The 485,619-nt window shown below is 43.4% G+C and overlaps 9 protein-coding genes and 1 non-coding gene across 14 annotated transcripts; 6 read left to right on the top strand and 4 right to left on the bottom strand.

The window, feature by feature from the left end:
• Positions 1 to 10,100: 10,100 nt before the first annotated feature.
• Positions 10,101 to 25,430, top strand: ZP2 (zona pellucida glycoprotein 2). The gene is made up of 16 exons (XM_056138804.1): positions 10,101 to 10,121; positions 10,312 to 10,515; positions 12,503 to 12,640; positions 13,398 to 13,439; positions 13,594 to 13,755; positions 15,406 to 15,502; positions 16,344 to 16,525; positions 17,139 to 17,265; positions 19,315 to 19,502; positions 19,582 to 19,673; positions 19,770 to 19,894; positions 20,039 to 20,228; positions 22,712 to 22,847; positions 22,923 to 23,019; positions 23,636 to 23,719; positions 25,285 to 25,430. The coding sequence occupies exons 1-16, from the start codon at positions 10,101 to 10,103 to the stop codon at positions 25,428 to 25,430; spliced, it is 2,031 nt and encodes a 676-aa protein (XP_055994779.1).
• A 17,720-nt stretch (positions 25,431 to 43,150) lies between these two features.
• Positions 43,151 to 56,519, bottom strand: LDAF1 (lipid droplet assembly factor 1). The gene is made up of 4 exons (XM_056138925.1): positions 56,330 to 56,519; positions 51,204 to 51,372; positions 50,182 to 50,320; positions 43,151 to 43,732 (listed from the first exon to the last, which is right to left on the bottom strand). Exons 1-4 carry the CDS (start codon positions 56,423 to 56,425, stop codon positions 43,651 to 43,653), a joined length of 486 nt encoding a protein of 161 aa, XP_055994900.1. The 5' UTR covers positions 56,426 to 56,519; the 3' UTR covers positions 43,151 to 43,650.
• An 11,482-nt stretch (positions 56,520 to 68,001) lies between these two features.
• Positions 68,002 to 281,944, top strand: DNAH3 (dynein axonemal heavy chain 3). The gene is made up of 61 exons (XM_056138888.1): positions 68,002 to 68,031; positions 72,549 to 72,653; positions 73,702 to 73,924; positions 78,209 to 78,287; positions 78,892 to 79,054; positions 79,829 to 80,018; positions 87,629 to 87,824; positions 93,881 to 94,006; positions 96,120 to 96,315; positions 100,119 to 100,298; positions 103,162 to 103,298; positions 106,636 to 106,741; positions 106,968 to 107,146; positions 109,095 to 109,279; positions 110,727 to 110,850; positions 114,429 to 114,582; positions 115,326 to 115,470; positions 118,230 to 118,441; positions 123,249 to 123,340; positions 130,630 to 130,744; positions 134,782 to 134,898; positions 136,073 to 136,252; positions 137,853 to 137,989; positions 142,913 to 143,114; positions 146,003 to 146,095; positions 147,668 to 147,778; positions 148,087 to 148,201; positions 151,571 to 151,769; positions 153,635 to 153,743; positions 153,979 to 154,092; positions 154,979 to 155,155; positions 156,837 to 156,928; positions 159,745 to 159,964; positions 160,576 to 160,710; positions 164,762 to 164,873; positions 167,455 to 167,696; positions 170,630 to 170,730; positions 174,179 to 174,284; positions 176,238 to 176,367; positions 190,720 to 190,965; positions 204,797 to 204,900; positions 207,552 to 207,846; positions 209,574 to 209,753; positions 216,388 to 216,511; positions 216,611 to 216,767; positions 217,470 to 217,613; positions 221,248 to 221,914; positions 223,963 to 224,128; positions 227,307 to 227,523; positions 233,420 to 233,602; positions 247,701 to 247,899; positions 252,923 to 255,064; positions 258,153 to 258,378; positions 263,642 to 263,886; positions 266,833 to 266,949; positions 270,668 to 270,822; positions 271,753 to 271,920; positions 275,813 to 275,955; positions 278,603 to 278,807; positions 280,007 to 280,144; positions 281,591 to 281,944. Exons 1-61 carry the CDS (start codon positions 68,002 to 68,004, stop codon positions 281,942 to 281,944), a joined length of 12,204 nt encoding a protein of 4,067 aa, XP_055994863.1.
• A 3,623-nt stretch (positions 281,945 to 285,567) lies between these two features.
• LYRM1 (LYR motif containing 1) lies at positions 285,568 to 304,902 on the bottom strand. 3 transcript variants are annotated; one of them, XM_056138913.1, is made up of 4 exons: positions 304,817 to 304,902; positions 292,944 to 293,102; positions 289,149 to 289,241; positions 285,568 to 288,076 (listed from the first exon to the last, which is right to left on the bottom strand). In XM_056138913.1, the coding sequence occupies exons 2-4, from the start codon at positions 293,100 to 293,102 to the stop codon at positions 287,960 to 287,962; spliced, it is 369 nt and encodes a 122-aa protein (XP_055994888.1). In that variant the 5' UTR covers positions 304,817 to 304,902; the 3' UTR covers positions 285,568 to 287,959. The 3 variants fall into 3 exon arrangements, with proteins under 3 accessions (XP_055994888.1, XP_055994889.1, XP_055994887.1); XM_056138914.1 differs by lacking the exon at positions 304,817 to 304,902 and adding an exon at positions 304,706 to 304,724; XM_056138912.1 differs by lacking the exon at positions 304,817 to 304,902 and adding an exon at positions 304,627 to 304,682.
• Positions 304,856 to 341,405, top strand: DCUN1D3 (defective in cullin neddylation 1 domain containing 3). 2 transcript variants are annotated; one of them, XM_056138911.1, is made up of 3 exons: positions 304,856 to 304,965; positions 338,249 to 338,781; positions 340,614 to 341,405. In XM_056138911.1, exons 2-3 carry the CDS (start codon positions 338,354 to 338,356, stop codon positions 341,095 to 341,097), a joined length of 912 nt encoding a protein of 303 aa, XP_055994886.1. In that variant the 5' UTR covers positions 304,856 to 304,965; positions 338,249 to 338,353; the 3' UTR covers positions 341,098 to 341,405. The 2 variants fall into 2 exon arrangements, with proteins under 2 accessions (XP_055994886.1, XP_055994885.1); XM_056138910.1 differs by having other exon boundaries at positions 304,901 to 305,038; positions 340,614 to 341,404.
• A 39,840-nt stretch (positions 341,406 to 381,245) lies between these two features.
• On the top strand, positions 381,246 to 389,055 carry ERI2 (ERI1 exoribonuclease family member 2). 2 transcript variants are annotated; one of them, XM_056138820.1, is made up of 9 exons: positions 381,246 to 381,282; positions 382,759 to 382,826; positions 382,911 to 382,994; positions 383,670 to 383,797; positions 384,504 to 384,660; positions 385,392 to 385,492; positions 386,107 to 386,188; positions 387,315 to 387,403; positions 387,592 to 389,055. In XM_056138820.1, the coding sequence occupies exons 1-9, from the start codon at positions 381,260 to 381,262 to the stop codon at positions 388,918 to 388,920; spliced, it is 2,061 nt and encodes a 686-aa protein (XP_055994795.1). In that variant the 5' UTR covers positions 381,246 to 381,259; the 3' UTR covers positions 388,921 to 389,055. The 2 variants fall into 2 exon arrangements, with proteins under 2 accessions (XP_055994795.1, XP_055994797.1); XM_056138822.1 differs by having other exon boundaries at positions 381,257 to 381,282; positions 382,916 to 382,994.
• A 1,193-nt stretch (positions 389,056 to 390,248) lies between these two features.
• On the bottom strand, positions 390,249 to 417,037 carry ACSM3 (acyl-CoA synthetase medium chain family member 3). The gene is made up of 14 exons (XM_056138823.1): positions 416,963 to 417,037; positions 411,478 to 411,747; positions 408,614 to 408,824; positions 406,444 to 406,651; positions 403,902 to 404,045; positions 403,634 to 403,790; positions 403,155 to 403,234; positions 400,996 to 401,119; positions 399,860 to 399,940; positions 395,853 to 395,954; positions 394,037 to 394,164; positions 393,825 to 393,924; positions 390,804 to 390,923; positions 390,249 to 390,478 (listed from the first exon to the last, which is right to left on the bottom strand). Exons 2-14 carry the CDS (start codon positions 411,694 to 411,696, stop codon positions 390,392 to 390,394), a joined length of 1,761 nt encoding a protein of 586 aa, XP_055994798.1. The 5' UTR covers positions 411,697 to 411,747; positions 416,963 to 417,037; the 3' UTR covers positions 390,249 to 390,391.
• A 7,456-nt stretch (positions 417,038 to 424,493) lies between these two features.
• On the top strand, positions 424,494 to 432,218 carry THUMPD1 (THUMP domain containing 1). The gene is made up of 4 exons (XM_056138919.1): positions 424,494 to 424,718; positions 426,581 to 426,755; positions 428,994 to 429,242; positions 429,758 to 432,218. Exons 1-4 carry the CDS (start codon positions 424,494 to 424,496, stop codon positions 430,162 to 430,164), a joined length of 1,056 nt encoding a protein of 351 aa, XP_055994894.1. The 3' UTR covers positions 430,165 to 432,218.
• A 3,804-nt stretch (positions 432,219 to 436,022) lies between these two features.
• On the bottom strand, positions 436,023 to 470,958 carry ACSM4 (acyl-CoA synthetase medium chain family member 4). Its single transcript, XM_056138803.1, has 13 exons — positions 470,755 to 470,958; positions 466,116 to 466,326; positions 462,493 to 462,700; positions 457,671 to 457,814; positions 456,651 to 456,807; positions 451,761 to 451,840; positions 449,478 to 449,601; positions 445,438 to 445,518; positions 444,527 to 444,628; positions 443,377 to 443,504; positions 443,188 to 443,287; positions 440,663 to 440,782; positions 436,023 to 436,109 (listed from the first exon to the last, which is right to left on the bottom strand). Exons 1-13 carry the CDS (start codon positions 470,956 to 470,958, stop codon positions 436,023 to 436,025), a joined length of 1,746 nt encoding a protein of 581 aa, XP_055994778.1.
• Positions 442,427 to 442,623, top strand: LOC130046031 (U2 spliceosomal RNA). The gene has a single exon (XR_008795645.1). It is a non-coding gene; the product is annotated as a U2 spliceosomal RNA (small nuclear RNA).
• Positions 470,959 to 485,619: the final 14,661 nt, after the last annotated feature.

The following is a 485,619-nucleotide window of genomic DNA, read 5'->3' as shown; positions in this document are numbered from 1 at the left end:
AATCACCCCTGCATTTCGACAAAAGGAAGAACTTTAGTTATTTTAGAGCTACAAGATTGCCCCAATGAAGAAGTGAGGTTAACTCATTTCTTCATTTTTGTCAAACTTCAGGTTTAAATACTTTCCATAGTTAATATAGCTTCAACAGGAGAAACTTACATTTGAAGTTAGGAGAAGACAAATTATTTATCTTAGAAGGTGGGGGTTGGGGGGCACTTCTATTGATTTTCCAACATTCTGACTGATGTTCAGCAGACCCCCAGGTGAGGGGTAGTGTCTCCGCAGCATTTTCACTTTGGGAGTCTGAGGTAGGATGTATTTTAGAGAAGAACAAAATGAAATCCTTAAAGCAAGAATTTAACATTCACAAAATATAAAGTAAAGTAAAGGCCCTCCCATTGATCATCGATTTGCTCGAGCGGGCCCAGTAACGTCTCCATTGGAGACTTTGTTGTTTCTGTGTTTGGCATATCGAATACGTCACGGGGAGCTTGCCAGGCTCTGCCGTGCGGGCGAGATACTCTCGGTAGCTTGCCGAGCTCTCCGAGAGGGGCAGAGGAATCGAACTCGGGTCGGCCATGTTGGCTGCGTGCAAGGCAAACGCCCTACCGCTGTGCTATCGCTCCAGCCCCTATCACAAAATATATGAAAAGAATATCTGGTCCAGTGCCCAGTTGTCTGAAGTTGCCTATTTACCTTCACAGGAGGTGGAGTTGTAAATTGTGTGGCCACAATCTCAGTGCTTCCATATTCAGTAAAAAAAGCTTCTTTTGTATTGTTCCCTCATTCCCACCACCACAAGGAACTTCTGTGAGCGCACACCTCTGCCAATAAAAAGTGATTTTATGCCACACAGTTAATTGCTTTATTCCACACATGGTGGTTGCTTCTTCGTATTATATCATTTGAATTTATAAAAGTTCCTTAGGAAGGGGCTGGAGTGATAGCACAGCGGGTAGGACGTTTGCCTTGCACACGGCCGACCCGGGTTCAATTCCCAGCATCCCATGATCCCCTGAGCACTGCCGGGAGTAATTCCTGAGTGCAGAGCCAGGAGTAACCCCTGTGCATCGCCGGGTGGAACCCAAAAAGAAAAAAAAAGTTCCTTAGGAAGACTCTATTTTTGGCTGGAGAAGGAATCCCCATACTTGGTGTGGAATGGGAGTGATAAAGATGACTACAAAACCCTCTGAGATGTACAAAAGAGGAAGGAGTGAATTATGGAGACAAGTTGGGGAAAATTTAACAGCAGTTACTTGAATAATTGTAGACGATCCTCAGGGAATGGGCTGACTCCCACTGATGTTACTCTGATCAAGATTTAAATTTTATTAAGAAAAGTTTTGATCGGTTGTCGAACTTCACTCACATACTCCTTGACCAAGATATAGTAGAGGCAGCTTGACTAAAAATGTCACCGGTATTATAACAAATGAGAAAGTGAGATGCCTTTGATGCTTTTACCAAAAGAAAAGGATAGGATTTCAGGCAGAAAAAAATACATACTGGTGTGTATTTAAGTTGCGTTACCAGTGCATTGCCTAAGTAATCACATGGTCTCCCAGAATGAAAGCAAACCCCTTAGAGAGACAGAGGCTGTCTGCATTTGCACAAAGGGCTTTTTTTTGAGACTTCAAAGCTTCACGGTTGCTCAATAAATGCTCCCATTGGAGGGTATCTGCAGTTTCAGAATTTAAAACTGGGTTCATTTTGAAATAGAAATCAAAATAATAGTCGGGGACAACTATTGCCACAATCATGTTGGTGAAACAAACCACCCACTTAAGTGACGTAAAACAAGAAGTCTTGGGCTGAGAGTGTTCCCAGTACCACATGCCCACCCAAACACATGTTGGTCCCCAAGCACTGTTGAGGTGGCTCTGGGGGTGTCCCTATGCCTCTAGACCCAAGCACTGAACCATCAGGCTCTCAATGCAGGGCTGAACATCTCTGGAAATGGCCCCAGGAGCACCACTGTGGTGTTTCTATTTAAAAGGAGGAGGAGGAGGAGGAGGAGGAGGAGGAGGAGGAGGAGGAGGAGGAGGAGGAGGAGAAGGAAGAGGAGGAGGAGGAGGAGGAGGAGGAGAAGGAGGAGGAGGAGGAGGAGGAGGAGGAGGAGGAGGAGGAGGAGGAGGAGGAGGAGGAGGAGGAGAAGCAGCAGCAGCAGCCTTGATTGAACTCACATGCTAGCATGATTTCAGTCAACCAATCTCATTGACATCAGTTGTATCCAGTTGATGTTGGCTGGGCTCACTCATTCATCAGTAGTCAGGGGGTCATCTGGAAACCAGTTGCTCTAGGAACATCTTCATCAATCTGCTCCTTGTGATCTTCATCATCCAGGACATTTGTCTGGGTTTGTTCTCATAGTGGATGTGGAGCATCCTTACATCCTAGTCTCAGAAATGGCACGTTGTCATTTCCACATTACCTACTTGCCAAAGCAAGTTAAGTTACCAGACTAGTCACAGTGGAGGAGCAAGGGAGGGGTGAGGAGAAACACACTAAATGCAAAGCACACATTTCAAAAAACGGGAGGATGGAAAGGAGCGGAAGACTGAGACCTTTACAATCAATTGAATACATTCCTCAGAACTTTAGTGTTCAACAGATTTTAATTCTATTAAATTGCCACGGAAACCTTTTCCCTATTTCTGTATAATTATTGCCCTAGCTACTAGCTTTGAAATAATATGTACTCATATTTATATGTAATGGGTTTTTATTAGATCATCTTAACTTTCTTTCATTAAATTATTTTTATATTTGCTAGTCAATGAAGACTTTTATGCTGATCTCCTAGGATGTGTTGAATCTATTCCTCTTAGATGGTTCTTTGAATGTGGATCTTTCTAAAGAGCCAAGGAAGAAAATGATATTAATATTGTAGGGTTACATTGTTAACATAACCTTCATTTGATGTTCAAAAAACATTCACATTGACACAGTCTCTTTTCCAGATTAAATTTATAGTTTGATATTTAAAAGCTATTTTGAGCTGCATTAGCATAACTGGTAGTTTTTATGTTTCTTATTTGTCATCTTCCTCTAAAGTCGAATACCACCTTGTGTTTTTAAAACTAACTGAACCACAAGGAGCTTTAAAGCCCCCCTCTCATTCCCCACACACACCATACACACATAGGGCATTGAAAGGAAGAAAAGGGAGGGGAGAGAGATGGAGGGAGGGAGAGATTCATACTGAATTTCAGAGAGAGAGTGGGAATGGCCATTAGGAGCCCTGTTTTTTCACTGGAACTCTTCTACTAACTTGCTATATGACCCGAGCAAGTCACAGAACCTTTAGACTTAGTTACTGCAATTTACAATGTGGAATTGGACTTTGGACATCTGATGAAGGAATTCCATTCATTTGGGCATGATACCATGACATTGACTTAAACTCATGGGTTTTCATTCTAGGGCTCCTCTAGATCCCTTAGATACAAGTCAGATTTACCATTACTACTGTTATCATTTTAAACTTATTTTCATTGGCTATTTTATAATCAAGAAAATTTGAATCAATATTAAAGTACAAAAGAAATTTATAAAAAATCAGTCTCTCTCTATCTCTCTCATTTATATCTTATTACTAGGAAGATTGATGTTCAGAAGGAAAGACCACAAACACTTGAAGTGCCCAGCATGGCCCACCTGTGGTGAACTCCCTCAACCCCTGCACTGTCTCCCTGGGTAATGAGCCTCTCCTCCAGCATACACTTCCAGACTTTAAAAGCAAATACACATTGATGTTACCATGCATGAAAACTTATATGCATAGGTACATCTATTGCTTTCATTTATCTTTTAAGTAAAATATGAAAACTAATTATATAGCTCCCGGAGTGCAGATTTATGGTCGAAGCTCTTAAAAAAAATTAAGGGCTCTCCCAGAAGTGCCCAGGGCCAATAAGACAATCCACTGCTAGGACCCAGCAATGCAGCATCACAGCTTGAGGCCATCAGTACTGGAGGTCACTCTGACCACCCCAGTAGTACTCGGGTCCTGTAGGGCTATTCCAGGCACTACTCAGCGGCCCTGCAGTGCCAGAAATCAAGCCTGGGACCTTATAAATGCAATAGCCTTGACCCCTGAAATATTTCCCTTGTCTCTACTGTTAACATCTATCATATTGACACTGATAAATTTGATTGAATCTACATATTCGGTTTAGTAGCTGAGTAGTTTTCCATTATTTTCTTTCCAATTCCTGATGAAGAAATTTAGGTTGTCATTTAGATGGTCGCTAGTACATAGTTTTGGGGCTACACCTGGTGGTGTTCAGGGCTCAATCCTGGCTCTATGCTCAGGGATCACTCCTGGTAGGTGATCTGGGTAACCCTATGTAGTGCTAGGGATCAAGCCCAAGTTAACTGTGAGCAAAGCAAGTGCTCTATTTGCTGTATTATCTCTGGCACTTTAATTAATAATTTTATAATTATTGTGAGCATTAAGACAAAAGACTTGAAAATTAAGAATTATGAACTAGAGAGGGAGAGAGAATACAGAAGTTAAGACATTTGCCTCGCAATACAAATGACTCCAGTCATTGGAACAATACATATGTTCCTCAAGCATCCCCTGGGGTCACTCTTGAGCATGGAGTCAGGCATAGGCCCTGAGCTACACTGGGTAAGGCCCAACTGCCACCACCCACCCACCCCCACCCCAAGAATTACAAACTGTCACTTATAAGTAAAGCATCTCAGGTAGGCAACAACAATGCAATCTTGTTTTGTTACATTCTAAAGCTTCCTTCAATTACTGCCTGGTGGTTAGCTGGTGAAAAAGAATCTCATGCTACTTAGACAGTGGCGGGGTAGTAGTAGGACCACATTAACCTGTGGTTCTATTACCAGATTTGCATAGTCTCTTACCCCCAAATGTGGAAAATAATACTTTTGAAAGTCGTCTCATCATATATTTAGTTAAATAGTAAGGACTTACCATTGATAATAATTTTTTTCTTGATGCTCAATCCTGGCTCTATGCTCAGGGATCACCCCTGGTAGGTGATGCTCAGGTGTTACTCCTGGCTCTGCACTCTGGAATTACTCCTGGCAGTGCTCAGGGGACCATATGGGATACTGGGGATCGAACCTGGGTCGGCCCTGTGCAAGGCAAATGCCCTACCCACTGTAGTATCCCTCTGGCCCTGATAAAAAAATTTCAATCTTTCCTCTCTAGTAAAATGAAACCTTTCATCATGGAACAGCATTTCTTCCACATTTTCAAAGGTAACTGCGCTGAACACATATATATCTTTATGTACCAATGTAGGATTGATACCTATTGTAGGATTCCTATTGGTCTAGAGTACAGAACACAGCATGAGTCAGGCAGGACAAATGCAATTAAACTCTGGTACACGTGATACCATAATCAGCTTTCAAAGTGCTCCTCTCGTGCTCCTGCTGAAGACCTTAGTGCTTTCTCTTATTCTGCTGATCTGCTGAGGATGGGCATAGACTTGGGGGTTGGGAGTGGACAACACTGAGGAGACCTGGGAAGGTAGAGTCACACATCAGTTTATTAGCTTTCTCACTCGCTCCTTAATAAGTCTGAGTCTGAATCCAACATTCCTTCTTTCAAAGCACATTTTCTCAAAGGGAGGATATCTAGCCCCCTCTGGGCCTTTAGGATACTCAAAGAGGGTCACAGTGTTTTCTTTTAAAAAGTCACATAAACGCTGACTAGAGATAGTAGAGCTGGGTAGGGTGCTTGCCTTGCACAAGGCTGACTTGGATTCAATCTCTGGAATCCCATCTGGTTTCTGAGCATTGCCAGGAGTGATTCTTGAATGCAAAGCTAGGAGTAACCCCTAAGCATTGCTGGATATGGCAAAAAAGCAAAAATATTAAAAATCACATAAATGGAAGGGACATGGCACAAGACTAAGAGGCCAATAAGTAAGATGAGGCGGGGTGTGGGGCCTGGTGGGGGTGGTCACAAGAATAAAACAAAGTTGAAAGGGGGTATGGTCATAAAAATGTTGAGAAACACTGCTCCAAAATCTTTTCATCATCATCTTCACCATTGTGATAACCAATGACCTTCACATTTCTAACAAAGGGGCCACTTTGGGGGAATTTTTTTTTTTTTTAGAAAAGGGAGCCGTTTCAATGCTTCTGCTCAAAAAACCAAATTCATCCACTATGTCTATTCTCCAAAACTTGCTTATTATGGGACTTTGATCCCTCTTCCAATTCTCCTAGGATGGAATCCGAATGAAAGAAGTTCATCTCTGTCAACCTCCTAATCCCTTGCTTCTACCTATTTTCCAAATGTTCCTGATCAAATATTCACCTGCAGTGCTAGTTAAGCATTTATTGCTCCAGGCCCCTCTCTGAGGAGCCTGACACAGCAGCTTTCAAATGAGACCCAGGAATTTGTAATAGGAATGAGAGTTCCATATGATCCTTTTCATAAAAGAAGCTAGGAAAACACTACTTTGATCTAAAATGGTATCTCAAAGTCCTGTCACTAGAAGTGGTGACAACTTCTCAAGAAATACCACTAAAACGACATATAAATCAAGAATTACAAATGCTACCCTATTGCTTGCACAGATTTTGAGCATTATGGGACCCCTGATAGAGTACAGGCAGCTGAAATCTAGAGATCTCAAAAAACCATGAGAGATGCGGAACAGATATGTTTATTATCTCTCAGAAATTTTGAGTTCTCAACCTGAACCTAACACTTAATTATCAAAGCTTGAGCAAATTTCTTTTCCTCAGTTTCTTTATATAAAATTCCATTGTAATATGTGAGATTCTTGTTAACTCACAACTCCTTGTGACACCGAATTTCCACTTCCAGAAGTTTATGTTCAGGATTACACAATGAAATGTTCAAGAATATCCACTACATTATCATTTATATTGATAAGTACTTGTAAACCATGTTAATATACATCTCCAGGGAATAGTTAAAAGCACCAATTGATGAAAATTTAAATATGGTAAGAAGTCTTTATATTATGGAACATATCCATGAGTTGTAAAGTAGTCAGAGCAGTTCATAAAACACGGTTTAAACTTCAGCCACATGTCTTTTTTTAAAAAACTGTATATGGTACTTGTAGAAAACATTTATAAAGTTACCTAACTAAAATTAAGCATGGATGAGTTTTTTCTTTTCTCTGTAATATTTTTAACTTATTTTAAAACATTACTTCCACACCAAATAAAGGGTGTTGGGAGGACTCTCCCAAGATGGGAGAAGCATGCTGAAAGTAGACTATAGACCAAACAAGATTGTCACCCATTGCCTCTTTTGCAAATCGCAACACCCAATAAGAGAGAGAGAACAAAAGGGAATGCCCTGCCACAGAGGCAGGTTGGGATGTGGGGATGGGGGGTAGGAGGGATACTGGGATCTGTGGTGGTGGGAAATGGGCACAGTGGAGGGATGGGTATTTGATCATTGTATAATTGAAACCCAAGCACAAAAATTTATAAGTCTACAACTGTACCTCATGATGTCTCACTAATATAAATTAAAAAAAAACATTATTTCCAAATAACTTATGGGAAAATATAGGTTATCTTTTGGGGGGAGGTGGAGTGTTTGGGGGGGGGGTCACATCTGGCTTTGCTCGGGGCTTACTCCTAGCAGTGCTGAGGCATTGTGGGGATCAAACCAAGGTTGGCCGTGTGCAAAGAAGCACACCCTATCCATCATATTATCTCTTTGTGGTTCATCCTTTTTAAAAATAAATAAATAAATAAATAAAGTATTTTCTGTGCATTACCAGGAATCAGGAGATGCTCAGAGTCAGAATATGAGTAGGGACACTTCAAGGAAAGATGAGTGGTACAAATAGGAAATGTTCTCTCCTCAATAAAACCCACCACCTTCTTGCACTCTACAACAGAGTTATAGATATTTTGTCTAAAATATCTTAATTTTTCAAAATATTATATATATAAACACCAAAAAGAAAAAGGTAACATTATTGTAACCATGTTACCTTAACTACATGAATAAATATAAAAATATATTTAATATTAAAAAGACATCAATTCATTCACCTGGAAGAAATTTCAGGGAACTCTGGTTTTTCTGTTTACCCACAAAACAGCTGGTTTTAATACCCACAGGGCTAGTGTCAGTAAGGGCGAGACTCTGCTTCTTCCAGACCTTCTAGAATACCTCTCTCTTTCCAGCTGGGAGAACTGGAGAAGAGCAGGTGTCTTTAATCCAGAGTGCAAAGTTAGGGCCTGCTTCCTGTTATAAAAAACCCAGAGCAGCATACCCTCAAGCTGGCTGGTTCGCTGATGCTTTTGGTCATGGCGTACGGGCAGAGAGATTATGGGGGACCCTCCAGCTCATTCAGTGCAATTTGGAGGTGAGTAATTCTGGGGTCTGACGTAGGAGATGCAATGATCATGAGATGAAGTTTGTGCTTTTTTTTTTTTAACACTCTCATCTCTTTCCACGAACCCACAGGTCACTTTCTCTCCTCTTCGTCCTTGTGACTTCAGCAAGAGCTTCAAATAATTCTGACTTAAGTATGCTTTTTTATGGGGGGAGGGGGTTATGCCTTTTAGAGAAAAAGCTTGCAGCTATAATATCTGGTTAACCAGAAAACGTAAATATGAGTCGAACAATCTCCACTTGCCCCTTTCCTTACATTGATCAAATCACTACACATGTCCATCGCTTACTTACTGCTTACTCTATAAATGGGCTGGAGCGATAGCACAGCGGGTAGGGCGTTCGCCTTACAAGCGGTCAACATGGGCAACCCGAGTTCGATTCCTCCGCCCCTCTTGGAGAGCCCGGCAAGCTACCGAGAGTATTCGATATGCCAAACACAGTAACAACAAAGTCTCCAGTGGAGACGTTACTCTATAAATAAGTTTACAAAAGTAAGGGCGCATTTTTCCCCTTCACTACTTTAAGGCACCCACCTCAACCCCAAGTTCTGTTCTCGAGGAAGAGCTATTTTCAAAAACCAACTCAAGCTTAAGTCTCAGTACAACAGGCAACACTAGAGTTGTTCCTCTTGAACAAAGCTCTCTTTGACATTTTCATTTACCAGGAGTGGCCCCTGAGCACAACCAGGTGTTAGAAATAAAACTTTGCTTTTCAGTTCCTTGTTTTATTCATCTAGGGTTTGGGAGCCGCACCTGGCTCTGTGCTCAGGGGACCATGTGTGGAAAATTCGTAAATGGAAGCAATCTGGCTCAGCTGTGTTTAAGGCAAGCCCCTAATCCCTGTGTTATCTGGCCTGTTCTTTAGACATACCATCAGTTTCACTGCCAAAATTCCAGCCTGGTTCCCTGTATGTGTGTTAATAAAACCCAAACTTATCTCTGGAGAGTTTCAGAAAGCCCCAAGCACTTAAATGAGGGGCTGGAGTGATAGTACAGGGTAAGGTGCTTGCCTTGCATTTGGCCAACCTGGGTTTGATCCCCGGCACATCCCCTATGGTCCCCCAAGCACTGATCACGATCACCACCATCCTGTTATTTGTCGATCGCCTCGAGCAGGCCCCAGTAACGTCTCTTTCGTCCTACTCCTGAGATTTTTAAAAAGTGCCATATTCAAGGCTCTTTCAGGGTCAGGAGAATGAGACCCATCATTGTTACTGATATTTGGCATATTGGGTACGCCACGGGGAGTTTGCCAGACTCTGCCATGTGGGCAGGTTACAAGCACCACAAGGAGTAATTCCTAAGTGCAGAGCCAGGAGTAACCCCCGAGCATTGCTGGGTGTGACCCAAAAAGGAAAAAAGTACTGAAATGATATCTTTCTTACAATTATTTATATCTTGCTTGGATGGTAGCCGTCTCCCCAACAAGTTGTATACTCTGACAGAACGAAACAAACTTTTTCCACTTGGTATCTTCCTTAATACCTGTTGGGGAGGAGGGAGAGGTACCTCCACAGACTTAGGTAGAAATCACGTTTTTCTATAGCTTAGGTCTCACCTGCTTCTTTTGCTCTTCAGAGACCTTCATTTGCATGGATGATGGAGTAATGCTGATATTTACACACCCTGTAGATCCTGAGAGACAGGATGTAGTTATGTTTGGTAGGTAATTGTTCTGTCTCATCTTGGTCTTAGCAGAGAGTCTTTGGCTCATGGCCAGCCCGATTGTAATGGTAAGCACGGTACGTAGGCTCTGGAGAACAGCCACACAAGTCCTCCAATGCTAGAAAAGTCTGCTTTGCATGACACCTCCAAGAGTGGAAGACCTTGTCTATTCTTGGAAATACCTTATTTGAGAATCCCCTGGAAGGTGTTTAGCTGCAAATCCTAGCAGCTCTCAAAGTTCTGATTATGTCACCCAAGGTAATAGAAATTGAAATGCCATCAAAAGGGATTGGAAGTCTTGGTTATGTGGTTTTGGCTGATACTGAAATGTACTTCTTGGCCACAATCCTATCTAAACTTCTGTATGTAGGTGCTGGTGCTGAATGGCTGAACTGCGATTATATCTTGAGTCCAGATAAATTCATATCGTTGGCCCCATTTCAGACCTGTGCCAGGAAAGTGGTAAGTAATCTCTTGAGAAGTAATTTGAGAAGTTCCTAGTAGTAGTATCCTGGTTAAGGCGATAGGCATTGAAATAGAGCAGTGGAACCTAGTTAGGGTTTTTTACTATAGGCATCTTGGAGATTGTTACTGGCATCTTGCAGCTCCAAGCCTAGGATGCTGCTTCATAATCTACATTGTACAATGTGTCACCCCTACAAACTAAGTTATTACACCTTAAATGTTGAGTTAGATGTTAAGATTAGACCTGAGGCTGGCGTAGAAGAGTTGGCATGGAAGAACTGGGCTTGCGTCCTGGTTCTGTCACATGATCTTGGGCAAGTTAACCTTTCCTTCTGTTTATCCTTTAGAAAAAGGGGATCAGGGGCTGGAGTGATAGTACAATGGTAGGGCATTTGCCTTGCATGTGCCTACCTGGGTTCGATCCCCAACATCCCATATGGTCCCCCAAGCACTGCCAGGGGTCATTCCTGAGTGCAGAGCCAGGAGTAACCCCTGAGCATCGCTGGGTGTGACCCAAAAAGCAAAAAAAGGGGGATCATTATTCTTTCAAGGTATTTTAAATCTGATGAGATAGTCAGATAAATTTAGTACAGCACCTAGATCTCCCCCTTCCCCCATGCTCCAACACAGGTTATTTTTATCTGTATCTTTCATGTAAAATGGAGGGTGGATGTGGGATTTTTTGGTGCTAACAATAGAGAACTTCTCTGCTGTGAGGACCAGTGTTGGGTAGCAAGAGCAGCAGAGAAATGGGGCTGTCTATTGCCAAGCAACAGGAGTGCCCAATCAGGCCACAACCTGGCTAAGCAGAGAAATTCTCAAGCTGTAATGTGCAAAGAATCACTTGGGGAACTTGGACAGTACACATTTGTATCATTTAGTGGAAAACTGCATGCTTACAGGGTGCTTCATCTAATTTTGAAGCAAGGACAAGTTTAAACTTGGTGTCAGTACTCTAATAGCTTGAACATCAAATCCTCTTGATCTACAGAGTTTTCTGATTGCCCTGTAAATAAGCTCGTACCCTTTTTGAAAAACTCTAGGAATGTTGACATCCTTAAACAAGCCTCCCAACTTTAGGGAGCTTATAATTCCATATCTCTGGGGCCTTAACAGCAAACAGGGTGCTTGTCCTTGCAAAACGCCAACCTAGTCAGACCAGCACTGCATATGGTCTTCCAAGCCTGCCAGGAATGATCCCTAAGCAGAGTCAGAAGTAAGCCCTGAGAATCACCAGGTGTGGCCCCAAAACAAAAAATTGCATACCTCTAGATCAGAATCTGCAAACCAAGCTCGTAGATATTGTTCATGGTGTATGCCGTGTGGTCCTTGAGCTAAGAATAACTTTTTTAAGATCTTTTCAGTTAATATGGCCTACAAACTAAAAACTGACTTTTACTGAATAGAATAAAATTGGAATTGAACTCTTAATGAAGGTGGTGATTCTGCCCTCCACTCAGCACAATAACTGCTACAGATGTGTTCAAGAAGCACTTGAATGACTCAGGTTTCAACCCGTCTAGGAACATACTTAAAACAGGGAAGTCAAAAGAAAAAGAGCAAAAGTTGAATTCCAATCCTTGATAGTCAAAGGAACCACTTTCTATTAATACACGAGTCTTGGGGTAGTTGAAAGGTGTTATCTCCTGATATAGAGGCAGAGTACCTTTTTAGAACCCATGGTATTGGTTAATTCAAGGGATTTGTAATTCAGGGGACTTTTAAGTCAGATGACACTGGTTTGGTTTTTTTGCTTTTTGGCAACACCCAGAAGTGCTGCTCTTGGATCTTCATTCAATGATCAATGACCCTGTTGGGTCTCGAAGGACCATATTGTGGTGCTAGGGATCAAATCTGGGTTGGCTTTGTGCAAGTCAAGAGCCCTACCCACTAGACTATCTCTATGGCATCTCATATGAGATTATGGAATTCCATTTCCCTCTAAAGTACATTTTACTGCACTAATTATGCTTTTTTCACACAGCCTAACCTGTACATGATGACCGTTTTCATAAATACTTCCAAAGAAAAGATCTCTACACATTACATCAGTTGTCCTGACATTCCCTCTGAAGCCATTAAGCTTTTAGGATCTACAATCTGCATGAAGGATTTCATGTCTGTGAGTAGTACTGGCTAGTTACCTTTCATATTACTATGGCAGGGGAATTGTAGACCACAGTGGGCTTAGGAATTTCGATCTTGTGTTCACTAACTTGCTGTGTGGCTTTCAACTGATTTCTTAACCATGTTGGAACTTCGATTGCAAGTCTGAAGTTTAGGAAAAATACACATAACTTATTGGGTGACTGAGAATTATAACAGCCTATACAGTGTCAGTATATTATACATGACCATGGAAAATATTTATTTGATAGCTGCAGACACGTTAATAATTGTTTGACAATCTAAATGCCTATAATGTGCCTGTCCCTCCGCCAGGTGCAAGGGACTTTGTAGTAAATGAGACCAGTCATATGTGTTTTATAATCTAGATTTATATTAATATTATTAATATTAATTAGTATTAATAGTGGACAACAAAAATCATCCTCTTATAACTGTGTTAGAACTTGTGACCTTGCATAACTTTCTACAGACTGAGTAAAAGTTCTTACACATTTAAGAACCTCTCAACTTAACAGCCAGACGGGAACTTAGATATTCCAATTGCCATTGGAATTAGAAGTAGAATTCATGACTGATCTTGTGATTATCCTGCTCCATTCCACACTAGGCCCTCAGGATAAGACTGCCATGGCAGTTCTGGTGTGCCATGTAGAACATCCCTGGGTGTTCTACACATACTGCCAGGCAATATGGTTTTAGAAACTTTCTCTTCCAAACCAAAGTCTCACATGTATTTTTCCCCCTAACAGTTCTCCTTTGAAACGTTTCCTCAACTGGCTGATGAACATTTGGTATGAAAGTTAATTTTTCAATTTTTTAACTTACTGACCTAAACAAACTTTAATTCTGGCTTAGAAGTTGGCATGACTGTAATCCTTATAAGTAAACAATAGTCTTGTTCTGAAGATGAGCAATGGTCCTCAAGATAAAAATTTTTGACTTTAGGAAGACTCTGAGGAGATGGGATGGAGCATTGTGGTTAATGAAGCAGGAACCCAAAGCCTGAACTTAAACGAGGCTACGGAACAAGGATATAAGCTCCTGGTTGAAAGCAAAAGGATAACAATCTATGTGCCATTCAATGCCACTGGAGTGATCCACCACATGGTAGGTTTGATATCTTGATAGAACACCACCAGGCTCAGATAAATAGTTTTTCTTCTGATTTTTATTTGGGCACAGGATTTACAATACTATTAAGAGAAATGCTTTAGGTATATAAGGTTCCAACAGCACAACCCCAGCAGGGTGCCAGCACCCCTGCACCAATGCCTCCAGATCCTCTCTGCCCCCAGCACCCCTAACCCACCCAATCTAGTGGCAAACAAGATTCTGTGGCCTGCTCTCAGGGGTTAACCACTGGCCACCTAAAATTCTTACTGTTTATATTCCACATAAGAGAGAAACCAGTGTGCAATTTTCCCTCTGACTTCATTCAGCATGAATAGTCTCTAATGTCATCAACAGAAAGTCTCTAATGTCATCAACATAAATGAATTACAGGATTTCATTTTTTTATTGCTGAGCAATATTCCATTGTGCATGTGTACCAGTTTCTCTATCCACTCATCTGTTCTTGGGCACTTGGCTTATTACCTGGTCTTGGCTATTGTGACCAACATATGAGTGCAGAAGGCTGGAGAGATAGAATCGGGTCTCAGGCACTTGCCTTGCAGGTGCGCTCCCTACCTGCAACCCACCATTCAATGATCCCAAACCGTCCATGTGCTCTCCTGAAACTGAATCAGAAGTAGCCCAAGCCCCCACAGGTGTGGCCCAAACCCCTCCCCCGAATGAGCAAAGAAGTGCAAATACAATTTCAAAATATTGGGAGGGCACTATTAAAATAGATAACTAAGAAATTGAATTGTTGGGTCATATGGATGCTCAATTCTTAAGTTTTTAAGAAGTCTCTATCTGCTTTCCATGAAGCTATGCAAGGTGGCATTTCCACCAACAGTGAATGAGTTTCTTTTACCTCCACATCTCCACCATCACTGGTTTCTGCTCTTTTTGATGGATGCTAATCTCACTGATGTGAGGTGATTTGCATTTTGATTTGCATATCCCTGATAAATGAAAATATTGTAAATTCAAGAATGATTTCAGCTATGTCTTTAAATTAATTTGAGAATAAAACTCATTCAACAGGAATATCAATGTCCATTTTCCAGTCATTTCAGGAGTACTAAAGAATGAATAACCAGTAATGGCCCTTCTACCTGTTCTCTTCCCAATAGATCCATAACTACTACCTATATAATAAGTTTTTTATTAAGGCATTATGTTTGGCACTGTTATTCTACTGTTTTTCACAGAAAGGACTGGTATTTGGGGGGCTAACCAGCAAAATGGCTGAAATAGTTAATGGGCCAACGCACGATGATGCCAAGACTTGGTTTAAGTGCTCAAGTCTCCACCACTTAGTAACAGCCTGGTTGCATAAATAGACCAGAATCTGAAATGTTCTTTCTGAATATTGATAATACAAAGATAGTCACAAAATAAGAACTTTGTTCAGATCTTCCAATAAATGATTAGTTATCAACAGCTGTGAATATCGAACTAATTAGATCTGTAGAGTTTTCCTAATCAGTTGATTTGCCAAAGTGCAATTTTGACACAATTCTAAATGCTGTTTAGATTAAAAGATACCCAGTGCCTGAGTGTATCCTTGTACTGATTATTCTTCTAGTGTTGATCGGAAGTTCAAGTACATCAATGTCTTTTGAAATTTCTCTTCCCTACCCCACACAGCAAGGCCACAGTCATCTCTACACACTGCCTCTGCAGCTTGTTTTTGTAAATCCAGGGCAGAAGATGACCTTCTCTGCACAAATGATGTGCGTGACAGGTAAGGTCCTATCTTAGTGACAATTTCGGTCATGGGAGACAGTCACTGTCCCTGTCCTCCCGTTGTTCATCAAATTGCTTGAGCGGGCCCAGTAATGTGACAATTGTGACAATTGTTACTGTGTTTGGCATATCGAATACATCACGGGTAGCTTGCCAGGCTTTGCCGTGTGGGCAAGATACTCTTGGTAGCTTGCCGGGCTCTCTTTGAGGGGCAGAGGAACCGAACTTGGGTTGGCCATGTTGGCATTTGCAAGGCAAATGTCCTATCCTCTGTGCTATCGCTCCTGCCCATGAGAGACAGTGTTCTTTTTTTTTTTTTAATCACCCTGAGATACAGTTAAACTTTCACGTTTGAGTTTCAGTCATACAATGATCGAACACCCATCCCTCCACCAGTGCAATTTTCCACCACCAATGTTTTCAGTACTGCCCCCCCCCAACATTTTACCCATCTCCCTGCCTCCGTGGTAGACAATTCCCCCATCTTCTCTCTACTTTTGGTTTGCAATACAAATACTGAGAGGCTATCATGGTTGGTCCTTTCATCTACATTCAGCACACATCACTTATCCAGAACTATCCCTCCAGCCATCATTAATTTAGTGATCCCTTCTCTAGTTCCATCTGCCATGAATCAGGCTGCCAACCATGGAGCAATATTCCTGACCCTTGTGTCTACTGTCCTTGGGTGTCAGTCTCATGTTATTTTCTATTCCACAAATGAGTGCAGTCATTCTGTCTTTCTGACTCATTACACTTAGTATGATACTCTGGGAGACAGTGTTCTAGGAGCTTCCTCAAGGCCTATCCTGTGTGATCTGTTGGTCTATTCCTTTTAGATCTTGTGACCTGTAATGCTACACACATGACTCTCGCCATACCAGAGTTTCCTGGCAAACTAAACTCTTTGCAATTCGACAAAAAGAATATTTCCGTGAGTCAGTTGCACAACCATGGGATCAGTATCGAAGAAAATAACGGCTTAAGGTTACATTTCAGCAAAACTCTTCTCAGAATGAAGGTATGTTCTATTATCCTCTACTGAGCATTCTGGAAGTTTGCAAGTCTCATGGGATCACTTTGTACAGATTTCCAAGTCACTAAAATCTGCTCTCAAAACCCCAAACTCTTTCATCTCTGCCACAGAATTTTTTTCTCATTTCACTAATTTAAGTTTTTACTGATGAACAGGAAGCTTGATTCAAATAACAGTCTCTCAAAAGGTCCAAGTCAGTTTTAACAGATATAATTGGCAGGGAATAATCTTCGGGTATGTGTGTTCGGGGGGGAAAAAAAGATAGATACATTGCAAATTTTTTATAATCCTTTTTATTCAGACTTGTCTTGCCAGGAGAGTAGGCTCTTAGGAATAAAATTTGTTAATTTAAGCTTTAGTGCCTGGTACAAAAAAGCATGCAACACTTTAGGGTCTGCATTTAAAGCAGAATTTTTTCCTGCCTCTGGAAAATAACTGATCTGGAGATATGCCAGGGTGTCTCTCTTGGTCTGGTTTAAAGGGAAACCCAATCTGAGGGGTGCCCTGCGGGTAGTCGGTCTATTTCCTTTTTGCCTTCCTATGCATGCTCTGGACTCTGACGGGCTGAGACTGCTAATTTATTTTCTTTTCATTTCAGTTTTCTGAAAAATGCCTTTCCTACCAGTTCTACTTATCTATACTCAAACTGAACTTTTCCTTCCAACGGAAGACAGTATCCATGGTGATTTATCCCGAGTGTCTTTGTGAGTCATCAATTTCTATAGGTAAATCTTTTGGTTTGTTTTTTTGGTTCTGTATTTATTTCTCCCTTCGCTCTTGTGCATGTGAGAGTTCAAACTCCAAAACTAAAGACTGGCTAAACCAGAAATGTCATTCTAGGGGCTGGAGCAATAGTACAGCGGGGAGGGCGTTTACATTGCACACAGCCAACCTGGGTTCAATTCCCAGCATCCCATAAGGACCCCCAAGCAATGCCAGGAATAATTCCTGATTGCATGAGCCGGGAGTAACCCCTGTGCATCACCGGGTGTGACCCAAAAGTCAGAAATGTCATCCTACCTTCTCTCACTGTTTCATGGTAGCTCTGGTCTCTAACATAAAATCAGTCAGATGGGTCAGAGAAATAACCCAATGAGTATGGTGCTAGCACTGCATGTGGCTGACCCGGATTTATTCAATCCCTGGCACCCTATATAGTCCTTGGAGGCCAGTGATTCGTGAGCACAGAGACAAAAGTAAGCCCTGAGCACCACTGGGTGTGGCCCCAAAACCTGTGTGTGTGTGTGTGTGTGTGTGTGTGTGTGTGTGTGTGTTCCTGCTGGGACTGGGAGATAATATAGCAGTTAGGGTATATACCTAACCTGGGTTTGATTCCTCATAATTGCGTGGTACCCCAGTCCTGCTGGACATCTCCTCACTATCTCTAGCATCACAGGGCCCAAGTAGCATCGCATTCCTGGGCTCTTATGCTGGATATATAGTCCAGTTGACCAGAGTCACTGACTGGTAAGGCTCTTGAACCTTCTGGGCACTGCTTGGAAGGCCCACCCAACCACCCCCACCCCCAAGAAAGAAAAAACTATTCACTTCTAATTAGAATTATATAAATTTAAACTTTCTGAAAATTCTAGTAATGTCCTCAAAAGGAATATGGCCTTAATATTTTTCATAGTTTAGTTAACATGATTAGAATTGTGTGAAAGTTTATAGCAGTCAAAGTTGCTGTACCCCATGACCACCAAAGTACCCAGGACTGGGAATTTTTTTTGTCAGAGGGAAGGTTATACACAGCTATGTCTGGCTTACTCCTGGCTCTCAGGGAATGTACTCAAGCACTGGTGGTGCTCTGGGACTCATGGGGTGCTGGGGATTGAACCCAGATCAACTGCATGCAAGGCAGACATCCTGCCTGCTATTCTATTTTTCTGTCCCTGGTCTGAGTGTTTAGATGCCCCTGTTCTCTAATCCATATTAGTTTGGTCAAACAGAATAGTTTTTTAAAATTCCTGCCTTCCCCCCATCTCTCAGAATTTGAGAGGATGGGCTGGAGCGATAGCACAGCGGTAGGACGTTTGTCTTACATGCGGCCAACATGGCCGACCCGAGTTCGATTCCTCCGCCCCTCTCGGAGAGCCCGGCAAGCTGCTGAGAGTATCTCGCCCACACGGCAGAGCCTGGCAAGCTCTCTGTGACGTATTTCGATATGCCAAACACAGTAACAACAAGTCTCATGATGGAGACGTTACTGGGCCCGCTCTAGCAAATCGATGAACAACAGGAGGACTTATTATTAACTTATTATTATTATAACAAGGCACCTCATTTTCAGTCATGAGATGCTGACCTGTAACTCTAGCCCCTCATCAAGGTTTTTCCTGTATCTTACCCCACATGGTACTTTCCCTTTCATCTTCTCCCTCTTCTCCTCCTCCTGAATAAAGCAACTGTTGGAGACCTACTATCCCTCTTGTAACTAAAACTCATTATCACGGTGCTTACCAAAGAAAAGGTAAAGGTAAAGGTAAAGGCCCTCCCGTTGATCGTCGATTTGCTCGAGCGGGCCCAGTAACGTCTCCATTTGGAGAATTTGTTGTTACTGTGTCTGGCATATCGAATACTCTCGGTAGTTTGCCGGGCTCTCCGAGAGGGGCAGAGGAATCGAACTCGGGTCGGCCATGTTGGCCGCTTGTAAGGCGAACGCCCTACCCGCTGTGCTATTGCTCCACCAAAGAAAAATAGAAAGTTATCCCTCATCATACATCAGGCAGGTGAATGACAAATCTCAGATGATATACTACTTTGAACTTATCTAGTTACAGGTGAGCTGTGCACCCAAGATGGGTTCATAAATGTTGAGGTTTATAGCCATCAAACAACACCAGCTCTCAACTTGAGTACCCTCAGAGTGGGAGACTCCTCCTGCCAACCTGCTTTCAAGACTCCGGTTCAGGGACTGGTACAGTTTCACATACCCCTGAATGGATGTGGAACAACCTACAAGGTATGTTGCTATCAGATGACAAGAGATTAAGACTTTATTTTTGAGATAACTTGTTAACCATATTCTCTAATATCTTAAGTTCCAAGATGACAAAGTTCTCTATGAAAATGAAATACATGCTCTCTGGACAGATGTTCCTCCAAGCAAAATTTCCAGAGACAGTGAATTCAGGTATAATTCAATGACTTCTTGATACTTAATTTCCAGATCAAATTCTTCAGCCTTCTAACCCAAAATTCTCTGTACCCCACCCCTTTAACTACCTAGAATGACAGTGAGGTGCTATTACATCAGGGATACCATGCTAATAAAGACCAATATTGGAAGTCTTCCTCCTCCAGTGGCTTCTTCAAAGCCAGGTCCACTTGCCTTGATCTTGCAAACCTACCCAGGTGAGACCTTGAAACCAAAGAAAACTGAGTGTTTTAGGAACTCTTCCCTAAATTGAGATTCTGATGCACAAAAAATGAGCTTCTTGATGCTGCTGGTGTAGCAGCAATGCTTAAAGCACAGAAGAAACTTCCATTCCATTTCAGATGACTCTTACCTTCAACCTTATGGGGACAAGGAGTACCCTGTGGTGAAATACCTCCGCCAACCAATCTACCTGGAAGTGAAAATCTTAAATAGAACTGATCCCAACATCAAGTTGGTCTTAGATGACTGCTGGGCGACACCCACCTCGGACCCAGCCTCTCTCCCACAGTGGAATATTGTGGTGAATGGGTAGGTAATCACACATCCAGTCACCTAGTTAATTTAATCCACCACAAATCGCTTAGGAAAAGAGAAATAATCCTGAACTTTAGGAGAGCTTTGGTAAAACTCGTTTTTGTTTCCTTTATACCAGTCTTGAATAAGATGACTCATGTTTTCTCGTTAACTTTGTTACCACTGTCATCATCACTATCATCCCGTTGATCGTCAAATTACTTGAGCAGGCGCCAGTAACGTCTCTATTCCTCCCAGATTTTAGCAACCTCTTCTTACTCATCTTTTCCCAACGATTAGAGGCTCTTTCAGGGTCAGGGGAATGAGACCTGTTGTTGTTACTGTATTTGACATATCAAATATGCCATGGGGAGCTCGCCAGGTTCTGCCCATGTGGGCGGGATACTCTCGGTAGTTTGCCGGGCTCTCTGAGAGGCATATATTTATATAATTTTCTCTATGATTTGTTGCATACTGTCTTTACTCCATCAGATATGGTGTAGTAATTGTGGAAAATGGGTAGGAAGTGTCTTATGTGTCATGCAGCCGTGTGGTCTGGAAAGCTCCTGGAGCGTGGTGGTTGAGTAGTGGAGGTCAGCTGCTGGGGCAGGGTCCCTTGGTGTGGGGAGGGCTCTCACCCACCCCACAGCCTGGTGCGAAGTCCAGTGGCATGGTTCTGGGAGCCTCATTTTATACTCCTGTCTGGGAGGAGCATCCTGAGTTCTGGAAGATGAGATTATCTGGTGCTGGCAGGGTGTGGCCTATGGGTGTGATTCCTGAGTCATGGGAGACTGGGGGAAGCAGGCAGAGATCTGTTCCTGGGTCCCGCTGAGTCCAGAGTCTAAGGTCACAAAGTTCCATATTATCTGGGTTCCATGGGACTTCATTCATGCATGAGGCTCAGTCTGAGCGTCCGGAAAGTGGCCTGGAGTGTGGCGGTGGTTGGGTAGTAAATGACTCTGCGCCAGCTTGTAGGGTTGGTGAGAGCCCTCCCCACAACAAGGGACCCAACCCTGGCAGCAGGCCTCCATTAACTTTGTGTCCAAAAAAAAAATGTGGGGGGTTGGAGCAACAGCACAGAGGGTAGGACATTTGCCTTGCATGCAGCCGACCTGGATTTGATTCCCAGTATCCCATGGTCCCCTAAGCACCACCAGGAGTAATTCCTGAGTGCATGAGCCAGGAGTAACCCCTATGCATCACTGGGTGTGACCCAAAAAAGCCAAAAAATAAATAAACAACAAAACAAAACCAAAAAAATGTGGGAGGGGAGTGGGTCTTTCCAAGGGATTTGAGCTCTAACACTGTTTATTTGGAGAGAGCACAGGTCCTCTCCTGATCCTATCCAGTACTGAACATCTACTGTGGGCTGGGCTTGGTGCTAAATGCTCCTCATTTACTACTTGAACCTCATGCCTCTGTGAGGGATACACTGGACACCTTATTACTCAAAGCTTGCTGCTTAAATAACTAACCCAAAGTAATAAGTGATTGGATTTTACTGTCCATCTGACTCTTGACCTGAACTCCATAATGCTGAGACTGACTACAACACATGCTCATTGACATTTGTTCTCTTGTTCTTCCAACAAAGTACCTTATCTCTTTTGAAGCTGTTGTAATCTCCTAATCTTTTTCTTTTTTCTTTCTTTTTTTTGCTTTTTTTGGGGAGTCACACCCGGCAATGTGCAGGGGTTACTCCTGGCTCATGCACTCAGAAATTACTCCTAGCGGAGCTCAGGGATGCTGGGAATCGCACCTGGGTTGGCTGTGTGCAAGGCAAACGCCCCACCTGCTGTGTTATGACTCCAGCCCCTCTCTAATCTTTTGACCTCCATGTATGTGCCTGCCCCAGGATCATGTGAATGTACTGGCCACATAGTTCATTTCTTGGCTTCATTAAAGCTTTTCTCATGTGCTTTGCCCCATGAAACTTACCCTGACCACCTCATTGCCCTGACCTAACGTTTTTCTTAGTATTTTCTTCCCAACATTCTATTACATACAACAATTCTATAGCTATCACTCTGTACTAGCATGCAAAACTTAAAAATGAGTTTGCTACTTTTTCTCACTAATGTACTAACGTCCTTGGATATAATTCAGTAAAACTCAAGCCACTATCATCTGAAAAGCTACATATAAGCTTGTGGCTCCTGCGTTTTGTGGTCAAACATGTTAACATAAGTATTATTTAATGCAAATATTAACTATGAACAGTAACTGCTAGCTATAGTTAACAGTAAAGTGTATTTGTTTTTTATTTACTGTATCTGTATCTTATTTATTGTATTTAATATCTTTTTATATAGTTAGTTAATTTATGGTTAATTATTGTTAAATACTATTTGAGTAATTACTGGATAGGCTAAGTCAAAAAGGTATCTTAAGTTAAAGGAACAGATAGAACAGTAGTATTGAAGGTGTTTACAAATGACTAAACTAGAACAAACATTGGTGAGTATGGTTCATGTCCCTCCCTGGTGTTTGCCCCCTAGATGTGACTATAACCTGGACAGCCACAAAACCACCTTCCATTCAGTTGGCTCATCTGTGACCTACCCTACCCACTATCAGAGGTTTGATGTGAAGACCTTTGCCTTTGTGTCACAAGCCCAACTGTTCTCTAACCTGGTAAGTGATTAACAAGTCCCTTGGGCTGGGTTAAATAAGAGTGCATTGATTCCACTTAACACTTCCTGTCTCCAGGTCTACTTCCACTGCAGTTCCCTAATCTGCAATCAACTTTCTCCTGACTCCCCTCTCTGTTCTGTGACTTGCAATGTGCCAGACAGGAAGAAGCGAGGTAAAAATTCTCTCATCCCTGGTGCTATGACTTACCCAAAGCAAACCTCATCCTTTCAGAATTTAAGTCTTCAAGTGACTCATTCTTCACCTCGACCCAAGGAACCTTAGTCCAGTCTGCCTTGCCAATGAGTCTGAAGTTATTAGATTCCTCCTTAGTTCTGTGGACTAATTGATTTTTGCACATAAGCCTACAGCCTGGTCTTCTAAAGACTGGACATGTTATTCTTCCCGAGTCTCAGTAGACTCAAACTTAACCCTTTGAGTTCATTTCCTTCCTTTTCTCCTTCCATCTTTCTGAGAGAAATGGTGGTCATGCTTTCAAAAGAGAATGTGGAAAGCTACAGAGAGGCAAGAGCTCCATAAAGTAAGACATAAAAGAAAAAAATAGCATGCCCCAAAATAGCACACAGATGACTGCACACACTGTGCCTTGTTGTGTAGTTATAAGGGATTGTTCTGTTTGGGGAATGAGGTATATGACCTCTCCTGAAAAGACAAAAAAAAAACCCTATAATCAGGGAACTGAATAGAGGTCTGCTCAAGTATCCCATGTACACATCTTCTACCACTATTTACTATTCCAGAAATTGAACACAAACCCAGCCTCTCTCCAACCACAGAGGTCACTGAAGAAGAAAAATTGATAATAAGTCTTCCAGGACCCATCCTTCTGTTGCCAGATGACTCTTCATTTAAAGGTATAAATTTTAACCCACAAGTATGAATTTTAATCCACAAGTATTTCTTGGATTTTAGTTCTTGTCAGATTTTAATTCTGTGAACACATGCTGGTAATAGAGAAAAAGAATCTGTCCTGAGAATAGTTTGTAAATCTGCTGCATATGCTTTTAAAAAATTCCTTTAAACTGAGATTTACAGTTCTATTAATGAATTTCTCTTTAACACAAGCAGGATCATAAATTCTACCTACTTTTCTATAATTTTAAATTATAGATGCTTTTAAATTTTTACCTGTACAAACCTACCTTACTAACAGACCTATAGAATTTCATCCACGCTGTTTAATTAGTCCTCTTTCATGGATATTAGGTTATTTCTGATTTTGTCATCAATGCTGCATTGGAGTGCTTTCACTATTTTTAGTTACTATATAAGAAATTCTGGATGCTCATAGAAGTAGGACTATCAGGTCACAAAGCACATGCCTTGCTACTGTCAAGCTTAGTTGACATTTAGTCTGTTTCTGTTAATGGCCTCATATCTTCATTTCTGATCTTAATTTTAGGCTCAGAATTTGAAATCGGGTAAATCCCAAATTTGCAAAAGAGTCACTGAATTCAGGATAGCTAATTAGGTCTGTTAGTATGTGGATAGGGCTAGAGCAATAGCACAGCGGTAGGGCGTTTGCCTTGCACGCAGCCAACATGGCCCACCCGAGTTCGATTCCTCCACCCCTCTCGGAGAGCCCGGCAAGCTACCGAGAGTATCTTGCCTGCACGGCAGAGCCTGGCAAGCCACCTGTGATGTATTCGATATGCCAAACACAGTAACAACAAAATCTCCAATGGAGATGTTACTGGGCCCGCTCGAGCAAATCGATGAACAATGGGAGGGCCTTTACTTACTTACTTTACTAGTATGTGGATAATGGATTATACTAGTATGTGGATAATGGATTATACAACATGCAGAAACTCCCAAGATCCTTCCCAGGTGTCAGTGCACTGACTTTTTGGGGGGGATTGGGTGCGTGTTGAGGGGAGGGTTATTACAATGCCCTGGTCTGCACTCAGGAATCACTCCTGGCAGTGTTCAGGGGACCATATGGTATTCCAGGAACAAACCCAGGTCAGCTGCGTGCAAGGCAAGTGCCTTCCCCTCTGTACTATCACACTCAGGCCCCCAGCCCACTGACTTTTAAATTAGTAAAACAGACTGAATGCATGTTTTGCATGTGGGAGGTCAAGGTCCAAACCTGCTACATCATACTCCCCTGAGCACTTTTAGGAGTGACCCCAAGAACAGAAGTAGCCCTAAGTACTGCCAGATGTGGCACAAAAAAACAAACACCTCAAAAAATATTAGTGGAAATGAAGGCGACGTGGAACTAGGAGCATGAATGGATCAAGAAGAAGAGGGTGACTCAGGTTTAGACTGTAAGAATGAGCCGCCCTATCGCGAGCTTCTGAATGAGTCCTTTGAGGCTTAATTTCCCTTCCTTCTCTGGAGCATCTTAATATGTAAGACTTTGGCTTAGAACTTAAATGTGGTCTTAAGACTTCAATGTCTGCTTCCTCTCCAGACCCCGTGGGCTCCAGAGGGCATGGAACTGCTGGCTATGTTGCTTTCAATGCTGCAGCTGCTGTGGTTACCTTCGCAGGCATCCTCGCAACCCTCGGCCTCATCAGATACCTATGCAAGAAAAGAACCGTGATGTTAAATCGCTGATTGGACTTCTAAATAAATGGATTGAGACTGTGCGAGTCAGTTGCTTCTTTTAGAATTAAGTGGCATTTAAGGATTTGTTAGTGAATCTTGCAGGCATTTGTTTGTGGATTCAGTACCTAACACAACCCTGAGCAGGCTTTGGTGTGTGGGGGTGCAAATAAGAAAATGTCTTCCTGGGGCTGGAGCAATAGTACAGTGGGTATGGCGTTTGCCTTGCAAGCGGCCAACCTGGGTTCGATTCCCAGCAACCCATATGGTCCCCTGAGCACCGCCAGGAGTAATTCCTGAGTGCAGAACCAGGAGTAACCCCTGTGCATTGCCGGGTGTGACCCAAAAAGAAAAAAAAAAGTCTTTCTGACCCCCCACCTCCATAACTAGCAGTACCAGATTTAACTAGCAGTGGAACTTGACAACAGATTTATTCCTTTTGAATGAAGAAGAGTCCCCTCACAACAGAAAGATGGGTCCCGGGGGACTTATTTTCTCTTCGGTGACTTCTGTGGTCGGAGAGAGGTTGGGATTGTGTCTAATTTCTGGAATAGTAAATATAAGATGTGTATATGGGATACTCAAGCAGTCTCCATAGTTACAATTAGGTAACTATGTAATCACCCTCTACTCACACAAGATTGTGGGAAAGAAAAGATCAGGAAATCACTTCTATTCCCTGGCATCATTTTCCTCTGTGAAGGCAGGGAAACCAGATGTTACCATGGAAATTTAGCGTTCTCCTTGCAAAGTATCTCCTAACTCAAATTAATTCGAAGTGGACAGCATTCCCTGAGAACTTAAAGAGATTTAGTCACATTCTCCTTTGTACTTAATAATCCAATTAAAGAACAATTTCCTCTTGGGGAAGGAAAGGAATACTAATAAGGTTCTCATTTCCTTGGGCACAATTGCCGTGTTAATCTCATTAATACTCCACAGCTGAATACCAGCCTCTTAATTGAGCCTGGAGAGTTACTTACTGCCTACTCCAGATCATTAGCTCCTAGGGATGCTCATTTTATCCTGCAATTACCCATCCCCTGTGTTTTCCCACTGTCACTCTACTAGACCCCATTCGTCATATCTCATAAAAATTCACTTGTATAAGCTGGAGGAAATCTGGATCTTTATATACTAGATCTTTTGCTAAGAAACAAATTGTGGACTTCTTTCAACTGAGGCAGGCAGGGGCCCTGGCAATGAATTTCAGAAAGCAATAAATCCAAGATGATCTAAAGAAGCTGCTATCTCCAGTCCAAAGGCTTCAGTCCCTTGGGGAATGTAAGAACTGAGACTTGATAGACTAAATGGGGCCAGGCAGGCCCAGAAGAGACAGAGCCCCCTAAGAAGAGGAGAAACCTCAGCAGATCATAAGACTAACCATCCAAAATTCAAAGTCTTCACCCCCCCTTGGCAACTTCCCAGCAGTAGATTCTTATCTACAGAGAAATTCCCAAGCAGGAGAAAAAAATCTCACAAAAACAACTTTGCAAAAAGCAGCCCTCCCCTCTGAGTTAAGATGTATATATTCATGTATACATGTATATGTATGTGCATATATATATATATATATATATATATATTTTTTTACTTCATGGGGCTCTCTCCTCTCTGGAGAAGATACAGTTTTGGCACATCTGGGAGAGTGGAGATGATGAACCTGAGAGGCAGAGAAAAGGAGGACTATCCATCCACTGCAAATATCCCCTCACCCCTACCCGATATTGATGGGGTCCAGTCGATCAAGGGCACCTCAGCTGCAGCTTGATGAGTGGCCTTGGGGGACCCTAATACACATGCTCTACGGATGCTCATGACTCCACAGCCCAACCCTACCCACACAGGCACTTCCCCAGGGAAATCAAGTTGGGTCAAGAGGGAGGGCAGAAGAATTAAAATTATGACCTCTGGACCCTGAGTCATAATACAGCACTTAAGGTGCCTCTATGGTTGGCACACAGCCAATCTGGGTTTGATCCCCAGTAGTCCACATGGTCCCTTGAGCTTGCCAGGAGTGATTCATGAGAACAGAGCCAGGAAAAAGTCCTGAGCAATGCCAGGTGCAGTCAAAAATAAATAGATAAAAGCTACTGTCTCTCTGGTTTTCCACACAACCTACCAACAGCACAGTCATCAACTGAGTTAAACCACCGTTAAACCACCAACGGAGCTGTCACTCTCTCAGGTTCTTAGAGGAAGAAATATTTGTCATTTTGTGACACTGAAAGTCTTTAGTATTTAATTATTCTGCTTTCTCTTCCAACATTCTCTTTAATTCTAAATCCTTTCCTGAGATTGACATGGTATGAGAAGGAAACTGAATTTTGTGTGAAAAATCAGCCATTTGCTGGGTCTTGTAAAGGAAGGAGCATTATTTTGCTGCATGATAAAGCAAAAAAAAAAATGGTTTTTGGATTCTGATTCTTCCATGTGCTTGTATCCTATTTATATAACATATTAGAACCAAGAAAACTTTACAGATGTCCTTATTTAATTGGCATAGTAAAAGAATAAATTTAGTGCAGCCCTACTGGTGGCTTATGTGAGGCAAAGAGGAGAGAGATGGTCACTTCCTCCCCATCCTCTTCTTCCGTCCTGGGATTGGCAGGGAAGGCTAGGACTGATAAAGTCTATGGGTGAGCTCCTGGCAGCCCTGCCAGTCCTACCAGTGGCAGTCAAGTTACACCTGACATCTGCTTGTTCTTCTCGGCAGGGGAGTTGATCCCTGCCACCCAATTTATCAAGGAGCCACGGACTCAGGTTGGAGCAAGGAATTGCTCATTGCAGGAGAGAAAAGTCAATCCCAGGCCTTACTCATGGTTTCCGGGTCGAATTTCTCACAGAAAGGAACTTCAGGAATAGATCAGCAGTGAGGTGAAGAAACATTTTATTTGGAAGCTTTTGGGAAGGAAACAAAAGTAGAGCAAAGGAAGAGAGAGTAACTCACTCAAAGGAGAACGCATTTCAAGATCAAGAGTGCATCCTCATTTGTGGAGAACAGAATAACATAACATGAGGCTGACACCCAAGGACAGTAGATACAAGGGCCAGGAGGATTGTCCCATAGCTGGAAGCCTGCCTCATGAGTGGAGGGGAGAAGGCAGATGGAAAAGAGAAGGGATCACTAAGAAAATTATGGCTGGAGGAATCAGTCGGGATGGGAGATGTGTGCCGAAAGTATATAATGGACCAAATATGATGACCTCTCAGTGTCTGTATTGCAAATTATTATGCCCCAAACTAGAGAGAGAGTATGTGAAATATTGTCTACCATGAAGGCAGGGGAAAGGTTAGAAAGGGGGGGTATACTGAGGACATTGGTGTGGGGAATGTGCACTGGTGGAGGGATGGGTGTTTGATCATTGTGTGATTGTAACCCAAACATGGTGATTCTCATAGTGATTCAATAAAATTTAAAAAAAAAAAGACCAAGAGTGCATCTCAAGAGGGCACATCTCAAAAAAGGAGATGCGGGTGACATTTGTGCTCAGCTACATGGGCACAAGCAGCACATGGGCTCGGGCAGCATATATACTCCCTTCCTTTATTTAAGGTGACTTTTATAAGGTTTTTCCAATCTGCCCCCACTTGGGGCTTCTACCTAGGTAAAAGTCCTTTGTTAGGGAGGGCGGTTGCCTGGGGTAGAGTTGGGATTTGTTATGGTGCTCTTTGAAATTTCTTTCCTGGCCTATGTTCCTGCTGGAGCTTCTCTGGGAGGGGGGTCCTCCCTTTTCTGGGTCTGTTGGTGCCAGATGAAGCCTTATCAGACATTTGTTATTATTTTCTGCAAAGTGGGCTTTTTGCAGCCTCAGGGCTATTGGTTTTATTTTTTTCCCAGGAATTCCAGCATGTGGCAATGGAATTCCTGGGTCATACATCGGGATGACCACCAAGCTGTTTTCCTGCCTCCTTGTGGTAAGTGGATGACTACCCCCAAATGTCCACAGAACAAATTCTAAGCTACAGAACACATGTTTTCTTTACTTGGTCCCAAATGGACTTTGACGATGACTAAGGATCTCGACCTGGTGATAATAATTCAAATGTGGCTGGCCAATTACAAGGGTCCTTAAAAAACTGTCAGGAGAGACAGAACTCGATGATTTTCCAGTGGAAGCAGAAGTTACGGTGAACCAGAGGCATGAAAGGCAGGCTACCTCAAACATCTGGAAAGCTGAGGGGATGAATTCTCCCTTCAAACTACCTACAGGAGCACAGATTTAGCTGTTTTATTTTGTACTCCTGGAGACTTAGAGAAGTAGGAATGCTCTCTTCAGCAGTGGATTGTGTAGCTCTGTGTTCAGTAATAGAATGTTAATAGCACTGTCCTCCCATTGTTCATCTATTTGTTTGAGCCGGCACCAGTAACGTCTTCACTGTGACTTGTTGTTACTGTTTTTGGCAAATCGAATAGGCCATGGGTAGTTTGCCAGGCTCTGCTGTGCCAGCAGGATACTCTCAGTAGCTCTACGAGAAGGACAAAGGAATCAAACCCAGGTTGGCAGCGTACAAAGGAAACGCCCTACCCGCTGTGCTATCGCTAATAGAATGTTAATAAAGTTGAATTTTCTAGGCACAGCTAGAAAACTTGGCTAGCTCTGACCTCTTACAGATAAGCAACTTAAACTGAAGAGGAGCTTTCCCAAGGTTTATTTTGGTCATGGAGATGGAGCCTCCCCCCCAGGGCTTGGCATCTCTGCTCAGAGAGCTGAGGACTGCGTTAAGACGCCCCGTCTCAAAGGTTCCTCCACAGCAGCTTTCATTCCGCTGTGTTTCCCATAAACGCTGAGACAGAACGTTGAGAAGAAAGCCAGACTGGGGAGCAGCTGCTGGAGCAAACACTTGTTGCCACGGTAGACCAGAGCAAGTCTAATGAGCTGATGAAAGGCGCCTTCCCGCTCCTAAAGGTGCACACTCTGCTGTACACGGGGGAGGCAGCCTCTCCAGGTGAGGAAGACTATGTGGGAAGAGAGTGAGCTCCATGCTGAAGAGGTGCTCTTTCGGGCTGGAGCGATATCACAGTTGGTAGGGCGTTTGCCTTGCATGTGGCCACCTGGGTTCAATTCCCAGCATCCCATATGGTCCCCTGAGCACTGCCAGGAGTGATTCCTGAGTGCATGAACCAGGAGTAACCCCTGGGCAATGCCCAGGTGTGACCCCCAAAAGCAAAATAAATAAATAAAATAAAGAGGTGCTCTTTCATCTAAACCGGTGTCTGCCCTTTCCTTTATCAACGATGCCAGGAGAGAGGGAGGGGTTTGAGATTCTGCATTAAGGGGCAATGTGATGGTGGATGTTGTAGAGGCTGAGAATGCACCTCTTGGCCTTTTGAAGCCCTCTCTAGAGTCCTGAGTTTCTTCCCTGCCCAATTCGGAGGTTTTGGGCAGTTTTACAGAAAAGTCAACAGTGCTTTAAGAGTTGAGCTAGCCAAAAGTAGAGAGAGAGTATGAGGGAAATTGTCTGCCATGGAGGCAGGGGGTGGTTGAAAGGCGGGGAGTGGTATACTGGGGACATTGGTGGTGGAGAATGTGCACTGGTGGAGTGAAGGGTGTTTGATCATTGTATGACTGAAACTCAAACATGAAAACTTTGTAACTGTATCTCACAGTGATTCAATAAAAAAAAATTTTTTTTTAAAAAATGAGTTGAGCTAGGTTTGGGATCGAAAGCTTCCTAGCTATGTGCCCTCAGGCAAATGAATCCAGCTCTGAGCCTATTTCCAAAGTAGGAAGATGGGAATAAAACCCCCTTTGGAATCATGTGAAAGTTAAACAAAAATATGTATGCTTAAACAAGAGAATATGAATGTGTCATCCAGTCAGCATGGAGTCGGCCAAAAACTAAAGTGATATTCCTGTTCCAGACATTTTAAATCAAGCCTCGAATAATAAACTAGAAATAAGGGGTAAGCAAAGCCATTAGAGGGGCTGGAGTGATAGCACAGCGGGTAGGGTGTTTTCCTTGCATGCGGCTGACCCGAGTTCAATTCCCAGCATCTCATATGGTCCCCTGAACACTGCCAGGAGTGATTCCTGAGTGCAGAGCCAGGAGTAACCCCTGTGCATTGTTGGGTGTGACCCAAAATGCAAAAAAAAAAAAAAAGTCATGAGAGGTACGTTTTGTTAAATGTCCCGACTCCACCACTAACCCCAAATCTTTAAAGGAGTGGGTGTAAGCATGGTTAGGCTCTATGGGAGATCAAATAATAACTTTCAAAAAAACTGCATCCAGGTATCTGGAAACTGTGAAAGTAACCTTCCACAGTAAAGGGACTTTGCAGACATGATTTAAGTGACGATCTTGGTGGGGTTTGGAGCAATAGTACAGTGGGTAAAGCACTTGACTTGAATGAGGCTGGCCCGACTTCAAATCCTGGCACCACATCTGGTCCCCCCAAACTGCACCAGAAGAGATCCCTGTGTGCAGAACCAGGAGTAACCCCTAAGCATCACCAGGTGTGACCCAAAAAAGCCAAAAAAAAAAAATAAAAGGTAGCACAGCGGGTAGGGCGTTTGCCTTGCACGCAGCCAACATGGCCGACCTGAGTTCGATTCCTCCACCCCTCTCGGAGAGCCCAGCAAGCTACTGAGAGTATCTCGCCTGCACGGCAGAGCCTGGCAAGCTACCCATGATGTATTCGAAATGCCAAACACAGTAACAAGTCTCACGATGGAGACGTTGCTGGGCCCGCTCGAGAAAATCGATGAACAATGGGAGGACCGTGACCGTGTGGTGATGGAATAGAGATTGGAGTGTGTTTCTTGGAAGGATTATGATGTGAACAAAAAAATTCAAAAGAATAAAGAATAGAATTTTCCTCTAGACCCTCCAAAAGGAACCTCCTCTATTAATACCTGATTGTGTCCCTTTGATATCAATTTCAGACTTCTGACCTCCTGAACTGTAAGAGAATAAATCTAGGTTTTGTGGGGTCTTGTTTTAACCACCGAATTTGTGGCAATTTGTTAGAGTGGGTAGAGGAAACTAAGGCTAGCTCCTCAAATGATCTGGAACACAGCCCGGGATAAGAACTACTGTGCTAGTAATTCTTTGAACTATCATGGTTGTAAAAGTAAGTAAAAGTAAAGGCCCTCCCGTTGATCATCGATTTGCTTGAGCAGGCCCAGTAACATCTCCATTGGAGACTTTGTTGTTACTGTGTCTGGCATATCGAATACTCTCGGTGGCTTGCCAGGCTCTCCAAGAGGGGCAGAGGAATCGAACTCGGGTTGGCCATGTTGGCCGCTTGTAAGGCGAATGCCCTACCCGCTGTGCTATCGCTCCAGCCAGGGCTCCAGCTCCAGGGCTGGAGCGATAGCACAGCGGGTAGGGCGTTCGCCTTACACGTAGCCAACATGGCCGACCCGAGTTCGATTCCTCCGCCCCTCTCGAGAGCCCGGCAAGCTACCGAGAGTATTCGATATGCCAAACACAGTAACAACAAAGTCTCCAATGGAGACGTTACTGGGCCCGCTCGAGCAAATCATGGTTGTATGTCTGATTAAGCCTCTCATGATTTTGCTTCCCTCTCGATCCCAATGACGTGCTTTGAGCTATCATGGAGGTAGTTCAGAGAACTACAGCATGTGCTTTGTATGCTGAAGCCCCAGGATCCAACGTCCTGCACCTCACCGTCCCCAGAGCACTGCAGGGAGTGACACCCAAGCAGAAACTTGGGGGCAACTCCCAGTTTCGGGGACTTAATGTTTAACCAGCTTCATTTCTAAACCAGAACATAGCCTGATTGAAAAGAAGACTTGCTGAATATACAAGTCTTTTCTGAGACAGGGCATTTTTAGGTAGTAACCCCTGGAGGTACCAAGATGTGAATTGCTTTTTGTGTGTGTGTGGTGTTCATTATGATGTTAGTGGACCTCATGGGTGACTCATGTGAAGCAGGGAGGAAAAAGACAATCACTTTCTTCTGATCCGTCTCTGTTGCCAGGGACCTATGGTTACTGGGTTCTTGTCTCGCCTCGCAGAAAAGAATTTCAGGAGTAGATAAGCACTAAAGTAAAGCAGATTTTATTTGGAGGTTTTGAAGGGAAAGAGGAAGAGAGTGGAGAGTACCGTGCTTAAGAAAGAACCCGGCCCTCTCCAAGGGCGGAGAGAGCCCCTACAAAATCCCAGCATTAGACAGGAAAGCATGAAAGTACACATCTCAAGAGGGAAGATGTGGGCGACACATGTGCTCAGGCACCACATGTGCTTGGCCTCATGGGAACAAGCAGCGCATGGGCTCTGGCAGCATATGTGCTTTTCCTTTGTTCAAGGTGGCCTTTATAGGGTTTCTCCAACCTGCCCCCATGTGGTAAAAGTCAGTTGCTAAGGAGGTTGCCTAGGATTGGGTTGGTGATGGTCTTCTTTGAAATTCTTTTCCTGGCCTTTTGTTCCTGCTGGAGCTTTGTTGGAGGGGGTCCAGCCTCCTCAGGGTCGGTTGCTGGGGGCTGGTGCCAGGTGAGGGTCTTATCAGGTCTTAGTTCCTCTTTTTTGCTAGGTTGGCCTTTGCAACTTCAGAGCTATTACTTCCCCAAAAATGTGCTGCCATTGCCTGGGGAGGGAGCCTTCCCTATCTGCCTGCCTGCCTACATCATTACTGTGCTAGTAAATAGATCCACAGAGTTACATTGCTCTCAGCTCTCCACGTGGGCAGGACAAGGGGTCAGAGAGAACATGTGGTGACTGGCATGAGGTGTGTTCGGTCTTATCAGTGTCATACCCATGGTCCCGGTGATAGCAGGTTTAGCCCTATCAGTACTGGGCCTCCCGTGCTCACAGGCTGTTTCTCGGCTGCGTTTGCAACCACTCCTTCCTGAGGTAGCATCACCCGCCTGAGATCTCATCACTCCAGCAGCTCCTTGCCCTGACCTTTGGTCCCACGCACTTGATTCTTTATGAATAAACATGACTAGGTCACTTGGGAGTTCACCAAGATGCCTCTAAAGTGACCAAGATGACTTTCATCCGACCAGTTTTTTTTTCTCCTTTTTTGAGGTCACACCCAGCGATGCACAGGCATAACTCCTGGCTTTGCACTCAGGAATTACTCCTCGTGGAGCTCAGGGGACCATAGCGGATGCTGAAAATTGAACCCCGGTCAGCGGCGTGCAAGGCAAATGCCCTCCCTGTTGTGCTATCGCTCCAGCCCCCATCCGACCACTTTTGATTCCTAATACCAGCTTCCATTTTTCTTAACTTGAAAATTGCTATGTTGCTAGGAAACACAGGGTTTTTTTTTGCAGTGTCCAGTTTGAAAATATGAGTTATCAAAACTTGAGTGAAGGGGCCAGAGCAATAGTACAGTGGGTAGGGCATTTGCCTTGCACACGACTGACCGGTTCGATTCCCAGCATCCCCTATGGTCCCCTGAGCACTACCAGGGCTAATTCCTGAGTGCATAAGCCAGGAATAACTCCTGTGCATCGCCGGGTGTGACCCAAAAACAAACAAACAAACAAACAAAAAACCTTGATTGAATATGTGTGACCATGTCCTATTGTTGAGAATGTATTTTTATTTTATTTAAATTTGATGTTCTTATCAAGGATATTATAAACATAAAAAACTTTTATAACAGTTGCTTGGAAATTACTCCACTAAGTGACAAGAAGCCTGAAAAAAATTTGAAAAGATGGCTTTCGTCATGTTAAATCAATAATTTCTCGGGAACCTCAGGACAAAGAAAGGGTTAGAACTTTCCGTCTCCTACTCACCGTCACTTCCACCTCTCATTTCTGGGAAGCGGTATGGGGCGGGGGCTGAAGCCGCTGTTTCCAAGGCTGAACATCGAATCAGTCACGAAAGGAAGTCTCCATAAAAACAAAAATGAGGAGGGGACTCGCAGAGCTTCCAGGCGTGTGAACATGTGGAGCCAGGGGAGCAGGGCCCTCAGGAAGGGGACAGAGAATCCTCAGGCACCTTGCCCTTCAAGCACCTCTTCCTTTTGATTGTTCCTTTTACAACAGGCCGGTGGCCTGGCAAATTTTAAGGTTCTGATCGCAGTCACGCTAACTACCAGCTGTAAGTGGGAGGTTTGACTTCATGACTCAAGCCAATTTTCATATAATTATAATATAATTTGATTGGGGAGGGAAGCCCTCATTATAGCAACACAAGTACACAACACAAGTACCAAAAAAAAAGGGGTGGGGGCAAAGAAGGAGTCTCGGCCGCATCAGGCAGAGGTTGGGGAGACATGCCGACTGACAAAAGCAGTGGCGGTTCAGAGAGCCCTTCGGATGCTGTCCTTTGCAGAGAGGGGACAGTTCCTTTTCTCCTGAGCAAGGGACCTTGGCAGTCGGCATTGAAGATCACAGGTGAGGGGAGGGGGTCTGAAAGGCATCTTCAATGGGATCCAATTCAGTCCCATATTTGTACCATTATTACAGAAGTGTGACCAGGATCACCTGCTAATTTTTAGCCAAGGCCCCCCTCACAAGGCTGAGTCTTTTTTTTAATCTATCCTTGCCTTCCACGTGTCTGCTGCTAAATCACTTTCTCTATGTCAGGATACTGCATCAGTGGGGTGCCGGCTGCTCTATCCCTGTGTATATCACCATTTTATAAGCCATAATCCAACAATGCGGATGCATGGAACAGTCGGAACCTGTCAGAACCATCACAGCTAGTGTAAGCCAGTAGTTCTCAACCTGCAATGCTCAATGTGGGGCCAGTCTGCAGATGTAAATGCTGAAAGCCATTGGCGTGAAGGCCAACGTTTCTCTGAGTTCTTTGAACAGCTCCAGTTAAATCCAAAGAGGTCATTGGAACCTCTAATCCTGTTCTGATTGTTCCATGCAGTCAAGGAAAACCGGGTGTATAATGCTAACTCCAGGAATAAGGTGTTAGAATTGAATTAAATTACATCCAGCTGGTGATGGAAAATTGCTAGGTATCAACACATGCATCAAATGGGCCTTATAATCATAATTCTCTTTCCCTCCCCTCTCCTTTCTTCCTTCAGTAGAGAACTTAATTTTGTTTACAAATGGCCTAACACTCCCCTAGACACTGCACTACTGGCTGGCGAAACAACCAAGGTAAAACTTTGTTCTCTTGGCAGAGATTTTTTTTTTTTTAACAGTGAGCAGGCAATTTGATTCTTTTCCGTGAGATTTAAGAGGAAATTTGGCAATGGCTTTTGTACTTTTTCCGCCTTGGTCTTTGAAAAAGAAACACGCCACACCCTGTTTCCTTAACTCCCCAGGGCTGGCCTATTGAAGACTTAATCTGATGCGGGTAAACAAAGCAGAAACTCAGATCACTTTTGGGCCTAGAGAATCCGAATCTGTCTTTTAGCAGTTCTGTATGCAAGGCCATTAACATTTGAAAAGCTCAAATCCAAGGATTCTTCCAGTTAAAAGGATTCTTCCAGTCCCAACTAGCCCTCTAGCAGAGACAGTTTCAGATCTCCTGGATAGGAGCGCACTCTGCTGGCTCAGATATTAAACACTTTCCTTAGCAAACTTCCATTTTACCCCCTTAATGCTGCTGTGTGCTTAAAGAACCCCAGGATTGTGTAAACACAATTTTTATTGGTGCTAGGAAATTAAATTTTTTTTCATGTGGCTCATGTTACTAGCACGTTCTGGAACAGAACCTGCAATATATACAAAGTATGCCTGTATGAGGTAGTACTCCAAATGAAAGACATTGTTTCTGTGCCCTGAGTTCTCGTAAGAAAGCCACAGGTAAGGATCTGGGGAGGGTGGATAGGGAGATATAGGAAATGATCTAATTAAGAAAAGGCATAGTGGCAGAGTGGAATATAACTCTGCTGTAAGAAAGATAAACTTTCGTCTTGGACTACAGCATGAATAGAACTAGAGGGGGGTCATGTTAAGATAAATGAGAAGGGGCCAGAGTGATAGTACAGTGGGTAGGGTGTTTGCCTTGCATGCAGCCGACCTGGGTTCGATCCCCAGTATCCCATATGGTTCCCTGAGCACCCCACCACTGGGAGTGATTGCTGAGTGCAGAGCCAGGACTTAAAGCAAAGCAGGGGGCCGGAGTGGTAGCACAGTGAGTAGGGCGTTTGCCTTGCACACAGCCAACCCAGGTTCGATCCCCGGCATCCCATATGGTCCCCCAAACACTGCCAGGAGTAATTCCTAAGTGCAGAGCCTGGAGTAACCACTAAGCATCGCTGGGTGTGACCCAAAAAGAAAAAAAAAGCGCAAAGCAAGGAGAGAGAAAGAGAGAGAGAGAGAGAGAGAGAGAGAGAGAGAGAGAGAGAGAAATCCTGAAGGATATCACCTGTATGTGGTACAAAAAATTCAAAGCAAGGGAAATGACAGTTTCCCATGAATACCATCCCTTGGATTCTGACAATATAGGTGGAGTGAGGGCATGGAGGTGGGGAGGGAAAGGGAGATGGAAGGGACCTACAGACCTCAGTAGATAGGTATACTGGTTCCTTGATGCTGAAGGTGTATTGTGTATCTGAAGCAATAAATATAACACTATTATACACCATGACTTAAAACAAAAAATTTGGGGACTGGAGTGATAGAACAGCGGGTCGGGAATTTGCCTTGCATGAGGCCAACCCTGGTTCGATTCCCAGCATCCCATATGGTCTCCTGGGCACTGTCAGGAAATATTCCTGAATGCAGAGCTAGGAATAGCCCCTGAGCATTGCTGGGTGTGACCCCCCCCCCCCAAAAAAAAAAGAAAAGAAAAAAAAAACCTTGGTGTAAAGAAATGCTTAAGAGTATAATTTCTCTAAAATGTTTTAAGACATTTATGATTTAGAGATAATTTATACAATTTCCTAAAGACTCAGAAATTGGAGGATATTATTCTCTTTATAGAGTAAGTCAAATCATGAGAGGTTGTCTCTAGCTTTCCCAGTGTCAGTAAGTGTACAGAGGTATTCATAGACATTCTAAGACTTCCCAGAGGGATGAGTCTGGGCTGCATTATAAAGGGTGGATATAGTTGGAGAGAACAAGGCAGAGTCTCCTACCCTGTGCCTGACTGTCTGCACTAGGGCCCAACAGCTGAAGACCTGCGGGCCCCAGCCAAGGCCATGCTGGGACCACTCTCCACACACTTGGATGAGCCTCACGCATAAAAGAACTGGCAGAGGAACCCAGGTGTGTGGGACCCGGGGCTGAAATCTCCAAGCCTGCACGGTTTGGGACTGGACCTGCCAGTAACTAGACAGTTACACCCACCAACTGCCGTGTAACTCCAACAACGGCCAGGATCCAGAGATTATCACACTCAGCTCCCGGAAGCGCGACATTTTATCATCTCATTCCTACTTTGGACAAACTGGCAGGCTACTGAATGTAACCTGCCCACACGGCAGAGTCTGGCAAACTCCCCGTGGTATACCCAATATGCCAAATACCAGCAACAATGATGGGTCTCATTCTCCTAACCCTGAAAGAGCCTTGAATATGGCACTTTAAAAAAAAATCTCAGGGCTAGGACGAAGGAGACGTTACTGGGGCCTGCTCGAGGCAATCGACGAACAACAGGATGGTCTTGATCGTGATAGTTGGAAAAGGAGGTATGGGAAGTGGATTTCAACTTTTCTACCACACAAAGCATGATATTCAGCATAGCATTGCATACAAGAGGCATGCTATCACATCTAGATGACCATTACTATAATCTTTCCCTTCCTCCTTGCCATCTAGAAAGGCATTTGAATAATTCATAATTATCACAGCTCTTAACAATCACTTAGGGTGTATGTGTTTGTGCGTGTACACACATGTAAATGTTTGCACTTGTTTAATAAAAAGCCAGGATATTATTTTTTGCTGTGTTCAAATGCATATTTAGTGAATTTTTCATGTGTGTGTACACCTCCCATGCATTTGGGAGGTGCTCTGGTACAGGTAAAAAAAAATGCAGAATATTCTCCTTTTGATCTGCTTATTTGGCCTAGAGATATCATGAGCACCTGCTATGCACAGAGCACTGAAGCTGGTGCTAATGAAACAATACTGTCACTGTCCTCCGGTTGTTCATTGATTTGCTTGAGCAGGCCCAGTTCATGTCTCCATTTTGAGACTTGTTACTGTCTTTGGCATATCGAATATGACACTGGTAGCTTGCCTGGCTTTGCGTGATACTCTCGGCAGCTTGCCAGGCTCTCCTAAAAGGGCGAAGGAATCGAACCCAGCCCGGCAGGGCTGACTGCGCGCAAGGCAAACGCCCTACCGCTGTGCTATCGCTCTAGCCAATGAAACAACATGAAAGGAAAATAGACTCTGCTTCTACCTGCACAGAGGTAATGAGGAAATGAAAGCAAGGACCAGCACAAGTCCATATGGCAGGAATAGGAATATTTTTTTAAAGGTCCTCATAGAGGGACCTACGCATTCTGCAACTCGCTGCAAGTAGTTTGTCGTCTTTGAGACACCTCGGGCAACATGTGTGGACAGAGCCACGTCAGTGTTCAAATTTGGCCAGTTATTCTCTCTAGCGCCACCTTTACCCCAGCCCATGGAAATACAACAGGTTTTAAGTGAAAGTTCTGTGTTTGTTATTTAGCCCATCCCAACGCCTACACACAGATAAAGGGACATTTTGACTGTTCAAATTCAGTTTTCCTTCTCGGCAGATTTATTACCTCTTCAAACAAGGCACACAGTGAAACGTGTCTAAAGGCCAACAGCGGCTTTCACCCATAGCCTGAATTGCATAATAGGTCTTTTACCTGTCTCTGCTCTACTCACTTTTGAATAATGGCACACCTGGCGGTCTAACACTTATGCTTACTGGGCCTATTTGGTGGTAGATCTGTGCTTCTGACATTGCCGTGCTGTTTGAATGACAAAGGGTCCTGGATAGAATCGTAGTTTGCATTGCAAAGTCCTGATATAGAGGCCACATTTCTCGACAGGATTGATGAACAAAGTCACCGATTCAGTCAGAATTGCAGAACAGAGTTGTTTAAGTTCTGTGTCTTTATTTTTATTTTTTAATTTGTTTTTCTTTTTTGGGTCACACCCAGCAATGCACAGGAGTTACTCCTGGTTCTGCACTCAGGAATTACCCCTGGCAGTGCTCAGGGGACCATATGGGATGCTGGGAATCAAACCCAGGTTGGCTGTGTGCAAGGCAAACGCCCTACCTGCTGTGCTATAGCTCCAGCCCCTCTGCGCTTTTATTTTGCTTAAAAATCCAGAGTCTGATGAAGTAGGAAAAACCAGAAAAGCAACGGTAATTTATGAGGGGAAAGCTAATATGTTATACAATGCACTGGGCAAGCACCTTTTACTTTTCAGTTTGAAGTAAGATCAGCAACATGTTTTAAAATGATCTTGGCTACTCTTGGGATCCTCTAAAGAAAGCCTCTGTGAAGTTCTCAGCTCTGAAAATACTCCAAAATCTTATATTCCCAGGCCAGACCAATTCCCTAAGCCAGCAAGCTTCTTGACCCCTTCTCTTAGGAAACAGTGCCACTGACTCAAACGGACTCAAACACTAGGTTTCCGTTTGCTTCCCAGCACCCACTCGTGCCCAGTGCCATTTTGGAGGCACTGCTATTTGTGATCTCTGGGGATCCACAACAAAGTCCTATCTCTGGTGCATACAGCCAAGTGTGCAAATCCTGGTGAACTCAGGCGTTACAGTGCAATAAAGCACTGTCACTGTCATCCCGTTGTTCATCATTTTCTCGAGCAGGCCCAGTAACGTCTCCATTGGAGACTTCGTTGTTACTGTGTTTGGCATACAGAATACGTCACGGGTAGCTTGCCAGGCTCTGCCGTGCGGGCGAGATACTCTCGGTAGCTTGCCAGGCTCTCCAAGAGGGGCGGAGGAATCGAACTTGGGTCGGCCATGTTGGCCGCTTGCAAGGCAAACGCCCTACCCGCTATTGCTAAAAAGCTGCTGAGCTTCCGTGAGTTAAAATCTTTCGGCTTGGTTGAAGGCTCTTATAATAGTTTGTAAGGAATTATTGCATAGCAACAGACAAACAAATGTTTATTGACTCTTGCCTTAAAGAGTAAACTCCCCAAAGCCAGAAACCTTTTCCTTCTTCATTCAGTCTCAGAACCCAAATGGGAGACTGGAACGTTTGTACAAGTAGGGGGTTTGCTTTGCATGCGGCTGACTGGGTTCGATTCCTGGCATCCCATATGATCCCCGGAGCACTGCCATGAGTAATTATTGAATGCAGAGCCAGGAGTAACCCCTGAGCATCGCTGGGGGTGACCCACAAGGCAACAAAAGAAAACCCTGCTACATAGACAATACAGATGTCCAGACACTTAGTATAAAGAAAAGAGATATTCAGTAAGTAGTAACTGCATCTAGTTCATATCTCTGTTCTGGCAGAAATAGGCAGTTCTTGATATTTAACAGAAGTGAAGCCGCACTTGGTGACATTGCAGCTAACTCGCATGGGATAATGCTGAAAGTTCCAGGGTCAACTAGTCCTTCATGGTCAACTATAGCAAGTTGCAAGTATTTGGCTTTTGTCTTCTCAAAAAACATTTTCCTGTTTTTCTGAAATTCCTTTGCCTCCTTACCTTATATGGAATGAGTAGTCTTGACCTGCCCTCCTGCCCCATCTTCCCACTGGGGTTCTTGAAAATACACAGGTCCTGGACCTGCCCTATGAGCAAATTCCATTCTTCTTGCTCACGGGATCTAAGTCTGTTCACACCAGAACCAATACCAGAACATCTCTATGTCTGATTGAAAAAAAGAGCAACTTTCTTTCCCTGTGGGAAGTCCTCACTATAAAGCTGAGGTAAGACTATAACTCCTGGTGCCTGGAGAGATGGGACAGCAGGGAAGGTGCTTGTCTTGCATGCAACTGACCTGCCACTTGTGTTCCATCCTCTTGCACTACCCCAAGCCCTGCCAGAAGTGATCCCTGTGCGCAGAAGCAGGAATAAGCCCTGAGCACAGCTGGGTGTGACCCCCAAATCAAAACCAAGTGTGTGAAAAGAAAAGCTAGGAGTTCTGGGATCTGCCTGTGGGAAGAGCCTGCCCCCACCCCCGCAAAAAAAATCAGCTCAGCTCACACAGAGATAGGCAGAACTGAGAGGAAGGGAATTAAACAAACAAACCTAATGATGTCACTGAGTCTTTGGGTCCAGACATTGGTTTCTGAGTTAAGTAAGATGCACCCCTCCTCCTCAGTCCACCTCGGAGCCACTTCGAGTTCAACGCTTATCACTAATGACTAAAAATAATATTACTCAGGATTTACCATGAGATCAACAAAGAAGAAAAAGGCAGCTCTGATATCAAAGAGGGTAGGAGGTTGGAAGAAATGAAGAGTAAGGGGGAGGGGGAGAGGAAGTTTCTCTAAATAAATATTTATTTCACACAATTCCATAGCAAATAAGCCAATAGAATAGAAATCTCTTGAAATAACATTTTCCCCCATAAAACTTGGAGTATTTTCATAATCCAGTGGCTTACATGTTCTTCAAAGCAATACAAAAGTCACTGTCACTGTCCTCCCGTTGTTCATCGATTTGCTCAAGTGGGCCCAGTAACGTCTCCATTGTGACGATTGTTACTGTGTTTGGCATATCGAATACATCACGGGCAGCTTGCCAAGCTTTGCTGGGTGGGCAAGATACTCTCGATAGCTTGTCGGGCTCTCCGAGAGGGTCGCAGGAATAGAACTCGGGTCGGCCATATCGGCCGTGTGCAAGGCAAATGCCCTAGCCGCTATGCTATTGCTCCAGCCCAAGTACAAATATTTTAAAAAGTAACTGTACTTAACAGTACTCAACAGTGGAAATTGTATCTTTAGACTTTTTTTAAAAAAATGCTTCTGGCTATAAAATTAAAAGTTTGGACTTAGACATCGTCTCTTATCTGAGGCCATAATTTCCAAAGTGTGCTGGTCTTTAAAAAGACCAATAGCGCTGTCTGGTTTAAATCCCCCCATCTAACCCTCATATCTCTTACTTCCAAAGCATATTACTATTTCAAGTTTATTATTAAAAGTAGGGAAAACCAGTTCATCATGGATCCCCAAAGCACCCCTGGGGCACAGATTTGCGAGGGCAAGATCATGGGTCTCACTCTGCAAGCCAGGGAGGCCCGACGGAAACACAGGAGCAGCCAGTTTCCGAGCTGTCAACAATTCCTGATACCAGCCGCTGCGTCATCCCATAAGCAAGGCGGAAGGATGCTTCCCAGGGGTGCTTGGCTGTCCAGCCCCAGACTCCGCAGGGGATGGGAAAGAATCAGCAGCCAGCCACGGTGCCAGGGGAGCAGCTCGGGTTCCCTCTGGCGGTCACTCCCCGTAGCTCTCTTCTAAGTCTGCGGAATTTCCAGCTGGCGGATTGTTGTCACCGGCTTTCTGTTGTAACCAAGGTCTGTGAAGAGCAGGAAAAGAGTTAGGTCAACCAGCAATACCACTCCTGGGAATATATCCCAGAGAGGCAAAAATGTATAGTCGAAGTGACATCTGCACTTGTTTGTTCATTGCAGCACTCTTTACAATAGCCAGAAACTGGAAGAAACCTGAATGCCCAAGAACAGATGACTGGTTAAAGAAACTTTGGTACATCTACACAATGGAGTACTATGTAGCTCTTAGAAAAGATGAAGTCATGAAATTTACATACAAGTGGTACAATATGGAAAGTATCATGCTAAGCGAAATGAGTCAGAAAGAGAGGGATAGACATAGAAAGATTGCATTCATCTGGGGGATATAAAGTAACAAAGTATGAGATTAATACCCAAGAATAGCTGAGATCAGCACCAGGATGATTACTCCATAACTTAGAGGCCAGCCGGGTATCCTAGAGGAAAGGGCAGTTCAGATAGAGAAGGGAGCACCAAATAAAGGATGTTTGGAGGATCCTCCCAGGAGGGGAGATGCATGTCGAAAGTAGACTATGGACTGAACATGTTTGCCACTCAATGCCTCTTTTGCAGACCACAACACCCAAACGGAGAGAGAGAACACAGGGGATTGCCCTGCCACAGAGACGGGGGGGATAGGGGGATGGGGGTGGGAGGGATATTATCCATGGTGGTGAAAAACGGGCACTGGTGGAGGAATGGGTATCTGATCATTGTATAATTGAAACCCAAGCACAAAAAATTGTAAATCTACAACTGTAAAAAAAAAAATAAATTAAAAAAAAATTAAAGACTGCAACCTCGACCAACTTGGGGTCGCACCAGTTTCAGAGAAGAAAGGCAGAGATGGTGAAAATGAGTGAGGTCAGCTTTCCCCTGTTCCAATTCAGACATTGATATTTTTCTCCTGCATGTGGTTGGAGAAAGGCAGCATGGGGGAGCAGGCCTATTTTGCTCATAAATGAAAACTCAGAACAGAGAAGTTACCCCCAAGCACTGCCAGGAATGATTCCCGAGGGCAGAGCCAGGAGTAACCCCTGAGCATCGCGAAAAGCCAAAAAAAAAGTAGGCAGATTTCCAGAAGAGGCTGAGCACCTTTTTTTAATTTTGGTAGCTGGCCAAATAAGTTTGGGGACTTCTGGTTTTAACAAAACTGATGAACAAAACACTGTCAAACAAGAAACTGCTGTACAGACTATTGCCTGGAAAATATGTGAGAGTCCCTGGCACAGAGCAAGAGCTGGATGTGTATCAGTCACTTTCATCGTTTTAATGGGAGTTTCAAACAAGCACCCTCGCGTCACTCTTACTCATGATTCTCAAACAGGCTGGCTGTGGCTTAGCAGAGGAGTACATGCCGTGCACGTGAGCAGCCCTGTGTTTCTCCTAGCAATGGAAAAGAAGAAAGACTCTAAAACCAGTAAGGTACCAAAAAAAAAAAATTACAAAAGCCTCTCGGAAAAGATCAAATTGGGGAGATACCTATTGTTGTCCACATTTTTTTTTCTTTTTGGGTCACACCTGGAGATGCACAGGGTTTATTCCTGGCTCATGCACTCAGGAATTACTCCTGGCAGTGCTCAGGATGCTGGGAATAGAATCTGGGTTGGCTGCATGCAAGGCAAATGTACTATCACTCCAACTCCTGTTGTCCACATTTTCTATAAGTTGGGGTCATATCCAGCAGTGCTCAGGGCTTACTCCTGGCTCTGCACTCGGGGATCACTCCTGACGGTGTTTAATGGACCATATGGGGTGCTGGGAATCAAACGTGGGTCACCTGCATGCAAAGCAAGCGTATTATGGCTACACTGGCTCACTGGCCCAACATTTTCTAAAATTAACATGCCCGAGTAATTTTCAAGTTAATGTTTGAAATGAAAAATAAAGTCATATTAAAAATCCTCTTGAAGTATATAAATATATATGTATGTATATATATATATATATATATAATTTTGTCTTTTGGGGGGCTATACCTAGCCAGTGGTCCTGGCACAGTTGCTCAGGGTCTTTCCCAGGGCTGCTCTGAGGACCAGATAGTGGCAGAGATACAAACTCCCACGTGTAAAACAGACACTTTAGCCCTTTGCACCATCTCCCCAGCCTACAGGCGCTAGATTATTAACAGGCATAGGATCTTCTAGTCATTTCAACATAGCAAGCTTCCCCTCCAGCATTTAAACATGCCACTGTTCCTTGACTCAAAGCCCCAGATGAAGGGGCTGGCACTGAGGAGCCACAATGAGGAGAAAGCCGTGCGTTCAGGAATGAAAGTCACACTCATCATAGTGACAGGAGGTCAAGGGCAGACTTGCGGGAAGAGCAGAGTCAAGGGTCCTGCGTCCCCACTACGGGGACCTGGTAAACCAGTGGCTTGATGTTCTCCTGTTTTAATTTGCATTCTCATAAGCTAAAACACTTTTTTTTTTCTTTTTGGGGCATACCTGGCGATGCACAGGGGTTATGCATGCATTCAGGAATCACTCCTGGCACTGCTTGGGGGACCATATGGGATGCTGGGAATCAAATCCGGGTTGGCCATGTGCAAGGCAAACGCTCTACCTGCTGTGCTATCTATCGCTCCAGCCCCTGAAATTTTTAAAGGAATATGTCCGTTTAGTTTTTGGTCAGACATAGCATTCCTGACTCTGCACTTAGGAACCACTCTCAGTGCTGGTGCTGGGGGGGACCATATGGTATAGGATAAATTGGCTTGTCTTTCTCCCAGGCTGCAAGGAGCTTAGGTTTATTGGGTTACACCCATCACAGTGCCCCCGGGGCACTCCCATTCTTGTGTGTTGATCTTTAACCTCTTTTCAGTGCTCTCTTCCCCAAGGAGTTAACCACCATTTCCCCCTAATCAGTACCTGTGACTTATAAAGTCATATTCCTCAGAAATCTCTGCTTTTATATTTGTAAGTGAAATATTGCTTTTCTCCTTCTCTTATGTCCTTTTGCATAGCTTACTTCAGAGCACAGCGGGTAGGGTGTCTGCCTTGCACGCAGCCAACATGGCCGACCCGAGTTCGATTCCTCCGCCCCTCTCGGAGAGCCCGGCAAGCTACCGAGAGTATTCGATATGCCAGACACAGTAACAACAAAGTCTCCAATGGAGACGTTACTGGGCCCGCTCGAGCAAATCGATGATCAACGGGAGGGCCTTTACTACTTTACTTTACTTTACTACTACTTCAGAGCAATGTCCTTTTTGTTGAGACACAAGAGGACACTTCATGCTGTGCTTTTGTAACTTGAAAGTTAATTGACCCCAAATATATTCACTCCTGAGCATCTGCTTTCTCAACTTAAACCTCAGTTGCCCTTAGTTCCTAGTACCCCAAAAGCAGGTTCCGACAAGGGACTGGATGAACGCAGGGCAAGCTGTGAGCTACCCTGGTATCGAAACGAGCCAGACCAAGCACCATAATACTTAACTATAAGTTAAGAGCGCCGAATCCTGGAGGGGAAGCTTGCTATGTTGAAATGACTAGAAGATCCTATGCCTGTTAATAATCTAGCGCCTGTAGGCTGGGGAGATGGTGCAAAGGGCTAAAGTGTCTGTTTTACACGTGGGAGTTTGTATCTCTGCCACTATCTGGTCCTCAGAGCAGCCCTGGGAAAGACCCTGAGCAACTGTGCCAGGACCACTGGCTAGGTATTGCCCCTCAAAAGACAAAATTATATATATATATATATATATATATATATACATACATATATATTTATATACTTCAAGAGGATTTTTAATATGACTTTATTTTTCATTTCAAACATTAACTTGAAAATTACTCGGGCATGTTAATTTTAGAAAATGTTGGGCCAGTGAGCCAGTGTTAAGAGCATGGTCATGAACAAATTCTTTCATGATCCAAAGAGTAACTAACAACTGGATAAGGACCCTGCTTAGAGTTAGGAAAGACTAATCTAGCCTGAGCACTGTAGTCTGAGATCTATAGCGAGATGGCCCCAAGAGAGCCACCTATAAGCTTAATGTACCCCTTACTGTGTCCATAAAACGGCTATTAAGAAGTAGAATTAAGATGAATGTTTAAATGGTTATTGGACTAAGGAAAGGAGAAAAAAAACCCTACATCGTATTTGGCCTTTGAGCGGATCTCCTGGCTGCAGGAGAGGTTTATATTTAAGCAGGAAATGAGCAACTTAAAGTACGAATCACGTTATTTTAACAAGGCCACTTGCATAATCAGATTTATCAGTTATTGTTATATATATCGTTAAAGTTGTTCACTCGAGTCATCCTGAATAGGATTGGCAGAACACTAGATGAAGGACAACCATGTGAGCAAGCAGGGTTCCGCAAAGGATTCAGCACCATCGACCATATCCACACGATAACCAAACTCATTGAGGTTTCTCGGGAGTTCAAGATGCCGCTCTGCTTAACGTTCATTGATTTAAAGAAGGCCTTTGATTCTGTTGAGACGGAAGCGGTCATTGAAGCCCTAGTCAATCAGGGCATTCAAGCCCAATACATCAGGATCCTCCGTGAGCTGTATTGCGGATTCACTACCAGGATCTCACCATTCTACAAAGAAGTGATCGTTGATGTCAAGAGAGGGGTGCGGCAGGGTGATACCATTTCACCGAAACTCTTCAGTGCCACCCTCGAGAACATCATGCGACGACTGGAATGGGAAGGAATGGGAGTGAAGATAGATGGTCGGCAACTACACCACCTCCGCTTTGCTGATGACATTGTTTTAATAACACCAAACATCAGCCAAGCGGCACAAATGCTGGCCGACTTTGACCGTGAGTGTGGAAAGGTAGGACTACAGCTGAATCTTACGAAGACAATGTTTATGAGAAACAGCCTTGTTCCTGACGCCCCATTCGCTCTCAATGGAACGACCATCTCCGAATGCAACAGCTATGTGTACCTAGGTCGAGAGGTCAACATGACAAATGACCTGGCACCCGAGCTGCGCAGGAGGAAGAGAGCGGCTTGGAATGCCTTCAAGAACGTCGAAGAAATAGCTAAGAGGACGAAGAACCTCCGGCTCCGGGCACATCTCTTTGATTCCACTGTTCTTCCTGCATTAACATATGCCTCAGAGACCTGGGCCCTACGCAAACAAGATGAGAACGCCATTCAGGTCTCCCAAAGAAGAATAGAAAGAGCTATGCTTGGAATATCACGTTTCACTCAAATGAGAGAACGAATCCGGAGTTCTGACATCCGTCGACGATCAAGGATCAGGGACGCTGTCTCATTTGCCAAGGTGTCGAAAATCAGATGGGCTGGTCACGTAATGAGATTTAAAGACGACCGTTGGACTAGAGCTGTTACTGATTGGATTCCACGGGATGTCAAGAGACCGCGTGGCCGCCCACCTACCAGATGGTCAGACTTCTTTGTCAAGGTCATGAACGATCGGTTTGAGGCCCTCCATGTTCCCGGAGCGAAGAGATGCCATTGGGCTACACTAGCACGCGACAGGGACAAATGGAGACGTTACTGGCGCCCGCTCGAGCAAATCGACGACTAACGGGAAGTTAAGTGATTAAGTGATTAAGTGATCGTTAAAGTCCTAACAAAAAGAAGAGCTTCCCTGGAAGGAAGGGCCTTCATATAAATTGATCGTGCTGCCTCACCTGTGTGTAACTGCTACCCCAATGCTGGAGGCTGGGCGCAAGACTAAGGCTGTGAGACAGAGGGCGGAGACAGAGGAGCATTGGCACTGGAGACGGGAATGAGGGGCAGTGTGAGACTGGGTTGGGGCACTTAGTGAGACTGGAACAGATGCGTGGGGAGAATGGAATAAACGGCAACGGATCACCAATCAGCCTGGTGGCCCTGTTCCCTCCTTCATGTGTCTATTGGTCTGTTGGCGGCGGCTACAGGCGGGCGGGGAAGCGGCTCATGCCACCTAACGCAGGTGGCGGGTGGGAGAGAGAGAGAGAACGCCACCATAGCAGATCTCTCATTTATTCTGTGACTACACAATCTGGGATGCCGGAGATTGGACTCAGGTTGGCCATGTGCAAGGCAAAAGCCATACCTACTGTACTATCTCTCCAGCCCCTGTAACATGACTAATGCTACGTGATTAATGGTTATCGTGCAGTGTGGCCAGGCCAACTCATAGGTGGCACAATCCACGGCAGCAACAGTTTCATTCAAAGCTCCTTGTAAGACTCCATTGGCCACAGTGTATTGGAAACACGAAACCTACCTACCTTTTACAGTATATTGCTTCTAGACACTGGACTTAGTCACACCCGGCAATGCACAGGGGTTACTCCTGGCTTTGCACTTGGGAATTACTCCCGGCAGTGTTCAGGGGACCATATGGGATGCTGGGAATAGAACCCGGGTCGGCTGTGTGCAAGACAAACACCCTACCTACTGTACTATTGCTCCAGTTTGGGGGGCTATTTGTGAGAAGCTCCCCACAAAGGAAAAATTGTTGCATTGACATATACTTACTTCGGAGAAAACCAGTAGTTGATGAGGCTGGAGGTCACCACGTAGGACACTATGACGGTCCCCGATAGGACAAAGGACACGAAGCACAAGCCACAGAGGACACAAAGCAATGAGAGGCCACCCACTGAGATGACCAGCCCTAGAGGAAAACACGGTCACAAAATCATTCCTTTAAAACTGGTTGGAAACTACCAGTCCCTAGGTTACCATGTTTAAAAATGATGATTTTCTTCCCCCAAAGTGATATTTCCCACAAAAGTCTAGATTTCTGGCACGTTTCATGGAAGTTTTAGTGGATTACCACTATGTTTTTGGTAATGGTCTAAGGGGCGGTGGGGGGGGGGCGGGGGGCAGTGATATGTATACAAAGGGAAGATCAGGACTTTCAAAGCAGATGTGCCTCAGTTTGAACCTCCTTAAGTCATTTGCTGTGTGATATGAAAGTCTCCTGCGGCTGTAGGGTAAGTCCTCTGTAAAAAGATACAATAGTAGCTACATCTAAGTGTTAGGTTGACAATTAAAGGACTTACCCTATGTGATGGACTGTGGTAGCTTTTGTCTGCCAGGTGCAGATTTCCCTGCCCCTCTGATAACAAAATTTCTGTTACCTATCAATGTCAGACTAATGACATGACAAATGCTCTAAGTCTCAGGAATAAACAAGCCCTTCAGTTGCCCATCTCCATGGCCACTGTATAGTTTGAAGGGTGGACCCCGGAAAAGAAGATACAATATATGAACAAATGTGCTACCTTTTAATAGAGATATTTTAAAAAAAATCTTAACTCAGGCTGGAGTGATAGTATAGTCAGCGGGCAGGACACCTGCCTTGCATGTGGTCAACCCAGGTTCGAACCCACGCACCCCTTAGGGTCCCTTAAGCCCTACTGAGAGTGATCTGCTGCCCTGGTCAAGGTGATTATGACAAAACCAGGAACCTTTCATGAAAGTGCCAGGCATCCAATAAATACTATCCTCCCAAAGAAGTTATTCTCCAAGAGTGTGAGTCATCAGGTGGGTACCTTCCAGTAGGATGACACCCACAAACGCAGCCAGTGAGGTGAGCATCACGAGGAACAGGAAGAATCCAATGGGAATGGCAGACACAGCGACAAACACCAGCAAGGCGAGGGCCAGGAAAGGGTGCCTGTCCAGGTACTGGCCCACTGGCGACTTCATAAAGGAGACCACCTGTGGGCAGAGGGCAAAGAGCCAGGACTGAATATCCTGTCCATGCAGGTGAAGCCACCTGAGTCGGAAATTGGCCCGGAGGCCGAAAGTGGGAAGGCTCCTCAGGACTCAGTGCCATGACAATGCTCCCAGGTTCTGAATAACAGCCCAACAGTGACTCAGGAGGCAACTGACAGATGGCAGGCTGGTGGGGGCCCACCCTGTCTTGTCTGTGGGAAAAGTTTCATCATGGCTCAACCACCTAACACACACCCTCTCTGCAAACGTGCATACATACTGAGGCCAAGTACCCACAACTGGCTGCCTTCTTCATAACTGAGGCAATGAAGACAAGAAAAGGGGCTATGCCGCTGAGGCACAGAAGGTTAATGCTTATTAAATCCTGTCATGTGGGAGCTTATTAGAAATGCAGAAACTTAGGGGGTGAGGCACTTGTCTTGCACCAGGCCAACCCTGGATTGACCCCTTGGCTCCTCAGAGGGTCCCCCACACACTGCTGACATGATCCCTGAGCACCAAGCCAGGAGTAAGCTTTAAATACCACAGGGTGTGACCCTCAAACTCCCAGTCTCCCTGACACCCTCAAAAAAGCAAGTAAAGACACTCAGACCCTGTGCCAGACCTACCGAGTCAGACTGCTTTCTGGTGAGTTCCCTAGGTGTTCTATAGATACACTCAAGCTTGAGACACAAGGACATAAATGGCTGATCTAGATTCATACAGCATCAAGGGGTAAAATGTATTCAGAACTACACCTTTTTATTTCTGATGTCAAAAGTTTGGAACAACTGCCACCTCATTAGAAAAAAATAACTTTTCTTAAATTATTTTTTTTTATTAAGGCACCATGATTTACAAAGTTATCAAGCTAAGTTTCAGGCATACTGACAAGTTCCAACCCAATTCCACCACCAGTGTCAAGTTCCCTTCACCAGGGTCCCAGGTCCTGCCTCCAACTTGGCACTCGCACATCATGTTCTGAAGACAGTCTGTGCTTTGTTTTGTTTTGTATTTTTGCTTTTTGGTTCATCCCCCATTGATGCTTAGGGGTTACTCCTGGCTCTGCACTCAGGAATTACTCCTGGCAGGTGCTTGGGAGACCATATGGGATGCCGGGATTAAACCCAGGTGGGCTGCATGCAAGGCAAACGCCCTCCCCATCGTACTATCACTCTGCCCCCCCCCCCCTTGCAACAGCCTGTGTTTATATTAACAATGTGGAAAGAACCAGCCTAGCTGCCGCCTCCCTGGCCACAGGGACTTGGTCAAGTCTCTTGCTCTTAGAAATGGTCACTCCAGATCTGGATCTTCAAATGGCTTCAGGGCTTCAGTTGTTGAGTTGAGGGAACTCAGAATTGAAGGGACCAATCTGAGATCATAACTACTCACATGAATGAAGGAACGGAGAGAACCAATTAAGCAGAGACACAGGAGAGCCCCCAATGAAAGGCTCTCCTGTGTCTGATCTCCTGTGTCTGATCCCTTCGAAGGCTCTGCCCTGCTTCACTTCCTGCTTCTGGTTTCGAAAAGACAATTCCCCAAGTTTCTGCAGGACCCACTATTTGGTTCCTCAAGCAACTCCTGACTCTCACCATGAAAGTAAGACAACTAAAAGATTGGATAACACATTCCAGAAAGCTCTTAGAAGAGATGATGGAGTGGTTTCACAAACACAGCATTTGGAGGCCTATTCATCCTTATCTTGAATTCAAGTGGCTCATTAATATCTATGGGGGAAGTTAAAGACTAACTTTAACAAGAAGTCACTTAAAATGCCAGAAATCGAGTGATAACCACCCCCTCCAGGGGCCACTGTAAGGATTCAGAGGAGCTATTGTAGGAGCCAAAGTTTCAACTGGGGGTCAGGGGGAGATTCTGTTCATTTGCTTAGAGAAGGTATATTTTCCAGGGGTGTTGAGTAATTGTTTTTGACAAAGCAGCAATAGACCAAATAATTTTGGGGAAAACCTATGCAATGATTACATAAATTATGGCAATCTGATTGGAGGTTTCTTTTGCCCCAAAAGGCAAACATTCTGAAGATTTACATGTCAATATGGAAAAATACCAAGAAATAATGTCAAACAACATATAGAACTACATCTGCCAAGATTATAAATAGTAACTGTATAAGTTATACATAAGTTATACATAACTGTATAAGTTATACAGAGTCTCCTGCCCCCGTGCCTGGCTGTCCTCACCGGGGCCCCTTGGAGGGAGGCGGGTTGAATTTCCCTCCCCCCCATCCCCCAAGTAGAGCCCCAGCAGCTGAAGACCTCCAGAACCAGCCACAGTCATGCTGAGACCACTCTCCACACGTCCAGACAAGCCTCATGCATGAAGGAACTGGCAGAGGAACCCAGGCATGTGGGTCCCGGGGCTGAGATCTCCAAGCCTACTCGGATTGGGACTGGGCCTTCTCCACCCAGATCCCCCATCTTCCAGTAGGTAGGCGTCACACCCACCAGCTGCCGCCAGTGCCAGATTGGTCCCATCAACGGCCAAGAAGCAGACTATAAAACCCAGCTCCCGGAAGCTTATTATCTTATTATCTCATTTTTCCTTTGGAGAACCTGGCAGGCTACCGAAAGTATCCTGCCCGCACAGCAGAGTCTGGCAAACGTCCCATGTCGTATTTAATATGCCAAATACCAGTAACAATGATGGGTCTCTTTCTCCTAGCCCTGAAAGAGCACTGAATATGGTTCTTTTAAAATCTCAGGGCTAGGAAGAAGGAGACGTTACTGGTGCCTGTTTGAGGCAATCGACGAACAACAGGATGATCGTGATCGTGATACATTAATGGGGAATGACCGTATTTGCTGGTGATGAGTTCGCAAGTGATCCTACTTTCCTCCAATGCAAGTCTCTGCTAATAGTTAATAGGAATGTTTCAATTCATATGATACAAATCCAATGAATACACACTTAGTTTACACATGGCATAAGACTACTTCAGGGATCAGTATCTAAGCAGCAGAAGGTGGAGTATATGAAGTATCTGAAAACAATGGTATTTAGCCAAATAGTAATCTGCCCCATCAGGGTATGAGTTGGCTGGCTTACAAATTATCTAGCCCCAAATCTATTCCGGTAAACCTAGATGAGAATCTAAAATGAATTGAAGAAATGCCAGCGGTCATAAGCTTGAAATCCTTGAGAGTGGCTATGAATACTGAGTAAGACATGTTCAGTGATTGACATAACGCTTAGCTTCTAATGTGGTCAACGTAAGTTAATATATAGTCAATCCTTACCATTTGTGGATTCCACTCTGTGAATTTGCCTACCCACTAAGATTTATCTGTCAATCCCAAAGCCGTCTCGGCCATGCTTTCGGACATGTGTATAGCAGCAAAGTATTTGAGTCACCTCACATGCAATTTCCCTGCTGAAATCTGATAAGGGAACGTTCTCTGCAGTCTTATTTCAGCTTTTTAAACAACTTTACTTTGTGCCATCTTTCCCCCAGCATTTATAATTTTTATTGGTGATTTTTTTTCAATTAAACTAAACTAGCTTTATTCAGGCATGAGCTGAAGTGCTGGAGGTCCTTAATGTTAACTGACCATAAAAACTAAACGAGGTGTCTTAAATAGAAATACACGTAAGGGTAAAGGTAAAGGTAAAGGCCCTCCCGTTGATCGTCGATTTGCTCGAGCGGGCCCAGTAACGTCTCCATTGGAGACTTTGTTGTTACTGTGTCTGGCATATCGAATACTCTCGGTAGCCTGCTGGGCTCTCCGAGAGGGGCGGAGGAATCAAACTCGGGTCGGCCAAGAAATACACGTAAAATAGGTAATAAACTGATAGGCTGACTAAAGTATTGGGAACAGAAATTTGGCAGAAAAACTTAATCCTATACTACCCTAGAAGCAATGGTTCAGCATTTGCTGTATCGGTTTTCAAGGTGACTTGACAAAACATAATTGAGACAAATCCTGAAAAGTAACTGAACCTGTAGATGGCATAAAGACCCTTCTTTATGAGCTGACTCTTAGTAATGAGAGTCTCTCGGCCTCCTGATGAAAAGGCTACTTTAGCTGGAATCATCTAACTAGATAACTAGAAATCAAGCCGATTTAAAAATAGCAGGCTGTATCCACCTAGTGCCAAAGGCATTTTGGGATGAGCCCAGTAAAGTCTCTACAGAGCACACTGCACTGCAGCAGTATTCATGGAAAACACCCTCCACTGTGCCTCTCCACAGTCCCACAAAATCCATCTTGTTATATATGCATGCATATATTCATGAGTAACTAATGGACATAGAACCTAGAACCAATGACAAATGGTTAATAATTTTGATCCAAGAAATATAATTGGAAGTGGAATGTGTATGACTTTCAAGAAGTCTCCTTAAATATGGAGGTGAAGGGGGCTGGAGTGATAGCACAGAAGGTAGGGCATTTGCTTTGCACGCAGCCGACCCTGGTTTGATTCCCAACATCCCATATGGTCCCTCGAGCACCGCCAGGAGTAACTCCTGAGTGCATGAGTCAGGAGTAACCCCTGTGCATTGCCGGGTATGACCCCCCCCCAAAAAAAGAAAAAAAACTGGTTGGAAAGTACCAGTCTTTAGGTTACCATGTTGAAAATTATGATTTTTTTTCCCCCCAATGTGCTATTTCCCACAAAAGTCTAGATTTCTGGCATGTTTCATGGAAGATTTAGTGGATTACCTCTATAACCCAAAAAGCAAAAAAACCAAAACTAAAACAAAAACGGAGGTGAAGTCTTTCCCCCCCTCACTCCTCCACCTTCGTGCCTACAATAAGGACAAGAGGGTCGATGCTCTAATGGGTATCTTGGACAGTGAGTTTGAAGGTTACAACTCAGACCGGCAGGGCAGTGAAGAGGAAAGAGTCCAAGTCAGCCTCCAATTTTCTTCTGCTTGAGAGAGAAAAAACTTTCAATGGTGATTTTGCACTAGATATATTGATTGCAAACTGACCTTTGAGTGAGCCTGGAAGGACTCTATCAGCAGACATAGCTTCTTCTGCATCTCTTCCAAGTCCTTTGAGGCACTGGGGAATTCTCCTTTCAACATCCTGGAACCCACTTTAGTCTCTTTAGGGAAAAATTCTTCTATCAGTACACTCTTTAGAGCAGGAAACAATGCAATCTCTCAGACCATTGTGTTCTTTTGCTATGACTGAAGAGAAAAAAAATAATTTACCTTAAGCTACTTGCTTAAACCAAGTAAGCATCTTCACTTACTTGTTCAACAATTAGTTTCAGGAAGGTAATTTGACAAGAGCTATCAAAATTTCAAACTGCATACACCTTCATTAACAGCTGATTTTCTGGAAATCTAAAGAAAATAATCAAACAGGTCTATTAAAACATATCAAAAGAATTTATAATTTACATTTGTTTATTAGCTACATAATAATAGCAAAATGTTGGAAAGAAGCTGACTGCCTATAGAAAATTGATGCAAAAATGATATATCATACAATGTAGAATTGTATAGTCATTAAAATGATAGTATAGCTATTTGTTTAGTGATAAAAGTAATAAAAGTATTTTGTAGTGTCATACACATAAATACCTCTTGGGGACTAAGGGTATTATGAAGGAATGAGGGAAAAGGCAGAATAGGCAGATACTGGGAGAAATCCAGACTGCTGGTATTGAAGTGGAAAACCAAGGAAGCAAGGGCCCAGGCAAAGGGGTCCAAAGCTTATCGGTTTTGCTCCCCAGATATAATCCCTTTAGACAAGCCCACAACAAAGACCTTTGACCCAATACATTGAGACCCTCCAGTATGAAGTGAATTTTAGCCCAGTTAGATTAAGATCAAAGAATGTTGTTCTCCCTCTAATGATTCTTGAATCAAAGCAGTTAATATTATACATGAAGGACATTTGGGGCTCTCAGTCCAAATGTCTGGCTGTTAGCCCAGTGAACCCCAGGCCTTTTCTCTTAGTTCTTTCTGTTTTCTTAATTTTCCTTTTGGGCCACACCAAATGGTGCTCAGGGTTCATTCCTGGCTCTGCAATCAGATATTACTCCAGGCAGAACTGGAGTACTGGGGATTGAACTCAGGTTGGGTGGCCCAAAGCATGTGCCCAATGCTCTCAACAATCTCTCCACCTCTTTTGTCTTATTTTCTTAATCCTCCCCAAGCCCCCCTGCTTTGACCCTGTTCACTTGGGTCAGAGCCTCTGCTCATGCCCATATTTTATTCATACAGTTCATAGTAACACATCTAGAAGGATAAATAACAAACATTTGTGGTCAGTGATATGTCTGAGAGCTAATTTTTATTTTTAGTCTAACAAAATGCTGAAAACACAGAAGAAAACTGATTAAGTCTACTACCCTTGCCATACCTCACTAAGCCTCTTGATCAATGACCCTGGGAGATTCATTTACTACCCACACCAAACAGGGTGACTCTCAGTTACACTGTGCCATAAATCATTCCTTCTCTACTTGCCTAAGTCTCTTTCCCCTGAAAGAGTCAACAATCTCCAGAACAGACCATGCCACAAGCCTGGACTTCTGTTCCAACCTCATAAATGTATTTATTTCTAATCAGTGCAATTTGTTAAATCAGCCACCCCCATTTTTCTCCTTGTTGGAGTTTCATATAAACAAAAACATAATTATATATATATATATATCACTGTCACTGTCACTGTCCTCCCATTGTTCATCGATTTTCTTGAGCGGGCCCAGTAATACTGTGAGACTTGTTACTGTGTTCGGCATATCAAATATGTCACAGGTAGCTTGCCAGGCTTGCCGTGCAGGCGAGATACTCTCGGTAGCTAGCCGGGCTCTCCAAGAGGGGCGGAAGAATTGAACTTGGGTCGGCCATGTTGTGCTATCGCTCCAGCCCATATATTTATATATAACATATTATATATATATTATATTTCCCAGATATATATGCTGGAGTAAACCAGGGGCTGGAGCGATAGCACAGCGGTAGGGCGTTTGCCTAACAAGCGGCCAACATGGCCGACCCGAGTTCGATTCCTCCGCCCCTCTCGGAGAGCCCGGCAAGCTACCGAGAGTATTCGATATGCCAGACACAGTAACAACAAAGTCTCCAATGGAGACGTTACTGGGTCCGCTCGAGCAAATCGACGATCAACGGGAGGGCCTTTACCTTTTACCTTTACCTTTTATATTTCCCAGATAGCCAAATGGCTGCAAAGTGCAATTTTCCACTTCTTTGCAACAGAACTTCTGAGCCTCAAAATCCAACCGTCACAGTGGACAAAATGAACAGTTTCACATTTAATTACCATATTGTATATCCGCGTGACACATCATAAGACACTCCCTACCCATTCTCCATAATAACCACACCATATTTGATGGGGTTCAGACAGTAGGCAACAAATCATAGAGGGAAATACATATATGCCTCTCGGAAAGCGTGGGAAGCTACCAAGAGTATCCCGCCCACGCGGCAGAGCCTGGCAAGCTCCACATGGTGTATTCATATGCCCAAGCCAGTAATAATAACAGGTCTCATTCCTCTGAGCCTGAAAGAGCCTCCAATAGGGCAGCATTGGGAAGGATCAGTAAGGAGAGGCTGCTAAAATCTCAGGGCTGGGGAATGGAGCCCGTACTGGTGCCTGCTGGAGTAAATCGATGAACAACGGGATGACAGTTGACAGTGACACAGTGATTGTATATCCTACATGGAAAACCCTACAAAGTAATGAGGTATAAGGTTGGGAAATCAATTACTAAAATCGACAGGTGTAGGATAACACTCTTTTGTCCTTCCTCAGGTAGCTTAAGTTTGTCAGGTCACACCCATCTAAGGACACTGAACTTGTATTGTAAGCAATGTCCTTTCTGTGTGGACACAGGAAGACAGTTAGTATTATGCTTTGTAACTTGGGAGTCGATTGACTCCGAATAATATTTACTCCTGGGCATCTGATTTCTTGACTCAGTTGCCCTTAGTTCCTAGCACCCCAAAAGCAAGGTCCTGACGAGGGACTGAATAGACCCAGGGCAAGCTGTGAGCTACCCTGGCATCGAAATGGGCCAGGCCAAAGAGCCACGATACTCAACTATAAGTTGAGGGCATGATCATGGACAAATGCTGTCATGATCCAAAAGTAAGTAACAACGAGACTAGGACCCTGCTGGGGCTAGGAAGATTAACCTGGCCTGAGGACTGCGGAATGTATAGCGAGATGTTCTCAGGAAGAACCAAACTAAGTTTATATCTGTTATATATGTGACTGCTATATAAACTAAGACGGTAAGCTCGGTGGAGGAGAGTCAGAAGCGAGAGAGCTCGGGTTCCAGAGATCCAGAGTCAGAGCAAGAGGGGCTCAAGCTTGAGAGAAAGGACAGCCGTCCTGATCCAGGCACACGCAGGGCTCAAGAGCACCGAATGCAGACGGTGAGAAAGAGCCATCCAGTGAGCCCGTGAACACACAACTTTCGGTGTGATAAGATTTTACAGACAGGGTCCACATTTTAATCAACCGGCCAAAGATCCCCCACTAACAATCCCTCTCTGTACACTTTTGGCCGGGAAGGACTAACCCACCCACCCTCTTGTGACTGGGCTGCAGCTGGCACAGCCCAAGGTGAGAGGTTCCCTAATCTGATCTCCGCTGCAGGCCTAAACGCGACCAGCTCCCCTCCAGGTGTCCCGGGGGCGTGGGAAACCCCGGGGCCACAAGGACTGGTTCGGGAAGTCACAGGGCCACATTCATCCCAAGCACCCAGCCGCCAATCCCCGGGCGCCTTGCCACTCCCTCCCGGACCCGGAGAAGTCTCAAGCGTCAACCAACCCCACGCGTCCCGTCCCAGAAATTCTCCGCTCACCCGCACCCGGCGGGGCTGAGCCCAGGGAACCCCGACCACCAAGCACCCGGCAAACGGTTCCCCAAACATTCCAGCTGCGAAGGGGAGGGTCGCAATACCAGTTAGGGGAAAGCAGCTACGGGGTCCCTCGGGCCTCGCTCCCCCCCCGCCAACCCAGCCGCCTCCACCCCGCTTCTTTTTCAGCCCTTAGGGACGTGGCCGGGAGCAGGCGCCCAGTTTTGGGGGGAGCCTGGGAGAGGGGAGAGAGGGAGAGACGGGAGTCCGGGAGGGCGCGGGAGCGGGCCCGGCTCCTGGTTATCACTTGGGGGAGAAGACTTCATCTTTGGTTCTCGGAGCACCCCTCTCTGCAGTGACGGGAAGAGGGTCCTCAGTGCAGAAGAGGGCGGGGAGAGACGGTACCCGTTTTCCTCTCCCTTGGGAGGGGGCTTGGTCCTTCCCCAACCGATTCCCCCGGGAAGCAGCGCGGTCTCGGGGCTGGCAATCTTTGCCACACCTAGAGGCAGGGTATGTGCACTGTGCGCCAGCGCCCCGGCCTCCGCTCCGGGGGCTCAAAGGGAAGAGACTCCCCTTAGCACTTAAGCAGCCCCCCGGGAGCCCCAGGGACCGTCCACCCGCCGCCGCCGCCCGAGTCCACCAGCCAGATCACCCAGGGCCCTCCGCACCCTTGCTGTGTTTCTCACCAACCAGGTCCTCGAGGCCACGCTAGTTCAGGGTCCGTAAACAGCAGAAAGGAAGGCGGGAGAAGCAGCTGCACTAGCTGGAAGGAATGCGGAGAGCTGCCAGCGCGGGCACCGAAGGCTCCCAACGCACTCGGGGCAGGGCCAGCTCCGCCCGGCCCCGAGGCCGCCCCGCCGCCCCGCCCCGCCCCGCCCCGGGCCCCGCCCCCGAGGCCCCGCCCTCAGCGCCACGCCCCCTGAGACCCCACCACATCCGCCCGAGGCTCCGCCCCGCCCCCAAGGCCACGCCCCCGCCTAGCCCGCCGGACGTCCCATTCCAAGACCACGCCCCGCCCCGAGGTCCCGCTCCAGACCCCGCCCCCGCCGCTCCGCCGGCCTTTCCCACTCCGAGACCACGCCCCCTCCCGAGGCCCCGCCCTTCCTGCGCTCCCGCCCTGAGGTCAGCCCCAAGGCCCTGCCTCCGCCACGAGGCCCCGCCCCATCCGAGTCGCCTCCTGGTGAAGTTAGCAGACCTCAGTAGCCGGTCTTTGAAAATTGTTTTTTTGTTTGTTTGGCTTTTTCTACGTCTTTTGCCCCCCTCTGGTTTTTAGGCCATGCCCGGTGGTGTTCAGGGCTTACCCCTGGGTCTGTGCTCAGGGCTAGCTCCAGGCGGGGCTCAGGGAACCGTATTTGGTTCCGGAGATCCATCAGGGCCTCATGCAGGGCAAATGTTCTAACCGATACTGTATTACTGAGCCCTTTGTGGGCGTTTTAGTGCCATTCAGACAAACCCAGGGGAGTTTACAAATGAGGTAAGTGAAGCCCGGAGAGCCTGTTGGCATAAAGTCAAAGTGTTCAGTCCACTTCCCGAACAGGGAAACTGGCCTTAGGATGGGTCTTCTGAGGTCTTAGGGTTCCCCCGCACCAGCCCACCCCCGTGGAAAGAGCAAGCATCTGAGAGAACGCTCAAGGCACACATAGGGATGAGACAGGACTTTGACTAAAAACATTTAACCATTACTTGTCAGTTATAAATGTTATTATCTCTACTTTGCTACTTGATTAGTAACTTCTCCCTTGACCCCAGAGCCACGATCACGATCATGATCATCCTGTTGTTCGTAGATTGCCTTGAGCAGGCACCAGTAACGTCTCCTTCTGTCCTAGCCCTGAAATTTTAAAAAGTGTCATATTCAAGGCTCTTTCAGGGTTAGGAGGATGAGACCCATCATTGTTACTGGTATTTAGCATATTGGTACACCACAGGGAGTTTGCCAGACTCTGCAGTGTGGGCTGGTTACATTTGGTAGCCTGCCAGTTTGTCCAAAGTAGGAATGAGATAATAAGATTATAAGATAATAAGCTTCCGAGGGCTGGGTTTTAGTCTCTGGGTCTTGGCCATTGATGGGATTACAGGTGGGGGCGAGGGGGGGGCAGTTGGTGGGTGTAACCCCAGAGTACAGGAAGGAAAAACACGGGAAAGGGAAGAAAGCGAAGGGAGACATCAGAGGAGGGTTGCTTGGAAAGAATGGAGGCAGATATCAGGGACTTCCGGTGCACTGGTGGTATCGAGGGGTGATTTAGCTGTAATCCAAACCAGAGTGTCAACAACACTAAAAGAAGGAGATCCAATTTACGAAATCAAACTTAAAAGTGTGCTTGTGGAGGAGGCAGGCGGAGGGTGGGAGGGAACCTGGGGACACTGTTGAGGGAAGTTGACACTGGTGGTATCAACTGGATCTTTGGGTGCCTGAAACGCAAATGTGAATAACTTTGGAAATCACCTTAGTAAAAAAAAGAAAGAAAGAAAGAAAGAAAGAAAGAGAAAAAGGAAGAAAGAAAAAATAGAAGAAAAGAAAACATCCAGTGCCCTAGAAATTAAGGAGACTAAACCCAACTCCCTCAGTTCCGAATCAGTGCCAGGATACTTGTTCTGTGGCTCCAAATCCAGCCCTTAGAGCAGTTTTTAAAGTGACAAAGATCTTAGCATTTGGGGTGGGGTATTTGTGTTGTGGGTCTGTCCTATGCATTGTAAAGGTAAAGGTAAAGGCCCTCCCGTTGATCGTCGATTTGTTCGAGCGGGCCCAGTAACGTCTCCATTGGAGACTTTGTTGTTACTGTGTTTGGCATATCGAATACTCTCGGTAGCTTGCCGGGCTCTCCGAGAGGGATGGAGGAATCGAACTCGGGTCGGCCATGTTGGCTGCTTGTAAGGCGAACGCCCTACCGCTGTGCTTGTAGAATGTTCAGAAGCATCTCTGGCCAGCTACAAACAACAGGATGATCATGATCGTGATCATGACTCTGGGGTCAAGGGAGAAGTTACTAATCAAGTAGCATCTATGGTACTCTTCTCCCCAGGAGTTGTGACAACCAAAAATGCCCCTACTGTTATATGTCCCCCTGGGAATCACAGTCCTTCTGGTTAAGAATACTATCTGGAAAAATAGGGTTGAACAGTCCTGGGTTAAGGTTTCAGGTATGACCTTGAGCTACTTCTGAGCTTGGCTTCAGTTAAATTGGAGAGCAGAAGAGAAATAAGCATTGCTCTGGTCTGCCTGGTTATCAGGCACTTTCCATGACAGGATGAGTATTAACCTGCCTCTTCTCTGTCACCCGAGCTCTTAGCAAGCTGGAAAACAGGTCCTTGGGGAAGAGAAAAGCAATCAGAGATCGTGAGGACTGGAGAAACCGTGGCTATAAGGAACTTAACATTTATCTGGAACATAATAGGGACTCACAATATTTCATGGAAATAATTAATGTTTTAGAAACCATCTGTCTGGTGTCTAGAGAATAAGCTTGGGGATGTAGTGATAACAGCAACAACAATAACCAGAAGCTATTTAAGAATAATAGAATAGAGTAAATTAGAATACTAGAATAAGGTAAAGGCCCTCCCGTTGATCATTGATTTGCTCGAGCGGGCCCAGTAACGTCTCCATTGGAGACCTTGTTGTTACTGTGTCTGGCATATCGAATACGTCACAGGGAGCTTGCCAGGCTCTGCCGTGCGGGCGAGATACTCTCGGTAGCTTGCCGGGCTCTCTGAGAGGGGCGGAGGAATCGAACTCGGGTTGGCCATGTTGGCTGCGTACAAGGCAAACGCCCTACCGCTGTGCTATCGCTCCAGGCCCCTAGAATACTATAATAAAATAAATAAAATAAGTAAATAGAATAAAACTATTCTGCTTTAAATCCACAGCAGCTAATAGACGCTAATGTGGAGACGTGAGGTCATAGGCAGATAATTCCTGGAATCTTAAATTTAAACAGCCCTATTTTCGCGTGTTGTTCAGCTGCAGTATAGTGTGTCCTCCACCCAGGAAAATACTGTTTCCTTAGAACAAACCATGGCATCCTTCATTTTCTCAGCGGGATGGTTAGGAACACTGAATTGGGACCATTGCTGAGATTTTTGCTCAAGTGCGCCATCTAGGGGTACCTCTGGGAAACATACAAATTTTCCCCAAACTTGGATTTTTTATAAGGTTTGCTTTTCCTCCAGTGTTGTCTGTCTCCTCCACCACATTTTCTGTTCTCTGCTCAGGGTTTTAGCTTCTTTACATAGTGTCAGGATTTGTCTCTCAATTACCGTTGAGGCAATGAAATAAATCACACGGACCTCTTCTACATCTTTTCAGAGTTACTTAGTCTAGGTCAGCAACTATTTCCAGTATCTGCCAAGATCACTGGACTCTGAATAAGAAATATATAAAAATTTAGATGACAATTTTAAGAATCTAATCTGTTAATACCACAAAGCCAGAACCTAACTTACCTCTTCTTGCCATAGTGTCAGATGCAGCAAAAAATTTTCATGACCAAAATTCAACTCTTTAGTGTATGTGTGTTCTAATTATTGACTGGGACATAATTATCTTTAAACAATTCTTTGTTGCTTACCTAAAGTTTTAATTGAATGGTGGCATCCTGTATTTTACCTGTCAACTTTGTGTTGGACTTAGTTTTGAAGGATAGAGGGCCTTAAATTATAGGTTCTTATTTGGGAATTATCCAACAAAAGATTCACTGTCACTGTCACTGTCCTCCCGTTGTTCATCAATTTGCTCGAGCAGGCCCAGTAACGTCTCCATCATGAGACTTGTTGTTACTATGTTTGGCATATCTAATACATCACCGGTAGCTTGCCAGGCTTTGCTGTGCGGGCGAGATACTCTCAATAGCTTGCCGGGCTCTCTGAGAGGGGCAGAGGAATCAAACTCGGATCGGCCATGTTGGCCACTTCCAAGGCAAACACCCTACCCGCTGTGCTATTGCTCCAGCCCCCAACAAAAAATTAAGTCAAACAATTCTGGTGCATGTAAGGTGAGCTGGGGGAGCGAGAGGGCTGGTATTTTCATTGTGTTTAATTATTCTTAGTCATCCTGCCACAAGTAAACTTTTGGTTCAAGTCAGGGTTAAGTTCAATATCCAACTTTACCACTTTATTTATTTATGTATTTATGTTTGATTGAATCACGTGAGATACATAGTTACAAAGCTGTTCGTGATCAAGTTTTCGTCATACTAAATGGCTTTTGTTCCAACACCCATTCTTCCAATAATGTACATTTCCCACCACCAGTGTCCCCAGTTTCCCTCCCGCCACCCCTCCCTACAGCCTGTCTCCATGGCAGACACTTTCCTTTCCTGTCTCTCTGTCTCTCTGCCTCTGTCTCTCTGCCTGTCTGTGTGTCTGTCTATGTGTCTGTCTCTCTGTCTCTGTCTCTGTCTCTCTCTCCTTTTGGGCATTATTTTTTTGTGATACGAATACTGAGAGTTTATCATGTTTGTTCCTTTCCTTACTTTCAGCAAGCACTTCTTATCCAGAGAGATCATTTCCAACTATCTATGTCATAGTGGTCCCTTCAATTATCCCAACTGCCTTCTCCTCCAGCATGAGGAAGGCTTCCAACCATGGACCAATCCTTCTGGCTTGCCACTGACTTTAACTGAGTGACTATACACAGATTAATTAACCTCTCTGCGGTCACCTTTCTCAAACATAAAACTTGTGACGGGGCCGGAGTGATAACACAGCGGGTAGGGCATTTGCCTTGCATGCGGCCAACCTGGGTTCAATCCCTGGCATCCCATATGGTCCCCCAAGCACCGCCAGGAATAATTCCTGAGTGCAGAGCCAGGAATAACCCCTGAGCATCGCTGAGTGTGACCCAAAGAGCAAAAAAAAAAAACCCAAAAAAAACTTGTAATAATAGGGGCTGGAGCAATAGTACAGTGGGCTGGACATTTATCTTGTATGCACCAGATCCAGGTTTGATTCCTCAGTACCCCGTATAGTCCCCTAAGCCCCACCAGGGGTGACCTCTAATCACAGATCCAGTAGAAAGCCCTGAGTTTTCTACTAGGTGTGGCCTAAAACAAACAATTAAAAAAAAACATAAAAACATTTTTGGGATAATATTTGGTTTCTGAATCGCTCAGATTTGGAGAGTTGATGCATTATACACATTACATTATTATGACAAGCATTAACATAACTTGGCAAATAGAAGCTATTGTTACAGTTGTTTTTGAATAAAGGTGAAATGAAAGAACACTAAATTTTAACTGGAGACATGTCTTCTGCTCATCCACTGGATCATAGGTTCATTAATATCATATTAAGTCCCTTTAACCAAAGTCTCAAACTCTACTACTGGCTCGTTGATTCCAAACACTATTTGAAATTGTGCCTGTACCTTGTGATAGAGAATACAAATGCATGGAAAAGAATCACAGTTATTTTGCAAGAATGGAGAATCTTTTAGTAGGAGGTAATGAAGAAGAGAAATAGAAGTACTATGCAATGTTCACTGGTAATATGTAATGTTCATGGTCGGACTATAGAAATATTTGCTTTCTACTTAGGTACTTTATAAGAAAAATAAGCTCTGGGTCTTGGAGTCAGAGGAGAGGGCTCAAATTGCATTCCATGCCACTTCATATTGGCCTGGGTAAGTTATGAATCTATCTTGATTTCCTCCTCCATAAAGTAGGAATGTCAGGTAAGTTAGAGAAGGGGGAATCAGAAGAACAGACAGATATGCAAATATATCACCAAAGGAGTCCAATAACTCTAACTTGGTTATAAGCAACCTTTAAACCCGCCTTTGTAACGTGTGTTTTAAGTATTTGGGAGGCAGCTAAAAATGTAATTTGTGTTTATGTGACTGTGTTTCTCTGTCTAGAAGAATGATTTGAGCTACATTTGTGGGTCTTCTAGGTCAAGTAGCCACACCGCCCCCATTTGCCCAGGATTGAGAGACTTTCCAGGATGTGACTTCACGTTAAAACTCAGAGGTGACTTTACATGTCTCATCAAACCTTCAAACCTGCTCTGTGAAGTGTGTGTTCACATGATTGGCATTTTACAAAGGGAGTATTTGGAGAGATTAAGCAACTTTCTCGAGCCATTTTACTCAATGGGAAGAGTAGGACCCTCACTTGTCCGATCATGGAGTGCAAGAACTTAACCACCATGCTGGTGTAAGGCTCCATCCCTGTTGCCACTCAGCTCTGCCATCTTTTCTTCTGTCACCATACTCCCTGCTGGCCAGCTGCTCCTCCAGCCAAGGGAGAGTCTGGGGCCCTGAGCAGTCAAGCCCAGTCTTATAAGTGCAGTGGCCCCTCCTTCCTTGGTGACAAATGCTGAAGCCTGGTTACCATCACCAGGGCGTGAGTATTAGCTCCTCCAGTGTTTAAACAGCTCTAGGGAGGAGGAGAAAGGAGATCTGGAAGTCAGGGGTATTGTTCTCTCCATTCTCTTTACGTGGCCCTGCTTGACTTTTTCCTCTGCAATGGAATCGGTGTGTTCCTGAAAAAGTTCCAACAGGAGCCGCTCAGAGGAAGAAAGATTGGCCTGACTCAGGGGAAGATGCCCAAGCAAAAGGCTGAGTAGAAACCCAAATGCTCTTTATTGCCTCACTTCCCCTTTTCTCTTCTTCCACCAGGAACTCCTCAGGGGACTGGAGTTTATGACCTCAGTGAGGCAACACTGTGAACAAAGCTCTCAGAACGTCTGGAAAGTTCTCCTTTCTGTGTCATTCTCATTATGCTCAAAGGACGTATGAATTTCAGTGCGACTGGTAGGAGAGGAAGAAACTGAGAGCTCTCTATTCACTTTTTAATAAGCCCACTGTGAGTGCAAAACATGAGTAACACAAATTGCGTCTATCAAGAGGTAAGTGTGGATTTTATAGGATATTTCTTTTTCTTATCTGTGTTTTTAACATGTAAGGGGATTTGGAAGTGAATGAAGAGTGTTTCCTAGACCAATGGCCACACTGTATTCCCTTTACTAAACAAGCATTTTAAGCACATTTTTTTTTATGTTGTGTCCTTTGAAATCGCTCAATTAGGCTTTCAAGCTGTCTGGGTTTTGCTGTGGATATCTCAGAAAGAAAAACCTATAATTCCTTCCCCTTCCCTTCCGAGGCCAGTAAACCACAGATTCCATCAGGCAGTTTCCAATACTGGTGGAACATAAGAATATGCAGGGGGCAGGGGCAGATGAATAGTTCAGGAGGTCAGGCAAGTGACTAATATAGATTTCTAGCCCTGGCATCATATATGGTCCTCCAAGCACTGCCAGGTGTCAGTTTTGAGCACAGAACCAGGAATCCCCCTTGAGCACTTATGCCGATGGTCCAAGTGAGAAAACAACAAATATGCTGGGAGGAGGTAGAAAGATCTCTCAATGGGGGACTGGAGAGATAGTACGGCGGGTAGGGTGTTTGCCTTACACATGACTGACCCAGGTTCGATCCCTGGCATCCTGTATGGTCCCCCAGCACCACCAGGAGTAATTCCTAAGTGCAGAGCCCAGTAGGAGTAACCCTTGAGCATCGCTGGGTGTGACCCAAAAAAGAAAAAAAAATCTCAAGGAGCTGGAGGCTGGAGAAGGGCCAGAGAAATAGCTCCAGGAACTAGAGTATGAGCTTTGCACACAGGAAGCCCGGGTTTGATCCCCAGGACTGCATCGTCTCCCCAAGCACTGCCAAGAATGACCCCCTAACAGAAATAGGAGTACCCCTGAGCACTGCTGGCTGTGGCCCCAAAACAAAACAAGAGTATGCTAGGAAGCATCTGAAAAAGGCGGAAAGTTGGCCTGACTCCCCAAAGTTTCTAACCTAAAAGGTTTGGAGTGGGATCCTGGAATGTGTATTTTTTAACTGAGAATCCTGTAAATTTGTAGCAATTGTCTGGTGGGCATTTGTGATCAGTGTCCATGAAACCCACACAACCACCAGATGTAGTCAGAAACAAGCTGCCTACAGGTATTACTTATACCCAATTCAGGTGCCAGAATCTTAGTACCATAAAAGCCAAGAAGCACCAACATGGATGTTGCCAGAGGAGTATCTTAAGTCATGAATTTATGAAATTAAAGTGAATTTGTTGGTAATGACTTGAGCCTACCACCTGAAATGTAAACTTCAATTTACCAGGAAGAATACTTAGACAATAATATTTTTAACACAGCATTTTGCATAATTCTTTAAAAATATCTATCTCTTTCCCCCCGGAGGCCCCACATGGATGGTGAAATAATTCTCTTGTGTTCTGGAATTGATTTCTAGATCTGGCAAACCTCTGTCCCACATGTTCCTCCCCCATGAATGGAGCTGTTTTCTGCTATCATGGTATTTATAGCCTGGCATCTAAAGTCTTAGATTACGCCTATGAAGTAGCCCAACATTTTTTTAAGAAGTTTTATTGGATCACTGTGAATTACAGTTACAAACTTGCATGTTTATGTTTCAGTCACACAGTACTCGAGCACCCATCCCTTCACCAGTGCACATTTTCCACCACCAATGTTCCCAATGTCTCACCCTCCACCCCTACCCCACTCCCTACCTCTGTGGCAGGTACAATCCTTTTTATTCTCTCTCTAACTTTGGGCATTATTATTTTCAGTGGGCTGGAGCGATAGCACAGCGGTAGGGCGTTTGCCTTGCACGCAGCCAACATGGCCAACCCGAGTTCGATTCTTCCGCCCCTCTTGGAGAGCCCAGCAAGCTACTGAGAGTATCTCGCCCGCACGGCAGAGCCTGGCAAGCTACCCGTGACGTATTCGATATGCCAAACACAGTAACAACAAAGTCTCCAATGGAGACGTTACTGGGCCCGCTCGATCAAATCGATGAACAACGGGAGGACAGTGACAACATTATTTTCAATACAAATAATAAGCATGCCCAACATTTAATTTGTTCTTCAGAGGATCTGCTTCTCCACAGGGCTCTGAAAAATGCTCAGTGTTGGTTTGCTGTCAAGATATTCATTAGCCTAAGAGTGGCTTATCCCTGTGTATGATGACTCAGCTGCCTCTGTCATCTGGTTCTATCCTCTATCTCCATACCTATCCTCTGGCTCTTTCATCATAGAGGGATACAAATATAATTCAGTGGAACTCAACCATAAAGGACACCTCTGGGTGCAAGTCATTGAGAAATCCAGAATGGTTCTAGCTGATCAGTTCATATCATGGGGAATCTCTTCCTGGTGGCTCTGCTTTCTTCTATATTGACTTTATTCTAGTGAAGGCTGTTTCTCACACAAGGGAATGATGACTATTAAGAATGTATCTTTGAGGGGCTGGAGCAATAGTACTGCGGGGAGGGCATTTGCCTTGCATATGGCTGGCCCCGGGTTCGATCCCCAGCATCCCATATGGTCCCCCAACCACTTCCAGGAGTGATTTCTGAGTACAGGGCCAGTAGTAATCCCTGAGCATTGCCAGGTGTGACCCAAAAAGCCAAAAATAAATACATAAGTAAAAGAATGTCTCTTTCAATCTACTAGAAAGGTGCCTGATGGGATGAATGTAAAATAGGAAGTTCCTAGTCTCATTTGACACACAGAACTCTGAGATTCTTTGCCTAGAAAAGATACTGCTGAAGGAAACTGTGTTCATGGGCTGGAAAGAGAATACAGAAGTTAAGGCACAGAACTTGTATGTAGGTAAATCTGGTTCAATCCTAGGGACCACCAAGAGAACCCCCACCCTCCACCCTCCACTCACTCTCCACCCCCACTAAAATACCTCTTTCTTGAAGTCCTCTGTTTGGCCAGCTAGGGCCCTGCCACAAGCCATGGCCTAGGGCCAGGGGCTGGAGTTGGCCAGTGTACAACATGGGCCTGAAGATACCCACAAGGCTGCGGTACATTTCTTTTGGGAGGAAGTGTCACTTCCCTGTTGGCATCAGTTCTGATAATGAGATTTCCTGACAGCAGCAGCAAAGTGGCGTCTCCTGACTCCTGTTGGCAGCCTCTTTGGGTGTGTAAGCTCCAGCACCAGGCACCTTTGCTTCAGCCACTTCCGTTCCTCCCTCCTCAGAATGCCCAAAATGTGCAGTAGTTGCTTGTTGTTCTTTTAAGGAGGATTTTTATTTGAAACCGATTTAAAATCTAGGCCAGGAAAGCTCTCCTCTGATCACAAAGCCCACTGGCATGCCCCAAACAACCAGAGACAGACAGCCCAGGCTTTTCAGTCAGTTCATGTTTTTCATCTGGGATCCTGAAAAGAAATCATGAATGACTCCATATCCATGGAACCACCGTGGCCCAAAACTATTCTGTGTGTTGTAATACCTGATTTGACGGTTAGATTCCTTTCAACTTGAGGCTGAGTGTTTTTCCATTTTGTTCACCTCATCGGTGCAGATCTGGTTTTAATTTGAGTCGTGAAAGGGGTGGGGGCAGGCCTCTTAGAGATGATTGGCCAATTCTCTGATTCTTGAAATTGAGATTAAAAGCAGAGATACCCAGTAGTTTAAATCAACACAACCAGTTTTGTTTGAGTAGGTCTTGTTTAAGGTGGAGTTTGAGTATTACTATTTTTAGTAAAAATTGGTTAGTGGGTCTCCTGTGTCCCAAATTTGAGGAGTGGATCTTTTGGGTCACACCGGCAGTGCTCAGGGGTTTCTCCTGGCTTTGCATTCAGGAATCTCTTGGGGTGGTGCTTGGGGGGCCATATGGGATACCAGGGTAGGCTGCTTGCAAGGCAAGTGACCCTGATGTACCAGATTTTCGCCATCTGACCCTGACATACTAGATTTTTGCCATCCACTGAAGAAAGCCATCAGAAGTGATTCTGTTCTGTTCTTAGATGCCCTGGACTCAGCATTTCTCACTCTCCATCTCTCTCTGTCTCTGTCTCACTCTCTTTCTCTCTTTCTGTCTCTGTCTCTGTCTCGCTTGCTTGCTTGCTCACTTTCACTTTGCTGGCTTCAATTTTAAATCAAAACCTGGGGGCAGGAGTGATAGCACAGCGGGTAGGGTGTTTGCCTTGCACGCGGCTGACCCGAGTTCAATTCCCAGCATCCCATATGGTCCCCTGAGCACTGCCAGGAGTAATTCCTGAGTGCAGAGCCAGGAGTAACTGCTGAGCATTGCTGGGTGTGACCCAAAAAGAAAAAAAAATCAACCCATTGCATCTCAACCTGGCATAGGGTAGCCAAGAATTATGCTCAGAATTGGGTCTCTTACTGGGTCCCAAAGTCTGAATTTACTGGGGCGGGGGCAGCCTGGAAGGAGATAATGGAGAATGAAATTTAAAACAGGAACCCGACACAAAGGGAGGGAGTGGAAAGGGAGTTTTGTGGAAAGAATTCGATGCTTCTCCTGAGGGCCATTTTACTCCTTACCAACCTAGAAGTCTAAACATTTTTCATTGTTCCCATTTTCTTGTAGATCTCCAAGAATGACTCAATTCATCACATGAGCCGCTCCCAGGGGCGGCCAGAGCTACCGCCTCTGCCGGCTTCTACTAATGAGCAACCGTCTGAACTCTATCAGGTCTGTTAACTCGGCTGCTGTTCTGGGACAGTACCAGTGGGGGCGCCAAATAGTACTATCTATATATATATAAAAGGCCCTCCCGTTGATCGTCGATTTGCTCGAGCGGGCCCAGTAACGCCTCCATTGGAGACTTTGTTGTTACTGTGTCTGGCATATCGAATACGTCACGGGGAGCTTGCCAGGCTCTGCCGTGCGGGCGAGATACTCTCGGTAGCTTGCCGGGCTCTCTGAGAGGGGCGGAGGAATCAAACTCGGGTCGGCCATGTTGGCTGCGTGCAAGGCAAACGCCCTACTGCTGTGCTATTTTTTTTGGTCTGTGTTTTGCGTTTGGACCATATGCATCTGTGCCATGCCCAGGGCTTCCTCCTGGCTCTCTGCTCAGAAATAGCTCCTGGTGATGCTTAGGGGACCCCGTGGGGTGCCTGGACTGGATCCGGATGGGACGTGAGGCAGGTGCCTTACTTGCTGTGTTGTCTCTCTGTCCCCCAAACAGTCAACTCTGACAAGTCTTTTTGGTCATTTCTGAGGGAAGAGGCTAAACCAATGTGGGAAGATGGCCAGGTCCCGTGTCTGACCTGCGGTGTCATTGAGACTCAGAATGCCCATACTTGGCAATGATAAAATAAGAGCGAGTGCATCTCCCTGGTAGGCTTGTCTGTAAAGAATAATGCCATCCAGAGCTGGAGCGGGTAGAGCCTTGCACGCAGCAGACCTGGGTTAGATTCCCAGCGTCCCATGGGGTCTCCCGAGCACTGCCAGGAGTAATTCCTGAGTGCAAAGCCAGGAGTAACCCCTGTGCATCGCTGGGTGAGACCGCGCCCCCCAGCCCCACAAAAAAAGCCAATCCAGGTCCTATACCAGCCCTGCACCTGAGTGTTCATTGAAAACCAGAAGTCATGTTCACAGTGCTCAATTCGGAAAGTATTTGCACAAAGCGGGCAGAAGACCGGGGCACTGCGGGAGGCCTGGTTAATCTGCAACTCTCAGGGCAGTGGTCTGGCCTCTGCAAGCGCGGCCCTCATCATCTCTCTCCCCTCCTATCTAGACGGTCATAAGGCACAGCTGCTACCCACCCCTGATGCAGCGCACGTCATGGACCCAGGCTGCACCGTTCAAAGAGCAGCAGCACCACCGCGGGCCCAGCGACTCTATCGCCAACAACTACTCCCTGAAAGCCCAGGACCTGAAGCTCAAGAGCCTGGTGAAGGTCGCCCAGCCGGGGACCATCAGTGTCCGCAGGGAAAGAGACAGACAGGATCTGCAAAAAGGTACTTGCCAGCATCGTGCAGACAGGCTCACTGCTCAGCGTGGGGCTGGCGGAGGGGATTTCTGGTTCTGGCTTCTCATCTTCACCACTCATCACAGCTCTGCTGGTGTCTCATCTGTGAAATGGGAATGATTGTGGCCACTACCACTGCATCTGCCACTCCCCATCTCTCTTCCCTTTAGCATGGCTCAAGGAATGCTCTTTGTCCTCTGGGGGTTTTCTCCTCCCCCTCCCATCCCTTTGGCGGTGGCCATATCTGGGGGGGTCACGTATTTGTTGTGGTGCTCACACTTGGTTGTGGTGCTCTACTACAATTGCACATTTGACTGCCGTGTTTACTGGAGAAGCACACACTTGGGTGTACAGCACTTGGGGTCGAACTCGTTAGGACCCTGGGGATCCCACAGACAGTATAGGTGGACACCTTTTGGGGGTTGGGGCTGGGAGACATCATGTATACTTTGAACAACTGAGTCACATGGAGTTTTGTTTGTTTGGGGATCGCACTCAGCAGTGTGTGACTTACTTAGGACTTACTCCTGGCTTTGGGCTGGAACTATTGCACAGCAGGTAGGGCACTTGCCTTACACGTGGCTGGCAGAGGTTCGATTCCTTCATCCCTCTCAGAGAGCCCAGCAAGCTACTGAGAGCATCCCGCCCGCACGGCAGAGCTTGGCAAGCTCCCCGTGGCATATTTGATATGGCAAAAACAGTAACAACAAGTCTCTCAATGGAGACCTTACTGGTGCCCGCTCGAGCAAATGGATGAACAAAGGGACGACGTGCTACTACAGTGCTACTCCTGGCTTTGTACTCAGAGTTCACTCTTTGCGGGGTCTTGGGAGACTGTTATGGGATGCCAGGGATTGAAACTGCATCTGCTGTGTGCAAGGCAAGCACCCTACTGTACTCTTGCTCTGGCCCCTACTTACAGATTTTTAACTCTGATTAACAATTTACACCCAGAAGCTATGGCTTACAACAATCACCTTTTATGATGGTATCGTTTCTATGGACCAGTAATTCAGGCATGTCTTAACACTGTGGTTTGACTGAGGTACTCTCACAAGTCTGCGACTTTAGGGTCAGCCAGGACCATGGTCATCTAAGGGAATGGTTTTCCGTCACCAGTTCAGGGATTTGTGCAGACAGAAAAAATTTCCTGCTGATCAGTTGGAAAGTTATTTCTACTTATATGTCAAACATGTGCTACTTAAACACCTGGATCATGTCACTAACCTATTATAAATTGCATTCTTATTAAAAAGTAGTGTTTTGCAGTCATGACCTCTGGTCCTCAGTGTCTTGCCACATGAGCCTCTCCAAAGGACACGTCATATCATGCCAGCAAGATGGAAGCTAGTCTTTATGGTGTTTTATTTCAAAAGTAACTGTCTTTCATTTTTGCCACATTTTCTTTATATATATTTTCTTTGTTGGGGAAAGTCACTAGGTCCAGGCAGTTAAAGAGGATTGCACAAGAGTGTGATAATAGGAGGCAGAGCTCATGGGAGCCCTCTGGAAGCTGATGACTAATATATATATATATATATATATATATATATGTATTTATATATTTTATATATATTTAATCTCACCAGTGTACACATACCTGCTTAAGGGGAGGATTCTTTCAGTAATTATTGTTATATATTAGAGCCTCTTAATCTTGAACTTACTTTTCTGTATACGTATATATTTGTTTATTTGTTGGGGGGCCACACCCAGCAGTTCTCAGGCTTCACTCCTGGTTCTGTGCTCAGAAATTACTCCTGGTTGACTTGGGAGAACCATAAGGAATGCTGGGGATCAGGGATCGAACCATAGTCAGCCACGAGCAAGGCGAATGCCCTACCCACTGTACTATCTCTCCAACCCATATATATATTTCTCTCTGTTCTATCTGGGTAAATTCTTCAAATACATTTTATAATTCAAAGACATATCTACAAATGGTTTTGTTTTAATGATATCTTTTTCATTTTCCAATTTTCTAATTGATTCTATGTACATGGGTGCCACCCTTGCCAATTCCCTATGCCATTCTCCTGGGCATAACCTTTGCATCTCACTTGGAGCAATTTACTTTGGCACAGTGTTGGTACTGCCATATTATTTCAGTTTTGTTCATCTACCCCTTGATTGGGCTGGAGTGATAGCAGAGCAAGTAGGGTGTTTGCCTTGCACACGGTTGATCCGGGTTGGATTCCTCCGGCCCTCTTGGAGAGCCCAGCCAGCTACTGAGAGTATCCCGCCTACACTGCAGAGCCTGGCAAGCTCCCCGTGGCATATTTGATATGCCAAAAACAGTAACAACAAGTCTCACAAAGTCTCACAATGGAGATGTTACTGGTGCCTGTTGGAGCAAATCGATGATGAACAACTGGAGGTCAGTGCTGCAGTGCTACCCCTTGATTATTGGGTTTATTGACTTTTTGTATGCTAATATTTTTTGAGTGTGATATTTCAGTCTGTGGATTTGTGCTGAGAGTTTTCCTTTTTCTTTTGTTTTAATAACTTTTTGCAACCCCCGAAGCACTGCCCAGAGCAACACTCAAGAAGCAAGTCGGGGGCTGGAGTGATAGCACAGCGGGTAGGGCATTTGCCTTGCACGCGGCCGACCTGGGTTCGATTTCCAGCATCCTCTATGGTCCCCCAAGCACTGCCAGGAGTGATTCTGAGTGCATGAGCCAGAAGTAACCCCTGTGCATTGCTGGGTGGGACCCAAAAAGCCAAAAAAAAAAAAAAGAAGAACCAAGTCAAATAGACCAAACATATTGGCCACTTACTACCTGCATTACAAACCATAACACCCAAAAGGAGAGAGAGAGAGAGTAAAAGGGAATGTGCCTGCCACGGAGGCAGTTGGGAGGGGGTGAGGTGGGGTGGGGGTGGCATTAGATACTGGGAATATTGGTGGTGGAAAATGTGCACTGGTGGAGGGATGGGAACTTGATCATTTTATGACTGAAATGTAATCACAAAAGTTTGCAAGTCTGTAACTGTATATCATGGTGATTCATTAAAAAATTTTTTAAAAAATTAAAAAGAAAAAAAAAGAAGCAAGTCAAGAATCAAGTCAACCATCCAAGCACCACCAAGTGTGCCCCAAAACCAAAAAATGAAAATAAACATCCATAAAATAAATTTATCACATTAAAAAATCTAACTATATTTTAAGAAAAACATTCACTGTATCACTGTATCACTGTCATTCCGTTGTTCGTCAATTTACGTGAGCAGGAGCCAGTAATGTCTCTATTTGTCCCAGCCCTGAGATTTTAGCAGCCTCTCCTTACTTGTCTTTCCCAATGATTGGAGGCTCTTTCAGCGTCAGGGGAATGAGACCCGTTATAGTTACTAGTTTTGGCATATTGAATACGACACGGGTAGCTTGCCAGGCCCTGCCCATGCGGGCCGGATACTCTTGGTAGATTGCCGGGCACTCCGAGAGGCATATATGTGTATGTGTGTGTGTGTGTGTATATATATATATATATATATATATATATATATATATATTGCTTACTGTCTGAACTCCATCAAACATGGTGTGTTAATTATGGACAATGGGTAGGAAGTGTCCCATGCGGCCTTGTGGTCTGGAAAGTGGCCTGGAGCATGGCGGCAGTTGGGTAGTGGAAGTTGGCTGCTGGGGCTGGGTCCCTTGGGGCAGGGAGGGCTCTAGCCCACCCCCCTCTGGGGCTCCCTGAGTGGAAACAGCCTGGCGCAGATTTTAGTGGCATGGTCTTGGGGGCCTCCTTTTATACTCCTGTCTGGGAGGAGCAGTCCTGAGTTCTAGAGGGTGGTCCATGAGGAGATTATCTGGTGATTATCTGGCAGGGTGTGGCTTATGGGTGTGACCCCTGAGACTGGAGGAAGCAGGCAGAGGATCTGTGTTCCCGGTCCCATTGAGTCCAGGGTCCAAGGTCACAAAGAAAAAACATTAGACAGTAATACTCACGTTTACACAAGAGAGCATACAGGATTGGAGCATGAATCGAACAATTATTCCTGACAAATACAGAAAAATGGAAGGTTATCTCACCCCCATTTCACAGTTGGGTAAGCAAAGACCTAGGTTGATGAAATCACTTTCACCAATAGGGTTCTGTGGGTAATTAGTGGTGCAGGTGATGGACCAGAGACCACAGTTCCTGCCTTATCTCACCATGCTAAGTTCACCCTTCCTGTGCTAGTGGATTCTCTTTAAAATCATGTTCCATGGGCAGAGGGTGGCCCAGTGCCACAATTCATCACTGATGTCTTTCTTTCTTCTCCACAGTTTTATCATCTAGAAACTCAGCAGAACCCAGCAAGAAGAAAAGGAAAATTTCCCACAAAGGCAGAGAGGATCTAACTGGGTAAGGTACCTTTGTGGGTGCAGGGAATTGCAGGGGATTACAGGACATCAGACCAGACTGAAGAAGGCTCTGGTGGTGTTTGAGCCATGCATTCTCTCTTGGCTTCAAAACATTCCTGGATATCCAATAACAGTGTGTGTGTGTATACACACACACATGCTTCTACCAATACCCCTCAATCCAATTCTTTTTTACTCTAAATAAATATAAAGTAACCAAGCCAAAAAAAATGCTAAAATATCTATGAATGTTCCATGATCTGAGGTCACTGTTAAAGTACTCACCTTTTGAGGGGAGTGATAGCACAGCAGGTAGCGCGTTTTCCTTGCATGTGGCAAATCCAGATTTGATCCCTGGCGTCCCATATAGTCCTCCCAAACACTGCCAGGAGAAATTCCTGTGCTCAGAACCAGGAACAACCCCTGAGTATTGCCATCTGTGACCCAAAAATACAAAAAAATAAAATTAATTAATTAAAAAATTAAGTACTCATGTGTGCCTTTAGGGGGTCAGAGGAGAAGCGCTTTTGTCACACTCATTGGAAAGAGCAGACTTGACACCATAGCCCCTCTGCATAGATCTACATGCTCTGTCTGTATTTCAGGATCAAAGCGTCTGGCAGCAACACATCCTTGTCCATGAAGAAGACGTCGGCAACCCTCCCAGGAAGCAGACCCATGAGTCCAGAGGAACAGATTAATATCATGTTAAAGAAGGAGATGGAAATAGAAAGTAAAGAAGCAATCCCATCTGATTTAGACTTAGAGGTATGCTCTTGTTGCTTTCTCTCTCTCTCTCTCAAATTCTGATACTTTTTATGATTATTTTGTTGTTGTTGTTTTGAAGCCACACGCAGTGGTGCTCAGGGTGTCCTTCGTAGGCTTGTCATTTCTCTATTGCTTTTGTTTTTTTCTCTTTGTGTGTGTGTTCAGGGGGAGGCCACTCATGTCAAGGAGCCCAGATGGTGCTTGGGGAATCATGGAATCATGTGCTGAGGATTGAACTCGTCCAACTCTTTGGGCTACTTGCCTGGCCCATGGTCTTCCCTCTTCTCAGACTGTGTTTCCTTTGTCCCTGGCCCAGCACTCATTCTGCTGTTTCTCTCTGCCTGGCATCTGATACCCACTTCCTGCTGCCACACTTACAACTTTCAGGCATTGGTTGACTCCTTTAGTGTCAACGCGGAGGCTTTGCCTGCTGTCTTTTTTTTTTCTTTTTTAGCTTTTTGGGTCACACCCGGCAATGCACAGGGGTTACTCCTGGCTCTGCATGGAATTACTCCTAGTGGTGCTCTGGGGACTATATGGGATGCTGGGGATTGAACCTGGCTGCATGCAAGGCAAACACCCTACCCACTATGCTAGTGCTCCAGCCCTCATTACCTGCTGTCTTATTTAAGTAGGTGTGAAGTGGTAGATCCAGGAAACATGATTCCAGGGGGAAACCAGTGGGGCTTCGGGGGAATAGGGCTCTTTGGTGTGAATGGATGGTCACACTTAGCTAACCATGTTTACTTCTTGTGTGTGTTTTGTTTATGGAAGAGATACTATTACTATTTGACCCACGGAATCTCAAAAGACATGATTGCTTCAGAGGAAGATCAAGTGATGGTGCGAATTTTGAAGCTGATTTCTAATGCACTGCTGGCAAATCCTGCGCTGGAACCTCTGATGCTGGTCCTCACAGTAGAGAAGGAACATGGCTACTACTTTAGCCTCATGAAGAGCATTGGTAAGAATGAGTGTCAGTGGGACCACAGATTTCTAGATGGAGGGCACTTGTTTTCCTCTAAGCCCATGGTCCCTCTGAGAATGTTCAAAATGTCATTTAACCTTTAGTTTCCCATCTACTCCCAGCCTCTCTCTCACCCAGAACCCATTCCATCCATGTCTAAACAAACACTTCCCACACTTCATTTTTTGGCTTTCAAAAAGCTTTATTTATTTATTTATTTATTTATTTTTTAATAGTACAGTAGTAGGGCATTTGCCTTGCATGCAGCCAGCCTGGGTTCGAATCCTCCACCCCTCTCGGAGAGCCCGGCAAGCTACCGAGAGTATCTTGCCTGAGCGGCAAAGCCTGGCAAGCTATTCGTGATGTATTCAATATGCCAAACACAGTAACAACAAGTCCCCCCGCCAAAAAAAAATGGAAACATTACTGGGCCCGCAACGGGAGGACAGTGTTTGTGTTATCAGTGAAACACCATGAGGTACAGTTGTAGACTTACATATTTTTGTGTTTGGGTTTCAGTTATACGGTGATCAAGTACCCATCCCTCCACCAGTGCCCATTCTCCACCACCAATGAACCCAATAGCCCTCCTACCCCCAACACCCCTCACCTGCCTCTGTGTCGGGGCATTCCCTTTTGCTTTCTCTTTCCTTTAGTGTGTTGTGATTTGAAATAGAAGTATTGAGTGGCCATCATATTTGGTCTATAGCCTACTTTTAGCACGTGTCTCGCATCCTGAGCAAGTCCTCCAAACACCCTTTACTTGGTGTTTCCTTCTCTATCTGAGCTTCATTTTCCCCCAGCATGTGCTACTGGGTTCCAAGCCGTGGAGCAAACCTCTTAGTACTTATCTCAACTATTATTGGGTGTTTGTCTCCCATTCTGTTACTTTATATTCCCCAGATGAGTGCAGTCTTCTATGTCTGTCCCTCTTTTTCTGACTCATTTCACTTAGCATGGTACTTTCCATGTAGAACCACTTGTTTGCAAATTTCATGACTTCATCCTTTCTAACTGCTGCATAGTATTCCATTGTTAGATGTACCAAAGTTTCTTTAACCAATCATCTGTTCTCGGGCACTCCCTTTCTTGCCACATCCACGCCAACACCGGTTGCTTTTGTTCTTTTGGATGTGGGCCAGTCTTTGTGGTGTGGTGAGATGATACCACGTTGTTGTTTTGATCTGAATCTCCCTGATGATTAATGATGTAGAGCATTTTCTCATGTGCCTTTTAGCCATTCAGATTTCTTCTTTGAGAAAGTTTCTGTTCATTTCATCACCCCATTTTTATGGGGTTTGATGTTTTCTTCTTGTGGAGTTCAACCAGTGCTTTGTATATCCTTGATATCAACCCCTTATCGGATGGGTATTGAGTGAATATCCTTTTCCATTCTGTAGATTGTCTTTGTATTTTGGTCACAGCATCTTTTGCAGTGCAGTAGCTTCTTAGTTTAATATAGTTCCATTTGTTTATCTCTGTTTCTACTTGGTTGGTCAGTGGCATGTCATCTTTGAAGAAATCGTTAACCTCAATATTGTGGAGGGTTTTGCTGACCTTGTCTTCAATGTACCTTATGAACTCTGGTCTGATGTTGAGGTCTTTAATCCATTTTGATCTGACTTTGGTGCATGGTGTTAAGTCGAGGTCTAAGCCCAATTTTTTGCATGTGGTTGTCCAGTTATGCCAGCACCATTTGCTAAAGAGGTTTTTCTTGCTCCACTTCACATTTCTTGCTCCCTTAGCAAAGATTAGATGTTCATACATTTGGGGTTGTGTGTAGGGATATTCCACCCTGGTCCATTGGTCTGCCACTCTGCCTTTGTTCCAGTACCATGCTGTTTTAATTGTTACTGCTTTATAGTAGAGTTTGAGGTTGGGGAGGGTGATGTCTTCCATCATCTTTTCCCCAAGAATTGCTTTAGCTATTCATGAGTGTTTGTTGTTCCAAATGCATTTTAGAAGTGCTTGATCCATTTTTTTGAAGAATTTCATGGGTATCCTTATAGGATCACATTGAATCTGTAGAGTGCCTTGGGGAGTATTGCCATTTTGACAATGTTAATTCTTCCTATCCATGAGCAGGGGATATATTTCCATTTCCTATTTTATTTCGTGGAGGAGCGTTTTGCAATTTTCTTTGTAGAGGTCCTTAGTCAGGATGATTCCTAGGTACTTGATTTTCTGATCCAAGATTGTGAACAAGATTGCTTTTTTTAATGTCTCTTCCTTCTAATTATTTGCATCTAGGAAGGCCATGGATTTTAAGGTATTCATTTTATAGCCTTCAACTTTACTGTACAAGTCTATTGTTTCTAGGAGTCTCTTGGAAGCGGCTTTAGGATTCTTTAGATATAGTATTATATCATCTGCGAATAATGAGAGCTTGGTTTCTCCCTTTTCTATCTGGATTCCCTTAATATCTTTTTCTTGCCTAACTGCTGTTGCAAGTGCTCCAGTACTATATTGAACAGAAGTGGCGAGAGTGAACATCTTTGTCTTATCCCTGATCTTGGAGGGAAGGCCCTTAGTTTTTCCCCATTTAGGATAATGCTTGCCATAGGTTTGTCGTAGATGGCTTTGACTATCTTGAGGAAAGTTCCTTCTAAGCCTATTTTGGTGAGTTTTCATCATAAACGGGTGTTGGATCTTGTCAAATGCTTTCTCTGCATCTATTGATATGATGGTTTTTATCTTTATGGTTTTTATCTCTACTTTTGTTGATATGATGGATTATGTAGATTGATTTCCAAATGTTAAATTATCCTTGCATCCCCGGAGTGAATCCCGCTTGATCATGGTGTATGATCTTTTTGATGAATTGTTGGATTCTATTTGCTAATATTTTGTTGAAGATCTTCGCATTCATGTTCATCAGAGATGTTGGCCTGTAATTTTCTTTGTTAGTGATGTCTTTGTTTGCTTTTGATATTAGGGAGATATGTGCCTCATAGAAGCTGTTTGGGAGAGTTTATGTTTTTTCAGTTTCCTGGAAAAGCTTGGGCAGAACTGGCAACAGGTCTTTTTTAAATGTTTGGAAGAATTCGCTAGTGAATCCATCTGGGCCTGGACTTTTGTTTTTGGGAAGACTTTTAATCACGGTTTTGATTTCCTTAATATGAATGGGTCTCTTATATTCCAAGTCTTCTTGGCTCAGTCTTTGGAGGTTGTGGAAATCCAGGAATTTATCCATTTCTTCTAGGTTCTCTTGTTTCATGGCATACAGACTCTCAAAGTAGTCTCTGATGATCTTTTGAATTTCATTGGTTTCTGTTGTGATGTCCTCTTTTTCATTTCTGATTCAGTTTATTAGAGTTTTCTCTTTCTCTTTCTTTGTGAGTCTTGCTAGTAGTTTATCAATCTTGTTTATTTTCTCAACCAGCTCTTGGTTTCATTGAACTTCGGATTGTTTTTTGGGTTTCCATGTTGTTAATTTCTGCTCTAAGTTTTATTATTTCTTTCCTTCTTCTGGGATTGGGTTCCTTTTGTTGGTATTTTTCTAAGATCTTGAGCTGTGAAGTCAAGTTATCTGTGTAGCCCCTTTCTTCCTTCCTGAGGAATGCTTGCAAGGCTATAAATTTTCCCTTTTAACACAGCTTTAGCTGCATCCCATAGGTTCTGGTAACTCGTTTCTTCATTCTCATTTGTTTCCAGGTATCTTTTGATTTCTCCCTTGACTTCCTTTCTGACCCACTCATTATTCAACATTGAGTTGTTTAATTTCCAGTTGCTTGATTTGGTTCTCTGTGTCTGTGTGTGATTTGCTTCTATCTTAAGCATATCGTGGTCTGAAAAGATAGTTGATACAATTTCTATATTCCTGATTCTATTGAGGTTATGTTTTGTGACCCAGTACATGGTCTATTTTAGAAAATGATCCATGTGCACTGGAAAACAGTGTGTATTCTTTCATTTGGGGGTGTAAAGCCCTCTGTAGGTCTGTTCGCCTTCTCTCTTCTATTTCTTTCTTCAAAGCCAGTGTGTCTTGCGGAGTTTTGTTCTTGTTGATCTATCCAGAGGTGATAAGGTGATGTTGAAGTCTCCGACTACTATTGTATTGCTAGCAATGTCCTCTTAAAATATATTAGTTTTTTTTTAAGTATTTAGCTGGTGCCTCATTTAGGTGCATATACATTTCAGAGTGTGATTTCTTCCTGTTGTACATATCCTTTGATAAATAGAAAATAGCCTTCGCTGTCCCTTCTAATCTTTTTCAATCTGAAATCTTTGTTGTCGGATACTAGTATGGCCACCCCAGCTTTTTTGAGGTAGTTGTTTGCTTGCAGGATTGTTTTCCATCCTTTAACTTTGAGTCTGTGTTTGCTCTGACTGTTCAGATGAGTTCCTTGTATGCAGCAGAATGTTGGTTTCAGTTTCTGGATCCATTTTGCCACTCTGTGTCTCTTGATTGGTGCATTTAGACCATTGACATTGAGAGAGATTATTTTCATGGGGTTTTGTGCTTATGGGTGTTTTCCTTCTTGAATTACAGGAGATCTTTTAGTCCTTCTTTTGGGTTTGGTTTTGAGTCTATGAAATTCCTGAGTTGTTTTTTTATCTATAAAATGGTGTATCGTTTCATCGAATTTGAGTGAAAGTTTAGGTGGATAGAGTATTCTTGGTGAGGCACTCATTTCATCGAGATTTTTCACTATATCCCACCATTGTCTTCGGGCTTGGAGGGTCTGCTGTAAATCTAAGGGGCGCTCCTTTGTATGTGATTTCCTTCTTTGACCTTGCTACTTTCAGTATTGTGTCTCTATCCATGGCATCCATCATTCTGACTAGATATGCCTTGGAGTATTTTTATTAGGGTTTCTTTTAGCTGGTACCCTTCTGGCTCCTTGGATCTGGATGTCTGCATTCTTTAACTTTGGGAACCTTTCAGCAAAGATTTCTTTCACTGTGGCTTCTGGTACTCCAATGATTCTAATGTTGTTCCTCTTGGAGTCATCCCCTAGTTCTCTGATTCGCCTTAGAGCTATTTTAAGGTCTTTTCCCATTGTTTGTTGTTGCCTGTACGATTTCTGTTGCACATCTTCAAGATCACTAATTCTGTCTTCAGCTGTAGACATTCTACTGCTGAGGTCACCCACTGAGTTTTTAATTTTGTCTACTGAATCCTTTATTTGGGACACTTCTTTTTGTAGCTTTCTTATTTCTGCTTTCATTTCTGCCTGTGTTTTCTTGACTAGCCATTCCACTGTTTCTTTCATTTCTTCCTTTAATTTTCTGGATGTCTGCTCCATTGATTCTTTGAGTAGCTCCTTGACCATCTTCAGCATTTCATCTTGGAATTCTTTATCGGAGAGATCGTGTTTGTGGGTAACCCCTGTTGAGGGTTTGTGACGCTTTTCTTTGTCCTCTCCTCATAGTGGAGATTTGCACTGTTTCTTCATGCTGTTGTGGTTGTCTAGAGGTAAAACCTTGAAGTTAACTAGCAGTGTTCCCTCTTATTGTGGGATAGGATTCTGAATAAGATCGGTCGATGGTGCTCACCCTTCTCCCCTTCTAGAATATGTCCTTCCTTTCAGACATTAATCTGTGGCTTATGATAGGCATCTAGTAAAGTGTTGGAGGATGTGCTCTTTTGTATTGGGCTTGAACAGCTCCTTTCATACTGGTCTTTTGTTGGAATTGGAGTAGGCCAGTTGGATTATTGTCGTATTGAGTTTGAGGCAGCCAGGACTTTTTTCCAAAAAAGTAGGTGATACAGCTTGGGATGTGAGTCGAGAGTACTGGGAGTGGGAAATAGAACTGCAGGGAAGGCCACGCCTCCTACGTGGAGGCCACACCCCCAACCGGTCCTGATGCTAGTCCACAGACCTGGGCCCAATGAGGAAAGAGGGGGGCTGGGTGGGCATGCAAGCTGGAACTCCAGGGAGTGCCCTCAGGCCACTGTCTGTACTTCTCACACACTTTAATGTGCAACCATTCACTGTCATGTTCAATGTCATTTTGATATGTTATCCAAGGATCTTATTAAAACACAGCTGGAACCAGGGATGTGGATCAGTGGTAGAACACTTTGCCTTGCACGTGTAAGACCCTGATTAGGGAGGAACCCTAAGATTCTTCACTTCCAACTGACTCCCAGGTGCCACAGATGCTTTTCACCCCCTAACAACACTGTGAAGAGAAAGGGCCCATGCAAACTTGATTTACTATTTTTTAATTTTTTTACACTAGTACCAATATATTATTGTTTTATCCTTGCTGCACTGCTACACAGTGCCAAGGTGCCAAGATCCCTCCATTTTATCCCATCTCTGTGCTCTGTGTATGGGCTAGATCATCTGCTATTTGGCCTTTTCTTTCTGACTCACTCCGCATCGCCTGACTTCATCCAAATCTATCCGAATTGCAGCACACTGCAATCTTTTATCTTTTCTTGCCTGCACAGCAAAGTCTGCAAGCTACCCATGATGTATTCAATATGCCAAAAACAGTAACAACAGGTCTCACAATTTGTTGTGAGATGTTACTGGTGTGCCTGCTCGAGAAAATCAGTGAACAATGGAAGGACAGTGCTACAGTGCTCATAGTTGGGCCCTATTCCGTCATGTATATATGCCACAATATTTTCGTCTGCTCATCTATGGCTGGTGCTTGGGATGCTTCCAGATCTTGGTTATTGTAAATAATGCTGAGATGAACATAAGTGTTCATATGTTCTTTCAGATTGTTTTTGTGTTCTTAGGGGAGATGACCAGGAGTGGATATGTAAAGTCATATTGAAGTTTTTTTTTTAAACTTTTTTAGAAGTCTCTAAATCATTTTCCGAAGAGCTGAACCGGTCAGCTATCTCACCAGTTAGTTCTTTTTTCACTGGATTCCCCAAAATCACTTAATGTTATCCAGAGTTTTTTTTTTTTATACAGACCATTCTCATTAGTCTGAGGTGATAGTTCACTGCACTGTCATTTTGATATGTAATTCCCATCATCAGCGATGATAAACATTTTCCCATATGCTTGTTGGCCATCTTTATAGCTTCTCTGAGGAAAGCGGTGTCTTTCTAAGTGAAAAATCTGGTCCTACTAGCACCTACAGCTGCATTTTGACTTTGGACATTATGAAAATGACAGAGAATTCTGTTGAGAAGGTCTTGGTGACTGAGTCCACAACTGTGTAATAATGCTAATTAACAACAATAATGATTGTGATATGGATGTGGGATCCTAGATGAACATTGAGTCACCTGTGGAACTGGCATGTAGCCTGTGGGGAGGAAGTTGGTCCTGTTCCCGGGGTGGTTCTCTAGAGGTTTGCTAGGAAGCCCCAGACCCCTTCCTCCTGGGGAGTGAGTACTGAGCCACTGGCTCCTCCTTCAGTGTCCTGATACCTCAGCATAGGCTTAGCTGAAGGAGGTACCTCAGAGAACTTCAGAATCCTTTACCTCTGAGATATATTTAGGAAGAAAACACACCACAAAATGGAACTTCTACCAAGTAAGTTATCCTTGAGGGATCCCAATGACCCGTTGGAGAGAGAGAGGGTATTTCTGAGTGAAAATGGGGCAGAGATTGTTTACGTTCTAAGTGTTAAAAGTCAAGGATGTCTAAAGTTTCTTCCTAATAACAAAGCATTTGCCCTCTTGGTTACAGTTGATTACATTCTCATGGACCCAATGGAAAGAGAAAGACTCTTCATCAAGAGTATCCCACGCTCATTTCCTCAACGGGTGATCCGGGCCCCTGTGCCCTGGCACGATGTTTACAAGAATGTGAAGAAATGGAATGAGGAGCACTTGCACACCGTGAACCCCATGATGCTCAAACTGAGAGAGCTGTGGTTTGCAGAGTAAGAAAACTTGCCTTCCAGTTTTCTTTACTGCCTTCTCTTCGTATTTCCTTTTTTTTCTGTTCTGTTTGTATTTTGGTTTGTTTGTAGGCTATATCCAGGGATGCTCAGGGCTTACACCTGACACTGCACTCAAGGATCGCTCCTGGCAGGCTCAGAGTACAATATGAGGGGCTGGGGATTGACCCAGAGTGGGCCACATGCAAGACAATCACCCGACCTGCTGTACTATCACTCTGGCCCCATTCACTTTCTTTATTGCTTCCACATACAACATACTGCACACAGAGAGTAATCTTGCTCGAAAGAGTAATGACAGAAGCTCCAGGCCTGTAAAGTGCATGGGGCCTGTATGTGAGAACTTGTCAAGCAGGGAAAAGTAGGTGCCCTGCACCCCCCCCCGCCCCCCACCCCTCCATCAGAGCTGTGTCCCAGCACTGCTGCAGAATCTCAGGAAGGGCACAGCCTGCCCTGGTCCAAATTTTCACTCTGCTGCTTCATAAATCATATGACTACATTGTCCTATCATCTCTCTGTGCTTTGAAATGAGGAATAATGAGTTTCGACTCCATAGGATTGATGAGAAAAATCAATAACTTAGTTCATGCAAAGTATTTCAAACAGACCCTGCTTAAGTACCCGGTCTTTGTTAGCCAGCCATTATTACCTCCTTTCTGACATGTGTAACACTGAATTATAACTCTTGGCTTAGGTATTTTTCTCACTTCACCTGCGAGGAGTTGGAGGTTGGGGCCTTACTTTTTTAAGTCACTCAGTGCCAGCACAGGACAATGAGCAGTGGCCTCAGTTTGATCCTCCAGGGAACAACTCCAGGAATCTGGAGGAGGTGCATCGTTTGCTATTTTTCTAAATTGAAATAGAATTCACAAATCATAAAATTCACCCCTTTAAAAACGTGCCACTCGATGCCTCTTTTGCAGACCACAACACCCAAGAGGAGAGAGAGAACAAAAGGGAATGCCCTGCCACAGAGGCAGGGTGGGATGGGGGGATGGGGGGTGGGAGGGATACTGGGATCCGTGGTGGTGGGAAATGGGCACTGGTGGAGGGATGGGTATTTGATCATTGTATAATGAAACCCAAGCACAAAAATTTGTAAGTCTGCAACTGTACCTCATGATGTCTCACTAATACAAATTAAAAAAAAACAATAAAAACGTGCAAATCAAATCATGGCACTTCAAAATATACACTGATAGATAAATAAAAATAAAAACAAAGCCCATTGATCAGTTTAAGGATATTCACAAAACTGTGCAGTTCATACTACTTCTACTTGAAGAATATAAATCTGCACTTGTTGCTGTTGTTGTTGGCTTGGGAACTGCACCCTGCAGTATTCAGAGGTCACTCGTGCACCAATGCTAAGGAGAGACCCCTGGCAGTGCTCAAGGTGTCTTTCTGGCTCACCACAAGAAATGTCACATTTTTTTCACTTGCTAATTTATCTTAGTTTTGACAGTAAAGCTAATGTATCATATTTTAAACAGTACAAGAGATAAGATAAATATGTGTTTGGGTTGAAGGTGCTTCACTTCCTTGGGATCCAGACTGCTAAGACATTTGTTTTTCATTCATTTCCTCACACACTTCCCACACAGTTGCCAGTTCCTGCAATGTGCTTGGCTTTGTTCTGGTGCCCCAGAGATAGCGGTGAGCCAGGCTTTCAGCGGAAGGGGTAATGATAGCAAATCGCGGGCGGGCACGTTAGAGGGTGGTGGGTGCGATGGAAAGAAGAATTAACCCAGTCGTGATAAGGAATGCGGTTTGGGTGAGGTTGGATACAAGGTCTCAAGTTTTTCAGCTCCTTTGGTTTGAATCTGAAAATCCTCCCACCTAACCCTGTAAAATGATCGTCTGTACTTTCAATGCACGTACGCTAGCATCAGATGCATCCATCGAGGACCTGATGGTACAAGCGCGAATGATCAAGTACGACATCATTGGTCTGACCGAGACAAGAAGGCACGAATCTCACCATGCCGTTTTCGACACTGGAGAAGAATTGTTCCTCGGAACATGCGATAAAAGAGGTGTTGGAGGCGTCGGTGTCCTTGTCAACACAAACTTGGCCAAGAGCATTGATTCATTCGAATGCCTAACAACCCGAATCGGACGTTTACATTTGAATAGATGTGGCTCACTGCCTGCAGTTTCTATCTTTGTTGTCTACGCACCAACATCTCATTATGATGAAAGAGAAATCGAGAAGTTCTACATGGAGCTAGAGAAGTTCTATAAAGAAGACCACACCTTCTACAAGATCATTGTGGGTGATTTTAATGCCAAGATAGGACCGAGAAGATCAGCTGAAGAACTTCACATCGGGACCCATGGCCTAGAATGGAACGAACAGGGTGAGAGACTGTCAGAGTTCATCATGTCGACCAAGACCATCCATGGTAACTCACAGTTCCAGAAGGCAGAATCTAAATGACGGACATGGGAGTCTCCCGGTGGACGATTCCACAACGAAATAGACCACATCATATTGCCTGACTGATGTCGCTGTTGTCCCAAAATTTCGAACGGGATCGGACCACCGTCTCCTTCGTGCAAAATTCTACTTCACAGAGCGGGGAGAAAGGGCTGCAAAGTTCAAAAAGAGAACTCCCAGAATGACCACCAACTGGGAACTCTTTAGTACTATTGCGGCAACATGGGAAGATGCCATTGTTGACAACATTGACGAGGAATACGATCGACTGGTTCAGCACCTCCATGAATGTGCGAGGAACGCCAAGAGAGAGATAGCCACAAAAAGTCGCCTATCTTCGAAAACTCTCGAGCTAATTCGCCAGCGTGGTTTGGCGCATGCCTCAGGCAACCGCAAGCTAACGTCCGAGCTTGCAAAGCAGTGCAGAGATGCGATCAAGGAAGACCTCAAAGAGAGAAGAGCAGAAGTACTGGTAGATGCGGCAGAAGCCGGGAAAAGTATTCGTAAGGCCCGCCTGTCCTTCGCCAACTATAAGAGCAAGATGACTGCCCTCCGACGTCCTGATGGATCCATCACATCCTCCAGAACGGCAATGGAGAAGATTATCCATGACTTCTACTCAAATCTCTTCGATAGCCATGTCCACTTGCCAACATACCAAATTCCACAGGATGGGTATGTTGTTCCCAACGTTCTCCCCTCCGAAATCCGACACGCCATTTCGTTGGTAAAGAAACAAACAGCACCCGGCCCAGACAAGGTCAGACCTGAACACCTGAAGAACCTGCCGTCAGTACTCATCAATACACTGGCTCGGCTCTTCACTCGCTACCTGTCTGAATGCAAGGTTCCGTCCCAGTGGAAAACCAGCAGGACCGTACTACTGTTCAAGAAGGGAGACATCCATGACATTGGCAACTATCGCCCGATCTGCCTATTGTCTGTCATCTACAAGTTGTTCACTCGAGTCATCCTGAATAGGATTGGCAGAACATTAGATGAAGGACAACCATGTGAGCAAGCAGGGTTCCGCAAAGGATTCAGCACCATCGACCATATCCACACGATAACCAAGCTCATTGAGGTTTCTCAGGAGTTCAAGATGCCGCTCTGCTTAACGTTCATTGATTTAAAGAAGGCCTTTGATTCTGTTGAGACGGAAGCGGTCATTGAAGCCCTAGCCAATCAGGGCATTCAAGCCCAATACATCAGGATCCTCCGTGAGCTCTATTGCGGATTCACTACCAGGATCTCACCGTTCTACAAAGAAGTGATCGTTGATGTCAAGAGAGGGGTGCGGCAGGGTGATACCATTTCACCGAAACTCTTCAGTGCCACCCTCGAGAACGTCATGCGACGACTGGAATGGGAAGGAATGGGAGTGAAGATAGATGGTCGGCAATTACACCACCTCCGCTTTGCTGATGACATTGTTTTAATAACACCAAACATCAGCCAAGCGGCACAAATGCTGGCCGACTTTGACCGTGAGTGTGGAAAGGTAGGACTACAGCTGAATCTTACGAAGACAATGTTTATGAGAAATAGCCTTGTTCCTGACGCCCCATTCGCTCTCAATGGAAGGACCATCTCCGAATGCAACAGCTATGTCTACCTAGGTCGAGAGGTCAACATGACAAATGACCTGGCACCCGAGCTGCGCAGGAGGAAGAGAGCGGCTTGGAACGCCTTCAAGAACGTCGAAGAAATAGCTAAGAGGACGAAGAACCTCCAGCTCCGGGCACATCTCTTTGATTCCACTGTTCTTCCTGCATTAACATATGCCTCAGAGACCTGGGCCCTACGCAAACAAGATGAGAACGCTATTCAGGTCTCCCAAAGAAGAATAGAAAGAGCTATGCTTGGAATATCACGTTTCACTCAAATGAGAGAACGAATCCGGAGTTCTGACATCCGTCGACGATCAAGGATCAGGGACGCTGTCTCATTTGCCAAGGTGTCGAAAATCAGATGGGCTGGTCACGTAATGAGATTTAAAGACGACCGTTGGACTAGAGCTGTTACTGATTGGATTCCACGGGATGTCAAAAGACCGCGTGGCCGCCCACCTACCAGATGGTCAGACTTCTTCGTCAAGATCATGAACGATCGGTTTGAGGCCCTTCATGTTCCCGGAGCAAACAGATGCCATTGGGCTACACTAGCACGCGACAGGGACAAATGGAGACGTTACTGGCGCCCGCTTGAGCAAATCGATGACTAACGGGAAGTTAAGTGATTAAGTGAACCCTGTAAGCAGCAGAGCCCTCACTTGCTCTGGACCCCTGGGACAGGGCAGAGGCTGCACAAACATGCATGACTTCCTCAGGTAGCCTTTACTATGAAGATGACATCTGAGTGAAAGATGAGAGCCTGAGGGCCAGAGAGATAGTACAGTGGGTAGGACACTTGCCTTGCACATAGCTGATCATATCAGTCTAATCATGGTCCCCTGAACACCGCCAGTAATGATCCTCTGAGTTCAGAGCCAGGAGTAAGCCCTGAGCTCCACCAGATGTGACCCCAAAACAAACAAACAAATAAGAGACAGGGTCCAGAGACATTGGGGGAACAAAATTTGCTGGCAGTGGAAAAAGTCTGCAAAGTACTCAACCTCAATGTGTTGGGGCAGCAAGGAGAGATATGTGTGCTTGGAGCTGAGTGGTGGGGAGGGTGATGGGAGCACTCAGAGAGGTATGGGGAGCACAGGGAGCAAGTGGGAAGACGAGGCTGCTTCAAGCCTGGTAGGTCCACATGTACTGAGTTTTATTCCCAAATGGGAAGTCACTGGCGGGGTGCCAGCAGAGAAATCAAACCATCTGACTTAAATTTATCCCAGATTCCCTGGTATTGGGGAAACATCATCTCTTCCCTGACTGGTCTTTCTTCATCCGCAAAGGAGTCACGGGACTGACGATCTGGTTTGGGGCTGAGGTGGGGAAGAGGTGGGTCTATACACTTTGATTTGGGGGGGCTTTAGACCCAAGCAGACCTCCAAGATGTCCAGAGGCCACTTTGGGTAGAATCCTGGGCCCCTGGGTCTCACTCTTGTAAAGAACTTTGATTAGTTCACTTGCTCTCCCAAATCCCACCTAGTAAAATAACAGGTTGGTACCAAGGTTGCTTTTCCCAGATGGGTTACTCGGAGCACGGCACATAGGAAGGTTCTGGAAATGACTACTAAATTGACCCTTTCATCTCCTATTTCGCAAGAGTCCTTTTGGACTACCCACTCTCATCAGACACCAGTTCTGCCCCGCCCCCCGCGCCCCCCTCCCCCATAGAATTAGTTTTTATCCATTTGTTTTCTGCCATTGATATCAGGTGCCCTTGAAGCAGACCTGTAGTTTGTTTTTTTTCTTTTTTTTTCTTTTTGGGTCACACCCGGCGATGCTCAGGTGTTACTTCTGGCTTTGCACTCAGGAATCACTCCTGGCGGTGCTCAGGGAACCATATGGGATGCTGGGATTCGAACCTGGGTCGGCTGCATGCAAGGCAAATGCTTTATCCGCTGTGCTATTGCTCCAGCAGTCCTGTAGAGTTTGTTAGCAAGGAGCTTCAGCTTCTCGGCTTAGGACATTTCTCTCTCTCTTGGCAGGTTTAAAGATCTCAGATTTGTTCGCACAGCAGAATTACTGGCAGGAAAGTTGCCTCTGCAGCCTCATGAATATCAAGAAGTGATTGAGAAACACTGTCTGGAAGCGCATAAGATTCTTCTCAACAAGTCAGTAGCTGGCCACAGTCTCCTAAAGACTAAAGAGTCCATGAAGGGAAAACTGGTTTCTAGCCCAGGGATTGCATCATTGATGACTTTCTCCAAACTCCTCCTGACCCCCCCCCCCCCCATTTCCACTCCCCAGCAGTCTCTCAGATTCTTTCAGAAACTCATTATTACAGGAGTTTCTGAAACTTCCACTCCCTTTCTCTGAAACCCTTTATAAGACACTACTACCTAGATTATAAGTAAGTAAGTAAGTAAGTAAAGGCCCTCCCGTTGATCGTTGATTTGCTCGAGCGGGCCCAGTAACGTCTCCATTGGAGACTTTGTTGTTACTGTGTCTGGCATATCGAATACTCTCGGTAGCTTGCCGGGCTCTCCGAGAGGGGCGGAGGAATCGAACTCGGGTCGGCCATGTTGGCCGCTTGTAAGGCGAACGCCCTACCCGCTGTGCTATCGCTCCAGGCCCTAGATTATAAGACTATGTATTTTTTTTAGTCATTGACGTTTATTTTATTTTATTTTATTTTTTGTTTTTGGGTCACACCTGGTGATGCTCAGGGGTTACTCCTGGCTCTGCACTCAGGAATCACTCCTGGAAGTTCCTGGGGGACCATATGGGATCTGGGTGAGCTGCATGCAAGGCAAATGTCCTCCCCACTGCACTATCGCTCGGACCCCACAAGACACTATATTTGAATAACTCCTTTTCAGGTGCTCCAGATAAACCACTACAAATTTCCAAGATAAGAGGGTTTCAGTCACTTAGACAATTTATTCGCAAATGCCTGCAAGATTTTTTTAATATCAAAAAAAACATGAAAATTCTAATGTTTCTATTACCAGATCACTGTCACTGTCCTCCACTGTTCGTCAATTTGCTTGAGCAGGCCCAGTAACGTCTCCATTGTGACACTTGTTACTGTGTTTGGCATATCGAATACATCACGGGTAGCTTGCCAGGCTTTGCTGTGCGGGCGAGATACTCTCAGTAGCTTGCTGGGCTGAGGAATCGAACTCAGGTCGGCCATGTTGGCCGCTTGCAAAGCAAACACCTTACCCACTGTGCTATGGCTCCAGCCCCTATTACCAGATAAAAAAAATACATAATGTATGTAATAGCTGACACAAAGTAGTTGCTCAGTAAATCTCTACAACTTTGACTATTACTAGTAGTGGTTTTCTACTAACCATCAGAAAAGAGATGTGACTGGATGACAAGACCAGTGATTTTCACTGGGAATTAGAACTTGGAGCAAGTAAAAAGAAAGAAACAATGAGGCATCCGTATCATCTATGAGTATTCACATTTCTCTATTATCTTCTAAACAGCCACTGCTATATGGACTATCTTCTTCTTAGTTTTCTTCCCTTTCTCCTTTTTCTCTCATGAAGTCTGAATCAGAGGATAAGCCTTGGCCAGGGAGAGAAGGTAGAACATTCCAGTTCTTTATACCTCTGCAACCCAATAACAATAGCTTATACCCCTCCAAACTCCTGTTTATTATCAACAGTCCAAACACACTTTCAACAGGACATGCCACCGACACCTTCTGGATACTGGTGATGGAAGGATAGAGTCTTCATTTAATTAAGTCTTCCTGCTTTTTTCTCCCAGGAAAGTAGTGTTAACAGATGAGGTGGCCTGGGATCTGTCCTCCCGTTGTTCATCGACTTGCTCGAGCGGGCCCAGTATTGTCTCCATTTTGAGACTTGTTGCTGTGTTTGGCATATTGAGCCCTCCTGGGGCATTGAAGAATATTTTGCTTCTGTTGCATCCTTCATGGCACTCCAGCTTAGAGAGATGGTCATTAAGTCTCTCATCACGGGTACCTTGCCAGGCTTTGCCGAGCAGGCAAGATACTCTCAGTAGCTTGCTGGGCTCTCCAAGAGGGATGGAGGAATCGAACCTGGTTGGGCCGGACTGGCTGTGTGCAAGGCAAACACCCTACTGCTGTGCTATCGCTCCAGCCCGACCTGGGATCTAAAATGATGAATTTGCAAAGCTGCTTGGTGGAAAATGAGCCATTTGCCTTTTCATCAAGGGCAGGAAGATGGCTAATGGGATTTTTCAGAGCTTAGGAAAGGTTCTTACTTTGATGCTTTTGTGTCTTTACAGATGGATCCCCGCATGTACCCAGATTTTTACTTCACAGAAGCACCATTGGGTCCATTTTGCTCCCAGGAGCGAGTATGAGCCCTCCCGGGGCATTGAAGAATATTTTGCTTCTGTTGCATCCTTCATGGCACTCCAGCTTAGAGAGATGGTCATTAAGTCTCTTGAGGACCTTGTCTCTTTTTTCATGATTCATAAGGTTTGTAGGCCCTGGCAAGTAGGCCCGTTTAGAAGGAAGCTAACCCAGAGAATCAGGATTCTCTTATGGAATTCTTCACCTGAGATACTAGACATCTACTAAATTGGTAAAAACCCATTAAAGTAGGCCAGAGAAATTGTACAGAGGTTCAGGTGCTTTGTCTCGCATGCAACTGACCTGGGTTTGATCCCCAGCACCCCATATGGTCCCTCATGATCCTCCCATAAGCTAGGGTGTGAAATCCTTCCAAAACAAACTATAAAAGTAGAAAATAGTTAAGAAAATCAAAGGGACCAGATGGTCTTGCTCAGATGATTAGTATTAAAGAGCAAAGAAAGGGATTAGACAATCCCAAATGCAAATAAACCTTGAGACAGGATCAATAGAGCAGGGAAGTGACGGGTGAGTGAGGTAGAAGGGATCAACCCAACCAAGGGATACTAATGGAGGGACCTTGAAACACTGCTGGAAGGACTGGTGCAGTAGCTCTGCAAGTATAAAATAACCACCAATGCTACCATAAACTATGTATGATACCTCTATTTTAAGATTAATACATAAAGTAAATACAATTGAAGGGAAGATTGAAGAAAATACCTGCCTCACATAGTGGGAAGGTTGACTACTTTTTCATCTTCTATGTTTGTTATAAGGAGGATTTGAAAAATATCTGTTATCTCTCTTTGCTTAATATCTAGGAATGCTGGGGGTATCACTGTAGCACTGTCCTCCCATTGGTCATCAGTTTGCTCGAGCGGGCACCAGTAACATCTCGTCTCCATCGTGAGACTTGTTGTTACTGTTTTTAGCATATCGAATATGCCATGGAAGCTTGCCAGGCTCTGCCACGCAGGCTGAATAGCTCTCGGTAGCTTGCTGGGCTCTCCGAGAGGGACGCTGTGGGTATTCATTGCAAATATTGATATTTGACCTTTGCCTTGAAAGGGTAATCCTTTAAACACTTTGGTGGCCTAATTAACAACTTCCCTTATTAGAATGCTGTAATGAAGTCAAAATAAAAACTGATAACAGAGCCAGAGAGATAGTACCTTGAATGAGGCTAATCCCAGTTTGACCCCCACAGAACCACATATAGTTTCCTGAGCACCTTCAGGAGTGATCCCTGAGTACAGAGGCAGGAATAATCCCTGAGCATTGCCAGGTATGACCCTAAAACAAAATTACAACAACAAAAACATAAAAATACTAAGTCCCCATTTTCAGATCAACATGACTTTCCTGGAATCAAGATTTGTTTGGATGTTATACTTATGTGCACATTTCACCATAATAAAGCATAAAGAATTTAAATTACCGAGTTACAAAAGGCTTAATCCTAATTCCTTCCTCCCTCTCTCCCGCCCTCCCTCCCTCCCTTCATTCCTTCTTTCCTTCCTTTCTGTCTTTCTTTCTCTCCACCTCCACACACCCCACACCTTCTTTTCCCACACCCAGCAATGCTCATGGCTTGCTCCTGGTTCTGCACCCAGGAATGACTTCTGGTGAGCTTGGGGACCAGATGGATTCTGGGGATTAAACTCAGATCTGAGTGCAAGGCAAGCACCTTAGCCACTGTGCTATCTGTCCAATACTGAAATTCTAGCTATATTTTTGAATAAAGATAAGCAATTGACCTTTTTACTAAAAAAATATGTTCAAAGGATGCTAAAATCAAATAGCAGTGTTAGCTCTCTAAAGTAGTTCAGTATACAGATGTCATTGGAACTTTGCTAAAGATACCAAATAAATATCCATCTAAACTTCCACACAAATTTTATCTGAAGAAGGAAACAAACTTTTATCTGAAGAAGAGGAAATTGATGGATACATGCTACATAGTTAATAAATCATATAAAGGTAAAAAATAAATGCTCATCAAGAGTCAAACAGATCTAAAAGTATCTAGAATAAGTTACTTCAACAAGTGTCTTATAGCTGTCCTAATTTACTTAGACACTAAAGTTTATGAAAATCTAGTTTTATTAGTAGATTGTTTTGAGAATTAGAAATTTCTCCACATTTGGTCTGGAGAGATAGTACAGCAAGTAAGGTACTTTCCTTGCATGAGGCTAATCCAGGTTTGATCCCTATCACCACATATGATCTTCCTAGGCCTGCCAAGACTGATCTCTGAGCACAGCTGGGTATGGTCCAAAAACCAGAAAAATAAAACTAAAAATATCTCCTCATCAATATTTCTGTTATGGGTAGGTTGTCATCTTGAATGTCTAAATTTTACTATTACATAAATTAACAATTGCATTTGAGGTGCACAGATAATATGTTTTGGGGGACAGTCTACAAATTTTTGAGTACCTACTATGTATTAAATGATAGTTTAAAAATATTTTGAAGGCAATTTATACACAGATACTTCCCTCAGTGATAAGTTGTACAAACATACCCCAAAGAAAGAAAGAAAAGAAAAAAGAAAAAAGGAAGGAAAGAAAGAAAATAACTTGAGAATTAGAAATATAGAAGTACATAAGTGGAAGAGATGATACATTATTAAGGCTTGTGGTTACTTCCCAGAAAGAAAGGATTTCGAGTTGGATTTTGAAGGATGGAAAGCGCTTAAAATAATACATCATGTTCATTGAACATTATCTGCAATAGCCACAAGCTAGAAACAACCTAAGTGCCCATGAGCTGATAACTGAATAAACACGGTGATTGCTGCTAAGCAATAAAAGATGAGATCCTGCCATTTTCAGTTACTTGGATTTAAGGCAGGAGTTTTCAGTTGCCCATCTGCTGACCAATGTCTACCTATAGAAATTTCCTACTGGTCCACAAAAAAAATTGTTTCTTAACATGTGAAATCTGGTTTTTGTTATACTGTAGGACTGTAGCACTGTCCACCCATTGTTCATCAATTTACTCGAGCAGGCACCAGTAATGTCTCCATTGTGACACTTGTTGTTACTATTTTTGGTATGTAGAATACATCATGGGGAGCTTGCCAGGCTTTGCCACGCAGGCGGGATACTCTTGGTAGCTTGCAGGGCAATGTTACTAAAATTAGTATATAAATATTCTTATTACAAATAATGCTTTTGTTTCTGCTTTATTGGATTGTGGATTAATTCTCCTATTTTCACTAGTCTTGGAAGAAAAAAGGTCAAACACCACTGATATAGAGGGTATTATACAAAATTGGAATGAAATCAAACAAAATCAAACGTGATTTTGTTTATTTGTGGTACATAGAGAAGACAGAGGCAAATGAACTAAATATAAAACTATAAGATCAAATTGTTGATCATATAAAGATAGATTTGGATTTTTAGTGGTCTGAATAGTTTAATTTTGTATAAATGGACATTAACTTATAATGGCACACACCCATAATAGTGGAATGTCATCTCATTTGAAATGAAAAAAAAAAAAAGAAAAGGAAAAGAGACAGGACTATCTAAGCAAAGTAAAAATACCAAATCTAAGTTTTGTTGAAGAGTTAAAGGGTGACCAGTTAGAGGATGAATAGTTTTATCCAGCCTTTTCTGGTGTCCTGCTGTATTAGGAATGGATTAAGATTTACTCTCTTGGGCCAGAGCAATAGTACAGTGGGTAGGGTGTTTGCATTGCACGTGGCTGACCGGGTTCAATTCCTAGCATCCCATATGGTCCCTCAAGCACTGCCAGGAATAATTCCTGAGTGCAGAGCCAAGAGTAACCCCTGAACATCACTGTGTGTCACACACACACACACACACACACAGACACACACACACAAAAAGATTCACTCTCTGGATTTTGGAAGACCCCATTTTCTGATAATGTTATATTGTTTTCTCTTGAAGGGTGGGAATGATTTTGAAGAACCCTATGAAGAGATGAAATTCTTTATGCCCCAGCTAATCATGATCAAACTTGAAGTCAAAGAACCAAATATTGTCTTTAATCCTTCTTTTGATACTTGCTGGCAGTTAATACATAACTCTTTCTTGGAAATTATTAAGCAATCCACGGGGATCCCCAAGGTATCGTATTTACCCATTTGTATTATTGTTTTTGTTTGGGGGCCACACTTAGCTGTGCTCAGGGCTTACTCCTGGCTCTGTGTTTAGACACCAATTTTTCCCCCGCCCCTCCTCTTACTACCCCTCCCCCACTTCCTTGCATCTGGATGTTGGACGCTCTTACATACTCTCATCTCTTTATAATCCTGTACATAAAGAGCACATGATTAGAATTGGTGGTTGTAAGGAAGCATGTGAAGCCAGAAACTCCAGTTGATTTCACCAGAGAACTCTAAATTTGGGGGTTTTGAACCCAATTAAGCCTAGCTAACAAGAAAACGGTATGTGATGGGGGTGGGAGTGGGGGACACAGTAGGAGGCTCTCCTACATCCAATATCCCAAGGAAGGAAGTGAAAGAGAAGACCCTGTAATTTCGACTCGGGGACAGATCAAGTGCATAGCATTAGAATCCTCCTTCACTGCTGTTGATCCATGTTGTTTGCACGCAGCTGGGACGGGACAGCCCAGGATTCCTGTGGCTGCTACTGAAAAAAGCCCAGCAGGACTGGGCAGGAGTTTTGGTGGCTCATAGTGCTCAGAAGACTGGTCACAGGTGACAGCTTGTAATGTGTGAAAGCTGGACCCAGGAGCATGCCAGTGACTTTTCAGGCTGTCAGTAAAAGCAGCCCAGGCTCAGAACTCTCCACATAGACATGCCACAGACCGGACCCTCCGACTCACTTAGAATTGGGTTGTGAAAGCTGAAGTGAACAGTTCCTCAGGCAGAACATATTAAGCAATTTTAATAGGAACAGACACTTCTATCTCTCACCAGTCCCACTTACTTTAGGTTAAACATGGGTAATAGGGGCTGGAGAAATAATACAGAGTACTATCAAGAGTAGTCACTTGGGTGAGGTAGGGGCACTTACCTTGCAAGTGGCTAACCTGGGTTCAATCTCCAGCACCCTGTATGGCCGCTCCAGGCTCTAACAGGAATGATCCCTGAGCACTGAGCATTGCTGGGTGTGGCTCAGAAAGGAAGGAAGGAAAGTAGAAAGGCAGGAAGGCAGGAAGGCAGGAAGGCAGGAAGGCAGGAAGGAAGGAAGGAAGGAAGGAAGGAGGGAAGGAGGGAAGGAGGGAAGGAGGGAAGGAGGGAAGGAGGGAGGAGAAGGGAAGTGAGGGCGGGCTAAAAGAGCAGAAAGGAAATATGGAAGGAAGGAAGGAAGGAAGGAAGGAAGGAAGGAAGGAAGGAAGGAAGGAAGGAAGGAAGGAAGGGGGAGGAAGGAAGGAAAGGGAGGGAGGGAAAAGGGAAGAAGAAAAGGAGGGAGGAAGGAAGGAAGGAAGGAAGGAAGGAAGGAAGGAAGGGGAGGGAGAAGGGAAGAAGAAAAGGCGGGAGAGAGGAAGGAAGGAAGGAAGGAAGGAAGGAAGGAAGGAAGGAAGGAAGGAAGGAAGGGAGAGGAAGGAAGGAAAGGGAGGGAGGGAAAAGGGAAGAAGAAAAGGAGGGAGAGAGGAAGGAAGGAAGGAAGGAAGGAAGGAAGGAAGGAAGGAAGGAAGGGAGGGAGGGAAGGGAGAGAGGGAAGGAAAGAGGGAAGGAGGGAGGGATGGAAGCGGGGAAGGAGAGAAGAAGGAGGAAAGGAAGGAAACCAGAGAAACATGAAGACTATAATAGTGACTGAAATTAACAGGGGTGCAGGAGAGGCATAAATAAAATGAAACGGGGTAGACTAAGAACAAGATTTTTCAAAACTAAAAATACAAAGCAAATTTGATTGCTTATTTTTGTTTTGGGGGTCACACCCAACTGTTCTCAGAGCTTAACCCTGGCTCTGTGCACAGGAACCACACTTAGAAGTTGATGTGGTGTCAGGGATTGAATCTGGCTTGCCAGTGTGCAAGGCGAATGTCCCCCCACCCATTGTACTGTGTCCCCAGCCCCCCAAAATCCATGTATTATCTCTTCAATCCCCAAGGCTTAGTTCGTCAGCATTAGCAGCCCTGTCTGCGTACTTTCATGATCAGAAGTAGATATTGATGCAATGACTAAAGGGGACTGCTTGACTGTTCTCTCCCTGGTGGGGGCACTCTCTCAGAGTGCGTGCAAAGTGCCAGCATCAAAGTCATGGGCTGGTGTAAAGATCAAGAGTGATGAACCCAAATATCCGGGAATCAGAGAGCCGGGGCTAAGCAGAAAACAATATATGGCCTGAAAGAGAACTGTTATTTGCGAATCCTCAACTCACGGTTACTTATAGGCTGCAGTGCCCAGGGGAAAACATGCACCAGTACAACAGAAGAAGTTTACTTCTCCTTTTGATTGAATACTCTTCTCCTCAAGAAACAACTCACTGATCTTGCCTGCATGTCGTCTGTTGCATGACCTGAATAGACCAGTTGTGATGCCCTAATCCAAGAAGTTCAGACTGTGAGCTTTAAGTAGGGAGCCTGACATCCATTGGGGGTCTGGGGGCCCATCTAAGAACTTGACTTGGAAGCAGCAGCGGGATCTGAAAAATGAGTCATCCAACTTAGAGGGGGAGGGAAAGAGAGGTAGAGGGAACCCCAAGGTAAGTCCAAAACGAAACTAAACTATCTAATTAAAGTAAAATAAATGCATCTGGTGTTCCTGCAAATGACTCCATAACAGGAGTTTTGTTTATTTGGGGGTCAATTTTGGCAGGGCTAAAACTCCTGGTTGAGTGTTCAGGGGTTACTCCTAGTGGTACCCAGGAGACCTGGTGGTGCTAGGGTCTCAGGGATGCATTATAGGTACTCCAACCTGCTGAGCTTTCAGCCCTTGGCAAGAAAGTTAACATTTTGGTGCCTAATCTTTTGTCTTGAGGATGTCTTAGAATAACTCCCAAAGTGGTTTCTATTCTTCAGGTGGAAGCAATCCTGTTCCCTGAGTTGAAAGGATGCAATCTGAATCTTAGGACTGTTAACCCTGAAGAAAGTCTGGTTTCTGATTTTGTGAAACAGACTTTTGAGGTCTTTCAGAAAAATCAAGTTGGTCCAAACAAGTAAGTTGATTTAGTTATATCTTGGAATTTTTGGTATGGTTTATGAGTTCTTAACTTTCATCAATTCAGCAAAACCTGGTCTCACACACCTGTGTGATATGTAATAAAGAGGGTCAAAACTTAACATTGATGTAACTATCCCCAATTTTCAGATAAGAAAAAACAAAACTCATTTTTCCAATGTTACTTACCATAGTAAAGAAAAAGAAAAGTCAGAATTCAAATTTGATCACGTGTTCACCTCCTTTAGCTGAAACTCATGGAGCGAATGGGTTCTGGTACTGAGAAGTCTCTGGGTTTTATTAAAATAACAATGCATGTTCCACTTACTCTTTTTGGTTTGGGGGTCACACTCTGCTGTTCTGGTTCCTGGGTGCTATTCCCAGCCCTGTGCTTAGGGTTAGCTCATGGCAGTGCTCAGGGGATTATGAGGTGCCAGTGATCCAACAAGGGTCTACCACATGCAAGGCAAGTGCCTAACCTATTATACTATATCTTGGGTCCTGTATACCATGTACTATGCTGCATCTTCAGCAGGGTCTGGGCCAGCACCTGTTAGTGAAATGCTGATATTTCTGCAGTGAAAACTCCAGATATTCTTATAAAATAGCTTTCTATTGGCCTGGGCCTGCTTTTGCTAGCAACTGAGTCTGGAAGCAGTCTTCTGTGTTTAGAGTATTTTAGACCTAGTGGTTAAAGAAAAGGACTGAGGACCTAAGTGCTGATTGCTTCTTCAGTTGCACACTGCAGAAGAGCTGGTAGTCACTTGGGTGAGTAACCACTGACTCCAGCTAACCATATAATCTCAGTACCTCCAAACTGGGATTCTTTAGAGTGGAGGGACTGTCATTAAAATATGCCATAAGTATACTGGGGTTGAACCTATAGTGGGTAGGTATTTGCCTTGCATGCCGTTCACCTGGGTTCAGTCCCTGGCATCCCATATGGTTCTCCAAGCCGTGCCAGGAGTGACCCTTGAACACTGAGCCAGGAATAAACCTGGGCACCTCCAAGGTGAACCCCCCAAATTGCCATGGATACTGTGAGAGGGCTGGAGCGATAGCACAGCGGGTAGGGCGTTTGCCTTGCACAAGGCCGACCAGTGTTGGATTCCTCTGCCCCTCTCGGAGAGCCCAGCAAGCTACTGAGAGCACGGCAAAGCTTGGCAGCTCCCCATGGTGTATTCTATATGCCAAAAACAGTAACAAGAAGTCTCACAATGGAGACGTTACTGGTGCCCACTTGAGTGAATTTATGAACAATGGGAGGACAGTGCTACAGTGCTACGGTGGGTGAGGGGCTTGCTTTTCTCTGGTTCCATCTCTGACACCACTGTGGTTCCCCAAACACCACCAGGAGTGATCTCTGAGTGCACACCCAGGAGTGAGCCCTGAACACAGCCAAGTGGGGCTCAAGACTCAGGGGAAAAAATGCCATGGATAGCAGTGTCCTATGACATATTTGGCCACACCAATCCAGAGTTTCTCAACTGGGGCTCTCAATAGTTGAGCTCTCAGCATTCTGTATTGAGAGAGGTGGGAGGAGTGCCTGATGCCTGGTTGAATGTTTACAGCATCTCTAAACGGCTACCTAGCCCGGGCTACTTCTACCTCTCTCTATCAGTAGGGCCTTTCCCTGGTGTTATAACCCCAGGTGTCCCCAGTCACTGCCATTATGTCCCTTGTGGGTAAAATCATCTTTGGCTGAGAACTACCAATTCTCAGTTTGTAGTTTGAGAATCTTGGGCTCCTGTTTGGATGCTCTACTCTCATGATTTTGATTTGAAAACTTCTATTTGAAGTCTCTGCTCTCCCCATTCATGAACTCTGATTTGTCTTTATAGACTGACAATCCAAGAGTCTTATGGAATTATACCCATCATGATCACGATCACGATCATCCTGTTGTTCGTCGATTGCCTCGAGCAGGCACCAGTAACGTCTCCTTCATCCTAGCCCTGAGATTTTAAAGTGCCATATTCAAGGCCCTTTCAGGGTTAGGAGAATGAGACCCATCATTGTTACTGGTATTTGGCATATTGGGTACACCACGGGGAGTTTGCCAGACTCTGCCATGTGGGCAGGTTACATTCGGTAGCCTGGCAGGTTGTCCAAAGTAAGAATGAGATAAGATGTCACGCACTTCTGGATCTTGGCCATTGATGGGATTACACGGTGCGGTGGGGGGGGGGGGGGTGTCAGTTGGTCAGTTGGTGGGTGTGACCCCTGCCTACTGGAAGATGGAGGGTCTGGGTGGAGGGTGCTCAGCCCCGATCCGAGCAGGCTTGGAGATTTCAGCCCTGGGACCCACATGCCTTTGTTCCTCTGCCAGTACCTTCATGCTTGTGGAGAGTGGTCTCAGCATGGTTGTGGCTGGTTCTGGAGGTCTTCAGCTGCTGGAGCTCCACTTGGGGTGGGGAGGGAAACTCAACCTGCCCTCCTCCAAGGGGCCCTGGTGAGGACAGCCAGGCGCCGGAGCAGGAGACTGTGCTGTTCTGGGTCTTGGCCGTTGATGGGATTATACGGCGCGGGGGGGGGGGGGGGGAGGGGGGGACTGGGCAGGGGTGTCAGCTGGTGGGTGTGACCCCTGCCTACTGGAAGATGGAGGATCAGAGGATCTGGAATTATACCCATGGTTCCCACAAAGTTAATTTTACCTACTATATATCATCTTTGTTTTAATTTAAATCTGAGCCAGAACATCCTAAATCCATTCTTCATCTTGGGGGAAATAGTCTCAGCCATTTTTTTTTGCTTGATCTGATAACAGAGGGAAAGGTAAAGGTAAAGGCCCTCCCGTTGATCATCAATTTGCTCGAGCGGACCCAGTAACGTCTCCATTGGAGACTTTGTTGTTACTGTGTTTGGCATATTGAATACGTCACGGGGAGCTTGCCAGGCTCTGCCGTGCGGGCGAGATACTCTCAGTAGCTTGCCAGGCTCTCTGAGAGGGGCGGAGGAATCGAACTCGGGTCGGCCATGTTGGCTGCGTGCAAGGCAAATGCCCTACCGCTGTTCTATCGCTCCAGCCCAACAGAGGGAAACTTACTTTTATTTAATATATACAGGTTCAATCTTATAAGGTGCTCTCATTACCACTTAAAGACACTGACTTTTGGAAAGAAAAAATATCTTGTCCAATTTCACGCAGCTAGATAATCACAATACTTGGATACTTGGAATTCAGACTCTAAAATTCCCTATTCACAGTACCTTGTGCCACTTTTATTTCTCTTGGATTGGTATGTATATTTTGTGATATATCTGCATTTGCTATTATGATTGATCTGATTTGGTGATATTTTTGTATGCTTATTTTATTTTCTTTAATACGGAAGATACTTAAATGTGTACAAACAGTATGATGATTTACTGAATAATATGGCAGAGCAAAACATCACTGAATTCCTGAAAGAACATCACGAAATTGAGGATTTTGTAACGGTAGGTGATACTACTTGATATTTCCATATCTTGATAACTTGTGCTGCAATCTAATGAATAGGCAATATTGTCTTTGTTAATTTATATATATGTACATTATGTGTATGTATGTATATATACATATATAAAATGTATTCAACATTGGAGTAGATGGGAATGTGAGGATGAGAGCAAACCCATAGAAGCAAAAGGCAAATTAAGCTACTGAATATATTCCTTTCTACAGAGAATAAAAAGCATAAAAATGCGAAGAAATCAAATTGCATCTATGCACATTACTGTGCCATTGGCCATGTTCTGCCTTGATGCCATGATTCTGAATTATGAGCTCTGTGAGCGAGCCCAGAATCTTAAAGACCGTTTGATACAATTCCAAGTAGACATCAACCGGGACACCAATACCAGGTACATTATTGCATGCGGGGGAAATAGCACTGCTATTTGGAACAGGATGGAAAAGTGGCCCAAACCTGCTCCTTTTAGCAAGGATCAGACAGGACTCATGTTGTTGGTATTGTTTCTGGTGCCAAGTAAAGAATGACAGGAAACTCAGGTGTACGCTGGTTGAGTGGTAGGGAGATGGTTACATGGGGCTTGGAGTAGGCAGGTGGAAACATCTTCTGGTGCTTCTCTAACTTTTTTGGCAACTTCTGAGAGATGCTGCTTTGGGGTTGTGGCAGTCTGGGTTCACAGCCCACGTTGGGCCATCTAGAGCACACACACACACACACACACACACACACACACACACACACACACAGTGTGCCTACAGTTTTAGCCTTTTCTGGCTTCTGTTGTCTCAATCCGGAACTCCAGTCTTCAAACTTCATTTGAGTGAGTATTTACTGTAACTAGCTGTATATTATTAGTTTAGGCATTTTGAGTTGGAAAGGACTGATTAAAGTAGAACAGAGAATTTGGGGGTCCTTTGTTGGAAAGTTCAAGAGTTTGTGTTTCAAGATCTTAACCCTGAAGTTAGGAGGTAACCTCCCCCTTACCTTTCTTCTTATTGTCTCTGTGCTCAGACAGGCTCTCCTTAGATCACCAGACCCCAGCAGTTCCAAGCTTCCAGCCTCCCAAGGTTTCCATCTAGAGGGGGGAAGGAGTCCTTTTCTTTTTTATTTCACTGTACTTTGTGCATCAGACTAATGTGGTTGACCAATCCAAAACAAAACACCATAACCAAGAGTTTGGCAGATCTGAGTGACATTCCCATCTCTGAGGGGTCTCAGTCCCACCCAAAACATGTGAATGGCGAAAGATGTTGGGGGATTTGGGTTTGGTCCATCAGAAAAGGAAATGGGAGCTGCAGACTCAGGATCCCAACAAACTGCTACTTGAGTGTCTCTTTGAATCAACATGTATAAGAAAAAGTGATAGTTTTCTTCTTGTTTTATTCTAAGTATGACTCTTACCCAATCTATATAAGTAAGGTGCATATATGAGCTTTGAGGCCAGAGAGATAGTCCGGGGCTTAAGACGCTTCCTTGTGTGCAACTGGCCTGGGTTTGACAACCATGTTACTCCTGCTCCACCAGAAATGATTCTTGAGCACAGATCCAGGAGTAGTTCCTGAGCACTACTGAGTGCAGGTCAACTCTCCTCCACCCCCACCCCCAGCGTAAAAGCTAACCAGGAAGAACAAAACAACCCAGGAAGAATATGAGCTTTGGAGAGAGTCAGGGAGATAGTTAAGATAGTAAGCAGTTTGTCTGAGGCCCCAAAGGTTTTTATTTTGTTTCTTTTTTTGTGTTTTGACCATACCAGGTAATGCTCAACATTTACTCCTGGCCCTGTGGTCAGGGATTATTCTTCGCTGTGTTCCAGGGCCCATATTGGGAGCTGGGGATCAAACTCAGGTTCACCTCATGCAAGACAAATGCCCTACCCATTGTACTATTGCTTTGACCTCTATAAATAAAGATTTTAACAAGAATATGAGCTTTGGGTTCAGTTTAACCAGCTCAGATCTTGTTTTTGCTCTAGGCACCATGTTGTTTTGGAAAATGTTGCTTAACTTTACTTTTCTCATTATAGATATAGATTAAAAAAAGAGTCCCTACCTCTCAGGATTGTTGTGAAGGTTAAATAATCATACATCTAAGTACATGTCATATAAAATATATCAGCTATTATCACCATCACTACTATCATTATTCCCAAAGTGTTGTGTGCCTGTGAATATCAGCCATTAAGGGCTTGCAACTGAAGTAAAATCAGAAAAAAGTTCCTAGTTTCTAAATAAAAATCATGTAGCATAAGAGGTCTTAAAAGAAAAGTACATTAAACAATGCTGCTGGTGGTGTATATTCAGTGATGACAACGCTGATGGTGGTGATATTTTTCTCTGTAGCATTTGTAATCAGTACAGCACAATTGCAGACAAAGTGAGTGAGATTCCAACCAACACCGAGGAGCTGGTACATCTCATTGCATTCTTAAAGAGATCCAGTGACGTCACTGTGTTTAGACTCAGGAGGCAACTCAGGGATGCAGTTGAACGGCTAGAGTTCCTGATGGACTATGCAGATTTGCCCCGTAAGTTCAATGCCATACATGTATGTGTCATAGATGTACATGTATACGTATTACGTATGTATGGGAATATATATATGTGTGTATATATATATATACATACATACAATACACACATATATGGTAAGGAATCAGTGGAGTGGAGGGGAGAGAATTAGCAATTCTACTGCTAAATATCAACATCAGGAGAACTTCTGATCAAGGGTATCCTGTATACTAGCAGCAATAGTTCCACACTCTTACCCACAAGAATTTAAGTCAAAGAAAATCTTGTTTGACAAAATGAATAACATGTAAAAACTTGACTAGCTCTTTGTGGCCTGTCTTGATGTGTTGTATCTGATGTTCCTGGAAAAGTGACTTCCTAATACAGATTCCTCTTTATAAATAGCTAGATTTCATTCATCTGTACTCTTAATATTGAAGAGATCAGAGCACTTTACTTGGCCTGGCACATTTTTTTAATTCAAGAACTCAATTTATTATAAGCCAGATAGTAAAGAGATGTTTTAAAATATGAAACAGCCCTTAAAGTATTTTGGTTTGCTTTTAAAATATTAAGTAGTTGCCAAAATTTGTTGTAAGTATATTGTTCATTTTATGTTCTCTTTCTTTTTTTCATTTCAAAATAAATTTATATACTCTTTGTTTTGTTTTTGGCCTGGGACATTTTAAAAAGAAAGAAATGTCCTGAAGCCCCTTTGGGTCAAGTCAGTATTGAGTAAGGACCGAGTTCTAAAGGAAAAGTCAAGAGACTCTCCATAACCTGAGCTTCTGAGCCTTTTTCTCTCTGGAAAGAACTGTGAATTGTCTGGTACTCACAGTGGGTTGGGAGAGGGCTGAAGGAGGGAAGTGTGTGGGTAGGGTGAAAAGTGGTCCCTAATCAACCGTTTGCACACTTATGAGCTATGCTCTTAACCATATGAACACTGGACCCTCTCACTGTGATCTTTGCCTCTTAAATTGCCAAGGGTCAAGAGGGAAGCTGGGAATTTACTTCCTCAGTGCTGTGAGATGGACAGGACGTCTCTCACCGATTGTACTTTACCATCATTTTATCAAAAGGGAAACTGAGACAGAGTTTCGTGAAATAGGTTAGAGGGCAACCAGACCTGCAGCTCAGGTTTCTGCTACGTCCAAATGTTGCGTGGGATGGAACTGAAGCACAGCAGTTTGAATATAGTCTTTGTTGTTGAGTGGTCCTGGGTTTGTATTATGTTCTCCTGCCTTCTAGCAATGTGACCTTGACTTAAGTTCTTTGTTTCCCAACTGTGAAAAGGGGCATGATAGCATTTATTTCCCTTCTAGCTTGGCTCTCAGTAAGTGCTGGGTAAATGCTAGGCTCTTCATTGCCACCTGCTCCTTGTTTCTGTTGACCTCTTACGATGCTGAATTAATTCCCTCTGTGTTGGTGCCTCGGTCACGGAGCCACTTCGTATGTGTCTTACAGAAGAGGATATCAAGCTGAACAGCACTCTGTTCCTCTGGCCAGACCAGATTGAAGACGTGTTTGAGAGCAGTCAAAACCTGCTTCTCGGCAAGAGGGATCAAGCAGAGATGGACCTAATTAGAAGGTACAGAGAAAGGTTGTGTTCGAAATGATGCTGGGCTGTATAACATATATTAGAGCTGAGGATGTAGCTCAGTGAGAGAGACTTGCCTCACAAGTTGAGAGAATGAAGGGGAGGAGGGGGAGAGAGGGGTGGAACTGAGAGAGAGGGGGAGGGAGGGAGGGAGGGAGGCATAGGGAGAGAGAGAAAGAGAGAGTGGGAAGGAGGGAGGGAGGTTTAGGGAGAGAGAGAAAGAGCCTGGAAGGGAAGGAGGGAGGGAGGGAGAAAGAGGGAGAGAGGGAGAATGAATTTTGCAGGTTCTTTCTTTCATCGTAAGTGGATGAGTTCTAGCATCCAGCATGAGGACTGAGGCTGTGGCCCTGTAAGTGGCCCGTGGTACTCAGGGACCTTCAGGAACACAGCCAGTGTTTCTAGAGGACCCCTGTGGTTCTGGGGATTGAATTTGAGTAAGCTACATGCAAGGCCTCCTCCTTAACGCCTATACAATTTCTCCGGCCTCTGTTAGCTTTTCAATACTAAAGCAGGTACATTTACCATTGGCATATTATGGATCTGGGGCATGGAAAGGTTAAGCAACTGACCAAGCTGCCCTACCTACTATATGATGAGGAAGGGATGAACCAAATTTGTCCAACTCCAGACCTATTCACCTACTGTATTGTACCTCATTATGAAAAGAGAGAAATAAATCTCACACCTGTTTTGTCTGAAAAAATAGATATTAGGAAATGTCTTCCCTGATCAGTCAAGCAAAAGAAACCATCCATTTCTATTTGCCAGTTACTCTGTCTTGTTCTGTATTCTTCAGAGCATTTATCACTAACACTTGGATCACTTGATCACTTGACTTCCCGTTAATCATCGATTTGCTCGAGCGGGTGCCACTAACGTCTCCATTTGTCCCTGTCGCATGCTAGTGTAGCCCAATGGTGCCTGTTCATTCCAGGAACATGAAGAGCCTCAAACTTTCAGGGTCTTGAGGAAGAAGTCTGACCATCTCGTAGGTGGGCAGCCATGCAGTCTTTTGATGTCCCGTGGAATCCAGTAGGTAACAGCTCTAGTCTAGCGGTCTTCTCCAAATCTCATTACGTGTCCAGCCCAAATGATTTTTGACGCTTTGGCAAATGAGACAGTGTCCCTGATTCTTGACCTTTGATGGAGGTCGGAACTCTGAATTCTTTCTCTCATTTGACTGAAGCGTGATACTCCAAGCATAGCTCTTTCGATTCCTCTTTGGGAGACCCGAATAGTGTTCTCATCCTGTTTTTGTAGGGTCCAGGTCTCTGAGGCATATGTTAATGCAGGAGAACAGTGGAATTAAAGAGAAGTGCCTGGAGCCAGAGGTTCTTTGTCCTCTTAGCTATTTCTTCAATGCTCTTGAAGGCGTTCCAAGCTGCTCTCTTGCTCCTGAGCAACTCAGGTGCCAGGTCATTTGTCATGTTGACTTCTCGACCTAGGTACACATAACTGTTGCATTCAGAGATGGTCATTCCGTTGAGAGCGAATGGAACATCAGGAACAAAACTGTTTCTTATAAACATTGTCTTCATGAGATTCAGCTGTAGTCCGACCTTTCCACACTCATAGTCGAAGTTGACCAGCATTTGTGCCACTTGGCTAATGTTTGCTGTTATTAGAACAATGTCATCAGCGAAGCGGTGGTGGTGTAGTTGCCGACCGTCTGTCTTCACTCCCATTCCTTCCCATTCGAGTTGTCGCATGATGTTCTCAAGGGTGGCACTGAAGAGTTTCGGTGAAATGGTATCACCCTGCTGAACCACTCTCTTGACATGGATGATCACTTCTTTGTAGAATGGTGAGATCCTGGTAATGAATCTGTAATACAGCTCAGGAAGGATCCTGATGTATTGAGTCTGAATGCCCTGATTGGCTAGGGCTTCAATGACCGCTTCTGTCTCAACAGAATCAAAGACCTTCTTTAAATCAACAAACGTTAGACAGAGCGGAATCTTGAACTCCCGAGAAACCTCAATGATCTTGATCACTAACAAAAATATCTTATTTTGGAGCTGAAGAAATAGTATAATGAATATGGTGCTCACCTTGCATGTGGTGAATCTGGGTTCAATTCCTGGTACCTACCTATATGGTAGGGACCATCAGCTCCATCAGGCGTGACCCCTGAACATGGAGTAAACCCCGAGCCTTTCCAGATGTGGTTAAAAACCTTTATCTCTGTGTAATTTTATCTGTCAGTGAATTTATCTATTAATTTGGGATATATACCATCTTTTATGCACACATACACTTTCACAGAAAAAGTCTGAAAATGTTTGCCTACAAATAGGATCCCAGCAGAGACATCTCGGGGGAGTGGGATTATAAGTAGTGGATAGAAAATAGAGAGATGAAGTTTCAGTTTCTGAGATCAGTCAGAAGGAGACGGACAAACATAAAATTGCACTCATTTGTGGGATATGGATAAAACCCCCCACAATATATAAATAATACCCAAAGACAGTAAAAAAAGGGGGGGGGCAGGAGGACTGGTTCACGGTTGGAAGCATGCCACCAAGGCTGAGGGGAAGTGGTGCAGTTAGGACAGAGAAGGGACCACTATGACAATTACAGTTGGACATAGACTGGACACAAACTGAGTGCTGAAAGGAGAGAAAGTGATATGCATGATCCCCTTTCAGTAAGAGTATTGCAGACCACAGTGCCTAAAAGGAAAAGGAGAGAGAGAGAGAGAGAGAGAGAGAGAGAGAGAGAGAGAGAGAGAAGAAAAGTGCCTGCTGTAGAGGCAAGCTACCGTGGCAGAGTGGGAGGGAAACTGGGACATTTGTGGCGGGAAATGTGCACTGGTGGAGGAATGGATGTTGGAATATTGTATGACTGAAACCCAATTCTGAAAGACTTTTTAACTGTAATCTCACAGTGATTCAATAAGAATCTTTTAAAGTTAAAAACGCTGAGCCAGTCAGTGTAGCGCGCATGCAGCCCCAGACATGTAAGGGCATCACAGACCTGTTATTGCTCAATCTCGGGTGGCTGAATGCCACTTGTCCCTCTAAGAAGTTGGGGGACGCCGATCGCTCGGGTGTCGCATAACTAGTTAGCTTGCCAGAGTCTCGTTCGTTATCGGAATTAACCAGACAAATCACTCCACCAACTAAGAACGGCCATGCACCACCACCCACGGAATCGAGAAAGAGCTATCAATCTGTCAATCCTGTCCGTGTCCAGGCCGGGTGAGGTAGGGCATTTGCCTTGCATGCAGCCAACATGGCTGACCCGAGTTCGATTCCTCCGCCCCTCTCGGAGAGCCCGGCAAGCTACCGAGAGTATCTCGCCTGCACGGCAGAGCCTGGCAAGCCACCCGTGATGTATTCGATACGCCAAATGCAGGAACAACCAAGTCTCCAATGGAGACGTTACTGGGCCCGCTCGAGCAAATCGATGATCAATGGGAGGGCCTTTACCTTTACCTTAAAGTTAAAAACAAGCAAACAAAACAAACAAAAAGATCAATTCTCCCAACATCCTGATGAATAGAGCTGATACTTTAGAAGTGTACAAAATGCCAAGTCCAGAGGTGATTGGGCTGTCCTTGCTTTCAGGTGCTTAGAATTTGAGTCAAGACTTGAAGGCTATAGCAAGGAATTGGATGGTTTTAGGAAACGTGAAGTGATGACGGCAGAGGAAATGAAGAACAATGTGGAAAAGCTCAACGAGCTGTCAAAGAACCTGGATCAGGCGCTAAAGGAATATGAGGTTTGGAGTCTTGGGATCGGGATGAACAACTCTACTACTCTCTCTTGTTTTGGTCCTCACTATTTTTTGCTCCAACATCACATTTCAGAAGGACAGTGTTGATTATCAGTTATTTTAATCACCTATTTTCATGCTGCTACATTCTTATTAGATTTTTTTTTGGTTATTGAATACACACACAGAAGAAATTGTAACAGAATAATTTCTCACCTGTAATGCATTAATTACTTGTTTGACAATGTGAAGAGGAGTTCACATATAATATGTTACTTTAGCTAATCAAAAAATATTTGGGGTAGGTACTATTACTATTTCCATTTACCTCTATTTAAAATAAATTTATAAATTAAAAAAAATTTTAGCTAGAGTAACTAAATAACTTGCCCTGAAGGTAACTGGTCAGTTCTTTAACTGAGCCAAATCTATGTAAAAAAGTGACATCATGTGAATAGCTCATGTACCGATAAAAATTGAAAGTGGGGAGCTATGTGCTTGATACAGTGGGAACAAAGATGATAAGATTGAACATCATCCTACAGAACCAAATCTCAACTGCCATGGTTTTTAGAGGTCAAAGGGCGCCCTCCTCACATGTGCCCATGCTCTCTTTCCCTCTCTTGTTCTCCAGGTGAATAGGCATCTTCCTCAACTTGGTTTTCCAAGCGCTGAGGAACTTGCCATGCTAACTTTAGGGGGTTAGAGAGCAGTTTACCCATTAAACATCCTCCCCCTTTGCCCTGCAGCTAATCAATAAGGAAGAGGAGCTGTTGGAGAAGGAGAAGAGTACCTTCCCTCTTCTGCGAACTTTGATGATCAACAAAGTGCCTTATGAGCAACTCTGGGTGACGGCCTATGAGTTCAGCACTAAGTCTGAGGAGTGGATGAACGGTATGCCCCCGCCTCACTGTGGGCACAGGAAGGGATAGGGCAATCGGCCCACCCCTTTGAAATAAGGAGTGGGCTTCAGATCCTGCCTGGGTTTTCTCACCTGACCACAGCACTTTAATTAGATCTGGATTTCATAATGATGTAAAATGGGGATAGATGAAAAAGCCCATCCCATTTCCAACGTAATACAGAAAAGGCAGCTGCCAAGGGCATGGATTGGGTGAGGCAGATAGTAGGCAATTAAGATGGCAGTTCTACAATTCTACTGCTCTGAGAAAGGTCACAGTAGGAAAGATATCTCTAAATGAGCCCCTTTTACTCTAGATTCCAGAGGTTTGAGTGGGCTGAGTCAGTAAATCTTAATAAGAATCAATTTAACATGGGGCAGTAGGTACTGAAGGACAGGGAAGAATGTAGACTGTATAGAGTTCGGGTAATCATGTAGCTTTTACCATCATGGAATAAAACAACTGGACATTTTGTTAGGGGGAAATTCTGTCGATTTGAATGCATTAAAGTTGAGTTTTCTGAAAATACCAGAATGGAAATATTAACCAGCAATAACAGCCTGTAGTTTATATATTTGGAGTTAGAATTTATATAGAGATTGTGGGTGTGTGGGGAGAGAAATAATGTGTAGGTTATAATTTAAAGTTATAATTACTGGGGAAAGATGTCTAAGAGCAGAAGATAAAATAAGAGATGATGAGGCTTGACCCATTGCTTCCAGTGCTTCAGGAAACAAAATAATGATGAACATGATTATTGGCAATATTTATTTTGTCTTTTTTGTGGGCATATCCAATGGCAGCACTCAGGGCATACCCTTGGCTCTGTTATTAAAGGTCACTCCTTGGTGGGCTCAAGGGACCATATGGGGTGCTGGAGATAGAACTTGATCAGCTGTGTGCAAGGCAAACACCCCACCCATTGTATTATTGCTCCAACTTCATTATTGCCAATTTTAAAAATACAAACTAAGATATTATGATCATTTTCTCAGAATTACTAAAAGTTAAGTGATTGAATTAAAGGATATTTATTAATAAGATATACATAAAGTTATTAAGATTTTTGTTATGGCTATTGCCTTTCAGAAAATTTATGACTTGTTGTTCTTCAAGCTATTTATAAGAGTCCCATTCTTCCTAACCCTCAACACACTTGGAAAAATTTGAAAGCTTAAACATGTTTTGCATAGCGGCTGTGCTCAGAGTTTACTTTCGGATCTGTGCTCAGGGATCTCTCCTGACAATTCTTGGGGAACCATATGTGGTGCCCTGGATTGAAATGGGGTCAGCTGTGTGCAAGGCAAGCACTTTACCCTCTATGCTATCCTTCAGTATCTTTCTTTGTGGGTTTTTTTTTTTTTTTTTTTGCTTTTTGGGTCATACCCGGCGATGCTCAGGGGTTACTCCTGGCTCATACACTCAGGAATTGCTCCTGGCGGTGCTCGGGGGACCATATGGGATGCTGGGAATTGAACCTGTGTCGGTATGTTGGCTGCGTGCAAGGCAAACGCCCTACCCGCTGTGCTATCGGTCCAGCCCCTCTTTGTGGTTTTTAAAGGGCATCTTGCCCTTTAATTGAATTTAAATATTGGGTAGTTGAATTCCTAGTTTTTTGAATGTTGCTAACCCCCCCTTATTTAAATAATTTAGTTTTGAATAATATTTTCACTGGTACTCTTAATTTTTCTAGGTACTCATAGCTTCATAAATAGAATTTTCCTTACTTATTATTTCACACTTTTTTAATGTTCATTTTCTCTCTTGATCAGCACACTTCCAAAGTGAACAATGATAATAATGGCACCTCTGTCTTATTTCTGATTTTAATGAGAGTTTTTCTAGAGTGTCACCTTTAAACACGATGCTCTATTTTAGGTTTGAGAAACAAACATTTTATGGTGTTAAAGTATTTATAATTTTACCAAAAGTCTTTACTGAAAATAGATGCTATGTTGTTATTTTTACTTTTAACTTTTAAAATTTATAGACAGTAAAACTGACATTTTGGCATATTGTTTTGCTAATTTTAACATGTTTATATTAATATAACCACCACCACAATCAGAAAATAGAATACTGAGTTGGAGAGAGAGTAAGCAGGTGGTGCTCAGACCTTACTCCTGGCTCTGTGCTCTGGGATTACTCCTGGCAGGGCTCAGGGTACATTATGGGGTGCTGGGAATTGAACCCAGGTCTGCCATGTGCAAGACAAACCTCTACCCACTGTACTATCTCTTAAGCTCATGGTAGTTTTTCAATAAGCAATTTTTAAGTAACGTAAAACGCACCAGAATGCCCATATCCCCATTCACGCATATTCCCCACTTACCCCACTTGTTAATATTTCACAGAATTCGTGGATTACTATGTAATACCCTATTATCACCTAAAATCAATACTTAATTTCATAACCCTGCTTGCATTATATACCTAGCATTGCTAGCCAGATAACTTAACTTTCTAATTTTCAAAATCCCCTCCAAGGCACCCACTATTGCCCCGCACCCCCACCCTGTGTTACAGGTGAGATGTTGAGGCTTAAGAGAGTTGAGCAGCGTACCTCGGGTTTCACAGGCTCAGCCTTAGTCTCAGACCCAAATCCCGTTCCAGAGTCTGTGTTCAACCCTGCAGCTGTATTGCAGGCACAGGTGTAAATTCAGGGAATAGAAGCAGCACAGAGCCTGGAACCCCTTGCGGGGGAGGGGGGGGGGGTCTCACACTTCTGTCCCCTCGTGTTTGTTCTTTCAGGACCGCTCTTCCTGCTCAATGCTGAGGAAATCGCTGAGGAAATTGGGAACATGTGGAGGACCATCTATAAGTTGACCAAGACCTTAACCGATATGCCTGCACCCAGGCGTTTAGCAGAGAACGTGAAATTTAAGATAGAAAAGTTCAAGCAGCACCTCCCTATCCTCAACATTTCCTGCAACCCCGGAATGAAAGAGCGGCACTGGCAACAGGTTTGTGTGTCCACCCCCTCCCTCGCGCCTCACCTGGCCAGCTTGTCCTTTGGAAGGCAGGACACGATACTGGGTTAAGCTTATTTTGAGAGGAGAATCTATTTGAGGCCAAGGGCAGCAAAGAAGGAAGCTGGGAGAGCGTGGGACAAGATGGCTGCCTCTCCCACCTGGACCCTTGTCTTTGGGTCCTCCTTTGAGCATTGATGGTTGAGTATTGTCCCAATTAGGAGCTTTACGTTTCTCCTGTATGCTTTCCTAGATAAATGGCTAAACAGGGTCCTAAAGGGTGAGAAAGGCATTAAGCTAAAGGGTAGGAGGTCTTAGTTTGTTCCTTGACCTGGGATGTACAAAGACATTCGCATCAGTTCTGGAAGCACTGTCAGTAGCATTGTCCTCCCATTGTTCATCAATTTGCTCCAGCGGGCACCAGTAACATCTTCATTGTGAGAATTGTTGTGACTGTTTTTGGCATATCGAATAGACCACTGGGAGCTTGCCATGGGGGTGGGATACTCTCCGTAGCTTGCTGGGCTCTTCGAGAGGGATGGAGGAATCAAACCCAGGTCAGCCGAGTGAAAGGCAAATGCCCTACCCGCTGTGCTATCACTCCAACCCCTGTTCTGGAAGATTCCTTATGCTAACCATCTCCTAATGCTGGATGATTCTTGTTGTGGTATGAAGTATTATTCTCCAACAACTTAGGTAAGATACAAGTTTATGCTTCTCTTTCAACTTCTTGAGTCTATAAATAAGAACAATAAATATTCTCCTTAAAATAGTTGGCATTTTTATAAAGAACCAAATTGTGAGGGTGTTAAGAGTGGTGTGAACACCCAGCCAGGGGGTGGGGGATAGAAAAACTCACTGTTTCTATAATAAGCATCCCACTCAAGGTCTAGCAATGGCCCTGAAATGTTCCGTGTGTAGGTGGTGATAAGAATGGCTTTCTGGGGACTGGAGCACAGCAGGTAGGGCATTTGCCTTGCACGCGGCCGACCCAGGTTCGATTCCCAGAATCTCATATGGTCCCCTGAGCACCGCCAGAAGTAATTTCTGAGTGCAGAGCCAGGAGTAACCCCTGTGCATCACCAGGTGTGACCCAAAAAGCAAAAAAAAAAAAAAAGGCTTTCTGTGTCACAGTCCTCTCAAATGGGGCCTGCAAGAACCCATTTGAACCATGCACAGAAATAATCAGAATTATCCCTAGAAGGACCCAGTTCCAAAGGACACACATTACCTTACAGTGAATGGAGCTCAGGCACAGTGACTGGGAGCATTTTTATAGTCCTGAGATGAGAAATAGCGGATGTATAAGCCTTTGAGATTTCTTTCTGAGGCCTCTGGTCTTGCTCGGTCTGTCCCTAAGATGCCCGTTCAAAGGCATATACGCAACATTCCGCGGGTCTTGAGACATCCTCCCTTCTACCTACTTCCTTCTCTGTCATTGGTGTTCTTACAAGAGTGTATTTAAAAGATCCTGTCCATGCTAAGACTTTCATAGTTCTCCTCTAGAGACCACTTACATATACAGATTGGTGTGTTTGGGGGGTCTCCCTAAAATAACAACAACAACAACAACTAAAACATAACAGAGCACAAACTACACACAGTGTACTCTGTGCTGTCATTAATGTGGTTTCTCTCATTTCACCTTCTCAACAAATCTGTAATGTAGGGACTGGTATGATATCTGTTTCATGGCTATAAAGGCGAGACTTAGAGAAAGTCAACTGTCACATGACTAGCGAGTGGTGGCGGAGGGATTTGAAATCTAGTTCTCTGACTTGACCATGAGGTTGAAACGGGAGTAAAAGATATCAGAGGAGTGGAGGCAGTTAACTGTAGGGGTCAGTAAGCCATGGGAAAGGCTGGGGAAAAGGTGGATTTTGAGTAATGAGCACTAAAGTAGAAGATTAATAGGCTAACCAGAGAAAGGAAACTCTGAAAGGACAAGGGCCAGCAGTACACTAATGGCTACCCCCACAAGGGTGAGCTCCTGCCTGCATGATATGTCAGAGCACAAATAACACAGAGACACCCCATCCTCTGTCCTATTGTCCAATTCTCATTTGTCCAGATTCTGGTGATCACAGAATCTGCAGGACTCTACAGGTTAAATCACCTACAGCTGTAAAGGTTATAAATGGATCTTCTGATGTCATGGAGTGACTGGCCACTTCCTAGAACTTAATGCAGGAAAAGCTAGTCCCAGTGTTTAGGGCACAGACTTGGCTGATTTCAATAAAGGAATGTCGCTGAGTTTTCACAAACGCTGAAACAGCGTAACATTTGACCTTAGGATGAAATCACACTGACGTGTGTCAAAGCTGACTCTCTAGGACAATACTGCCCCACCCCCAAATATTACATATAGTGATTTGAAGGTTTTCAGTCTTAAAGCATGGACAGGTGAAGTAAGCGTATTTTGTTTAATCAAAACATTATCAATTCAAAAAGCAATTAAAATGTTCATGAGAGAGCACATGGCATTTCTCATATGAAGTCACTGAAACATGGCTTCCTTAGAGCACACCTGAATTTGTGGAGTGATCATAGTTCAGATATTTAATAGCCACAGGGACCAAATGAGGATATATCATACAGAATAACTCCAGGCTTCTTAGGATTAGAAAATTGGGTTCCCTGTTAATATCTAAAATGAACAAAGAACATTTACAAATTAAAGCTGTGTATTGAATCCTTCCCATGGGAAAAGTTCTTTAATACCATGTCATTCAGTCCCAGAGAGAGAGTATGTTGTTCTAAGCAAATTCTGTAGGGCATCTGAGAATACACGAGAACCTAGGAACACCCGGAGCAGTTAATATACACTGAACACTCTAGGGAACTCCGCTTCTGTGCAGCCCTGCCGTCCGAATTGTACGGCCTGGAAATAGCCACTTCCTGCCCTGCACAATTGAGCAGACAAAACCAGAGAAAGATACTCAAGTATGGCCGAGAAAAACCTGGTAGTCAGAATTGGATCCAAGTTCCAGTTCTGCCATTTTTTACGGCGACAGTCTTGGACAAGATGTCAGTTTTTTCGTTTGTCTCCCTACGTGTCCAAGAAAAAGAAGAGGAATCCTCTAGTACTTTCTCATCATATTGGGAGAATAAAATAAATGCTTAAGGCCCTTAAAACAGCGTTCACTACAGAGTAAGCAAGCCCTTCAGGCCCGCCAATTGTCCTCAGAATCCAGATTGGAAACCATTGAATCTGATTTCTTCTTTCACTCCTTTAGTATTTAAGGAAACCTTCAAAAACCAGGTCACCACCCCAAGGGGTAAAGGGTGCTGTCCTTCTGCCTGTTCCCCCTTGGCAGCTCGGTGGCCGCCATCCTGTAGAGGCCAATGGACAGTCAGATTTGGGCTCACAGTGATGAGACATGCGGGACCTCATGGGATGGGGGTGGAGCCGGCCTTTTCCTCCTTGCTCCAATGAGACCCCGAGTCGCTGCCCACAAATGGCCTCTCTGGCTTCTGATCAAGCTGCTTAATGGCCGTAATCCCAGAGACTCAAGAACAAATCTCAGAACTCAGCAGGTTTAGCAGAAATCCCTTCAGATTTAATTGTTAAAATTTCAGAATTCCAAAATCACGCGGCCACTACTGTGGCTACGTGACATCATATGTTATTCATAACCAACAATAGAAAACAAATTGTCTACGGTTGCCTTTTCAGCAGATCTGAGTTTTGGTGTAAAATCCCAAATAAATAATGGTGGGTCTGGTGTCAAAATATTGAATGCAATCAAAGTAGAGAGAGTAATGTGGAAATCATCTGCCCTCAGGTGGGGGGAGGGTGTGGGATGGGGGGTTTATAGTGTGGTTTTTGGTGGTGGAAAATGGGCACTGGTGAAGGGACAGGTGTTTCATCATTGTATGACCTAGACTTAAACCCAAAAGCTTTGTAACTGCTCTCACAATGATTCAATAAATAAATTTATAAAAAGAAAAAATACAGTTCCAAATAAAAAAAAAACAAACCAAAAAACAAAACAAAAAAAAAATAAATAAAACAGACCACAAGAACTTAAGGCTAAATAAAAAGTGACAGCATGTCCCTTCCTGTACTGAGGTTTTTTGTTCCTGCTGGGGCTGGATGGAGGAAAGTATGGAGTGGGCGTTCAGTAAAGCTTTTCATTTTAGCACCTCCTTCTCTTTTCACGCACAACCTCAAAACTGCTGAGACCTCTAAGTTCCCCTCCCCAACAAAAAAATGTTCAAAGCCTTCAGGGATCTTATTTAAGACATTTCTCAGGCATGTTTTCACTTATAAGTTAAGTTTGGGATTAAGGAATGGGCATGACAAAATGCTAATGTTTACAAGTCAGAAGATACTAGGGGAGAGGGAAGCCGGATCCCTTCCACTGCATCCTCAGATCACAGAAGGTTGTCTGCCTGTCCCACACACTCATATCTTGGTTATTTTTCAGGAGACACTTATTGTAACTTATGTCATTGACCAGGATTTACCTCTATCCCCTGGGAATCTCAAACAAACTAAACTTCATCCCAACCTGCTCTGTGCTGTGTGGGGAAGAACAGTAACCAGATAGAATGCAGTGCGAGCCCTAGGTCAATGCCAGAACCCATACACCTGAACTTTCCAGGTAGTCTCTGGATAGATGCAGTTACTTCCTTGAATTTAAATTTAAATTCACTTCCTCATTTACTCTGGCCATGTTTCCAAGGCTCAACAGTCACATGTGTTTGGTGGCTATTCTAGAACATTTCCATCATGTAGAAAATTTACCCAATGGAACTGTCTTGGGCCCACTAGCTTGGTTTCTTCTTTTCCTTGCAGATCAGTGAGATTGTCGGCTATGAAATAAAACCCACCGAAACCACTTGTCTCTCAAATATGCTGGATGTTGGATTCGGCAAATACATTGACAAGTAAGCCTTTTCCATTCCTTTGGGGAGTTTTTTTTTTAAATTGTGTGTGTGTGTTGGGGGGGGGGGGTTTGGGCCACACCTGGCAGTGCTCGGGGGTTACTCCTGGTGGTGCTCAGGGAATCATAGGAGATACAGGAGATTAAACCTGGGTCAGCTGCATGCAAGGCAGACTCTCTACATGCTGTACTATTGTTCTGAATCCTCTTTTAAAATTTTAAAATAAATTTTATCAGTATACCATTAGTTGGCAATGCTATATAATTTAAAAATTTTTTATTTTATAAGGTAGTTCACAATATTTGATTACATTTATTATTCACACACCAATTCCACCACCAAATTTGGGATGTTTCTATCCCAAGCCCCAAGCCCTGTCCCAAAGCACAACTGAAATAATATATTTTGTATTGTCTCTTATGAAAAACCACTGAAAATGCTACAAAAAGTATCCATAGAGGAAACAGTGTGAAGATTGTTCTATTTTGGCATGGGCCAGTAAGATATTCTTTAGGATATCACTAACATGTTGTTAAAGGTTGAGTGATGTGAACTTTTGTATATATATCTGAAAATAAGTATGTATGTATATATACATATGTATTTCCCTTTATGATTTGTTGCCTACTGTCTGAACCCCATCAAATGTGATGTGGTATTTATGGAGAATGGGTAGGAAGTGTCTTATAATATGTCGCATGACCACAGCCACACGGTCCAGGAATATGTTCAACTTGTATATGAGGCTCGGTCCGAGCATGTGGAAAGTGACCTTGAGCATGGCAGTGGATGGGTTCTGGAGGTTTTCAGCTGCTGGGGCTGGGTCCCTTGGGGTGGGGAGGGCTCTCACCCATCCCCCCTCCGGGGTGCCCCGAGTGAAACAGCCTGGTGCGGAGTCCGGTGGCATGGCTATAGTGAGTATTATATTACTCCCTTTTGGGGGAAAAAAGCCATGTGATCTGGATGGTGCCCAGTGAGGAGATTATTTGGTGCTGGTAGGAGGTGGCTTATGGGCATGATCCCTGGGTCGCAGGAGACTGGGGGAAATGGGCAGAGGATCTCCGTTCCCAGTCCCATTGAGTCCAGAATACTAAGTAATTTAAAATAAATTTTATCAGTAAACATTAATTTATAATACATATAATTTCTGGATTATAACCTCACACCTTTACATGGGTATAAGCCTCATAACACACCCCCACAAAGTTCTAGCATCATGCTCCTTATCAAATTTAATCCCTCCACTCATTCATCTCACCCTGTCCCCCTACCCTGTGATTACTGCCATACTTTCGTTATGCTTGTTGTGTTCTGTCAATTTACTCGCTTCAGTTACTTACATTCCACATTTGAGTTCAACCATTTGGTCCTTGTCTTTCTCTTTCTGACATTTACTTAGCATAATTAGCTCAAGCCCCATCCATATTGTCATAAAAGGAAAGAATTCATTACTTTTTTAAAAAACTTTACTTTATTTTGCTCTTTGGGTCACACCCAGTGATGCTCAGGGGTTACTCCTGGCTCAGCACTTGGGAATTATTCCTGGCGGTGCTCAGGGAGCTGTATGAGATGGTGGGAATCAAAGCCAGGTTGTCCATGTGCAAGGCAAACTCCCTCCCTGCTGTCCTATCGCTCCAGGCCAAGATTCATTTATTCTTCATGGCTAAGTAACCCATTGATTATATTGACCACATATTTATTGAGTCACCTGTGAATGGACATGTAGGTTTATCGCATTTTTGGCTATTGTGAATAATACTTCTATGAATGTAATCCTTTTGAATTAGTATCTTTGTATTTCTTTGGGAAGATTCTCAGGCATGGTATTGCTGTATCATAAAGTATTTTTGTTTTCAGCTTTTAAAGTGTTCCATCATACTTCAGGAACTTTTTGGTTCAAGTTGTTATAAGTTCCCATATAATACAATAAACCTCCTATGAGCTGTTGGTTTTCCTACTTCTGGTTAGGATAATTGGTGGCCTCCACTTTGGCAGACTGGTGATTGAGGAAATTTTTATTTCCAGAGCAGAGTGGATGAGGGATTATGACTGGAATGATGGTACAGCAGATAGATCACTTGCTTTGCATGCAGCCACCCCAGGTTTTATCCCTGGGGCCTCATATGGTCGTCCAAGTCTGCCAGGAGTTATCCTTGAGCACAGAGCCAGGATAAGCACTGTGGGGCTGCCGGATGTGGCCACAAAACAAAACAAAAACAGAAAACTGACTCATATTAAATTTCAAGGAGAGCATTACAATTTTTTTCCTCTAAACTGGGGTTCTGCACTCAGTCCTCAGTGACTCCAGGCAAAAATATTTGACCTTCCTGGGCCTCCTCTCTCTCTCTCTCTCTCTCTCTCTCTCTCTCTCTCTCTCTCTCTCTTATTGAATCACTGTGAGGTACACATTTACAAAGCTGTTCATGATCAGGTTTTAGTCCTATAATGTTTCAACACCCATCCCTCCACCAGTGCACATTTCCCACCAAGTTCCCAATGTCCCTCCCCCCCACTCCCATCCCTCCCTACCCTCCCTTCCCCGCCACAGGAGCAGCTCTTTGAGCAATCTCAGATCTCGGTGTAGTTGGTGATTTTTGGCTGACCCTCTTGCTCCTTCCAAATCGTTTGCTTCTCAGTTCTTGCAGTCATGCTTGAATTTAAGACCCAAATCTCAGGTGGAAGCAAGAAGAAATTTGTCTTCAACTTCTCCCTTTCTCCCCCTTTCAGTAAAACATAGGGACTATAGCTAGGTAGAACCCAAACATCAGGAAAACAATAGGTATTTTTCAAAGGATGGCCATGGGAAGAGAAGCAAAAGCTGTCTTATAAATTAGCAGAAGTTCTAAGATTTGAATCAGAAATTAAGGTATAGAAAAAATTCGAAGTAAATGAAAGTGGTGGATAGAGAAATCAGATAGCAAGTAAAGTGCTTGACTTGCATACAGCTGACCCTGAATGGATTTCTGGCATCACATATAGTCCCCAGAGCATTGCCAGGAGTGATCCTTGAACACAGAGCCAGGAGTAAGCCCTGAGCATAGTCGGATGTGGCCCTAACGGTTCCCCATCCCCATCAATAGGTAATGAAAGTGGAAAGCAGAGGGACCAGAGAGATTGCTCAGTGGGCTGGGACTCAGGCTTTGCATGTAGGAGCCTGAGGTTCAGCCTCTATCACAGTCCCCCGAGCACCACCAGAAATGATCAACAACAGGAGCTAGGATTCACCTTTGAGTATCACCAGGGGTGAACACCGCAGGCCCAGCAAATAAAGAAACTGGAAAACAGAGGTATTGTTTTAATGGTCTTAAAAACAGTGGTTCTCAACTGGGGTGATTCTCTACCCCCTCAATAACCCCCCTAGCTGATGTTTGGTACCATTTGGGGGCATTTTTGCTTGCCACAATTAGCAAGGGGACAGGGGAGTTTGCTACTGGATATCTAGTGGGCAGAGACACTGCTGAGCAGTCTAGCCTACAGGATTTCCACTACTGCCTTCCCTAAAAAAGAATTACACATCCTGTATCAATATTTTAGGGCTGCTATAATGAGTATACCATTATTGCTTGCATGTTTCTGGGTTTTTTTTTAAACTCTTGAGCTCATTCGCCTACATGGCTTGGTGCAACCTCAGGTAACCGCAAGCAAACATACGAGCTTGCAAAGCAGTGCAAAGAAGCAATAAAGGAAGACCTCAAAGAGAGAAGAGCAGCAGTGCTGGCCAATGTGGCAGAAGCCAGGGAAAGCATTTGCAACACCCGTCTGTCCTTCGCCAACTACAACACCAAGATAACTGCCCTCCGACGTCCTCATGATCTATTACATCTTCCAGAAGAGCAATGGAGAAGATAATCCATAACTTCTACTCAGATATCTTCGAGAGCCATGTCCACCTTCCCACATACAAAATTCCGCAGGATGGATATGTTGTTCCCAACGTTCTCCCTTCCGAAATTTGACACACTATTTTAAAGGTAAAGAAGTGAACAGCACCAAGCCCAGACAGGTCAGACCTGAACACCTGAAGAACCTGCCGTCAGTTCTCATCAATACACTGGCTTGGCTCTTCACATGCTACCTGTCTGAATGCAAGTTTCCGTTCCAATGGAAAACCAGCAGGACTGGTTTCACGACATTGGCAAATATCGCCCGATCTGCCTGTTGTCTGTCATCTACAAGCTGTTCACTCAAGTTATCCTGAATAGGATTGGCAGAACACTAGATGAAGGACAACCATGCAAGCAAGCCGGGTTCCAAAAAGAATTCAGCACAATCGACCATATCCACATGATAACCAAGCTCATTGAGGTTTCTCGGGAGTTCAAGATGCCACTCTGTCTAATGTTCATTGATTTAAAGATTGCCTTTGATTCTGTTGAGACTGAAGCGGTCATCAAAGCCCTAGCCAAACAGGGCGTTCAAACTCAATACATCAGAATCCTCCTTGAGGTGTATTACGGATTCACTACCAGGATCTCACCATTCTACAAGGAAGTGATCATCCATGTCAAGAGAGGAGTCTGGAAGGGTGATACCATTTCACTGAAACTCTTCAATGCCATCCTCAAGAACGTCATGCAACAACTCGAATGGAAAGGAATGGGAGTGAAGACAGATGGTCGGCAACTACACCACCTCCACTTTGCTGATGACATCGTTCTAATAACACCAAACATTAGCGAAGCAGCACAAATGCTGGCTGACTTCGACCATGAGTATGGGAAAGGTCGGAATACAGATTAATCTCACGAAGACAATGTTTATGAGAAATGGTCTGATTCCTGACGTTCCATTCACAATGGAATGAACATCTCTGAATGCAACAGTTATGTGTACCTAGGTCGAAAAGTCAATATGATGAATGACCTGGCACCTGAGTTGCACAGGAGGAAGAGAGTGGCTTGGAACGCCTTTAAGAGCATTGAAGAAATAGCTAAGAGGATGAAGAACCTCCAGCTCCAGGCACATCTCTTTAATTCCACTGTTCTTCCTGCATTAACATACCCTCAGAGACCTGGGCCTTACGAAAACAAGATGAGAACACTATTCGGGTCTCCCAAAGAGGAATCGAAAGAGCTATACTTGGAGGATCATGCTTCACTCAAATGAGAGAAAGAATCCAGAGTTCCGGCATCCGTCAATGATCAAGAATCAGGGACACTATCTCATTTTCCAAGGCATCGAAAATCATTTGGGCTGGACACGTAATGAGATTTGGAGATGACTGGTGGACTATAGCCATTACCTATAGCCATAGGACATCAAAAGATCATGTGGCCACCCACCTACGAGATGGTCAGACTTGTTCGCCAAAACCCTGAATGATTGGTTTGAGGCTCTTCGTGTTTCTGGAGCGAGTAGATACCATTAGGCTACACTAGCATGCAACAGGGACAAATGGAGACGTTACTGGTGCCTGCTCGAGCAAATTGATGAGTAACGGGATGTCAAGTGATGAAATGATCAAATGATGTTTCTGGGTAACTAGGAGCCTACGCTAAAATGTCTTTGTATGTTTACAGTGAGTTATGGAGTGGGGAAGAAATGCTCCTCGAGGGTGGAGTTCACTGGTACTTGTGGAGGAGAATGCCTCTCCAGGATAACAAATATACACACTGAAAGACTTGTATAAAAACTGGGGTCAAAGAGATAGTAGAAGGGTTAAGGTGCTGGCCCTGCACACAGACAATCAGAGTTCGAATCCTAGTACCACATGTATCCCTCTGATCACTGCCAGCAGCATCCCTTCCACCCAGAACCAGGAGTAAGCCCCAAGCACCAGCAGGCGTGGTACCCGAACAACAGAAATGAATTTTCCCACAATTCTGAAGGTCTAAGATCCACGATCAAGTGTTGGAGGGTTTATTTCTTCTGAGACATGACCTCCTGGCTTGCTGATGGCCACCCTCTCTATGTGCTCTCACATGGTCATCATGGTCATCTCTCTGCTTGTCTATTTGCTCTCCCTGCCAGTAATATGAGTACTAGTCATATGAGATTCAGTCTAGTCATATGAGATTCAGACCCATTCCTAATGATCTCACTATACCTCCACCACGTCTTTGCAGAGTCCTAGCTCGAAGAAAAGAACCTCATAATCAGGGAGTCTAGAGGATAACATGGTTGGTTATTCAAGGACCCAAATCTGCTCATAACTCAATCCAGTAATCACAAGTGCTGAGAATTGAACACTTGGTGTTGGAGTGCACTGGAAATTTTCCTTGCTCTTCTGAGTTGTTGGGCCAAATGGGCAAACCAGTTAACACTGAGAGATAGAGAAGAAAAGGCAGTGCCATGCAGGCTCATAAAGAAGCCAGAAGAAGCTGGGCCTAAGCTTCGGTTCCAAAATTCCTGGAAATGAACACAGATACCTAGAATTGAGTCATGATTTCCCTGAAGTGAGATAGCCATGGTGAGGTCAATTAAGAGTTACCAATCAGATGCACATAGGGAAGCCCCCCACCCCCACCGCCATATAATCCTTATGTAATGCTTATGCAACCCCTATGTAACTCCAATTTATAATCAATCAGATAAGTACAAATACTGGAAAGCCTCTCAGACTGCAGCCAAAAGGGTGGTCTCTGTTATATAATGTTATGGTATAAAAGCCCCTCAGTTTTGAGACTCAGGGCCGCTTGTTCCAAGAAGGCTGCCACTGTGTCATTCAGCCAGATGAGGGCCTTAGCTCAAGCTAGCCGGGCTAGCCAATAAAGACCCTTTGCTTATCGCATTGCAACTTGTCTTTATGTGATTCCTCTGGGGAGATCTCTGCCCGGTTTAACAACACCAGGCAGATTAAAGGAGAAAAGACCACATGTAATTACATGCGTATGGTAAATTGACATGGCTCTACATTCTAAAGTGAACTGGACAGCAGAGGTGTTAGAGCCTCAGTGAGGAATGGAAGCGAGGTCCGGGAGGTGAAGGAGGTGGGGGTGGCTTCATCTGATAAAGCCTTATCTATCTTAAGATAGATTTGGTTGGAAAAGAGGTTATTTCTAGAGAGGATCCCAAGTCTAGGTAATCTGCACGCTGTTAATAATGGGAACAGTTTTACCCAAGGCCACTATGACTTTATATGTCAGCGTGGCACTATTAGGTCTGCCTCACAGAATGAGGGCCGACCGAATACTTGCCAAACAGTGGAGAGAGTTGACACTTCTTAGAGAAACAGTGAATGTTTTAGTGAAATTAAGGGTTTAAAAAAATCTATCTAAAGGCTGAGCTGAAATTTCTCCTGTGCCATGCCCTCGTGCCTGCTCTTGTTAATTGTCCCTCTGTTCTTCCTTTAGACTGGAGCCCATCGGTGCAGCCGCCAGCAAGGAGTATTCCCTGGAGAAAAACCTGGAGAAAATGAAGTTAGATTGGGTCAACATGACGTTCAATTTTGTGAAATACAGGGACACTGTGAGTCACAGTCCAATTCCTTGGTCCCTGAAAGCGTCCCAATTATTATGCTCTAAAGGATAATAGAGGGGGCTTCAGTCAGAATTGTAACCAAGTTCACGAAGGAAGGATCCTGAATCTCTTTTCAGTTTTGTTAAGGCATAATTGCCATTTAACGTAGCAGATAGGGTGTGTCATCTGTTGATTTGATAGATAGCATCATTTTATATAGCATATGATTATTTATATAGTAACATTTACCCAGCAAAATGATTACCAGTGTGAGTTAGCTAACACTTCTATCACATCGCGTAATTATCGCTTCTTTTTTGTGGTGGGAACAGTTAAGATCTAGTCTCTTAGCAACTTGGAGATTTTTAAGACAGTGTTGTTGACTGTAATCACTGTGTTGTGCATTTGATCATTTCCTCCCATCTGCCTTCCCTTGCCCGTCATCCTTTCTCCCAGTCACCACTGGAGGGATGCATTTCCAAACGAGAAAGGCCTTTCAAAATCACAAGCTTTCTCTTCCTGCACAGAAACCGGAGCAGGCCTTCTGAATTAGTATCTTCCGAATCAAGCATACCTACCTGGGGTAGACAAAGCTTAGAGCTGCTCAAATGCCAATTTGTTCTGGAAGCACGTGGGGATTTGGTGAAAGTACATTTTCCAGTCAGCAGGTCTGAATTGGGGCCAGAGGCTCAGCAGTTCCCCAGAACCTCTTACATAATACCAACGCTGTGACAGGTGGACCACTTCTGATTAGCAAGGATGCATGAAAATGCCTTGTTTCTCACTGGCATGCAATGAAGAAAATGAATAAAGGAGCTTGCACATGGAGATACCCCTGAAGAGCTTTTTGAACCATTTCTAGAGTTTGACTTGCTCTGGGGGTTGGCCATGGATAGGTTGGGACTTCAGTGACCTGCAAAGCACAGACGTGTTCCAAAACAATATCCAGGCCTGGGAAATGACCCAAAGGACCAGCATATAGGTTTTGCACTTAGAATATCTGGATCTGATTCCTGGCATCCATGGGTCACAGAACACTGAGTCAGGAGTAACTCCTAAGTACGATTAGGAGTGTTCCTTTCCCCCACCTCAAAAAGCCAATTCAATTGGGCAAACTTTAAATAACATCCCCCTCCCCTTGTTTGATTTGGTTTGGGGGCCACACCCAGCAGAGACCAGGGTTTACTCATGGCTCAGCATTCAAAGGAGCACTCCTGCTGGGGCTTCCAAGGGCATATGTGGTGCTGAGAGTCGAACCCAGATCTGCTCTGTGCAAGGCAAGCATTCTACCCTCCGTACTATCATCGTCCTGTCCCTTAGTCCCTTAGTGGTTTCATTCAATTGGGCAGTATGCCTTCTAACACAGAAAGGGACTTTTTTTTTTTTTTTTTTTTTAGTGAAAAACCATGAGGTACAGTTATAGGCTTACAAATTTTGTGCTTGGGATTCAGTTATACAATGATCAAGTCCCCATACCTCCACCAGTGCCCGTCATCCATCCCCATGGGTCCCAGCATCCCCCCCACCCTCATCCCCCCCCCCCATCCCATCCTGCCTCTGTGGCAGGGTATTCCCCCTTGTTCTCTCTCTCTTCTTTTGGGTACTGTGTTTTGCAAGAGAGGCTTTGAGTGGCAATCATGTTTGGTCTATCGACTACTTTTAGCATGCTTCTCCCACCCTGGGAGGGCCCTCACAACACCCTTCATTTGGTACTCTCTTCTCTATCTGAGCTTCCTTTTCACCTAGAGCCTGTGGCTGGCCTTCCATTCATGGAGCAAAATTCCTGGTACTAATCTCAGCCATTCCTGGGTGTTAGTCTCCCGTTTTGTTGCTTTATGTTCCCCAGATGAATGCAATCTTTCTGTGTCTATCCCGCTCTTTCTGACTCATTTCGCTTAACATGATACTTTCCATGTAGTACCACTTGTAGAAAGGGACTTTAAGAGACATGCAAAATCAAAGTTATTGGGGCTGGGAGGGTGTAAAAGTCTGAAGACACTTGGCTTGAAGCCTTGAACCTGGGTTTGGTTTCTGGGACCATATGACCATATGAGCATCACTGGGTGTCACCCTGGACACCCCCAAGCACGGCCAGGTGGCCCTGGTGGTCGCCGGCATTATAGGGCCTGAGCAGCATGCCATCCTTGGGCTCTTGCCTTGAGCTTCCAGCCGGGTCGGCCAGGTATCACTAGGAGTACATCTGCACTCCTTGAGCACCACTCATGAGTCCCTCTAAATCAAGAAACTATTTCATTAAAGGTGAAGGACATAAGGACATGGACGATGCACTAGTAAAACACCAATAGTTGTGGTATGGTCACATTCCTTTGGGATGGTGACATGTATCAGGCAGATGACCTCACAACTGAGGGGAATCTATTACTAAGTCCAAGTCTGAGAAACAAAGTATTAGTGAGAGGAAAACAGATTTTCACAGGTGGTAGCAACCCAGAAAGATCACAGACTTCTGTCTCCTCAAAATCTTATTGTCTGGGGGCCGGAGAGACAGTCCAGTGGGTAGGTCACCTGCCTTGCATTTGCCAACTCAGGTTTGATCCCTGGTTTCCCATTTGGTCCCCCAAATGCCACCAGGAGTGATTCCTGAGTAGAGCTGGGAATGGGAATATGCCTTTAACATTGGTGTGACCCCTCACCCACAAAAAAAAAAAACAACACCTTACTCTTTGACTGGGTCTTGGTGTGTGTAAGGGTTGGTGGAGGACATACATAGGCCAACATGAAAAGAGTGGTGGGCTGCTGGGGGAGGAGCCACGTGTCCTGCTGCCATCAGTGCTTCCTTGACATCATGGGGACACGCTGACCTGTTCTGTCTAAAATTCAAGATGGTATCATTGTGCAAGGTCAGTCTTCAGAGTCAGTGACATCAGGAAAATAAGGTATCTCTTGTTCTTTTCCTCTCATCTGTGATTGACCCCTGGTTTCACAATAAACTTGTTTCCAGGAACATTTTTTAACATTCCAGGAAAGACAGAAATCAGGGGTGAGTTAAAGTTCCAAAAATTCAGTGGAAACCAAGAGGGAGTTTCTAGTGCTGCTCACTTGGAATTTCAAGTAGGCTGTCTCAGTTACTATCTGTTTTTAGGAAATGCTGAAATTGACATTCCTTCGCATATTAAATTATGACTGGCACAGTGGAGCAGAACATAAGTGACCCCATTCTGTGCCCATTGTCTTTGAAGTTCACATTCTACAGACGATCAGCCCTTAGAGCTACAGCTATGCTTCCTGTATGCGCACGTGCGTGCGTGCGTGTGTGCGTGCGTGTGTGTGTGTGTGTGTGTGTGTGTGTGTGTGTGTGTTGCTGGGGATCAAGTCTATCCCACACATGAGAGGTAGGCACTTTACCACTGAGCTACTTCCTCAGCCCAAAGCATGTTGCTTAACCCTGCTTACATAGTAAAATCACTGGAAAGCTTTTTTTTTTTTAAAAAAAAGTCTTCAAACACACAACTGTTGGCTAAGAGTTTGCTGGTACACAGTTCAGAACCCAGTGATCTACATATAACAGGTCAGATAAGCAACTGATTCTGCTTTTGGTTTTTGGACCATACCTGGTGACGATCAGAGGTTACTAGCTCTGTGCTGAGGATCACTCCTGGTGGTGCATGGGAAACCATGTGAGATGCTGGGGATTGAACCTGGGCCAGCTGTGTGCAAGGCAAGCATCCTACCTACTGTACTGTGGCCCTAGCCTCATAAGCAATTCATTCTACAGGATGGAGAGTGGACAGAGAAGCAAGAGCATGAAGAAGAGTACAGAAATAATCTCCCATCAATAGATTCTACATTATTCTCTAGACTTATGCCATATTTGATTTCTGCACAGGAATTAGGAACTAAGTATCTTTAAGAACATTTTCAGGGGCGAAAACAGATCCTGTCCTCTGCAAACATAGATTTCTACACCATCCCTGCTCCCCATCCCCTGCCAGTACACGATCTGAGCTGTGAGTGCTTTGGAAAAATAGGGTATAAAAAAGCAGGGGTCTCACAACTCTAACAGGGTTGGGCATCTTTACTTGCAGGACACAAGCATCTTGAGTGCAGTTGATGACATTCAGCTACTACTTGATGATCATGTGATAAAGACGCAGACCATGTGTGGCTCCCCATTCATCAAACCCATAGAAGCAGAGTGTCGGGTAAGAGGAAATGGGGTTGTAATTCTTTTTTTGGGGGGGGGGGGCTTTTTTGGGTCACACCTGATGATGCACGGGGGTTACTCCAGGCTCTGCGCTCAGGAATTACCCTTGGCGGTGCTCAGGGGACCATATGGAATGCTGGGAATCAAACCTGGGTTGCCACGTGCAAGGCAAATGCCCTACCCCCTGTACTATTGCTCCAGCCTGGTTATAGTTCTTGATGTCCCATGAACTCTTGATCTCAGAGGATGAAATGGTATTCAATTCTCATTAATAAACAAACTCACTTTTTCCTATTTGGAAAAAAGTTGCGTGACACTGAGAACACTGTGCATCCATGTAAGCATATGACTCATTGAACTTCTGTCAGAAGGGAAGATGAGATTTCAGTGCACCAAATAAAACTCCATTAGGAAAGCCCCTGGGCTCTAGTAATACAGAACGTTGGCTACTCAAGAGTAGAAACTGGTCCTCCTTCGCTCATTGCTGGTAGAAGTGGCTGTAGCCAATGTTTAAGACATTGGAATCAGACCGTCTTTCATTCAGATTCTAAAATTGCACCATGTTAGATCCATGACTTCGGACAAGTTGCTTGAACTATCTGCATCAATGTGTTACAAATCATGATACCTAAAATTTAAGTGATCAAAAGATTTTAAATAAAATAAAAACTGAAAAGAATGAACACCAATTAATTATCTATTCATGACACACTTAGACCACCACTTATGTAATTATAACAATAATTATAATTATTAATTTCATCATTTCATTTCATCATCCTGTTATTCGTCGATTGCCTCGAGCAGGCCCCAGTAACGTCTCTTTCATCCTAGCCCTGAGATTATATTCAAGGCTCTTTAGGAGAATGAGACCCATCATTGTTACTGGTATTTGGCATATTTGGTACGCCACGGGGAGTTTGCCAGACTCTGCCCTGTGGGCAGGCTACATTCGATAGCCTGCAAATTATTAATTATTCCACTGTAACATGAACACCATGAAGGCAAAAACTTTTGTTTATTTCATTCTTTGCTATGTCCACATACCATAGGGAGTGCTTAGTGTTTGTCAAGCAAGGAAAATAAATGAATTAGCCTTTATCACTCAGTCAGTGGGCCTGTGCTGCAGAGTGGCAGGTCACTGATTCAGATATACAATGCTAAATTCACAGAAGTGGGAAGAAAAACTAGTTCGCGTGCAGGAAATTCTGGAAGCATGGTTGAAATGTCAGGTCACCTGGCTCTACCTGGAACCAATCTTCAGTTCAGAGGATATCATAGCCCAGATGCCGGAGGAGGGCAGGAAATTTGCCATTGTTGACAATTACTGGAAATCACTCATGGCTCAAGCGGTAAGTTTGAACCCTCTCATACATCTTACCATCAGAAATGTGGGAGTTGACAAAGCTGTTTCTTATTGTGCATTGTAGCCAGAGTCTTAAAAATTCTGAATAAGTTAGATTCTTGCATGTTCAATATGTTGTATTTTTTTTCTCACTTCAAAAATTGTTATTAATGGGGCTGGAGTGGTAGCACAGTGGGTAGGGCGTTTGCCTTGCATATTACCAAACCTGGGTTTGATTCCCAGCATCCCATATGTTACCCCAAGAACCTTCAGGAGTAATTCCTGAGTGCAGAACCAGGAGTAACCCCTGTGCATCACTGAGTGTGACCCAAAAAGCAAAAAATAAAAAACCCAAGAATTGTTATTAAATATCCACAAAATAAATAATAATATAGAAAGTGGAAATCTTGTAATTTAGCCCATCAGGGGCTAAATTAGCCCCATCAGGGGCTATTTTTGGCTCTGTTTCCAGGAGTGACCTGTGGTAGTTTTCAGGGGACCATATGAGGTGGAGAGTAGAAGACTTTATTATAGAGCAGCGCAATAAAGCTTTTATAAATTGGGAATACATTTAGAACTCAAATAATTACCCACATTCAGTAATTTAACAGATGCATATTCAGCACCTATGATGACCCAGACATTGTGAAAGAGGTCAGAAAATACTTGAAAATGACTAGAACACGATGCTTACTTTTATAGAATTCACTATTTTGTGAAGAGACAAACTTAGAAAAATCTGAGTTATATGCATTTTTAGTGCGAGGAAGGTGATTTAATTGTCTAGGATCATCAAGAGGCCTCCAAAAGGATTGTTACTGAAAAAGAGAAAGTCTTGAAGGATGAATTCGCTGGATGTGCAAGATAACCTGGTGGTCAGGTTGTTTTCTTTTGAAGTCAAATGTGTGCAAGATGGGGCGCTGTAAAAAAACTATGCACGCAGAAGGTTGTGTGTTCGCGGGCTCTCTGGATGGCTCTATCTCACCGCCCGCGTTCAGTGCCCTAGAGCCGCTGTGTGTGGCCTGCATCGGGACGGCTGTTGGCACATCCACAAAGAATTTGTCCCAAGGGAATCTATCTGCCAACTTCATATTAGTTAAGGTCCTTTGTAATAACAGAAACATACTCAGAGCAGCCCAGACAAATGAGTATTTTATGGAACTCAAGAGCAAAGATGGTAGGTCCCAAAAGAATGAATCTAGAAACCAAACTCTCTCTCTGTCTCTCTGTCTCTCTCTCCCTCTCCCTCTCTCTCTCTCTCTCTCTTTGTCCCCCCCCCCAGACTGTAGTCACATAATGAAAAATGATCTCTGCAGAAGAGCAAGTCTCCCTTTTACAAAGGGCACCCCCAGATTAAAAGGGGATATCATGTCCTAAAATCCAAAATTCCAGAAGTCAAAATAGAATATACTCGATTGGTTTCAAGTGTCCAACCCTGCCCCAGTCAGTCATGACCAGTGTACAGGGGGATGTTACATAAGCATTCATCTGGTGGGATTTAGGAGGAAGAAAAGGAGAGGTCACTAGATGGTGGACTGTTTACACACTCATTACAACGGCCAATCTTCGAATATCTGATAATTCTCATTTTTCTTGACGGATCCTAGGTGAAAGATCCCAGGGTTCTAATGGCAGCAGACCAACCACGGATGTCTGAGAAGCTTCAGGAAGCCAATATCCTTTTGGATGAAATCCAGAAGGGGCTAAACGATTACTTGGAAAAGAAGAGACTGTTTTTCCCCAGGTACCCATTATTTACCATTTGTTTGGAGTTGCCCTTTGCTTAACAGTTGACCTCTCTAGGTAGCATTACACTTTTCAAACTGAAAGTTGGCGTCTACTTCCTGATTCTCCATTCCTCAAGAGACATCCTGGGGTAAGGGATATCTTTATAGTCTTCTCCCAACCCCGTGTTTGGTTCATACCTGGCGGTGCTCAGAGGTTTCTCCTGGCTTTGAACTCAGGAATCACCCCTGGTGGACTCAGGGAGAGGACAATATGGGGTGCTGGGGATCGGGTCTGCTCCGTGTAAGCTAAGCAACTTGCCCTCTGTACTATCTCTCCAGCCCCTATATAGTCATTTTTTAGAGTGAGGTTGAATGAACAGGAGTGGGAACTGAATATACACTTTGACTGACCAGACTTATTAAATACCCAATTATGGGGACAGAGAAATCATGATTAAGAGTTGGGACTTTGGATTTAAACAGACTCAATTCCCGTCCTTCCACTTACAATCTCTGAAGCCTTAACAAATGTATCCAAATTTCCCATTGTAAAATGAGAGATATTACTTACCCCCAATCTCATATATTTGTTGTTCAGGTTAATGAGATCCTGTGTTTAAGCCTTCAGCACTTAGACCATTTTTTAAAAAATGTCAGCTAATTTATTGTAACCATCAAATTTTGTAGTTTCTGGTAGGTATGTCTCCAAATGACTCTTTTCTTCACCTCACAATAACAACTGTTCTTCTGCATAAAATTCAAGGTAGTTATGGAAGACTAGTTTCACGCAGAAGGGTCCTGACTTCTGATACTCCATCCATGCTTAGTTCACCGTCAATGACCCTGCCATGCCACTTTACTCTAATTAGAATGTAAGGTTAATTCTGATTTACCTTTAAGAAAAATTAATTTCAGTGTTTTCTTATCTGGAGACAGTTTCCTTCTTTAACTGAAAAAAACAGTGGCGGGTAGGGAACCCTTTGAAATATAGAAATGTCATTGGCATCTGTTTAGTGCAGCATTTTCCATGGAACTTTCTTCAGCGATAGGAATGCTCTATATCTGTGCTGTCTAACACAGTAGCTATTAGCCATTTATGACTATTTTGCACTCTACATGGCTATTATGACTGAGAAGGTAAATTTATAATTTATTAAATTTACAACCTCCAGTGGCTAGTAGCTTCAGAACAAATACAGCACAAATAGTGGTAGAAAACTTGATTCAAGAGCATGAAACTTGGGAAGAAGAACTCCCTGAGATTTAGCCTTCTAATCAGATAGCCACTATTTTTATTCCTAATAAACGTAGGACCAATGGCCAGCCCAACTGCAGCATTTGCCATATGCTCTAGGTTCTTTTTGGCATGAATTTATTTAACTCTCAAAATAATTCATGAGATCAGAACCATTATGATTAATGTCCCCATTTCATAACAAGAAACAGAAACATACTGAAATACCAAACTAAACATAATAAATAAAAAACCCAAGACTTGTAAAGGACAAGATGGAATTCAAATTCAGGTATTCTCTGTACAATACTCAGTTAATTTAACGTCTAATCTTCATTTTCTCCCAAAATTAGACTCTCTCTCTTTCTCTAGAAATTTGAGTCTAAATTCTCTCTCTCTGTCTCTCTGTCTCTGTCCATCTCTGTCTCCATCTCTCTCTCTCTCTCTCTCTCTCTCTCTCTCTCTCTCTCTCTCTCTCTCTTTCACACACACAATCTTAGATAATCTAAGTGCATTTTCATTAAGCCTTCTGAGCATACTATTTGAAAATATTAACATGCACAGATTTTATTTTATTTTAAGGGCCATGGTCAATGAAACTGTTAATGTGGGAATTCTTCAATAAAATATTCTAGCACCACCCCTCCCCCAGAGTCTGCTTCTCCCCATCATTGTTTTAATATTCCTTCCCATTCCAACCCCAACCACCCTCCCATAGTAAGCTTCCTACTGAAGATCAATTCTTCGTTTCTGTTGCCTTTGGGCATTTTTTATTCTCCTATTATATTTTTTGAATTCCATATATCAGAGAGAAATTTCATCTGGCATACACATATGTCAGTTTTCAGTTTTAATATGAAGATACAGAGTGGTTTAATTAAAAGATTATACGATATAATTTTTATTCTTATGGCCATTAAACTGCTTTATTCATTATCAGACTTGAGAGGTAATGTGGATCTATAGAAATCACCCGTTTGAATTTCATTTGGATTGAGAGAAATTGATAGCCTCACTGTTTGGGCTCATCGATCAACAAGTAATTATGGAATTCTTCCTGTCTGCTCAGCTCTGCAGCTAGAGTATCTTGTTGCATAACATAGTTTTTCTTGTGACACACCAAACCACCCCCAATTGTAGCTTAAAACAGAAATCTATTTATTTAGTTCATGTTCTTGGGGGTGGCAAATTAAACAGAATTCAGCTAAATAGTTTGTTTGGTCGCAATAGACTAATTCATGTGACCACTATCAACCTGAAATTGTTAGTATTTTGGTATTTGGCTGCCTGTTGGCTGCAGTAATTGGGATAGTTGGGACCACATATATGTAACAGAATACCATCTTGGACTAGTCACACGTTGGTGGTCACAGAGATCCCAAGAGGTCCCAAGAATAGCAAGAATGGAAGCTCTAAAATCTATTGAGGCCTAGATTTAGAATTTGCACAAATGCAAATTTGCTGCAGTCTGTTTACTAAAGCAGGACACACACCGGCCAAGAATCAAGAGAGATGAAAATAAATTCCACTCCAAGCAATAGGATTGCTAATTTTGTAACTCACCAAATATACTGAAAATTCGCCCTCTCTCTTTATCAAGGAAATTTTAGCCTAGTGATCATTGTAGAAATTATTCCCCAGTCTTTTCTTTTTTTTGATTGAAATTCTGTGGCTTTCAATACTGTTAATGATGGTTTCTCATAATTCTAACACCACACCATATTCAGTGTACAGTGTACCTATTTCCCTCTCCCTTTCAATGCCCTCTTTCTACCCCCCAACTCACTTGTGTAGATTAGTTCTCTTGTATTGCCTTTGACCTTTTGTTGCCACCATGCTGTATAACTTTAAGTCCCACATATGAGAGAGATTATTCTGTATCTGTCACTGTCACTGTCACTCTCCTCCCGTTGTTCATTGATTTGCTCGAGTGGGCCCAGTAATGTCACCATTGTGACACTTGTTGTTCTTGTGTTTGGCATATCGAATTTCTGATTAATTTAGCTTAGCATGATATCCTCTACTTCCATCTATGTTGCTGTAAACTGCATGATTTTTGTTCGTTATGAGAGCCTCATAGTATTTTGTTGTTTTTATATACCACAATCTCTTGATCCATTCATTTGTATTTAGACATTTGGGTTGTTTCCATATCTTGGTTATTGTACTAAGTGTGATGGTAAACATAGGTGTACATAAATCTTTTCAAATTAATATTTTTGTGTTTTTTAGATAGATGCTAAGAAGTGGTATCTCTGAGTAGTATGGCAGTTCTACTCTTTTTTTTTGGAGAGATCTCCATATTTATTTTCATAAAGCCTAAACCAGATGACATTCCCACCAACAGTGGGTGGATGAGGGTTCATTTCTCACCACAATCCTTCCAACAATTGGGTATTTTCAGACTTGATAGCCCATGAATATTTTCTGAGTATTTGTTGATGCTGTCTTTGGGACTTCAGCAAGGGAATGAAGTTGTTAGATTAGCTGTAATTTGTTTTCTTAATAATTTTTGGCTTTGGGCCCATATCTGGCAGTGCTTGGGGGCTCTTCCCCACCTTAATACTAGAGGCTTAACCTTGGCACTGCTCAGAGGACTATCTAGTGCCAGAGATTGTTTCTGGGCTGCCTTGTGTGAAAAAAAGTACTCAGCCCATTGGTATATCTCTCTGGTCCTATTATTTCTAATTTAACACATGGTAAAGTACTTTGCACACCTCAAATGCTCTTGTTTCATACATGTAACATTTACTCTGGTACATGGAGTTAATAATACCAACATAATATTCTTTTTCTTTCTCCTGCATGGTGATTCATAGCACTGACAGCACATTGAGGTAATCTGGGAGCAAAGGAAGGGGTGTTTGTTTTGTTTATTTGTTGCTGTGGGGACTTTCTGTTTGTTTGTTTGGTTTATTTTTGGCTTTTGAACCTTAACTGGCAGTGGATGGACATTTAGAGGGGCCACTTCCCACAATGCTCAGAGAATATGTAGTTCCAGAGATCAAACATGGAGCTCCCACCTGCCAAGCATGCACACCAGCTCTTTGAACTCAGATAGGATCAGGGATTGTTTAAAATGCAAATCCCTCGACCCAACTCTAAATTAAGTAGAATCTCTGGGCAAAAATTCCAAAGTATACGGATCATTCTAAAGTGACACTAGTGTGGAGAATCTCTGTTCTATCTAAATTTCTTTGAATTGGTAGGTTTCTTTGAACTACTCCCAACCATATTAACTCAGATACATCAGCTGCTATTCCTTCTCTTGCTCTGCAAAAAATACCAATGTCTACCCAAACGAACGGGCTGGAGTGATAGCACAGTGGGTAGGGCGTTTGCCTTGCATGCAGCCAACCCAGATTCGATCCCTCCATCCCTCTCAGAGAGCCCGGCAAGCTACAAAGAGTATCCCTCCCACATGGCAGAGCCTGGCAAACTCCCTGTGGTGTATTTGATATGCCAAAAACAGTAACAAGTCTTACAATGGAGACGTTACTGGTGCCTGCTTGAGCAAATCGATGAACAACGGGACGACAGTGCTACCCAAATGAAAACATGGTGAAGTTGAAGTAGGCCTTCAAGAAGTCTACAGACTGTATCTGGTATATACTAGGGTGTCATCTATTGAATCCTATTACCTTGTTGGGGAAAAAAAATTCCTTAGAAGAGATTTCAGTTGCTATCTACCTTTGCCTTAAAATAGATTCTTCTTCCTGTCAAATGATGAGCTGCTGGAGATCTTGTCAGAAACAAAAGACCCTCTGCGAGTGCAGCCCCACTTGAAGAAGTGCTTTGAAGGAATTGCCAAGCTGGAGTTTACAGAAAATCTGGAGATCGTGGGCATGATTAGCTCAGAAAAGGAAACTGTTCCATTCAATAAAAAAATTTTCCCAGCAGAAGCCAAAGTAAGTCCCCTTATCCATATTTTGGTTTTGGTTTTGGTTTTTCCTTCTCCATGACAGAGCAAAGCAGAGAAAGGCAGAGAGGCTAGACTACTAGGTTAAGTATTGAGTTTCTAATCTAAACTGTGTGGGTGGAAAACTTGGGTTCTGTGATTTAATGACTGGGCAACTTGGAGAAGTTACTTAATCTTTTCAAGTCTCAGTTTGCCCATCTCTAAGGTGGGGGTTATTTGCAATTCACATGACACACTAAATATTTGGAAAGATATCACCTAAATGATGTGAAGGAATAAGCCAAATAGGAATAGGCCAAATTATGAGTGTTCCAAGATCTATAAGAAGAGACACCCAACTAGTTGGCCGGCTGGGACTGCTGTGTTCTTGAAGATTTTTAGGACAGTGTTTGGGAGGGGCAATAGAACTGTGCAAGAGAATAGTATGAAATCCAATACCATTTCATTTAGATTTTTATGTATTTCCTTTCATAAAGAGCAAAGTGTCAGCTAGTTCCCCCTCACCTGGACATGATAGCATCTACAAGTGCAAATAGACCAACTTGCTTGTCTGGACTTTGTTCTCTAAGCTGCACCAACCAGGAGCCATAAAACCAACCACTGCAGATACCTAAAATCATAAAATCAGACAGTTTCCTGCACGTTCTGATTGCCTGTAGAGCTTAATTAAGTCAGAATGTCTGGGAATATGCATCAGGTACCTGCTTTGTTCGAAAAAGATCTCCAGATAATTTCAGCACATGGCAAAGTTTAGCAACCTCTAAAATAATGCAAGACTGCTAATGCACACTGCTCCTTAGAAAGAAAAAAGTACATTATTATTTTATTTATTTTAATTGAGACATATTTGACATATAACACACTAGTTTCAGGTCTGCAATATTTGTATACATTGTAAGATGGGGACTGAGGGCCAGGGCTGCAGCGCTGGGTGCTGGGTGCTGGGTGCTGGGTGCCGTGGGAGTACCAGCCCAGGACCCCGAGAAGGAGCCCCGGGTATGAGGGTGTCCAGACAGCCCCCTGGTTAGTGTGTGGAGGGTGAGGGAGGGACTCCGTCCGGCCAGGATACAGCAAGCACCTTGACAAGTAGATTTTGGGCAGGAGAGAATGTTCCCAGGCAGGCAGGGCTGATCCTAGGTTTCATCCCCAGCACTGCTGTGAGCCGCTCAGTCACTTCCAAGCCTTTGGGCCGCTCAGCTGTCTTCTGGATTCCTGTTTCATTTACTTGTTTTTATACAGGGCCAGCAGGTAGGGCGTTTGCCTTGCATGCGGCCGACCCGGGTTCGATTCCTCCATCCCTCTCAGAGAGCTCGGCAAGCTACCGAGTGTGTCCCGCCCGCATGGCAGAGCCTGTCAAGCTCCCTGTGGTGTATTCGATATGCCAAACACAGTAACAACAAGTCTCTGGGGATGTTACTGGTGCCCGCTCGAGCAACTTGATGAAGGATGGTAGGACAGTGCTACAGTAAGATGGTCACAAGTCTGTTACTATCTATCCACTGTGCAGAACTACAATGTTTTTCTTGTCATCATAGTTTTTTAATTCTTTTAGCAATTTTCATCTTGACAGTACAGTATTAAGTATGGTAACAGTACTCTACATCCCACCCATGACTTACTTATTTTATGACTTATAGGTTTGCTTTTGTTTGGGGAGAGCACAGATATCTCCACTGTCATTGTTGTGCTCCATCACATTTCTCCACTCCACATATGTTCTATTTTTTGGTTTTGTTTTGTTTGGGACGGTCCCATTCAGAGTGCTCAGGACTTGCACCTAGCTCTGCACTCAGAGATCCCTCCTGGCATTCTCAAGAGAACGTAGGTGGTGCTAGGGATTGAGCCTGCATGGGCCTGGTGCAAGGCAAGTGCCTTACCTGCTATACTATCTCTCGCCATTGTTGTGTTTTGTCTCTTTAACCTTTGGAGCTCATTCCTTTTGTCTGTCCTCCCTAGACTCCCAGAGCCCTGGCCTCTGACCTCTACCAGTCTGTTGTCTGTGTATAGAGGGGCTGGGACTGGTGGGGGGAGCAGTTGCTGTTGCTACTGTTTGTAGATTATGGGAGTGGACAGGGAGTCTCTCAAGCAATGCCCAGGAGGTCCAGGGGCTGCTCCCAGCATCACTGAGTCAACCAGGCTGGAAGATTCAGTGCTTGGACCTGGTGATGTGATGCCGTTTAGACCCAGTAGTACTGGAGCACCCCAGGCTTAGGGGACTATGCAGGGCTGGGGATCAATTTAGGGTTTCCTGCATACAAGGCAAGCACTTAATCCCTTTGAGCAATTTCCCTGGACTTGGATTGGGGGAGGAGGGTTAAGGTGGGGCTCGCAGGGTTTTTTTTGTTCCACATATCAAACAGCTCTTTATCTTTCTCTGACAAATTTTGCTTATCACTTATGCCCTCAGGATCTGTCCACTACCATAAGTGGCAAGATTCATTTTCCTTTTTTATTCTTTTTCTTCACTGCTGAATATGAATTCAATAGATGTTGGTATACATGTATATGTCACTTGTACCGCATTTTGTTAATTCATCCTCACGTGGACATTTAGGTGAACACCTTTCCCATAGAGTGGCTGTTATAAACAGTACCACAACAAACGCATTTTATTATCAAAACATGTTGTCTGCTTCCCAAGAATGGTCTGGTTCATGACATGAACACAAAACATGTTCACAACACAGTCCCTTCATGAGATAAGCACTGCCTAGAATACAGAAAGTGTAAAAAGGTTACAAACTACATCTTGTCAGTCTTGGGACATGGAGCCTTTGAAAGCTTCTCTCCTGCTTTCTCAGAGTCATTGGCGGATTCTGCTGACTCACCCGTGCTCCAGGCTTGCTCACTCGCTGCCCCTCCTCTCTCGCCTTGCAGGGCATGGTGGAGAAATGGCTGCAGCAGGTGGAGCAAATGATGTTGGCCAGCTTGCGGGAAGTCATTCGACAAGGCATCGAGGCATATGTCAAGGTAAAGGAGAACCAGGACACATTCTCAGAATGTTGGTACAGCAACAAGAACTTTGGGGAGAAGGTGAAATGGGTCAGTTCTACCTACACCTTTGTTTTTCTCCCAAAACCCACCCCTGCCAGGTAACAATGGCCTCTCTGTGCCTGTCTCTTTTGCCTTGTAAATCCCAGGATAGTTTTTTTCTGCTGAACCATTTGCAGTTGGAAACAGATGACACAAAAGAAGACAAAACTGTCTGGTTGCTAGAGGCCATTTCTATATATAAATGAATTGAAGGCTCAGGTCAATTTTCAGTTCCTTCCAACTAAAAATTTCTCCCAGGAGATATGTGTGTGTGTGTGTGTGTGTGTGTGTGTGTGTGTGTGTGTGTGCATGTTACACATGCCTTGTATGGATAATAGTATAACTCCTTAGATTCCTGAACAGAACAGGTCTTTTGTGGGGGTGGGAGGGGAAGGGAGATGAAGGAAAGGGGTCCACACCCAGCGGTGTTCAGGGTCTATTCCTGGCTTTGTGCTCAGGAATCACCTCTGGCTGTAGTCAGGGAACCATATGCTGTACCGGGGATTTGGACCAGCGTTCTGATCCTTGTTGCCACATATGAGGCAGGTGTCTCACTTCCTGTATTCCCTCACCTTCTGAACTGGTCTTATAGAAGGCTGTAAAGAAGAGAACCTGGAGCCAGCAAGTCTGCTCCCCGACAAGGTGAACATCAGCTTGCTGGATCGTTATTCTTCTCTACTTGGGGTGCCTTTCCTTCTCACTCTTAGGCCCCCACTCTCTCTCCCAGGACCTTTCCATCAAATGAGGGAATATGTTCAATATACATCGGGCTAAAATGCTGGAGACAGAACCTACGATCCCTGTAAGCAGGATCAGTACTATAGACTGAAAACCAATCCTCTCTATTATACCCATGACACATTTAAATCAAAAGAAAACAAACAAACATGAAAGAAGAAAAAGAAAAACGCTAATCCCAAAATGAAATTAGATCTCACTGTGTATCAATAGCAAGAGTCAGAAAATTATTTTTTGCGAATGATCGTGGCACATTTTCCAGCTCTGTAGTCCCATGTACTAATCACAACTACGTAAACTATGCGAAAGCCATCACAGATAATAGGTCAATGATGGCTTCCATATCACATGTAGCTTGTTTATAAAACCAGGTATGGCCAGATCTATGGCTGTGTGGGCTGGAGTGTAATGATTAGGAAATCTCTGCCATGAGCTTTTGTTTTGTTTTGGTAAACTATAGCCTTCAAAAGAGTGGTGACGACAGTAACCTCTGAATAACACCCTGTTACATCACTGTCAAAGTCCTGGAGGTGGAAGCATGATTTGAAGAAATAGTTTTTAAAAGAATTGAAATTGTTGGTGATAGTTTTTCTCTTTCTCAGAATTCAGGGAGGAGAAAGTAAATCAGTAATCCCAGAGAGTTTGTGCCTTGTGACCTGAGAGTGGGAAAGGATTTCATTTCTGTTGTAGGGATAGAGGATGATTTAGGAGGTTAGTTTATCTCACGGGGGATGGACTGACGGTACCACATGCTCCATCATACTTTCTCAGGTCCCTCGCAATCAATGGGTCTTGCAGTGGCCTGGACAGGTGGTCATCTGTGTCTCCTCCATCTTTTGGACCAAGGAGGTATCAAATGCCCTGGTAGAAAAGACCCTTCCGGTAAGTGAAAGCCCCTACCTGTCTGGAAGCTCATAGAGCAGATTCAAGATCCAGTCGAAGTGGAGTGACTTGTCATTAGAGTGGTCATGTTTGCTAAACAGTCAAACCGAAAAATAACCAGGCCCAGGACGCCACAGAAACTAGGGTTCTCATGGGAAGTGTGAGGCAGAAAATTTGGAATTCGGGGTGAGGTGTGAGGAGGCCATTCAGGCTAGGTGGGTAGATAAATGGCGCCATTTAGAGAGAAAGGATTATGAGGAGAGAATCCAATATAGTTGGTGTTCCCCTTCTCCCTGTGTTCCTGCCAGGAATTTCTGCAGAAGAGCAATGATCAGATCGCACAGATTGTCGAGCTGGTGCGAGGAAAGCTGAGCAGTGGGGCTCGACTCACCCTTGGAGCCCTGACTGTCATCGATGTCCATGGTGAGTGATCAAGGCGACTTGCTGGTACTGATGCTCCAGGAGCAGCACCCTGGGGACTTGGGGCCTTTTCCCATTGGTGAGCGAATTCTCCAACAGTGGAAGGAAGGGACAGGAGAGAGGCAATCCAGAAGCCTCTGTGTCTCTCCATCTTCTGTTTTCCCTTGCAAGCCCCACCCTTAGTTGCAGGTTAGAGCCAGACCCGACCAACACATTGATAGCCCCGGCACTGTCTGAGATTTGCCAACTTGGCCCGATTTCCTTGGGCTAACTATAATTAATAGCTTTCAAATCCTCACCAGGTGTTAAGCTCTGAGCTTGGTCCAAAATATCTAATTTTACGTATTTTTCATATTTGAAGGGTCTGAGGCTTGAGTGGCAAATGACTTGCATAGTGAAGTGACACCTAGCTGGTATCAGAAACTGTTGTCATTGGAACCAGTGTCTGATTCCAAACCCAAGAGACTAAATGGGCAGTGATGTAGGGAGGGCCTGGGGGAGAGATGATGCCTTCCAGTTCTTCCTCCAAAAAAGAAGAGGGGGAGTGGAGGAGGAATCCAGAGGAGGAAGAGAAGAGCAGGGAGTGCAGTAGGAGGAGGAAATCAAGAAGCAGTTAGAAGGAGGAGAGGATAAGGAATTAAGATCTTGATGTGAAACAAACCTTCATCCCCAAGGGAACTAGGGCTGGACCAAGCAGCTTGCCTGGGAAACTGCGTCTCTTGCTCAGGCATCCAGCTTCCTACTGGCATTTCCTGGTGTCTTATTCTCCTCAAAGTTCATGGTCATTTCAATCTGCTTTCACTTGGGTGGATGGACATAAAACCAGAGATTAGGAGGAGAGATGTGCTCTTCACTAGGACACCTATTTAGCCAGTAGGGATCGTAAGTGCAGTCATGGTTACAGCCCAGAATACCCCAGAGTGTTTGGGTTTACACACACACACACACACACACACACACACACACACACACACACACACCGAATATCAAAAGGATGCACACACAGTGCATAGTGAAGGCATCCTAATTCCATTCTCTTAAGGTGCATTTTCCTGGGGCCAGAGAGATAACACAGCAGTTAGAGAATGCATTTGCTGTGTACATGGTCAACTCAGGTTTGATCCTTGGAACCTCATATGGTCCTCTTAGTACCACCAGGGATTGCCCTGGCCCTGAGCTCTGTGGATGTGGCCCAAAAGCTACATGCCCCATGGTGTCTTTTTTTTTCATGTCCTATTCAAATGATGTACATTGTTTTTTTTTAATTAAATCACCATGAGATACAGTTACAAAACTTTCATGTTTGAGTTTCAGTCATACAATGATCGAACACCACCAGTGCACATTCTCCACCACCAATATCCCCATTATTACCAACTTCTTTCCCAACCCTCCCTCTGCCTCTATGGCAGACAATTTCCCCCATATTCTCTCTCTACTTTTGGGCATTATGGTTTGCAATATAGATGCTGAGAGGCCATCACATTTGGTCCTTTATCTACTTTCAGCACACATCTCCCATCCCGAACAATTCCTTCAACCATCATTGACTTAGTGATCCCTTCTCTACTCCAGCTGCCTTCTTCCCCAGCTCATGAGTCAGGCTTCCAACTAACCAATGGTGTCTTGTAAGAACCTACATGTGGGGGCTGAAGCGATAGTACAGTGGGTAAGGCTTTTGCCTTGCACGCAGCCCACCTGAGTTCAATCCCTGGCATCCCATATGGTCCCCCAAGCCCCGCCAGGAGTAGTTCCTGAGTGCAGAACCAGGAGTAAACCCTGAGCATTTCTGGGTGTTACCCAAAAACCAAAAAAAAAAAGAACCTGGCAAGCTCCCCATGAAGTATTTGATATGTCAAAAACAGTAACAACAGGTCTCACAATGGATACGTTACTGGTGCCCACTCGAGCAAATTGATGAACAGCGGGAGGACAGTGCTACAGTGCTACAGTGCTGATAAAATTCACTTCATGATTCCCAACAATATGAATAAATTAAGTTAGACTAACAAGCCTATGAAAGTAGAAAACCCAGGAAATTTATCTTCTAGGTTGAATGACCTGGTTTCTCAGGCCCCTAGATAAAAATTGTATATCAAACTATGGGTTTTCGGGACCCCTTCTTTTGCTAACTGCTTTAGTCCAAACTAATTTTATTTTCTGGGATAACCCAGAAGTCTGGAACAGGACGAAAGATTGTGTGTGGTGGGGAGGGGTGGGGAAGGAGGATATGATAGAATTTGGGTTAATTACAGTAGCAACTGGCAATAACAAATCCCGAAAGATTAGACCCTCCTAAAGTTAGAATAATTACAGTAGCTAATGTTTATCTTGGGCTGGAGTGATAGCACAGTGGGTAAGTGATAGCACGCCTTGCACGTGACTGATCCGGATTTGATTCCTCCATCTCTCTCAGAGAGCCCGGCAAACTACCGAGAGTATCCCACCTGCACGGCAGAGCCTGGCAAGCTCCCTGTGGCATATTCGATAAGCCAAAAACAATAACAACAAGTCTCAATGGAGATGTTACTGGTGCCCACTTGAGCAAATCGATGAACAACAGGTGGACAGTACAATGTTTATCTAATGTTCTTATGTGCCAGGAATATAGTTCTCTCTTTCTCCTTTTCTTTTTCTAGCTATATCTCTGTGTGTTTGTGTATAGACACACATATGTACATAAATATGTACATGTATCTATGTACATGTCTGTACAAATACATATAGTTGATCTTTGAACAACATGGAGTTTAGCCCACCAACACATTTGAAAAATTCAATTCATGTTTTAACTCTGTTCAAACTTAACTACAGTTTTTCCTTATTATCCATAGGAGATGGTCTTCAGGTGTCCCATTCCTTAACACTTTCTGTTAATCCTCCAAATCTCAAGGTCCCTCACCCTCATAAATAGTGGTTGAATCCGAATGTGAAAACCACATATACGGAGGGTCCACTCTATTTGTTGGGGAAAAAATTGTTGGGAACACAAGTGGACCCACAAAATTCAAACCCGTACTGTTCAAGAGCCAACTATATCTCCATCGACCTATGAATAGGTGTGTACATCCATTTAACCCTATAAAGCAAGCACTGTGTTATCCACATGTCACAGATTATGCAGCACAGGACAGAGGGTGCACTTGCACCCAGCCAGTCTGATGTCAGGACATGTGCATTTCATGTCCCCCAGTGGTAAATGAGCCCAGCAATGTGCTTTCAATGCCTCTTCCCAACTGTGTGAGATGATATCTTTATGGGCATCTTCCAACCTTTCCTGAGAATCTCTGTTAATGGAATGAATGTGTGTATGTGTGTGTGTGTGTGTGTGTGTGTGTATGTGTGTGTGTTTATGTGTCTGTGTCTCAACAGCTCGTGATGTAGTAGCCAAGCTATCTCAGGACAATGTCTGTGATCTGAGCGATTTCCAGTGGATTTCGCAGCTGCGCTACTACTGGGAGTCCATGGACGTGCAAGTCCACATGATCACAACAGAAGCCTTGTACGGCTACGAATACCTGGGAAACTCCCCCCGGCTGGTGATCACGCCCCTCACTGATCGCTGCTACAGGTAAACTCTGGGACTCCCGAGATACAAAGACTGAATGGAGAAGTCTAGAAAGCAGACCTTCTTGGGAAGGAGGCAGGGACAGCTGGAGTTTGTGCTATTACCCTCTCTATCTCAGTTTCTCCCATTCTAGAACTTCCCCCTCAGACACCATGGTCTCCACAGAGGGGTGTTGACATGAGACTGTCTGAGAGCCCTGATGTGGGCAAACCAACAGGCGGAACATTGATGGCCATCCTTATAACTGGCACAGCACTTAGGTAGGGATTTTGCCAATGACAGAAAACAAGACTGGGCCTGGAGGACGTAGAGAATGACCCAGGTGATCATCAAAGTCACCAGGCTTTGTAAAACTCAGTTCACTGAAGGGCACTGGGCATTGTGTTCATTAAAATGCTTTGCTACTCTCCTTGGAATTCATGATATTAGAACTAGGATGTTGTGAGCTTATCATTTTTGGGATGCTTAGATTTTTTTAATATTATAAAATTCCTCACAATAGATCTTTTTAATTATAAAAATAATACTTTTAAATTTTGTTTTATCAGTGTCCTCAGCCACTTGTCCAGTGATTCTTGCCATTTACGGCTTATTAGGCTCAGTAATCATTTCTTGACCTTCTTTTGGCCACTGGGAATGACCTCCAGGAACCTTCCACCTCAGAGAGAAAAGAGACATACTCAGATGATTAGAAGCTAATGTATGAGCCCAAATTCTATCTGGAGGCTTATATCTGGGGTGGTTAAACCACAGTTAAGAACATCATTCATTTCCAAAATGTATCTTTCCCCTGTCACATGCCAGGTACTGTGTTACAATGCTTATGGTGTGAAACTAAACCAAATATGGGTCCTGAACTCACTAGTTCATAATCTAGTGAGAAAAATACATTTATTTCTCCTGTTCCATTAGCACTGCTGATCTTTGGAATGTAGAAGTTTAAGATAACTTTTTTTTTTCACTTTTTATTTGATCCCCTTACATATGTACATAGTCACTTAACCATTCAAATAAAAACTTGACAGTGCTATGCATGCCTTAGGGACTGTGCTTAGTTCTTTTTTAAAATTAATTTATTTTAATTTATTTTTAATTTTTTATTATATGTGCTTAGTTCTAAGGTTGCAGTAAAACAGGTTTTTATTTATTTAATTAGTTAGTTATTCATTCATTTATTTTTTAATGATGATGCATTAGTCATGTAATCAAATAAAAACTTAGAAAACCCTTTTCACAAAGATGGCCCTGAAAGCAAGAAGGAAGTCCTTGCCTCTTCCAAAGTTGAAGCCAAAGCCAAAGCCTTGAGGGCCAGGCAGGCAGTGCTGAAAGGCATCAATGGTCACAAAAAGAAGATCCACATGCCACCCACCTTCAGAAGATCCAAAACATTGCAGCTGAGGAGGCAACCCAGTTATCCTCAGAAGAGCGCCCCAGGAGAAACAAGCTTGACCATTCTGCCATCATCAAATTCCCTCTGACAGCTGAGTCAGAGGAAGAAGGAAGAAGATAACAGCATACTTGTGTCACTTGTGTCCATCTTGGTGGTCCAGACCAACAGCACCAGAGTAGACAGGCCGTGAAGAAGCTCTGTGACATCAATGTGGCCACAACATCATGAATAGACCTGAGGGAGAGAAAAAGGCATATGCTCACCTGGCTCCTGACTAAGATACCTTGGATGTTCCCAATAAAATTGGGATCATCTAAACAGTCCAGCCAGCTAATTCAAAATATAACTTATTTCTATGGTTAAAAAAAAAAAAGAAAAATTCACCTACTGTGTGAATCAAAATAAAATAACACAAACCAGTCTTTTTTCCTGTGTTTTAAGATTTACACACTGTTCTTACGTTTTGCCCCTTGCTTAGGACACTGATGGGAGCTTTGAAGCTAAACCTTGGTGGCGCTCCAGAGGGTCCAGCTGGGACAGGCAAGACAGAAACCACCAAAGATCTGGCCAAAGCTTTGGCCAAGCAGGTAGGGAAGTGTTGTCTACACCTTCCCTCTCTCTCTGCCTCTTCTCTTTTCTGTGGTTCAGGAAAGATGTCAGGAAATGGAAGAAGGTTTAGGTGTAGTTGTAATAGGCAGAGTGGGGCCCCGGATCCTCCTGTGGAATGGGGAGGGAGGAGCCCCACCCCTGATGAATGGTTTAGGGTAATCCAGATGTGGGGGAGCTCATCCTAATTGTTGCCCGTATTGTCCCTTTCTCTAGTGTGTTGTCTTCAATTGTTCCGATGGCCTGGATTACAAAGCCATGGGGAAGTTCTTCAAAGGGCTGGCGCAGGCTGGAGCATGGGCTTGCTTTGATGAGTTCAACAGGATTGAGGTAACCCTGCTACCTGGCTTTCGAACTGACACAGGGATCTTTATCTGGGTTCCATGCTGCTTAATGATAGGACTTTTGTCTTGTCCATAAAATATGCTCGTGTCTCCTTGGGGCTGTTTTCCTTTAATGAACTAAAGGAAAACAGCCCCAAGGAGACACGAGCATATTTTATGCACACATAGCTTCTCATCATACAATTATTTGGTCATTCAGAAATTTTTTTAGCAATACTTTAAGTAAGATACTCTGTATGTGTTCATGATACAAAGATGAATGAAAAGTAGTCTAGAAGATAATAAAAATTAAATGAGAGCTGGAGAGACAGTATGGGGTTAAGGTGCTTGCCTTGCATGTGACCAATCCCAGTTTGATCTCCTGCATTGCCTGTGGTTCTTCCTAGCACTGCAGAAGTGATCCCTGAGCACAGAGTAAAGAGTAACACTTCCAGGTGTGACTCCCAAACAAAATTAAATTAAACAAACAAAGTATAATAGATGTCCATAGTTATGGTACAAAAGATGTATCATAAAAGGTGGTAACAAACTCTTTTTTGGGTGGTGAAGTGTAAATGTATGCATACAACTTGAACAAATACACTATTCAATACCAACTCTTCAAGCATGATGCTAGGTGCTAGAACAAAAATTTTAGTAACTATGGATACTACTTACATTCACACACGTGAACATACACGTTCTCACACACATATGCATGAAATTTTTATTTTAACGAAACTCTGGTTCATGCTCCAACTTTAAGTGTGAAGTTTGGGTTCTCAGGTGTTTGGGTTCACCCTTTGTCAAGTGAAAGGAGCAAACTCCAGCAGAGCCGGGTGGGTGACTGTGAGAAGCAGAGGCTCACATCAGCCAGTCATCCTCCACCCCAGGTGGAAGTGCTGTCTGTGGTAGCTCAGCAGATTCTCAGCATTCAACAAGCCATTATCCGGAAGTTAAAGACGTTCATCTTTGAAGGCACCGAACTCTCTCTGAATCCAACCTGCGCTGTCTTCATTACGATGAATCCCGGATACGCTGGCAGGGCAGAGCTTCCAGATAATCTCAAGGTAAACATTAGTGTCTATAAATACTGGGTGTACTTTGTTGTGTAGAAATTTCTGCAAGTATATGAGGGCTTCATAGAACCAGATAATGGGATCGGGCAACATTTTCCAGCACAGAAGGAATGGTGATGTGTGGGTGGTACTTTGTACCAATGGATTAAGTTCCCCAGAAGGTCTCACAGGAAGGTGGAGGGAAGCATGCATCACAGCTGATGGCCAACAGGAAACAATGCATTCAGAAGCCACTGTTTCTGTTTGGGGGGAAGGGGGTGTCCTACAGATAACGCAAATGGGAGAAGTCAGGTGGTCAGGAGAGGGATTCAAATCCACATTCACTAACTTTAATGCCTGACATTCCAACTGCTAGAAGGACATTCTGATCACAGTGCCCTGGAACTTTACTCAGACACACCATGCCTCCTCCCTTGGAACGGAAGAGTCAGGAGCACCCTGAGGGGGAATTTATGGAACTGGAGAGAGAGTTCAGGCGTTAAGGTGCTTGTCTTGTGTACAGCTGACCCTGGTTTGATCCCTTGCACTCTATATCTGCATATGGTCCCCTAAGCACAGAGCCAGAAGCATTCTTGGAGCACCACTAGATGTGGCTCAAGATGGAAAAAAAAGAAAGAAAAAGAAGAATGATCCCCCCACGGTAGTTCAACAATAGATCCATGAAGTAGCTGAAGAGTAAAATTTAGATTCTCTCTCTCTTCCTCTCTCTCCCTCCTTCCCTCCCTCCCTCCATCCCTCCCTCTTTATGGTCACACATAACAGAGGCTACTCCCAACTGTACTTGGGGATCATTCCTGGTGGTGCCAGGGATCAAACCAAGGTTGACAGTAAGCAAGGCAGTCTTAATACCTGTGCTGTCTCTCTGGTACTTTCCCCCTCTTTTTATTTACACCATCTAATGATCTTTCCTCTCTACTGTATTCTCCCCATCTAGTATCCATGCTTGATCTGCACAAATAACTTTTATGAGACAGTGTGGTAATATAAAATGTACCGGGGGTAGTTCTCAGGAAGCTTATGTTCTAGTCCTGGCTCTACCTCTAACTGTACTGGGCAAAGCTCTTCTCTAAGATCTAAGGTGATAATAACAGTGTTTATATTTATTGAATATATATTTATTTGTGCCACATTTTTCTAGCCACTTCACTTCCGTGTAATTATTTGTTCTCATGATTATGAGAATGAAGAGGCTATAGCAGTTTGCACATTTCTGAGGTTGAAAGTACTGAGGGTTAGCAGAGTTATATGACTTGTCACCAGCGAGTAGAGGGCAGAACAAAGACTTAAAGATCTGACTTGAGGATTTTCTGACCCATCTTGGTTCCGCATGCCTACGTTACTTTAGCATCTTCGACATCGGAAGGCTCCCATAGTTGAATGATGCTTTCAGATGTCCTCACTGCACATAGGAGAATGAGATATTTTAGTAACACCAATACTTGAAAGCATCACACAACCACTGAAGGGCCCAACATGACAGCATGTATCTGTATGGGGCAAACATGGAGGACAGTAAACCAGGGGAAAGAAGCATCTCTGGAGATCTTTCTGCATTGATTGTCCTTTAGTCCTCCTTCCCTTGATTGTCATGATGGGGCATTAATGATCATACTACTTATACCCAATTGTTAACTGTATATGTGCAAGTTCTGAATGGCTATTTCTTTCCCAGGCTTTATTTCGGACAGTGGCCATGATGGTGCCAGATTATGCCCTCATTGGTGAAATCTCCCTCTACTCAATGGGATTTCTGGACTCTAGAAGGTACGACACATTGACTTTCCTCTGGCTTTTAAAGAATAATTTTTTTATACAATGAGTTCAAGGTGAGTTGTCTATTGGAAGAAAAGAGAAACATGAGAAGGTTAATCTAAAATAGATATGGCCTTGAGGTCAGAGAGATAGTACAGGAGGTAGGGCATTTGCCTTGCACAAGGCCAGCCTAGGTTTGATCCCTGGCATCCCATATGGTTCCCGAAACAACACCAGGAGTGATTCCTGAGTGAAAAACCAGAGCATTACTAGGTGTATCCAAAAAACCAATAAAAAAAATAAGATAGATCTGGCGTTGGTCCTTATCAAACCATGGGAGTAGCCCCCATTCCCAAGTAGGATCAAGAACTTTTCACGTCAACTTGTAAGGGAAAATAGCCACTCATCACCTCATCTTCTCCCTAGCATGTACACACACATACACAAATATACATACACACACATATGACTTATGGTAAGACTAAAAATCATAAAATTATTCTGACTATAGAGGAAAATTTAATATAATGAATCATATTGCTATCAGCAGTATATGTATTTATTCCAACCAATTGGGTTCTATCTAACACAAATATTATACTGTTTTTTTTTTCATGACTCACATATATATAGGTCATTAAGGTAAAAGGTAAAGGCCCTCCTGTTGATCGTCGATTTGCTCGAGCGGGCCCAGTAACGCCTCCATTGGAGACTTTGTTGTTACTGTGTCTGGCATATCGAATACTCTCGGTAGCTTGCCGGGCTCTCCGAGAGGGGCGGAGGAATCGAACTCGGGTCGGCCATGTTGGCCGCTTGTAAGGCGAACGCCCTACCCGCTGTGCTATTACCAGAAATTATCATAAAACGACTTTTTTTTGCTCTTTGGGGGGTCACACCCAGTGATGCTCAGGGGTTATTCCTGACTCATGCACTCAGGAATTACTCCTGGCGGTGCTTGGGGGACCATATGGGATGCTGGGATTTGAACTTGGTTGGCCATGTGCAAGGCAAAAGCCCTACCCGTTATGCTATCGCTCCAGCCCCTAAAATGGCTTTGTTGATCAATTCTTAGTGCTTTTTTTAATGAAGCAAGATAGCTTTTATTGAATGAAACTTAGAAAGATGTGAGGGGAGAGGAAGAGAGTACATAAATGTTCAAGAGAGAATATGGGCTTCTTCAGAGGCGAAAGAGCATGCAAAGATACTTAGATACAAGCAAGTGAAGAACAAGTTCAAGGGAGAACATGGGCTTGAAGGAGCAAGCCTAAGTTTTACATTGGACTTTTATATTTTTCATCATGATTGATTAATTTTTTTAGTTTCATATGTCTCCAAAAGGCCATTAGTATCTTTATGTCCTTGTTCTTAATTCAAGAATTAGCAGTTACTCTTAATAGAAGGTGTCAGCCTTCCTAGGCCAGGAGACTGGCTTGTTATATGAGGCTTATTTTTTTTCCTACAATATAATTAGATTATAATGACTTGCCCATTCATTTCACTGATTTTTTTCAATGGTCAACCCTTTATTGAATCACCCATCTTATCTAGGTGCTGGTGAGAAGCAACAAATCTTTTCTTTTAACATCAGGACTGGTGCATGCATTGTACAAAGGTCTTGGTTTAATCCCTAACTCCACATGATTTTCAACTACCACTGGAGTGAGCCAGAGCCAGGATTATTGCTAGGTGTAGTCCCCAAACCAAAATAAATAAATTATTTAAATCAGGGTTTAAACAGGATCTCCATATAGGGAATAGGCTTAACATGATTCCATAGTCAGAGTGAAAGTTCATTTTTCTCTCCCTGATCATCCAGAATGGGTATTTATTATTAAATTTATAAAAATTTCCCCAGGGGAATTCTTCTCCAGGGAAAATCCCAGGTTAGCTCTCTCGTGGCTATAGCACATGAGCATGGTGGGGCTCATGAAGAAGGTTTTTAATGAACCAGCCCTGGAAGAAGCTACTTCCCATCATTCACAGGCCACCTAGCTGCATGATGGGCTAAAATATGTAGTACAACTATGTGCCTAGAAAGAATATGAAGTGACTTTACACCTAATACACACATGAATTATGTGCTGAATGTATTATATTTTGAATTGGTTGCCTTAAATTAAAAACATAAACCATTGAAATAAGAACATTGCAATGTTACAAGTGTCCCCAAAATTGAGCTTCGTGTTTATGACACTTAGTCTTGCTCTTCAGGGGTTAGCATTATTAATAAATTGGCGTAGAACTGTAGCACTGTCCTCCCATTGTTCATCGATTTGCTCGAGTGAGCCCAGTAACATCCCCATTGTAAGACTTGTTGTTACTGTTTTTGGTAACGTCTCCATTGTAAGACTTGTTGTTACTGTTTTTGGAATATCGAATATGTCACGGTTAGCTTGCCAGGCTTTGCCATGCGGGCGAGATACTCTCGGTAGCTTGCTGGGCTCTCTGAGAGGGGGGAACCCAGGTCGGCCTTATGCAAGGCAAATGCCCTACCCGCTGTGCTATCGCTTCAGCCCAACTTGGTGTTTTCTTCCCAAATACATGTGTACATGGACTCATATATGCAAATGAAAGTAGATATGCACCTAATTTTCTATACATATTATACATATGTGTGTTTGCTCTCCGGATCCGAATCACCATGTTTTATAATACTCCCTTAACATGTTTAAGTAATTCAGTGTTAAAACGGTCTTCAAATGACAGGACTTCTTCACTGAGTCCATGAGCAAACTTGATTTCTGAAGGGGCAGGGCACTAGGATGTTGGGAATATGCACTGAGTAGAAGGCCCTTTGGATATCTGTAGAGTTGCCTTTGCCCTCCCAGTCTCGCCCAGAAGATTGTGGCAACCTACCGCCTGTGCTCGGAGCAGCTCTCCTCCCAGCACCACTATGACTACGGCATGCGTGCCGTCAAGTCCGTGCTCACTGCTGCCGGAAACCTGAAGCTCAAGTACCCGGAGGAGAATGAGAGCGTCCTGCTGCTCCGAGCCTTGCTTGATGTCAATCTGGCCAAGTTCTTGGCTCAAGACGTCCCTCTGTTTCAGGTGGGTAGTGAGTGGTTTGGGATCTTGACCAAGCACTGAGTCTGAACTTCTGAAGATCCTATCTCTCTTTGGAGCCCTCTCCACCTCCATCTCCAGCCAGCATCCCTGGGACTAAATATCCTCCCCCAAATGTTGAATAATGGCTAGAACTGTAGTTCAGTGGAGTTCCTAATTTTAGTGAAAATGGGTTTTACTTAAAATATATTTTCTGTTGGCTTGGGGTAGTTGTTCATATCAGATGGAATGTATTTCCCGTTGTCATCATTTTAATGTATTTTTCTTTATCAGGCTATGAACTTCAAGCTAAGAATTACTCTTATCCAATCTGAGAATAGTGTCTGACATTCTCACAGACTGGTGACAGTCTGTATCAATCAATGGTAGAGGTTGATTAGATATTTTCCACCCTTTAAAATTATTTGGAAGGAAAAGATAAAAACATTATGAGACAATGTTGAAATGTGTAGTTGTGCATGAGTTTCAGTGCAGGGAAAATGAGGCTTGGAATTTTTAAGATTTTTTTCTATTGATAATTCTCATTCTAAGAAAATGTAGAGGTCAAAAATTTACTATTTCAGACTTTATAATTTCTTTTGAATTCTTATTAACAGGGAATTATATCAGATTTGTTTCCTGGAGTTGTTCTTCCAAAGCCAGACTATGAAATTTTTGTGGATGTGCTGACTGTAAACATCAAAAAGATGAAACTCCAACCAGTACCTTGGTTTATTGGGAAAATTATCCAGGTTAGTTCTCATACTTATATAGAATTCTCTTTGTCATACCATCTGCTAAAATCAAGGATGATAAGGAATTACGATAGACTGAAACTGAACAGACAGCCATCAGAGTTAGATGAGTATAAAAAGCTATTAAAAAATGTTTAACTATCCTTTGCAGGCCAGAGAGATGGTTTAGGGACTTGCCATCCATGAGGCTGACTCCATGTGACTGTAGCAATCGCAAGCACTTCCAGGAGAAAAGAGCCAGGAGTAACTCCCAAGTACTAGAAAGTGTGGCTTAAAAAAAAAACAAAAACAAAAAACCAATCTATTGGTTTTTTAGCCCCTAGTTTTCATTTCTAGAAGTTAAAAACCCACTTTTTCCTGTGATCATTTTCCCTGTGATTTCTTTTCTCTTTTCCTTCCTTCTTTTTTTTATTCCTTGTTTCCTTCCTTCCTTTCTTTTTTTTTTTTGTTTTGTTCTGGAGTTATACCTATTAATGCTCTGGAACTGCTCATGGGGTAACCCCAGCTATACTCAGGGAACTATGCCATGCTGTGAAAGTTACATACCATCATGAAGCAAATACAGAGATTTTTTAAAAGTGGATTATAGTCACTCTATCTTCACCAAGTATGAGGATGGATCCAAGACATCCAACCTCCAACCTTGGGAACTGAACCATTGAGCAGTGACCAATGGGGAAACTAGGGTGCATTTATTGATAAAAGAACAGATGTTTGGTAAGCCTCTGTATAGTCTTGACTTTAATGAGAGTCTTAGTGAGGCTTTATATTAATGTCAAACTTGCTTCCTTATAATTGCTTTCTTGTGGAGGCTGGAGAGATAGCACAGCGTGTAAGGCACTTACCTTGCCCACATCTCATCTAGGTTTAATGAGACCCCATATAATCTCCCAAGCCACGGTGAGTGATCCCTGAGTGCAGAGCCAGGAGTTATTCCTGAGAACATCTGAGTGTCGTCCAAAAATAAAAACCAACCTAATTTAAAATAATGCATCTTAAATCTTAGAAGCCAGAGCAATTGCACAACAGGTAGGATATTTGCCTTGCACACAGCTAACCCTGGTTTAATCCCCAACACCACATATGGTTCCCTAAACTCTTCCAGGAGTGATCTCTGAGTGCAGAGTTAGGAATAAACCCTGAGCACTCCTGGGGGTGGCCCTAAATCCAAAAAAAAATAATAATAATAAAATTAAGGTAAAGGTAAAGGCCCTCCCGTTGATCGTCGATTTGCTCGAGCGGGCCCAGTAACGTCTCCATTGGAGACTTTGTTGTTACTGTGTCTGGCATATCGAATACTCTCGGCAGCTTGCTGGGCTCTCCGAGAGGGGCGGAGGAATCGAACTCGGGTCGGCCATGTTGGCCGCTTGTAAGGCAAACGCCCTACCCGCTGTGCTATAGCTCCTAGTGTCTATTTCTATTCTTTCTCGACCCTATAATCGTCACATAATAACCCTATAATCATACTACTTGATGATTTAGTAGTATCATCATTTCCCAAAAGCATCATTATTTCCCAAAAAGTTATTTATAGGAAAGATTAAGGTAAGACTCATGTCTCCACATTCAAAAATCAGAACACGTATGGCAAAATTGATGATTTTTTTTATCACTACATAATTTATTTTTGATATAATTCATTTAACTCAATATTGATTTTACTTTCATTTATGAACCATTTTAACTACATACATATTTTATTTTATTTTTTGCATTCTGGGTCATCCCAGTGATGCTCAGGGTTTATTTTTGGCTCTGCACTCAGGGATCACTCTTGGTGGTGCTCAGGGGACTATATGGGATGCTGGGGATTGTAGCCGAATTGGCTGTGAACAAGGCAAGCCCTCTAAAGATGCATAAAATCATAAGGAATGACAGAAAACACCCATGTATCTACCACCTAGATTATACATTAATACTTAATAAAACTTGCTTTATAAGGTAACCATCTAGTCATCTGGCTTTCTTATTTAATTGAAAGTACCTTGCCGACTTCTATATGACATTTTTATATGGTTTAGAACAAATTTTCAAAACCCAAGAGATTGGGCTGAAACGATGGTACAGCAAGTAGGGTGTTTGCCTTGCTCAAGCCAGCCCAGGCTTGATATCCAGCATCCCATATGGTTCCCCAAGCTCTCCAGGAGTAATTCCTGCATGCTAAGCCAGGAGTAAACCCTGTGCACTTCTGGGTGTGGCTCAAAAAAACAAGATATCTAGAACTACCTTCCATTTTGTATATTAATACCTTGATATAATTCATTTAAAAGTACGGGGGATATGATGAGAAGTACTGAATCATTAATACTTTATTCTTATTTCTTGGTTTTTTTTTCAGTGTGTGTATGGGGGCCGGGGGGGGGGGGGGGGGAGGGGGTCTTTAGAGACTGCTCTTGGCTCTGTGCTCAGAAGTACCTCCCGGAAGATGTTTGCAACATGACACCAGGTGGTACCAGTCAAACTCAGACCTCCCATATGCTAAATGTGAACTCACTGAGCTGTGAAGACATTGAGCTGTCTTTTTACCCTGCTTATTTCCTTTTTCTTTCTTTCTTTCTTTTTTTTTTTTTTTTTTTTTTTTTGCCTTTGTGGGTCACACCCAGTGATCCTCAGGGTTTACTCCTGGCTTTTGCACTCAGGAATTACTCCTGGCGGTGCTCAGGGGACCATATGGGATGCTGGGAATCAAATCCCGGTCAGCCATGTGCAAGGCAGACGCTCTACCGGCTGTGTATTGATCCAGCCCTGCCCCCCCTCTTATTTCTTATACACAGTCAACATTGTGCATCTTTATTCGGTATAAAATATCTTCTGAGGGGCAGAACAAATGCCTTACCTCCAGCCCCCCTTTTCACAATTTCATCATAAACTTTTGTTTCCCTTGAAACTTCTCCTTTTCTGAAGGGTAACAGTTTCCTTCTCTCAGTGGTACTATTAAGTCTTATCAGACCCATTTCCACACCTCCAAAGGGTGCCTTTAGTGCCTGGGGCTGCTTTGGGGCTGGGGACTAGGCAACTGCTTTAAATAACATCTCGCGTTTTATTACTTCCTGAAAAACTCATTGTCGCCTCTCTTCTACCTCCCCCACTCCCGCCTCCCTCCCCCCCACCTCAACTCTCCCTTTCCTACCTGCCTGCAACAAAATAACCACTATTTCCTGTTCATCTTTTAAAGCAGATGGAAATGGTGCAATAAAAAGATTAGGGTATTGAAATAAGTCAAATCCTGCCTCCACCACTGTTGGGCTTGAGGGAGTTACTTACCAGTGTTCCCACCATTCAAAGGTAGTTAATGGACTGGAGAGATAGAACAGCAGCTTAGACACTTGCCTTGTATGCAGTGTATCCAGGTTCTATTCCCAGCACGGCATATAATCCTCAGAGCATTGCCAGGAGTGACCCCTGAGTGTAGAACCAAGAGAAGCCCTGAGCACTGCCAGCTGTGGACACCACTCTAAAATGTTCCTTGAATGGGTTACATGAGTTCATTTTGTGCTTAGCACAAAAATAGGGGCAAAAACTGTTTCCATTCCTTTAAATCATGAGAAACACACTTTTTTTTTCTTTCTGGGTCACACCTCGCGATGCACAGGATTTTGCCCTGGCTCTGCACTCAGGAATTACTCCTGGCAGTGCTCAGGGAACAATATGGGATGCTGGGAATCGAACTGTGGTTGGCCTCGTGCAAGGCAAATGCCCTACCAGCTGTACTATGGTTCCAGCCCCCAGACACACACTTTTAATTTAAAAGATCCTTAAAGAATCAAACATCAAAAGGATCGATTAACCGAGGTATAAGCGACTGTGGGAATTCCCTTTTGAACCCTCATTCTCCATTGATTTCTGACTTAACTTACAGTTCTGGAAGGTTTGCATTAACTTCTTTTTTATTTGTTTTGGGGCTACTTCCTATAGTACTCAGGGAATACAACTCAAAAAACTGTGCAGGGAGGCTCAAACCCAGATCTCCTGCATGCAAAGCTGATACTCAGCACATTAGGTGTCTCTCCAGGCCCTCATCAATGCCTCCTACAATGTCTCTTCCCAGATCTATGAGATGATGCTGGTGAGGCATGGCTACATGATTGTCGGAGACCCCATGGGCGGCAAGACCTGTGCTTATAAAGTGTTGGCTGCAGCTCTCGGCGATTTACATGCAGGTAAAGCTCACACGCCCTAGCTTACGAGGGAAGACAGGACTCCCGACTCATTGGCTGGCTCCATGGAGATAATACCAGGCTGTTAGTTTTTGCTATCCCTGGATTGTGACGTCAGAGCCAGAAATAGAGCACAGCACACAGATGTCTGCAGGCAGAAAATAAAGGGGAAGGGGACCTTTTAACAAGGGGTTTTATGTGCATTGCCATTTAAGCTGGAGTAATTTTCTCAAATGCTGGATAGTGACTCCAAAGATTTTCCAATGAGAATTTCCTGCTTAAATTTCTGGACTTAAAATTTTTTTCCCTAAAATTAAATCACTGCATGCTTTCTTTTCTTTACCTTTTTTATTTTAAATTTGTCTTTTTCCCCTTCCTTTTCTTCCCCTCCCCCTCTCTTTTTTAATTTAAACGATAAGACTCAGACTATGGTATTAGACCCAGGTCTTGGGCAAATGTCTAACCCTCTCTTAGCCTCTGTCTTCTCAACTACTATATGGATTTATTTTGAGGAAAAAATTGACATTATACAGGTATATAACCTACATTGCTTCTTTCTTAGCATGTAGAAATATAGAAGCTATATTTATTGCCAGAGAAACATTTTTTTAAATATAATATGCAAACCTATGATTTTTTTTTAATTTTTTTTATTTATTTATTGAATCACCATGGGAAAGGTTACAAAGCTTTCAGGTTTAGGTCTCAGTCATGCAAATATCAAGCACATTTCCCTTTACCAAAACTTATTTTTTACCATGAAGAACCCCAATAAAACCCCACCCCCCACCCCTCCCAGTCCCTGTGGGGCAGATGAATTCTAGTTAACACTCTATCTGCTTTGATTAGATTCATTGTTTCAATAAAAGATTCACCACTATTATTTAGAGTTTACCGCCCCCCCCCCCCCCCCGAATCAGACATGCTGACAAAGCATTGTGAAGTGATTTGCTTTCTACAGCTGGGTTCAAGAATTATATGTTGGTTTTGGATTTCTGCTATTTTACTTATTGACCCTGGAAGTATTTCTACTGAAAGTCAGATAGTTAAGAAATTAGTTTCTGTGCTCTGGAGTCGTGGCCGTGCTGAAGAGCCACTAGTGGGGGGCAACTGGTGGCCTCGGTAGGGCGTGAAGGGCGAACCAAAACGCCCCCCTTCCCATGAGGTTTTAGTCGCCCCCCAGTCCCCCAGCTCATACCTGCTGTCCACAAGGCTCCCATGCGGCCGCCATCTTTCTTTCCAGAGAGGAGAGGGCGAATGGGGCAACATCCTTTCTCCTCCGGCAGACTTGATGGCCTGGATTAACGCATGGTCCGTTCACTTTTCTGCTCCAAGCTTCCGGGTTCTGCATTAAGTCCTTGTGCTTCTGGGGCCGTGGCCGTGCTGGAGAGCCGCTAGTGGGGGGGCAACTGGTGACCTCGGTAGGGCGTGAAGGACGGACCGGAACGCCCCCCTTCCCATGAGGTTTTAGTTGCCCCCACACCCCCGGCTCATACCTGCTGTCCACAAGGCTCCCATGTGGCCGCCATCTTTCTTTCCAGAGGGAGGAGGGCGGACGGGACCAACACCCTTTCCCCTCCGGGCAGACATGATGGCCTGGATTAACGCATAGTCCTTTCACTTTTCTGCTCCAAGCTGCTGGTTCTGCATTAAGTCCTTGTGCTTCTGGGGCCGTGGCCGTGCTCCAAACTTAACTATGATTTTCAGAGAGAAACGTTGGGTCATTTACTTCCCATGGATCACTTTGTGTATAGAGAGATGTGTATAGAGGTTTTGAGGAAAAGTCCAAGTTCCCGCATACTCGAGCTGTGGTTGTAGAGGCTTCTGGTCACCGGGGTTCCATCTGGGGGAGGCGGGATGCGGTACCTACCCCATCTGGGGCTTCCCGATGATCTCAGCTCTTTTTGGAACCTGTTTTTTTTTTTTTTTCCTTCGGGATCTGTGGATCCCGCCCTCCATGTTGTTCTTCTCTTCGGCTGAATGCTGTCAATATGGCGCTGGGGGGCGGGCTGTGGGCGTGACTTCCGGAATCTGAGGTTACCTGGGAGTTGCAGTCCCGGCAGATTTGAGGAATAGTCCAAGTTCCCGCATACGAGCTGTGGTTGTAGAGGCTTCTGGTCACCGGGGTTCCATCTGGGGGAGGCGGGATGCGGTACCTACCCCATCTGGGGCTTCCCGATGATCTCGGCTCTTTTTGGAACCTGTTTTTTTTTTTTTTCCTTCGGGATCTGTGGATCCCGCCCTCCATGTTGTTCTTCTCTTCGGCTGAATCGCAAACCTATGATTTAAAAAAAAACTACCTTTTACACCATCCCCTTGGTACATTTTTTTTTTTTTTGCTTTTTGGGTCACACCTGGCAATGCTCAGGGGTTACTCCTGGCTTTTCACTCAGGAATCACTCCTGGCGGAGCTCAGGGAACCATATGGGACACTGGGAATTGAACCCGAGTCCGCCGCGTGCAAGGCAAACACCCTACCCGCTGTGCTATCACTCTAGCCTCGCCTCAGTACTTTAAAAAAATTTTTTTTTTATTTTGTTTTTTGGATCACACTCTATTTTCACAAGAAATACTTCTTCTCCAGCCAAGCAGATGAACGAGTTCGCCGTTGAGTTTCAGATCATCAACCCCAAGGCTATCACCATGGGGCAGCTCTATGGGTGTTTTGACCAAGTGAGCCATGAGTGGACAGATGGTGTCCTAGCCAATTCTTTCCGGGAGCAAGCATCGTCCGTGTCTGATGACCGCAAGTGGATCATATTTGATGGACCAGTGGATGCTGTTTGGATTGAAAACATGAACACTGTTCTGGATGACAACAAAAAGGTACCTACCAAGGCAGCTTGGGAGCGATAGTACAGCAGGCAGGACATTTGCCTTTGTATGCAGCTAACCTTGGTTTGATCCCTGGCACCACCTAGGGTTCCCCAAGTCCCACTTGGAGTGATCTCTGAGCACAGAGCCAGGAGCCTGAGCACTGCTGGGTCTCAGCAACAACAACAACAACAACAAAAAGTACCTACAGAACCTATTAGCTTTCCATGCGATTAATCCAAACTACAAGCTACATTCATTTATTACGTTATGAATAAATGTCTCGGGCCGGAGAAATTGCTCACAGGAATAGAGTGCCTGCTTTTTAGGTGGAACACTCAAGTTAGATCCCCAGCTCAGCATGGTTCCCCCAACTCTGCCAGAAGTGATGCCTGAGCACAGATCCAGGAGTCACCCCTGAACACTGCTGGGTGTGGACCCCAAATGAAACAAGTAGGAGAACTAATGTCCAACAATGAATGTAGCTATGACCAGTTCCTGATTTATACTTCTGCTTGTACTTGTAATGGGTAAAAAGCTGTGTATGTATTTTGGAGACAATGCCGTGGCGAATCAAAGTGTCTGTGCTAGGACGAGACTAGTGCAGGGAGTTCTAGTCCAGGGAGTGAGGTGCTTGCCATTTGATCCCTAGCAGTGCTTATGGTCCCTTGGGCACTGCCAGGAATGATTCCTAAGCAGAGACAACTGAGCACAGCCAGGTGTCACCCCCAATTTTTTTTTTAATTTTCAAGTCTGTGCTGACATCAGAATGGACCATTAGCTTTCCCATTGACCTTTCATATTGGGCAAGTAACATAATTTCTACGCACTCAGTTTTGGCCTCAGGTTATTGATGTCTCTTAAATGATGGCTATTTCCAAGAGACAGCGAGTTTCCAGGAAATTAAAAGCTTAACTTGAAACTGACACAAATCTTCTGTTCAAGTAGTCATAGGTCCAGCTCAGATGACAGGAGATGGAGAAATAGACTCCACAATTTTCTGTTCATTTGTTTTTTTTTTAATTGGGTCTCATATGATAGTGCTCAGGGGCCACTCACTAGCTCAGTGTTTAGGGGACCCTATGTTGTACCAGAGAGTCAAACGTGGAGGTAAATGTCTTATTAGCCTCTGGACTGTCCCTCTGACCTAGACTCCACCTGTTGTTGAATATATTCAAGTAATTCATGTAATGGCAAAAGCGCTTAAGGGATGATATTACTACAACAGTTTGGGAAAGGGGCATGCTGTCACAGGAAGTACAATGACTGACAGTGTGAACTAGGCTCAGGCAGCCTAGGTGCAGATCCTGACCCTACCTCACAATGTTGTTAGGAAGATTAGTAAGTGAATATTAGTAAGTGATTATAAGTAAACGAGTATTTTCAAACCTGTTGTAATAGTAGCTGGCACATAGCAAGTACTATTTAACTGTTAAAAATTTAATTTAAAATTTAAAATAAAATTTAAATTTAAAATGCTTCCATTTCAAGGAAGCGTTCCTATGCTGAACATGCATCATTATCAAACCAAATATATTTTCCTACTGTGTTTAAATTTCACAAGACCGAGTGAGTCATACTCAACAATGGGAGGCCTATTTATCCAAATTATACACATACACTAATTATATAATGTCTACAATTTTTGATTATATAACATGTAAAAATAGAAATGTTCCCCTCCCTCAAATAGAAACTTTTTTTGTATGATATGGACGGTGATGTATGGTTTAATTTACAAAAAATTATATCGACTGGCCTTGAGGTTAGAAGTGCAAAGAATCATAACCGGTACTTTCCTTTTGTCTCATCTCAGCTCTGGGTGAAAGTTGAAGCTACTGTCACAGGTTTGGGACTGTTTTACTTTTCTTTTCGGTGAGGTATGGTGTCGGGGTAGCACATCCAACACTGCTCAGGGCTTACACCTACCTCTGCACTCAGGAATCATTCCTGGCAGGTTTGGGGCACCATACGGGATACCAGGGATCAAACATGGGTCAGCTGCGTGGAAGATAAGTGTCCTATCCCCTGTACTATATCTTCTGCCCTGTGTTTCACTCTTTCTTGATACGAAAAGTACCAAGCTGGTGGTGTTCGTCCCATCACTGCTGAGGCCTTCCTGGGAAAGAGCAGTGACCTGCTTCCAGATGTGTTTGATGTTGACCGGTAACAGGCAGGAAACATTCGAACATAACAGGATGAGCCACGGGGAGTCATGGAGCTTCCTCTTTTCCACTGACAGACCAAAGCCTCAGGACATCCTACAACCTAAACATCTGACTTGAGCCCCTGTTGGCAGATGGGAAGCAACATCACTGACTGAGTCGGTTTGCGCTCCTTTTTTACGGACATGCCTGTTAGACACTAGGACTTCTGATGGCCTTTTCTTCCATTCCAGAGAGAATTTATAGGCTATTCTTATCAATATAATCCTGGATGAATCCATGACAGATTCTGAAAGATATATCATGGGAAACTTAAGCAAATTAAACAGGATAAAAGTGTGCAATTAAGTTCTATGTTCAGCACCATGAATTCTGGAGTGATTGGTGACTTCCCCATCCTACATCAAAGGCTGCAAATCAGTGATGAGTTTCTGATATTCCCGTTTAAACTTATAGTCTGCCTTTCCCCCACCCCACTCCCCAAAAATATAAAATTCACCTGACCTTGACTTCTACAATCCATTCTTCTCCTTTATTTTTTTGAAAGTATTTTGATTATTTTACATATTTTATCATCTGTCCCGCTTGACAAAATGTAAGCTCCAAGAAAATAGGGATTTTTTTTTCTGTTTTAATGTATGGACCTAGAGCAGTATCTGGCACATAGTATGTGCTCAAGATATTTGTTGAATGAATTCAAACCCCCTCGTCTCTCCTGAGGCTGTCCTCACTTGCAGATGGAATTTAATTCTTTCTCTGGCCTCTGCTTTGCACTTTCAGCTGTGTTTAATGAGTGGAGAGATTATCCAGATGAGTCCCAAGATGAGTCTGATCTTTGAGCCAGCGGACCTGGAGCAGGCTTCCCCAGCTACCGTGAGCAGGTCAGTGATTCTCAGTCTCCTCCAGGAAAATTGTGGCTTTCCACCATGAACCCCAAACAGAAAAATCATCGTTGAAAATCCACAGATGTGACTAAGCCCTAGAAAATTGCTTACATTGTTTGTTGTAGCTTCGATTGGTCAGAAAACGAACACACTGCTGATTGGAGCCCCAAATCAGGCACGTACTTTGAAAAAGAGTTTGATGTTTTTGAGCTGGAAAGAGAGCTCAAGTGGTAGGATATATGGTCAGCCTGTACAAAGCTCTGGGTATTATCTGTAGCCCCAATAAAAAAGGAATAGTTTAATGTTTTCCCCTAAAACTTAATACTCCAATTAGTTACAACCCAGCAATTTTGCTCTTAAATATCTTCACAAATCAAACTTAGTCTCATGTGCAATTGGAGGCATGTGCTAGATATTCATTCAAATGGGCCTGGTTCATAAGAAGCAATTTAAATGTCTATGACGAGATAAGTACAAAGAAGTCACAAATTATAATACACACACATATATATATTGCACTAAAAACAATGAAATGTAATAACATGCAACTGCATGAATACATCTTACAAAATTAAAGATAAAAGCTGGAGCGATAGCACAGCGGTAAGGCGTTTGCCTTGCACGCAGCCAACATGGCCAACCCGAGTTCGATTCCTCCGCCCCTCTCGGAGATCCCGGCAAGCTACTGAGGGTATCTCGCCCGCATGGCAGAGCCTGACAAGCTCCCCGTGATGTATTCGATATGCCAAACACAGTAACAACAAAGTCTCCAATGGAGACGTTACTGGGCCTGCTCGAGCAAATCGATGAACAACGGGAGGACCTTTACTTTACTTTACTTTACAATATTGTATATTAAAAGAAGCTTAGAATACTTAGAATACTTTCCTCCCCTGTTGAATTGTTAAAAGCAAATAAAATAAGTATGCATAAAATTTAGGAACATACAGACATGTTATAAACACATTTCAGAAGAAAATAATTTAAGAGGCAGATGAATCCAGAATCAAGATTCATATAAGGGAAGCCAAGAGGATAGTGTACCCCCGTCAAAGGTTCATATGAGACAAAACTGTCCTTGTCCTGTAACCTAAATAACAAGTTGTCCCTCAGTTTATCCTTCATCACCCAAGAGCCTTAAAGACACAGACATTCTTCCAATTTTGTCCTGCTAGAAAAATCTAATTCTTACCTAATTTACATTTGCATATTGATAGGGTGTGTTTAAGGAGACCAAAGAGGATAATAGAATTGGGAGGATTTTACGATTCCTTCTGGCACTCACCAGTCTTCATCCCACCCTTTCCTCCCCATTCCTCCCGTATAAAACCTGTTCTTGAGACTGCAGAACAAAATGGTTGCGTTGAGGCTGTGAGGCTGCCATCTCGCACCCTGCCCTTTTGTCAGTAAGTCTTTCTCAGTCTCATTTGATTAGACCCCAGGTGGCAGTAGAATTTGATTTTTGTTAGTTACAGTGGACAGTGGAACCAGATAGTTAGATGACATTTGTTATCAAGATTCTAGATTCTGGGGCCAGAAAGACAGTGCAGGAGGTAAGGTGCTTGCCTTGCATGCAGTCAATTCCATTTCAAACCCTTGCACCATACTTAGCCCCCCCCCATACCCTGAGCTCTACTAGGGGGTCACTCCTGTACACAGAACACTGCCAGGTATGACCCAAGCCCCCCACCCACCCAACACCAGTAAATAAAGATTTTCAAAAGATTCTAGATAGGTTTACTTATTACAGTAATGTAATGAGGAAATCAATGAACTAAGAAAGGCTATGCACATGTTAGTAATAAGTGTGCTTATGATTTATACTTAATCTAGTCTTCCACCCGAATTTCACAAAAAAAAATTTCACACAAAATAATATAATTTCTGATTTCCGATTTCCAAAGACTGTGTGATGGGAGTTGAAATAATCTTGGCAAGTTAGTCCAATTTGCATTCCCACTCGGGGATCATTAATTTGCTAGCTATGTGGATTTCTTCTAAGTCACTCTGTTTTATGCCTAAAATTGACCATAAAGAGAAAAATTTAGAATTGAGAGTCATTGTGGCCTAGCATAGTTCCCTAGATGCTGTAGGTACTCAGTAAGCACTGTAGCACTGTCCTCCCATTGTTCATTGATTTGCTTGAGTGGGCACCAGTAGCATCTCCATTGTGAGACTTGTTATTGTTTTTGGCATATCAAATATGCCAGGGGAGCTTTCCAGGCTCTGCTGTGTGGGCGGGATGCTCTCAGTAGCTTGCCGGGCTCTCTGAGAGGGACAGAGGAATCAAACCCGGGTCGGCTGCGTGCAAGGCAAATGCCCTACCCGCTGTACTATGGCTCCAGCCCAGGTACTCAGTAAATGGTTGCTAATATTAGGAACAAACAGAAGAATACTTAGAACAACAACAACAACAAAATACATATGACACATAAAATATTGCATGATAGTACGTGGGTATTTGGGGTCATAGTAATATAATTCCTATTTAGTTTTAGATGTGTTGAGAATTACAGTGAAGAACTTATTTATGTAAAAATTTATGTAAATGATTTGTAATTCTTTGTACCCATTACAACATTTTTAAAAGTATTCTTCAAATTACAGACAAGAGCATAGAGGTCATCAAAGACTCCTTACTATTACTCCATGGCTTTGAGGTCAGCCGCACTCGCTAGGGGTAAAGGCAGCTCAAATAGAGAAGGGAGCACCAAATAAAGGGTGTTGGGAGGTTTCTCTCAGGATGGGAGATGCGTGATGAGAGTAGACTATAGACCGAACATGATTGCCACACAATGTCTCTTTTGCAAACCACAGCACTCAAAAGGAGAGTGATAACAAAAGGGAATGCCCTGCCACAGAGGTAGGGTGGGGTGAGGGGGATGGGAGGTGGGAAGGATACTGCGATCAGTGGTGGTGGAGAATAGGCACTGGTGGAGGGATAGGTTTTTGATCATTGTATAACTGAAGCCTGAGCACAAAAATTTGTAAGTCTACAACTGTACCTGATGGTGTCTCACTAATAAAAATTTAAGGAAAAAAAAAAAGACACCTTACTGAGCAGAGTAATAGTACCTCAGGCAGGGTGCTTGCCTTGCCTGTGGCTGCCCCAGGTTATTTCCTCAGCATCACAGATGCTCTACCAAGACTGAACCCTAAGAACTGCTGGGTGTGGCCAAAAATAATCCCCAAAGACACCTTATCCAGGGTCATTAAGCTCATAGGATCTGGGGCTAAGATTTAAAACCAAGACACTCTGACTCCCAGGACTCACCTGTTCCTGCAGGCCCCAGCCCCCTCCTGGCATAATCTGTGCATCTTCACCTTTACCAGGAGCTGGCAGGCATCTGCGCCCTGTCCTAGCCCTGACCTCACTCTCCCCTCACCACTCTGTGCTTGAGAGTCCAGCGGTGGACCCGGCTGATCCCCTGTTCATGCTTGCCAGGTGTGGGATGATCTACATGGAGCCCCATCAGCTGGGTTGGAAACCCCTGAAGGACTCATACATGGACACGCTGCCGTCCAACCTCACTGACGAGCACCGGGAGCTGGTGAGACCCTCGACAGCTTTTCCTTTCCGTCTTTTCCTGTGTCCCTACTCTCGATAGGTGTATAACCCCCTCTCCTAATTCCAAGAAGCACAAAGAGGCAAGAAATTGCCTGCTTTTTCTATTTTGTTTCCTGCTTTAATTGCAACTCTCTTCTTCATGTGGGTAGCTTAGTCAATGTCTTTGTCCTCATTCCCCTTCCTCACTCCTTGGGTCCCCAGGGGAGCATGCTGGTGCTTGAGGGAAGTGCTATATGATAACTGAATGGAGCCCCTTTCACCACTGCCCTGCTAACAGAAATGTCAATTGAGGAGCTGTGTTCCTCTCTGAACTAACACATGCCCCCCTGAACATGCCCCCCACCCATGTTCTATAACCTAGAGTCTGTGCCTCCCACTCTAAACGTTAGAACCAATTGAAACCCAGTTGGAAATGCCCTCATTTGAGCCTCTAAATTGACCTTTCTCTATTCCCTTCCTTATAGGGTTATAAATAGTCACATTTGGTCTGAACCAGACCTTATTCCCTTATGGTACCTCTTGCGCTTCCCTGTATCACTGTGTCACTGTATCACTGTTGCCCCATTGTTCATTGTTTTACTCGAGCGGGCACCAGTAATGTCTCCATTCGTCCCAGCCCTGAGATTTTAGCAGCCTCTCCTTACTCGTCTTTCCGTACACTGCTGTATTGGAGGCTCTTTCAGGGCAGGGGAATGAGACCCATTATTGTTACTGTTTTTGGCATCTTGAATACTCCACGGGGAGCTTACTAGGCTTTGCGGGTGGGATACCCTCGGTAGGGATACCCTTCCCTAGATATTAGTAATGTTCTTTGGAAATTTTTGCATGGAAAGTGCCAAGAAGAGTTATACTCTTTTCCCCTCTGTGCACATCCCCTGTGTGGAACAGTAGTGCAGGGCAACTCCATTGATAGGACATGTCTACACACACAGATAGTATTAACATGTACACACAGAGACACATGTGCTCTCAGACTCAGTCAACAAAAACAGAAAGCTTCTAGATCCTCACACAGTAGAGGCATTCAGGGACTATCCTTCACACAGTCTCACTCATAAGGTCCTCAGAGAAGGTGTGATCAGGCCCACGTTGTCACCTGTTCTCTTCAACAGCACCTGCAGTTAGTAGATGCTCAATAAATATTTCTTGAAGGAATAAATGAATGTGCTACATTTATTCTCATGTACATTCATATATCCATATATGCACATTCTTATCCACACATTAATATTTTTAGTAATGACTTTCCTATCATTTGAAAAAAAAGGGGAACTGGGCTGGAGCAATAGTATAGCATATGGGGTGCTTGCCTTGCACAGGGCTACCCCAGTTCAAGCCGCAGCACCCAGTATGGTCCTATGAACACTGGAGTGATTCTTGAGAACAGAGCAAGGAGTAAGCTCTGCGTGTCGCCTGGAGTGGACCAAAAACAAACCAAAAATAGTGAATAGAATGAGGAGCGAAGAATCACTATCCATATACATAAGCATATGTCCATTTATGTTTATAGACATACACATACATGTGGGGAAACTAGAGAGTGACTCATGCACTTAGCTGTGGATTTCCTATGGCCAGTTTATACTAGTCCTGCCTTGCAAATTGGTTGTTTAGAATTCCTGAAATTCTAATTCTTTTCCTAGAAACAATGAGAGGTGGTGGCTGGATCCTAAAATTATTTAATGCCTCCCGATCCCCAGTAATTCTGGGTATCCCGCTGGAAGTGGTGGAGGAGGAGGGGTTGGGGGCTGCACAGCCCAGTGGGAGTGGGGGAGAGGGACTTTCCCAGGATCCCTATACTCAAAAGTCATCAGCATTTCTACGAGTGTCCTTGCCCCTTTATGCCCTATCCTCGCCCCAGTCCCTAAGGAAGCCCAGGCTCTTGGTTCTGAGCTCAACTTTTGAACACGTTTGAAATCTCACCTTCTACTCTCAGGTCAATGACATGTTTATGTGGCTTGTCCAGCCCTCCCTGGAATTCATTCGCCTTCACTGTAAATTAGTGGTCCAAACATCCCCCATCCATCTCGCCTTCTCGATGATGAGGCTGTACTCGTGTCTGTTTGGTAAGTTCTCCCTGCCATTCTTAAGCAATGGGGGCTGGGATATGTTCTGGCTGTAGGATACAAGAAAATGACCAGGAAAATGAGCCTAAACCAGGCAGGAAGAAGGAGATAATAAAACTTAAAGCAAAAATTAATGAGCTGGAATTCCATAAAACAATCCAAATGATCAATGAAACCAAGGAGAAATCACAATAGAAAGCACAGACATTCAAAGATCATTAGAGATCACTTTGAGAATCTTTATGCCACAAAACAAGAGAACTTTGAAGAAGAAATGTATAAATTCCTGGATTTCTATAATCTCCAAAGGCTGATCAAAATTGGAATATCTGAACAGAATGAGGGAGGAAGTGAAGTGGGGGAGGAGAGAGAGAGAGAGAGAGAGAGAGAGAGAGAGAGAGAGAGAGAGAGAGAGAGAAAGTACACCTACCTGCCACAGGGGATGAGAACAGGATGAAAACTGGGAACATTGGTACTGGTGGTGGTAAAGGTACACTAGTGAAAAGATGGGTTCTGGAAAATAAATATATATATACACATATATAATAAATATATATACACATATGTATTTTTTTAAAAAAGAATATTGTCATGCTTACCCTTCACCAGCTTTCTTTAATGCTAGCATCTTGCATAACCATGGTATAATTTCTAGCTACAATGTACTGGCTACAATTATTTTGGTACTTTTCTTTACCACTTGAATAACTGTCACTGTCACTGTCACTGTCCTCCCGTTGTTCATCGATTTGCTCGAGCAGGCCCAGTAACGTCTCCATTGGAGACTTTGTTGTTACTGTGTTTGGCATATCGAATACATCACGAGTAGCTTGCCAGGCTCTGCTGTGCGGGTGAGATACTCTGGGTAGCTTGCCAGGCTCTCCGAGAGGGGTGGAGGAATCGAACTCTGGGTCAGCCATGTTGGCTGCGTGCAAGGCAAACGCCCTACCCGCTGTGCTATCGCTCCAGCCCCCCCTTGAATCACTTGATCACTTGATCCCCCGTTATTCATTGATTTACTCGAGCGAGTGCCAGTAACGTCTCCATTCATCCCTGTTGCGTGCTAGCGTAGCCCAATGGCATCTGTTCGTTCTAAGAACATGCAGAGCCTCAAACCGATCATTCAGGGTCTTGATGAAGAAGTCTGACCATCTTGTAGGTGGGCGTCCATGCGATCTTTTGACGTCCTGTGGAATCCAGTCAGTAATGGCTCTAGTCTAGTGGTTGTCTGTAAACCTCATTACGTGTCCAGCCCATCTGATTTTTGATGCCTTGGCAAATGAGACAGCGTCCCTGATTCTTGAGCGTTGACGGAGATTAGAACTCCGGATTCTATCTCTTATTTGAGTGAATCGTGATACTCCAAGCATAGCTCTTTCGATTCCTCTTTGAGAGACCCGAATAGCGTTCTCATCCTGTTTTCGTAGGGCCCAGGTCTCTGAGGCATATGTTAATGCAGGAAGAACAGTGGAATCGAAGAGATGTGCTTGTAGCTGGAGGTTCTTTGTCCTCTTAGTTATTTCTTCAACGCTCTTGAAGGCATTCCAAGCTGCTCTCTTCCTCCTGCGCAACTCAGGTGCCAGGTCATTCATCATGTTGATCTCTCAACCTAGGTACACAAAACTGTTGCATTCGGAGATGGTGGTTCCGTTGAGAGCGAATGGAGCGTCAGGAACGAGGCTGTTTCTCATAACCATTGTCTTTGTTTCAGCTATAGTCCGACCTTTCCACACTCAAAGTCGACAGTCAAAGTCGATCCACGGTCAAAGTCGATCAGCATTTGTGCCGCTTGACTGATGTTTGGTGTTATTAGAACGATGTCATAAGCAAAGCGGAGGTAGTGTAGTTGCCGACCATCTATCTTCACTCCCATTTTTTCCCATTCCAGTCGTCGCGTGATGTTCTTGAGGGTGGCACTGAAGAGTTTTGGTGAAATGGTATCACCCAGCCAAACCCCTCTCTTGACATCAATGATTACTTCTTTGTAGAATGGTGAGATCCTGGTAGTGAATCCGTAATAGAGCTCACGAAGGATCCTGATGTATTGAGTTAGTACGCCCTGATTGGCTAGGGCTTCTATGACCACTTTATTTTTTTTTCTAACTTTATTTAAACACCATGGTTTACAAAGTTGTTTATAATACGTTGTTTCATTCAGTGTTCCAACACCAATCTCACCACCAGTGTGACCTTCCCTTCACCATTATTCCCAGCTTGACACCCATCTCCTAAGCCTGCCCCCTTACCAGGTCCAAAATTATTTACTTTACATTGCTTGTTAGTTACCAAAAAATGATAAATTGAATTATGAAAAAATGGTTGATTAAAAGAAAAAGTTGTGATAATTGTTATATTTCACAATAGTGTTATTACAGTCACTGTCTACAGATTTATTGAGCTGTTTGTTGCTAGTTGAGCCTTCTGTGTTGAGCCTTACTTGCTGAATTTAGATGGCTTCTATGCTGCTCTGCCATCTAATTTGGTGTGCTTCTACTGAGTGCTCAGTGTTGTGAACTTTGGAGGTGATGTGACCTTGTCTGTAGCCTCATCCAACCCCCAGGATCTGCAGATCTGGGACAATTCTTGGGCCACTTTCTCCAAAGTCAACCCCAGAGTTTTCAGCCTGGAGATCAGTGTACCAGGGAATTTCATCAGCTTGTTCTCTCTTCCAAGACCAGCCATGAAACCATGAAACAGAGGCTGTGGGATGTGGGCATGGCTGAGGCTTTCAGCAGTTTGGTGGTGGGTGGCGAGGTACCCACTCCTTTTTGAGAAGACCCCAGAGTTTTCAGTGTCCCTGTGAGTTTCATTGACTTGACATCTCTTTCAAGATTAGTCGTGAAGCTATGAAACTGGGCCATTTATAATAGTAAAGGCGGTGGCTGCTACCATTGTTTAGTAGGAAATAACATCTTTTTTCTATTTCTGCAAGTGTTCATTCACCAAAGCATGGATATTTGTTTTATTCATATAATAATAACCCTACCCAAAATGAATTTTGTGGGTATTTTATTTTATGAACTGTAATTTAATGCTATGATTATTTATTTCATTGCTTAAATGGATTTGGCCATTGGGAGTTTACCCAGGTTGTTGAGGTGTTTGGGGTTTTTTTTTTGTTTTCTTTTGTTTTTTTTTGGGGGGGGTGTTATTCTTTTAAAGGATGTCCTCATCCTTTTTCAAATACTTTTTTACGTTTTGGCACCATAGGATAGGACTGATAGTCCAGATATATCTTATATTCTTTCTGACTTAATCTTATATTCAGACACTGCTCTAGAGAGCTCTGATTCTTTATATTGAAGAGTGGTCTAAATATATGTGATTTTATTTTATTTATTTTTTAAATTTTTATTAGTGAAACACCATGAGGTACAGTTGTAGACTTACAGTTTTTTGTGCTTGGGTTTCAGTTATACAGTGATTGAGTACTCATCCCTCCACCAGTGCCCATTCTCCACCTCCAGTGCTCCTGTATCCCTCCCATCCCCCACCCCCCATCCCACCCCACCCCTGTGGCAGGGCATTCCCTTTTGTTCTCTCTCTACTTTTGGGTGCTGTGATTTGCAAAAGAGGCACTGAGTGGCAATCATGTTTGATCTATAGTCTACTTTCAGCATGCATCTCCCATCCTGGGCGGATCCTCCCAACACCCTTTACTTGGTGCTCCCTTCTCTATCTGAGCTGCCTTTTCCCCTAGCATGTGCAGCTGGCCTCCAAGCCATGGAGTGAATCTCCTGGTACTTATCTTGACTATTCTTAGGTGTTAGTCTCTTATTTTGTTCCTTTATATTCCCCAGATGAATGCCATCTTTCTATGTCTGTCCCTCTCTTTCTAACTCATTTTACTTAGCATGCTACTTTCCATGTAGTACCACTCACTTGTATGTAAATTTCATGATTTCATCTTTTCTAACAGCTGCATAGTATTCCATTGTGTGTATATACCAAAGTTTCTTTAACCAGTCATCTATTCTTGGGCACTCGGGGTTTTTTTTCCAGATTTTGGCTATTAGAATAGTGCAGCAATGAACATAGAAGTGCAAATGTCGATTCGACTGTACTTTTTTTGCCACTCCGGGATATATTCCCAGGAGTGGTATTGCTGGGTCAAATGGGAGCTCAATTTCTAATTTCTTGAGAATCATCCATACTGTTTTCCAAAAGGGCTGAAACAGTCGGCATTCCCACCAGCAGTGAAGGAGAGTCCCTTTCTTGCCACATCCATGCCAACACTGGTTGCTTTTGTTCTTTTGGATGTGGGCCAGTCTTTGTGGTGTGAGATGATATCTCATTGTTGTTTTGATCTGCATATCCCTGATGATTAATGATGTAGAACATTTTCTCATGTGCCTTTTAGCCATTCAAATTTCTTCTTTGAGAAAGTTTCTGTTCATTTCATCACCCCATTTTTTGATGGGGTTTGATGTTTTCTTCTTGTGGAGTTCAAACAGTGCTTTGTATATCCTTGATATCAACCCCTTATTGGATGGGTATTGGGTGAATATCCTTTTCCATTCTGTAGATTGTCTTTGTATTTTGGTCACTGTATCTTTTGAGGTGCAGAAGCTTCTTAATTTAAGATAGTCCCATTTGTTTATCTGTTTCCACTTGGTTGGTCAGTGGAGAGTCATCTTTGAAAATACCGTTAGACTCAATATTGTGGAGGGTTTTGCCGACCTTGTCTTCAGTGTACCTTATGGATTTTGGCCTGATGTTGAGATCTTTAATCCATTTTGATCTGACTTTTGTGCATGGTGTTAAGTCGAGGTCTAAGACCAGTTTTTTGCATGTGGTTGTCCAGTTATGCCAGAACCATTTGTTGAAGAGACTTTCCTTGCTCCACTTCACATTTCTTGCTTCCTTATCAAAAATTAGATGTTCATACATTTGGGGTTGTGTGTACGAATATTCCACCCTGTCCCATTGGTCTGCGGCCCTGGCTTTGTTCTAGTACCATGCTGTTTTAATTATTACCGCTTTGTAGTAGAGTTTGAGGTTGGGAAGGGTGATGCCTCCCCACGTCTTTTTCCCAAGAATTGCTTTAGCTATTTGTGGGCATTTGTTGTTCCATATGAATTTCAGGAGTGCTTGATCTATTTCTTTGAAGAATTTCATGGGCATCCTTATAGGGATCGCGTTGAATCTGCATAATGCTTTCAGGAGTTATATGTGATTTTAGAAATCAAAATGTGGGTGTTTGTTGTTACTGAAGAGAAACTCTAAATACTTTCACATGCTTCTGGAAGCATAAGACACTGAAAGAGCAAAATTCTTAGCCAAAGAATGATTACAACTGGGAAAACTCAAGTCATTTAAAATAATAGACTCCCAGGAAACTATTGGTAACCCAAAGGCCAGTGTAGAGAAAAATGGGAATAGGAAGGGGGCCCAAAGGGAGAGTGGAACCAGCCCACATTTCGGGGAAAAGAACTTTATTCTAATATCAGAATTGTTCTTTTTTTTTTTTAAATCTTATCAGAGAGAGGAACACATACTGTAGCTTCTTATTACTTAAGATACCAAGGACCTGGAATATCAATATTACCTGGGAGTTCATTAGAAAAGGAGGATCTTTAGCCCTTCCCAAGATCTGCTGAGTCAGAATATATAATTTTACAAATCTCCTGGTGGCCCAAATGCACATTAACTTTGATAAGCACTCCTGCAGTTGTTAAGAGCCTGAGCTTGGAGTGAGTCTGGCTTGTACCCAGATCCCACTCTTATCCTTGCTGTGTAACCCAGGGCCTCTACAAGCTTTCTGTCCTCTTTAAACGATGGAGAAATGTTCCTAGTTTTATAGGTTCTTGGGTAAGTTAAAATTTAAAGATGTGAATGCTCAAATTGGGGAAACAGGAAGATGGTAGGAAAGGAAGAACCAGGAATCAGTCTTCCCCACCTAGACAGTGATGCTAGAAGAATCTGATGTAATTATTTTGAATTCTGGGATCTATTCCTGGATTTGTGGCACAAACAAGGTAAGGTGCGTTCCAGTGCAATTCAGTCCTATGCACTGGTAGTGGCTACCCTTGTTCTCTCCAGCAGTCCTTTCAAAGTCAAATACATAGACCACGCAGGAGTTCTGGAACTAGCTAGAAGAAAACTTGCAGAAGACTTCTTGAGGAATCAGTAGTCTGGTTGCAGCCAGTAGTTTCCAATGGCTGAGGCAGTGACCCAGGCACAGACTTCTGTGTTTCACCTCAGCTCCCGGTTGAAAGCCCCTCCCAAGAAGTCCCTTTGCTGTTAAAACAACTTCCAGAACATTTAAAGGGCCAGCATCTTTCGTCCCTGTTCTTTCTTCTCCTATTTTGCTCCTTTCAGGAAGCAGATGTTTAAGGAATATGATTTCAAAATGGAGCCATAACACAGTGGGTGAGGCGTTTACCTTGGCTGACTGACCAGGGTTCGATTCTTCCGTCCCTCTCAGCGAGGCCGGCAAGCTACCGAGAGTATCCCACCCACAGGACACACAGAGCCTGGCAAGCTCCCCATGGCATATTCGATATGCCAAAAACAGTAACAACAAGTCTCGTGATGGAGATGTTACTGGTTCCCGCGCGAGCAAATCAGTGAACAATGGGAGGACAGTGCTACAGACAGTGACATTCAAAAATGATCACATGTATGAAGGAATTCAGCATGACCTTACCAGGTACGCACAGAGAAAGGCACAGCCTCACAAAAACACCTTGGACTGATCTTCGGAAGAGACAGAGCAACAAGCACAAAACAAAGCAGCAACTGGTGCAGAAATGAGTGGAAACCTGATTTCGGATATTTCATTTTCAACCAAAAAACACAAAGCATGAAAGAAACAGGAAAGTATAGATTATTCAAAATAAAAATAAATAGCCAGAAAAAACTGTTCTGGAGAAAGAACAGATGGTGAATTACTAGATAAAGACTTGAAGACAACTATTAAAGATATTTAAAGAACCATAAGGAAGCAAAAGGACAACAAAAAAGAAAGCTAAGAAAATTGGGGGAGGAGCTGGAGCGATGGCACTGTGGGTAGGGCGTTTGCCTTGCACGCAGCCGACCCGGGTTCAATTCCCAGCATCCCATATGGTCCCCTGAGCACCGCCAGGGATAATTCCTGAGTGCAGAGCCAGGAGTAACCCCTCCCCTGTGCTTCACCAGGTGTGACCCAAAAAGAAAAAAAAATTGGGGGAAATGGTACAGCAGATAAAATGCTTGCCTTGGGATGGAGATGGAACCATTAAGTAAATGATGGTTGGAGGGATCGCTCTGGATGCGAAATGTGTGCTGAGAGTAGACTAAGGACCAAACATGATGGCTGCTTAGTATCTGTACTGCAAAGCATAATGCCCAAAAGTAGAGAGAAAGAAAGAAGGTGCCTGCCACAGAAGCAGGGGGTGGGATGGGGTGGGGGAGGGATATTGAGAACATTGGTAGTGAAAAATGCATGCTGGTTGTACCATCATTGTATGACTGAAACTTAATCATGAAAGTCTGTAACTATCTCACGGTAATTCAATAAAAAAAATAAATAAAAGAGAGAGAGAGACAGAGAGACAGAGAGAGACAGAGACAGAGACATGCTTGCCTTGCACTCAACTGACCAGGGTTTGATCCCGGCATCCTATATGATTCAACCCTCCACTGTCCCCCGCCCCCAGCACCACCAGGAGTGATCTCCGGGCATAGAGCCAGAAATAAGCCCTGAGCATGTGTGTGTGGTCCCAAATCCAAAAATTAGAAAAGAAAAAGGAAAGTTGGAGGCTAGAGAGATACAGGGTTTAAGATCTTAAGTCATGCGTGGCTGGCTCCACTTCTACCCCCAGTGCTGCCAGGTGTGTGCAGGACCTGAGTGCAGAGCCAGATGTAGCTACCCTGTCAGGTATGGCCCATATGCTCCTCCCAAAGAAGATTATGTCGGAATGAATTGGAAATACCATTAAGGACACAGAAAATGTGTAAGGAAACAAGAATGAAATTCTAGATCTGAAACGTACAATAACTGAAATGAAAAAATCACAAGAACCAAAAGATATATCCGAACACGCTGAGGGAAATAATCAGCAAACTTGAAATATAAAAATTGGAATATCAAGTTTTGGGAGGATGTGAGGCTTTGGACCACACCCACCAGTGCTCAGGGCTACTCCTGGCTCTGTGCTCAGGGGTGTCTTCTTTCAGTGCTTGGGGGACCAAATGCCAAGGTACCTGACTCAGGTACCAGGTTTTGAAACTGAATCAGTTGTGTGAAAGGCAAGCACCTTAACCCCGTACTGTCTCTGTCACCCTAAATTATCCAGTAAACAAACAAACAAACAAAAAGACTGAAGGAAGATAAACAGTTAAAGTGACTTGTAAGATATCACACAGAGCAACATATTTGATATGCATTGTGGGAGCACCAGAAGTAAGAGTCAGAAAATAACTGAGAATATCTTTAAACATAATAGTGTAGAACTTCCGGGGCTGGAGTGATAGCACAGCGGGTAGAGCGTTTGCCTTGCATGCAACCAACATGGCCGACCCAGGTTCGATTCCCAGCATCCCATATGGTCCCCCGAGCACCGCCAGGAGTAATTTCTGAGTGCATGAGCCAGGAGTAACCCCTGAGCATCGCCGGGTGTGACCCAAAAAGCAAATAAATAAATAAATAAAAATAAAAGATTTATTAAAAAATAGTGTAGAACTTCCAAACTTAATGAATACAAAAATATAAACATGCAAGAAGCTCAACAAATTCCAAGTGGGATGAATTAAACAGGTAAAAGGTAAAGGTAAAGGCCCTCCCGTTGATCGTCGATTTGCTTGAGCGGGCCCAGTAACGTCTCCATTGGAGACTTTGTTGTTACTGTGTCTGGCATATCCAATACTCTTGGTAGCTTGCAAGGCTCTCCAAGAGGGGCGGAGGAATCGAACTCGGGTCGGCCATGTTGGCTGCTTGTAAGGCGAACGCCCTACCCGCTGTGCTATCGCTCCAGCCCTGAATTAAACAAACAAAAAAAAATAGGAGGGGGTGGAGTATGTGGGTAGGGTGCTTACCTGGTACACAACCAACTTGGTTTGATCCCTTTCATACCCTAAGGTTCCCTGAGCCCTGCCAGGAGTGATCCCTGAGAGCAGTCAGGAGTAAGCCCCAAGCACTGTAATATGTGACCCCCAAACAAACGAAACTCGCATCAAGATGCATCATAGGGGCAGGAGATAGTATAGCAGTTTAATCTCTGGTACCAACTGACCTCCTAAGCATACCAAGTGTGACCCTGGAGGCCTCCAAACCCAAACAGTACCAGAGTAACTGCAGGGCATCACAGGGACCAAGAAGCATCACATTAAACTTCTAGTTTGGTTGGCTCTGGACCTCCTGAGCACTGCTTGGGGGTCCACACCCTGCCCCTAAAAAAATTATGTATCATAATCAAACTGCAGAAAGACAGACATAGACTCTTGAAAATATCAAGAGAGAACTGACTTGTCACATACCTGGAATCTTCAATAAAATTAGCACCAGATTTTTCATGGAAAACAGACCATAGAGGAAAATAGGACAAAACTGCTAAAAGAAATAAACTATTAGGACCAAGAAATAGTACCGGGAGTAAGACGCTTACCTGGCGTGTAGCTGACCCAAGTTTAATTCCCCAGGAGCACTGCCAGGAATACCCCCTGAGCATTGCTGGGTGTGACCCAAACCCCCCACCCCACCCCTCAGAAAAACAAGCACAGAAATTGCGCCAATAAAAAATCCTGTCGTCAGCAAAATGGTCCTTCAAAGTTGCCCTTGAGTAATTGGTTGCTTATTTATTTTTAAAAATATAGTGTCTGTAATCTAATATTTGCAGTAATCTGACAAAGTATGTCACTTCACTTCTTACCGTCATCCCGTTATTCATCGATTTGCTCGAGCGAGCACCAGTAACATCTCCATTTGTACCTGTTGTGTGCTAGTGTAGTCCAATGGCCAAATGACATTGCTTGCTCCAAGAACATGAAGAGCCTCAAACCATTTGCTCAGGGTTGTTTTTTGTTTGTTTGTTTTGTTTATTTTTTGTAGGAGTACTGCTATTTATTCAGCCACTGATTAGGCTGATTGAATTGTGCATGAACTCCACCTTGCTTTTTTTCCCCATTTTTTTATAATTTTATTTATTGAATCACCATGAGAGCAGTTACAAAGCTTTCGGGTTTAAGTCTCGGTCCTACAATGAAACACCCGTACCTTCACCAGTGCCCATTCTCCACCACCAAAAACCCCAGTATAACCCCATCCCACACCCTCCCCCTACCTGTGGGGCAGATGATTTCCAAACTACTCTCTCTACTTTGATTACATTCAATATTTTGACACCAGACCCACCATTATTATTTGGGATTTTATCCCAACACTCAGATCTGCTGAAAAGGTAACAGTAGGCAATTTGTTTTCTATTGCTGGTTATGAATAATATATGATGTCACATGGCTGCAGTAGTGGCTGCGATTTTGAAATTCCAAAATTTTAACAATTAAATCTGGAGGGATTTCTTGCCAAAACCTGCTGGGTTCCGAGATTTGTTCCTTTGAGTCTCTGGGATCATGGCTGTTAAACAGCTTGATCAGGAGCCAGAGAGGCCGTTCATGGGCGGCAACTTGGGGTCTCATTGGGATGGGGAGGAAAGGGCTGGCTCCACCCCCATCCCGTGAGGCCCCTCGTGCCTTGTCACTGCGGGCCCAAACCTGACTGTCCAATGGCCTCTAGTGGATGGTAGCCACCAAGCCGCCAACGGGGAGCAGGAGGAGGGACAGCACCCTTTCCCCCCTGGGGTGGCCCGGTGACAGAAACCTACTGCGCAGTCTGGATGCATTTCTGCCAAAAGTCACTAGATTTTGAGATTTGTTTCTGAGTCTCTGGGATCACGGCCATTAAGTAGCTTGATCAGGAGCCAGAGAGGCCGTTAGTGGGCGGCAACTTGGGGTCTCATTGGGATGGGGAGGAAAGGACCGGCTCCACCCCCCATCCCGTGAGGCCCCACATGTCTCGTCACTGCATGCCCAAACCTGACTGTCCTCCAGAGTGGCCTCTGGAGGATGATGGCCACCGGGCTACCAGGGGGAACAGGCCAAGGCACAAAACCTATTCCCACCTTGGGTAGCCTGGCGCCAGTAACCTACTGCAGGGACCAGACGCATTTCTGCCAAAAGCCGTTGGGTTTTGAGATTCGTTTCTGAGTCTCTGGGATCATGGCCGTTAAACAGTTCAATCAGGAACCAGAGAGGCCATGCCTCCAATTACATAGCTGAGCCGGAGGTGGTTTGTGGGTGTCTCCCACATACCTAACTTTTGGCCATTTACTTTTTTGGTAAACTTTGCCCCAAGTTTTTGGGGTCTGGCCAAAGGCACAGCAGCAGTTTTGGGGTATCTGGAAGTCTGAAGGCTCAATGAGGCTGCTGATGCACTCGCCTCACAGGTACAGATTGACCTGCTGGCGGCACCATACCCCTGTGTTCAGGGTTTTGACGAAGAAGTCTGACCATCTCATGGGTGGGCGGCCACGCGTCCTTTTGTTATACTGACAAAGTATAACACAAGAAAAATATACAGGGGAAAAACAAGCTTTGCATGGTTGTTTAGAAGTGTTGCCGAGCAGGTAAAATTGGAGATAGCTCAGAGGTAAGAACACCTGCCTTGAAGGTATCCCCCTATCCCCCTCCCCCGACATCCTCATTGTAAATTCCAGGGGCACTACCATTTGCGGCCCCCCCACTACAAAATGTACCCTCTCTGGTGCCCTATAATCAAGTGTGTGTGTGAGCATCCAAACCCTATGAAATTTCTAGAATAAAACATAGGATAAAGTCACAACACTAAATTTGGTGATGATTTCTCAGCTACACCTCAGCAGCATGGACAACAAAAGGAAAAATGGACAAATTAGACTGCATACCAACTCAGAACTTCTGTGAATAATATATATATATATATATATATATATATATATATATATATATGGTCCATAGAGTAATCCCATCAACGGCCAAGACCCAGAGACTATAAAACCCAGATCCCGGAAGAGAGTAGCGCAGAGTCTCCTGCCCCTGTGCCTGGCTGTCCTTGCCGGAGTCCCTTGGAGGGGAGCGGGTTGAGTTTCCCGCCCCGCCCTGACCAGGGCTCTGGCAGCCGAAGACCTTCAGAACCAGCCACCACCATGCTGAGACCACTCTCCACACGCATGAAGGTACCAGCAGAGGAACAAAGGCATGCGGGTCCTGGGGCTGAGATCTCCAAACCTGCTCGGATCAGCGCTGAGCATCCTCCACCCAGATCCTCCATATTCCAGTCGGCAGGGGTCACACCCACCAACTGGCCCCCTGGCACTGTGTAATCCCATCAACGGCCAAGACCCAGAGACTATAAAACCCAGATCTCGGAAGCGACATCTTATTATCTCATCCTTACTTTGGACAAACTGGCAGGCTACCGCATGTAACCTGCCCACACGGCAGAGTCTGGCAAATTCCCCGTGGCGTACCCAATATGCCAAATACCAGTAACAATCATGGGTCTCATTCTCCTAACCCTGAAAGAGCCTTGAATATGGCACATTTTTAAAAAATCTCAGGGCTAGGATGAAGGAGACATTACTGGGGCCTGCTTGAGGCAATCAACGAACAACAGGATGGTTGTGATTCGTGATAAGAGTACAAAGGTAACACCTGGAAGGGGAGAGAAATATGTGTTGATAAGATATCTAATTAAAGGAGTAATGTATAAAGTAGATTGAGAATGCCTAAAATCAGAACATGGAAACAACTGATTCAATGCAAAGAAATAAATATACACTTCTCAGAAGAATATATGCAAATTCTAATAAGTACAGAGAAAGAGGTTCATCATTATTAATCATTAAGAAAGTGCAAATGCAAATCAAAATAACATTCATTGCCACCTCACACCTTTAAGGATGACTGGTTTGTAAGAAAAATAGTCAATGTGGAGAAATTGGAACTCTGTGGACTATTAGTGGGAATGCAACATGACAGAGCTACAGAGCTACTGTGGAAATAGAAAAGTTTGCCAGTTCCTTAAAAAAAAAAAAGAACATGAAATACCATATGACTTAGCACTTTCACTTCTGGGTACGTATAAGGGAATTGAAAGTGGAGACTTGGAACATTCATATTCATAACAGTATTATTCACAGTTACAAAAAGATGGAAATAACCAAGTGTGAATCAATGAATTGATAGATAAACAAAATGTTATATATACATACAATGGAAGGAAGCCTTTAAAAGGAATAAAATTCTGATACAAAAATATTTTATTTTAAGGTTCATCAAGAACTGTCAAATTTGTAAAGATAGTTTGCCAGGAAATGATGGGATAGGGCAATAATGATCACGATCACAATCACGACCATCCTGTTATCCGTCGATTGCCTCGAGCAGGCCCCAGTAATGTCTCCTTTGTCCTAGCCCTGAGATTTTTTAAAAAGTGCCATATTCAAGGCTCTTTCAGAGTTAGGAGAATGAGACCCATCATTGTTACTGGTATTTGGCATATTAGGTACATCACGGGGAGTTTGCCAGACTCTGCCATGTGGGCAGGTTACTTTCGGTAGCCTGCCAGTTTGTCCAAAGTAGGAATGAGATGATAAGATGTTGCGCGGCCTTCCGGGAGCTGGCAATAATGGGGAGCTATTATATCATGAGTACAGTTTCGATTTTGCAAGATGACAGACCTCTGGGTCAGGTACAAAACAGTAATAAAAGAATTAGTACAATTACCTAATACATGGTAAATTTTGTCTTATGAATATCTTTTTCTCCATTTTTTTTAGTGAAAGAACTGTGATTTACAAAGTTATTGATTGTTGAGTTTTAGGCATATAATATTTCAACACCAATCCCACCACCACTGTCAATTTCCCTCCATGAGTGTTCTCATACTTCCTCCCTACCCTCAACCCCCATCCTATCCCACCTTCCACTTGACAGACACATTACAAAGTTTCAGTCTCATTGAGAATGTATTTTGGATATATGGCTGTACCACTCACCCATATTACCAGTGTAACTGAAGCCCTGGTTTTAAAACAAGGAAAAGTTTAGGGAAAAATGTATATATGTGGACTCAGGCTAGGGATGTGACTGAGCAGTAGAGCACATACACATCTTACATGCTTGAGGCCCTGCATATACAATCTGTGACACTCCCAGGTGTGATCCTGTTTCTACCGCCACATGAAAAATGTATACAGATAATGTATCTGGTCGGTTAATCATTTAGCCCACCTGAATTATTTCCTGAGGCCCCTCACATAACAAAACCCGTCCGCTCACATATATCTGTCGCGTTTTGTTGCTTTTAGTAAGGAGTCCTTTTGTTGCTTTTAGATGAAATCATAGCAGCCAATGATGAGGAAAGTGAGTATTTTGAAACCTTGACAAGTCAACAGATCTTTCTCTGGCTGCAAGGGCTGTTCCTCTTCGCCTTGGTGTGGACCGTGGCAGGCATCACCAACTCAGAAGGCAGAAAGAAATTTGACGTGTTTTTCCGCAACCTGATCATGGGTATGGATGACAGCAACCCCAGACCCAAAAGTGTCAAACTCACCAAAAACAACATCTTTCCTGAAAGAGGTAACTGAATACTGTTTTTATCTTCACTATAATAGTTATGATCATATGTCCCAAACATATAACTGACATGTCTGGACCAAGTAGGGCTTTTTACTAAAGTCAGGCAAGATTTTGTGGTTTGCCTTAGGAAGTCGGCTGGATTGGTGACCCTGAAATCAGGATTTTCTGGTTTTTTTAAACTACCTTTTTAAAATCGGGGCAAAAAATTTTTTTTGAGGGGCAGTGAGGAGGGGGCAAAATTCACCAATAATCCCATCATTCAGTCAGGAGAGAGAATGAGAAATATAGTTGCTTTCGTTTTTTTTTTTTTTAATTCCCATCCAGACCTTCTCTAAGCATTGACCTTCATCGTAACCTATGATTATGGTATAAATATTTCTTATTTTATCCTTGTAATCGGTTTAAATGTTTCTAGTTTTACGGTCACGGTCCTCCCGTTGCTCATCGATTTGCTCAAGCGGGCCCAGTAACGTCTCCATTGGAGACTTTGTTGTTACTCTGTTTGGCATATCGAATACTTCATGGGAAGCTTGCCAAGCTCTGCCGTGCGGGCGAGATACTCTCGGTAGCTTGCCAGGCTCTCCGAGAGGGGCGGAGGAATTGAACTCGGGTCGGCCATGTTGGCTGCGTGCAAGGCAAACGCCCTACTGCTGTGCTATCGCTCCAGCCCTTTAATCTTTATATTTTTGTATTTGGAGTCACATCTGGCTCTGCTTGGTAATTTCTCCTAGTTCTTTTCTTGAGTGGGATCATTCCAGGCCATGCTGTGAAAGAATGCAGTATAATAATCCTTTGAACTATCTCCATGGCTCATAGATTCAATAATTTACAATTTTTAAAAGATTTTTTCTCTTAAGTAGTTTTACTGTTCAGTTTTTTTTTACCACCTAATAAGTTTCTTTGTTACCTAAGAAGTAATACCACCTTAAATTTACCACCTAAGAAATAGAGAAAACGGTGTAGAGAAAATGTTAAAGTCAATTGGTGTGATCTCACTAGCCAGAAATAATTTCATATCTTCTTCCAGTTTTTCTACATTTTATACTAAAAATATCACGCTATAATTTCTAGCAGCCTTACTTTTTTTATAGCACTGTAGCTCTGTCGTACCGTTGGTCATCGATTTGCTTGAGCAGGCACCAGTAACGTCTCCATTGTGAGATTTGTTACTGTTTTTGGCATATCCAGTATGCCAGGGGGAGCTTGCCAGGCTCTGCCATGCGGGCTGGATACTCTCGGTAGCTTGCCAGGCTCTCCGTGTAAGGCAAATGCCCTACCCTCTGTGCTATCGCTCCAATCCATCATCACTGTGGAGAGGAATGAATTTCACTTTTTTTGTGATTATAAAAAACAGTATATGAAAGTATATAAAGTAACTCCCAGTGGGGATGATAATGTTGTATCTGTTGAGAAGTCTGGTTTATACACTTGCATCTGTCTGTCAAAACATGGAAATATATTCAAGGCATGTGGATTGCATTGTAAAATTCATCAATAGTAAAACATTGGACAGTTAATGGTATATATACTGAAGTGAAGTGAGAAGTAATAGAAATGTGTCAGAAAATAAGAGCATGTGAGGATATACAGATAAACAGGTGATAAACAGGTGTGTGTGTGTGTAAAAAGATATGGAAAACAGAAGATGTTATACAAATGTTTCACGGTCACGGTCCTCCCGTTGTTCATCAATTTTTTCAAGTGGGCCCAGTAACGTCTCCATTGGAGATTTTGTTGTTACTGTGTCTGGCATATCGAATACGTCACGGGGAGCTTGCCAGGCTCTGCCGTGCGGGCGAGATACTCTCGGTAGCTTGCCGGGCTCTCCGAGAGGGGCGGAGGAATTGAACTCGGGTCGGCCATGTTGGCTGCGTGCAAGGCAAATGCCCTACCGCTGTGGTATCGCTCCAGCCCGCAAATGTTTACCTCTCTTAAAAAAATAATTGTAATAGATTTCACTTTAGAACAATTTTTGGTATTCAGAAAATTGAGTTCAATGTGTGGTGTCCATTTCTACTTCCTCCTACTCACTCTATTTCCCTTACTTTTAGCATTTTCACTGTCACTGTCCTCCCGTTGTTCATCTATTTGCTCGAGCGGGCACCAGTAACGTCTCCATTGTGAGACTTGTTGTTACTGTTTTTGGCATATCGAATACATCATGGGTAGCTTTCCAGGCTTTGCCATGCAGGCTGGATACTCTCAGTAGCTTGCCGGGCTCTCCAAGAGGGGTGGAGGAATCGAACCCGGGTCGACCGCATGCAAGGCAAACGCCTTACCTACTATGCTATCGCCCCAGCCCTTTAGCATCTTACATTAGTGTATATTAATTAGTGTATTTGTTACGTCTAATGACACCCTAAAACTTCATTGTAACATCTAGTCATCCTTCCTTCCCCTTAATGCCTGACAATCAGTTGTTATCCTGATTTTGTATTTTCCACCATGTGCTATACTTGGAATAATATAATTTGAAGTCTTTTTAATTGCCATATTGTGCTTAGTAGCAAGGACTTAAGTTTCCTTCCTGCAATTTTTTTGTCTTGATTATTTCTTTTTTGTAACTAAATCATACAGTGTTTCATGGGTATTCATCCACTCATTTATCAAAGAACATTTTAACTAATTGTTATTTTCGCAAAGTATGAATAAAGTTGTGGTGAACATTCATGGATGGTTTTTGTGTGAACATAAGTTTTAAATTCACTTGGCAAATACCTGAAATTGTGATTATTAGATCAAAGAGTACAATTGTGTTTATCTTTGTCAGAAACTACTGAACTATCTTGCAAAATTCTTACATCAAGTTTCATTCCCACCAGCAACAAACGAATAGCTTCTGTTGCTCTCTATCTGCATCAGCCTTTAATATTCTCGGTATTTTGTATTCTAGCTATTCTAATAGATTTATTGTACTATCTTGTTTAAATTTGCAATTTCATAATGACATGTGACATTGGCTATTTCTTTATATTAGAGTCACAATTACATGCTCCTTAGTTTTGGTGGAGTATCTTTTCGGATCTCATTCATTTTCTAAATTGTACTTTGTTCTCTTAGTGAATTTTAAAAGTTTGTTGCGGAGGCTGTAGCAATAGCACAGTGGGTAGGGCGTTTGCCTTGCACGCAGCTGACCTAGGTTCGATTCCCAGCATCCCATATGGTCCCCTGAGCACCGCCAGGAGTAATTTCTGAGTGCATGAACCAGGAATAACTCCTGTGCATCACCGAGTGTGACCCAAAAAGCAATAAATAAATAAATAAATAAATAAATAAAAGTTTGTTGCGTATTTTGGACACAGGTCCCTTATCACATATATTATGTAGGTATTGTAGACTGTGGCTTGTCTTTTCATTCTCTTAACAGTATCTTAGAGGGGTGGGAGAGGAGACAATACAGTTAGTAAGGGCTTGTCTGGCACACAACTACCCAGGTGATTCCCAGAATAATGTAAGTTTGAGCCAAGAGTTTGTGTGTCTTGAACTACACTGTATGTGGCCCCCAAACACAAAAACCAAACCAACCAATGGAACAACAACAAAAAAAATCTTTTTCATGATCATCACTGTCACTGTTCTCACATTGTTCATCGATTTGCTCAAGTGGGCCCAGTAACGTCTCCATAGTGAGACTTGTTGTTACTCTGTTTGGCGTATCGAATACGTCATGGGTAGCTTGCCAGGCTTTACCGTGCGGGCGAGATACTCTCAGTAGCTTCCCAGGCTCTCCGAGAGGGGCGGAGGAATTGAACTGGGGTCAACTGTGTCAACTGCGTGCAAGGCAAACGCCCTACATAAGTTTTTAATTTTAATGAAGTCTAATTAAACAAATTTTGTATTCATCATGGTTTTTTTTTTGTACCTAAAAATTCATCACCAAACCCCAAGATTAGCTAGATTTTTTTCTACATTATTTAGCTCTTAGAAGCTATATGGCCTTCGTGTTTTACATTTGGATCTATTATCTATTTTGAATGACTTTTTGGAAATTATTAAGATCCATAATTCTCGGTTCTTATTCTCCTTCCCTTTTCCTACTTCTGCTTCTCTCCTGGAAGAAGTTGTTCCAAGACCTATTGGTGAAAGTCAGTTTTTCTTCCTCTAATAGTTTCACTCCTTTGCTTAAGATCACTTTTCTATATATGCTTGAGCTATTTCTGCCTCTCCAATCTGTTCGCTGATCTACTTATCTGTTCTTTTACCAGTACAATACTGTTTTGAATCTGGAGAGATAGTACCAGGGTTAAGGCATTTGTTTTACTTGCAGCTTCTGCCCAAATATGGTTTGAATCTTGCACTTCATGTGACTAAAAAAATTCTATCTTGCTTCTTACAGTTTCATAATAAATCTTCAACCTGGTTATTGTCCATTCTTCATCTTTGTTATTATTCAATATTGTGTTAAGTATTATGATATTTTATCCTTCCATTTAAAATTAGTTTTATCAATATCTATAAAATAACTTTTGGGGATTTTGATTTGTAATATGTTGAATCTATAAAATGAGATGAGAAGAAATAGACCTCTTAAAATTTTGATTCTTTCCTCTATGTGATCACAGATTGCATCTTCATAAATTAAATCTTCTTTGATTTCTTCAACATTTAAATTTTTTCCTCACATGACTAAATACATCTTTATTTCTTATTTTTGAGGCTAATGCAAATAGTACTGCTTTGTCCATTTCAAATTCCAATTTTGAGTTTCTGCTTTTTAAGAATGCATTTGGCTTTTATGCATTAACTGTGTGATCATACAATTTTGTTGCATTCACTTATAAAATTCCGAAAGTTTTTGCTGATTCTTTTGGGAATTCCTGCTTAGATAGTCTTGTATCTACAAGCAAGGACAGTGTTATTTCTTCCTTTCTAATCTTTTGTTTGTTTCTTATCTTATTGTATTATCTAGGACTTCCTGCATGATGTTGAAAAGGAATAGAAAAATAACTTGTTCCCAGTCTTGTATGTAGTCCCTGATCCAAAGTCTGGTGTTACCTAGCGTGCTTATCAAGTTAAGGAAGTTTGACTCTATTCCTAATTTACTAAAGGTTTTTAAATGTGAATGATCAGTGAATGTTGTCAAATGCCTTTTTTCTGAAACTACCGATAGAATCATACAGTTTTTCTTCTAAAGCTTACTGATATGATAGATTTTCTTAATTGATCTTCAAATGTTGAAGTAGTCTTATGTGCTAGAGTAAATCCCACCTTGTTGTGTCATATATTTTTTCTATTTATCTTAGATGTAATTGACTCTTTTGTGTGTGTGTGTGTGTGTGTGTGTGTGTGTGTGTGTGTGTGTAGATTTTGTATCTATGGCAGTGAAAGACATTGGTATGTCATTTTCCTTTTTTTCTTTTTTTTTTTTTTTGCCACACCTAGAAGTACTCAGAACTTTCTCCTGGCTCTCTGCTCAGGGATTGCTTCATGAAGGACAGGGGGACCATATGGATTTCTGGATATCTAACCTGGGTTGGCTGCATGCAAGGCAAACACCTTCCCTGCTATACTATCATTCCAGCACCAATTTTACTTTCTTTCTTTCTTTCTTTCTTTCTTTCTTTTTTATAAATATAGGAATACTGCTATTTATTCAGCCATTGATTAAGTTAATTTAATTGGGCATGAACTCCACATTCCTTTTTTTTTTTTAATTGAATTGTGGTGAGATACAGTTACAGAGCTTTCATGTTCGAGATTCAGCCGTACAATGATCAAACACTACCATTCAATCTTGCCTGCCAGGAGCAGATGCTAGGTCATTTATTGTCCCTTGCTCATTTTGAATATCATGGGTGCCACGGTATTCAAATAAACCAAAATTATTGGTGGATCTGCCATATACTTCTGAACCTTGTTTAATGCAGAACTTGAAACCTAATTTCAGAAAATGTCTCGCATCTTAAATAGAGCTGTCACTGTCACTGTCCTCCCGTTGTTCATCAGTTTGCTCGAGCGGGCCCAGTAACGTCTCCATTGGAGACTTTGTTGTTACTGTGTCTGGCATATCGAATACATCACGGGGAGCTTGCCAGGCTCTGCCGTGCGGGCGAGATACTCTTGGTAGCTTGCCGGGCTCTCCGAGAGGGGCGGAGGAATTGAACTCGGGTCGGCCATGTTGGCTGCGTGCAAGGCAAACGCCCTACCACTGTGCTATCGCTCCATGTTTTATTAAACTTTTAAAATAATACTCAAGTTCTGTTATATCCCATTCTATAGCATGAATCGGGCAGTTAAGAAGATCAGGTCAAGTTTTCAACCCAAATACCAAGTTTGATAGAGTGACTTGAGGATGTTGAGGAACCGGTTAGGGTCAGGGTAGTTGACAGAAATTTCCCTATCTCAGTTTCCCCGTGTGTAACATGAAGTAAGAACAGTTTGTATCTCATGGGGTGGTCCTGAGGACTAGTGTCGGGGAGATACTATTTTCATATTTCAAATGTGAACAGAAGACCAAAATACACATGGCAAAGCTGATAAAATGCAAGAAGAAACAAAAACACCCAATACCCTAACTGGAGTCTTGAACATCCCTGTTAACTGACAGAGGACCTGCAGAACATGGGTGAGGATAGAGTTAAACTGAACAGTGCTACCATCAAACACATAACTCTAATTTGCCATTATAGATCATTTCATCTGATGGTAGGAGTATATGCTCTTCTCAGAATGAAATATCAAATAAGACAAACCACATTCTGAGCCATAAAAACACTTCAACATTTAAAAAGGAACAGAAATAATACAATGTGTGTTTTCAGATTATTATGCCATTAAAACTAGAAATCAATAACAAAAAAATTACTAAAAATCCCCAAATACTTGGAAATTAAATGACATATTCCTAAATAACTATACTCCTGCCAAAGAAATCTCAGGGAAATTTTTAAAATATTTGAACTACACGTAAATAAAAGCACAGCTTTTCAAAATCTGTTAGGTGTAGTTAAAGAAATACTTATACAGAAACTGCAAAGGCAGAAAACTTTAAATAAGCTTCTATGCCTCAGAAAACTGGAAAAAAGTGCAAATTAACTTAAAAATAAGCAGAAGGAAAGAAATAATAAAATTTGAACAGTGATAAATGAAACTGAAACAGAAAAATTAACAGAGAAAAATGAACAAATCAAAAGTTCTTTTTGGGGGCTGAAGCAATAGTACAGTAGAGAGGGCGTTTGCCTTGCATGCAGCCTCCCTGGGTTCAATTCCCAGCATCCCATATGGTCCCCTGAGCACTGCCAGGAATAATTACTGAGTGCAAAGCCAGGAGTAACTCCTGAGCATCACTGTGTGTGACCCAAAAGGAAAAAAAAAAGTTCTTTCTTTGGGAAGCTTAGTAAGGTTGACAAACTACTAGCTAAAGGTAAAAAAGGTAAAGGCCCTCCTGTTGATCGTCGATTTGCTCGAGCGGGCCCAGTAACGTCTCCATTGGAGACTTTGTTGTTACTGTGTCTGGCATATCCAATACTCTCGGTAGCTTGCCGGGCTCTCCGAGAGGGGCGGAGGAATCGAACTCGGGTCGGCCATGTTGGCCGCTTGTAAGGCGAACGCCCTACCCGCTGTGCTATCGCAAGAGAAGACATAAAATATTAATATTATAAATGAAAGGGGGAAGCATCACTAGTAATTCTATGATATTAAGAATTTGATAATGTACATGAAAGATGATTCCCTTAATTTAAGGACCAAACTTACACAAAGAAAAAGAGATTAAGTGAATAGGTCAATATCAATTAAATAAATTAAATCAATAATTAATAACCTTCTAAAACAGGTTAACTTGTGTACACAGGTGAATTCTACCAAACATCACTGTCACTGTCACTGTCACTGTCCTCCCGTTGTTCATCGATTTGCTCAAGCAGGCCCAGTAACGTCTCCATTGGAGACTTTGTTGTTACTGTGTTTGGCATATCGAATACATCACGGGGAGCTTGCCAGGTTCTGCCGTGCGGGCAAGATACTCTCAGTAGCTTGCCGGGCTCTCCGAGAGGGGCGGAGGAATCGAACTCGGGTTGGCCATGTTGGCTGCGTGCCAGGCAAACGCCCTACCGCTGTGCTATCGCTCCAGCACTCTACCAAACATATAAGGAAGAAATGAAACCAATTATCTGAAATCTCTTTCAAAATACAGAAAACAGAGGGAATATTATATAAAGTCTACAATGCAGTCAGCATTACCCAAATACCAAAATGAAAGACATTATAAGAAAGTAAAACTGGTCACGCCCACAATGTGCCTCCGGGTGCCAACTTAGCGCAACAACAGCCCTGGTCCAGAGACACAGCAGTGGGTCCTGGAAGACACCACAGAGCCGGAGATGTCTCCCAGCTCCATACTGAGATAATTTCACAGGGGCACTCCAGGTGGAGCAGGTCCAGTCTCCCTACCTACTCCAGATGGAATCCCGGCGACCAAGAGCTTCCACAAGCAAGGCCCAGGTATGCAGGATCCAGGACTGAATCTCCAGGCTGTATGGTGGCAGAGTCAGTGGGCTGTCCCTCCCTGGCTCCCTTGCCTGCTCATCAGCCTAGCTGTCATGTCCACAATTTGTTGGTGCCATCTTAGCGCACCAACAGCTCTGGTCCAGAGACACCCAATTGAATCCCAAAATGTATTAATGCCCTACAGAAATCTCTCTGGAACCCAACCATCTACAGTCTAGGATTCCAGAAGCACGTGACCGTGGCACCCAAAAGGCCCTCCCGTTGATTGTCGATTTGCTCCAGCGGGCCCAGTAACGTCTCCATTGGAGACTTTTGTTGTTACTGTGTCTGGCATATCGAATACTCTCGGTAGCTTGCCGGGCTCTCCGAGAGGGGCGGAGGACTCGAACTCGGGTCGGCCATGTTGGCCGCTTGTATAGGCGAACGCCCTACCACTATGGTATCACTCCAGCCCGCACCGTGGCACCCATGGGCTGGAGCGATAGCACAGCAGGTAGGGCGTTTGCCTTACAAGCGGCCAACATGGCCGACCCGAGTTCGATTCCTCCGCCCCTCTCGGAGAGCCCGGCAAGCTACCGAGAGTATTCGATATGCCAGACACAGTAACAACAAAAGTCTCCAATGGAGACGTTACTGGGCCCGCTCGAGCAAATCGACGATCAACGGGAGGGCCTTTACCTTTACCTTTTAATGATAACATTTTATTATAACACTAATGTGGGGGGGGCGGAGGGGCTGCATTTTAGCCAGGGACACTGCACATGTGGCATTTGAACTTTCTCCCTTATTTCTATGTGAGTTTCTTCCCAGGCAGTCTGGTTTCCTCCTCTATCTCCCAGATATGCAGGCATTGAAGATATTCATGGGTGTGTCTCAGTTGTCCCAGCTTGAGTGAGTGTGGCATGTGTACATTGTGCCTTGTGAAAAGTATATCCTGTCCAGGGTTGGACCCTGACATGACCCTGAACTGGAATGAGTAAGTTGGGAAATAAACAAATGCATTATTCCTGAATCTTGAGGTGTATGCAGTTCAGAGATTTTCGTGTGACCAAGTATAGGCCATAGGTTCTTACCTTTGGTTTACATCAACTAGCCTGTAGGCTGGAACTGTAGTACAGTGGGTAGGGTGTTTGCCTTGCACGCGGCCAACCTGTGTTCGATTCCCAGCATTCCATATGGTCCCCCGAGCACCGCTGGGAGTAATTTCTGAGTGCAAAGCCAGGAGTGATCCCTGAGCATTGCCAGGTGTAACCCAAAAAGCAAAAAATAAAATAAAATAAAACGCATTAACTAGACTGTTAGTTTACATTAGGCAAAATCAGTTGCACGTCCTCTTGCATAAAATCAGTTTCCAAGAACTCATCAATGAGACGTTATTTGAGGATGAACCTCAGTACATTCTCCATATTGCAGTCCTTTACATTGTAATGTTTTCTTTTCATGGGCTCTTATGTTGTTTTCTGTTTTCCCATACTTCCTGATTAATCTCTTCACACACTTCCGGTCAGCAAAGATGGTATGTGAACTATGCTTAGCCCCATTACTGGTTCACTTTACCATGTTATCTTACCAGTTGATCTGGAAGACGGGATGTACACAACTTCCAGTCAGTTTCTAGGACACATTGTCCTATTACATCTCCTATTCATTGTAATGACTTTGTCTCCTACATCCTACACAACTAACGTAATGAGAAGAACCATAACTTCAAGCAGGCACTGTCATTGGCTTTTCACATTTTCTTTTTTGTAGCAATCATCCTATCACAGTATTTCAATTTTCAAGATCTCTTTTCTCTCTGATCCACCTGCTTTCTTCTCTTTGTGTAGCTCCCATGATGGTATATATTCTATTTTTTTCATTTCTCTGTTTCCATCTGTCCTTGTTCCTTGGAGCATTTTTCCACAGAATACTTAGTCTTTGCGAGGATCTTTTCTTTAGCCTTCCAGACAGTGTTCAGGGGACCCGGGGGGGGGGCGGCGCTCCCAGAAACCCAGCCTTGGCTATACCAGCCTGAAAGTTCTATGCTCTAGTCTGGTGGTGCAGTGCTGTATGACACCATTAATGCCAGATGTGCCCTGTGTTCGCCAGGGCATAGTGGTGGCGTTCAGGGCACCATGTGCTATACCAGGGGATGGAACTTGGGGCCTCTAGATGTGCTCCAGCCTCTTTTGAGAAATCTCTGTTTCCTTGTAATTTTAATGGCTGAAAAAAATATTCCATTCATTTTGCAAGACATAATTTTGACTGGTGTCTTAATGTGGGACATGTAACTTCTTCCCAAATTTTCGCCATCACAGATGGTATGGCATACTCTTGTACAGAGATTATTTGTAAGTATTTCTTTAGGCTAAATTTCCAGTAACGGATTTCTAACTTAAACTAGAGAGCATTTTTATAGCTCTGTAAGCATCATGCCAGATTGCTTGCTTGCTAAAATTATTGTGCCAGATTTTCCTTCTAGGTATAACTGCAGCATGACGTAGGCTCACAGACGCTTCCATACCAAGTGAGATGATCAACACCAAAAAAAAAAAAGTGAAGCCTGAAAATTCTCCAGCAATATCCATTGCAAGAATTACAAACTGGTTCTGTAATACAAACACTGAAAAATGGTGGACAGGGAGACAGGGAGAAAGTATATATATATATATATATATATATATATATATATATATATATGCATGATATGTTTCCCAATTCCAGAATCTATTATCTTACTGTCTCCTGACAGCAAGATAATAATTAATTCTGAGAATAAAATCAGCATAATTCAGAGAGTTCTCACTGGTAATCACCAATGTGAAGAAAAATAAACTGCAATAGTGACTGGACAGCTATGAAAAGTTTATTTTAAAAGCAAAAAGCCTAAACACCCATAAAATAAAAACCTGAGCTTGGGATCCCTCCCTATTTCTGTGGAATCTTAGTAGGAGTAGGGAGAACCGCCTGCTTTTGTCTCTTCTGGAGTTCCAAGCTGGTTGATGAAATGAGCTGACTCCGCCCCCTCTCTTTACTCCCCTCCCCCCCTCACCCCCCCCCCCCCGCCCCGCTCCCCAGGAGCATGTGCCACTAGCAGGAATGGGGGTGGAATGAACCCAGCCTAGGAAAGTTGGACAACAGTTAAAAGAATGCAGAACCCAGGTTTCCTGCCAAGGCCAACTGAGTATTTCCTTTTATGCAGCTTCTGTAACCTCAGATGACAAGAAATACAATTCACAAACCAATCCTTGAACTCTATCCAAGGATGTAGATGAAATAAATTGGCCCCAGATAATGTTAGGAAAGAGGTCAAGAATTTACATGATTTATAATCAGAGTGAGAATGGTATGGAAACTTTGCAAAAGACAGACACACATGACCATATATATATATATATATATATATATATATATATATATTTAATTATAGATGACAATATGGTACTGACTGGAACAATGGAATAGAACTGAGAGTAAACACATCACATTAATGATGACCTGATTTTTTTTCTGGCTTTTGGGGTCACATCAGCAATGCTCAGGGGTTACTCCTGGCTCTCCACTCAGGAATTACTCCTGGCGCTGCTCGCGGGGGAACCATATGAGATGTTGGAGATTGAACCCAGGTCGGATGAGTGCACAGATGCCCTACCCGCTGTACTATCTCTCCAGGCCCCTGGAAACCTTTTTTTTTCTTTTTTGGCTTTTTAGGTCACACCCGGAGATGCACAGGGGTCACTCCTGGTTCTGCACTCAGGAATTACTCCTGGCGATGCTCAGGGGACCATATGGGATGCTGGGAATTGAACCTGGGTTGGCTAGGTGGAAGGCAAACACCCTACCCGCTGTGCTATCACTCCAGACCCACTGGTGACCTTATTTTTGACAAGAGTATTAAGATAATTAAATGGAGGGGGGAGAGAGGAAATAATCTTTTAAATAAAAAATCCTGGGTGATGGAATATTTACATATCAAATAATGAATATAGGCTCCTACTTCACGCCATAGTCAAAAATTAACTCAATGAGTCATCATGGAGCAAGCAGGGTAGGTGACTTAAAGAACTGGTGCACATGCCTCCCGTGGGAAGCCGAGTTTCGTCCCTAGCACCGTCATGGGTAGCCTGGGTGGCCCTGAGCATTACTGCACCTGAGCATTGAACGGTAGGTCTGTAGAGCTTGATCTTCTTTCACCTGAGAGCACTTGAACACTGCTGGACAAGTCACAGAGAGGCAGAGACAGACACAGACCATGAGACAAACAGAAACAGAAAAATCAATGACCCAACTTTAGGTTAAAACCTAAGACTTATTATAAGAAAACAGGGTTTAGTATTCATAACCAAAGTCTAAGCAATGATTTAAGACACTTAAAACACAAGAATAAGTACAAAAAATAGATAAACTAGACTTCATAAAAAATACATCTCTCAATGGTGGTTTCCCGTGTACATAATTCCTATGCTGCACCCAGCACTAGTGCTCGCTGCTCTCCCCGAAGGCGCCCAGTACCCCAATGTCTTTCAAACTATACCATTCTTAGGGGGCTCTTTCATCTGTCTGTCATTTCATCTCCAACGTGTTTAGTGCCGAGGAAGATGGAAGGTTCTGGCTTTTTCTGTTTCCTATGTACATTATTTAAATGAGCGATAGCACAGCGGGTAGGGCGTTCGCCTTACAAGCGGCCAACATGGCCGACCCGAGTTCGATTCCTCCGCCCCTCTCGGAGAGCCCGGCAAGCTACCGAGAGTATTCGATATGCCAGACACAGTAACAACAAAGTCTCCAATGGAGACGTTACTGGGCCCGCTCGAGCAAATCGACGATCAACGGGAGGGCCTTTACCTTTACCTTATTAGATACCTATTATTTTTTGTACCATCACCATTATTATTCTTTGAAGGGCATCATTATAGTTCACAATGCAAAATAATATATAATGTTGTACTAACAAAATATGTGTCAATCTCACTAGTTTCCCAGTGCTCTGTGCCATTACTGGTACTTATGCATTGTCAAAGATCTTTTGCTGATGCCATTATGTAGTTTTTCGTTGAATACCTCTTATTGGGCTGGAGTAATAGCACAGCTGGTAGGGCCTTTGCCTTGCATGCGGCCAAACTGGTCGGCCCAGGTTCGATTTCTCCGCCCCTCTCAGAGAGCCCAGCAAGCTACCAAGTGTATCTCACCCGCACAGCAAAAGCCTGGCAAGCTATCCGTGACGTATTCAATATGCCAAACACAGTGACAAGAAGTGTCACAATGGAGACGTTAATGGGCCGCTCAAGCAACTCGATGAACAATGGGAAGACAGTGACAGTGACAGTGATCTCTTATTAGATTTATATTTGAAATGTAGCCCCTACAGTCCTCACGCTCTGTTCTGTTCCTTTGGGTTCAGGAAGCATCTATGATTTTTATTTCTTCAAGCAAGGTGGTGGACAGTGGCACACGTGGACAGAGTATATCACCAAAGAGGAGGAACATATTGCACCTGATGCAAAGGTAAAAAAAAAAAGGCATTGACTGTGGAATTTCAGTTCCAATAATAACACATTTTTCTCCAAGGTGGAGGAATCAATGCCAATGCTTGCAATTTTCTTTTTTGCTTTGTGCCTTTTAATTTTGTTATTGGTTGAGGCACTGTGATTCCAATACTGTTAATGGTGGTTTCCCGTGTCTGTCATTCCATCACTGCGCCCATCACCAGTGTGCCTACCTCCTTCCCACAAATGCTCCTCCCTTTGAACCCCTTCAACACCCCCCCCCCCGCCAAAGTCAATTTTATGAAGCAGTGTTGCCTTTGTTGCTACCTTGCTGTGTATCTTGAAATTCCACATATGAGTGGTGAGGTCATTCCGTGTCCATCCCTTTCTTTCTAACTGACTCCGCTCCAAGGCTGATTTTCTTCTCCTTTTTAACAGTAGAGAGGCTTGAGAGATAGTTCAGGTGGGTAGGACATTTTCCTAACAAGAAGTAGACTTGGGTCCCTTGAGTCCTGTCAAGTATGATCCCTAAGCACAGAGGCAGGAATAAGCCCTGAGTACTGCTTAGTGTAGCCCCCAAACCCAGTATTAAATATTAAACACACACACACACACACACACACACACACACACACCAAAAAAAAAAAAACTGAAAAAAAAAAAAAGAAAGTGAAAGCTTAGGAAAGGAGCAGCCATTACAAGGTAATCAAAGTGCAAAAAATGAGCATAGGAGTGGGACAATGAAAATTCTGGCTGCATTATCCTTGTGGTCTTTTCCAGTCACACCTGAGACAGGTAATTATTACTTCCACTTTCTAGGATTGGAGGAGGTCTCTTGGCAAACCTGTGCAAAGCCACACAGCTAGAAAGTGGCCCTGAATGCAGAACCAGGTGCTCAATGATTATTTAATTTTGTTTTGTTTGGAGGACAAACCCCAATGATGCTCAATTACTATTCCTGGTTCTGTGCATAGGGGTCACTCTTGGTGGTTTTCAGGAGACCATCTATTGGGGCCAGGGGACAACTACGTAACAGGCAAGTTGGTGAGTTTAACCTCTGTCCTATCCCTCTGGCCTGGAGATAGATTTCTCTTTTGAGTTGCAGTGCTTGGTGGGCCAGTATCCAAAGATTCCAGAGAGTACTGTGCCATATTTATTGTGTGGAGCGCACTCCAGGGAAGGCAGGGATTTGAACTTGTCACCATATGCTTGCAAGGAAGGTGCTTTAAGCCTTTGAGCTATCCCTCTGACTCCTCTCTGAGAATTTTGTTTTGCAGGGGGAACTATTTTAGGTCATACCCCCAAATGGGTACTCTTGATTCAGCACTCTGGGGTCACTTCCAGCAGGGCTCAGGGAGCCGCACAGTGCAGAGGATTGAACTGAGGGTCAGGTGCATGCAAGGCAAGTGCCTTAAACCCTGGAACTATATCTCCGATCCTCTTGGGATTTTAAAGAAAAATTGGATCTCTTCTTAACAGAAATGAATGAGGGGTAGACTGATGGCCACTTTGTATGGTTGATAATGATAATCAGATTCACAAATGCCATTGATCACAGCACACAGTGTGGGCTAAGAGTTCATAATAGGGTTTCTAATGATTGCAGCCAGTGTTTTTTTCTTTCTGGTATTATGTAGCTGAGTAAATCGAAACATGGACAATGAAAGCAAGTAGAAATCTGGGTCTGTGATGCTGAAGCACAGGTGTTTGAAGGTTTGATCCAAGCTTGTGTATGCATGCTTCTCTTTTTAAAAATGCTAACATTGAATCTATGAGTTCAATTTGGATCTGAATATCAGGAAGAGTTTAATCCTGTTATGGATAAGAGGTTAAGGGGAGGGGTGGGTCTCAGAACCAAGTTTTGGAAAAGCAGGTGAGGAACAAGCACAGAGAATTAAGATCGAGGGTCAATCACAAACCTCCTGAATCATTGGAATAAATATGGCAAATGGGGGGTGGACCTTGCCTGGAGTGAGACAGACTGGAAGGTTGATTCTGAGCAATGATCACGGGGCTATAGATCCATCCTTATATGATTAGCATTTATAATATGACAGTTGGGTGTTTCAGTATACAGTGTAGAAGGACGGGAAGAGAGCTCAACAGGCTGAGGTTAAGTACTCACTCAAGACCATCAAGATAGTACATGGCAAAGCTGAATAGACTGGATGAATCCAGAGCAGCCCAAGTGTCCAAGAACAGATGGCTGAGGAAAGACATGGTGGTGTCTATACACAGTGAAATGGTATTTGGTTATAAGAAAAGACTTAATTATGCAATTGGCTGCTCTTGAGAGAGTTATGGTGAATGAACTTATTCAGGAGGAGAGGAACAGAAACAGAATGGACTCTCTCTTCTGTGGGATATAAAGAAACCAATGACAAATGGCCAAAGGTAACAGAACCAGGGAACAGGTCTACAGAATTGAGCTTAATGTGCCGTGTGTGGTGAGGGAGGGGAAGGGCGGGGCAGGGTAGGGTGGTGGAGAATAGGTGGAGGGAACATTCTGGTGGAGGATGTTGGAGTATTGTATGCATGGAACAGTATTGTAAATCACAATGCCTAAAATTAAAAATACAAAAATTAAAGAATTGAATCCAGATCTCCTGAAGACCAAGACCCAGCCTCCTGGGTTCAGTACTAAGACTCTCCTCTCCCTCTGTGGTACAGATCTCAGACCTCATCATCCCTACAATGGAGACAGCCCGACAGTCCTTCTTCTTGAAAACCTACATAAACCATGAGATTCCAACACTGTTTGTGGGTCCTACAGGAACTGGCAAATCTGCCATCACCAACAACTTTCTTCTCCATCTTCCCAAAAATGTCTACCTGCCCAACTGCATCAATTTCTCTGCCAGAACTTCAGCCAATCAGACCCAAGATATCATTATGTCCAAGCTGGACCGAAGGAGAAAAGGTCTTTTCGGGCCTCCCTTAGGGAAGAAGGCAGTGGTGTTTGTGGGTAAGACCAAAATCTGGGTACAACTCGTTTCTTACACCCAAACAAACTAAGACAGCCCTTTGCATGACCGTCCTACAGGCCTTTTATTAACACTGGGAGATAAAATATTTCTGGTTAATATAATTTAGTTTTATTCCCCCATCCTCCCTCCTTCCCTTCCTTCATCCCTCCTTCCTCCCTTCCTTCCTTCTTTCCTTCCCTCTTTTTTCTCTTTTATTCATTTTTTCTTTCCTTTCTTCTGTTACCAAGTATTTGATGATCATGTATTGTAGGTCAAAAATGTTAAAAGTTACCTTTTGGTAGACGGAAGCTTCCTATTTCCTCTCAGAGGATCAGGCAACATTACCTTTCAGTGAGAAGTAATCCCAGAAAGGTATTGCAGTGTTGCCCATTTTCATCTCCAAAAGCAACACACATTTTGTGATAAGTTTCTCTTTCCATTTTGTGCTAGATAAATATGCTATTGATAAATTTTAAAATCTAGTAGTTGCTAAATAAATATGACTTAAGCATAATAACTTTCCTGAAATTTTACCTGTTTAATTTTTTAAATAAAACTTAATTTTACTCACATAATTATTATTACATCATTATTATTTCACTAACCAGTTAATGGGAATTCCAAAGATTGTATTCCCTGTGCAGAGTTAAACATCTAGAACATTCTGGAGCCATCGCCCAAGCCCGGGTTTCTTTTTGCCTTATATAACGTATGTTCTGTCTATTCTTCTAGGTTATCTCATGTTATGCTTTAAAAGTTTAAATAGCAATAGTAAAAGTTGCATGCCTTTATCCTCTTACCAACTATAATTCTGCTTTTTAAAAGCAAGGACCTTAATTTACGTTAGTTCCCTTTTCTTTTTATTTCTTTCTCCTTTTCTCCCACAAATTCTATCTTCCTGATTTTACTATAAACCCACAAATAGTTAAAACTTTACAGCCAAACATATCTAGGTTCAAATCTCTTTAATTATCTATAAATTTAGGACTTTTCTGACTTAACTTACATGACCCCCAATTCTTCAGCTTTCTTATAATGGTATTATTATCCACCTTACAAAGTCATTATTTGGGTTAGTTAAAGAATTACTACTTTTTAAAAAGTAGGCCAAAAATGTTGCAAGGCACAAACTGGATATTCTAATCAATGTTCATTAGAAAGGGGGAAAAAGCCTTCATTGGGGGGGTGGGGGGAGTGTGCCTCCTATGTGCCAAGACCAGGTGTTCTGCTCTTGGGGAAAAGAAATTCTTGTTGTCAAAATCACAATCTCAGTCTCCTCTTGCAGCTTGGTTTTGCTTCTCAAAATACCTAGCCTAAAGCTTTGCTCCCATTGGAGTTCAACTATTACCTGCTGGTGAGATTAAATACACACTTGGCTAAGAATATGACTATATTCCCCACCATTAAAACACCCAACAATGAACAAAATGTCTAACACATAGTAGAAAAATATTTTTATTGGAAAAAATGATAAAAAAAAATAAATGTTTCAGTGATACCATTTATGCATCCTTAAAGTAATAACAGGTATGGATCTCAGTGGGGCAGGAGATCCAAAATTCAAGAAAAACTCTTCCCATTGTCAAATGTCCACTGCCTGAATGCTGTCTGGAAAAGGGATGGGACAGTTGAACACAGACTCTCTCATGAAAGGAATCTGTTGCCTTCTTGCAAGAGCAGAGTAACCCATAAGCTTTAACTGTGTGCTCATGGCTTCTTTCACCAGATGACCTCAACATGCCAGCCAAAGAGGTATATGGGGCCCAGCCTCCCATCGAGCTCCTAAGGCAATGGATTGACCACGGTTACTGGTTTGACAAGAAGGACACAACTAGGTTGGACATTGTGGATATGCTGCTTGTGACAGCCATGGGTCCCCCTGGAGGAGGAAGGAATGACATTACTGGTAGGTGAAATAGAGGCAGGCCTTCTGCAGGAATGGAAAACTGGTACAGAGCACTCAGTCCTGGAGGAGACCAGATGAAAGCGTATCTAGGCAACAGACAGACAACAGGATTTGGTTACCTTCAGGGTGTCATGTTTGACGAATTCATTCTGATAGACATAGGATGGAAAGATGTAAATGGGATGTGATAAGTCTTTGGCCGGGTCCTCTGGGAACCGAGAATCTCATATGAAAAGCAGAGTCTGATGTGGCCAATACATATTTTTGAAGGGAAACTAGATAAGAGGCTCACAACTAAGAGTACATGACAGATTTGCCTGTTCTACTTGTTGTAATCCTTAAGATTTTCTGAGACATATCAATGCACCCAAACTATACCGAGAAAAATAATAAACAACCTGGACTTTCCCCTCTGTGGTTCTAATAACAGGTCTGGACCATGATTGAGGTTCAGCTTGGTCCATTCAGGATAGTAGGTGACTTTATTTTTATGAACTATTTCCTTGGTTAAGTATTAATACCATTTCCAGCCTTGGGTTCTGTTATCACGCTATTAGTTCTGCTATTAGCTTTCTAACCTGTAAAACAAGAAAAATACACAGGGTACTTATGACTCAATAACAAAACAACAAACTGATTTTTAAATGAGTCAAGGATTTGAACAGATGTTTTTCTTAAGAAGACATTCAGTAGCCAACAGGCCCATGAAAAGACTTTCAACATAATTAATCATCAGGAAAATATCAAAATATCAAAACCATAGTGAGCCAGAGAGACAGTACAACAGGTAAGGCACTTGATTTGGAAAGGGTTCGAAACCAATGTGGGTTCGATTTCTGGCATCCCATACGGTCCTCAGAGCATTGCCAGAAGGGATTTCTGAGTGTAGAGCGAGGAGTAATCTCTGAGCATTGCCAGGTGGGGCTCCAAAACAAAACAGCAACAAAAATCAAAACCACAATGAGATATTATCTCATATCTTTTTAAATGATTGTTATCAGAAAGACAAGAAATAACAAGTGCTGACAAGGAGATGTGAAAAAGAAAAGCCTTTGCACTGTTAGTGGAAAGGTAATTTGGTGAATCCACTTAAAAAATAATGTGGACAAAATAGTTAGAAAGGATCACTCTGGATAAGAACTGAGTGTTGAAAGTTGATAAAAGGATAAACGTGATGACTTTTCAGCATCTGTATTGCAAATCATAATTAACTCCCAAAAGGAGAGGGAGAGAGAGAGAGAGAGAGAGAGAGAGAGAGAGAGAGAGAGAGAGAGAGAGAGAGAAAGGGGAGGAAGAAGTACCTGCCGTAGAGACATAGAGGCAGGAGAGGGGAGTGGGAGGGAAACTGGGGACATTGGTGGTGGTGGGAAATGAACTCTGGTGAAGGGACAGGTGTTGGAACATTATATGAATGAAACTCAATTTTTTTTTATTGAATCACAGTGAGATACTGTTACAAAGCTTCCATGTTTGAATGAAACCCAATTATGAACAACTTTGGAACTGTGTATCTCACTGTGATTTAATAATAATAATGAAGAAGAAGAAGAAGGAAGAAGAAGAAGGAAGAAGGAGAAGGAAGGAAGAAGAAGAAGGAAGAAGGAAGAAGGAGAAGGAAGGAGGAGGAGGAGGAGGAGGAGGAAGAAGAGGAAGAAGAGGAAGAAGAAGAAGAAGAAGAAGAAGAAGAAGAAGAAGAAGAAGAAGAAGAAGAAGAAGAAGAAGAAGAAGAAGAGAAGTTCTTCAAAAAATTGAAAATAGAACTATCGTATGACCCAGGAGTTTTACTTCTGGGCATTTATTTAAAGAAAAGTGACTAAAAGGGGGCAAGAGCTATAGTTTAACAGGTAGGGAGTTTGCTTTGCATGCAGCCACCCCAAGTTCAATCACATGTGGTCTCCTGAGCACTGCCAGAAGTGGTTCCTGAGTGCAGAGCCAGGAGTTAGTAACCCCAAGCATCGTCCGCTGTGTCTCCCACAAAAAAGAAGTAGAACACAAACTAACCTCATAAAATATGGAAAAAACCTAAATGTTTATGCCTGGATGGGGATGTAAGGGAAATTTGGTAGATAATCATGTACCACAAAAGAAAGTTTTTTCATGATGAGTTACAAATTTGATAGTGATCTCTCTACAGGCCTTACATGTATAGGTTATGCTCTCTAGGTTTGTGTAATTACACTCTAACATTCTCACAATGACAGTTCACTAACAAGTGCAGTTCTCAGAATACATCTCCCATCATGACACAAGATTGTGTATATATAGTGGACTATTAGTAAGCCATTAGGAAAGATAAGCTCTTGGGCTGGAGAGAGTACAGTGGCTAAGGCACTTGCCTTGCATGAGGCAGACCCAGGTTCAATTTCCGGTGCCCTGTGGTCCCTTGAGCACTGTCAGGAGTGACCCTTAAGCACAGAGCCAGGAATATACCCAGACCAACTCCTGGTGTCACTCCTCCCAAAACAGAACAAAATTAAAAAGAGAAAATCTTGCCATTTGCAACAACATGAAAGGACCTTGAAAGGATTAATGCTAAGTGAAATAAGCCAGACCAAAAAAGACAAATGCCACACAATCTCATTTATGTGTGTGTCACAGCAGCAATAAGTAATAATAATAACCATGCTAATAAAAAAATAGATTGGAGGTTGTCAGAGGCAAGAATGGGAAACAAGTAGCAAAATAGGCAAAGGGGGTGAAATAGTACAAACTTCAGCTACTATAGCCATAAAATAATTGAGTTCTGGGGTTCTAATGGATAGCTTGGAAATACTGTATTGCATATGTAATAGTTGCAAAGAGCATAGATCTTACTGTTAACACCACATACAAAATAACGCTATGCGTGGTTTTAAAAAAGTGTTTAACTAAGCTTATTGTGGCTATAATTTTAGAATAGCTCTGTGTATCAATTTATCATGTTGTATCACGGGCCTCCCGTTGTTCATTGATTTGCTCGAGCAGGCCCAGTAACATCTCCATTGTGAGACTTGTTGTTACTGTGTTTGGCATATCGAATACGTCACGAGGAGCTGGCCAGGCTCTGCAGTGCGGGCGAGATACTCTCGGTAGCTTGCTGGGCTCTCCGAGAGGGGCGGAGGAATCAAACTTGGGTCGGCCAAGTTGGCTGCTTGTAAGGCAAACACCCTTCTGCTGTGCTATCGCTCCATTTAAAGTATCATGTTGTATACTTTAAATTTATTTGTGTAATATGTCGATTGTATGTCAATAAAACTGGGAGAAAAGATTTACTATTTCTAAAACATAATACAGAAATGGTGATAAACACTTTATAGTTATATGCTAAAAGTAAATGCTATTTGCTAATAGTAAAATATTAATGTTTACATAGCAATTGGCATTTCAGGCTGTGTAATAAATACGGTCTTTGGAAAGACTGTAATAAAGATCAGAGAACTGTGACTGCCAAGAATACCTCCATAGTCAAATGAAATTGGGTTTATTAACTCGATGCAGCAATAGTCTCCAGAGCCTGGAGAACCATCCAAGGCTTGACTGCAGAGAACTCAGTAGATTGTGCTGAGTAATTTGAGGGAAGGCTAGGGAACTAGAAGTTCTGTTCTGCCTTGGGGTGCTCACAGTAAGTAAGAAAAATGTGTTGAATGAAACCTTACCTTTTATCTAGAAGGCAGGAAAAAAGTGGGGACTGGAGTTGGTACTTAGTAAAGGAATAGGCACTCATGGTAGTTGGAAGGGGCAAAGTTTGTTCATTTTCATGAATGCAGAGCAGTCTTATTTCTGTCCTGTCCCATTATAGCCAGGAAGAAACTATATATGATGATGGTGTTTAGTAAAATTGTGTTCAGTAGAGAATCAACAACGTAGCTGTAAGTGCCAATCTACCAGCTGTCCTGGAGATACCAGTGCCTGGGTATACGAGACTGGAGTGAAGCGATCTAGAGCTGTGTTTCTCAGTCTTTTCCTGACAGTGGCCCCCTTCAACATATTGTTTTGTTTTCCTTTGCTTTTTTCTTTTTTGGGTCATACCAGGCCTAACTCGGGAGTTACTCCTGGTTCTGCGCTCAGGAATTACTCCTGGTGATGCTCAGGGGATCATACGGGATGCTGGGGATAAAACCTGGGTCAGCCACGTGCAAGGCAAACTCCCTACCTGCTGCTCTATCGCCCCAGCCCCACCCCTTCCAACTTTTTTCCTTCCTGTAGCCCCCTCCCCCCACACACACACTGCTGTCCTACCAATTGGCCCCTTAGTCTCATACTGTGGTTGCCCACTTATGTGGTTTCACCGGTTTCACCCTTACAATATCCTGGGAACCTACATGGTACCATACAGACCCAAGTTAAGATATACTAGCTTAGAGGCTGGAGAGATAACTAACACAGTGGCTAAGGCCTTGCATGTGGCCGACCTGGGTTTGATCCCCAGCTTCCCATATGCTTGGCCCCCTGTGTGCCATCAGGAGTGATCTCCGAGCACAGAGCCAGAAGGTGTGAACTCTGAGATGTGGCCCAAAAACTGGCAGGGGGGTTGGGGGAAAGTTTAGAATATGGTTTGGAAAAAGATTGATTTGAGCTGAGGTAATATAATAAGGTGAACAAATATCAAGTTTGGCTTGCTCTTCAAGCCTATGTTCTCCCTTGAGCATGTATCTTGCTGCTTGTCTCTCTGTTTCTCTGCTTGCTTATTTCCACTCTAGAGAAGCCTGTGTTCTATCTTGAACACATTTCACCTTTTCTCTCCTCTCACATCTTTCTAAGTACGTTTCGATCATGATCGCGATCATCCTGTTGTTTGTCGATTGCCTAGAGCAGGCACCAGTAATGTCTCCTTCTTCCTAGCCCTGAGATTTTAAAGGAGCCATTTCCAATGCTCTTTCAGGATTAGGAGAATGAGACCCATCATTGTTACTGATACTTGGCCTATTGAGTACAACACGGGAAGTTTACCAGACTCTGCCGTGCGGGCAGGATACTTTCAGTAGCCCGCTGGGTTCTCCAAAGGAAAAATGAGATAATAAGATGTCGTGCGGCCACAAATGTGGCTGCGTGCTTCCGGGAGCTGGGTTTTATAGTTTAAGTATGTTGCATTCAATAAAAATTACTATTTTCACAAATATCAAATTATTATAATTATAAGAAACATTGTGACTTTTTTTAAGTTTACACAATTATCAGTGGTTCTAGATGAAGAATGTGTCAAATGATCCTGGCTCTTGCACTCAGGAATTATTCCTGGCGGTGCTCGGGGGACCCTATGGGATGTTGGGAATCGAACCCTGGTCAGCCGTGTGCAAGACAAACGCCCTACCCACTGTGCTATCACTCCAGCAAAGACAACATAGATCAGTACATAAGCATAGTGGAGAGTAAGCCTATTCACATACATAAAATAGGAATTATGAAAAGAATTTTGGAGACATGACATCAACAGTGGCAGAATCATTTTTAATGCCTCCCTAATTCCTATAAACTGAGAAACTAGATGGCAAAATAACAACCTACAAATAATATTTGCAAAGCTAGTTGGCAAAGTGTCCTCACAAATTCCAAGGCACAATCGGTGGGAAATAACTATTAAGAACTCTAAGACTTGCATGTTATCTGTGCAGGATAAAATACAGGGAAATAATAAGACATCTAGCAGATCTGCAGATAGTCCAGTTCCAAAGCAGGCAACAGAGAGTCTCACTGGTACCTGGAATACAAGTTTAGAGCAGCTCAAGTTGGGAGAACGTTCACCTTCTCTGTTTCTTAACCTGGAAAGCAAATGTAAGGGTGGGTTAACCTTACAGTGATTCACTAATCTATACATTTGTTTTATGTCATTTTCTATACCTGTGTTTTGGTTTATATAACAAAAAGCTTTGAGATGTTCAAGCAAATCTATAGAGATAAAAATAGATTGGTTTCCCCCAGACTGCAAGGAAGTGGCAAGTGATTTCTAAGGGATATTCCTTTGCAGATAATTAAAATAGTCGAAAATTGATCGTTGTAATAGTTGCACAACTCTAAATATACTTTTAAAAAATTATTTTGAACTTTAAGTTAATGAATTGTGTGATATGTGAGTCATAACTCATCAAAGTGAGATTGAGTTATAGATAAATCTAACAGGTTTGTATGTATGTATATAAATAAATAATGGGGGGATAGATATGTAAGGATACCAAATTAATAATGATTAATTTGAAGCAAGAATGAATTTGGTATATGGAAGGTAACTCAAAGCAGATACTTTCTATGCTATGGCTTTTGTATCATTTTACTTTTACAGTAGTAATATATCACCTTTATCCTTTGAAAACAAAGAAGCATTAGACTTACACTGTCATGAGAACTTCTGCAATCATGGAGATGTTCTGTAACTTTTTTTTGTGCAAAATACCAACCACTAGTCACATGTTGTTCTTGAAATTTGGGAGTGAATGGATTTGAGGAAATAACATTGTTTAAATCGTATTCAATATTTAAATTTAAGTAGCTGCAACAAGTCTCACAATTTGTTGTGAGATGTTACTGGGGCAGTGCTACAGTGCTACATGTGGTTAGAGGCTGCATGTTAGACAAAACTTTAGGCCAAGGAAAGACCACTGTCCTACAACCCAGGATCCCTAGATTCAGCAGGGTCAGTCTATGTTTGTGTGTCTTCCAGGACGATTCACACGCCATCTGAATATCCTTTCCATCAATGCCTTTGATGATGATACTTTAATCAAGATTTTCACTGCTATTTCTGACTGGCACTTTGCTAAAGGGTTTGATGTATCATTCTTAAGGTAAGAGGTCCTGGTAACCAAACACTGGCCAAACATTGGCCTAATGGGTCCTCAGTACGGGGTCCTCCTTAACTGCTCGGCCTTCCCCTTACTTCCAAGGAACGGAAAGATAATGGTGCAAGCTACCATGGCCATTTATAAAGCTGCGGTGGAGAATTTCTTACCAACTCCCTCCAAGTCACATTACGTCTTTAACCTGCGGGACTTCTCACGGGTTATCCAGGGTGTGCTTCTATGCCCTCATACTCATTTGCAGGTCAGTAGCTTTCATGGGCATTATCAAGTTTATTCGGGGCTGCCTTTGTCTACAGGGATATACAATGATAATAGAACTAGTCGAAGTTCAGTAAGCATTATTTATGCTAGCTACTGAGCTAAGTATCTTTTTTTCCCTTTTTTTTCTTTTTGGGTCACACCCGGCGATGCGCAGGGGGTTACTCCTGGTTCATGCACTCAGGAATTACTCCTGGCGGTGCTTGGGGAACCATATGGGATGCTGGGAATTGAACCAGGAACAGCCCTACCCACTTTGCTATCACTCTGCTATCACTCTAGCCCCTGAGCTAAGTACCTTATAAGTATTATTCTCTGAGTCCTCATGTCAGACCCAGGACATAGAAATTGTTTGAGAACTACTACCTAAGGCACTATCTTCCATTCATTCAAAGAATTGCAATGCACTGTAGCACTGTCCTCCCGTTGTTCATTGATTTGCTCAAGCGGGCCCAGTAACACTTCCATCGTGAGACTTGTTACTGTGTTTGGCAATCGAATACATCATGGGTAGCTTGCGAGACTTTGCCATGCGGGCGAGATACTCTCAGTAGCTTGCTGTGCTCTCCGAGAGGGGCGGAGGAATCGAACCTGGGCCGACCCGGTCGGCCTCAGGAAAGGCAAAACCTTACCCACTGTGCTATCGCTCCAGCCCCCATTCAAAGAATTAACTCTGGATTTTCAGGATGTAGAAAAACTTATTCGACTTTGGATCCATGAGGTGTATCGAGTATTCTATGACCGTCTGATAGATCAAGAAGACAGACAAATCTTCTTCAACCTAGTAAAAGAGACCACTTCTAATTCCTTCAAGCAGAGCATGGATAAGGTAAGCTGTGTCCTATAATTAGAAATGACTGGGACCGGAGAGATAGTACAGCTGGTAGGGTGCTTGCCTTGCACCTAACTGACCTTGGTTGAATCCCCAGCACAGCATATGGTTTCACAAACCCCTCCCGGAGTGATCCCTGAGCACAGAGCCAGGCATGCTCAGAGCCATTTCTGAGCTCCACCAGGTGCAACCTCAAAACAAAAACAAACAAACAAAAAAACACCCTAGAAATTATCACAAATATTTAGCCCTTTCATCTCAGAGTTTGAATTTCCTTCATTGTAGAGACTCACAGTTCTGCTTACTGAATCTAAAAAAAAAAAAAAGATATTTTGTATAGCATAGCGGGTAGGGCGTTTGCTTTGCATGCGGCCAACCTGCCTTCTGTTTCTTCACCCCTCTCAGAGAGCCCAGAAAGCCACCAAGAGAATCCTGCCCACACGGCAAAGCCTGGCAAGCTCCCTGTGACGTATTCGATATGCCAAAAACAGTAACAACAAATCTCACAATGGAGAGGTTACTGGTGCCCGTTTGAGAAAATCGATGAACAACGGGAGGACAATGCAGTGCAGTGCTACTCATCAACTAATTTGAAGATATATTGTAGCTGTCCTAATTTTTCTTCACTTCACTTCTAGGTAACATAAGTTATGTTTGAACCATTTAAAAATGGTTTAAACTAAAAAAAATAAATAAATAAAAATCACTGTCACTGTCCTCCCATTGTTCATCAATTTGCTCAAGCAGGCCCAGTAACGTCTCCATTATGACAATTGTTACTATGTTTGGCACATTGAATACATCACGGGTAGCTTGCCAGGCTTTGCCATGTGGGCAAGATACTCTCGGTAGCTTGCCGGGCTCTCCAAGAGGGGTGGAGGAATCAAACTCAGGTCGGCCATGTTGGCCCCTTGCAAGGCAAACGCCCTACCCACTGTGCTATCACTCCAGCCCAAAATAAAAATAATAAAATAAAAATAAAATAAAAAATAAAAAGGCTTAAACTTTTAAAAATTTTATTGGCTAATGATTGATCTACATTGGTATGGCCCTTTAGGGGGTTGGCTTCATTCTCTGTGTGTGTATAATTGTTACCACTCAGGCCGGAGAGATAGTACAGAAGATAAGGCACGTGGCCTACATCTACCAGTGTAGGACCCCCTCTCATTCAGTCCCTGGCACCTATATGGTTGACTAAACTCTGCCAGAGATTAATCCTGAGCACATGGCCAGGAATAGCCCCTGATGACCACTGGGTGTGACCCCAAAACAAAGATTGTCATATCTCTCACTACGAATGCCATTTCATCAGTGAAAAGATCCCTCTGCTCATTAGCCATGCATCCCTTTCTATCGTTTTCACTGAGTCTAGGAATTTTGTTGTTTGTTGCAAGTTTGCTTGCTCTAGTAACTCATATTACACTTATGAGTGAAGCCACCCAATAATTGCTTTCACTTCCTTATTTTACTTAGCATAGTCAAACCAAGTTCCATATATTTTATCCCAAAGTACATCATTTCATCTTTTAAAATAACAAAATATCAGTTTATTTACCTAGGTAACTATAGATGAACATTAAACTGATCCTGGGGCTGGAGCCATAGCACAGTGGACAGGGCATTTGCCTTGCATGCGGCTAACCCGGGTTCAATTCCCAGCATCCCATATGGTCCCCTGAATACTGCCGGAGTAATTCCTGAGTGCTTGAGCCAGGAGTAACCCCTGTGCATCACCGGATGTGACCCAAAAAGGAAAAAAAAATAAACTGGTCCCATATTTTACCTATAACTAATGCTGATATGAACATAAAGGTACAAATACCCACTTGAATTCATGTTTTTATATCCTTTGGACAAATGCCCAGGAGAAGTAATTCTGGATCTCTGTCATTCTCTAGACAGACTACATCAATTCCCATTACCACCAGCTTGGACCAGACTTAATTTTTCTCCAAAGAGATTTGCTCTCTGATATTTTAAATAACAAACAAAATACATTTTATCTATTCACAATAACTTATGTGTTCAGAAATAAGCTATAAATGTTCAGATCACTTGAAGTTCTGTTGAAACCTAAATGAAAGATTAGGTTTTCCCATTCACTCATATTTTCTCTTTTCCACTTGACATTGAAAGGTTAATTTGAATATTCAAGTTTTACTTCAATTGGCGGGGGGCGGGGGATAGGTTGGGGCCATGTCTGGCAATGCTCAGGGTTATTCCTGGCTCTGCACTCAGGAATCACTCCTGGTGGTGTTCCAGGAACCATATGAGATGCGGGGAAGAAACAGAGTTGGTTGTGTGCAAGACAAATTCCTTACTTGATGCTCTCTCTCTCTCTCTCTCTCTCTCTCTCTCTCTCTTTCTCTCTCTCTCTCTCTCTCTCCCCCTCCCTCCCCACCGCCCCCCCTCTCTGGCTCCTCAATTTTATTTCTTTTTTGGGGGATTTTTGGGTAACTCCTGACAATTCTCAGATGGTACTCTCAATTTCAATTTTCAAGGCATTATAATTTCTCTGGGCTGGAGCGATAGCACAGCGGGTATGGCATTTGCCTCGCATGTGGCCTACCCAGGTTTGATTCCTCCATCCCTCTCAGAGAGCCTGGCAAGCTACCAAGAGAATCCCGCCCACACGGCAAAGCCTGGCAAGCTCCCCGTGACATATTCGATATGCCAAAAACAGTAACAACAAACCTCACAATGGAGAGGTTACTGGTGCCCACTCTAGCAAATCGATGAACAACGGGAGGACAGTGCTATTACAGTGCTATAATTTCTCCATAGGAAAAGCTATGCAAGTATTTCATGTTTCATCCAGAGGTCAATTTCAGAAGTAGTGCCAGGTTCTAATATCAGGAAGCAGTATCTAAAACACTATTGCTGTAGGCACAGAGTGAGGAGAAAAGGTAGAAACAGTACTGAAGTCTGGTGAAACAGCAAGCACATAAAAAAAAATGACAATCCTCTGGGGATTTTACAATCTCGTCACCACTGTTTAAGCCACTTAGCAAACAGATTGACCCACACTTGCACATCTCTCTCTAGTGCCCTTTCATCAGTCTTAAGCCATTAGATTGACATGTTATGGTTGGGTTTTCTGGGTTGGTTTGGTTTGTTTCAATTTATTTCTGAAATTAATTAAAGGGCCATGACCCACAAACTTATTGACAGATAAGTCTTAGTCATGCCATATTCTAGTTGTATAACTAATTAATTAGATTGGTACCAATCCCACCACCAGTGTCAGCTTCCTTCCTTCCACCAGAGTTCCCATGCCCTCCCCCCAGCTTGCCATCTCAATAGGCATGTTTCAAAGTTTGTTTTTTATCTACTGACAAACTAATGACTTTTCTTCTTTTTTTGTTTTTTGGGTCACACCCAGCAATGCTCAGGGGTTACTCCTGGCTCTGCACTCAGGAATTACTCCTGGCGGTGCTTGTGGGACCATATGGGATGCTGGGAATCGAACCTCGGTTGACCACGTGCAAAGGCAAACACCCTACTCACTGTGCTATTGTTCCAGTCCCAAACTAATGGCTTTAAAGCCTGTTTCTTCCCCTTCACCTCCCATTGTCATCCCATTTGGCCATCGACCGATGTCATGCTTGACTGAGTTCTCTCTTTCCCACAGGTCCTCTTCCACCTGTCCCCTACTGGGAAAATTGTTGACGATAATATCCGCAACCTCTTTTTTGGAGATTTCTTCAAGCCAAGCAGTGATGTAAAAATCTACGATGAGATCACCGATCTGAAACAGCTCACGACGGTGATGGAGTACTACCTGGAAGAGTTCAACAATGTCAGCAAGGCCCCCATGTCCTTGGTCATGTTCAAGTTCGCCATTGAGCACATCTCCAGGATCTGCAGAGTCCTGAAGCAGGACAAAGGCCACTTGCTCCTGGTGGGGATTGGGGGCAGTGGGCGCCAAAGTGCCAGCAAACTGTCCACGTTCATGAACTCATACGAGCTGTACCAGATCGAGATCACGAAGAGCTACTCGAGTAACGACTGGAGGGAAGACTTGAAGAAGATCATGTTGCAATCCGGGGTGGTCGTCAAGAAAACTGTCTTCCTCTTTGCCGATAATCAGATCATGGATGAGTCTTTCGTGGAAGACATCAACATGCTTCTGAACACAGGCGATGTTCCCAATATCTTCCCAGCTGATGAGAAGGCCGACATTGTAGAGAAGATGCAAATGGCAGCGAGAACCGATGGCCAGAAGATTGAGGTCACTCCTCTTTCTATGTATAACTTTTTCATTGAAAGAGTGAAAAAGAACCTTCATATTGTCCTTGGTAAGAAGTCAGCTCCGTTCTCCCTTTGCCTCTGAGTGCCCTACATCTGGTTTTCTTAACAATTCCATGACTGATCCAGTCCTAGCATCCACCCATGGGTCAGTGCCTGGAATTTCTATGGAAACTTGCAGTCTCCTGAGAAATTATTTTTAAGCATGTCTAGTTTTGTCAGTTCCTCTCCTCCTTCCTCTTTGTATTTTATCCCTGTGGCCTCACACAAAGAATCTAGAATTCTTCATCTACTCTAACCAAAGACCCACAGTTTTTGTCAGTTTCTCTTGTTACCATGTCTTATCAACCTTAAACTTCTGTCTTTATACCACTTTCGTCCAGTCCAGACCTTTCTGTTTTACTTTTTGGCATGTTTTACGTTAGTATTAAGATCAAAATTTTAAGCCCGCCCGCTCCTCTCTGGAAAGAAAGATGGCGGCCGCACGGGAGCCTTGTGGAAAGCGGGTTTGAGCCGGGCTCGGGGGGGGGAGCGGCGGGGACCTCATGGGAAGGGGGGCTCTGTGGGCCGTCCCCCACACCCCACCAAGGTCGCCAGCTGCCCCCCACGAGCGGCTCTCCGGCACGGCCACGGCCCCGGAGGCACAAGGACTTAGCACAGAGAACCAGCCGCTTGGAGCAGAAAAGCAAATGGACTTGTGTTGATCCGCGCCACCAAGCCTGCCCGGAGGGGGAAGGGCGTTGACCAGCCCGCCCGCTCCTCTCTGGAAAGAAAGATGGCGGCCGCACGGGAGCCTTGTGGAAAGCAGGTTTGAGCCGGGCTCGGGGGGGGGGAGCGGCGGGGACCTCATGGGAAGGGGGGCTCTGTGGGCCGTCCCCCACGCCCCACCGAGGTCGCCAGCTGCCCCCCATGAGCGGCTCTCCGGCACGGCCACGACTCCAGGGCACAGAAACCAATCTCTTAACTAGCTAACTTTTAATAGAAATTCTTCCAGGGTCAATAAGTAAAATAGCAGAAATTTAAAACCGCGCGGCCGCTATGGCGGCCGCGCGACATCATTTTATTCTTAAACCAAGTTGTAGAAAGCAAATCATTTCACAACGCTGTTTCAGCATGTCTGATTGGGGGGGGGGGTGGGTCGTAAACTCTAAACAATAATTGTGCATCTTCTATCGAAATAATCTATCTAGTCAAAGTAGATAGAGTATTAACTAGAACTCATCTGCCTCACAAGAATTGGGAGGGGTGGGAGGTGGGGGTCTATTGGGGTTCGGGGTTAAAAATGATTATTGGCAAAGGGAAATGTGTTCGGTATCTACATGACTGAGACCTAAACCCGAAAGCTCTGTAACTTTTCCCACAGTGATTCAATAAATAAATAAATTATTTAAAAAAAAAAAAAGATCAAAATTTTAAACTACAGCTATTTTTTCTTAAATTTTCTATTTATTTATGCAGTGCCAAATATCCAACCCTAAACCTCACGTATGGGAGGCGGGCATTCTGTCAGTCCCTTAGACCTCCACTCTCCACTTCAGATCCAAGTAACCTCTTTGCTCTCTGTTCTTCAGCCAAACTGATCTTTAAAACATTTTGTCCTATGTATCATGATTTCTTCTATCACATTGAGTCAAAATAAAATGCTAATATAATTTGGCATATAGAAACACAAATTTTGCAGTTAGATGGAGATGGGGTAGATTAAGAACCAACTGATGTTCTCCCCACATTAACTTATCTAAGTATAGATGAGGCTCTAATTGCTCCCTTATGTCTGATTAAAAATGGAACAACTGGAGCAAGGACTTAATCACCCTGACAAGGTTCCCCAAAAGATCTGGAAAGGACAGTAATGGTCATGGAAGGACTATCAGAAGATGCTATAAACAATACACAGAATTGCCATCACAAAATTACACGAAAATATCCCATGATTTTCTTGAGCAACCTGGGCACTAATTGAGGTCATTTCTAGTTAAACACGGAGACCCCAGTGACAGCATTGCTATCACTCCAACCAGAATCCTTGTCAAAACCTGCTAAACCCTTTGGGCGACCTCTGGAGGGTGGGTCACTAACAAAACCTACTTTTCATTAGCCATGAGTCCAATTGGGGATGCCTTCCGGAACCGCCTGCGCATGTTCCCTTCATTGATCAACTGCTGTACGATTGACTGGTTCCAGTCCTGGCCCACAGATGCCCTGGAGTTGGTGGCCAACAAATTCTTAGAGGATGTGGAGCTTGATGACAGTGTTCGGAGAGAGTAAGTGCTGGTGGTTACCTTTTAGAACCCAACTGAATGTTCTTAGTTGAAATTTTCACTCTGTTGAAATTGGCTATAAACTTGGTCTTGAAAAATATTTTGCAACTTTTTTTTTCTTTTTGGGTAATACCCAGCAATACTCAGGGGTTACTCCTAACTCTGCACTCAGGAATTACTCCTGGCGGTGCTTGGGAGACCATATGGGATATCCGGGATTGAACCCAGGTTGGCCACATGCAAGGCAAACACCCTACCCACTGTGCTATCGCTTTGGCCCCTCTCAATTAATTTATATAAAGGCCCTCTATGTTTTTCTTTGGTCTCGGGGGAGGGGTTGTTTCGTTGTTATTGTTGGTAGTGGTGGCTTGGTTGGTTGGTTGGTTGGTTGGTTGGTTGGTTGGTTGGTTGGTTTTGGGGAAACACCCTGCCGTGCTCAGGTGCTCAGGAGCTATTCTGTGCTCAGGTCTGACGCCTCAGAGTCCTCAGAGACATGTGGCTTGAAAAATTTGTACTGGCATCAGTCACATGCAAGACAAGTGCCATACCTCCTGTACTTATCTTCCTGGCCCCCTCATACTTTTTAATTGAATCATTCATTTAGTTTGGTTTGGTTTGGGAACCACACAGGGCAGTGCTTGAGGGCTGCTACTGACTCTGCTCTGTGCTCATGGAACTGTGCAGTATGGGGACCTTGCAGTCAGTGCTGGGTATTGACCCCAGGCTTCCTGCATACAAAGCATATGCTCAACCCTTTGAACTCTCTTTCTCACTCCCGTCACTGTCACTGTCACTGTCCTCCCGTTGTTCATCAATTTGCTCGAGCAGGCCCAGTAACGTCTCCATTGGAGAGTTTGTTGTTACTGTGTTTGGCATATCGAATACATCACAGGTAGCTTGCCAGGCTCTGCCGTGCGGGTGAGATACTCTCGGTAGCTTGCCGGGCTCTCTGAGAGGGGCGGAGGAATCGAACTTGGGTCGGCCATGTTGGCTGCGCACAAGACAAACACCCTATCGCTGTGCTATTGCTCCAACCTGAATCACTTATTTATAAACATGTGATAAATAATAAAGTTTCATTGCTCAGAATTGCCCTAGAGGTGCACTGTCCTCCCGTTGTTCATTGATTTGCTCGAGCTAGCCCAGTAACATCTCCATTGTGATACTTGTTACTATGTTTGGCATATCGAATACATCATGGGTAGCTTGCCAGGCTTTGCCGTGTGGGCAAGATACTCTTGGTAACTTGCCTGGCTCTCTGAGAGGGACGGAGGAGTTGAACCTGGGTTGGCCAGGTTGGGCGCGTGCAAAGTCCTACTGGCTGTGCTATCACTCCAGCCCTATGAATATATAAATTCAGTTCTTTCCATTTGGAACACCTATTCTCAACAGGGGTGGACCTTTGCCAAAGAAAATCAAACTGTTTCTTGTGAAAATAAAAAAAAATGATTTACCCACTTGTCTAAAACATGAAAATGCAGAAAAGTTTTAAATAAGGAGCACTTAATTTCAGCTAAAGGAAAAGGTGATTGGTCGATTACCCTAGCAACCTGGTTGAAGGCAGAGGTCATGTCACCTGCCTTATCTTTAGTTCCCAGCTCATTACTGGTATCAAGTTAAATGGGTTCAATTATTATTTATAGAATGAACTAATAGAATGCGAATAAATAGAAGTCAAAGTTGACAACCTTAAATTCCTTTTTTCTATTTTTGAGAGGGTTAGGGGGTGGGGTTAGGCCACACATCAACTGTGCTCAGGGCTTACTCCTGACTCTGTACTCAGGATAACTCCTGGCAATGCACCGAGGACTATATATAATGCCAGGGATAGTACAGGGGTCAGCTGTGTGCATGGCAAGCACCTTACTCCCTGTACTATCTTTAGGTCGCTTAAGTTCCATTTTAAGAATTTTAATCTTTGTTCACTAGACCAGAAGACTCTGGTTCCATAGATTCATGCATGAATAAAATTCTCAAAAGGTCAATAAAGGTCAATAAATGTGAAAGGGACAAAAATTGCATCTCTATTTTCACCAACACTCTATTGATATATTATTTTCCCTACTAATATGTTGCATCTTCTTCAATGGTAAACAGAGGCATTACTCACCAGTAGTTTAGTGACTTGTTGACTTCATTACCAATAGGCACTATAGTTAAGTCCAATCCAGATACTTAAATTATGGTAGTTTTAGACTTACTCAAACTTATTACTTAATGCAACAGTTAGTAAACCGTAGCCATGGGAAAGTACAGTTCACACTATCTTTTTGTAAATAAATTTTATTGAAACAGCTTTCCCCCTTTTTTTCACACTATACAGCAGAGTTGAGTAGTTGACACTGATACTAATAAAGCCTATCATATAGTCCCTTTCAGGAAAAAAAATGCTTGCTCCAGATTTAATGCATGTGTGTAAAAGCCATATATATTTGGCTTTTAAACTATTTTGAAAATTATTTTATCTTTGTACATTTTCCCCCTGCAAGGTACAAAGGCTTTATCAGATTCCCAGAAATTAAGACCTCAGCTTGGGGCCAGAGAGAAATCAGTGGAAAAGGCACTTGTCTTTCACATACCTGGCCCACGTTTGATCCCCAGCATCCCACATGGTTCCTGAGCACCACCAGGAGTATTTCCTGAGAGCATAGTCAGGAGTGACCCTTGAGCATTGCTGGGTGTGACCCTCAACCCCTGCCCCCCACAAAAACTAAAAAGAAAAAATAATAAATGCTACAGCTTTAAGGGCTGGTGTAATAGTACAGAAGGTAGAGTGCTTGCCTTGCATATGATGCAACCTCCGGTACCCCAAATTTGAATTCACCCAAGCCTGCCAGGAGTGATTCCTGAGCACAGAGCTGAGACTCAGCCCTGAACACCAGATGTGACCCCAAAACCTTTCTTTAAAAAAAAGAAAGAAAAGAAAAATACTACAGTTTTTAAGCTCTGATGAGTCATCAAAGTGACCTCACATAGAAAACATTTGATCATTGATCATTCTAGTGAGACTATATTCCTCCCCCGGAGTCTGGCATATCAGTTGACACGTCTCCAGATAATTTGGGGTTCTGCTGGGCTCCTCAGTTGGCTCTCTCACAGCCCCACGTCTCTTTGCCCGCAGCGCAGTTCCTTCTCTCTGGAGAAAGTTGAGTCTGGCTAACCATCTTCACGTCATTGGCAGGGTCATCTTCATGTGCAAATATTTCCAGGAGACTGTGAAGACGATGTCCATTGACTACTACAACACACTCCTCAGGCACAACTATGTCACCCCCACCTCCTACCTGGAATTAATCCTGACCTTCAAGACACTCCTGAATAGCAAGAGACAGGAAGTTGATATGATGAGGAACCGCTACCTGACAGGTCTGCAGAAACTCGAGTTTGCAGCTTCCCAGGTGAGCTGGTCAAGAAAAGGGATGCAATAAGGCCCTGTCCTGGGACATAGTGGGACACACCACATTAAAGCAGAATCCGATGCTGCAGTGACAGAGTTCAGCCCCCTCTGTCTCTGCCTAAACCTGTCATGTGGAATTTCTCCTCTAAGACAGAATTTGAAGCGTTTTTTTTTCCATTATGGAATTTTGGACATTAGTTTTTACTTCTTAAAATAATGCAATAATTGCACATTTGGGGGCTGGAGTGATAGTACAGCAGGTAGGGCATTTGCCTTGCAATGGCTGACCCAGGTCTGATTCCCAGCATCCCATATAGTCCCCTGGTCACCACCAGGAGTAATCCCTGTGTACCGCCAGGTGTGACCCAAAAAGCCAAAAATATAATAAAATCCACACATTTTAAGTATTGAGTTCTTGGGTATCTCCATACATTCTGTGAACTGAGCTCCTTCACTGGTCTCGCTCTTACTTGGCTTGGATATACTCAGTGGGGAAGGGGAAGTGGGAGGCACTGGGGAGGGGCAGAGCTTCAGGGAGTCAGACAGGCTTGGGCTCAAAGACCAGCTATACCATGCAACACTGGTACAACCTTGAACTTGTGATTTCAGTGCTGAGGGTTTCTGTTTTTCTCCTCTATAAGAGGGTGGAAACTTCTTTTTGCTTTGTGAGACTGTATCACTGTATCACTGTCATCCTGTTGTTCATTGATTTCTTTGAGCAGGCCCCAGTAACGTCTCCTTCGTCCTAGCCCTGAGATTTTAGAAAGTGCCACATTTAAAGGCTCTTTCAGGGTCAGGAGTATGAGACCCATCATTTGTTACTGATATTTGGCATATTGAATATGTCACTGGGAGTTTGCCAGACTCTGCCATGTGGGCAGGATACTTTTGGTAGCCTGCCAGGTTCTCCAGAGTAAGGACTAGATAATAAGATGTTGCCCGGCCGCATTTGCCACCAGGCAAATGGTATTCAGCTGCCGGGGCATTTGCGGCCACGCACTTCTGGGAGCTGAGTTTTATAGTCTCTAGGTCTTGGCCGTTGATAGGATTACACGGCGCTAGGGGCAGTTGGTGGGTGTAATGCCTACATACTGGAAGATGGGGGATCTGGGTGGAGGAGTCCCAGTCCCAATCCGAGCAGGTTTGGAGATCTATGCCCCGGGTCCCACACACTTGGGTTCCTCTTCTGGTTCCTTCATGTGTAAGGCTCGTCCAAACGTGTGGAGAGTGGTCTTAAGCATGGCTGTGGCTGGAACCGGAGGTCTTTAGCTGCCGGGGCTCTCCTCGGGGTGGGGAGGGAAAATTAACCTACCCTCCTCCAAAGAGCCCTGGTAAGGACAGCCAGGCACGAAGGCAGGAGACTCTGCGCTATTCTCTTCCAGGAGCTGGGTTTTATAGTCTCTGGCTCCTGGCCACTGATGGAATTACATGGCACCGGGGGCAGTTGGTGGGTGTAACACCTACATACTGGAAGATGGAGGATCTGGGTGGAGGAGGCCCAGATCCTGTGAGGATCCTGAGGCTGTTAGGAAGATTTAGGACAACTTGATCACTTGATCACTTGACATCCCGTTACTCATCAATTTGCTCAAGTGGACACCAGTAACGTCTCCATTTGTCCCTGTCACGTACTTGTGTAGCCCAATGGCGTCTGCTTGTTCTAGGAATATGAAGACCTTCAAACTGATCGTTCAGGGTCTTGATGAAGAAGTCTGACCATCTTGTAGGTGGGCAGCCATGCAATCTTTTGACGTTCCGTGGAATTCAGTCAGTAATGGCTCTGGTTCAGCGGTCATCTCCAAACCGAATTGCATGTCCAGCCCATCTGATTTTCCACGCCTTGGCAAATGAGACAGCATCCCTGATTTTTGATTGTCGATGGAGGTCAGAACTCCAGATTTTTTCTCTCATTTGAGTGAAGTGTGATACTCCAAGCATAGCTCTTTCGATTCCTCTTTGGGAGACCTGAGTAGTGTTTTTATCCTGTTTTCATAGGGCCCAGGTCTCTGAGGTGTATGTTAATGTAGGAAGAACAGTGTAATCGAAGAGATGTGCCCAGAGCTGGAGGGTCTTCGTCCTCTTAGCTATTTCTTCAATGCTCTTGAAGGCATTCCAAGCTGCTCTCTTCCTCCTGTGCAACTCAGGTGCCAGGTCATTCGTCATGTTGATTTCTCGACTTAGGTGCACATAACTGTAGGATTCAGAGATGTTTGTTCCATTAAAAGAAAATGGAATGTCAGGAACGAGGCCATTTCTCATAAACATTGTCTTCGTGAGACTCAGCTATAGTCCGACCTTTCCATACTCACGGTCGAAGTCGGCCAGCATTTGTGCCACTTGGCTGATGTTTGGTGTTATTAGAACGATGTCATCAGCGACAGGGAGGTGGTGTAGTTGCCGACCGCCTATCTTCACTCCCATTCCTTCCCATTCCAGTCACATGATGTTCTCAAGGGTGGCACTGAAGAGTTTCGGTGAAATGGTATCACTCTGCCGAACCCCTCTCTTGACATGGATGATCACTTCCTTGTAGAATGGTGAGATCCTGGTAGTGAATTCATAATTCAGCTCACAGAGTATCCTGATGTATTGAGTTTGAACGCCCTGACTGGCTAGGGCTTCGATGACCGCTTCCATCTCAACAGAATCAAAGGCCTTCTTTAAATCAATGAACGTTAAACAGAGCGGCATCTTGAACTCCCGAGAAACCTCAATGAGCTTGGTTATCATGTGGATATGGTCAATTGTGCTGAATCCTTTTCGGAACCCGGCTTTCTCACATGGTTGTCCTTCATCTAGTGTTCTGCCAATCCTATTCAGGAAGACTCGAGTGAACAGCTTGTAGACAACAGACAACAGGCAGATCGGGCAATAGTTGCCAATGTCGTGGATGTCTCCTTTCTTGTACAGTAGTACAGTCCTGCTGGTTTTCCACTGGGACAGAACCTTGCATTCAGAGAAGAACTGTTTCTCGGAACATGCGACAAAAGAGGCATCAGTGGTGTCGGTGTCCTTGTCAACACAAACTTGGCCATGACCATTGATTCATTCGAATTCCTAACAACCCAAATTGGACAATTACACTTGAATAGATGTGGCTCACTGCTGGCCATTTCTATCTTTGTTGTCTATGCACCAACATTCAATTTGAAGGAGAAATTGAGAAATTCTACATGGAGCTGGAGAAGTTCTATAAGGAAACCACACCTTCTACAAGATCATTGTCGGTGATTTTAATGCTAACATAGGACCGAGAAGATCAGCCAAAGAATTCCACATCGGGACCCATGGCCTAGAATGGAATGAACAGGGTGAGAGACTGTCTGAGTTCATCATGCCGACCAAGACTATCCATGGTAACTCACAGTTCCAGAAGGCCAAATCTAAACGTCTGACATGGGAGTCTCCCGGTGGACGATTCCACAATGAAATAGACCACATCATATTCAATCGACAGGTTTTGCCTGACTGATGTCGCTGTTGTTCCAAAATTCCAAATGGGATCGGACCACCATCTCCTTTGTGCAAAATTCTACTTCATGGAGTGGGGAGAAAGGGCTGCAAATTTTAAGAAGAGAACTCCCAGAACGACCACCAACTGAGAGCTCTTTGGCACTATTGCAGCAACATGGGAAGATACCCCCATTGACAACATTGATGGGGAATACGATCGACTGGTTCAGCACCTCCATGATTGTGTGAGGAATGCTGAGAGAGAGATAGTCACAAAAAGATAGGACAACAGCTTTTGGAAAAATGGCTGACCTGTGAATTATTAATTGATTTGTGCTATAGACTTTTGTTAAATCATTCAAGAGATTTATATTGAGACATATTTTCTATTTTCCTCTTCCTTCCTCCTCCTCCCTTTTTTCCTTCCTTCTGTCCCTCCCCCTTCCTTCCCTTCCTTCCTTTACTTCCATCCTCCCTTCCTTCCATCCTCCCTCCCTCCCTCCCTCTTTTCCTTCCTTCCTTCCTTCCTTCCTTCCTTCCTTCCTTCCTTCCTTCCTTCCTTCATTCCATACTAAGTCGTACTCAGAGGATTATCTTGGTAATGCTCCAAAGATCATGTGGTTCTGGAGATCAAACCCAGGCTTCCATCATGCTAAATATGTACTCCAGCATATCAAGCTATCTCCCCAGTTCTTAAGATACATATTTTCATCACCAAAGAGAACTGAGACAAATAAATAAATGGTTTGTAGTAAGTCTATCCATTGCTGAGTACAACACACTAATTAGGGACAAACTATCAGTGATGGCTTTGGTGGATCCACTCCTAGGGACAGTTGGTCCTACCTGCCACAATAGCGTGTTTAAACCCTGTAGGATCTGTGGGCGTTAGGGAGATGTTAAAAAGTTGAGTCTGGCAAGTCAAAAGTGAGAGCATCAAAGGGACCTGAGACTATCCAGACCAGAAAAGAGAATGACAATTAACCTCCTGGGACCCTGCCTCCCATGGACCTAGTACTGGGTTTTAGAAATGTTTTATATTATCTCTACATTTCACACAAAGATACCAAGATTCTGAGACTTAGCTTACCATTGGTGACATGCTTACCATCCCAGAGCTGGTGTCATTGTTGTGCAAAATCTGAAGCTCACATCTGCATGACTCCAGAGCCTGGGTTTTGAACCAAGTCACTATGCTCTGCTTCTCTCACAGGTTTGACTGGGAGTAGCAGATGCAACGCCATGAAACTCCATCTTATGTATCTGCCTTAGAATGCAGAATCAGGACAAGCAGTGAAAATTGCAGGGGGGCGGGGGGCGGGAGCAGGTAAGTTCCATCTCCTCTCTTGGAAAATCAAAGGCACTCTGCAAAGTGGCACAGCTCGCCCCAGAAGTGGTGGACTCCTGGTAATTAGAGATTTAATCCTTCACAAGTATGTTGGGGAGTGGGGGGAATGTTCTTGAAAGTTCCTTCTGTCCCAGGTATCTCACTCACTGATATTTTCTTCATGGCATCAAACATGTAGTTTCTTTCTCCAGCTTGCTTCTGTTCTCTCTCTCTCTCTCTCCCCTCTTTTGTGATTCTCTCTATTCCTCCTTCTATCTCGTACCTCTCAGCTCTGCCAAGGACAGTATTGAAGGTGGTTAGCCAGGCCCAAATTGCTGCAGAGAAATCCAACAAAGTTGTGACTGCGGTCATGAGAATGTGCAAGGCACACACTGACCATCGCCAGATCAACCGTAGGCTCAGTACTGCAGGAAACTGTCCCTTTGTCTTCAGCTTGGCCCCATTCTGCTAGTGTCTATCACAGTTCTTGATAACATAGCACTGTAGCACTGTAGCATCCATCCCTTTGTTCGTCGACTTGCTTGAGCGGGCCCAGTAATGTCTCCATAGTGAGACTTGTTGTTACTGTGTTTGGCATATTGAATACATCATGGGTAGCTTGCCAGCTTTGCCGTGCAGCCGAGATACTTTTCATAGCTTGCCGGGCTCTCCAAGAGGAGCAGAGGAATCGAACCTGGGTCAGCCAGGTTGGCTGCGTCGAGTGTGTGCAAAGCAAATGCCCTACCCATTATGCTATCGCTGGAGTGGGTAGGGTGTTTGCCTTGCACAAGGCCAACCCTACGACCCGGGTTCAATTCCTCTGCCCCCCTCAGAGAGCCTGGCAAGCTACCAAGAGTATCTCTCCCACACGGCAAATCCTGGCTTGATAACATAATTTTTAAATTATTATGGTTAGTAATTTTATGAGGATTTATGAGGATAGAGATAGAAGATACAAACACTAACCATCAAATAGATACTCATTGCCATGTTAGAATTATTCATATTTTTCAAAATAAATCATGGGACAGAGAACCATTTCGGCTCTTCCCAATTGTCCCATTTTTAGCCTCGATGGAGCTTGCTCTTCACGCCTGCCACCACTTCTCTATACCAGGTGGCGGTCATGCAGTCAGAACTGACAGCCCTCCAACCCCAGCTCATCCAGACCTCCAAGGAGACGGCGAAAATGATGGTGAAAATTGAAGCAGAGACCAGAGAAGCTGATGCCAAGAAACTTCTGGTGCAGGCAGATGAGAAAGAGGCCAATGCTGCTGCCGCCATTGCCCAAGGAATTAAGGTATTGAGAGGGGATGGAGAGACAGACAGCGGGTGAGGCACTGATCTTGTTAACAACTGACTCAGGTTCGATTCCTGGCACTGCATACAGTCCCTTAAGCACTCCAGGACTGATCCCTGAGCGCAGAACTCAGAGTAAGCCCTAAGTACTGCCAGGCGTGGCCCAGAAAACAAACAAGCAAAAGGAATCAGGGTATAAAGAATTAGGGAAGACCAGAATTTTCTGGGTTTCCCTGTCATTGCTTTAGAGCCCAACAGTCCTGCAGAATGTGCCTGGCCATGCCTATCTTGCTGATGGGAAAGGTGAGTCACTTCCCCTAGCACCACACACCTTGTGCGTGAAGAGTCCAGCCTCTCTGGGATTGGGGTGCTACTCAGAGGTCAAACATTTGCCTTGCAGGAGTGAGGTTTTGGATCCATCTCCAGCACCCTCCAAATTTTAAATCTTTCTGAAACTCTGGCTGTCTGCAGGAAACTTGATGGATTGTTTTCCAAATATTTTCCCATTTCATTTAGAGCCAAGGCTGTAACTTTGTTTTTCCTCTCTTTCGTTCTGGCCACGTGGACCTCTTTACCGTCCCTCAAGAAAGACAAGGCTCTTGCCCACGAGCCCCTCTCTTTGACTGTTTCCTCTGTCTAGTAGGCTCAGCTCTCGTGTACATTCACGGGATTATCTCCTTTACCTTCAGTCCATCCATCCGGGGCTGGAGCCATAGCACAGCGGGTAGGGTGTTTGCCTTGCATGAGGCCGACCTGGGTTCGATTCCTCCGTCCCTTTCCGAAAACCCGGCAAGCTGCCTAGAGTATCCCGCCCACATGGCAAATTCTGGCAAGCTGTCCATGGCATATTCAATATGCCAAAAACAGTAACAACAAGTCTCACAATTGGAGATGTTACTGGTGCACACTCAAACTGATGAACAATGGGAGGACAGTGCTACAGAGTAGTGCTACCTTCAACATGTCACATGTTTTCTGAAATGTGCTTGGCACATTGTAGACAGGGAACATTTGTGAAAGAATGTTGAAAGTAGAGGACCCCTTTTGTTTTAAGGTGTGTGTGTGTGTGTGTGTGTGTGTGTGTGTGTGTGTTCTAGTATTTGGGTCACACTCAGTGATGCTCAAGACCTACTCCTGACTGTGCTCTCAGGCATACTCCTGACACAGAGCTGGAGCTCTTGGGGACCGCAGGGGATGCAGGGGCTCAAACCTGGGTCAGTGCATTGCAGTAAGGCAAGCACCTCACCTTTTAACTAGCACTCATAGAGGGCCTCATTTGACGGTGGGAAGGATTGGAAAGGGCTTCCCCTCCATTTAGATAGAGAAAAATCTGATGAACATTCCTAGAACGTTATGTGTCCCCCGCTCTCCCCCCAACACTTTCAAATACACAGTTCTGTTTGTGTACCACTTGGATTTAAGAATGACAGGTTTATGTTTGAAAGTCAGCATTACTGAGGTTCAGTGATGAAATTGCTTGAAGAGCTTTGCAGTCAGTGAGATTCGAATCCAATTAGCCTCAGATACTTGCACTGTGTTTCCACATAAGAGTTAAAAGTTTTTTTAAAAAAAAAAAAAGAAGAAAGAAGGAGGAGGAGGAGGAGGAGGAGGAGGAGGGGCTGGAGCAATAGCACAGCAGGTAGAGCATTTGCCTTGCACGCGGCCAACCTGGGTTCAATTCCCAGCATCCCATATCGTCCTCTGAGCACCGCCAAGAGCAATTCTTGAGAACAGAGCCAGGAGTAATCCCTGTGCATTGCCGAGTGTGACCCAAAAAGAAAAAAAAAAAGATTCTCCAAATAAAATCTTGAAAAAGGAATGGAGTGATTGCACAGCAGGGAGGGCTTTTGCCTTGCCTGTGGCTGGCCCAGATTTGATTCCCAGCTTCCCACATGGTCCCCTGAGCACCGCCAGGAGTACTTTCTGAGTGCAGAGCCAGGAGTAACCCCTGTGCATCACCGGGTGTGACACAAAAAGCAAAAAAAAAAAAAAAAAGTAGTAGCATTTATGTCAGGCTTGTTGAGTAAAATAGTTCACGAGGCATGTTTTCACAAAGGACGATCCTTTCAAACTGGCTTTTCTCCCATGGAGGCTCAGAGACTCCCTTGAATCTGATACCTGGTCTCTGAGCCACGCAATGAATGACTGGGGCAAGAGAAACCATTTCACTCTGAACCCTAACAGCACAGGCTAGAGGCTAGTGAATTCATCAAAAGTGGACACCACTGGGTATGCCAGACGATGGAGCAGAACTTTGTCATCCTATCACAAGATGATAATAATAGCTGCAATTGATCAGCATTGTAATGATTTCTTTGGCATTCCTTCAATTAAAAAATAAAAATTAAAGTAACCTAACCTCACAGCTTAAGAGCTTGGAGAAGGACCAAAAAAAGGAGCACAACCCGAACAGGAGAAAGGAAATAATAAAACTCAGAGCAGAGATTAACGAGATGGAAACCCAAAAAACAATCCGAAAGATCAATGAAACCAAAAGCTGGTTCTTCGAGAAAATTAACAAGATCGATAAGCCTCTAGCAAAACTCACAAAGAAAGGGAGAGAGAAAACCCTAATAAACCGAATCAGAAATGAAAAGGGGGTCATTACAACAGAAACCACAGAAATTCAGAGGATCCTCAGGGAGTACTTTGAAAAGCTTTATGCCACGGAACATCAAAACCTCGAGGAAATGGATAAATTCCTAGACTCCTACAGACTCCCAAGGCTGAACCAAGAAGACCTGGAATACCTGAACAGACCTATCACCATCAAGGAAATTGAAATGGTAATAAAAAGTCTCCCCAAGCACAAAAGTCCTGGCCCGGATGGATTCACGAGTGAATTCTTCCAAATCTTTAAAGAGGACTTACTCCCGATGCTCTTTAAGCTTTTCCACGAAATTGAAATATCAAAAACACTTCCGAACAGTTTCTACGAAGCAAATATCACACTGATACCAAAAGCAGACAGAGATACCACAAAGAAAGAGAATTACAGGCCGATATCCCTGATGAACACAGATGCAAAGATCCTCAACAAACTACTAGCAAATAGAATCCAACTACTCATCAAAAAGATCATACACCATGACCAAGTAGGATTCATCCCAGGGATGCAAGGATGGTTTAACATTCGGAAATCAATCAACATAATCCACCATATCAACAAAAGAAAAGATAAAAAGCATATGATCATATCAATAGATGCAGAGAAAGCATTTGATAAGATCCAGCACCCCTTTATGATGAAAACCCTAGCCAAAATGGGTATAGAGGGGACCTTCCTCAACATAATTAAAGCCATCTACCACAAGCCTACAGCAAGCATCATCCTCAATGGGGAAAAAATGAGAGCCTTCCCTTTAAGATCAGGGACGAGACAGGGATGCCCACTCTCTCCACTGCTGTTCAATATAGTACTGGAAGTATTTGCAATAGCGATTAGGCAGGAAAAGGATATTAAGGGCATTCAGGTAGGAAAGGAAGAAATCAAACTCTCACTATTCGCAGATGATATGATACTCTACTTAGAGAACCCAATAACTTCCACCAAAAAACTCCTAGAAACAATAGACTCATATAGTAAAGTTGCAGGTTATAAAATCAATACCCAAAAGTCCATGGCTTTCCTATACGCAAACAGTGAGAGAGAAGAAAGCAACATGAAAAAAACAATCCCGTTCACAATTGTGCCCCAGAAAATCAAGTACCTAGGAATCAGCTTAACTAAGGAAGTAAAGGACCTGTACAAAGAAAACTACAAAACGCTACTTCAGAAAATAAAAGAGGACATGAGGAAATGGAAAGATATCCCCTGCTCATGGGTCGGGAGACTTAACATTGTCAAAATGGCAATACTACCAAAAGCATTGTATAAATTCAATGCAATCCCTATAAGGATACCCATGACATTCTTCAAAGAAATGGAGCAAACACTCCTGAAATTTATATGGAACAATAAGCCCCCACGAATAGCTAAAGCAATTCTTGGGAAAAAGAAAATGGGAGGAATCAACCTCCCGAACTTCAAACTGTACTACAAAGCAGTAATAATTAAAACAGCATGGTACTGGAACAAAGGCAGAACTGCAGACCAATGGAACAGGGTTGAATACACTGACATCTCTCCTCAATCATATGCTCATCTAATCTTTGATAAAGGTGCAAGTAATGTGAAGTGGAGTAAGGAAAGCCTCTTTAATAAATTGTGTTGGCATCACTGTACGGCTACATGCAAAAAAATAGGCTCAGAACTCTGCCTAACACCATGTACAAAAGTAAGATCAAAATGGATTAAAGACCTCAACATCAGACCAGAAACCATAAGGTACATTGAAGATAAAGTTGGCAAAACCCTCCATGACATTGAAGCTAATGGTATCTTCAAAGATGCCACGCCACTGGCCGAGCAAGTGAAAACAGAGATAGATAAATGGGACTATCTTAAACTAAGAAGCTTCTGCACCTCCAAAGAAACAGTGACCAAAATACAAAGACAGTCTACAGAATGGGAAAGGATATTCGCCGAATACACATCTGACAAGGGGTTGATATCCAGGATATACAAAATACTGGTTAAACTCCACAAGAAGAAAACATCCAACCCCATCCAAAAATGGGGCAATGAAATGAACAGAAACTTTCTCAAAGAAGAAATCCGAATGGCAAAAAAGCACATGAGAAAATGCTCTACATCATTAATCATCAGGGAGATGCAGATCAAAACCACAATGAGATACCATCTCACACCTCAGAGACTAGCCCACATTCAAAAGAACAAAAGCAACCAGTGCTGGCGTGGATGTGGCGAGAAAGGGACACTCCTTCACTGTTGGTGGGAATGTCCACTGTTTCAGCCCTTCTGGAAAATAGTATGGACGATTCTCAAAAAATTAGAAATTGAGCTCCCATTTGACCCAGCAATACCACTCCTGGGAATATATCCCAGAGAGGCAAAAATGTATAGTCGAAGTGACATCTGCACTTGTTTGTTCATTGCAGCACTCTTTACAATAGCCAGAAACTGGAAGAAACCTGAGTGCCCAAGAACAGATGACTGGTTAAAGAAACTTTGGTACATCTACACAATGGAGTACTATGTAGCTCTTAGAAAAGATGAAGTCATGAAATTTACATACAAGTGGTACAATATGGAAAGTATCATGCTAAGCGAAATGAGTCAGAAAGAGAGGGATAGACATAGAAAGATTGCATTCATCTGGGGGATATAAAGTAACAAAGTAAGAGATTAATACCCAAGAATAGCTGAGATCAGCACCAGGAGGATTACTCCATAGTTTAGAGGCCAGCCGGGTATCCTAGAGGAAAGGGCAGTTCAGATAGAGAAGGGAGCACCAAATAAAGGATGTTTGGAGGATCCTCCCAGGAGGGGAGATGCATGTCGAAAGTAGACTATGGACTGAACATGTTTGCCACTCAATGCCTCTTTTGCAGACCACAACACCCAAAAGGAGAGAGAGAACACAGGGGATTGCCCTGCCACAGAGACAGGGGGGATGGGGGGATGGGGGTGGGAGGGATATTATCCATGGTGGTGGAAAATGGGCACTGGTGGAGGGATGGGTATCTGATCATTGTATAATTGAAACCAAAGCACAAAAAATTGTAAATCTACAACTTTAAAAAAAAATAAAATACAATAAAGGGAAAAAAAATTAGTTCAGGGGACGGAGTGATAGTACAACTGGTAGGGTGTTTTCCTTGAATGCAGCTGACCCAGGATCAAACATCCTCGGCGTCTGATGTGGTCTCCCGAGCACTGCCAGGAGTAATTCCCAAGTGTGGAGCCAGGAATAAGCCCTGAGCATCACTGGATGTGACCCAGAAAGTAATAGAAAGGAAAAATTTAAAAATTACTTCACTAAACAATATTTTTTGTGGGACTGGTGAGATAGTATAGTCGGTAAGGCACTTACCTTGCACACAACCAACCTGGGTTCTATCTTGAGCATCCCATATGGTCCTCAGAGCACCACCAGAGGTGAAACTAAGTGCAGAGCCAGAAATAACCCCTGAACATCACTGGGTGTGGTAAAAAAAATTCCTTAAGCAAGTATTGTAGGCTGACCACTTTTAGACTGTAGCAGAATAAGAGTGAACAGGACAGACAAAATTGTTCTACTATGGAGAGTGAGTTCTCCTCTACCCAATTTACATGAGGTTTTTATCAACCTGCCTGTGCTGCAATGCAAATGGTGATTCCATGTTACAGATGAGGAAATCATGGAATAAGAACTTTACTGGCTTGAGGTTTTTGGTTTTTGTTTTATTTATTTATTTATTTATTTATTTTAATGTAGGAGTACTGCTATTTATTCAGCCACTGATTAGCTGATTGAATTTGGCATGACTGCCTTGAGTTTTGAGGTGAAGTTCCTACAAAATTAAATTAGGATTCAAACCCAGAGCTCTGTACAGATTCCAAAATTCTTTCAGTACAAAACCGTTATTCCAAAAGTTGCAAAATAGAAACAAGGAAGTACAACTCCCCTGTGATACACAGAATAGGTGTTTTTTTTTAATCTGAAATACTTAACAACTTAAAAAAATCAAGAGAGTTCAAAGACAATATTGTTTTTCCATGAACAAAATCAGGTAGTCTGGCAGCATTGGGCCTACTTTCCTGGGTAGCATCCAACCAGCTTCACTGAGCAGAAGAAAATCTGATGAACTGCTTCTTAGATTCCAGCCCCTACCCCAATTCTGAATCCTAGAGACACACTGGTTTGCGTCTCCCCGCTGGCTCCCAGACTATGAGACATATTGTATAAAGGGACGTTTTGTTGCTCCGTATTTCCTATGTCCCTTCTTAGGTTTTGGGGGAGAGAGTGGTTATTGTTTTTGGCTTTTGGGATCACACCTGGTGATGCTCAGGGGTTACTCCTGGCTCTGCACTCAGGAATTCCTCCTGGAGGTGCTCAGGGGACCATATGGGATGTCGGAGATCAAACCCAGGTCAGCTATGTGCAAGGTAAATGCCCTCCCCACAGTACTATTGCTCCAGCCCTGCTGTGTCCCTTATTTTAACTGCAGTTTTTATACTTTAAAAAATGAGAAAAACATAAAGTTTTCAGCTTGCCATCAAAATTTAGTGGTTTGTCTTAGCTCTTTACCCAAGAAAAGTGTTTCTTGGGTCGGAGAGATAGTACAGGGGTTAAGACACATCTCTTGCATGTGCCCAGCCTGGGTTTGATTCCTGGTATCATGTGTGGTTCGTTGAGTGCCACCAGGAGTGATCCCTGAGAAAAAAGCCAGGAACAAGTCCTAAGCACCACTGGACATGTCCCCATAACCAAATTTAAAAAGTGATTCTTTTAAAGAATGGGGTGCCATACCAAGTGGACTGGCTATTGGATAAAGGATCATCTCTCTCCATGTGGGGGTGCCACCGTACCCAGGCAGGGTTCCATTCTGCAATTTTAAGGGAAATCAGTGCAAGAGCAGGAAGGAGACATGAGATGTGCTGTGAGATCTGCAAAGAGGTGACAACACCACACCCCTTCGTGGGCAATAAACTGTCACTTTGGTTCCAGGTGAGACAGGAGGGGAAGGAAATCCAGCATCTGTGCGGGCTCCCAGTTTCCTGGTGTGTCCATGTGGAATAATCTCTCCCAGAACCCCTCAACACCTGTCCTTCTTCAGACTGGAATTGCGAATTTTTTATCTGCAGCCCTCACACAGCATCATACCTCATGCAGAGTCGAGGGCTCAATAGTTGAAACAAAATTCATGCTGGGAGGAGATTAAGAGACTCAGAGATTCAGGCCCCAGTCCTTGCTTCACAAGTACAGCAGTTTGCTTGAATCGGTTGACTCTCTAAAGGTTAATAAATCATTTCTTTCCCCCCTAATCAGGACAAATAAATGGGGCCAGAATTACTGTAATTAGTTTTTGTCAGCATGCGCCGGTGCTTCCTACCTCTCAAACAGTGTGGCTAAACCACAGGGGTCATTTTTAATCATATTGCTTTTTATCACGAAGGCAAATAATTTAGCAGTAATAACTCATGTGAAAGAGCTTTGAAGTCAGCTCTCGGGCTGGGAGATGGCTCGGGGCTGGGGCACCTGCTCTGGATGCGGGAGCCTGGCTTCCATCCCCGGCACCCTGTGGTCACCCAAGCATCTAATAAGTAGCTCCTGAGAGTTGCATGTGGGCCCAGACAAAGAAACAAAAGAGACAAATTCCATTTTATCTATGTCTCAATTTTCCCAATTTCCTTTTCTTGTTTCTGTCTACTTAGAGAGTTGTTTTTGTTACTGAAATCTTTTTGGTTTTGATGTGGGAGCCACACTTGGTTGTGCTCAGGGGTAATTCCTGGCTCTACACTCAGGAACATCCTGGCAGTACTCAGAGGACCATATAAGATACAGGGATCAAACAGGGCCAACCTGTGCAAGGCAAGCGCCCTACCCATCACACTATCTCTCTGGCCCATTACTGGAATTTCAATTGCAACGTGCATCATGCATTTTCTCTCCTAACCTCCCATGACAAATGACTTTCCTAAACCCCAGGGTCATTTTTATGAACATTTTTTGTAGGTGCTTCAACTATCTCGTAGCCAGTCTGTTCCCTCCTTGCTTTCCAAGTATTTCAAGAGCATAAACCAGAGTTTTTCTATCAAGTTGCGTGTCAGAATCACCTCTGGGATTTTCAAAATGCAGATGTCGTGGACATATAGAGGAATTAAGGTTCAACATCTCATGGTCCCCTAGCACTATCAGGAGTACAGAGCCAGGAGTCGTTTCTCAGAAGGGCCTCAAACCCAAATAATCTGTAGCAGCTAAGGGGCTAGAGAGATGGGACATGGATAAGATGCTCTTCTTGGGCACACATCTCACCCGGCTTTGATCCCTGGCACTGCATCTGGTCTCTTGAGCACCACTAGGAGTGATCCCTGAGTACAGAGCCAGGAGTAAGCCCTGAGCACCTCGGGTGTGGCCTCAAACACCAAATAAATAAATAAGTATCATGACTCCACCCAGACGGAATAAGTCAGAGTCTCTGGGTGTGGGACTGACCTTGAAGATGCCCGAGACACAGCTTCCTGACTGTACCCTAGAGCCAGGTTTCACAGGGGGCACAGGTTTCACTGGGATAGGTTACGCTACAGTCAGAGCTTGTTTGAGTCATTGGACACAGGCTTGAAGGAAAGAGGACAGAGGTAGCAGGCCTGCGAGGCCCAAAGCGTGTGTGGGGCACTCGATGTCTTGGTGGTTATAACAAAGCACATACAGACAGCTGTTGATAAGATGAAGCCCGGGTGCCAGGGGCTGGTTCGTGAGAACCTAGAGCTATAGGGGAGCTGACATTTTGCACTGCCACCAAACTCTGAAGTGGCCATGACCAACCTCAGGAGCCGGTTTCGCTCCTTCTTCTTCCCTTTGCCTCACACTTTGGCACAGATCCAAGGCTGAAGGCTGGGCGCACCATGTCCTCCTGGCTGATATATTTGTCCCGTCTGAAGCAGGACCCTCCATTCTCATGTTGGGGACAGTTTGACATGACGTGGTTTGTTTGGGTGTGGGGCCTGGGGGGGGGCGGGGCTCATCCAGCAGTTTTCAGCCCCACACACAGAAATTATGCCTGGTGGACTTGGGGAACCATATAGGATCCCAGCATCCAACTCAGGTCGGAAACATGCAAGGCACGCACCCACCCTGCTGCTTTGCTCTGGACCACGCGGTTCATTTACAGGGGAAGGATTGCTGTGATACAGTGAAGCAAAGACAACATTGCTGGAAGGTGTTTTAGGGGCTTGGATTTATTGCTGTTGTTTGGTGTGACACCATACCCAATGGTACTCAGACTACTCCTAGCTCAATGCTCAGGGGTCTCCCCCAGTAGGTTCCGGGAATCATGCTCTGTGGATCCAAGCCAGCTTCCCGCATGTAGAGCATACTTGTCGGGGCTTTGTGCCATCTCCAACATTACTAGGCATTTCTCCAAAAGCAAAATAACTGAAATAACCCATGAAAGCAAAATAACTGAAATAAACCATGATGCATGCTCATGTATGAAATCCCCACACATACTCAGGGGGAGAAGCAGGAAAAAAAAAAACCTTTATTTTGTTTGAAAATCACAATAAAGCCACAGGATCTAAATGGCAATAGATACTGCTTTGCCTATGACCCGATGCTCCCTGGGGAAGTTTCCCATCAGTCAGGGCTGTTTCCTTCTCCGGGCTGGGTGACCAACAACACTGCAGTGATTTGGGAACTGGGCCCTGCAGCTGAAACTGGGCTCTGGGACCTACCAGTTTTGCGACCTTGGCCAACTCCTTTTGCCTCCAAAGACCTTATTTTCTTTTTTCTTGTGTTCAGGAAGGAGGAGATTTGGTAATTGCAGGTTTCTTATTGCGGCAAGCTTTATTTTAAAATATTTTGGAGGACACCAGCGAGATAAGAGCACAGGGGGTAAGATGTTTGCCTTGCAAGTGGCTGATCCTCAGCATATGATGCCCCACACACACACCCTCCAGCAGTTTTCAGCCCCACACACAGAAATGATGCCTGGTGGACTTGGGGGACCATATAGGATCAGGAACTGCCAAGAACAAGCCCCGAGCACAGCCTATGTGAGCACCCCAAAAGCCAACGCCAAAAGAGACTAAGGGATTGAGATAGTGCAGAAATCAGGCACTTGACTGTGACATGGTCTGGTGTGATTCCCTGACACAGCATATAACCCCAAAGCAATCCTAAGGGGCACTCCTGACCACAGGGCCAGAAGTACTCTCTCAGTACTGTGGGGTGTGGCCCACAAACAAAACAACAACCAAAATGCTTGAGTGGGCAGAGGGCTAACTCCCTGCAAGAGAAGAGCCTCTAGGCCCCAGGCGTGATCCAGAGCACCGTTCTGGCCCTCTTAGCCCAGCTCGGCCCTCTTGAATCACTGCCCCATGGTTCCTGGCGATGCTGGCTCCAAGCTGCACCATAGCACAGACCCACACACAGGACCCTCCAGCCCACATGGCCAGGTTCAGTATGGCTGGGAGTGGTCCCAGGTCCCCTAGACCATGCATGGTAGAGATACAGGAGAACCGGAGAAGCATCACACAGGGCCAAGTACATGTTTTGCATGCAGAAGGCCTGGGCTTGATGCCCGGCCCCACAGGGTCCACTGAGCACTTCCGGGAATGCTCCCCCAGTACAGAGCAGGGAGCAGCCCCCAGGACTGCTGGGTTTCTAGGGCTGGAGAAATGGCATGAGAATTAGGGTGCTTGTCTCGCCTCAGCTGGCCTCAGTTCAGTCCCTTGGTACCACGTGGCCCCCCAAGCATGGCTCGAGTGACCCTTGAGCACAGAGCCAGGAAGAGACTCTGAGCACTTCCGAGTGTGGCCCCCCACAAATGAAGGTATGACTCACATGCCATTTAAAATTCCCTGTTTTGACTCAATGAGCTCCAGGGCAAAATACAATCATTTTCACACACTTTCCTCTAAGGAAACGTTTTAGGATCACTTTTAGCGGATAATTCATAACAAGCAATGCAAAATAAATTATTTAGTTCTGTTTCCGGGATAGGCTCTGGGGGTAAAGGTAAAGGTAAAGGCCCTCCCGTTGATCGTCGATTTGCTCGAGCGGGCCCAGTAACGTCTCCATTGGAGACTTTGTTGTTACTGTGTCTGGCATATCGAATACTCTTGGTAACTTGCCGGGCTCTCCGAGAGGGGCAGAGGAATTGAACTCGGGTCGGCCATGTTGGCCGCTTGTAAGGTGAACGCCCTACCGCTGTGCTATCACTCCAGCCTGGGGGTCAGGGTGGAAAAATTTAAAATATGTGGTGGGAAGGTATAATGGTGGTGGGATTGGTGCTGGAATACTGAATGTAATAAATTACTGCAAACAACTTTTTAAAAAGAAAATAAAATTTTAAAAAAAAATAAATTTCCCTATTTTGAATGATGCTATTCAGAGATTTACAATAGAGTCCCACGAAGTTGCCCGATCATCATCATTATCTGATTCTAGAATATGTTCGTCACCACAGAGGAAACCCCCCAGAGTCATTCCCTGTTCTCTCTCCCCAGCTCTCAGTCACTGACTTTCCACCTCTTTGACTTCTGCTTTTCTGTAGCTCTCATGCAAAGAGACTGGCATCACAGGTGGCACTTTGACTCTAGATTCCTTAACAGTACATGAAGTTTTCAACATTTACTCATGCTAGTGATTCACTTAGTACCTCGTTCAATTTGGTGAGCTAACACTCCACTGTATCAGTTTCATTCTTAAATGAACAATGGCCAGGTCTGGCTCGATAGATAGGACAGCAGGTAAGGTGCTTGTCGTGCAGTACAACCAACCCGGGTTCGATCCCTGCCATTAGGAGGGATACAAGAGCACTGTGCTGGGAGTAAACCCCAAGCTCACGTGACTGTCCCCTGCCCCCCAAAATGGCCAAGATAGACACTGTCTCCTTTTCCAGTTCCTAGCCCCAGTGCCCTGTCTCCATTCCTCACAGCTTGACTCTTTCCTTAAACTTTCACCTATGCCCAAGCTGGACCCTGTCTCCGACACGGATACCCTCCCCATCCCTGAACTACCTTCACTCCAGTCTCATGAGTTCCACCCATGCTGTCTTATTTTTCCCCTAAACATGCTCTAATCCCCTTCCATCTGTCACCCGCTAATCTTCATCCTTGACTAAGTACCTCAGCCCATCCTTAATGTGTGAGTGGCCACTGCATGGCATCTCTAGAGAATGTGTAGGCGCGACCTATTTCATGTAAATTCCAAAATATAGTAGTATAGAATTGCTTTATAAGTTTTATTAATGACAGGTGAGATGTTATTCCCATAATGAGATTCAAGTATGAAATCAAATTTAATGTGTATACTCTAGACTCCAGAGTAGACTCCACTCATTTACTTTTACATGTAAATGAGAATAGGCATGTCATTATATTGTATCAAATGGCTTTATTTTTCCTATGTATCACTGTATCACTGTTGTCCCATTGTTCATCGATTTGCTGGAGCGGGCGCCAGTAACGTCTCCATTTGTCCCGGCCCTGAGATTTTAGCATCCTCTCCTTACTCATCCTTCCCAACGCTGCTGTATTGGAGGCTCTCTCAGCATGAGGGAAATAAGACCCATTATTGTTACCGTTTTTGGCATATGGTATATGCCACGGGTAGCTTTCCAGGCTCTGCTGTGCGGGTGGGATACTCTTGGTAGCTTGCTGGGCTCTCTGAGATGTACATAGGTCAAAATCATATAGTGATTACCGTCCGGGTCTTTACTGATTTATTTTCTGATTATCTATTTGCCATTTCTAAAAGTGTTCTTGGAATACGCAATAGAAAGTAAATTTGTTGGGGCTGGAACTATAGCACAGCAGGTAGGGCATTTCCTTTGCACACGGCCAACCCAGGTTCGATTCCCAGCATCCCATATGGTCCCCCAAGCACCACCAGGAGTAATTCCTGAGTGCAGAGCCAGGAGTAAACCCTGAGCACTGAGCATTGCGGAGTGTGACCCACAAAGCAAAAAAAAAAAAAAAGTAAATTTGTTATGTGCCTAAGGGGGCAGGTTGGGATTGGAATGAAACTGAGAATATTGGTGGAGGGAAGGTCACACTGGTGGTGTTGAAACACTTAAATGCTCGAAATAACTGTATCATGAACAACTTTGTAAATCACAATGTTTTTAGTAAAAATTATTTATTTATTTATTTATTTTTGCTTTTTGGGTCATACCCGGTGATGCACAGGGATAACTCCCGGCTTTGCACTCAGGAATTACTCCAGGCTGTGCTTAGGAGACCATATGGGACGCTGGGAATCGAACCCGGGTCACCCGCATGCAAAGCAAATGCCCTATCCGCTGCACTATTGCTCCAGCCCCTAAAAATTAAATTTTTAAAAAAGCCTCCCCAGGAAGCTGGAGATGCCCCAGGGGGGCCAAACTCCTCCCAGCTGCTGGTCTGCAGTCAGTGCGCGGGGTGGGCAGCGTCTGTTAGTTGGGTGGGCAGGAAGCCCCTCTTCTGGCTTCTGGCTCTCGCTAGAGCTTTGCTTCACTCCCAGTGTCTGGGCTGGGGCCGCTGATCCCGCTTGTCCCTGTGCCACCCGCAGAATGAATGTGAGGGCGACCTGGCCGAGGCCATGCCCGCTCTGGAGGCAGCGCTCGCGGCGCTGGACACCCTAAACCCCGCAGACATCTCGCTGGTGAAGTCGATGCAGAACCCCCCGGGCCCCGTGAAGCTGGTCATGGAGAGCATCTGTGTCATGAAAGGGCTGAAGCCAGAGAGGAAGCCGGACCCCAGCGGCACTGGTAACCCCCTGCCCCCACCCCAGCCCCATCTACTGTGAACTTCAGGACAGAGGGAGCTCTTCACTGCCGCCCACCGCCCTCCCACCCCACCCCATCGCTCAGTATATCTCAGACAGAAGGAAGCACAGGGTGCTGTCCATCCAGGGGGCTCACGGCTTTCCTTACCATCCCTTCTCCGCCCATCTGTCAGAAGAGCAGAGGGACCAGAGTGTAGCCAAGACCTAGGCCTGCAAATCCCGACAGAACCAAGGTCACAGCGACCCAAGGACTGAGGGAGCAGATGGACCCAGACAGGTGCGGGTGACATGAAAGAGAGACAGCTACAGACAGAGAAAAAGACTGAGAAAGAAACACTTTTGCACACCCAGCACCCACGTGCGTGCGTGCGCACGGATAATGGTAAGATGGAGAGAAAGAGAATAGGAGAAAGAAATCAGGTTGGAAAAAAGAACAAGAAGGCAGAAAGAAAAGACACAGCAAGGGGATGAGAGAGAGCAGAGAGAGAGAGAGAGTCAGACAGACAGACAGACAGAGAGACAGAGAGAGACAGAGACACTCAGAGAGAGAGGCAGAGAGACAGAGACAGAAAGAGAAAGACAGAGACAGAGACAGAAAGAGAAAGACAGAAACAGAGACAGAGAGACGCAGGGAGACAGAGACAGAGGAAGAGACTCATGCATGTGATATCAGACACAGAAAGAAAGGTGAAAGACACAGACTAAAGGAGAAACAGAATTATGAAAACTAAGAGATGAAAGACCCTCAAGGGAAATGGAGATGGAGCATCACAGAGACTCCGAGACCCAAACATAGAAAAGCAGGGCTGGGAGGTAACTCAAGGATTGAGGGCACGTTCCCTGCAGGCTCGACGTCCTGACTTTGCTCCCCAGTCGTCCTGTAGGCCCTCCGCCCCCCACCCCAGCACCGCTGGAAGTGGCCCTCTGGCCCCCAGCACTGCTGGAAGTGACTCTCTGGCCTCCAGCACTGCCAAACCCCAGCAGCAGCACACTGCAGGGCCCTTGGATCAAACAGTCTCTTTGTGTGTGTTCAGGGGTGATTCTTGGCTCTGTGCTCAGGGGTCACTCCCCGAGTTGCTCAGGAAAGCTGATGGTACCAGGGATGGAACCAAGGTCAGCCTTAAGCCCCGGGCTGTCTCTCTGGCTGCTCTGAACCACCTTCCCAGTTGGCTGTATCTCTGGAAGTGGTTCCGGGTCTCCTAAACATTGGGAGGCACACCTTCCCCCAACCCCAAATAAACCTAGAGTGGGAGCGGAAAGAAATCAAAGAGATGAGTTTAGCGGGGGAGAAGGTGGAGGATAGCACAGAGAGAGAGGAAATCGAGAAGGGCCGGAAAAAGAGGGAAAGCAAAAGAGAGGTGAGGATGGAAAGTGGGGAGGAGCAGGGGGAGACAAGGACACAGACTTGGACCTGGGAGGCAAGAACAGGGAGGGGAGGGGAGGAGAGAATCTCTGAACTGATAGGACCTAGAACACTCAGGCCCCAGGAGAGGATGGAGGATTGATTTATCACCTGGAAGTCTGTCTGAGTTCCCTCTAGCTCTGCACACTTGAAACAAGAATATTTGAAATTGTAGCTTGGGTGGCTCCTTTGCCCCATCCGATTTTGCATGGGATTGCAACTGGGAGAGGCGGGGTCCCAGAGTGGCTCATGAATAATGTTTCAGGTCACCCCATTCCCAGCTACCTCACCAGGTAGTGCAGGTGGCTGAAGTGATATCGGGAGGGGGGAGGTAGCCCTGAGAAAAGAGTGCTCCCACCTCCCTGCTCAGGTCACCTCGGCCACCTGAGAAGTCCCTGGATGGATTGGGACTAGCCAAATCCACTAGAAGCACTGTACAGAGTGGACACACATCCCAGTGGCCTCTTGAGACAGCTGTCCCCCTGTGCCTGCGGTCCACTTGACCTCTAAGAGGCGGCACCAGACTAGGGCTGGAACAATGCAGGAAAAGAAAAGTGAGAAAGGGGGAGGGGAGGAGCGAGAGGAAGACACATTCAAGGGAGAACATGGGCTTCTCCAGGTGGGGAAAAGCCCAGAAGATACAGTTTAGTTTGAGATGTGGGCAGATCTCCAGGATGGAGACCGTAGCCGCATGTCTTGGTGGAGCTGGTTTTGTAGGAGGGTTTTCCCAGACTGCCCCTTCAGGGAATCTGTCACTAGAGTGTGGTCCAGAAGAGCCTTGGATTCTCCAGGTTCATCTTCAGAGTTTTACTATGACCTTCAGATTCTCTTGGCTTTTCTGGCAAGCTACCCGTGACATATTCGGTATGCCAAAAACAGTAACAACAAGTCTCACAATGGAGGTATTACTGGTGCCTGCTAGAGCACATTGATGAACAACGGAGGACAGTGCTACAGTGCTCCCTTTCTGGGTGGTACCTCAGTGTCTCTATCTGGGAGGTGATCTCCCAGGTGCTCAGTATTTGCATCTCAAAGAAATGTGACCTTCCTGCCTTCAGGCTTCCACTGGGATGTTCTGGAGAACAATGGGAACACCCTTGAAAGTTGAATATAACCTGTTTGGGTAACTGAGTCCTGTCTGTGCCATTTTATAGTGAACACTGGAGGCACAGCCTTGAGGGACAGGCAGACAATGACAGGTTTGATGCATGTTATAAAGAGAATAGTGGCTCTGGCAGCTGAGATTAAAAAAAAAAAAAGAGGCGGGAGAGATAGTGCAGTGGGTAGGGCGTTTGCCTTGCAAGAGTGGCCAACCCAGGTTCGATCTCCAGCATCCCATATGGTCCCCCAAGCACCACCAGGAGTAATTCCTGAGTACAGAGCCAGGAGTAACCCCTGTGCATCGCTGGGTGTGACCCAAAAAGCTAAAACATAAATAAATAAATACTGGGAGAAAGGGGATCAAGCTAATGAGGGAAATCAAAGCCCTTTAAGATGAAGCCAGGAGTCATACAGAGAACAGGGGTTTAAGGACTCGCCTTGTTCCAGACTGACCCAGGTTTGATCCCCAGCAATGCCTGTGATTCCCCCAGGAGCAAAGAATCACTAAACCCTGAGCACCACGGGGTATAAATAAAATATAAATAAATTTAAAATAAATCACGGTCCTCCCGTTGTTCATCGATTTGCTCGAGCGGGCCCAGTAAGTCTCCATCATGAGACTTGTTACTGTGTTTGGCATATCGAATACGTCACGGGTAGCTTGCCAGGCTCTGCCATGCGGGCGAAATACTCTCGGTAGCTTGCCGGGCTCTCCGAGAGGGGCGGAGGAATCGAACTCGGGTCGGCCATGTTGGCCGCTTGTAAGGCAAACGCCCTACCCGCTGTGCTATTGCTCCAGCCCTTAAAATTAATAAAATTTAAAATATAAATAAAATAAATAAAACAAATTTAATTTGATTGTTTAAATAAATGAGCCCCAAGGGCTGGGGAGATGGTTCAGTGAACTGGGGTGCATGCTGGAGCCTCACATTCAATCCTTGGCAACACATGGTCCCTCGAGCACCACCAGCAGAATACCAGAAGATTTGACTCCAGAGCCAAACTAAAGAAATAAATACAAAACATGAGCCTGCAGTCTGGTCCAGAGTCAACTAGGTGCTTGTCACAGCATAGGTGGATAGGCCACAGCAGAACTGAGGTCACCAAGGAGTTGAAAGAACTTCCCTGGGCCAGAGAGATAGTGCCAGCAGATCAGGCACTTGCCTTAGATGCAGCCAACCTGAGTTTGATCCCTGTCACCTCATCAGGTCCCCCAAGCACCACAAGGGGTGATCCCTGAGCATAGAGCCAGGAATAAGCACTGAGCACCACTGGGTGCTGCCCACACCAAAAAGAAAAAAAAATTTTTTTAATTAAATAAAAAGATCTTTTTTCGACTGAAGTCTAGGGGTCAAGAGAAGTGATAAGGGGGCTGAGGATAGTGAGATGCCCAGACTGTCAGTGAGGATTTCTAGTTTTTTTGTCTTTTGGGGGTTTTGTTTGTCTGTCTGTTTGTTTGTTTGTTTTTGCTGTTGGAGTCATGCCCAGATATGCTCAGGGGTTACTCCTGACTCTGTACTCAGGAATTACTCCTGGTGGCTTAGGGGACCATATGGGATGCTGGGAATTGAACTCGGGTAGGCCGCGTGCAAGGCGAATTCCCTACCCACTGTGCTATCACTCTGGTCCCTCGACTTCTAGTTTTAAATAATTAATTTGTAGTTTGTTGTTGGGGAGGTGTCATGTTGGACTATACTTGACAATGCTCAGTTCCCAGTCAGAAGTGACTGCTGGCATGGTTAAGGGGGCCATATGCCATGTCAGGGAGCAAACCAGGGCCTGAGTGGCTTCAAGCCAGGTAAGTTCTTGCCTCCTGCACTATCTTTCTGGCCCCAGTTTTTAAAACAGTTCATAGTAAGCTTGAGATGATGGTACAGAGATATCCTGTACTCCCTGAGCCCCATACCACCAAGACCCGCCCCCCATGAATGGTACTCGCTACCATAAGGCCCATTTCTTTGTTGTTTCATTTTCCACTTCTTTTCCCTGTGTCGTGGTTGTTGCATTGTCCCCGAATCATACACGTTAACTCTAGTGCTCACACACGCCTGATCGTGGTATGCCAGAGACTGCACACTCCGTGGCAGCAGAAAGGACCCCAGAGGGCAACCACACCAGGGCTGCACTCACCAGTCCAGGGGGGTGGTGCCCTGGATCTCACTCCGGCCTCATATCTGTAAGGCAAGTGCTTCACCACCAAGCCACCTACTTGGACTTAGAATGGTTCATTTGTTACAGTTCATCCTACACTAACTTGCCATCCTCACCCTGAGTCCCTAATTTGCATCAGTGCTCTCAACTTGATGTTGTACATCAAGTTTTGATAAATATAAGACGTACCTCCATCATGCAGCTATTTTCTCTGACCTCGAACCCTCTGCAGGTCAACCCTTTGATGGCCACCTGCCTTCCCAAGTCTAAGGAATAACTACTACAGAGCTTTGGATTTCCATTAGAATGTCTCAGTAACACAAAATTTCCCCCTATCTCTTCTTCCAAACAGGTAAAATGATAGAAGATTACTGGGGAGTATCCAAAAAGGTTCTTGGGGATCTGAAATTCTTGGAGAGTCTTAAGACGTATGACAAAGACAATATCCCCACACTGATCATGAAACGGATCCGGGAAAGGTTTATTGATCACCCAGATTTCCAGCCAAACGTCATTAAAAACGTGTCCTCGGCCTGCGAGGGTCTGTGCAAGTGGGTGCGGGCCATGGAGGTCTACGACCGAGTGGCCAAAGTGGTGGCTCCCAAGCGAGAGAGACTGAAAGAGGCAGAGGCCAAGCTGGACGTCCAGATGCAGAAACTGAACCTCAAGCGAGCCGAGCTGAAGCTGGTGGAAGACCGTCTGCAGGCCCTGAACAATGAGTTTGAAGGGATGAATGTCAAGAAAAAGAGCTTGGAGGAGAATATTGATATGTGCTCTCAGAAGATAGACAGGGCAGAGAAGCTCATCAGTGGTCTCGGGGGTGAGAAGGAGAGATGGACGGAAGCCGCCCGGCAGCTGGGGACCCGCTATGTTAATCTGACAGGAGATGTGCTCTTGTCCTCAGGGACTGTGGCTTACCTGGGGGCCTTTACAGTGGATTATAGGAGCCAATGCCAACAGCAGTGGTTGGAACAGTGTAAGAAGAAGGTCATCCCCGGCTCCAGCGACTTCAGTCTCAGTCACACATTAGGAGATCCCGTTAAAATCCGCGCCTGGCAGATTGCTGGGCTGCCTATCGACTCCTTCTCCATCGACAATGGCATCATTGTCACCAATTCCAGGCGCTGGGCTTTAATGATTGACCCTCAGGGCCAGGCCAATAAGTGGATCAAGAACATGGAGAAAACGAATAAGCTGTCTGTGATCAAGTTCTCTGATTCCAACTATGTGAGAGTGCTGGAAAACGCTCTGCAGCTCGGAACCCCTGTCTTAATAGAAAATGTTGGCGAGGAACTGGATGCCTTTATTGAGCCCATCCTGCTCAAGTCCACGTTCAAGCAGCAGGGAGTTGAGTACATGAGACTGGGTGAGAACATCGTCGAGTACAACCGGGAGTTCAAGCTGTACATCACGACCCGGTTGAGGAACCCCCATTACCTCCCTGAAGTTGCAGTGAAAGTCTGCCTCCTCAACTTCATGATCACCCCCTTGGGTCTCCAAGATCAACTGCTCGGCATCGTGGCCGCCAAGGAGAAGCCAGAGCTGGAGGAGAAGAAGAACAAGTTGATTGTGGAAAGTGCTAAGAACAAGCAGCAGCTGAAGGAAATTGAAGATAAGATCTTGGCAGTGCTCTCCTTGTCAGAGGGCAACATCCTGGAGGACGAGACGGCCATCAAAGTCCTGTCCTCCTCCAAGTTGCTGTCTGAGGAAATCTCCGAGAAGCAGAAGGTTGCTTCATTAACGGAAACAATGATAGACGAAACTCGGATGGGCTACAAGCCCGTGGCCACCCACTCCTCCACCATCTTCTTCTGTATCTCTGACCTGGCCAACATCGAGCCCATGTACCAGTACTCCCTGATGTGGTTCATAAACCTCTATGTGCAGTCCCTGGCCAATAGCGAAAAAAGTGACGAACTGGGGCAGCGCATCGAGTACATCATCGATCACTTCACCCTTAGCATCTACAACAACGTCTGTCGCTCTCTGTTTGAGAAGGACAAGTTGCTGTTCTCTCTCCTTCTGACCATTGGGATCTTGAAAGAGAAAAATATGGTGGACGAGGAAATCTGGTACTTCCTCTTAACTGGCGGTGTCGCCCTGGACAACCCCTACACCAACCCAGCTTCTGAGTGGCTGTCTGAGAAGTCGTGGGGGGAGATCGTGCGTGCTTCCACGTTGCCCCAGCTCGAGGGACTTATGGATCACTTAGAAAAGCACACCGATGAGTGGAAGCTCATCTATGACTCAGCCTCGCCCCATGAGGAGATTCTCCCTGGAAATTGGAAGTTTATTCAGGGGTTGGAGAAGATAGTGATCCTCCGCTGCCTGCGGCCCGACAAAGTTGTTCCAGCCATTCGGGAGTTCATTGCTGTGAACATGGGCAGCACATACGTCGAAGCCCCAACGTTTGATCTTCAGGGCTCCTACAACGACTCCAACTGTTGTGCACCACTGATCTTTGTGTTGTCTCCAGGGGCAGACCCGATGGCAGGTGAGGGCAGAGAATTGGGAGAAATGCCACGGCCATGTCGTGTGGAGGGATGACATTTGCATGCCTCTTTCAGTAATCTCAAACTCAGATGGCTTGGAAGGCTAAGCATTTAACTGGGAGCTGAGGTAACTGTAAATGTCTTTTCCCACCATCATGTCCCCCATGGGTGTGTCCACTGGTCACATGAGACTAGGGTGGTTAGGATGGTTAGGTTACTTGATTTTTTTTTAAAGAAGGTAGAAATTGCCCTTTTTTTCCTTTTGTTTTGTGTTTTTGCTTTTGGTTTTGTTTGTTTGTTTGGGGGTCACACCCAGTGATGGTCAGAGCTGACCCCTCGATCTGTGCTCAGGAGTCACTCCTGGCAGGTCAGGGGATCATATAGGATGCCAGGGATTCAACCCAGGTTGACTGTGAACAAGGCAAACATCCTACACACTTTACTATGGCTAAATTACCCATTTAAAAAATCGTGATAACGTCTTCAAATATTTTCCCTGAAAAGCTTATTACGGCTCATCTCCAGCTTGATTTAGCATGCTGGTTGCTATTTTATCACCTCTATATTATTTTCTGAAGTGTTTCTCAATCAGGCTTTTTTCTCTTGTCTTTTCATTTTTTAGCTAAAAAAAAAACCTTGGATAAATAAAGTATGTAATAAAGGAGGAAAAATTTAAACAGTGCAATAACATATTGAACAACGGTTCAGGAGCCAAAGAGATACTACATTGCAGGAGATACTTGCCTTGATGGCACTCCATGTTGTTCCTTAAGTCTGCCAGGAATCATCCCTGAGTACAGACCTAGAAGTAAGACTTGAACACAGTTGGGTGTGTTCCAAAAAACAAACCAAACACACACACCCGAAAGAAAAAAACCAAGCAAACATACTTCAGCCATTTTGCCCTTCCCAAGGGATGTTTGGCAAAGCAAGGAGACATTTTTGTCACAACTAGGAGTTTGTTGCCAGTGTTTAGTAGATAGAAGTCAAAGATGCTAAAAAATATATACTACAATAAAGATTACCCAGCCTATAATGTCAGCAGATCAGAGAAGCCCCAATCTGAGGTGAAAGATACATTTGCCCAGGAGTAATAACTATTAATAGTTTGTTTCTTCTGGAAATGGTTGTGCATTTGAGTGTATGAGTTATTAACAGGAATGGATTAGTTTTCTGTTTTGTCAAGGGACGTCTTGGCTTTAATTTTCTCTTTTTCTGAAAATAAAAAGAGCACTAGCAATACAAATAACATGTTCATGTCCTCCATCAATAGCCAAGAAGTTTGACAGATACCTTGAAACTCTACAACAAAAAATACAAGTCCTACCTCTTCAAGGAGGGGACTGAAGGGAACTGGGACCCGTTCCTTGTTTCTGTACAAGGAATCGATTCATGACCCTTTCCTAGCATGTCCCCACCAACCACTCCCCATTTTCTTTCTATGAAAGATTTATACAAGAGGTACTAGGGGGAAACAAGGAAGGGTGAAAAGAAGTGGGGGGAAGTTCAGAACACAATTTAGAAATGTTGTTATGGAGAATACAACCATCACATGTTCTGTACATCATAGGATATTTTTCAACATCCTTGGCCTCTGTCTACTAAACACTAGTAATAACCAGCAGTGTATGTAGGACATTCCTGCCCCTCTTTGCTAGAGGCTGGATCAGATTCAGCTTGGATAACGTCCCAGGAAACTTCACAGTATGGTGTGTCTCATAATCCCTCACATTAGGAGACACATAATATCTGGTTGCCTTTTCTTTTCTGATTAAGGATGATGAGTGGGCTCAGATATTGTGAGCCTCTGTGTCCCTTAGAAAGTTTCCATCAGCCTTTTACTGAATGTAACGTTTCTCAGTATTGGCTACACCTGGAGAATGTTAAGGAATGTCTGAGTGTGTGGCCAATAGTTGTAATCACTTATATTTAAATCTTTGGAGGTGAGATCAAGGCATTATGTTTGATAAAACATTTTTAAGTTCCGGTGTTGATTGTTAATCAGGATTAAAAAAAAAAAAGATCTAATGACTTTAGCCGCCATTTAAAGTCATTCCTTTCATTCTTTCAATCCTTCCATATCTACTGGGAGGGGCTCTTTTCTAGAGATTTTCCCTTTATTAACACTATGGTTTACTATGAATATGATTCACAAATGATAGGAAGAATAGAAGTTTGATTCATTGTCTTTGTTTTCTAGCTTTAAGAATAATGAAATGGTGTCTTAGTAACCCTCAACATTGCTTTAACAATAAGATTCTTTTTCAGTTCCATTGTGAAAGCATGCATTTCATATTTTGGATATCTCAATATGACTGTATTTTTCTGCACATTTTTCTGTTTGATGCCCAAATTATACAGTCTTTATCATATGGGAGCACCTTCGTACCTATATCATTTTCTCAAAATCCCAGTAGTTTTTTACAATATCCTGTATTTTTGTTTTATTTTGCTTGAGGGCCACATCTGGCAGTGCTCAGGCTTACTGTTGGCTCTGTGTTCAGGGATCATTCCCGGCTGGCTCCATGGACCACATGGGGTGCCAGGCTCAAACCCAAGTTGGCTGTGTACAGGACAGATACTCCATCTGCTATACTATCACTCTGGCCCTGATCTTACTTTGTGTTTCTTTGCATATACCGCATAGTTCATCTTGCCAGTCTTTCTCCAGAGGGACCACAATCTGAGTGCTATGGGTGTTCATTGTGGATTGCCGATCTTATTGTTCACAATTCTCTTTTGATTGTACCTATTCTTTAATGGAAACACTCTCCAGTTTTAGAAGTCTTTTTTTTCTTTTCCAAATCTACATACTTTTTTTTGGTATAATTCTGGATTTTATTGTACTATGTGTTCCTTCTTTGCAGGCTTTTAAGTGTTTTTCTTTCATAGTCCTTTTCCAGGGGTCATGTTAATTTTTTAGGGCTGCCAGAAGTCTAGAACTTCCTCAAAAATACGCATAATAATTCGCAGATGCCAACAAGCTTCTTACAGAGTCCAGAATTTTAATATAACCCTACCTTTGGGCTGTTACTGTTAAAATGGTACAAGCCAAACCTTGTCCAAAAATTCCTTTTTTCCCGTTGTCAGGCTTGCTGAAGTTTGCCGATGATCTTGGCATGGGAGGTTCCAGAATACAGACCATATCTCTTGGCCAAGGTCAAGGTCCTATTGCTGCCAAAATGATCAACACTGCCATCAAAGATGGGACCTGGGTGGTGCTACAGAATTGCCATCTGGCCACAAGTTGGATGCCTTCCCTGGAGAAGATCTGTGAGGAGGTGATTGTTCCTGAGAGCACCAATGTCAAATTCAGGTGAGATTCTGCCCCCTCCCTTCCCCCCCCCTTGCCCTCCCTGATCACTGCCTTAACTCTGGGCCTTAACCTCAAACTCCAGATATGGTCCTACTGGTGGTGGGGAATACAAAGATGTACCACATACAGCTTTTTCCTGAAGAAGTTCTCAATCTACAGAACACAGCCTATGAAGGAAGCATGCCAATATCATGCAATCCTTGTACTCATTTGAACAAGAATGATGGAGCACTGATAAGAGGGAGAGGGGGAAGTTGGGGGAGGGGAAGGAGGCTACATCTGGAAGACCAACACAAAAAGAATACATTAAGGGACTTTAAAAAGATGAATGGTAGTTTAGGTCAAAGAGAGTACAAGGGTAAGGTGTTTGCCTGGCATGCAGATGACTCAAGTTTGATCCCTGAAATGACACTTGGTCCCCCAAGCACCACTAGGTAAATCCAAAACTCAATCATGAATAAATTAATGAATAGATTAAAAGTAAATAAAATATAAAAAGGGATTTGTCAAGAAAGCCATTTCAGGCAGAAGAAACATGTGTTAAGGAAACCCTGAGAAGTTAGCATATCACTGGAGGGTATGCTGTAAGAAGATCTTGGGTGGGGGTGGGGGGAATGGGCAGGTGATATGTGTATCAGAATGTAAGTCATAAGTTTTAAAATATGGGGGACCTGAAAGGTAGTGCAGAGTTAGGGTGCTTGCCCTGCACTTAACTAATTTGGGTTAAATCACCAGCACCCAAGCCCTGCCAGGAGCGATTCCTGAGCACAGAGCCAGGAGTAAGCCCCAAGCACTGCTGTATGTGGTCCCCCCAAAAGTTCAAAATATGATTGTTTTTCAAAGGGGGGGGCTCCACAACAGCATTCAGCAACTTGGGGGACACTCCCAGAGAATGACCTGACTATGTGAGTTTGAGAAGCTGATGCTTGGGCCAAAATGAGATATTGATTACTGGGGGCCGTGAGGGCTTAGGGGGACACATGGTGCCAGAAACCAGGGTCTTCCTCCACAAATAAGGCATGCATCCAGTTCTTTGAGACATCTCCCAGGCTCCAGATATATATATATATATATATATATATTTTTGCTTTTTTGGTCACACCTGGTGACACTGGGGATATCTTAACCCCAGGAATATAAAATATCTTGATCCCTGGCACCACGTGGTCACCCCAGCACTGATCCAAGAGGCTAACCCCAGAATCACCAGGTTTACTCCACCATTGATAGCACAGCAGTAGGGCATTTGCTTTGGGCGCAGCGCCCCGGCCGAGCCTGGTTTGATTCCTACGCCCCTCTTGGAGAGCCCTGCAAGCTACCGAGAGCATCTTGCCCACATGGCAAAGCCTGGCAAGCTACCCGTGACATATTCAATATGCCAAACACAGTAACAACAAGTCTCACTCTTACTCCTGGCTCTGTACTCAGGAATCACTGGCAGTGCTTGGGGGACCATCTGGGATGCCAGGAATCAAACCCAGGTCAGCAGCATGGAAGGCAAACACCCTATCCACTGTACTATGGCTCTGACCCCCAGATATAATTTTTAAAGTATTGTTTACCTAAAAAAATATCCTATGTGTAAGCTAGGTACCTTGTTCTATCTTATATTTCTTGAGTGCCATAGAATTTTAATCAACATGGAAAACAACTATTTTTTGTCAGCTTTGAAGCTCAGCCAAATTAAGCCTCAGGTTTTGCATGAGATGAGCCAGACAGAAGTCAAAGCCCTTTGGCTCGCAAATAAATGTTCAGTGATTTTCTTATTCCAGGGCAATGATCAGTCAACTATGGCCTTTAGGTCAGATCCAACCTGCTTCTTTTTATTTCTCTAACTTATAAACTAAAAATATTTCTTACATTTTTAAATGACTAAAAAAATCCAAATAATGGCAGTATATCATGCTATGAAATTATGTGAATGTCACAGTTTAGTGCTTACTTACGAACATAAGTAAAGTTTTATTGAAATGCAGCCCTACTCATTCAGATATTGTCTCTGATTGCTTTTGTTTTAGAGGCATTTGTAACAGAGACCATATGGTTCGAAAAACCTCTAAAACATTTGTTTTTCAGTCTTTTGCAGAAAAAGTGTGTAGCCCCCTTCTGTCATAAAACTTGGTTTGTGTTTTCGTTTTAGTTATGTTTTCCTGGAAATAGATAAGTATTTGGGCTTATTTACAAAGCCATATTAGTCCAGAGATGATTTGTCTTCCTGCAAGACACATGCAGGGGTCAGAGAGATAGTACAGGGCTGAAGCACTTGCCTTGCTCGAGGCTGACACTGGGGATATCTTAACCCCAGGAATATAAAATATCTTGATCCCTGGCACCACGTGGTCACCCCAGCACTGATCCAAAAGGCTAACCCCAGAATCACCAGGTTTACTCCGCCATTGATAGCACAGCAGTAGGGCATTTGCTTTGGGCGCAGCGCCCCGGCCGAGCCTGGTTTGATTCCTACGCCCCTCTTGGAGAGCCCTGCAAGCTACCGAGAGCATCTTGCCCACATGGCAAAGCCTGGCAAGCTACCCGTGACATATTCAATATGCCAAACACAGTAACAACAAGTCTCACAATGGAGATGTTACTGTACCCGCTCGAGCAAATCAATGAACAACAGGAGGACAGTGCTACAGTGCATCAGAAAAAGAACACATGTCAGATACATGGAAAAGCTTAAAGGTGACTCTTCATTCATTCCACTAACGTTACTCGGTTGAAGATAGTGAATTGATTCATTGACTATCAGTGACACATTCAGTGAAGAAAAGGTTCGTCACGCTTACACTGAGAACCTTCTGTAATAACCGTAACCCCAGAGTCATAAACACAAGTACCTCCGGCAGTCAGACATGTAACAGAAATGAGTGAAGAGGATGGGCCAAGAAACATTCCACTTTCCACTGTGTGGTAGTCCTGGGCACGAGTAGAGAGTGGGGGGGACGGCGGTGAGCTGCAAGCATATGTCGGTTGGAGAAGAGATGCTACTCCAACACAATAGCTAAGTGCCAGCTTGCAGGAGTGCAGGTCCCTGGCATGAGATTGTCTAGTGGAGTGGGTGGTGTACACCCAGCTTTGCTCACCCAGCTGTGCTTTCTCCTGGCTCTGTGCTCACTCCTGGCAGGGGCTCAGGGGAACCATATGTAGTAATGGAACTCAAACGTGGGTTGACCACGTACAAGGCAAGTGTACAATCTCTCTGGCCCAAGATTGCCTAGTAATTTTAAAGATGGAAAGACGAAGTTTGAAAAGAAAGTCCAAGTTTCTAAAAGTTGCCAATTGCTTCAGTAATATGTTTCCCATTTATGTGGGTTTGTATGAAGTAAGCCAAGTACCACGGACCTGCAGGCTGATGTCAGGTACGAGTCCCCACTGTATGGCTTCTCTGTCCCTTTGAACCCACCACCTGGCCCACCACAGACTGGCTGTCCCGCCTCTTGTATGACTTTGGTGACTTTCCATTCCTAGTGTCTAGAAACACCCCCTCCTACACACACACACACACACACACACATACACACACACACACACACACACCCATACACAAAAGAAATAAAACATTTATAATATGTATTAAATCTCCCTGTCCCCCTTTTTATTTTATTTATTTATTTATTTGCCTTTTTTGGGTCATACCCAGCAATGCTCAGGGGTCACTCCTGGCTCTGCACCCAGGAATTTCTCCTGGCGGTGCTTGGGGGACCATATGGGATGCCGGGGATCAAACCTGGGTCTGCCATGTGCAAGGCAAACGCCCTACCCGCTGTGCTATTGCTGCGGCCCTGCCCTTTTATATTTTAAAGAGAAAAATCATCTTTTTGGTTTAAGGGGGAGTTAGGGGGATGGTTGGACTCATACCCAGAGGTTCTCAGGACTGATTCTTGGGGGACCTGCCATAATATTGATCTGGCCCTAAATCTTTTGTATTCTTAAGGCCCATCTCCAGTGTCATTTCCTTTCTGACTGAGGTAAGCAAATTCATTTTATAAAGGGCCAGAGAGTAAACATTTTTGAAACCTTATTTATAAAATCGGGCTTTTTGTTTGTTTGGTTTTGGGCCACCCCAGTGGTGCTCAGGGCTTCCTTCTGGGTCTATCAGGGATCACTCCTGGTGGTACACCAAGGACTATATGGGTTGCCCGGGATCTAAGCGGGGTACAGGGCAAACATCCTACCTACTGTACTGTTTCTCCCTCCCCCCTCCCCCCATCCCAGCCCCACTTTTTTTTTCTTTTTTTTTTTCCCCTTTATTTTATTTTATTTTTTTTAAAGTTGTAGATTTACATTTTTTTGTGCTTTGGTTTCAATTATACAATGATCAGATACCCATCCCTCCACCAGTGCCCATTTTCCACCACCATGGATAATATCCCTCCCACCCCCATCCCCCCATCCCCCCTGTCTCTGTGGCAGGGCAATCCCCTGTGTTCTCTCTCTCCTTTTGCATCCCAGCCCCACTTTAAAAACAAACAGTTCCCTGGCCATAGTTGGCAGACTTCTGCTCTCTCCAATATATCAAAACTTTCCCCCCTAGAGTCTTGATTTTCTAGATCTGTCTGTTTACTTGTGTTTTCCCTCCTGCCTAGCCATAGTTTCTTCTCCCAGTAGCATCTCTGTGAGTATCAGCATTCCGGAAACACTGTTTGCTCAGCTTGGCCGCTCCTGGAGTTCAATTATTCTAGTCTTTCAGTACCTGACTACAGTAGATGCTCAAGAAATCCATCATACGACTGTGCCCTGGTGCTCAAGACAGGACAGGACCTTGGGAGTCGGAGAGTCCCAAGTTCATGTCTTGTTGGACTGTTTCTATGTGGTCTGTCTTTGGAAAGCCCATCTGACCTCTACATGACTCTACTTTCTCCTGATAAAGGTGATAGTAAATCCTTGCACAAAGGGTGCTAATGAGGATGAAGTTGATGTAGGGACAGACTCTTAGCATGGGGCTTGACATCTAGTGACACTTCTAAAATAGTAGCTACTGATTTTTATTGGTTTTCAACATAGCACAGCGGGTAGGGCGTTCGCCTTACAAGCGGCCAACATGGCCGACCCGAGTTCGATTCCTCCGCCCCTCTCGGAGAGCCCGGCAAGCTACCGAGAGTATTCGATATGCCAGACACAGTAACAACAAAGTCTCCAATGGAGACGTTACTGGGCCCGCTTGAGCAAATCGACGATCAACGGGAGGGCCTTTACCTTTTACCTTTTTCAACATAACTTATCACACTGCTCTAATTAGGTGGGCCTTTTGTCCTTTCAGACTCTGGTTAACCAGCTATCCATCAGAGAAGTTTCCAGTGAGTATTCTCCAGAATGGGGTCAAGATGACCAATGAGCCCCCCAAAGGTCTTCGGGCCAACCTCTTGCGCTCCTACCTCAATGACCCTATCTCGGACCCAGCATTCTTTCTAAGCTGTAACAAGGCAGTGATGTGGCAAAAGCTCTTGTTCGGTCTTTGCTTCTTCCATGCTATCGTTCAAGAGAGGAGAAACTTTGGACCCCTAGGTAAGAGAGGACAGTGTATCTGGGTTATCTGGGGAGAACACACAGATGGCAGCAGACTGTGTGTCTTTGTTTCTATTTGGATAAGATCACCAATAAAACATGGTGTGGCTATGTTTCATGCACTATTTGGGCCATAGTATTACTAAATCTGATTTGTTGCTTATTCAAAATCAAAATTTCACTAAGTATCCTGAATTTTTATATGGTAAATCTGGCAGCTCTATAATAGGTCAATGTCAAGAGCAGAGACGATGCCCCAAGACCCCTAATTGCCATGTCAGAAGATTAGACTTTCTTTCTTTCTTTCTTTCTTTCTTTCTTTCTTTCTTTCTTTTATTGAATCACTGTGAGATAGTTACAAGCTTTCATGTTTGAGTTACAATCATACAGTGATCAAACACCCATCCCTCCACCAGTGCACATTCCCCACCACCAATGTCCCTAGTATACTCCCCCTTTCCCACCCTCCCCCGGCCTCTATGGCAGACAATTTCTCCCATACTCGTTCTCTACTTTGGGCATTCTGGCTTGCAATAAAATTACTGAGAGGTTATCACATTTGGTCCTTTATCTACTTTCAGCACGCATCTCCCATCCCGAACGATCCCTCCAACCATCATTGTCTTAGTGATCTCTTCTCTGTTCCAGCTGCCTTCTGCCCCGGCTCATGAGACAGGCTTCCAACTATGAGGCAATCTTCCTCCCCTTGTGTCTACTGTTCTTGGGTGTCTGTCTCATGTTATGTTATTTTATATGATTAGGGAACCTTTTCGTTTGACATAGATTTGCCTGTTGCAGGCACATCAACCAATTTCCAGGGAGTTGTCAGAAGGTATTTTATTTTAGGCAGCTTTCTGCATTCAATGTAACAATAAAGGAACCAGATCGACATGTGCCCTGCTTTTGCTTAAAAAAAAAAAAAAGGCAAGGCGATAACTTAAAGGGCTGGAGCACGTGCCTGGCATGCGCAGGACCAGGATTACCAGTTTAATCTGCAACCTTGAGTTTACCCCCCCTACCCCTACCCCGCCACAATGCACCCCCAACTCCACTGACTATAGCCCTGGTTACCTCTAGCCTTGCAGGCTCTGAGCATCAGAACTGTCAGGCTCACACCACTAGGCTGAGTCCACTAAGAGTGGCCTCTAGGTCCCCAGGAGCCTTTTTGGGGAGGCCCCCAAAGAAATGTCTTTATTAATATAACCTATTCCTTGTGAGTAATGTCTGGGTGACTCTTGGCTAGAACAGATCACCAGACTGCTAGAGACAGATTTCCTGTCATCATGAGTTTAAGGTGGGATTATCTTTTTTTCACCCACAAACTGTCTCTGATGAACAAATCCTCGCTATCTCTTTGGATTAGATAAGCAAAGCGACTGTCCTTTTCACAATGCTTTCTCAACCTCCTCTTCCTTTCCTGGATCTCCAAGCGGAGATTTCACATCCCCATCCTGCCCTGCCCCTTCCCTGGAAGGCTGTGCAGATGGGACAGCCATAGCCCACATTCTCCCACCAACGCCAGACCCCTAGAAACCTGCCAAAGTGCAAGTTGCCACAAATGCCCAGTTGTGTGTGTGTGTATGTGTGTATGTGTTAACCAGAGTGTGGATTTTATTCTTTTGTAACATTCTTCATTTGAATTGAGTGTTTAGGAGGAAACTAAACATCATACAGCGGGGTCAGTGGTAGAGAAAACGGCTAACATGTACGCACTGTCCAAACGTTAGGGTCACCTAGGCAGTGGGTTCACAGGCAGAACGTTTATGCCATACACTGACCCCCACCTGGGCTCCGACCTGGTTCCAACAGGTGAACACTGTTTCAGTTGACAGAGACGTTAGGGACGGTTAGCACTCTGAATTCAGTTCGTTCATGAAGAGCAGGGGCTGGGGTATTTCACAAAGCCGATCCACAGGCATCTCACAGACCTTGAACTATGTAGGCTACTCTCTCCTGGGTGCGATTTTGCTTGCGTTGCTACCCACTCTAATCTCTCCTACATACAACTTCTAAACGATTTGACCTAGGGGCATATCCCAACATTGGGATTTTTTGTTAGGGGAACACTTTTCCATCCATGAACACAGGTTTCACCTACCTGGTGTCCTGTTCACACATTTGGTGTCACTTGTTGGATCTACTGGGCATTTAAGGCAGGCCGGCCAGTTCTTGCATGAATAAGGAGAGGGGAATTCTTTTTTTTTTGGGGGGGGGAGGGGAATCACACCCAGCGATGCACAGGGGTTATTCTTGGCTCATGCACTCAGGAATTACTCCTGGAAGTGCTCGAGGGACTGTGTGGGATGCTGTAAATCAAACCCGAGTCGGCCACGTGAAAGGCAAACACCCTATTTACTGTACTATCGCTCCAGCCCCAAGAGGGGAATTCTCATAACTAACTTTCTTCCTTAGTACAACTCTCCAACTATGCCTTAGACATATGCATTGGTGATTTTGTTTTGGATTTAGGGGCCACACCTGGACAGCCAGGGCTTACTCCTAGTTCATTACTCAGGGATAACTCCTGGTAGTGCTCAGGGGCACATATGTGTTGCTGGGGATTTAACTGAGGTCAGTCACTTGCAAGGCAAGTGCCTGCCTGAGCCCTGTACTCCTCTCTCTGATCATTTAGTGTTAGTTTTTAGTTCTGTGCTTACCACAGTAGTCCAGCGAGAGTGAATTAATTCTTACTCCATAATCTCCAGGATGCTACCACCTTCCACAACAAATGGGAGACCCATAAGGAAATTGATTTTAGAATAGCTGTTTGTTCTGGCAGAGTGACTCCCCCTCCCACCAGGGCAGAAGATGTCAGGGCTAGTTGTTGGCGTGGTGTCTGATATCCATGGGGCTCCACAGTGGTGCTTAAATATTCCACCATCTTGGTCTCTGACTGGAAATCAAGAGTTATCAGCCCTGAAACCTGTAATTCTCTGCTTCGTGCAGGTTGGAATATTCCTTATGAATTCAACGAGTCTGATCTGCGGATCAGTATGCGGCAGATCCAAATGTTTCTGAATGACTACAAGGAAGTGCCCTTTGATGCTCTAACTTACCTGACAGGTATTTATGGGCGAAGCCCTCGTCGCTGTCGTGTGGCACACACATACACGCCCTACTCCACCCTCCTCACCTCTGCTCCCATTGACTCACTCATTCTTCCTACCACAAGCCTGAGCTCTTACTAATGAAGCTCACTGGGCTACTTTTTTTAAAAAGTAATAAAATTAATAAAAAAGATAAGATATGATTTCTGCCCTCCTAATGGCTGATAGTTTGCAAAGGGAGAAAAATGTAAGAAAATAGATGACAATCCAATGAGCAATAAATTCAGCGAAAGAAACATTTGTAAAGCAGAAAGGCAAGGCTATAGTGTATGGAGAATTTCCTGAAGGCAGAGACTGCAATTTGAGGGGTGTGTTGGAGTTTTACAAGTTGAAGAAGGAAGTGGAAAGTGGTGCACAGGGGAAGGAAAGAAGAAAGGGAGGTTGGGAAAGAGGAAGGGAGGGAGAGAGGGAGTGAGGGAGAGGGAGGGAGGGAGAGAGGGAGGGAGGGAGGGAGGGAGGGAGGGAGGGAGGGAGGGAGAAAGGGAGGGAGGGATAGAAGAAGGGAGGGAGGGAGGAAGGAAGGGAAGGAGGGAGGGAAAAAGGAAGGAGGGAAGGAGGAAGGAAGGAAGGAAGGAAGGAAGGAAGGAAGGAAGGAAGGAAGGGAGAGAGGAAGGAAGTAAAGGAAGGAAGGAAGGAAGGAAAGGAAGGAAGGAAGGAAGGAAGGAAGGAAGGAAGGAAGGAAGGAAGGGAAGGAGGGAGAGAGGAAGGAAGTAAAGGAAGGAAGGGATTTGTTTAGGTAGACTGAAGTCAAAACATTCTTTTTTAAAATGGGGTGTTTTGTTTTGGGGTTATACCCATCAGTGTTCATGTCTTAGTCCTAACTGCATGCTCAGGGATCACTTCTGATGGAACTTGGGAAACCATATGCTATATGGTGCCAGGGCGCAAACCAGTTTTGTCTACACCTTACTCCCTCTCTCTTTGTCCCAAAGGGATTGATTTGTTTATTGTCTATTTAGTGGTTTGGGGGCCACATCTGGCAGTGTTCAGAGCTTACTCCTGGCTCTGTGCTGTTGGGTCACTCCTGGTAGTGCTCAGGGGAGCATATGCAGTGCCAGGGACTAAACCAGGGAAGACAGAACATTCTTCATTTGGTACTTTCGGTTCTGTGGCAGGGATGAGGAATTTAGAAAAAATTTAAGGCACATACACCCTGAGCCCTATAGGAAACTGCGTTCTTGCTACAGAGAGCAGATTCCTAGATTGCTGTAAAGAAACATACCTTTCTACAAAACATGAAACCCAAAGCTTGCATGCGCATCTTCCGAAGGAAAGTGCACTTTCATTTGGGGACCTTTTTTGGTATCAACACGTTGACTTCGTTGGGGGAAAAGCACGCTTTCTTTGTACTACCGTTTTTATGTATCAACTATAAGGTTCAAATGATTCTTAAGGGCTGGAGAGATCGCTCAAGGCCTGGAATTCATGCTTTGCTTATAGGAAACCTAAATTCAATCCCAGCACTGCCTAGTCCCATGAACACAGCTGGGAGTGACCCATGAACTCCAAGCTAGAAACAGCTCCTGGGGGTCGGGGGGCAAGCAGCAGTAGGCTTGCCCTCCCACTACACACACACACACACACACACACACACACACACACCACCACCACCACCACCATCACCACCAGCAACAATAACAACAAAACCTGATACTTAAGATCTGGAGACATCAACCTTTGGATTCTAGAGAATTTAGTTTCAGATAAAGACGTTTTCTTTGGGACTCAAATTCTCAACTGGTTTGAACTTCCTCATAATCTCTTACTTTTTCTTTAACAAACTACCTCATTCCTCCTCCTAGACATTTAAGCTTATCCAAGTAAGGATCGGGAGATGAAAGGCTTTCTTTCCTGACTTGGCTCATACTTCCTGTTTCCGGCCTCTTGCTGTTCCTGGACCGGTCAGAATTAATGATGAACTTCTGCTTCAGAAAAGTCCTTGAATGTGTGTGCGTGCTACCCCAGACTAGGTGGCATCAGCGTACTGTCATAATACGGATTCTGGATGAGGTAGAAAGAGGTTTTAGTGAGGTTGATTCATTCTATCTCTTTTTGCAGAAATCTGAGTTGTAGAAAGGCTGTAGAGATCATAGAGAGGGTAAGGTACTTGCTTTGCCTGTAGCTGACCCAAGTTCAATCCCTGGCAGCTCGTGTGGTCCCCTAGGCCACTGCTAGGAGATCCCTGAGTGCAGAGCCAGGTGTAAATCCTGAGCACTGCCTAGCTTGCCCCCACTACCAACTAATAAAAGAAATCTGAGTGTAGAAACTTGTGACTAAGAAAATGATGTCAACGATGAGTATGGAGGTGCCATATCCTAAACCAGAATATAGATTATGATAATCTCAGCTTGCAAACATATACTTATTTGTAATAACTATTAATCGAAAACTTCCTGTATATTAATTATTGTACTAAAGTAACATTAATGACTAATAAGAATTATTAGGGCTGGAGCAATAGCACAATGGGTAGGGCGTTTGCCTTGCACACGGCCGACCCAGGTTCGATTTCTCCGTCCCTCTTGGAGAGCTCAGCAAGCTACCAAGACTATCCCGCCCGCACGGCAAAGCCTGGCAAGCTACCCGTGACATATTCAATATGCTATAAACAGTAACAACAAGTCTCACAATGGAAACGTTACTGGTGCCCGCTCGAGCAAATCGATGAACAATGGTAGGACAGTGACAGTGACAAGCATTATTAATCATAAACTTTAAGACAGGTATTGCAATTATCTCCATTTTTTTTGTTGTTGTTTTAGTTTTTATACCACACCTGACTGTACAGGTTCAGGGTTTCCTCCTGGACCTGTGCTCAGGGATCACTCCTGGCATTGATTGGGGGACCATATGTGGTGCAGGGATCAAACCCGGGTCTGCCACATGTAAGACAAGCATCCTACCTGCTGTATGAATTCATAATGACCTTCCCTGGGCTCAGCTGTGTTCCTTGTTGTCCCAGGGAAATGTAACTACAGAGGCAGTGACTGATGACAAAGACACTCTGCCCCAATTATCTCCACTTTTTTTTTTCTAATGAGAAACTGTCATTAAATGTTGTAAGGTGAGACTGGAGATCGTGCAGAGTATAAGGCACTTGCCTTGCATTTGATCGACCCAGGTTAAACCCCTGGCATGTGTCCTCCAAGCACCAAAGGAATGAGCACAGAGCCAGGAGTAAGCTCTGAGCAGAGGCAGCAGTGGCCCAATTCCCTCCCCCTACACACATAAAATAAAAATAAATATCACAGGGTAGAAGCCAGAAATTGGTAAGACAGGGGCAAAGCTGGGATGGGAAGCCATGACTATCACATGCCAAAACTCTTGCCCCAAACCACATGCCCATAAATACCGTTTACATGTAATGCCAACAGACACGCACGCAGTCTGGAAGATACCTAAATGTTAGTAGTTACTTTGGTGGTGATCTTAGTTTGTCCCCCCTCCCCACCACCATGGTTGAACTTGGTTTTCTACTTGCTAATATAGTTGATATGTATTATTTCTGTAGCAACCATGATACCGAAAAGGTCTGGTCTCATCCCAGGCTGAGCTTGGTTTCAGCACCCCTGTGTCTTGGCAGAGTTCCTTAGCTAGAAGAATCCTGTTTTAGGTTAGAAACCACATTCATAACGACCTTCCCTGGGCTCAGCTGTCTTCATCGTTGTCCCCAGGGGAATGTAACTACGGAGGCAGAGTGACCGATGACAAAGACAGGCGTCTCCTGCTGTCTCTTCTGTCCACGTTCTACTGCAAGGAAATAGAGCAGGACAATTACTACCTCGCACCTGGAGACATTTACTACATCCCTCCTCATGGCTCCTACCAGGTGAGGGGCAGGGAAGGGGGCCTCCTCTCCCCTCTACAGTGACTTGGCGGTCTTCTTACAGCCAGGGACTGCAGTGTCCAAGATGGGCGGGAGAAGGCTGGGGCTTACTGACAAAAGCAGTTTTCAACATTTCAAAAAGCCTACGGGAGAGACCTGGTGACTGTGTAATGAATGCTGGGTCTTTGGTAGACAGTAGCTTTCAGAATACGGGGCCTCTTTGGGGGAAAAGGAGGAAGGGTCATTAATGTGATGTCCCAGCAGTGAACCAGCTAGAAATTGCTACCAAAGACAAAGGATCAGCAGCCAGCAGAAGAGGAGGACAGGAAAACTATGTGGGAAAAGAAGAAAGGGAAGCAGAAAACAAGAAGTCCAGGGAGCATGAATTTGTTTTTGAGCACGTTACTTGCCAGGGCCTTATTTTCTTAGAACCTCATTTATCATCTCATGGACAGATAAGGGGACTGGGACTTCCAGTGACTAGCTCATGGCGACACAGTTTGTCAGAGTTGGGACCTAAACTCATTTTGTCTAATTCCAAAGTCAAAACAGTGGGGAGCTGAGAGGAAGCCAGGGTGGGAGGGGTGGTACTCTGTCCTTCTGACTTCAGAGTCATTTTTCCAAAAACGGTATAAGAAAAACTTGGAATGTGTTTGCCAAGAGTGCGAGCGGGCTTGTGAGCATGTGTGTGCATGTGTGTGTGTGTGCATGCATGTGTGCGTGTATGTCCATGTATGTATGTGTGTGCATGTGTGCGTGTGTGTGTGTGTGTATGTGTGTGTGTGTGTGTGTGTGTGTGTGTGTGTGTGTGTGTGTGTGTGGCTTGTGTGGAGCTGTAGAGTTATTCCTGCTTGGGTCTGACCTGGCCAAGCCTGGAGAGTTCTGAGGACTCTGTGACCCTAATTTTGTGTTCACTGGTGCTTTTCTTTCCAGTCATATATTGACTATCTCAGGAACCTGCCCATCTCCGCCCACCCAGAAGTGTTCGGCCTCCACGAGAACGCTGATATCACCAAGGACAACCAGGAAACCAACCAGCTGTTTCAAGGGGTGCTGCTGACCCTCCCGAGAAAGTCAGGAGGGAGTGGCAAGTCCTCTCAGGTAACCTGGCTTGGGGCTAGAGAAATGTCTCAGTTTCCCAGTCTGTTTCTTTGTAGTGGGCACATGGGATTCTGGTGGTGACCAGCAAAGCAGATGCCCACAGGGACGTGGCAGATCCCTGTGGCAGGAAGTAGGTGCTTTGGTGTGAAGTGCTGAGAATCTTCAATATAAAGCTGGAAGAGCACCTATATTTCCAAAGTATTGGTTGGCCTATGTCTGCCTCATCAGATTTGCTGCTGTTCCCACATATTATCTCAACTCCATTTATATGCATTTTTTTGGAGGGGATCATGCCTGGCAGTGCTCAGGGGTTACTCCCAGCATAGGTGCTGGTGGCACTCAGAGGACCATGCAGTGCTGGTAATGTAAGCTGGGCCTTCTGCATGCAAACCATGTTCTCTCACCAGTTATGTGACACCTCTCCAGCCCCTCCATTTATATGATCTTTTTAAATTTGCATACTTGAAAATCATGGGCACAGCAGGTAGAGTGCTTGCCTTGCATGCAGCCAACCCTGGTTCGATTGCTCTGCTCCTCTCAGGGAGCCCAGCAAGCTACTGAGAGTATCTCACCCACACGGCAAAGCCTAGCAAGCTACCCATGACATATTTGATATGCCAGAAATAGTAACAACAAGTCTCACAGTTTGTTGTGAGATGTTACTCGTGCCTGCTGAAGCAAATCAATGAACAACAGGAGGACAGTGCTACAGTGCTACTTAAAAATCATATTTCTTTATTTCAGCAATCAAATAAACTAGTGTGTCTCATTATTTATTTATTTGGGTTTTTAAATCACCCCCAGAGATTTTTTCAGTGCTTACTCCTGGCTCTGTTCTGAGAGACCACTACTGGCTATGCTCGGGGGACCCTAACGGGTTCCAGTAGAACTAAGTCAGCTGCATGAAAGACAAAGAGCTTATCTCCTATACTATCACTCCAGCCCTGATTTTTAAAACTAATGTTCTTTTACTTAAAGTTATCTACAAAAAGGGCTGGAGCTAGAACAGGGGTGAAGTGTTTGTCTTGCAAATGGCGGGCCCTAGTTTAAGGTGGGTTCACATCAGAGCACCATCAAGAGTGATCCCCGAGGGGCTGGAGCGATAGCACAATGAGTAGGGCATTTGCTTTGCATGCGGCCGATGCAGGTTCGATTCCCAGTATCCCATATGGTCCTCCGAATGCAGCCAGGAGTAATTCCTGAGTGCGTGAGCCAGGAGTAACTTCTGTGCATCATGGCGGGGTGTGATGTGACCCAAAAGGCAAAAAAAAAAAAAAAGTGATCCCTGAGTACAGAATCGGGAGAGGCCCTGAGTGTAGCCAGCTGTGGCTCAAATCCTCCCCACTGCCCTAAAAAGACTGTGCAGCACTGCGATAAATGTCAACCGATAGTCACTCCATAAATTCAGGAGAACCACAAAAAAGAAAGTGAAAGCCAACCACTTCTTAGGTTCTCCCCAGAGCATGCTGAGGAAAGGGGGCCACAGCTGCGGCTGTTAGAGCGTTTAACGAGCACCGACGCGAGACTTTCTCAAGAGGAAAGAAAGGGCAAAAGGGGTCCCAGCTGGAAGAGAGTGACTTTTTTGCCATCTGACCCAGCATAATGTGCTTTGTGTCCCGGATCCTTCTGGGTGCCTCTGGTGACCAGCTGGTTAGACCTGGTTTGTCCATCTCAGTTCAGAGGAGAGCAAAATAGTCTCTCTGAGGAAGTGGCCTCTTCCAGGCCTTTATAAACTTGCAGCCTCCCCCTCCTCCTCAGCCATGTGCTCTACTTCCTTCCGTTCCCGTCTCCATCTTACTCTCCATACCTGCCCCCTCTCAGATGAAGGTCTTGTGTATTTGTTTTTAGAAACTTGGTTGCTAGTACCAGAAGCGGTAGTAGATGTGAGTGGTTGATGTGCCTTGGCCAAGGCCTGGTAATTCATTCCCCTCGCAGTGGGAAGAAGTGTTGGCTCCTGTCTCACAGAACCAGTGAATGGCAGCTTTGGTCTTCCTCACCCAAGTTGTCACTGTCACTGTCACTGTCACTGTCCGCCCGTTGTTCATCGATTTTCTCGAGCAGGCTCAGTAATGTCTCCATTGTGAGACTTTGTTGTTACTGTGTTTGGCATATCGAGTACGTCAGGGGTAGCTTGCCCGGCTCTGCCGTGTGGGCGAGATACTCTCGGTAGCTTACCGGGCTCTCCAGGAGGGGCGGAGGAATCGAACCCGGCTCAGCCGGGCTGGCTGCATGCAAGGCAAACGCCCTACCTGCTGTGCTATCGCTCCAACCCACCCAAGTTGTACCCCTCCTAATTCCTTAAGGCCTTCTCCTACATGAAGGCCTGGCTTTTTCATGGAGGCTCACTGCCCTGGGTTTTTGTTTTCTTCACTTGCTGTTTTTTTAATGTATTAATTTTAAAAAATTGAATCACTGTGAGATTAAAGCATTACAAAGCTGTTGATGATTGGGTTTCAGTCATACAATGTTCCAACACCCATCCCTCCACCAGGTACATTTCCCAGAACCAATGTTCCCAGTTTCCCTCTCATCCCCCGAAACCACCCCCCTCCCCAGCCTGCCTCTATGGCAGGCACCTTTCCTCTCTCTCTGTCTCTGTCTGTCTGTCTGTCTGTCTGTCTCTCTCTCTCTCTCTCTCTCTCTCTCTCTCTCTCGGCAGAATGGTTTGCAATATAGATGCCGTAAGATATCATGTCTATCCCTTTACCTGCTTTCAACACTCAGTTCTTATCCAGAGTGATCATTTCCTGCTAATGCTGTCATATTGGGTTTCTCTTGCTCAGTGCGTCTTTGCTACTGGAACTGAAAGCTCTATCCTGGAAGCTCGTCCTAAGGGCTTGACTGGGAGAGTCATGGGAGAGTTTCACTCTCAAGAGGTCCTTAAGATAGGATAGGAATTCTACAGACCTCAGAACTATCCTCAGGCTACCCCTGTAACCAACCAAGGTGGGAGGGCATTACTCAGCCTTTTCACTTTTCTTTCTTTTTTTCCTCTTCTTTTATTTTTTCATTGAATCATCACGACATACACAGTTACAGTTGTTCATGATTGGGTTTCAGCCATACAATGTTCCAACACTGTCCCTCCACTAATGTATCAACCACCCTAGTTTCCCTCTTGCCCACCGCCCCTCCTCCACCTGCCTCTATGGCAGACACATTCCCCACCGCAATTTTAGGCAGTATGGTTTGCAATACAAACGCTGAAAGGTTATCATGTTTGTCAGGACTCAGTTCTTGTCCTGAGTGATCATTTTCAACTACCATTGTCATAGAAGTCCCTTCTCTATCCGAGCTGCCATCCCCCCCCCCCCCCCCCCCGCCACCCGACACCACTTGTGGCAAGCTTCCTCCTGACCCTTATTTCTTCTGTCCTTGGGTAATCATTGCATACTATGGTGTTTTATATTCCACAAATGAGTGCAATCGTTCTCTGTCTGTCCCTCTCCCTCTGACTTATTTCACTCAGCACGATATTATTCATGTCCATCATGCATCCACCAGGAAAAATAAAGTCATGAAATTTGCTTATAGATTGATGGACATGGAGAGTATCATGCCTTTTCACTTTCTAATGCAAGGAGTGATGTGTTTCCTAATGGGGCTGGGGGAGAAAGAATGATGGTACAAGTGTTGGGGGGTGGGGTGGGGGCAGCAGCAGCTTCTTATTTGGAAATAATTGGTTTCTACAGAGGATTCTCAGAAGGTTCAACAGATAATGTTTACAAAATTCTCAGGGCTGGGACTGTGGCTCAGCGCTGACCTTGCATGTGGGCGGCCCTGAATTTGATTTCCTGCACCACACGCACACACACACACACACAAAGAAGACACATGCTCACTGCCAATTATCCCTTGTCTTCTCATTCACCTCTGCTGCTTGCTTTTTAAGGAAGTGGTTGAGGAACTGGCCCAGGACATACTCTCCAAACTTCCTAACAACTTTGACCTGGAAATGGTTATGTACATGTACCCGGTGGTCTATGAGGAATCCATGAACACAGTCTTGCGGCAGGAGCTCATCCGATTCAACAGGTGGGTCAGATGGTCTTGTTACGGTCAGCAAGAGGTGGGAGTATGAGGGGGCTGCATCTCCTGGACAGCAACTGAGATGGACACTGCTAAGGATTTGCTATACGAAAGAATTGGTCTGCCCCATCAGCATGTATATGTCCACAGTTATTTCTCCTGTTCATTATGTCACCTGACATCCATAAGATGAGGTTATGACACCAGTCACATAATAAGAGTAATCATTAGAGTCTATTTTTATTGAGTCTTAGCTTAGTATCAGATATGATTCCAAGCACTGTACATCAATCCCAACTCTTTTGGAATATGAAGTTAGTAATCCTATGGTTATAGTTTCACAGATGTTAACCTAAGAGGGTTAAATAACTTTCACGTGGTCATACTGATAATTTTGTAGCAGAACTGAGTTTGAACCCTGGTTATTTGATTTCAGAACCTATGTAACTTAGCCATGATACAAGTCAGGATAAATGTAGAAAGGGGTGAGAAGTTCATTAGTTACCTCTGTCTACCATAGAGGTAGGGAGGGAGTGTTGTGATTCGTTCTCTCTCCCCCTCACCTCCTCTGTTATTATACCATAGAACCCTCTGGAATCACCTAGATTTGACTTCTAAATAACAAAGGCTTCTCAGAGACCATCTAGGCCAGATGAGGAGACTCATTACTTTGCCTCCAAGTTCAAGACTCCGGCTGATGCCAATACTCTGTGCCTCCTTTTGCCTCACAGTTCACTGCTCAGCTTTAGGGCAACCCTTGTGTCTGAACAACAAGAATACTGAAGAACATCATTCATGAGTTCCTTGGCTTCCCCAGTTTTAGAGTTACTCTCTAGACACTTAAGAGAGTAAGCAAGCAAAGTGACCAAGCAAAGACTGGGGTGCTAACCTAGATGTGGAACTACTGAGTCATATGCCTTGGTTCTTCTTCACCCAGATATGAGGTCTAATGGCTTTCCTCCTCTGTTAATAATTCTCCCCTATGGTTACTACAGGTCTTTCTTGGTTATTCCAAGGTCCTTCACTATCCGTTACCAGTAGCTGCTGAATTATAAAATGACAAGTCAGCAGTAATCTTATTTTCCAGTGGCAATCAAGATTAGTCACATTAGCAAGTGGTTCCACATACTCCTCTCTCCACTGTATATCCACACCTGTGTCTATGTATGTATCTATCTAGAGATATATCTTTCCTTTTTTAATTTTACCCAGTGGTATGAGGAGCCCCAGTGAGTAGAAGGATGTTCAGTTTCTAATTCAGTATGCCTTTTGGGACAAATGTTTCTTCTTGGGTGCTTATAAACCTTGATACTAGAAGAGTTTATAGCTGTATATGAAAGAAAACATGTGCAAGTAGGTCTTCAGGTTAATAGAGATCCATGGTCTGTCCCTCAGATGTTAGTACAGCCCCTTCACTCTTCTGCCAAGCACATACAGCAAATGTTTGGACTTTAAATTTCTCATCAAATGAATTTAGGGGTTAGATACTCAGCAATCCTTTTTTGCTTTTGACCGTTCTTGTGTCCATTTGACTGGAATTCCTTAAGTCCCTGGAGATGACATTTTCTCCCTATTGTCATATTCTTTGGCACTCTCAGGTGAATTCCTGAAGGGCTTGGCTAGATGTGCCTTTGCTCCTAGTCTACAAACAGAACAACATTGGCAGTGCGGATCAAAACTCTTAAAAATGCACATTGCACTTTGACCTAGATCCTACTTTTAGTACAAAAATGATAAAAAAATTTTCTAAAGATTGGTATGGATGGATGTTCCAGTGAGTCACAACAAGCTAGAAGTTACGTTTCATCAATAGGGAATAGTTAACATTGCAGTCATGAAAAGAGATGATTTTGGTCTCTAATGAATTGGAAATATGTTGTCTGGGTACTGAGAGAAAAACAACAATCACAATATATCACAACCATCCTGTTATTCGTCGATTGCCTTGAGCAGGCCCCAGTAACGTCTCCTTCGTCCTAGCCCTGAGATTTTTTTTTAAAAAAGTGCCATATTCAAGAGTTAGGAGAATGAGACCCTTCATTGTTACTGGTATTTGGCATATTGGGTACGCCACGGGGAGTTTGCCAGACTCTGCCGTGTGGGCCAGTTACATTCGGTAGCCTGCCAGTTTGTTCAAAGTAAGAATGAGATGATAAGATGATAAGATGTCTCAGCTTCCGGGAGCTGAGTGTGATAATCTCTGGATCCTGGCTGTTGTTGGGGTTACACAGCAGTTGTTGGGTGTAACTGTCTAGCACTGGCAGGTCCAGTCCCAAACCGTGCAGACTTGGAGATCTCAGCCCCGGGTCCCACACACCTGGGTTCCTCTGCCAGTTCTTTTATGCGTGAAGCTCATCCAAGTGTGTGGAGAGAAAACAGACTATAAAAATATAATATAGTATGCGATTGAAAAGGTTTATAGAAAAATCAAAATATTTTCAAAATTATTTGCAGGTGATGAGATCATGAGTGATTGATATATATATTTTTTGTTTTTATAACTTTCCTACCTAGAATATAAATTTTCTTACCTTTTAAAAGAATAGGTGGGGAGCGGGAGGGAGAAGTGTTAAAAATAAAAGGAGATCTAGAATCATTGTAGTGGGGATGACCCTGAGAAAGTCAGATTGAGCTGGTTTGTTTGTTCTTACAGGCTAACTGAAGTGGTTCGCAGAAGCCTCATTGATCTTGGCCGGGCCATCAAAGGGCAGGTCCTGATGTCCTCAGAGCTGGAGGATGTCTTCAATAGTATGATCATGGGCAAAGTGCCAGGCATGTGGATGTCCAAATCATACCCATCTCTCAAGCCCCTCGGGGGCTATGTAGCTGACCTACTGGCACGCCTGGCCTTCTTCCAGGTATCGAGAATCAGGGAAGCAGGATGTTACCTGGAATGCTCACTGAGGTGGAGAGGAAATCCTGAACTGACAGATAAGAGGCGGAGGGAGAAGGCACGTGGCCAGGGAGTATCCTGGACAGAGACCCTTAGGATTCCCTCTCCTCAGAACTGAGGTCAGAAGGAACACAGAAGTAGGAACAAGAATTCAAGTCACACTGTTGGCTAATGGGCCTTATTTGGCTACTAGATATATTTGGTTTGATTCCTTGGCAATTCAACTTGTTCTGAGCGTGCATGTAACATTGGATTATTTATTATGCATAAAAATCTAGGCTTGACTTGTTTTCTTTTCTTTCCAAAAAAAAGGAGAACCCTAGATGATGGACGTGCATTTCTGCATGGCAACCATGCTGGAAGTGAGTGACTTGCTCAGTGTAGACAAGTCACATATTTTCATTGCACAGCCCCATACTGACATCAGTCTGTAAAAAAAACCTGTGCTTTTTTGTTTGTTTGGGGGCTACAACCAGCAGTCTCAGGGATTACTCCTGGGTCTGTACTCAGGAATCACTGCTGGCGGTACTTGGGGGACCATATGGAGTGCTGGGGATCAAACCCAGGTGGGACACATTCAAGGAAAGTCCCTTACCTGTTGTACTATTGCTCTGACCCAGTGTGCTTTTTTTCCTCTTAAGTAATATTTTTATTTCATAGGTCAAAATTATAAGCTAAACCAAGAGAAGGTTAGCCTACCTCAAGAGAATTTTTGTTATGTTTTTTTGGCCACACCAGGCAGTGCTCAAGGGTTACTTCTGGCTCTGTGCTCAGAGATCACTCCCGGAGGGCTTAGAGGACCATATAGGGTGTCAGGGATTGAACCCGAGTCAGCCAGATGCAAGGGAAATACCCTACCTGCTTCACTATTGCTCCAGCCCCCTTAAGAGGAATTTTTTGTTTTGTTTGGGGGCCATATTCGGTGGTGCTCAAGGCATACTCCTGGCTCTGTGTTCAGGGCTTACTCTTGGCGGGGGACAGCAGGTCATATGCAGTGCCAGGGATCAAATTTGGGTCATTTAATGCAAGGCATATAAATGCCTTCCCCACTATCTCTCTGGTCCTGAGAGAATTTTTATGAGACTTATTTCTATTACCTGCCTTTGATTGAACTATCTTTGATGTGATGTTCATTGTGGATTTTTTATTTCCACAACTCTCCAGGAATGGATTGACCATGGGCCCCCTGTGGTCTTTTGGATCTCTGGATTTTACTTCACACAGTCCTTTTTGACTGGCGTGTCTCAGAATTACTCCCGGAAGTACACCATCCCCATCGACCACATTGGATTTGAGTTTGAGGTAGGAGTACTTTGGGTTAGCCACAACGGCCATCAGAGATATCAGTGTTGCCCATTTCTTTCTGAGCTCAAACATTTGGAAGTGTTGAGGCCTGAATGCTTTTTAAATGACAAAAATGTTCTATTGATCATGTCTTAAAGTAGCTCTAACTTATTCTTGACAGAATCATAGGATTGCCAAAGCTTTGTCTCTATATATCTATCAAGAAAAATTTCCAAAGGAAAACTTCCGCCATTTTACCAAGAAAAAAGAAAGCTTACACTGTCTGTTGAGGATGGTGGACTCTTATTTTCAGTAAACGATGTCAAAAGAACTGGAAGAATCATTTTATCCACATAGGGAAAGAAGTATGATGGACTGTTATGTAAAACACTGTAGAATTTAAAATTTAAAGCAATCATCTAGAGTAGACTGCAAACTGGTTGCCTTAGGTTTTAATTTAGTTTATGAATGAACTTAATTTGATGGGCCTTTGAAGATACTGTTAAGCAAAAATTAATGCAATAAGAAAAGAATTGGGATAAATGTTGCGAAGAAAAGCAGAACTATCCTTCACGGAAATGATTATGTCCCGAGAAATATGAGGAAACAAAAAGTAACACCTATTAAGATAAATAAAAGGATCTGTAATGTGATTAGATATGAGTAACTATATAAAAATTATTAGTCTTTCCTAATTTTAGAAATAAGTAGAGTACAATTGGGGAAAAATTCTGTTCACATAAACAAAGATTAATCACAAAAATGATTTTAAATAGATCATGTGCATGGGCCCACCATAATCTACCCCCATCTGATTCCCCTACACCTGATTCATTTTCTGCATTTACCTGAAGGGTGAGTCTAACATCTCTGAATTTAAACTGTGGTGGGCTGAACTGGTTTATATTAGCTTGCCAGAACCAATAATTACCAGTAGGCAGCCTGAAATTGATCACAGTAGGCATTTTCACACACTCAAAATTGACAAAAACTACCTATCAAGACTTTGTTTCTCCTTGCATTGTACTGTTATTGTTTTGTTTTGTTTTTATTTCTTAGTGAATCACTATGAGGTACAGTTACAGACTTACAAACTTTCCTGCTTCAGTCATACAATGATCAAGTTACTGTTGTCTTTTTAATTAGTTAATCCTTTACTTTAAAAAAAAAATGAATCCAGGTCTCAAAAGGGGAAGGATTATGTAAAGCCACCAAGCTAGTTATAATTCATGTGGCATCCTGACTCCTACTTTAGTGCTTTCTCCAAGCTCACCTTATATTAGGGCAGAACACTCACTCGGAATCAAACCTGACCTAAGCATGATAGGCAGAAGCAGTGTTTGTCCTGGAAGATGCATACTGATAAGGCAGACAGTACTGGCCAATTGTACTTTTCTCACCTCTCAGTACTGCCCCGTTTAGGAAAACGGGAGGAAATGTTACTCACAGCTTCCTGTCTTTCAGGTCACCACACAAGAAACGACAATGGAGAGTAACCCGGAAGATGGGGCCTACATAAAGGGACTTTTCTTAGAAGGTGCTCGCTGGGACAGGGTAACTATGCAGATCGAGGAATCTTTCCCCAAAATCCTCTATGATTCTTTGCCCATCATTTGGCTGAAACCCGGGGAAAGTTCCACATTCGTTCATGAGAACGTTTATTTGTGTCCAGTCTACAAAACAAGTGCCCGCAGAGGCATCCTTTCCACCACAGGACACTCCACCAACTACGTTCTCTCCATTGAGCTCCCAACAGACAGGGCCCAGAAACACTGGATAAACCGGGGGGTAGCGTCATTGTGTCAGCTGGATGACTAATTGAAAATAAAAGGCATTCTATTGTTGCCCACAACCTAGCTTTCTTTTGTTCCTTTTGGGGCCACACTGAGCAGCGCTCTGGGACCTGTGATGGCAGGGATTATACCTGGGGCTTCTGCAGGCAAAGCATGTCCTGCTGCCCCGAGCCAAGTGTCTGCTCCTAGCTTTCCTGACAGTCACGTGGTGTGGTGATAATGATGAAGAGAGTGGTAACATATTAATTAGTCACTTTCTATGAGCCAGGGATGTTGAAGCAGTCCTATAAAGTAGTTATGATTATTCTCATTGTATGTATATAGAAAGCATGACACAGAGACTAAGTCAGTTACTGAAAAAAGTCTGATTAAAACACAGGCAGTGGGATTCTCCAACAAGGACTTGTAATTGTTTGCTAACTTCCCTTATGGTTATTTTCCTTCTCTTCTTTCTTAACTGCCACTGATTTTCAATTGTTTCTTTTAGTTTATCTGCATGGGCTAATATCAAGAACCTCTCTGAGACCCAAAGGGACTTGGACTATTTTTTTCTGTTCACAATGATTTATTACATTCAGTATTCCAACACCAATCTCAGCATCATTATACCTTCCCACCACCATTATTTCCAATTTTCCCAATCACCACCCAAGCCTAATAGCAGGCCTTAAATAATTTATTTTTATTTTGTATTACTTGTTATAATTTGTTAAAGGTGATCAAAAAAGATTTCTTTAGAAAAAAGCATGTGAAGTCTATTGTATCTCATCCTAGAGCAATTAACCCCTTGTATGAGAGGGTACTGGCGTGTTGTTACAGGTTAAGCCTTGTGTGTTAATATTTTCTTTATCGAGATTGGTTGCTCTACAACCATTTTTTTTTTAAATCGGGTGATAGAGCTGGAGTTAAATTTTTAACTGGATGGTGACTTTGGGGACTGGAGGCATCTCTGCAGCTTGTTGCTCTTTCAAGATTTATTTTGAGTTACTGGATCATGGCCAGTTAATGAGCTTAGTTAATTAGAGGCAGTTCATGGGTGTGACTGCCAGGCTCCAGGAAGAACAGGGGGGTGAGGGGAGATCTATAACCCCTGACCCCATGAAAGCCTGGAGATTTTGGTCACAATACCTACATATCTGAGTTTTTCAACAGATTCATTCCTGGATGAGGTTTGTCCTGAGTCTGTGGGGTCCAGCTGAGAGCATGGTGGTGATTGGGTTCTGGAGGTTTTCCGTTGCTTGGGGCTCTGTTGGGCTTGTGGGGTCTAGAGGCATCTCTGCAGCTTGTTGCTTTCAAGATTTGATGAACCACTTTCTTAAAGTTTTATCTTTTTAAATGTTTTGATATATGTAAAATGAAATTCTCACAACAATCTTATGTGCTAGATACCTCAATATCACCATTTTAAAGATACAGAAATGAAGACTTGGAAAAATGAACCCAAGTTCAAAGTTCCACAGCAGGTTGGTGGCAGACCTGTTTGAGATAGCAGGTCCAAGATGGGGTTACCTGTGCTAAATCCCTGTCAGCAAAGCCAAAATTTAATATCTACATTTAGTAGTTTCAACATTTCCCAGAAACATAACCTTAAAGAGGCAAACTGTTGTTTTTGTACTCAGCACTAATGAGGTAATTTGGCCAATAAAGCCCCTTCCCACCAAAAAACAACCTTTCCTGCACTATCTTCCCCTGCTGCCACCCCCCACCCCCGCCCCACCTCCATCTCACCATCTTTTAGCCATGGAAAGCCTTTGGTTTGGGGGCCACACCCAAGAGTGCCTGGGCAGCATTAGTGCCAGGGATTAAGCCTAGACCTCCTGGTATGCCCACCTGTTTGAGCTATATCTTTCCTGCCCCACGCTTTCCGTTTTGTATCTCTTTAGGGTTCCTTTCTACTTGCTGAATAATTTAATAAAGCCAATTAGATGTTTACATGATTGCATTTTTAGTATTAACAGCCAGGGATCTAAAAGCTTTTCTTACCAGCCCACACATTGGGCTTAGAAGAAAGGTGACATGAGAATCTTCTTAAAATTTTGGTGTTGGAGCCATACCGGACTGAGCTCCTGGCTCTGAGCTCAGGGATCACTTGTGCTGGGACTTGGGAGACCATAGGCAGTACCAGGGATAGAACATGGGTTGGTTGCGTGCAAGTCAAGTGTCTTGTCTGCTGTGCTGTCTCACCAGCCCCCCAAACCACTCTTTGTTGCCTGCCTACAGTGTGCCATGGGCAGTGCCCAGTGTTCATGTATGGTGGTTATAAATTACTTCTTGACGGTTCAGGAAAATTCAGTAATTTGCCGGGCATCACCCAGATCTTCACATTGCAGAGTCAGGTTTTCAGCTGAGATGTTACATTCTTTAATTCATGCATTTTTTCCACTATCACTTGTTATTTCCTTGCTGAGGACTTGGCTGGCTGATGTGGAGTCTTAGAAGGGATGTGTAACTCCACCAAACATAGTTAAGAAATTTCTAGTTTATTATGGCCTTTCCAAGGGCAGCTGGAATAAATTTCTAATGGAAATAAAAATTAAATTCTTGACATACTTCTCAGTCAACTCTCTTATGTAGCTCTTTGTGACTTTTCATGACATTCCGTTGGTCAGTTCATATTTGAGCAAAGATGTAAGGCCAAGAGTCGATGTATCTGGACTGGCTTTTCTGTCTCTAGGACAGTCCTTCCCCCCTTTCCACCCCTGTCCCATGTGAGATGCTTATAAAACCAAATAAGCATTATGGGGGATACGGAGGTGGTCAAATTTTGACTTAACACCTGAATTTTGAGATCTGAGAATCATAAGTGATCCTAGAGTTATTATTATTATTATAGCAATCTCCGTTAGCAAAAGAGATTCTTCAATATTTTTTCCAGTGGCAATGAAATAGTGAGAAGTTCCTCTCTTTCAGCTCCAAGTAGATAGTTTGTTTTTTTCAAGAAACACATTTTCCCACCCAATGGGGAAAAGAAAGTTAGAACAGGTCACTGTTACTATTGTATCATATCATCCAAGACTGTCAGTCAAATGAGATGGAGAGATGGTCTGAATTCCAAATCTCTGAACCTGGTTAGGTAAACCACGTTGCAAGCAGTTGAGGCAGTGAGGGAGTTGCTAACAGAACAATTAAATATTAATTACAGTTATCAAATTCCAGTTTAACAAAAAGGCTGAGGGAGGCAGGGACTGACTCATTCCTCAGGGGTCAAGGGACAGAGTGTTTCCCTACAATGGATTAAATTTTGTAATTTAAAAAATTTCCTCTACTTTGAAAATAAAGATTGCCCTAAATTTGAGGTCAGTTTCCACTGGGCTCAGTGTGGTCATTAATAACGCCCCCCCTGGGAAAGAGTGGTATGTTCTTCAGAAATCCTGGTATTAGAGGCTAAAAGTCCTGAGTAAAGATGGCCAGAAATCAGCTTGCTGAGCAGCTGCAAGCCTTTTCTATAAATAAAATCAGACAAACCTGTCACCAAACTACTTTCTCTTTAAACATCTGGCTGTTCGGTCTTTGCTACCTTTAGGATAAATTTCATTGAAGAGGGATGTAGGGAAGATTTTGCCTTTAAAGGTCTAAAGATGATTTCATAGTCAGAAATTGGGGAGACAACTTTTATAAATGAAACTGATTAAACAGAAGACTTAGTCATAAGATGACAGTTATATATTTATGTAATAGCATCTAACATCTCTCCAAAGAAAACTGGGCATATAAAATTCACATTTAGGTAGCATTCCTGGCAAAGGTGATACTCAGAATCCATAAAAGTGGAAATTACAGAAACCGTACTAAAACAAGGTAAGAAGGTAGCAAACTATAGTATCCAAATCAAGGCTTATAATTCTTATTTGCTTTCTAGTGTTACTTCGTTTAGTGGAAGAAGGAAGTTTTCTCTCCCCAGCAGGGACCACTCCCAAAGGGACTGCAGAGCTGATTCCAGGGGAAGTACACGAGTGTCATGCCATGACATGGCACTTTCCAAATTTCACCAGTAAAACTGGTGAAATAACTGAATGCTTTTTGACCTGAGGTCAACACAAGGGAGACTTACTTAGCTTTTGGATGAGGCCGTGTGGGAAGAGCGACTGTTACACTTGACAGAGTAAGACTAAAAATAAAAAGAGTCAGAATCACCTTCCATACTTAGAAAGCTATTTCCCTCCGTCCACAGCCAGATTTCCCTCCAGTGCAAGAACAGATCAGTCTCATTGGTTGACTATGAAATGAAGTAGCTGCCGTGGCCCACAGGCTCTATGTTATGTAAGAAATGACCACTAAAGACTCCATCATTCGGGCAGGGAAATGATTCCATGAGCCGAAATGGAAGGAAAGTGATGAGCAGCAGATTCACACCTTGACTCAAGCGAGGCTAGGGTGTATGCTCACCCAGTGGTCATACAACCTGCTAGCACATTTCAAACATTAAAATTTCTTTCACCGAAGACCACTTTTGTGTTCAACATGCTATTTCTCCACTGATAATGTATATTATTGCCAAAACCTGAAATGCTAACAGTGTGAAGACAGTATACTCCTGCTTATTATGGGAGCAGGTTTTGAGAATGAAATATATTAATGTGGATGTGGTTCAGTGGAAAATCACATACTTTGCAATCACAAAAAGCAAACAAGAAAACCTCCAAGACAAATTACTACCCTCCACCCCCAAACTAAACCAAACCCAGGCCTTAACTCAGGCTTATGTTGAAACACAAGATTTGTGGGCCAAGGGAATCTAGGTGTGAGTAGGAAATTCTCAACAATGTCATGTGGCCACTTTCGAAAATAGACTGAAAGCAACAAGTTGTCCTTTATTGGTATTCCTACCTCTTCTTTAGAGGTAATAGGGAATGACACCCAGTGACAAGTAAAAATAAGACTTGTCACTGGACACGTCAGGATTGAAATTGTGTTTTAATCTTTATTTGTCCCACTTACTTTTGGTTTTGGGGTCACACCTAAAGGTGCTTGAAGGCAACTCAGTGCTCAGAATTGTACCTGGTGATGCTGGGGGGGACCAAATAATTACCCCCCTCTCCCCATTTCTATTTGATTTTTGAGACACACGCAGGTATACTCAAGACTTATTCTGGGTGGAACTTGGAGCCCCGTAGCTTGGGGGTTCTGAGGTTTGAATGAACATGGTCAGCCATGCATGAGGCAAGCACCCAACCCCACTGTACTATTGCTCCAGCCCTGCCATTGTACTTTTTATGTAAGTAATGCACTTATAATGAATATAGTAGTTGAGTTTTTCAAACCATAATACAAGTACCTGTACTATTTCTCCATCCCACACTCTGACTTTTAAGATAAACATCTGTACTTAACTAAGACATGCACTTTGTGGGGATATAGGTCTCATAAAATTTCTATGAAAAACCACCATCAATCTAATGATGCACTTTTCTAAGGTGATTTATCTGGAAGTTTAATCTATGTGTGTGTGTGTGTGTGTGTGTGTGTGTGTGTGTGTGTGTATTAAAGATGTCATAAAGCAGACACACAGAGACCCCAATTATTTCGGGGAGGTGTCATTTTGGTCAGGCTACGCCCGACTCTGTGCAAGGTAGGTAGGTGCCTTAGTCCTTGGACTAAATCTTTGGTATCCCAAACCCACTTTTTAAGCAAATCTATAACTTGAGTTTTAAATTTTCCAAGGGTGGCATATAAATTTCATAGTAGCTGTGACAACCGCCAGCAATGAATTTCATCTCAGTGGCATGTCTGGCAGATGGGATGCCCAAAAAAACGTCCTTGGAAATCTTCCTCCTGTAGACCTGTCTTGTTCCCCAGTGATTCTTGAGCAAGGATGTGGGGTCCAGGACCTTGAGAGTTGGTGTGAGCCATTCAGAGCCAAGAGATAGGAACTGCAGAGAGATTATGAACATTCATACGGGATGGGGGGGAGAATATCAATATTTTTGGAGATTTAAATTACATATTTGGATTCTGACCCAAATCCAGAAGGGTTTTGTCATCTGGTTTACATTCAAGACTTAATTGGCTCATCTTTCTTGGAAATAAACTTTCTTCTGGATTAGGAAACTTCATCATGAGACTTGAGATACACTGGTTTGGAAAGTTTCCTCAGTTTTTCCTGTCTTTGAAGTCGTCGACCGTGGAGTGGGGTAAGACCCATTGGAGGCAGATGAATCTGAAGAGTAAAAGGATAATGCTAACAATATTAAAAATTATCATTGCAGCGGCTTATACTCATTGAGGATGTACCAGCTGTTATACTCTGCTAAGTGTTAAATCTACATGACTCATTAATTCTCACAATACCTACACATACTAATCCTACACAATAACCTCATAAAGAGTTTCTGATATTTTCAGGTACGAAAGTGGAAGAAGTTCAGAACTTTAGAAGTTATTAAAAATATATTAAGTAGTAAAGTCAGAATCTGAACCTTGAACCTGTGTAATTCCAGAACTTGTGCTCTTCTTTGATATATTGCTTATATGAAGGAAAAATGATTATAGATCACATAGCATAATTATATAAATAAAAAGACTTACAGGAAATATTACTAAACTATTATTTTGACCCTAGAATATAAAATTGTTTTGTCATTTGAGATGGATATTGCAAATTCATATGGCCCAACCTAAGAACGATTATTTCCACGAAATTAAAATGCTTGACAATGTTCATTTAACAATTTTTACATTCCTTAAAAGTTCAAACTTAAAAATACTTATTAAAAACCCTCAGTTTTAGGGATTACCCCTACCAATGTTGGGCTGTCTTAGTAATGCTCAATCAACAATGCTCAGGGGCCACCAGGACTATACTTAGCAGGGCTTAGGAGGCTACTTGGAGCCTGGGATTGAATTCAGGGCTTCACACATGCTCTGTGCTCTATCACCTGAGCTATCACACTGGTCCTCTGGGCTTTTTTTTTTACCTATATTCTTTTATATTAAGATAAAAGAATATAAAAGAATTTCAACCAAAAAAATGAAAGTCAAAAGAAAAAGTCATCTATCCAGATGAGTGGGAAAGCAGTACAAGTAAAAGAATAAAAGAAATCAATCATCAGGGATTCTGAGTTTGCTATGATGGCTTGGTGGCATACTGGAATAGTCTATTTTCAACAAGCCTACCTCAGTAACTCTACACACTTCCCAGCAAACGCAGCCTTTTTTAGAATTATATTCTTGGGAACAAATAGGCTGACAAGCATAAGTCCCTATCACATGTTAAGAGAAGTCATACTTACCGGTCTCGGATAAGGTATTTGGTAATGCAGAGCAATTTCAATTCTGGCCGTGCATTCATCTATACATTGCTTAATCAAGTCTGGATCTGTGAGCTATTGTCAAGGGGAAAAGAGGTGAAGTTAGCCTTTTTCTAATGCTACATAAAGTATACGTGTACATTTTCTTAAACTCTTAACAGTTTACTAGTGAGCAAGTTAAGTACTGGTAATTTGAAAAATGAAAAGAAAAAAATTTTTATAGGATCCATGCAAGGTAGTGCTGGGGGGCGGGAGCACCTCCTGAGAATGCTTGGTCTGGCAAGGACTTAGGGCTCAGTGGTAGGGCCCAACGGTGTGCTTGGTGGGGCCCCAAGGCTAGCCCTGTTGGTGCTCAGGTTGGGGCAGGCATTGCCCGGAATGGAACTCAGGCACCATATATTCTACCACGGAGGTGATCTTTCTGATCTCAAAAGTCAGCAAATTAATGTAAATTTGCTATCATTAAACTTTTAATTGAAGAGATCGTAAGGGGGTAACGTACTTGCCTTATAGGTGGCTGACCCTGGTGTGAATCCCTGCACCACATATGGTCCCTCAAGCACCACCAGGGATCACTTTTGAGCACAGAATCAGGAGTAGGCCCTGAGCACTGCCACTTACGGTCCCAAAACAAAATAAAAAGAAATCAAATAGTACAAAAGAATATATTGTAAAACAACAAACACTCTTTCTTCCATCTCTCAAGTCCTCTTTTTAAGAATAAATATCAGTAGTTTCCTGTTTGTCTTTGTAGGGATTATATTGTTTGGGGATTTGTGGGGGGATCACACCCAGCAGTGCTCAGGGCTTACTCCTGGCACTGTGCTCAGGAATCACTCCTGGAGGGGTTCAAGGGATCACACTATACTATCACTCTGGCTCCTATCCTCCATTCTTTTTAACAGCTACACAAGATTCCAACACAAAACTGTATTATAATTTAATCTATTTCTGGACATTCCAATCTTTCACCATTATAAGCAATTCTATTATGGATCTTTTCAAAAATCTTTTCTGCACATGCAAATTCATCTTAAAAAATAAATCTCTAGAGCAAACTTTCTGGTCAAATTCTCACAGACATATCTTCTGTAGTCAACTGTCTTCTAGAAGTTGCACCAATTTATTCCCCATTAATAATCTTTATCTTATGTTCTCACAAATGCTAAAGGAGTGCTTCTTCATACCTTCCGCCATATTGATAATTTTTTTTTGCCACAACTGGCAATGCTCAGGGGTTACTCTTGGCTTTGAGCTCAGGAATCACTCCTGAAGGTGCTCTGGGAACCATATGGGATATCAGGGATTGAACCCAGGTCAACCACATACAAGGTGAGTGCCCTATCCGCTGTTATAATCATTTCCAGCCCCTGTTGATAAAATTTTTACTCAATGTTTCAGGAAATACTGCCTGGAAACTCCCTACATAAGATGCCACTTCGTTTTGAACTATAAACTTCCTTGTACATTAGTAAATGGCTTTTGAAATTCCAAAATAGTCAAATGGTGGTTGAACAGTTTCATGTAAAGGGATAAGTTTACTATGAAAATTATAAAGCCAAGTAGGATAAGGGGAAAAACACTTTTATTCTGAGGACAGAAAATGAATTAACATAAGTCTCTGCTAAGAATTTCCAAGTGGGTCTCAAAACAGTGCTGGGACTGCATCAGTTCCAGATGACACACACAGTGAAGTCTAGGCTGGGGCGGTTTGGAAATTCCAAGGCATTCCTACACTATTGTACCTTTTGGAAGAGAGGAGGGTTCCAGAAATTACAATGCACACAACCACAGCTGTCTCTCTTGGGGAAGAGGCTAAGCTCTCTGACTTCTGCTTCTCAGAAGTTTTTGCTCTGATGTCCAATTTGGGAATAAATTTCCATGTTTCCATTGACCTCATATTAGGATTCAGCACAATTCATGATTAAGCTTCGACTGCAAATGGGATTACAAGAAACTATGTCTGCATACATTATTATGCAGAAAGAAGCCTCTGATAAAGGTACTTGGTAATGAGGGCTGAAGGCCCCTGGAGATAGTATGGTGGGTATGGCACTTGCCTTGCATGTGGCTGACATGGGCTCAATCCCTGGCACACTATATGGGTCCCCAAGTCCTGCCAGGAGTGACAGTGATTCCTGAGCACAGAGTCATGAATAAACCCTAAGCACACTGGCTGTAGTCCAAAAGAAACGCAAAAAAAATACATGGTCTGTGTGCTCAAGAAATGGAAACGTGGTTGGGAGATGCACCAACATAAATGAAGCAAAGAAAAGAGAGAATGACACCTCTACAGGTCAATGGTCCCCTAATATTTTATCATGTACTCCTTTCAATAAAAAGTTTCTGATCATATCTCCTGGTTTATACTGATTTTAGAAATATATAAATTCAGGAACTATAATACTAATCAGTTCTTTATAATCACAAAATAAGCACTTTTGAAAAATAAAGATTAAAAAAAAAACCCTAGCAATTGCAATACTTTATTCCCATTTCTAAGAAGACTTTAAAGAGAGCATGCAGTACATCCACTCTGCTATGGCATGCTTGACAGACACTGCACACAGGTATTTGGAGAGACTGAAAAAGGGTCAGAAGAGCTGAGAGCAGCAGCATAAACAGATCGGTTGTATAAAGCAGGGAGGCTGCATTCAGGGATTCTGAGAAGAGGTAAATACTGAATATGGAATATTGGGAGGATTTCTTTTGAATATGTCAACTCTAACTTTACATACTGTTGTATGTACCTGATTCTGAAACATCTCTGAAGGATCCTGTCTTGGGTTAGCTCACTCGATAACCTCAGCAGTCCAGCAGTGTTTGGTATATGGTGGGCACCACTGGATTAAAGAATGAGAGCAGAGGTGTAACAGGAGTGATGAGACAAACAGGCTATCTGGGAAGCGGACGCATACTTGTGAAAGGAATTCTACTTTGGACAGTAATGCTGGTGACAAGGTCCTCAAGTGGCTAGTGAGAGCCATTCAGATCTGGGGGCTGAAACCAAGAAGTGCTGGCGCCTTCCTTGGGCCTTGGTGTGGAGGGTTGACCTTTAGAGGAACGCTCTTGACTGTGGGAAGACACACAGAAGATGGGCCCCAAAGAGCCTGAGTCAGTAACAAAGAGCAAACTATCAGGAAACGTCAGGAAGAGAACTGAACTGATGAGATTAACGAGGCTAAAAAAAAAGAAGTCAGAAGCTAAAAGCCACTTTTGATTTTAACAGCTTCTTTAATGCTTTATGGTTTGTTGGGATGGGTCAAATCAAATCTTTTAGAACTGATTTCTGGCTCCCTGGTGTCTGGGTGTAGACTTCCGCTCAAGTAAATCTAGCTAATGAAGGCACTATTTGCTCCAATCTTGTGATCCTAAAGGGCAAACCCATTCGACTAGCCAAAGAGGCTTGAGCTCCAAGTTATGAAGAGAACCCTGTGTCTCCAGCCTATTCTCTTTCCTCTGAATGGTTTCTGATGGAGGTTGTGAATAGCTGGAGAACTGAGAAAACCTTCTGGACTGGGACTCTCCTGTGGGAGTGGCTGGCGACAGGCACAGGGTATGAAGAAATGCTCGTTCCCTGGCAACTCTCAGGGCTTGACTCAGTGTCACCTGGCTCTTGAGATTTTCTGAGGACACTGAGCCACTTACCGGCTGGAGCCATGAAACCCCAGGGAGCGCCGCCGCCGCCACGCCTCTCAATCTTAGTATAGCAAAGAACTCCTGTACTAAGTACCCAACTGCTCCTCCCCTTACACTCTCTGACTGGGGCCTACTTACGTTTCTGTTTTTCCCGAACAGCGTTCTGGCTTCACATAGTATGTACTGTTTTTCTTTAATGGTGTCTTCCATCTGCCCTGATGCTGCCTGCCATTTCCTCGCAAGCCTAAATATTCTGCGGTAGAGGCCAAGAACTTCTCGTCGTGTTGCTGTTGTCATCTTCAGGCCCACCAAAATAGAAGGAAATTTGCATAAAAATTCTATCTGACAGTAGGCAGCTAGGCAGATGTACGTTCTTTTAATCAAGATTTTTAATTAGGCGAGGAATAATTGCTCTTTCTCAAGCGATCTGTTGGGTAGTATTGTCAGAACAGTACTGTAGGAAAACCAGTTTTCTCGGCTGACCTTTATCTCATCCTTGGGATGAAGGTTGCTCAACCATGGTGTTGCCAAAACAAGGCATTTGTATAAAGGTGGCTGACCTAGAATGAACACTTACTCTTTATTACTATTGGTGTGTCAGGTATTGAACTCAGGGCTTCATACATGCGAGGCAAGCATTCAACTGCTGAGCTACATCTCTGGTTTACTATTCCTTTATTTTTAAATTCCTTTTCCTTTTTTGGGGTCCACACCTGGCAAGGCTCAGGGGTTACTCCAGGCTCTGAGCTCGAGGAATTATTCCTGCCGGTGCTTGGGAGACCATGTGGGATGCCGCTGATTGAACCTGGATCAGCTGCATGCAAGGCAAACGCCCTCTCCACTGTACGATAGCTCTGGCTCCCTTACTGTTCTTTTTTTTTTTTAAATTTATTTATTTATTGGCTTTTTAGGTCATATCCAGCGATGCTCTGGAATTACTCCTGGTGGTGCTCACGGGACCATATGGGATGCTGGGGATTGAACCTGGGTCAGCCACGTGCAAAGCAAATGCCCTCCCCACTGTACTATTGCCCTTCCTGTTCTTTTAAACTGATAAATTCTTTACTAAAATATCTTAGGAATGATTTCCCTCTAGTATTTATTCTGGGGAAAATATACTAGTGACCTGATGACTAAGAAAAAGCAGTTTGGAAACCGAATCTTCTAGGAAAGTGAGGATTTGGATTAAGTGCAGGAGTTAGAAAGGGAACTGTGATGGGGGCAAAGATAACTAAATGAGGGAACCCTGCTAGGCAGAGACAACCACCCAGGAGAGGAGATGCCCACTTAAGAGGAGACCCAGTCAATAGTGAGTGCCATGTAGAAATATCCCAGAAAAAAAATGGAATCTTTAAAAAAAAAACCCATAAAAATATTAATTCATTAGTTTCAAAGTGTGGGTTCTATGAAGGCCAAAGAAAATAAATCAACAGGTAGACTTCCACTCAGAAGGTGTCTTATGTTGAAAATAGATCTCAAAACCTGTCCGGAGAAGAGCCATCAATTAAGAAAGAGTAGCAAGCTGGTGGCTGAGGATCTTGCAGTCCCCTCCGCGCTTTTACTCGGAAACATCTATTTTCATTTCAGAAGACTTGGTGATATGAGATTCAACCTAAGTGTATTTCTTAAAATTGGCTGTATTTCATTTTGATTTCGCTTTGGGGCCACACCCGGCCTTGCTGGTGGCGACCCAGCTCTATGCTCAGGGTCACTCCCTTGCATTTGCTTCAGGGATGCTGTGATGCTGGGGATCAAACCGGGGTGAGCCTGAAGCAAGACAAGAGGCTCATACTCAGTCTTTTCCATACTAACCAGTATTAAAAACTATTACACTTCTATCATCTTTAAGTCATTATATAAAATATTTCAAATATTCAAAAAGAGCAAATATTGGACTTCACAGAACTTCCAAGTTATTATTTGCCAAGTAACCTGTGTCTTGTGGAGAAGAATCACTATATTTCTTGTTTCTTTCTCATACATATCTTTACACTTAATGTTACAGTATTGCTTGGTGAGTTTTTAAAACCTTTCATATAATAATAAAAGTTATGGTGTCCTTTTGCAACTTTTTTTTTTGGTTCTCACCCTTGTAAGATTCTTTCATGCTGTTATATAGCTTCTGTTCGTACATTCTCATGCTACGATCCAATCCACTGTATAAAGGTATTCCAATATATTTTACACTCCTTTTGATCAATATTAGGTAATTCGTATCTCTTCTAAAAAAAAAGTTTTAACTTGTACAAAAACGTCAGCCTGTTTCCCTAGCACTTGTTTTTACATCTGAAAGATATTCAGGGAAAAGTTAAAAAAGCTTGCACCAGAGGAGCCTGCTTAGTCAGACTTAGAGGAATGCTGTCCTGCCTTTCACAGACGGGCAGGCTGGGAAGACACAGCAGTGTTGGTAAGGGAAGGGCCAACCACTGGGACAACTCATCCTGGGCTTTCCCTTAAACAGGCTCGTCTGGATGGGGGAGAGTCCGTCCTTCAGGAAGTGCTTTAAGCACATCTAACCCAAGAGGGATGGAGTAAAACATGGAGATTCTATGTTTGAGAATGGTCCAGCGTTTGAGAATTTGGGCAGCTAAAGAATGCAGATGAGAGCTGGGAGGAGGTGTGTTTCTCTAGAAATGAAGTACATGCAAGAAATTCAGAACTCTTTTTTTTTTCCCTTTTTGGGTCATACCCAGAGATACACAGGGGTTACTCCTGGCTCTGCACTCAGGAATTACCCCTGGTGGTGCTCAGGGGACCATAAGGGGTGCTGGGAATCAAACCCGGGTTGGCCGCGTGCAAGGCAGATCCCCTTCCTACTCCCACTGTGCTATCGCTCCAGCCCTGAGAACTCACAGATTTCTCTTCAGCCTCTCCTGCTTATCCCTCACTCAGGAGACCCTTCTTGAGCATGGAGGAACTAAGACTTCACATTTTGACGAAAAGCTCCAAAGTGTCACTACACTCAATTCAGAAGTTAAAGGGCTAAATTCAACACCAGTCCTGGGGTCCACAACACTTCACAGGAAGATGTTTCAAGTTTGAATTCATCAACAGAGAATATCATGTTTTGTGGCTAATCATAATAAAAACCCAGATGAGATGATGCCACTTTTCCTGGTAAGGAAACAGGTTTTTGAGTTTCTGGCTCTTCCTCATATGAAAATATGCCAGTATACGTGAGTCAGTTCCTGTGAGGGGTAGGGAGTCTGTAACTTCTATTAAAGATTGCTTCACGTCTCTGTCATTAACAGAGCAAACTTGTGACTGGATGACACCTGAGGAACTGCCAGCTGAACAGCAAAACAATAGGAACCTCCTACAAATCCTGGCTTTGCAGTCGTTTGCTGCTACGACCAAGAACTACAGCTCCAAACCATAACCATCTTCTGCTATCAAGGTACAACAAAGCCCAGCAATTAGGGTTCTCAGGTTAATAAGCTACACTAACAATTGGGACTTAATGGGACTATTTTCAGAACACTAATTAATGGTTAAGTGTTTTGAAAACTAATACTGAAAGGGAGACAGGTGATGTCTCCAACATCAGGTGACCCAGAAAAACTGAAATACCAAAGACTTCAGAAAGAGTTGGCTCTAAAACAGTGTTTCTCACTGTGCACTATTAAGACTAGTGTCCTTCCAAGCATTGGGGAAAAAGGTGACAAATAATGCCTGCTATTTTTTTAATTCATTTTTGGTTTGGGGGCCACACCCCACAGCTCAGGGTTTACTCCTGGCAGGGCTGGGGTGCCAGCGATGCAGGTAAGCACCCTACTCTCCTCTGAACCCAAAAAATACCAATTTTGATCTTATTAGACTTTTTCCCCTCTCTAATTCTTCGAGGGAATCATACTCTTATCTACCTTAGGAGTTGCTGCTACCCATGATTTTTCTTCTTTCTAGAATGCTCTCTTCTGTCCTTTCCCCCTTTCCTCAGTCAACCTCTATTTTATCAGTCAAAACATATCTGTCTCAGATTATCTTTCTTCCTCCATTGTTAAAGGAAGACAACATCAGATTTTTGTTTGGGGGCCACACCTAGTAGTACTAAGGGATCAGTCCAATTGTGCTTGGGACCACGTGTGGTGCCAGGGTAGAATCCGGGTCAGCCCTATCTCCCCCAACTGGCAGATTTCAAAGCAAGTTGGAGCATCATGCTCAGATTTAAAGCACTGCGCTGTAGCAGTGTCCTCCCGTTGTTCATTGATTTGCTCAAGTGGGACCAATAACGTCTCCATTGTGAGACTTGTCATTACTGTGTTTGGCATATCAAATACATCATGGGGAGCTTGCCAGGCTTTGCCATGAGGGCGAGATACTCTCAGTAGCTTGTCGGGCTCTCCGAGAGGGGTGGAGGAATTGAACCCGGCTCGGCCGGGCTGGCCTCGTGCAAGGTAGGGCATGCAAATGCCCTACCGCTGTGCTATTGCTCCAGAACAGATTTATATCCTTTAAAAATGTGCCGGGGAGCTGGGGCTAGAGTACAGCAGGGAGGGCGTTTGCCTTGCATGTGGCTGATCTGGGTTCGATCCCCAGGATTCCACATGGACCACCAAGAATAATTCCTAAGTGCAGAGCCAGGAGTAACCCCTGAGCATCACCGGGTGAGGCCCAAAAAGCAAAATAAATAAATAACTAAAATAAATAAATAACTAAATAAAATAAAAATGTTCTAGATTTCAAATTATATCATAAATACTAAATATTCTACCAATCTTGCAAATGGCAAAAAACAAAACAAACAAAAAACCTCACTAATGCCATCTAATTCACTGGGAATGGGATTCAAAGCCAAGAAAGTTTATGACTACTTCCCCTAATATATTATTTGTCCGTGTTTATACTGGAGTCAGTAACAGGGAACTGTAATGCGCAGTGATCAAAGTTCTAACTGAATACCCTCACTCCCTTACCTTCCTCACACTCATCCCTCCACTCACTGTGAGAGTGCAAGAGCGCAGTGAAGGTGCTCAGGTAGGCTCCAAGAAACCACTCTCTACAGTGCATCTAGGCACAAAACATGTCTAAATCAACTGTCAGACAAGCCTTTAGGAAGACTATTAGTACTATGGGCTTTTAGCCTTTCCCTTACCATTGAAACAATTTCCCAAGCCTCTGGAAAGTCCGTAACAGCATGAATATTTTGGAGAAGAACAGAGATGAACATTCCCTTTCCCCAAATGAAATTTATAGAAGTATGACTCTGGCCTCAGGAATGTTAAAATTCCAAAGGCTGAACTCTCATGAGATTCTGCCTTCTACTGAAGAAAAAGTATTGTAGTACAAACAAGTGGGAGAAAAAAACAAGGGAAATCACCTTTCAAGTTCCAGGTTGAAAGAAAGACCTCTCTCTATTTCTTCCAGGTGTATTTTTAATTTTTTTTTTTCATTACAACTAATGAGTGCAATGTGGTACAGCTTCGCTCCAAGTACTTTATGATTTAGGGTGGAGTTGTGTTAGTGCAGATTGTGCAAGCTAAATGAAATCACTGACTTATGTGTTCATTATTTACTAGTGGTGACCCATCCCTCGTCTTGCTCTCCTATCTGGAATCTTGTCTTCTTTTTGGTGGGATTGGGGGTGGGCCACACTCAGCAGTGCTCAGGAACCATTCCTGGATCATATGGGTGCCAGGGATTGAACCTGGGCCAGTGGTATGCAAGGCAAGGGCTTTTGCCAAATGAACCCAACCACGCACTGAAATCATCCCAGAGTGGCAACTATTCTCACCCAGCTGGCCATCACTTTTTGTGAGGTGCCATCTTCACACAGACTGGGTCAGTGTCTCTGCTGTGTGTTCCAGGCAGCTCTAGCATATTCTTATTAAAACATTCATCCTGCGCTATTGTAATATAAATGACAAGTTGATGCTTGATAAGCAAAGTGGCAGTTGTCTGCTTGCTTTCGTACACCGTGTGGTTAGGGGAGAGGAGAGGAGGAGAGAGAGAAGAGTGTTAGAACACTATCATTCATTATCATTCATTATCTAAGGCCTGGTATATACTTGGAACTTGAAATATATTTGCTAGAATATTTACATTTTAACTTGTATAGAATTTAAGTGAATTTGGTAAAGAACACATTTAAACACAAATACAAGTCACTAGTAATGACCATTCTCATCCTTATATATACACAATGGTATTCTATTTAGGACAGGATTTCCAACTGAAGACCCTACAATATTTTAAAAATACTAATTAACCCTCACAAGAATGTTTTCAACAGTGGCATCCTGGGTGTCAGGATAGAAACTAAAAGACGAAGTGTTACTTGGAGAAAAAGCCTTATCAGTTCCGTATCAGGCAAGAAAAAGGTACATAGCACTCTATTCTCTATGACCAGTTAGTGTTTCTCCACTTGACGTAAATGATGTACCATCTTGTGAAGCTTAGAACTAATCACAAAAAAATTGGGCTCTAATACACCTGTTTGTTTCTTCTGAGGAATACAGTCTATTGCACTCAAATGGGGAGGGGACAAAAACCATCCCAGAACATTGTATGTTAAAGCTTTTCCTTTAAAAAAAATTTGGGGGGTCATACACAGTTGTGCTCAGGACTTACACCTGGCTCCAGGCTCAGGAATCATTCCTAATGGGGCTCAGAACATATATCACTCGTAACATATATGGTACCAGGAAACACACCCACCTTTTCTGTGTACTATTTCCCTTTTTTTTGTCATTTGGAAAAACCCAAGATAATTAAAATAGTTCTATAATGCCAAAGTAAAAACCTTTTCTTGTCCCAGAATGCACAGTAGAAAATGATGGTCTTGGTTTCAGACATCCAAAGCTTTTCCATATATGCGAGGAATAGGAGATATAATACAATGACTGAATTCTTGCTTCATTACATACATAAATTTTCCAGGGCCTCGGTTTCTTAAAACGCAAAATGGGGTAGTAACAACATTCTTCAGAACTGTAGTCAGGATGACTTATGATCTAATGCATGTAAATCACTTAGTATTAGGAGATAAAACAGGGTTGGGGCCTGAGCCACTGGATCGTGGATGGGGCAATTGCCTTGTACATCGCGAACTGGGCTGGGTCCCCGGTGTCCCATATGGTCCCAGCGTGCAGAGCCTGGAAAAAGTAACCCCTGAGCACCACCAGGTGTGGCCCTCCAAAACAAACAATGGAAACTCCCAACAACAAAACCCCTCCACAGGTAAAGGTTACCTGAAATGGGGGAACAGAGAGGAACAGTGAGGTCTCTTTTGTCTGTAGAAGGGGGAATAGAAGCCTGCTGCCTGTTGGCAACTTTATTGCTTTGAGGTAGTAATGGATTTTCCTAAAGCTGCTTCCCTCAGATCATTAATTATCCTCGGCTACTGCTGGGCTATTGTTCTTCAGGATGGGTAAATAAGCCAGCTGGAGATACCCCTTATCTTCAGACCACAGTGCATATTTCTAAGTGAAATATAATCCAGGTGCCAACACTGAAGGTATGACATGGCTCCCTTCCCTTTTCCTCTCTTATTCCTTGCTGGGCTTTTCTCTTAGGCTTGTTACCTTCCTGTTTCCTGGTGTATGTGATACTCTACACAGCACCATTCTTCTCCAAACTCAACACCCTCCAAGCTGAACTGTCCCGACACTGCTTCGGGTTCTGTCTTCTCTCCTCTCCAACCAATAAGCATTCCCCTCATCCCCAAACAAATGAAACCAAAACATATCTGGTTTCCTGTCCTGATTTCAATTTTGGTTATTGCTATGCCACAGTTCTGCAAACCCCAGGACATGCCGGTGCGGTGTACTTAATCACCCCACATAAGGTTACTTTTTCCAGGCTCTGCACGCCGGGACCATATGGGACACCGGGGACCCAGCCCAGTTCGCGATGTACAAGGCAATTGCCCCATCCACGATCCAGTGGCTCAGGCCCCAACCCTGTTTTATCTCCTAATACTAAGTGATTTACATGCATTAGATCATAAGTCATCCTGACTACAGTTCTGAAGTAGGGTCTTTTTACACAGAAAATGAGAATATGGTGTGTTAGAGACAGAGAGCAGGGAGGAGAGAGTAGATTGTATTTTCATTTACTTAAAGGGAAAAAATAAATTGCTAGGCTCTGTAATATGGGAAATCTTTAAATGACAGGAAAAAACCAAAAATATTTCCCTGAAAGACTTCTACACTATCCCAAAGATCATGAGGTTTTTAATAACTAAATGAATTAGCACAGGGGCACACACAGGATTATATCTGGAGGTGCTGTTTTCCCGTCAGCTATAGAAATTCTCAATGAAAATCATGATTGATTCAGTTCCTCAATTAAAAAAAAATTAGAAGCATCTCTTTCCTTATTTAAGAGGCCAAGCCTACGTAAGAGACAAGATAAGATAAGGGTCATTCAGAGGTGGAGAGGACCAGCTGTCAGAAGCAGGAGGTAGGGTTATAGGTGTATGTGCTAGAAATAGAAGAAAACCAGGTCACTGCTAACCAACCACCTCCCTACTCATCCAGGATTTCAACTGTCACAGGAAGGAAGGAGGTGGAAGACAAAAACTTAAATTCAAATAAACATTGAAATTCCTCCTTTGTGCCAATTCTCTATAGTACTGGACTAAAAGACCATTAAAGAGTATGGGTTTAATACTTTTAGACATAGCTGGGGCTAGCAGGCGACCCTTGATTCAAATATCAATAAACAGCCTCATTCCATGACAGGGTCCCTGGCCTTGGTGACAGTTTCTGAGTACTACCAATAAGCAGCTTTTCTCCTCTGCAGAGGCCCCGGATTATTTCGTTAGACAAAGTTCCTTGAGAGTAGAAGCAGTGTTCACCCACTATTAGTGACACAGCACCTTCAAGTTCTGCTGATAAATGTGCTATCCAACTGGGTGGTCACTGGCCACACAGTGTACTGGAATAGAATATGGTCATTATGCATGAGGAAGTGATTTTTCAAATCTGATTTCATGTAAATAGCCCAATGGAGTTAGAGGGTACAGTATGGGCAGCGTGAGCTCTAAACCACAATTACATCATCAAATGTACCAGGCAGTTAGTATCCTCATAAAATAGAGCATGTGGCACATACAAAGGCCAAAGCAGCTCATTGGTTCCCCTGGACTTTTGCTACACAGGAACTTTAGGTGGATGTTGCTAACTTTAGGTGGATGTTGCTAACTTGTTTCCAAATAAAGCTGAAAATTTGGGTTTTCACCTCCAATTTTAAAATGCTGACAAGTACTTTTAAAGAAAAAGAATACAATTGTTTTGTATTCAAATCTCTTGGTGGGCCCAACACTCTATTTGCAGACACTTGTCAGTTTGCAATCTGTAATCTAGGTTTTGGTGAACCACTTCAGCTCAACAGCAACAACAAAAGGACCTTTATTCAAGGTCTCTCCACCGTGGCCGACCCAAGACTAAAACCCTGGTTTTGGGATTCTTATTCTGATGTCCTTTCTAAATTTTATGAGATCAGCCATATCTAGATTTTGGTGGTTGTGGAAGAAGCAACCGCAAGAACAAAAGTTTCTCTTGTCACAAGTTGTTCAAGCTGGTCTCTTATGAAGAGTTCCTTCCTTGCTGTAAGTACATGTTGAGTTTATGAGCAGGCTCTGCACTTGGAGCCAGCATGCTATAAAGAACAGTTCTTGGGGAAGAAAAGGGACTTAGACAATTACCATGTCTAAAGAACTAGACATAGTCAAAGACACAGTCAGAATGGCTATAAGGGACCCTAGCAATAGTACAGAGGGTAGGGTATTCGCCTCGCACTTGGTGGACCGATGTTCAATCCCCAGCATGCCATCGGGTCCCCCAAGCACTGCCAGGAGTGATTCCTGAGTGCAGAGCCAGGAGTAACCCCTGAGCATCGCTGGGTGTGGCCCAAGAAGAAAAAAAAAGCGGCTATAACTATAATGGACACAAGCTACCTACACACAACTGTGTCCAAAAGCACTGACAGCTGGGAGCGGAAGGAGAAAAGGGATTTAAGCCAGGCCTCAAGGGATAAGCAGAAGCTGGCCAGTGACAGGTTTATGAGGGTGGGTTCCATTATCCAGGATATTCCGTTTTTTCCAGTTTCTTTTTATCTTTAAGGCTTTATCTGGGACAAGGCTGGCTTGTCCTTTCCTCTAATCTCTAAATGTAAAGCGTCCCCCAAAGACTTCAGGGACTTTCCTTTCAACCTAGCTCCTCTTCTTAGGTGACTAAGGAATAAACAAGACATTTATTTATTATCTTCATCCCTACCCCCCTTGTAAATCTAACTCCCAAACACATTCACTTCATGGCTAACAGTTCTTATCAAACCTGGCAAATTCAAAAAACGATTTACAATGCTCCTTTCCAAACTGTTTTCCTGCAGGACTCTTTTTTTTTAATGGGGGCGGGGAGGATCGCCCCCCTCGCCTACACTGCACATGCCCTTCTACCGCAAGTACCTTCCAAATACCTTTGAGACCTACATCTTCCCATCGGTACGCCTAGTCCACAACCATACCCTGCCGTCTCGGCCCTGGCGTCAGTCTTTCCCATCCAGCAAGTCCAAAAGTCCGCGAGGAAGGAAACTGCCCACGCCCCTTACCTTGGGCCCACGGCCTCCCTCTGCCCCCGGGTCTTCCTGCTCCAGCCACCTGTCCGCCTCCGCCCGTTTCCAGGGGCTCTTCCCTCCGCTGAGGCATCTCCCGTGCAAGCTCCCCCCACCCCCGTCCTCGGATCTCTCCCAAGAACCTGGCCCTTCCCCTGCACAGCCTCGACTCGGCGTGTCTGGAGCGCCCCCGCAGCCCCTCGTCTTCTACCACTCACTTCACCTCGGCAGTATTGTCTCTGGGGCTTTTCTCCCTGGCGATCTTCCTTACTCTTTTCTTTCTTTTTCTCGACAGGGATTCAAAAAACGAAACAAACAACGGGGCTGGAGCAATAGTACGCGGGCGGGCGGGGAGGGCGTCTGCCTGGCGTGCGGCTGGCCAGGGTTCGATCATCGGCATCCCATGGAGCCCCCGAGCACCGCCAGGAGTGATCCCTGAGTGCAGAGCCAGGAGGAAACCCTGAGCATCGCCGAGTGGGGTCCAAAAAGCAAAAAAAAAAAAAAAAAAATCACGGCCTCCGGCCTCCGATTTGCTCTCTACAAGTCTGCAAGTTAGGAAGGCAGATCGTCCCCCTCCCCCCCTCCCCCCGTCCCCAGTCCGGAACGAGTCGCGGGGCCTGTACGGGGGCTCGTTTGGGTCAACCTTCCCCACCTGGACGCCCCTCGCCGCTTCCCGCCCCCAGTCCCGAACTGCATCCTGGTCCCCTTTTCCGGCTCCCGTGTCCATTCGGTGACCCCCGCCACGGGACTTCCGAAGTCTCGGGCGGCTCCCACACTTGACCTCTCGGCGGGGGGGGTCCCCAAAGCAGACGCGCGCTTGGCGGCTTCCCCGGGCGAGCAGCGATGACACCGAGGCGCCCTCGTGAGGCTGGGGTCACACAAGCACGTCGCCTAGCAACGCCGCCCCCCCCCGACCTCCGTCCGCGCCCCTGGGAGCCACCCCCTTCCCCCAGTCTCCCGCGCCCGGACCCCGCGTCTCCATCCCCTACACGCACTCGGCGTCGGCCCTGCCTTCCCCCCACCCACGGGAGAGCCGCAGCCCCCGGCGGGCACTGAGGAGGCGGCGCCGGGAGTCCAGCCGCGCCGAGGCCCTCGGAGCTCAGGCAGGTCCGGTAGGACAGGCCGGACGCCACCACCGGGCCGAGCCCGCGGGAGCGCCAGGCCCGCTCGGGGGCCGCCTGCCCTGAAGCGCCGGACCCTGCCCCCTCCCGGCCGCCCGGCCGCCCGGCCGCCCCTCCCCGCCGAGCGCGCCCGCTCCCGCACTTGCCCTTTCTCCCGGGCGCTCTCCGCGCCCCCCTCCGCCGGGCCCCACTTGGTCCCGCCCCTCCGGAGCCGCTTGCCCTTACTTGGCGACGCCTTCGCACGTCGCCGCCGACGTCACGACGCACGCGCCTCCCGGCCCGCCCCCCTCCCTCCCTCGGCTTCTCCCTCCCGGCGCGCGCGGCCCGCGGGGTTACCGGAAGTGATGATGCAGGAGGCGATGGAGGGGGCGGGGCCTCGGGGCGGCCGCCGCCGGTGGGCCGCAGATGAAGAGGCGGCGGCGGCGGCAGTGCTGGAGGCGGCGGCGGCGGCGGCGGCGGCGAGCCTGGGAACGCGAGCGGGGATGGTAGGTGATTTGGACCCGCCGGGCCGCCGTCGTTTCCAGAAAGGGTTTGACTGGAGGAACCTCTGGAGCAGCTGTGAGTTTGGGGGGGGTGGAGGTGGTGGCGGTGGGCAGCGCGCGGGGGGCGGTGTTGAAGAATGGGGGCGCGCTGAGAAATGAAGCGGCGCGGGAGGGGGCGTCGGGGGCCCGTGGCGAGCCGGCGGGAGGGCGGGGAGGGCGGGGAGTCTGCGCCGGGGCTGGACCGCGCGGGAGCCTGTGGCGTGCCAGCGCAGGGCTCCCGAGAACTTCGCCGCCGCGCCTGCCTCCCCGCCGCCCGCACCCCTGCAGCCGGCGCCCGGGCGCGCGCGGGGGGCGGCGGCGGCGGCCGGGGGGGGGGGCTGCACGCGCTGCCCCGCGCCCCGGGCGAGCGCCGGGAGATAGGAGTCCCCGCGCCCTCCCTCCGCCCTCTCTTCCTCCCCACCCCCACCGTCCTCTTTAATCATTAACATCCCTGGAATTAAGGGGCTGCGACCCGGAGGCCTCCCGGTGCACCTTCGCCGCGGACCCGGGCGACATGTGCCCGCCCGAGGTAAAGGGGCTGGAGGCGCTCGCCTGCCGCCTGGCTAGGAAGTGGGACGGGGTGGCAAATGTATTGTTTTTTTCCATCCCTCCCTTCCCCTCCCAGCTCCCGACCTCCTCCTCCTCCCCCTCCCCCTCCCCCTCCCCCTTCTCCTCCTCCTCCTCTTCCCCCTCCTCCTCCTCTTCCTCCCCACCCCCTTTACACACCCCTCATTTATTTCCACTTTGCTTTCCTTGGGCTCGTTGATCATCTGAGGGGGCTTTTTGTTGTTTTTTTTTTGTTTGTTTGTTTGTTGTCTCCCCCCCCTTCTTTTTTTTTCTTTGTGGCACTTGGTACGGTGGTTGCCTCTTTGGAATTTGCTGTGCAGCCTCCCCTCGCCCTCCCAGGTCTTCCTTCCACCGCGAGCTTTGTAAGACTGGAGTTTCTGGCTGCATGGCCTGGGGAGTGACTCTCCCTGCCTGGCCGCTGAGCTAAGTCAGAGGAGCACTTCTGCCGCGTCCCCGAGCCACTGTGCACGGGGATTCCTCAATGGCATCAGAGCCCAGGAACCAGGGTCTCTTGCTCAGACCACTTTCAAGTGATTTTTGGTGTTGGGCTAATTCTGGATTTCTGTGTTTCTCGCCACCCACACTTCGTGATGCACTTTGGGAGCACAGAAAAACCCCATGTTACTTTTTGGTGGCGGTGGTGGTGTTTCTGCACTTGGACAATAGCTCTTTCATGCCCTCTTCTCTGTCTGTGTGTCTGGCACACAAGTCGTCGGTGACATACCCTCTTGGTGCTGATTTCCAGCTGCTTTTGCTGATTTTGTTTGAGGCGGGGTGGTCTTAAATGAGACAGTGCAGTCTGTTTAGTTTTTTTGCAAATAATCGAACCCAGTGAGGGGTGTGAAAAAGATGATTTGAAGAGAACAGAGAATGATGGGAAAGGTGGTCTCTTTGTTGATGATTGGTGGGATAAAAATAAGAAAACCACCTAGTGCTCCTTAAGCCTTTCATAGGGATTTCAGAATGAAGTGTAGTGTGTATTTTGGTGCTGGTAATTTTCTTTGGAAAATCTGTTGGGTCTGGAGCTGTGTTTTCTGTAGAACTTTTAAGAATTAGTACCCACATTTTTGGAATCCTTTGATTAGAAAGTGACTTTAAATCCTCTCAGTTACTCTGTGTGTTTGTGTGTGTGTGTATACGTACATACATACTGGTAAAAGAGCTCTAACAGACCCCATCCTGCCCATCCAACCAGAACTTTCACACCCTGTAAAACTTTTTTGCGAGTGTGTGTGTGGGGGGGGGGGGGGGGGGAACGACACGACACCGGCTGATCTCAGGGCTTACTCCTGGTGCTATGCTTAGGGATCACTCCTCGTGGTGCTCAGGAAACAATATGGGGTGCCAGAAATCATAATCTGGGTCAGTGTCATGCAGGAAAGTGCCTTACCTGCTATACTGTCTCTCCAATCCCTAAAACAATAGTTAATGCTTTGATTACACAAGTCCTGTCAGATGTTTCACAGCAATGCAACAAGAGGATGACTACTAACCTTCATTGATTTGGATCCTCGTTTGCCATTGAATAAAATGGTACAAAATTCATTCATTCAATAAGCGTTTATTCACAGGCTAAGTGCCAATGCTTTAAAGGTGAACATAAGCATAAAATAAGGTCCAGTGCCCTCGTAGAGTTTTATGGGCAGCGGTGGGGGGAGGACCTTGGGGATGAAATGAGATATAAGCCAATAAGTCATATTTTGGTATATGATGTGGACCTAACTAGGACATAAAGAAGACCTTCCTAAGGACGCGACTCTTAAGCTGAGCTGTGCAAAGGTGACTGCCACATGCAGATGGGCAGGAGGCATCCTTGTTCAGGGACTAGAGTGAGTTTGGCAAGTTCCAGGGACTGGGAAGAAAGAGCTGAGTGAAGAAAGGAGGGTGCTAAGAGGGGCAGGGGCAGGGAAAGGGAGGCAGTAATAATGGCCAGAGCTTTTTGTGCAAAGGATTCCGGGCATAGGTAGAGGCTGGGCTCAGAAGAGATAGATAGGCAGAATAGTACAAGGAGTAGGAAATAGTGACTGATGCTTCTTTTTGATGAATTCTGTCATCTTACCTAGAGTGTTATCACTTAATATTTTTCAACTACCATTGAATTGCTATTTTTTGGTTTGGTTTGGTTTGGTTTTAAAGCCTCATCCTGCTAAGAATTGGAAGCATGATCACTGAGTCTTGACTGGCATATAAATGGCAAACTGTGTTCAGAACTCAGAGGGCTGTTCAGTTGACTGGCACACCTTTTTCCTTACAGTTGTTTGTCTTACATGTTGTTACTTAAAATTGCATAATAAGTACCCTGGGTATTTTCTAATATAAGAATTCTCCTTTGCTTCCAGCTATGTATGAATTTAGGGTTGAAGGTTAGGCAAGTGATAATAATATACCCTTGTGGGTCTACAAAGATGACCATCAGGATCTAAGTTTGAAGTTGCTTTTGTTGGGAGACAGGTTTTATGTTGCAATATTCCCACTCTTGTTTGACCTGATGACTAATAATACTCAGATGAGGTGTAGGTTGGTGCGAAAAGTTCACTCAGTGCATTGCATTAGATAAGTGACTACTGTGGGCACAATCCTACTATGTTGGCATCTTTGGGCTGGCATGTAACCAAAAAATCTAATCTCTTATTTTCTATTGGGACCACTTGTCTCTGATAGCTGCTTTTCAATTTCACCTTGATCAGATTATCCACTTGAGAGTCCCAGTTGCCAACTCCTTGATTTGGCAGCCCTCTTGACCCAAGTCACAGGGGGCTCAAACAAAAAGAATATGCCCTTGTCTTCTTTTGAACTCCACAATAGTGACGAGTGTGTTCTTTGAGTGAATTGGCCCATTGAGCCAAGTGATAAGAGAATTAAGTGTTGTTTGGACTGTTTGTAGTAAAGTCAGTATTAGAAATGCTAAATAAAACATTTTAGTACTGGGGGGAAAATGAATCAGAAATTGAGGCCTTGTCACTTGTTTTAGGTTTTAGTATACGTAGGTAGCATGGAAGGCTTGACATAGTTACATGGGTTTAGGCACAAGCTTTGCGTGTGATGTAGCCGAACCTGGGTTGAAACCCACTACCACACAGTCCCCTGAGCATTGCACGGACACACAAACACACACCCCTACCTCTGTCCCTTCCCAACTCCAGTACCTGTGGGATGACCAGGTACACTTAGCACTGTGGGGCCCCACACCACCATAGCACCCCCTTGCATCTTTGGACCCTGGTGTTGAACTACTGACTAAGTAGACTGAGAACTGTTGGGGATGGTTGGGACTGGGGAGGGCTTTGCATAGTCAGAACCAACATATACAGATAGAGTTTGCTGTGTAGATCTTGGGGGCATTGGAGCTTTGTACAGAATTACTGAATTCCAGCTTGACTGCAGATAAATGAGCAGGCAAATAAATGACTAAAGAGAACTGCTAGGATCAGGCAAACAGTTGTCCAGACTGAAGACTAAGTAAGTAACTCAGAAGAATGGAAACCTGATTTTTCTCTTTGGCCTAGGTAAAAATAAATAAATAAATAGAACTTTGTGTTCTAATGCTTGACTGAAAGTGCTCTGAAGTCAGTGGGTTATAAAGCTGCCTACTCTTCATCTTCATTTAACTGTCTTTATTATAAAATAAGTATGAAAATACCCAGTCAGCTGAAATTTCATCATCCCTTTTGGAGACTGGAGATTCTTTTCTAATTTCTAAAAGGGGTGGGTAGATAAGAGGGAACCCATTGACTCCTACGTTTGGCATTAATTGTATTTGGGGGAAGGATTTCCAAGTCAAAATGAATTTTGATGAGCTGAGTTGGCCTTTTAATCTAGAATATCAGTGAAATTGTTATCTTAAACTTATTGGGCTTTTGGACAGACTCTTCCCAGAACTGGGTATGCGCAAGACCAGATGATCCTACTTGCTATTGGAGTTGGGGGAAGTGTTTTCCATGGTATTAAATGATTTAAAATTAATCTTTGTTTACTGCTATTTTGATATAAATGCTGCAGTAAGGCTAGTTAATTGTACACTAGTTGCTAGTTGTTGTGAGATAAAGATGCTGAAACTCAGATTGACATAATGGTAATTAAATGATAACTCATATTTCTCAAGCTTTTCATAATTTATAATGACCTCTTGTGCCTGTTTACAGATGTTGATAGCATTGAGCCAGGAGCAGTCATTCCTAAACGTTGGGGCATTGTTCTGAAGCACTTTGTACAGGTGTCCAGTGCTTAACTGACTTGGTGTCTCTCAGTTAAAATCTATTATCACTGATTTTTCTGTTTTTCTAGGTGTTGGAGAGTCCTGTGTATTAAAGGCAGCAAGGGAATTATCACCTGACCATTTCATGATTATGAACTAGAGCCTGGTAATACAGACTATTCAGACTTAGTTTAGTGATATAATGAAATAAAAGGTTGAAAATTGGTAAAAAGTCTTTGAAACAGTGCTATCTGCTGAGAGGAGGCGGGTCCAGGGGTGGGGGACCTTGCCTAATTACCCTTTCCAGGAATAGTGCAAACAAAACCTTGCTGTATCAGACATTGGAAGAGGGAAGCTCAGCCATTCTGGAAGTAGTGATTAGCTCTGATAAAATTAACTGTTTACTAGCGCTGTGATCCCTACCCATTGCTGGGAAAGGCAATGAGTATTTACCATGCTCATGAGTCTTCATTCCTCACAGCTTGGCTTGGCTCAGCTGTGAGTTATGCTCTGCTGTGGCTTCAGGTTGAATTGCAGCATGGGAGCTAAGATTGCGTAGCGTTGGGAAACATCACCCTTTTGCCGTTATGATTTGGGCCAGGGGGCGGGGAGTGGGTGGGGTGCACACCTGGTGGTGCCCAGGGCTTACTCCTGGGGACCACATGTGGTGTCGGTACTTGAACCCAGGTTGGCGCCCACCAGATAGAGTCTCTGCCCATGGTGCTGTCTCTCTGGCCCAGTGCTGCCTTTCTGACCAGCTCTGATGGAGTTAATTGTAATTTACTGAGGGCCTGGGGCTTAATTGTAATTTCATCAGCAAGCTCAGTGAATTCAGAATTCAGATCAGGTATATAGTTACATGTATAAAATTTGAGTTGACTTGTGTGGTATTTTTTTTTTAAGGATCCCAGCATAGTGTAGGACTTCTTGTCTTTTTGCTGTATTTGGCATCTTGATTGCCCCAGTATTGACTTACCAATCTAGGAGATGGTGTCAGAGGGGCAAAGATAGTACAGCAGCTAAAGTGCTTGTCCTGCATGTAGCTGACCCCGGTTCAATCCCTGACACCCAGTATGGTCCTCTCAGCCTGTCAGTAGGGAATAGGAGTAAATGCCAACAACTTCTGGATGTGACCCAAAAGTCAAAGAAAGAAAAGAAGAAAGACCGGGTTGGAAAGAGTGGACCACTTGTTTCATCAGTAGATTACTTCCATTCTATGAACATAGCAATTTAGTTACAACTTTAAGCTCTTGTTTGTTGATGAAGGATTTGGACTGTGTGGAGTATTTGCCTGAAGTGTGGTGTGTGTGTGTGTGTGTGTGTGTGTGTGTGTGTGTGTCTCTCTGTGTGTGTCTGTCTGTGTGTCGGTATGTGTGTGTGTGTCTGTGTGTTTGTGTGTCCCCTGTAAATGGTGTGTGTGTGTCCCCTGTAAATGGAGGGGTATGTATGTGTCCTGTAAATGGTGCGCTTGTGTGTGTATGTGTGTGCCCTGTAAATTTGATTCTGAACCTAACTCAAACCATAGCATTTACTGCAGTTAATTTCTCTTTTTCTTTGGAAGAAGAAGTTGGGCCCCTGCAGAGCATTATGTATAATGATTTTTCTAACCTGGCTATGTGGAGTCCTCTTGGAGGTCATTGCTAGAGTATGCTCGTGGCAGGGATGAAGGGATTTTGCTGTCTTTGTGCTTCACTCTGCAAAAATTAATGTTCTGTTATATTGATCTTCAAAGATTTCAGTTGAACAGAATATTCTGAGGCTGAAAATAGGTTGAGAGGCAATGATTTAATAAGGAAATAGAAATTGTGAAAGGTTAGTACATTTGATTAAGTTACGGAGCAAAGTACTAAGACAAGGATCAGGCCTTCTCTGCACTAGTTTTTGTTCAGTGATTGTCCTCACTTAAATTGCTTTGGACCTGAGAGCTCACTGGCTAAGGACAAACGAAGCCCTTGTCTGTTCCCAAATACCACCAGGTGTTGCCTTGAAACCAAAAAGTAAATAGTCGCAAATGCATTATTGTAGGCACTAGATAGAGTTTGAATTAATTGAATCCTTAGTGTCTTCATTTTTAATATTTCTGGCAGTGGCAGGGGACTCCATGATGTTGGGGATCTGGGGATCAAACCAGGGTTGGCCTCATGCAAGGCCCGCACCTTGACTCTTCTGTACTATCTCTCTGGCCCTATCCTTGCATTTTTACTCAAAAGATTTTGTGTGCTTTGTTTCATAATCAAGATTTTATTTCTAAAGAGGAATCATGATTCCAGTGGACCATGAGTGACACTAATGATTCTGGTAGATCATTAATGACGAGGGTACAGTTTTAAAGCTTTAGGGTCAGAGCATAGTGGAGTTTTAAAGGATTAAGCAGGGGAATGAATATTCAGCTTTGGTTTTTATAATGGTGCTGGTGGGATGGGGATGACATTGCATCCATATCCCTGCGCAGGTGGAGGAGTGTGCTGTCTTTGCTAGTATCTAATATCAGCCAGTGTCCTTGACCCTGTCATAAACTGTTATCATTCAGAGATCAACTTTGAAGCATATACAAAGTGAAGTTATCCATGGGACGAGAGGGTCCCTCACGTAGAAATTCTCTTTCATCCTCACAATATTGCTGAGTGAGTAGTACTCTCAAGTAGGAGTTGAGGCTTTATCAGTTGTAAATTCTCAAGATAAGCATACTGTAGATATTACTTACACAAAATATTGAACAGTTCACACCCTTTTCTGACTGACCTGCCCTGGAATCAGAACAGTGTAGCCCAGGTATTAGCACTAACATAGAATTTTTTTGAACACTGTGGGGGCTGGAGAGATGGTACAGCAGGCAAGACATTTGCGTTGCGTATAGTCAATCCAGGTTCAATCCCCAGTACCATGTACAGCCCACTGATTCCTGCCAGAAGTGATCAAAAGACAAAAGAAATGAAGGTTGGAAGGGAGGGTGGGTGGGAGGGAGAGGAAATAATTAAAATGGGCACTTTTTAATATCTGAAGCAAATTTTCTCTTAATTAAATACTTGGTTTATATTGTCTTGGTGCTAATCTTGAAACCAAGGAAAGTTTAGGAATACTTCTGCAGAGAGGGTGCTGGGACTTTGAAGACTGTGGGTGTAGGTGCAAAACCATGGATGTGCTTGGACTCCCGGACCCTTGAGGAGGTATTTTCCCCAGCAATGACTTTTTTTCCCCTGAGTGAGAAGTTATATAGTAAATGTTCTGTGTCTGTTTTGAGGTATGCTGTCGTGGTTCTTTTTATTCTAGTTTATTAATTTTCTTGGAAGCAACTCTAGGTTTTGCCTGTTAACCTGAAAGTCATATGTTCCCATAGATTGGAATGTTCTTTTTACTTCCTTATTCATTTTTTGTTTTGTTTCTGGGCCATACCTGGCAGTGCTTAGGTTTTACTCCTGGGTCTGGCTGACTCTCGATTCAAAGGTCATTCCTGGTGGGGCTAGGGAGACCATCTGGGGTGCCGTGAATTGAACCCGGGTTGGGTGTTTGCAAGGCAAGTACCTTACTCGTGTATTGTCTCTGACTTGCATTGGAATGTTGTTTCCATGAATTTATAAAGAAAAAAAAATTGAGCATTCCAATCCTAATCATAATTTATTAGCTTTTGTGCCAGTGAAGAATGCTGTACATTTGAGTAATGGGGGAAACCTGTTCATTTGCTTAAAACACTTGGTTATAACTGATGCTTATGGTAAGACAAGCATCTTGGGTCTTCTAACCATCTTTTACAAAACATTTAAGTTTGGTGGGGGTGGGGGCACAACCAGCAGTGCTCAGAGGCTGTTCCTGAGTTTGTGCTCCTGAGTAACCCCTGGCTGTGCTGCAGGGGGGTGAGGGTGGGGGGGACCATTTGCTGGGGTCACAGCCTGCAAGGCCAGCACAAGGCCTTACTTACTGTACGGTGTCTCTCCCGTAAGATTCCCATTTAGTTGGGTGGGCCCAGATATGGAGTCAGAGGAAACAGACCCTTTGGAAAGGCACGATGATGTGGTAATAGTTCTGTGGAACTGTATACGGGGAGGAGGAAAATGCCTGTCAGTGGTCCAGCTAGGAAATGATACAAAATGCTAACAATGCACTTGGTTAAGAGTGGGCAGAAAGGCGCAGTTGTGGCCAACTCCAGGGAACACCATTTAGAAAGCGGGTGGGGCAAGGCCCATGAAATTGTGCAATCCAGTGGCCCTGACAAGGGCTGTGGCCACACTTGCTCTTTTCTCCAGACTGGAAAGTCTAATCCTGATAGGAAGGGGCGAGGACAGGGACCCAGTGACTGGGTTGACTAGTATGGTCTTCAAGACTTAATTGGTCATGATTAACTGTTTATGGACTGCTAACCTAATCGTTTTCTAGTTCTATCTTTTGACTATATATTTTATAAACAATTGATAAACAAGGGGTAAATAAAATGTCCCTGGAGCTATTAGATTTTAGGTTAAAGTATGTCATGAGATGAATAGTGGTAGTGGTCTCTGTCATTTAACAGTGTCTGCCAGAGGGAGCAATTATATGTAAACTATCCAGGTAATTCTTGAGTCTTTCATGATGATTATAACATGAAATTCTAAAATTAAATGACTTTTACTTCACATTTTATAGCATTCCATGGTTTGTGCTTTGTTTTGTTTTTTGAGCAGATCATTTTTTTCCCTCTTTATTCTCCTCTTTTCAAATAAACTTTAGTTTTTCAGGACCTTGTGGATTTTTGTCCATAAGGCCAAGATCCACATAGATTTCCTATTAAAATTGCAAGCAGAAAGCAGTTATCTGAATTGGTAACAGCTGTAGAATTGACGATTCGATCAAGCAGGGAAGTGGCTTCTGAGTATCAGTTAAGTAAGTTGGTTTTAACAGGAACCTCTTTTTTTTCAAATGAGGTTATTGATGTTGTTTTGAAATAATTCTCTGACAGCAACTGAGAGTTCAACAATTCAATTTTGATACTCACTGCCTGGCCTCAGTACAGATCACACAAGTTACTCATTCACACAAGTTCGGTTCATGTCAGATGCTCGCCACAAGTACCAAGGAGCCCACAATACCTGCACTTCTGCCAGGCTTGATATTTTGTAGAACATATGCTCACAGAACTTGGAAAAGCATGATAATTTGGGATTACAGTTTCATTTTAAAGACTACAACTTAGCAGCAGCCAAGTGGAAGAGATGTATAGGGCAAAATACGAATTGGGGACACAAAGCATCCGTGTGCCCTTAAAGCACCCTTCTCAGCACATTAGTGGGTTCAGTACTGAAGCCCTCAGAGCCTTCCTTCAGCAAGATTCCATCCTAAGGTACAATCCACCAGTTCTGAGATCACCATTGAGCTGTGGTGATTAAACTAGCCACTGTTCCCCTCCCCTGTGGTCTGTAAGGGGGCTGAAAGTTCCAGCCTTCTAATATGGAGGGCCAGCCCCCTCTCTTGAAACTCATAAGTGCCCCAAGTCACCTCTTTAGTATAAACTCAGGTGTTGTCACAGGGGCTCCTTATGAGTGTCAGAAAGCTCAGCAGAGAACTACAGAAGTTTCTGGAACTCTGGAAGGAACCAGAGACAGAGACCAAATTCATAATTTTTATTATGCCTCGATAAAGCTTCTGTTTCATATTCTGTAATAGTAAAATAAAGTATATAGATAAGTACATAACAGTATGCATCTACTGTGAATTTAATGGAGTTATTTTTGGTCAAGAAAGTGCAAATTGAATAGCATCTCATTCTAAGGAGCAGAATCTTCAATATGAAATGGCATTCTCACAATGTCTTCTCTTGGACTTGAATATTGAACTCTAACTACACAGTTAACCTAGCTGTAGACCTGCCTAATAAAAGAAACTCAATAAGAAATCAGATATATAGACTCTTAAAAGAATGATATATAGTGCATTGGTTGAGGACGTGGGCCCAGAATTGGAAAGTCCTGAGTTTGAGTCTCTGCCTTGACTGAGGCAAATAACAATATCTTTATTACTCTCATATATAAAATGAGGCATTTTATGGTCAATAGTTGTGAGAATTAGCAAGAGTGTGTTTGAAGTACCTGGCGCAGTGCTTGACATATACATGTAGTACCATAGCTGTTATTAGCTCCATGCATGCATATTTAAGCTCACTACACCTCCTCTTTTAGATGGTTTTGGAATAGTGTTATAAAAACAGTATGAGGTAAAATAGTAGACTGGAGTTACCTAGCACTTGAAAATAAAACCTCTTCTCTGGGTATCTGGGAAGGAGTGATTCTGTAATGGAAACTTCCAGCCCATTTCCAATGGTGGCCTGAAACCCAGAGATGGAAAATCTTCCTCCTGAAATTCTATAGAGCCTGCTTGAGTCTAGCAGGGGAGGGAACTCGGTGGTTAGGAAACTGTTGGATCAAAGAAAAAAAATTGGGTGATGGTCCACAAGATACTTTCATCTTTGTTGTAGACTGCCTTGAGGTTAAGTGAGTTGGGCAAAATTTGCACATGAAACTTTGGGAACAGCGGACTTACTTCAGTCTCATAAAAGATGGCCAGTAACATGTCTTATGTGACTTCTCAGAGAATGTGAAAGGCCTAAATCTACAGACAAAAGGTTGACCAGATGCTTGAGGTTTACTTGGTGAACTTCCTCAAGGCCAGCTTTCTCATTCTTCCTGTAGAAGAATCTGTAGATTCTAATCTAGTGGGACCACTGTGGACCGTGTTCTAGATTCTGATCTAGACTCTGTCACCAGTTAGAGTTATCTGGGCAAGTAACAGCCTATCTTGGAGAATTTCCTTAACTGTAATGTAAACGATTTGAGGCTAAATCACAGCTTCTCAAAGGATGGCTGTGCTTGCATGTTGAGGTCCTATATTGGTGAAATAAACCCTCAAAGTGTGTTGTTAATAGACTTGATACAGGAGATGGTTTTTTGGTGGTTGCTTTTGGTTTCTTAGTTCTGAGTTTTGAGTTATTTTAATTAAAACACAACATTTAATTAATTAGGCCTATGACTTCATGATTAGTGTTGCTTACATACTAGATCTATTTTAAAACTTTAAAAATACTAGGGAAATACTAGTTAAATGCTAAATGAATATATAAGACCATAAACTTGCTTAGGAATTGCAGAAGTTGGTAGGTTTGAAGACACAATTCTAATGCATTTTCACACCTTGATTGACCAAGTCTTTGGATGGTGTACACAGCGGAGCAGGTCTAAATTGGAGTGTATTTAAAGACTTGCAAGACACAAGGCAATTGATAGACTTTGGTATACGTAGAGAAAAATTCTATTGAGAAGGTTGTATGGCATTTAAAGTAGCGGTTTGGGGACTGGAAAGGTAGTACAGAAGGGAAGGTGCTTGTCTTGTATGTGGCCGACCTGAATTCAATTCGTGGCATCCCATACGGTCCCCAGAACACTGCCAAGAGTAATTTCTGAGTCAGGAAGTACCCCTGAACATCACTGGGAGTGGCCCCCAAACAAAAAATTGAGGTCGTGTTTTTTAAAAAATGACAAAATGAAAAATCCTGCTTCCTCTTTCACTTTTAGCAGCTTGGCTTATCTTTAGTTCTTTTCACTCTTTGGGATTGGAACTCCCTCCATGGTTCTGACTTCGAGAAAAATGAAAAGGCCACCCCTTTCGCAGATGCAAGTCAGTGCACTTATTCTAGATTCTGAAGGTCAAGGCCATGCCCTGGGTTAAGGAGGTGTTTGTTACTTCTTGGTAGTAGATCCTTTAAAAGAACAAGCTGAATGCCCTAAAATGAAATGAAAGAATGGAGGTAAGCTTTGTTTAAAATTTTCATTTCATTTTCTGTTGTAGGCCTTTATAATTTAGTGGGAATTGTGAGGAGGGAAATGAGCAGTGGAGGAAATGATACAAATTATTGTGGTAGTTTTTGCTTTTAAGTAAAACCCCAAAGAAATTGGCATCTTGAATGTATATAGTATAGAAGGAGCCAAGAAACTGCTTTAAGCTGTTTATGGCATTATTTAAAAAAATATATATATATATAGTGTGTGTGTATATATAAAGTCATAATTACCTGTGTTCCCTTTGCGTTTTCTGCATATCGTAACACTGTCATCTTTCATTATCTACTTCTGGTTGTTGGCCTGTGTTCTTCAAATGATTTTGTTCTATAATTATCTCAGCATAAAGGGCCAGCATAAAGGGCATTGCTCCTTGTCATAAATTGTTTTTAATATTTCAAATTATAGTTTTTAAAAATTGCCGTAAAAAACGATACCACCAAACTATTTAATTTTTCTGTGCCCAGTGTTTCATCCAGTCAAGGTTAGGTTAAACTAGAGCGAAATGGTGCTGATGATGAGGCCCAAGATTTTTCTCCTTCATTTAGTGCAAAGTTTCTGGATGGTTTTGTACTGAGAAACTCTGGTGTTTCCTACTGAAGTGGGACCTAGTGTTCAAGCTACAAGCCTTCAGACTTAGTTTCGTCATTCACACCGTCGTGTCTCCTGTGTTATTTGGCACGCTGGGGAAGGGAAAAAGTCTTGTCACACAAGGCTATAATTTGTAGGTTTAAAGATCTCCATTTTCCCTCAAGATATAATACATAAAATGTATGTTGCTCATTCTCTGGGCAGATTCATAAGACTGTTACTTGGGCTAGATGTCAGCTTTCTGGAATTGCCCTTTTGCCTTGATAGAAAGATTGGTCATTACAAGTAATTGCTAATGAGTTTGGAGAAATTCTGAAAGGGGATAGCTAGGAATTATGACAATTGCCTTTGGTGTAGAGACAAGGACTTGCGAAGGTAGAGTTGTTTATTTTCCTCTCTTCTTGGGAAATTGCCACTGTTCAATGAGTCCCAGTTAAGATCTCTTGTGGGGAGCTAGGCAGCTGGGTTCTCATAGATGAGTGGCATGAAAGACTTTTTTTTTTCCTCATCTTTCCAACAGTTATTTCCATGTTAGTATAATCTCCAAAGAAATATAAATATTCAAGACTATACCTTTAAAAGGATAAAATATAATTTCCAATCAGAATGAAAGCTGTGCCGTCATCATAAGAGAGTCCAAGTTCTTTTCAAATCATTCTTACTTGTATCCAGTGCCACTTAGTCTCCTTGGGAGAAGAAACTTTCAGTTCATTTGGAGTTTTGCACTTCTGAAATAAAGTCCTTTCATGGCATTGAAAATGTGGACTTTTATGGTCATAAATGTGAATAAACAAAAACATGCAATCAGGACTTTATTTTTTCACATCTGTATTTATTTGGGGGTGGGTTTGGGGCATCCTCTGTACTGCTTCAGAGCTGTTTCCTGGCTCTGTGCTCAGGAGTGACCCCTAGCAGTGCTCAAAGGACCGGATGTGATGCTGGGGGGCGAACAGGAATTTGAACTGGGATCAGCCACATGGAAGGCAAGCACTATACCTTCTGTACTATCTCTCATACAGGACTTTCTTTACTGTTGACTTAAAAACCTTCCTAGTCAAAGAACTGGAATTGCTTAATTGATCAAAATATTTGCTTTCCTAAGTGCCTAGCTCACAACCTAACAGAAAGAGCCGAGATGTTATGCAACAGGTAAAAATCTTTCTAGCCTTTTTCCCATTTAGAAGGAAGCCTTTTTTTTTCCCTCTTCTAAGCAGTTTGGCGTAGGCTCTGCCTCTTTTTGAATTGCATCTTTAATAATTGCTGGATTGGGCTTAAGTTATGGAAGATCTCTCCAGCATTTTGGTATTTATTACTTAACGTGTTTAAGCAGAAGAGCTTTTGAAGAAGACCTTAACCAAACAAAACTTTTTAAAAAAATGCACACAACACCTTTAATACAATAACCAGACTGTATAGTTTTATATATATATATATATATAGGAACCAGCTTTTATAGGAGGGATTTGGACCATTAAAAGGGGACTTCTGGAACAAGTACAAGAAACGTTTGGCGTCCAAATTTGATGCTTTTTGGATTGGATTTAAAGTGGGGTATGTGTAGTTTGAATTTCATGTTTTTGTTTGGGGGCCATGCTCCGCAGTGCTGAGTGCACCATCTCTGGGGATCGTGCAGTGTTGGGAATGGAACCCAGGACTCTTGTATCCAAAGCATGTGCTCCAGCCCCTGAGCCATCTCCCAGGCCCAAGTATTTTGATTTGGTGGGGGTGGGGGGTGGCACACCTGGTGCAGGGCTCACTCCTGGCTCTGTGGTCAAGAATCACTCCTGGTAATACTTGGGGGATCAAACCAGGGGCAGCTGCATGCAAGGCAATTGCCTTGTACTCTTTCCCCAACCCCAGATCTGGTCTGCAAGTCTTGTTACTGGTGTGATAAGAGAATGAATGAGTGAATGAGTGTTATCAGCAAAGATGCAGAGAGGCCAATGGTCGTGTGGGTCAGTTTAAAGGATTCAAGAGAAAGGGCATATGGAGGAAAGATCTGACCCAGGCTTGAAAGATTCCAAGTAGAGGGGCTGGAGCTATAGTACAGAGTGTAGGGTGTTTGCCTGGCACGCGGCCAACCCGGGTTCAATTCCCAGCATCCCATATGGTTCCCTGAGTACCTCCAGGAGTAATTCCTGGGTACAAAGCCAGGAGTAACTTTACCCCTGTGCCTGGGTGTGATTCAAAAAATCGAAAAAGGAAAAAGAAAAGAAAGATTCCAAGTAGATTCTCAGTGCCTACTTGAGTGGTGGCGAGTCATTTGAAACCGAGTTAATAGTGATGTAAAGTCAGAGAGGCAGGAGAGGCTGTGGTAGTTTGGGGAACAGCAGAGTTACAGTGTGCCTGAGGGACCTCAGACATGAATGAGCGAGGGTAAGAATGACAGTCGTTGGGGGTATGGTGCCGCCAGCAGGTCAGTCTCTACCTGTGAGGCGAGTGCATCAGCACCGCCAGACTTTCAGATACCCCAAAATTGCTGCTGTGCCTTTGGCCAGACCCCAAAAACTTGGGGCAAAGTTTACCAAGAAAGGAAACGGCCAAAAGTTAGGTATGTGGGAGACACACCCACAAACCACCTCTGGCTCAGCTGTATAATTGGAGGCTTGGCCTCTCTGGTTCCTGATCAAACTGCTTAACGGCCATGATCCCAGAGATTCAGAAATGAATCTCGGAACCCAAAGGCTTTTGGCAGAAATGCGTCCTGTTCCTGCAGTAGGTTACTGGTACTGGGCCACTCCAGGTGGGAATAGGTTTTGTGCCTTGGCCTGTTCCCTCTGGCGGCCTGGTGACCACCATCCTCCAGAGGCCAATGAACAGTCAGGTTTGGGCCTGCAGTGACAAGATACATGGTGCCTCACCAGAAGGGGGTGGAACTGGCCCTTTCCTCCCCATCCCAACGAGACCCCAAGTCGCTGTCTACAAATGGCCTCTCTGGCTCCTGATCAAGCTGGTTAACGGCCATGATCCCAGAGACTCAGAAACAAATCTCGAAACCCAGCAGCTTTTGGCAGAAATACATCTGGACCGCATACAAGGTGGCCGCCACCTCAGAGCTTGTTGGAAAGCCAGGTATGAGCCAGCGGTGATGGGACAACTTCAGTCTCATGGGAAGGGGGTTGGTACCGGCTCGTCCTTCATGCCCTACCGAGGTCACGAGTTGCCTCCCACGAGCAGCTCCCTAGCAGAGCCATAGCACGAGACACACAGAAACCAATCTCATAATTATCTGGCTCTTTGCAGAAATCCAAAATCGTGCGGCCACTATTGCGGCCGCGCAACATTATATGATTCTCATAACCAGCTATAGAAAAACAAGTATTTCACAATGCCTTTTCAGCAATTCTGATTGTTGGGGGGGAAATTCTAAACAATAATGGTGCATCTTTTGTCGAAATAATGAATGTAATCAATGTAGAGAACAGTTAAGTAGAAATCATCTACCTCACAGGCATTGGGAGGGGTTGGAGGGGGGGTATATTGTGGTTCTTGGTGGTGAAATATGAGTACTGGTGAAGAGAAAGGTGTTTGATCATTGTATGACTGAGACTTAAGCCTGAAAGCTTAGTAACTTTTCCCACAGTGATTCAATAGTTAAATATAAGAAGAAAAAATAAATAAAAATATGAAAAAAAGGTAAGGTGGAGTTCATGCCCAATTCAATCAGCTAATCAGTGGCTGAATAAATAGCAGTACTTCTACATAAAGGAAAAAAATGACAGTCGTTGAAGCCAAATTCAGAAGTGTCATTCTTGGATGTCTTGCGGTGTTGGATTATATTTTGCAGGTAGAAGGGAACTGTTAAATCACTTTGAGTAGGACCTTCAGACCCACGTGGATTTTACATGTGGAAGAGAGATCGGAGGAAGCAGTCTCAAAGGCAGGAAGACTGTTAGTGAGAGCAGTATGGTAGGGCCACGTTACAGGTCCTGTGGTAGGGCCCTGAACTGGAGCTAGAATTACTAGAAAGGGAGACACTGAGGAGTGGCACCTGGGCGGTGCTGGAGCTAAAACCAGAGCCTGCCTCATGCAAAGCGTGTACGTCAGGTACTGCAGCCTGTGGAACTTTCTCTGACTTCAACCACATAAGAGTGAGACATGGGCTTGAAGTTCACCTTTGATCTCTGCTTGCCAAGTACCCTTAGGTTACCCCTAAAGTTAGGCATGCCTCAATTTTTTCAACTATAAGAAAATAAAGATCTTCATAGAGCTTGATTGTTGGTGGTGCATATAAAAAATGTGCTAAAAAATTCAGCTGGTGACCAGGTCTAAGTGATAGAGCACATGCCTAGGATGTGCAAAACCCTGATCTCAACCCCCTACCGCATGGCCCCTGCCCCTTGGTACTGGTGGCCCTAAGCATCATTGCTGGTACCACTGGAGTAGCACCTATTAAAATTTTGAGTAATAACATATATCTGTTATATAGTAAGTCTCATGGTGTAAATGTGGCTAGCGTTCTGTACATTATTAGGTAGGTATATGCAATACACTAAGTACACAGTAGTTGCCCAACTCATTGGAGGTTTTTGTTTCTTTTTTAGAAAGTGTTTGTGGGTGTCAGTCAGCCCTTTTATGTTGCCATGCACACTCCCTGCTTCATGGAACTTGCAGCTTCAGATGCTGCACTAAAGGGACACTCTCTCTTCTGTGTACGTGTAATTTTTGACTCTCTGCTAAGGAGCCATGTGTGTTCACATTTACAAAGGATAAATAATCTGGGATGAATTCAAGCCTTGAATATATGACAGAAGTTCTAAATTGTCTATTATATGCAAAATACAATCAGAAACTTTCTGAAATTCTGACAATAAAACATCAGGGAGATATCAATGAACTATTTCCTGTCTCCAAGGTTTTAAATAAAACTTTAGCCTGGAAGAAGCAAGCTTCAGCATCGTTCATGAGATTGTCGGGCTGACTTTTTTTGCAGTGAGCAATTGGTGTCAGCAGAGCCGTGTACAATGAGAAATTTGCCCATGCCGCCCGCTGAACCCTGGTGGATAATGACTCTTCCATTTTGATAAGCCCATTGGTGACACCAACTGTTTCCCCGGGTGAACAGGACTTAATCCAGGCTGCCCGGCAGAAGTGGATTTGTTATATAAATTTATAATACCCAGAAGCCCTTTGAGGAGATCTTTATGAGCTTTTTATCATGACAGTATCATCTAGGCCTGAAGATTAATCTTTGTTGTTCTCATCTAGTTCTACCAGAGTGATTTTATAAGCAAAAGGATAGCAATCTGTTGTTAAATGCCTGCACGTGGCTTTTGCTTTGACACCAAAGTATGTTCATTGGGGATCGGTGTTAGAAATTCAGTAATATTTCGGTTGCACTTATTTTAGAAGGTGCCCCCTCCCGCCAGATAGATTGATTTAACTTCTGAAAAATGAGTCATTTCGGGTTTTAAACCTTTTCTCTTTAATCTCAAAAGGGGGGCGGGGGCTCACTAATGTTGAGGTCCTCTACATTGCTGCTGTGGCTAATTAATTTCCATCAGTTCTGCCACTTCTGAAACAAATGAAGAAGCAGTGTCCGTTTAATTTCCCACCACCGGACACAAGTGGACTCTCGTTTCTGTCACTCCTGATGTCGACTGTTAAGCCTGTACTATTTTTCATGACTCACAAAAAAGTCATGTGGTGGTGTGAATCCCTGTCCCCAGCTCCCAGTGCTTAAACTGGCAATTTTCAGTGTATTGTGTTAAAACAAACTTCTAATTCTGGCTATTTTTCTTTTCTCTTCGAGACCTAAAATCGGAGCTCTATTTTTATGGTACACTCTCCTCAGAAAGTCACTGGTGTTGCTATTCTCTCTCTCCCCTGAATGTCGCAACTGGGCCTGGGGGCGTCTGGAACAGGAGCCGGCTGTCTCCCAGGGGTGAGCAGAGCTTGTGAGCCAGCCAGTGGGGGTAGCATCTGCCCCTGGCTTTCCTGCCTCTTGCGACTGGCTTTGAAGGCCCCAAATAGATCTTCCTTCTTGGCTTTTTTCTTGCTCTTGTAAGAAACAGAGTTTACTGTCTCAAGTGGTTCTCGAGTGATGGAGGATATTGATGGTCTTCGTCTCTTATTCCCTTTGACAAGCTTTGTGTGGCTCAGCGGAGAGTTAAAAGCAACTTTGTGGATAGAGGAGAGAGCTCCAAGGGCTGAGTGCAGGCTGTGCGTGTAGAGGTCTGGGTTTGCTCCGTGGCACTGCATGGTCTCCAGAGCACGCTTGGAATCAACCCCCAGCTCCAGCACTGATGGGTGTGGCCCAAAAGCAAATAACCAAAAAAAAAAAAAATCTTTCATCAGGTGAATTTTAGTAAAAATGATAGTGGGAAAGGATATCGCAAGATGTGCTGAACTGCCTGTGAGGTGTGTCCTTTGTGTTTTAAGTAATTGAGCCCTTATTAAAACAAAATGCAGTATTCAAAGTAGCTACTGGCTTTTATTCTTGCATCCAAACAGCTTAAATAGAGTGCATTTGGTTATTGATGTAGGGAAAAGCACTTCAGACCAGGACGGCAAGCCTTTTTTTTTTTTAACTGTCGCTGACAAAATGCTTAGAATGCCACACGGCCATGGCTTGAGTAAAATCTCTGGCCTTGCTGAAAGTAGCAGAAGTGGTTTCCTTTTTCTTTTCGACCATGACCACGCCCTGCTGTGCCCAGGGCTTACTCCTGCTCAGGAGACACACCTGGCAGTGCTCTGAGGACCCTATAGGATACCGGGGAGTGAACTGGGATCAGCTGTAGGCAAAACAAGCCCCCCCCCCCCCTCGCTGTACCATCTCTCTCGCCCCCATTTCCATTCTTACTGCATTTTTTCCTCTAAGGAACTTAGACTTAGGTCAAAAAAGAATATGCTAGGATGAACACTTGTTTATTTCAGCTACAAATTTTGTCTTCTGCGGTGTTTGAGGTGAAAATTAGCCTGTGAAGGGAGGAGCGGTGGAGTGACAGTTTGTATCCCGTGGTCTGAGAAGCTCGAGAGGTAGGGAGCAGCAGAACTGCGAGACACATCTGCTGTCTGTTCCCTCTGTAAGTAGTGCAGTGCAGTGAAGGGCTCGTCCAGGAAAAACTGGGCCTTGGAAACCAGCTCTTTAGAGTTGAAATTTAGAGAGTTCTTCATCGTTCCACATCAGCTCTCCTTACTGTGTTGGGTGTTTAATATCCTTTAATGAGTTTGGGTATGAATATCTGCCATTTATTGGGTACTCTGTGCTCGGGACAGTGCTAAGCATGTCACACTCTCAGTCATCAGCGCGTTAGAAGAGTATAGACCAGTGCTTTTGACAGAGTGCATGACTAATAAATACATGATTATTCATTTATTCTTACTGTCCATATTTACCAAACTTGTTTATGTGCCACACAGCTTCTGCACACAGGAAGGAGTGGTGAGGAGGAAGAAGACAGTTATGCGAATCAACAAATAAAATTTTCAGAGAGTGGTATAGTCTGTGCAGAAATAAACGGCTTGCTCGGGTAGAGTGAGGGAGGTAGCCCTTGAGAAAGGTGGGGCCGCGAATGCATCTTGGCATTTGAATTGAAATCCATCTGATAAGAAGTGTTTTCTTCACGGTGATCCTTTGATTTCTCCACTTTTATGGTGACAAAACTGAGGTGCAGGGTAATAATATGTGTGGAGTAGACAGGGTTGGGCTACCCAAACTCAGTCGTTCTGCATCCGGAGCCTGTCCTGCTCCTCTCAGAGGTACCAGACTGTGCTGGAGCAAAGAAGGATCTGCTGGCGGTATTGGCCAAACATTGATGAAAGTCAGAAGTGCTATAAGCCTATTTAAAGTATCTCTGTTGGTTGCCTATAGGGTTTATTCTGGAGTCCACTGCTAGTTTTGCATTTTCAGAGGTACTGATGAAGAAATAAAGCCTAGCTTCTATATTTCTTGGGGGGGAGGGGAGGTGTGAATGGTGAGATTGTGCTCCCATAACCGGTGCTCAGGTGCTACCCCTGGATCTCTGCTCAGGAGTCACTCCTGGTTTTGTTAATGGGGGGCTGTAGATGGTGCTGGGGTTCAAACTATTGTCAGCTGCATGTAGGGAAAGTGTCTTGACCCTATACCATCTTTTTTGGCCCTAGAGGTCTGTTGAAGTAGCATCTCAAAGACCATTTGGTGGTGACAAAAATTAGGGTTTTAGGGTTTTTTGGGGGGTGAGGCTGGTTTGGGACCACACCTGGCTGTGCTCAAGGATCACTCCTTGTGCTCAGGGGACCGCATGGTATGTCAGAGTTCAAACCTGAATAAGCCACTTGCAAGGCAAATGCCCTGCTTAATCTCTGTACTACTCTCTGACCCTTGCTTGTGGCTTTTGGGCAGGTCAGTTTGGCAGGGAGTGAGTAGGAAATGGATCAGAATCATCTGATGGCCTATAGGCCTTGCAGCGTAAGAAAGAGTGTCTTTGCAAAGTCTATAGACCAACCATCAGATTTCTTAAATTTCATTTAAAATTTACACACGTTAACATACTCTTCAATCTCTTGCCATATAAGAGCACATTTGTGAAATAAGTAACAACAGAAGAACAAAGCCCGAACCTTGTGTCCTCAGATTTGGAGGAAATGTATTTCCAACCAAGATATTCAAACGTGAGCATTTGTTCCTTCAAAATCTGAACACTTCTCTAAAAGGACTCTTCAGCAGAGCAAAATTGTTTGAGTGAGGGTAATTGAAACAAGAGAGTAGCTAAATTCTGTTTAGATATAGTCGTTCAGTTCCAGAGAATGTGGTTTTGATCAAGTACCTGTTGCAGCTGCAAGATTGATCGTGTTATTATTAATAGCCAAGAGAGGAGGGCTTCTGGGAGCTCTTGCTTTATTGCTTCTCCTGTGGCTTCTGATTGGTTGGGAAGAGGTTCCTCCTTTGGAATGTGCAGATGACAGGAAAGGCATATGCAGTAGAATAAAGAACCTTTCAGTGCCCTGTGAAGTATCTGCTTGAAGAGGCCTAGGTACAAACTGCATCTGGAAAGTTTTATTCATCAATCGTTTCTATCAAATAGCACCTTGTGTTCCACCCAGTGCAATGGAATTCTGTCACTTGCATAAACTCGGAATCATTGGTCTGGTGTGCTGCTGAGGGTTCACTTGGTGTGCTGAATTGAAATTCTGTCACTGTCACTGTCCTCCTGTTGTTCATCGAGTTGCTCAAGCGGGCCCAGTAATATGGTGAGACTTGTTACCGTGTTTAGCATATTGAATACGTCACGGGTAGCTTGCCAGGCTTTGCCGTGCGGGCGAGATACTCTCAGTAGCTTGCCGAGCTCTCCGAGAGGGATCGAACTCGCATTGGCCGTTTTGGCCGCATGCAAGGCAAACGCCCGCTGTGCTCCAGCCCCTAGATTATGGACAGTAAACTCTTCCTGGTTATAGTTCTAGGGATTACATTTCCTCTTTGTTCACTTGGTGAATAGATCTAAGTGTCATGGTTGTGCCTTACTGGAAACATTTTCTGTTGTGAGTTTTCGGTTGTGAAAGAGAACTGGTACAAAAGGAAGTGTAGAAGCTTTGATCTGACTATAGGTACTATTGTATGTGGGATACAGATAATGCCTTTGTCTCTTGATAGGCATTTGAGACCCTGATAAGGAACTCTAATCCTCACTGGGGCCCTGTGATGGAGGCCTCATTCTCCCGACTTGCTTTTTCTGGTCAGGGACTAGAGCTTTGATTCATTCTGGCTGACTTCAGTCACCTGTGTATCCCTGACGTGTGTCATTGAAGCTCCGGTCCATGCCAGGCTGTGGTGGGCTTGAGTCACATAGTCCATTATGAGTCTCATCAGTGGGAAAGAGAGATCTTGTACTGAAAATTAGATAATCTGCTTTAGATTCTAGATGCTAGGGAGGCTCCTTGTAATCATTTATTTAGTCAGAAGCTTGAAAGCCCTTGGAATGGGTCAGTCCAGCCTATTGATCACTTTAAGGGTTCCATGGTTCTGTTTAGAATGATCCTCTTTGGGGGCGTGGGGATGTGGCCACATCTTGCGGTACTCAGAGCTTACTCCTAGTAGTACTCTGGAGACCATATGTGGTACCAGCGATCAAACTGGATCACCTGCTTGTAAAGCAAGTAACCCCTGAACTGTCTTTGGCCCTGAATGAGCCTGTTGCTCCCTTGGGGTGATTCACTGAGGTCCGTGTTAGTACTCCATCCATTTCTTCCTACCCCTGTGGTAACGAGACTGACTTTAAATGGGAATCTGAACTTCCATGGGTATTATCTTTGTTGTCTGTGAGGTTGGCAGGGGTGCCAGGGAATGGGGGCGGTTGCTCTTTAGAAAGAATGAATTGGGGAGATTTAGTTATAATTAAAAGATATCTTATGATCGATATCTCTTTCTGTGCCACCAACCCCCATCATTTAACAAAGTGTCTTGCAATTTGTGGACTAGAATCGCAGTTCTTGTCAGCCAACTGGCTTCTTTTACCTGTTTTCCATATTCCTTTGGCAGTTTGATATATTTTCTTAAGTATAATTACTTAGTGTATTTTGGGTAAGGGTGTTTTTAAAAGATACTTAGTTGTCAGATACTACAAAATGCTGCTGGGAAAACGATATACTCAGCGTATTGGCATTATATAAGGTGACAGTACTTTTTTTGAAATTCACATTGAATTATAAACATTAAAATTATAAAATTAAAATTTATTTGGCACATCTTCTGATCCATTTGTCCTAGGAATTTATTCTCATGAAATAATAATTCTTGTTCCATTTATTATTCTGGTCTTTATATCTGTTTTTAGGACCACACCTGGCGGTACCAGAGTTTGTTCCTGGCTCTGTGCTCAGGGGTCACTCCTGATAGTGCGTGGGGTACCATCTGAGGTGTCAGGGATCAAACCTGGGTCAGACACAAACAAGACAGTGCCCTACCCTCCATGCCTATCCTGTGAAATACTAAAAACAAATGAATGTTCATGGCGCCCCTCCCCTCTTCGATGGAAAACTTGTCTGCCGAGTAAAGATATTTGAAGAGTCTCAACCTTTTCGCGCTTCCTCTTCCGTGCTGCACCAAATTTTTGACAGATTGAATAGTAGGCTATAAATAGGCTATGGGTTACATGAAATAATTGGTGCATTAGAAGTGGTGCCAGTACTACTGTTGAATTGCTGCTTTTAAAAGTATCTTATGGGAGGAAATTAATATGAAAAAGTGCTTAATGGAAAGGTTGCAAATTCGAATGTACAACATGACCCAAGTTTTCTTTCAGAGTTCTATTTGTAGGTACTTGTGCCATCCACCTGTGCTCATACAAAGGCAGAAAGAAGCATACTACAAAATAGTAATTCTAGGTGGTGTGGCTATTAGGGGACTTTCCCTTTATGTTTCTCTATTTCCTAAGCCTTGTAAGATAAAATATTTACTAGCTTTATACAAGAATTAACACTTTTCAGTTTGGCAGCACGAAAGAAAACCTTATTATTGACCTCATTGTAAAAGTCATTTTTTTTCTGCCCATCTTCCTTTTCCTGTCTACTGTGCATTAACAGGTTCTATTCATGGTCCTCTGGGGGGGTGGGGGAATCAGCCTTAATGGATTTAAAACAATCTTGTTTTTCAGAATTAGCGAACATTTAAAAGATTGATGAGTGACCATGTGATAAACCCAAGACTGACTTAGAGGAAATGTGGCTCTAGGAACCGCATTTGTATACATTTGTGGTTATTCAGGTACACCTTTAAGATACTTGAATGCAGTCATTTATCATCTCTGTAGTGGGTTCCTTCCTCATCTTTCGACTCATTTCTTAGTTTCCTTTTTTTGCTTCACTTTCGCTTAGATGACTGAACTATTTTTCCCGACAGTTGCTGACTACTTTATTCCACCGAAATTAACCGAGAAGTGAACAGTGGCTGTGGTAATGGAGTATAGAATAGTCCCCTGTAATCAGGTAAACCTCTGGCATGACTGATAATCACTTGCGCACTGCAAGTAAAGGGTTAGTGCCGATTGAGTGGCTTACTTTTAGTGAGGTATAATGAGACATTTTTTTTTCTTTTTGGGTCACACCTGGCTATGCACAGGGGTTACTCCTGGCTCTGCACTCAGGAATTACTCCTGGCGGTGCTCGGGGGACCCTGTGGCATGCTGGGAATCGAACCTGGGTCGGCCGCGTGCAAGGCAAACGCCCTACCGGCTATGCTATCGCTCCAGCCCCTCTAATTGGGTGGTCCTTAATAATGCCTGATTGAAAGTTGGTTATCAAATCTGTCCCAATCAATAGTGACAGCCAAAAAAAAAAAAAGGAAAAATAGTTCCAAGTGTGGCATAGTAAAATGGTAAGGTCCTTTTTTGGTTCCATGAAGGACTTGATCCCAAAGACCAAAAAGGTTTTATTATTTGGCGTTTGGAAGTTCTACTTGCATGTGGGTTGTTCTTGGCTAGTACTATTTGATCTAACCAGTCCACTGTGGCTTCAGTTCTCAGGCTTGAACTGAGGATTTAACTCTCAGCATATTTAAATTCTGCATGGTAAGGAACAGTAAGGACATTTTTAAAAGAAAAGAAAAATCACTTTGTGCAAAGCTGGCTGTGGTGTATTTTTTTTAAAGTCACGTGGCCCGGGCCTGTTTTACAGAAATAAAACCATTGGGTTTATTTTCTTAAATTTTTTTCTCTCTTTCCTCCCTCCCTCTCTTCCTTCATCCCTCTTTTCTTTGGCACTTTTGAGATTGGTGAATGTAGAAATCCGTGAGTCCCGAGCCCGCTTCAACTGGAACTGCTGTCTGAACTTGCTGCTGCCGTACATTTTAGGACAAAAAGTCTTTGAAAAGCATGAAAATAGCAGCAGACGGGTCTGGTTTGCTTTGGCAGAGGGAATTGCTTTTCCTCCCAAGAAGTTCTGGGTAAACCCTAATCTCCAGAGGTGATCTCGTAAGTCCCGAGTTCCAATGACAGCACACGACTCGACATTTTCAGGACTCTCTCAGCACTCCTCTCTGTCATTTCTGCAAGTTTACTTTCTAGGAAATGCCTTTCAGGTGGCCCCCGCCCCTTCCCTCCCTTGCTCCCAGGGCACTCACTATCTTGCAGCTGCCAGGTGGGATAAGGGGCTCCTTCGGTCTTGCTTGGAGTTTCCTCCAGGCATTGGCTTCAGCCCATGGCACTGCTTTGGGTGTCTGGCTTATATAATGAGAAACGAAAACCCGCGCCTAACTAGCCCTGCAGTGTCTGAGAGTCGGAGCGGTGGACTTCTCACCTCTAATGTGGAGAGACAGTAAGTACCATTTCCCAGTGGCTTCCGGTTAGTGACTTCTTGATGGGCGGAGAATGAGGGGGGGGAAGGGGGGGCAATGTGTCACTTCTCCAGCAAGACGCAGGATAGGTCTCCTGTGCCATGTTGCCCCGGGGGTTGGTGCCAGCATCTGAGATCCTTCTGTTTTTGGGGTTTTTTTTTTTTTTGGCAGCTTCCCATTTCACCAGGTTGTTTCCTGGGAGGCAGGTTGCCCTCGAGCAGCCAGCACGGAGCATCCTTTGAGCAGGCCCCCCCGCAGCCCAGCCAGCGAGAGTAGGGAACCAGCTCACTCTGGTCTCTTCTCCACAGCTAGCTGATTGCCGACCCTGTAGAGAGCATTCTGAGATGAGTCAGGGCTGGGGGAAGGGTGCTGCAGAAGTAGCGTCATCTTGTCCCCCTGTTTGTATCGGAGTCACCCAAAGGAGCCTCTCTCCTGCGGGGCAGGCTTTCTTTTCTCTGGACTCCGGTGGACTTGGAGAATGCTGCTCGTTCAGGCTCCTTCTCACCACCACCACCACCAAGTTCCGACGACCTGTTTTCCTAAAGTTGTGGAATCCAAAGGGGCCGAAGCATAGGAAGCCTCCAGCGTCTACAAACATTGGTTCCTATTCATTGGGTCCCTCATCTTTCTTTCCATGAGACTAGTAATCGCCTCACCTTTTCCTGGGGTTTAACCTCAAGGTCGGTCTGTTTCATGAGAGGTTCTTTCTTCTGTCTCCGAAATCGATTCTAAGCTCTAGAAACAGGGACTTCCTTGATTGCCTGAGAAAAGTAACTTCCTGATCCTTCCTTGGAGCTGCAGCGAGTGTCCTACAGGGACCATCGCGCCCGCCCGGGGTTGCCTTTGGCTTAGCACTGCTTGCTCTAGGCCGGCAGCCAAGACTAGCCTCAGAAACAGCAGCCAGAGCTGGCACTGGGGAGGAGGGATGCTGGAGGCTGATGTGCAGAGAGGGAGGGAGGGCGCAGACACAGTTGGAGCCAGTAGTAAGGGAGGGAAGCTGGAGGCAGATCCGCCTGAGAGCAGAGCCACTGTCTTCATTTCCCAGGTAAACCCCCAAAGCTGTAACTGTGAAGAAGGAAGTTTCCTGGGCTTGTGGTTGGTTGGTTTTCCTCTTTGTTCTTTCTGCCTTTCCTCTGTCCCATCCGTCTCTGCCTCCTGACTTCACTCAGCTGGTTTCTGACTCTTGGCTGCAGCTGGAGAGCCGGAGAAGCTGGCGCTGGGGCTCCCAGGGAGAGGCAGGCGGGGAACTGACGGCTGGAAACGTGTAGGAGAAAGGAGGCTTGGTTCCCTGCCAGCTGCGATAGGAACGCGGTGACGGTGATAACGGGCGTGTGCTTTCTGGGAGCCCGAATCAAGAGTGTTTTTCCTTGGATTATCTAATTTACTCCGACCAGAAGTCCCTAAGCTTCAGCTGTTGAAAGTTGTGTGCTGAGAGGGCTGGGGAGAGAGCACAGGGCTTAAGGCATTTACCTCTTCTGGGGCTCACCCCAGCTTGATCCCTGAGCACCGCCGGGTGTGGCCCTTGAACCCCCAAAAACGAAATTAAAACAACAAAAATAAAGTTCCATGCTTGTGGTGCTCTCGCCAGGACTCAGACCCTGGTGTCTTTTCCCAGAGCTCATCCTCTTAGACTGCTTCAGTTTTCCCTTCTTAGATAGCGTCTTGGCCTCGCTGTGCCTCTTTCTTTTCCTGTAAAATGGGGGCAGTTACTTGATTGAGCTACACTTACATATGGCTGTTACAGAGTCCTAAAGCACGAAGTGTGGTATGCATTAGTAACAATACTCTAATGATTTTACTAGTGAAAATTGGACTCTGGGTGCCAAGATTGCACCGAGGCTGTCCCCTTCAGAGCAACTGGGAGAGCAGGTCCTCTAAAGGAAAGCAAACGACAGAAGGCTAGGAATCCTGCCCTTCACAGGCCTGCAGACTCTCTGGAACTGGCTTCGGGATCTGCCCCTAGTTAGGGGCGGGGGTGTCCAGGGGACATGGCAGATACCCAGCGAGATTTTATTCAGGACAAAGTAGAAAGGCACTCGAGTGTTCCTGGGCAGTGTCGCCGTGCGTGCTGCAGGAGATTGCTTTTGAACCAGAGCCAAGCACGTGACTCAGGGCAAGCTCCGGAGGCCCCACTAGCCTGGGAAGTGAGGCCGGTAGCCCATTGTTCAGATGGGACCGGCTGGAGCTTTCTACCAGCCTACTAGATATTACTCAGCTGGTAATTAGAATGGCTATTCTCTTCCGTGTTCTCGTGAGTTTTCTGGGGGTGTTGAGGTGGGGCAGTGTTGCCAAGGTTACCCTTTCTCTGCACTTCCTGACTGAATCCGTAACACGGCTCAGCTAGACAAGAAACGCAGACCGAAGACATTCAGGTTTCAGTCTGGCCGGATGGTAGCCAGCGCAGAGTTGGACTTCGGTGCTAGAGCTGGGGTTTTCGTGGAGGAATGGGAGTTCACACACACCGCAGTATTCAGGTGCTCCAATGGGCTCAGTGCTTGTGGGTCGTTCCTGGCGGGGCTTGGAGGAACATTAACTGTTGGGACTTGACATGGGCCTCCAGTTCGGGCCTCCCACATGCCAAGCATGCACTCAGCCCAATGAGATATCTGAGCGAACGTCTGGGGGAGCTCAGGGCTTACTCTGGACTCTGCACTGAGGGATTGCTTGTGATGGGCTCTGGGAACCATACGGGGTACCAGGAATTGAACCCGGTGAGCTGCATGCCGGGCAGCAGCTCTGCCTGCTGTACTGTTCTCCCAGAGCTGGAGTTTTTAGTGGTGCTGGTGGGCTAAAACATTCGAACTGGTTGGAGACAGGCATCCTGTCCACTTAGATTAGTGGCAGGACATTCATTTCAGTAGCTGCTTTGGAGTTTCTGTGGTGACAGGCCTGAGCTTGGTGGGCTTTCTGGAGGGTCTCCAATAGGTCCGCCTCTAAGAGCACTCAGTGGACTAGCGGTCCAGGCTCTCGTTTCTCAAGCCTCACAGAGCAGGTTCTGTTTGCGCGATCTCAGAGATCTACTTTGAGCCTCGGTTTCCTTGTCTTTTAAGATGGGTTCTGGTGAGGATGTATGACTTTTAACGTCCAGAAGATGCTGAGCACAGTGCCTGGAACCCTGTCAGGTATTCAATAATTGATAATTGTGCTATTCTTAGGCATTAGCCAACTGCTAGTAGATCTAGGGAAATGTTTACCTGTGAAACACTTGAAGTGCCACTGGTCTGGGGCACGGGACTGGGCACTGAGATTGAGCTGGAGATGCTAGGGGAGCAGGACTGTATCTTCCAAGAAGTAGCACTGTAGCACTGTCCTCCCTTTTTTCATCGATTTGCTGGAGCGGGCACCAGTAACGTCTCCATTGTGAGACTTGTTACTGCTTTTGGCATATCGAATAGCCACGGGGAGCTTGCCAGACTCTGCCATGTGTGTGGGATACTCTCGGTAGCATGCTGGGCTCTCCTCGAGGGACAGAGGAATCGATCCTGGGTCAGCCACATGCAAGGCAAACACCCCTACCCGCTGTGCTATCATTCCAGCTCATTCCAAGAAGTAGACACCCAAAAACGGGAGCTCGTGGAATCATCAAAGGGCTGCCCTTGCTATCAAATCAAAAACTATTTTCTGGCCTGAGACCACCACTACTGGGGGACTTTTTAAAGACAGCAGGAGGGGGAGATCTGATCTGGTGCCACTCCCTTGCCATTTGATCATCCTGCTAAATTGATCTCCTCCTCTCCCCCCCCCCCTCCCCCAGATTAAAGGCCTTCGGGTTTCAGCTGCTTCTGCGTCAGGTTATCAGAGGTGCACTTCTGTGGACGCTCAGTGGGATAAACGGGATTAGGACCTCTTTGGGAGTCCCATCTGCTCTGCCCCTACCTGGAGGGCTTTGTGCCAGAATTTGGAGGAAGCTGATCCAAGCGGGGGGGGGCGGGGGGGGGGGTGAGTGGCCTGAGGTAGGTGGGTCTCAAAGAGGCCAGGAAATCCTTGCAGGGTCCCTGGGTCTCCTTCAGCTCTGAGCTGAGCAGCAAACCCTGATGAGTCAGCGTGCCTGGAGCTGCCAGTCTGTGAGCATGTGGGGTTTGTGGAAGTTTAGGGCTTTTGTTTCTTTCAGCGCTCCAGTCTTTAGGAACACAAATCTGGAAAGCAGACCCTCCACATGGTATAGTCCTGCTTGTTGTGAGATAATTCAACTGGAACAGTTGCTTCCCATGTTTGATGGCCTTCCAAGAATTAACCCCTTGCCTCTTAAAATCAGCTGTGGGCTGGATTGATAATACAGCGGGCAGGGCGCTCGCGGTGGCCAAGCCGCTTCAATCCCTAGCACCACGTCTCGTGTCTGAGCAAACCCAAGGAGTGATCCCTGAGCACCGCCAGGTTTGGCCCCCAAACCAAAGAAAAACTAAAAGGAAAGTTTTAATAGGTTGTGTATATGGTTTACTCGATACAGCCTCTTACAGCACAATGAGGCTTGAAAAATAGACCCGGGTCTGTCATTTTTCTACACCAAACACCCTTATAAAGGTTTCAGTGTGTTTGGGAGCTGAAGTGAAATTGAAAGTCTTCTCAGAGCATGTACAGACATGTCTCTCATTTATTCTCTTAGAGGATGGAAAATGGGACACACCCTGATAGGAATCTCCAGTAACTACAGGAATTGTTCTGGTCTTCATTTTCAGCTTGTATGCTCAGAACTTACCCTTAGGATTCCTTATAGAGATACCCCCAGACTATTTGGGGGAAGCTGACTTCATTGGGGAAAGTTTTCCATTCCAGCCTCTTTTAAAAGGTATCTCTCTGTCCCACTGAGCACTTTGAATTTGGACCCTTAACATCATGAGAGTTTCCCAGAGCTGAGGAGGTAGGGACTGACATTCGTTTGGTCTCTCCTCTGCTTTTCCTAGTTAATTCTGTGCCTCCTGGTCTAAATTTCTATTAACATTGTCATTTTGTTGACTGCAATTATTACAGCAGGGGACAATTTTTTTTTTTTTGGCTTTTTGGCTTTTGGGGTCACAGCTAGCAGTGCATGGGAGTTACTCCTGGCTCTGCACTCAAGGGACAAATTTTTACATGTACGTTCTAGTAGGCAAGTTGAAGGTAGGGATATAGTTTTGGGGTGGGGCTAGAGAAACAGTACTGGGGTTAAGACATTAGCCTTCTTTGTGGCTGACTCAGAGCTTAGTTCCCCACAACCCTGCCAGGGGTGATCCCTAAGCACGGAGCCTGGATAAGCCCTGAGCACTGCTGGGTGTTGCCCCAAAACCAAGGAAAGATGTAGTCTTCAGAAAAATCACCTTCTCTAGGCCCAGAAACTTCTAACAGTTCTTTGGAGAAACTTCTAGCAGTTCTTTGGATGTATATGAGTAGTTAGTAAGCCACAGTGATGAGTTTATATATCAGCTCAGATTCTTCCCCCTATCTAGCAATTATCTTACTGTTTAGAGATCGTTTTTGGGTACTCTGTGTAGTCTGCGTTTTCCTGGCAATTGAACTCAGGTGTGTGAAACATTTACCCTACCCCTGGGCCGTATCCCCTGCCTCAGCCCTTTCCACCAAATTTCAGGGAGAGACTGAGTCTCCAGACCCGATAGGACAGTCGTGTGCTGTGGGAACTGGGCTTGTATTCTGCATGCCGCTCCCGGGTGACCTGAGGGGAAGATAAAGCAGCCCAGGGAGGAAGAATAGAGAAATTGCCTCTCGTGGGTTAGGCCTGGAAAATGCACTATAGCACGGTCCTCCTGTTGTTCATCGATTTGCTCGAGCGGGCCCAGTAACGTCTCCATTGGAGACTTTGTTGTTACTGTGTTTGGCATATCGAGTACGTCACGGGGAGCTTGCCAGGCTTTGCCGTGTGGGCGAGATATTCTCGGTAGCTTGCCGGGCTCTACGAGAGGAGCAAAGGAATCGAACCTGGCTCGGCTGGGCCAGCTGCGCGCAAGGCAAACGCCCTACCGCTGTGCCACCATTCCAGCCCCAGGCCTGGAAAATAAAAATGGAAAATAATCAGAAACGAATTTTACTTTGTTCTTCGCATGGCACTTGATTTGTTTTTGTTTCTGTCACACCTGGCAGTCTGCAGGGCTTACTCATGGCTCTGCACACAGGAATCACTTTGGCTGGTTCAGGAGACCATGTTGGGTGCTGGGGATCGAACCCTGGTCAGCCACACGCAAGGTGAACACCTTACCTGCTGCACTAGGGCTCTGCCCCCTTTGGGATGTTTCAGTATTGACCCTGCAAATCTTTTCCCACATCTTTTGGCTCATGTGAAATTGTGTAGCCATCTTGGCGTGCCCACACTTTCTCTTTAGTCATCCTACTTGAAATTCTCTTTAACTTTGGAGACTGAAAGATGAACCTTCCGTTTGTACTTCCTTAACACACTTCCAAGTAATTTTTCCTATATTATAGCAAGTTGGTAATACCAGTTTCCTCTGGAATATTCTTAGCAAACCTGTGTGTAGTTTTTCTGGATGCATTCTGCATATGAATCGAACTCCTCCATACCTCGCTATAACCCCTTAAGAAGGGGGAGAGTGGCTCAAATGACCCAGGGTTCCATCTCCAGCACCGAATGGTTTCCAAGGAACCACAGGTTTAGCCTCGAATCTGTTCCTACCCCGCAGAAACGTTTTAGGAATTTGAAGAGTCGTTTCTTTGTTTCCTGGCCCCTGCGTTTTCAAGGTGGAAGCCTCTGAAAGAGGCGGTGATAAACGCGGGGTATCTCCCCTGGCTCGTGGTCACAGTCAGCTCGCTCAAATGGAGCCTCGTCTCGGTATCGGAGCCTGGAGGGCCGGGGGCACACCTGTCACTCTGACTGCTCATGACTGTTTTCTGATTTCCTTCCAGGTTGGCTGGCTCCTCTGGCTGATGGCATGTTGAAACACATGGGCCAGAGGCAGCGAGGGCATCTGATCTCGGGGGGCCCACTCTAGGGGCCAGGCCGCAAGCATCATGGGCCAGTGTGTCACCAAGTGCAAGAATCCCTCATCAACCCTGGGCAGTAAGAATGGAGACCGCGACCCCACCAAGTCACACAGCAGGCGGGGTGCCGGCCACCGCGAGGAACAGCCACCAGCCTGTGGCAAGCCAGGTGGGGACATCCTTGTCAACGGGACCAAGAAGGCAGAGGGTGCCACTGAAGCCTGCCAGCTTCCAACGTCCTCAGGAGATGCCGGGAGAGAGACCAAGTCCAGTGCCGAGGAGTCTTCCTTGCAGAGGTTGGAAGAATTGTTCAGGCGCTACAAGGACGAGCGGGAGGATGCAATCTTGGAGGAGGGCATGGAGCGCTTTTGCAATGACCTGTGTGTTGACCCCACGGAATTTCGAGTGCTGCTCTTGGCTTGGAAGTTCCAGGCTGCTACCATGTGCAAATTCACCAGGTTAGTGACAACTACTTCAGGTCACCAGGTGAGCAGAGGAGGAAAGAGAGCCTCATTAGGCCATGGTGCCCAGCTAGGATAGAACTGGGTTGGCTTCAGAGGGTGCGGGGTAAGTCGTCTCTTCTTTTTCTGACCAGTTTCTCTAAAAGTGTAAATTTTTTCTGAGCTGAATTAGATTTCTCACTCACAGAATTCCCCCAGACCTCTCCCATTGTTCATCAATTTGCTTGAGCAGGCGCCAGTGATGTCTCCATTGTGAGACTTGTTACTGTTTTTGGCATATCGAATATGCCACAGGAAGCTTGCCAGGCTCTGCAGTATTCACTAATCTGGTGGGAAAATAGATACCTGGTCCTACTACTGACCTGTACTGAGTAGCAATCATTATAATTTGAATAAGCTTCTCTCTGGTTCTGAGGGGCACTCCACTTCTCTTCTCCCAGAATTGAATCCTTGACCTAGTTTGTAGGTTAGATTTGGGGCATGCCATCAGACAGCCTCTGAATTAATTGGCACTGACCATCCTTACCTGAAGTTGGGTGAAGAATTATCTCCGATCAGTCCCACTGCTGAGCTGTTCCTCCTGAGAGAAGGAGCCTCGGGGAAGCACTTCATCCCGTGGATCCAGTTGCCACTTCTAGTTCTTTCGGTTCTTCCTACCCTGTCCTCAGCTAACCTCTGCTGAGCCTATTGGTAGCTGTTATCAGAGCTTCAGGAACATTCTACCCAGGACCCCTTGTGCCCAAGCAGTGCAATGTAGGAAGTGCTGTTCTCCCTTGGATTCATAATGTGTTTGACTGGGAATTCTTGGTCGTCACATGTTCAAAATGCTTTTGCCATTGCCAAAATTTTTACATTCACCCTCCACCTTCATTTGTGCAAGCCCACATAGGTCCTCACGTAGGGCCTGGGACCCTCAGAAGCTGTGGTGTCTCCCGCCTTGGTCAGGCTGCCTTTCAAGGCTGTTTGGGGGAAGGACCCGGTGGGATGGGTTTCCATGTGGTTCCCAGGATGTGAGATTGATTCAAAACAAGAATGGGGGGCTGGAGCGATACACAGCGGGTAAGGCGTTTGCCTTGCACGCGGCCAATGCGGGTTCAATTGCCAGCATCCCATATGGTTCCTCGAGCACCGCCAGGAGTAATTTCTGAGTGCATGAGCCAGGAGTAAGTAACCCCTGTGCAGCACTGGGTGTGATCTAAAAAAAGCAAAAAAAAAAAAAAAAAAACACAAATGGGCTTTCCTAAGACACACCCACCACCTTCCTGTACGATTTCGGCATAAGGTGCTCAGCGGCCCCTTTACCTTTTAGTGGATATAGCAGGGGTCTCAGAGGCCATGTTGTAACTCAATACCGACACAAATTTTACTTTTTGATGACTTTGATCTCTAGTGGCAGTTACTCGGGTTCATCCAGGATGTTTGGTCCCGAAAATCTCTCGGCAGACATCAAAAATGTTCCCCAAACTACTCAATTACAAGACTCCCTGTCTGCGAAGAGAGTTCGCAGAATGAGAAAATGGGCATGGAGCAGGTGACTTGAGTTTAAGCCAAGGGAAGAGGAGTAAATGAATGAACCATTTCAGCTACCTGCCAGGTACTGTGAGAAGCAGTTGCCGTTCTTGCCTTGTTTAAGCCTCACGAAAAAATTTACGAAATAAAGTGGTATTCTCACCATGATAGAGACAGAGATAGGACTGATTCCTAGAGGAAGCAGGATGAAATCCAGGCCATTCCGCCCTAAAACCATGCTCTTAATCACCACGCAGCATTGCCTCTCAGTAACCTGATCCTGTTTACAGTTACTAATTCTGCCCCTCCACCCTTTGCAGGAAGGAGTTTTTTGATGGCTGCAAAGCAATAAGTGCGGACAGCATTGATGGGATCTGCGCCCGTTTCCCTAGCCTCTTAACCGAAGCCAAGCAAGAGGATAAATTCAAGGATCTCTACCGGTTTACATTTCAGTTTGGCCTGGACTCTGAAGAAGGGCAGCGGTCACTGCATCGAGAAATAGCCATTGCCCTGTGGAAACTAGTCTTCACCCAGAACAACCCTCCAGTTTTGGACCAGTGGCTAAACTTCCTAACAGAGAACCCCTCGGGGATCAAGGGCATCTCCCGGGATACTTGGAACATGTTCCTTAACTTCACTCAGGTGATTGGCCCTGACCTCAGCAACTACAGTGAAGACGAGGCCTGGCCAAGCCTCTTTGATACCTTTGTGGAGTGGGAGATGGAGCGAAGGAAAAGAGAAGGAGAAAGGCGAGGCGCGCTCAGCTCAGGGCCCGAGGGCTTGTGTCCCGAGGAGCAGACTTAGGTGGCTCTGTCGCAGGAGCAGCAGCAAGGGTCTGCCCGCTGCCCCGCAGCCTAAAGAGGATTTGGACCTTTCTGGAAATTACTGAAGATCCGGATATTTTCTACTTTACACCTTTCTCTGCCTTGTATCTGAAAGGGCTCTAAAATGCTGTATCATGTTTTAGGCACTTTCTTCACTTTTCGGTTATTTTGGTTATTTCTTTTGGCGGGAGGGGGGAATGTCACCCCAAATATTTGACCCTGGCTACATGTTGTGTATCTTTTTTTTTGGAAGCCTTCGGATAGACTACGCCTACGCCTGCCATTTCTTGCACAAATTAGACCTTTTTTTTTCTTTTTTGGTGGGGGAGGGTGTAGGACAGGGAGGGGGGTCGGGACCTTAGGTTGAATTAACATTACAAAAATGATACAGTGCCAGATCTCAGTTTGCATATTGTTTTTCAGGGCAGGTCTGTACTGTATAGTGCTGTTTACATGGTTGAATTTAGGTTGCGATGATTATTTTAAAAGATTTACACCGAGTTGAATAGCAGTGTTAACTGTTAACCACGTTGCATTAATTTCCAGGCAATTTGAAGCTCTCGGATAGCTGAGGCCAGCCAAGAGCATTTGAGTCTGGTGACAACCCCCTTTTAAGCTAATTTATCTGAACCCCCCTGTTTTCTTCACTTCTTGCTCATTCCTCGTTTGGCCTTTAGCATTTCGTGTTGAGTTTCTCCATCACCACGCTGCACCTGTCAGTCAAGTGAGCAGTTTGTTTAGAACATTGTACTTAGCAACCACTTAAGCATTGGATGCAGAGAAAGCAGTGCTACCTCAGTTTTGCTGGAAGTAGACTTTGATCATTTTCTTTCTTTGATGAATTTCCCGTATTTTCATGTTGTGAGTGGAAATACTTTTTTTTTTCTTTTTAATTTGCCTTGGAGCCAAAGTTTCTGTTCCTGGTGGTCGGAAGACTGTTTGCCGACCAACTGACTTGAAGGAAAACTGTGGTATGGAGCTCTGCTTGAATTTGTTTTATTGTTGTTTTTTCCTCCCCTTTGAGTTATCATCGGCTTACTTGTCTGGCAAGTGCAGAAGCCTGGGGCTGGCCTGAACTCTGCCAAACAAATCTAGACGTGTATTTAATAGTTAAATGTGTGCCCTCTTCCCTTCTTGCTGCACCCGTGTTGTCACTTAACCCCCAGGAGTTATTTATTATCTTCTTTGTTCATGTCAGGCTCATTTGGGGTAATGTGATGACGGTTTAGGTTTACATGACCCTCTTGGATTCCCTACCCCCAAATATGTATCTATACATATATCAGATATGTATATATTTTACATTTATAAAATATATATATACACGTATATGTATATCCTTTGTTTCCTTGCCTGCTAAAACTGGCCATAAGAGAGGGCGCTGCCTTCAGTATATAGAGTGTGAGTGCCAGGGAACGTCGGAACGGAGGTTTTTGTGTCTGTTGGACCTCTTTGACGGTAGACATGAACTTTCACTCCTTTCTTCACAAGAGGGAGGCCCAGTTCCCCCAGTCTCCTCCCCGTGTTCACTCCGCAAGGCCAGCCTTGGCCAGACTGCCGCATGGGAGTCCTTCCCACCTGGAGTAGGTTGCCCTCTTACTATTTTTTCCATTTAAAAAAATACCCTCAAAAGTTGTACTTGGAGGGTGGGTGGCAGGAACTTGTATGGAAGTTTAGCTTCTAACACCTGGGAACAGACTGAAAAGGGATTATTTAAAATAAAAACCTAAAATATATTTATATTCTTGAGGCAATGAACATGTGTCTACTAAAATTTGGTGTTTTCTTACCTAACTACCCATCCTCCCTCCCAGGTACATTTCTCAGCCTGGGCAGGAATCTCTTACTTTGAATTCATTCATCGGCTGTAGCTGCAGGCTCAGGAGTTTCTGATGTCTTTCTAAAAGACATGTGCATAGGGATTTGGCTTTTTATTTTATTTTTTTATTTCATTTTTTTCATCTTAAGTCTGACCGTTCTTAGGCAGATGGGAAACTTGAAATCAGCCACAGGTTAGGGATAGCCTCCCAAGCCAGAGATTTGACTTTGTTCTAGATGTGTAGAGTATTTTTCTGGATCCTAACATCCTCTGTGGGGTACCCAGACTATAGTTTCCCTTCTCTGACCAGTCTAACCTCATTTTCCCAAGTCTAGACCTGGTAGAAGTTGAGTGAGGGAAAAGGCAGGCTGGCCACAGGTAGGTCCAGCTTTCTGTTCCAAATCAGAAAGGTGTGTGGAGGGCAGGGTGCTGAGGTGCTTGAGCGTTCTTGAATGAACTGGGTCCTTCCCCAGCCATGAGTGGTCAGATGCTGGATAAAACGGTTTTCTTTTCTAATTAATATTCAGCTCTCCACCTCCCATCCCCCACAAAAGAGCCATTTAAAAATTTTTTATATATTTTTTTTATGATCTATTTTGTTACAAAAATACAAAGGAGAAGCCAGAAAAGGAAGCAGTCAAAGAGGGATGTATAGGCCCGCCCAGGTTTGGGGTCCCTGACGTAAGGACTTCAACCTTTGAGGTACCTCTGGGCCAACATTTGACTCCGGTGACCATAACAGGAAGTGCTGTCACCCTGCAGAGGGATTCCAGGCGGGGTGACCGTGGTCTGCCGTTAAACCTACGGGGAAATAAAACATCTGTGTTCCTCTTAACCAAAAGATAGGTTCTCTACTCACTGAGGGAGCTCTGAGTATGTGGAATGGCCCGATGAATATTCGGCAGGATATTCCATCCATCACTTTAACTTTCCACCAGGATGGTATGGAGAGAGGCAGGGATTGGGAACCATCTAGAAATGGAAAATCCCAAGGGCGACTACTAGAATGGGCACTGGGGAATCACATGGTTTGGGCAAGCGTTTTTTTGTTGGCAGCTTTGATGGTATTTCCGTAGCAACTTATTCGGAAGCTCTCTGAGATGAAGCGTGGAACTGCTTCGTGGAACTGCTCTTTCCCCATCCCTGCCAAATTTGAATGTATCACTCTTCACGCCACCCTCAGTCACCCTTCGCTTGGCTTCAGCTGGGTACATTAGTCGTTCTCCTTCACCTCTGCTAGGTGTGTCCTCCTCTAGATAGAAACCTAGAGCTGAGTGGAGAAACTGATTTCAACTAAATCCTCAAGGCCCAAGTAAATTCAGCCAAAAAAAAAAATATGTCTAAGGCAGTGTTTTCAATACTAACGTTTCCCCAAGGAAGGCAAGCCTAGCCTCATGGGGAAGAAAGGATGGAGCCACACAGTATTAGTGTCTTGGAAACAGTGCTTTTCTCTTGGGTTGGTGCCAAGATGCAGCCCCTGAGTACTGGAGCCTGCAAGGGGGGCGGAGGGTGCCCCACACTCCGTGCCATGGCCTCTCAAATGCTATATTTTGCCAAATTGTGTTGTTCAACAATGGTTGGGAAATTACTGGATAATGACTCGGGTCCAAAAGAAGTTTTAAAACCAAAAACATCTCTATTTTTAGGAGTTTGGTTTACCACATTTAAAGTGAGGTCTTTGGTGCAATGAAGCCCCAAAGCCTGACCCAATTGTACAATTATAAGGGCTGGTTTGTTTTTAAGTTGCCTACTTCACCTTTTTTGTCTCTAATATTTGGTTAGTAATGACTTGAACATTTTGGTGACTGACAGCGTTCTTGGGGGACTCGTAAAAACCTAGGTAACTGTCAGAGGTCTTCCTGAGAGGGAACTCCAGCAGCATCTTGCTTAAACAGATGAAAATGCTTTGGAAAGTATTCAAGTGTGTTGATTGGAACGAATCACAGCAAGTTCCTCACCTATCACAGTTCACTTCCTGAATCAGACAGGGGGTCCCCCCTCTGCCCCCACCCTCCCTTACGAGATTGAGGGTGAACTCTAGCATCTACCCACTTTAACCTAAAGCTGGATTGTGTTTGAAGATCAATCGGTGTTTTTCTTTATTGAAAGACAAAATCGAGGCTTGAGCACTTGGGTGTCAAAAGCCAAGATGGTTCAGATAGCTTTGAGTAACTATCCATTTCTGTTTCCGAGTCAGGTGCTGGGTATCATATTCCTCTTGGAAATTCAGCCTGCTGTCAAAGATACCTGCCTTCCATCACTCCTTACTACTTTCAACACACTTCTTGGATATTGCCAAAGGAAAGCTGTTCAGCTGCTGCTGTGGGTCCCCCGCAAAACAAGCAAACAAACACACATTTATTCCATGAGAAATGTCTTCCCTCTGGCCATGGTCCCTGTCTCCAAGTCTGTGATTAATTGCTCTTACCTGTTGCACTAATGAATATGATTCTGGGTTTCTAAGGGGGAATGTGAAGCAATAGGCAAACGGGGCCTGGGTGGATGAGTCCTACAGATACCCTGCCTTAACCCGCTGAGGTGATGAGTCCACTGCTCATGTGACCCTCCACCTTTGTGGATTCCTCTTGGTTTGTGACCAGTGTGTCTGTTTTTGAGGTTGTACAAACTTGTTGACAAAAGTCAATGCTTTTGTTTGTATTCTCTGCACTGTTGCACTCTCCAGATGGCCCCTTGAATATTTTTAACTTGTTATACACATTTTGTCTTTGATGTCTACATTATTTCTTTCCTTTGATTTTTATTTTTTAATTTGGAAGGTTACCTGCTGTTGGATTTAATAAATTTGTTTACTTGACAATTGACAATTCTGGAAAAAAAGAAAAACAATGACTTTATTGTGGAGTGAGATTTACCTTTCAGTATGATTCTGGATAGCAATGCCTTTGCTTTGGAAAATAACCCAGGTAGTCTAGGATTCCCAAAGTCAAAACATGGATACCGAACACACACACACACACACACACACACACACACACACACACACACACACCCCTTAAAGGGACCACATGTAGGGTTCTGCTACTTTTATAAGCAAAAAAACAAATGATTCCAGTCATTACCTTAGCAACTGATCTGTTCTCCCATAAAGAACAGAACGTGAATTTGAACACTGCCAAATGGATGGCTCCTATACATTTTAGCACATTGACAAAGGAGATAAACTGACAACGACAAAAGGACGCTTGCCATGGTTTTGTGACCTTTGGCAAGCAAGTGAAATTCTGGGTTTCCTTTTGCTCATCTATAGAATCAAGAGACTTATTTCTACTAGTATTTAAAATAAATTATAATCAAGACACAAATATTCAGTCAAGTATTCAGTCGCTTAAATATGAGGTAAAACAGTGAATCCGAAGAACAAGAGAGGGTGGTCCAGCCTGGTCACACACGCTCTTTGATAAGCCACTGCCTGCCCTGCTTGGCACTCAGTTTCCTTCTGTGCCCAAATTGGGGGGTGGGGGGGGAGGGGGCGGGGAGTAGAAGGGCTTGAATTAACATGGTTCCTGATGGCTCCTTCTGGCTTTCATAGTCTACAAACTCTGATTATGGTAGTTCACTATGACCCTTAGCTTCCTTTCATTGTAATTTTCTGTCCACTTATTGTTTGTAGCCAGGAAAGCTATTGGCAAGTCCTCTTATTATTTTTGTTGTTGTTGTTGGAGGCCCTAATGGCCTCCCCAAACATTCCTATCCTCGTGGTGGTATCTCCTAAAAATAGCAGTGGGATTAGATGTGAAATTTTCTTCTCAGTTGGGAAGGGCTTGGTAGTGATGGCTGTATCCTCTTTTTAGCTAGAGAGAGGAATATAAGTTTTCTTCAGTTGGATCTTCCCACCCCCCGTTACTAAGGTTAACATCAGACTGAAGCTGGAAGGAAATCTAGGGAGTGACATTTTTCACACTTGAAAGTACCTCCAAACCTTATATTTTTCTTCACAGAAGGCTTTGAGCTGTACCTTCTTGTGCTTTGTTTCTAAATACTGCCCAGCTCTATGTATTTTATTCCCATTACAGAATGTGGAAATAGGAAAGTGTGTGCATACTGACTTAGAGGCGCTGGAGCGATAGCACAGCGGGTAGGGCATTTGCCTTGCACTGGCCGACCCGGGTTCGATTCTTCTGTTCCTCTCGGAGAGCCTGGCAAGCTACTGAGAATATCCCATACGCATGGCAGAGTCTGGCAAGCTCACCATGGCATATTCGATAATGCCAAAAACAGTAACGACAAGTCTCACAATGGAGATGTTACTGGTGCCCACTCGAGCAGATCAGTGAACAGTGGGAGGACAGTGCTACGAGTGCAGTGGTATTGAAAATGTGGCCCACAGTACTGGGCAAGAAATTTCTTCAGTTACCGGATAAGATTAAAACACGTGCAGTGAGCTTTTCTTGTAATAGAAGAGTACTTGAAAATAGCATTGAGGGTCAGAGGAGTAATGTGAGCACTGGCTTCCCTGCCTCTTAAATCCAACTGCCAACGCTCATGGCTAGCTGGGCTCCAGAAGTCGTCCTCTAGCCCTGCATTTTGACTCTGGTTCAGAAGGTCTAGCCTGGCCAGAAGAGCCACCAGCCACCCTCACCTTGACTATTCCCCTCGCTGTGACTTCTGAGGACCTTGTCTTTTGAAAGCTGTAAGACTCTTCCATGGGTATAGCCTTTCTAAGTAATGTTCCAAATTTAACTACACCTCCTGCTTGAAGAGTGCTTTTTTTTGCAGTCCCTGTTGATGGTGACTTATCATGGCCCCCATGTTTATCTGGATGGTGCTGCTGAAATTTCTGGTGTGTTAAAATACAGAAACTCAACATAGTGCTAGCCGAAGACAAGGTGGATGAAAACATGGACACGCTAGAGCAGGGGTTCCCAAAGTTTCTTTCCGGGAAAAATAAAAAAATGTATTTTTTATACACTCCCTTGGAAATCGACCTTCTTTTGAGATTGCCAAACATAAAAGCAAATGGATGCACTCCTGACAATAAACTTCTACAGCTTCGAGACCTTCAAAGCTTAGCTATCTAGAAAGATGCTTGCAGTAACTGACACTATAGTAGATGCTGCAGATGTGTACCACCTATGGCTCAGACATGAATGTTGTTTAATTAACACAATTTTCAATGCTGCCTTCAAGGTGTCAATCCATAAATCTTCCTTTAAAATGCAGGTTGGAAAATTAATAGAAATACGGGCAACTCACTGAAGTAAGACACTGACCAAAGTCTTATCAAGTAGATGCTGAACTACAGTTTATCGAATAGAAAACCTATAATTAAAAAAATTCTGTCAATTCATCGAAAAATTTTAAACTATGCTCTAGCAAAGCTGTAGCAGAGCAGAAGAACCCAAGGACCAGATTGTGGCGGGGTGTAAGGACAGCCTTGTGTCCTGCTGTCCCTGGCCTGAAGCCCCAGCACCATAGCGGGTTCCCTGCATACCATCAGGCTCACTTCTTAGAACAAAGTCAGAAATGGCCTCTGAGCACTGCTGGGTGAATCCCCCTCCAACCTGACCCGAAAATGAAACAAAACCAAAAAAACCCAAGTGTTCATATCCTTTAACCCTGGGATTTTTCCCGTTTGGGGGTGGGAAGTGAGACCATGGATCAAACCCATGGCCTTAAAAGGAATGTAGCACTTACATCAGTGGCCCTTTTCTAGAAATTTTTCCTCAGAAATTTTCTGCCAGGAACCAAAAGCCAAAGGTAAGGCATTTGTTTGGACAAAACTGATCCAGGTACAACCCCTGACATCACAGTCCCCTGAGCCTGCCAGAAGTGATCCCTGAGCACAGAACCCAGTGCGCCCCTCACTCCCCCAAACAAAAAATTACTAAATGTACAGGAGCCGAAGAGAATATAGCAGGTAAAGCACTTGCAGTCAAGCCTGCGGCGGTACCAACACGGATCCACTCCACCCGGTGTCAGTGGAAACAAGCATATTGTGGTAAGGTAAACGAAAAGAAATGTACAGAAGTGTGGATTGGGGGCATCATTTGTGAATAAGTTCAGCATCAAAACTTTTAGAAATCAAATCGCACATCATGTTAGAATATTATTAAAAACTGCTTTTGAGGGATTGGAGCGATAGCACAGCGGTAGGGCATTTGCCTTGCACAGGGCCAACCCAGGTTCGGTCCCCAGCATCCCGTATGGTCCCCTGAGCACCACCAGGAGTAACCCCTGTGTGTCGCCAGGTGTCACCCCAAAAAGCTATAAAGAAAAAAAACCCTGTTTTTGAATAATAAGGAAATATTTTAATAGTCTAAAATAATAGTGGTTTGATTCTGGGTAGTAGGATTAGTGTGGTTTTAAAATTTACTGGATTTTTCAAATTTCCAGTAGCGACTTGATAATGGGAAACAGAAAAGGAGAACCAAAGGAAAGGAAAGCCTCGGCAACACTGTTACAGGGGCGGAGCCCAGAGAGTTGGGAGAAAGTGGTATGTACAAAGTCTTAAATCAAGAGTTCTGTAGAACCTTGAGTTGTGCTCAGGCCCCCTCCCCAAATGAGAAGCTGCTTCTCTAAGCAGCTGCCTCGGCAGCTTCGCATTGGCTGCCTCGAAGGGTGTGGGAGGGAAAATGCTCCAACGCACTTATGAATGGAATGTGTGTTTTGCTAGAGGCCAAGTTGGCAGCTTTGGCTTCCAAAAGGTGGGAGCATCAGCTGAAAGAACAGAGTGTGCGGGCTGAGGCCGCGAAGAGCCTCGTAGTCTGGGCCTACCTCAGCAGAATCCTGGGCCTGCCTCTGCAGAATTTGGAGGCTCTTGGGGAAACCTCCAGCCCCACCTATTAAGAAGAAAATGGGGGCTGGAGTGATAGCACAGTGGCTAGGGCGTTTTGCCTTGCATGCGGCCGATCCGGATTCGATTCCCAGCATCTCTCATGGTCCCCTGAGCACAGCCAGAAGTAATTCCTGAGTACATGAGCCAGGAGTAACCCCTGTGCATCGCTAGGTGTGATCCCCCCACCCCAAGAAAAATGACCTTTATTATTTCTAGCAGCACAGGGAATCCTAATCTGCTGTGAGTCTATACTTGGAAGAGGATTTTCAGTATAATGTTATTTATTGAACACAATTTGGACTTGGACTAGAACAACCTCATGAAGTTAAGTATTAAGGCTCCCATTTTAAAGATGAGGACATGTAAAATAATTCATATGTAACCCACAGTTCGGTTCTTTTCTATAAGTTGAGTCGTTGCAGTTTTGCAGTGATTAAAAAGATTCTACCTAACTTTAGACAGTTGTGGAAAAGGGTTCAAGTTAAAGTTCAGTGTTACCCAAGAATATTAAGGAGCTCCAGGTCTGAATAACTATTCACAATAATAACTGTCAACACATTGCTAACAATTATATTAATAATAAAAGCATTTATATTCCTTTGTTAAGTAATATCAGCATAATAATTTATACTAATAATTACTCTTAGAGTTTCATAGGTAAAGATCAGCTAAGTTCTCATAGCACTGGGGTTCAGCTAAGGAAGGAAGAAGTCAGTAACTCAATTTCAAATTATTTTTAAGGCCTTGCAGCTGAGGGTAGAAGTTCCAGGGCAACTTTCCTCTTTAAAATGGGTCTTAATTTGTCATGTCTCAATTGGAAAACAAGCACGACAGTTTTAGCTCCTGATTGCAACTTGCACGGGGCAGAGCTTATAAAGTTACATTTAAAGAATTGAATATTATTGCTAACGCCCTACTTTGCTAATTTTAAGTAGTTTTATTTTCTAATGAGGAAAAATAGCATGCTAATTTTAAAAGGAAAAACAAAAAATACCAGCCTACACACCAAACGCAATTAATCTGCCAATCACATTAGCTAGAGATAGTTATTCAGCATTTTGGCACATGCCAGCCTAGCTTCTCTGCCAAGTCTCTGAATATCTTTACCTATTTTCTGTACAAAAATGGACTCAGCTTTACATTCGAATCCCTACTCTCTACAACATGTACTTTGAATGTATAATCTCATTAATTTTCACGACTGTCCTGGAGAAATGTACTATTAAGTACAGACAGCAATATTAAGTAATTTATTCAATTGCACACAATAAAAACAGAAAAGCTGAGAGACGTCAAAGGCTATCTGAAATCAGAATTAATGTAGCTCTTACAGATCTCTTCCACTAGAGATTTTATTTAAATACATGTTTATGTGCACTTTTAAAAGATGGTGTGCTAGAATTCCATTGCAGTAATTCTCTGATATTTCCCCCAAACAAGTTTTTGTGATACTCTCCTATAGGGCAGAGGCTCCAAAATTTATGTGGCTTGCTCCTTTTTAGAAGAGGAACCCAGTGCCCACCACCCGAGAAATTTACCTTAAGCAAACAGACCCCAGTTGCACCAAGCGACTACCACAGACCCCTCTGTATCTTTCTAGTGGCACCACTTGTAGGAGGGATATCACCACTTTGCAAAGACTGTGTAGAAAAATGCTCTACCAGTCTTAAATGCTGGGTCCCATTGTACAGGGCTGGAGCGATAGCACAGCGGTAGGGCGTTCGCCTTACAAGCAGCCAACATGGCCAACCCGAGTTCGATTCCTCTGCCCCTCTCGGAGAGCCCGGCAAGCTACCGAGAGTATTCGATATGCCAGACACAGTAACAACAAAGTCTCCAATGGAGACGTTACTGGGCCCGCTCGAGCAAATCGACGATCAACGGAAGGGCCTTTACCTTACCTTTACCTTATTGTACAGAGCAGTTTACAAGATATGCAATATATATTGTACACCATATTAACGCATCCTTTTTATTAGTTGGTGAATTTCGATGAGTTTTATGCCTTAGGCCATCTAATCCAGCATGGTAACAGTTTGAGAATTGAATATAGACGGCTGGAAGGGAAACTTGCAGTTCTAAAGTGTGGTGTGGTGGAGGCACCTAGTGGTGAAGGTTGGCATTACAGTCTCATTCTAAAGGCAACTAAGCGTGGGTTTGGGTGGGCCATTTGGGAATCTTCCATTAATGTTTGTCCCTGTGCCCATATTCATGCAATGGATTAGAAGACTGGAGATAATTCTAAAGCAAAGCAGACAGAAATGAGAAAAGAAACAATTCATCTATGTTTTGTGAATTTCAACAGTTTTTTTTTTCTAAGTGTGAAGCACTAGAGTTTGTTGGTGAGTAGCTCTAAAACTGGTCATCAGGGCTCAAATCCTAATTGCTTATTTATTGCTTATTTATTGGTTGTGTAACCGCAGTCATATCACCTTCTAGGAGCCTTTTTCATTACTTGAGAGTCAACGGCTTCATCCAAAAATGCGTATAACAATTCATTAAATGTTCTCATAGAGTGGAATTCTTCCACCAACGGCTCACAGTCCATGAATCCTGGGAAGGACACAGGATTTCAGTGCTGGGTTGGAATTTAACTTTAACAGGCTTCTTGGAGGTGGTTTTTTTTCTGTTTTAAAATTCTTTATTATTAAATTTTTTCCAATGAAACCCCAAAAATGCATATAAGAGCATTTAGGACAGTATTTGATGCTCCATAAAGGTGTGACAAAGGCATTTATTCTCAATGCTAACAACTACTAGAAATACAGAGATTCAGAGATGTGTTAGAGTCCCTGTTTAAGGTGACCCATTTTCTTGCTACTACTTCCTGAGCCATTTTCATCCTTCACAGTTATCTTTTGGTATCATGGAGACAGCTGCATGGCCCAAAGAAGTCAAGTCACACAGCAATCATACAGCAAGCTCTGGGTTTGTTCACTATGACTATAGAAGCCAAAGCGTAACTTTTTTTTTGGTCTTTGAGGCACACCTGGTTGTGCTTAGGGCTTGCTCCTGGCTCTGCACTCAGGGATCACTCCTGACAGGTTCAGGGGAAGCAGATGGGGTGCCAGGGATTGAATCTAGGTCTGCCATGTGCAAGGCAAGCGCCTTACCCACTGTATCTCTCCAGCCCCCAAGTGTAACTTTTGAAAGGAATAACATCCAGTTTCCTTACTGAAGGATGTTTTTGTTTCTGGAGTTTTCTCTTGACTTAACAAATGTGTCGTCAGATTCTAAGCTTTTTGCTCCCTGACCGTCCCTTCCCCCTATATCTTCTTTCCAAGCCCTCATCCTATATAACAAACAACCCAGCTACTACGAGAAGGAAAATTCTGACTTCTTATTGTTTTAATTGACTTTCACAACAGAAAACTGAAATCTAAGTATTTGACCTGGAGTCTAAAGACCCAGTTCTCTTCTAACCTAACATCTCTGTACTCGGAGAAGTTCTGTCAGAGGAAATCTCTTCTCTTCTGCGTCTATACTTTTTGTAATCAGAACATTTTCTTGGCAACTCTGAGTTACTTTTTAAGTCCTTGCTATTAGCCTACCTACAACCTGCATTGATGGACATCTAAGTTTTTGAGTTGACAGTGAGTATTTAACACTTGTTTGTTTCTCAGAGACAACAATTCTCTCAAACAGCCTAATGGTGGGGAGCCCATTCCCAGAAGTGGCTTGAGAAGCGCGACACAAGAATTTTATATTAAGAAATTAATTCCTGATCCAGCATCCTGATCAAGGCCTGCAGCATATTTTACCAACTGGAGACCTTGGATTTGGGAAAGAATTCTAGAATGTCAGAATTTTAAAGGACATTGTTTTGCTTTCTTTTGTGTCCACACCCAAGTAATGTTTGGGATAATTCCCAGAGATGCTCAAGGGATCATGGCTAGGGATCAAACACAGGCCTACATGCAGAGCTTGCATTCAGCTACTGAATTACCTCTCCAGCCCTTAAGGAACCTTCAAAATACAATCCAGTGATTTTCAAACTGTTCTCAAAAGAGTCTACTGCCTTATCCCCAGTTCGTCTCCCTACTCACTCAGTCCAGAACTGTTGTCTCCTTGGTCCCAGCAGTACTGGAAGCCACCTGGGTCACATCTGGAGGTGTTTGGGGATCAAATTCAGATTCCAATCCTGTCCCTGAGCTATATCCCTAATCCCTGTTGTAGAATTTCTTGACCATTTTTCTTCAGCGGGGTTAGACAGCTTAGATAAGGAGACTAGTATCTGATTTTGTGTATTTTTAATTTTTTTAGTTGAGATACTATGGTTTACAATATTGTTAATGATGGTTTCCCATGTATATAGTCTAACATCACACCCATCACCAGTGTACCCATGTCCTCCCCTTCAAATGTAACCCAGTGTATCCGAGACCCCTCCCTTGCAACTCCCTTCCCCTCTCAAATCAGTTTTGTGGATCAGATTTCTTGCTTTTTTGCCTTGGTTTTGAATTTTCAAAGTAAGCCCTTTATTGCTGCCTTGCTATGTGCACTTAAGTCCCACATATGAGTGAGATCATTCTGTACCGTCCCTTTCCTTCTGACTTCCCTCGGCACGATATCTTCTGTTCCATCCATGCTGCTAACACATCTGACTTTAAACAGGAATGAGCTATCTACCTTGAGGGACCAGTAAGTGTAGCTATAGAAGAACATACAGAACATACAAATGTAGAAATGGTAATGCAGTACCTGTTTCTTAGAGCTGAGAATTAAGAGCTGACTCTTTTAAGTAAGTCCTCACATACCCAGATATCACACCAAAGGCTTTTGTGTAGGAATAATATCCAAAGGCTAGAAACACAAAGGGACAACCCTTCAGTGCTTCCCTCTTGGTTCCTGGGACAGAATGAAGCAGAGGTGCCAGAGCAGAGGCTGGATTGTCTTCCTATTTTCTGGCCCCAGCACCAAGCTTCTCTCTTCGGGTGGCCGGGTGGTCTACCTTCAGAATCTAGAATCAGCTGCAGAGCCAGAGAGAGAGGACAGGGTTGAGTTGCTTGCCTGACATGGGGTTGACCCTGGTTCTAGCCCACACACTACATATGGTCCTCCAAGCACTACCAGGAGTGATCCCTGAGCACCTCTGGGTGTGGCCCAATACCCTGCCCTCTATCCCACCCAAAAGTATGAAAACTTGGAAGGGAAAAAAAAGGCCAGGGCTAGAAGAATCTGGAGACTAAAATAAGACTAGGGTTAAAACCAGAAAAAAAAACACCCCACCCCACCCCTCAAAAAAAAAAAAACAGAAAAGGGGCATTTTAACATACCAGTTGAGCCAGACTGTCCTGATTTTGATAAACAATAGAACACCAATCCCCAGAGCTCGCAAACCATGTGCAGTCCCCTTTCCTTTCCTTTCTCATCCCAAGGATTCACTTACCTGAAGCACTAATGGCCTTTTGGAGTCAGGTTAAATAAAGTATCTGAGGCAGGCAATGGAGGGCCACGGGGTTAGAGCATCCCTACCTTTCAGCTTCCGGTTCCTGGCATGGAGAATGTTGAGAGCCCTATGAGCAATGGCAAAAGTTTTGAATTCTCAAAGCAAGAATCCCCACACCAATCTGTTAAGGGTTAAGAAAGTTAGTCGAGGGGCTGGAGTGAGCACAATGGGTAGGGCTTTTGCCTTGCACACAGCCCATCCAGAATCGATTCCCAGCATCCCGTATGGTCCCCTGAGCACTGCCAGGAGTAATTCCTGAGTGCATGAGCCAGGAGTAACCCCTGTGCATTGCAGGGTGTGACCCAAAAAGCAAAAGAAAAGAAAGCAAGCTAGTCGCTTGGGGGAGGAGCTGCATCAAAGGGCTGAAGAGCACGCTTTTTCTTTTTCTTTTTTTTTTTTTTTTGTCACAACTGGCGAAGCACAGCAGTTACTCCTGGCTCTGCACACAGGAATTATCCCTGGCGGTGCTCAGGGGACCATATGGGATGCCGGGAATCAAACCCGGGTCAGCCGCGTGCAAGGCAAACGCCCTACCTGCTGTGCTATTGCTCCAGCCCTGAAGAGTACTCTTTGCATGCAAGACACCTGAGTTTGATTTCTAGCACCGTGTGGTCAGCTGAGCACTACCAGAAATCTTACATCAACATATCAAAATTTTGGTGTTAAGAAAACACACACACACACACACACACACACACACACACACACACCCCAAACCCAGAGGGGCCAGAGGGAATACATCTTGCCTTGTGTGCTCGAATCATGGTTCAATCCTTGGCACCATCTCCGCAACCCCAAGCACCTCCAGGAGTGATCCCTGAGCACAGAACCAGAGTATGTCCCGAGAGCAACACCAGGTGTGACACGGACACCTTCCTGTATCAACCCTAGAAAGAAAGTCTCACTGCTTAAATAATAAACACAGGGTACAACTCGGATAGTTTATAACACTTGACTTCCAACTTCAGGAAAGAACATTAATAACCTCAGAGAAGCACTATGGAAGAGTCAGAGAGAGAAGAAGTAGAATCCCGTTTGAGATAGTAGCATGAAAGAACAGGAAATAGGGGTGAAATAATCTCGCTAGAAAACAAAGTAAATGACAACCCTTCTCAATAACATTAGACATTCCTTTCCCCCCCATGCATCATTCTCAAAAGAAAAAATATCTTGAGAGAAAGAGAGTGGAAGAGAGAGAGAGAGAGAGAGAGAGAGAGAGAGAGAGAGAGAGAGAGAGAGAGAGAGAGAGAGAGAGAGAGATAAGGTGGAGTTTAAGGAACTTAAGTTCTTGTTCTACTACACTGAGTTAGTAACACAGAGAGTAGGACACCTTTGCAAAACCCCGGAGGCCAGAGGAAAAGTTTTCGTGCACCTACACCAATATAAAACCCAGAAAGGCTTCCAGGAAAGGGACGAGAAAATTTGTGGTGTTTTGAATGCCTAACGCATTGGGAATCTTTCCCTGAGTCAGTCACAGAAGAGGAGACCTTATGTTTAACAATTGGCTTATCAGAAGGCTGTAAAAAAACAAAAGCAGGAATTGCGTGGGGAGTGCCTGAGGGACTAGTTTCTGTCTCGCCTCAAAGCAGTGACAGTACTGGTGGACTTGTAAAAGCCTTGAAAATTACATGATCAACTGGCACATTAAAGTTGTAGGTCATGCGCGCGCATGCGCACACGCACGCGCACACACACACTCAAATTCAAATATGATGCATCCTCAAAACAGGTGCAAGAGCCCTAGAATCTCTGGGGGGGCTGACTGGTAAAATTTTCCTCTTGCATGATGTCAGGGTGTATAAAGAAGGAAGACATGGCTTTTTTTCTTTATGCAACAAGAAAAATACTTTCAGGCTTAAATGATAAAAAAGAACCAAAGAAACAAAATAAGACTCTGACCAAACATAGGAGAGAAGAGCTAAAAGAGAACAAGGATAGCTAATGAACTGAAGAAAACAATACATGGGTGGGGGGGGGGAAGATAACGTAAACAATAACAACTGTCACTGTTGCTGCCACTGTCCTTGTCCTCCCATTGTTCATCAATTTGCTCGAGCTGGGCCCAGTAACATCTCCATTGTGAGACGTGTTGTTAATAACAACCGTAATCTAAATAAAAACAAAACAAATCCTGGAGCTGAGAAATGCCATACGTGAATTGAAAAATTCACTAATAAAGTTTAACACCAGACCTTATTAGGTAAAAGAAAGAATCAGCAAATTTGACAGCAGATTGTTTGAAGTTATCACATCACAGTAAAGGCGGGGGTGGGAGGGGGAATGAAGAAAACAGAGAAGAATCGAAGATGCTTATGAGACACCATCCAAAGGAACTGCATAGTCATGCTGAAGAAGAGAGAAAGGGACAGAGAAACAATGGCTGGCTGAAAACTTGTCATCTCCGAGGAAAGAAATGGACATGCAAATTCCACTCACAAAACCCCCAACTGGATCAAATCCAAAATTACCTCCATGAAGACAGATTAAGAATCTGTCAGAAAATCAGAGTGTAAAAAGCACACAAGGTTCAACCTTGAACTACATGTTAGTGATCTCTTACAGAAGGGCTTTATGGCTCCTGGGTGAAATACAACAACCTCCACACTCTTTCATCTAAGGATATTTTTTTGTAGCATTTTCAGCAGTTTTTCATAACTGTCACTGTCACTGTCCTCCCGTTGTTCATTGATTTACTCGAGCAGGCCCAGTAACATCTCCATTGTGACAATTGTTACTGCGTTTGGCATTTCGAATATGTCACAGGTAGTTTGCCAGGCTTTGCCATGCGGGCAAGATACTCTCAGTAGCTTGCTGGGCTCTCCGAGGGGGCCGGACGAATCGAACTTGGGTCGTAACAATACAAAATATATGATTTTGATTCTGCTTTGAGGCAGGGATTGGGGTTCGGGATGGAAGCATCCGAAATATGGTGATGTGAAGGTGTCCTGGTGGAGGGATTGGTGTTTGAATATTAAATGCAATGAAATATTGCGAACTACTTTATAAAATAAAAAATAAAAAATAAATAAATAAAAAGAAGGCCAGAGTGACAGAAATTTGAGAAAGGTAAGAAAAAGTTTCCATTAAGAGTAACAGGAAAATTTTCAGCAGAAACCATGCAGGTCACAGACAAAGACATGGTATGTTCAAAGAAAGAAAGATAAACTAAGAAGACCATGGTCAGCAAAAGTGTGCTTAAATATGGAGATATCAAGATTTTTTATTTTCCTTTTTGGGTCACATCCAGCGATGTACAAAGGTTACTCCTGGCTCTGCACTCAGGAATTACTCCTGGAGGTGCTCGGAGGGACCATATGGGATGCTGGGAATCAAACCCGGGTTGGTTGCATGCAAGGCAAATGCCCTACCCACTGTGCTATTGCTCCAGCCCCTCAAGGTTTTCTTAACTTGGGGAGCTGGAGAGATGGTGCAAGAGGAAAGGCACTTATCTTGCTTCAGCTGCAACCCTGGTTTAAATCCCCAGTACTACATATAGCCCCCTGGGCACTTCAGGATGACTCCTGAACACAGAGATAGGAACAGCCCCTGAGCACCTCTGGGTGCGGCCCTAAAACCCCCCTGTTGTTGCCCCACACACAATAAAAATGAAGGAAATTTTAAAAAATACTGATTCTTCCACGTTGAAGCGGAAAAAGCCAGTTATATCTGACTTAGTCTGTAAGAAATGCTAAAGGGAGAAGTTCAAGATGAAAAGAAAGGAAGGATATTAGATATAACATAAATCAATACAGATATAAAGTCCTCCAGTAAAGGAAAACGTGTGGACATAAAAAGGTAACTTCAAAATTATTGATAAATTTATTTATTTATTTATTTATTGCTTTTTGGGTCACACCCGGCAATGCACAGGGGTTCCTCCTGGCTCTGCACTCAGGAATTACTCCTGGCGGTGCTCAGGGGACCATATGGGATGCTGGGAATTGAACTCGGGTCTGCCGCGTGCAAGGCAAACGCCCTACCCGCTGTGCTGTCACTCCAGCCCCGTAAAATTATTGATAAATTTTAACGCATAACTTCACCTTAAATTCTTGTTCAGAATTTAAGTGACATAAACATGAAAAGAATTTTATGTTGGACTTCACTTATCACTTAATCACTTAACTTCCCGTTAGGCGTCGATTTGCTCGAGCAGGCGCCAGTAACGTCTCCATTTGTCCCTGTCACGTGCTAGTGTAGCCCAATGGCATCTGTTCGCTCCGGGAACATGAAGGGCCTCAAACTGATCATTCATGATCTTGATGAAGAAGTCTGACCATCTGGTAGGTGGGCGGCCACGCGGTCTTTTGACATCCCGTGGAATCCAGTCGGTAACAGCTCTAGTCCAGCGGTCGTCTTTAAATCTCATTACGTGACCAGCCCATCTGATTTTCGACACCTTGGCAAATGAGACAGCGTCCCTGATCCTTGATCTTCGACGGATGTCAGAACTCCGGATTCTTTCTCTCATTTGAGTGAAACGTGATATTCCAAGCATAGCTCTTTCTATTCTTCTTTGGGATTCCTGAATAGCGTTCTCATCCTGTTTGCGTAGGGCCCAGGTCTCTGAGGCATATGTTAATGCAGGAAGAACAGTGGAATCAAAGAGATGTGCCCGGAGCCGGAGGTTCTTCGTCCTCTTAGCTATTTCTTCGACGTTCTTGAAGGCGTTCCAAGCCGCTCTCTTCCTCCTGCGCAGCTCGGGTGCCAGATCATTTGTCATGTTGACCTCTCGACCTAGGTACACATAGCTGTTGCATTCGGAGATGGTCGTTCCATTGAGAGCGAATGGGGCATCAGGAACAAGGCTGTTTCTCATAAACATTGTCTTCGTGAGATTCAGCTGTAGTCCTACCTTTCCACACTCACGGTCAAAGTCGGCCAGCATTTGTGCCGCTTGGCTGATGTTTGGTGTTATTAAAACAATGTCATCAGCAAAGCGGAGGTGGTGTAGTTGCCGACCATCTATCTTCACTCCCATTCCTTCCCATTCCAGTCGTCGCATGATGTTCTCGAGGGTGGCACTGAAGAGTTTCGGTGAAATGGTATCACCCTGCCGCACCCCTCTCTTGACATCAACGATCACTTCTTTGTAGAATGGTGAGATCCTGGTAGTGAATCCGCAATACAGCTCACGGAGGATCCTGATGTATTGGGCTTGAATGCCCTGATTGGCTAGGGCTTCAATGACCGCTTCCGTTTCAACAGAATCAAAGGCCTTCTTTAAATCAATGAACGTTAAACAGAGCGGCATCTTGAACTCCCGAGAAACCTCAATGAGCTTGGTTATTGTGTGGATATGGTCGATGGTGCTGAATCCTTTGCGGAACCCTGCTTGCTCGCATGGTTGTCCTTCATCTAGTGTTCTGCCAATCCTATTTAGGATGACTCGAGTGAACAACTTGTAGATGACAGACAATAGGCAGATCGGGCGATAGTTGCCAATGTCATGGATGTCTCCCTTCTTGAACAGTAGTACGGTCCTGCTGGTTTTCCATTGGGACGGAACCTTGCATTCAGACAGGTAGCGAGTGAAGAGCCGAGCCAGTGTATTGATGAGTACTGACGGCAGGTTCTTCAGGTGTTCAGGTCTGACCTTGTCTGGGCCGGGTGCTGTTTGTTTCTTTACCGACGAAATGGCGTGTCGGATTTCAGAAGGGAGAACGTTGGGAACGACATATCCATCCTGTGGAATTTGGTATGTCGGCAAGTGGACATGGCTATCGAAGAGATTTGAGTAGAAGTCATAGATAATCTTCTCCATTGCCGTTCTGGAGGATGTGATGGATCCATCAGGACGTCAGAGAGCAGTCATCTTGGTCTTATAGTTGGCGAAGGACAGGCGGGCGTTAGGAATACTTTTCCCGGCTTCTGCCGCATCTACCAGTACTTCTGCTCTTCTCTCTTTGAGGTCTTCCTTGATCGCATCTCTGCACTGCTTTGCGAGCTCGGACGTTAGCTTGCGGTTGCCTGAGGCATGCGCCAAACCAAGTAGTGGACACTACTTCCACTACCCAGCTGTCGCCACACTCCAGGACGCTTTCCGGACACATCATAAAACACTAAATACCCATCTTCCGGAATTGTCGTACCATATTTGATAGGGTTCAAATATGGTAACACCTACAAGGGTGATTAGAGGTCACCCCAAAAGCCTCTATCCCTCTCGGAAAGACTGGCAAGCTACCGAGAGTATTCTGCCTGCACGGAAGAGCCTGGCAAGCTATCCGCTGTGTATTCGATATGCCAAAACCAGTAACTACAACTGGTCTCATTCACCTAACCCTGAAGGCTTCACCGACATGGCAGCACTGAGAAGGATGAGAAAGGAGAGGCTGACAAAATCTCAAGGCCGACCTAGGCTGCCACAACGAAGGAAGACAAAAATGATCGTCTGTACTTTCAATGCACGTACGCTAGCATCAGATGCATCCATCGAGGACCTGATGGTACAAGCGCGAATGATCAAGTACGACATCATTGGTCTGACCGAGACAAGAAGGCACGAATCTCACCATGCCGTTTTCGACACTGGAGAAGAATTGTTCCTCGGAACATGCGATAAAAGAGGTGTTGGAGGCGTCGGTGTCCTTGTCAACACAAACTTGGCCAAGAGCATTGATTCATTCGAATGCCTAACAACCCGAATCGGACGTTTACATTTGAATAGATGTGGCTCACTGCCTGCAGTTTCTATCTTCGTTGTCTACGCACCAACATCTCATTATGATGAAAGAGAAATCGAGAAGTTCTACATGGAGCTAGAGAAGTTCTATAAAGAAGACCACACCTTCTACAAGATCATTGTGGGTGATTTTAATGCCAAGATAGGACCGAGAAGATCAGCTGAAGAACTTCACATCGGGACCCATGGCCTAGAATGGAACGAACAGGGTGAGAGACTGTCTGAGTTCATCATGTCGACCAAGACCATTCATGGTAACTCACAGTTCCAGAAGGCAGAATCTAAACGATGGACATGGGAGTCTCCCGGTGGACGATTCCACAACGAAATAGACCACATCATATTCAATCAACGGTTTTGCCTGACCGATGTCGCTGTTGTCCCAAAATTTCGAACGGGATCAGACCACCGTCTCCTTCGTGCAAAATTCTACTTCACAGAGCGGGGAGAAAGGGCTGCAAAGTTCAAAAAGAGAACTCCCAGAATGACCACCAACTGGGAACTCTTTGGTACTATTGCGGCAACATGGGAAGATGCCATTGTTGACAACATTGACGAGGAATATGATCGACTGGTTCAGCACCTCCATGAATGTGCGAGGAACGCCAAGAGAGAGATAGCCACAAAAAATCGCCTATCTTCGAAAACTCTTGAGCTAATTCGCCATGTTGGACTTCATTAAACAAAAATGTAAGCTATGGTATCAGTAACATTTACTTATGTAAATTATTAACAATAAACAATAAAACTAAGCTCTTAAGTTCCAATAAATGGATGGACTGGAATTTAAGAGTTAGGTTTTATTGTTATATGTTTTTTTAAAAAAATTTATCACTTTTAAGTGTTTTATTAAATTTCAATACAACTGCAAAGCAAGTATCTATAGAGTACTCATGGAAAAAATGGTGAAACCAAAAATGTTACTACAGAAAAAAAAAACCCAAGGGAATACAATATGAGAGGAGGGACATGCAAAAGAAAAAAAACCCTACAAGACTTACAGAAAATTACAAAACATTAATATCAAATCAAGTCCTCCAATTCAGTACTTTCCATAGAAAATTTTTAGCAGACCAATTCAGGAGGACAAATAAATGAAAATTACTTATTCTTAGAATGCTAGAGCGATAGCACAGTGGGTAGGGCATTTGCCTTCCACTCAGCAGACCCAGGTTCGATTCCTCCTTCCCTTTTGGAGAGCCCAGCAAGCTATCGAGATTATACCGCCTACATGGCAGAGCCTCGCAAGCTCCCCGTGGCATATTCGATATGCCCAGAACATAACAACAAATCTCACAATGGGGACGTTACTGGTGCCCACTCGAGCAAATCGATGAACAATGGGAGGACAGTATGACAGGATAGTGCTACGGTGCTAGAATGCAAGAGTAGCTCAACAATGAAAATCAGTCCATGTGATTTTCAACACATTAATAAAATGAAGGACAAAACCAAATAATCATCTCAATTGATGCATAAAAAACATCTGGTAAGATTCAATGCTCTTCCAAAAGAACAATAAATAAACTGGGAATAGAAAGGAACTACCCTGAAAGAAAGATGGCGGCCGCACGGGAGCCTTGTGGACAGCAGGTTTGAGCCGGGGGCGGGGGGCAGCAGGGGCCTCATGGGAAGGGGGGCGTTCTGGGCCGTCCTTCACGCCCGACCGAGGTCACCAGCTGCCCCCCACGAGCGGCTCTTTGGCACGGCCACGACTCCAGAGCACAGAAACCAATCTCTTAACTATCTAACTTTTAATAGAAATACTTCCAGGGTTAATAAATGAAACAGCAGAAATCCAAAACCAAGACATCATTTTATTCTTAAACCAAGCTGTAGAAAGCAAATCATTTCACAACACTGTTTCAGCATATCTGATTGGGGGGCGGGGTTGTAAACTCTAAACAATAATTGTGTATCTTCTATCGAAACAATGTATCTAGTCAAAGTATATAGAGTATTAACTAAAACTCATCTGCCTCACAGGAATTGGGAGGGGTGGGAGGTGGGGTTCTATTGGGGTTCACGGTTAAAAATAAGTATTGGTAAAGGGAAATGTGTTTGATACTTACATGACTGAGACCTAAACCCGAAAGCTCTGTAACTTTTCCCACAGTGATTCAATAATGAAATAAACTATTAAAAAAAAAAAAAAGGAACTACCCTGCCATCTTAACTGCTGTGTATGAAAAGCCCATAGGTAATGTGTATCAAAGGTGAAAGATTCAAGTTTTCTTTAAGATTATGGATAAGACAAGTTTCCCTGATTCTCACAACATCGTTTGGGAATCCTAGTCACAGCGATTAGACAAAATAAGCAGCTGAAGGAGCAGAGATACAAGTAACATAAAATATTCATAATACCCAACACCTTCAGTTGTAGGTGGGAAAGTTCAGAGAATAGAACTGCAAACCCAATTCTGGACTCATTATATAGTAAGTAGACAATGATAAATCTATTTTGGATGTAGTTTAGGTTTGAGCTGCATCAAACCTAAATGAACAAGTTGATGTTTTTTGGCAACCAATATTCCCTAGGTGGAAAAGGTACATACAAATATAAAATGAGGAAAAGGAAGAGAAAACCTTCAATGAGCTCAAATGAAAGGTATTGGTAAGCATAAATAGTCCTAAAATTTATTTGTGCTTCTGTGTACAAAGTGTCTATGTGCACATATATTTATGTGCGTGTATCTTTTCTAGTTTTTTTCCACAAACAATTCAGGAGTAAACAAGTAAAATACCTCAAGTAAACAAGTAAAATAGCTCGGTAGCAACATACACAAATGGCACCCAGATCTTGAATATTTAAAGCCAAGAACTCGGCTTCATTGTTGTACCAAAAAGATAATAATCAAGGATAGCACAGCGGGTAGGGCGTTTGCCTTGCACACGGTCGACCTGGGTTCGATTCCCAGCATCCCATATGGTCCCCCGAGCACCGCAGGAGTAATTCCTGAGTGCATGAACCAGGAGTAACCTCTGTGCATTGCCAAGTGTGACCCAAAAAGCCATGAAAGAAAGAAAAAACAAAACTAGGTGAGCATTTTAGAAGAACAGAGGAGCTGATTTAAAGTCTGTTACTAGTCAAATCTGAGAAATTTGAAAGCTGAAGCAATTCAGTATAATCATAAACAATGTATTATAAAATACTGAAATACACAGGAATCCACAAGCCTATACTAAATAAATAAGCATGAACTGAGTGATAGTAAAACAGGTAGAGGATTTGTCATGCACACAGCCCACCCAGGTTCAACATCCTGTGCCCTGGATTCCACCAGGAATAGTCTACTCAACAGCATGAAAGAGGGAACAAGAGACACCTATTTTCAGTCTCAGGTATCTTTCTTGATAGGGTTCAGGGGATTGAAAGGGATGCGGCAGCATGCATGGCATGCATCCTACCTGCCATACTATCACTGCATCATTCTTTTATTTTTAAATTTTTCTTAGTGAAACACCATGAGGTACAGTTGTAGACTTACAAATTTTTGTGCTTGGGTTTCAGTTATACAATGATCGAGTATCCATCCCTCCACCAGTGCCCATTCCTCACCACCACTGATCCCAGTATCTCTCCCAACCCCCCCCCCATCCCACCCTGCTCCTGTAGCAGGGCATTCCCTTTTGCTCTCTCTCTCCTTTTGGGTGCTGTGGTTTGCAAAAGAGGCATTGAGTGGCAATCATGTTCGGTCTATAGTCTACTTTCAGCATGCATCTCCCATCTTGAGAGGATTCTCCCAACACCCTTTATTTGGTGCTCCCTTCTCTATCTGAGCTGCCTTTTCCCTAACATGTGCAGCTGGCCTCCAAGCCATGGAGTAAGCCTCCTGGTACATATATCAGCTATTCTTGGGTGTTAGTCTCCTATTTTTGTTACTTTATGTTCCCCAGATGAATGCAATCTTTCTATGTCTATCCCTGTCTTTCTGACTCATTTCCCTTAGCATGATACTTTCCATGTAGTATCGGATACACGGTACACGGTCCTCCCGTTGTTCATCGATTTGCTCGAGCGGGCCCAGTAACGTCTCCATCATGAGACTTGCTGTTACTGTGTTTGGCATATCAAATACGTCATGGGTAGCTTGCCAGGCTCTGCCGTGCTGGCGAGATACTCTCGGTAGCTTGCCGGGCTCTCCAAGAGGGGCGGAGGAATCGAACTCGAGTCAGCCATGTTGGCTGCATGCAAGGCAAACGCCCTACAACTGTGCTATCGCTCCATGTAGTATCACTTGTATGTAAATTTCATGACTTCATCTTTTCTAACAGCTACTTAGTACTTCATTTTTTATATGTACTAACTTTTCTTTAACGTTTCTTTAGTCATCTGTTCTTGGGCACTCAGGTTTTTTCCAGATTCTGACTATTGTAAACAGTGCTGCAACGAACAAACAAGTGCAGATGTCACTTTGACAATACTTTTTTGCCTTTCTGGGATATATTCCCAGGAGTGGTATTGCTGGGTCAAATGGGAGCTCAATTTCTAATTTTTTGAGAATCGTCCATACTGTTTTCCAAAAGGGCTGAACCAGTCGGCATTCCTACAAGCTGTGAAGGAGGATCCCTTTCTTGCCACATCCACACCAACACAGGTTGCTTGTTCTTTTGGATGTGGGCCAGTTTCTGTGCTGTGAGATGATGTCTCATTGTGGTTTTGATCTGCATCTCCCTGATGATTAATGATGTAGAGCATTTTCTCCTGTGCCTTTTTGCCATTCGGATTTCTTCTTTGAGAAAGTTTCTGTTCATTTCGTCACCCCATTTTTTGTTGGGGTTAGATGTTTTCTTCTTGTGGAGTTCAACCAGTGCTTTGTATATCCTTGATATCAACCCCTTGTTGGATGGGTATTGGGAGAATATTGGGAGAATATCCTTTCCCATTCTGTAGACTGTCTTTGTATTTTTGTCACTGTTTCTTCTCCAGGACCAGCCACCACCATGCCGAGACCACTCTCCGCACACATGAAGGTACTGGCAGAGGGACAAAGCCATGCGGGTTCCGGGGCCGAGATCTCCAAGCCTACTCGAATTGGAGTCGAGCATCCTCCACCCAGATCCTCCAAATTCCAGTAGGCGGGGGTCACACCCACCACCTGGCCCCCTGGCGCCGTGTAATCCCATCAGCGGCCAAGACTCAGAGACTACAAAATGCAGCTTCCTGAACCGCGCGGCCGCATTTGCGGCCGCGCAACATCTTAACAGAATATCTTTTTATGATATCTCATTATCTCATTCCTACTCTGGACAAACTTGCAGGCTATCGAATATAGCCTGCCCACAGGGCAGAGTCTGGCAAACTCCCCGTGGTGCACCAAATATGCCAAATACCAGTAACAATGATGGGTCTCATTCTCCTAAAAAGCCTTGAATATAATCTCAGGGCTAGGATATAAGAGATGTTACTGGGGCCTGCTGGAGGCAATCGACGATTAACAGGATGATGAATGAATGATGAATGAATTTCTTTAGAGGTGCAGAAGCTTCTTAGTTTAAGATAGTCCCATTTGTCTATCTCTGTTTTCACTTGCTTGGCCTGTGGCGTGACATCTTTGAAGATTGCATTAGCTTCAATGTCATGGAGGGTTTTGCCAACTCTGTCTTCAATGTACCTTATGGATTCCGGTCTGATGTTGAGGTCTTTAATCCATTTTGATCTTACTTTCGTACATGGTGTAGATAGAGATCTGAGCCCATTTTTTTTTTTTACATGTAGCCGTTCAGTTTTGCCTGCACAATTTGTTAAAGAGGCTTTCCTTGCTCCACTTCACATTTCTTTGCTCCCTTATCAAAGATTAAATGATCATATGTTTGGGGAGGGATGTCAGTATATTCAACACTGTTCCATTGGTCTGCAGCTCTGCCTTTGTTCCAGTACCACGCTGTTTTAATTATTACTGCTTTGTAGTAGAGTTTGAAGTTAGGGAGGTTTATTCCTCCCATTTCTTTCCCCAAGAATTGCTTTAGCTATTCGTGGGGGTTTATTGTTCCATATGAATTTCAGGAGTGTTTGCTCCATTTCTTTGAAGAATGTCCTGTATATAATTATAGGGATCACACTGAATTTGTACAATGCTTTGGGAAGTATTGCCATTTTGACAATGTTAATTCTCCTGATCCATGAGCAGGGGATATCTTTCTATTTTCTCGTGTTCTCTTTTATTTCCTGAAGTAGTGTTTTGTAGTTTTCTTTGTACAAGTCCTTTACATCCTTAGTTAAGCTGATTCCTAGGTACTTGATTTTCTGGGGCACAATTGTGAACAGGATTGTTTTTTTCATGTCACTTTCTTCTCTCTATTTGCATATAGGAAAGCCATGGACTTTTGGGTATTGATATTATAGCTTGCTACTATACTATACAAGTCTATTGTTTCTAGGATTTTCTTGGTAGAGGTTTTAGGGTTCTCTAATTATAGTATTATATCATCTGCGAATAGTGAGAGCTTGATTTCTTCCTTTCCTACCTGAATGCCCTTAATATCTTTTTCTTGCCTGACCGCTATTGCAAGTACTTCCAGTACTATATTGAACAGCAGTGGAGAGAATGGGCATCCTTGTCTCATCCCTTATCTTAGAGGGAAGGCTCTTTTTTCCCCCATTGAGGATGATGCTTGCTGTAGGCTTGTGGTAGATGTCTTTAACTATATTGAGGAAAGCCCCTTCCCTCCCCATTTTGGCGAGGGTTTTCATCATAAACGGGTGCTGGATCTTGTCAAATGCTTTCTCTGCATCTATTGATATGACCATATGGTTTTTATCTTTTCTTTTGTGGATATGACATATTATATTGATTGATTTTCGAATATTAAACATTAAACCATCCTTGTAACCCCGGAATGAATCCCACTTGGTCATGGTGTATGATCTTTTTGATGAGTTGTTGAATTCTATTTGCTAGGTTTTTTTTGTTTTTTGGTTTTTTTTTTTTGCTTTTTTTGGGTCACACCTGGCGATGCTCAGGGGTTACTCCTGGCTCATGCACTCAGGAATCACTCCTGGAGGTGCTCGGGGGACCATATGGGATGCTGGGAATCGAACCAGTGTCGGCCATGTTGACTGCGTGCAGGGCAAACGCCCTACCCGCTGTGCTCTCGCTCCAGCCCCGTATTTGCTAGTATTTTGTTGAGGATCTTTGCATCCGTATTCATCAGGGATATCGGCCTGTAGTTTCCTTTTCTTGTGGTGTCTTTGCTTCCTTTTGGTATTAGAGAGATATGGGCTTCATAGAAACTGTTTGGGAGAGTTTCTGTTTCTTCAAATTCCTGGAAAAGCTTGAGGAGAACTGGCAATAGGTCCTCTTCAAATGTTTGGGAAAATTCGCTAGTGAATCAATCTGGATCTGGACTTTTGTTTTTGGGAAGACTTTTGATTACAGTTTCAATTTCCTTGATGTTAATAGGACTATTCAGGTACTCTAGATCTTCTTGATTCAGCCTGGGAGATTATAGGAATCCAGGAATTTATCTATTTCTTCTAGGTTCTCTTGTTTCGTGGCATACAGACTTTCAAAGTAGTCTCTGATGATCTTTTGAATTTCTTTGGTTTCTGTTATGATATCCCCTTTCTCATTTCTGATTCTGTTTATTAGGGTTCTCTCTCTCTCTTTCTTTGTGAGTCTTGCTAGTGGTTTATCTATCTTACTTATTTTCTCGAAGAACCAGCTCTTGGGTTCATTGATCTTTCGGATTGTTTTTTGGGTTTCCATGTTGTTGATTTCTGCTCTAAGTTTTATGATCTCTTTCCTTCTGCCTGGTTTGGGCTCCTTTTGTTGGTCCTTTTCTAAGTTCTTGAGCTGTGAAGTCAAGTTTTTTATGCTGGCCCTTTCTTCCTTCCTGAGAAATGCTTGCAGAGCTATAAATTTTCCCCTTAACACGGCTTTAGCTGCAACCCATAGGTTCGGGTAGCTCGTGTCTTCATTCTCATTTGTTTCCAGGTATCTTTTGATTTTTGTCCTTGACTTCCTTCCTGACCCACTCGTTGTTCAACATTGAGTTGTTTTATTTCCAGGTGTTTGATTTGGTTCTTTGTGTCTATGTGTGTCTCACTTCTATTCTCAGTGCATCGTGGTCTGAAAAGATTGTTGATACTATTTCTATCTTCCTAATTCTTGAGGTATGTCTTGTGTCCTAGCACATGGTCTGTTTTTGAAAATGTTCCGTGTGCACTGTAGAAAAGTGTGTATTCTTTCTTTTGGGGGTGTAAATCTCTATAAAGGTGTACAAGCCCTCTCTCTTCTATTTATTCCTTCAAAGCCATTGTTTCCTTGCTGAGTTTTGTTCCTGTTGATCTATCCAGAGGTGATAAGGTGATGTTGAAGTCTCTGGCTACTATTGTATTGCTAGCAACATCCTCCTTAAAATCTGTTAGCAGTTGTTTTAAATATTTAGCTGTTCCCTCATTTGGTGCATATACATTTAAGAGTGTGATTTCTTCCTATTGTCTGTATCCCTTGATGAATAGAAAATGGCCTTCACTGTCCCTTTTAATCTTTTTCAATTGAAATTTATGTTGTTGGATAGTATTATGGCCACCCCAACTTTTTTGAGGGAGTTGTTTGCTTGCAGGATTGTTTTCCATCCTTTTACTTTGAGTCTGTGTTTGCTCTGACTGTTCAGATGAGGGTTTTTTTTTTTTTGTAGATAACAGAATGTTGGGTTCTGTCTCTGAATCCATTTTGCCACTGTGTCTCTTAATTGGTGAGTTTAGACCATTGACGTTGAGAGAGATTATTGTTATGGGGTGTTATGTCATATTTTTGTCAGGGTCTGTTGTGTTTGTAGGGTTTGTCTTGTCTTATAGTAGACCATTTAGCCCTTCTTTTAGGTTTTGTTTTGAGTCTCTGAAGTTTCTGAGCTGCTATTTATCCAGAAAATAGTGTGCCGTTCCTTCAAGTTTGAGTGAGAGTTTAGCCGGGTAGAGTATTCTTGGTGAAGCGTTCATTTCAGTTTTTTCACTATATCCCACCATTGCCTTCGGGCTTGGAGGGTTTCCTCTAATAGATCTGCTGTGACTCTAAGGGATGCTCCTTTGTATGTGATTTACTTATTTGACCTTGCCGCTTGCAGTATTTTGTCTCTCTCCATGGCATCCATGATTCTGACTATGATATGTCTTGGAGTGTTTTTGTTAGGGTCTTTTTTAGCTGGCACCCTTTGGGCTCCTTGAATCTGAATGGCTGTATTGTCCAGCTCTGGGAACTTTTTAGCAATGATTTGTTTAACCGTGGCTTTTTCATTGGGATTATTTCCCTGACCTTCTCGTACTCCAATGATTCTAATGTTGTTCCTCTTGGAATCATCTCCTAGGACTCTAATTCACTCTAGAGATATTTTGAGGTCTCTCACCATTTTTTGTAGTTGCCTGTTGGCTTCGTGTAGCTGTTCTTCCAACTCACTGATTTATGTCTTCAGCTGTGGTCATTCAACTGTTGAGGGCACAGACTGAGTTTTTAATTTCATCTATGGAAGCTTTTATTCATGACATTTCTGTGTGTAGCTTTCCAATTTCTGCTCTTACTTCTTCGCGTAATTTCTCGATTGTTTCTCTCATGTTACTGGATATCTGTTTCACTGTTTCATTGAGTTCATTGAACATCTTCATTACTTCGAATCCGAATTCTTTCTCAGAGAAAGAATTCTCAGTGAGTAGCACCTACTGAGGCTTCTGGACTCTTCATCATCCTCCCCACACAGTGCGAATTTGCGTTGCTTCTTCATGTTGGTGGGGAGGTATGGGGACTGAGATGTTACACTAGATTTCTTGGTATGACTAATCTGCCTGCAGCCGCCTGAGCATCCGACAGCCCAAAATTAGGCCACACATACTTCTACAGAAGCCACGCTCACTACTGAAGAGGCCACGCCCTCACGGGTATCTGGTGTGTGTGTGTGGGGGGGGTTCCAGCTGGGAGGGGAAGAAGACCAGCACAGCATTGGGGACGAATAAGAAGAGGCTCAGGGATGCCAGGCATCCCAGGGTCCTAGAGAATGCCTGGGGCCTGTGCACGAAGAAAGCCAAGTCCTGGGTTCAAACACTGGCAAGTTAACTGACCTGGGAGGGGAAGAAGACTGGCACAGCATTGGGGATGAACAGGAAGAGGCTCCTCACTGCATCATTTTCATATTTAGTTTACTCTCAATTGGTTTAGAAAACAAGATGGCAATGAAGGAGGGGGAATCAAGATTGAGAGCAGAAGCCAACTAGCACACACACACACACACACACACACACACACACACACACGTAACAAATGGGCCAAGTTATTAACAGAAGATGAATCTAGACAGAAGGTGTCTAGAGGTTCTTTATGAGTCATAAAATATTCTATAAATGTGAAATTATTTCCAAAGTATTAAAAATAGAGAGATCTTTAACAAGATGATCTAAGTTTATGCTTTAATGCATCACTGATTTATATACACAGCAATGATATATGTATGTATGTATATATATAATGAGAAAACCAATATATGAGTCAGCATTCAAAAAAAGACAAAGCATCTTCACAAACCTGAAATAGAAAAGAATTTCAAAATGATGTATAAGGTTAATGCCACAAGCTTGCTGGGCTCTGGAAGAAGAATCTGGCAGCTGAAAGTTCTGCACAGAAGAATTATTGGGCTAAAAGTATTTTATGCAATCTGTGACATAGAAGCCAAGTTTGCTTATAATGGTAGCTAGGAGTATAGATGAAAACAAGATTGATATTTTTCCCCCATGGGGAGGTTGTTTTGTTGGGGGGGGGCACAACCAGCAATGCTCAGGGGTTACTCCTTGTTCCGTACTCAAGAATTACTCCTGGCAGTGCTCGGATGTCAGGAATTGAACCCAGGTTAGCCAAGCGCAAGGCAAACATCCTACCTGCTCTGGCCCTCTAGCTTGACATTTTAAATGACTTACAGGCTATAACTGCCCTCTGCTCTGCAAGCAGTCTCTAGGGAGAGAGCAAGTCAATTATCTCTTTATTTGAAAGATATTTAATAGACAATTTTTGGAAGATGGAAGTTCACTAGCATCTACCTCTTGGATTATGAAAAGGAGATGCTGATCCATCAAGTCTAAGCATCTGAAAAACTGCAAAGAGGAGAGCAAAGTTAAGTGCCACCATTTTTCAATACCCTGAGAAATTTCTCTACCATTACAATGTCTATGTGGTAGGTACTAGCAACTTGAGTTGATTATTAATTTAAAATCCCATTTCCCCCCTTATCATTCTATGGCAATATTACAGAATTTTAGGGGTATATCTCAACACTTCTACTTGTACATAAGATTCACTGCACCCATCACCCACTATAAAGACTCCAACTCTACCTGTTATTCTGACTCTACCTATTCTTCTCATACCCCCTTCTCACTCTGGTAATCACTGGTTTTCTCTGTGCCAAGGAGGTAGTTGTGTTTTTCTTTAGTTTATTTGCTTTAGTAATTTATATTTTACCCAAGAGTGTGCCAATCCAGTCCTTCATTGCATTTTATATACTAGTCACACATACTTCATTCTGTGAACCAGAGTGAAAAACATATTTCATATATTTGTAAAATTTATATTATATTTCCACCACTGAGGAAAATCACCAAAGTCATTTTCCAAAGAAAGTAATGTTCTATATATAAGGAGAGGAATAATTAATAGAAATGTACTCAAAGTTCCTGAGTCCAAGGATCTGATACATTAATTATAGTGTGAAGACAAATCCCTTTTGATCCTGTTTTGTGTTTTGCTATTTTCCCCCAATCCGAGAAACACGTAAAAGCTATAATGACTCACTATTCTAGCATCTCTGTTAATGTTATTTAGTTCAACACATTTCTGTGTCTTACACTAAACTACTCACTAAAGTCAGAAAATCGTAAAAATAGATGGGCAAAATATATAATAGCTTCCCCTCAGAATGCCATCCACATTATTGAAAACTTTTTAAAATTTATTTTATTTTATTTTTTAGCTTTTTGGGTTGCACCCGGCGATACACAGGGGTTACTCTTGGCTCTGCACTCAGAAATTATTACTCCTGGTGGTGCTCAGGGGACCATATGGGATGCTGGGAATCGAACCTGGGTAGGCTGCGCGCAAGGTAAACGCCCTATCCTCTGTGCTATCGCTCCAGACCCTGAAAAAAATTTTTTTAAGACCCAGAATGAAAACAAATTCCTAGGTTATGTTGTTAATAAATAAGAAATGGTACTCCTGTCATCTACGCTCTTCTTAAGTACTGAAAAACATTACCTTGTGCGTGGCTGCCCAACTACTGTTGTATTTCTTGGGTCTTGGTTTGTTGCTTTCAATTCTTAGTAACTAGCTAGTGCTTTCAGATTTATTTCTGTAATCTTGAAGAAGCATGGTAAAACTCATCTAATTTTTTTTTTAAAATTTGGCTTTTTGGGTCACATCCAGTGATGCTCAGGGATTACTCCTGGCTCTGCACTGAGGAATCACTCCTGGGGGTACTCAGGGGAGCATATGGCCTGCCATGAATGGAACCAAAGTCGGCTGCATGCTAGATCAAGGAACCATATGGGATCCAGGGATCAAGCCCAGGTCTGCCTCGTGCAAGGCAAATGCATTACCCTCTCTACTATCACTCCGGGACCTCACATCTAATTTCTTACAAAACATATGACAAAAAGAAAAATTCATGAAAAAAAAAAGAATAAATAAAACACAATCAAATGACATTCTCTCCTACTGCATACAGTGACTTTCCCTGGGCTGGCTTCAGTAGTTACCAGATGGTTTCTGGCTACGAAGCCAAGAATGCAAACTGTTAGCAGCTGTTACATGAATATTGGAGAGGGCTGAGCAGTGCTAAGTGAAAAGGGATGGCAATGTGTCTCATCATTCATTCCATAGCCACTTAAAATTTACTTCTCTGCAAACATGCAACTTTTGAAAATGATAAAGGAATGCATTTTACAGAAGCATTTTTGAAAGTCTTTTATTGGTTAATAAAAATGAAGTCTACTCTAATTAATTCTATAGCAAGAGACCACTTTGGAGTTGTAAAGCAGAAAGTGAGCCACAGACTTTTAATTTGTAATTGTTTTAGAATTACAAAAAATTATGAAAATAGTAGAGATTCCATATACAGCATACCCACTTTCAACTATTCATAATGTCTAAGTTAGTATGGTAATGGTACATTTGATACTAATAATCAATCACTACTGACATAACTATTAAAGTCCATGCTTCATGCAGATTTTCTTAGTTTTTAGCAAGGTTCAGCTACGACCACTAGAAATTAAGTGGTAGCCTAATAGGACGCAATCACTCTTAGAGTGTAATTTGATTAATTGAAGGAGTGTCAGAGATTGTTCTGGAAGTAATACATCCGGTCCTTCCTCTGGCTCAGAGAGTGAGAGCTCAGCAGGCTGAGCATATGCTTGGCAAGTGCAAGTCTTGGGTTTGATCTTAGTACCACATGGTCCCCAAGCACCACTGGGAAGAGCCCCTGAGTACAGAAACAAGAGCCACCCCTGAGCACTGCTGAGTGTGACCTCAAAACAAATTTCTGCCTTGAAAATACGGTCCTCCCTTGTCCTACTTATATAATTCAACAGATTAGATATATAACTAGGTATGAGAAAAATTACTTGTCTTTTAATAAGTTAGATATTTAAAGATACTCCCAAAATATGTAGTACTATTCTATTCCCTTTTTTGGGGGGTGAGGGGATACTTTTTAGATAAAAAACATGTTGTGTTGGGGCCAGAGAAGCAGTACTTAGGACAGAGTACAGAGTTGAACCTGGTTTGATCCTCCATATGGCTCCCCTGAGCCCTGCTGGAGTGATCTTTGAGCACAGAGTCTTGAGTAACCCCTGAGTACAGCTGACTGTGGCCCAAAAAAACCAAAAGCAATGTGGTAAAATGTAGTGTTGCTGCCACTTAGGGTATGCGATTTATTAATAATACAGTAGTAACCTGTATTATTAAAAAGATTGACATATATTCTTACTAAAGGTAAGAATAATTATTTATGAAATATTTCTCCTACTTTACCAGTTCATAGTATAAACAGGTTGAAAAACCACTGATTTAAGAGTTACTTGAACTGTTAGACTATTCATTTAAAGAAATTAATTATGGAACGGGAGGTGGGAGGAGTAGAGAATTAAAAGTGTTGACCTACTAAGAAGCAAAGTAACTGAATACAATAATTCTTTGGTGATTTAGAACAAGAAACCATCTTTTATTGACTCCAGTTTGCAACATTCCTCTTGAAAAACCTGTCGGTTTTAGAACTATTGCATTTGGTAAGTACAAAGTTCTCACAGTCAGGAAAACCTAAGAGGAAAAATAAAATATATGACATTAGGGAACCATATGGGATGCTGAGGATCAAATCAAGATTGGCCGCATACTAGGGAAACATCCTACCTACTTACTGTACTATATCTCTCTAGCCCCATGTTACATATTTAAAAAACAAAACAAAACAGAACAGAACAACAACACTGAAGAGATAGCACTGTTCCCTGTTGTTCATCGATTTGCTTGAGCAGGCACTAGTAATGTCTCACAACTAATTGTGAGACTTGTTGTTACTGTGTTTGGCATATCGAATGCATCACGGGTAGCTTGCCAGGCTTTGCCGTGCGGGCAAGATATTCTCAGTAGCTTGCCAGGCTCTCCGAGAGGGGCGGAGGAATCGAACCCAGGTGGGCCGCATGCAAGGCAAACAATCTACCTGCTGTGCTATCGCTCCAGCCCACTGTAGAGATGCATAACTTAAAAATGAGAAAGTTCTTTACATTTTTTAAAGCACTATTATATCTCTGGAAACATGTATAGCATGTAGGTAAGTAGGTCAGAAGACAAAGCAAAACAAAGAAATAGATCTAGTTTTAGGACCGTTTGGCCTTAAATTCCAGTTTCACTAATTATTAGCTATAACTTAGGCAAATTACCTAATTTCTTTCTGTATAAAATGGGAATAAAAAAGAGCTTTTCCTTTACAGTACTATTAAAGGTGATGTATACAGCATGATTAATGTAGGTCTGAGCTTATACTTCCCAATATATGGAAGTATAAAGGAAAGTAGAGAATCAAGGAGATCACATTAGGGCCCACCAACTGAAAAACCCTCAGGAATTAAAAAAAAATGCAATAGTCCAACAAGGTATAGGAGCAGCTTTGGAAAATGGAAACGCACGCAAAACTTCTAAGATGACAGCTATGATTCAGCCCCAGAAACTAGTCTATGGATGGCCAACCCTGATTTTCCTGAAGGATCAAAAAATAACTGCAAATTTCACCTTTTTTTTTTTTTAACAACACCACAATTCAAATATTGTAGGACAGTATTCATCTGGGAGCAAGTGACTGCAATTTCAATTTTTGGAACAAGTGTCTGCCCAGATTATCAAAGAAAATAGGGATTAGATTAGTTAAATCTATTTTTAACATGCTATTTCTCAGGTATTAGTCCTTTTTTCTTTCTGCAACTCCTACTGCTTGCTCGGTCAAATTGTCACAGAAGAATGCTTGATACATGTACTTGTCTCTTGTTGGGAGGATCTGACTCAAATCCTAACAGTTTCTTTTTTTGTTTTTGTCTTTATTTTGGGGCCACACCTGGCAGTACTCAGGGGTTGCTTCTGAATCTGCATTTAGGAATTACTCCTGGAAGCCGTTGGGGAGTAATTCCTGTATATGAGATACTGGGTATCCAACCTGGGTCATCCATCCAACCTGGGTCATCCATCGGCAAAACAAACACCCTACAAACCCTGTACTATCTCTCCAGAGTCCCTAACACAGTTTTCCTTTCTTTCTTTATTTCCCTTCTTTTGTTTTGTTTTGTTTTGGGGCCACACCTGGGAATGTTCAGGGCTTTGTGCTCAAGGATCGTTCCTGACAGACTTGGGGGACCATATGGGATGCCAGGGATTGAATCCAACTCACCCACATACAAGGCAAGTGCCCTATTTTCTATACTATTGCTCTGCTCCCTAAAACTGTTTTCTTAACTTACAAACCAAACAGCAGAAAAGTGGTAGAACCCAGATTGGAATGCAGTTCCAAAGTCCAACCTCTTATCTCCAGACTATACCTCCTTCAAAGGATTATCTTTACTTTCTGTTTTGTAATCAATTTCTACTCCCTACCAGAAACACTATCTGTAATATTTTCCCTATCAGATAACAGTTTTTCACTTTGATTAATTTTTAATATCTAACAGTTTATTCTCTAAATTACATTCTCTAAATTTATTGAAAACATATTTTTTGGGGGGGGGAAATCCTTACTGAGACTGTTGCTTTTGGCGTGGTTATGTGTGGGAGTTATGTGGGGGAAATGAGGATTCTTGGCAAACCCAAAGGATGCAGTGTTACTAGTGCTCAGTGATGCTGAGAATTACTTAGGGCACCCCTGGTGGTGCTCAGGAGACCTTCAGAGCTTGGGGGGACTTCCTAGGCTATACCCTCTGATGCTGGGGGAGAATATATGATGTGGGGATCTAACTGAGGTCAGTGGTATGTACAAGTCAACCCTTAGACTATTTCTCTGGCAATGCTACCATTGCTTAAAAAAAAAGATACAGTTTTATGACAAAAATTCATACAAACATCCTTGTACACCTCAGGATAATTTTCTGGTATAATAAGTGTATATGGGCTGGAGTGATAGCACAGCAGGTAGGGCATTTGCCTTGCACACAGCCAACCTGGGTTTGATTCCCAGCATCCCATAGGATTCCCTAAGTACTTCCAGGAGTAATTCCTGAGTGCAGAGCCAGGAGTAACCCCTGTGCATCGCTGAATGTGACCCAAAAAGCAAAAGCAAAAAAAAAAAAAAGGATGTATATTTTTCTATTCTAATAACTATTGCAAACTCTTCCAAATAATGTTATTAACCACAAATGAATGAGAAAGCTGAGAGTTAGGGGTTTATTCAGTGATCAATAATTATGGTTGCTCAGCACAGGATGTGAATTTGAGTATGGTGAAAAGATTCCAGGACCATGGATATAATCCAGGATAAATATGTAGGAAGGTAGCCTGGTGTGGAGTGTCAAATCTTAAGCAAGTAAGAGAGTATCCACGCAGTGGGAAGAATAAAACTGTAAGGCCTGGAATCAGATATTTTCAGTAAAGGGGCATTTATGCTGAGGGAGGGATGATTGGAGAATCACACAAATCAGAACTTGAATAGGGTTTCCACGTGAGAGAGAAAATTTAGACAAGAGGATGATTGACTTTAAAGGTACAGGATAATAGAGGGCAAACAGCATAAGGAGTATGTGAGACAGTGGCAGCAATTAAGGACTGAACTTAATAGTAGTCTGTTTTTTCATAGTTACATGTCATAAAAATGGAAGAAGAAAACTTAAATGATCCCTGTGGAATTGAGAATAGAAACGCTAAAGTGAATCTATGTTTTCACTGTATGAACAGACTCAGAAAGATGTTCAAATGTAAACTTGTGTACGTTTATGTGAATATATTCTAGCTCTCCATTGAGTGCTGGCATCCCAGAACAATAAGCACATCTAAAAGCCAGGTCTTATTTTCTAAATGTCATTCTCATTTGACAGCCAGAGGATTGTTTCAAAAGCAGTGCCGGTATGAGGGCCTGAGTCAAATCCCCTATACATGCTTCTTCTCTACCAGCAAGACCTGGTATAGTTCCTTAAAAAAAGAAAGCAAGTGAAAGCTTAGGAGAGATGGCTGATTTTTGGACTGATCGGGTTATGTCAAAAAGAAACAGAAGTTGATTTTATGGTCAAATCTGATATATTTCAAGCATTAAGAAAATAGTAATAAATTATAACTCATTTTATAAAATAGGTAAATGAGTTCGTGGTGATTTAAAAATGAATTGTAGGACTGGAGCAGTAGTACAGCGGGTAGGGGGTTTGACTTGCACACGTCCGACCAAAGTTCAATCCACAGCATCCCATATGGTTCCCCAAGTACTGCCAGGATAAATGCCTAAGTGCAGAACCAGGAGTAACCCCTGAGCATCTCTGCGTGTGACTCAAAAAGAAAAAAAAAATTGTAATTTTTTTTTTAGCTTTTTGGGTCACACCTGGCATTGTACAGGGGTTACTCCTGGCGATGCTCAGGGGACCATATGGGATGCTGGGAATCGAACCCGAGTCAGCGGTGTATGACAAACGCCCTGCCTGCTGTGCTATCGCTCCAGCCCCAAGAATTGTAATTTTAATGAGAAAAATATACCCCACAAAGTTACAGAATAACTTTAGAGAAATTTGGTACATACAGCCTCACCAAACTATCAAGGGGAAAATCAAAATTGTGTACAACCCAATGAAATGTAACAGTACAGAGTATTGCTTCTGTAAGATTTGTACCAAAAATGTCTAATCTAAAATCAGTGAAGGGAAAACAATCTAACTTGAGACATACAAAATAGCTGACCTTAGACTCAAAGTAGTAAGCTTATAAAAGTATAGAAAAAGACAAATTATTTGGATTAAAGAATAGATGGCTATATCTAACACCTGATTCTAGGCGAGCTTTTCGTAAAAAGAACTGGGACAAATAGAAAAACTTGAGTCATTTTTGAATAGCAATATACACATGCTATTTTCTCATTTTTTGATGGTTGTGCACTGTGGCTACGTAGACTTGTTTGTTGAAAACATACTCTAAAGTTGGAACAAATATACACTAAATTATGAGGAGGGAGTTGAGGTTGATTGCGTCTAATATTGGATGGGGTCATCTGTTCTTGCAAACTTTGAGTGTGAAAGTGATGATGAGATTGTCAAGTTCCTTTGCCCTTCTAAATCTTCTTTTTAAAAGGGAAAGAAAATATAGTTTTTCAATGTGCTAGGAAGGGAGGGGATAGTCCAGTGGGGTTTTTGGGCCACATCTGGGAGTGGTCTTGGGGCAGGAGAAAGGAAAGAGAGAGAGAGAGAGAGAGAGAGAGAGAGAGAGAGAGAGAGAGAGAGAGAGACAGAAGAAGAAGAAAAAGATGGAAGGAGGGAGGAAGGAGGAAAGAAAGAAGGCAGGAAAGAAAGTAGGAAGGAGAGAGGAAGAAAAGAAAGAAGGGGAGGGAGGGAGGGAGGAAGGAAATAAGGAAATACAGAGGAAGGAAGGGAGGGAGGGAGGGAGGAGAAGGGAAGTGAGGGCGGGCTAAAAGAGCAGAAAGGAAAGGAAGGAAGGAAGGAAGGAAGGAAGGAAGGAAGGAAGGAAGGAAGGAGAGAAGGAAAGAAGGAAGGAAGGAAGGGAGGAAGGAGAGGAGGAAGGAAGGAGAGAAGGAAAGAAGGAAGGAAAGCAGGGAGGACGGGAGGCCGGGAGGCCGCCCCAGCGAGTGGCCGGCCGGTATCCCCCCCGGCGCGCGGGTTTTCGAAGGAACCGGAAGTGGAGCCGGGCGACTTCCGGCGGCGGCGGGGCCGGGCGAGCGCGCGCCGGCCATGGCGACCAAGAAGCTGGCGCGGTAGGCGGCGGGGGCGGGGCGGGGTCGTGGTCGCCCTGACCCGGCGGGTGCGGGCCGGAGTGGGCCCGGGCCCGGGGATGACGGGGCTCGAACCCGTGCCCCGGCCGGGAGACCGGCGCCCCGAGCCGGCTCGGGCGCTCCCGCCGGGGTCCTCGCGGGGGTCGCGGCCGGGCGCGGCTCCCCTGGCCGAGGTCGAAGGGCGAAGGGCGGGACGCGCGAGGGGCGGCTGCGGGGGTGGGGGGGAGGTCCCGGCGCAGGCGCGCAGACGCGGCGGGCGGCGGGGCAGGGGCGTTCCTGGCGCTCAGGGTCCGACTCCGCGGGCTCGGGCGTCTGCAGACCCCGTTTCCTCTTCCGTAAAGCGCAGGTAGCCGAAGGGACGAGCTCATGCAGTTGCTCAAGAAATCGTCAGATTTCATTCTCGATTCTGTCCCAGGAGCGCGGGTCACTGAAACGGGGCAGAGGATGCTGAGATGATTGATTGATTGATTGATTGATTGATTTGGTCCCACCGGCGATGCACAGGGCTTCCTCCTGGCTCATGCACTCAGGAATTAACTCCTGGCGGTGCTCGGAGGCCCATATGGGATGCTGGGAATCGAACCCGGGTCGGCCACGTGCAAGGCAAACGCCCTACCCACTGTGCTATGGTTCCAGCCCCTCAACTAACGACTTTTCAAAGTAGTTTGTCACACTTGCGGGGTGTGTGTGCGTGTGTGTGTGCGTGTGTGCGTGTGTGCATGTGTGCATGTGTGTGTGCATTGAAGAGGTGGTAGAGGGTGTGAAGAGAGAGACATACTGGGGTATGGATAGGCCACACCCCACTGACTTCAGGGTTTACTCCTGGCTCTTTGCTCTGGGGTCACTCCTGCTCAGCTCAGAGGGACGGTGCCTGGGATCTAAAACAGGGTCCGAAGTGTGCAAAGCAAATACCTTACCAGCTGGACTATCGCTCGCCCGGCACTCTCTCCTGACCACAGTATGAGGTCATTCTTTAGACTTCTTAGCTTTTGCTTTGGGGGATAATTTATCGTGTAACTTTATCTTGGACCTGTACTTTGTATTTTTGTTTGGGGGTCACATCTGGTGGTGCTCAGTGGTTACTCCTGGCTTTGTGCTCAGAGATCACTCCTTTTAGAGCTTAGGAGACCGTATGGGGTGCCGGGGATCCAACCTAGGTCTGCTGTGTGCAAGGCCTTATCTGTTGTTCTATTGCTGCGGCCCCTTCATACTCAGTTCCTCATCACTGTTATGAAATAGGGGAAATTATAGCAGAATCATGCGAATATGAACTTTGAGGCCTGTGCTGATACAGTGATTACTAAAACCACTAGAGGGTCTTTTCCCTCAAAGTCTGATTCCATTCTTTTCTCTTCCCCCACAGACACATACACACAATCCCCAATCATGAACATGTTATTTTTTAGTCTGTTCCAACAGGAGTGTAAATGAACGTCTTGGGATGTTTTACATTTTTAGGCAGCTTGGATTAATTAGGAGAAAGGCAATTGCACCAACAAGTGGGAATGGAGGAAAAAGCAAATCCAGTAAGTATAGTGTGCTTTGTTTACATTTTGTAGCTGTGCCATTTTTAAACAGGTAAAGCATAAGGTCACCTTGATCTTTTGCAGAACAGTTGTTTGACTACTTAATAGTCATTGATTTTGAATCAACATGCTGGAATGATGGGAAACGCCACTATGACCAGGAAATAAGTAAGTCTGACCTGCCAGTGATCTAAGCTAGCATTAGATGTGTCACTTTAAAGTTTGCAGGTACAAACCACTGAAAAACTGAAGTTTAAAGAATTAAGATCGTTTATGAATTGGTACAACATTAGCACTATTATATATTGCCATTGTTACTTTAAAACCTGACTGGACAAAGAAAGGGAACAAATATCTAAACGTCTCATAGTTGTTTTAGAATTATATTAAATTTCAAAAGCATATGACAAAATGCTACTTTACTATCCATTTAAAAGTTTTCTTTTTAGTGGTTAAAAGTAAAGTAAAGTAAAGGCCCTCCCGTTGATCATCGATTTGCTCGAGCGGGCCCAGTAACATCTCCAGTGGAGACTTTGTTGTTACTGTGTCTGGCATATCGAATACTCTTGGTAGCTTGCCGGGCTCTCCGAGAGGGGCAGAGGAATCGAACTCGGGTCGGCCATGTTGGCTGCGTGCAAGGCAGACGCCCTACCCGCTGTGCTATCGCTAAAATTTCTTTTTTCTTAATACGCTAAAACTACATCACGTTGCATTGGTCATTTTTATATACCCTAATTAAAACAATGATTGTTAATGCTCTATATTAGCATTTAATTTAAAATGATTATAGCATTAATATAATAATTATATGTTGAAATGCCAATTAAACATTTTTTAATTTAGTTGAATTTCCAGCTGTACTGCTGAATACTTCGACTGGAGAAGTTGAATCTGAGTTCCACGCTTATGTTCAACCTCAGGAACACCCAGTACTTTCCACATTTTGCATGGACTTGACAGGAATCAAGCAGGTATGATACAGATATCAAAATTCAGAGATCAGTTTCAAAAGGAAAATAAAGGCTCTCTCTCAATATCAAGTATTAAATTTCTGTCTAGATTTAATTATCACCTTTATTTCTAATCTTTTGATTTTTTTATTTTTATAAAGTTGTCTACGATGATTTATTACGTTCAGTATTCCAACACCAATCCCACCACCACTACAACTTCCCACCGCCAATATTTCCAGTTTTCCCAACCATCACCCAAGCCTGCTCCGATATGATTTATTCTATGTTGCTTGTTATGAATAATTCACTAAAAATGATCAAAAAAGATTTTCTAAGAGGAAAGTGTGTGAAGATTGTTGTTTCTCACCCTGGAGCCATTAAGCCCTTGCTTAAGAGATTACTAATATGCTGTTACAGGTTAAGCTTTGTTTGTTAATATTTTCCTTAATCGAGATTGGTTGCCTTCTACTTTACATCCCATCCTATGTGATGTGCAGTGGTGCAGAGTCATTTTTACCTTTTTAAAATCTGATTTCAGATTGATCAGCCTAATTTTTCTCAACTTGAAAAGGCCTAATCATATTCTCTCTCATGCATTTAACATATTCATTCTTCATTAGACCTTTTCTTTGTTGTATTCTTCAACAGTGCCTAATTATGTGAGCAATATATACTGAATAATTATGGAATTCAGTGGTTGAATTTAGATTTTGTGATTATTCAGGTTCAAGTTGATGAAGGGGTCCCTCTGAAGATTTGCTTATCTCAGTTTTGTAAATGGATTCATACAATTCAGGAACAGAAGAAAATTATTTTTGATACTGGAGTTTCAGATCTTTCTACTTCTGAAGCAAAATTGTGTGCATTTGTTACTTGGTCAGGTAAAAATTAAGTTATATATAAATAGCTTAATCACTGATTCTTTACTTTAGTAAAAATTGTTGATATTAATCCCCTGAACCAGGAAAGGAATACAAGTGCTTACCAGATGTTAACTATATAAATTTATGTTTTCAAAATTACTATTCTGTGGTGCCTTATAAATGAAAGCCTTAATTTTAAGAATTTTTAAAGATTGTTTCTCTCTATTCTTCTGAATCCAAACAAAGACGATTTTGTAAAGGTTGTGTCATGTTTTTAGAACCTTAAAAATAGAGTCCTCATTCAACTCACAGTTTTTCTATGCTTTTCTATTTTGACACATACTGATACAGGCATTAAGGAAAAAATGAGTCATTTAAAGCAGATCTTTTACATTCTCGTGACATAGCATTGCTGTTAGTAGTCATCGATAGCATGGTTGCGCTATTGATAGCTTAGCCTTAATAGTCATCGTTGCTTTCTAAAGATAGTGGATTGCTAACAGATGTTTGGTTTTCCTATTTTTTCCTTAGAATGCTGAATGAAGGATAACCTCCATTTTGACCATGCAATTTAGCACTTTTTGGAGAGTATTCTGAGATACTTAGTGTACTTCATTAAGTATTTAGGAAATACTATGAAACTTAGATACAATCTAATTTTTAATAGATTAGTAAAGTGAATAGTTGTTATATATTAGCAAAGTAAACATATCGGCATCATAAACTTTGTTTTAACATATTTAATGCAGATTGGGACTTGGCGGTTTGCCTGGAATATGAGTGTAAAAGAAAACAGCTCTTAAAACCCACATTCTTAAATTCTTGGATAGATCTTAGAGTAACTTACAAGGTAAGAGTCAAAGACGGAGATGTCCTTATGTTGAAAAGTGATTTTTAGTTTTTAAAAAATTATCAAACCTTTTTCCATAGAAATCATAGATTTTTTTAAATAAAATATTTTCTTTTGAAACATTCATATTAACACATCTTAAAATATGTATGTAAAAAAACCCCAAAAAAGTAGGGGCTGGAACAATAGTACAGCCGGTAGGGTGCTTGCCTTGCATGCGGGTTCGACCTGGGTTCTATCCCCAGTATCTCGTGTGGTCCCCCATGTACCGCCAGGAGTAATTCCTGAGTGCAGAGCCAGGAGTAAACCCTGAGTATCACTGGGTGTGACCCAAAAAGCAAAACAACAGCAAAACCCACAAAAAAGTATATTCGCCTTCCACGTGGCCAACCTGGGCTCGATTCCCAGCATTACATATGGTCCCCTGAGCATCACCAGGAGTAATTCCTGAGTACAGAGCCAGGAGTAACCCCTGTGCATTGCTGGGTGTGACCCCCAAAAAACCAAAGTGTATTCTAATTAGTAGAGCTAAAAATTATGGAAAGTAAGACGTTAATCAAAGTCTTTCAAATAGTGATAAACTTTTCAGAAATCGCCGTCTTTTATTTTATTAGACATTCTACAGGAGAAAACCAAAAGGACTACGTGGTGCCCTGAAGGAAGTGGGAATAGAATTCCTAGGACGAGAACATTCTGGTTAGTATCAGGAAAGTACTTTCACCTCATTAATGAGGAATATCTTCTAGCTTTTATAAAAACTCATGTTGTGTGCAATTCAGATTGTTTCTAAGACTTTAAGACTTTTAAATGATCACATTCATAAGTTAAACACTGCCATCTTTTGTTTAAAAGAATGAAAATAGTTAGATGATGGCCGCTCACTGTCACTGTCCTCCCGTTGTTCATCGATTTGCTCAAGCGGGCCCAGTAACGTCTCCATTTTGAGACTTGTTGTTACTGTGTTTGGCATATCGAATACGTCACGGGTGGCTTGCCAGGCTCTGCCATGGGGGCGAGATACTCTCGGTAGCTTGCCGGGCTCTCCGAGAGGGGTGGAGGACTCGAACTCAGGTCAGCCATGTTGGCTGCTTGCAAGGCAAATGCCCTACTCACTGTGCTATTGCTCCAGCCCATGATGGCTGTTAATTAGTGGAAAACTGAATAAGACTTGTGCTAGAGACATTGTTTGATGCATATGGGAAGTGTGCGTGTTTTCCCTGACACCCTCTAGTTCCTCGAGCGCTGCTGGAAGTGACTGCCAAGTGCCACTGGGTGTAGCCCCCAAAACAAACTGAAAAACCCAAACAAAGAAAATGAACAAGACTATTAAATTATTTACAAATCATGGTCCCTTCAGAAAGTTGATGACATCTTTATGAGTCTAACAGATTATTACCTCCCGGAGTGATAGCACAGCGGTAGGGCGTTTGCCTAGCACGCAGCCAACATGGCCGACCCGAGTTCGATTCCTCCGCCCCTCTCGGAGAGCCCGGCAAGCTACCGAGAGTATCTTGCCCGCATGGCAGAGCCTGGCAAGCTCCCCGTGACGTATTCAATATGCCAAACACAGTAACAACAAAGTCTCCAATGGAGACGTTACTGGGCCTGCTCGAGCAAATCGACAAACAACGGGAGGGCCTTTAAATGTTGGAGATCATGTCTTTCATTAGGTCATGTTGCTACAGCTTTCCACACGACCAACTTACCATTATTAAAACTAACCATAGGTTCTCACTTATGTTTCAGTGATGGCTTTCTTTCCCCCCTGTAGTTCTTTATACTCGTACCACTTTAATTCAGTGTTTGCGATATATTTCTTTAGGTTTGGATGATTCTCGGAATACGGCCCTTCTTGCTTGGAAAATGATCAGGGATGGCTGCCTAATGAAAATTACAAGGTCCTTGAACAAGGTTAGTACTGTTTGCACCTTTGTTCTGACTTCTTAAACCGCTAAAGTAACCATAGGTTCATTGAAATGATTTCATATGTGCAATCATTTGTAAATCAATTGCATTTTTTTTCGTCTTGTCGTAGGGGTATTAAAGAAATGATGAGCACCCAGATTTTATAGTTGATAGATCTGTCTGTGTCATCACAGGTTCCCACTAAGAAGAATTCCAACATTTTGGTTAGAAATTTGAATGCAAATCAGGTTGACGAAACTTCAGTCTGCAAAAATAGCATTCAATCTGTAAGCGTAAATGAAGGGGAATCAAAAAACGAAACAAATTCTCATAAAGAAGTTCAGATGAAGTCAGTTGGTGTGAATTCTCCCATCACGGTACAGCAAGATCAGTTACTACTAAAAAGCAGTGTGAAAACAGGTCTTTGCAGTGTCAAAAGCTGCTTTTCTCCTTTTAATACTATATCCTCTGCTTCTGCGGGGCAGTTACAGTCTACCAGAGTGAATTTGCCTATTTCTCTGCAGAAGCAAGAACAAAATGAACATCTTGCTTTTAATACCAAATGTAAATCTTCAACAACTGGTTCAGAATTGGTACTTGTTTCAACTACCCTTTCATCTGTTAATCATGTCTCTGATATGGAAATGAGTTCTGCTCTTGATTGTTTACCTATGTTGGCGGATTGGGAAGATGTTGCTTTACTTCCAGCTTCTCAGCCTGAACAAAATACAGATTGTATGCCTTCTGTTAATGACTCAAACATAGACGTCTCATTCAGTTCTGGAGAAAGAGTAACGATTTTAAAAGAATTTGAAATGCCAGATCATGAAAACTTTCAAGACATGGAAGAAACTCCTCAGAAATATGAGACTTCTAAGTCTATTGTATATAGAAGTCCTCACACAACTATTTATAATGTAAAAGAAGCCAAAGATCGGAATTCAAATGTTTCTGACTTTAAATTACCGGAATGTAAATCAAATATTCTGAACAGTGTTCACACTGCTATTTCTTGTCCTTCAGTTTTGGGGAAACATCCTGGAGGTATGAAAAGGAATTCATCAAATCCCCAAGCTTTCCCACCAGCCAAAAAACAGACCTTCACTATTCATGAGGAAAAGCCCACAGCACAGGAAGTCTCCCAAGTGAGAAATTCCTCCAAGAAGATTGTTCCTTCTGTCTTAACCTCTAATGTTCATCTACGAGATTCTTGGAAGCTTGGGAAAATGACTCCTCCTTTATGCAAATGTGGCCGAAGATCTAAAAGACTTGTTGTTTCTAATAATGGGCCAAATCATGGGAAAGTCTTCTACTGTTGCCCTATTGGGAAACACCAAGAAAACAGAAAGTGTTGTGATTATTTCAAATGGGAACATACACTAAAGAAGGAAAAAGCCAATAGCATAGTTCTTTCTCATTCTCCAAGGGGGCACAATTTCAGTGGTCCAGAAGCGATTTGTAACAAAAGTTTGAATTTGTCTACCCCGAATTCACTGAGACTTAGACCTTCAATGAGAAATTGATGAACTTTTTTTTATACCTAAATATTTTTATTTGTGATTTTCAGTGTGGTTAACAATGAAAAAAAAAAATAGGGTGGGGAAAGAGCTCGAAGCATGTGAAACATATGCTTTGAAGGAAGGAGACCCTGCCAGAGCACCTCCGATTTAGCCATGGGGCCTCCTGAGAACCACGTGGTGTGGCCCTTGTGACCTCTTTACACCACTATGATGGTCCCAGGAAGCTCTAACACCTGAGTAGCAGAGTATCACGAATCTGAGTATTATTAAACTGGCAAGCCAGCAATTCTAGACTGAGCATTGCCAGAAGAGGACCCACTCCCTCAATCCTGCCCCAGAGCACCCCTGGGGAGGGCCTTTTATTTGTTTATTTATTTATTTATTTTCAGTGAATAGACCTTCAGTATGAGGATTTAGACTTTTATTATACTGGTACTATCAAATATAGGGACTGGAGAGATAGTACAGCAATGAGGCACTTACCTTGTATGCGGCCAATGTGGGTTTGATCCCCGGCACCCCATATGATCCCCTGAGCCCCACCAGGAGTGATGCCCTGAGCATACAGCTGGGAGTAAACTCTGAGCAGGGTTGGGTATGATCCCAAAACAAAAAACACATAAACTGAAAATAAATTTCACAGGCTCCTAATTTTGTTTATCAGTCATCTAATATGTCTTCTGTTTATGAATTCTGGTTGTTCCTGAAATTCCCAAACATGAGTATTTTGATGTCTTACATATTTATATTTCATATATTAACATTTGCTGATTGTATCATACTTCTTTAAAAGAATCAAAATATTTAGGTTATAAGCAAATTTAATATGTATTCTTTTATAGTTAGCTTTGAAACAAATGTTTTTTCTTTGTTTTTGTTTTGGTGCTATACCCAGCTATGCTCAGGTCTTATTCCTGGCTCTTTCCTCAGGGATCAAGCCTGGCAGTGCTTAGGCAATCATATGGGGTACTGGGCATTGAGCCCCAGTTGGCTGTATGAAAGGCAAGTGTTTATTTGTTGTACTATCTCTTCAGCACCTTGAAACAAAATTTTGATTATTTTACGGAGCTTTGAAAAACTAACAGGTCAGAGATTTGGTTGAGAAACTGCTTTTATGCGGGTAGGGCATTTGCCTTGCACGCAGCCGACCCAGGTTCAATTCCTGGTATCCCATATGGTCCCCTGAGCACCGCCAGGAGTGATTTCTGAATGCAGAGCCAGGAGTAACCTGTGAACATCACTGGGTGTGACCCAAAAAGCAAAAACAACAACAACAACTGATGGCACTCTATGACTAAATTATAGAAGCACTAACACAGAGGAATTTACTGAGTGTTTTATTTCAAAATTCAGCCTTTGATGTCATAACCACAAGATACTTTAGATCACCAGATTGCTGGCTTATTATCACCTCTGTGTAAGTTTACGGTTTCCAGGGTTCGTCTTGAGCTTGTACCATGATAATGGAATGAATTCATATTGTTTCCCATTCTTTCTTCTTCAGTTCTTTTCTTTTTATCTTCCCACTGATGGTCTTTGGCAACTCTTGAATAAATTCTATCTATCAAGGGGAAGAAAATTAGAACAGAAATGTTTTATCTTTAGACAAAATTAATTACAAGAAGTTCTGCCGTGAATTTTTGGTGAAAGGATTAGAACACCCACTGGGGTGAGTTCTTTGTAACAAATAGAAGAGAGATATAAGTCTGGTAAGCCAAAAGACCCAACAAATAAAGCTAGGGAATTCATTTCAATCTCAAGATTCTGACGTTTATCTATGTCTTTAGTTCACTTTGGAATATCTGGTAGAATATGTTTTGAGGAGAATATGATGATAATGAAAATACAGATAATGTTTTTCTGAACAAATATAATTAAGTACCTACCTTTCTTGGGTATTTGTAAGGTGCTGTAGATTTTTTTACATGCTCCTGGATCTCCTTTTTCAGTTGTTCTTGATCATGTGACTTGTAATTGGGATTCAGAACAATAAAAGCCTTAACTACCTAAAGTAAATATATAAAACAGGAAAATGAATTCTGAATTTTTATTTTGTTCTGTCTTGTTTGCTTTCCCTGACTAGGAATCTAAGTGCCTGGTGGTGTAGCCCAGAGAGTTTAAATAGCCCTTGAGCATAGCTTTATATTCTTCATCCTGCCAATTAATCCCATAACTCCATTTCTGTTCCTAGTACAAGAGACCTTCTGGAACTCCTACTTTACTATCGACACTCTTAACTTTCTCACAGCACTCAATTTTCTGACCTGCTTCTAATTACTTCTGCTCTTGACTCCATCTCATTCTTTGTCTTTGAAAAATAAAACTTGCAGAAACTTGGCAATGTGCCAAGTAGTGTTTTGTCTAACAGTCTGGCCTTATCTAGGCAAGTTCCTAGATTCACACCCTCCCTGTGGTCCTTTCATATCCTTTGATTCACAACTTGCCATATCCTTGTTGAAGAAAACAGTTGAAGCCATGAACTCTGTTCCTGACATCTGTTGATGACTGTATATTCGAAATGCCACTAATGCTTGGAAAATCCAGCCTAGTAATGGGAAAGACAAAAAGGTCATGGCTCCGTTAGCCACTGTTATGGTTTAAATAATCTGATTACAGTAGTGGGTAAGTTATAGTATTGACGTGCAAAGTTACTGCTTACAACTGCCACTGAATTACTCATGACCCTCTCCTGCCACCTCTGGTCTGATCTTCCTTCTCCCCTCTGTTGGTTGACAGTTATAGTTTTGATACCCCACTTTACCAACGCCACCACCACAACAGTCGCCTAGACTCCCTCTGTTCCCAGAAAAGGACAAAGTTTTGCATTTTGCTACAAAAAATATAGATATGAAAATTGTTAAGTTAGTGAAACAAGTCAAAAGGAGAAAGACAGATACAGATTATCTCATGTATATGTGTGTATATTTTTATACATTTAGATGTAAGCATATAAATATCTTTTTTATTTGAACATAAAGCCATTATATAAGGTCACCTACAGTTAGATCTGCAGATATTTGTGTTTGGAGTATTTGTGTGTGTGTGTGTGTGTTTTCTTTTTTTTGGGGGGGGGTCACACCAAGTGATGCTCAGGAGTTACTCCTGGTGGTGCTCGGGGGACCATATGGAGTGCTGGGGATTGAACGTGGGTTGGCTGCATACAAAGCAAATGCCCTAGTTGCTATGCTATCACTCTGCCCCCTGCTGCAGATGTTTTAAAATGCAAATGAATAAAAAAATTGATCTTTAAGTGAATTGTATAGAACTATATTGTTCATTGACAATTCTGATACAAATGAACTATATCACAACTAGTGTTGATAGTTACTGGTTTGGTGCAAAATGGTTCTTTTGCACCTTGGATAAAGTATGTAAAGTCTTTATAAACCATGTGGCTGGAGAGGTAGTACAGCAGGTAGATCACTTGCCTTGCACACAGCTCACCCATGTTCGATCCCCAATATCCCATATGGCACCCTGAGCACCACCAGAAGTGATCCCTGTGTACAGAGCCGGGAGTATGCCCCACCCGGCAAAAAAGTATAAAACATTATAGAAAATGATAACATTTGATTACATGAATAATAGCATGAATTCAGATAACTTGGGTCAGAGTTAGACATTATTGTGTAATCCTGAGCAAGCTAAATGACTTCACTGTTCCTCTATAAATAGAGGTTGTGAGGATTAAGGGAGAATAAATATGGGTTTTTAACCATACCCAGAACATAGTCACTCAAAACATTAGGTTTTATTGTAATAAGTACAGACTTTTCAATGTACTCAAAATCTATAACAACTTAAAATTTCTCTGAAGTTCTATGCAAAATTTTCTAAGTTTTAGGAAATGAGTTTATGACTATGCTATTCAATGTGGTAGCCACTTCATCTATTTCACTGAAAACAATTTCCCCATTTGTTGTTGCTCCTACTGTTGCCTTCTTGGTATTATATTCAGTGGGTATGTGCAGAACATTTCCATTATGGAGCAAGTCCAGTAGTGAACTGTGGCATTCCAATTGCAGAGATGGGGAGGAGAGGTAGTTCAAAGGATGAGACGCATGTTTTTCGTGGGGGAGTCCTGGGGTTCAGTCTCAGCAATTCATGATCCCCAAGAAACCTCCGAACACCAGCAGGTGAGATCCCAAAGCAAAATTAATTCCCGAAAAGGAGTACCAGCTCCCCCCTCAAAAAAATAAATAACCCAATCACCTAGACAAATTTGTTTTGGTCTATTTCACATTCCAGTGCAGAAGTAGTATTTAAATTATGTTACTGTTTTTTCCTCCCCCGAGAAATGACAGAAACCATCCATTCCTTTAACCCTATTAGAAAGAATTCAAATCGTTTAAATAAGGCTTTCAGGAAGCATGGTTTTTAAATTGCAAAAATGATAGCTAAATAAATTATGACTCAAGATGTTTTTTAAAACAAAGCAACCCCTATGAAATTCTAAAAAGTATGTTAAAGTGATCCGAAGGAACACAAAACTATGATCCACAAGTTCAATCAGAGAAATAATCATCTGAGTATAAATGAAATGCTTCTAGCCTTGATACCTGAGGGCAGCCTATCCTCAACTATTCTAGAGACTGTGGTTATTCCAGACCTAGGTAACAAATGAACTCTTATCTGGCTAACCTTTGACTATCCTGGTTTGAGCCTGGGTTCTTGGCACTCCATAATCTTTGCTCCATAGAAAAGAAAATTTGTTATGTAAATTTGTATTCTTACTATGTAGCAGTTCTTTCTGGCTACCATATTTCTTTCAGACTTGTACATTTAATACATGATGTTTTATCCGGAAAGCATGTCAGTAAATCGCTGGTGTAGTTACGTTTCAATGCTTGTGTCAGACTGCCAATGAATGATAAAGTTGAGATGAATCTTTTTTTTTTTTTTTTTACCTCTCCTCTGAGGGAGTCTGGGCTGCTCACAACAGCTGACTCTACAACTGCAGGATGCTCAATCAAAGCACTTTCGACCTCAAATGGTCCAATTCGGTAACTGGGAAATAAAGCAAGAAATATAGCAAGAATTTATACAGGTCACTCACAGGCTCATTCTAGAACACCGATGATCCATTAGCATAGACATATGCATAAAAGAAGAACATTACCCAGAGGATAATATGACATCGTCTGATCTTGCAACAAACCAGAAATACCCATCTTCATCCATGTAGCCCTTGTCCCCGGTGATATAGAAATTGCCTCGTAAAGTTGAAGCTGTTTTTGTAGGATTATCCTGTGAAACAAACAGCGTTTTGTTAATATTGTGAATGTAACTCTTCTGTTGAGTTGAATTTTTAAATGTTCAGGGGAACAGAGAAGTTGGTTGCTTTAGTATATATACATATTTATCAATCTATACATACATATATATATCTGTATTAAAAAGGGAATATATATATATCTGTAGTAAAAAGGGAAGGTCTTTATTCAAATAGATATTGAATTCCAAAATTGAGCTGTCTAGGGTGGAGATATGCCTTGCATATGTGAGGCTCCAACTTCATCCCTTCCATTGCATTAGCCACCCCCAAACATCGCCAAGTATAGTCCTGGTACTTCCCAAGCACTATTTGATATCCCTAGCATCCCAGCCTTGAGCATCAAACCATCAGGCTTACACCTCAAAAAGTAAACTATATCTATGTTTAAAAGATAAGTTGTGCTTCCATTCTGGTAATTTTCCTAAATCACTGTCATTGTCACTGTGCTCCCTTTGTTCATTGATTTGTTCGAGCAGTATGTCTCATTATGAGACATACCAGTAATGTCTCCATTATGAGACTTGTTGTTACTGTGTTTGGCATATCGAATACGTCACGGGTAGCTTGCCAGACTTTGCCATGCAGGTGAGATACTCTCGGTAGCTTGCCAGGCTCTCTAAGAGGGGCAGAGGAATTGAACCTGGGTCGGTTGGGTCAGCCGCGTGCAAGGCAAACGGCCTACCACTATGCTATCCTAGTAGGTCACAAAATAATGCAGAAGTTCAGAACTCAGAGTAGACCATGCTAAATAGTTGATGATCTAACTGGTAGGAAGAAAGAAAAGGGAATATTCAAAAGAAAGCACCAACACCTTAATTTTAAAAAAGTATGTATATGTATGTCTCTGTGTGTTTGTGTGTGTGTGGTTTTGTAGCCGTGTGTGAATTTGTGTGTAGTGTTGTATTTTGTTTTACACAGAAACAAAGATTTACTATTTTTGACAGGAAGAAAAATGAAGTATTTTCACATTAAGTAAAATTCACTGACAAGAAGTACTAGGAACTTTGATTATATTGATATGAATTTTGCTTTAATTTTGTGTACTGAGATTAGACATTAAAATATGTTCATGAACATTAAGGATCTTGGAAGGCCTCTAGTGAAAGAAATTTAATTTCTCTGCCCCATTTTCTACCTCGCTCACTTTTCCCAAGAAGAAAGACCACTAATTAGATTTAAGTAAAATGATTCGGTTCAGTTTTATTTTTATTTTATTTTATTTTATTTTTGCTTTTTGGGTCACACCTGGAGGTGTACAGGGGTTACTCCTGGCTCTGCACTCAGGAGTTACTCCTGGCGGTGCTCAGGGGACCATATGGGATGCTGGGAATCGAACCCGGGTCAGCTGCGTGTAAGGCAAACACCCTACCCGCTGTGCTATCTCTCCAGCCCCTCCATTCAGTTTTAGAGTGAAAAAGATAAAGGCATATTAAGAGGGCTCCTAGCCTCTTGCCTTCACAGGCTTGGAGCTCTAATCTAGCCTAGTTCTGGGACAAGTGTATTCCTGGATTCATGCCCTATCTAAGGGATTACATTCAGTACTATAAATTTCTCAAGAGGGGCCATGTATCTATCTTATGTGTATTTTGTGGATGTAGGGATACCAAGCACTTTTTAGAAATAAACAGGAAAATAAGAGGGTACTTAGTAAGTCTCTTACTACATAATGAGCAAAAAGGCCAAATGGTCGATCGGGTTGAACTCGAATGCCAATATCTCCTTCTTGTCCAGGAGGCAGGACATTGCCGTTTGCATCTAAAATCTAGGATGGATAAAACATAACAGTTTACTTAAGGGAATTTAAAATTTTCCACAAAAATACAACACACGACCCACCACAATGCCCACTTCTCTGTACTGATGTTCCAGAGATTCTTCCATTCATCTCTCTCCCCCATCCCAAGTAAGATCTGATCTGTAGACTTAAGTTTCTGTTGCCCCTTTACTATGTTTCTTTGTCTCCCACACATGAGAGGGATCATTCTGAATGTGTCTGTCACCTTATGACATACTACCCTCTAGTTCCATCTACTTGCATGGTCTCATTTTTCCTCATAGTTAAGTAGTATTCCATTATATATATATATATATATATATATATATATATAATGGATTGTACAATATGTATCTCAATGTCTTTATCAAGTTGTCTGTTCTTGGGCACTTGGCTTGTTTCCAGATCTTGTTATTGTGGATAGTGCTGTAGTGAACACGGGAGCACAAATGTCTTTTCAAAATAGTGTTTTTGGGGTCCTTGGGGTAGACACCAAGGGGACTTAGTATTTTTGTGGGAGGCATTGGACTACACCCATGGATGTTCAATGGTTACTCTTGGGTCTGCACTTAATTATATCTGGTGAGGCTTGCGAGACCGCACAAGATATCTGGGATTAAACCCAATGCTCTACTCACTGTATTATCTCTCTGGCCCTGGGGGATATAGTTTCAGATGAAAAGAAATATGGAAAGGGACGATGGTGATGATTGCACAACATGGCAGATATTTGAATCCTACTGACTGTATAATAAAAATGTTGAATATGGTACATTTAATGCACATTTTACGAATAGAACCCAGTGGGAAAGGATATAGCAAGGGATGTGGATCAGAGCACAGTCTTTCCTTCAAATGCACTTTTTAAAAAAAAAATATTAAAAGATAAAATCACTGACATTCAAAGATTAACTCATTTTAAAACTCATTAAAACCACTGGGCTTACTAAAGTAGGGAACTGGTGGTAAATAATGGTTGGAATTGCTGTGAGTACTCACAAGACACATTGTCTTGTACTCACAAGCATCACATTGGAGATGAGAGCTGAAGCGATAGCATAGCAGGTAGGATGTTTGCCTTGCACAGGGCCAACCTGGCTTCAGTTCCAGGCACCCCACATAGTCCCTCAAGCTCTGCCAGGAGTGATGCCTGAGCACAGAGCCAGGAGTAAACCCTGAGCAGTCAGGTGTGGTCCAAAAATAAGTAAATAACTGAATCAGGGAAGAAAGGAACACATACGTGTGAAATGCCAACTAAATAACATATTAGCATTCCCCCCCGCCCCCAGGCTATTAACCAATGAACTAATGGTACCAGAATATAACAAGGATTCCTGAATTATTTCTCCCTTTTAAATTTTTTTTTGGGTCACACCCAGCAATGCTCAGGGGTTACTCCTGGCTCTGCACACAGGAATTACTCCTGGTGGTGCTTGGGTGACCATATAGGATGCAAGGGATGGAACCCTGGTCAGCTGCATCCAAAACCAATGCCCTACCTGCTGCACTATCGCTCTGTCTCCCAACTATCTCTTCTTAGACAAGTTTTTGACGAGGAAATGTCGGAGAGGAAGGAGGAAAACATTATCGATGAGACCTATCTTTAGGTTCTATTGGTGGTGGTTGTGGGGTGGGGGTGGGAGGGTGAAGGGGTAGATCTGGTGCTGCTCAAGGCAATTCCTGGCTCTAGGCTCAGCAGTGACTCCTGAAAGTACTTCAGGGACCATGTGCAGTGCCAGGGATCCAAACCAGGGTCACATCCCTCGGCAGGCCCTGCATGGCAAGTGTTCTACCTCCCGTGCTAGGTCTCCAGCCCAACACCTCTCTTTTGGACCTCAGTGCCAATCTCTGTACCAGGCCTTTACTGTGTTCTTTATGAATGTTATCTCTTAGATCTTCGCTAGAAGCCAGTGAAATCAGTTATGTTATCACTGGGACTGTCAACCATCATGGGTGACCTGGATTTTAGGCAAAGGGATGCCCTGGGATATCTAATCCTTAGTGCTAAAATCAAAATGCATCATCTTGTCCTAGGAAACCTGGGACAAGAAGTTATCTCATCCTGTTTAACAAATTAGGAAAATTACTTTTAAAGTTTCCCCAACTATACTCAGCTAGTGAATAGCAGAACCAGATCTGAACTATTAGGCCGCCCTTTAGATCAGGCCCTGGAGCAAAGTTAAAGTAAGACAAAGGACAGATTCTTCTGCAAATACTTCCTCAAAATATCTAGCCATAAGAATGACTTGTGGTGCTTGTTTGAAACACAGGTTTCAAAGTTCCCCTAAATCTGTCCAATCAGACTCTCTAAGAAAAGGGTCTGGATATTAGTATTTTAATAAATGCCCACGTGATCAAATAAACTTGGAAAATGCTCACCGAATCTACAGATATCTTGTTTTTGTTGTTATGGTTGTCTGCTATGTATCAGTGTAAGCTTATTTGTCTGGGTTAATCAGAAAATAATCATAACCCTATATTGAGTGCGATAGGATACTAGGATGCTGATGGGACAGTGTCTCCTAGGGAGTGGGGTAACTCTATCAGTGTTTACATAGAATCAGGAATTGTCTGGCAGTCCTAAGAGAGAAGTCTACAGTTACTGTAAATTAAGACTCTTCTGGCGTATTTGACCTTTAAAAGAAGTCTTGAGGGCTGGAGCAATAGTACAGCGGGTTGAGTGTTTGCCTTGCATGCGGTCAACCCGGGTTTGATTACCAGCATCCCATATGGTCCCCCGAGCATCACCAGGAGTAATTCCTCAGTGCAAAGCCAGGAATAACCCCTGTACATCGCCAGGTGTGACCCAAAAAGCAACTGTCACTGTCACTGTCACTGTCCTCCTGTTGTTCATCAGTTTTGCTTGAGTGGGCCCAGTAACATTGTGGGACTGTGTTACTGTGTTACTGTGTTTGGCATATCGAACACTTCACAGGTAGCTTGCCAGGCTTTGCTGTGTGGGTGAGATACTCTCGGTAGCTTGCTGGGCTCTCCAAGAGGGGCAGAGGAATTGAACTCGGGTCAGTCGTGTTGGCTGCATGCAAGGCAAACGCCCTACCCACTGTGCTATCGCTCCCGCTACCCCAGACCCAAAAAGTAAAAAAAGAAAGAAAAGAAAAGAAATCTTGACCTCCAGCAACAGAAGGGGGGGGGGGGGCTGTGTGACTATTTGGTTAACAGTAAGTATACTGTAATCAAAAGCTTGAGATTTAATTAAAGGGGAAGATAATTTCTTTGCATACAATTTATCATAGGCATAGTATATAGTCTCTGAAGAACCACCAGGGGTCACTTCTGAGTGCGGAGCCAGGCTTAGCCCCTGAGCACTACTGAATGTGGTTCCAAGGGGCTGGAGTGACAGCACACCGCACACTGGGTAGGGTGTTTGCCTTGCACACACCGCCAGGAATGATTCCTGAGTGCATGAGCCAGGAGTAACCCCTGTGCATCACCAGGTGTGACCCAAAAAAGTTCAAACAAACAAACAAACAAAAACCTACAAATAATCGCTTGAGACTGAATTCCAGTCGTAGCGGCTATTGAGTGTGCAACTTGGGTGAGCTCCTTACCCAAGTGTAAACCTCATCTGTAAAATATTTCTAAACTTAGTGTGCTACAGTTTCCGTCAGGGAAATAATAAGATTTAATATTTATAAAGTATTACATGCCACAAGATATTTGTATCCCCCAAATGGAAATCAAATAAACTAACATTTCTAATCCATTTTTTATTTTTACATGGGGATATCATTAAGATATTGTATCATGAAATAATTCCCAATACCATGAGTATGAGGGAAAGGTAGTAACAGTGGTAAACAGATTGGATTATAAACTATTGTCCCAGCAAAAAATTAAAAATAGAATATCATCCTAGAAGGGGATATACAAACCTTAACATCAAAAGCAGGAGAAGGCTTTCCCATTGAGCCAGGCTTGATTTTCATTCCCTTAAAATTCCCACAAATTAGCACCTAGTTAAGAAGAACAAAATACTAATGCCAGTAATTTAAAATTTATTCATTAATTCACCATGTCTTCAATCAGCAAATAATTACTGAGCACTTACTACGAACCAAACTTGAAACAAAACAGAGATGTCGTGGGCTGTAAAGATATAACTAAACAGATGTATAATAATATAATAAATTCATAATTACTAAAACATCCATATTCATGAGAATATTTGTACTCATATAAGCTTGTGCTTGTTATGCTGCTTCTTTTGGACAAAGATGTACATTTTGGTTTTTGTTAGTAGTAAATTAATTTTTTAAATTTTATTGAATCACCATGAGGTACAGTTACAAGCTTTCATGTTTGAGTTACAGTCATACAATGACCAAACACCCATCCCTCCACCAGTGCACATTCCCCATCACCAGTCTCCCCAGAATACCCCCCGGTTTCCCACCCTCCCCCTGCCTACCTGGCAGAAAATTTCCCCTTACTCTTTCTCTACTTCTGGGCATTATGGTTTGCAATAATATATTAATTTTTAATCATACACCGTGTTCTCATTGTTTAGAAATGTTCGCATCAGAAAAAGCACATAAAAAATTTCTTTGATCCTTTCCATGTTTGCTTTATCTTATCCTTCCATTTTTATATGTAATAATAACTTTTTCTTATATCCACAAAATATTTAAATAGTCTTTTTAGAGTACTCTTGCCAAGGAGAATTTGTCTAGCAAACAACCTCTGAGGTAATAAGGAGCTCCGCCTTCCACATTTGAGGCAGCCAGGAGGAAGCTCCCAATTCTACAAACCACCATCTCTCTGTAGATGTTTATTTTTAAATAGTTTTATCTTTTCACCCTGATCTGTATTAAAACCTTTTTTTTTTCGATGCAATTAAACAATTATCTGTCACAGAGCATTTTACAACTAGTTCCCCTCAAACTTTCTATTTTTCAGTTGTTCTAACTCCTCAGCTCCTGGTTTTGCCTCAAACAACTGTCAGGGTTGGTTGGTTTTCCTCCTCTTTGTGGTATTGATCTGGCCCTTCTCCCCAGTGAGGTCAGCCTACCGTTTCCGTCTGTCCATATCCTTCATAGATATCCAGGCCAGTCCTGTGTTTCCACTGTTCGGTCACCTCAGGGTTGATGGGTTCCCCAGCACTCACACAGTGCTTTAAGTGTTTGAACTCGTAGCTTTTCAGGAAAATAAATAACAAGTTAAATTTCGGAGGAGAAATGTCAATTAGGATCACTTGTGAAATTTGTTTTAGTTCCTTTCTGCCGTCCACGTACTAACCAGGCCCGACCCTGCTAAGCTCCAGAGATCAGACGAGATGGGTGCATGCAGGGTGGCATGGCCATAGATTTTAGTTCCTTTCTGACTCTCTCTCAAATACGAAATAAACAAACCATTGTCATATCATACAATGATCCCTTGAACACCGCCTCCCTCCCCACTTAGCTCCCTTTTTACTTGAAAGAATGTATGTATGTATTTATATGAGTTGTTGAAAAAGAAAAGAATAAAGCAACACCATCCCTATAAGGCACCACCTAATGGCATTTAAAACCAGTCCTAATAGTATTTAAAATCAGTGATTAGGGAGGGTTGCACCTGGTCAACCCAGGTTTGATCCCAGCATTCCATATAGTCCCCCAAGCACCGCCAGGAGTAATTCCTGAGTGCAGAGACAGGAATAACCCCTGAGCATCGCCAGGTGTGATCAGAAAAAGACAAATCATAATAAATAATCAGAGATTAAGTTAACCTATTGTCAGTTTAAACTGAATATTAGGGGCCAGAGAGTTACTACAGGTGCGCGATCCCATTGACTGGGTTCAAATCCCCAGCCCCACATATAGTCCCCTGTGCACAGGCAAGGGTCACTCCTGAGCACAGAGACAGAGCCAGGACTTACCTCTGAGCACTGTCAGGTGTGGCCCAAAAACAAGAAAGAAAAGAGAAAGAAAGAAAGAAAGAAAGAGAGAGAGAGAGAAAGAAAAAAGGAAGAAAGAAGAAAGGAAGAAAGAAAGAAGAAAGGAAGTAAGGAAGGAGAAAGGAAGGATGAACTAACGAGAGAAAGGAAGGAGGGAATGAAGGAAGAAGGAAGGAAGGAAGGAAAAGAAAGAAAAAAGAAAGAAAGAAAGAAAAAGAAAGAAAGAAAGAAAGAAAGAAAAAGAGAGAGAAAGGAAGAAGCTGACTGTGAAATATTTATACACTGGGATACTATACAACTGTGAAAAAATGAGCAAGCTACTGGAACATTCTGCTGCTATGGACATGATCATTAACATGCCCTGTCCATTACACTATTCTCTAGCACCATATAGTTACTGAGCACTTGAAATAGGGTCGATGCAACTGAGGAACAAAGTGTTTTATTTAATTAATTTAAGTAACTATATGTACTTTGTGGTTACTATATTGTATCCCACGTTATTAAATAAATAAAAGGAAAGTATGGAAAAGGGAAGTACAGGATTTGGTTTCCATTTATGTTTAAAAAACGGAGGGAGAATACAGGGAAATTGGCTGATATAATAATAGATTTCAGAGAGAAGTGAAATTTAGGACAAGATAAGAAAGACTTATTATATAAACTCATAGCAAACTGAAGTTTTTTGTCACGTGAATTATTTCCTATTCAAAATTTAAATAAATCAATTAGAATATTTGCCAATCTTCCTCATCAATGAACTCAGTATTAGAGTAAAAGACATGTATCTCCTTTCCTATTCGCTGGTATAGTGTTCCAACTAGGGCCAAGTTCTCTGCATTCTCAGCTAAGATAACAAACATCATCCAAAAGATAAATACCTTTGCATCCATAACCATGGAAGTTATACATAAACCTGAAGTTTCCCTTTCCTCTTTTGACTTAAGGGTGACTTCCTTGGACATAGAATGATCTTTTAAAAAATGTGGGGCCTGAGAGATAATACAGCCATTAAGGCACTTGCCTTGCATGTGGTCAATACTGGTTTGATCCTTAGCACCCCGCTGGCTCCCTGCTAGAACTGATTGCAGAGTAAGGAGCCAGGAGTAAGCCTTGAACACAGCCAAGTGTAACCCAATTCAGCCCACCCTTCAAAGGCAAAGGAAAAAGAGAGTGTTATATCCCATTCCCTAGCCTGGAATTTCTTTTTTAGGCAGAGTTTTTATTTTAGCACTTCCTTTTTCCTTTCCTCACCTCCCTCCACTAAGTACCTTTTCATCCACGTTTCTTACCTGCTCATATCATCTTGTACAAGCATTCGGTATGCAGTTGGTGCTGAACAGAAGACTGAGATAGGAAACTTGGAAAGTGTCTGCAATTTAGAAGTACATTCTCAGTCTTACTAGAATGTAATACCTAAACATCTAAACATCTACGGAAGGCAACTTAATCGAACAACTTAAACATTTTTTTAATTCCATCATAAGTGTGCTCACACCATTCCTCTATACATCTTTTTGGGCTTATTCTAAATCATGTTATCTGCTCTGATTTCTGCAAGTTACCTCATTTGCCTGTACTATCGGTGCCACTGTCAATGAGCACGGTCCCGTTGTTCATCGATTTGTTCGAGCAGGCCCAGTAACGTCTCCATCATGAGACTAATTGTTAACTGTGTTTGGCATATCAAATACGTCACGGGTAGCTTGCCAGGCTCTGCTGTGCCACTGTCAGTACATTTGCTAAATGTAGATCTTAAGCTCTGCCTTACTTCCAGAATATAAGCTGACTCAAAACGTGGTAAATAATGTGTAAAGACGCATGCTCCTTGGGTCCATGGAGCAAAGACACTGCTCCATGCTGACTTTGCCCAGCCCGTGTCCGCTGTATTCCACATCACATCTGACGGTGTCAAGTCCAACCAGAACCTGGGAAAACAAAGAACAGCCCTGACATACGTAGGGAAAAAACACGAAGACCAATGGATATTTATCACCACTTTTGTGCTTTCAACACTTAAAGCTGTAGTTCAGAAGTACCTTCCATTGATAGATAATCCTAAACCAAAACTGCTGTGAGTGTGTCCGGTCATTTTAGGAGACCCAGTTGTTCCACTGGTAAAGTAAATGGCCATTAGCTCATTGTGCTTTGTCTTCACACAGGTGTGGTTATCACTGATATGACTGCAAAGGAAGAACTGCAGTGATTACAAAAGTCATTCCAAGATAAAAGCCTTTGCTCTCGACATATCTCTAGGTGCTGCTTCCCGGAATCAAGTTTAGCTTTCCTTTAAGAACCCATTTGTAACAACTGATTTCATCGCTTTTCACTATCTGATAAAGAGGAGACAAGGTATTTTAAAGTTTTACTACATTACCAGCTGAATGGATATTCTGTAATCTTACGATTATGCAGAACTGTTTCTCCCCTTTCATTTTAAACATTTTAAAATGCGAGTATGTTAATAGAAGTCTTGAGTAGTTGTGTGAAGCAGGGATCAATAAACTACATCTCATTAGTTATATTTGGTATGCCTTTTTTTTTTAATGAAGTTTTATTGGGATACATCTCTGTCCACTAACTTGCACATTGTCTGTCGCCGTTTTCACACTAGGACAGCAAAAATAAATAAGTTTTGGCAGAGACTGAATGGCAAATTAAAAATTTACCACTTGTTCTTTATAGAAAACATTTGCTCACCACCAAAAGGAAGTGGTTGTTTTCCTGTCCAAGAGAATCTATGTAATTCTGAACACAATTAGCAATACTGAAGAGGATAAAAGTATTCATCCATGAAAGGAAGGACATCACTTAGAGAAAAAACACATTTTTGTTTTCTGAAGGTTAATTGAGCTTCTTTTAAGTCAGATATTATGGAAATTGAGAACTAGTCATCTGCACATTCATTGTGAAGGAAACAGATTTCTGGGACTGGTGGGGGAAAGAATGAATAAATAAGAAGTATCCAGGTTATGGAAATATAAACAAAACCATTTTCAAAACCTAATACAGCTAGAGTGAGTATTTAGTCTATGATTCCATAATTATCTTTTAAAAAATAGTACTTATATCTGTGGATCTATTAAATAAATAAGATTGTGGCAGCCCATCTTCTCTAAATAGATAAATAGATAAGATTGTTCTTGAAATTCAAGACAGGGTTATTGTGCCAATCTTTCACTACTAATGCTACAATTTGAAGTGTGGGTTCAAAAGTCCTATAGCCTGTGATTGAAATCCAGCTCTGCGGGATACTTATTAATCTGTATAATTATAGGTAGTTATAGAATTTTAATAAATTTTATTTGATGTTCTTGGAAAAACTTTTGGCCTCCAACAGAGCCGTGTAAGTTGCTAGCAATTATTAACATTATTTTTATTTGTATATTAACCCATCTTTGATACGAATTCAATAAATGTTAGTCATTATAGAACAGGCAGGGACCAGACTATAGTTTCAAGGATGTTTTCAAATTCTTGAGTAAAAGTAGGAAACTCATTTCATAATTAGCTGTCAAACTAAAACTAAGATATTCCCAATTGCCTGAAAAACATTTAAAATGAGACTAGGAAGCAATCCATAGCAAGGCTTGAACAATAGTATAGTTCAGTTTTATAACCGTAACCTTTAGAACAGGAAAAACTGTTCTTTTTTCTCCTTTTCTTTTTTGTTTTTTGGCCACACCAGGCAATTTGACTGTGTCACACCCAGTTCAGTCCTCAGGGAACTATATGATGCTGGAAACTGAACCCCAGGATAGTGCATACAAAGTATGTGGGTTAGCAAGTTTTTTCTACTGTGGAAATAAAGGTCCTTGGAGCCTTCTTTAAGAACTTGTTTTGCGGGGTGCTTGCATGTACCCTATTAGTTAAATCCCTGGTATTGCTTATGATTCTCCAAGCATCACTGGGACTAACCATGGGGTACTATCCTGTGTGGCCTAAACCACCCACACTTGGGGCTGGAGCGATAGTACAGCGGGTAGGGTGTTTGCCTTGCACACGTCCGACCTGGGTTCAATTCCTAGCATCCCATATGGTCCCCCAAGCACCGCCGGGAATAATTCCTGAGTGCATGATCCAGGAGTGACTCCTGCGCATCGCTGGGTGTTACCCAAAAAGCAAAAATAAATAAATAAAAATAAACCACCCACACTTCTGCCCCAAGTCACCAATTAAAAAATAAAAGAAGCTACCAGGGCTGAAGAAAGCTACCTTCCTCGGGCTCATGCGTCCCTCTTCCTAGGGTCAATCTGTATTCACTTCCTGATCAGTGTGGGTATCTAGATAGATTTCTTCCTCTGCTCTCTATCCTATATCCATGTCCTTCTGTCAACGGCTTTTGTCCCAAGAGAACTCCTTCATTGACACAACTGTTTTCTGTCTCAGGCTCTTCATCCTAACACTCCCAAACGACGAAAAACACCCCATCCTCCTTCCTCCCTCAGAGTTTGCACAGTTGGTGCCGAAATATTATGCATTGGCCGTTGTTTTAATGTTCTCCTTTGTGATCATTTATGGGTTCAATATTTTTCCATTGTTCCCTTTTTTTTTTGAGTAGCTTTCCACAATTATACTCACTTCATCATCTCCTTGAGATTCCCCCATCCCTCTCTGGGGTTCTGAGACACAATTAACTTAGAGTGAAGATATTCACATTTAGATGCAATAGCATCCACAGCAGGGGCTAAATCTTCATTTGTGATGATACACTTTGCCTTTGCTGTTTGCAGCCTGTAAAGGACATCCTTCTGGGTCAGCTGAGTGGTTCCTGGGATCATAACTGTCCCTGAAAAAAGAAGAAAAGAAATGATTTGGAGGGATTTTCTTCATCCTGTTAGGTAGGATGTAGGTAGCTCATGTGATTTTATACTTTTAAGAATGACTTTGTCAATTTACCAGGGAAGGGGTCTATTAGTCTCTCTTTCATTATTTTGTTTTAGCCTTTTAAGTGCTACACAGTCTATGGCCCTTTTGACCTAACGTGAAAAGAAAGGATTTCTAACGCTTGCCATCATTAGATCATTCAGAACATTCAACTAGAAAAGCTTTTGATTGAAAAGTAGTTATTACTCAGTCCTGAGTTATTACTGAGTATGTGAATGCCAGGAACTATTCCATGTGTTCTTGCACATTTTTTTAAATTGAAGAGAATTATTTAAATCAACGTCTGTATATGTTTATAACCAGACTTCTAATTTCTATCCATCGCTCTATTGTTTTTTATTTATTTTTTATTTTAAAAAAAAATTTTTATTGAATCACTGTGAGGTAGAGTTACAGACTTACAAACTTTCCTGCTTATGTTTCAATCATGCAATGATTGAGTACCCATCCGTCCACCAGTGCCCATTCTCCACCACCAATGTTCCTAAAATATTCCCCCCCCCCGATCCCCCCACCCCCCACGGCAGGCTCATTGCCTTTCACTCTCTTTCTCTCTTTTGGGGTGTTGCCAACACTCTATTGTTGACCCCCTTTGTGAAATTTACCAACTCTTGCCCCATTTCTTTCCCCTTAAATACTAATTTGTTCTTGCAATGTGAAATTTTGTTTTAGGTTAATTCTTTCCTTTATGGTAACACATCAATGAAATTATATAGTGTTTGTATTTTGCTAAGTGCATATATTCTCTAGTTCTATCCATGTGAAATATATGCATATATATAACAAATTTAAATGATAGGATTCCATCTTCTTAAATCACGAAGTAGTATTCTATTGTGTGAATATTCTGTATCTTCTTTACCTAATTACTTATTTTTAATAGACATTTAGGTTGTTGCTAACACTTGGCTATTGTGAGTAATGTGATAAACAGGAGTGCATCCATCTCTCAGAATTGGTGTTTTTGTATTTTTCATATAAACACATAATAATGGGATAAGAAAAAAGTTCTTAATGTTTTAAAAAAAAACTCCATGCTGTTTTTCATGATGGCTACATAATTTACACTCCCCAAATTCTGGTTTTTTTTTTTTGGTTCTGTTTCTATGAAGAATGCCATTGGAATTTTGATAGCAATTGCATTGAATATTGGCATTACTTTAGATGAAGTGGCCATTTTAACAATGTTAATTCCTCCAATTAAAAAGTATTCGCCATATGTATTTGGTTTGGGAGCCACACCCAGTGGTTCTCAGGGGTGATTCCTATCTCTTTTTTTCAGGAGTGGCCCTTTTTGGTGCTGGAGGAATCGTGTATGTGACTGGGATTGAGGCAGGTTGGCCATATACGAGGCAAGTGTACTATCTTTCTCCTCCCCCCAAAACATTCCTAAGTTTCTTAAGAATAAGAGTGTATATATTGGGGCCAGAGTGATAGTACGTGGGTAGTGTGTTTGCCTTGCACGTGGCCAACTTGGGTTTGATCCCTGGCATCCTATAAGTCCCCCAAGCACTGCTAAGAGTAATTCCTGAGTGCAGAGAGGAGTAATCCCTGAGCACTGCTGGGTGTGACCCCCAAAGCAAAATGAATAAATAAATAATAAGATGTTTACTAGTAGGTCTCTTTTAAAAAAGAATAATAGTATATTGTAATTCAAATAAGTTACTCTAATAAATGTCTTGTAATTTATTAGAAGTTTTGGAAAATCTCCCATCCAGTCTCCCTGGTATATTTTTGTTGCTATTTGTTTGCATTCGGTGCTAGAAATAGAACTGGTACTTCATACATGTGTGACCTGTGTTCTTGCACTGACATAACATTCCCAACTCGGCTTACATATGATCAGATTGAAAGCTTCACTCACCTGTTCTCAGACAGGCCACATTGGCAAGCCACCACTCGGGGATCCTGGGCAGAATCACAATCACGCGGTCTCCCCTTTTCAGAGCACAGGCTTCTGTAAGTATATTGGCAAATTTCCTAGACAAAGACCCCAGTTCCTCAAAACTCCATCTCACTTCTTCTCCTTTTCCATTTATCCACCAGAAGGCTGGATTGGAAGGTTTCTTTCCAGCCTGAGGAATGACAAACCAGTAATGGATTTTTAAAATTTATTTATTTATTCATATCAAAAACTGAAAGCTGTTTTATTCTAATACAAAAAAATACACAGTGCAAAACTAAAAGTAAATTTAAAAAGCACAGATCACTTTTTGTTGTTCATGTTGGCACCTATGTTCACAGCAATTTTTATTTTAAATTTTTTTAGTTACTTATTTTTTTGCTTTTTGGGTCACACCCGGCAATACACAGGGGTTACTCCTGGTTCCTGCACTCAGGAATTACTCCTGGCGGTGCTTGAGGGACCATATGGGGTGCTGAGAATCGAACCTGGATTGGTCGTGTGCAACGCAAATGCCCTACCCGCTGTGCTATCACTCCAGCCTCTCACAGCAATTTTTAAATGCTTCTAATGCCCCTTCTAAAGCTTACCCTTTCCCTGAAACACAGTCTGTTTATACCAGGGACATATATGATTATCTCTCACAGCTCCATTTAATTTCTGAAGATACAGATCCACTTTGGCAGGCGCAGTGATGAAGTTCAGGTAGCGAAGCACATTATCTGCCTATGTAAGACTCTAGGCCCACTTCACACTGCCAAATGTGCTCCACACAATAATAAAATAAAATGAAATCCAATATATTAAATCTTCCTTCCCAGGGATTTATTAAAATTATATCTTTAGTGGTGGCTGCCTGTAGTAATTCTGCATAACATCATCATAAGCTTTAATAATATTGTAACTAAACTATAGTAAATAAAATAATTAAAACATAAAATAAGGGGCCAGAACAATAGTACCATGTGTACTGTGCTTAACTTGCACGTAACTACCCTGGTTTGATGCCTGGTACCATATATGGAGTGATACATGGTGCTCACCAGAAGTGATGTCTAAGCACAGAACCAGGAGTAAGTCCTGAGCACTGACAGGTGAGCCCCCCCAAGTCAAAGACAAACAAACTGAACAAAATAAAATCATCATCTTCAAAAATAGTTGTGAGGGTGTCCCTGTAAACACATTACAGAAGTGTCCTAAAATAACTGCCTCTTTTCTATCCCGTACTAAAATAAAACAAAACCCCAGTACAGCATCTTTTCCGACCTCACAACTTCTAGAAAACCTTCAACCTTCCTGAAAAATCTGACTAATCTATATCCAACCATATAGCCATATTGGTGCTCCCATTTCCAAGTCCTAAAGTAAAGGACTTGGAAATCGTCAAGACCTTCGTCAAGACCCTGAATAATCAGTTTGAGGCTCTGCATGTTCCTAGAACGAGCAGATGCCATTGGGCTACGCTAGCACGCAACAGGGAGGAATGGAGACATTACTGGCACCCGCTCGAGTAAAGGTAAAGGTAAAGGCCCTCCCGTTGATCGTCGATTTGCTCGAGCGGGCCCAGTAACGTCTCCATTGGAGACTTTGTTGTTACTGTGTCTGGCATATGGAATATTCTCGGTAGCTTGCCGGGCTCTCCGAGAGAGGCGGAGGAATCGAACTTGGTAAATCGATGAATAACGGGGTATCAAATGATCAAAGTAAATATATATATGTGTGTGTGTATTATATATGTATACATATACATATATCAGTTTCCCTATATTATAATCTTGAGAACTTTGGTTTTTATCAGATAGCATTCAGTCATAGATGTAAAGGTGGTTATGCAGCTAAATTCTATTTTACCTAGTTTACTGAAAGTTTTCTCTGAAGAAAGTTCACAGGTCATGAGCTATGACATATGTAAAGTAACTGGAAATAACCTTGGGATCCTCATTTACAAACATTGGGAATCATGTTATTTCTCTTGGTTCATAACATTTCTTTTAGGAATGGTTGTGTTTCTTTTCAAAATGTTAGAATTCTTATATCTCTTCATGAGCTCTATCATATTTATTTTCTTTCACTGATGGAATTTTTCTGGGGGAGAAGGTTGGAACATGTAGAGGTATTCAGGTACTATTCCTGGCTCTGTGTTTTAGAGTGACCCCTGGTGACACTCAAGGGACAATAGGTAGTGCTGGGATTCCAACTAGGTTGTGTCAGCTGAAGTCCCAGTCAAGGTAAGTGACTTACCACCTACCCCTGGTGTCCCTCTGTCCCTCCCTCCCTCCCTCCCTTCCTTCCTTCCTTCCTTCCTTCCTTCCTTCCTTCCTTCCTTCCTTCCTTCCTTCCTCCCAATGTGGATTTTTATAATTAAAAATATTTTTTAATGAAACACAGTATTTTATTACTTGGGATGCTTTCTACCATATGCATAAATAAGAGTTGACTGTGTTTACATAATAAAACACAGTAGATTCTCTTTAGTTCATAATTCTAACTTGCAAGTCTTTTCACTATTATTTCCCAGAGAGTCTGGCAAAATCAATATACCCAGAGCAAGATATATTATATAACTTTGACTTAATATTCAATGTTTTTTAAAAAATTTTTTAATAGGTGTAATTTACAGTAGAGGCATCAATCCTGGAACCTTTGTGCCTGATAATATTTCACTGTGAGGGCCCATCCTACACATTGTAGGAGATTTATCAGCATCCTTGACATACACCCTCCTTCAAATCATGGCAACAAAATTATCTCTAGACATTACCAAATATTTCCTGAGGGGAAACTGCTCTCAATTAAGAAACTATGGACTGGTCCTTTCTCCATACCTTTTCTGAATTAGTCCATTGGTCCAAGACATCATTAGCAAAATTGAAATACTCTGGAACCTCAAGTTTGAAGTCACGTCTCATAGATTCATAATCGGAGAAATTCTGAGGGGTCACTGATTTGTAATCTTTATGCAGTAATCTGACAAAACCTGAGATCGCTAAGCGCTGAAAGTACTTGGCTTGAAGTAACATCTGCGTGTTGACAAGAGCTAGCATCAGTCTTGCTGGTTGTCGTAACACTCAGAATTTCCAAAGAGACTGATGCGTCTAAAAGATAAGCAATAAGACATGCACTTTTTTTTAGCCTGAAATTAAACATTCTACAAATCTATATTTTATGACGATCAATCATTATAATAGCACCAATTCCGAGTACTTGCCAGGTTCCAAACACCCTATTCGAGTGTTTTGTTTACATCTGATTTAATCATTAAATACCTTTTAGGAACCAAATCACTTGGCACCTTGTACTTCCCAGCCTCCAGAATAATGAAAAATAAAAGACTTTTACACATCGCCATGCTGGAGGCTTGGAAATCCAAGGGGCTAACTGATTGGGTTTCCCGGTAACTTTACAGATGGTTGCCTTCTCTCTGCCATTGCATGATGGAGAGAGTTCTGGTCTTTCTCTTCTTAAAAGGACACAAATCCCTCTGTGGGAACTTCACCCTCAAGATCTCAACTAAAATAAATTACCTTTCATAGACCCCACCTGGATATACCATCACCTTGGGATTTAGGGCTTCAACATATGAATTTGGGCTGGGGAGGATATATTCCATCTGTAGCAAAGGGATCGACTGGATTTGAACCCAGAACTCTGTCCCAGGTCATTTCCTAACTTCTATATGTTACTGCTTCCAGTGCACATTTCTAAAGAAGAAAAAATCTGGGTCACCGAGTTACTCTTGGTGAAAGCAAAGAACTGAACCTTCTTGCCTAACTAATCTTTCACCTAGAGATTTCAAAAGTAGTGATGAAATGCTAAGGAGAGTTTCTCACAATGGGTAATCCAATAGATGAGGAAACTGAGAGAAACCTACTAGCAATTACGCACGAAGGCGCTGTGAAAATCCCTCTGATGTATATATAAGTTCCCCAGAGGAGCCCACACTATCCTTGAATCCAGGCTTGGAGCTGTATTTACCAGAGGTGTAATAATAGGCTTTAACCTTTAGGACTTTCGTGGGGGTTGTCCCTCCAGGCCTCTCAGCTCTCCCAGTTTCCGTGGGAAATTATTTGATCATGATGTCATTTACTTGGCTGAGATTTCCTAAGTGAAACTGTCAACATATAGAGACTATATAGTTTTAGAGACGATAGAGTTCTATATTTTCAACTGCACTGCCCTGTCCTCCCGTTGTTCATCGATTTTCTCGAGCAGGCTCAGTAATGTCTCCATTTTGAGACTTGTTGTTACTGTGTTTGGCATATTGAATAAGTCACGGGTAGCTTGCCAGACTTTGCTGTGCGGGCGAGATACTCTCTCGGTAGCTTGCCAGGCTCTCCGAGAGGGGCAGAGGAATTGAACCCGGCTCAGCCGGGCTGGTTGCACGTAAGGCAAACACCCTACTGTGTTAATTTATCTTCTTTTCATTAATGGGCTGGAGCAATAGCACAGCAGGTAGGACGTTTGCCTTGCACGCAGCCGACCTGGGCCAATACGGGTTCGATTCCTCCATCCCTCTCAGAGAGCCCCGGCAAGCTACTGAGCGTATCTTGTCCACATGGCAGAGCCTGGCAAGCTTCATGTGGCGTGTTCGATATACTAAAAACAGTAACAAGTCTCACAATGGAGATGTTACTGGTGCCCACTTGAGCAAATCAATGAGCAACGGGAGGACAGAGACAGTGACAGAGTCACTGTCATATATATATATATATATATATACACACATATATATGTACGCATATATACATATACATATATATACCTGGCTCCTAGAAAGCTTATACACTATATATAAATTTATATTAAAATATACATATATATTAAAATAGACTCTCAGCAGGAGAGGCCAGAGCTCCAGATTCTTTTTAAATTTTTTGAGAGTGTTCTAGTGTTCAGCCACACTTGAGAGTCACTGATATCAAGGCTGTGATGTGTTAATTAGCAGCGGCAGTGCCACGAGGAAGCTAGTTAGGAATACAGATGCTCAGCACCCAGTTTTCCATTTCCCTAGCCGAAAGACTAATGCCTGCTGCTGGAGTTACGCCAAAGACAAAGTGAAATAATGCATAAAAAGGGCTTTTTAGGATGCCTCACAACTTACTATGGTTAGCAAACTCTTTTGCAATGGGCCAGATCGTAAATATTTTAGGTTTTTTAGAAATCCCATCTGATTTCTGCTGCAGCCATTTAACTCCAGTGGAGGTAATAGCCTTGACAGTGTCTAAATAAATAGCTATGGCTCTGTCTCCCACTCCCCACCTTCACACATAGACCCCCCTGCAAACAAACCTTTTATGGACACTGAAAATTGAATTTCAGGTAATTTTCACATGTTCTGAGTTATTATTTCTCTTTTAGTTTTGAGGTGAGGGGGCAGGGCCTCCCAAGGAGTGCTGAGGATGTCCCAGGGGGCCCTATGGTGGTTCTTGGCCACCTAGTCTGGTTGTTCAATGCAAGAGTCCTAGAGTAACCTGCTGTTTGGACCTTGTGCTGTATGGGAGTATCTGGGCACTGCTGGCAGCCTCTGGGGCTCACTCAGTGATGCTTAGAGGACCACGTTGTACAGGGGATCAAACCCAGTAGGCACTGAATCGGTTTTGGTACTGCTGTACTATCTATACACTCTACTATCTCCAGGCCCAATTCCTCTTTTAATTTTTTCAAATGTTCTTGGTTTGTGTTCTGTACAAAAACAAATAGAGGGATGAATTTAGCCTATGGGCTACAGTTTTGTTGACCTTTGCACTAGCACATAAGTTCTTTTGGGGATGGGGGGTCTTGTCTATAATGTTCATGGTCCTATATCTGGGAATTATAATAGTTTTTGGTCCATAATAGATGCTTAATAAGTTTTTTTAATCAAATGCATTTAGAAGGAAGAACTTTAAAAGCAATTTACTTCAATAATTTAGGTCTATAGTAGACCTATCAAGTGTCCTTACTGCTTTAACCAAATCTGTTTTCATGTGGCTATTTTAACTTTAATTAATTTAAATGAAATTTTAAAAATTAGTTCTTCAATCCTGTCACGATATTTCAAGTGCTTAAGAGTCACATGTGCCAAGTGGGTACAGTATAAAAGTCAGCACAAACACAGAACATTTCTGTATTTGCTGAACACTTCTGTGAACAGTGCTTATCTATCTGATAATCAATCTGTTCAAGAGTGGTAAAGAGCCTTAAAATCAGGAAAACTGAGAGAAAGGGTTCCCAAGATCAGATCTTTCTAAGGAGTTCAGATTTAATAAAGTGTTCCCTATCACTGTTCTCTTAATCAAGAACAATGGAAGGTAAAGAGGTAACACATCTTTTAAAAAATTTTTTAAGGGCTAGAGTGACAGTACAGCAGGTAGGGCATTCGCCTTGCATGTGGCTGACCCGGGTTCGATCCCCAGATCCCATATGGTCCCCCAAGCACCGCCAGGAGTAACTTCTGAGTGCAGAGCCAGGAGTAACCCCTGAGCATCTCTGGGTGTGACCCAATAAAGCAAAAAAAAAAAGTTCTTTTAAAAACTAGGAGAAAAGACAGCTTTTTAGAATAGAAATAAGCTCCAAGGTCCTCAAACACATTCTGTTTCATTGCAGGAGAGTGTTAGAATGGAGGGAACCACTCTTCTCTCTATTGTCAAGTTACAGTCTGCACATTTGCTGGCTAACTCCTTTCTTAAAGATTAGCATCAAGATTCCTTCAACTGAAGGAAGATGCAGTAAACATTATGTTTTTCGATATTTTACTTTTTTTGATTAGTCAAGTCTTCATATGGCTCAAAAATATGTAAGGTGCACAGTGAAAAATTAGCTTCCCCATCCGCAATTACACAACTGCCCAGATTTATTACTATAACTTCTATGTAGCTTTTCAAAGTGTCTTATATGTATTTAAGCAAATACAACTTTTCAAGTTGTATTTTTACATATTAAATATTTAAGCAAATATTTCTCTACCACTTTTAGATGACAGCCTAGAATACACAGCAGTTTTGCCCAGCTTTATATTTTTTTAAAGAATGAAGAATGTTGAAAGTGTTTTCATGTCATTCCAGAGAGACAAAAGTAGCACTGTAGCACTGTCCTCCCATTGTTCATCGATTTGCTTGAGCGGGCACCAGTAATGTCTCATAATTTGTGAGACTTGTTGTTACTGTTTTTGGCATATCGAATATGTCATGGGTAGCTTGCCAGGCTTTGCCATGAGGGTGAGATACTCTTGGTAGCTTGCCAGGCTCTCCGAGATAGGTGGAAGAATTGAACCCAGGTCGGCTGCATGCAGGCAAACGCCCTACACGCTGTGCTATTGCTCCAGCCCACTGTCTACCACATTTTAAATCCTTCAAACACCAAGAAGAAAATTGACCAGTTTCTTTTCCTGGTGCTTAAAATCAGCCATTATGTTCTAAACATTTTTTGTTAACGCTTCTTATCAAATTGTAAGATTGCCTTCTCCTCCAAAAATTCTGCCTGTCCTGTTTTTTCTTTTCTTTTCTTCTTTGTAATCTTAACATTTCAAAGATTCATTTTTCAAACTGCCAACATTCTCTGTAGGTGAAAGATAACTTTCAGTATCAAATAACCTTCCCAGTGTGAGTTCAGATTTTTACACTGTCATGGAAAGTTCTTTCCATCTCAGTGTTGATCAGAGGGCTTCTGCACATATTTAAAGTTTCAGCTAATACATATAAACTCTCCATGCGGCTTCCCCACATCTCCATAGGTACCCTACTCTATCTTACTAATCTGAGTAATAACAGTGATAACTCATGTAATCTTGAAGCCAGGAAAATCTTTCAGAACCTTAAATCTCCTACAATCTTAAGGCAAGGCAAAAATTTCTCCCTAACCATAAAAAGAAACTGACTTGAACTTCTGTAGCTGATTTTTATCCTTCACTGAGGAAAGTGCCACCCCCGGATTAATTCCTTATATTTGCATATAGGTTGCCCACAGCTTCCTGAAGGTAGTCTGCATATACTCTGGATTTGGAGCAGAAAATGGATTTCTATCTGCCACTGAACAGAACAGTGGAAAGCTCAGCTGTTCAGATCCAGTTAAACTTTTTCAAAACATTGTACCAAGTGCAGAGTTTTAGACAAAATTAAATGGCACTAAAAGACAAATTAAAGTGAAAAAACCTCAGTAGCTATGTTCACAGTTTTTTTTTTTAATGAACATACTTCTGGTCTCTTACTAAATAAGCATTATGCAACAGATCAAGAATGACAGCGCTCGTAGTCTTGGTTTTGTATTACTATGCTCAAAACTGCAGGTGCCAGCCCAGAAAACCTTCTATAAAAGGTAAGATAATAAACTTACCAAAGGGACAAAATTTCAGTCAAACTGGAGAGGAAACGAGACCCGTTTCTTAGAGGCGCAGTTCTAAAACTTTGCTTTACTCCAGTTGAAGCAGGACCGTAATCAGACAATTGGCAGTAACAAGCGCGGCTGGCAGAGCCTTTCCATTATTGGTGGAGACGTCCTGGGGGGTGGAGCTGGAGTTCTGGGTTAACTTTACAATCGAAGTACATTTATTTTCTTTCGTCTTCCCCTTTAGAGCCAATGATTTACCTACACTGCACACTCTGGGGAAGCTGAAAATATGCTTCATTTACAGGAAGGAAAGTCTCTAAGGAGTTGCTGGCAGAGTTAGTGCTGTGAAGGGTTAGACCAAAAGGTTTTCTCTTAGAATGAGGGGGAAAAAAGATGACAGCAAACAAACAAGCAAAAAAGCACAGAAGTGTTTTGAAATAGAAAGGAGAGGGGCTGGAGGGACAGCATAGCGGGTAGGGCGTTTGCCTTGCACAAGGCTTACCCGGGTTCGATTTCCAGTATCCCATATGGTTCCCCAAGCACTTCCAGGAGTAATTTTTGAGTGCATGAGCCACAAGTAACCCCTGTGCAATGCCAGGTTTGACACAAAAAGCAAAAAAAAACAAAAACAAAGAAGGGAGAAAACATCATCAGATAAGTGGCAGAACAGACAGGGAGATGTAGGAGTCCCCTAACCAGTTTCTGTGTTTGTTTGTTGATGAATCAGGTTACTCCTAGGCTTGAATTCTTCAGCACTTTCCAGCTAACTCCAGATAAGAAAACTTCAAATTCTTAGTTGGATTACAAGGACCTGCTTTGTCTAGCTCAGGTTCTTTCTGACTCACTGCCCCTCTCTCTCTCACTCCTCTATACCAGCAGTGCCCCCACCCCTTCCCCAATCGCCTTACCTGCTCCCCCGCTTACCATATCTCAACACACCAGCATGTTCACTCTTGGGATATATATGTATATACAGTTTTCCCTGCCAAAAACATTTTTCTATTCGATCCCCTTGGCCAAAGTCCTTATTTGGTGAGGTACCCTCTCAAAGATCTTCCTTTTCCATGTTTTCTGAAATACTATTCAACATTTCTCCCCTCTTTAATCGGTTTTGACCTTAACATAAAAAAAATAAATAGGAAGGCAGCATGATTTCCATAGTTATTCATAGCTGAGTTTGAGGAGATCAGTGTACTAACAGCCACCAGTGTCGACTTCTCTCCACCGTGTCCTTAGGTCCCTCCCATGCACCAGTCTGCCTCCTTGGCACGCACATTTTAAAGTTTGTTTATTGTCGCTTAGATCTCATGCTTCCAGTATTGCTGGCTCTGCACTTTACAGATGTGTGTAAAGTACACACATGTACTTACATGTACACCACACATGTACATGTATGTGCCTATACCACTCCTCTACACCACCCGTTCCTTTCCATCTTTCTTCTTACTTCCCTTTCCACTCAGATTCATCCCTTCCCTGTCTTCTAGTTTCTTTGATCAAGGGTCAAGGGTAATATGAGTATGTCCCCTGTTGCAACTACATCTTTCCTCATCCTGATATTCTTCTATAAACCACAAGTAGGTGAAATCAGCTGGTAGTCATACTTTTTTTTTTTTTTAGTTTTTATTAGTGAAACACCATGAGGTACAATTGTAGACTTACAAGTTTTTGTGCTTGGGTTTTAGTTATACAATGATTGAGCACCCATCCCTCCACCAGTGCCCATTCTGCACCACCAATGATCCCAGTATCCCTCCCACACCCCCATCCCTCCCATCCCATCCCGCCTCTGTGGCAGGGCATTCCCTTTTGTTCTCTCTCTCCCTTTTTGGGTGCTGAAGTTTGAAAAAGAGGTATTGAGTGGCAATCATGTTTGGTCTAGAGTCTACTTTCAGAATGCATTTCCCATCCTGGGAGGATCCTTGCAACACCCTTTACTTGGTGTTCCTTCTCTATCTGAGATGCCTTTACCCCAAGCATGTGTGGCTGGCCTTCAAGCCATGGAGTAGACCTCCTGGTACTTATCTCGACTATTCTTGGGTGTTAGTCTCCTATTTTGTTACTTTATATTTCCCAGATGAATGCAACATTTCTATGTCTGTCCCTCTCTTTCTGATTCATTTCACTTAGCATGATCCTTTCCATGTAGTACCACTTGTATGTAAATTTCATGACTTCATCTTTTGTAACAGCTGTGTAGTATTCCATTGTGTAGATGTACCAAAGTTTCTTTAACCAGTCATCTGTTCTTGGGCACTCGGGTTTTTTCCAGATTTTGGTTATTGTGAACAGTGCAGTAATGAATATAGAAGTGCAGATGTCATTTCAACTGTATTTTTTGCCTCTCTGGGATATATTCTCAGGAGTGGTATTGCTGAATCAAATGGGAGCTCAATTTCTAATTTTTTGAGAATCGTCCATATTGTTTTCCAAAAGGGCTGAACCAGTCGGCATTCCCACCAGCCGTGAAGCAGGGTCCCTTTCTCACCACATCCACGCTAACACCGGTTACTTTTGTTCTTTTGTATGTGGGCCAGTCTCTGTGGTGTGAGATAGTATCTCATTGTTGTTTTGATCTGCATCTCCCTGATGATTTAATGATGTAGAGCATTTTCTCCTGTGCCTTTTTGCCATTTGGATTTCTTCTTTGAGAAAGTTTCTGTTCAATTCATCGCCCCATTTTTGATGGGGTTGGGTGTTTTCTTCTTGTGGAGTTCAACCAGTACTTTGTATATCCTTGATATCAACCCCTTGTCGGATGGGTATTGGGAGAATATCCTTTCCCATTCTGTAGACTGTCTTTGTATTTTGGTCACTGTTTCTTTTGAGGTGCAGAAGCTTCTTAATTTAAGACAGTCCAATTTGTCTATCTCTGTTTTCACTTGCGTGGCCAGTGGCATGACATCTTTGATGATACCATTTTTTTCAGTGTCGTGGAGGGTTTTGCCAACCTTGTCTACAATGTACCTTATGGATTCTGGTCTGATGTTGAGGTCTTTAATCCATTTTGATCTTACTTTTGTACCTGGTGTTAGGTAGAGATCTGAGCCCATTTTTTTACATGTAGCCATTCAGTTTTGCCAGCACAATTTGTTAAAGAGGCTTTCCTTTCCTTTTCCTTCACATTTCTTGCCCCCTTATCAAAGATTAGATGATCGTATGTTTGGGGGGGAGATGTCAGTATATTCAACCCTGTTCCGTTGGTCTGCAGCTTTGCCTTTGTTCCAGTACCATGTTAATTATTACTGCTTTGTAGTAGAGTTTGAAGTTAATTTCTCCCATTTTCTTTTCCCCAAGAATAGCCTTAGCTATTTGTGTGTGCTTATTGTTCCATATGAATTTCAGGAGTGTTTGCTCCATTTCTTTGAAGAAACCTGGGTATCGTTATAGGGATCACACTGAATTTGTACAATGCTTTGGGGATTACTGCCATTTTGACAATGTTAATTCTCCTGATACATGAGCAGGTGATATCTTTCCGTTTCCTCGTGTCTTTTTTTAATTCCTGAAGTAGCATTTTGTAGTTTTCTTTGTACAAGTCTTGTACCTCCTTAGTTAAGCTGATTCCTAGGTACTTGATTTTCTGGGGCACAATTTTGAACAGGATTTTTTTTCCATGTCACTTTCTTCTCTCTCATTATTTGCATATAGGAAAGCCATGGACGTTTGGGTATTGATTTTATAGCTTGCAACTTTACTATACAAGTTTATTGTTTCTAGGAGTTTCTTGGTAGAGGTTTTAGGGTTCTCCAAATACAGTATCATGTCGTCTGTGAATATTGAGAGCTTTATTTCTTCCTTTCCTACCTGAATGTCCCTTATATCTTTTTCTTGCCTAACCACTATTGCAAGTACTTCCAGTACTTTATTGAACAGCAGTGGAGAGAGTAGGCATCCTTGCCTCATCCCTTATCTTAGAGAGAAGGCTCTTCATTTTTCCCCATTGAGGATGATGCTTGCTATAGGCTTGTGGTAGATGGTTTTAACTATATTGAGGAAAGTCCCTTTTCTCCCCATTTGGTGAGTGTTTTCATCGTAAACGGGTGCTGGATCTTATCAAATACCTTCTCTGCATCTACTGATATGACCATATGGTTTTTATCTTTTGTTGATATGATGGATTATGTTGATTGATTTCTGAATATTAAACATCCTTCCAACCCCGGGGTGAATCCCACTTGGTCATGGTGTGTGATCCTTTTGATGAGTTGTTGAATTCTGTTTGGTAGTATTTTGTTGAGGATCTTCGCAATTCGTGTTCATCAGGGATATCGGCCTGTAGTTTTCTTTTCTTGTGGTGTTTTGGTTTCCTTTCGCTATTAGAGAGATATGAGCTTCATAGAAACTGTTTTTGAGAGTTTATGTTTCTTCAAATTCCTGGAAAAGCCTGAGAAGAACTGGTAATAGGTCCTCTTTAAATGTTTGGAAAAATTCGCTATTGAATCCATCTGGACCTGGACTTTTGTTTTTGGGAAGACTTTTGATTACAGTTTCAATTTCCTTGATGTTAACAGGACTGTTCAGGTATTCTAGATCTTCTTGATTCAGCCTTGGGAAATTATAAGAATACAAGAATTTATCCATTTCTTCTAGGTTCTCTTTGTTTTGTGGCATACAGACTTTCAAAGTAGTCTCTGATAATCTTTTGAATTTCTTTGGTTTCTGTTGTGATATCCCCCTTCTCATTTCTGATTCTGTTTATTAGGGCTCTCTCTCTCTATTTCTTTGTGAGTCTTGCAAGTGGTTTAATATATCTTGTTTATTTTCTCGAAGAAGCAGCTCTTGGGTTCACTGATCTTTCGGATTTTTGGGGGGTTTCCATGTCGTTGATTTCTGTTCTAAGTTTTATGATATCTTTCCCTCTGCCTGGTTTGGGCTCCTTTTGTTGGTCCCTTTCTAAGATCTTGAGCTCTGAAGTCAAGTTGTTTATGTGGGCCTTTTCTTCCTTCCTGAAAAATGCTTGCAGAGCTATAAATTTTCCCCTTAACATGGCTTTAGCTGCACCCCACAGGTTCTGGTAGCTTGCGTCTTCATTCTCATTTATTTCCAGGTATCTTTTGATTTTGTCCTTGACTTCCTTCCTGACCCACTCATTGTTCAACATTGAGTTGTTTAATTTCCAGGTGTTTGATTTGGTTCTTTGTGTCTGTGTGTGATTAGTTTCTATCTTCAGTGCATTGTGGTCTAAAAAAATTGTTGATAGTACTTCTAGCTTCCTGATTCTGTTGAGGTATGTTTTGTGGCCTGGCATGTGGTCTATTTTGGAAAATGTTCCACGTGCACTGGAGAAGAACGTATATTCTTCATTCTCCTTCTTTTTGCTCACTTTACTAAACATCATAATCTCAAGTTTCACTCAAGTTGAAGTGAATTGCATGATTTCATCCTTCCTTGCAGCTGTGTAGTATTCTCTTTCCTTTCAATTAATATTTTTGTGCCTTAGGGATAAATACCAAGAATTTGAATTTATGGGTCATATGCCAGCTCCATTATTACTTCCCTGAGACACCTCCATACTATTTTTCTTTTCCATAGGGGCTGAAGCAGGCAACGTTCCCACAAGCAGCAGATGAGAGTTCCTTTTTCACTATATCCCACCAACATAGATTGTTCTAAGGTCGGGTTTCTTTTGTTTGTTTTTTAAATGTATGCCACTTTTTGTGGTGTGAAATGATATCTCACTGACATTTTTATTTTAATTTTACATATACCAAGTGATGGTGAACATTTTTTTTATGTGTGTGTTGGCCATCTGTCTTTTTCATAGAAGTGTTTTAAATTTTAATATCTCTTATCATCACCTTGATGGTAACAATGTTAATTTTCTCACTTTTCCTTTCTCCTTCTTGAAAAACATTTATAAGTAGCCAGGTGAGAAAGTCTTCAACCCTGTACCACTTAATGAACCAATATTATTGCATGTCTCTGCATTTCTTCCAGTGACTATTGGTTATCCAGACTCCCAGCTGTGCTAAACTTTCTCTGTGCAGTTGACACCATTTATTCTCCCCTACTGAAGAACATGATTTCTCTTCTCTCCTGTATCAGAAATTTCCTCCCCTTTTTTGAACTAGAAGTTATCGCAGAGAAAGACAATCAACCCCAAGTACTTGGCAATATTTCCCTTATTAAAATATCTTAAACCATTTACATGTTTCTTTTCTCCCTTTTATAACAAACATTTCCAAAAATGAATATCTATTGTTGTAGCCTTTTCTTCTCTCTTTGTCTCTTGCTTATCACAAAAAATTTTAAACAATTATATGCACATAGCTAGAATAATATAAAGAGCCCTAAGAACCATCATATAGTTCTAAAATTGTCAACATATTTAATCTTATTTCACTTATATGCCTACCTACTCTTCTTTTTCTAGGCCTTAATTTTACAAAATGATTTAATTCATAAGTACTTCCTTATGTACCTCAATAGTGACTCAACCCTTATTCACAATAACATTATAATGATTGAAAAGGTCACCATAATCCCTTATCACAATAACATTATAATGATTGAAAAGGTCACCATAATCCCTTATCACTAAATGGATCTGAATGAAAGATGCTCTTCCTTAAACTCTGGAAGGTTGAAATATAATATTGTGGTAGAGGGTAGCAGACACTTGGTGGAGGGTGTGTGGTTGCAATGTCTGACTGAAACCCCCGTCATTAAAGGCATTGCCAATCACAGCTTAAAAAACAAAAGGAAAGAAGAAAGGAAAAATGGGAGCAACAAAAGAAGAGGCAATGCCTGTTTATTTTAGTTTCAAAAAAGGAAGATCAATGGTTCAAGGAAGATCAACCATTGTTGTTCTGTCTGGCGATGTCGCTGTCCAGTATTTACAACACGATTTATTAGAGAAAGTTTCTTTGCTCTATTTCATGTGCTCTTTTTAGGGGTTCTTTTTTTTTTTTGATCAGAAGAAATTTTCTAAAGGAATTTAATTAGACAATCTCATGTGGTTGTGTTTCTAACAAACTTTCTACTTGATCACATACATGTTGCTTGTGGAACTGGGGGTTAAGCCATAAAATGTTTTGTTTCTGGGTCGTCTTTTTTTTTAAACACTTTTATTAAAGTATAAATGGCATTAAAAACAAGAAGCAGCTCTGGCCAGTACTAACACTGTGAGCGCAAAGGCTATCTTGTTTTGCCTGTGACCCCAATTCTAGTCCTGGGAGAGACGATCTCCAGTAAGAATGACCGAGCACCCAGCTGCTCAATAAACAAACTGAGTCCGTGTAGGAGAAGATGCAAGGACTAGCCTGCAAGTCCTCCAGGCAGGTCCACCCTGGCCTCCACCACCACCGCCCCCTCGGGCAGGGCGGAAGGAAGGAGACCGTCCACGCGGCCCGGAGGGAGCGCGCTAGGGCCCAGCGCAGCGCGGACTGGGGCCTGGCGGAGGCGGGGCCGGCAGCGGCCGTCGCGCCCGCCTGACGTCATCCTGCCGCGCCGGCCGGAGCGAGGACGCCGCCCGGCCCTCGGCGAGACACGTTTTTTTCCGCTTTCTTCCCCCACCCTCCCCGCGCTCGCCGCCATGGCCGCCCCCATGCCCCAGCCCCAGCCCGGCTGGAAGCGCAAAGGCAAGGCCCAGTACTTGCCGGCGAAGCGGGCGCGGCGCGGCGAGGGCGGCGGGCCGCGGCAGCTGGAGCCCGGGCTGCAGGGCATCCTCATCACCTGCAACATGAACGAGCGCAAGTGCGTGGAGGAGGCCTACAGCCTGCTCAACGAGTACGGCGACGACATGTACGGGCCCGAGCAGGTAACGGGCCCCGCGACCCCTCCCTGGCCCCTGCCTGGGCCGCGGGCCGCGGGGCTCCCGCCCGGCGGAGGAGCAGCAGGTGCGCGCGGACGGGCGCCGTGGCGAGTGGACGGTCCAGGCTCCCCCGCGGCTTGGCGGCCCGCCTGGGTCTGTCTGCTCCGCCCGGGCCGCCTTTTTCCTCTCCGGCCCGCGTGCTGGTGTTCCGCGGCTGTCGGGGGCCCCATCGAGGCTTTTGCCACTGTGTGGGCCTGGCCGGGCCCTTTGGCGGGCCTTTTGGGCCCCGAGCCGAGCCTTGGTTTTTGCAGAATCATGAGCTGATGACGACTGGCAACTCCTCTGCAGTCCTAGCTCGGTTTTGAATCCGAAGAGTTTCCCGAACTCGCTGCCGAGGGCGCCCCTCCCGGCCGCCTGCCTCGCCGCCCGCGCTTATCTGTGTCTCCGAACTGATGTGTTGCCCTCAGCAGTAACAGCTCCGCATGTGGATACAATGATGCATGCGCAAAAGCATTTTCCAGAGTAAAAGCTGGGGGGCGGGGGAGATAGTGACTCAGTGGTAGAGTGAGTGCCTTGCATTCACGAACCCCTGGGTTCAGTACCCCGTGCCGTACAGTGAAGAGAAACGTCGGTGCAGGAGCGCCCTCAGAATACTTTCTTGCCTTCACGTGGCCAACGCACATTTGATCTCCGATCACCAACACCCCATAAAATCCCCTGACGCCAGCCAGGAGCGATCCGTAAGCGCAGAGCCAGGAGTAAGACCTGAGCATTGCTGGGTGTGGCCCCCAAACAAGTAAAAGCTTGTATCAGTGGCGTCTAAAATCTAATAGTCTCATTCCAGATGGGAATCATTGTGTTATTGACATCGGGCCAACATGCATGAATTAGGTAATGGAAGGAAGCGGCAGGTGATTGACTTCAGACTATCCTTGACTAGATCTGAGGCTTGGGCATGCTAATTCTGTTGAGCTAGATTCTTTTTTTTTTCCCAGAAAGAGGAACAATACCGTTACCTAAAGTGTTGCCTCTATACTTAAAGGAACATCTTGGTATATAGTAAAGGCTCCATGAATAAATCTAGTTTTAAAAAAAAAAAGAAATGAGCTGGAGCCATAGTACAGCGGGTCAGGGGTTTACCTTGCACGTAGCCGACCCGGGTTCAATTCCCAGCATCCCATATGGCCCCTGAGAACCACCAGAAATAATTCCTGAGTGCAGAGCCAGGAGGTAACCCCTGTGCATTGCTGACCCAAAAAGCAAAAAAAAAAAAAAAAAAAAGTCTAGTTATTACTAGTAACTTATTTAAACTCCATTGATGGGTGTAGAGGGCTGAACCAGAAGCATGTGGTCTCCTAGTAATGTGCTCTGTTACTCTGCAGAGCAGGAATGAGAGTTCTAATTTCAGAACTATTTGGTCTAACCTCTGTCACCAGTGTGCAAGTGGGCGGGGGACTTGCATGCTGTGTTAGGGCTCAAACTCTGCGCCTTTGTGTATGCAGGTCATGCGCTCTACCTGTGAGCCACTCCTAGGCCCCCATTAGCTCTAATCTTACCAGAAGGAGAGCTGTAATCACGCACAAGAATATCTAGTGAGGAGATTAAGATCCACCCTGACTGGTTCATCTGGTGAACACAGTTCCCTCTTTTCAGACTTCCAGAATGCTATTTTGAAAACACTCTTCAAATGATACCTGTTAAACTCCCTTCTTCCTCTGCCTCTTGGAGGCAGCGGTGCCTGTCTCTCAACAAAAACCGTCGTTGTCAATGCTGAGCCATCTGCCAGTGGGGGTGTCACATAAGTAGTTACTTCTAGCTTTTTACAGGAACTGTTGTGGCTTTTCTGCTCATTAATTCAGTGTAAACAGTTTACAGACAAGGACCAGCAGCCTTCAGGAAGAGAGGGGGAAGATGACGATGTGGAGGCAGCTTTGAAGAAAGAAGTTGGTGACATTAAGGCATCTACAGTACTAAGGCGAAGGAGATTCCAGTCTGTGGATAGTGGAGCAAATAATCTTGTTTTCATCAGGACACTTGGAATCGGTACGTCTCTGACTAATAATATGCCTTGAGATTGTTCGTTAGTAATATCTTCACATTCAGGGAGCACTGCCTACAAAACGGCTTCGTGGGGGTCTGGCTTCATCACTGAATTGCATTTCTTTTTACACAGTGTCATAGGAGTAGGAGTGGTGGACAGCATTGATGAAAGATTAGAATCTGCTTTCTCACTTATTTTGTATGTAACTTGCAACAAAACAAGAATTTTTGTTGTTGTTGTTGTTGTTGTTGTTCTAAAAGGGCTGGAGTGATAGCATAGCAGGTAGGGCATTTGTGTTGCACGTGGCCAACTCGGGTTCAATTCCTCCGTGTCCCTCTCGGAGAGCCTGGCAAGATACCGAGAGTATCCACCTGCACAGCAGAGCCTGGAAAGCTCCCATTAGATATGACAAAAACAGTAACAAGTCTCACAATGGAAATGTTACTGGTACTAGCTCCAGCAAATCAGTGAACAATGGGAGGACAGTGCTACAGTGTTAAAAGGAACCAGTGTTAAAAGCATCAGCCAGTTGGGAATGATTCCACCCAGTTGAGAATGTAATTGCTATAGGACAAGATCTTCTGGTTTTTCAAAAAAAAAAAAAAACCCAAAAACTGGAGAAGTTTCTGTATTTTAAACACAGATAACATGAACATACTGGAGCGATAGCACAGCGGTTGGGCGTTTGCCTTACAAGCGGCCAATGTGGCCGACCCGAGTTCGATTTCTCCGCCCCTCTCGGAGAGCCCGGCAAGCTACCGAGAGTATTCGATATGCCAAACACAGTAACAACAAAGTCTCCAATGGAGACGTTACTGGGCCCGCTCGAGCAAATCGACGATCAACGGGAGGGCCTTCACCTTCATTGAGAACCCTGAATGACTGCTTATAGACTTACATATGGTATAGATCTGACCCAAAGCCAGCATTACGACCCTGTGCAATTTATGGTCCTTTCAGGTCTGAGAAGGCTGGAGAGATAGCACAGCAGTAGGGCATTTGCCTTGCACGCAGCCAGCCTGGCTGAGCCGGGTTCGATTTCTCTGCCTCTCTCCGAGAGCCTGCATGACAAAGCCTGGCAAGCTACCCATAACATATTCAATATGCCAAACACAGTAACAACAGGTCTCACAATGGAGACGTTACTGGGCCCGCTCGAGCAAATCGATGAATAACAGGAGGACCGTGACCGTGACCAGGTCTGAGAACTGGGCTTCTGTATTAATTTAACAAATGGGATTTATTCTTAAGTGACTAGCAGAGTTTTGTGAATCTTGTGAAAATAAAGCGCATTATATTTTGTTTGCTGCATTGTTACTATCATTATATGGAAATGACAGTAGGGGTGTTTCAATCTGATAAGCATACATCACAAAAATGTTGATTACAGTGTCTTCACAAACATTTGGGGGTTGCCCATACCTGACAGTGCTCAGTGCTTTCTTGGGGTCATTCCCTACAGTGTGCCCAGCAGTTCAGGGGATCTAACTCAGACCTCTCATATGCAGAGCATGTGCTCCCTAGCCCACAAATAGGAAAGCAAAACTTAGTTGAGGAAGTATTACATACACTATTAATATGTGACAGTCACTGAAGAAATGCTAGTTGGAAAAATTGTGAACTTTTTCTTTTACTCTGATGTCAACGTGGGTCTGGAGTGATAGCACAGTGGGTAGGGCCTTTGCCTTGCATGTAGCTAACCCGGATTTGATTCCTCTGCCACTCTTGGAGAGCCCAGCAAGCTGCTGGGAGTATCCTGCCCGCACAGCAGAGCCTGGCAAGCTCCCTATGGCATATTCGATATGCCAGAAACAGTAACAAGTCTCACAATGGAGACATTACTGTCCGCTCGAGCAAATTGATGAACAACGGGACGACAGTGCTACAGATGTCAACGTATGTTTCTGCCAATGAAATTGCATTATATTCTATCTTCAATTTCATTTTTATTTACTTTGGGGCCACCCCCAGCTGTACTCAAGCTTTACTCCTGACTCTGTTCTCAGAAATCATTTCTAGCAGGGCTCAGGGCACCATATCCTGTGCCAGGGTTTGAAACTGGGTTAGCTGCATGAAAGATATTTGCGAACTGTCTCTTTACTTGCTGAACTATCTCCTTACTTGCTGAACTCTCTCTAACCCTGAAAATTCATTTTAAAGGGTTTGAAGTACCATTAAAATGTGCTTATTTTATACATACGCACGCACGCACATATAATTTTTTTTGTTTTTTCTTTTAGAACCTGAGAAATTGGTGCATCATATTCTCCAGGACATATACACAACCAAGAAGAAGAAGACTCGGGTTATTCTGCGAATGTTGCCCATCTCCGGCACATGTAAGGCTTTCTTAGAAGACGTCAAAAAATTTGCTGAAACGTTTATGGAGCCCTGGTTTAAAGTTCCAAACAGTGGGACATTTCAGATTGTATACAAATGTCGAAATAATAGTCATATGAAGAGAGATTTAGTGATCAAAGAATTGGCAGGTAAGTTTCTCTTAATGATATTCTTAAGTATGCAAAGGTAAATACTTGTTTTTGTTTGTTGGATTGGGGGGGGGTCACACCTAGCTGAGCAGTGTTTACTACTAGCTCTGTGCTCAGAGATCACTCCTGGTAGGCTTTGGGGACCATATGAGGTGTCAAGGATTGAACCAGGTGGGATGCATGTAAGGCAAGTGCCCTACCCACTGTACTGTCTTTTCAGCCCACTTGTTCTTATTTTTAAGAATATTTTTCTTTACGTGTTAGGCCTACATCTTTTAGTGCAGGATAAACATATTAACCATTTTTTAAAAAAATAATATCAAATCTGGAACTGGAGACATAAAGTATGGGGCTAAGGCTCTTGCCTTGCATAACAGGCATATTTATTGAAAAGTTCAGAGAATTTGATTTGAAGTCTGCATAAGCGTTAGATACATCTCTAGCAAGTCCCTGAAGCAAGGAGAATCCGTGAAACTTAATGTTATCCTAAATGTTTTCTTTCTCTCCCGCCCCAGGAATAATATGCAGCCTCAATTCAGAAAATAAAGTGGATCTCACCGACCCAGAGTATACAGTGGTCGTAGAAATTATTAGAGCAGTCTGTTGCCTGAGTGTTTTGAAAGATTACATGTTGTTCAGAAAATACAATCTCCAGGAGGTGGTGAAGATCGGGAAGGAGCCGTCACAGCCGGCAGTGCAAGCAGGAAATGGGGATGAAGCGAAGTTGGAATCTGAGGACCAATCAAGTCAGAACGATTCAGCAGATGGGAAAAATAGCCAGCAGGTGGCAGCAGAGAATACTGAGGAGCCGGGGGAGACCAGACCAATGTCCGAGACCACTGTGATAAGCACGGAAGATAAGCCTGAGCTTGTAAGTCAAGCTCCAGAAGACTCCAAGACTAAGGAAAATGACCTCAAATAAGAAAAAATGGAGGTGGAGGGAGGTTTCTCGACTGCAGTTGTGTGAGATGTTGCTAGAGCTCTCTGTACAATTGCTACTGAAGATAACGGTTTGGAACTTAATTTGCTACGTATGTCATTCTCCCAGAAGGTGAGGCGTGATTGAGGCTCCGTGAACAGTTTTCTTAGAGCTCTTTTACCCTGCGTGGTGTGTGCAGTAGGCTTGTATCACTTAGCTAGGAGAAACTTCACAGTTGGTGGCCGTGAGAGCAAAACAAAGCTCGGGAATAGAAACTGAGAGGGAAGTTTTCATTCTAAGGAAAGATACATATATATTTTTAAGACAGATTTTTACTTAGCCCAGGTCAGCTATCCCCTACCACTTTCTTGTAAGCCTTGTAAAAACATGGGCATGGATATAGGTGAAGTGAATTGTTTTCATGAAGATTTTGTACTTTTCGTGTGTGTGATTTTCTTACTGCCCACTTTTCTTATGTTTTATTACATTTGTTACACACAAATTTGATGCTCGAGTGCTGGAATTTTTAAAAGCAAAGTAGAAAATTGAAGAGGATCATCTTAGATGTAGCCTTACAGACTTTTCTGGTAAGATTAGTGATTATAATCTTCAGGGTTACTTTGGTATGCTAGTGATACAAGGAACACAAATTCTTCGCAAGGATAGCTATTTCTCAATTTCTTTTTATGAATTCATAATTCAAGCTGTTTTACACCATTGTGTGTTGCCTGTACAGTGTAAATTATGCGCCTAGTATTTGCTCCAGCAATTTTAACTATAAACCAGAACCATTTGGTGAGTCAAGATGTTGGTTGTTTTGTGGCTTTTAAATAATTAAAGTGGTAAAGCATTTGTTTTTTAGAGCTAAAGTTGAGGAGGTGATTTTTTTTTCAGTAGCAGAACTTAGTCCAGAAAAAGAATCTATATTGCTTTTAAGAAATATTATCAGCATGAGCATGGTAGGACATGATACCTTATAAGAAGTTGAAAAGACAACTCAATAAGTTGTACTAGACCAGCATTTCTCAATCCTAGGGGTCCTGGGGATATTTTAAGGAGATCCTGGGTGACAATCACCTAAATAGGGTCAATTGCCTGAGACTAGGGCAATTGTCGTGTCCTAGAGAGGATCAGAAAGGGGCCACGGTTAGAAAAAGGTTGAGAAAGACTACTGAATAGTATGTCACATGATGCTAACGAAATTTGTGTAATTAACTGAAAAGCAGCCATTTCTCTAGGTTGATAATTAAATATCACAAATATTTGACTGTCTCATTAGTGAGGTTGTAAGTGATGAAGTTGAAGAAAACTTTTGTTGCTCTTTGGAACCTTCCGAGAGAAAGGCCAAAATTTATGCACAGCTTCATATCCGAAAACCAAAAGGGTTCTGTCATCTGTACTCCTTGCCCATCTGGACATACTCCTTGTTCTCGCTGATACTTTCCCTTGATTAGTATAAGAAAATCTAGAAGTTGATGTTACAGCACACAGAGAGGTGCCGATTTAAAATATAAAACCCAGAAGCTTGGAGATGAAACTTTATGATGATGATAACAAAATTGGTTGCATTCTGTTTATGTTTTTTTTTCAAACACTCAAAATACAAAATTTGAATAAAAAGCATATGATTCGTGACTAGAAAAAACAACTCCTGTTTATCGGAGGAAGAGTTCTCGGCAGGATATTGAATTACAAGTGCTTTGCTGGAGAATAAATAGGAAAAAGCAAGGGCAGACTTGTCACATACGCTGGAGGTGAAGAATGGCCACAGATTAGTAGCCCGTTAGCAGACATCATTCATAGCATGAACAAATTTCTGAAAGATCTTAAGAGAACAGGGTTTTTCTTTTAATGACGGGATTCTTTCATTAAAAAAGGAAGTCATTGGAACACTCGTATTGCTGCAGGAGCTCTTAAAATAATTCCACATCCTCTGAGTTTGAGACTAAAGAAGAGTAGTTACAAATCTCAAGTCATATTAAAACTCCTTGACACTGCACAACCCAGTTAGCGTTTCTCTGCCTTTCCTCAGCGCTGGGGACTGGGGGTATAACAGAAGCCTGGTTTCTTAAATCCTTTTTTTTGGGGGGGGGGGGGGGTAGGGGTACTTTTGGGCCACACTGCAGTCAAGAATCACTCTTGGCAGTGCTCAGGGTCCATATGGGATGCTCTGGATCAAACCCGGGTCTGCTGCATGCAAGACAGAAGCCTCCCCCATTGTACTATCCCTCCAGTGCTCTTCCTCTAAATCTTAACCTAAGATTTTGTCTGTGAAAGATGAGGAAGAAAGAACTCTTGAGCTCTGGTCTGATAATTCTGGATTTCAGTGAATTTCAGCTGGATTCTGGATAATTCTGGATTTCAGCCTGCAGTTTAATGCCCACACTCGCATACTTTGGGTGATAGGCAGGGGACGTCCTTTAACCAGGAAGCTTGTCAAGGTTTCTCCAGGGTAAAATCATAAAAAGCTAGAAAAGACAGATACCAAGGAGGACTTCAAAAAATTAAAAGTTCAGATTGATGGTGTTCAAAGGGGGATGAAGCAAACTTTTGGAGAAAGGTTTATTCTTGAATTTTTTTTTTAAAGCTCAGAAGTATTGGAAATGTCTTTTTGCATCAGTGGTTATGTTTACTTAATAGGGAATGTGGAAATATATTTTTATCCTAGCTAGGGATGATCCCTCTTGGAAAATCATACTCAAGGATGTGGGAGCGACACAGAATAGATAGGCCTTGCCAGTATAGATGAGGCTGGAACTTCCCTTAAGGGTCTAGATATTTGGGATGTTTACTCTTAATTGGTCATCCTTAGGTTAAGAGCATGGCTAGTGTCATTTGGAGGAACACATCATAGGATTTTGGTGTTTTCACCAGACTTCCTCCAAGACTAAGATAATTTTGCTAGTGGAAAGTCTAAGTGGGACTTTGAGAATGAAATTAACTGGATGCCCATAGAACTTAGAGGCATGCAGAACCAGCTGCTTTTACTTTATGAAAGTTGCTAACTCTGCAGAGATAGTTTTGACTTCCGTGTTTGTATTTAATCCTGTTTCGTATTTATTTTGTATTTGGCAAGCCTCGAGTATAACAGAAACTTAATCTCCGTAGTTAAGAACTGTTCTGTTAAAATCGAAGTTCAATATTTGTTTTCCAAGTTCAATATTTGTCTTTAAGTTTATCACCTATTTTTCGTTGACATTTGAACATGTTTTATAAATGAAGAAATTCTAGTGTGAAAATTGTCTTTAAAAAAACCTGGGTCAATAAAAAACACTTCACTGTTCTGTTTGGGTAAACTTGTTTTTCTCTGTGAAGGAGCGTTAAACTATGTATTTTAAAACTTTTCTCGTCATCCTAGATGTTAACTTGTATTTGCTTTTGGTACTGCCAACACTGAGCTTGATTTTCGAAGTCCCTGATATTTTCAAAAAATAAAAATAATTTTGTTCCCTAAAATTGGTGTTTGGTGGTTTTTCTTTTTTGCTTCTTATAAATCTCTTGCTTTATGATTAGTAGATGCGTAAGTGAACAGGCACTAGAAACTCCATCTTGTTCTCCACAGGAGTTTTAGACCTATTGCAGTCCTTATTTCTTTTTTTCCTTTCATGTGTTGTATAAACTCTTCAGTGTTAAACTCAGAGCCAATCACAAACGAAAGTAAAAGAACAGATAAATGCCCAGCTCTTGGTGATTCACATAGAAGGCTGCCATAGTGAAATATCTTAAGTTTTCAAAAGAATACATGTCACAATGGTTTCAATCACCTTGCCCTTAGCAGGACATGCTGTGTAATGTTACTTGGTCCAGTCTCTGCCACTGACCTACCAGTTACTTCCTCCTGCAGCTGTTTATAAAACTCATGTCCTAATCTGAGAGTCAGATGAAAGGTTCTGGGGGAACAAGTCCTCAGGTTCCCTTCCACCTGAAGAAACTTAAACCAACTCTTATCTCTTGAACATTAAGGCAAGCAATTGGATTTTGTATTCACAACACATAAAAGCTATTTATCAAATTATCAGGAAACAGACCTAGAGAATAAAGAATTTATTAGCCCGGCAAGCTACCGAGAGTATTCGATATGCCAAACACAGTAACAACAAAGTCTCCAATGGAGACGTTACTGGGCCCGCTCAAGCAAATCGACGATCAACGGGAGGGCCTTTACCTTACCTTTACCTTACCTTAGTTGCTTTTGAATAAATATTAAGTAAGCTAAACTTTTGATTTTTCTTGATGAATGTCCATCAAATTGAGTTACAGTAATAAAACTGTATCACTGTCCTCCCCTTGTTCATCGATTTGCTTGAGCCGGCACCAGTAACGTCTCCATTTTGAGACTTGTTACTATTTTTGGCATATCAAATATGCCACGGGGAGCTTGCCAGGCTCTGCCGTGCGGGTGGGATACTCTTGGTAGCTTGCCAGGCTCTCCGAGAGGGACAGAGGAATTGAACCCGGGTCGGCCGTGTGCAAGGCAAAAGCCCTACCTGCTGAACTGGATCGATAGCACAGCGAGTTAGAGTCATACAGTAATTAAATTCACTATTAAGTTATTTAAATGTTTCATTGTAATTCACGTAAGTTCTGTAATATATAAAGACGTTAAGCAAAAATTCTTGAATACTTGTTAGTATAGTTCATAATACTTATTTTGAATTAATCGAAGATAAATTCTATGTCCCTTCTGCATTTTAAAAATTTTATTTTTTAATTTTATAAAGTAGTTCACAATATTTGATTACATCTAATATTCAAACACCAATACCACCGCCATTCCACCTTCCCACCACCATATTTCGGATGTTTCCATCCCGAACCCCAACCCAACCCTTGCCCCAAAGCAGAACCAAAATAATATATTTTGTATTGTTTGCTATGAAAAACCGCTGAAAGTGCTACAAAAAAGTTTCCTTGGAGGAAAGGGTGTGAAGATTGTTGTATTTCACCCAGGAGCCATTAAGTCATTCTATAAGAGATCACTACCATGTTAAAAGTTGAGCCTTGGCTATATATATCTGTAAAAAAATATTTCCCTCCAAGATTGGTTGCCCTCTACTTTGAACCCCATCAAATGTGCAGTTTTCCTGGGGTATAGGTGGTGTGTAGTATGAAGTGTGGTGTGACTGCATTAGTTGCTGTGCAGTGGAGGAATAGGTTGACTTGGTGAGGCTCAGCCCAAACGTGTGGAGAGTGGCAGTGAGCATGGCAGCGGTTGAGTTCTGGAGTTTTTCAGCTGCCGGGACTGGGTCCCTTGGGGTGGGGAGGGGTCTCACCCACCCCTCTCCGGGGCACCCTGGATGAAACAGCCTGGCATGGGGTCCAGTGGCATGGTTATGGCGAGTGTCATGTTATGCTCCCTTCCAGGAGAAGGACCGCATTTTTATATAATCATCCAACTCCTATTTTAAGCACTACACTCATTGTCTTTGTTAACAGGGTCATACCAGTTTCCTTCCCCAATAATTAAAGTTTGTAATTTATTTTTAGACTAGATACAAAACAAAGCACTGTCCTCCCATTATTTATCAACTTGCTCGAGCGGGCCCAGTAACGTCTCCATTGTGAGACTTGTCACTGTGTTTGGCATATCGAATATGTCACGGGGAGCTTGCCAGGCTTTGCCGCGCAGGCGAGATATCTCGGTAGCTTGCCGCGCTCTCCGAGAGGGGTGGAGGAATCAAACCCTGCTCAGCCGGGCCAGCTGCGCGCAAGGCAAATGCCCTACCGACTGTGCTATCGCTCCACCCCACAAAACAAAAAGCCAGGGAAAATGTGAAGCATTTGGAGAGTGATTACTGGATCTGGAAGCATGGTCTTAGACTAGACTTTTAACTATATCATCGCTCAATTTTTCTATTAAGCTATTTTCGTCCCCATTCATGGTCTCTTAAAACGTTGCGTTTGATTTTCCCAGTGATTGTCTTTGGAAGCTCTTGAACAAATTCCACCTAAGGAATAAAAAAAAAATTATGAGACACTTGACCCACTTTGATTATCCCAACAAAGTACAGTAAGAGTTTTCATGAAACCGATGTTGAGTTCCTGAGTCTGACTTGGCTTTAGCCTTGACCTCACTGAATTTCTTGAACACCCGTGACTTCCATTTAATTTTTGTTAATTTGTTTTGGGGCTGGAGTGATAGCACAGTGGGTAGGGCGTTTGCCTTGTACGCGGCCGACCTGGCCAACCCAGCCAACCCAGGTTCGATTCCTCTGCCCCTCTCAGTGAGCCCAGCAAGCGACCGAGAGTATCTCGCCCTCATGGCAAAGCCTGGCAAGCTATCCGTGACGTATTCCATATGTCAAACATAGTAACAAGTGTCACAATGGAGACGTTACTGGGCCCGGTCAAGCAAATTGATGAACAACAGGAGGACAGTAACAGTTTTGGGGTCACATCCAGCAATGCCCAGTGCTTACTCCTGGATCTGCACTCAGGGATCACTCTTGGCAGGCTTGAAGACCATGTGAGATGCTGAGGATAGGATCTAGGTCGGCTGTGTGCAAGGCAAATGCCCTACCTGCTGTACCATCTCTCCAGCCCCAAATTTTTAAAAGATGACAGTGGAGTGCCAACATGTGGAGCTTTAGTATAAATTCACTTATATAGGACTGGAGTGTTAGCTGAACAGACAAAAGAAGCCAGGCCTACCTGATGCTTTGCACAAATAAGGCCTGGCTTCGATCCACGGCACCATATGGCCTGAGCACTGCTAGGTGGAGCCTCAAGACAAAAATCATTTCAACCCTTTGCTACAAGAGCATCATAATTCCTTTACCCCTCTGCCCCACCCCCACCATCACCCCCACCCCAGGTTCAACCTACTGTTGCTGTAAAGAAATGGAAGCCACACCTGAAAGAAGCAAGAAATAGCAAATTCATTCTTGCTTTTGAGCTTTCTTTCATTTTTCTTCTTTTTTTAAAAAAATGGAATCACCCTGATATAGAAAGTTACAAAGGTGTTCATGATTGAGTTTCAGTTATAAGATGTTCCAATACACATTACTTTACAGCGTAAGTTTTCCACCACTAATTATTCTCCTGCTAAATGCCTCGGCCTGCCTCTATGGCAGGCACCTTTCCCTCTCTCTTTCCCCTCTCGACACTAGACTCTCTCTCTCTCTCTCTCCATTATGCATTTTGGTTTGCAATACACAATACAGATGCTGAAAGGTTATCATGTATAACCCTTTACCTACTTTCAAGACAGTTTTTAAGAGACAATTTAGTGTGTATAACAACCTACGTGCCCCTGACTTTACAGTAAAAACCAATTTCTTATGTGATTACTATTTTTTAAAATGTGTTCAAAAAGCACTTTAGGCTGAGTGTAGGGTGGTGGTGGTGATGGTGGTGGTATAATTGTACAGTGGGTAGAGCAGGTAGGGCACTTGCCTTGCACGGAGCTGACCTGTGTTTAATCCCCAGCCCTCCATATGGTCCCCTGAGGCTGGCCATGACAGTCCGTGGAGGTAGAGGAAGCCCTGAGCACCATCAGGTCTGGCCCCAAGACAAAAACAACAACAAAAACTCCAAACATGCTTTTTTGAAAATCAATTGATAACCAATTTAGAGAATTTAATGGAGATAATATAGTTAGGTGGCAGTATACTACCTTTTGATTTAAGTGTTGCCAATTGAAATGGATTTCTTAAGCTTACTGGTAGTGTAGCGGTGTAAAAAGTAAAGTAAAAGTAAAGGCCCTCCCGTTGATCGTCGATTTGCTCGAGCGGGTCCAGTAACGTCTCCATTGGAGACTTTGTTGTTACTGTGTCTGGCATATCGAATACGTCACGGGGAGCTTGCCAGGCTCTGCCGTGCGGGAGAGATACTCTCGGTAGCCAGCTGGGCTCTCTGAGAGGGGTGGAGGAATTGAACTCGGGTCGGCCATGTTGACTGCGTGCAAGGCAAACGCCTTACCCACTGTGTAGCGGTGAGATAAATGTATATTGTCTAAACCACAGCGCCAACAATATTGCAAGCAGGAGATCCGAAGAAGGATATTCGCCGAATCCACATCCGACAAGGAGTTGATATCAAGGATATACAAAGTACTGGTTGAACTCCACAAGAAGAAAACACTCAACCCCATAAAAAAATGGGGTGATGAAATGAAAGGAAACTTTCTCAAAGAAGAAATCTGAATGGCTAAAAGGCACATGAGAGAATGCTCTACATCATTAATCATCAGGGAGATGCAGATCAAAACAACAATGAGATATCACTTCACACCACAGAGACTGGCCCACATCCAAATGAACAAAAGCAACCTGTGTTGGCGCAGATGTGGCAAGAAAGGGACCCTCCTTCACTGCTGGTGGGAATGCCGACTGGTTCAGCCCTTTTGGAAAACAGTATGGACGATTATCAGAAACTTAGAAATAGAGCTCCCATTTGACCCAGCAATATCACTCCTGGGAATATATCCCAGAGAGGCAAAAAAGTATAATCGAAGTGACATCTGCTCTTGTTTGTTCATTGCAGCACTCTTTACAATAGCCAGAATCTGGAAAAAACTGAGTGCCCAAGAACAGATGACTGGTTAAAGAAACTTTGGTACATCTACACAGTGGAGTACTATGTAGCTGTTAGAAAAGATGTAGCCATGAAATTTACATACAAGTGGTACTACATGGAAAGTATCATGTTAAGCAAAATGAGTCCTAAAGAGAGGGATAGACATAGAAAGATTGCATTCATCTGGGGAACATAAAGTAACAAAATGGGAGAGTAACACCCAAGAGTGGCCGAAATTAGTACCAGGAGGTTTGCTCCATCGCTTGGAGGCCAGCCACACATGCTAGGGGGAAAGGGAGCTCAGATAGAGAAGGGAGCACCAAATAAAGGATGATGGGAGGATCCTCCCAGGATGGGAGAAGCATGCTGAAAGTAGACTATAGACCAAACATGATTGCCACTCAATGCCTCTTTTGCAAACCACAACACCCAAAAGGAGAGAGAACAAAAGGGAATGCCCTGCCACAGAGGCAGGGTGGAATGGAGGGGATGAAGGGTGGGAGGGATACTGAGACCCGTAGTGGTGGAAAATGGGCACTGGAAAATGGGCACTGGTGGAGGGATGGGTATTTGATCATTGTATAATTGAAACCCAAGCACAAAAATTTGTAAGTCTACAACTGTACCTCATGGTGTTTCACTAATAAAAATTATTATGCTGGGACCACTCTCCACACACTTGCATGAGCCTCACGCATAGAAGAACTGGCAGAGGAACCCAGATGTGTGGGACCCGGGGCTGAGATCTCCAAGCCTGCACGGTTTAGGACTGGACCTGCCAGTAGCTAGACAGTTATACCCCCAACTGCCGTGTAACCCCAACAACGGCCAGATCCAGAAATTATCACACTCAGCTACCGGGAGAGAACAAGGCAGAGTCTCCTACCCTGTGCCTGACTGTCCTCACCAGGACCCAACAGCTGAAGACCTCCGGGCCCCAGCCAAGGTCATGCTGGGACCACTCTCCACACACTTGCATGAGCCTCACACATAGATGAACTGGCAGAGGAACCCAGGTGTGTGGGACCTGGGGCTGAGATCTCCAAGCCTGCACGGTTTGGGACTGGACCTGCCAGTAGCTAGACAGTTACACTCACCAACTGCCGTGTAACCCCAACAATGGCCAGGATCCAGAGATTATCACATTCAGCTCCCGGAAGCGTGCAGCCGTATTCATGGCCGTGGGATATCTTATCATCTCATTCCTACTTTGGACAAACTGGCAGGCTACTGAATGTAACCTGCCCACATGGCAGAGTCTGGCAAACTCCCCGTGGCGTACCAATATGCCAAATACCAGTAACAATGAAGGGTCTCATTCTCCTAACTCTGAAAGCGCCTTGAATATGGCACTTTTTAAAAAAATCACAGGGCTAGGACAAAGGAGACGTTACTGGGACCTGCTCGAGGCAATTGACGAATAAAAATTGAATTAAAAAAATTTTTTTAAAAAATGTGCCTGCAGAGGAGACAGGCTGGGGAGTGGGAAAGAAATCCTGGGGACATTACTGATAGAAAGGTCACATGGGTATGGAGTTGGTGTGGAGCATTGGATGCCTGAAACTCTATGATGACTAACTTTGAAAATGATTAATGGTGCCTTAAATTTTTTAAAATTAAATATTTTTTAAAAAACTCAAATGCTCATGCAGAAGATCGGTAGGATCCTAGATTTAGGAAATTGAAATCCAATCTTTATTTAAAAGTATTACTAAATCCTTGTTTGTAAAAAAGACTATATACTGGGGCTGGAACAATAGCACAGCGGGTAGGGCATTTGCCTTGCACACTGCCGACTGGTGTTCTATTCCCAGCATCCCATAAGCACTGAGCACCGCCAGGAGTACTTTCTGATTGGAAAGGCAGGAGTAACCTCTGAGCATTGCCAGGTGTGACTCAAAAAGCAAAAAAAAAAAAAAAAAGTCTATATATACTTACTATTAATAAGTCCTACTGTGGTAGTATCATTAAGCAAATTACTTGCCTTTCTTGGATATTTGTATGGAGCAGTTGATTTTTTCACATGATCCTGAAGTTCAAGAGTTAGTTTCTCTGGATTGGAAGATTGAAAGTTTGCAGACAAGACGACAAAAGCTTTCACTACCTGTAGGGAAAAGACAATTTATATCAATGCTTTTTTTTAGTGGGGTGGTGGTGGTGGACCGCATCCAGCTGTCCTCAGGATTTGCTTCTGGTTCTGTGCTCATTAGATCACTAGATCACTACTGGTGGTGTTTGGGGGATTGTATGCAGTAGCTAGAGCTCAAACTGGGGTTGCCCATGTGCAAGGTAAGTGCCTCATCCTCTGTACTACCTCACTGGTCCCAATGCTTTTATTTTTCAGACACATCAAGAGTTTGAAACCAATAGTGAGCCCATGTATTTATTTGTTAAAGCAGCTTGAATGATGAGCAAATGCTAGAGATTATCCAAACAAAGCTGACATACAAGTATAGTGAGGTTATGAGATCTAATTCCTGATAAGCAGTTTTGTGTGTGAGTTCATTAGCTTAGTAAAACTAAAGGTTGAGTTCTTTATGTTACATATGCATTTGAGACTTCAATCAGATAAATTCTATTCATTGTACAGGTTTCCTTGATTTACGACTTAATTCCATAGAACCTGTACTGCAAGAAGCATATAGGAAGACAAATGGAAGTTTGAAGGTACTTGGGGAAACCTGATAAAGGAAGGATTGTGTATGCTCAGTAGACTCAGAAAGGACCCATCTATCTCTTGAAATTCTTTTCTTGCCTAATATCTTGTTTTTCTTCACAATATTTACAATCCACCAATAAGATACTATAGATACTATAGATACTATTGGACTATAGCATCCAATGTGAGTGGTATAAATATGGCATATGTTGTACAGGTTTAGGAGTACATTATAGATTGTGTGAATATGACATACACAGTGCCACTGTAGTAGGTTATTGTCTGTGAACAGGAGGTGAAGAAATTGATAAGAGTGGTATAAATATGGCATAGGTTGTACAGGTTTAGGAGTACATTATAGATGGTATGAATATGACATCCACAGTGCCACTGTAGGAGGTTATTATCTGTGAACAGGAGGTGCAGAAATTGATGAGAGGATGCTGCTAGACAGTTTGTTCCAGAATTTCTGTAACCTTCTGAGTCCAAAGGAAACTTTTATAAGAAAACTCCCTTTCATGCTATATGGTTTCATCTTCAAACTAAGGTTATTTCTGTCAATCGCTGAATTCCCCTTTGGATCCTACGCAAGCTTGTAGGTCTTACTGAAAACCCAGTCACAGTCTCTTGTATTTGCATTGTATTTCTGCGACAGAATGTATTTATTCTGAATTGCAAGGCAAATGTACAATAGAAACTGCTGCTTTTGTGATGCAACATCGACTTCTTCCCTTTTCATCTTACTTCCTGTAATTGGGTACTCCTACCTTTGAGGATTGGGCCAGCTAGTTAGCATATACTATTCTCCAGATCACATTAGATCGATATGATCTGATCAGTAGGCAAATACAGTGTTGGAAGTAACTTGAAACTATTGGGAAAGGAACAGCCTCCTTCCCTCAAGTGGTTGATCTGTGTATGTATGAAACTGCCGCTCTCTAATATGAGGGATCTGTCTAATTGGAGCCAACATAAAGAATACCAGATTCCATAAATCGAGGCAAACCATTTTGTTAACTTCATATGAACCCTTGATGGTATCTGTCCCTAAAGACCTCTTTCCATGTGAGTCAATACATTCCATACTCCTTTGCTTCTCGGCCTTTTGGCTAAGATCAAGTGTAGCATTCGTTCTTATCAGTTTAATACATTCCATACTCCCTAGCACCTGCCTTTCTGCCCCAAACATCCCTCTTTCCCTTCCCCTCCCCTACCAGTTTGGGTTGAGTTTCTGTCATTTGCACCAAAAAAGAATCCTAATACATCCTCTTTGGAACTCAACTCATTTTCATCTGATTGACACTTCTGGACATGTGTGTGCCTCATGACAAGAATAAACCTTTTGTTTACCCTTGGTTTTGGAGCCATACCTGGTGATGCTAAGGAACTACTCCTGGCTCTGCACTAGGGAATTATCCCTAGCAGTGCTCAGGGGACCAAATGTGATGCTGGGGATCGCACCTGGGTTGGCTGCATGCAAGGCAAGTTCTCCACTCACTATGCTATCTCTCCAGCCCAGACTGACTGTCACTGTCACTGTCCTCCCGTTCATCGATTCGCTTGAGCGGGCCCAGTAACATTGTGAGACTTGTTGCTGTGTTTGGCATATCGAATACACCATGGGTAGCTTGTCAGGCTTTGCCATGTGGGCAAGATACTCTAGGTAGCTTGCTGGACTCTCCGAGAGGGGCGGAGGAATCGAACTCGGGTCGGCCATGTTGGCTGTGTGCAAAGCAAATGCTCTACCCGCTGTTCTATCGCCCAAACTGACTGTTCTTGATTAATTCTAAAGTGTCAGATAAACTAAACTTGAAATTATGGAATTGCTCCCTCAGTGCCATTCACTCTACCTCTCCTCGGATTGGGTCTGGACTACTGACAACAGCTGATTCAACAACGGCTGGGTGTTCAATAAGTGCGCTCTCCACTTCAAATGGGCCAATACGGTACCTGGAAGAGGAAAAGAAGCCTTTTATTACTCCACCATCCAAGAAGGAAATCTCTGGTGAGTTGTTACTTCTGATTGCAAATGTACAAACCCAGAAGAAATGATGACATCATCAGCTCGGCCAACAAACCATAAATACCCGTCACTGTCCATTACTCCTCTGTCTCCAGTGACATAAAAACTCCCTCTCATTGTGGCAGCAGTTTTCTCTGGATTATCCTAGAAATCAAAGATGACATTTTAGGATTAACTTGGTCAGAATAGAAAAAGGGATCTCCTTCCACAAACTAACTAGTAGATCGTATTTTCTATTTTACAGGAAATTTAGTACTGACCAAGAATATTTTTAAAAAGCTAGCTTTTCTTCTACCTGTATCATCCCCTGTCTACATCTCACCAAGCTTCACAACTTGCCTAGTTCTCTTTTTAGAACAATCACTACAATCAATATCTCACACTTAGGAAACTTGTAGGAGACAGTGGTTAGTCTATTTTATAGCTGAAGAAATAAACTTGAACTTTGTGACTTATAGCAAAACATGGTGGATTTGAAGCTAAAACTAAGTCTGTATGTGTCTTACAGTACCTATCACCTTTTCTATTAAAATGTGAATGGGAGGGACTGGAGAGATAGCACAGCGGGTAGGGCGTTTGCCTTGCACGCGGCTGACCCGGGTTCGATTCCCAGCATCCCATATGGTCCCCTGAGCAGCGCCAGGAGTAACTCCTCAGTGCAGAGCCAGGAGTAACCCCTGTGCATCGCTGGGTGTGACCCAAAAAGCAAAAAAAAAAAAAATGTGAACGGGAGGCTTGGAGCAATAGTACAGGGGTAGGCTGTTTGCCTTGCATGCGGGTGACCCGTGTTCAATCCCCGGCACCCCTTATGGTCCCCCCATCACCACCATGAGTAATTCCTGAGTGAGGAGCCAGTTGTAACCCCTGTGCATTGCTGGGTATGACCCAAAAGGCAAAAAAAAAGAAACCAAAACCCAAAAACGTGAATTGGGGTGTGTGGAACAATGGTACAGCAGGTAAGGGCCTTGCATGCAGCTGACCTAGGTTCAATCTCTGGCATCCCATATGGTTCCCTGTTCATTGCCAGGAGTGATCCCTGAGTGCAGAGACTGAAGGATCCCTGAGCACAGCAGAGTGTACCTCCCCCCACCCCCACCCTTCCCTCTGCCTAAAGAAAAGAAAAGAAAAACAATGAAAATGTGAGTAGTGAACTCTAATTCTCATACCACATATTCAGAGAAGAAACAGAAAGGTCGTGTTGATTTTAGTCTGAGGGCGATTTCCCCTTCTTTGCCATTTGGTAGAATGTTGCCATTTTCATCTATAATCTAGGATAAAAGAAATGTTTTTAGTTCTTATTTCTTTTCCCACAAAAAATAAACAAGATGTTGCGCCCTTCCGCCTTTTCCTGCCCCCAGCAGCAAGGTGACCGCCGCCTCAAAGCTTATTGGAAAGCCAGGTATGAGCCAGCGGTGACGGGGCAACTGCAGTCTCATGAGAAGGGGGGTAGTACCGGCTCGTTCTTCATGCCCTACTGAGGTCATGAGTTGCCCCCCAAGAGCGGTTCTCTGGCATGGCCATGGCTCCAGATGCACAGAAACCAATCTCGTAATTATCTGGCTCTTTGCAGAAATCCCTCCAGATTTACCTAGTAAAATTTCAGAAATTCAAAATCTAGTGGCCGCGATAGCGATAGCGGCCGCACAACATCATATGGTTCTCATAACCAGCTATAGAAAACAAATTATTTCACAATGCCATTTCAGCAGTTCTGATTGTTGAGGGGAAATTCTAAATGATGGTGCATCTGTTATCAAAACAATGAATGTAATCAAAGTAGAGAGAGTTAAGTAGAAATCATCTGCCTCACAGGCATTGGGAGGGGTGGGATGGGGGTATATTGGGGTTCTTGGTGGTGAAAAATAAGTACTGGTGAAGGGAAAGGTGTTTGATCATTGCATTACCAAGAATTAATCTTGAAAGCTTTGTAACTTTTCCCACAGTGATTCAATAAATAAATATAAGAACAAACAAACAAACAAACAAACAAACCAGGTAATGAGTAATTATATAAGTATGCCAGGAAATAAGAACATTCTCTCTTCTTTATTAAACTAGTCATATGTTTTCAACCCACCTGGACATCATATGGTTCTACTCCTTTCCCCATGGAGCCGGGTTTAATTTCTTGTCCTTTCTGATTGGCACAAATTATTCCCTATTGAGAGGACATATTTTATGTAAGTATATAAACATTTACTTTCCATAGCTATTTGTATCATGAAAATGAAGTTTAAAACTCAGTGATAACTGAGTTTCCAAGAATTCTGGTCTGCTGAGGGTCACTTGTGATGCGGGGGGTGTGGGGGGGGTGGCTTGCAGTGATGGGGATCAAATGTGATCCAGGTCTTTTAAATGTGAAGCACGTGAGCCGTTTGAGCTCTCTCCCTGGACTAGACCAGTTCTTACACTTGAGCTTAACATATTCATCATAATCACATGTAAGTTTAAGAACCAAACTTAAGGGCATAACAATTACCTATGTTTCTAGTTGAAATGCAGATTGCTGGGACCTATTCCAGTTTCTCATTTAATAGGTTTGGGGTGGTATCTTTTTTTTTTTTTTGCTTTTCTGATCACACCCGGCGATACACAGGGGTTACTACTGGCTCTGCACTTAGGAATTACTCCTGGCGGTGCTCAGGGGACCATATAGGATGCTGGGGATCAAACCTTGGCTAGCCGAGTGCAAGGCAAATGCCCTATCAGCTGTATGATAGCTCCAGCCCCAAATAGATTGCTTTTTTTTTTTGCTTGCATTTTGGATCACACCTGGAAGTGCACAAGGGTTATTCCTGGCTCTTACACTAGGAAATTACTCTGGTGGTGCTCAGAGGACCCTATGGGATGCTGGGAATCGAATCTGGGTCAGCTGCATGCAAGGCAAATGCCCTACCTGCTGTGCTATCACTTCAGCCCTGAGAATTTATATTTTCTGCCCATATCTCACAGAGGGTAGGGCGTTTTCCTTGCAAGCGGCTGACCTAACTGACCAGAGTTCAATTACTCTGTTCCTCTCAGAGAGCCTGGCAAGGTACTGAGAGTATCTTTCCCGCATGGCAAAGCCTGGCAAGCTACTTGTGATGTATTCGAAATGCCAAACACAGTAACAACAAGTCTCACAATGGAAACATTAGTGGTCCCGCTCGAGCAAATCGATGAACAACGGGAGGACAGTGCTACAGTGCTACCCATATTTCACAAGGTGCTGATATTGCTCATTTGAGATCATACCAAGAAAACCCCACCTGTAGACTAAAGGGTCTTATTTTTTTCTTCTATTTGAATCCTGGGGAGCTTTTAAAATTTCGAATGACTTTAAATACTCCTAATAACATAATTGAGGGACATACCAGAACAAACTTTGACAACCCCTTCTTTAGACTAAGGTTGTCACTAAGGGCACCTGTAATAAATTCCCTACTGGAGTGTTTGGTCTTTCCTCATGCAAGGGAATGATAAACTGTCAACTTGGAACCTTCCCGGCCCCTAACACCTCTGAGATCTTCTGTGTGGGAGGCAACAGGGAGACAATGAAATAATTGTAATTCCCAGTATCTAAGGGCACAATGAACTGGAGAACATGCTTCGCATATAGAAGCCAGATTTGATTGCTGGCACCACATGGTCTCCCAGCACTGCCAGGAGCAACCCCCAAGCACAGAGCTGGCAATAGTCCCTGAGCACTACTCAATGTAGTCCCCAAGAAATAAAACAAACATAACAAGCCAAGAAACAAACTGTCAACTCAGATTTTAGTAGCTATTGGTGAATAAGAAGTAAGATCTTCTGCAAGACACCATAAACATTTAAAACTTGGGTCAGAGAGATAGTGTAGTAGGTGCTATTATCTAGAACTTATCTTGCATGTGATCTGTTGGATAACTTTAGCTAGCCCTTTCTTGTCCTCTGCAAGGAGCAACACCCATCACAGTGCTCCCTAAGTACTCGGTATTCATCTTTAACTTCTCCTTTGTGCTCTGCTTCCCCTAGCTTTTCATTTCATTTCATTTCATTTCATCATCCTGTTAATCGTCGATTGCCTCGAGCAGGCCCCAGTAACATCTATTTCATCCTAGCCCTGAGATTATATTCACGGCTCTTTAGGAGAATGAGACCCATCATTGTTACTGGTATTTGGCATATTTGGTAAGCCACGGGGAGTTTGCCAGACTCTGCCCTGTGGGCAGGCTACATTCGATAGCCTGCAAGTTTGTCCAAAGTAGAAATGAGATAATAAGATGTCGCGCGGCCGCGTGGGTGTGACCCCCGCCTCCTGGAATTTGGAGGATCTGGGTGGAAGATGCTCGACTCCAATTCGAGTAGGCTTGGAGGTCTCGGCCCTGGAACCCGTGTGGCTTTGTCCCTCTGCCAGTACCTTCATGTGTGCGGAGAGTGGTCTCAGCATGGTGGTGGCTGGTCCTGGAGGTCTTCGGCTGCCGGAGCCCTGGTCGGGGCGGGGAGGAAAGCTCAACCCGCTCCCCTCCAAGGGACTCCGGGAAGGAACACCCAGGCGCGGGGGGAGAGACTGCACTGTTCTCGTCCGGGATCTGGATTTTATAGTCTCTGAGTCTTGGCCGCTGATGGGATTACACGGCGCCAGGGAGCCAGGTGGTGGGTGTGATCCCCGCCTCCTGGAATTTGGAGGATCTGGGTGGAAGATGCTCGACTCCAATCCGAGTAGGCTTGGAGGTCTCGGCCCCGGAACCCGCGTGACTTTGTCCCTCTGCCAGTACCTTCATGTGTGCGGAGAGTGGTCTCAGCATGGTGGTGGCTGGTCCTGGAGGTCTTCGGCTGCCGGAGCCCTGGTCGGGGCGGGGAGGAAAGCTCAACCCGCTCCCCTCCAAGGGACTCCGGGAAGGAACACCCAGGCGCGGGGGGAGAGACTGCACTGTTCTCGTCCGGGATCTGGATTTTATAGTCTCTGAGTCTTGGCCGCTGATGGGATTACACGGCGCCAGGGAGCCAGGTGGTGGGTGTGATCCCCGCCTCCTGGAATTTGGAGGATCTGGGTGGAAGATGCTCGACTCCAATCCGAGTAGGCTTGGAGGTCTCGGCCCCGGAACCCGCGTGACTTTGTCCCTCTGCCAGTACCTTCATGTGTGCGGAGAGTGGTCTCAGCATGGTGGTGGCTGGTCCTGGAGGTCTTCGGCTGCCGGAGCCCTGGTCGGGGCGGGGAGGAAAGCTCAACCCGCTCCCCTCCAAGGGACTCCGGGAAGGAACACCCAGGCGCGGGGGGAGAGACTGCTCTGTTCTCGTCTGGGATCTAGCTTTTAATCACCCATTTCCCATAATCAGAAGATGTGACTTGTAAAGTCATATTTTTCAGAGAGATCTCTGGATTTTGTATTTGTAAGTGAAATATTGCTTTTCTCTTTCCCTTGCAGTTTACTTTAGAGCAATGTCCCTTTTGTATAGACACAGGAAGAAAGATGATGCTCTGCTCTTGTTACTTGGGAGTTAATTGACTCCGAATATTGTTTACTCCTGGGCATATTTAATCCCTCACATTTACTCGACTTAAGCCTCAGTTTCCCTTGTTCCTAGAACCCAAATAGGAGGGTCCCAATGAAGGGACTGGATGAACCCTGGGCAAGCTGTAAGCTACACTGGCATAAAAAAGGGAAAGGCCATAAAACTTAAAATAAGTTAAAAACATGCTCATGGACAAAGACTAGCATGAGGAACAGGAGGAGATGGGAATGAGGGGCGGGGGCAAACTAGAATGGAGAGCACAGTGAGATAGGAATAGGAACCTGGGGAGAATGGAATAAATGGCTACTAATCACCAACCAGCTTGGGGGCCATGCGTCCATTGGCAACTGCTGACTGGGGTGGGGAAGCGACTCCTGACCACCTAACACATGCATCACGGAGCACGCCTACACATTTTGTGAACACACAGTAGCCCACCCTAGTTTGATTCCCAGCACCACATATAAGCACCGTCAGGAGTAACCTCTGAGCACAAAGTCAGGAGAAATCCCTGAGCACAGCTCCATGTGATTCTAATCCCCTCAAGACCCTGCTAAAAGTTTAGAGCTAGATGGGTGTTGACAGTCCTGGGGGTGAAAGGCTCCCGATATGCAAAATTTAAACGTTAGCCATTAAACATACCACTTCTGTCTGTCCATAGCCCTCGTATAGCTCCAGCCCAGTTTGTGCCTTCCATTGTTCAAGCACCTCGGGGTTGAGTGGCTCCCCTCCTGTCAGGCAGTGTCGGAGCTTCTTGAATTTGTAACTGGAGAGAAAGGTTGAGGAAGGTCTTAGGGGAAGAAATGTGTGGAACTTCTGTTGCAAGATACTTAAGATGGGCAAGGAAAAACAAGTCTTAGGAACATTAGGGCAATGAATGTTTATTGAGACCCTATTGCCAAATGTCCTAGATATGTGAGACATGTTAGTGATTACAACAGTGTCCTAGCAGAACTTATGTTTATACTTTTAATACTTCTAATACTTTTCTTTTTTTTGGCTTTTTGAATCACACCCGGCGATGCTCATGAGTGACTCCTGGTTCTGCACTCAGGAATCACTCCTGGCGGTGCTGGGGGACCATGTGGGATGCTGAGGATCAGACTTGGGTTGGCCACATGCAAGGCAAACGCTCTACCTATTGTACTTTTGATTTATCCTGCACTTCTAATATTTAAGAGTAGGCTATTAAGGAGAGGGCAAGTAGGTGAAAATCCTAATGATGCTACTGCATGCTTATTATGAGCCAAATTCATTGAACATTGACTCTAATGTTAGGATCTTCAGGGACACTCTTATTTTCTTTACCATCCCTGTTTTAATGGCATAGAAATTGAAGTTGAGAGATATTAAAGAACTTGGCACTGCTTCCCAAATAAAGGGTTGGTTAGATATGCAGTACTCTGCACTTGACAGCTATCTCACCTATCAAGCCACTTGCAATGAATTCTCACCACAAGCTTTAAAATTTTTTTTAATTAAATCGCTACAAGCAACAGTTAAAAAACTTTCATATTTGAGTTTCAGTCATACAATGATCAAACACTCATCCCTCCACCAGTGTACATTTTCCATCACCAATGTTCCCAGTATCCCCCCCAACACCCCTGCACCCCACCCCACCCCTCACCCTACCTCTACGGCAGACAATTTCCCTCTTACTCTCTTTCTACTTATGGGCATTATGGTTTGCAATATAGACAATGAGATGTCATCATGTTTGGTCCTTTATCTACTTTCAGTACACATCTCCCATTCTGAGTGATCCCTCCAGCTATCATTGACTTAAGTGATCCCTTTTCTATTCCAGCTGCCTTCTTCCCAGCTCATAAGGCAGGCTTCCAACTGTCACCACAAGCTTTTGATGTGTCTCTCTTATGGATGAAGCTACAGGTAGGAAGTTTAGCAAGGCATCGTAAGTATTGAGGCTCACACTGTTAGTAAAAAGCAAAGTCCTGCTTGTTTGACTTTGGCGCTTGAATTTTTAACCACTTGCCTTTTAACCACTGGCCCTAGAACTTAAAGCATAAGTTTTTAAAATATTGAGTGAGTAGACAACAGACCTGATTAAAAAGGCTGGAGCAGGAGACCTGTGATACTCAGGGGTCCAACAAGGACAGGAAGACAAAATAAAATTGTGCCTATTCCAACAGCTTTTGAATTACTCTTTTTTGAATTTAATTTAAATTTTAATTAAAGAGTTATGAGTTACAAAGTTACTGATCGTTGAGTTTTAGGTATACAATAATTCAACACCATTGTCAACTTCCCTCCACTGGTGTTCCCAGATTTTCTCTCCAGCCCCCACTTCACTCCCACCTGTCAATTTGAAAGGCACATTACAAAGATCTGATTGTTGTCACTTAGATCTCAGTTTTCAGTTCTGTTGAATCTGTGTTTTGGGTATATGGGGATACCACTCACCCACATCACTGATATAACTGAAGCCCTGATGCCTGTTAACCCATACTTCTTTTTTTTTTTTTTTTGGAGTTTTTTTTTTCCAGCTTGTGCTTTTTATTTTATTTATTTATTTATTTATTTTTATTAGTGAGACATCATGAGATACAGTTGTAGACTTACAAATTTTTGTGCTTGGGTTTCAATTATACAATGATCAAATACCCATCCCTCCCCCTGTGCCCATTTCCCACCACCACGAATCCAAGTATCCCTCCCACCCCCCATCACCCCCATCCCACCCTACCTCTGCGGCAGGGCATAACCCATTACTTCTTGTTCTCTTCTTTCCCCCTTGATTTCTTTCCATCTCTGTCTATTTCCTTTCTAAACACTGGGGTCAAGTGTGAGCTAGACATCCCCCTATTACTATATTGAATTACTCTTAAGATGTAAGAAAGTTTGTGATCCACAAAGAAGTCATCACAGACCAGGAAGAGAGAAGATACAGATCTACCCGTGTACCTTTTAAGGTCTTTTTGCACAAGCATCCGGTATACGGTGGGAGCGCTGCACAGGGTCGTGATGGGGTAAGTGGTAAGCGTCTGGATGGTGGAGAGAGAGACACCAACATCAGAAGCAGTTAACAAAAGTCCATGATGAGCTGATGTCTACCACACCTCATTCTCTTCCAATAATGTGTCCATTTCATAGTCAAATTTGAATAATAGAGCCAATATTAACCAGTTTCCTAGGGCGACTCTATGCCTGTTGGGAAATTTCAATTTTTGGAAAGAATATATGCATGTTAAAATAATAGACAATCAGATGAACAGAAGGCAAACTGCTGAACTTGAGAATAGGCTATAAGCACGAGCTAATTATTTCACTCACACCTGCAAATTATATTCTCTTGTGTGGTAGAATCCTGAAACCTCCTGACTCTAGACGCACCAAGACAATTTTTATTATTTTGTCGTTTATTTTGGGAGGCCACACCTGGTGATGTTTGGGGGTTACTCCGGGCTCTACACTCAAGAATTACTCCTGGCAGTACTCTGGGGATCATAGGGAACGCCAGGGATTGAACTGGGGTCATATGCATGCAAGGCAACACCCTGCTTACTGTGCTATCTCTTTGGTCCAACAATTATTTTTTAAAAATCAATCCTTCGAGTGGACTGATTAAATACAAAAGTAAGATGTCTGTATGTGTGAGTGTGTGTGTGTGTGTGTGTGTGTGTGTTGGGGCCAGAGTCAGCTGGCAGTGCTCAAGAGCTACTTCTTATTTTGGCAATGCACAGGGGTTACTCGTGGCTCTGCACTCAGAAATTACTCCTGGTGGTGCTCAGGGGACCATATGGGATGCTGGGAATTGAACCCGGGTTGACTGCATGCAAGGCAAATGCCCTACCCACTGTGCTATCACTCTATCCCCAAGAGCTACTTCTGTCTGTTGTTCTGGGTTGTGATTTGGGGAGGGACTATGTTTTATTATATAGTTAATATTTGTGTAAATATTTCATGTATTTATATTATTTATGAATACTTATGACTATTATGTTGTGTTTATATTATTGATATAAACATTTATGTAATTATAAACCAGGGTTCGCTGCATGTAAAGAAAGCTCCTTAACATCATACATCTTCAGATCCATAAGTAAGACTTTTAAAAAATTCTTTTTGTAATGGTTTAAGATGACTGCCCTCCGACATCATGATGGATCTATCACATCTTCCAGAAGGGCAATGGAGAAGATTATTCATGACTTCTACTCAGATCTCTTTAATAGCCACATCCACTTGCCCACGTACCACATACCACATGATGGATATGTCATTCCCAATGTTCTCCCTTCCGAAATCCAACATGCCATCTCGTCGGTAAAGAAACAAAAAGCACCTGGCCCAGACAAGATCAGACCTGAACACCTGAAGAACTTACCATCAGTACTCATCAATACATTAGCTCGACTCTTCACACGCTACCTGTCTGAATGCAAGGTTCCATCCCAATGGAAAACCAGCAAGACTGTACTACTATACAAGAAAGGAGACATCCACGACATTGGCAACTATCGCCCAATCTGCCTATTGTCTGTCATCTACAAACTATTCACTCGAGTCATCCTGAATAGGATTAGCAGAACACTAGATGAAGGACAACCATGTGAACAAGCTGGATTCCGAAAAGGATTCAGTACCATTGACCATATCCACACAATAACCAAGCTCATTGAGGTATCTCGGGAGTTCAAGATGCCGCTCTGTCTAACGTTCATTGATTTAAAGAAGGCCTTTGATTCTGTTGAGACGGAAGCAGTCATGGAAGCCCTAGCCAATCAGGGCGTACAAACTCAATACATCAGGATCCTTCGTGAGCTCTATTGCGGATTCACTACCAAGATCTCACCATTCTACAAAGAAGTAATCATCCATATCAAGAGAGGGGTTCGGCAGGGTGATACCATTTCACCAAAACTCTTCAGTGCCACCCTCGAGAACATCATGGGACGACTAGAATGGGAAAACATGGGAGTGAAGATAGATTGTCGGCATCTACACCACCTCCGCTTTGCTGATGACATCGTTCTAATAACACCAAACATCAGCCAAGCGGCACAAATGCTTGCGGACTTTGACCGTGAGTGTGGAAAGGTCGGACTACAGCTGAATCTTACGAAGACAATGTTTATGAGAAACAGCCTTGTTCCTGACGCTCCATTCGCTCTCAACGGAACCACCATCTCTGAATGCAACAGTTATATATACTTAGGTCGAGAAATCAACATGATGAATGACCTGGCACCTGAGTTACGCAGGAGGAAGAGAGCGGCTTGGAATGCCTTCAAGAGCATTGAAGAAATAACTAAAAGGACAAAGAACCTCCAGCTACGAGCACATCTCTTTGATTCCACTATTCTTCCTGCATTAACATATGCCTCAGAGACCTGGACCCTACGAAAACAGGATGAGAACACTATTCGGGTCTCTCAAAGAGGAATCGAAAGAACTATGCTTGGAATATCACGATTCACTCAAATGAGAGATAGAATCCGGAGTTCTGATCTTCGTCAACGCTCAAGAATCAGGGATGCTGTCTCATTTGCCAAGACATCAAAAATCAGATGGGCTGGACATGTAATGAGGTTTACAGACAACCGCTGGACTAGAGCCATTACTGATTGGATTCCACGAGACATCAAAAGATCACGTGGACGCCCACCTATAAGATGGTCAGACTTCTTCGTCAAGACCCTAAATGATCGGTTTGAGGCTCTACATGTTCCTAAAACGAACAGATACCATTGGGCTACGCTAGCACGCAACCGGGATGAATGGAGACGTTACTGGCACCCGCTCGAATAAATCGATGAATAACGGGGATTAAGTGATTAAGTGATTAAGTGAATGGTTTAAGGTTTGCTGGACTCATACTGTAAGTTTCTTAAAATCAAATAATGACTATTATTAACTATCTCTGGAGAAATACTAATAATTTAAAGAGAAGGGGCAGTTGCCACCTCTTCCAGGCAGCCTTCACTGAAGTCCCTGGGCATGTGATGGGTTGTAGGGCTCTAGAAGTATATATCCCAGTGTATAACCTGGTGGGTCCACCTTCTTCCCATGGTGTGACCTTAAGAAGAACAGCATGACTGTCTAACCAGCCCTTTCCATAGGTGAAAATAGGAAGATCACTGAATTTTAATGGTTAGAGTTAATACTAAAGGAGATCTTTCTAGGGAAAAAATAATTTTCTTTCAGAGAGTTTCTGCTTTGGCTCATAATGAATTGAAGATTCATATTAGATTTTAACATTTAAGAGAATGTTGGGGCCAGGGCAATAGTACAGTGGGTGGGGTCCTTGTACCTGGGATTGATGGACCCAGGTTATATCCCCAGCATCCCATGTGGTCCTACAGAACCACAAAAATTGCCAAAAGTGATTTGTAGGTGCAGAGCCAGGAGCTACTCCTGAGAAGCACCAAATGTGGCCCCCAAATGAAACAAGCAACCCCCCACACCCCCAAGAAAGATTTAAGAGTTGTGGTTCAAGAGGTTTGTCTAGGCTATCAAAATTTCCATGGACCAGGAATAAGTTCCAGTCTGTAAATGAGTATATTTATGTGAGTGCCCTGGCTCTCTAGATTTCAATCTGTCACTGTCACTGTCACTGTCCTCCTGTTGTTCATCGATTTGCTCGAGTGGACCCAGTAACATCACCATTGTAAGACTTGTTGTTACCGTGTTTGGTATATCGAATACATCACAGGTAGCTTGCCAGGCTTTGCCATGCGGGCGAGATACTCTCGGTAGCTTGCCGGGCTCTCCAAGAGGGGTGGAGGAATCAAACCCGGGTCGACAGAGCAAACGCCTTACCACTGTGCTATTCAATAATTTATACAAAAAGCGTGTTAAGTCCATAAAAAGTCTTATAGCACTTTATTTAAGAATAAAAATATTCTTACTTTAATATCCATACTTAACATATTAAATAAGACATATTTGTATTATACAATAAACCTATTTGTCAATATATTAATATACTTAATATATTAAAGGTATTACAATTTTTTATTTGAATGTTATAGAATCTTTCATATTTAAAAAGTTATTATTATTTTACAAATACAGGTTTTGAAATGACTTTTCTACTTCAGGGCATTTTGTAAATCTGATCTAAAGAGTTTAGGTCTTATTATTACCCTCTATTTCTCTTAAGGTCCTCAAGCCATCTTGTCAAACCAGTTACCAGAATAGCAGGTGAATAGAAATATATGGCTTCTGTTTACATACAGGTGTGGTAATTATTTAATATATGCATTTTGTTAAATGTGATTATTTTTTCATGGTTGAAAACAATGACTTTAACCACCTATTTCTAAAGGCTAAAGAAATCAGTGTCATCTGATACCTCTACTACCTGTCTGTAGCAGAGAAGGAAGGGCATTCTTGGTTTTCAGAAGAATGTTCAGTTTGGAGATCAACAAAACAAGAAACATGTGAGCAGAATGGAAATGCTTCAGGAGAAAGGTGAACCTACCTTCAACCTTTTCAAATGGGTTCAGATTTATGAGCTATTGTCTTAGCTTCACTGAGTCAGGAACCAACCTTTGTGTCGAGTTGAGATTTTAATCGGTTATGTAGAACCAGACTTTTAAGCAGTCACAGATTTAGCAACACTAGAAAATCCTGAACAATTTAAAAAACATGGGTGGATTTTATGACTGAGTGTGTGGCAGATACTCCTTTTCCACTCAGTTAAATATATTCAAAAGCCAAGTCTTGGAGACTTTGTTTTCTAAAAAAAGGAATAAACTCCATAATCCCAGGATGCCCCGAATGCTAAAGAAGCATTTCCGTGTTGTTTGGAGGAAGAAGGGAAAGACACAGTTAGAAGTCACGACTCACATTTAGAAAGATGTCAGTGTCAAACTGAGCCATCCGATGCACAAAGACACAAGCTCCCTGTAGCCAGGAAGAAAACACACTACCAATTGCAGCCTTGATCCAGCCAGTGTCAGACATGTTCCAGATGATATCAGAGGATTTCAGGTCTAACCAATACCTAAACGATATGGAGAAGCAACAAATCAGATGAAATAAAAAATTAATAAACAAAAACTTCAGCAACAGGAAAACAGAAAAAATGGTGTTTTTGAGGATGGGCCAAACCTAATTATTACAGAAGCCCCAAGGAAGTTTGAGGGAATTCTACCTCTCATTTTGATTTTTTAGAGTCCTACTGGAACTAAGAGTGAAGATAAAACTTGCATTGGGGGGAAGGGGGGCTGAAGCGATGGTATAGAGGTAGGACATTTGCCTTGCACGCAGCTAACCCAGTTTTGATTCTCAGCATCCCATATAATCCCCCCGAGCACCACCAGGAGTAATGCCTGTGCATAGCTGGGTGTGACCCAAAAAGCAAATAAAATAAAATGGAAGTTGCATTGGGCACAATTTTCCAAGTTTTTCCTTTAATTAAAAATGTTTATTGAGCAAATATTGTATGCGAGTAACTTTTTTACCAATATAGTGATCAAGAGCTCAGGTCTGCTCTAATTTTAGGCAGGTAGGCATATAATAAAATGAACAGGGACATAAGTGAATATGATTTCAAATCGGGACATGTGGTATAAGGAAAAAGTCTTAGGATAAAATATATTCTAAATTTACCTGGCAAAAAGAAGATAGAGATACTGCTCAGGGGATTGACTAAAGGTTGATTCCTAAGTTCTTGCGTGGTGAATTGGTTAGATGAAGCAATTTACCGATCTGAGGTTGGACAGGAAGACCAAGAATTTTATTTAGTAGGTATTACCTTGGATGTAAAGAAAAGCTAGCCAAAATAAAAGTGTTCAACAGGAAGTTGAAGATAAACAGGTAATTCAGGAGAGAGTTTAGCATAAACAAAGTGAGCTTCCTCCATACCGTCCACAGAGGGTGTATCCAATTCCAAGGCTGCTCTGAGAATGCTGAGCCATCTTAGGAGACCCTGTGGTCCCACTGGTGAAATAAATGGCCATCGGTTCTTGGCTTCCTGTATCCACACAGTTGTGTTCTGAAGAGGCAGATCTGTAAAACACAAACCCCTGAATAATGGCAGATCAGTTTGACAATAATATTTTTCTTGCTCTGGTAACTTAAGACATCATTATTTTGGTACCAGATTATCAACAGAATAGAACTGAATCCAAAGTCACTCTGATTTTAGGAATTCTTAGAGGGAATTTTTCAAATTCAATGTTAAGAGTTAGCAGCTCAAGTCTCCCTCTCATTTTAAAAAGAGCTATCTCCAAAATAAATAGCTAAGCTGTCTTTCAATATCATTAATAGGATGAACATTAATTTCTCAAGCATTTTCCCCAAGTGCTTTTGTTTATACATTTTGAAAGTCAGTATAAAATCCTGTGAATTGTTATTAAATATATGCATATCATATATATATAGTTATTAAGTGGCATCTTTTTATTTTTCTTTGTTCCATAAAATTGATTTTGTTCATGAATTATGTGATATCATATACTTCAGGGAAAATTGCTCCCTATGTAGCTCCAGAGTATGACCCTTTTTTGGAAGACCCACACCTGGCTGTGTTCAGGGTTTACTCTTGGCTCTGCACTCCACCAGGGAATACTCCTGGTAGGCTCAGATGTGGAGTGCCAGGGATTGAAAACAGGTTAGCCACATACAAGGCTAGCACCCTACCATTGCCCTTGATTAATGTGAGAAAATGATGGTAATCCTTTTTTTGCCAGTAAGTGATTTAGAAGCTTGAAGGAAAAGTTTTCTTTAATCCTTCTCTTTAAGTCATGAGAAGGAAATTCTGCCTTCCCACCATCCACCCACCTTGTTTTCTAGCCTTTCTGTATTGTCTTGAGAGTAGTTGATATTTGGAATTACCCAGGCCATTTTGAGACAAATGAATTTGGGCTCTCGCTAACTTTGCCGAACCACTGAATTAGCCACTCTAATTGCATCCTATAGCTTTGTACTTCTGCTTTGCCATATAATAAGATTGTATTGTTCCTCTCACTCCTACTCCTAAAACCAAGAGCATTCTAACTGCTAACAATATCTGTGTAAGATTGTCTGCACTGACATTTTAAAATATTTTTCCATTCCTCTACAGGCCTGCTACTCTGAGTTGTGTAGCCTGTGTCCTTCTCTCCTTGAATCTTGAATTTCTTCTGTCTTGAGTGTCCTTGAATGATTTTCTTTGGTGACTGTGGCAGAAACTCTGAAATATTCACCGAGGCTTTAAGAGGCTTTATCATTTTTATTTTCACTGAGTGTCTCTATGGGATTGAGTATGCACGGCCCAGTCACCATATGGAAATGTTCAGACTGTGCTGCCAGAGAGAGAGGTTATGTGCGGGATAAGCGAGGTGCTACAGTCAACAGCTAACACCAAAGCCTTACACTTGTCAGTGGACCCACTTGGATCCTTCAGATCTAGTTAAATTTATACGTATCACAATCAATCACAACCATCCTGTTATTCGTCGATTGCCTCGAGCAGGCCCCAGTAACGTCTCCTTCGTCCTAGCCCTGAGATTTAAAAAAAAAAAAGTGCCATATTCAAGGCTCTTTCAGAGTTAGGAGAATGAGACCCATCATTGTTACTGGTATTTGGCATATTGGGTATGCCCTGGGGAGTTTGCCAGACTCTGCCGTGTGGGCAGGTTACATTCAGTAGCCTGCCAGTTTGTCCAAAGTAGGAATGAAATGATAAGATGCTTCCGGGAGCTGAGTGTGATAATCTCTGGATCCTGGCCATTGTTGGGGTTACACGGCAGTTGGTGAGTGTAACTGTCTAGCTACTGGCAGGTCCAGTCCCAAACTGTGCAGGCTTGGAGATCTCAGCCCCGGGTCCCACACACCTGGGTTCCTCTGCCAGTTCTTTTATGCGTGAGGCTCATGCAAGTGTGTGGAGAGTGGTCCCAGCATGGCCTTGGCTGGGGCCCGGAGGTCTTCAGCTGTTGGGTCCTGGTGAGGACAGTCAGGCACAGGGTAGGAGACTCTGCCTTGTCCTCTTCCAGGAGATTTTAATTAATTTAAATTTAAATTTAATTAATCTAATTTAAATTTTAATTTAAATTTTATACATACAAATTTATATGTATATATATAATATAAACTTATATATCAATTTAAAAAGAAATGGAACGATAGCACAGCGGTAGGGCGTTTGCCTTGCATGCAGCCAACATGGCCAACCCGAGTTTGATTCCTCCGCCCCTCTCCGAGAGCCTGGCAAGCTACCGAGAGTATCTTGCCTGCAAGGCAAAGCCTGGCAAACTACCCGTAACAAGTATGCCAAACACAGTAACAAGTCTTACAATGGAGACATTGCTGGGCCCGCTAGAGCAAATCGATGAACAGTGGGAGGACAGTGCCAAGGTGATTATTATTATTAGCTTTTGGGCCACAACTAGTCATGCTCAGAGAGCACCCCTGGCAGGTTCAGGGTCCACCTGCAGTGCCAGGGATAGAACCTGGGTTGGCCAATGCAAGGCAAACACCCTACCCTCTGTACTGTCTCTCCAGGTCCAGGCTGAATTTTGAAGTCATGTATCTATTTTTAATTTCCTGGCTTGAGGGAAATAGGATTATAATGTTTCAATTCATAGCTTTTTGAGTTTTGGAGGGATGAGTGGGGGTATTCTCAGTGGTGCTCAGGATTTCCTCCTGGCTCTGTACTTGGGGATCACTTCTGGAAAGGCTTTGGGGACTGTATGGAGTGCTGGGGATCAAACCTGGGTCTGTGAGTCCAACGTAGCTGCACCACTGTACTACTTCTCTGGCTCCTGTTTTAATTAATTTATCTTGGATGAGTAAGATTGCCATAGAAATATACAACGGTGCATATTTGTTATGTGTCTTTTAGCCATTTGTATTCCTTCTTTGAGGAAGTTTCTATTAATTTCTTCTCCCCGTTTTTTGACGGGGTTGGATGTTTTTTCTTTTTTCTTAAGTTCTACCAGTGCTTTATACATCTTGGATATCAACCTCTTATCAGATGAGTTTGGGGTAAATGCCATTTCCTAATCTGTGAACTTTCTTTGTATCTTGGTCACTGTTTCTTTTGAGGTACAGAAGCTTCTTAGTTTAATGTAGTCCCATTTGTTTATCTTTGCTTCCAGTTTCTTGGTCAGTGATGTTTCATCTTTGAAGATGCCTTTAGCTTCAATGTTATGGAGGCTAATACCCAAGGACAGTAGTAACAAGAGTCAGGAGGATTAGTCCATAGTTGGGAGACTGCTTCAAGTGCTTGGGGAAAAGGCTGTTGGGATAGAGAAGGGACCACCACGACAAAGATAGTTGGAAATGATCACTCTGGATAAGAACTGCATGCTGAAAACAGGTCAAGTAACAAAAATGATACCCCTGCTTAGTATCTGTATAGCAAACCATTATGCTCCAAAAGAGAGAAAGAGATAGGGAGAGAGAGATATGTGTGTATATATAGAGAGAGTGAGAGTGAGAGTGAGAGGGGAGAGCAAAGAAAAGTGCCTGCCATAGAGGTAGGCTGAGGCAGGGGAGTGGGAGGAGGGAAACTGGGGTAACAGGTGGTGGGAAATGGACACTGGTGAAGAGATGAGTGCTGGAACATTGTATGACTGAAATCTAATCATGAGCAGCTTTGTAACTGTGTTTCTTATGGTGAGTCAATAAAACAAAAAAGAAAAAGGAAAAAACCTAAGTATATAAATACACATCATATTGTTATAAAATATTAATGTGGTTTCTTAGAAAACTTGCTTCAACTTGCCCCAACTATCCTCCCTCGAAGAGTTGATTAATTTTTTAAAAAATATATATAAGATGAATTTGATATGCATCAAGTTGGAGAAATGCAGATATTTTTTCTAGGAAAAATCCAACACCCCAACACTCTTATATTGAATTATAATGATCTAATATAAAAACCTTTAGGTAAAGGCTTTAAATTTTTATTTTATTTTATTTTATTTTATTAAGAGAAGAGGCATTCCAAATCTCTGAGTCACAAGGGTGATTTTCAAGCAGTCACAACACTATCTGACTTGTCTCTCTTTTGTTGACTGAGTTATGTTGCTCTAGATTTTTCAGGACTAATTTGAATGCTGATGACTTTAAGAATTCAGAACCTGAGACTCAACTGTGCTATTTGCTAGACAAACTGACATTCTTAAACCTCTTCATCTCCATATATCCAGCTTTATTTATTTAGCTGGGTCAAATCTGAGTGGGGGCTACTACCGGTTTGGAAGCTGGTCCCAAAATGGTGCTAAGGGATCAGATAGTGCTCCTGCATGCAAATAATGAACTCCAGTACTGTTCCAGTTCTTGGAATCTCCTCTAGACTTCTTTTTATCCAACTTTAAACTTCCTAGCTATTAGGTCTTTCTCCACCGATTAAGCCCCGCTAAGTTATCCAAATTAAAAAACTGAGGACTCCTTCCTTAGTCCTCACATCCAAAAAATCTCCAAGTCTTGCTGGTTCTTTAATTTGTCTCTTTTTCTCTGTTCTAATTGTAAGAGCTCAGATATAGACCATGGTTAGTGTCCAAGATTCTCTCTCTCTCTCTCTCTCTCTCTCTCTCTCTCTCTCTCTCTCTCTACTTTTGGGCCACACTCAGAGGTGCTTGGGGTTTACTCCTGGTTCTGCTCTTGGGGATCACTCCTGGCAAGCTTAGAGGACTCTGAGAAGTAGCTATGATTGCTGTAAGTTTTACTACTACAGATGAGGCGAGGGGAAAATACTCACTGGAATAACTCCTGGAAGTTGAGCCAACCATCGCGGCTGTGTGGAGACACCAGGAGTTTGGTTCTCAAGTCGGGACACTCTGACACAATAGACTCCACTGCTGGGACCACCTCCTCGCTGATCACAATGCCCTTGGCCTTGGATGCTTGCAGTCGGTAGAGGATGTCTTTTGCCGTCAGCTGAATGGTTCCTGGCATAAAAACAAGTCCTAGGAGGGAGAGAAGGACTTTGAACAGAAGTGCCATCTAGAACAATCGGTGGGCTGTGGAAAGTTTGTATTTTGTGCCTGGGTTGTGAGAATTTATGGAAAGCAGCTGCAGCAATCCCTGATCTGGTGCCCCAGGATTGTCCCACAAGAACCTGATCACCAAGAGAGGATTTTATCATCACTGACTTATCAGGTAAATGCAAATCAGAACCTGAATAAGATATCATTTCATATCTGTGAGTCTGGCTTACACCAATGTCAAGAAGCAACAAGTATTAGAGAAGATGTAGAGAAAAAGGAACCCTCATAGACTCTTGGTGAAATGTGAACTGGTGGAAACTGTTTGAAAAGCAATATCGAGGTTCCCACCTCACCCAAACTAAAAACCTTATAATCCTGCAACTCTGCAGAGCACTAATTTGAGAAGAAATATGCAGATGTATGTTTATTGCAGCACTATTCACAATAGCTAAGATAACAGAATATGCTCACTGACAGATAAATGGAGAAAGCAGTGCTGGGAGATAATTCAGTGTACTGGAACCCAGGATTTGCATGCTGAAGGCCTGGGTTTGATCTCAGATACTGGTAGGAAGCTATACTGGATGCAGAAATAAAAAAAGTAAAAAGAAAAATATTTTCTTCATAAAGAAGAATAAATGTGGTGTACACACACAATGGAATACTGCTTAGCTATTTCAAAAAAGACAACATTTTGTAATTTTTGACAATATGGATGTAACTTGTGAGTGTTATTCTAAGTCTTTGATGCTGGACAAAGATAGAAAAATACCTTATGACTTCCCAAACTTGTGGAATATTGAGAAACAAAGCAAAGGAATACAACAAAACAAGCCTTGGAATCTGATCACAGAATCATGATTATGGGGGAATAGGAGAACTGGTAGAAATGGCAAGAGTGATTGATAAACTGTGATAAACTATTGATAAGCTATTTATTTGAAGATATACAAAGCAGTACTCAAACTTACACAGCTTTGTAAATCACTGTTACCTCAAAAGTGGAAAAATAACATAAAAAGCATCTCTAGGAGAATTAGATGAAGGATAGAAGAATGGTAATTTATTACAGTCCCTATAGGGAACCAAAGGGGAAAAATAAGGCATTAAAAATAGCCACTATTGAAGTCTTATGTAACTGGTATCACATTCTTTACAGTATAATATGACAGTGTGCCCAAGAACTGACTTACTATAGTAAACAACATTGGTAACTGGCAGAGACAAGATTCAGAGTTACTTTTTCCAGATTACCCAGACTTGTCCTGTGTACCAGACTACCTCCTCCTTAATGAGGTCCTGATATTAGCTAAATACTGAGATACACAAAAAACTCTATGATTCTTACAGAAGTATATCATTTGGAATTCTCCTTACTTTTTTGTTTTGGGGTCACATCTGGCTGTGGTCAGGGCTCACTCGAGTGGTGTTCAGGTGACCATATGTGACGTCAAGGATAAGGCGAGTACTTTGTCAGCTATGCTATTTCTCCAGCACCATAATTTAAAAAAAAATTGTGTGTGTACTTTGGGTCACACCCAGAGGGACTCAGCTCTTGATCCTGGCTCTGTACATAGGAATCATTCCAACTGGGCTCGGGGCACTATATATGGTGCCAGGGATCAAATCCAGTTGTCTATGTGCAGACAAGCCCCATAGCCTCTGTACTATCTTTCCAGCCCATTGCCCATCCTTCTGAAAATGAGTCATAGGGGACAGAGCAATAGTACAACAGATAGGGTGTTTACCATGCATACCACTAATCCAGGTTCTATCCCTACCATTCCATATGGTCCCCTGAGCTTGGAAGGAGTGATTCTTTGAGCACAGAGCCAGGAGTAAGCCCTGAGCACAGCAGCACCCCATACTCCCTCCCAAAAAAGGTCTAAAAATAATTTATAAACATTTATGTCCTGCTAAAGAACAGAGTTGGACAATCACAAATCACAAATCATCCTGTTATTCGTCGATTGCCTTGAGCAGGCCCCAGTAACGTCTCCATAATCCTAGCCCTGAGATTATATTCAAGGCTTTTTAGGAGAATGAGACCCATCATTGTTACTGGTATTTGACATATTGAGTACGCCAAGGGGAGTTTGCCAGACTCTGCCCTGTGGGCAGGCTACATTCGGTAACCTGCCAGTTTGTCCAAAGTAGGAATGAGAGTAAGATGTCATAATAATTGATTTGTTTGTGATATGTCCTGCTAAAGAACAGAGTTGGACAATTTTTAAAAATAAAGAACTAACAGCAACTATTTTAGGCTTTATGGCAATATAAGCACTTAACTATCTTAACTTCTTTAGAGAACTAAAAGAACATAGAAAACATATAGAAGAGCTTTTATTTCATCAAAGCTATACTTATTTCATTTTTTATTGTTGTATTGTTGCTGTAGAAGAAGGCAGGGAGTCACAGCCAGGGGTAAACAGGGGCGCATGCTCCTGGGGATGAACCCCAGGCCTCACACATCCGAGGGCAAAGCACATTGTCTCTTAAACCTCATCTCCCTCCCATTAGAAACTTTATAAGACGTAGAATGCCAGTCTGTAAGTACATGGATTTTGCTGATAACTGCCCAGGGAAGGAAAGAGTGCTATAGAATTTTATAGATAAAAATATCTATATTTGGGAGACTAGAGAGGTAGTACACAAGGTGGAGAGCTTGCCTTACAGACAACTGACCTGGGTTTGATCCCAACACCCAAGATGGACACCAAGCTCTGCCAAAAGTGGTCCCTGAGCACAGAGTCAGGAGTAAGCCCTGAACACCACCAGGTAGAGAGTCCCCCCCCAAAAAACTATATTTTAAATCTAAGTATAGAATTTTTATCAATATAAAAATTTATTGTATATTATAAATTGTTTCTTTGGGAGAAAATGGCTCACTGAATACACGAATCTTTTTGTCTAGAACGAGTGGACTTTATAGTCATATTCTTAAGATCTTGCAAATTATTTTTCTTTGACCACTTCAAAAAGTGCTATTTTCTTTTCTTTTTGTATTTCATATCAGGAAAAATTCAGATACATTCAGAGAAATACATCCTGGATAATTAGCATAGACACATAATAATTCTGCACAGCAAAGAGACATTGGTAACTCCATTGCCTGTTTTAGAGCTTTATGTTTAAATCCCAATTGCTTAGCTTTCTAGCCTTGTGTTTAGGGACAACCTTCTTAACCTCTCTGAGACTCAGTTTTCCCTCCTGCAAAAAGGGTGTCACAATATTGTCCTTTCAAGTATCAGTTGAACCTTATGATTGGTCTGAATTTCAACTCATTTCTCTGTCCTCGGTAAGCATAACTTCAGTCAGAGGTGGAACTCACAACATATCTCAACTAGAAGTTCTTTTTCTGTGTGGTTCATTAATGTTAAATATTGGCACTAACCTGTTCTCATACAAGCCACATTTATGAGCCACCACTCTGGAATTCGGGGCAATATCACAGCCACTCGGTCTCCTCTCTTCAGGCCACAGGGCTTGGTGAGGACATTGGCTGCCTTTCGAGACAACGAACCCAGTTCTCCAAAGCTCCACTTCACCTCGTCCCCTTGGCCATTCACCCACCACAGAGCCGGGTTGACTGGTCTCTCTCCTGTCTGGGAAAGCAAAAATGCATGGAAAAGAGGGGCGAGAGCTGAACTGGACAGTCACCCAATGTTTGAACATATGCCTTTACTCTCTCTCAGTCACAATGCCAACAGGTTCTGTTAATGGTATTCCAGTTGTGCGTGCAGGTGTTGGCTGTTGATTTCCCAGCTCCACTAATTTCCTGTCCTTCTTAGACTCTAAAAGATGTCTGCCTCCTTAAACTACACACTTTTCTTTTTAAAAATTTATTTATTTATTTATTTGTATAAAGCTGTTCATGATTGGATTTCAATCATACAGTATTCCAACATCCATCCCTCCACCAAACTACCCACTTTTCAAAGCAGTTTGTCTCACTTGCCGTGTGTGTGTGTGTGTGTGTGTGTGTGTGTGTGTGTGTGTATGTATTTCTCCTATTAAATAAAAGTGAGATAACTCATCAGGATGCTCGTCCTTTCCTGATCAGGCATGTGATATCATGTAGGTCAATCAAATCTCTTTGCTTTGGGACTTTCTGAAAGGATAGGAAGTGGTCGCAGCAAAATCTGTCCATTGGCTCTTAGAGCTTAGGTATCCTCAGGGAGCTATCCCAATTCCTGTTTTTTCTGAGAATAACTCTCCAGCACCCAGTCCAATTTTGCAAGCTCTCCTGTACCTCACTAGGACATATTGTAAAGTCCCGTGGGACTCTGAGTGGAATTTCAAAACTAAGCTCTGTTAGTGACTCTTCCTTATCTGCCTCTCCCTAGTAAAGCCCTGAGCTGCAAATCCTGCGTTGACTCTCCCCTTATCTGCCTCCACCTGGATGCAGGTGCCCTGAGCTGTAAATCACGGGGAGCTGGGTGAACATGGAAGATAACCAGATATCTGTTATGAGTTACGAGTTATGAAATGCTCGCTGGCCACAATGCCCAATGCTGATCTTTGAATCTATTGGCAAAGGAGTGATGTACTTTTAAATGGATTGGTTAGGAAAGTATGTGCTGTTACAAATCTATTGGCTATGAAATGCGCAGGCTCTGCTGTAATGGCCGGTGAAGGCCTATATAAGAGCCCCTTTGAAGAATCTTGGGGCCTTTCCCAACCTGCTGGATCTGTGTGTCTGCGTAGGCAGCTTGACCCTGGCTAGCCAGTCTTACAATAAACCCTGCTTGCTGTTTGCAGTCTCTGGAGTCTCTTTGTTGTTAAAGGGAGATCACGATCTTTATCCTAACAATATCTTTCTAGGTTAAGTAGATTCTGATGCATCCAAATAATTCTAGTGAATGTTCTAAGATTGGTTAAGAATGGCATTTGCGGTCGCACGACATCTTATCATCTAGATCTTACTCTTGAGAACCTGGCAGGCTACCAAAAGTATTCTGTCCACATGACAGAGTCTGACAAACTCTCTAACACTGCTGGGAGTTAACCCATTATTCAATATGCCAAAAACCACTAACAATGATGGGTCTCAATCTCCTGACCCTGAAAGAGCCTTGAATGTGGCACTTTTTAAAATCTCAGGGCTAGGATGAAGGAGATGTTACTCAGGCCTGCTCGAGGCAATCGATGAACAACAGGATGACAGTGATACAGTGATACAGTGGTTAAGAATATAACATCTTATTTTCATCTCAAAGACTGAGGTGTGGACTCATAGGTAACAAAGAGTAGTGTGGAGAGACCTGGTATGTGTGTGTGGAGTGTGGAGGAAAGGTGGTATCAACTTGATTGACTGGCTAATGGATGAAACTTCTAACCCATGAATCTGCAGTACAAATCATTGGTATCATAAAAACTCATTGCTGGGCCAGAGCAATAGTCCAGTGGGGAGGGCATTTACTCTGCACGTGGCCAACCGGAGTTCAATCCCTGGCATCCCATGTGGTCCCCCAAGCACAGCCAGGAGTAATTCCTGAGTGCAGAGCCAGGAGTAACCCCTGAGCATCGCTGCGTGTGACCCAGAAAGCAAAACAAAACAAAAGAACAACAAAAAACCTCATTGCTTTAGGTATTTGATAGAAAAAAAATATTATTCTGCCTTTCTTCACTATCTGGAATGTTCCTTTTATATTTTCTGCTTGAAAAAATATCTGAGTCAAATTTCTATTTCTTCACTTCCTAGGCGCTTTTAATTTTGCCATACCCAGCTGTGCTTAGTGATTATTCACATTGATGTGGGAATGAATCCAGGGGCTCCCACAGAGCATGTGCTTGAGCCCTTTGAACTCTCTCCCTGGTCCTGGGAACCTTTTTTTTTTTTAAATTTTTAATAGTGAGACATCATGAGGTACAGTTGCAGACTTACACACTTTTGTGCTTGGGTTTCAATTATACAATGATCAAATAACATCCCTCCACCAATGCCCACTTCCCACCACCACGGTTCCCAGTATACCTCCCACGCCCCATCCCCCTCTTTCCTCATCCCACCCTGTCTCTGTGGCAGGGCATTTCCCTCTGTTCTCTCTCTCCTTTTGGGTCAACACTTTTTTTTTGTTTGTTTTTTTGTTTGCAAAAGAGGCACTGAGTGGCAGTAATGTTTGGTCTATAGTCTACTTTCAGCACGCGTCTCCCATCCTGAGAGGATCCTCCCAACACCCTTTATTTGGTGTTCCCTTCTCTATCTGAACTGCCTTTTCCCCTAGTATGTGTGGTTGGCCTCCAAACCATGGAACAAAATTCCTGGTACTACTCTCGGCCATTCTTGGGTGTCAGTTTCCTATTTTGTTACTTTTTGATCGGTCCTGGGAACCTTTTATAATTTCCTCTTCCTTCTGACTTCTTCTTTTGCTCACATTTCAGATAACTAACTCCATTCTACAGTGCTATGTTAAAGCTGTGCTCCTGCCGTGTGGAGATAAACTCTCTGAGATGAGAGATGGAGCTGGGGAGCTAGATGTCTTAGAGGGCTAGAGTGTGTGCTATACATACCAGAGCCCCAGCTTCAAACCCTCTAGCACTTCTGGGAGTTAACCCAAAGCTCTAGGCCAGGTATAGCCCCTAGAACTGCTAGGATCCAAACACAGAAACCAACCAAACCCAACAAGCAGAAGAAGAGAGGCTGGTTCTTTTACTTTTGAAACTGGTGACCTTGGATAAGTATGAGGCTATGTTACCTATTTGCATCCCCATAATGGTGATGGGGGATTTATTGAAACAATATAGGGGTATTTCTCAATCATCAGTCATGTGACTTGGCTATTTTTGCCAGATTTGTCTACACCTGTGCTATTGTTCTTTGTATTTTTCTTTATATCAGCTCACTTTTATTTGTATATATTTACTTAAGGAAAAAAATGTAATCACCACACAGTGGAAAGATAACTATCACTTGCTAACTACAGCTACTGAAAACTAAGTACTTATATTAATGTAATTAATACGTTAAAAACTAAGTTTCTTTGAAATTTTATAGAGAGATGATAAACTTCTACCTTCTCTCTGTTCAAGAGTTTAGAAAGTTTTAGAGAAATGCTAGTTGCAATGAAAGGAATTGGAAAATTTCCTCTCTATTTAAAGGGAGGATCAACTCAATATTATTTATTACCTGGTATAACCAGTGTCTAAGGTTTTCTCTGAAACTGGAGTCCCTTAAGTGCATTTAGGTAAACATGGATTGGCAAAATGTTTAGTTCCGTGCTTGGGGGTTGGAGTCAGTTAACGCCTAAGGCTACACTGCAAACACTCTGAGTCTTCTTTTATTCTCACCGAATTACTTCAGCAATGGCTATTTATTTATTTGTTTGTTTATTTTTGGCTTTTTGGTCACACCCAGTGATGCACAGGGGTTACTCCAGGCTCAAGCACTCAGAAATTACTCCTGGCAGTGCTTGGGGGGGGCGGGGGTGGGCGGCGGGGAGCATATGAAATGCTGGGTAAGGCAAATGCCCTACCCACTGTGCTAGCACTCCAGCCCTACAATGGCTATTTATAAATCCAAAACTCAGATGGCTGCTTTTTTGATAAGCCGTTGACCACTTAGAACAGGAATGAAGAGGGAAGATCTGCTGTCTGTGATCTGGATAAAAATAGGGCTGGAGAGATGGTGGAGAGGTAAGTGCTTACCTTGCATGTGGTTAACACAGGTTTGATCCCCTGCACCCCATATGATCCAAGCCCTGCCGGGAAAGATCCCTGAGTGTTGTTGGATGTAACCCCAAAACACAAACAAACAAACAAACAAAAAACAATAAGGAAAACAGACATGACAGTGAGAAAAAATGGAGGGTCAGGGTGGGGTTGAGGAAGCTCCAAGAAAATACAGTCACAAGTAACTGAGCATCAGAAATTTTTCCCTGGGGAAAGAGGAGGGCAATTAGAACACAAAGGAAACCAATTAGAGAAACAAAACAAAAGATTTGAATAAAAGGTGACAGGCTGACTCCTTAAGCTGTGGAAGGCCAAAAACAGTGGACCCCAAAGATCTAAAAGAAATACCCCTCATTTTGTACCTTTTCCTTTTGGGACCACTGGTCCAGAACGTCCTTAGCAAAGTTAAAGTTCTTAGGCAATGACATCTCACAGCGATTTATGGCTTCAAAGTCAGATAGGGTTAGAGGCGCCCAAAGCTGGTGATCTTTGTAAAAGTGCCGGCCAGAAGGTTTGGCAAGCCAGATGTATCTTAATGCCGTTGGGGAGCGGAAGAAAATCTTCATGTTTCCGGAATCGTGTGGTTTATTGATATGGAAGAAGTAATGCAGTCTGTGTGGAGAGACGAGTGGAGAGTGTTGTTAGTGTCTCCTGAAAGTCTTCGGTGAGAACAGGCTATGTGCTTCTGAGAAGCTGGGGAACACCTTGAACACTCCACCCTCTCCTAGCTGTGGCTTAGGCAATTAGCCACTGACCAGTCTCCCTGCTATTGGACACAGCCCACAATCATAGAACTATCAAACTCACCTTCCCCACAACCAAACAGTAGACGAAAAGATATTTCTTGGGTTGCCAGTCAGGCTTTGTTCTGACTGTATTTGGTCACTCCTTACTTGACTAACCTTTCCAGTAAGCAGTTCTTTTAATTTTTATGAATATCTAGTCTAGTCCCACTACTGACATTTGGCTTGCTAGTCTCTTTGTTTCTGAATTCACTCTTTCATTATTGCATGTTAGAAACCTTAATTAAAGTCCTGGACTTTCTGGAAAGGTACTCTTTGGCTCTAAGACTTGGGAAAATTTTATCCTTCCTGCACCTAATTTTTAAATCTGTAAAAAGGGGAAATATAATAATTATTACATATCTTTTAGGGCTATTATAGGGATTTATTAAGATAATGCACATAAAATGCCTAGTATGTAGCAGGTAACTTCAAAGTAGTTACCAATGCTATTGCTACAATTCTGTTTATTCATACTATCCACGGTATAGTCTCATCAGTTAGTATTACTTACTCAACCAGAAGACCTGGAATTTTATTCCCAACTTTCTCAGAACTTTAACCTAGTGAATTTCATAAAGAAGCTATTATTTTCTGGACTGATATCTGTGATCTAACTTTTTTTAGGTGATTCTGTGTAACTCCTGTGACTTTTATAACATCATCTATATTACTCATGTGACAGTTACCTGGTTTATGATACACATAGCACTGTAGCACTGTCCTCCCATTGTTCATTGATTTGCTGGAGCAGGCCCAGTAACGTCTCCATTGTGAGACTTGTTGTTACTGTGTTTGGTATATCGAATATGAATATGTCACGGGGAGCTTGCCAGGCTTTTCTGCGTGCATGAGCTACTCTCCATAGCTTGCCAGGCTCTCCAAGAGGGGAGGAGGAATCAAACCTGGGTCGGCCGGGTCGGCCACGTGTAAAGCAAATGCCCTACTGCTGTGCTATCGCTCCAGCCCATGATACATATAATGCATATATATTTATATATCTATATATCTTGATCCCCCATTCTACTTAGATAGTACATTGGATTATAAGCACTTAACATGACTCATGAAGTTATCTTCAGTAATAAAGTCAATGTTTCTTTGATATGAGCTATAGACAAAAGTTTATATACCTGACACCTTTAACATTCCAAGAGCTTGTAAGGTTGTTGCTATTAATATTTTCATTTTACAAATGGGGAAACTAAGTACTGTGTAAATTAAATAATTTTCCCAAGGTCATTTGTCTTTGATTCAGTTCTCCTTTGTGCCTTCTATGGTAAATTTTTTTTTCCCCATTGATGGTGAATTCCTTTACCTATTTTCCCTTCACTCTTAGTTCCCTTGTATGGGGTGGAAAAATCTGCAGGTGCAAAGGGTACCTGTGTCTGCAGCACAGTTACAACAAATAAACACTAGAACAAAGGGTGCAGGATTGATCCATATCTTTGTTGTTGGTGTCAAACTCTCCTTACTTTTCAGTGACATCTGATGAAGTGGAAGGCTCATTTGGCGTGACTGTAATTCATTATTCCCAGGAAGAGTTATTTTCTGGTGGTGCCATGGGTACTAAAATCTTATTACGTCATTGTCAAAAGGAGATCATTTCTTATCTTGGAACTTTTCTGTAGTGTGGTGGAAGTCTCAATAGTATAAAAGAGGGGGCCATATTTTAGTTATCAAGGACCTGCATTTTAGTATGAAGCCATGAGTTTGATCGGTGGCACCAAGCCACATGCCAAGCATGATCCTTGTGGCACTGCAATTTGGCATTCCCATTGCCACAACAAAGTGCACAAATTTCACTTCACTTCAACCATGTCTGAGAGCAACACACATCACAACTAAAGTGCCCAATCCCCAGTCCTGCTAAACACTTCAACTAAGTGTGTGAGCATCAAAATCAAGCATATGTGACTCTTGATGATAGCAAATGACAACAACAGAAGAGAGTGGGAGGGGGTAGAGAATAAAATAAAATTCATTTTTTTTAAAGAGAAGAGGAAGTTTATGGTCACGATTTAGCATTCACTGAAAGTGAGACTCTCCTAAACAAACGTGTGTTTTTACACACACACACACACACACACACACACACACACCACACAAACACAATGCCCTCATAATTGCCTTTCTTGATGACCTGTGCCTAGTAACTTCAACTCCCATTTAATTTGTGCAAAAAATATCTAGCTTTTGACCCACTAACTTAAAAATGTGATGAGCCCATTGAAAATTGAAACTATCATGAAGCTGAAAATGGGTTCAATATGCTTAACCTACCAAATACCATTCTTCTTTATACAGTTAAATCAGTCTAAAAATGGGCAAGATTGTCCAACACAAGAGTTGTTCTATAAAAAAAGTCTTAACATCTCTCATAATTTATTAAATACTATACTTAAAGTGAAAAACAGGCAACTTGTGGAAGCACAAAACAAGCATATGAGTATACGTAGCACACAAAGTATCGGCTGCTTACCTTCACAGTGGCGAGACGGACAGGAGCTGTGGCTCACTGCTACTGCCCAGTGTCACAATGAGTGTGACGCTAGACTGAAAAGTGTTATGCTAGACTGAAAAGACCAAATCTCAAAGTGTGAAGGATTATTTCTACTAAGTGCAAATTGCTTTCAGATTTTGATGAAGATAAAAAATTATAGAGCAAATCACTGTAAGCAGGGGATTATCCATAGTGACTGTGCTTTCTTCATTGGCTATTTGCGGGGTTGGTATTGGCTCTGTGTTAATAAATGCTGCACATTCAGAACCAAAACTCAGAACTGTTTATGGCAGAAGACTTTAATCCCTGACACACACGAACAAGTAGAATAGCTTTGGGGTCAGTGTCACCAATTTCTTGACGGTTTATCTTATTTCTGCCTCTTTTAAATACTCTGTCACTGTGCTCCAGACTCCATTGTTAAACTGAGCCCCATCAGTCTGAAGCGTTCAAGCCTTTATCCTCATCATTCTGATCTTGAATTCCAGGTTTTTGATTTTAATTAATTTTTTTTAATTGAATCATCGTGAGATACAATTTCAAAGGTTTCATGATCGGGTTTCAGTCATACAATCATCCAACACTCACTCATGCCTCCATCAGCGTACATTCCCACCACCAATATCCCCTGTATCTTTCCTGCCACTCCCCCAGCCTGCCTCTATGGCAGTTATTTTTCTTCTCTCTCTCTCTCTCTCTCTCTCTCTCTCTCTCTCTCTCTCACCTCCCCCGCTCCCTTTTGGGCATTAGGCATTGTGGTTTGCAATACAGATACTGAGAGACCATCATGTTTTGTCCTTTACCCACTTTCAGCACTCATCTCCCAACCAGAGTGATTGGATTCTGGTTTAATGGTGAGTTAGAAAGTCTCTAGTTTATGGCAGATATGGAGTAGCTGGAATATCTTTGCTTTCTAGGGAGAATTATGCAGATAATATAGTAGATTGTTGTTGTTTTTGCATTGGGGCTATAGCTAGCAATGATCAGGGGTTAATCCTAGCTCTGGAATCAATCCTGGCAGGGTTTGGGGAATCATATAGGGTTCTGAGGATTGAACCCTGGTCAGCTGCATGCAAGGCAAGGGCCTTACCCACTGTACTATTTATCTGACTCCCAAATATAGTAGACTGTTAACTTGTCTTTTGACTTTTTTAATTTTCTTCTCCAAATTAAAAGTGATTAATTTTAATTAATTGTTATAATTTTCCATAAATACTTCTGTTCAATCTCTCAAAAATCATCAAATTAATATGCCCATCCATAAATCTAAAACAAAATAAATGTTTCTGATGTGAATGTACATTTCAACATTGTCTGTGGTATGTACATAAACAGAATAAAATAGGTCTTGTGTATTCTAACATAATCAGTAACAAATGTAATCAAGATATTACAGAATAAAAGCTTTTTGTGCTTGTGGTCTGATTATAATTTTTCTGGATACATTTGGAGACCACAAAACTCAGAAGAGCTGTCATTTTGCACTCAACAGAGTTATTTCCAGACCTGGAATTCTGTGGCAGTTAGTATGACCCAAATGCCAAATCTTAAGTGTACTGACTGGTTTAGGTAAAGATATTCTCTTTGTAGAAATTTGTAAACATTTATGTTACCTTTTACAATGTTCCAGGATATTTTAAAATTATAAGAGTTGAACTGGGTGATTTAAAAAGTTCTAGTGATATTCAGAGATTTTTTTTTATGGGAAACTCAGAGTGAGAAAAATGCACTAAGCAATAAGGGTATCAACACTATGATAACATTTCCTTGCAATATCTGGTTTAATTCTCTCAATAGTCCTGGCAGGGAGTTTAATTTTTCTTTTGTTTCTTTTTTTTTTTTTCAGGCAGACTCGCAGTGCTGGGTGGCTACCCCTGATTCTATGCTCAGGAGTTGCTCCTGGCAGTGTGGGTATTTCATTGTTCATTTAAGGTGAGTGAGACTTTGAGAGGGAATATTTTACCAAATTTGTTTCACATCTCAAGCAGCACACGTTCCAGCCCACTTTTGTTGTCTCCAAAACCAAAGCAAGGAAATGCAAACATAGCCACAGTTATATTTCTACCAACCTTTGTAAAGATGGAGAGTAGTTCATTTTCCTGTCCAAGAGACAGACAGCTGAGGTTAGGTCTGCAGTTATCTTGTAAAGAGATAAAGTGGATTTTCCCTTTTGGCTGTTCTACAGATTCAAATGCACCTTACAACTTTTCCCTTACTAGAGTCCCCTTTGTATTAGCACACGCATTTTTCCCTTACCAGAAAACAGTATTATTGATCCAGGATGGCTTTCAGCTCCTTCAATGAAGTCTTAGCTCTGTATCTGTGTAAAAACTGATTCTTACCTTCACTTCTTTGGGTGGCATCTATGCCATCACAGACTGGAGTCTCTGGTGCGCAGTTGGAAGGATCCTAATCCCCTGGGAGGAGAGTTGTCGTTTCTCTGGACAACCTGTGGTTAAAGGGACCGCAACTTATAGTAAACAGCTGGGAGGGAAAGAGGAAATGGAGAAGTAACCTCCTCTTGTGGTTCAGTGCCAAACAAAGGCTAAGCCTTGGCATATTAGAGGATTATTCTCTTCCATGGAGTTCATGATATCAGGATCTGTACTACTCAACTGGCAGAACCTCTGACAAGCTTATTGAGTATCCCAGGACATTGGCAGGCTCTATTATTGTGGTATATGTGATAGGATCTGACCTGGCAAACTTGCCAATGGAATCACATCTGAACTCTTAACTCAGTGGTTGGGAGAGATGAATAGGTATTGGCTAAACTCGCCTTTCCATGAGCACTGTGCCAGCTATTGCTCAGTGAGCCTGTGTTGGTGCTATTAGCACTGTATTAGCACTGTATTAGCACTGTCCTACGGTTGTTCATCGATTTGCTCGAGCGGGCCCAGTAACGTCTCCATTTTGAGACTTGTTGTTATATTCCCTGGAAATCTTGAGGCAATGTTGCTGAGTGCTTCTGATATTGATCCCCTTCCCCCATCTCCATCCCCCCCACCCCCTGGTGCCCTTGTAAATGTTCGTGCTTTTCAAGAAGTCTGTTTGAGTATTGCCTGTTGGGGGACTGTGATGGACATAGAGCACAGAAATCACCTGCAGAATTCATCTTTATCCTATGTGATATTAAGAAGATTAAAAGAAGTCCTTTATCCTTTAATAAATGGAGTTCATGGTTCAATTCAGGGTGGAAGAATGAATAAGGGCCACCGAAAGTTGTTTACATCCACCCCACCAGGACCTGTGAAAGTTGCTGCATATGGGGAAAGGTATTTTTGCAGATGTGATTAACTTAAGGATCTTGACATGGGGAAGAATGCTCTAGATTACCAGTTTGTTTTGTTTCTTTGTTGGGGGCCCGTGTGTGATGGAGCTCAAAGACTACTCCTTGACGATCACTCCTAGTGGTGCTCAGGGGAACATGTAACACAAGGGATTGGCTCTAGATTTTCAGTGGACGAGCTGTAATTACGAGGAGTCCTATGAAAAAAAAAAGCAGCACCTGGCAAGTCCTACTAACGACAGTTATGCCTTATTCTCCTTTGAACATTCTATTCCCCATAGGAGCTCAGAGAAAACAGCTGTAGACTGAGCTGTTGGGAGGGTCTCTGGAAGAAAGTGAAATTTGAATTGGACTTTGGTAAATAGTGGAACTAGGAGAAGATTACAAAAAAAAGGCTAGACAACTCAGAAAGGGATCAAACATGGGGAAGGAGCAGGAGGAATTATTGAGCAGACTAGTAAATACACATGTCCCTAGAGCAAAGCTCTATGTTCAGAAATGGTGGATGATGATGTTGAAGGACAGGCATGAAGGTCCTCCGTGTTCTTAGTTTTCATTACAGTTTCATAATTCTCACTACATACAGCTTTTAATTTGTCATTACACTCAGCAACAAAGAAGTTTGAGCTAATTCTGTGGTTAATAGGGAGACATTGATGGTTTTGAGTTTATGAGAAGTAGCAGCAATAACAAAGCTTTATGAGTTTATTTGTAGTCTATCTGAAAAAAGTAATGCAATTAGAAATGGAATACAATGGGAAATACAAAAGGAAAGGAATTTTAAAATAATAGGGAGAAATTGAAAATTTAGGGGAGAGATAATACAGCAGTAAGGCACTTGACTTGCACACAGTTGACCCAGCTTCGTTGCCAGCAACCCATATAGTCCCTTAAGCTCTGCTGGGAGTGATTCCCTGAGCTCCAAGTCTAAAGGAAGTCCTAAGCACAGCCAGAAGTGATCCCTGAGCACCAAGCCAAGAGTAATCACTGAGCATTGCTGGGTTTGCCCCCAAAACCAAAAAAAAAATTATATGTACTTTTGAACTGTACTGAAACTGATATAGGTATGAAAGTAAATGACAATGACAGCTCAGATAGGTCAAAGTTACTTTCCCTTTGTTTTGCTAAAGAAGCAAGAAATGGCAATGGAAGAATATACAGAGATCAGGACATGCAGAGGTACATTGCCATGAAAGTTGGAGATGTGATGTGAATAAGAATGACTTGTGTATATTCAGGGGGTGTTTAACACCTGGCCTTCTTGTAAACAAAACAAACACAATCCAAAATAAAAACCCCACACAATCCCAACAAATCAAAAAGCCTGGTGAATACTATTTAACACTTCCTGTGGTATAAATACTCCTGTCATGGTTGATTTCATGACTTATTTTTTTTTTCAACTTAAAGTGGCCTACCTGAACACAAAACTGGAAAGGAATGTGTACATTTGGCTTTGGTGAGCACCTGCGTCTACTCCAGAGTATCTTTCTAAGAATCTTCCTTCTTATTAAAAAAATCAATTGACATGCTACCACAGTGCCATGGACGGGAGGTGTGTGAATTGCAGTAGTGAGAGCATGCAGAAATGAGTGCAGGATCAAACAAAGTGAAGGGAGGAGGAAGGGAAGTTAAAAACAGCCCACCGCGAGAGCAAACCCAGACCTATACTGGGAACCCATCTGTAGAGCGCGCTGAGCTGGGTGTACCCTGTCTGAGAGTGCCCCCCCCCCACCTTGGCACCTGCTCTGTGCCAGGCACATTGCAAATGCTTAGCAAATGGGAATTCAGCGAGGTTAAGTTGCAGCCTGGGGTGACCCAGCAAGTCAGGGGCCGAATTCACAGTCTGATTCCCATTTGGTGCTTGGGGCATCTTTGGGCCCTCCCCAGGTTGCTTTCTTCACTCACAGTGTGCTCTGCTCCTGGCCCCAGACTTCATGTGCCTGTGGGGATGAACTGCTTCATATCCATGACCTTGTGGTACTTGCAGGGGAGATTAGAAAAGGGAAACTTCCGGTCCCACCTTCCCATTTTACAGGGAAGAACAAGGCCCTGGGAGATGAAGCAAGAGGCAGAAGTCAGGTTTTGAGGTGTTTCTTTTACAAGTGCCCCAACTATGCTGTGATGTTCTATTTTTTCCATATATATATCTTAATCAACATAGTTGAAGTTATGAAATATATATGCATATTGCATGATTATGTACTGCAATATATCATGCAATATATATATTGATATTATGCAATATCGGAGAGCCTGGCAAGCTACCCGTGATGTATTCGATATGCCAAACACAGTAACAACAAAGTCTCCAATGGAGATGTTACTGGACCCACTCGAGCAAATCGATGAACAACGGGAGGACACTGACAGTGACAGTGATAAAAATATGTATTGCATAATATATTCCTGGGTTGGAGCGATAGCACAGCGGGTAGGGTGATTGCCCGGCACCCAGCCGACCCGATTCTTCCATCCCTCTCAGAGAGCCTGGCAAGCTACTGAGAGTATCCTGCTCACACAGTAAATCCTGGCAAGCTAGAGACATATTCGATATGCCAAAAACAGTAACAAGTCTCACAATGGGGATGTTACTGGTGCCCGCTTGAACAAATCGATGAACAATGGGAGGACAGTGCTATAGTGCTACTATGTACATGGTAAAGGTAAAGGCCCTCCCGTTGATCTTCGATTTGCTCGAGCGGGCCCAGTAACGTCTCCATTGGAGACTTTGTTGTTACTGTGTCTGGCATATCGAATACTCTCGGTAGCTTGCCGGGCTCTCCGAGAGGGGCGGAGGAATCGAACTCGGGTCGGCCATGTTGGCCGCTTGTAAGGCGAACGCCCTACCCGCTGTGCTATCGCTCCAGCCCCGCTATGTACATAATTATATTTTATATCTTGCTTTGTGTGGGGTCTCTATCAATTTTAATTTAATTGCCTTGGTCTGGCACAATGTCAAGTGCAGCAATATGGAAGTGAATAAAAATACTTGGAAGAAAACTAAAATAGAATGTATATAGACATGTCTATTGATAGTTGGATTATGTGACTTTCATTTATTCCCATTGTTTTCTAGAACTATACATGGACAGCTGTATCTCTATAATCAAATACATTTATAAATTATTTCATGTAAGCAGAAAGAATACAGTTACATACTCAGATATGAAAACATAGTTTTATTTCTCTTACTTTCACTTTGGATTTCATGTTGCTAACAAACAGAATACTTGGTATAAAATTTCATGTTAGATTAAGTGTCAACCACAAGACCCGTGAAAAGAGGAAGGATGTTTTTGGGGTGAAGAAAGAGCCTGGGAGTACCAGGGCAATAGCCCAGTGGGTAAAGCTTTTGTCTTGCATGCAGCTGACCCAGGTTTGATCCTCGGGATCCTATACAGTCCCCAGAGCACCGTAGGAAGTGCTCTGACTTAGCTATGATGTCCTATTTTTTTCCTATTTTTTTAACTCCTGGCAGCAGAAAGAATACAGTTACATACTCAGATATGAAAACATCATTTTATGTTTTCATAAAATTATGAAATAATTTTTCACAGTACAGGAGTAACAACACAATAACAACAAAGTCTCCAATGGGGATAGCACTGAGCATTGCCAGGTATGGCCCCAAACCAAAGAAACTAAAAAGTAAAAGAGAAAGAACCTGGATGCTATTAATGTAGTCACATAATTGAGGACAAAAAGTATTTTAATGACTGGTTGCTGGACAGTTATAGATATATGCCTCACTTAATGATTTTCATATATCAACCTCAGGTCCAGGAGTTGGCCTATGAAGCAGTTTTCAATCTTCTTTCTTAGGGAAGTCACGAATTAAAAAGTCATTAACTCCTGGACAACATATTTCTGCATTCCATTTCTCAAATATTTTCTTAGTTCATTAATTTAGAATATGGGGCAGAATGGACTAATCGTGATTGCTTAGGATCTAGTTGACTTTCTGAACATTGTACAGCTCCTCGAATGATTCATTTGGACTGTGTTTGTCTTTGTTTTTGAGTCACACCTGGCAACACTCAGGGGTTACTTCTGGACCACATGGGATGCCAGGGATCAAACCTAGTCTGCTGCATTCAAAGCTCCCTACCTGCTGTACTGTCTCTTGGCCCCAATTCATTTGGATGGTAAGAGATGAATTCTTCCTCCTAGTTGGAGGAAGTAGATGTTTAATGTTTTGTTTGTTGGTTATACAGTTGTCCTAGGGAGCCTCTTGTCAAAACAAGGAATACATGAAAACGAGGCAGCTCGGTTCACTTGCTACTGACCTTCTAATGGCTCTTTTGTACAGATCAATTTCTTCTAGTGATGATAAACATCGGGAGCTTTGTTGTGCAGGAGACCTCAGGGAGTATATGGACATACAGCTTGGACCATTAGTTGGGCCTTTGGGGAGCAGACTTCATCCCTGATGAGAGAGGAACTCAGTAATTACAAACCAGCATAGGTTTCAAGGGGAGAGATCATGAATCATACTAGAATGGGAAATCTACACTTGACTTTTCAGGTCAGCTGTTTTGATCAGCAACTGAGAATATTGAATCACTCCTTACTCCCTTTTTGGCAAAGCCCTGAAACCAGGAGTATAAAATTCCTGGAAGAAAGACCTGTTTCAGTTGGAAACTGTTCACATCGTAACAACAGTGATATATATATATATATATATATATATATATATATATATATATATATAAAGGTAAAGGCCCTCCCGTTGATCGTCGATTTGCTCGAGCGGGCCCAGTAACGTCTCCATTGGAGATTTTGTTGTTACTGTGTCTGGCATATCGAATACTCTCGGTAGCTTGCCGGGCTCTCCGAGAGGGGCCGAGGAATCGAACTCGGGTCGGCCATGTTGGCCGCGTGTAAGGCGAACGCCCTACCCGCTGTGCTATCGCTCCAGTATAAATATAATTTATTGGGATCCCCTTACATGAAATCTTTCATGTAATTTTATAAGGGTATCATTCTATAAGAAAAAAGTACAGTTTTACTATTATTTTATAAATAAGGAAGCTGGGACTTGTGTTAAGAAATCATCCAGAGGGCTTGCAGCAGTAATACAGTGGGTTGAGTGCTTGTCTTGCACGCGGTCTACTCGGTCTTCTATGGTCCTGGGAGCCCACCAGGAGTGAGTCCTGAGCACAGCTGAGTTGGGCCCCAAACCAAAAATCTAACACACACACCCGCACACACATACACATCACCTAGAGAAATTAGTGGGAGAGGAACAGTCACATATGCAGGGTATAAAGAAACATAGGGCTGGAGCGATAGCACAGTGGGTAGGTTGTTTGCCTTGCACATGGACGACCCGGGTTCGATTCCTCCGCCCCTCTCGGAGAGCCCGGCAAGCTACCGAGAGTATCTCGCCCTCAAGGCAAAGCCTGGCAAGCTACCCGTAATGTATTCGATATGCCAAAAACAGTAACAACGAGTCTCACAATTTTTTGTGAGACGTTACTGGTGCCCACTCGAGGAAATCGATGAACAACAGGAGGACAGTGCTACAGTAGGGGAATAATAAATGCCCCAAAACAATAGAAGAGCAGGAGAACTGGTCTTCAGCAGGAAGCTTGCTACTGGAATAGGATGGGGGCGGGAGGGAGAAATTAGGTCAGGAAGGGAACTCTTATGTTGGAGGGGAAAAGTGCCGAACATAGAGGCAGATTTGTGGGGCACGGGGGTTGGTTGGGTGAAAGGGGACACTGGTGGAGGGAAATGGACACTGTTGAAGGGATTGGTGGTTGTTAGAGCATTGTATACCTGAAACTCAACCATAAATAATTTTGTAATTTTGTAATTCACGGTCATTGAAAAAAAAATGATGAGTCTTTTGTTGTTGTTACAATTACTAGGGATCATACACACACAGGGGCTGGAGGATAGCACAGCAGGTAGGGCATTTGCCTTGCATGTAGTCAACATGGTTGACCCGAGTTCGATTCCTCCGCCCCTCTCAGAGAGCCTGGCAACCTACTGAAAGTGTCTTGCCCGCGCGGCAAAGCCTGGCAAGCTACCCGTGACGTATTCGATATGCCAAACACAATAACAACAAAGTCTCACGATGGAGACGTTACTGGGCCCGCTCGAGAAAATCGATGAACAACGGGAGGATAGTGACAGTGACAGTGACATGCACACACCTGGTTGTGGTGCTCACCAGAGGTTGGGCCCTTCTAATTACGGTGCTCAAGTTCTCTCTGATTGCACTGCATACTAGGTTGGGGTGTTGACACACTTGGTTTCAGAGCTTGCCAGGGGTCACACATTGTATTTGTGGTGCTCACACACACTTGGTTCCAGTGCTCTGGAGATCACTCACTTTGTTGTGTGCTGGGTGTTGTAAATGGGTAGTGCCATAAGGAATCATTTAGGGGGTGGGGTCCGAACTCTTGATCTATCTTGTCCTGCCACTGAGTCACTTTACCAGATCCCTCAAGTCTTATTGTAGTGTTTGATTATTTTCCTTGCTTGCTTTCTGGCTGAGTAAGATATCACCAGCTCATCTTCTCTAGGTCTTAAAATAAATCATTCCTCCAAAGTGTACCTGTTCCTTTTAGTGACAAATAGGACTTGGTGACCAGTTCCTCAACCTTCATTTGCTGTTGTGCTTTATGTATTTAAGAATAGTGCTTGTGGTATTTGGGCAGCAGTGCTCTATATAATATCAAAAAGAACACCTGCTGTTGTCAATCAGCTGTCTGTGTCTGGATACATCTGTCTTTGGTTGAAAACAATGACCATTTAGGGCATATTTACATAATTATTCCACAAATATTTACTAAGTGACACAGTTCATGCCAGACTCTGTGCAAGGTCCAAGAGATACACAAGACACACACACACACACACACACGCACACACACACACACACACACTCGTAGTTATTAGAATAAAAGGGATGGTGGGCCTGTCACCATCTATACCTCTTGGTTCTGAGTGAATATTAGTCAATAGCTAATAATGAATTTTAGCATTATCTTAGCAATTATAGACTCAGAGTCAAAGACTGTCATACTTTCAAGCTCTGTTTCTAGAAACTTCTAGCCTGAGTATGATCATCCTAGAGAAAGTGTATTTTTAGATATTACTCTCATCTTCAAGCATTCTCAAGGATTGAAGGGAACCTTCGATGCCAGATGTAGTGATCAAAACATCAACTCCACTTCTTTCTCTAGGCCAGTGGGCAGAAGCCCAGGTGCAGCCAGGAGAAGAAAGGACTGTTGTTTCTGATGAAGGGAAATAAAAAACCAGTATTTAAGAGCTTAATCCAAATTAATGATCTGTATTGCAGAGCTCCAGGTGGTATAGGTTAAATTACCATACATATTGCTTCAGACACGACCCTAAATGTTGATATATTATTGCCTCAATAAGAGTACAGGTTGATGGCTTTCCACATTTCTCATTTACCCAGATAGATGCCTCAAAAATTGAGAAATACAATTTATACTGGAATAATTAAATGCTTTTGAACCATGTCATTATCGTATCTCCTTCCTCTGCAGTAGAAATTTTATGAAAAGAAATTTTATGCCTGTTCTGATCACTATTCTGTTTTCAGAACTTTGGACAATGTATGGAGCACACAGCATACAGTTGATAAAGTGAGATGCTGTAGACCAGTGCTGGTCACGCTCTTAGGCACATGTTCCTGATTCAGTCTGTGGGAGAGAGAAAGCCCTTGCTTGGCACTTCATTAGTTGGCAGTTCATTAGCCTCCTGGGCTCGGTTTTCTTGGCAAGGCAATGTTTTTATGTTTTCATCAGGTCTGGCAATTAAGGCTTCTCAAATGTCTCAATGGGGAAATGTTCTTTTAATTTTATTGCATTGTATTATAGTTTTGGCTGAAGTGGTAGCACAGCAGGTAGGGCGTTTGCCTTGCACGTGGTTGACCCGGGTTCGATCCTCTGTCCCTCTAGAGCCTGGCAAGCTACCAAGAGTATCCTACCCCCACGGCAGAGCCTGGCAAGCTCCCTGTGGCCTATTCAATATGCCAAAAACAGTAACAACAAGGTTTACAATGGAGACGTTAGTGGTGCACGCTAGAGCAAATCAATGAACAACGGAAGGACAGTGCTGCAGTGCTACAGTATTATAGTTTTACTTAGAGTAGTCTTAGGTCTTCTGCTCCACTACTCCCCACAGAGGGGGAATGTTTTTGAATGTGCACTTCTTTTAACATGACCCATCAGCCTACTAGTATTGGCTTTCATTGGTTCTCTGCATTCTCATATTCTCCTTTTATACATATCCTCTTTACTCCATACTTTCTGGAAGTCTCAATATTAGAATATGAACCGTACATACTCAGAAGTCCAAGAGAATTTTTGAAAACATTTGTGTTTAAAACACTTTGAACTAATTAAATTAGTTCTCCAGGAGAGGCAACCCAGTACAAAGATTTTTTTTAAAGGTCTTAAAAACTTTATTGTTGTTGTTTTTGGCCAGAGCAATAGTCCAGGAGGTAGGTGATTTGCCTACCCATGTGGCTAACCCACATTTGATCCCTGGCACCCCAGATGATCTCCCAAGTTTGCCAGGAATGATTCTTGAGCATGGAGATAGGAGTAATTCCTGAGTACCATCAGATGTGCCCCCAAACCAAACATACACATATGTATGTATGTAT

This window comes from Sorex fumeus, unplaced genomic scaffold (genome assembly GCF_029834395.1).
Source record: "Sorex fumeus unplaced genomic scaffold, SorFum_2.1 ptg000130l, whole genome shotgun sequence".
NCBI classification, from domain to species: domain Eukaryota; kingdom Metazoa; phylum Chordata; class Mammalia; order Eulipotyphla; family Soricidae; genus Sorex; species Sorex fumeus.
This window is presented reverse-complemented; position numbering and strand designations above follow the sequence as displayed.

What these genes read in the sequence shown, in the direction of transcription:
- DCUN1D3 (XM_056138911.1), top strand. Translation starts at nt 338,354, where the DNA reads ATGGGCCAGTGTGTCACCAAGTGCAAGAATCCCTCATCAACCCTGGGC. An exon ending in ACCATGTGCAAATTCACCAG is followed by an intron (nt 338,782 to 340,613) that starts GTTAGTGACAAC and finishes CACCCTTTGCAG; the next exon opens with GAAGGAGTTTTTTGATGGCT.
- LYRM1 (XM_056138913.1), bottom strand. Translation starts at nt 293,102, where the DNA reads ATGACAACAGCAACACGACGAGAAGTTCTTGGCCTCTACCGCAGAATA. An exon ending in TGTTCGGGAAAAACAGAAAC is followed by an intron (nt 289,242 to 292,943) that starts GTAAGTAGGCCC and finishes CCTTGACAATAG; the next exon opens with CTCACAGATCCAGACTTGAT. An exon ending in AAATACCTTATCCGAGACCG is followed by an intron (nt 288,077 to 289,148) that starts GTAAGTATGACT and finishes TTTACTCTTCAG; the next exon opens with ATTCATCTGCCTCCAATGGG.
- DNAH3 (XM_056138888.1), top strand. Translation starts at nt 68,002, where the DNA reads ATGAGTAACACAAATTGCGTCTATCAAGAG. An exon ending in CTTTTTTCATGATTCATAAG is followed by an intron (nt 96,316 to 100,118) that starts GTTTGTAGGCCC and finishes TTTCTCTTGAAG; the next exon opens with GGTGGGAATGATTTTGAAGA. An exon ending in AGGCGCTAAAGGAATATGAG is followed by an intron (nt 114,583 to 115,325) that starts GTTTGGAGTCTT and finishes TTTGCCCTGCAG; the next exon opens with CTAATCAATAAGGAAGAGGA.
- ZP2 (XM_056138804.1), top strand. Translation starts at nt 10,101, where the DNA reads ATGGCCAGCCCGATTGTAATG. An exon ending in GCATGAAGGATTTCATGTCT is followed by an intron (nt 12,641 to 13,397) that starts GTGAGTAGTACT and finishes TCCCCCTAACAG; the next exon opens with TTCTCCTTTGAAACGTTTCC. An exon ending in CCCAACTGTTCTCTAACCTG is followed by an intron (nt 22,848 to 22,922) that starts GTAAGTGATTAA and finishes TCCTGTCTCCAG; the next exon opens with GTCTACTTCCACTGCAGTTC.
- ERI2 (XM_056138820.1), top strand. Translation starts at nt 381,260, where the DNA reads ATGGCGACCAAGAAGCTGGCGCG. An exon ending in GCGACCAAGAAGCTGGCGCG is followed by an intron (nt 381,283 to 382,758) that starts GTAGGCGGCGGG and finishes TTACATTTTTAG; the next exon opens with GCAGCTTGGATTAATTAGGA. An exon ending in TTACAAGGTCCTTGAACAAG is followed by an intron (nt 387,404 to 387,591) that starts GTTAGTACTGTT and finishes GTGTCATCACAG; the next exon opens with GTTCCCACTAAGAAGAATTC.
- ACSM4 (XM_056138803.1), bottom strand. Translation starts at nt 470,958, where the DNA reads ATGAAGATTTTCTTCCGCTCCCCAACGGCATTAAGATACATCTGGCTT. An exon ending in AACTTCCAGGAGTTATTCCA is followed by an intron (nt 457,815 to 462,492) that starts GTGAGTATTTTC and finishes TGTGTTTTACAG; the next exon opens with ATCTGCCTCTTCAGAACACA. An exon ending in GTGCAAAAAGACCTTAAAAG is followed by an intron (nt 449,602 to 451,760) that starts GTACACGGGTAG and finishes CTTTCTCTCCAG; the next exon opens with TTACAAATTCAAGAAGCTCC.
- LDAF1 (XM_056138925.1), bottom strand. Translation starts at nt 56,425, where the DNA reads ATGTTGAAAGGAGAATTCCCCAGTGCCTCAAAGGACTTGGAAGAGATG. An exon ending in CCTTCCAGGCTCACTCAAAG is followed by an intron (nt 51,373 to 56,329) that starts GTCAGTTTGCAA and finishes CTCTGCCCACAG; the next exon opens with GTGGTCTCCTTTATGAAGTC. An exon ending in GGGTGTCATCCTACTGGAAG is followed by an intron (nt 50,321 to 51,203) that starts GTACCCACCTGA and finishes GTTTTCCTCTAG; the next exon opens with GGCTGGTCATCTCAGTGGGT.
- ACSM3 (XM_056138823.1), bottom strand. Translation starts at nt 411,696, where the DNA reads ATGCTAGCTCTTGTCAACACGCAGATGTTACTTCAAGCCAAGTACTTT. An exon ending in AGTCAGCTTATATTCTGGAA is followed by an intron (nt 403,235 to 403,633) that starts GTAAGGCAGAGC and finishes TCTAAATTGCAG; the next exon opens with ACACTTTCCAAGTTTCCTAT. An exon ending in CTTACAAATACCCAAGAAAG is followed by an intron (nt 390,479 to 390,803) that starts GTAGGTACTTAA and finishes TCCCCTTGATAG; the next exon opens with ATAGAATTTATTCAAGAGTT.
- THUMPD1 (XM_056138919.1), top strand. Translation starts at nt 424,494, where the DNA reads ATGGCCGCCCCCATGCCCCAGCCCCAGCCCGGCTGGAAGCGCAAAGGC. An exon ending in ACATGTACGGGCCCGAGCAG is followed by an intron (nt 424,719 to 426,580) that starts GTAACGGGCCCC and finishes CAGTGTAAACAG; the next exon opens with TTTACAGACAAGGACCAGCA. An exon ending in CATCAGGACACTTGGAATCG is followed by an intron (nt 426,756 to 428,993) that starts GTACGTCTCTGA and finishes TTTTTCTTTTAG; the next exon opens with AACCTGAGAAATTGGTGCAT.